General features: G+C 44.8%; 1 protein-coding gene across 1 annotated transcript; it reads right to left on the bottom strand.

Moving 5' to 3' along the window:
* Window positions 1–171,820: 171,820 nt before the first annotated feature.
* Window positions 171,821–544,262, bottom strand: SCTR (secretin receptor). The gene is made up of 13 exons (XM_069224326.1): window positions 543,718–544,262; window positions 430,044–430,164; window positions 284,533–284,643; window positions 227,456–227,559; window positions 219,039–219,136; window positions 218,653–218,785; window positions 212,071–212,224; window positions 211,913–211,973; window positions 202,661–202,730; window positions 199,057–199,148; window positions 195,536–195,674; window positions 183,474–183,515; window positions 171,821–172,620 (listed from the first exon to the last, which is right to left on the bottom strand). The coding sequence occupies exons 1-13, from the start codon at window positions 543,784–543,786 to the stop codon at window positions 172,438–172,440; spliced, it is 1,377 nt and encodes a 458-aa protein (XP_069080427.1). The 5' UTR covers window positions 543,787–544,262; the 3' UTR covers window positions 171,821–172,437.
* Window positions 544,263–576,716: the final 32,454 nt, after the last annotated feature.

The following is a 576,716-nucleotide window of genomic DNA, read 5'->3' as shown; positions in this document are numbered from 1 at the left end:
GTTACATCGTCTTCCCTCAGGTGGAGGATTTGTCCACAGTGAAAGGTAACTTCTATGCCCTGGGGCATATCCCCAACATCATTGGGGCCATTGATGGGACACATGTGGCATTAGTACCCCCACGCAGGAGTGAACAGGTGTACAGAAACCGGAAGAGCTACCATTCGATGAATGTGCAGATGGTGTGTTTGGCAGACCAGACCATCTGCCATGTGAATGCCAAGTTTCCTGGCTCAGTGCATAACACTTACATTTTGAGGAATAGCAGCATCCCTTATGTGATGGGTCAACTCCAGAGGCACTGTGTGTGGCTTATAGGTGAGGCCAAGGACCCAATACAGTGTGAATAGGTGTCTGGGGTTGTCCCTACGGGTTAGTGTGTGTCTAACAGTTGTCCCCCGATATTTGCATGTGACTCTGGTTACCTCAACCTGTCATGGCTACTGACGCCAGTGAGGAATCCCAGGACAAGGGCAGAGGAACTCTACAATGAGGCACATGAGTGAACTAGGAGGGTGATCGAACGCACCTTCGGCCTCCTGAAGGCCAGATTCTGGTGCCTCCATATGACAGGTGGTTCCCTAAACTACTCACCAAAGAAGGTGTGCCAGACCATCGTGGCCTGCTGTGTGCTGCACATCCTGGCTTTGCGACTGCAGGTGCCTTTTCTGCAGGAGGATGGGCCAGATGGTGGTCTTGAGGCAGCTGTGGAGACTGTGGACAGTGAAGAAGAGGAGGCAGAAGAAGAGGATATCGTCAACCGAAACAACATAATCATGCAATACTTCCAGTGAGACACAGATAACAAGATGTCACTGCCTCCCACATCTCATACTATTGTTTGAGCTAGCATATGTCTGTCATTTTCACTCAGTGTTTGGACCCTGACTTGTCACTTTGCCTTTCCATTTCACAGATGTGGGTCCCACTTTGTGCCCTCTGCTATGTTTCCTCCTGGCCTACACCTGCGTTACATTGGTATGTGCACAAGTAAATTGACATTGATATATTCCATGGTTATTGCAATTACACATTTGTGAAAACACAGACTAATTTTGTGATTAAGTGTGTTTATTTCTATGCTAATAAGGTGAGGGGGTTGTAAAATGGGCTGTGGGGATGGTGGAGGAACGTCCATGGCAGAGTCCAGTCTATTTGTTTCACAGGTGCATTGTCCAAAGGGGCATAGGAAGTGGAGCAATGGCAGTTGAAGGATGGACATGGTGACAAAGTGGGACAGAAGGGTGACATTCAGGGGGGTCTCATTTCCTGGCGGGGGTCTTGGCAATGTTCTCTGTCTTGTTCCTGGATCTCAGGGACCGTTTGCTGGGTGGTTCTCTATTTGCAGGGGATGGGGTGCTTGTGTCGTGTTCCTGTGGCAGTGCCTCCTGTCCACTAGCGCTGGCTGAGTAGGAGGGCTGTTCATTGTCCAGGCTAGTGTCAAGGGCCCCTTGTTGTGCCACTGTGTCCCTCCTGGTGTTCACTAGATCTTGCAGCACCCCTGCAATGGTGACCAGGGTGTTGTTCATGGACTTCAAGACCTCCCTGATCCCCAGGTAGTGTTCCTCTTGCAGCCACTGGGTCTCCTGAAACTTGGCCAGTACTGTTGCCATCGCCTCCTGGGAATGATGGTAAGCTCCCATGATGTTGGAGAGGGCCTCGTGGAGAGTGGGTTCCCTGGGCCTGTCCTCCCCCTGTCCCTCAGCAGTCCTCCCAGCATCCCTGTTATCCTGTGCCTCTGTCCCCTGAACCGTGTGCCCACTGCCACTGCCCCTAGGTCCCTGATCATCCGGTGTTAGTGGGGTTGCCTGGGTTCCCTGTAGTGGTGGACACACTGCTGATTGACATGTCATGGGGACAGAGGGATGGGCCCGCTGGGTGGGTGTTGTGCTGGTGTTTCCTGAGGGGCGTGGCTCTGTGGTGGCTTGTGACTGTGTCAGGGGAACCGACTGTCCCGAGGTCCCTGATGGGCCGGGCTGGTCATCTTGATCCAGGCGTGCAGAGCTGCTGTCATCACTGTGGGTCTCTTCTGTGGGGGGACTGGATATGTCTGGCACCTCCTATCCGGTGATGTTGGCTAGGGGTCCTGTAGGCGTGTAAAAGCATATTTATTGCATCTGTGTGTGCCATTGTGTGCAACGGGTGAGTGACCCTCTACTCCAGTGCTTGCATTCTTGGCTTGGTCCTTCTGTGATAGTTGATTTGGGGTCTGTGTGGGTATCTGTACTGGACATGCTTTGGTGATGGGTGTCCATGCATTGATGTTACATGCAGGGTTTGTTTTTGGGATGTGTGGGTTGTGTTGATGGGGTATCTGTGGGTTGTTGGGGTGATGGGTGTGAGGGTAAGGGTGGGGTATGTGATGGCATGCAGTTAGGGTGGGGGATAAAGTAGTAAAGATTTGCCTTACCAGAGTCCAGTCCTCCTGCTACTCCTGCGAGGCCCTAAGTATGCAGAATTGCCAAGACTTGCTTCACCCATGTTGTTAGTTGTGGGGGAGGAGGTGGGGGTCCACTGCCAGTCCTCTGTACTGCAATCTGGTGTCTGTAGACCACGGAACGCACCTTCCCCCTTCGGTCGTTCCACCTCTTCCTGATGTCATCCCGTGTTCTTGGATGCTGTCCCACTGCGTTGACCCTCTCGACAATTGTCTGTCATAGCACCATCTTCCTTGCAATGGAGGTCTGCTGCACCTGTGATCCGAATAGCTGTGGCTCTACCCGGACGATTTCCTCCACCATGACCCTGAGCTCCTCCTCAGAGAACCTGGGATGTTGTTGAGGTGCCATGATGTGGGTGATGTGTGAGGTGGTGTGTGTTGTGATGTGTGAGGGGATGTGTTGGTGTGTGTTGTTTGAGGTGGGTGGATGTTGTGTACGTAATGGTGTTGTGTGTCTATGGATGCTGCTGTTGTTTCAGGTAGTGTATCTCTCTGGCTTGCTTTAAATTTCTGGTTGTAAGGGTTTGTGGGTAATGTGGGTGTGTGTTTTATATTGAATTGGGTGTGTGGGTGTGGTGTGTGTATGTGTATCAGGTGTGCATATTTTGAATTGTCCAATGTGGTTGTGCTTTGTAAGTGTGTGTGTATTTTGACCATGGCGGTGTGTACCGCCAATAGTTTACCGTGGTTGAAAGTCCGCTGCGTTGATTCATGGGTCGTGATAGTGTGGGCGTATTCTTATTGGCGTGACAGTGTGGGTTTTGTTATCGCCAGTTTATCACTGACCTTTGGTGTGGTGGACTTCAGTGGGTGTCTGTATCGTGGCGGATTCTGAGCTGTGGGTCGTAATACCTGTAGTGGAATTCCACGGCCGCAGCGGTCTGTTGGCATTCTTCTGCACGGCGGTAAGTGGGATTTACCGCCAGAGTTGTAATGTGGGCCTTTATTTCTTTTCATGTTATTGCAAGATGGTGGGGGTCTTTGTAATAATGACTCTTGTCTTTACAATTTTGTTCCTTGCACTGTTCATTATCCTAATCATTGCAGCCCATGCAACTTATCGCAGATTGCAGTTGTATTAAATAAAAACTATTGAAACTTTACTGCATCTTCGTTATTGCCTGTGTTTGGATGAGACATGATATATCTGTGAGAAAGGGGTAATCTCCGTTTAACCACAACATTCCCTGAGATGTCATGCTCTCGAGTCCATGCGTAAAGGCTGCCACAAATCACCTTTTACTATTTGGGTTTTGGTGAGGTGTTGCTAGTGAGCCAGAAGGGTTGGGACGACAGCTGCGACTTGTTGTAGGATAGGCATAGTCGCCTACAAAAATAAGTACTGTCATCCTTAAACCAGTAATCTTGCCCAGAGCAAGAGTCCAAACTGTGACATGGCGCCACCAATGATGGTCTTTAGGCACTAATTTACGGATACCCTGATTATCACTGTCTCACAGACAACAGGTTCCCTAAGTACCATTAAACGGAGACGTCCGTGGTCTTTGGGAAGATCCTCCTCAGCTGAAAAGGTAACACCTGATTAGGCTGTAGGTTGTTTGAGCTCAAATTCATAAAAGGACTTTACTCCCCATTTGGTGTTCCATTTCTCTGACCAATTTTACAAATATGGCTAATGCCATAGAAATTCCTGAGAATGCTAGACAAGCATTATCATGACACCTACTAGCGCATGGCCTTACAGAAGAGAGCGGGGATGTTACTCTCATAATAGAAGCTAATGAAGCATCTCAAACAGAAACATTTTACTGTTGGGTCACCTTTCCTGAGGTGAACCAAAGAACACATACATTCCACACATACGAAATTGCAAACGTACCTCAACGGTACCAAGCATACCAGTATCATGAAATATTGCTCACAAATCAAGAGCATCAGAACTGGTTTGAAGGCGCCCTTCAACATGTATTACAAAGAGTGAGGCTAGGTCCTTTAAGTAATGATGAACCAACGTCGCCTATGTTTGCCACATACACACCACACCCAGGCACACAAAATATGCCAATAGCATATCTACGAAATTTACATCATGAATTAGTAACACTTTATAGACGACTAGTCCAGTTCGTAATGCAAACTTTGAACACAACACCTGACACACATACCACATCCACACACTCATACCACTATAAAACACACACCCACATTACCCACAACCCCTTACAACCAAAAAAAAAGAGACCAAGCACAGAGAGGCAAGCAAAGAGCACACACCCAATCAGAGGCACAGAACACTATCAGTCATACACCATCCATGCACATCACATTATACATCCCAAAACATCACCCCACACATCACCTCACACCACATTATGGCACCTCAAAAACACCCCAGGTTTTCTGAGGAGGAGCTAAGGGTCATGGTGGAGGAAATCATCCGGGTAGAGCCTTAGCTATTCGGATCACAGGTGCAGCAGCCGTCAATTGCAAGGAAGATGGAGCTATGGCGGAGACTCGTCGACAGGGTCAACACCGTTGGACAGCATGCAAGAACCAGGGATGACATCAGGAAGAGGTGGAACAACCTACGGGGGAAGGTGCGTTCCTTGGTATCAAGGCACCAGGTAGCTGTAGAGAGGACTGGCGGTGGACCCCCACCTACTCCCCCACAACTAACAACATTGGAGGAGCAAGTCTTAACAATAATGCATCCTGAGGGCCTCGCAGGAGTAGTAGGAGGACTGGACTCTGGTAAGGCAAATCTTTACTACTATATCCACCACCCTACCTGCATGCCATCACATACTCTTACCCTTACCCTTTCCCTTACTCCCATCACTCCACCAACTCACATATATGCCACTATCACAACCCACCCATCCCAATAACAAGCCCTGCATGCAACACCAATGCATGGACACCCATCACAGACCTGCATGGACACCCATCACCACAGCATGCCCAGTAGAGAGACTCACCCAGCCCACATAATCACCACTCACACAAGGCCAAGGCGAGAGGGAAAGCGCAATTATACAGGGAAACACACCAATTGCACAATATGGCACACACAGATACAATAACAATGCATTTTCATCCCAACAGGACCCCTACCCAACGTCACCGGAGAGGAGGTGCCAGCTACATCCAGCCCCCCCCCAGAAGAGGCCCACAGTGATGACAGCAGCTCTGCACGCCTGAATCACAATGACTAACCTGGCCCATCAGGGACCTCTGGACAGTCGGTTACCCTGTCACACTCCCAAACCACCACAGAGCCTCCCCCCTCAGGAAACACAAGCACAGCACCCACCCAGCGGGCCCATGCCACTGTCCCCAGGACACGTCAATCAGCAGTATGTCCACCACTACAGGGACCCCAGGCAACCGCACTAACCCAGGATGATCAGGGACCTGGGGTCAGTGGCAGTGAGCACACGGTTCAGGGGACAGAGGCACAGGACAACAGGGAAGCTGGGTGGACTGCTGTGTGACAGGGGGAGGACAGGCCCAGGGAACCGACCCTTCACAAGGCACTCTTAAACATCATGGGAGTATACCACCATTCCCAGGAGACCATGGGCACAGTACTGGCCAAGTTTCAGGAGACCCAGCGGCTGCAGGAGGGATAGTACCTGGGGATCAGGGAGGGCCTCACAAAAATCTACACCATCCTGGTCACCATAGCAGGGGTGCTGGCTGATAAGGACAAGACCATGAGGGAGGCAGTGGCACAACAAAGGGCCCCTGACACTAGCCAAACCGATGAACAGCCAGCGGTAGTGGACAGGAGGCCCCGCCACTGGACCAACAGGCCACCAGCACCCCACCCCCTGCAGAAGGAGAACCACCCCGCAAACGATCCCTGCGATCCAGGCAGAAGACAGAGAACATTGTCAAGACCCCCACCAGGAAATAGGACTCTCCTGATTGTCATCCTTCTGTCCCACTCTGTCACCCTGTCCACCTTGAACTGCCATTACTCCCCTTCCTATGCCCATTGGACAATGCACCTGTGATACCAAGAGACTGGACTCTACCCTGGACATTCCTCCACCATCACCCCAGCCCATTGCACATCCCCCTATACTTATGAGCACTTAAATAAACACCCTTGGAACAAATACAAATCTGGAGTCTGTCCATTGATTCAAATTTGTATTAGCTCAACATTTTCAAAGCATTGCAAGTCATATGTACAGTAAAATATACTTTGGAGTGGCCTTTGGTGGGCAGCAGTAAACATAGCAGGAGGCAGAGTGGGGCACAGATATCTGAAAATAGAGATGCCAAAGGGTACAGTAAGTGGCCATAGACATAGGGAAATCAGGCTGCCATGTACAATGTCCAACATAAAACTGGAAAGTAAATTGAAGTTACAGTGTCTTACCTGTGTGTCACTGAAAGTACTGCTGAATTATATTACTTCTGTTGTCAACATCTTCTTCCTCTGCCTCCTCTTTCTCCCTGTCCACTGGCGTCTCAAGGCCAGGTTGTGCAACATGCAACATGCAACGATGATCTGGCACACCTTCTTGGGTGAGTAGTACAGGGATCCACCTGTCAGATGGAGGCACCGGAACCTGGCCTTCAGGAGGCCGAAGGTCCTTTCAATAATCCTCCTTGTACGCCCATGTGCCTCATTGTAACATTCCTCTGCCCTTGTCCTGGCATTCCTCACTGGGGTCAGTAGCCATGAGAGGTTGGGGTAGCCAGAGTCACCTGCAAATATCGAGGGACAACTGTTAGACAAACACTAACCCTTAGGGACAATGCCATACTCAGACACCTACTTATACTGGGTGGGGACTTTGGGCTCACCTATTAGCCTCACCCGGTGTCTCTGGAGTTGGCCCATCACATATGCAATGCTGCTATTCCTCAAGATAAATGCGTCATACACAGAGTCAGGATATTTGGCATCCACATGGGAGAAGAACTGGTCCTCCAAACATACCAGCTGCACATTCATAGAGTGATAGATTTTTCTATTCCTGAAACCTTGTTCATTTCTCGGGGGGGGACAAATGCCACATGTGTACCATCAATGGCACCAATGATGTTGGGGATATGTCCCAGGGCATAAAAGTCAGCTTTCACTGTGGCCAAATCCTCCACATGTGGGAATACAATGTAGCTGCGTTTGTGTTTCAGCAGGGCTGACAACACTCTGGTCAACACGTTGGAGAACATTGGCTGAGACATCCCTGATGCCATGGCCACTGTTGTTTGGAAGGAACCACTTGCCTGGAAATGGAGCACTGACAGGACCTGCACTAGAGGGGGGATACCTGTGGGCTGGCGGATAGCTGAAATCAAGTCTGGCTCCAATTGGGCACACCGTTCTTGGATTGTTGCCAGATCAAGTCTGTATGTTATGATAATGTGTCTGTCCTCCATTGTCGCAAGGTCCACCAGGGGTCTGTACACCAGAGGATGTCGCCATCTCATATTCAGCCTCAGCGGTTAAACGGTGAGCAGAGGGTCATATTCACACCTCTATTGCACTAAAGATGATTTTGTTCCTTTGCAGAACCAGTATGTGAATCCGACAGTCAGTTGCTGTGCCAGTGTCTGCTGTGAGGCAGTTAGGTGCCATGCCTCGTGCCCCCCTGAAATGGCAGCTGCCTGACCTGTAAGGAGGGACAAGTGGAAATGAGGTAATTCCGCTGGTGTTGTGTGCCATTGCGGTAGGCGGTCAAAGACCGCCGCAAAACTTCACATTGGTTATCATTGGGCCCTATGGGTTCCAGGAGCCAATGGCGATATACGCCTGCAGTGACGGTACGCACCTCCGTGGACGTGACCGCCATTTTCTATATGTTCACTCACTTGCTACTTGACCTTCAACAGGAGAGGACCTACACTGCAAGTGCTGCTGTGACCTGTGTCTGGAAGCGACAATGGCTCATGTGTCTGGAGAAAGAGCTCCTGCCTTCACTGCGGAGGAGTTGGAGAAACTGGTGGATGGGGTCCTACCCCAGTACACGTTACTCTATGGTCCTCCAGACAAACAGGTGAGTACACTGTGAGCATGATGCGTGGGCCATGAATGGATGGAGTGCTGTGTGTGTAAGCCACATGTAGGGGGGGTAGAGGGGTCCTGGCCAGAGTGCTGCATGTATGGTTGTCAATGTATGTGTGTAAGGGGATGGGAGGGATATGGTGGGCCATGAGTAGGACAGTCCGGACGGTATGACTAATCCTTAATCTGCTGTCTTTTCCTTCAGGTCAGCGCTCACCAGAAAAAGGGTATTTGGTGTGCCATCGCCAAGGAGGTGCGGACCCAGGTGGTCTTTGACAGGCGGATCACTCACTGCCCAAAAGGTGGGAGGACTTGCGCAGCTGGGAAAAGAAGATGCCGGAGGCCCAGCTGGGGCTGGCCTCCCAACGAGGAAGGGGTGCCTGTCGCACCATGACCCCTCTGATGTTCCGCATCCTGGTGGTGGCCTATCCGGAGTTGAATGGGCACTTGAAGGCATCACAGCAGCCAGAAGGGGGTGAGAACAGAATCAGAATCCTGACTTTGCATGCGTTAAGAGTTACCTGGGTGGAGGATGTAGGCTATGGGTGCCCCTATGCCAGGGCGAAGATGGCAGGGTAGGTCCCTTTTTGGGAATCACGCCTACCCCAATAGTGTTAGTGGGTATCTACTACTGGGCAGGGTCCTGTGGGTTTCAGGTGTGCAGCTAATGGCAGCAGACATTGTACCCCATGGGCTGGTGACTATCTTAGTAACTGGTAGTGCATAGCCTAGAGCATAGGGCTGCTCCCTGTGTGTTGTGTATGCCAACAGTAGTGGTGTTGCTGGCATTGACCAAGTGTATCCCCTGTCTCTCCCCCCCTTTTTGTTTTGTCACCCTTTCCTTGTGTGCATTAGCATCATCTGGTGGAGGAGCAGAGGCACCGGCGACGGAGGGAGCTGCATCCCACATGGGCCTGGAGGCCGAATCCACCAAGGATGAGGGCATTAGTGGGATGGAGGGCGAGGGGAGCACCACGACGGGGACAGGGGGGAAGATCACAGACAGCAACTCATCCTCAGATGGAAGCTCCCTGGCGGTGGCGGACACCTCTGTGCCCACCCCAACAACAGGTACAGCCGCCACCCACCCTACCAGCACCACCCTCCCAGCAGCCCCTCAGCATGTTTCCTGTTCCAGCTCACCCAGGAGGGTGGGCATCTCCTTTGCCCAGGCACCTCAGGCCCTGCCCCCATCAGTCCTGCTGCCCTCAGTAAGGAGGCTATTGACCTCCTGAGATCCCTCAGTGTTGGGCAGTCAACCATACTGAATGCCATCCAGGGTGTCGAGAGGCATTTGCAACAAACAAATGCATACCTGGAGGGCATTCACTCTGGCGTGTCGGCCCAACAGAGAGCATTTCAGGCTCTGGCCAACTTCCTGATAGCAGCCCTTGTACCTGTCTCTAGCCTCCACCCTCCAACTTCCTCTACCCAGACCCAATCCCCTCAACCCAAGCCTATCCCAAGCACACCTTCAGACCAGCATTCACCCAAATCACCACACAAAAGTGGCTCAGGCAAACACAAGCACCACACTTCATCTCACAGGCACTCACACAAGCACCATCCCCATGCAGACACACCAACATCCACTGCCTCCACTGTGTCCCCCTCCTCCTTGTCGCCCACCTCCCTCCCAGTAGCATCTCCACTCACACCTGCATGCACTACATCTTCATCCACTACCTCCATCACCAGCACGCCAATCACAGCACACCCCTCACGGGCAGTCACTACCCCCACATCCATGCACACATCCCCTGTGTCCTCTCCCAGTGTGTCTGTAACCCCTGGTCCCAAAGTACACAAACGCAAGCACCCACCCACCCAACAGCCATCCACCTCACAACAGCATCCAGCCCATGCACCTGCAACCAAACACAGCAGACAGACACCTCCTACAACCACTCCCTCTTCCTCCACTCTCAAACCCTCTCCCTCTTCCCGCCCCAGTGTGTCTAAGAAGCTGATCCTGGCAAATGTTGACCTCTTCCCTACCCCCCCCATCCTTCACCTCGGGCCAGGGTGTCCAGAACCCAGGGCAGCACCTCAGCCAACAAGTCATCGTCCGCTGTGGTACCTGCAACTCACAGAGGCTCAAAGGTGGCACCCTTCAGCCCAGTCAGTGTGCCACCAACCCCTGCAAAGGACAAAAAAAACATTCCGCCACTTGCCAAGGTGAAGAGGGGGACAGCATGCAGCAAGGCCAAGGAGCACGAACCACCCAGAAAGGCCTCCTCAAAAACTCCAGCTGCCAGAGCCAAGGTCACACCTGCATCTGCCAAGGTGAGGAAGGGGTAGAAAACACCAGGAAAGCACTTCAGCCATCGGAGGCTGCAGGTGAAGACCTGGTGGCTACAGCACAATCGCCAGCCCCGCCACCTGCACCACAGCTAGCACCGCCAGCATCCCCGCCGCTAGCACCGCCACCTGCACCACTGACAGTAGGACCACTACAAGCAGCCCCAGTGGGCAGCTGTCCGAGGCTGCAGAAGGGCTGGAGCCGCCCACCATCACTGGCAGCACCCCCACCAGAACCGACACTACCAACAGTTTGCAGCCTTAGCTGCCGCAGGATGGAGTCTAGCCCTGCCTCCATAGACTATCATGCAACCTGATCCCGGCAAATCTCGTGCCTCAGACACGCAGGTAAGGGACTGTGAGCTGCCACACCCCAAGTGTTGCATCACTGGGCACAAGGCCCCCTCCAGAACCAGTGGAGAAAGGCATCCACTGACCCTATCCTTGGCAGGATGAAGCACACTGGGCACAAGGCCTCCTCCAGAACCAGTGGAGATATGCATCCATTTACACTATCCTTGGCAGGATGAATCACACTGGGCACAAGGCCCCCTCCAGAACCAGTGGAGAAAGGAATCCACTCACCCTATCCTTGGCAGGATGAAGCACACTGGGCACAGGGCCCACTCCAGGACCAGTGGAAGAAGCCAGACTGTGGCTTTGCACTCCCCAGGAGCAAGCAATGGGCAAACCACCCACTTGAGAGACTGTGGCCTTGCACTCCCCAGGACCAAGCAGTGGGCATGGAGCCCCCTCGAGGAGCAGTGGCGTTAATCCATCTTCCGGCCAAGGTGGCCCCCCCTTCCCTATCCCCCTGAGGTGCCTGTGTGTTTTCGACCTGATGCCCCTGCAATATTCTCTCCGTATTGAGGCAGGAGTCAAGTATGGGCTTGGCCCATGATTTTTGGCCCAGTGGCCCACGGACATTTTAAATGGACAATGTACTGTCTTATGTACATATTGTATATTTTTGTATATACTGTTTTTCTATTTATTACGTATATCTTCCTATTTCTAAAATATCACTGTTTAACCCAATTCCTTTTGTCCTTGCGTTCTTCCAGGGAGTTACGGGGTGTTAATGTAAGGTTGCTGCATGTGTTTGTGTGTATGGTGTTGTGGGTGAAGGTGGAGGTGTTGCGTGTGTGTGTCACTCTCTTTTTCCTCCCCCCCTCCTCTGTACTAGGTGCAATACTCACTGTGGTTGTTGCGCCGCCTTTTGTATTCCTGGTAGATTAGGAGGTAGACCAGCATGGGCAGGACCTGCAGCTCGGGCTCCATGGCGTCCTGGTTCCTCGTTGAGTGTTGAGAGGTGAGTGGTTTCCCTTCTGTGTCCTGTTTCCGCTGTGCTTTTGATGGCGTTGGCACCGCCCCGGAAAAGCTGTTGGATTGGCGGGTTGTGATGGGGTGGGCGATACGTTGTCTTCCGCCTGGCTGTTGGCGGTTACCGCCACAGTGTTTGTTTCTACCGTCGTGGCAGTCGGAGTGTTAAAGTGTCTGTCTGTGTTGGCGGTTTCCACTATGGTCGTGATTCCATTTTCTTTACTGCCGGCCTGTTGGCGGTATAACTGCCGCTTTTACACCGACTGCCAGAGTTGTAATGAGGGCCAGTGTCTTCAGAAGTGTAAGTTTGCCTTTAGATATTGTTAAAATAAATGTCAGAAATGAGGTGACATAATAAACATATCAGTCTGTGCTGGAAATGATTTAGTTTCACAAATTAATTACTGTGTTCATTGACATTAATTATCTCTGAATATTATAAGTGAATGTGTCCTTATAACTAATCATTTGAGTCTATTGGTCATGCAAAAGTAATATGTGCCTTGTTTTTCTTTTTAGGATCCTTCACCATGTCATCTTCATTTGGACATTTCAAGGTTGTGGCATTTGCAGTTATACACTGCTGTTGCTATTGTCAGGTTGATCCTGAGGAAGACACACTTTGGATGTACATATCTTGCACACAGACAACTTGCACAGTGATTGAATAGATGTTCTTGAGATTGCAGTAGACCTGTTTTGTGTTGCATATTGCCACCAAGGCAATCTGTGCGGCTTAATTTGCTGTAGCCACATGTAAATGTCGAACCATGGCATACTTCTCTCCCTTAAGAGTGGGTAAATCCTCATTTTGTGTTAAGTGTATGAAGCTGTTGATGTGTCTCATCATAGTAGAAATAACTTTTTGTAGCACACCACAGAAAGTTGGTTGTGAATTTCTACCAGATACTACCACAATGCATTGAAATGATCCTGTGGACACTAAGGGGGTCATTCTGACCCCTGGCGGTCGATCGACGACCACGGAAGCACCGCCAACAGGCTGGCGGTGCTTCCTTTGCTATTCCAGCCGCGGCGCCCAGCCGGGTCCGGCGGTTTCCCGCCGGATTTCCCCCGGCTGGGAGAATCCTGGATTCCGACCCCCTTCCCGCCAGCCTGTTTCTGGTGGTTTTCACCGCCAGAAACAGGATGGCGGGAACAGGTGTCGTGGGGCCCCTGGGGGCCCCTGCACTGCCCATGCCACTGGCATGGGCAGTGCAGGGGCCCCCTAACAGGGCCCCAGCAGGATTTTCACTGTCTGCTTTGCAGACAGTGAAAATCGCGACGGGTGCAACTGCACCGTCGCACCCCTGCAACACCGCCGGCTCCATTCGGAGCCGGCTTCAATGTTGCAGGGCCTTTCCCCCTGGGCCGGCGGGTGCTCTTTTGGCGGTCGCCCGTCGGCCCAGCGGGAAACTCAGAATGACCCCCTAAATGTAGTAGTACAGTGATTTTCACTATTGGTGTTATTGATATGGGTTTCCTATTGTGAGGAATATCTGGGTCCAACTGATGACATGAATCAATAATAGTCTGCTTATTGAATCTATTTATTGGGATTATATCTTATTCTTCCACAGTATCAAGGTTTTGAACAGTAAAAATACAACTGACAGACTATTTGGGTTATGTATGGGTTGCAACCCTTTTCAGACTTTTTAAAAAACAATTATTTCCTACAGATGTATGCAATCAATACATTGAGATTTGTTTTTGGGTATATTTTTTCCTTTTTGAAAATGGTAGAAACACTGTATGATTGGTACATTTGTTTTTACTTAATTTTATTTATTGTTAGCTTTTTGTAAATAATGATAGAAGGAAGAAATAAATAAAGGAAATAGCACAAGATATACAACACCAGTCTTTGACTTTGTGTTTTTTGAATTTGTTAAACAGACAGAAGTAAACGAAAACATAGTGAAACGCAAAAACAAAAGTTAAATCCAAATGAAACAGCCATTCATGGTGGATGAAACTATTTTTGTAGAGGCTAAGTTGTCTGAATTCCAATATACAAAATACAGCTATCCTCAAAAAAGGTAAATGTGACCTTAAAATAGTCCATAGAGTGAATGGTAGTCACACACTGAAGGAAATTAGGTTTGGCGCCTCTTGCTGGTGGTGGTAGAGGTCTTGCCGTCCTCTCCTGTTGGTCCAGATCAACGTCCCCTCTCTAGGGGTGGGGGGAAGGGGTGGGGGTGGAGTGGGGAGGTGGGATCTAGAGTTGCAGGGACAGGGGTGGGTGGAGCTGTTTCATGTTGAGGCAGGGCCTTCCTGTCTGTGGCTTAGACTGATGTATTTTTTCTAGAGGTTGAAGGACAATAGACATGGGAAGATGGTACAGGAAAAGCCCTGCACAAATGGTGATAAATGTCAAATATCACCCCAGTCTGTGAGCACACATTTTAGTTGACATTCTGCAGCTCTATATTGTGCTACCTCTGCACCTGCTTAATGTCCTGGAGCTCTGTTAGGGCCTGACCCATCAAGTCCTAGGACTGATGTCGGGCTCCCATGGCTTGATTGATGGTGGTCTGGGTGACAGTGGCATCAATTTGCTGGCCTACAGATTCCCTCCCACGACGCCTACTCCACTGCCCTGTGCCCTTGAAGCATTGTGCCCCATCCCAATGAGTCCTGTCTGAACTTGAGTTGGTATTGGTGGTGTTAGCTCTACAGCAGTCAGGACTGGGCCACGAGATGGGTGTTATGTTCCTTTGGACACAGGAAGTGGAAGTATCCTGAGACTGAGGTGTTGGTGCAGCTGGAGTAGGAAGTGTAGATATAGGGCTGAGTGAGACTCACTGGATCTGTCTGCCCAGACAAATCAGATCTTCCAGTCAGCTCATCATCATGCAGACTTGCAGGAGTGGTATCCTCACTGAAGGCTTGATCCTGGTCTGGAGTAGAGGTGTCTTCAGTGGGAGACGGTGATCCACTGGCTCTGGGTGGGGGATCCAATATGGATTACAAACAATTTTAAATTAAAAGTCTGGATTGAACATCAAACATGTCTTTAGCTACAAATGAAGCAAACTAACAGTTACAAAAATTATTATTAAAGCAATGATTATAACTTTCTGTGATTTTCTGTGAATTACATATACAGGTTAATTTACAAAAATACAAACTTCAGAAATACTGGTGAACAGATGTCCTGGAATGAAAAAGGTTATTTAGAAAGTGTACATTACATCTACCAAACATCCAACCCAACACAGTAGAGAGGAGAATTGAGAACTAAATGATTCCAAGGCCTAGCAGGATACAAATCAGACTATTATACAACCTAGACGAATTAATGGTATTAGTCATCATATTAACATTGCAAAGTAATTTGTTTATCAATACTACTTATATTCAGCATACAACAAGACATGATTGACAATTGTTTAGTCAACATCTATGATTTGTAAAACCAATTCCATCAGTTCAATCAAAATAGAAGAAGGTGACAGCATACTAGATATCCTTAAAAATGACATTTACACAGATGGCATAAAATAGTGATTGTCAAATGCTTAACAATTTGACGTATGTGCATATATATAGGAAGAAAATAGAGAATGACCAACATCACATTGTAATATATTTTCCAGAGACAGGGTATCACTGTAGTTGGAGTCATTTCTGCTCAACATTAACCTATAAAAATGTGAGTCAAACATATCTAGTAAAATATATGCAATGCAAATTCACACTTATTTATAATATGTACACACATATGCGAATGATGTAAATAGGTGAAAAGGATACTTAGATGCACTATTCCTTCGTGTAGAAATAGATGGAGTTTGGAACCTGTTTTCCTGAGAACATCACCATACATTGAAACAAACCTGCAAACTAGGCAAATGCAGGGGATGATCCATGGAGAACAACGCACATTATGACAACGGATAGTGATCATTGTTAAAAAGAGAGATACAACTATAATGCTACTAATTTGGTGCTAACAATATATTATGATACTTTAATTTTTTATTTATATGTTTTAATAAGGGTGTAAAACATTATCAACAGCTAATTTAAGACAAAAATACATTTCTGATTAGTGAGACACTGATAAGTCCAAACTACCAGTTTCCTCTCCACCAGAAATTCCTTTCAAGCCTTCATGATGTAGGGTCTGCAAGACCTTCTGCTCCCAGGGAAAATGTTGTAGTGTGGGGCTGGGAGAACCACCACCAGTGCTCTGGGCCTTCAGGTGATGCTTGGAGGCCAGGGAACACACTCTCCCACGTAAGTTGTTCCACCGCTTCGCAGTTTTCTCCAGTGAGTGCAGGTGGTTTGCTACTGCATTTACTCTGTCATCTATTCTGATCCACATTTGCCTTTTCTGAGATATGGTTGTATTTTGTACTTGTGCTCCAAACAATTGCGGTTCTACTCTGATGATTTTATCTGCCATGACTGACAATTCCCTCTCTGTAAAATGTGAATTCCTCCGTCCTACCATAGTGAGTAACTTAGGAAAATTAAATAGTGGCCCACAAGTTGATGAAAATTTTGAAAATGAAACAAATGAAAAATGAACAGAAGGAGTAAAAAATCAATATAAACCTGACTCCTAGGTGGAGTGTAATAGGGGGCTAGGAGAACCACCACTGGTCGTTTGGGCCTTCAGGTGATGCTTGGAGGACAGGGAAAACATTCTCCCCTACAGGTCATTCCACCTCTTCCCATATTCCTTCTGTGTGTGCAGTTCTTTGCCACAGCATTCACTCTGTCATCATCTATTCTGGTCCACATTTGCCTTTTCTGAGATAGGGTTGTATTTTGTACTTGTGCTCCAAACAATTGTGGCTCTACTCTGATGATTTCACCCACCATGACTGAAAATTCTCACTTTGTAAAATGTGGATTCCTCCTTCCTGACATAGTGAGTAACTTAAGAAAATGGAGTAGTGGCCCACAAGGTGATTACAATTTTGAAAACTAAACAAATGAAAAATGAACACAGGAAGTAAAAAATAATAACCTGGCTCCTTCGTGCCACATTCAGCAGCAAAATGGTATTTGCAGTGGAATGCCAAAGGATTGTGGTCTGAAATGGATTGTGTTTTAAAGTGTAATTTGCAGGTGTTCACAATTGTCCAATATACATCAGTTATGTGCTGCTTGCATCCATCCATTAGTCACAGCCATAGTGCAATGTTGAGCCGGTCATGCAACAGACTCCTGCTGTCAGGAATCCTCCACCAGAACAACACCAGTACAGATGTGAAACCTAAATATGCTTGGCATAATTCCACCACCCTGATGCGATGGAATACTGTTAGCCAGCATTGGAGTCCAGCACATCGGCTGCGGGAGACCACTTCCATGGCGAATTCTACTATGTCGACACAGACAGATATTCAGCCACCATACATCTAAATATGCCAGTCAGAACTCCATCAGCTTGATGGAGTACTTGGAACCACTGTCACGGTGGGACGACGGAACTCCCGTCAAGATCTCAATCAGACCCATAGTCTTATGAGCTGAACTATCTAAACTAATGTGGAAATATTAGACCCAAAACCCCAACTCTTCAGTACAGTTCTGGACCTGTGCATATGCTGCCAGGGCTGTCCGAGTCGGTATGCCTGACCGCACGGTCCATGACCGCCCAAGACGGTTTTTGGGAGGACCTGGAGCCTGGAAGAATGGCCCAGGTGCATGCCAAAAAGAGGCAGTACGAGGGGCACTCGAAACCCGTTCCTAAATCTCTGACTCTGGGAGGAGTCTGAGGGTGATGCCCCAGAACTTACAGGGGAGGACATTACCGCCCTCAGGAACCTACATGAACTGACCAACTTGCAGGAGGAAGGGGATCCTCCAGCAAGGCACAGATAGAGCGCCCTGCTCTTGAGGGCCTATGGCAGCAGTCTGAGGACCAGGCAGCTGGCAATGCCTCTGATGATCACCTGGTCCAATTAAACAAGGTCTCCTCTCGAACACGTCTAAGGTTCCTGAACCTGGTGCAACCTGGGTGTTGGTGGCCTCTTGGTGCTACAGTGAATTCCTACTGGGGCTGTCTCCTGATGTTCTCCTGGCAGGTCATCTGGGGCAGGGCATGACCTTTTGAAGGTTTGTCATCCACTTTTACTAGCCCCGGAGGAGGAAGGCCTCAGATGCCTTCTGCAGGTTATACCATACCTTTCAGGCCAGTGGTGAATCTGGAAGAAAGCACAAGGCTCCGCTGCAACCATTCCCCATTGTTGGCACTCCCTTTGAATGGCTGGGCATTGACATTGTTAGGCTTCACGACCCCAAGACAGCCCTTGACAACATGTTCATCCTAGTCCTGGTGGACCATGCCACCCGGTGCCTCTGAGGTCAGTGACTATTCCCACAGTGGCCGGGGCACCAATGGGGATCTTTACCCGCAAGCAGTGCCCCCAAGGAGGTAGTATCTGACAAAGATATCAAATTCAAGTATGCATACATGAAGTCCATGTGAAAGGAGTAGGATGTAACTTATAAGCTCTCCACTCCTTACCCATATAACCTGTTTGTTGATAGGTTCAACAACACCTTCAAAGGCATGATCATGGGCCTATCAGAGCCCTTGAGAAGGGAGTGTGATGTCTCTTGCCATACCTTCTGTTTGCTTCCAGAAGAAGGGGGTTGGAGGCAGCCTCTCCCCTTTGAAATTCTGTATGGGTATCCTATGAGAGGACCTCTCAGACTGGTGAAGGAGGAGTGCCAGCAAGCTCCCAAAAATGTTCCTCAGAATGTGGTCAGCTACATGCTGGCCCCCTGTACCCAGATGAAGCCAAAGTGAATCTAAAAGCCAGCCAGGAGGTCATGAAACATTGGTATGAACAGAAGTCTATTTTGATTGACTTTCAGAAACAGTGTGGGTTGTGGAGCCCAGGGCTCTTAAAGACAGCTGGTCTGGGACCCTGAGGTGAAAGATGCAAGAGTGAGGTCACCTACCTGGCATAAGTGCTGTATTTTGTCCCCCCAAATGTTTGCCTTCAACCCTCCTGTATGATGACTTTTGCTGGCTTTAGGACTCTGACTACTTTATCACTGCTAACCAGTGCTAAAATCCTTGTGCTTTCTCCTTAAAACAAGATAGAATTGGCTTATACCCAATCAGCATATTTATTTATCTGTAAGTCCCTAGTAAAGTGCCACTGCCTGTGCCCAGGGGGTGTAAATTGAATGCTACTACTGGACCTGCAACACTGGTTGTGCCACTCACTTAAGCAGCACTTTAAACACGTCTCAGGCCTACTATTGCAGCCTTTGAGTGCAGTTTTGAATTGCCATTTTGCCCTGGCCAATGAACCTGTTGAATACATATGTCTCCCCAAGAGTAGGCTCTGGACAACCAGGGCAGGGTGCATTTTATTTAAAGAGTTGGACATGCCTTTTTAGGTTTTCATGTCCTGTTAGTGAAAAACTCTTAAAGTTGTTTTTCAGTACTGCACAACCTACCTCTACCATAGGCTAACATATGAGTTACATTATTATATTTAATAAGTGATAATTTCCAAATGGGAGCAAGAAACCAGTTCATGTTTGGTGTCTTTGGATCTGTAATGAAAAATCCTATCTCATGATTGTCAGATTTCAAATTACAATTTTGCAAATGCCACTATGAGAAAATTGGCATTCTCCTGCATTAGTCTTTTAGGCCTTCATTACGACCCTGGCAGTCGGTGATAAAGTGGGGGTAATACCGCTTACAGGCCGGCCATAACTACAACCAAATTATGACCATGGCGGAAAGATCTCCGAAAGACAGCCAATGTACCACACCGACTGCCAGGACGGAAAGAACAGCCACCATGGCGGTAGCCGGCTACAGCCTGTCGCGCCGCGGCCGCGAGCACGGGCCGCTGCAGCGCAACTCCTAGAGACCGTGGGGAAGCCGCGGCTCGGTTCAAGGGTCGCGGCACCCGCCGCAGCCCTTTTCTCCGCCCGCGGATTCCTGGGCAAACGCGGCAGGACCAGAGTCCCCGAATCGGGTCACGGTCCTTGCCGCGCTTAGCATCTAAGGTATAGAAGCGCACCTGGGATTTCTAGGACCCCCTCCTTTCCACCACTTACCGGTCACGCAGTCAAAAGCCGGATGCCTGCACATGATTAGTTTTTATGCATGCTTTTCCCCTTCCCAGCATGCTGTTCACTTCCTCTCTTCCCTGCATGCATTGTTTCTCTTTTTCAAGCGCATGTTTTCTATTTTAAGTTATGACCTTTTCCCTAATCCAAGATGGTGGTATTACTACTTCCTGTTTTCCATTTCCTTTCTAGGGGTATATAAGGGGAATCTATCTTCTTTCTCATTGCGTTGCAACACTCCTGTGGTGGTAGTCACGCTCCGGCTGGTTTCCTCTTGTGGCGCCAGTTCTTCTTGATCTGTCTTCCGTCTCCAGAATTCCTGAATTCCAGAATCTTAAGTCCTAACGTCCTTGTGTCCTCCTTCTGTTTTCAGGGAGTTCCTGTTGGAGGTTTTTTACCCTTTTGGGGTTTTTCCTCTGGGACTCCTTCTGGAGGGCACAGATTGTAGTGGCTTACTATTGTGAAACAGCACCGTGGCTACTGGAAGGGGTCGCCCCTACCTCGGCCAGAGCAGGACTTGCAGGAACCGGGGCCGCTCACCACCTCTCTCCAACCTCAACGGTAAGCCGAGGGTGAATCGTGACACAGCCAGGCGGAAGTCAAAGTTACGCCCACGATATTAGGACAAGACAATCTGCCACCTTTTCCAGGACGGTACCAACAACATCAAAAGCCTGGCAGAAACACTGCACATAAGTGAAAGGACTCACCATTAGAGATACAAGGAAGACCCACGCCGCCATGGAACCCAAACTGTAAGTATTTCCGATGATATTCTACATTCTGCTTCACCACGAACACCAACGCCGGTGAAGATGACAACGGTGAGTACAGCCGCCTAGCACAGAAGGGAGGAAGGGGAGGAAAACGAGAGTGACACACACACGTACCATACACACCCCACACACACACACACACCATAAACACAACCAGCTGCCCAAGAAAACAAGTTAATCCCCATAAATTGGCTGAATAATGCAAGGACAACAGGGAGGTACAAAAGGGATTGTAATAAGATCAACACAGTATAAATAATAATTTAGCCAATGCCACAGATATTTACAAATGTACAGAAAAAGGGACACTGCCCAGTCCTCAGTTTGCGTGGGCAACATGGCCACAGGGCAAAGTCCAAGGCCCCACTTGTCACTTGCATCAATATGGAGATAACATTGCAGGGGCATCAGGTGGCAAATGGGCAGGTACCTCAGGTGGATGGGGGGCACCACAGCCGGAGATGGAAACAAGACCACTGGTTCTAGAGGGGACAACATGCCCTGTGCTTGGTCCTGGGGAGTGAAAGGCCTCCGTGTCTTGTGTGGGTGACATGCCCACGGGTTCTGGAGGGGGCATCATGCCCTGTGCTTTGTCTTTGGGAGTGCAAGGCCACAGTCTTTCGAGTGGGTGTCTTCCCCACTGGTTCTGGAGGGGGCAACATGCCCTGTGCTTGGTCCTGGGGAGTGATAGGCCACAGTCTCTCGAGTGGGTGACTTGCCCACTAGTTCTGGAGGGGGCATCTTGCCCTGTGCTTTGTCCTGGGGAATGCAAGGCCACAGCCCCTCAAGTGGGTGTCTTCCCCACTGGTACTGGAGAGGGCAACATGCCATGTGTTTGGTCCTGGGGAGTGATAGGCCACAGTCTCTTGAGTGGGTGACTTGGCCCCTGGTTCTGGAGGGGACAGGCCGTACAGAAGCCCATGGAGGCTGGATCACATAGCGCCTGCCGGCGGTGATGGCTGCACTGTGGAGGTGCTGGTGATGGTGGTGGGAGGCTCCTGCACAGTCCCTGCACCCTTGGATGGCAGCACTGTGGAGGTGCTGGTGGTGGTGGTGGGAGGCTCCTACACAGCCCCTGCACTCTCAGATGGCTGCAATGTGGTGGCGCTGGTGGTTGGAGGCTCCTGCACAGCCCCTGCACCCTGCGATGTCTGCACAACCACAGTTGGTGGTTGGGGCTTGGTGACAGCTGCTGGTGCAGATGTCTTGCCCTTCTTGCCTGCTGGTTCAGGCTCCTTGCCCTTTCGGGTAGCAGGTGCAGGCTTATTGGCCTTCTTGCCTGCTGTGCAGGCCCCCTCCCTTTTCAGGTGGCAGGTGCAGGCTCCTTGCCCTTCTTGCCTGCTGGTGCAAGCTCCTTCCCCTTTCAGGTGGCAGGTGCAGGCTTCTTGCCCTTCTTGCCTGCTGTTGCAGGCTCCTTGCCCTTCTTGGCTGCTGGTGCAGCTCCTTCCCCTTTCGGATGGCAGGTGCAGACTCCTTCCCCTTTTGGCTGGGTGGTGCAGGCTCCTTCCTCTTCAGTATATGTGGCCTGGAATCCTTTCCACCCCGAGTAGGTGCGGATGGAACTGGGCCTGTAGACTGTGTGGCTGAGGAGCTTGGCTGGGTTCTTCCTACCCAGGCCAAACATGCAGGGGGTGTAGGGAAGAGGTCAATGGTGGAAAGGAAAAGCTTTTTAGGGACATTGGGGCGGGAAGACGGAGAAGACATGGGAGTGGAGGATGAGGGATTGGTTGTTGGAGGTGTCTGCTGAATTTAGGTACAGGTGCATGGGCTGTATGCTGTTGTGATGTGGATGGCTGTTGGGTGTCTGAGTGCTTGCGTTTGTGTACTTTAGGAGGGGGGGACAGACACAGTGGGAGAAGACACAGGGGACGTGTGCATGGCTATTGTGGAGGTGTCTGCCAGTGAGGTGTGTGTTCTGCTTAGTGTGGTGATGATGCAGGTAGAGGATGATGATGTAGTGCATGCAGGTGTGAGTGTGGACATAACTTGGTGGGAGGGGGAGGAGGAGGACGAGGGGGAGAAAGTGGAAATAGTGGTTGTTGTTGTGTCTGCAAATGGATGGTGTTTGTGTGAGTGCCTGTGGGATGAAGTGTGGTGCTTGTGTTTGCCTGTGACACTCTTGTGTGTTGTCCTGTGTGCATGCTCATCTGGCTGTGTACTTGGGATGGGTTGGGGTTGAGGGAAATGGGACTGGATAGTGGTAGTTGGAGGGGGGATGGTAGAAACAGGGACAATGGCTGCCATCAGAAAGGAGGCAGTAGCCTCGATCGATCTCTGTTGGGACGCAAATCCAGTGGGAATGCCCTTCAGGAATGCATTAGATTGTTGAATTTGGGCTGCCAGCCCCTGGATGGCATTCACAATGGTTGACTGCACTACAGAAATTGATCTCAGGAGGTCAATAGCCCGATCACTCAGGGCAGCAGGGCTCACTGGGGCAGGGCCTGAGGTGCCTGGGGCGATGGAGATGCCCATCCTCCTGGGTAAGCGGGCACGGGCAACTCGATGAGGGGCTGCTGGGAGGGCAGTGCTGGTACAGGGGTGGCGGCTGTATCTGTAGCTGGGGTGGTCACAGAAGTGTCCGCCACCACTAGGGAGATTCCATCGGAGGAGGTATCTGAGTCTGAAATGTCCTCTCTAGTCTCTGCCGTGGTGCTCCCTTTGCCCACCGTCCCACTGATGCCCTCAGCGTCAGTGGACTCTGCCTCCTGGGGCTTGTGGGATGCAGCTCCCTCCATCGCCGGTGCCTTTGCTTCACCTCAAGATGATGCTAATGCACATGAGGACAGGATGACAAAACAAGAAAGGGGGATAGAGAGACAAAGGAAACACTGGGTCAGTGGCTGTACCAACACCACTGTTGGTGTACACAGCACCCTCACACACAGGGAACAGGCCTACGCACTATGCATTGCACCACCACTGATATTGCTAGCCACCAAGGGATGAGGAGGAAGACACACTGCCAAATGCAGGACACCTGGGACCCACTCAGCCCTGACCAGTAGTGGATGTTTACAAGCTGGGTAGGCAGGATTATCCCTTCAGAACCCTAGCCACAAGAGGACCTACGCTGCTATGTCAGGCCTGGCCTAAGGGTACCCACTAACAAACATCCACCCCCGGATACCACCCACCAGCTGTAAGTTGTAATGTTAGCCACTGTACTCACCGCCCTCAAGCGCCCATCCAGCTCTGGATAGGCCACCGCCAGTATGCAGGCCATCAGAGGGGTCAGGGTCTGACGGGCACCCCTTCCTCATTGGGAGGTCATCCCCAGCTGGGCCTCTGTGGTCTTCCGTGCCCAGCATCTCAGGTCCTCCCACTGTTTGCGACAGTGGGTGCTCTGCCTGCCATAGACCCCCAAGGTCCGCACGTCCTTGGCGATGGAACGCCATATGCCCTTCTTTTGATGGGCGCTGACCTGCAGAGGCAATTCAGACAGGAAAAAAACATTATACAAACAGTCCAGCCAGTTACACATATGGCCCACCATACCCGTTTATAGCACTATTGGAACACACATAGCCCAGCACCCAATGTGCACCATGCCAGGAGGACATCCCTCCCCCTTACACAATGCCGTCACACACACCTCCATACATGCATGCCGCATGCATCGTGCCCACAGTGTACTGACCTGTTGGTCTGGATGTCCATACAGCAATCCATACTGGGGTAGGACCCCATCCACCAGTCTCTCCAACTCCTCCGAAGTGAAGGGTGGGGCCCTTTCCCCGGTCACATGGGCCATGGTAGGTTCCAGACACAGGTCACAGCAGCACATGCAGTGTAGGTCCTCTCCTATGGAATGTCAAGTAGCAAGTGAGTAATCAGATCGAAAATGGCAGTCTCGTCCGCGGCGGTGCATACTGTCACCGCCGGCATAGATCACCATTGACCACTGTATCCCATAGGGCCCAATATTATCCAATGAGGAATTGCACGGCTGTTTACGACCACCTCCTGCCACAGCGCACAATGTCAGTGGAATTACCTCACTTCCACCTGTCCCTCCACACAGGACAGGCGAACGCCATTTCAGGGGGGCGGCAGCCCTATGGAATCATGATGCATCACAGGAGAAATAGGCACATACTGGACAAATCACGCTGACCTATAGCATGTTTACAGAATGCTAATTACTGTTGTGGCTCCAATGTTCAGTTTGTGACAGCCTCCTCACTCTTGTGTCCCTTCGATACCTACCACTGTGGATGCATAGGAGATGGAGACATACCCCCTGGTGGACTTGGCTACACTGGAGTACAGGCACATTATACTCCCCTATAGACTGGACAGGGCCACAATCACAGAGCTGTGTGCCCAGTTGGAACCTGACCTGTTCTCAGCTATCTGTCATCCCACTAGGATCCCCCCTCTTGTGAAGTGCTATTTGTACTCCATTTCCTGGCCACTGGTTCTTTCCAAGTGACAGTGGGCTTGGCAACAGGAATGTCACAGCCAATGTTCTCAAACGTGCTTACAAGAGTGTTGTCTGCCCTGATACAACACATGTGCAGCTACATTGTTTTCCCCCAGGTTGAGGTTTGGCCATAGTGAAGGCCGAGTTTTATGCAATGGGACATATCCCAAACATAATTGGGGCGACTGATGGTACACATATTGCATTTGTCTCTCCACAGGCCAGAATGAACAGGTGTTCAGGAATCATAAGAGTTTCCACTCCATGAAAGTTCAGATGGTGTGCTTGGCGGACCAGTACATCTCCCACGTCAGTGCAAAGTACCCTGGGTCGGTGCATGATGCCTTTGTCCTGAGGAATAGCAGCATCCTAAATGTGATGGGCCAACTATAGTGGCATAGGGTGTGGCTAATAGGTGAGCCATGGTTCCCACCCAGTATATGTTGGTGTATGGGTATGGTGTGTAGCATATTGGATAGTGTGTGGCTACAAGTTGTCCCTCAATATTTGCAGGTGACTCTGGTCACCCAAACCTATCATGGCTGCTGACCCCTGTGAGGAATGCCAGGACAAGGGCAGAAGAACGTTATAATGAGGTACATGGGCGAACTAGAAGGATCATTGAGAGAAGCTTTGGCCTCCTGAAGGCCAGGTTCCGGTGCCTCCATCTAACAGGTAGATCCCTGTGCTACTCACCCAAGAAGGTCTGCCAGATAGTAGTGGCATGCTGCATGTTGCACTGCCTGGTGCTCAGAAAACATGTGCCTTTTCTGCAGGAGGAGGAGACTGGAGATGCCCCTGTGGCAGCAGTTGACCCTGTGGCCAGTGAGGATGAGGAGGCAGAAGATGAGGATGAGGACAAGAGAACATCTGTGATCTGTCAATGCTTCCAATGACAAACAGGTAAGACAGTGTTACTTTACATTTCAATTACTTTGGTTGTAATCTGTGTGGCAATGGCAGGCTGATATTTCCAACTTCTATGCCCACTTACTGTTCCCTCTGGCAATTCATTTGGCAGATGTTGGTGATTTGCCAAATACTCCTGGTGTGATCACTACAGCCAGCCACAGGTCAATATTCTATGCTCATTTTATGTGCAGTTCAGTTGCAATGTTTGTACCTGTTTCAAAAAATACATATTTGAAATACATGACATACTCCAATTAGATTTTTGTCAAAGGGTGTTTATTGAAGTGCTAACATATAGGGGGAAGGTGCAATGGGATGAGGTGATGATGGAGGAAAGTCCAGGGTATTGTTCCAGTCTGTTTGTAGCACAGGTGCATTGTCCAAGGGGCCATAGGAAGGGAAACAATGGCAGTTCAAGGTCGACAGGGGGACTGAGTGGGACACAAAGGGGACAATCAGGAGAGTCTCATTTCTCTCATTTCCTGGCGGGGCGCTTGGCATGTGTCTCTGGCCTCTGTCTGGATTGCAGGGAACGTTTGCGGGTGGTTCACCTTCTGCAGGGGCAGGGGTGCTGGTGGCCTGTGAGTCCTGTGGCGGGACCTCCTGGCCACTAGCGGCAGCGGAGGTGGAAGGCTGCTCAGATGTCTGGCTAGTGGCAGGGGCCCGCTGGTGTGAGACTGCCTCCCTCATAATGTTGGCCATGTCTGCCAGCACCCCTGCTATGGAGATCAGGGTGTTGTTGATGGCCTGCAAGTCCTCCCTGATCCCCTGGTACTGTCCCTCCTGCAGCCGCCGGTTCTCCTGCACGTTTTCAAGGATCTGGCCCATCGTGTCCTGGGAAAGTTGTTAGGCTTCCAGGATCTCGGAGAGTGCCTCATGGAAAGTCGGTTCCCTTAGCCTGTCCTCCACTGCCACAGAGTACTCCTCCCAGTTTCCCTGTTGGCCTGTGCCTCTGTCCCCTGAACCTGTGTGCCCACTGCCACTGACCCCAGGTCCCTGATTGTCTTGTGTGCGAGGTGTGGCCTGGGGTCCCTGTAGAGGCAGACACACTGCTGATTGACGTGTCCTGGGGACAGAGGTGTGGGTACGCTGGGTGGGTGCTGTGGTGTTGTTTCCTGATGGAGGAGGCTCTGTGGTGGTGTGTGATTGGGCTTGGGTAAACGGCTGTCCAGTGGTCCTTGACGGGCCTAGTAGATTGTCCAGATCCTGAAGACCAGAGTTACTGTCATCACTGTGTGCCTCTTCTCTTGGGGGTCTGGAGAGTGCTGGCACCTCCTCTCCAGTAACACTGGCTTGGGTACCTGTGGGGATGTAAATGATGTGTTATGGTTTATGTGTATGACATATTGTACATCCGTGGCTTCCCCTCTATGGTTGGATTTGCTCTGCCAGCTTTCACTTTTGTATGTTAGTGTATAGTGGGATTGTTAGTTCTCTATGCTGTGCTTGCTTTAGTGATGAGTGTCCATGCAGGACTGTGAGGGGTGCCCATGCATTGGTACAACATGCAGGGCTTGGCATTGGGAGAAGTGATATGTGATGGTGGAGTGTGTGGGATGGAGTGGAGTGGTGGGAGTGAGGGCGAGGGTATATGATGGCATGCAGGTGGGGGGTGATAATTGTTGAAAGTTGACTTACCAGAGTCCAGTCCTTCTCCGACTCCGGCCACGCCCTCAGGATGCAGTATTGCCAAGACTTGCGCCTCCCATGCTATAAGTTGTAGGGGAGTAGGTGGGGGTCCACGCCAGTACTCTGGATAGCTAGCTGGTGTCTTACTGCTATGGAACATACCTTCCCCGTAGGTCGTACCATCTCTTCCTGATGTCATCCCTTGGTCTAGGGTGCTGTCCCACGGCATTGACCCTGTCCACGATTCTCCGCCATAGCTCCATCTTCCTAGCGACAGATATTTGCTGTACCTGTGCTCCAAATAGCTGTGGCTCTACCCTGAAAATTTCCTCCATCATGACCCTTAGCTCCTCCTCAGTGAAACAGGGGTGTCTTTGTGGTGCCATGGGTGTTATGTGAGGTGTGTTGGTGAGGGTGTGTTGGGTAATGTGTTGAAGTGTGTGATGTGGACTGCATGAGTGGTGTATAGGTGTGAGTAGTGTGTGGCTCTAGTTATGTCAGTGGTCTTGGTGTCTCTCTGTTGGCAATTAATTGTAAATGTAAAGGGTTGTGGATAATGTGAATGTGTGTTTTATAGTGGTGCGGGTGTGGTGTGTGTATGGGTGTCAGGTGTGTGTTTTTTTAATTGGTCAATGTATTGTTGTTTTGTATGTGGGTGTCCATTGTGAGCGTGGCGGGATGTACCGCCATTGGTTAACCCCCACTGAATGTCCGCCGTGGTGATTTGTGGGTCATAATGTGATGGCTGTTGTTCTGTTGGCGTAACAATGTGGGTTTTGATACCGCCACTTTATCACTGACCTTTAGGTTGGCGGATTTGTGTATGTGGCTGAGTTCTGTCGGATTGGTGTGTGTGTGTGTCATAATATGGTGAACGGATATTCGCCGCCGCGGTGGTAAGTTGGCTGGCCGTCAGCTTAGCGGTAAGCAGGATTTACCGCAAAAGTCATAATGAGGGCCATAGTATTTGCAACTACAAAAAAAAGTGGTACTCCAGGCTCAAAGTAATATACAATTATACATTCGAGTACAACTCTTGAGTGTTGACATTAAAAGCTTTAATATCTGCCACCATGCAATTAGAAACAAAGTACAACAACCTTGTTTGCTTAGAGGCCACTGTGCTTCAAAAACAATGGGCCTGATTCCGAGTTTGGTGGAGGGGTTACTCCGTCATAAACGTGAGATATATTCTGTGCACAGTATTACAAGTTCTATAGGCTATAATGGAATTCTAACAAGGCAGACGTAGTATCTGCCAATTTTGTGATAGAGTAGCCTGCTCTGCCAAACTTTAAATCAGGCCCAATATTTCATTTTTCAGCTACTGGGCATATGAATACAACAAACTCAATATTCCATGAAGCTTCATACATTTGCTCTTGAGAGACCTTTATATGAATAGACATGTGAACTTAAGTGACCAACAAGATGCTGACTTACTGGGTCTATGGATCTTGCAGTATGAGCAAAGGATTTTTGGAGAAGTAATTTTCCTAACATTAATCATGAGGTACGCCTTTCCATCACTTAAGAAGTGAACTGTGAAGTTCACCACCACTAATGGAGATGCATCAATATGTTAGAGTGTCGTTCCAGACACCAGCTCACTCTGACAGACCAGGCATAGCTTTAGAACAGGAGGCCAGCAATGTCTGATTACCAGTAGTGCTTCCTCCCAACAATTCCTAGGATGCTCTGAAAAACACCAAGCCGCTAGAGTCAGATGAACTTGCAGGACCATGTTTTATAAGCTTCTTAATGATCATCAACAAACTAGTGTACCATGTAATTAGTAACACATAAACCCAAAAAACACTTATAATAAGGCTTATAAGGCTTCAACTGCACATTCTCCCATAAACTTCTGAGTCTGATATTTTTCAGACAGAATACCACTGTGTGCACTGTACTCTTTCTTGCCCTTATGCACGTGATATACATGTTAGTTTGTCATGTCTGAGATATGTATTTTTTTAACAATTTACTCTACTGTGCCAATCATGAAAAGCATTTGAAAATACATCATGAGAGGTCTTGATATGTATGCATTACAGATAAATAAACATGAAGAACACATCATACTATTATTCACTAAGAGGGTGTGAGCTGATAAAATAGGGCCTGTGAGTTTGTTTTTCATTTATGTTCTCAGGAACCTGCACAAAGTTTTTCATAAGCAGTGAAACATTTTGGCTTTCAGATCAATATGTTCAGAAGTGAATATGTTGTTGTTATACTTAGTATGGACCAACACAATCAATAAAGACAGTTGTATGTTTCTGAATACATTTTTAGGCACTGTTTATGTGCAACTTTCCCTCCCAGAGTTCTGAGCTGGTTAGCCTCCCTTCAAATGATAGGGTTAAGGACTGAGGAGGCACATCACCAATCTCAGTAGTGAGTTGCAGCATGTACTTTTGGTCCTTCCCTTTCTCCGTACATACCATGTTTGTTCATGAAAACACCAACAATGACAGAGTTCTCATTGGAACTCTGTGAATGGTTGTTCCCGTGAAGTGTTCTACATATTTTATTATTTGTAGAATGATGCCTTATTTAACTCTTTAGCTTTTTGACATGTCTGTAATCAGTGATGACTCTCCTTTTGATTTTGTTCAAGACAATATTTTTTGGGAATACATAATTTTGAAGCCTTGTTATAGCTGAAGTAGTAGCTCAGGGTGCGTGGGGGGGATGTGGCTGTCACACAACCTAGGATGGCTGCCTATCGGAGGCGCTCCGCACCATGACAGAACTTCACTGCAATAAAGTGTGGTATTAACGCCACTGAACCCGGGGAGAATATGTTCATGCCTTCATGAAATCACCAGGAACAGAGTGGGCCCTGGGCACGTACCTTTACAGCACAACTTGTGCCTTTTATCTTGTTGGAATGCTGCTCGTCACATCCCGGCCACCATCTTAGATTTGTCTTTTCTTCACTCATTAAGGGAAACACGAGTACAACGTTTGTCCACTCTGCACTGAGGCATTTTGTTTCATCTTGTGTTCACTGAGTGTTCTAAGAGGGGCTTTGATCCTATGATGTTAGAGAGAGGTAATTTACTGTATCTTTTAAGATTGTATTGTTCTTCTGTGAACACCTAAAACTCGTGCATGAAAACTTCTGTTGCGATCTTGTTCAGCAAAGTTAGCTTCACAAAGGGATTTACTTTTAATGGGTGCCTAATAAAAGAGGTACCTCCCTTGAAGAAAGGATTTTTGACTCACTCTATGGACTATACAAATGGAAGGAATTTTCCCATTGTCTTTGTACAAGCTATTATTCGATGCCGCTTGCTTATTTTTGTTAAATATCTTGCTTTTACTTGCAATTCTTCATAGTTGGTGTATGGGCAGGTTAAAGAATTTTCATTTTTCTGCCAAAAGTCAGTCAAATCAGCTTTTCCACTCAGGCTTGACCATTAGTGACTAGTTTATGGTAACTATACCTCCTACTAACGATATGGGGCAAAATTCTACTTCTCGCTCCTTATCTATATCCATTAACTCAGTGAAACACTCAATAGCATTAAATAATAAAAGACTTAAACAAAGGCCTCCATCGTCTGAAAATACACCATCTACTAAATCAATGAAGATTTTATTGGAGGAAATCAGGGAGACAAGTGCTTCTGACGTAGAACTGCTGGTTAGTAACTTGCAAGATGAAACCAACAAAATTGCTAATTTGGAGAAAGAGGTAATTCAACTTTAGAAACACTCAGAAGATTTAGAAAATAGAAATAGATGCAATAATCTATGTCTGTATGGTCTTCCACAAGGAATTGAGGGAGAGGATCAAGTATCATGTTTTGCTTCCTTCTTACTACAGTTGTTTTTTTCTCCTTGTACTAACTTTGACATTCAACAAGTGCACAGATTGGGTCAACGTCCCTCTTGTTCTACTCCATCTACCAAGCCTCGAGAAGTGGTCATCTTATTTTTGGAATTCACTCAGCTGTTGAAAGTACTGACTGCAGCTAAATCCAAGAGACAAATTGTTTGGTCAGGCAAGAAATTTTTTATTGCACAGGATGTTTCGAATGCTACAGCACATAGGAATAAAGAATTCCCAAACCTTCGTCCGGCCTTAAATACTTTGTGAAATTGGTATGACCTGTTCCATCCATGTGGTTTCAAGTTCACCTATCAAAATAATACTACCACGGTTGAGGATCCATCTACTTTTAGGAGATTTATAAGTTCTCACATGAATGCTGCAATGGACACAAATGGACCTTCTAATTGCTAGTGTTTTGATTTCCCTTTTTTCTCCTCTTGTAATATCAATTCTATTGCTTCGCAATCTTATTTATTTTAGAGAAGTTATATATGCTTATTTATATTTTTTTCCCTAACAGGATTGCCAATGTCCTGACGGCAAGCTCAGGCAGCCTCAATTTTAGGATGTGAACCAGTGGATTTTGAAATGTTAAGTGCATCACCACCACTCAAAATGGTGGCTAGTTCGTTTACCAATGCAAAATGTATACATTACTGTTTTTTTTAATACATTTGACACATTATAATGTAATGCATAACTGTGTTTAAATTCAGTAGTGACACAGTGTATTTTATATTATCGCTAATAGAAATTTAAAAATATTTTTAAAAAATAATGTGTAAATAATACATTTTCAATGTATTATTTACACTTTTTTTTAAATATCAGAAATGTAAAAAAAAAAGATTTTTAGTGTCAACATCACTAAAATATGTCACAAAAACATATGGAATATGGAATTTTACAAAAACATGAGATGTGTGTTGATTATCAAAGTATTCTTTGCCCTTTTAAGTGATATTTGTTTTTTCTTGAATGCTGACATATGAACCCAGGGAGAGATAGAAGACGGCAGCCTCAGGTTTTCAGACTATGTCCAGACCCCGCCTCCATCGAAGAAGGGGATATTATAAACAAATTCTGATTGAATAGGCAAACTATTCTGGGTTTATGTAATCAGCGGGAGCCAGATCTTCTGCTTCACAATAGGGATCCCACAGCCATAAAACCAATAGTGAAAATCATGACAGTACTCCATTTTGTGGCCACAGGATCCTTCCAAAACACTTGGCAGTATCTGGAGGCATGTTGAAACCTACTTTCAGTGGTGTGCTTCAAGAAGTCCTTTCTTCAATGATGAGACCCATCAACAGCTTCATCCAGTTTCCACAACTTGAGGATTTTGCAAACATGAAGGAAGATTTTGTGCTTTGGGTGGTGTACCACATGTGGTTAGAGCAATTGATGGAATACATATTGCCTTAGTGCCACCATACACCAGGGAACAGGTCTACTGCAATCGGAAGTACTTCCATTCAGTCAATGTGCAAGCTACCTGCGTATCTGAAAATAATTTAAGGCATGTGTTTAAAGTTCAACAAGAAAAGATCAGTGTTGATCTCTGTAGAATTGTTCAATTTTCATCCAGTTTTATTTCATGATGTTTTGTATTGTGCTTGTCAAAATCTCCTCCAATCAATTCAATAAAAATTCTTACACTTCCAGGCAACTTTTTCAGCCAACATGTGTTTCGTCACGCGAAGGATAATTGCTAGGACTTCATCAGGGCTAAAAAAGTAATATAAATGACTGCCATTGTAACCTCCATATTCAAACTTGAAATACAAACGATGCCTTCACCCAAATTGTGTTAAAAAAGAAATTCTGGAAAAAATATGTATACAGAAAGAAATAAGTAAATATATACATGTGGAAACCCTACACAACCCATAAAAACATACGTTAATTACTATTGAGAGAGGCGAGACCTATAAAAGTGATCTTTTGTTCCAAAATTGAGGGTAAAGTGTACACCCTCATGTGCTGGCCCCATCCAAGAAGAATAACAATGGGCATAATCTCCTCACCCAGTGTGTGTAGGTATCAAACATGAACTGAGTTCCATAAGACGTTACCTCCTGTGATACAAAATCTTCCAGATCAACAATCAAATATCCATAGGAGACCCAATGTGTTATCTTGAATTTCCTGAATTTGAAACCAAACAGGTGGAAAACATGACATAAACTTAAGGTCAACTCAATTATATAAAACAGAAAGTAAATGATCATATTGATCATAGCATCCCTTTATAAACACTCAAATATCATGCAAAATAACAGTCGCGTTTGTGAAATATCTACAACCCTTGTTTGGGCTGGCAACTAAATATAATACAAGTGCTTAAATATCATGCAGAGTGTCGGGCATATTCACCAAAAGTCTCCCACCATTACTAGACTGTCAATAAGCGTAGTACGGACTTGCCCGTGTAAACTTACAATTACGTACAATTATACTTACTGTATTACTTATACCAATACTGCGTGTATGTTAGTAGACGTCTCTAAGAACATCATGTGTGTCATACATTGTGCATACTATCCGTATGTCAAATATCCATAACAATCTTCCATTGTTTACTTACCCAAACAAATTATTACTCTATTTTGTCTCCCACGGTCTCCAATAGTGCATGTATGTTCATTATTCAGTCATCTGGACACCATCTTCGACTCACCTTAATAAGTCACAACATAGAAGAAGGTCAAAAAATCTCTATCTCATGTGGTTCTCCCGCAAAGTCTATAGAAGTATGTGCATTCATCCGTCAAATACATCCACACCTTCTTTGGCATGCTTCCACAATCAGACTTAGCATAATGGCACATTAATTTATAAAAAAAGTAAATAGCATTGATAAATTTAAGAGCCCGTCTTTAGCTCCACTAAATCATCATCAACACCCCATCAGTACCGGCTATCCTCTGAAAGTAACAATAGAAAAGGGACTAGATGCCTAAAATAATACTACCAGCTACCATCTTGAAAAATGATTTGTTCCAATTTACTATTCAACTTTAATTGATTATGCCACCCGTTATCACGAAGCACTACCCCTACCTAGCATGCACACAAAAGTAATTGCCCAAGCAATGATTGATTTCTTTGTCCGGGTGGGTTTTCCCAAAGAGATACTAACAGACCAGGGGACCCCTTTTATGTCTAGGCTAATGGCCGAAGTAAGCAAAACACTAGGGGTAAAACAGATCAGGACATCGGTATACCACCCCCAAACAGACGGTCTTGTAGAGAGGTATAATAAGACAATAAAATCTCTGCTCCGAAATAGCATCACCGAGGGAGGTAGAGATTGGGAAAGAAAGTTGCCCCTCGTGCTGTATGCTATTCGCACGCACGTTCAATCGTTTCTAGGACACAATCCGTTTGAATTGTTGTTTGGGTGACAGCCTCGTACTCTTCTCGAAATGCTGGCTGAGCAATGGGAGACGACTAATAATGAAGAAAAAGTCCTCCTGGCGTATACTCAGGAGTTGAGGGATACCCTCCATATGGTGTGGGAAGAAGCCCACAATACTTTACGGGAGGCACAAGAGAAACAAAAGAAATGGTACACTAGTAAAAGCGTACTCCGTAGTCTAAAGGTAGGGGACAAGGCCCTAATACTCCTTCCCACTTGTGACAACAAACTGTTGGCCCGGTGGCAAGGACCCTACGAAGTGATTGGGCAAGTGAACCCCACTACATACAGGTTAGCGCTTCCCCACGGCCACGGAAGAGAACAGATATATCATATAAATCTATTTGAAAAATGGCAAGAACCAGTAGATGTGCACCCTGTTCAGTTTATCACCAGTGTAATCATTGACGAAATCCCTTATCTATCTTTCCCCACACATCCCTCTACTAAGGACTCCCTACCACAAACAAATCCAAACCTCACCGACCCCCATCATGAACAACTAAAACAGGTACTTGAGGACTAGAGTGATGTCTTTTCCAAACATCCAGGGTGTACACCGCCAGTCGAACACCCGATACGAACCAAGAATGAGGCAATATCCCGACAACGCCCATACCCTATTCCAGAAGCAAAAAAAAAGATTATAGAACCCGAGGTGTCTGGCAGAGCCTCGGGCTGTGTGGAGCCTTCCGAACCGCCAAAAGGTTGCGGGCAGAAGGAGAGGAGCAGGAAACCGGTGGTCCCATTCGGGGACAAAGGAGACAGACTCCGGAGAGCAAGACGCGAGTACCCGCCAAGCTTCAGGAGAAGCGTGGCAGAAGCAGGTGCGTGGGGCCTTCCTGAGCAGGGTTAGGGAGGACGGGAGGGGGAAGGATTTTATGGGGGGAAAAGGGTTAAAGGGCACAATTTACACAAGATCGCACAGTGAGGGTGAACAGGTGGAAAAAGGGAAAACACGGAGGGGGGGAAGGAGCATAAAGAAAAGAGTACACAAGGGAAAAGAGGGAGTGAACTAAACAAAGAGAGCAGAAAAGGAAAAGAAGAGGAAAGAGTACAAAGAAAAGAGAGATGTCCATGGAATAATAGAGACAAGTACCGGGCACTTCACACAGAAACAGGTTAACGAGGTACCGAGGTAGAAGAAATAAAAGACAAGGGACAGAGAAGAGTCCAAAAATCACCACCCTTAGATAACAAAAAAGAAAGAAAGATGTTGGTTAATGGAAAAATGGGGAAAAGAGTTAAGAGTGAACTCAAAAGACCAGGACATAGCAGAGTGAGGAAAAGGGAAAGACAGAGACAGGAAGAGACATAGAAGAAAACATGTATCACTTACCACGATTATTCTTCTTCTTCCCACATGTGCTTCCCGAGAGTCCTAGAGATAAAGAAAAGAAGAAGCCCATAAATCCCTGCCAGGAGGAAAGATACAGAGAGCGAGAATACAACAATACATCCATATACCATAACAAACTGTTATATACAATCAATAAAATACTGCTTACCTGTATATCTGACGAGTACTGAGTGATTACTAGCGCCCATACTGCAACAGAGACTCAAATTATCCTAACCGACCATGGTTGTTAGCACTGCTGAGCCATCCAACAATGCCAGGGGAAATCTGCTTCAATGAGGTCCATGGAAGAACACAGAGGCCAGTGGAGCAGGCTTTTGAGCTCCTGAAGGCCAGATTTGGCTGTCTGGATGTGACCGGTGGAGCCCTCCTATATTCACCCGATAGGGTGTGCAAATCACCATGGCCTGCTGCATGTTGCACAACATAGCCCTGCGATGAAACATCCTGTACATTGCAGAGGTTGGAGGAAGAGCCACTGAGTGAGGATGTTGAAATGCCAAATGGAAATAATAGTGGTGAAAAGGAAGGGACTGACGTATATCAAGATGTTATTGACAGGTTTACCTTTACATATTTTTAAATTAAATGTCAACACACAGGTGACATAATGAGCATATCAGTCTATGCTGGAGATTTTTTACCTTCACACATTGATTACTGTGTTCATCTACATTGATTATCTCTGATTGTTTTAAGTGAATGTGTTCTCCTAACTTATCATTTGAGTCTATTTTGTCCTATAAAATAAATATGCTATTTCTCATTTTTCTTTTTTAGGATCCTTCACCATGTCATCTTCATTGGGACATTTCAAAGTTGTGGCTTTTGCAGTTATATGCTGCTGTTGCAGAGTACAAAGGGAACATAGGTTGATCCTGAGGAAGACACACACTTTGGTTATACATATCTCGTACACAGACACCTTGCGCAGTGATTTAATAGATGTTCTTGAGATCGCATTAGACCTGTTTTCTGTTGCATGTTGCCACCATGGCAATATGTGCTGTTTAACTTGCTGTAACGACCAGTCGAGCCATAGCATATTCATCTTCCTTCATATTGGCTAAATTGTCATTTTGTATGAAGTGTATGAACCTGTTGATGTGTCTCATTATAGTAGAGAGACCTTTTTGTAGGCCACTACAGAAAGTTGGTTGTGACATTTCACCAGATACTAGCACAGTGTATTGAAATGATCCTGTGGCTACAAAATGTATTAGTAGCCTAATTCTCACTTTTGGTGTTATTGATGTGTGTTTTCTTTTGTGAAGCTTTTTGCCGATTTGAGCTGTGGCTGTTTGCGTCTTTTTTGAGTGTCTGGATTTTCCACACATCGTCCCTGGGAGTCAAAACTTCAAAATCTCTGCAAAGACCTGAGGCTGCCTGCCTGGAAATCGATGCATCCCTTTACTGTGACAAAAGAATCAACACATGGTTTCACTTGCATTAGAGAAAAGTGTGGGGAGTCGTATGTGACCTCGTACATCAGACTTCTGGATCTGGATCGCAGTGGCCAGAGTGGCTGGTGTGACCTGTTGTGCGGCGAGGAGCAGGAGCAGAGGACGGGAGCAGTGCTGGTGCGTCTTGAACGGCACCCAACAGCGGCATCGACATCTGACAGCGCCCGGGGGTGGCCAGAGGTAATCAGGCGACGCCAGGCCATGCCTGACCCCACCCTGATCACTGCAATTGCCCCGTGCCCTGCGTCCACATCTCCCCATGCCCCATTCCAGCACCGCCAACGCTGCCCAATGTGGGTGAGGGCCAACGCAGGGTAGGCCCAGGCCCTAAGGCCCTCGGGGCCACAACCCAGGACCCAGATTCAGGGAGCGAGGAGGCACAAGGAGGGGCCCAGCAAGTAGTCAACCCGCACAGTGGCTCGGGGGCAATACCCATCGCCACACACCACTATAAGTTGCTATAAAGTCACCTTGCACCTCACTCCCCTCCAAATTAAGGCCTACAAAAAGGGAGCAAAGATGGAGAAGAAAAGGCGAGATATCAACACCCCATCAGCAGTAAACCCGGCAGCCCTTGTAGTGGCATATATCGTCACAGCCAGCCAGCCAGTCAGCCACACCAGGTCCCCCAGTTTCCAAAATCTTGGCCAGGAGGTACCAACAGGGGGGTGGTTGAGCGCAGCGTCTGTAGTCAGCCACTGCTGAGTGTGAGCCCAGGGGGTTCACAGAAGCAGCCCAGCTAGGCCTGGGTGTGGCTTGTGTCCCCCAAGTGAGACCCGCTCATCCCCCCTCCCACCCGAACGCTGATCCAGCAGCAGCATTGCCTCTCCAAGTGAAGAGCCTGAGAACTTTTGTCAATTTTCCAAGCAGCTGGTTCTCCTACTCCAGTGTCCTCAGCAGGCCATCAGAAATGTGATCCAGCAGACCCCAGGGGGCCCCAACAGAGGGAAGAAACAGCCACAAAAAGGACCAGACAGAGCTCCCCAGCGAACTCTTCGTCAACTCTTACAGTCTCCTCGCCAAATGAAGGAGCTCAGCTTGTGCAACAGAGGGGTAACTCTTGCAAATCCACCCAAGCTCTGTCAGCACATAAAGTGGTCACAAAACGATTGACTTTTTACCATACTGCCCTCAACCTCTCAGGATTCAACTGACCCTTCAGAATTAACAACTACAGGGAAGACCCCTGATAAAGAATTTAAAAGGCTCCACTTACCCACATGTCAACTTACAAGTCAAATTTCAAATTCACAAGAGTCAGAATGGCTGGCCCCTGGCAACAATATCTCCAATCCACTCTTCCCCCTCACAGAAGGGAGTTTGAAGGCTGCACCCACCAGACACCCTCCCTAGAGCTAGCTTCAGTCTTTGATTTCAACATCTGGGAGGAACAATCCTCACGCTTGAGCATAAGGGAGGACTCAATCCACCGGGTCTCTGTTAGTCTCCATGCTCCACCTCCAACCGAACCCTCTGATATGGATTTACTCAGAGTTTCTTTTGTGGAGGTGCTCAGCATCATGCAGGATACGACCACCAATCTCCCAGTAACCCCCAAAAAGCAAGAGCTGGAGCCTATAAATAGAATAGTCTCCCTAAGCCCGTTCCTGGACAGCCCACAAAATCATCAGCAATATTAGGAGGTACCCGCCAATACTTGGGGCTCCCTCTTGTCGACACTTGACTTCATGGCAGTGGCAATAAAGCACCAGGCGGACAAACAAGACATCCAGGTTGACCTACTTAACATCATGGCTAACTACATTGTGGACATCGACTCTAAGCTGCAAGCACTCAACAATCTGATACTTCGAGGACAGAAGCACAACTATGTCCATCAAGTAAGATGCAATTGCAGTCCCTCTGGGAACAAGCCCAAGTTCAGTGCTCCCATCCTTAACAAAATCCTAACGGAAGTCAGGGCCCAGGCCTTCAACACAAGGGAACGACTTTGAGTCATAGAAGCACTAGCACAAGAAGCTAAGACCATGCCCATGGAACAGTTTTCAAGAGTGACTTTAATGCCAAAAGCTTTACAAATCCCAGGGTGCATAGTCTCTGGCAGTCCTCAGTCCAGGCCTCAGTCTTGCTACAGGAAGAAGTTCATCACTCAGAGAACTACAGTGCCTCCTGCAGCCTCTCCCAGTGCGCAACACCACCAAAAACAAAAAGGGAAAAGAAAAAGCAAAGGAAGGCACAGAAAAAAGAAAGATTGGACAACCAGAAAAGCATTTGGCAACTTTTCAAGCAGCAGAAACAGCCCAACGCCCTTAACATTCGTGCAGAATCATCGTCCCCACCGGACCATGATCAGTCTAGTACCATAAAGGATCAACCCATCCTTGATCCAAGACTCCCAAAAATCACCCATATTCACCAATAATGGGGGGTCAGAGTAGTGAAACTCAAAGTGCCTCTTCCAGTCATCCATCACTGAGGTCAATCAACAAAGACAAAGAGGCCAATAGAATCAGTAAGCCAGACAAGACAACGCCAGTCAATACCGATTATACTTTAGAGCCTTCCCACAAGCACCGCATTCAGTGACGCAACAGCTTGGCTGCCTGCAACAACAGACTATCCAACACAGAAGCTGCGGGACCAAAGCAGGAAAGAGAGGATCCCACCCGGCCTGAGTCGGCAGCCACATCAGTTGCACCAGCACTGCTTAACAGTGTGCTCCAATAACTTTCCATTACTTCACAGCAGGGAGTTCCAATCGAAAGCCCCAACTCCCGCCACGTCTTTAGAAGAGTTTAAACTACTTCTCATTCCATATTTCAAGTCAGAGGGAAATAGCAGATCTTCTCTCTGTCAAATTTAAACCTCATTCACAAAGGACTGATCAAGAGGCCACACTTACCTCATGGTCTTCAACAGCCTTAGTAGATCAATTAGTTACTTTTTCTGACATTTTTTATTCATGGGGCATTGAACTGCGACAAGTGGACCACCCTCATTAACCCGGGACCACTGCGGGTGTCAAAGCTCTACAAAAAATCAATATTAAGAGGGGCAATGGGAGCCATCACACTTGCAATGACCACTGACAATCTAATGGTGGTGAAGCACGTGGGTGATCCAGCCACATTCTTTGGGCCTCAAAAGAGCTCCCCCCCAGCTCACAAAAATATCCCTGACCATGACCAACAGCGAGGGGGTCGGGCTCTCAAAGCTCACACATTAACATCTGCTCATAGTGAGTCAATATACCAAGATCCAGAAGCCCAGGCCTTTCTCCAGGAGTACGATATTATCCTACTCCAGGAAACCTGGTGTTTAGATCCGATCACAGTGTCGGGGTACACAGCCTTTCACATCCTAGCCAAGAGTTCAAGCAAATATGGTCACGCAAAAGGAGGCATGATAACCATGATCTCCTTGGCCCCTTGTAGGCCACAAAGTCGCAATCGACACAGAGTCACACTGGATATAGGCAATTAAAGTCACACTCAGCAGTCAGCAAAATAGTCAATTAGATCTAATTCTTATAAACGTGTATATTCATCCTAAAAAGGCTCAAAGGGGGGCAAAAGTGGAAAAATTGGGCAAATTAATCAAGCTCTTACAAAAGCAACACATCAAGTCCACTTTTATTGTCAGAGGTGACTTCAATATCAACTTGCTCTCCTCAAAAGGAGGAACTGCGAAGATCCGACTGGCAAGTACCCATAGGAAATACCTGGATCTTTTAGGTCTAACACTATAAAATGGTAACAGCGAAAAGGACTCTGCAGCAGCAGTAACCTTTGTAAGCGAAAAAATAAGCTCAGCCATCAACTTCACCTTAATAAACAACTGCAACACCCCTGGTGCGCTCCTTCCAAATAAAATACAGAGCTGAGAGTGATCATTTTCCACAATCACTGGAGCTGGCTTATTAACCTGAGATACTACAGACTTCAAATGACCTACTCTGAGCCCCAGCAACATTAAACCGCAAGAGACTGAAATGGCGCCAAACAGGGATCGGGGCTGTGATGGATGAGGTGTATCAAAAGGCTGGATCTTAAGAGGAGAGAACTAACATAGCAGACAAGCACCAAAAGGACCCCACCTTCAAAATGAATTGGATTGATGCCTGTGCTCCTTTCAGAATTTCCAGCTGTTTGTAAAGCTCCTTCTCAGTGTCTGGCCCTTGATTCTAAAAGGGCCTGAGACAGTCACCCTGGTTTAATAAAGTTCTGCCCCTACAGAAAACACACATTGTGCAGCATCCCAGAAAATTGGCAAATGCTACAAGGCGGGCTGCGCAAGGCGACATAGCCTCCCTGAGGTCCATGAAAAAAAGTATCACGCAGACTGCCAGGCTGCAAAGAAAAACTTTTTAGAAGATTATTGGTACAATCTACTTTGGGCGAGCAAAACAAAAAACAACAAAGCCTTCTGGAGTATGGTGAATTATCTGGCCCTGGGAAAAAATTGTCTTCTCAGTTATGGGATTAACCCGGCCATGTGGGAGAGTCATATCCGCAGCCTGTATGGTCCAGCACATAGGACAGGAATCATCCCATTCAATCGGAAAGGGGAGCAACCACCCTTCAGTCATAACAACATAGCAGGCCGACAAGCAGTGACCATCGCTGAGAAGGATCCTGGGGCCCAGTCTGGAAATCGGACCAAATAGCTGGCCTGATTAGGAAGATGAAATCTGAGGGGACCGCCGGTCCGAACGGGTTCCCAAACGCAATCTTTAAAATCCATCTAGAGTATTGGGCACAGTACTTTCTGCCCCTCTTCACTGCTATCACCCTGGCCAGCCGCATTCCAGATTCATGGAGAGGTAACATTATACACACCATCTTCAAAAGTGGAAACCTGGCCCTACCCATGAATTACAGGCTAATAGCACTCATTGACGTGGAAGCCAAATTGTACGGCACCTGCTTGTTACAGCATCTGCAAGCCTGGACCAAAGATGCTCCTCCAAGATTTCAGATGGGCTTTAGGGCTGGCCTGGGAACATCAACAAACCTAACTGCCCTTACCCTCATTTTGGAAAGGGCCAGTGTCAAGAAATTGAGCCTTTATGCATGCTTCATCGATCTTAAATCAGACTTTGACCGGGTCCCCAGGGAAAGACTCTGGTACAAGTTGGCTCAATGGGGCATTCCTTTCAACTTGCTAAGGGCCATGATAGACATATACACTGACACCGGGGTTTAGGTTAAAATCGGTGATGGCACAAGACTCACAAAAAGAATCCCCACAAAGTCTGGCCTAAAGCAAGGTTGTGTCCTGGCCCCACTTCCCTTTACTATTATATCTAGCAGACCTCGCTGGCTCAATGGCAAAAGTAGACAGTCATGCCCCAGCCCTTGGTCCAGAGAAAATCGGATGCCTACAATATTCAGATGACATCTTGCTTTTGAGTCACACTCCACAAGGCCTGCAACAGAGCTTTTCAGCACTCAAAATCTTTATGGACCAACAAGGTCTAGAAATTAATCTGGCCAATACATAACTGATGAGGCTCCTCGGGAACTACAAATCTTTCAACTGGTTCCTAGGAGACAAAAAGATGGAGGTGGTGAGATCTTATAAATATTTGGGAGTTCATCTCAAACCACGCCTGAAATGGAAACGCCATCTGCTGTCAATCCAGGCAAAGGCCAACTCATTAACCTATGGTTTCAAGCTACTCAAGAAAAAGCTTAACTGCCCAAATTGGTCACACCTGTTAAAAATTATGTCAGCCCAGTTGCTCCCAGCCATCTCTTATGGGACCGAAGTATTACAGGGCCGGGAGATCTCATTACTAAACAGTAGCCAAGTCAAAACCTACAAGGCCGTTTTTAACTTACCAAAAAATATCTCTCAAGCTCAGGTAAGGTTGGAGATGGGCCTAACAAATCTGATTTTTCAGTGTCAGGGAGCGTTCCTCAAAGCATCATGGAGGTTACGGCTGGCAGAGAACACCTCCATACTTTATTCCTGCTGGCAAGAAGGCGAGGCTCAACAAAACTGTAATAGAAAAGGCTCTTGGGGAAGCTACTTAAACCAAGTAATCAACAGCCTGGGCATGGAAGATGTTTGGAAAAGTGGCGCAGGAAAATCTGAATTTAATAGATTAGTCAACCTCTCAGTTTGCTCACTTTCTCTTATCACCGACAAAGCTTCCCTAGCCAAAGGATGGCACACTTGGGCAGTCCTAGGGTCCTATTTGCTCCCATCCCCTCAACGCCATTTAACCGAACACTTTCCCACTCAAACATAACAACAATTCTTGCTGTATCGAATGGGCCTTTTTGACACCAAAGATGCTCGCCCATCCTGGAAAGAGCAGTACCCCGTCCAGAACTGTCGCCTTTGTGGTTACCATCAGGAATCACTGGTGCACGCCTTCTACGCCTGCCCATCTCTAGGCCCTGAAAGAAGTAAGCTGCTAAAACCTGCCTTTCTGACAAACCACATTCACTCCTGCAGACCAGCGGTCATTACCTGGCTCAAGGGTGACTCAATCCCATTTTGCTGCAGGAGAGTTATGTTTTTAAAACTAGTCCAAAAGAAACTGATCAAGGTCGACCCGGGTCATTAGCCATGATATCTCTTTCTTTGTTGACCCCTAGGCAGGTTTGATCCAGTAAAACGTTTTAGGCATTTAAGGTCCTTTCACGAAACGACTTTTGTAAAGTAAGCCATAGTGAATCTAAGTAAAAAATAAAAATAAAAAAAAACAAGCCAATCATTGTAAGGGACAGTTCTGCTTGGTTAAAACCTGAAACTGTTGCTGCCCCTGTTACTCATTCATATGGTTCCATGGTTTTATCTCATTCATTTCGATTGAAATTTCTGATTTTGTATAGCATTGCAATAGTTTTTATTAATTGAGCAATAAAGACTATGTTATCTTATCTTATCCTATCTTATCTTATCTTATCTTATCTTATCTTATCTTATCTTATCTTATCTTATCTATTGTGAGGCAGGATGTCTGGGTCCAGCTGATGACACAAATCAATATTAGTTTGCCCATTGAATCTATTTATTGGGATTATGGCCCTCATTACAAACATGGCAGGTTAGCCCACCATGCCGACATTGGCGGCTGAATCCGCCAGCCAGCATGGTGGGCCAACCCGCCACATACTAAACACGGTGAGGGGCACCATTAGCAGCCCTCACTCACCGCCAGGCATCCGCCGTCAGGCAGCATGGCGGTGAGTGGAAACACTATCCGCCAGGGTAGCTGCGAAACCCTGCGGATAATGTTCCCATTTACACCCGCCTTTTCCTGGCTGGGAATGGCTGGCAGAGGGGGTGCCCCTGCACTGCCCTTGCACTTTGCATGGGCAGTGCAGAGGCCCCGGTGCAGTGCGCAGGTCACTGCACAATTTTTGGTCAGTGATCTGCGAGACAGGTACAACTGCACCTCCCGCACAGAGGCATTGACGGCGGCTCCATTTGGAGCCGCCGTCAATGTCCCGGCCGGGCCTTTCTGTGAGCCGGCGGGTGGAAACAATGTTTCCACCCGCCGGCCCACAGAAATGCTCATAATGTGGCCGGTGGGCTTCCGGGGTCGCTGGCGGTCAGTGTTTTGACCGCCAGCATGAACACGGCAGTTGTTACCACCGTGTTCATAATGGCCACCTATATCTTGTTCTTTCATCATATCAGGGTTTTAACCAGTAAAAATAAAACTGACACAGACTATGTGGGTTATGCATTAGATATAAACGTTTTCGGATTTTTTTAAAAACATTTATTTCTTGCAGATGTATGTAATTAATACATTGAGATTTGTGTTTGGTTGTTAGTTTTCCTTTTTTCGAAATGGGAGAAACATTGTATAATTGCAACATTTTTAAAATTAATTTTATTTATTTTTAGCTTTTTGTAAATAATGATGGAAGGAAGAAATAAAGAAAGGAAATACCACATGAAATACAGCACCATTCTTTGACTTTGTGGTTTTAGAATGTTTTAAACAAACAGAAGTAAACATAAACATTTTGAGATTATGCATCTGTACAATGTGCTCCCTCTGCGCCTGCTTAATGTCCTGCATCTCTGTTAGGACCTGGTCCATCAACTCTTGGGACTGATGTAGGGCTCCCAAGGCTTGGTGAATGGTGGTCTGGGTGACAGTGTACCCAGTGACCTCACTTTCCCGGCCCACAGATTTCCTCCCTCGACCCCTACCCCACTACCCTTTGCCCTTGAGGCAGTGCGCCCCATCCCACTTAATTCCTAGCTGAGCTGTAGAAGTGGTGGTGCTGGCTTAACAGCAGGCAGGATTGGGGGGCACAAGATTGGTGTTATATTCCTTTGGACACAGGAAGTGGAGGCATCCTGAGGCTGAGGTGTTGTCGCAGCTGGGGTAGAAGGTGTAGGTATGGGCCGAGTGAGACTCAATGGAGCTGTCTGCCCAGACAGGACTCATGGACTAACAAGCTCATCATCATCTGGACTTGCAGGAGTGGTGTCCTCACTGAAGGCTTGATCCTGGACTGGAGTGGAGCTGTCCTTGGTGGCAGATGGTGGTTAGGGGGCTTTGGGTGTAGGACCTAATATGGATCACAAACAACCGGAAATTAAAAGTCTGGATTGTACATCTAATGTGTAATCAGCTACAAATGAAGCAACCTAACAGTTAAAGAATGATTAATGGAATGATGACATCTTTCTGTGATTTTTTGTAAATTACACATATTGGTTAATTTACAGAAATGCAAGCTTCAGAAAAACTGATGAAGAGATGTCCTGAAAAGAAAAAGGTTATTTAGAAAGTGTACATTATATGTACCAAACATCCAACACAATAGAGAGGTGAGGTGAGAACTAAATGATCCCAAAGCCCAGCAGGCTTAAAATAAGACTATCGTACAATTTAGAAGAATGAATGGCCTTTGCCATCATATGAACATTGTAAAGTAATTTGTTTATCAATACTACTTATATTCAGCATACAACAGGAAATGATTAACAATTGTGTAGTCAACAAACTATGATTTATGAAAACCAATTGGATCAATTCAAGCAAATGACAAGAAGGTGACAACATACTCGGGCCATATTTATACTTTTTGACGCAAAACTGTGCTATCGCAGTTTTGCGCCAAAAAGATTAGCGCCGACTAACGCCATTCTGAAGCGCCATGCGGGCGCCGTATTTATTGAATGGCGTTAGCCGGCGCTAGCAGACCGACGCTGCCTGGTGTGCGTGGAAAAAAACCACGTACACCAGGCAGCGCCGGCGTTGGGGAAAATGGCGTTAGGGCGTCTTAAAATGGGGCAAGTCAGGTAGAGGCAAAAAAATCGCCTCCACCCGATTTGCGCCATTTTTAACGACGCCCAGACGCCATTTACATGACTCCTGTCTTAGTAAAGACAGGAGTCATGCCCCCTTGCCCAATGGCCATGCCCAGGGGACTTATGTCCCCTGGGCATGGTCATTGGGCATTGTGGCATGTAGGGGGGCACAAATCAGGCCCCCCTATGCCAAAAAAAAATTATTATTTTTTTTTTTTATACTTACCTGAACTTACCTGAATGTCCCTGGGATGGGTCCCTCCATCCTTGGGTGTCCTCCTGGGGTGGGCAAGGGTGGCAGGGGGGGTCCCTGGGGGCATGGGAGGGCAGCTGTGGGCTCATTTTGAGCCCCCAGGTCCCTTAACGCCTGCCCTGACCCAGGCGTTAAAAAGAGGCGCAAATGCGGGTTTTTTTGCCCCGCCCACTCCCGGGCGTGATTTTTGCCCGGGAGTATAAATACGACGCATTTGCGTCGCAGTCATTTTTTTAGACGGGAATGCCTACCTTGCATCTCATTAACGCAAGGAAGGCGTTCACGCAAAAAAATGACGCTCATTCCTCATACTTTGGCGCTAGACGCGTCTAACGCCAAAGTATAAATATGGGGTTAGTTTTGCGTCGAATTTGCGTCGAAAAAAACGGCGCAAATTCGGCGCAAACGGAGTATAAATATGCCCCTCGATATCTTTAAAAATGACAATTTCATAGATGGCATAAAATTGTGATTGCCAAATGCATAACACTTTGACATATGTGCATATATGGAAGAAAAGAGATATATATTTTGATGATTTACATTTGAATGTATATGTTTTAGGGTATAAAACATTATAAACTATAGTAATAATCTAACTTAAGGTCAAACATCTATTTCTGATTTGTGAGATATTGATAAATCCAAACTTCCTGCCTTCACTCCACCAGGGATTCCTTTCATGTCTTCATGATGTAGGATATGCAAGTTCTTTCTTCATCTCCCAGGGAAAAAAATGTAAGAGGAGGCTGGGAGAACCACCACCATTTGTCTGGGCCTTCAGGTGATGTTTGGAGGCCATGGAACACCCTCTCCCCCTCAGGTCATTCCACCACTTCCAAATTTCCTCCTGTGCGCACAGGTTGTTTACTACTTCATTCACTCTGTCATATATTCTGGCCCACATTTGCCTTTTCTAAAAAATGGTTGTATTTTGTACTTGTGTTCCAAGCAATTGTGGCTGCACTCTGATGATTTCATCCACCATGACTGTAAATTCTCCCTCTGTAAAACAGTAATTCCTTCTCCCTGCAATAGTGAGTAATTTAAGAAAACGAAATAGTGGCCCACAAGTTGATGAAAATTTTGAAAATGAAACAAATTCAAAATGAACGAAGGAGGTAAAAAATAATAGCCTGATACCTGAGTGGCACATTCAGCAGCATAATGGTGTTTTGCAGTGGAATAGCAAAGGATCATAGTCTGAAATGGAGTGTGTTTTACAGTGTTGGTTACAAGTATTAACAATTAGCCATTATCCATCTGGTGTGTGCTGCTTGCATCCTTCCAATAGACACAGCCATAGTACAATGCTGAGCAGGTCCTGCAATGGACTCCTGCGCTCAGGAGTCCGCCACCAGAACAACACCCTCATGACTGTGAAACCTAGATATGCTCAACACAATCCTGCCACCCTGACGGTGAGTGTTAGCCAGCATTGGAGTCCGCAATATCGGCAGCGGGAGACTGCTTACACAGCAGACTCCACTTTGTCAACAAGGACGGAGGTTCAAGCCTCCCTTCATCTCAACTCCTGTCAAGATCTAAATCAGGCCCACAGTCTCATGAACTGAACTATCTAAAATACTGTGTAAATATTGGACCCCAGACACCTCTTCTTTAGTACAGTTCTGGACCTGTGGATACGCTGCCAGGGCTGCCTGAGTGGGTGTGTCTGACTGCACAGTCCATGACCGCCAAAGAGGGTAGCTGGAAGGACCTGGAGTCTGGAAGAATGGCAGAGGTGCCTGCCAAAAAGAGGAAGGACGAGGATCACTGGAACCCCACTCCTTAGATTCTGGGAGGAGGCTGAGGGTGATACCCCAGAACCTACAGGGGAGGACATTTCCACCCTGGAGGACCTATGTGAAGTGACCAACTTGCAGAAGGAAGGAGGTCCCACCAGCAAGGCACAGATGGAGTGCTGTACTCAAGTTCCTACAGCAGGTGGCTGAGGACCAGGCAGCTGACAGCGCCTCTGATGAACACCTGCTCCAATTGGAGAACGGTGTCCTCTATAGCAAGCCTAAGATTCATGAAACTGGTGCAACCTGGGATTTGGTGGTCCCTCAGTAGTACTGTGCCTTCCTACAGAAGCTGGCTCATGAGGTTCTCCTTGCAGGTCATCTGTGGCTGTACAATACCTTTAGAAGGCTTGTCACCCACTTTTACTAGCCCCGAAGAAGGAAGGCCTGAGATGTCTTCTGCAGGTCACACCCTACCTACCAGGCCAGTGGTAAATCTGGACGAAAGCGCAAGGCTCCGCTGCAACCATTCCCCATTGCTGGCACTCCCTCCGAATGGGTGGGCATTAACATTGTTGGTCCTCTGGACCCCACAACAGCCCTTGGCAACAGGTTAATCTTAGTATTGTGGACCATGCCAGCCGGTACCTCAAGGTCTGAGGTATCAAATTCATGTCTTCATACGTGAAGTCCATATGAAAGGAGTGAGGGATAACCTATTAGCTCTCCACTCCTTACCAAACAAACCTGCTTGTGGATAGTTTCAAATAGATCTTCAAAGGCATGATCATGGGCCTATCAGAGCACTTGAGTAGGAAGTGTGACAACCTCTTGCCATGCCTTCTGTTTGCTTCTCACAGAAGGGTTTGGATTCAGCCCCTTAGAACTTCTGTATGGGAATCCTGTGAGAGAACCTCTCAGCTCGGTGAAGAATGGGTGGGAGCAGGCTCTCAAGACAGTTCTCTAGAATGTGTTCAACTACATGCTTGTACTCTGTACTCAGATGAAGCAAAAGTGAATCTAGAAGACAGCCAGGAGGTCATGAAACATTGGTATGAACAGAAGTCCATTCTGGTCGACTTTCAGCCTGGCCCAAAAAATGTGGGCTACGGAACCTGTGGACCCGAGGCCCTCGAAAACCACTAGTCTGGGACTATGAGGTGAAAGTGGGCAAGAGTGAGGTCACCTACCTGGCATAATTGGCAGGGTTTTTCCCCAAACATGTTTGTCTTCAAGCTTCTTGTATGCAGACTTTTTGCTGGCTTTAGGACTCTGAGAACTTACTAATGCTAACGAGTGCTAAAGTTTTTGTGCTCTCTCCTTAAAACATTGTTGAATTGGCTTATACCTAATTGGCATTTTTAAGTCATCTGTATGTCCCTAGTAAAGTGCAACTACCTGTGCCCAGGGCCTGTAAATTGAATGCTACTAGGGGTCCTGCAACACTGGTTGTACCAGTCACTTAAGTAGCCCTTGAAACATGTCTCGGGCCAACTATTGCAGACTATGGGGGTGATTCTGACCGCGGCGGACGGCGGTCACCGCCCGCCAAGCGGTTCCCGCCGAAAGACCGCTCCGCGGTCAAAAGACCGCGGCGGTCATTCTGGCTTTCCCACTGGGCTGGCGGGCGACCGCCGAAAGTCCGCCCGCCAGCCCAGCGGGAAACACCCTTCCCACGAGGACGCCGGCTCAGAATGGAGCCGGCGGAGTGGGAAGGTGCGACGGGTGCAGTTGCACCCGTCGCGAATTTCAGTGTCTGCAAAGCAGACACTGAAATTCTTCGTGGGGCCCTCTTACAGGGGCCCCTGCAGTGCCCATGCCATTGGCATGGGCACTGCAGGGGTCCCCAGGGGCCCCGCGGCACCCCCTACCGCCATCCTGTTCCTGGCGGGAGACCCGCCAGGAACAGGATGGCGGTAGGGGGTGTCAGAATCCCCATGGCGGCGGAGCGCGCTCCGCCGCCATGGAGGATTCTCAAGGGCAGCGGGAAGTCAGCGGTACACCGCCGACTTTCCGTTTCTGGCCGCGGCTGAACCGCCGCGGTCAGAATGCCCAGAGGTGCACCGCCAGCCTGTTGGCGGTGCTACCGCCGACCTCCGCCATGGCGGTAATTACCGCCAGGGTCAGAATGACCCCCTATGTGTACAGTTATGAACTGCCATATCGACCTGGTAAAAATATATTTTTAATACATATGTCACCGCAAAGGTAGGCCCTGGACAACACAGAGGGCAGGGTGCATTGTATGTTGGGCCTCCTTTCCTGCCTCTGTGTAATTTGCCACCACCTTCCTCAGGAGCTTTGGATTAATCATGGGTGGGTTGTTCCCACCACTTGTCATGCAAGGGGTTGATGTTGCCAATGTTTGTTGCTTATCTTAGTGTCATGACACAGTGTTGATTTTACAATCGCTTGCTTAGCTCATGCCTTTGCACGTTTAAGGGTGGCTATTCACTTTCGTATTTAGGCAGCAGCCTCATGCTCTTTGTTGCTCCACATGTGGCTTCTGCTCAGCTTCAAAAGCCTTGCCGTGCACGAGTGGTGCTTGGCTTTTTCTCCAATTTCACAAGCACTGAACAGCTGACATCATGCAGTGGTCCCAGGTGAATTCCTAGGAGCATCGCACAGTTACCAGGCAACCAGCTCAGCCCTGATCCAGGGTTACCAGCTGAGCTTCACCATGGACAGCTAAGTGCCTCATCCTTGCATAAAACTTGTTATGCTTGCAGGCTGAGTTTACCAAGACTTAAAGAGACATTTTGAAAGTATGTACTCGACCTTGTTAAGTGACTATGGCCCTCATTCTGACCCTGGCGGTCGGTGATAATGCGGCGGCCAAGCCGCCAACAGGCCGGCGGTCCAAAATATGCAATTCTGACCCTGGCGGGAACCGCCAACACAGCCTGCCGCATTAACACTCCGACCGCCACGGCGGGACAGACAAACAGCGCGGCGGTCCCCGCCAACAGCCAGGCGGCAGACAATGTACCGCCCACCCTATTACGACCCACCAATCCGCCACCTTTTCCGGGGCGGGAGCACCGCCGATAAAAACACGGCGGAAACAGACTACGAACGGGAAAACGCTCACCTCTACGCACTCCACGCGAGATTCCGGCAGTATGGAACCCGAGTTGCAGGTCATCCCCGCACTCCTATACCTGCTCCTGTACCAGGAGCACGCCCGGCGGCGCGGAAGACATCGGTGAGTACTGCACCTACGACACAGGGGAGGGAAAAGATTACCGGCACACACCCACCCACCCATACCCACTACAACACACACATCAATGCATTCCCACAGATCACTGTCACAACCCACAAACCCCCCCCTCCGAAATGATGCAAAGACCAAAAGAAGAGATCATAAACGGGCAGATATATTGAAATATGGACACCAGTAATCCCAATAAATAAATAAACTATGTACAAAATATATACAGCTACTAAATGTAGTCCAACCACTGTCCGTGGACCACAGGGGTCCTGTGCAAAGGGGCAAGGCCCAGTCCCACGACAAGAACTCCACGGAGAGAACACTGCAGGGGCATCAGAAAGAAAATAGGACAGGCACCTCAGGGGGAAGGGAAGGGGGGGCACCTCAGCCACTTGAGTACACGACGCCAGATCCACGAGGGGACTCCATGACCACTGGCCCATCCTGGGGAGTGCAAAGCCACAGTCCATACAGTCCATACAGTGGGTGGCCTGCCCACTGGGCCATCCTGGGGAGTGCAAAGCCACAGTCCATACAGTCCATACAGTGGGTGGCCTGTCCACTGGGCCATCCTGGGGAGTGCAAAGCCACAGTCCATACAGTCCATACAGTGGGTGGCCTGCCCACTGGGCCATCCTGGGGAGTGCAAAGCCACAGTCCATACAGTCCATACAGTGGGTGGCCTGCCCACTGGGCCATCCTGGGGAGTGCAAAGCCACAGTCCATACAGTCCATACAGTGGGTGGCCTGCCCACTGGGCCATCCTGGGGAGAGCAAAGCCACAGTCCAAACAGTCCATAACAGACCCCACTGCCACTGGAGGAGGCATGTTGGCCAGAGGACATCCTGCAGCCCTGCCCGAGACAGATCCTGCCCTGCCACGTCTGCCAAAGGGCCAGCGCCTCTTGCCTTGAAGGGCCCAGTTCTGCGCTTCTTGCCTTGAAGGGCCCAGTTCAGCGGGTCTTGCCTTGAAGGGCCCAGTTCAGCGGTTCTTGAGACGGCGGGGCCCAGTTCAGCGGGGCTTGAGACGGCGGGGCCCAGCGGAGCGGTGCTTGAGACGGCGGGGCCCAGTTCAGCGGTTCTTGAGACGGCGGGGCCCAGTTCAGCGGTGCTTGAGACGGCGGGGCCCAGTTCAGCGGTTCTTGAGACGGCGGGGCCCAGTTCAGCGGTGCTTGAGACGGCGGGGCCCAGTTCAGCGGTGCTTGAGACGGCGGGGCCCAGTTCAGCGGTTCTTGAGACGGCGGGGCCCAGTTCAGCGGTGCTTGAGACGGCGGGGCCCAGTTCAGCGGTTCTTGAGACGGCGGGGCCCAGTTCAGCGGTGCTTGAGACGGCGGGGCCCAGTTCAGCGGTGCTTGAGACGGCGGGGCCCAGTTCAGCGGTTCTTGAGACGGCGGGGCCCAGTTCAGCGGTGCTTGAGACGGCGGGGCCCAGTTCAGCGGTGCTTGAGACGGCGGGGCCCAGTTCAGCGGTTCTTGAGACGGCGGGGCCAAGTTCAGCGGTGCTTGAGACGGCGGGGCCCAGTTCAGCGGTTCTTGAGACGGCGGGGCCCAGTTCAGCGGTTCTTGAGACGGCGGGGCCCAGTTCAGCGGTGCTTGAGACGGCGGGGCCCAGTTCAGCGGTTCTTGAGACGGCGGCCGGTCTATGGCCAACTGATCATTGCCTGGTGGTGCCCTCCTGGGCAGCGGGGATGGTGCTCCTTCAATGCCCACCTGGGCTGTGGGTGGTGGGGCCCTCCTGGCCAGCTGGGCTGGGTCCTCCCTGGGCAGCGGCTATGGGGGTGGTGGGCTCCTCCTGGGCAGCAGGCCTGCAGCCTGACCTCTCCGACTTGCTGCCCTTGCCCTCCTTAGTCGGGAGTCTGTGGCCCTTTCCTCCCTTTGGAGCTGTGGCTGGTGACTGTGTCTGGGTGGTGTCCGGGGGGGATGTAGAAGCTGGGCTCCTGCGGCGCCCCTTCCGCCTTCTGCTCCTCTTCCCAGGGGGTGGGCTGGCTGTCCCCTTGCTGCTGGGCGAAGATCCAGACATGCGGGCTGGTGGGCTCCAATACCCCTGCACCCTTGTCAAGGGGGCTGCAGGGCTGGTGGTGGCTGAGGTGCTCTTCTTACCCCGACGAGAAGGAGGGGGGGGCTCAGGGTCAGGAAAGAAGTTAGCAGTGGTGAGGAAGAGTTTCTTGGGACAATGGAGAGTGGTAGGTACAGTGGGAATGGGAGTGGAGGGAGAGGATGTGGTTGTAGGTGAGTCACGTTTGCTGTCTTTGGGTGCAGGTGCAGGAGGGATAGGCTGTTGTGAGGTGGATGGCTGTTGGGTGGGTGGGTGGCTGCGTTTGTGTGGTGTGGAAGAGGGGGTGACAGACACAGTGGGAGAGGACACAGGGGACGTGTAAATGGCAGTGGGGGTGGTGACTGCACGTGTGCGGACTGGAGTGGAGGGTGTGCTGGTGATGGAAACACTGGCTGATGGTGAGGTGAATGGAGGTGTGAGTGTAGACGTCACAGGGAGGGAGGAGGGAGACGAGGAGGTGGGGGTCACAGAGGTGGTAGTGACTGTTGGCATGTCTGCATCGGAATGTTGCGTGTGTGAATGTCTGCGTGATCTGTGGTGCTTATGTTTGGATGAGCTTCTCTTGGGTGTTGAGGTGTGTGCAGGCTGGTCTGATGGTGTGGGTGGGACAGGCAGAGGAACAGGAGACTGGGAGGAGGGAGTTAGTAGAGGGAGGCAGGAGACAGGGACAATGGCTGCCGTCAGTGCTGAGGCCAGAGCCTGGAACGATCGCTGATGGGCAGCCTGACCCGAATGAATGCCCTCCAGGTACGCATTGCTGCGATGAACCTCCCTCTCCACCCCCTGGATGGCATTCAAAAGGGTAGTCTGCCCAACAATGAGCGTTCGGAGGAGGTCAATGACCTCCTCACTGAGGGCAGCGGGGGTAACAGGGGCAGGGCCTGAGGTGTCTGGGGCGAAGGAGATGCCCGGCTTCCTGGCAGAGCGGGCACGGGGCGAACGCTGAGGGGCTGCTGGGAGGGCAGAGATGGTGCGCTGGGCGGCGGCTGTACCTGTAATGGCGGGGGGCACGGATGGTGCCACCCCCGCAAGGGAGCTCCCTTCCGAGGACGTGTCCGTGTCGCTGCAGGGTCCAGTCGTCCCCGTTGTGGAGCTCCCCTCGCCCTCCGTCTCACTGGTCCAGTCTGACTCTGTGGCATGGCCCTCCTGGGCCATGTGAGATGCAGCTCCCTCCTGCCCCGATGCCACTTCTCCTCCGCCTGATGATGCTGATGCACACAAGCACAGAAAGACAAACAAAAAGGGGGGGGGGGAGAGAGAAATAAAGGGATATTGAGTACATGGATCTCCGGTACAGTTAGCGGACATGACAGAAACAGATGCCCCCTGCACTAAGTTGCGCACTTGGGGTCCGCTACGCATTCCGTGGAACATGCCCTACACGCCTAGAGTTGACAACTGCACCCATGGATGACACGGCCCAGGGATGGCTGTACTGACAAACTACTGAGGGTGGTGGCTGGGGACACAGGGGCTTACGGGGGTGCCCAGCCTACAGATATCGCCCTGGCCTAGGGGGACCCACAGCCCTCCTCCCCCACCCAGACACCTCCACTGCGCGACAACAGAGTAGATAATGCTTGTACTCACCCCCTTGTGTCTGCTGTGCTGCCCTCACGCGCCCATCCAAATCAGGGTAGGCCACCGCCAGGATCCGGAACATCAGGGGGGTCAGTTGACGGCAGGCACCCCGCCTACGTTGGGAGGCCATCCCCAGCAGAGACTCGGCGGTCTTCTTGGTCCCGCGGCGGATGTCCTCCCACCTCTTGCGGCAGTGGGTGCCCCGTCGATGGTGGACCCCCAGGGTCCGGACTTCCTTGGCGATGGCACGCCAAATCCCGATCTTCTCATGGGCGCGGACCTATGTGACACGTACAGGGAGGGAGAAATACCACGTTCAAGTTTGTCTGCATTTTCGTTGCCAGTGGCCCAACGCCCCCCATCCCCGCCAGGCCCCCCGCCATGCCCCCCGCCAGCCCCAACATGCCCCCCATCCCCGCAAGGCCCCCCGCCAGGCCCCCCACCAGGCCCAACATGCCCCCCATCCCCGCCAGGCCCCCAGCCAGCCCCAACATGCCCCCCCATCCCCGCCAGGCCCCCCGCCATGCCCCCCACCAGGCCCAACATGCCCCCCATCCCCGCCAGGCCCCCCGCCAGCCCCAACATGCCCCCCCATCCCCGCCAGGCCCCCCGCCATGCCCCCCGCCAGCCCCAACATGCCCCCCCATCCCCGCCAGGCCCCCGCCAGGCCCCCCACCAGGCCAAACATGCCCCCCATCCCCGCCAGGCCCCCCGCCAGCCCCAACATGCCCCCCCATCCCCGCCAGGCCCCCGCCATGCCCCCCACCAGGCCCAACATGCCCCCCATCCCCGCCAGGCCCCCCGCCAGCCCCAACATGCCCCCCCATCCCCGCCAGGCCCCCCGCCATGCCCCCCGCCAGCCCCAACATGCCCCCCCATCCCCGCCAGGCCCCCCGCCAGGCCCCCCGCCAGGCCCCCAAGCCAGCCAGTGGCCCCAAATCCAGATTGAATTAAACTCACTTGTTGGTCTGGAGGACCGTAGAGTAGCGCATACTGGGGGAGGACCCCATCTACAAGTTTCTCCAACTCCTCTCCAGTGAAGGCAGGGGCCCTTTCCCCAGGCGCAGCAGCCATTGTCCCTTCCAGACCGAGGTCACAGCAACACTTGCAGTATAGGTCCTCTTCTGTGAAAGTTCAAGTCGCAAGTGGATAAGTAGATAGAAAATGGCGGTCACGTCCGCGGCGGTGCGTACCGCGGCGGTGCGTACCGCCACCGCCGGCGCCCTTCGCCATTGGCTCCTGAAACCCATAGGCTTCAATGTTAACCAATGCGGCTTCGCGCCGCGGTCTTCGCCCGCCGCCCGCCGCGGTGTGCCACGCCAGCGCATTGACCTCACATCCCATTGTCACACTTCACAGGTCAGGCAGCCGCCATTTCGAGGGTCCGCATGGCTCAATTTCAACTGCGTCACACAGGCCTAGGCCTTGCATAGCCACTCAGACACGCCATTCACTGCATAGAGAATCGTTTACTGTGCTAGCTGTGAGTACGTACCTGTGGGTTGCTTGACTGTGTGCTCCATGTTGTCCTTCCTAGGCACCGTCCGCTGGGTTTGGCGAGGAGACGGATGAATCCTCCCGTGTACCGACAGCTGGTGGACCTGTCGACAATGGAAGAACGCCACATTATCCTGACCTACCGTCTTAACCGTGCCACTGTACATGAACTGTGTGCCCAGCTGGAGCCCGACCTGATGTCCCCCATCCGCCAACCCACAGGGATTCCCCCTCTGGTGCAGGTCTTGTCAGTACTCCATTTCTTGGCAAGTGGGTCATTTCAGACAACAGTGGGAATTGCTTCTGGGATGTCTCAGCCCATGTTTTCGAAGGTGTTATCCAGAGTGTTGTCTGCCCTGATGAAATACGTGAGGAGCTACATCATTTTCCCTGAGGTGGGCGAATTGGCTGCAGTGAAGGGTGATTTCTACACCCTTGGACATATTCCCAACGTCATTGGTGCCATTGATGGGACCCATGTGGCTTTGGTTCCCCCAAGAGACAGGGAGCAGGTGTACAGGAACAGAAAAAGTTACCATTCAATGAACATCCAGGTGGTGTGTTTGGCTGACCAGTACATCTCGCATGTAAATGCCAAATTCCCAGGGTCAGTGCATGACGCCTACATCCTGAGGAATAGCAGCATCCCTTACGTGATGGAACAGCTAGAGAGACACCGTGTATGGCTATTGGGGGACTCTGGGTACCCCAAACTGTCGTGGCTACTGACCCCAGTAAGGAATCCCCGGACCAGGGCAGAGGAACGGTACAATGAGGCCCATGGGCGTACTAGGAGGGTGATCGAACGCACCTTTGGCCTCCTAAAGGCCAGGTTTCGGTGCCTGCATATGACAGGTGGATCCCTAATGTACTCACCTAAGAAGGTGTGTCACATCATCGTGGCCTGCTGCATGCTTCACAACCTGGCTTTGCGCCGCCAGGTGCCTTTCCTGCAGGAGGATGGTCGAGACGGTGGTGTTGTGGCAGCGGTGGAACCTGAGGAGAGTGACGAGGAGGAAGACGACGGGGCTGAAACAGACAACAGGGACAGAATCATTGAACAGTACTTCCAATAGGACACAGGTAACAATTCAAAGATAATTTAGTAAATGTGAACTACTCTCCTGCATCTCTGCTGCCTGTCTATTTGCCCCAGTGTATGATGACTGAGTTGTGGCTTTTCCCTCCCTATTTCAGATCTGGGGTCCCCACTACGAGTCCTGTGCTTCGTTTCCCCATGGACTACAGCTTTGTGGCAGCTGTTTGTTGACTTCACTATGTACAAGGACATATTTGCACTGTCATGTCAATTACAATATTTTGAAATCACAGCCAGACTCCAGATAGTTTTGTGCAAAATAGGTGTTTATTTAAGTGCTCAAAATGGGATGGGTGGTTTCAAGTGGGTGGGGGCTATGGTGAAGGAATGTCCATGGCAGAGTCCAGAGTAACAGTCACACAGGTGCATTGTCCAGAGGCCTGTGGAGAGATGGAGCATGGGCAGTTCAAGGATGGACAGGGTGACAATGTGGGACAGTGGGATGACATCAGGTGGTATCCTTTGCTGGCGGGGGTCTTGACATCCTACTCTGTCTTCTTGCGAGATCTCAGGGCCCTCTTGCGGGGTGGTTCTTCTCCTGCAGGAGGTGGGGGTCTGGTGGGCTGCTGCTGGGCGGGGGCCTCCTGTCCACTAGCGCCGGCGGAGGTGGTTGGCTGTTCTTGGTCCAGGCTAGTGGCAGGGGCCCTTGGGTGTTGTTGAGTGTCCGTCCTGGTGTTGATGAGGTCCTGCAGCAGCCCGACCATGGTAACCAGGGTGGAGGTGAGGGCTCTGATGTCCTCCCTGTACCCCCGATAGTGTTCCTCCTGCAGTACCTGGATCTCCTGGAACCGGGCCAGTACCGTCGCCATCGTCTCCTGGGAGCGGTTGTATGCTCCCATGATGGTGGTGAGGGCCTCGTGGAGAGTGGGTTCCCTGGGCCCGTCCCCCCCCTGTCGCACAGCTGCCCTCCGAGTTGCCCTGTTTCCCTGGGCCTCTGCCCCCTGGCCGGTGTGCCCACTACCACTGCCCCCAGGTCCCTGTTGTTGTTGGGGTGGTGGGTTATCCTGGGTGCCCTGTAGTGGTAGACACACCGCAGATTGACGCGCCCTGGAGAAAGAGGCATGGGCCCGCTGGGTGGGAGCTGTGCTGGTGTTCCCAGAGGGGTTGGGGTCTGTAGTGGCCTGGGCCTGTGTGAGGGGAACCGACTGTCCAGAGGTCCCCGATGGTCCGGGCTGGTCATCGGTGTCCAGATCGACAGAGCTGCTGTCATCGCTGACGGCCTCTTGGGTGGGGGGTGTGGAGAATTCTGGGCCCTCCGCGGCGGTGTGTTGACGGTCGGGTCCTGCAGGGGTATAGAGGTATGGTTATAGTTTCAATGTGTGGCATATGGGTGTATCTGTGGGTTCCCGTGTCCCCAAGTGCTGGCATTCGTGTGTGGGGGCTTTGGTGAGGGTGGCTTGTGGGGGGGATGTGTATATGCTTTGGGCATGCTTTGGTGATGGGTGTCCATGCTTAGTGGACGCATGCAGGCCTAGGTTTTTGGATGTGTGGGTTGTGATGGTGAGACATTGGCAGGGAATAGGTGTGCTGGGGGTGGGGGTGAGGATGGTGGTGGGGGTGAGGGTGGGGGTGAGGATGGTGGTGGGGGTGAGGGTGGGGTTCGAGGATGGGGGTGAGGGTTGGGGTATGATTTGGCATGCAGTTGGGGGGGAAGCAGTAGTGAAGCTTCAACTTACCAGTATCCATTCCTCCGCCGACTCCTGCGAGGCCGTCAGGATGCAGGATGTTCAAGACTTCCTCCTCCCATGTTGTAAATTGTGGGGGTTGAGGTGGGGGTCCTCCGCCAGTCTTCTGCACGGTGATGTTGTGCCTGGATACCATGGAACGCACCTTCCCCCGTAGGTCGTTCCATCGCTTCCTGATGTCTTCCCGATTTCTGGGGTGCTGTCCCACAGCGTTGACCCTGTCGACAATCCTCTGCCATAGCTCCGTCCTCCGGGCAATGCTGGTGTATTGGACCTGTGTGTAGAACAGCTGGGGCTCTACCCGAACGATTTCCTCCAACATGACCCTGAGTTCTTCGTCTGTGAAGCGGGGGTGTCTTTGGGGTGCCATGGGGTGGTGTGTATGATGTGTGGGGTGGAGTATGTGTAGTTAAGTGTGTTGAGTGTGGTGGTGTGTGTTGTTTTGTGTGTGGATAGTGTGTGGGTGATGGTGTTGAGTGGCTGTGGCTGCTAGTTTGTGGATGGTGGTGTCTCGCTCTGGCCTTCTTTCAGAATTTTCTGTCGTAGGGGTTTGTGGGTGATGTGGGTGTGTGTTTTATATTGTATTGTGTGTGTGGGAGTGGTGTGTGTATGTGTATCAGGTGTGTGGTATTCAAATCGGCCAATGTGGCTGAGTTTTGTTCGTTTGTGTGTATTCTGACCGCGGCGGTGTGTACCGCCAATGGAATACCGCGTTTGAAAGACCGCCGCGTGGATTCGTGGGTCGTAATGGCATGGGCGTATTTCTGTTGGCGTGACGGTGGAGGTTTTGTCACCTCCACTTTTCCGCCGACCGCTGGTCTGGCGGTCTGTTGTGGCTGTCGGATTTTCGGAGGTTTGCCTTCTGCGGGTCAGAATGACCGCCTTTTACCGCCGAGGTCAGAATGACCACCTATATCGGCGCTTACAGAACCCTTTTGAGTGTTTATCTAAATCAGCGCTCTGAATGCTGAGTTTCTGTTTGCTATGAAGCACATCCTGGAACTCTTTGAAGTGAGCTTAGAAACCAGAGATGCACAACTTGAAGTAATTAAGACGCTATAATTGTATCAATGCTCTAGGCACTTTTGTTTGGTTAATCTTGTCATATTTAGATTTCTGAGAACACTGATTCTTCCATTGAGGGAGGTCTTTCCTTTCTGTTGTTTCTGTCGTATGGTTATGTTACATTGTGCAGTGTGTCGCACAATACCTTGAAAAGGCATCTATCTTGAAACACAAAGATAGTTTAAAAGCTCTGAGATCATTTACGGTGCAATACCAGATTACCTTGTTCTCTAAAACTTCAACTCCCTGAAGAGAGAATATATATATACATATACATATATATATATATATATATATATATATATATATATATATATATATATATATATATATATATATATATATATATATCTGTATATATATATATGTGTGTGTGTGTGTGTGTGTGCATATATATATATATATGTTAAAAAGATGTTGGCGACGCACTCCGTTAAGGTTCAGCTTATATCTTTTCGAGTTTATTCAGTGCAACAAAAAACAACAAAACAACGCGTTTCGACACTGACTTTTTTCTCTCTCTCTTTTTATACTTCCTCAATCCAGTGACTAATACAATGCATTATGGATATTGTAGTGCATTCTAAACAGTATTCTAGTGCTGTATGAGTTGACATTTCTCACCAGTTGCAAGTGCTATTGTAGACAACCTCCAGTACTCCCGAAGCTTTGGTGCCTGGCAGGAACAGGCGGCAGTTATGGTGATACTCTCTTGCTCTCTCTTCCAATCCTTCTTCCCTTTTGGGACACCTGCTGGGACCTTCTGATATATCCCAGTAGTGCCAAGAGATGTTCCAGGAGGACTTGCGGGGAGGCATTCATTGCCCCTGCAGATGACTTGTTTTTCAGGTGGGTGGCCAAGCCACAACATAAAGCCAAGCCATACCATACAGGCCTGCCAGGGTGATAGACACCCTGGTGTGTTCCTTTGCAGACCTCACACAGGCCCTATAGGCGCAAGAGGAAAGCCCCTCCTTACTAGACATCACTAAGACACTAACAGGGTTACAACAAGAAGTAGATTCTCTTAGACAAGAAAAGCAAACTTTGCGACATGAGTTGCAAAGATATAAGCCCCCGAATAACCCATGGGATAACATAAAGATGGAGAGTAAGGTTCCAGTTATGTAGCCACCCCGGTTTGATTTTGCTTCAACAAACCAGATGGTGACCCCTAATTCCATTTCTATGTCTACCACTACCGTGGCCCCTCAGCTTTTCCAATTATCCCTTTCTATACCCACTCCTGTTCCCAAAGCGTCCCCCCAGAATGCTTTTTTGGGGACAGCGCCAAGTCACCGGCTTCATAACCAAATGTCAGTTGCAGTTTTTAGTGTCACCCCACCACTTTCCCCAATGATACTGCTAAAATGGCATTTGTGATTTCTCCTCTGGGTGGGATCAACGCTTCATGATCCATTTCCTTGGTCGAATGCAATGAACCTCTGCTTTACAACTTTGATCAGTTTAAGGAAACTATGCACCGACTCTTTGCCAGGCATTTGTTTGTGGAGGCCATTGACAAAGAGTTGCTAAATTTGTGTCAGGGAAACGAGGATTTCTTGACCTATATTACTCCATTTAACTGATTTGTGGCAGAAACAGAGTGGCCTGAGGAAAAACGAACATCCCTCTTTTACTGCGGTCTTTGGGATGACCTCAAGGACATCTTTGCCCAGGTTGAAGACCCCTCCTCTACCAATTGTTCAGATTACATAATTTGGTGGTTCGGTTAGAGAATCGGTTAGGGAAACGTAAGGGTGAGAAATTCAGTGGTGAGTCACGCATTGTTGTAGTGAAATCTGAGAAGAAGGATATACCCAGTTCCCCTCGAGATATGACTGAGCAAATGCAGATAGGTAGGTTCTGAGGGCCTTTATCCAAGAAAGAGTGTCTGTGGAGGTTGAATCTGTGCTTATGCTGTGGCAACGCATGTCACTTTGCCAAGGTCTACTCCAGTAAACAAAGTAACCCCAAAAAGGCCAAAGGAGCAGTGGTTAGCATTGGAACCGGTGATGCAGGTGGACTGTCAGGCTCGATGAACTTGGAGGCCACTTTATTGAGCTGTTCCTCACCTGTGGCCTCACTTCAGTTAGCAAACACAATAACTCCTGTGCCTCAACACCTTACACTTATCGTTACTCTTTTATTGTCCCCTCAGGTTCGCAAGTTCGCCCTATCCTACTTTATTCAGGGGCTACAGGAAATTTCTTGGATCTCAGTATTGCCACGACCCTAGGCATTAGTATGCTTTGAAAAGAAACACCTGAACCAGTTTGAGCTGTGGATAGCTCATAATTATCACCTGGAGTTATCGTTTAACAGACTTGTCCTTTGTGCTAACGGGCATACAGAGCAGATTCAATTTGACATGATAGACATGCAAGTGTATGGGGCCATTTTAGGCTTTCCATGGTTACAACTTCATAATCCCAAAATAGATTGGGTGGCCAGGAAGGTAGCACTGGACTCCAAACATTGTTGGCATTTCTGTTATCAAGAAACAAACCATCTCATCACTTCCTCGCACTGTGCCTCCACTCATACCACCACCATGACTGACCCACAGTCTCTTCCAGCACGTTGTCAGAATTTTCATGTCGTTTTTAGCCAACGGAAGACCACAAGTTGCCACCCCACAGGTCATATGATTGTCAGATTGACTTGATTTTACTACAATTTGGCAGGATCTACACCCTGTCAGAGCCATAGACCCAGTACCTCAGAGAGTACATTGATGACTTGTTAGCCACTCCACATACCCAGTCTTGTCATCTTTGTTTTTTTCCCCTAACACAACAGTGAACTACGTGCTTGCATTGTTTATTGTGCAGTAAACAAGGTGGCCATAAAAAGACAGGACCCCCTCCACTAATTCCTGTGTTGTTGGATCAGGTACGCAACTCTACCGCTTACACCAAATAGGACCTGCGAGGAGCCTATCACTTGATCCGCATGGAAAAGGGAGATGAATGGAAGACTGCCTTCCAGACTAAATTTGGGCTCTATAAGTATACGATAATGACCTTTGGACTCTGCAATGCTCCTACAGCCTTTAGATTCTTCATCAACAAAGTGCTGCAGGAGTTTCTTGACATCTGTGTAATTGTGTACATAGATGATATTTTGATCTGTTCCTCCTCTACAGAGGAACATGTTGGACACATTGGAGCAGTCCTACAATGATTACAGGAGCACCAACTTTTTTCTAAACTTGAGAAGTGTGTCTTTCATACCACGACTACTGACTTTCTTGGCTACATTATCTCTCCCTAAGGTATCTCTATTGTCCCATCCAAGGTACGATTCATCCTAAATAGGGTGGCACCAAAATCAGTCAAAGAAATCCAATGGTTTCTAGGATTTGTGAATTTCCCGGTTTTCCACAGTAGTCACCCTGATCACATGATTATTACAAAATGGAGTTTCTTTTCAATGGGACCAAAGAGCAGAAGATGCTTCCCTGCACCTCAAGAAAGTCTTTACAGAAACCCCAATCTTAAGTCACCCCGATCCATCTCAGCTCTTCTTTGTGGAAGCAGACGCTTCCAAAGTGGCAATGGGAAGTGTCCTCTCCCAGCGGGACCCAGTCCCTGGCTGTTTTTATAAAGTAGCACATTTTTCAAAGTAGTTACTCTGGGGGAACAAAATTACACTGTGGCGGAGAGGGAGTTGCAGGCGATTAAGCTTGCCTTTCAAGAATGGTGTCATCGCCTTCTGGGGGCCATAATCACTATTTATACCAACAATAGTGTCTGCAATTTTTCAAGCCACCAAGGTGTTAATACCTTAGCAGCTTCTTTGGTTAATGAGTTTGGTTTCATAATCACCTACAGACCAAGAAGCATTCAGCAGAAGGCAGTCAGTCTATCTAGGTTAGGTTTTTCTCCAGCTTGCTCAGACATATAAGGGGTACAATCTATCATCCGTTCTGACAAAATCGTAGCACTATGCTCCATGCAAGACTTCCTTGACAAACTACAGATGGCAAAACAGACTGCTCCTTGCCCTCCTGATGTCACATTCCAGGACCAGTTCCTATATCATTCCAACAGGTTCGACATTCCCACTCCAGACCTAAAGGAAACTGTATTACACAGGGGGCATGATTCTTTTCTTGCTGGACACCATGGTGAAAGAAAGACATTAGAACTCTGCCAGTGCTGGTTTTGGTGGCCCACACTAACACAAGAAGTTAAAACATATATCAAAAAGTGTCCTATTTGTCTCCAAGTCAAAGTTCCCCATGTTCCGCCAGTTGGTTTACTGCAACCCTTGCCCCGCCCGCCAAGTCCGTGGCATACCATCAGCATGGATTTCATCATGGATCTCTCTGTTTCTGATGGTCCTTCAGTCATTTGGGTTGTGGTAGACTATTTAACTAAAATATCTCTCTCTTTTTCCCCCTGAGGCACCATCCCACTGCCTCTGTTCTGTCTGGTTTATTCATGCAGCACATCATGAGACTTAATTGCTTTTATTCTGCAATCATGTCTGATCGCGGTCCCCAGATTGTTTTCTGTTTCTGGCGTAGCTTCTGCTCGTCACTGGGAATGGACCTTTGTTTGTCCACTGCTCAGCTCCTCCAGACGGATGGCCAAAGAGAATGCACAAACCAATCCTTAGAAAAAATCCTGAGATGTTTTGTATCTTCATGTTCCTCTGCCCTACTCCTTGGAGAATATGTCTATAACAATACCAGTCATACAGCCACAGAAGTATCTCATTTTCCCTGGTTCTCCAGTCAGCACCCTAGGATGCTCCCCATTCTGGACTCCCAGAAAACTTCTAAGGTACCATCAGTGCATGAACACCATCCCAGGTTATTGAAAATCCAACAATATGCCGATGAACATTTGGAACAATACCAAAGGCCGATGAAAACCCAAGCTGACAGACATAGGCAGCCTGCTCCTGCCTATCAAGTAGGAAGCCGAGTGTGGTCATCGAAAAAATGTGCTGCTTTCAGGATCCAGAAAATGTAATCCACGCTTTATCGGTCCATTCACTATCACGAAATTCATTAACCCCATAGTAGTAGAACTGGCACTACCTGCAGAGTGTAAGGTACACCCTGTTTTCCATGTTTCCTTGCTTCAACCTTACTCCCAGACACTTGCCCAGCCCCCTGCCACCTCCCATGAAAGTTGGAGGGCCCTGGGAATTCGAGGTGGCTTAAGTCCAGGATTCAAGGTTCGTTCATGGGGTCTTACATTATTTTCTCACCTGGAATGGGTATGGTCCTGACGACCACTCCTGGGAGCCGGCAATTACAGTCCATGCCTCTGTTTGCTCAGTCAGTTTCATCTCCAGAATCTGACCAAGCCCCACAGGAAATTCTTTAATGGGGGGACTGTAGGGCCTCCCTCCTTGCCCTGTCTTGCCTCTGTATAATTTGCCACCATCTTCCTCAGGGGTTTTGGATTAATCATGTGCGGGTTGTTCCTACCACTTGTCTTTCAAGGTGTTGATTTTGCCAAAGTGGGTTGCTTATCTTATAGCCATGACACAGTGTTGATTTTGCCTAGGCTTGTTTAGCTTGTGCCTTTGCACTTTTCAGGGTGGCTATTCCCTTTTGTTGCTAGGCAACCGCCTTGTGCTCTTTGTTGCCCCACGTGTGGCCTCTGCTCAGCTATAAAAAGCCTTGCCGTGTTCCGGGTGGTGCTTGGCTTTTTCTCTGATACCATAAGCACTGAACTGCTGACATCACGCTACAGTTCCAGGTAGATTCCTTGAAGCGTTGTACTGTTGCAAGGCAACTAGCTCAGCCCTGATCCAGGGAAACCAGCTGAGCTTCACCCGGGAAAGCTAAGTGCCTCACTCGTGCACAAGACTTGTTATGCTCACAGTCTGAGTTTACTGAGACTTAATGAGACATTTTGAAAGTGTGTCTGCTACTTTGGTGAGTGACTTGAGCGGCACTTACACAACCCTTTGAGTGTTTATTCTAATTCACCCCTCTGCATGCTGAGTTGCTGTTTGCTGTGAAGCACGAACTTACATTTTAGAAACTTGCCTCCTGAAACTGTTTGAAGTGCGCGTAGAAAACAGAGACATGCAACATGAAATATTTTAGACGATATAATTATATCAACCCTCCAGGTGCATTTTGGATTAATCTTGTCATATCTAGATTACTGAGAACACTCTGATCGTTCAGTTGAGGGAGGTCTTTCCCTCCTGTTATTTTTGTTTATTTTACATTGTGCAGTTTCTCAGGCATTACCTTTAGAAGGCCTCTATCTTGAAGCACAAAGAAAGTTTGAAAGTCCTGAGAACATTTACGGTGTGATCCCAAATTACCTTTTTCTGTAAGACTTCAATTATGTGAAGTGAGAGTATATATAGATAATAGTGTGGAGTGTCAGGTGATTATTGTGGTTACTATGTGAATGCGTGATTTCTGCAAGCCACTGTGTAGCACCTGCTTGTCACTTATACCTGAGTTATTTCCCCCTATATAGAACCTGATCCTCTCGAAAGGCACTATTGTGGACGACCTCCTGCACTCCCGAAGCTTTGGGTGCCTGGCTGGACCAGGTGGCAGTGATGGTGGCTCTTTTTCTCTCTCTCCTCCATACTGGGGACACCTGAGATATTCCAGCAGAGCTGAGAGGTGTTCCAGGAGTAGGGAGGGAGGGGCATTCATCGCCCCTGCAGATGACCTGCTTTTCAAGTGAGTCACAACAGTGTATTTAAAGAGTTGGACATGAATTTCTAGTTTTTCATGCCCTGGTGGTGGAAAACTATTAAAGTTGGTTTTCACTACTGCACGGCCTACCTTTCCCAGAGGCTAACATTGGAGTTGCCTTTTATATCTAATAAGTGATAATTTCCAAATGGCAGCAGCTAACCAGTTCTTGTTTGGTGTCTGTCAGAGTCACCAGATCCTCGGGTCTGTGCACACTCCCAACACTTCCACCACAAGACAGCTCCAATACTCTGATTAGAATTGTCACAGAGTCTAAGAGAGTCCAAGTGGGGAAAAGGGGATTAGGAAGGGAACAGCTGGGAAGGAGACCTGTAGGAAGCAAAAAGGTGAAAACACAAAATATCACAATTCTATTATATAAATCAATACTAGACTATAACTCTAAACATTGTCATTCTAAAAGCATGGACAGCCTAAGCATAGACTTAAAATGACTAGGCTTCAAGATGACTGGGTACCTGTGAGGGAATCAAGAAAAGTTAAATGCAACTTTCAAATTCAAGTACCATTCTTTGCCTGAGGATCAGGAAACAATCTGAATGATTTCTAAAGCATCATATGTATCAGGTTTTGAGAGACATATTAGGAACACACAACATTACATCTTGAAACTCTGGCTTTTTGTTCCCTCAAATTGCCGGAACATGAATTGTGCACATTGCAGATTTTCACATAGAGAGAAAATACCATTGAATTATTTGTGCACCATGAATAACACAAATTAGACTTGGGAAATAAATCACGCCACTTGCCAACTCGAAAGCCACCAAGTAAATGCCTTAAAAATGGTAGCACATAATAAACACTGTGATTTTTTAACACAGAAAAGGAATTGCACGGCTTGCTGATTCGAAGGTCACCAAACGAATGTCAGGAAATTATAGTGCACAATGAATAACATGAATTACACACAGGGAAAGAATCGCACGTCTTGCCGATTCAAGTACCACCATATAAATGTCAAGGAATGGTAACGCACAATGAATAACATGAATTAGGCATGAGGAAAGAATTGCGCGTCTTGCCGATTCGAATGCCACCATGTAACTTCCTAGGAATGGTAGCGCACAATGAATATCAAGGGTTAAATTACAAGAAAACGAATTGCGCGTCTTGACGATTCGTAGGCCACCATGTAACTGCCAAGGAATGGTAGCGCGCAATGAATAACATGAATTAAGCACGAGAAAAGAATTGCGCGTCTTGCCAATTCGAATGCCACCATGTAATTGCCAAGGAATGGTAGCGCACAATGAATTTCAAGGGTTAAAGTACACGAAAACAAATCGCGCGTCTTGCCGATTCGTAGGCCACCATGTAACTGCCAAGGAATGGTAGCGCACAATGAATAACATGAATTAAGCACAAGAAAAGAATCGCACGTCTTGCTGGCTCGAATGCCACCATGTAACTGCCAAGGAATGGTAGCACACAATGAATAACATGAATTAAGCACGAGAAAAGAATCGCACGTCTTGCCGATTCGAGTATCCACATACAAATGTCATTAAACGTCCAAGCGCACACTGACACGCACAAGACTCAAATCATTAATCATGCAAAGATTAGGCCCAAGAACTTGAGCGTCTTTGATAACGGAGTTGGGGGCCCAGCCCGACCTTCGTCTTACCGCCCTGATCTAGGATCACCAAATGAAGTGAAAAAAGGGCGAGGCCTGGAAGATCAAACTAGGCCACCGGAACAGGAGCTCAGGAAGTTGCTGCTGCTCTGCACCGGGACCTCTGAATAGTGAGCACGTGGAGCTGGGCGGGCTCCCTTATATAGAGTCTTGGCCCAGCCCACAAACCACACCCAGGCATGCTGCAGGGAAAACCTCTAGAAGGCCCTGGAAAGGGACCACACCCTGACACAGTCTGAAAGCCTGCAGCAGTATGAGAACAGTATTTATATGCATGTTGAACATAAGTCTTCAAGATTAAACTCTGCAATGCAAAAGTTTAAACAACATCATATCAGCACAATGCATAAATTATGTTAGCTTGAAATTGCTAGGTTTTTGCATTCTAGTCGCCCGAAGAGCACGCACTGCCCTGATGCTGACAGTTTCTTATGAATTGTAATGAAAAATCCAGTCTTATAGTGGTTGGATTTTAGATTACTATTTTGCAAATGCCACTTTTAGAAAGTTTACAGTTTCCTGCATTAGCCACTTAGTATCTGTAGCCTGTCACTTGGTCACATGACTGGGTGTAGCTAACATTCTGGCTTTGTGTATTCCTCCTAGACAGCCACACACAATAGGGAGCCTATGTGTGCATGATTGGGCCATCTCTGGCAGTATGGGATAGCAAAGCTGGGGTCAGCCCTACTTATGCTTGAACAGACTGTGTCCTGCCTCCACTCAAATGACTGCATATTCCCTATAATTTATCTGGAGCCAGGACAGGGGTGACAGGATGCCTGGGGACTTCAAATGGAAACTTCTAAAAGCTTCTTGCATTTCAAAGGAAGGTCCAGGTATAAATATTGAACCCCAGACACCAACTCTACTGTACATTTCTGGACCTGTGGATACTCTGTCAGGAAGAAGGACAGCTGTGCTGCTGAAAAAAATGCCACTCACATGCATGGCTACTCTGAAGAAACTGCTGCCCTCTTGCCTGAGTTAGAAGGACTGCACCTGAATCGTTTGATCTCAGGACCCCAAAGTGACTCCAAGGGTTAGTTGACTGGCCTCCTGAGTTGATCCTCTGGGATACAATGCTTCAGCTACCTTGAACCCAGCATTTGGACTCTGCCATCTGTGAGTCCTGCTCTGTCATTTGTTGCCACCCCAATCCTGGACGTATTAGAAGTGAGCCTGAATGTGTGTTGCCAGCCCATCTGTGGATCCAGCAGAACTGACGTCTCCCCTAGTATTCATCTCCAGCAGAGCCAGCACACTGTCTTTACTGTTTTATGAATCACCTTCACAATCTCTGCTGCAAAGGTTCTCCTGACACAAGTACAATATATTGATCCCACAGCCCTCATCTGAATGGCCGCCTGTGCAAAACTTTTCAGACAAGGGCCATTGCATCGCAAATCCCTCATCAACAGCAGCCTCCACTCCGATGAAGGTTCTCGCATTGCAGCCTCACAGCCCTTTGGAACCAACACATCACATCAGCTGTGCCATACTACCTCAACAGCGAACTTCACATCAGAAAGCCTTGTTGATGGGATCCATGACAACAATGCAAGATGTTGTATCTCAGCTTCACTACTCCTCGGAACTGATGTATTGCCTCAGCTGTGTGACATATCCTCAGTGCTGGCCCTTGCAATGCTCTACAAACCAGGATTTAAGGTACTCTTGTTTAACAGGCCTATATGGACCCCCAGTAGATTACATGTGCTCCATCGAGGTCAGCCTGAACTTGTGACTTTGTCCTGGTTCGGTGCAACTAGATGTCCACAGTTGGCATGTTGTGCTTTATGTCGCTATTACTACTGAAATCTTTAAACCTGGATATCTTCGGTTCTACTGATTGGATTTTTGTTGTTTTCATCTTCATTTATATATTTAAATTTTCTCTTTTTTCTACTCTTACATGGGATCTTTTTTGTTTGGTGATCTTCACTTTATTACTGTTTGAAGTCTGCACAAATACCTTACACATTGCCTCTAAGTTAAGCCTGGCTACTCTGTGCCAAGCTACCAGGGGGTGGAGAACAGGTTAATTTGGGTTCGCTTGTGCGTTACTCTGACAAAGATTATGGTTGATGCTTGACCGGGGCTCAAGCCCCGCAAACCAATAACCCAGTTTCTTACATGTGTGAATACAAATGACTTGCCTACAACAAGTAATATGAAATGTTAGTTTAAAGTCTAAGGCCTGATTTAGATCTTGGCAGAGAGGAATACTTTGTCATAAATGTGACATATAACCCGAACGCTGTATTATGATCCCATTATATCCTATGTGGATCGGAATACGGCACACAGGATATCCGTCACGTTTGTGAGAGAGTCTTCCCTCCGCATCGATCTAAATCAGGCCCTAACTTTCCTGTAGTGTGATGTTTTATGCATGTGAACAAAAATCCTTCAACAATCTTGAATAATGTTGAATGCAGTTTAGACAAAGTTTGGATAGACAAATCAAAAATGTCATTCAAAGTTTTTAGAAGGAGTGGGAAATAAACACGCATCAGATGAAAACATAACATTAGTTCAATAGAACCAGTCATGAAACAATACCACTTTTGAAGAAATATCCAAGTTCACACAAACACTGAATGGGTCTAGCAAAGAACAACCACTTCCATTGATGTGTGACAGCTTTCATAACAAAGAGCATTTCCAGAGATGATTGTAGTAAAATTCAGTTTTCAAACTGATAGAGACATGAATATACAGCAAATAGCCATTGGGAAACAAGGCTCTTCAGAATAAGTGCCTTGATATGCCAATGTTGAAAGATTGCCACCACATTCTAGTTCCTGTTTGTTCTTGTTTTAAATGAGATTGTCACAATGGGACAACATCTTGCTTTGGGAAAGATATACAAGACAACCACTCTTTTGGCTTTCATCTTAGAAGTATAAAACATTACTTAAATCTGCACTGATATTAAGTATATTAATATTCAGAAATACAGTGTTCAAAGTAAGTACATTTAAAAAAAACATAACTGGACATAATGTCTATATCTTCTACCTTAATTGACCCTGTGATGAATCCTCTCCTACTCTGACCACAATTAATGCATACCATCTGGATGAGCATGACAGTGCTGCCGTCTCAAGGCCCTCTGTAGTAGGTCGATAGCTATTTGATTTGAAATCTGGTTTGTAGTGGCACTACACCAATATGTTTCAGGGCATAATTTGCATGGTCAAAGCTGCAAATAGGGAATCTGGCAATCACTAGATAAAAAATTTGTGGATGCAGCTTGCTGACGGAATTACCCTTCTGGGGTCTGCCCTCAGTAGACAATCAGCAGGACAAGCTGCTTACAGTAGGCTTCTTTTAGGCCTTGTACTGTATGCGATATTAGCAGCTCTGATGTCTTAGTCTTTTGACACTTGCAGAGATTGAGAGACTCTCCTCATAGGGCTGCTAGCCAGCCAATCTCCAGAGGTGCATGCAAATTGTATTCAATAGGGAATCCTGGGCTACACTAGCTTTTTATCTTTCAAAGTATGTCTTGCTTTTCTGGACAGTTTAGAATGATCTCACCAGTTTGTGCAACTCCACAAGTGAATGAAGAACAGTTAGGCAGTCCTACTTTGTTTTTAAAGGCTTACTCTCTTCCAGCGACATAGAGGCCCCTGGGACTTGTAGGAAGCTAGGTAGACATTTAGGGGGGTATTCTAACTTTGGAGGAGTGTTAATCCGTCCCAAAAGTGATGGTAAAGTGACGGATATACCACCAGCCGTATTACGAGTTCCATAGGATATAATGGACTCGTAATACGGCTGGTGGTAAATCCGTCACTTTTCCGTCACTTTTGGGACGGATTAACACCTCCTCCAAACTTAGAATAACCCCCTTAGTGCTGTGATCTTCAGAAAGTGTGACATTGCAGATTGTGATGCTATGGATTATGCTTGACCAATGACTTTGTGTTTCACCACTGCGCATATTAGTTGCTCAATGTTCACCAGTAGCACATTATGGGGGTTATTCCAACTTTGGAGGAGGTGTTAATCCGTCCCAAAAGTGACGGAAAAGTGACGGATTTACCACCAGCCGTATTACGAGTCCATTATATCCTATGGAACTCGTAATACGGCTGGTGGTATATCCGTCACTTTACCGTCACTTTTGGGACGGATTAACACCTCCTCCAAAGTTGGAATAACCCCCTATATGTTTTGTTCAGTTTAGCCGCCTATTGGCTTTGACATTGCATTAGCCATTACTTTCTGTATTCAGTTTAGCCGCCTATTGGCTTTGACATGGCATTAGCCATTACATTCTGTATTCTGCCTATTGGCTTTGACATGCTGTATTCAGTTTAGCTGCCTTTAACGTGGAGTTAGACATTGCAGTTGAGAATCCAAGCTGTATTTTTCCAAGCTGTGTTTTTCCACAAGATGAACCAAGCTGTTTTCTTCGCACAGCAGACTAGACATGATAAGTGAGAGTACATTTGGAGTTTTCCTTTCTGCTCAGGCTTGGAAAGAGGAGAAGTCTAGGAGATCTGGCCAGTCTCCAAAGGCTTGCATAGTTTTCCCGAGTCTGAGAGGAGGGGGCACGCTTTTGTAACGGATGGCTCGGGGCTTCAGAGAATAAGATTCGAATCTGCCTGACTTCGGGCTGGAACTTGGTGCCAGTTGCCAGTCTCCCGTGTGGGTAGATAATCTCTTTCTCGCAGTTGACCGGAGTCATCAACTTGCAGACCCCAGAAAGATGAAGCTGTAAATAGTTTCTCACACGGTGAAGTATTTGTTTTGCTTTGCATTCAATATCTTATTAATATCTTATAAATATAACCTGCTGTGTACATTGCAACTGAGAAGTACTGTGATATATTTTGTTTTCATTGCTGCGACGTGTGCTTGAAATCTATTAATTCGTCTCTCACGAACTTGTGGAAAGCAGAACATTTTGGTTCCAGAAGTGGGGTAGGGTCGAATTATAGATTTCTAAGTGCACAATTTAAAAGTGTAATTGTTTTTTGTTGTTTGGAGAATTTCAGAAGCGGGGCACACCATGTTTGAAAATGCATGTGTAGTTAAACTGTCTGTGAGAAACATGTTTTGTTGTGATGAAGCATATTTAGAAAATGTGCCTTTTGAGAGCAGTGATGTTCCTTTTGTTTTTGACAGAAGGGTTTGGATACTTTTATCTGCTTACAGAGAAATGCAGGAGAAATGTAGGCAGTTAGAACATGAAAATGAGAATTTACGTGAGCAAATTAGCCAGAATACATTAATGCAAGATAATGCTGAAAGTTATAAAACTGCTGTTTTAGAGGAATCTGTCTTTTTCCATTCTAGTAATGAGGGGGTTAAGACAGCTTCAAGCTACTCTGAGCCTCCGTGTGAGCAAGGTTTTTTGGCAGTCAAAGTGCATTCCTTAACTGATAACACGGAGAACGAAGGCAGAGCTCAGAATGTGATTTACGAGGTACCATCGCAAAATGCACAAGTAAAACAAAAGATTTTAGAGTTTATTACTGTTTGCACTAAGCAAGAGACACTGAGTTTCATTAGCTTGTTTGATTTTTGGAAACAGAATAGCCCTCATCTGAGTGAAATCCTAACACTTTGGTATATGGTCACTGGGAAAAATTATATGCAGTTGCGCGCTGGTGATTTGGCAAATGAAATAATTCAGACTTTAGGTTTTTGCGCAGTGCAAGAGGGAAATACTGATGTACATGTAAATCAGGAACAGGGGAAGAAAAGAGTGCCCCTAGCTGGGATCCTACACTGGATCTGGTACCTGCAAGACAGGGCTAGAGTACCACAGGTAAAAGAGTCACCAGTGAAATTCAGTGCACCATTTGAATTCGTGTCCACTGAGGATAAAAAGCATGTTTGTTTGACTAATGATTTATTGACTGACATGTTGTTTTCTGGCACAGGAGAAGGAACAGTGTTGTACAATGTGTGTCAGATTTTAAAGCAAGAGCTGCTTGAGATGTGTCATTTTTACACTGATTCTTGGTTCATTGCCAATGGTTTAGCCGTTTGGTTCTCCACATGGCTTGCACCTAACTGGTTCAATTCCCTTGCAGATGTTAAAGAGAAAAATTCAGAGAGAGAAGTGTACACCCAGAATTCTGACTTAGTGGGGGTGGCTAAGTGGGTGCACCAGAAATGTGAACAGCTGGGAGAAAAAGCCACTTACAGGTGGGCAAAGATGAGAGAGATGCACATTCCCCTAGATTTGATAAAAACTGTGCAGCACGCACAAAAGCAATCTGTCATGCAAGCAGTCCCAGAGCAGTTGGGGAGAAGAAAGTTACCAGGACAGATATGGCAAATTGATCAGGTTTTAGGGGGAGTGATTGCTGCAGATTACCAAGGAGAAATAAAAATTATGCTGATAACTAGAAAAGAATCTGATTCATTCATACAAATTGGAGACAGAATGGCCCAACTTGTCAAAAGTGCAGTGAATGGAGGTTTGGTAAAGAATGAGTCTGCCCCAGCCCTTCTGACAGTGCAAGAAAAGGGAAGCTGTGGTGCAGCAGATAAAAACCTCAGTGCTGAGGTGTGGGTTGAAGCCCCAAGTGACCCTCCAGAACCTGCAGAAATTATAACAAAGGGCCCCAAAAACGTTCTGCTGATTATAAAACAGGGAAAGGAAGAGAACGGGTACATTTTAAATGACAAATGTTATTTGCAAGAAAAGTCATACTTTTTTCTTTTGCAGATCCTACCACGTTTTGCCACTGTCCCTGAGTGTGCTGTGTGGTCCCCCTTCGGGTGTGTGTGTGTGGGGTCGGGGAAGGGACCGAACCACCAACCTGAACCAGGCTGAGTAAAGTGCCAGCACCATGGATCCATTTTGCGCAAATGGCGCCTTCAGTTCAAGTTCAACTTGTTTGATTACATTCTTCCACTGGAACTAAGCAACCTTAACAGTTAACTGTCTGTGTTTTTTCGTATGGAACTCTGACTTTCACTTACCTTCCAGCAAACCTTTCAGGTGGACCGTGCACCTTTACATGAGTAGTACTCATGCTACATCAAATTGCTATTTTAGAGACACTATAATCTCATTCAGAGTATAAAAGTTTCAGTCTTTTCTGTGTAGATGTATCTGATGTGAAAGGTTATGAGATCTATGTTAATCCACTTCCATTGCTTTACAGGGATTGCTTTGATCATTCAAATCTGATTTGCTGATAATGTTTTTTTTGTGCTGATGTTTTTGTTTTGTTTTTGAAACAAGAGATATGTGAAACAAAAATTCATTGGTCATAGGGTGGAATGTGATGCTATGGATTATGTTTGACCAATGACTTTGTGTTTCACCACTGCGCATATTAGTTGCTCAATGTTCACCAGTAGCACATTATATGTTTTGTTCAGTTTAGCCACCTATTGGCTTTGACATTGCATTAGCCATTACTTTCTGTATTCAGTTTAGCCGCCTATTGGCTTTGACATGGCATTAGCCATTACATTCTGTATTCTGCCTATTGGCTTTGACATGCTATATTCAGTTTAGCTGCCTATTGGCTTTGACATGATATTAGACATTACATTTTGTATTCAGCTCAGCTGCCTATTGGCTTTGACATGATATTAGACATTGCATTTTGAATTCAGCTCAGCTGCCTATTGGCTTTGACATAACATTAGACATTACATTTGATATTTAGGTTAGCTGCCTATTGCCTTTAACGTGGAGTTAGACATTGCAGTTGAGAATCCAAGCTGTATTTTTCCAAGCTGTGTTTTTCCACAAGATGAACCAAGCTGTTTTCTTCGCACAGCAGACTAGACATGATAAGAGAGAGTACATTTGGTGTTTTCCTTTCTGCTCAGGTTTGGGAAGAGGAGAAGTCTAGGAGATCTGGCCAGTCTCCAAAGGCTTGCATAGTTTTCCCGAGTCTGAGAGGAGGGGGCACGCTTTTGTAACGGATGGCTCTGGGCTTCAGAGAATTAGATTCGAATCTGCCTGACTTCGGGCTGGAACTTGGTGCCAGTTGCCAGTCTCCCGTGTGGGTAGATAATCTCTTTCTCGCAGTTGACCGGAGTCATCAACTTGCAGACCCCAGAAAGATGAAGCTGTAAATAGTTTCTCACACGGTGAAGTATTTGTTTTGCTTTGCATTCAATATCTTATAAATATAACCTGCTGTGTACATTGCAACTGAGAAGTACTGTGATATATTTTGTTTTCATTGCTGCGACGTGTGCTTGAAATCTATTAATTTGTCTCTCACGAACTTGTGGGTGGGGAAGAATTAACAACAATAAAGGTCTTCTTTGAACTCAGAAGTGCATTCTTGATATGTTCTGTAAACTCTGATACGAGATAAGAAGGAAACAGAACACAGATGGAGGCGGTCCAGATTTTAAAATATGATTCAGAACAGTTCTGAATCACATGAGTCCCCTCAGGCTCTAATGGGCAGGCACTTAAAGCTGTCCCAGTACTGTAGAATGAGGCAGAGGGCTCAATGTTCAGGCTGAGAGTGTTGTGATACAGTGCAGTAAAAGTTCATCCATATGTATAAAGGGCCGCCCTCAAGCATATTTTTCATACTTTGTCCCTCATGGACCACCAAAACATTACACCTCATATGAAGATGAAAACAGCCCATTTGCATCACTTTAAAAATGACAGTTCCTAGGGAAGATGCAATACATGAACCCATATTGTTCTCTACCAGTCAGCGTATCTTCTGATACATCCTTTATTCATTACCATGTTACATCATCATCTATGAAACCCCAAAACTCTGGTGCAGTGTTAAGCATCCCCAAAGAACAGCATAAGAAAACAAAGAAGGGAACTCCAAAATGATCCATTATCCTTTGCTGGCCTGGCTGAGATTCTGTACTCAGCAGTTCTATAAATGGCCAGGTACTGTATGGTACTCAACACCTGCACCGCTTTATTTGAAAGAAAGTAGCTGAACTTCTTAGCACAGGTACAATACATTTTATCGGTGAGTATCAGCATTTCTCAGAAGCAAGCCGATCCACTTCAGAATGAATGCCAGCACTTTTGTATTTCCATTTAAAGCACTGGTGATTAAAATGAGAAGAACAACATTAAGGAAGTGATAACATAGACCTTCATGTCTTTGTAGTTATAGAAACCTCAACTAATATTAATTATGGAAATTCTATGTGAAGACAGGAGGCTTTATTATATGGTTACGTAAGACTATCACTTTGCAAACAGATACAACTTTCTTTGAGGCGTCCTTATCAATGTGTTGTGCTCTTATCTACAGTCGCAAAGCATGCAGAGAGTTGTTACATTTCCTTGTGAAACATAAGGAAAAGGCACACCCCTTGCACATCCTCTCTTCCTTACAAATTAGACAAAATGTGGATATTACAATTCACAACACCATTTCCAAATCTCAATATACCTTCAGCCTATTGTAAATTTGGTATTTGCAGCTACAAAAAAACAGTGGTACTCCAGGCCCGTAGTGATATAAATTTCTGGAGTACAACTCTTCAGTGTTGACATTAAAAGCTTTAACATCTGCCACCTTGCAAAGTGAAACAAAGTATATGAATATTGATTGCTTAGAGGCAACTGTGCTTCAAGGACAATGGGTTTGGTTTAAAGTTTGGCAGAGGGATTACTTCATCACAAACATGACGGATATCCCATCCACTGTATTACAAGTTCTGTAGGCTATAATGGAACTGTAATATGGCGGACGTGTAATGCATCACGTTTTTGACAGAGTAACCCCCTCCGCCAAACTATAAATCAGGCCCAATATTTCACATTGCAGCTACTGGTCAAATAAATCCAACAAACTCAATATCCCCTGGAGCTTCATACATGTGCTCTGGAGGGACCTTTATATGAATATACATGTGAAATTTGGTGACTAACAAAAGGCTGACTTACTGGGTCTATGGATCTTGAAGTATGCGTAAATTATTTTTGGAAAAAGTAGATTTACTCACATTCATAATGTGGTAAGCCTTGCCTTCACTTAAAAAGTGAACTAGGAAGTTCACCACAACTAATGGACATGCATGAATAAGTTAGAGTGTTGTTCCAGACACCAGCTCACCCAGACAGGCCAGGCATATTTTAAGAACGGGAGACCAGGAATGTCTGATAACCAATAGGGCTTCCTCCTAGGAATTATCAGGATGCTCTGAAAAACAGCAAGCAGCTAGAGCTAGATGAACTTGTGGGGCCAGGTTTTATGAGCTTCCTCAAGGATCATCAACAGACCAGTGTACAATGTAATTAGTAATACATAAACTAAGAAACCACTTACAATAAGGCTTCAACTGGTCATACTCCCATAAACTTTAAAGTTTAATATTTTTCAGACAGAATACCACTGAGTGCACTGTACTCTTTCTTGCCCTTATAGACATGATGTATGTCTTTTTTTAACAATTTACTGCTCTGTGGCAATCATGAAAAGCATTTGAAAATACCTCATGAGAGTTCTTGATGTGTATGTATTACAGATGAGTAAACATTAAGAACACAGCATACTATGACTCACTTGGAGGGCATGAGCTGATATAATACAGTCTGTGAGTTTATTTTTAATTTATGTCCTCATGAATTTGCACAAAGTTTCCCATAAGCAGTGAAACATTTTAGATTTCAGATCAAAAGTTTCAGATGTGAATTTATTTTTGTTATATTTAGTATGGACCGACACAATCAGTTAAAACAATTGTATGTTTCTGAATGCATTTGTAGGCACTGTTTTATGTACAACTTTTCCTCCCAGAGTTCTAAGCTGGTTATCCTGCCTTCAAATGATAGGGATAATGGCTGAGGAGGCACAGCACCATTCTCGGTAGTGAGTTGCAGCATGTAGTCTTATTGCTTCTTTTTCTGTGTCCATACCACGTTTGTTCATAAAAACCCCAACAATGACAAGCCAGGACGATGTTCTACAATTGTCATTGGCACTCTGCTATTAATTGTTTCCATGAAGTGTTCTGCATTCTTTATTATTCGTAGGATGAGTGGTCATCTGATTCCTTATTTAATTCTTTAGCTTTGTGACATGTCTGTAGTCAATGAGGAATCTCTTTTTGATTTTGTTCAAGCCAATATTTTTTAGGGAATACATTGATTAGAAGCCATATTATAGCTGATGTAGTAGTTCTGGTTGAGGAGGAGTGTATTTTCATGCCCTCATGAAATCACCAGGAAAAGAGCGGCCCCTGGACAAATAATTGTATAGCACAACTTGTGCCTTTTATCTTCTTGGATTGCCGCTCATCACATTGCGGCCACCTTCTTAGATTTGCCTTTTCTTCACTCGCTGAGATAAATATGAGTACAACTTTTATCCATTCTGCACTGAGGCATTTTGTTCAACTTGTAATCACTGAGTGTTCTTAGAGGGGCTTTAATTCTATGATGTTGGAGATAGACTATTAACTGTATTAGTTAAGATTTTATTGTTCTTCTTCAGAGAATACTTGACTCATGCATGAAGACTTCTGTTGTGATCTTGTTCAGTGAAATTAGCTTCACAAAGAGATTTACTTTTAATGGGTGCACTATGAAAGAGGTATCTCCTTCGTAGAAAGGATTTTTGACTCACTCTATTGATTATAGAGGCGGTAGAAATGTTCCCATGGTCTTCCCACAAGCTATCATTCAATGCCTCTTGCTTATTGGTATTAAATACCTTGCTGTTCAGCTTCTAATTGCATTTCTTCATAGGTGGTGTATGGTGGTGTATGGGCAGGTTAAAGAAGCTTAATTATTCTGCCACAATTCAGTTACATCAGACACTCAATGAGCGCACAGATTGGGTCAACATTTCTCTTCTTCTACTCCATCCACTACGCCTTGAGGAGTGATCTTCTTATTTTTGGATTTCACTGACCCGAATGCAGCTAAATTCAAGAAGCAAATTGTTCAGGCAAGAAGATTTTTATTGCACAGGATGTTTCAAATGCTACAGCACATAAGGGTTAAGAATTCCACAATCTTCTTCCGGCCTTATGTACTTTGGGAACCCAGTATGGTCTGTTCCATACATGCCGCTTCGAGGTCACCTATCAAAATAATACTACCACATTTGAGGCTCCATATACTTTTAGGAGATTTATACATTTTCACATGAATGCTTCAATCGGCACAAATGGACCATCTAATTGCTAGTGTTTTGATTTCCTTTTTTTTCTTGTGTTGTAATACCAATTCTATTGCTTCTCAATCTTGTTTATTTTAGAGAAGTTATATATGCTATTTTATCTTTTTTTACCTTCACAGGAATTCACGTCTCCTCGGAAGTTCCCCAGTCTTCTCTTGCCAAGTTCCATTGTTGGTGTGTGGCCCTTGTGAGATGGGCCATCTTCATTTGTGTTGTCACCACCCCACGTTTTCTTCTTACTTTATATAAAGGTATGTGTGTACATTCATCAGTTTTTGACATAGGCTGTCTTTCCTTCTTCTTTTTCTTGTTCCCTTTCCTCTTGTTTCTGTCCTCTTTTCATCCTTGGCCTATCTTCCCCTATAATTGTCTTTTATTATATGTGATATTTTTTAATTTTGTTATTGTAATGTCTGCAAGTTGTAATTATTTCATGGTTTGGTTTGCCCTCTGGAGCTCACTATATTTGTTGTTCACATGTTACATTCAGAACAATTTTAAGGAATGTAAAGGGATTTGTTAACCCTATAAAGAGATCAAGGGGCATATTTATACTTTTTGACGCAAAACCCCAACAATGACAAGCCAGGACGATGTTCTACAGTTGTCATTGGCACTCTGCTATTAATTGTTTCCATGAAGTGTTCTGCATACTTTATTATTCGTAGGATGAGTGGTCATCTGATTCCTTATTTAATTCTTTAGCTTTGTGACATGTCTGTAGTCAATGAGGAATCTTTTTTTGATTTTGTTCAAGCCAATATATTTTAGGGAATACATTGATTAGAAGCCATATTATAGCTGATGTAGTAGTTCTGGTTGAGGAGGAGTGTATTTTCATGCCCTCATGAAATCACCAGGAAAAGAGCGGCCCCTGGACAAATAATTGTATCGCACAACTTGTGCCTTTTATCTTCTTGGATTGCCGCTCATCACATTGCGGCCACCTTCTTAGATTTGCCTTTTCTTCACTCGCTGCGGTAAATATGAGTACAACGTTTATCCATTCTGCACTGAGGCATTATGTTCAACTTGTAATCACTGAGTGTTCTTAGAGGGGCTTCAATTCTATGATGTTGGAGATAGACTATTAACTGTATTAGTTAAGATTTTATTGTTCTTCTTCAGAGAATACCTGACTCATGCATGAAGACTTCTGTTGTGATCTTGTTCAGTGAAGTTAGCTTCACAAAGAGATTTACTTTTAATGGGTGCACTATGAAAGAGGTATCTCCTTCGTAGAAAGGATTTTTGACTCACTCTATTGATTATAGAGGCGGTAGAACTTTTCCCATGGTCTTCTCACAAGCTATCATTCAATGCCTCTTGCTTATTGGTATTAAATACCTTGCTGTTCAGCTTCTAATTGCATTTCTTCATAGGTGGTGTATGGTGGTGTATGGGCAGGTTAAAGAAGCTTAATTATTCTGCCAAAATTCACTTACATCAGACACTCAATGAGCGCACAGATTGGGTCAACATTTCTCTTCTTCTACTCCATCCACTACGCCTTGAGGAGTGATCTTCTTATTTTTGGATTTCACTGACCCGAATGCAGCTAAATTCAAGAAGCAAATTGTTCAGGCAAGAAGATTTTTATTGCACAGGATGTTTCAAATGCTACAGCACATAAGGGTTAAGAATTCCACAATCTTCTTCCGGCCTTACGTACTTTGGGAACCCAGTATGGTCTGTTCCATACATGCCGCTTCGAGGTCACCTATCAAAATAATACTACCACATTTGAGGCTCCATATACTTTTAGGAGATTTATACATTTTCACATGAATGCTTCAATCGGCACAAATGGACCATCTAATTGCTAGTGTTTTGATTTCCTTTTTTTCTTGTGTTGTAATACCAATTCTATTGCTTCTCAATCTTGTTTATTTTAGAGAAGTTATATATGCTATTTTATCTTTTTTTACCTTCACAGGAATTCACTTCTCCTCGAAGTTCCCCAGTCTTCTCTTGCCAAGTTCCATTGTTGGTGTGTGGCCCTTGTGAGATGGGCCATCTTCATTTGTGTTGTCACCACCCCACGTTTTCTTCTTACTTTATATAAAGGTATGTGTGTACATTCATCAGTTTTTGACATAGGCTGTCTTTCCTTCTTCTTTTTCTTGTTCCCTTTCCTCTTGTTTCTGTCCTCTTTTCATCCTTGGCCTATCTTCCCCTATAATTGTCTTTTATTATATGTGATATTTTTTAATTTTGTTATTGTAATGTCTGCAAGTTGTAATTATTTCATGGTTTGGTTTGTCCTCTGGAGCTCACTATATTTGTTGTTCACATGTTACATTCAGAACAATTTTATGGAATGTAAAGGGATTTGTTAACCCTATAAAGAGATCAAGGGGCATATTTATACTTTTTGACGCAAAACTGTGCCAACGCAGTTTTGCTTCAAAAATATTACCGCAGGCTAACGCCATTTCTTAGCATTGTGCGGGCGTCAAATTTATACTTTGACGCACGGCTGCGCAAACCACTGCTGTGGGTCATTTTTTTTTACACATATCACTGCGTCACGTCGTAAAGGAAAAAGACGTTAACGCGGCAGAAATGACTGTGAGCCAGTTTACGACACCGCAAACCGAATATGCAGCGTTTTTTTACGCAATTGCGTCAAAAATCGCCGCGAACACAGCAAATTGTGCAGAGGAGAGCCAAAATGGATCCCAGATGCTTGGATAGACCCCAGGAAGATGACAACAGACCAGGAACAAGCCAGGAGGACCCACACAAGACCCAGGACAGGGAGAAGAAGAAAAGAAAGTGTCGCTTCAGTGCAGAGGAGCAGGAAATTCTGGTGAAAGAGGTGACGGAACACCAGCACCAACTGTTGGTCACCTCAAAGTTGCCAATCAGTAGGAGAGAGGCAATATGGCAACAAATTGTTGACAAGATCAAAAGTGTGGCAGAAGTACACAGAACAGTCAGCGAGTGCAAGAAAAGCTGGCATGACTGCAAGCGCAGGACCAAGGAAAAGATGGACAGAAACAGGAAGGCAGCACTGCAGACTGGAGGTGGGATTCCAGCACCACAGGAGCCCCTGGACCACATGGAGGAGATGGTCGCAATCGTCATTCCTGAGGAGATCATCACAGGGATTCAAGGACAGGACAGCGCAGACAACCAGAGACAACGCACATGCAGGTTAAGTCGCATGGGGAATAAAAATGCACTAATGTTAACTGCAACCGGGGGTGTGGACATACCTACTACACAATGCATGGAAGTCATGATATTCAGGGAGGGGAATGGGTAAAGGGGCACGGCACGGGGACATGGCCTGTACTGAGGAAACCTGGGGCACACCACTACACAACACCAACAACCTTTGCATGGGGTATGCTGCCATGCCAAGGATGTTGCAAAGGTAAAGCCAGGCCAGGAGGGCAGGGTACAACGTAAAACTGGCAGCCCGTCACACATCAGCCAGTATACTCCCTACATTAACTAGGGCCCAATTAACAACCTCTGTCCATATCTGCAAGTGGAATGTAACATTGACAACAGTTGCCACTACCACCTCTGCTGTGTGTGCAGGTCAAGTAGCTAATGGCAGGAACGTCCCCATGGATCTAAAACACCTAAATTAGAGGGTTCAGGATGACAACGTTATCAATCCCCTGAAATCAAGACAAATGTTCCAATCCTGTCAAATGTGATTGCCAAAAGTTGCCACAAACTTCACCCATTGTCATAAACATTAGGAGGTACACAGCACTAATGTCATACCCATGCTTCATATGTCAGGGTCCACCCTGTGCCTGGGTCAATAGAGCTCCAATGACACCATGCAACTTCCCAAATGTCATACTGCTCAGACAACAGCATTGAGGGGGAGGACACGTGTAACTGGTCACAGAAATACACCTGCACAGTCAGAGGAGGAAATAGGACACTGCTACGACTATCAGTGCAATCCAATGTACAACACATTCCCTAACATCACCAGTACACATTACCAATGCTGACATCCATATTGTGCCATAACAATGCTATACATAGTATATGCTACATCTCAACTACATATAGGTGGATGTGAAAGATCAGAGAATGGGGCTGGTCCAGATTGTTAAGTGTGGTGCTATTGCCATCAGAGCACCCACAGCCAGTGAAAAGCCTCACCATGAGAATGGAAGTAGACGGAGGGTTGAGTAGGACAAGAAGGTGGCAATTCACAATTTGGCCAGAACCAACACCTAGAGGATATGATGCTGACAAGTCCACAAACTGACCACAATACATGTGACATGCAGACGGGGCATAGGCCTGGGAGAATGCCATTCTGAAAGACAGGAACAATGAACAGGTACCAAGATCACAATGTGAAAATAATCGGAAGGCAGGCATGTCACATTACAAAGCTGACAACACAGACACACTAATTGTACCATATTTTATTGCAGAGGACGATGGATCTTCTGTGGATATGCTGTCCTGGACTACCTTGATGACATGGATGATGAGCTGACAAACATCAGCCAGCAGACCCTCCAAGAGGTCCTTGGAACCCTCCAGACCCCACCTTCAGTCACAAGGAGGAGCACAGAACTAGCAGCCATCACAGAGGACCCACCAATTGTACGACCTGCCAGCACCAACACAGCTGAGGACTCTGACGACACTGGCACCAGCTTTGAGCAAACTGTAGCTGGAGTACAACGGGAGCTGGCCAAGGAGGTGCGGGTGGGGATGGAAAATATGGCAGCCAGCCTAGAGGGGGTGCGTTTGTGCATGATGTCAACTGAAGAACAGGCAGCAGCTATGCAAAGGCGAACAACTATCTTGCAGGAAGTAGAAAAAAGGTTGAAGGAAATCAGCACAGCCGTAATACAGTTGACCCAACACCTACAACAGCAATCCTGTCAATGTGTGCACAAATGCAACATTGAACCCCTCAGGACCGACCTGGCTGCTTACCACCGTGATGTGGCTGCTATTCTTAAGAACCAGCAGATCCTCCTTGCTGCAGTACTGCCCTTAATAGCCCCACAGTTAGCAGCTACCGGGATGTCTGACTCCACGTATTCAAACACTGAGGTGTGTGTTGCCCCTTCACAACCACCACCACCAAGGGCAGAGGAGACTACACACACATCAGAAGATGAAGACGTGGAGAAGATCACCTTCACACGTAAGAGTACCAGGTAGCACTAGTCCCTGCGACATGGCCACCTATTATCAAGGTCCTGTGCTTTGTAACATGCCAGTCTTGCAATTATTGTACTCAAGCACTGTTCTGCAACCCACTGTTTATCTTGTCAGCCTGCCCTGTGATTGTCTCTCACTAACTCATTGGAAAATCCTGTCCCTCTGCACTGTCTGACACTTCACCCCAGCATGTCCAATGACATGTCCTTTTGCACTTGTGCAGGATCACAATGGACGATGTCACAATAATGGACTTACAATCATGGACAATGTACATAAAGCACTACAGCACATTTCAAATAAAAAGCACTTACACAACCACTTTGTCTTTGTGTAATGTGACACATCAACCGTGCAGTAGATCAGTGATGTTTGCCTCCTGTCAATGATTATAGATTGTCAATACAACTGCCCTGAAATAATGTGGACTGATAACTATGCACATTGGCCTGGATTGTCCGATCCCCTGCCTTTCCTGAGGGTCAATTCTGAGGGAAATAGAAACTATACAGTATAATGCTGTGTTGGACAGAATAACGCTTCATCAAGGGATATTTAAGCCAGAAAATACTGCCTTCAAATGTTGCTGAAAGTGAAAACTTTTGTATTTGACATTTGCCCCAAATTTAACCTAACACACACCAAACTGCATGAACGGATGTGTATGAGTTTCCATACAAATAAGTAACCATGCTGAACATTGTAACAAATGATATGTGTGAGTTATGTACACTATACTACAAGAGAGCATTCTACCACTCACATCTTAAGGATTTGCTTGGACATCAGGCTGCAGGCAGACTTAACACAGTGTCCCCAATACCAAATCTAGTACCACAGTATGAGACATTGAACACATACATCATAAAATAACCACACTTTGGGATCCATAGTAACCGTGAGTGGTGGGTGCAATGAATGGCCGAATCTTAGCTAAGTAGCTTTGGGGTAGCTGCCAATGTAACCGCTCAGTTGGGATATGGTTGCAGCATGGGACACAAAAGCTAATGCAAAAGAGACACTGTTCACTCATGGCAAGGCCATGATCTACAAGCATTTGACACATACTGTAAAGGGTTACCTAGATATTTATTAAACAGTAAAAACAGAAGTTAAAACTAGGGGAAACACCTTACCTAACCTAATCTACTCTAACTACACATTACCCACAACAGTACCTAACTAACCTATGCTAAACTTACTTATCACATTTAACGAAACGATCTAAACATCAACCCCTCACCCCCCTTATAAGACGGGACACATGGAGGACAACAGATACTAACCTAAACACATACTATCCTATACTAAACAAATATATATTTTTTTGTACATTTTCTTTTGTAATTTTTGTTTTTTTTAAACAATAAAACCCCAACATTGCCCTCCACCCACCCACCCACACACATAATAAAAAACTGTAGAAATATTCTGAAACCCCCACCCACTACTACTAACTAAACTAACAGCCTATACTAACCTAGTCCCAGCTGCTGTTGGTGCCACCTTGGTGGTAGTGGTGGTGCTGGTGGCAGTGGTAGACATGGAAGGGCCCCCTTGTGCAAATGCCCTTCATGTTCTGGAGGCTCTTTCATGGAGATATCTTCTTGCCATGTTGCGGTACCCAGACTCAACATCAAGAATGTGGCGTTATCGCATTGCCCGGTGTTGAAACTCCCGAATTTGGATGGGAGTCATATTTGCAGCTGTTAAGACAAATAGAAAACCAAACATTAGGTACTGCATTGTGTGAAATGGCTCAAGAAGTAAATCAGACATTACATCTAATGTATCTGTAACAGCCCATATCACCATACAGATCACTGATAGCCCCTGAGGAAGTACATGGCAAGCCAGCCCACAAAGGTCCTATCATTAAATAGCACATCCAAACCCTACAAGATGGGTAACAACTGGAATGATTTTGGCATCATAGTTCTGCCAGTTGTCAGGTAAAAATCATGCTGCATATCCTCCACCACTGCCAGGCCAACAAATTTCTATGTACTGGATGGCAATCTAGGGCCACAAGATCTGCGAGTTGTAAATGGACTTGCCAGTATAGAAAGCATGTGCTAATCATGAGTGGGTACCCTAGGTTTGGACAAGTGATTTACTGATTTACATGTCTGTGTACACAAACTTGGATCATCAGTCCTAGGTACACTATTCACAACCCTACACCTGTGTCTGGGGGGGGGTGGACAATCAACTAATAATTTCTAACAACAAGGACACCCAGGAAGCTTTGGAAAGCTGTACATGGGTTTGGCCAGCACACCAGAGGTAAGGAGGAGCTCCAAATAGGATACACCCAAACCTTGGACAATCCCATCAACACTTATCTTTGGAAATGCAGACCTTTGTCCACATCATTTACTACCAGTAAGCCATGACTTACAACAAACAGATAGATGCAAGCACACCTCTGGTCATGAGCTGCATGCACACCTAGGCCATTGTACTCAAGTGCCTCATACTCCTAGCACTACATGTGGAGCTACATGCTGCTAGGAAGTTTAACATACAGTCAAACATGTTCATTAGTGAATAGGGAAGCTGAAGTCTGTGGGTAAGACTTTGGCATCCCTATTCTGGGAGAATCAGGGTCTGACTGGCTGACTAATTCACTAATATAGTCCACTGCTACTTTTTCAGATTCAAGTTTTATCCACATGACTCATCCCTATTCACATTGCCGTGCCTACAGGACTGACCTAGAATCCAAAAATATGACAATACGATAAGGATTGGCCAAGTCAAAGATGGTGATAAAATGATATTCCACTCATGGAACAAAACAAATGATTGACCAGCACATCACACCTTGCTTTGTGTCCAACACACAGGAGTCAATCACACATCATCAGCAAACACAACACATAACAGAAATATCAACACTTACTGGAGATGTCTGGTTTCGCAAATCGAGACACCTATCCAATAGTGTAGGGTGCCGGTCCACATGGAAGGCATGGAAGGGAGAAATGTGCTCAATGTCGGTGTACTGTACAACAATTCAAAATACAAATACTATGTGTACTATGAACTCAGAAAGTAAAGCCTCTCAGACATGATGATACGGCATCCTACATACCGCTGCAAACATGTACAGACCCGGGGACTCCAGTGAGTGATACTCACATATCTGCACACATGCAGTGGCCCTCACTATCATGTGGTGGCAAACATGCTACTTCATTAGTGAGCAGACAAAATCATAGAGTGTATTCTTCTCATCATGTGTATCCATGAGAGACATCCAAAGCCACTTTTCGTGAGGACTGCAATACCAGTCACACAGACATTGTGACTAAGACCAATTTTAGACACACAGGTACAATGTACAGAGGGCCAGGGACAGTTGTTAGCCCTCAAATTGTCTAATTTTCTTCATTTGATGTGCTCCAGCTATGGTGAGTTGCACCAACCATAGAGATATGAACCCATGTGCATACCTTTTGCCAGCCATCCCTAATTGAAATGTGGCACTACAAACTCCAAATATCAGTCTAAGATGTTAGCTGAGCGCAGCTATGACTTGTTATGTATGTGTCCAAATCCAGTTCAGACATGTATCCGAAAACAATGGAGGCACACAATATTTCTGAACATTTTCGGGATTTCCTGAGACACTCACTGACCACACATGAAACATATGTTTGCGCCACATTGCCATCATCCATTGATGTGAAGCCTGCACTAATTTTCAGGCTCCTGTCGTGTTTATAAAGTTAGTCTAGCTGTTGCGTCAACAAATGACGGTATTGTGTTGGAAATTTCTACACCTCACAGGCAACAGTGGCCGATATCTAAACATATTTTGCACCACATTTGTTTTGCTGTTTGACACAAAGGTGGCGCAAACTTACAAAATACAATTGTAGTTTGTAAGTTTGCGCCGCTCTTGCTTCAAAACAGGTCGCAATTGCGGTGCTAACAAAGTAGAAATATGGCCCTTTATGTTTCACTAGCATTCCACATGTTCAAAAACATTGCCGGCAGATTATGAAAAAATCAGCTATTGTCACTACAGAGCATTTAAACGTGCACATTGCCCTGATTTGTACTCACCAACAGGGCCACCAATCACAATCCTCAGGTGGTCCAACAGATCTTGCTCCCTGAATACAATGTCAGCCCAGCGGTGCTTCAGCTGTTGGTCATTTTGTGGTGTGTTTTATATCCTCTGCAGATGGTGCAACACCTTTGCCCACCGGAGCCTCCGTGCCTCTACGTGATAACCTTGGATCACACGACCACATGCCTCAATCATCAGGGGTAGGAAATGGCACACCAGCCAAACAAACCCACCCAGCTCCTCCTCTCCCATCCTGCCAAGATGAGGCCTACCCAACATTATCTCAGAAAAATAAAGAGGGGATAAAGGGGAACAAAGGAGAATAGAGAGAAAGTAGGACATGAAAAATGCAAAAAACCTACAAACATAGCCCAACTATACCCAAACTACCACTACCCACAACAGACTCCCAACACATGTTGACAACACAAATGACCACAAAAAACACTCAGACAGGATACCACAGACAGTTATGAAACACAAAAAAACAATTTAAAGACTACACTGGAGACAAAATCACAAAATGCACAGAGAGACAATTCTAGACACAACCACACAGTCAGGAAATATCACAGACTGCAAAGTGAAAGTGAAAGTACACCCACGGTACCAATTCCGTAAACAGGATATCGTATTTCATCACTTCCTGCCTCAAATGCAGTGCGTTTTTATTGTTATGCGTCAAAATATTATGACGCTTATAGTCTGCGTGTCATTTTTGTTTTACGCACAAGAGTAGAATTAACCCCGCATCCATATGGTTCAAAAATGTTTAAAACTTAACCAATTTCCGGGGGTACAGTGTGGGAATTACCACTCAGGGCCAATGGATGTTTCAGGGCATTGTGCGTCATATTTCGAAGCATAAGCGTCATTTTTAGATGCATCAGCGTCATTTTTTGACGCGTATGCGTAAACCTTTCTGACATTAACTGGGTTTGGGTCATTTTTCCATTTTAATGGTACATGACAGTTGTGACAATACAGAGATAGGCTGATTGCACCCACTTTTGGCATTACGGTGTATGGGCACATGTGACAGATCATACTACTGCGGACCATGATCCGCTACTTGGTGTACAGGATTTTCACTCTTCACTGACGCAATAGATGGGCAAACGTGTGGGCTACAAATATGTATTACCCAATTTGGGCATGTTTGGCGTCAAGAGAGGATAGCAAGGCGACGCACATAAGTACAATAACTCAATGCCTATGGGTCAATGTGTGCGATTTGGCTACTACTATTGTTGTTGACCCACTGTGTGACCATCACAAGATGCATTTTAGCAAATATGCTTGTATGCATGTGGAGTCAATGTGTCCAACCCTCAGATGCAAGCCAGTGTGGAAATGAGAGAGGACATGTGTTAGTCATACATGTAACAACAACTGCTGTGTGCACTTTCTACTTTTTTTGTAACATAAACACCACAAATGAAAACGCATGCACTGGATAGATAGCAGATGGTTGTTCATGTCAATGGTCCAAAACTTGGCCATCACATGTCCTGGAATGTTGGATACTACTTCCTAGGCACTTGTTTGTTAACCCACCATGAGTCAGGCACGGGTACATACTATGTGGGTACCGTGTTTGTGACACGGAGACCCAAAGATAAACCACATTTGTAATGTTATGCCACAGTTGAGGTCATATAACTGAGCCATGTCTCTCCTGTGGAAGTGGAGGACCAGCAGACCAAGCAGCACGTGTTCACATATTTCCAGTGGTCAAATGCACAGAGGTGTCTGGTTCATGTGTGTGGGCCAATGTTTAGCCTGTATAATTATTTGGGTCTATGTTGTCACAGTTCCGTGCAGGTCTAGTCATGAGTCTGTGGTGCCATTTCCTGTATCTACAAAGTATCGTTTGCAGATTAATAGAAGTAAAGCCAATGAGGATTTGAGATCACACATGGGGATGGTCCAACCCTTTCACTGCAGACGTGTTATGAGACTGTCAATAGGGCAACCTTGGTGTGCAGAGAAAGTGAATATCGCAGGATTCTTGTACTGGCAGGTGAAATCACAACATTTGTACACAGGTTGGCCTCTAAAATTCCCACTGCATCTGGGAATATCATTGCCTCTGTGCTGATTAATCTCACAGCTATTCACCACGCACGCCCCATCAATATGTTGGGAGCAATGTGAATCAGCGTGTGGACTGTCAGGGTCCTAACATGTGTGGACATTTCATGCACATTATCTGATGTTGTTGGTTCTGCTGGAGGCACCATACCCAATCCCTGCATACAGCCATGGTCCACTGTCACAATTTGTCACTCATGCATACATGAGACCCAGACAAGGGATAGGCCATGATCCGGGTATTTGGAGACAAGTTCCCACCCATGATACGATAAATAAAGTGATTATGCTATACAATGTGTTTGAGTATGCATTGTAGACCCGCCTGACACAATACCCCAGGAGGAATATGAGGGCTGGGAAAGCAACTATGATACAAATGTAGCCACAAGGAACCTTTAGGGTAACGCAAAGACAGGAGCCAGTCAGGCTAACAGGATGCAGGGTCAATCAGGATCCAGACATTTCACAAGGTAAATACACAGTGGTCAGACTGAGACTGGTCAAAGGAGGAACGAGACAGTTGCAATGGAAAACTGTGTTTGTCCTGTGTTTTGGAAGGTAACACATTAACCCAAGGGCTGTGTTACACAGCTGAGTTAAATGGCAAGGCATAACAGTGTTATAGATAAAATGGCAGCTTTTATGCTGTTCCAAGCATCTGCAAGGGCAGTGCATGTTCAAATGGCTGGTCTCCATGGGGGTGCTCGCAGGTGTGTGCAGCTTTAGTCTCTCACAAGTCCTGTATGTGAGATTCAAGTTCAAAGGGCCAACAGTACCTTTCACATGGGAAGCAATCTACAGGTGATAACAGGACTTAGAGACTAAAAGCCAGTGCATTATTTAACCTGACGTTCATGCAGACAGAAGTACAATGACTATGGCATACCATACTAAAGGGGGAAGCACACTGGATTTACATTGTGAGTCTGGGAGTGTGTAGAGGAGGGATTATCTGGGTACACATATTACCATTCCAGGGACCTCTGAAGACGGGTGGGGTGAGACCGGGAACATGGGTGTGTCTGGACTTAGGACATGGGCTGCCATGTGCAGGGGATGTCATGTGAGCAATGCTAGTAATACCTGGGGCACTTGTGCTATGAATTTGCTGCATATATGGAAACCTAGTCACACATAGACCTTGCAAAGACATGTGATGTAAGACTTACTGCTGTCAAGGGTCTGGTCATACATTCCTGTTACCAATGCAATAGCACATCCACTGCCTCATGCATGAGATATTTTTTTCCCTTATTGACTGATGGTGTCTTAGTTGTGTGCCATATGCTGCGATGAACCATGTTGCCAATATGTATGTGTGAAATAGGTGTGGTCCTCTGCTATTGCCCTTCATATGTGAAATGTACAGCATATATGTCATTTACAGTGTGAGTGAATGTGGCTGTACATTCATACGCATCAAAGTAGTTTGGGAACGTTCTGTGTAATAATCGGTATTTCAGCAATGCTCCATGAGGCTACACTCTGATAGTTAGAAATAATGTTATGCAAAAATGATTATCCAGACCATGATATAGTGATGAGTGTAGGTGTTTATTTACATATGGTAAGACAGTGGTGATGGGTGAGTAGAGTTAAAATAAGTTTTGTACAATATGTTGTCTCCAATGCAATCTTGCAGCTGTGTTTGGATGATCCCCCTCATGTTGATGGACAGCATCCTCCTCTTCCTCCTCTTCAGGTATTTGTGGGTCTGGTTCATAGAGGGGAATGTTCCTCCTTACACAAATGATGTGCAGGATGGCACAGGTTAAAATGATCTTGCAGACCATTTCAGGTGAGTATAGGAGGCTGCCTCTGGTGATGTCGAGGTACCTGAATCTTGACTTCAGGATGCCAAAGGTCCTCTCGACTATGGTGTGTGTCCTCCTTTGTGCCTCATTATAGGCATGCTCTGTTGCAGTGCTTGGGTTTGGGTCATGATCCATGGCTGGATCCCATACCCCTGATCAGCTGAAAGAGAAAATGAGTGAGAAAATGTTGATGTTGTTTACACCATGATTATCACTATGCATGGCAGTTGTTCTCTTGTGTTGTCTGTGACTCATCTGTGTTTGTGTTATTGTGTGGAATCCTAGGCTTCTAGGATTTAGCATCAGCATTGGTTTGTTTCCTTATCGGAACGGGTGTTTGGCTGTTGACCGGATGTCAGCAGTATGTTTGTAGTGTTGCAGTACAGTGTATAGTCCCTTGCATTGTGACTTGTGAAATAGGTGTCCCTGTGTCTTAACTGGGGTGAGATGATACTTCCATACACAGATTCAATTCGACAGTGGTGGTAACACGGTTGCATCTATATACCCTGGACATCCCATCCAATTTCACATATGCCATAGAATTATTTAACCATCAGTGAGACCCTTAGATTTTGCAAGGTGACAATGTGCAAAACATCTCCGTACGTTGTGAGCACTGACGTGTTAACAATTGACTATGCACTATTTTTACATGTGTGACAAGTTCACTGCAGACCTATTTCTCTGCCCTTGCCAAGTTGACTCAGGTTGTAACGTGTACCTACACTACTGAACATGTTCTAGTTCAGCTGGCTAACTTGGTTGTGAGGTAGTCATTTTGAGTTTCAGAAGGTCCGTATGCCAGTGCATTTGTTGTGTGTGTGTTAATTTGTCTCAATACGTATGTATAGGAATGTGCACTTTCAATATTGTCCCATCAATAGGTGTTCTTCGCACATTCCGCTTGCTTCTTGGTAGTGAGCAATGTGAGAGCATGAGTGATGTGAGATATTGGTACAGCCTCAATGAGTGCACGTGACCTTTATTGTAGTCATCATCATCCTATGAGTGTCATGGTGTTTGACCTGCAGCGAAACACATTACACACCCCTTAGACAGTACGTATTGTTTTGAAGGGTGTTGGATTGAGTGTTATTGATGTGATATTGAAAGATTACTCTTCCCAAATGTACTGGCAGTTGGGGCTATATCTTTGTCATTGTGTTGTTTAAAATTTTTCCCTTGTGTCTGTGGAGTGGCATCAGTTGTTACTTGGAACTGTCATTTGTCCCTAGGTGTGTCTCCCATTGGGTGAGGATATCAAACATGCCTAGCGGTGTCACAACCTCATTGTCTTCCTGTCCACGTGTCGATGTCGTGGTGTATGTGTTGTTTGTCCTTGAGGGTTGCTGTGCAGTGTGTATATAACTGGGTTTCTGTACATACCCACAAGTGGTCCATTTCCATATCGTCCATCCTGGAAGTGTTGATTGATGGTGCAGTGACGGAAGATGAATGAATCATGTACACTCCCAGGATACTTTGCCACAATGTTGGTGATCAAACCCCGCTGATCGACAATGGCCTGCACATTAATGGAGTGTGTGTGCTTCCTGTTGCTGTATAGATGTTCAGTTGCAGCAGGTGGCACAATGCGTACATGTGTGCCGTCAATGGCACCAAGGACGTGTGGGAAGCCATTAATTAGGTTAAACCCCTGTTTTGTCTCCTGCTGCTTCAGCTGTGTGTTGGGGAAGCTGATGTGGCGGGTGTGAGGGAGATGATAGCATCCAGTACCTTGGGTAGGAAGGCGGAGAATGACGGCTGTGAGATCCCAGCAACCAGGGAGCCAATGGTTTGAAAGGAGCCACTTGCCAACATGTGTAGTACAGCTAGCAGCTTGGTTTCTGGTGGAATGGTGTGGGGTGTCTGCAAGCTGGGTGTCAACTGTGGCTCTATGTTGCGCAGCAGCTGCTGAATGGCTTGCCAGTTGAGTCTGTACCTCTGGATGACGTCTTGTTGGCGGAGTCCCATAAGGGTTGTCCTGGTGCAGAATATCCTCTCCTGCCTTCTGCGTTGCCTTTGGGGTCCCTGCTGGTGTTGTTGAAGCTGCTGTTGTTGTTCCTGTGCTCTGCGTCTGCGTGCATGCTGGATGAATAGCACCTCCATGTCTTCCTTTTGGAGCTCTGCTGTTGCTTCAGTCTGTTTTCCTTAAGTAGTGGTGTGTTTGCCTCATTTTAACACCTGCCCTGACCTAGGCTCTATTTTTTGGCGCAAATCGGGTTGTGCGTCATTTTCCGACTCCGCATCCCGACCGTGCATCATTTTTGCCCGGTAGCATAAATAAGGCGCACGGGCGTTTGAGTCATTTTTTGGACGGGAACGCCTACCTTGCATGTCATTAACGCAAGGCAGTTTACCGCATCCAGAAAATGGCACATGGCAGGATTTTGGCATTCACTGGCTCGTGCGCCAAGGTTTAAATATGGTGCATGGTTTGCGCCGATTGGGCGTCAAACGAAGTATAAATATGCCCCCATGAGTTTTGTCTCATTTAGCTGAGGCTAACCCTGATTTGAATTTATTGCAGGAAACTCACCCCAATGACTCTGAAACAATAAAACAAAAACGGGGTTGGGTGGGTTCAGTAGTGTGTCCTCCTTAGTTGGGTCTACCAGACCCTTGGCATGCAGCCAGGTCCAAGCATCCTCCGCGGTTGGGAAGATGAGAGTCCTCTCCCCATCTATCACCCGGAGGCGAGCTGGGAACAGAAGTGAGTAAGTGATGTTGCTTTCACGTAGTAGCTGTTTAACTTTCGTGAACGAGGCCCGTTTACGTTGTACTTCCCCAGTATAGTCAGGACAAGCTGTGATGACACTGTTGTCCATTTGGATGGGGCCTAGAGATCTGAAGCTTTGAAGGGTCTGGTCCCTGTTGCGGTAGTTGAAAAAATGTGCAATTAGTGGATGGGGGATGGGCCCCCCAGCGTGGCGGTCTTTCCGGCACCCGGTGGGCCCGTTCCACCACCAGCAATGAGGGCGCATTGTGGAGCAGCACTGTGTCTTTCAACCAATGTTCCAAAAACACTTCAGCATTAGGTTTCTCTACTCGTTCCAGGAATCCCAGGAATCCCAGGAATCTGACGTTATTCTGTTGTGAACGGCCTTCTGCATCTTCTGCCCTGCGCTGCAGATGGGAGATCTCCACCTCCATTCGCTGTATTTGAGTTTTCATGTCACCAATGTCAGGTTGAGCGGTGCTGAGCGCTACCTCAGTGAGGGTGACTATCCACTAGTTTACGGTGATCCGTGCGAAGTAGGCTTACTTCCAATACCACTGAGTCAATTTTCCCCTCCAACGAAGTTTTAGTGTCCATCACCACCTGTAGTAGCTTATTGAACTGTGCTGAGTGAGTGCGCAATGTTTCACTCACTTGAAGCAGGGTGCTGGCCTGAACATCCACCGCACCCACGGGGGTGAAATTTCCCCTTCGACATTGTGTTGCACCTTGGTTGGTTTTGGCTTAACCATGTTCACTCGCGTGCTGGTCTACAGCAAGTCTGTACACTGCCCTGGCCTTGCAACAAAGGACCAGACCCCCAATGCACTCTGCAGCCAAATATGCTCTATCACTTGCTCTTGTGCCAATCTAGACCACTCGTCCTCAGGTCAATGCAGGATCCGGGGAGCAGTAGCAGGCGTAGGTGATCAAGGACTGCTTGACTTCTGTCTAAACCATAGTGGATTTTTAAAGCCTGGTGCCACCCCGATGAGGCCCTAACATTAGTGTTTGTAGGGTTTTGACTTCCTTATTAAGGGATTTTCCATTGTTTAAAGGATTAGGTATGTACTTAGGTCCTGACGAATCGCATAAGATAATTTTTTGACAAGAGAAAAGAGAGAAACATGTTGACCAACGATATAGAGTGACACAGGGGATCCTGTGTTTACTGTCTTTTTCTTACTAATCTCTATTACGAGATTTAGTAACTATACCTATCTGTTTTTTATGGGGAGTATAGACATCATTTTACTATTTCCCTATATACTGGTTTTAATCATGTCAGAGGTATCAGCATTAGAATAAAAATTCCTACTTGTTACCTCTAGTCATTTAAAAATGTTCCCTTATACCGATCCTTCACTATTTTTTGACCGGCTGTACATCCTTCTTAAAAGATCTCCGGCAAAGAGCCCCCGTGTGGGGCCCGTCAGACATTGCAGTGCCGGCCTGACGAGGAGCTTGGCCCTATGATGAAGCATGTCACCAGAAGGTGAGTGAGGGCTCTTGCTTCGAAAACTTTGGTTTCCATTTATTGATTTAACCACCCTTTTGAAAGAAACCTCCTTGCATTTTTGGAACCGTGTGTAACCATATTTGATTTATTGACTATTGGGAATTTTACACACGGGATCAGGAGTTTGTTCTCCGAATCTCCCATTTTCACCCCTCTCCGTTGCTTTTTTGACAATGCAGGATGGTCCCAGGGTCTTGTCCCTCCGTGTCCCGGGCGGGCCATTTCATCACCAGGCTCCTGACGCAGAGCAACTCCAGGGAAGGCCCTGCTGATGGCGCAATGCTTCTTGTGGGCACCGTATATCTTTTGACGAAGCTATAAGATTACTGTAGTCTGTGCAGCCTAGTATGCGGATCCTCGCTATCCCGCCTCATAACCACAGTGCCATGCATGCAGTAACGGCCGTGCTTAGTACTCACTGTTCTATGGGCATAGCGTCCAATCAGGCCCTCAGACCCGCCAAGAGGGGGGGTGGGAGAGGGAAGCCCCCACCACTGCCATCTTCCTCGTATGTTGCGACTAAGGGCTGGTGATCTCCATCAACTGTACATCAACTCTACTCTGTGCTCCGCTCTGTTTTCGCCCCTCCGCTGAATCTGCCTCCTCGGGGGGTTACCAGTGAAGTATTTTACTCGCTGACGGCTCCGCCATCACCCTAACCAAGCAACCAGGCGTCCAACCAGCCCAGCAGTGCGCTGCACTCCCAAGGTGTTCTTAATATCAGCCCGGGCCCTCCATCGCCCACCGGGGCAGCAGCACGGCATTCCAATCGCCCCTCAGCCTCCTCGTAGCCAACCGGTATCCGTTAGGCCTGCAGCATGTTCGGGCGGAAGGGCGCAGCCCCAGCATGGTCCAGCACCCATCCGAGGCCCCGCCGATCCGGCCTTCCGAAGTCAGTTACTATCCTGCTTCTCGCCCGGCCGGGGACTTCCATCTTCCTCCCTGGGCCCACTCGGCCCCAAATGAAGCCTGACCAGCGTGGCCAACACCGTGCAGCAGGCGGCTCCTCCTCCTCCCAGCCACGCCTCACTGCCTCGTGGCTGGCCCCAATAGTCACGGACCCGATCTCACCTTCAAGTGGGCAGTGTACAGCTCTCAAGCATCAACAAGCCCCTTTCCATCAAGGGGAGCACTGCGCACCCAAAAGCAGGCACCAGGACCTTCTGCATCTTCTGCCCTGCGCTGCAGATGGGAGATCTCCACCTCCATTCGCTGTATTTGAGTTTTCATGTCACCAATGTCAGGTTGAGCAGTCTACATTTTGTATGGAGGAATATTTTTTTCTGTCCTTTCCTTTCATATTAATCATTGCTTATGATGTCTGATTTATTTTTTCCAATTTCCTATACTTTGATATTATAGAATATGAGGACCTTAAATATTACTGTTATGAATTTATAATATTGCTTTATTGTTTTATGTCTCTAGTCCCCTCCCTCCATTCCTCCCTCCTTTTTCATTTACTTTTTTTTCCTGTAAAAACCTTTTTTTTCTCTTCTAATACATTATACAAGTTGGATGGTGCTCACTTAGTAATGTATTTGTAGTTATGAAATCTAATAAGTATGCACTTCTTGTTGTTAAATAAAGCTTTTAAACTATTAACGAAATCCAGGATCTTTTTTATTGTTAGTTTGGATACATAATATTGCAGCAACAAAACAAGTCCTAAATCACTTTTAAAATTTATAAATTGAAATAAAGATAAAAATTATTTAGTTTATCTCTTGAATAAATACATTTATACAACTAATCATGGCTGCTTATAAGCCTGAACTTATTGCCAGATGTAGCAAGAAAAACCTTTGCGACTTGCAAATTGCGAGTCATACCGACTCGCAAAAGTGCATGCAGAAAGGTGTCTCAGACACCTTCTGCGACTCGCCATGGGGTCGCAAAAACCCACCTCATGAATATTAATGAGGTGGGTCGCATTTTGCGACCCCATAGCGAGTCCATGCACTCACAGGGATGTTGGCCTGCTGGAGACAGCAGACCTCCATGTGTGTGACTGCTTTTTTAATAAAGCATTTTTTTTTTTTTTGCAGCCCGTTTTCCTTAAAGGAAAACGAGTTGCAAAAAGAAAAACTTCCGAAACCATTTGGTTTCGGTTTTTTCAGAGTAGGCAGTGGTCCATAGGGGACCCCTTCCCTTTTGCGAATAGGTTACCACCCACTTCAAGTGGGTGGTAACTGCGAGTTGGTTTGCGACCGCATTCGTGGTCACAAAGCAACTCAGCATGGCGATGCGGTCGCAAATAGGAAGGGAACACCCCTTCCTATTTGCGAGTCGGAATCACATTTTGCGAGTCGGTACCGACTCGCAAAATGTGACTCTGCATCGCGATGGCCGTTTTGCATGTCGCAAACTGCGTTTTTTTATTATTTTAAATTAGTACCTAATTTCTAGTGCCAAAGTGGTTTTCCCCATTTTAGCGTTTGTCTCTTGTCGGCCCGCAGAAAAATAAAATGTGTTCTTCAGTTTCCTCCACCTGGTTGCAGGCTGGACATTGTCTGAAGTCAGGCTCGGAAGCTGACCACATTTTGTGAAGGATGCTATCAGAAGTATGCCCAGTCTACATTTTGTATGGAGGATTCTATGAGGTTTGATGTAGTTCAGACATTTTTCAAATTTGTAATCAAATTTCACAGAAAAAATAACTGAACAATGTGCCTTTGATAGAAGATGTCCTCATTTTCTCAAGGGCACAGAAACCTAAACTGTGGTGTTAAACCAATAATTGCTTAGATTAAGGTCTCCTAGTATGTTCTTTATGTATATCAACCAATGGATGATGGTCAAATTTGGTCTTCCAGTGACATCTCACAGACCCTCTCAATTTGGGTCTCCTCAACTAATCAAATTCTACACCAAACAGGATGATCCCCAACTTTACATACCCAACACAAGGCTTCAAGGGCAGGTCTCATCTAAGCAGCAATGGTGTACTCTGGGTAAGCCTCAACAGAGATATTATAAAATCGTTCCTGTCTTTTCCGAGCAAGTTACACCACAATATCCCAATAGATCTGAGCATACAGAGCCGCACTAACTGCTTGTGGCTCTGTATATCTAAAGGGTCGGTGACACGGGGTTTGTTAGTGCATGCTTAGCAAACCTAATTATTGCAGATGCCCTGCTTTTCAGTAACAATATACTTTTTAATAATTGCTCTTTCCAAAGATGGGAGGCAGATAGTCTAATGCCAAGGTTATCAAACTTTGTTTCTCTTTCCAGTGAGTTTCCACCAAGCATTATTTTGCTCCGATAAGGTTTTATAGGAATTAAATACCATGAGTTTGATATTTAGTGCATTAATCTCCAAACCATGGCTACTACAAAATAAGATAAATCTCTCAAGCAGAATCTGCAGCCCTTTCTGTGTTTTATGAATAAGCAATGTGTAGTTATATTTCAGGTTCTTGTATTATTATGTAGAACAGAGAGTGAACCTGACTTCAATGGCCCGCTGACCCTCTAAGTCAAAGTCAAATCTCTTTATTCGGTCTAAATTTAGGCCATTAGAGCACAAACATACATCATTACTTACATAAAAACTCACAATAAATATTAGAGAAACTAAAAAACTTGGCAGAAAATCTTCATGCTTACTTAAAAAACCATTCAGTAGCGTTTACGGTCACGCTCCAATTATAGGCTGTTCAAATTCCAAACATATCTGTTTAAAGTGCAGTGTGCTTTTAGCCATTAGTGCAAAAAGGGTGAAAACACATTATAGGACCAATTCCACTCGTATAAATAAAATTCGACCACCAACAGTCTAAAGTGTAACGATGGTAGTATACAGAGAGTAGCTGGATGAATAGTTAATTACAATGTCTCAACCAATAACCCAATAATCTTAATTAAAAAAAAAAAAAAACATTTGTTGCCATTAAATTAGCACTAAATATTATTATAAAATTCAATAAAAGAAATTCATCTCTAGAACCTTTGGCTAAAACGTAAGGGGAGTAGCTATTCAAGGTCATGGCCGACTGGAGTTTCCCAATATTCTAGATACATAGTTCAGCATTTAAAAATTTCGGGAGCTATCAATATGATAACACTATCTGGCCAAAAGCCTATACTAAAATCAATGTAAGGTTCAAATTTAGGTTACTACATGGATTTGGCAAATACGAAAAAGACAAAGCATTGCGCAGCTTATCAGTTGTCACTCTTAGTATTAGTTCTATACCCAGGTCAAACTCTACGATCTGACAATAAAATAGCCCTACGACGAATAGCCCATGCTGCTGTCAAATATTTAGTTACAGCACTTACTACCAAAGTGGACGAATCATACTTACAAATTCTGTAGGCATTAGCACGTTCATGTAGTAACAGGACTTTACACAGTGGGATAATCCATCTGTCCCTAGGGCTCTTATAAAGAGGACAGAAAAACAAAACATGTTCAATTGACTCCACACTTGAGTTGCAGGATATGCACTTATTGGCCTCAGGGCTATTCTTTGACCATCAGGCAGTAAAACTATTAACTGGTAGAGTTCCATATATAAACTGAAGTAGTAGGAAGCGAGCTTGTGCAGGTATTGGGAGGTCAAGGAATAGCTCAGGACTTGGTTCTTGCTTGACAAGCAGAAACTCAGATGTCAATCGACCCACGCCATTACTATAGAGGATCTCCTCATTAGCCTTTACCCAGTATCTCTGTTTAATCAATGTGGTGGCATTTGTTGGTATCAACTCGGGTCTCTACCAAAAGAGGGGGAGACCCAGTTTGTCCTAGGCCAATTTCATCTCCCTCAACCAACCGACTCTTTTCCAACTCCCCTGGATCTTTAAAAGATCTTTAATTGGCTCTCGGAAGGGTTCCAGTTCTTCAGTTTTTCATAAACGGATCCAGTACAGAAGTGGTCTCAAACCAGCTGCATCTATGATACTATTCATTCCAAGGTCAAGTCTGAGGGGAATCATCGGTGTGCCCTTGCCCATCCTAGTTATGTATCTAAAAAAAATATTTTCTTTAGTCTGAAGAACTTCAAGATGTCTTTGTGAGCCCCATAGTTCTGCCCCATACAATGCAGCACTTCGAATTTGGATTTTGTATATTTCAGAGATGGGGTTCAGAGGGGGGCTAGTTACAATTCTCGCTTTGCGTCCTAAAGCCCCACCTCTTTGGCATATAATATGTGCACCCCTTCTGACAGCTGCATCCCAACTGCCCGAATCCATTAACCTAACCCCCAGATAGTCATACTCAGTGACTCTTTCTAAAGGAATAGAATTCATTAGAATATTTGTTTTTGTTTTTGTTTTCCTTGAATTACAAATCATAAACTTAGTTTATTTGACATTGACATCCAACCCAAAATCTCTGCAAAACAGGCTAAATTGGTCTACCAAGTTTTGCAGTCCCATAGATGTTTTAGATAATAAGACGATGTCATCTGCATAAAGCAGCCCTGGTATTTTTTTACCTGTTATCTTAGGCGCATCGTTCTGACAATTGAATAAATAGTCGATGCAATTGTTAATATATAGAAGAAACAGAGTAGGGGCCAGAACGCAACCTTGCCTTACACCTCTTTCTATAGCTACTGGATCAGTTCATTCGCCGTCCTTCCCACTCCTGATTTGGGCAAAGGTGTTTTCATGGAGTCGGACAATGAGGCTTAGAAGACCTTTGGGAACACCCATGTTAGCTAATGACGACCGAAGTTTGTTACTAGGTACCAAGTCGAAGGCTGCTCTAAGGTCGACAAAAGCCACATATAAGTTACCACCTCCAACATCCACAGTCTTCCATTTGGCTACTAGGAACCTCAGAACCTGATCTATTGTGCAGACTGTTGGTCTAAACCCTGCCTGTAGATCAGAGATGGCCCCATTCTCTGCAATCCATTCATCTGGATGGAATAAAATCTGGCAAAAAGGTTTTGGATGTTATCAAGCAGACTTATTGGACAGTAGTTAGAGGGATCGCAGGGACTGCCTTTTTTGAAAAGGGGGACTATCTCGGCTCCCTTCCATGTCCGAGGTATCAATGCTCCTGCAGCAACTGCATTGCAGACTATATTCAAATAAGGGGCCCACATATCTGGATTTGATTTGTAAAGATCGCTGGGGATTTTGTCAAGACCAGGGGCCTTCCCCCACTTCAGAGAAAGAATGGCTGCCCTAGTTTCAGCTAGAGTAAATGTAATTGGCGGTGCACCAGGAATCCTATTACCCACCAATTCCCAAGGATGTGTTACATCATCCCCTTTATAAAGTGATCCGAAGTGTTTTACCCATATTGCAGGGAGGATCGAAGTGCCAAGCAAAGGTTGGGAATCACCATTGTCATTGGAAATCAATTTCCAGAACTCAGAGGTTGCATTTGCCCTTGCAGTTTCCAGGAGAGCGGCCCACCTTGATACTTCCCAGCTTCTGCGGGCCTTGATTAGTTCCTGTCTATAGCCCTCTCTTGAGAGCCTTATAGGGTCTCTAATCCCCCTTCTCAGATCCCTTAATAGCTTAGACTTGGCTTCCCTACATGAATGATTATACCACCTCTCAGTGTGCCTATTTCTTAATTTGCCAACTGGTTCTTTAGTAAAATATTTTTTTAAAGAGTCAAATAATGCCAGATGTGCTGTCAGAAGACTGTCGGTGTCATCAGATAAATGGAGCATATGCTCCATTTGGTCTGCTAATAAGCTGTATATAGAAGTGAGTGAATCCAAGGAAGAATTAACGGCATCCCACTTAATGTTACATTTATTATTAGCTATGACAAGCTGTTGTGCTTGGTCCTTAGAATCAGGTGCCTCCAAAGTCGGTAACAAATCCCTGACACACAGAATAAGTGGATCATGGTCACTTTCTTCATGTTCTGTTACCGCCATATCAACCATATGTCCCCAAAGGCGAATATCCAAAAGAAAGTAATCAATGTGACTCCTGTAGGTTCCACACCTAAAAGTGGGGCGGGGTTTACCATCAGAACAGGAGCGGCCATTACAGGCACGAATCCCGTGTGTAAGTGTGATGTCAACGATTTGGTAGGCTTTTCTACTCATTCTGAAGTTTTTGGTCAGTGCTAAATGCGGGATGCCCCAAATGATGTCCTCTTCTTCATAAAGCTCTTGGGCTGCTGGGAAGGGCTCAAAGTTCGTATTAAAATCCCCTGCAATCATGATGTGGTGGGTAGAAGATTTACTGGATAAAATGTTGTCAAGGATAATCTGAGCATCGGACTCACAGTTACTACCCACGTTCCTACTGTATATATTTATTAATAACAGGGTTTTTTCCCTATGGGTTGATAATATTAGGCCTTGCAAGTCATCACAGCCCATATCCATTTCTTCAACCCGACACATGAGAGAGCAGCTAACCCATATAAGCAGCCCACCTGAAGATCTCCCAAATTTCGCCTTTCGGGCTGGGACCCAATAACGTTTAAAGCCACATCTGTGCTTGGGCTCCAAAGCCCATGTCTCTTGAAACAGACAAATCTTATGTTCATTTATAAAATAACCCCAATCTGGAATTCGCAGTTTATGCTCAAGCCCAGCTATATTCCAACAGAGGACTGATACTAACTTGTCTCGAACTTGTGGGACATCAGTCTGGTTTTGTAGTATGGGAGGTGGATTGCTCATGTGATTCACATTACACATTAAGTCTCCCACTAAGTTATTCTCCTTTATTCCCCCAGGTGCCTTGACTCTAATCGTGTTGCCCACCTCGGGAAATACAATTATAGGGGTCCGTAAGTCGTTCTGGGAAGGCATTATAAATTGTACAGGGCACCTAGAGTCTGCTTTTTGTCTAGTAGATCCTTGCAATTAAATATTAAATATTGTTTTTGCATTCCTTTGTCCAGCAGGGGCGGCTCCTCCATTTGGGCGGAGGAGCGTCGCCCCTCCCCCGCCAGCAGCGGTAGCTGCAAACCTTTTACTGAAAAGTGATGATAAACTATGTTTATTATCGTTTTTCAGTAAAAGGGGCTGGGCCACGGGGGTGATGAGTAGTGAGGGAGAGTGCTGTCTGTGCATGTATGTTTGGCCAGCTGTCTCGGGCCAGCCAAGCATACATGCGCACGGGCTCTCTCCAGCCCAGCAACAGAGCTGCACAGGCTCCCAGAATGCTTGGGAGCGTCCTGTCTGGGTGCTCCCAGCCAATCCCGATGCTGCTCTGAGCAGAGTCAGGATTGACGCATAGCAGGCTGGGAGCTTGTGCCTGTTTGCAGCCAGCGACAAAGCAGAGGAGTGGAGCGGCGCACCGGCAAAAGTACGTTTATTTTATTTTTTAAATTAATATATATATGTATATTTTTTTTTTAAACCCACCCCTGCACATCGCCCGCCCCTTCTGGGCTTAGTGAGCCGCCACTGGTGTCCAGTGTCTTTTTTGCTCCAGTAGGCGTTGCCAGTTTTGACACTTGAATATATCTTCACCGGCCATTGCCCTTGCTGCCATGTCAATACTCAAACCAGCTAGTTTCTTTTTGGTGCAAATCCGTTTTTCCTGGTTATACATTTCGGAAAACTAATTTCCCTATTCTCCGAGCTTATTAGATTTAGGGCCGTATTTTATTCTCTGTAGCAGGGCCGGCTTTAACGCTGATGGCGCACAGTGCAACAGTATTATTTGGTGCCCCATCCCATGAATTCCTTCTCCACAAATTCCCTCACTATCACTCTGGAACAGTGCCCTTCCTCTCTCCAGTGCCCCTCTCTGGTATACATTTTTTTTATAGCGCTACTCATAGTTCATTTACACTCAGTTCTGTGAACTGCGTAGTACACTTTCTTTGCAGCAGGCACATCAACCTTTTACGATACCTTAGGATAAGTCAAAACTGCAACTAGGCAACATTCCGATCTCTCACCAGCTGGAACATTAATCATCAGAGTTATCTTGACATTTTTATTGTTGCCTGAAAAAATTGCTGGATGCTGAAGGAAGCTCTTGTATTTTAAAACCCATATGTTATTTTCAAACACAGCCCTCCCCACCAAAGTCAGCACCAGATGCAGCTGCACTGGTCTCACCACCCTAAAGCCCGTCCTGCACTGTAGCAACATTGACAGAGTATCCTTACTGCCAAGAATGCTATTCGTCCATCAAATGTATATGTGGGTGGACCTTAGAATTAATCACAGTGGAGACTACAATGTCTCTACCATGATTAATTCCCACCGACATCCCTGAGGAGTAATGGCCGTCAGAGGCTGATTTGTCATTCCATCCACCTAATTTAGATGGGCAGAATTGTAGGTCAGAAAATCCCTGGTGGTAATGGGCAGTGAAAACTACTATATGCTCACTTCGCCATGGGAGTGGACTCCCATGGCATTTTCTATTTTATTTTCAAAAAGAAAATCCAGTTTTGGGATTTAGTTTTTTAAAATAAAAAGATAAACAATTTGGTGCAGTCCTCCGTCCTGCTGAGGGAGCCATGTGTCAAACAGGTTTATGCATTGACAGGAACCTTTGAGACGGTGGTTCCTGCCAGTGTTTTATGAATGGCTTCCAGTTCAGAGATCATTTATAAATCTGCCGGGCGAACCCTTCAACACGACGACAAAGTAACTTACTCCATCACCCTCGCTGAACAATGAGCTGCTACTTCCGTTTTGCTACTTTCCATTTTGCAATCTTTTTCACAGTCATCTAAGTGAGTGGGGTTTTCCTGTAGTGCCTCTCTCATTCGAAGCATTGTGTTAATCCTTCTTGCCCAAGTTATCCCCTTTATAAATCCCAGCATTTAGCACTGAACCTGCTTTGGCCCAACACTGCCCTTCATTGCTTAATTTGTAAATAAAAATGTGCCGGTGCTCAAAGCCCTCCTCTTAAACACTTGGCTGCTGCAATTAAATGTGGGAACACAGAATACTGAGGCAGCGTAATCCTGAAGCCATCGCTGGCCTCTTCAACCTATATAAAGCCAACCCTGCCCCTTCAGCTCACTCTTGCAGCTTTCTGGTTTCTCCCATTGTGACACTTTTTCGTTATTCTCTTCCTCCGTCTTTCCCATATGTATCTTTTGCTCGCAGCAAATGCTTGGGGCAGAAGAATAAGCGTCGGCCCTCAAAAATAAGTGCCAGTGGTCAGCGCTGGGAAAAACAAGCACAAATTAAGCACTGCTGCCCTTCCTCCATGGGGATCGCAAAGTGGCTTCTCAGATCCCTGAGCTGAATGCAACAGTCCCTGCAGGCAGTACCTCGGCAGCAGGGAGGCTCCAAAGGGTGCTGTTGCGCTTCTCTGCTCCTTTGATGCACTGCTTTTCCCAGAGTTGAACCACAGGGGTTAACAGGGCCTCACCACATTCTTCATCTAAAGAATAATTCAAGGGGCAGTTTCTCCGATGTCTGCACTTTGTTAGAGACTCCAACTCTGCGTCTCATCGTGCTTTCAGTGCATCTGTTATGCTGCCGGGGACATGATCTTGACCATTAATAAGCCAGGTGGAGACACGCGTCACCACTCCTGCCAAATTGCTCATTGTTCCAGCTACTTAATAACTATTAAAAACATGATGGGGAATTAAAGAGAAAAAAGCTAACCAGGTGTTAATTGTATCCACATTAATTAAACATATGCAGGAAATAGTGAAAAAGGTAGATTGCTTTTCTAACCAGTTAGAGGAGCTTCAACAAAGAGTCACAGAATGTGAAGAACACACAGAATGACTGGTAAACTCAGACATTAGCCCATTTAAATTAACATAACCTTTTAACATCAAAGACTGAAGATCAATAAAATAGGATGCACAGGTATAATTTAAGGTTTTAGGGAATACCAGAAAAAAGAGCAAAACTCATCCACTATCGAAATGATTGAACAGCTCATATGAAGTCAGATCTTGCTTGATAATAAAGAAGATCTAACTGTTATAAGAGCACATCGAGTACCATTCACAGAAAACCCAAGTAGAAAATTCCCAAGATAATTTTGGTGAACTTTGGCAATTAAGAAGAAGATACTAATGACAACAATAAGAAAACTGGAAATTCTGGTGGTGAATGACTTCAATTTTGGGTTTATTCAGACATGACGTATGAAACATCCAAATGGTGGACAAAATTAAAGCAATTATTCCTAAACATGAAATCATGTCTGAAGGAGCTCAGGCAATGTTGATGCAGCCTGCAATACTGAAAGTATTAATTAATGGCTTATTTAAGTTTTGCAGAAGTGTTTGAAAGATTTACAGAAAAATAAGTATAAGGTGCTGTAAGATAGAAATGAAAGGGGTACAGAAAGTTGTTGAAAACAAGGATGAGATGAGGAGAGGTTGGGAGGAAAGAACAGAATGTAAGAGTTATATGTGCACGTAAAAGGATGGTACATAGCGTTGTGTGGCTTGTACCTACAATTCCCAATGGGTGCAAACTATTGCCTCCCAAGTAGGAAGTACTAATGGAAAGAAGCAGGGCTCCACTGGGAAAGAAGAAAAAGAGGGTGGTAGGGCTGGGGATATTAGCAGAGGGAGAGGATGGGGCACTAGCAAAAAGTGGTTTACTGATTAACCTTATTAATCCCTAGATTATTTCAACAGTAAATTTACATCTTGATCTGATAGAAGTTTAGATAATCTCCTTAAATTTAAATGGAATTAAAAATCAAAAGAAAAGAAAAGCAAGTTTTAAGTGGCTAGAGATGCTTACACCCATTATAATATTATTATATGACACGTTTTAAGAAACAAAAATAAAAAAAAACATTAACTTTTTTAAGATCTTCTTCAACATCAGAGGCTCATAATGGAATAGCAGTTCTAGGCTTCAAAACTTTACCAGGAACGTTGCTCAAAATTAAATCAAATCAAATCATTAACATTTATAAAGCGCGCTACTCACCCGTGCGGGTCTCAAGGTGCTAGGGGAAAAAGTGGGGGGGTTATCGCTGTTCGAACAGCCAGGTCTTTAGGAGTCTCCGGAAAGCGGAGTGGTCCTGGGTGGTCCTGAGGCTGGTGGGGAGGTAGTTCCATGTCTTGGCCGCCAGGAAGGAGAAAGATCTCCCACCCGCCGTGGAGCGGCGGATGCGAGGGACAGCAGCGAGTGCGAGGCCAGAGGAGCGGAGGAGGCGGGTGGGGACGTAGAAGCTGAGGCGTCTGTTGAGGTATTCCGGTCCCTTGTCGTAGAGGGCTTTGTGTGCGTGGGTGAGAAGTCGGAAGGTGATCCTTTTGCTGACAGGGAGCCAATGCAGGTGTCTCAGGTGTGCGGAGATGTGGCTGCTGCGGGGTATGTCGAGGATGAGGCGGGCCGAGGCGTTTTGAATGCGTTGCAGGCGATTTTGGAGTTTGGCTGTGGTCCCGGCGTAGAGGGTGTTGCCGTAGTCCAGACGGCTCGTGACGAGGGCGTGGGTCACGGTTTTTCTGGTGTCGGCGGGGATCCAGCGGAAGATCTTGCGGAGCATGCGGAGGGTGAGGAAGCAGGCGGAGGACACGGCGTTGACTTGCTTGGTCATGGTGAGAAGAGGGTCCAAGATGAAGCCGAGGTTGCGGGCGTGGTCTGTGGGGGTCGGTGCGGTGCCGAGGGCCGTGGGCCACCAGGAGTCGTCCCAGGCGGACGGGGTGTTGCCGAGGATGAGGACTTCCGTTTTTTCAGAGTTCAGCTTTAGGCGGCTGAGCCTCATCCAATCTGCGACGTCCTTCATACCCTCTTGTAGGTTGGTCTTGGTGCTGGCGGGGTCCTTGGTGAGGGAGAGTATAAGTTGGGTGTCGTCGGCGTAGGAGGTGATGAGGATGTCGTGCTTGCGTACGATGTTGGCGAGGGGGCTCATGTAGACATTGAAGAATGTCGGGCTGAGTGATGAGCCTTGGGGTACGCCGCAGATGATCTCGGTGGGTTCTGAGCGAAACGGAGGGAGGTAAACTCTTTGGGAACGGTTTGAGAGGAAGGAGGCGATCCAGTCCAGGGCCTGGCCTTGGATCCCGGTGGAGCGGAGGCGGGTGATTAGGGTGCGGTGACAGACGGTGTCAAAGGCAGCCGAGAGGTCGAGCAGAATGAGGGCGACTGTTTCACCGTTGTCCATCAGGGTTCTGATGTCGTCAGTGACTGAGAAATTAAGCAAGTTGTTGCTGGAAAACGGGTTATAATTTTGTAGGCTCTAAACCTTTCAGTATTCACTATTGTCTCAGTTTATGGACTAATAGATAATGTGAGAGGTTTTCCACAACAATTAGAGAGGAGGTTGATTTCGACTTCTTACAGTCAACTCAACTAGGCTCCATTAATGCTCTTTAAGGTCAAAGGAAACCCAAAGTTGCCATAGCAGTACAAGCACTAAATAAAGACCATTGGAAGATAAAAGGCAGTCAGGAAAGACAATATGTAGTACACTTTTTTCAAAGTAATTTCAATCTGCTTCCCACATTGATTACTTTCTGGTAACAAGGGATATCAAAATGTGTTGGTTTCATACATCCCCAATTGTTTATTGAATCATATGATGCCACAATTGGAGACTAGCATTAACATTTCCATTCATACATGCATTCTCACACATGCATACACCCACGCAAACAACTCTACACACACATTTGCATTCACGCACACACTCACAGGCCCATGCACACAACCCCCACACACACAACATCCCCCACCTCCCTCCCCTGCCAGAAACACAACTTACCTGCTTCCAGGGGGTCTTCCGGCAGGGAACGGGACGTGGCGCTGCTACCACCAGCAGAGCCTGCCAGCAGAACACCGCCAGGCTGTATTATTTCTCATTATACAGCTGGCGGTGGTCTACTGACATCACGCTGCTGGTGATAGCAGCGCCACCTTAACACAATCCGCCAGTATAGCCACAGATGGGTTTCCACCCTTCTTGTGGCGGAAATGCAGCTGTGGTCATAATTTGGCAGACGGATGTAAGCTGCGGCGACAGTCTTTTGGCGGCCGTTGCCGCAGCGGTCTTAATGAGGGCCTGAATTATTCCCCAGTCACCACTTCATGTTGAGATGGAAATTAGATAAAATTCTACTGGTGAATGAACATTTCTTGGAAAAAATAAGAGATGTGCAACCCTGTTTTTTTTTTACAGAAAGTCTGAGTCTGGCCTCTCTGGTTACACTTTGGTAAGCCTATAAGACATCTTCGGGTGGGGGGGAGTTTATCATGTTCCCAATATATCTTAAAAAAGAAAAAACAACATTGGCTGCTTCACTTCAGAAAAAAATCCAATCAACAAAAATGAGACTGAATACATACAATGAAAGCCATCGTTTTAATGAAAGGGGAAAAGGCTAAGGAAAAATGCAAAACCATTGGCTGGAGAAGGAGTTTATGAATTCACGTGTATTTGTACAACAGATTGACGAGGATGGTGAATGAATAGGAATATTACTAGCATGACAAGCTGGAGTACGTAAACTTCAAATCTAATAATAGAGATTTGCACCTCCGGTACAGGAGTTATACACACTTGGGTTAAACCCGGTAACCCTCAGAATTTGGGCTTAAGTTATATATAAAGAAACGTGGTAGTTATCAAGCGTTTCTTCTTCCTTTATTCTCAAACCAAGATGAATACATCCATCCCTGGCAGATCTCAGGAGCGACTGCGTCCACCTTACAATCTATCCTGCTGCATTCTAATTCAATTCCTTGTTGCTAGGCAGCCATCAAGACTATCCTACAACTATAAACACAACATATCTCCCTTCATACAATAACCAAACTATGTACAATTTGGATATAATACGACAATAACAACTTAGACAAAAACAACATTTCTCACAAGGCCAAATTACTTAAATTGTAATTTATTTGTATCATTACCACCTCCCATCACATCATTTCCCACTCAATACTGCTCTGTATTGTAATTCCTCAAGTAGCCTGGTTTCCTGACTTCCCTTTGTGTCCTTCTCGGTTGCCTTGACTCCTCCTCAACACAACTTCCCAACCCCCCATGCACATTCTTCCTCCATTCCATCACTTCCTTATCACAGCATTTAACCACATTTGCCATGTTCCATCTTTTACCATCTTCCAACACCACACTGTATTTCTCACCTTGACTATCTGTTTTGGTTCTGACCATTTCAACAAACCCTTCTTCGTGCCTTGCCACAATCTGGTTCGCACTCAGTCCCCAACTGCCACATTACACTCCTTCAGCTTCGCCAAGGCTCTTTTTTACCTTCTCTACCCATCCAACCTGGAACAGCTTTAGTACATTTCTTTCTGCCTTTCAACAACATAAACAACGTATCCAATGTCACAGAATTTGGGGTAGTACGATAATTCCATAACAAATTCTTTACTTCAGTCTTCCAGTTTGAGCCATTCTGGAGTGACAACTGTATATTGTCACAGCAAACCCTGTTGAACCTTTCTACCAAACCATTCTCCCTTGGATGTGCCACAGCTGTCCTCACATTTTTAACACTACACTGTATTTAATAGTCCTCGAAATCACACAATGTAAATTGCGGACCATTGTCAGTCACCACTTCCTCAGGATAAACCTCGCTTTTCCATACTTCCTCACAAAACCCAATGACTAAACCAGTTCTGGTGTCCTTCACAATGCTAACCTCAGGCCATTTAGAATGGTAATCCATCATAACCATCGCATAATTCTTGCCACCATCCCCAACTCAAATGGATCACGCACATCCATTCCCACTTTTTGCCACGGTTTGACTGGAAACAGCACAGGAACAACAGGCATTTTCTCACACACGTTTCTCAGCACAACTCACACAATTTCTGGCAAACCTCTCCACATCCTTGTCCATGCCTGGCCACCAAAAATCCTCCCTGGCTTTCCTTTTCATGCACTACATAGCCCCATGTCCATCATGTAAAATTTCTAACACATCCTGCCTCAACTTGTGCGGTACTTTCAGTTTGTCACCTCTCCTGATCAAACTGTTTTGCACAGACAACTCCAACCACACATTTTTTAAATTCACCACCAAACTGGCTTCATCTCTCAAATCTGACCAATGTAAATTTCTTTTTAATACCTGCATTTCTGCATCCTTCTACACAGCTCTTTTCCAAACTTCTTAACTAATCGCTTTTGTCTTCATGTCTTGTAAGTCTGCCACCACCCAGTCTTCCTCTTCTTCCACACACATGCCCTCAAGTGGCAATCTAGACAGACGATCAGCATTCACATTCGCCAGACCAGGCACATATTTCACTGTAAAAGTGTACTCCTGTAACCTATACAACCACCTTGCGATCATTAAAGATGCACAACTCGCACCCGAGGTAGTAAAAATGTCTACTAACGGTTTGTGATCTGTGCGCAGCTCAAACTTACTTCCCCAAACATAATTTTTAAAATACTGAATACCCCACCAACAGGCAAGAGCTTCTTTTTCTATGGCAGAGTAAGTTGTTTCAGCTCCCTTCAACGTCCGTGAAGCAAAAGCTACCACACGTTGCTTGCCATTGTGCACCTGCATTAACACTGCTCCTAACACATACATACTCGCATCTGTTGATACTATCATGTGGTGTTGTGCCACAAAAGGGGTTAGCTCAACTGCACCAATAATGTTCTTTTTCATTTTGTCAAACGCTTGTTGGTATTCATCTGACCAAACATACTTCTGATTCTTTTTCATCAGCATATGGATTGGTTGTGCTACATCAGCAAAATTTCTCACGCATTTAGCATAATACCCTGCCAAACCGAGAAATTACCTCAATTGAGCTTTATTCACCGGATTAGGTGCCTTTTTAATTGCTTCCATCAAATTAACCTTAGGTCTTATACCCTTTCCTGATATAGTGTGACCTAGGTACTCCACACCCTGACATGCAAATTTGCATTTGCCTGCCTCAACCGTCAATCCCGCTTTTTCCAGGATTCGACACACCTCCAGAACACGGTCATGCTCATGCATATTCTCTGCCCAGATCAACACGTCGTCTTGAAAAAATCTTACACATCCAACATCACCTAGCAAATTCTGCATAATTCTTTGAAAAACTGCGGAGGCAGACACAAGACTGAAAGGCATGCGTACAAATCTAAAAGCTCCCTCAGGCGTAATGAACGATGTAAGATGCCTGGACTCAGGATGCAACATTATTTGATGGTACGCATTAAATAAATCCAAGGTCAATACACCTCTCCCCCTTGAATTGCACTCAATAACTCATTTATATTTGGAATCGGATGTCTGTCGACCCATATATTATCATTTAGGTTCCTCAAGTCTTCACACATCCTAATCTTGCCATTAGATTTACGTGCCAAAACTACTGGGCTCAACCATTCCGACGCTTCAATCTTTTCAATCACACCCAATTCCAATAATCTCGACAACTCCTTTCTCAGCCCATCTCTCAATACCACAGGCACATTCCTCACCTTATGTACACTGGGTATTGCCCCATCCTTTGACCACATTTTTATGTTGGAATTTTTTTAAGCAACTTAACTTATTACTAAAAAGATTTGGAAACTTCTTCTTCCACTTCTCCGCACCTTCTTGTACAACAGTTAAGACCTGTTCTTCACTATTGGGATCCAACACTACATTTAACGCATTTTGCTCATTCCTACCCAATAGGCACCAACCATTTTCCACCACATATACCCTACAATATGTTTCCCTTTGTTTGAACACCACCTTCCCCTGGAAACAACCCACAACTGGAATTTTGTTTGTACTTATTTTGTTCCAACACGGAAACACACATTCGCTCATCCATGGAGATATCGTTAAGCATTAATATCTCAATATGGCCATCATCCTCCCCCTCCTCACTGGAATCAAAATGTTTCACATCCTCCTGGGCACCATTACGCAAGTAATTCATGCTTCCCCTTTCATACACCCTTTTGCTTTGGTTACACACCTTCGAAAATGTCCCTTCTTGTCACATTTAAAACACTTGGCATCTATGGCAGGACAATTTGTAGAAGATGCCAAATGTCTTATAATTCCACATTTATAGCACCTTTTCTTTTCATCAACCCTGCCACCATTCTTAATAATTTTAACAGCTTGCACCAACGCATCTTCAGCATCACTCCTACTTAATTCTTTAACATATCTTGAGCTATTCTCTATACGTTTCGCAACCGCTTTAGCTTCCTCCAAAGACGGATCTTTTAGGCTCAACAACTTTTTTGGACCCTCTCACTCTTTGTTCGATTTATTAACTGATCTCTAATTATCTCCTCGTGTAAGTCTCTAAACGTACACTTGGTTGCGAACGTACGTAATGCACTCACAAATTGATCAATAGATTCATGAGCTGCCTGTGCTCTAGAAAAAAACTTATGACGTTCCACCACAATGCTCAATTTCTGGCTAAAATGCTCCTCCAATGCTCCCATTGGAGCCCTTCACACCCAAATTTTGTTTTAATAGAGCTAATTTTCTCTTAGCTGTGAAAATGGCTCCCCCAAAGCTTCCAAATATGTCTTAAATGTTTCCCTCCAATCCTCCCACGACATACTTGGTTCACCAGGCACACTTAAAAACGTGGATGGGGGTGCTATTAATTGCATTCCCCCCTTTCCCTTCTTTCTTTCCTTTTCAAACACAAAAACATTCTTCAAATCAACAAATTAAAACAAAGAAAGTAGTCACTGTAGACACCGCAGTCATTGATAGCCTCTGTTGGCAGTTGAAACTCCTTCTATTCTGTGTGTGAAAACAAAAAAGTTTAACCTAAAAAATAAATAGTCACTGCAGTCCCTCCTGCTTAGGCTGAAATTGACTCCTGCAAAACCGACAAAACCGTCAGCAGAAACAGTTCACTGTTTGTTGTTTTTTTCTTTCTGGGTACACTATCGGTGCATCAACACCACACCCATCCACATCGTTGTGTATGCAGCAACATGCTCCGTTTCATTTCTGCAGGCAATCTCCCTTGTTTTGCCGCACTCTGGAACACAGTTGACAACGCTTCTTCCGTCCCTTCCGGTGATCCATACATCAGCACTTCTATCCCGCAGTACCCGCAACACCATTAAACATTCTGCAGGCGTTGGCAGGATTCCACACTGCGCGAGGTAAGTCACCAAGTCGGTAACGGTAATGACCAAGATAGCGCGAGGTAAGCGCGCAAGGGCAACCGTTATACTCGACAAAACGTGTAAATTAAATAAAAGTTTGTAAGTTGCATGCATTTAATAGGCAAAATATCACGATACTTCCAGCTCCCGTCGCTCCAACACCAAAAATTCACACAGTCTATAAAGTGCAACTCCTTAAAACTCACCCGGACACGACAATCTCAATCCAAAAATGTCCAGCATAAACCAACATCTTGACTAAATGTGGGGCAAAATCCTTTCACGTCCGCACTACCACTGCAGTTCCTTGACTAAGTGCGGGATGGATTTTACAGAGCAAAAATCTGTGGCATTCTGTATGTAGAACTTGTAAGTAGGAACCTGGTTACGGAACCTGGTTACTGTTACTATGAGAACCTGGTGACAGTGACCCTGTTACTATGAGAACCTGGTGACAGTGACCAGGCAATCTGACAGTTGGAGGAGAGGAGCAGAGAGAGAAGGCTTGTGTTGGCTGGGGTGTTTTATTAGACTCTTAACTTGAATAAATCACAACGGAGTACATCCTAAATGGTGTCACTCCTCATCATTTCATTGGCGACGAGGAAGAAGAACCTATTGAAATTTATATCAACACCTCAACACTACTGGATTGGCTAAAGTGTGGCAGAGACTTAAACTTCATTTTGGGGCCAGTCCGGCACCATTTGAATCAACGTGGCACACACAACTTGTTTGACTTGCCAATTCTACTACGGAGGCGCTGTAAGATACGCCCGCCGTCTTGGCCGATTTAACCGTTCCTTCGCAGTGCGGAGAGTCAGCTGTTTTTCGCTTCGGATGTGTGGGAGGCACTGCGCTGACTGTGGGGCGCTGCGCTTCTCTACAGGGCAGCGAAGCTACGGAGAGCCGATTTAACCAATAGGGGAAGTGGCAAATTAGTTTATCGGCTGATTCGCTTCTTCAGAGTGTTGAACAATGTTTCTTCCTTCGACTCCCCAGGAAGTTGTCCCGGGTGCCAGAAGGTGGCACTACTACTCTAAAGAACAGATAGAGTTGCAGGATAATACCTTCTAGAGCTGGGACTGTAATTTTGTAAACTGTTCTATACTAGTGATTGTGTACTTTCATGAATTTAATTGTAGTTTGGGATTTATATATTCTCAAAAATCTTTAGTTTTAATTCAGATTCAAGACTTAACACTATTTTGCATGTCATACAGTTGCACAAAATTTTAAAAGAAATATTGATACATTATTTAGTAGTATTATTCACCATGCAGAATGTAACTTGTCCACCATTTTTCTTACCTTCTCCTGGTGAACCACAGATTCCACGGAAGAAATGGAAAAGTGTATTTGCGCATTATGCAAGAGTTTGTGGCACTTCATTGAGTGCAGAGTGCAAGATGTCGCTTTTATTACACTGTCTAGGGGAGGAAGGCCAGGAAGTTTTTGAAAATCTTCCTGAACTTTCTGTTGATGATGCGAGTGAGCTCAATGATTTTGAGATTTGTATCATAAAACTAGATTTACATTATTTACCTAAAGTTTCCACAGTTTTAGAAAGGTATCACTTCGGGATAAGAGTTCAGCACTCAGGTGAATCTGTAGAGGAATACATCACAGTTCTCAGGAAATTAGCTTCATCATGTAGTTTTGGGAGTAATAAAGAAGAATGGTTAAGGGACCAATTCATGTTGGGCTGTAGTATTGAGAAAGCAAGAGAATCCTTTTGGAACAAAGATAATCCTTCCCTTAGCGAAGTGATTGTTATTGATAAAATGCATGAACATAGTTCACCTTGTGTTGAAGAAATTAGGAAGACAAATTTTACTGAAAGAGAATGTGAGGTACATCTTGTTGGTCATAAGAAGAACCCACAAGAGAGGGTGAAATCTCAGAGAATAGACAAGGAAAATACAAAAGTCAATAAGGAGAGAGAAAATTTCCAGGGAAGGTGTTATAGGTGTGGAGAGCTTGGTCATTATGCTAACTTTAAAGGCTGTGTTGGGTGGAAAGCTTCTTGCAAAAAGTGTGGTAAGAAAAGACATGTTACTTCATGTTGTAGGAGTGCAGACATAAAGCAAAAAAGGGTCCAGGAAATAAGTTTGGAAGATGATGATGTTCTTGAAGAATTTGTCCTACAAGTCAAAAAGGGTAATGGTGGTCCAATAGAGTCTGTACAAATTGAGGGAGTAAATATTCCCATGATGTTTGACTCGGGAGCAAAAATTACACTTATTCCGAGAACTCTTTTTGAAAAACATCTCAGAACGTCTGTAAGACTTTTCAAACCTGATATTTCACCTAAAGTGTATGGTGGAAAACCAATTAAGTTATTAGGTTACTTTATTGGCTCAATTCAATTCAAAGATAGGTCTACAGTTGGTAAGGTCTATGTTTCCATGAGAGGTGATTCGCTTATTAGCTGGTTTCACCAGAGAGATTTAAAGGTGTATCTTGACCCTAATGAATGTCCACCTGTAAGATTGAAGAATGATGTGTGTATTGATACTGTGAAACATGATGGGGATGTCAATGTTAACAGTACGAGACCATCATATGAACAAGAATTTCCTAGCCTTTTTCAAAATAAACTTGAATGTATGAAAGGTTATGTACATAAAATTAAGATGAAGAAAGATGTCATACCTGTGGTCAGCAAAGTAAGAAGTGTACCTTTAATGGTCAAAGAGAAAATGAAAACGGAATTAGATAAGCTTAGGCTGAATGGCATTATCAAAGAAGTGGAGGCCACTGAATGGTTGGCTCCAGTAGTCATGGCTGTAAAGGCCTATGGTGAACCAAGGCTTTGCATTGATTTGAGAGAACTGAATAAGTGTATAGTGGTGGATCATTATCCTTTGCCCAACATTAATGAAATGTTAACTTTATTAGGAAATGCGAATTGTTTTTCTTCTATAGATTTAACATCTGCCTACCACCAGATTACTTTACATGAGAACTCTCAAGATTTAACAGCGTTCATCACTCCTTTTGGCTGTTATAAATTTATTCGTGTGCCCTTTGGTCTGGCTTCAGCTGCAGCTGTTTTTCCACGTGCACTGCTGGGAGGACTGCAAGGTATCAAGGTATATCAAGATGACATTCTTGTTTATGGTAGAGATGAGAAAGAACACAACGAAAGGGTACGCCGAGTTCTTCAGAGACTTGAAGAGAGTGGTTTGACCTTGAAAGCAGGAAAATGCAAATTTAATCTTCATGAAATTGATTATCTGGTTCACAAAATTTCTTCCAAAGGTATTGAACCCAAGAAAGAATTGGTTGATACTATTGTTAACTTTTCCAGTCCTGCCTCAAAAGATGAGGTAGTGAGATTTTTGGGTATGGCAGAGTTTTACAGTAAATGTGTGTATCATTTTGCTGACAAAACTACATGTATGAGAGAATTAGTAAGGAAAGGTGTCACCTTTGACTGGAGTGATGAGTGTGAAAAGGAGTTTGTTTCAATGAAGCAAAGTTTGAAATTTGCTGCTAGTTTGAATAGTTTTGAACCCGGACAACATACAATAATAATGTCTGACGCCAGCGTCAAAGGACTTGCGGCTGTCTTAATACAAACACGTGGTGGTGTTGAAAGAACAATACTTTTTTTATGAAGGTCCTTGAAGGGAGCAGAGTTAAACTATTCTGTTATTGAAAAGGAGGCGTTGGCTGTGTTTTGGGCGGTGAATAAGCTAAGGAAATTTGTATGGGGTAGCAAATTCTTGGTAAGAACAGACCATAAGCAATTGAAATAAATCTTTGAAAAGAAAGGGTTGGATGCTGTATCTGGTAGAATCAGAAAATGGGTAGTAGCCTTGCAGGAATTTACGTTTAGTGTTCAGTACATACCCGGGATTGAAAACAACCTTGCAGACTGTTGTTCGAGGTTAGTAAACGACAATATGGAGTCTGAGGATGCTTCCATGTATTATGAAGACGACTTTGATGTGTGCATGATCAAGGACGGTATAATTAAGGAAAGTGACTGGACATTGGAGTTATTCGGTGATGAAGTTTTACAGAAAGTTATAAAAAAAATCAGAGGTGGTTGGGATGGTACTGAGAAGAATGATCAACAATTATGTGGGTTCTGGAGAGTCAGAGATGAATTATCAACTCATGGTGATTTCTTATTGAGAGGAACGAGGCTTGTTCCTCCAGGGAAGTTGAGAGATGAATTAATCTCCATGGCTCATGAGAGCCATCCTGGTATTTCCAAAACAAAAGAAAGGTTAAGACTCATGTATTGGTGGCCAGGTATGGATGTGTCAATTGAAAGATGTGTTAGGGAGTGTGCAGAATGTTTCATGGCTGACAAGACTTTAACTTGTATAACCCAACCCATGAAAGTGAGGGAGCTACCGAAAGAACCATGGCAAGAAATTTTGTTGGACATTTTGGGTCTGATTAGACATTCAGGCTCTGATAAATACATTATTGTATTAGTGGATATGTATTCAAGGTGGCCAGAATTCAAGATCACTACCTCTGTGGAAACACGCGATGTAATAAGCTTTCTTAATGATATTTTCGATAGAGAAGGGTTCCCTTCCTCTATTCTGACTGACAATGGTGTACAATTGGTCTCACAAGACATGGAACGTTTTCTGAGTGAAAGAGGCATTAAACATAAGAAGACTTCTCTTTACCATCCTGAAACCAATGGAATGGTGGAGAGGTTAAATAGAGTATTAAAAGAAACTATTCAAATGGCTTTGGCAAATAATAAATGTTGGAAAGAGGAAGTGTCATGTAAAATCAGGATCTATCGGTTGACCCCTCATTCTGTTACGGGTTTTTCACCTTTTGAGTTGTTCAAAAGGAGAAAACCAAACACGTTGGTGTGTCCTTCATGGGTAAATGACAAGGTGAGTTTGAAATCTGAAACTTTATGTAATGATAAGCTAAAATGTTTAAAAGAATTAAAAATAAATTCTGAAAGGAAGACCAGATTTGATCAGCGCAGAGCAGTAAAGAAAGTAGTAATTCAAGTAGGTGATTTTGTCAGGGTAAAGAATCCTCGTTTTGGTCTTTCTAAAGAACATTCAAAATTCTCAAGACCTCTTGAAGTTAAGAAAGTTCTGGGAAATGCTGTAAGAACTGAAGATCACAAAGTGTGGAACATTGGAAGGGTAGTCAGGGTAAAATCTGCTTTTGAGGATGATAGATCTGTGAGAGCTGATGTAGAGGGAAAACATGGTAATGTTGGCGACCATTTTTCACCAAGGAAGTCTTCAAGAATTATCAAACGTCCTAAAATCTTAGATGACTTTGTTTAGAACATATGTTTCTTTATTGTATGTGTTTTCTTGCTAAAAATTGTCATTTTACTTATATTCTCTTCATTGTTGTTATAATTTCATTTTGATGAAGGGAGGGAGATGTGTGGCATTCTGTATGTAGAACTTGTAAGTAGGAACCTGGTTACCGAACCTGGTTACTGTTACTATGAGAACCTGGTGACAGTGACCCTGTTACTATGAGAACCTGGTGACAGTGACCGGCAATCTGACAGTTGGAGGAGAGGAGCAGAGAGAGAAGGCTTGGGTTGGCTGGGGTGTTTTATTAGACTCTTAACTTGAATAAATCACAACGGATTACATCATAAATGGTGTCACTCCTCATCATTTCAAAATCCTTTCACATTTGCACTTCCACTGCGGTGGAAACAATCTCCTTACTTATATCACACTGCCAGGGTTGGTCTACATCTTCGCCATCCCATCCTCGTTGCCACTAAAGAAATGTGGTACTTATCAAGCGTTTCTTCTTCCTTTATTCTCAAACCAAGATGAATACATCCAACCCTGGCAGATCTCAGGAGCGACTGCGTCCACCTTACAATCTATCCCGCTGCATTCTAATTCCATTCCTTGTTGATAGGCAGCCATCAAGACTATCCGACAACTATGAATACAACAATATATATTGTATAATGATTCTGTTGGGGAATAAGTTGATAGTTTGAAAAAAGTTTATACAGTAGAGCACAAGCCTGTGGGCAGGGAGATACTAGAATTCTTTGTTCAAATGCAAATCGCCTTGTTCTTGTGGATGAAGGCTTCAGACCTTATAAGACCGATAGAACATAATGAGATGGAAAATACTGTGAAAAATGTAGCAATGGGTAGAGCGGGAGGGGTAGATTGATACTCATCTGTATTGTATTTGGTCTTTATTGACCAGCTACAAGATCCCCTAACACAACTATTTAATAAAATATTGAGAGGGAGCTCAGTCCCATCATCTTTTAAGAAAGGGCATTCTAATGTGTTTCCATAAAATAGACAAGGACCCTATGAAAGTAAATTCATATTGTCCAATAACATTACTAAATGTGGATCATACTTTTTTATGACAACACATTAAGGGTAGTGACTGTAACACCAAAGCATTTAAATCAGATCAGAATGGATTCATCCCAGCACACTAATATATATGAAACCACACATTTTCTTACGGAAGCCATTGATTATTTTTCAATAAGCAGAAAGCCTTAGATGCTGAACTAGCAATTGACCTGGTAAGCTGGAACTTTTTATTCCGAGCCCTTCAAATAATTAGTTTTCCTAGTTGACTCATCAGGTTACTTGCTGGTGTATATTAAGGGGAAAATGCCTGACTGGTGTTAAATTGTAAGCTCAATAAAATGTTTTATATAACAAGGGATATGAGACAGGGTTGTTCCTTGTCACCGTGTCTATTCAGAACGTTTATAGAACCTTTAGCTATTTGCGTAAGGAGCGATAAAATAATGAAACCTGCTATACCATATAATCCAAGGCTTAAATTTTATGATTTGATTTGATTTTACCATTTATAAAGAGTGAACATCCACTTCTTAAGACGTATACCAGCGCTAAATATTATGGAATGATATATCACGCTGTGATCCTCAACAGTAGGTCACCTCTCAGATATTATTAGTGGGATATTAAGATCTGTGCAAACATTTTACAAAGTTTGGCTAAGAACAGTTTGGCCCTTATTGGAGCTCATCAGTCATGTGAAGCTTGGTTCATGTGGCATAGTGAGCACGGAGACCTGTGTGTGCATACCCTTGCCACTTGGGGCGGTCCATAAAAACAAACAAAATGCCATGGGAGGAATGCTTACAATAACACTAACCACAGGCAACCACAAGGAGTAGCATTCTGGAAATAATTGTTTGCCCAATAATTAGGAGAATAAAGTGCAATAACTAAAATTACCATATATACAATTTACATATGAAAGGTATACCAGCATTCAAAGTATGAAATTCTTTAATGAGGCATGGTACATATATTAGGCATGGATGGGGACCACGAGGTGCATAGACAGCATTGTTGGCCACTTGGAAATTTGCTGAGTGGTGTACAGATTGCCAGGAACAGATTGTTCAGTTGCCATAGTAGGTGTAACATATGTGTTGTCTTAGGTTGTCCGTCACTTAACAGCCTTCTTTAGATTTGGAATGTAGTTTATGGAAGGAAAATAAACTGAAGGTGGATGCCCTCACCATTTCTTGCCACACAATATTAAAGAATCTTTAATGGATTCATCTTGTTTGTGGGTAAGTACAGTAAGAAATTGGGTTTTTGATAGAGGGGGATAAAAACCCTATTTAAACAACAACCACAATCCTTGTCGGGGGAACAACAAAAAGTCACTAATTTAACTTGTGCTTAATCCTCTGATACTTTGGAAAAAAAGCAGTCAGGCTTACCTTAGAAGCATAGAAGCACTGTGTTCAGTATTTATGCAGCTCACAAACAGTAATAAAGTGAGAAAACACCACAAAGAAAATACCACACCAATTTAACCAGTTTTTAAAAAAATAGAAAAAATAATAAATACAATGACACAAAAAACAAATTAAACACCAATCAGTAGAACCATAGCTATGCATTTTTAAAGTTTGTATGGAAAAACAGTGCCTAAAAGATGAAAGACCCAGCTGTGAGTATTTGGTCATGAGAGACTGAGACACAATTTAAAGTAAAGGCAGACAAGATTGAGTACGGTTCAGATACATAAGGTGAATTGGGCCCTGTTTCGGCTTACCTTTGGACTTAGAAGATCTTTTGAAGAAAAGTCAAGGAGAAGGTAGAGTTCAGCAGGGCAAGCCAGCAGGCTGTGTCCAAGGAGTCATCATCTTCACCAGGAAGCGCTAGACGAGGTCTTGGTGAAGTCATTGACAATGGCAGGAAAAGTTCTGAGTGGAAGAAGCTGGATTCCCAGCTCTTTGGGAAGTCTGTCACTGTCTAGAAAAGTGAATATTTTTACTTTTAGACTTAGAAAACATTTTGAAAGTCAAAAACCACCAGCAGGAAGACGCTGCTAACCACAAGCTGTAAGCTGTAGCCGAAGACGGCTCCAGGAGGCCAGATACCATCACTCAGAGGTCATGCTGAACAGGATTTGCTGCTGCAGAGAAGAACATAGCGGGAGTTACATTGAAGTCTGGCTGACTGGTGATGAACCTTGGGCAGATAAACTGGTTAGTAGGTCCCCGTCATCTGTCAGTTTTTGTGGCAGCTTTTGGCAAAAAAATGTTTAAGTCTCAACTTTTAGGGTTAGGCAGGAGCAACACCTCCAACACCACCTCCAGTGGTCCAGGACCTGGGGGCACTGCTTGAGGGGGAGTTAGCACTCCATTCAGCAGAGGATAGATGCAGTGTTCAAGTTCTCTGGAATTGTTGTGTTTCTGTAGCTCACACAGGAGGCCAGACAACTAACCCTTCAAGTCACTGTGGTAGTCCTAATTTCAGGGGGATGGTCTTTTCTCCTTCAAGCAGCAAGGCATGCCTCAAGCAGCAGGGCAGCCCTCTGGAACATAAGGTAGTCCTTCTAAAGTCTTCTCAAAGTCCAGGAGTTTATTGAGGTGTGGCTCTTGAGATCACCCTTTTTCTCCCTATCTGGGAAGAATTCAGATAGCCCAACTGCTGGCCGGCTGAGGGCTTTCTATTTCGTCAAGTTCAGCAGTAGCAGTATGGCAGATCAGCAGTTCTTCAACATAGACTTCAAGTTGAGCTGTAACTAGGGATAAATGAGCAACATGCCTTCTACACACAAAAAATGCTACCCAGGAACAATGGTTCACATTAGTCCAAGTCCAAAAGTTTATCTATGGGCTATGAGGCAGATCGATCTTATATTTCCAAAGCCATAATATTGGGCAGAAGCTCACACTGCCATTTCCAGTACATTTCGTCATCTGAAATCTCCAGCCTCTCAGGGTTCGCTCTTTTTTCCGTCCTCAGAAAGGAGTCTGGTAAGGCCGTCTCCCTAGAATCTAACTAAACGGCCACAGCCTACGAACAGTGATTCTGGTGAACCCTCTAAGGACCTGTAGTGGAGGAGAACTTTGTGCTTTGCCTCTAGACAGCTCATCTAACAGAAAAAGACCAGTAGGGAAAACAAAGAAGTGGAGGATGGGGTTGTCCTCTGTGGGCAGCATTAATCATCCATCTTGCAAAAGCTATTGTGACATTAAAGCAAAGTAGATGCACTGAACTCTAACAACAGATGCATCAATGTTAGCAAAGCCTTTTACTTTAATTTAAGTACTGCAATGTTTGTGAAGAGATCGCCAGAGAAGATTGATTGTCATGTTTGCATGTTCAAAAACATTACAATTATTTTAAAAATGTATAAACACACCAGGCTGGGGACTGGACTTAATATAAGGAAAAGGTTTTAGGCAGCTCGCCTGGGTGCCACTAGGGACCCCAAAAACAGTACATTGAGCTTCTACAAGTAAGGGCTTAAACCAGAGGTCGAAGTTCATTAATAAAAGTATGGGAACCGTGATGCTGTTCACAAAGGGAGCTAGGCAAGTGAGAATAGGGGCAGGGTCAAAGGTGTGGCTGAAAAGACTAAGGCCCAGGTTTACAAAAAATGGCAGAGGGTGACGCTGCGCCAAATATGTCAGCACTGCACTCAGTGATTTTTAAAATGCAGGGATGTGCTGTATTAACAACAATACAGCGCACCCCTGTGTTTTTCCCTGCACTGGTACTAAATTTGCTGCTGAGCTCCAACGCAGCACCACTATAATATGCTAATGATATCCAGAAATGGCAGGACAAACTAGTTAAATGAAAAACAGTGAACTATTATGGATGAATGGGGTACAGTGAGCTCGAGGGAGGTCATTGGGAAAAGGAACATTATTGTGACCTTGATGGAAAGTGTTAATTGAGTACAGCAAGAACATCAATGGAAATAGGCAAACACAACTGTGGTTGACTGTGTGCTGCAGACATAATGAAGTGTACGTGCAGGAGAGTACATCAGTTTTTAACAAGATAGTGTCTAGGCCTAAAATGAGGACTATTTACCAAGAGCTAGGAAAACTCACCTGTATATCTCATAGAAAATGTGTTTCCAATGTGATAGCATCATGTCAGTATGACCATATACTTTCAAAAGTAAATCCTTGTTCGGCACATTGTTAATAATGTGAGTAGGATATGGGGATAACTTTCCTCATCAAACTCAATAGTGACAGTTCTGCCTCATCGAAAGTGACAATACTTCAGTTACTAGGACTTCTGGTGCCCCTGAGAGCCCGCCCCGGAACTAATGTAGGTATAGGTAAGTCATGTGGGTTGTGACATCACAGGATCACCCGTCAGTCACATGCTAGGGTTCTTGCCATAGTGTCTAGGTCCATGGGCTGTGTAAAATGGTAGCCTTACAGGTATGCGCCATGTTTCTTAGCCTAAGAGGACAAGTCTGGGCATATTCAGGCTGTCACGACCCAGTGGCTGTAGTGTGCCTCCTCAGAGGGAGGAGAAGTGGAAATACAAAGCTCCCACCCACACTCCCCCAACGTTGCCTGCCCACCCTGGAACTGACATAGGTGTAAGAGGGGTCAGATGGGTTGTGACATCAACTGAACATGTTTTAGTCAAGTGCCAAGGACTTAACACGTGGTCAGGGTTATGCGTCAACCCTAAATGAATCAGAGCCCCTCTGGAGGTCATGTGTCTGTGATATGCTGTAGAGTACGCCCTTTTTGACCAATAGAATGCATTTAAGGAACCTCCTAAGCGACCTACGCCAAACCCGGATCACCCACCTGAAAGAGATTACTCTGTCATTCTGAAGAGATACAACCCCCTCATCAAAAAGGCTGCCTCAGAGGGTGGATTGAACAAGGGCTTTTAAGAGGTCCTCTGCCATCAGCTTGAAAAGCCCAGCCTCTAGGATTTACCTCAGCTAATATCCCCTATTAAGTGTGATAGCAGTGGCGATGACCCATTGTGCGTCAAATTAAATGCTGGAAACATTTTCACCGACATGGGAGATGTTGAAGAATCTATAGCACCTCCTAACTCACCTGTCTATGAAGATACGGGGTTTCTGGAGGAAACTGCACCAGAGGCTATTGTCGTGCAGCAACTGTGTGTAAACACTGATGCCTGTTATGCACCGATGGACCTGCGCGACTCACAAAATTTCAGAACCGCTGCCGAGTGCCACGATAATGAAGAGGTTAGTAAAATACGCTACAAACACTTAACGTATATATGGCTATATTATTTTTACTTTGAACTTATAGTTTGTCTTTGTTTCCTTTTGATCTGTAGAAAACATCAATAAAAAGAGCTGTGACATATGGGTTGTTGTCAAAGGTTAACAACGTAAATTTTTACTGCTTATGTTGTTCAAAACAAACAGTGTGAAAGTTCCACAAGCCAAAACAAAGAGCAGCGTAAGAAATGTCTTGTACCTATAATGGCGACGCTTTTGAAAAGGAAACTCTGGCCGTCCCAAAGGATGCCATATGGCCTGTTAAAGGCTTTGCAGCGACTATTGTGAACAGATGTGTCAAACGTGGCTATTATAATCTTTGTAACGGACATTAAATTAACCATCCACAGCAGGAGGCTCAGAAATGTCTATACAAATCATACACATCTAGAACAATTTGACATATACGTAGCAGGCTAGAGCCATACAAGGTATCTAAAATATTAAGGGTGGTGCATGGGATGTTCGAGGAAAAGGAATATGTCCACCCCGCTATGGTTAAGGTCATATCAGCAGCACTCAAAGAGATCCAATACTCGAAAGAATCATGTTCACTCGAGTGTATGCAAGGGCTGTGTACATATTTTGATAAAAGGATGATAGAAAGGGTCATAGAAAGACGTATATGTGATATTCATTATAAAATTAGAAGAATCGTCTCATTACACCCACAAAGACTGTTTTAAAAAATGCTGCGGTAGTGGGTCATCACTGTGTTATTTCATGTGCATACTTAATCACTTTTGGGACGTTTATCAAAATGTCGTGGCGCAAGATGTCTATAAGTTACATCCAGGATACATATGTATTGCCAGATTGATATATGTTTTGCTTAAAGAAAGAATAGCTGAAATACACCCTGTAACTCTGCATTATCTGAAGCTTTGTGAGCCGCCCATGGAAATGCAGTGCGAGAGTGTATCGCCAAATTGTGTATCGGCACATGGCTACCTAGAACAGATGAATACTGGAGTTCGTACAAAGCCTGTACGCATGAGTTAAGACTATCACCGTTCACCGGGTTACGCACCACTTTGGAACTTCTGACCGGAGACTATTTCACAAATAAAGGTTTAGAACTGTACAAACTGTTGAATGCTGTCAGTATCCTGAGTGTACAAAGTTATAGGAGGGGTGAGCAGGAAGTCGTTTCTAGAGCTATTGAGTGTATATCTATCAAAATATCAAAACTTTGGACGCTGATCTGATAATGGCCCAGCTCCTAGTTATGTATATAACATGTCATACTATGTATACTTAGTGAAAAGACAGCAAACTTTCCAACAACGATGACGATAAGAAGTATATCAAAAAGATGTAAAGTATGCCTTGTTTATGTTGTGCTAACATTCTTTAATTTTAATGTAATGTCCTTACACAAAACAAGTGTCTTTCATTTCATGGGTTGTAACAGATGATAACATGTCAGTGGATGGGTTAAGGAACCTTTATTATAATACAAGAGGGGTCGGTAGCTTCAGGAGTGCCAAAGAGCTGTTTAGAAGGGCACTAGTTGAAAATTAACCGGTGAACAGAGTGCTGGTGAAGACTTGGTTATCTGGGGAAGAGGCGTACTTAATCCTCAAACTAGCTAGGAAGCGTTTTAAGAGGAGACCTACTATTGTTAATGCGCAAATTGATTATCAATGGCAGGCAGACATAATCAGCCTTCAAGATTTAGCAAAGCATCATACCGGGGCTTGATATATATTAAGGGTCATGGATGTATTGTCCAAGTACACCTTTGCAGAAGCGCTAAGCAATAAAAGCGGGACCAGCATCACAGAAGCCTTCAAAACCATCTTCAGGAAAGGACAAACCCCTCAAAAACTACAAACAGATGCTGGAAAATAATTTTTAAATAAATTGTTTCAGAAATTATTGAGACAGCACAATGTTCAACATTTTGTAACACACACAGAAGTAAAAACAGCTGTTATATAGCTTTTTAACAGAACTTTAAAGTCTAAGATGTGGTGATATTTTACGGCCTACAACACCTACTAATACGTGGATGTCCTACAAGCTTTTATAGATGTTTATAATGCCAGTTACCACAGAACCATCAAAATGTCTTTCCTAGAGGTAACGTCAGATAATTCATTAAAGGTGTAGAGAACGGTGTACAGGAGCTGGTTCCCTGCAGGTGTAAAGAAGCCTTTTTTTAAAGAAGGTGGCCAGGTTAGGATTTCAAAGTTGAAAGGGGTCTTTATGAAGGGTTACCAGCAGACTTGTAGTGACGAGATATTTATAGTGGAAAGTGTGGAGCTTAAAAGGGATGTATATATTCATATGTTAAAGGTCTATGACAGGGAAATGGTGTTGGGGGTCTTTTACAGGAAGGAACAACAAAAGGTCCCTAACTTTCCACACAGGATGTACAGGGTTGAAAAGATTCTAAAAAGGAAAGCTAGCGGCGCTAACAGGCAGGTCTTTGTCAAATGCCAGAGAAACTTAACAGTTGCATGTTGGCCAGTTCCGTGCAGGGTGTGTGAGTACAGGGAGAGCTTGCTGTAGGCGTCAAGATGGAGACAATGCCATTTTGTATTACTTTACCATCCAACCTCTCACGGGACATGTTCTCCGACAATAACATTTCTGATTATACTGTGAAAATGGCTAAACCTGTGGACCTGAAAAAGGATTGGGAGGTAGCTCTAACAGAAATCCAATACCCTAGAACGTGGAATACATTTTCAATGCTAGAGGCCAAATTTACTATAAAGCGTGATCACAACACTTTGACCATCCACGACGGCTTTCCTCATGGCTATTACCCATGTGTTGCAACGGTGGTCGAAGCCATAAACAAATCCATAGCCAAGATTGAAACATATATGAATATTCAGCTAGTGTTAGATAACGTTAGAAGGAAGGTGTTTCTTAAAGCTCCGAATCTTGATACCATGTTTAGCTGTACGGGTAAATTAAGAAGGGTTTTAGGAACAGTACAACATATAAAAACCCAAGTAGAACTGGATCCTTCGTGCCCCGATAATAGCGGCAGCTTCTATACACTCTGAATGTACAGCGACATCGCAGTGCCGCAGAGGATCAAGGACAGTTATTCGCCATTGCTAAAATGGGTCCAGGTGTAGGGTGAAAATAACACAAAGGTTAATATTCAATACAACAAACCCGATTACGTGGCAATTTCTAAAAAACATTTTGACACTCAATCATGATCTTCAATGACCAGTCTGAGCCGGTGTCCTTTAAATATGGAAAAGTTATTGTTAAGCTCAATTGAGGACTGCATCACAACAGCTACTATCAACAAACCATCATGGTGATTATGAAAACATACAGCGACTTCTCTGGGCACAGGGATAATTACAGAAACCAGACCGGATATGGAGGCCAACCACCTTACTTTCAAGGGGCCCTTGTTATGTACGGGGCCGGTTTGGGGTGCTTCTTACGTAGTTTGTTTAGAAGAGGCATGCCATTTTTGAGAAGAGGCTACAAAATTGGAAAACCACATGTTAAAGTGGCGGCTACGAATATTGCGCAGTATATGTAGGGTTCTGTGATGTCTAATGTTGTCGAACGCATGAAAAACAACCCCAAGAAGGAGGTGGGTTGGTGTACAAGTCTTGCACACGTGTTAAAAGGACACAAGGGGTTTCAAGGTGTATGGTGCATGGGGCCCCCTAGAACAAAAGATGACCCTCTTCAAAAATCACTCACTAAAGAAGATACATAAGTCAGAAGATAGCTTCGAAGAAGAAAAGAACTAGTACTAACATAAATATTTTTTCAGACATGACTTTTGTACATTGCATATCAGGTGAATGTGCTAAATCAGAGTTAGACCTGTTTTCTCTAAAACCCATGGAAACCAGCATCGAAAACAGTTTGGAGGTATAGCCGCTAGCCGCTTTGACGCCTTTGGGGCAGATGGAGTTTTTTGTATCAGGGTCCACAGATATTATCTGGATCACAACAATACGCTGCTGCATGCCATCTGTAAAATTGTGCACTAATGTGGCGACCATTTACTACCCCGTCGCAACCATGTTTAACAAGGTGGACATCACCCTTGACGACCGGCTTATCACACAATTTGATAACATGTATGTGATTAGGGCATACATTGAGAGTATTCTAAGTTACAGTTGAGACGCCCTGGACACCCAGCTTTCAGCGAAGCTCTTCTACAAAGATACTTAAGTCCATTTTGAAGACAAGGAGCTGGATGGGCACAACCAAGGTTTTGTAAAAAGAGCAAGCTTCGCCACAGGCAATAGACAGTTTGAAACAGAGCAAAAACAACAAGTGATAGACGGAACATTCACCCCCAGTACAGTGATCTGGGCCTAAATCCATCTTTTTTTGCTGCCCATGCCATTCCAGTTTGGACCCAGCCATATGCAAATGAGTCTTGACCCTGTTCCCCATGGGAACAGTCCAGTCCGAACTGCTAGGTCAGGTCTTCCCTGGACTGGAAACAAGCATTTTGGACCGGTTTCGGGGGCTGAAACCGGTCCCAGGATGCTTGTTTCCAGTCCAGTGAGGACCTGGCTTGGCAGTTCAGGCTGGACTGTTCCCATGAGGAACAGGGTCAAGACTGATTTGCATATGGCTGGGTCCAAACTGGGGTGGCATGGTGAGCAAAAGAACAATGGATTAAACCCAGATCTGTGACTAGGGGTGAGTGTTTGCATTGTTCAGCACTCCGTCCATCATCCTTTTGTGTTGCTAAAGTTGCCCTAAGTGGTAAGGGTATGCCCAGACGTGGGTCCCTTGCTCACTGTGCCACTGGATTCAAGCTAGCCTGGCTGATGAAGCGTGAAACCCTGAAACCGGTCCCAGGATGCTTGTTTCCGGTCCAGTGAGGACCTGGCTTGGCAGTTCAGGCTGGACTGTTCCCATGAGGAACAGGGTCAAGACTGATTTGCATATGGCTGTGTCCAAACTGGGGTGGCATGGAGAGCAAAAGAACAATGGATTAAACCCAGATCTGTGACTAGGGGTGAGTGTTTGCATTGTTCAGCACTCCGTCCATCATCCTTTTGTGTTGCTAAAGTTGCCTAAGTGGTAAGGGTATGCCCAGACGTGGGTCCCTTGCTCACTGTGCCACTGGATTCAAGCTAGCCTGGCTGATGAAGGGTGAAACCCTGAAACCGGTCCCAGGATGCTTGTTTCCAGTCCAGTGAGGACCTGGCTTGGCAGTTCAGGCTGGACTGTTCCCATGGGGAACAGGGTGAAGACTGATTTGCATATGGCTGGGTCCAAACTGGGTTGGCATGGTGAGCAAAAGAACGATGGATTAAACCCAGATCTGTGACTGGAGGTGAGTGTTTGCATTGTTCAGCACTCCGTCCATCATCTTTTTGTGTTGCTAAAGTTGCCCTAAGTGGGAAGGGTATGCCCAGACGGTGGTCCTGTGCTCACTGTGCCACTGGATTCAAGCTAGCCTTGCTGATGAAGGGTGAAACCCTGAAACCGGGCCCAGGATGCTTGTTTCCGGTCCAGTGAGGACCTAGCTTGGCAGTTCAGGCTGGACTGTTCCCATGAGGAACAGGGTCAAGACTGATTTGCATATGGCTGGATCCAAACTGGGGTGGCATGGTGAGCAAAAGAGCAATGGATTAAACCCAGATCTGTGACTAGGGGTGAGTGTTTGCATTGTTCAGCACTCCGTCCATCATCCTTTTGTGTTGCTAAAGTTGCCCTAAGTGTGAAGGGTATGCCCAGACGTGGGTCCGTTGCTCACTGTGCCACTGGATTCAAGCTAGCCTGGCTGATGAAGGGTGAAACCCTGAAACTGGTCCCAGGATGCTTGTTTCCGGTCCAGTGAGGACCTGGCTTGGCAGTTCAGGCTGGACTGTTCCCATGAGGAACAGGGTGAAGACTGATTTGCATATGGCTAGGTCCAAACTGGGGTGGCATGGTGAGCAAAAGAACAATGGATTAAACCCAGAACTGTGACTGGGGGTGAGTGTTTGCATTGTTCAGCACTCCGTCCATCATCTTTTTGTGTTGCTAAAGTTGCCCTAAGTGGGAAGGGTATGCCCAGACTTGGGTCCCTTGCTCACTGTGCCACTGGATTCAAGCTAGCCTGGCTGATGAAGGGTGAAACCCTGAAACTGGTCCCAGGATGCTTGTTTCCAGTCCAGTGAGGACCTGGCTTGACAGTTCAGGCTGGACTGTTCCCATGAGGAACAGGGTCGAGACTGATTTGCATATGGCTGGGTCCAAACTGGGGTGGCATAGTGAGCAAAAGAACAATGGAGTAAACCCAGATCTGTGACTGGGGGTGAGTGTTTGCATTGTTCAGCACGCCCGCAACAAGGACTCATTCTGCTTCATCCATGGGGATGCAGAACCATATAAACTGGACATTCTGGGGGTCATTACAACCCTGGCGGACGGTGTTAAAGGGGCGGTAAGACCGCAAACAGGCCGGCAGAAAAAAAAAGGCAATTATGACCGTGGCGGAAACCGCCAACAAAGACAGCCACTTTAACACTCCGACCGCCACGGTGGTACAGACAAACAGCGTGGCAGTCACCGCCAACAGACAGGCGGGAGACAAAGTACCACCCACAGTATCACAACCTAGCAATCCGCCACCTTTTCCGTTGCGGATTCACCGTGGATAAAACATGGCGGAAACAGCCATTTCAATGGGAAAACGCTCACCTCTACATACTCCACGAGGAAGGAGGACACCATGGAGCCGGAACTCCAAATACTCCCTGCAATAGTCTTCCTGCTCCTGTACGATCATCAGCAACGCCGGCGCCGAAGACAACTGTGAGTACTGCACCTACAAACATAGCGGAGGGGGGAGGCAAAAGTCAGGGACACACACACGCAACACCCCCACCCCGACCCTCACCCACTACAACACACACACCAATGCATATCCAAACATAACAGTAACAACCGCAATACCCCCCGGAAGAATGCAAAGACAAAAGGAAATGAGTGCAACCATTGTTATATATCAAAATACAGTAACCAAATATATACAGATATAATTTCACATCCAACAAAATATACATCACGAGTAGTAGTGCAGGTATGCACCAATCAATGTCCGTGGACCACTGGGCCCAAAATGCATGGGCGAGGCCCACACACGATACCTGAGCAAAACGGAGAGAACACTGCAGGGGCACCAGATCGAAATACAACAGGCATCTCAGGGGGAAGGGAAGGGGGGCACCTCAGTCGGATGAGAGCACCACGCCAGATCCACGAGGGGGCTCCATGTCCATTGATGTATCCTGGGGAGTGCAAAGCCATAGTCTCTCGAAGTCTCTACAGTGGGTGGTTTGCCCACTGTTCAATCCTGGGGAGTGCAAAGCCACAGTCTCTCAAGTATCTACAGTGGGTGGTTTGCCCACTGTACTATCCTGGGGAGTGCAAAGCCACAGTCTCTCAAGTCTCTACAGTGGGTGGTTTGCCCACTGTACCATCCTGGGGAGTGCAAAGCCACAGACTCTCAAGTCTCTACAGTGGGTGGGTTGCCCACTGTTTAATCCTGGGGAGTGCAAAGCCACAGTCTCTCAAGTCGATAACAGTCTCCACTGGTTCTGGAGGGAGACTGGTGCCCAGAGTGCTTCATCCTGTTAAGGACTGAGGTTGTGGATGCTGTTCTCCACTGGTTCTGGAGGGGGACTGGTGCCCAGAGTGCTTCATCCAGCCAGGACTGAGGTAGTGGATGCTGTTCTCCACTGGTTCTGGAGGGGGACTGGTGCCCAGAGTGCTTCATCATGTTAAGGACTGAGGTAGTGGATGCTGTTCTCCACTGGTTCTGGAGGGGGACTGGTGCCCAGAGTGCTTCATCCTGTTAGGGACTGAGGTAGTGGATGCTGTTCTCCACTGGTTCTGGAGGGGGACTGGTGCCCAGAGTGCATCACTCTCCCTGTGACGGTCCCAGTTCCGTCACTGCCCCTGCCGCACATGGGCTAGCGGTGATTGAGTTGGCGGTGCTTGCCCTGTTCAGCGGTACTTGCCATGGCAGTCTTTGCCCTGTTCAGCGGTGCTTGCCATGGTGGTCTTTGCCCTGTTCAGCGGTGCTTGACTTTGCTGTCTCTGACCTGTTTAGCGGTGCTTGCCATTGCGGTCTTTGCCCTGTTCAGCGGTGCTTGCCCTGTTCAGCGGTGCTTGACTTTGCTGTCTCTGACCTGTTCAGCGGTGCTTGCCATGGCGGTCTTTGCCCTGTTAAGCGGTGCTTGCCCTGTTCAGCGGTGCTTGACTTTGCTGTCTCTGACCTATGCAGCGGTGTTTGCCAATGGCGGTCCCTCATTGCCCAGCGTGGCTGTGGCTGCCGGGGCCCTCCTGGGCACTGACTGTGGCGGTAGCCTCCTGGCCAGTGACGATTGGATTGCCCTCCTGGGCACTGACTCTGGCGGTGGCCTCCTGGCCAGTGACGATGGGACTGCCCTCCAGGGCACTGACTCTGGCGGTGGCCTCCTGGCCACTGACGATGGGACTGCCCTCCTGGGCAGTGACTCTGGCGGTGGCCTCCTGGCCAGTGACGATGGGGCTGGCGGTGGCCTCCTGGGCAGCGGGGATGATGGCGGGCTTCTCCGCTGTGCTGCTCTTCCCAGACTTTGCCGCTGTCTTCTGCCCCTTCCCCACCTTGGGAGGAGTCACAGCTGAGTGGACGGTCCCCCTGGGAGCCTTGTGAGCAGCTTTGCCGGCTGGAGTCTTCCCCCTATCCCGCTGGGCACTGTCCAACTTCTGGTGCTTCACAGGGGGGGGACTGGCTGTGCTGTGACTCCGTGTCACACTGGCTGCCCTGGTGCCCGGTGCACTCCACATACCTCTAACAGGCACCACTGGTACTGGAGATGTTTTTGTTGCGGTGCTAGTACGGGACCTATGAATTGGAGGAGGGGGGTGGGAAAGAGGTCAAGGTTGCTCAGGATCAGTTTCTGATGAACACTGGGATGGGTAGCTGGAGGGGGTCTGGGAGTGGAGGAAGAGGAGGTGGTTGTAGGAGGTGTAACTTTTGTTGATTTTTGGTGCAGGTGCATGCGCTGGAGGCTGCCTTGAGGTGGATGGATGTTGGGTGGGTGTGTGCCTGCGTTTGTGTACTTTAGGAGGGGGAGTCACAGACACACTGGGAGAGGACACAGGGGATGTATTAATGGTAATGGGGTGGTGAGTGCAGGTGAGCGGGGTGTGGTGGTGGGTGTGCTGGTGCGGGACGTAGTAGCTGTAGTGGTAGTGCATGCAGGTGAAAGTGTAGACGATACTGGGAGGGAGGAGGGAGACGACGACGAGGGGGACACAGTGGAGGCAGTGGATGTTGCTGTGTCTGTATGTGGGTGATGCTTGCGTGAGTGTCTGTGGGATGTGTGGTGCTTATGTTTGCCTGAGCTTCCCTTGTGTGTTGACGTGTGTGCAGGCTGGTCTGATGGTGTGCTTGGGATAGGCTGGGGTACAGGGGATTGGGTCTGGGTGGAGGAAGTTGGAGGGGGGAGGCTAGAGACAGGGACAATGGCTGCCATCAGTGTTGAGGCCAGAGATTGCAGGGTTCGATGATGGGCAGCCTGACCAGAATAAATTCCCTCCAGGAATGCATTAGTGTGTTGCAACTCCCTTTCTACACCCTGGATGGCATTCACAATGGTAGACTGCCCAACAGTGAGTGACCTGAGGAGGTCAATGGCCTCCTCACTGAGGGCAGCAGAGGTGACAGGGGAAGGGGCTGAGGTGCCTGGGGCGAAGGTGATGCCCACCCTCCTGGGTGATCGGGCACGGGGTGAAGGCTGAGGGGCTGCTGGGAGGGCGGTGCTGGTAGGGGGGGTGGCGGCTGTACCTGTAGAAGTGGGGGGCACAGATTTTGCCGCGACCACAAGGGAGCTCCCATCGGAGGACAAGTCCATGTCGCTGGTTGCTGATCCTGTGATGGCCGTGAAGCTCCCCTCGCCCTCCGTCCCACTGGTGTATTCAGAGTGCGTGGTGTGGTCCTTCATGGCCATGTGGGATGCAGCTCCCTCGTGCTCCGGTGCCACTGTACCTCCGCCTGATGATGCTGATGCACAAAAGAACAGGGAGAGCACAAAAAGGGGGGACGACAGAAGAAAGACAGGTTGAGTGCATGGCTTACCGCTACCGTTGGCGGACAATACAGACACAGCAGCCCCCTGCACTACGCCGCGCTGTTGGGCTCTACTGATGCAGTTCCTGGGATATGGCCTACATGGCTATGGTGGACATCAGCACACATAGATGACACAGGGGCATGTATACCTGTTCTTGGCACTCTACAGAGGTGGGGTGGAGTGCCACATGGCCTGCATTACGGAGGGGCCTAGGCTACGGAACTCGCCCTGGCCTAGGGAAACCCACAGCCCTCCTCCCCCACCCAGACACCTTCACTGCGTGCAAAGTCCGCTGCATAAGAGTGTACTCACCCCCTTGTGTCTGCTGTGATGCCCTCAAGCGCCCATCCAACTCAGGGTAGGCCACCGCCAGGATCCGGAACACAGGGGGGTCATGGTGCGACGGGCACCCCTCCCACGTTGGGAGGCCATCCCCAGCTGAGCCTCCGCCGTCTTCTTGCTCCAGCGGCGAATGCCCTCCCATCTTTTACGGCAGTGGGTGCTCCGTCTCTGGTGGACCCCCAGGGTCCGGACATCCTTGGCGATGGCACGCCAAATATCCTTCTTCTCGTGGGCGCTGACCTACATGAAATGTACAGGGGAAGAAGAGAAGTCATTACCAACTGCACCATCGAAGTGAGTGGCCCACATCCCTACCCTTGCCATGTGGCACATGCATTCACAGTCCTTCATGCATGCAGAACTCTGCCCCTTTCCTACTTACAACCAACCCTCTCCATACAGGAATAGCCCATACAACTTGCTCCTTGTGTACTCACCTGTTAGTCTGGAGGACTGTAGAGTAGCGTGTACTGGGGGAGGACCCCGTCCACGAGCTTCTCCAACTCCTGTGCAGTGAAGGCAGGGGCCCTTTCCCCAGATGCACGAGCCATTGTCTCTTCCAGATCGAGGTCACAGCAGCACTTGCAGTATAGGTCCTCTCCTGTCGAAGATCAGGTATCAAGTGATTCAACAGATAGAAAATGGCGGTCACATCCGAGGCGGTGACGTCCATGGCGGTGCGTATCATCACCGCCGGCGCACTTCGTCATTGGCTCCTGGGGCCCATAGGGTCCAATGTTAACCAATGCAGCATTGCGCAGCAGTCTTCGACCGCCTACCGCGACGGTGTACAACGCCAGCGCAGTTACCTCACATCCCATTGTCCCAGTTTGGAGGTCAGGCAGCCGTCATTTCAGGGGCCCACATGGCTTCATTTTCAACTGCGTCACACATACCTAGGCCTGGACTCAACACACATACAGACAACTTTTTGGATTATGTTTCGTGATCTGTGTATCTGTGGGTACATACCTCTGAGTTGTTTGACTCTGTGGTCGCTGTTCTTCCTAGGCACCGTCAGCTGGGACATGTGAGGAGATGGCAGAATCCTCCGGTGTACCGACCACTGGTGGAACTGTTGACAATGGAGGAGCAACATTTAATCATCACCTGTCAAGACTTCAGTCATGCGTGGGCGTAATGCGCGCAATGTACGCAAGATGTCCTATAAAACTGCCAATGTTTTTTTAGCATCATACATGTGGTGTGGTAAAAGCTATTTACCCAAAAGATCAGGCCATTGGTGGTATCATTGCAATAAACATTCCTATAGCATGATATAAAAAAGAGTCTAAAAAGAATCAGGAAATCAGAAGAACTGCAATTCCCAGCCTTCTCTAGAAACTAATTAGTCTTGGGTGTGGTCATAATTAGTCTTGGGTGTGGCCAGACTATAAATACCTCCACACCCTCGCTACAAACGCCTTCTATTCAGAGCGCTTTGCATGGAGTTCGTTTCGGGGCTTGCTGTTGAGATTCCAAGACTTCTTCGTTTTGTCAAAAGCGAGCGGCCGGCTCACGGCGGTGAGCTTTTCATTTTATGACAGTTTCATGAAACTCTGTTCTTGGAGTTTATTTGTAAAGCAATTAAGTTGCTGTGAAACCTTGCGTTCTTTGTTAATTTTGGAAACGATTTAAACCTTGCAGGTCTGAATTATTGATTTTCTGTCAGTTTCATGAAACTCCTCTCTTGGAGTTTATTTACAAAGCAATTATCTTGAGTGTTTCTGGTGAAACCTTGCGGTCTTTAGTTTATAGTGGAATGCTATAAACCTTGTAGCCCTGAGTTATTGATTTTGTTGAAAGGAATTGCTAGTAGAAATAATTGAAGCTTTTGTCAACGAACAGCAAAATTGTTCTTTCCAGGAACTGTGATAAATAGATGTTCTGTTTTCTGAGTGTTACTAGAGATTATATCAGTGTGTTTCTTTAAAAGGAAAGTGTTTTAAGATAAATCCTGTTTATTCATGAAAGATAATGATTCTTTTAATATTTAAGAAAAAGACTACAACATTATATTTTATCTTCTAATAACAAAGGAATTCAAAGGATTTATGTTGTTTTAGTGGTTCAGGATAATGAGACAATTTTCTTGTGAAATAGTTTTTGTGTAGAATTTAACTGGAGAAATCAACCGTAGGAGAATCCCGTCATTCCAAAAAGGAAAAAGATATTAGTGAGATTGTTTTTTGAGCAATGTGTTATTTGAGTAAAAGTTATTATTGGATTAGGTATTAACTTTTTCCTTTTCAGATCTCCTTCCTGGCAGTCCCTTTCCATAAACCCCTTCCCCCGGCTGGGCCCCTCCTTAGTTCAGCGCTATAACAGCATCTGACTTTGGTGTTGCCTGGAAGTGGGACCCTTACTCAGCATCGTGCAGATCCCGAGAATTTGGACCTCCTGACAGATCTGACAGAATAGAAGGCCCACGAGTTTTCTTTTCTCTTGATCTGCACGATAGCTGACAAAATGACTACTCTAGACACTGTCATGCAAGCATTAACGCAATTGCAAAAAGAGTTACAAGAGTCTAGGAATGACACTGCAGCTTTAGCTAACAAAGTTACTCAGTTACAAGCTAAAATAGACAGTCCAGGAGGAACACCTTTACCACGATTACCTCCATCTCCCACCAATGTATCTGTCAATGTTCCCACACAAATACCATTAGCTGCTCCTGAAAGGTTTTCGGGAGATGTTAACAAAGTTCAAATATTCCTTACCCAAGTAGAGTTACATTTCACTTGTCGTCCAGCGGCCTTCCCTGATCCACAGTCTAGGATTGCCTTTTTAATTTCCTATTTATCTGGAGATGCAGCAAATTGGGCAGTTCCCCTAGTGCGACAAGATAGTTCTCTACTATATAATTGGCGTCGATTTGTGGATGAGTTTGAGAAAGTGTTTGATCGACGAGCAGTTACAATGTCGGCTGATAAAGAATTATTGGAACTACGACAAGGAAACAAGGACCTTATTTCTTATCTTTCCCAGTTTAATCGCTTAGTGGTAGAAACAGCTTGGCCCAAAGAAAAGAGAGCTGCACTCTTTTATCAAGGTCATAAGGAAGAATTAAAGGATGTATTAGCGCAAATTGATCCTCAGCCCAAATCATGTACGGATCTGATCAACCTAACTTTAAGACTTGATCATAGACTTTCTGAGAGAAAAGGAGAAAGAAAGAGACCAGATCGTAATACATGGCACCAAGACAGATATCGTCCTTCTCCTTCCTCCACTTTGTCAGATATGGTTAGTGAACCAATGGAAATTGGAACTCTTCGTCAACCTTTAACCAAAGAGGAGAAAGAACAACGACGTCGAAAAGGATTGTGCTTATATTGTGGAAAAAAAGGTCCTTTTGTAAGGGATTGCTTAGTAAAACCAAAGAACAAAAGTGACACTTTTACTAATAACAAGAATCAAGTTGCTTCGGTAGGACATGTTGAGGAAAACTAGTGAACCCAAGAGATAGAGGAGGGAATCCCTTGGGTATTCTTGCAATCCCTTCTGTACATTCCTGTTCACATCCTCATAATAGACATTTCCGTATTCCAATACAAATTTTGATTTTAGATAAATGGCAAGAGGCCTTTGCATTAATAGATTCAGGGGCCACTGGGAATTTTGTGGACTCCCAAACAGTATCTCGATTACAACTCACTTGTCAAAAGAAAAAGATTCCAGAAAAGGTACAGGCTGTGGATGGTAGTGAACTTACTGGAGGCCCAATCTCTTCTCATACTTTCCCAATTCAAATGACATGTTGTAATTCCAATGGTCATCAACACCTAGAGCAAATACAATTTGATGTTATCAGAGCACCGCAATATGGTTTTATTCTGGGAATGCCTTGGCTAAGATCGCATAATCCACACATAGATTGGAAAAAAAATACCCTAACATTTTCATCAGCGCATTGTTTAAAACAGTGTCTTTTCACTACACCTATGATTCAACAGATAGCTACCGCAGCAGAAAAGGAGATAACATTACCTTCTCAATATGCCACATTTGCAGATGTATTTAGTGAACAAGCAGCTGGCACGTTACCACCCCATAGACCTTATGACTGTCAAATTGATTTGGTGTCAGGATCTGTGATCCCTAATTGTAGAATTTACACTCTTTCTGAAAAAGAAAATCAGTACTTACGGGAATATCTGGACCAATGTTTAGCAAACAATTTGATTAGACCCTCACGATCACCAGCAGCTTCTTCTCTGTTCTTCGTTCCCAAAGCGAATGGAGATTTGAGACCCTGTATTGATTATAGAGCTCTAAACAAAATTACTGTAAAAAATAAATATCCTTTACCACTAATTCCAGTATTATTGGACCAAGTCAAGGATGCTGTCATTTACACAAAACTTGATCTCAGAGGAGCTTATCATTTAGTACGCATACGAGAAGGAGACGAATGGAAGACAGCCTTCAAAACCCGATATGGTTTGTTTGAATATCTAGTAATGCCCTTCGGCCTCTGTAATGCTCCTGTAGCATTTCAATACTTCCTCAATGACGTTTTAAGAGAATACTTAGATTTATTTGTCATTGTTTATATAGATGACATTTTAATGTATTCTAGTACTCGAGAATGTCATGAAGAACATGTTGAGAAAGTACTTTTAACTCTACGAAAACATCATCTGTACTGTAAGCTAAGTAAATGTGAGTTTCATACGGAGGAAGTAGAATTTTTGGGAGTCACTTTGACACCTAAGGGAATGCAAATGACAGATAGAAAAATCCAAGCTGTCTTAAATTGGCCCACACCTAAATCCGTTCGAGATGTTCAATGTTTTTTGGGGTTTGACAATTTTTATCTGCGTTTTATTGATCATTTTTCGCAAAAGGTGGCTCCCATTACAAGATTACTTCGTAAAAATACTCAGTTTCAATGGACACCACAAACTGAAGAAGCTTTCCAAACGTTGAAACAAGCTTTTACCACTGCTCCTATTTTAGCTCACCCTCGAACTTCAGATCCATTTATTGTAGAAGCAGATGCTTCTGATGTAGCCTTAGGAGCCATCCTTTCACAACGACATCCTGTTACAGGACAGTTACATCCAGTGGCTTATATGTCCAAAAAACTTAATTCAACAGAACAGAATTATACCATTGCGGAAAAAGAACTCTTAGCGATTCGTGAAGCATTCAAGGAATGGAGACATTACTTATCTGGAACTACTCATCGCATCACAGTCTATTCTGATCATAGAAACTTACAATTCATGAGTTCAGCTCGAGTATTAACTCCTAGACAATTGCGATGGATGTTGTTTTTTGCTGAATTTGACTTTGTCGTTACTTTCAGACCAGGCAACGATAATAGAAAAGCAGATGCATTAACCAGACAAGATTCTACCTTAGTGCATGAAAAACCTCAACCAATGCCAATCATTGATCCCTCCAAAGTTATATGCCTAATAGCTGCTGACGAATTTCTAGATTCCATTCGTTCCCATTTTCACATTACAGAATGGTCAAAATGGCTTAAAAAAGGTGCTGATTACTCAATACAACAAGGTTTACCTTTTTTCCGAACAAAAATCTTTTTATCAACAAGAGAACTACAAGACACAGTTTTTCAATGGTTGCATGCACATCCAATAGCGGGTCATCCAGGACCTCAGAAAACCTTAGAACTGGTGAAAATATATTTTTGGTGGCCCACTTTAATCAAAGACGTCAAACAAATGGTAAAAGTATGTGAAACTTGTGCTCAATACAAAAGTTCTCATGTTAAACCAAAGGGGTTATTAATACCTCTACCAACCCCTGAGTACCCATGGGAACATATTTCAATGGACTTCATTACAGGTCTCCCTGAAGTCAATCAGATAAACTCAATCTTAGTAGTCATTGATAGCCTATGTACGCGCATTTTATTGCTTGTAAAGGACTCCCCACATCAAGTGCTCTAGTTACTCTTCTTTTACAGAATGTGGTGCGTCTTCATGGCCTTCCCAAGGTTATTCTGTCAGACAGAGGGTCTCAGTTTTCAGCACATTTTTGGCAAAAATGGTGTCAGGCGTTACACATTGATGCTAATTTATCCACAAGCTACCACCCTCAAACGGATGGTCAGACTGAAAGATTAAATAAAACGTTAAGACAATATCTACGTTGTTACGCAGCAGAAGACCCTTCTTCCTGGCCTACATTACTATGGCTTGCTGAATTAGCCTATAATAATTCTTGTCATACTTCTACTAAGAATACTCCATTCTATGGTCTTTATGGTCAACATCCTCGTGTTTTACCAGTCAATTTACCAAGGGTTACACAAGATATGCCCGCAGTACAAGGAATGTTATCACACTTACAAAAGATTCACGTACAACTTCAACAAAATCTTCAACAAGCCAAACTAAAATACAAACAACAATATGATAAAAAACACCAACCTGGTCCAGAATACAAAGTGAAAGACATGGTTTGGTTATCTACAAAAAATGTAACCTTCAAAGACAAGAATACATTTCATCCAAAATTCATAGGACCCTATGAAATCCTCCGACAGGTTAACCCTGTAACATACAAATTGAAACTTCCGCCATCTTTGAAGATTCATCCTGTCTTTCATACTTCATTACTAAAACCTGCCCATACAAAAAGCAAGACAAAACTATCACCAATCCTTGTTCAAGATCAATGGGAATATGAAGTAAAAGCAATTAAAGACTCTCGATTTCATGGAAATTCCTTATGGTATTTAGTAGCTTGGAAAGGTTATGGTATGGAGGAAGACTCTTGGGAACCTGCTTCACAAATTCATGCTTCACAATTGATACGTCAATTTCATGCTCGTTATCCCAACAAACCAGGTCCACGCCCACGCCTGGGGAGAGGGTGTACTGTCAAGACTTCAGTCATGCGTGGGCGTAATGTGCGCAATGTACGCAAGATGTCCTATAAAACTGCCAATGGTTTTTTAGCATCATACATGTGGTGTGGTAAAAGCCATTTACCCAAAAGATCAGGCCATTGGTGGTATCATTGCAATAAACATTCCTATAGCATAATATAAAAAAGAGTCTAAAAAGAATCAGGAAATCAGAAGAACTGCAATTCCCAGCCTTCTCTAGAAACTAATTAGTCTTGGGTGTGGTTATAATTAGTCTTGGGTGTGGCCAGACTACCTGCCACACCCTCGCTACAAACGCCTTCTATTCAGAGCGTTTTGCATGGAGTTCGTTTCGGGGCTTGCTGTTGAGATTCCAAGACTTCTTCGTTTTGTCAAAAGCGAGCGGCCGGCTCGCGGCGGTGAGCTTTTCATTTTATGACAGTTTCATGAAACTCCGTTCTTGGAGTTTATTTGTAAAGCAATTAAGTTGCTGTGAAACCTTGCGTTCTTTGTTAATTTTGGAAACGATTTAAACCTTGCAGGTCTGAATTATTGATTTTCTGTCAGTTTCATGAAACTCCTCTCTTGGAGTTTATTTACAAAGCAATTATCTTGAGTGTTTCTGGTGAAACCTTGCATTCTTTAGTTTATAGTGGAATGCTATAAACCTTGTAGAAAGGAATTGCTAGTGGAAATAATTGAAGCTTTTGTCAACGAACAGCAAAATTGTTCTTTCCAGGAACTGTGATAAATAGATGTTCTGTTTTCTGAGTGTTACTAGAGATTATATCAGTGTGTTTCTTTAAAAGGAAAGTGTTTTAAGATAAATCCTGTTTATTCATGAAAGATAATGATTCTTTTAATATTTAAGAAAAAGACTACAACATTATATTTTATCTTCTAATAACAAAGGAATTCAAAGGATTTATGTTGTTTTAGTGGTTCAGGATAATGAGACAATTTTCTTGTGAATTAGTTTTTGTGTAGAATTTAACTGGAGAAATCAACCGTAGGAGAATCCCGTCATTCCAAAAAGGAAAAAGATATTAGTGAGATTGTTTTTTGAGCAATGTGTTATTTGAGTAAAAGTTATTATTGGATTAGGTATTAACTTTTTCCTTTTCAGATCTCCTTCCTGGCAGTCCCTTTCCATAAACCCCTTCCCCCGGCTGGGCCCCTCCTTAGTTCAGCGCTATAACAGCATCTGACTTTGGTGTTGCCTGGAAGTGGGACCCTTACTCAGCATCGTGCAGATCCTGAGAATTTGGACCTCCTGACAGATCTGACATCACCTACAGGTTTGACCGTGCCACAATCCAGGAACTGTGTACCCAGTTGGAGCCTGATCTGATGTCAGCAATCCGCCATCCCACAGGAATCCCCCCTCAAGTGCAGGTGCTATCAGTGCTCCATTTCCTTGCAAGTGGGTCATTTCAAACAACAGTGGCCATGGCATCAGGGATGTCCCAGCCTGTGTTTTCCAACGTGTTGTCCAGAGTGTTGTCTGCCCTGCTGAAACACATGAGGAGCTACATTGTTTTCCCTCAGGTGGAGGATTTGGCTACTGTTAAAGGTGACTTCTATGCCCTTGGACATATCCTTAACATCATAGGTGCCATTGATGGGACCCATGTGGCTTTGGTCCCCCCCCCCCCCACAGGAGTGAATAGGTGTACAGGAACCGGAAGAGTTATCATTCCATGAATGTACAGATGGTATGTTTGGCAGACCAGTACATCTCCCAGGTAAATGCTATGTTCCCTGGCTCAGTGCATGACGCCTACATCCTGTGGAATAGCAGCATCCCTTATGTGATGGGTCAACTCCAGAGGCACCGGGTGTGGCTATTAGGTGACTCTGGTTATCCCAACCTCTCATGGCTACTGACCCCAGTGAGGAATCCCAGGACCAGGGTAGAGGAACGCTACAATGAGGCCCATGGGCGGACTAGGAGGATGATCGAACGCACCTTCGGCCTCCTGAAGGCCAGGTTCAGGTGCCTCCATATGACAGATGGTTCCCTATTCCACTCACCAAGGAAGGTGTGCCAGATCATCATCACCTGCTGTATGCTTCACAATCTTGCTTTGCGACGCCAGGTGCCTTTTCTGCAGGAGGATGGTGCCTTTTCTGCAGGAGGATGGTCCAGATGACGGTATTGTGGCAGCTGTGGAGCCTGTGGACAGTGATGAGGGAGGAAGCAGAGGAAGAAGACATTGATAACAGAGACTCAGTCATCCAGCAATATTTCCAGTGACACACAGGTGAGAACACTTTCTTGCCTACTACAAGTACTTTCACACTTCTACCTCTATCCTGTCTGTCAATTTCAAGCAGTATTTGGTAACTGAGTTGTACATTTCCATTACGGTTTCACAGGTGTGGTTACCAACGTGTGTCATCTGCTTGCATTCTTCATAGACTTGTGATGTGTGACATAGGTATGTTGACATTACATGTGAGTACGGATTTTGTCACTGTCATAGCTAATACACATTTTCTAAATCACAGACTGACTCCAGATTGTTTTGTGCTTCAAGGGTGTTTATTGAAGTGCTAATTATTGGAGGGGGTGGTAATATGGTGAGGGGTGATGGTGGAGGAATGTCCATGGGAGAGTCCAGTCTATTAGTCTTACAGGTGCACTGCCCATATGGGCATAGAAAGTGGAGCTGGGGCAGTTCCAATATGGACAGGGTTACAAAGTGGGACAGTGGGATAACAATCAGGGTGGTCTCATTTCTTGGCGGGGGTCTTGCCATCGTGCTCTGTCCTGTTCCTGGATCTCAGGGACCGCTTGCGGGGTGGTTCTCCATCTGCAGGGGGTGGGGTGCTGGTGTGGTGGTCCTGTGGCGGGGCGTCCTGTCCACTAGCGCCAGCGGAGGTGGTGGGCAGTTCATCGTCCATGCTAGTGTCAGGGGCCCCTTGGAGTGCCACAGTGTCCCTCATGGTGTTCTGTATGTCCTTCAGCACCCCTACGATGGTGCCCAGGGTGGAGCTGATGGTTCTGAGTTCCTCCCTGAACCCCAAATACTGTTCCTCCTGCAGGCGCTGGGTCTCCTGAAACTTGGCCAGGACCGTAGCCATCTTCTCCTTGGAGTGGTGGTATGCTCCCATGATGGAGGAGAGGGCCTCGTGGAGAGTGGGTTCCCTTGGCCCGTCCGCCCCCTGTCGCACAGCAGCCCTCCCAGTTCCCCTGTGTTCCTGTGCCTCCGTCCCCTGGATCGTGTGCCCACTACCACTGCCCCCAGGTCCCTGTTGTTGTTGGGGTGGTGGGTTATCCTGGGTTCCCTGTAGTGGTGGACACACAGCTGATTGACGTGTCCTGGTACGGAGGTATGGGCCTGCTGGGTGGGTGCTGTGCTGGTGTTTCCAGAGGGTGGAAGGTCTGTGTTGGGCCTGAGGGGAACCGACTGTCCCGAGGCCCACGATGGTCTGGGCTGGTCATCTGGATCCAGTTGGCCAGAGCTGCTGTCATCACTGTGGGACTCTTCTGTGGGTGGGGTAGAGATGTCTGGACCCTCCTGTCTGGTGACATTGGGTAGTGGTCCTGCAGGGGTGTAAAAGCATGATTATTGCGCCTGTGTGTGTCATGGTGTGCAATGGGTGGGTGAGCGTGTACACCAGTGCTAGCATTCCTGTGTGGGGGCTTGTGTGATGATGGTTGGGGGGGTGTTATGGGTATGTGCAGTGGGCATGCTTTAGTGAGGGGTGTCCATGCTTTGTTGTGTCATGCAGGGCTTGGTGTTGGGATGTGTGGTTTGTGTTAATAGTACAGTAGTGAGGAGTTGGAGTGATAGGGGAGGGGGTGAGGGTGGGGGTCTGTGATAGCATGCAGGTAGGGTGGGGAATATGATAGTTAAGATTTGACTTACCAGAGTCCATTCCTCCACCGACTCCTCCGAGGCCCTCAGGATGCATAATGGTCAAGACCTGCTCCTCCCATGTTGTTAGTTGTGGGGGTCCGCCTCCAGTCCGCTGTACCGCGATGTTGTGTCTGGAGACCACAGAACGCACCTTCCCCCGTAGGTCGTTCCACCTCTTCCTGATGTCCTCCCTATTTCTTGGGAGCTGTCCCACTGCGTTGACCCTGTCGACTATTCTTTGCCATAGCTCCATCTTCCTAGCTATGGAGGTGTGCTGCACCTGTGATCCAAATAGCTGTGGCTCTACTCGTACGATTTCCTCCACCATGACCCTGAGCTCCTCCTCAGAGAATCTGGGGTGTCTTTGCCGTGCCATGGGGTGGTGTAGGTGATGTGTGGGGTGGTGTATGTGGTGATGAGTGTGGTGATGTGTAGTGGTGTGTGGTGTTTTGTGCGTGGATGTTGTGTGGGTGATGGTGTTGTGTGCCTCTGGGTGGTGGGGTTGTCTATGCTGTGCTGTCTGTCTGGCCTTCGTCAAAATGTTTGGTCGTAGGAGTTTGTGGGTGATGTGGGTGTGTGTTTTATATAGTATTGATTGTATGGGAGTGGTGTGTGTATGTGTATCAGGTGTGTGTCTTTCGAATTGTCCAATGTGGCGGTGTTTTGGAGATGTGTGTGTATTTTGAGAGCGGCGGTGTGTACCGCCAATGGAATACCGCGGTTGAAAGACCGCTGCGTGGATTCGTGGGTCGTGATAGCATGGGCGTGTTTCTGTTGGCGTGACGGTGGAGGTTTTGTTTTCGCCAGTTTATCACGGAGCTTTGGTGTGGCGGACTTGTGTGGGTGTCTGAATTTCGGCGGTTTCTGAGATGTGGGTCATAATAGCTGTGGCGGATTTCCACAGCCGCAGCGGTGTATTGGCGGTCTTCTGCACGGCGGTAAGCGGCTTTTACTGACAATGTTGTAATGACCGCCACTGTCTGCTAGCTTGTTTGTAAAGAGAGTGAAAGTGTCACCAAGTGTCAGACTGACTCACGCTGAGGCTTTACAGATATCGAACGCCAAGTGCGCTGTTGAGAGAGTAGCTCTGAAGATATTCAGCATTCCATCCAGTACTAGATTAACCCAACTCCAAAATGTATTTTTGGGACAGCTACGGAAACTTAGTGGCAGATGTATTAAAAATGGCGCTGCACGTAGTGCAGCCCCACTTTGGTTGTGCTCTTTAGCGCACCCCTAACACCACCATGTGTGTGCGGTATTTAAAACACAGCGCACCATGGCACAGAGTAGGGGGCAATAGTGGCAATAGTGGCATTTTTCATGATTCTATTGATGTACTCTGCAGTAGTAGTGCCAAAATATTGGTGCTACTCCTGCAGAGTACATAGGGGCCCATTGTATGCAATTGATTGCCCCCTTTTAAAGTCTGCTCTGAGTGGGCGCTAAAAGTGGCAAAAACAATGATGCAAGGAAATCTGTTATATTACTTGTGCCATTTTTTCGGCCCCCCCTAATGGGGTAAAGCCCCCTTTGCATACATTATGCCTGGTGCAGGCATAATGTAGCACAAAGGGTTAGAAAGCTGCACAATGCATGCATTGTGCCACTTTGGAAATATGGTGCTGATTTTTGGCCTTCTAACGCCACATTACTGTAAAAAAATGATGGTAATGTAGCGCTAGAATGGCGCTAGGGGCTCTTTGATATGCCCCTTTTGAGGGGTCCCGGTGATGTCCTTTAAAGGCGTCGATGACCGCTTAGCCTTATGGTGGACTCGTCCAGAGATCTTTTGTGACGGCTCTATGATGTAAAGCTAAACAATACATATTAAGTATTGCTGTAACTGCTTTATCCTAGAGGAAAAAGCTGCTTGAGAGAGAAAGATGTTAGGATTCTTTTGGCTCTACATTTTGAAAAACACACCTTTGTGAGGCTCATTTCTTTTTAGGAAGTCCTTCTTTAGGCAATGTAGACTTCCTTTTTTGTACCTCCTTTGTGGCACACCCTTCTACCTTTTGCAGCAATGGTATGCGAACGGTGTGTGCCTCCAGGGACTCTGTAAGGAAAAAAACAGAAAGGAATAAATGGCACATGTACAATATAATACACTGACTATCCACACTGTCTGAGGCCCCCATCTATGAGGCGTTTATTGTGGTTTTGAACTGTTGAGGTTGATGCTTACCTAGCGTTTACACACAGGCTCTTTTATTTACCTGCAAGAGTTGTATCCTGTTGCACTGTGGACATTGTGTTTTGAGGCTCTAGGATTTGCTGTACAGTGTTGACTGCCATCTGTACTTCGGCATCATATCCTGTAAAAAGTATACAAACATCAGAAAAAATTATTAGAAATAAGCAAAATAACAAATATGACAAGGTTGTTGAGGCTGAAGGTTGACATGGTTCTATGAATTATAAAGCTCTAGATAGCTGTATCTTGCTGAATGGCAGCCATTTCCTCTGGCTGCCATTCAGCAAGATACAGCTATCTATCTATCCGCCATAGCTCTTGGGGATCCTGTGTACAGAAAAGACTGAATTGGGCTTCAGACAATAACTCATTTGGGCCACGTTTTCATAAACACCTGCCTACTACTCATTTTTTAAATTATGTACTAGTCGTGCATAAAATACTGTTAAAATCAGAACACAACAAACTGAAAAAGCAGCCGTTCCAGGAGACATTGTTGCTAAGTAAAGTAGATAAAAATATAAGCATAAAGGTCTCTAATTACTATGCCATATTTACACTGATTGTTGCTGAACTACAAGCGTGTATTTTGCACCAGAGTTATCATACAGACATCAAACCCTCATGATGTCTCTTCCAGCGACTGTTTTAAATTAATATCTTGTCTAGACCCTGTGCCATACTTACTTTTCTGCTTAACAGATTCACTGTGCGCATTACAGACATATTAGCAAATCCAGAAAATATACAGAAGGTATTTGTTTTTATTTACACATTAAGAAATTAAATAATTTAAGCATTCTCCCTCAGGATACTACCTGCCCAAGTACCCTTTTCTAGCCTCAGAATCCTACAACTTCAGGTCATACTCCCTCACACCCGCAGCTCCTGAGATTATTATACATTAACAACAATGCCCTGAAAGTGAGACAAACACAATATCTTGTTTATGCTTCCCTAAGCACTATGCATTGTTTATCAAAAGGCCACAAAATTGTGCCACTGTGCAACATAAGATACAGGACTCTCAATATTTATGTGGTTCCACAGCCTTCATAGTATAATTTTACTTTTGCAAAAAAGTGTCACTAATAATTGCTGCATTGTCACAATAATACATGACAGTTTAAAAGCCTTGCATCTGTTTATATATATATATATATATATATATATACACACACATACACAAAATCTGGACTGGATCAACGATTGGGATCCAGTCCTGGTTTCCACTCTCTCCCCATGTGCTCCCCTGTGCTGGGGCGGAGCTCTCTCTAAGCCCCAGCCTGGAGGGTGGGAGGAGACAGGCATCACACACTCATGTATTCATCGCCCCCTCCACAGCTATTGAACAACTGTAGGCTAAGGAGGGGAGCATGGGGGGGCCCATGCGTCGTGCTTAGTTCCCCATGGACATCATCCTTGTGCTTGTTGCCCTCAAGCCCCCTTTGCAGTGACATCCTTTGGTGTTTGGGGGCAGGGGCCGCAAGCCACACGCTCAGTGACCTCTGCCACGAAGGTAGGAACCCTCTGGGATGGAGAATGCAGTGTGTGAGGTTAGCGACTCCCATCCCTGAAGAAAGCCCTGTGAGGTCTGGGGGCTGAAGGGCACGAGTCTTGCACTCTGCAAACTCCAACACCTGTTGGAGTGACATCCTTGGGTGGTTGAGGGCAGGGGCCGCAAGCCACGCACTCAGTGGCCCCGGCCATGAAGGCCAGAGGCCCTCGGTGAGCCAAGCATGAGGCTCACAACTCCCGCCCCATTGATTCATGGTTCTGGTGTGGTGTGGGGAGGGACCGCGAGCCTTGTGCTTGGCACCCCCCTGTCATGAAGGTAGAGGCCCCCGGGGCTGGAGGGCGGCACCCAGTACGAGGCACGTGACTCCACCTGAGGTCTGGGACTGAAGGTCGAGAGCCTCGTGCTCCACACACTCTAGTCCCTTTTGCAGTGATGTCCTTTGATGTTTGGAGGGAGGGCTCACAAGCCACCCGCTCTGCACCCCCTGCCATGAAGGCAGAGACCCTTGGGGCAGGAGGACGCAGAGTGCAAGGCTCGTGACCTCTCGCCCTAAAGAGTTGTGAGGTCTTGGGGGGCTAGAAGGTGTAAGCCTCACACTTGGTGCCCTCTAGCCCCTCCGATACACCCATCATCCTTGTGGTGTTAAGGTGGGGGTGAGCGAGCTTCACGCTTGGCGCCCCCTGTACCTGTAAAACAGCGACCACCTGGGAGGGGGCCCTTGGTTTGGCACTCCCTCCCCTTTGATCATAGTTCCCTTGGGTGCTGGGGTAGGGGTGCACGATCCTCGTGCTGGGCACCCCCGTCCCTGTAGAGTAACGCTCAACTGGGGAGGGAGCATGTGGTTCGTCACTCCCTCCGTGGTGTTTGTAGGTCTTGGGGTGTTGGGGCAGGAGGCCATGTTTCTTGCACTGGGCACCCACTGCCCATGTAGAGGAGTGGTCCGATAGGGAGACAGCATGTGGCTCGTCTCTCCCTCCCCGATCATTGTAGGTCCTGGGGTGTTGGAGCAGGGGGGTGCCCAGAGCTATCGTGCTGGGCGAACCCTCTCCCCTTTTATCATAATTAAAACATAGTTTGCACAAAAAATAAAGACAAGCCTTAGTTAACAGTGATCAAAGTATGAGGCAAACATTACGCTCTGGGTGACATAGGGAAAAGGCTGGGGATAACGGAAGGGTGAAACTACAATAGAACATATACAAACAGGCCATAGTTAATTACCTTAAGTAGAAGATGGTTTGCATCACCATTTTGCGCTCTGCCCTTCATATGTTTCTCCTTGATGGTTTGGGGTAGCCCTGCTTTCCGCAAACTTCAATATGCAATTCACAAAAAAGAGTCTTTGAATGTGGTTATGTGTATGATCCCCTTGGGGGGCTTTTATACTTGCTACGCCATGCTAATTATGCACAGGCTTTCTGGAGGGGTGGGCTCACAAATATAGTATGCTTTATGGTTACACTTTAATAACATGGGGATGCTTCAACTGTTCACTGTGTCACCTGTGAGGCTGTCACATTCTACTTTGACATCTGCTAATCAGGTATGGGGCCCTTTGACATGCAAAAAACAGAGGTTGAAAGTTGATTATTTGATGTAAGCAGTAACAAACAGTCCAAATAAGATAATAGTGGCAGTGGTAGCAAATTCTCTAGAAAATACATATTGACACAAAGACCCCCCTTGTGAACAGTGAGTCCTCACTTATTTGCCCCTTACACATAGTTTCCCTCCTTACGACAACTACGACTTGTGTTTTTTAAAAGTAATGGCCGTATACACCCACGTTGACCCTTTCTGTGCGTGTGGGGCTTGAAGATTATTATTTTTTTAAAAGGTTACCTCTGTACAATCCCTGTAACACTAGGAGAGGGTGGGAGGGGGCTGTGTATTTCCACTGCTCCTCTCTTTGAGGAGGCACAATACAGCCACACAGCCGTGAAGGCCTGAACATGCCTAGACTTGTCCTCTTAGGCAAAGAAACATGGCGCACACCTTTAGGGCCACCATTTTACACAGCCCATAGACCTAGACACCATGGTAAGGACCCTGGCACCTGACTAGCACGTGATCCCATGATGTCACAACCCATGTGACTCACCTACACCTATGTCAGTTCCAGGGTTGGCTCTCATGGGGACCAGAGGTCCCAGTAATAGAAGTGACGTCACTTCTGGGGCGAGACAACTGGCACTTTTGAGTTTGATGAAGAGAGGGATCCCCATATTCTTTTAATGCACAAGAATATAACACACACAAAAACTCCAACACAGTTTTCCAAGTTACTTCTGCAAGATTGTGCGTAATATCTTGAGGTGTTTTTAGGGACAAGAGGATGCCTCTTAGCAGACAAAGAGAATGGTATGCTTTGTCGTGACTTTGCTTAAGTGAGGTGCGAATCAGGGTGTCAGCCGGGCCGAACACTAACCCCCAAGTACCCACTTTGCTGATTGGGAATGGAAAGAGGTCACAGTGTTTCCAGATCATTGACATGGGAGAGATGGGGGTTCGACTGGACCCAAGAAAAGGATTTCTGTCTTTGCACATTTAACACTTGGTCATATTGTGTACATCTCAGGAGGGACGTTCTGTAAAGAATCCACAACTTCGCTCAGTTCCCAGATTAATTCTGTAGGCTCTGATGGAGCTTTGCATGGTTCACGTACATAAAATTGCCTATGTTGTAGGTTTAAATTATGCATTTGGTAGAGACATATTACTGTTGAAGAGGATTGGAGAAGGAGAGAGATGGTGCAACTCCCAAGAGCTACAAACATGTATCATGGAAGTCAAGGATTAAGCAAATCACTTCCAAAATGTGCCTGGAATGGGACTCACTTGAACTTCTGGAACCTAGTAGCACCTAATCCTCATGCTATCTGAAAGCTCTGATTTCATCACCCTCGGTATGAAAATGGATCTGGCACAAAGGCTGTGAGGATTTCAACGAACATTCCATAAGAGGTTATCACACACTTTAGGAAAATTTGCTTTATTTGTAGTTTTATATAATCAACGTGGAAGCATATATATTTTAGGCTACTATTTGACCAAAACTTCTTGATGAACTAAGGTTACACATGGATGTTGATTCATCAGCATGATGGGGTAGCGTAAGTGACATCACACACCCCTTTAACTGTAGTAACATCACACGAAGTGACATCATATGACCTGTGACTCTGAATCTCAGGATGTAATGCCACGCGACTTTAAAACCATAGGAAGATTCACACAAATAGAGTTAAACAAACAACAGAGTTTCATGCCCACCCGTATTGTTTCATATGGAACATATGGTGATACCTCATCAATGTTAACAGGTTGTGAATAAAGATCACTTGTAAGTAACGTTCACGTTTGCCAAGCATAGAGGTGACTGTTTTGTTCATACACGTCATTAGGTGTAGCCTAGAGAAAGTTTTAGCTGTTTTCTAATGCTTTTCTTTTCATTGTTCGTCTTTGTTATTTTTTTAGTCATCCTCGTGTTTTTAAACTATATCACCTGATGCTGTAATTCGGAGCTAACTTAACCTTTTCTTTGCACCTTTAAGAATCATTTTCCGTGATGTGCTTCAAAACTAAAAATGGTTTCTATAGTACATTCGTCTGCTGGGAAGAATCTATTCTGCTCTATTAAATATGTATGAAATTGGTTTTTTTTTAATTGTAAGCATATGAAGCCACATTTAGGAGGCATGTATTTTTTTTTAATTTCAATGGTTGTTTTTCAAGTATTCACAATAATAAAGCATGACAACACGTCATGCATTTCTCCCTGCCAAGAAGCATAGCTACTTTACCATTTATTCTATTAAATGAGTTGTATCCTTCCACTGCCCATGTCAGAGAACTGTTTTTTTCTTTTGCACTTTAATAGCATTTGAATACAGGTACTCAGCAGGAGTACATCGCCCTCACACTTTCCCCTCGTCCCATCTTGTTGTTCCCTCCATTTTTCGCTATGTATCAGCTATTGCGCTCTTCTGTGAACAGGTGATGGCCCCTTCTGTCTGCTCACTTCATGTTGCATCAACGTGCAATGTGGTAGCAATCTTGGAATCCCGTTTTTTGTATAGTTTCTGATAGCATTCCTAAATGGCTGCCACGTCTACACACAGTATATGATATAACTTGGTGGTCATCTCGGAACCTTATAACTCAGATAAACCAGATGAAAAATAGAACGCAAAGATGGTTGCCATCAATATGGTTTTGCCAGTGGTTGCATTGCACAAGTATTAGAAAAGTCAATAATAATATTGGCAAAGTGAGAATAATTGCCTTAACCATAGCTTGTTTATCACAGTAATGAAGCGAGCCACATTTACAGCGGCGCTACGAAGTCTGCTGCTGTTTTTAGCAGTTTACACAATGATAACTGCATTTGAAGGTCAGGTCTAGTAACAGATGTATGACTAGCTTCATGAGTTCTAAAAAAACATAATCCAAATGGACCCATTCTGTTCCCACTCATACAGCATAAATCATGAGCAATGACTCAAGCCCATTTATACATTGGCTGTGTTACACTGTAAGTGACTTACATTTTTCTGATGACTTGGGCACAGCTGCCTAAAAAGGAGTGCTTTTCTCTACCGGGGCTGGTCTGCCTAGGCTGCTCATTTCACCTTTACTCATATTTTTTAATGGCATTTTTAGGACGAGATTTAGCCAAGACCTTTTGATGTTACTACAATTATGTATATAATATACTTTTGGAACATTCAGTCGGCCTTCTTCATCAATTGAGCTGTTGTGTCAGTCATATTTTTCTTCTGCCCACTACAGCATATAGCATGGGGCACTGGTTAGCCCACTTCAGCCATTGGCTAACTTCACTTTGAGTTAGACTTTTCGGCTCTTTCACAAGGAGCACATCCACACATAATGTAGTTCCTTTCAGTGCAGGGACTACTATGTCAATGTGCTCTTTTAAACTAAAGAATAGTTTGCTTTTTGCCAATGTTTTCTGCTCGAGTTCAAAGACCAAACGTAAATAAATGGCTGAAGATTTGCACTTCACTTATCTCTCATTAAGATCTGTGAGAGCCCCCATCTTGGTGGGATTCCCCTGACCTCTTTTATTTCGTTAATCAACATAATTGCTGTTATTAAGGTGTTGAGACCCTCACAAAGGCAGGGGAGTATCTATGGAGAGTATCTATGAGGCTATGGGGGCATATCGCCCTCTGCTCCCATAGCCCCAGTCATTATAGCCCTGGACACTTTTGGCAAGTTTAATGCAGGATCTCTGAGGGTATATGAAGGTCAGCTGGAGTGGTGTATTAGGACCAAAACGGGATGTCTATAGACTTGGTAATGCCCTCTATATGGCAGGTAGATGTGTTTATAGGTGAGCTCCTCCTGCCTGAGGGTCTCTGTGGTTAAACTAAGTATCTTTTGAGAGCCTGCTGGAGCTGACTGATGGCACACTGAGGATCTTTAAGGGCTGGTTGGTGAGTGTAAGGACCAGCTTGAATGACTAAAGACAGCCTTGGGCTGCTTGAGGGTATGCTAGATGGATATAAGGGCGCACCAATGGTTTCTGGAGGACAGTTGGGGCATTTAAGGCCCAGCTGGAGGTAGGAGCATTCTAAGGGTCTCTAAGAGCTCTCTTGTTCATCCTAATAGCATACTGAAGGTAATAAGGGTGCACTGAGGATCTCTGAGTACAAATGGCGGTTGTTTAAATGCCGGATGATGTGTGAAGAAAGGTTGTGGAGGGACATATGGAGGTATCTAGGGGGTCAGTGACTGTCTGCTCGAGGCCCCTGAGTGCTGGTTAGGGTTTTCGAGAGTGCTTTGGGGATATTATAAGGGAGGGGCATTGTAAATAGTGTTGTCTTAGGGTCAGCCCAACTGTTGCTCACAGAGTGTAAGATGATACTATCAGAGGACCTGCAGCTGGGCAAGGGCATTTACAGGTCTGTGAACTTCTCAGAGGTAGGCTAATGGTGTTTGAGGACCAGCTGCGGCTGTGTGAAGGGGAGCTGAGGATCACTCTTAGCCAGCAGGGGCTGTCTGAAGGCCAGCTGAGGATATTTAAATGCATTGCTGAACTTGGCACTGCTGACACCTATGCTCTTTCAGTTTTACTTTCCATCCAAAGTACTGCATGGAAGCCCAGCTATCCAGAAAATCCACAGCTACTCCTATGAGGCATATTTGTGATTGTGCATCATGTACAGAAATGCCTGAGTTTATTTGATATAAAATTATTTCATTGTTTTAGCCGAGAAATATTTCAGTGACATAACATAGAGAGCATCTTTAAATATACTTAATTTATTTTCGCCTCAACCTTGATCAAACCCTCAGGAACTCTTTGACAATTTCTCTCAATTGTTCAGCAACAAAATCAAAGCCATTTACAGCAACTTCAGCCCGCAACCGGAATGGACAGACATCGCCAAATGCCTACCAATCTTATCCAAAGAACCAATGCTACTCCATAGACTGTCATCACCGAGGAAGAAACCATTGCAACCATGAATTCCATCCACTCAGTAGCCCCGTCGGGCCCCTGCCTCTACAATGCCTACTCCAGATGACTGCAACCCATCAGCGCCATACTCACACTCATGCTGAATGCCTCCTCCTCTTCTGCAACCTTCCCAGATGCTTGAAAGCATGTAACTGTCGTCCAGTTGCTGAAGAACTCCCCGGCTCACCTGTCAATGCTCACCACCTACACATCGATCATACTGCTACCGTTCCTGGCCAATGTCATAGTGAAAATCATCAACAGGCACCTCACCAAATACCTCAGTGACCACCAACTCCTCTAAACCACTCAGTATGGTCTCAGACCCAACCACAGCATGAAAACAGCCCTTATCACTGCTACAGATGACATCCACATGGCTCTAGACAGAAGAGGCACGGCAGCCCTCATTCTCCTGGACCTACCTGCAGCACTTGATGAAGTGTCCCACCCCATCCTCCTCCAATGCCTACACAACATCAGAATCCAAGGGCATGCACTCTGATGGATCTGCTTTTTCCTGACTGGAAAAGTCCCATTCAGTCAGCCTGGCACCGTACATCTCAAATGCCCATGACCTTATCTGTGGTGTTTAGCAAGAATCCTCCCTGAGCCCAACCCTCTTCAATGCATGTATGATCCCTCTAGCCAGAATCATCCACTCTCACTGCATCAATGTCCTCTCCAACACTGATGACATGCAACTAATTTTCTCCTTCACTGAAAAGATGCCGATAACCCAGATCGAGTTCAAGGCCTACATGATTGAAATCACTCACTGCATGAAGACCAGCTGTCTAAAACTAAACCCCAACAAGATCAAAATCATGATCTTTGGGACGAGCACAACACCTCCACCTGGGGGTCAACAGAGCTGGGACTGACATCCACCCCACCACGCATGCCAAGACATTTGATTGTTATCAATAACAAACTCGACATGACCGCCCAAGTCAATGCCGTCACTGCCTCATGCTTCCATACTTGGAAGATGCTGAGGAAGATGTTCAAATGGCTCACAATAAACACCCAGAAAACCATCATGCACACCCTGCGAACACTCTATATGCCGGTATCAACAACCCACTCACCAGAAGGCTGCAGACCATTAAAAAATCAGTGGCCAGAATCACTCTGAATCTACCACACCACACTCACATCACACCACACCTGAAATAGCTCCACTCGCTCCCCATTCACAAACACACACAATTAACACTCCTCACCAACACTTTTGAGGCACTACATAACACTGGCCCAGCATACCTCAACAATTGCATCTACTTTGACAAATCTTTCAGACATCTCTGCTCATCCACACTCCTACTTTGCCAAATCCCATGCATACGGAAAAACATCTCACCTAGAGCATAGAATGACCTTCCACTACACATAAGAGACTCCTCCTCACTTCTTGGTTTACACAAGAAGCTGAAGACCTGGCTTTTCGAGAAGTTCCACTAGGCCCTAGTTGTGCCTAAACTCTCACCTGCTCTGCACCAGGATAGGCTTCTAGGTGACAGTGCGCTCTACTAATCTTCATAACATTTAACAAAACATTATTTTAATTTGATGTCCACTAAACCACATACGGTTCATAATCTGATTACAATATTTCTCATTTTAATAGCTAGTCTGGTGTCCGTCTGATATGGCTCATCACACATGTCAACACTCCCAATTTAGTTGGGAGACTCTCCATTCTATAAGCTAAAATTGATGTTATCTTAGCGTTCGCCCTCTAACATCTTCCTCAACATCAAAAAAGTGAATAAGGGAAATAAATCCTTCTCCCTGACAATTTTTATTTCTTAATTATTTTCTTAAGTATTCCCAAATGACAACATGGTCATGAGTACTTAAATTATGTGGTGAGAATCTGACCTGCTTTGATTTTAGTTCAGTGTCTTGTGCCCTTTTAAGAAAACTCATACAAAAGAATTGTTTAGCAGACACAGTTCTACTTACCAAGTAGTCTTGATGCATGACACCTTTAGCCAACGTTTTGGGGCTTTGGTGGGAATGGTGCACAAATGTCAGTTATTTTATTTTTTAGGTACCCTTTTAAGTTTAATTATTATGTGAGGATATGTATTTAAATACCTTAGATGTGTTTCTTGTTTCTTGCTTTTGTAGGCCAGCTTTAGAATTGTAATAACACTTTTTATATTGTTTGCTAGTATTTATAATTTGTATACCATATATTCTTGGCTGCAACTGGAAACAACTACTGTGGCTTAAGAAAAAATCATCTATCATATCTGAACTGGCATGAAAAGCAGATTAGCAGTACACATGGACAGCAAATTTACTAGAAAAAAGTTAAATAGAATATATACATTCTTAAATCTATCTAAGTCTGGTTCTTTGGGAAATATGTACTGAAAGAAAAATAGGCAGATCATATCAATTTAGATTCTTTAGAAATCGTGCAGCAAAACACTTGCAAAACACTTGCATTTCTAAAAAAAACATGTAATTTAAAAATGTGCACCAGACATATCACCTATTTATAAGAAAGTGGTGCAGCGCTGCACTGCTTCACTTTAGAAACGCAGGGATGCGCCATATTTACAAAAATACCTGCACCTCTGTGTTCTCCCATTGCTGGTGCTAAATGTAGCTGCCTAGCGCCAACATAAGCCCCCGTGCAAGGGTGCCTGTGTTGCAGAGAATGAGTGTTTATGTGCAGGAAGGTGTCCCTTTCAGCACACAAACACTCAATAATGGTGATATGTGTTTCACAATGTACACGAAAGTAGCAAATAGTAATTTAATGGTTGCTTATGTGCAGGATCGGGCACCTTCCGGAACGTAGATAATCATTAATTGTGTTTTGCTCTTTCAAAAAACAAGGAGAAATAAAAGTATTTCTCCTCTTTGCGCTATGCTAATGGCACCCCTAGGGTGGTGTTACTTTTTGGCGCTGCCTCAGATTTATGTTTACTTGTAAATCTGGGGCACTGTCAAAAAGCAATGGGTGTTGAGTAGGTACACCCTCAGCAACACCCATTGCACGCCCCTCTGCTGCGGAAAACTGCATTGGGGGGCCCATATTTACAAGCCGGCGTTAAGCCACAAAAAGTGGCTTAGTGCTGCCTTGTAAATATGGCGCAGGGAACAGCACCTCTGGAGTGTCACAAAAAGTGATGCTCTGGAGGTCCTAAGGGCTTGTAAATATGCCCCTTTGTATTTTGCTCCAATGTGTGGCATATTCTAATAAAATGCTTTAGGGAAACTACTTTGGTGAAAACATAAACACTGCCTCATTATTGATGACAGAATGGGAAGCATTCAAAGTAGTAATCAGAGGGATGGCTATTGGCATGACTGTGGGAGCCCTTTAAACATTGCTTCGGGCCCTTGCGCAAGTAGAAGAAAGTCTTGGTCCATTAGAAAGAGCTGCAGCGACACAGATTCTCAAACACTACAAGACACTAGAGTGGAATACGCAGCCCTACTAGAACGCCTATGCATCATAGATTATAAAACATATGTCAGAAGAAAAATACAGAGGCAGACACATCTGGGGCATTACTAGCCCATCTGATTCGACCAACTCCATCCTTACCACTACTGCACCATGCAACACACAAGTCAGTACTCAGGTAGATCTCAATGTGATGTTCCACGATTTCTACTCGCAATTATATACTCCTCCCCATCAATCATCTCGACGGCTATTCCAAACGTCCTTTCCCAGTGATCCTATCCACGGGGACAGCAAGCAAGCGCTCCCTTCTCGGTGCCCCTATAACCATATCTAAGAACCGTGGGGCGATACAGGAATTAGCTAAAAATAAAACACCCGTGGCTGATGGGCTACCAGCTGAATATTTTGCCACATTCGTCTCACACCTGGCCACAGTTGAAACACCTCTATAATACATCCCTAACTGAGGGCAGTTTGCCTCCATCACAGTACAGGCATCTGTAGTAGAGCTACTAAAGCCCAATAAACCACCATTTGACATGTCTTCCTACAGACCACTCTCCATACTTAATAGCAAATACAGAATACTTGGGAAGGTCTTGGCCTTGCAGATTACTTCCACTACTCCCAAAATTGCTCCACATTGACCAATGCAGATTTGTTCCTAACCGCAATACATCACTTGATATATGTCGCCTCCACCACATTATGGATGCTGCGAAAGATTGATTCCCCCAAGTAAGCTGCCTGTCCTTAGACCTGCATAAAGCCTTTGACACCCTAACATGGGACTATATGTTTGCATCTTGTGAGCGTTTTAACATTCCTCCAACAAATGCTCAATGTGTGCAACTTCTTTATTCTAAACCTACCACACGAATGTTGACAGACCCTCTTATTTCACAGCCATATATGATGCTCCGCGGATCCATACAAGACTGCCTGCTATTACCGCGTCTGTTCTTACTAACTTTGGATCCCCTGGCACAACGTTTACATCAAAGCACTGGTGATTGGGGTATCCCCAAAGGACGCACAACACACAAAATATCACTATATGCAGATTAGATTATATTATGTATTAAAGATTTCAAGTAACCTTTTGGAAGACACTACCGATATCGGTGGCAGGCAGAGTAGCACTTGCCAAAACGATCATGTTTTACTACGTTTACTGTACCACTTCATACTCCAATAATTGTTGCCGCAAAGATATTCAAACTGATTGGTGAAGTGTTGATCAAACTGATCTGGCCAGATTGCGTTGCAGAATTAGATTGCCTAAGCTTCAGCTTCCCTCTGATAAAGGGGAAATGGGCACCCCGAATTTTAAATCTTATTTCAGAGCTGGACAACTACAGTGGCTTGCATACTGGCTGGCCGGTTGTCACCTCCCAGTAATTGAATATACTCATGACATGCTGAACCGAGGTAGATTATACAGCTTTACTGTGCCAAGGCTCCAAGACCCCCCAGAGAAAGCCCATTATTGATCTGGATAGTGCTCACCTACTGGAAAATGGCACTCCGATACACCAAACTCCCCAATCCATACACCGCAAACATACCCCTTGTGGGCCTTTCTAACACATCAGGAATATTATCCACCAGACACCTACAACCGTGGCTCAGGACCAGGATTACCATAGTTGGCGACTTACTTACTAGGAAAAATGCTACTGAACCATACTGACTTTATGCAACTCCAAGGGCTTCAAGAGACACTTCCTCACATGTTAGTAATGTTCAAAATGTTAAACGTCACTGCGCACCTGTCGGAGTGGAAACTGACACACATGAATTGACACGAAATGATACATATTATGGGTCCGGGATGACAGTACGATGGATATATAGGGGCACATGAGCACACCTGTTGACCTCCCTTACTCCGATGAGAGACAAATGGGAGAGTGATATGGGTAGGACTCTTCAGGATAAGGAATGGGATTTCATGCTTGAATACCACCGTAACGTATCAAGAAATTCATGCTTCAAATGTATACAGTTTCCATTGTTCAGCGCAACTATTTCACACCACATAGGCTCCACACTATGTTTCTCAACATTTCAGGCATATGCCCCTGCTGTCAGTCACCAGAGGCTGGCCTATTACTTATGAGATGTAACTGCGTTTGATTAAATCCTTACTGGACACTAATAGCCAGGGCGGTCACAGAACTTACTAACAATAATCAATGGTACACATTGGAGTACAGCCTCTTAGGCTTATTCCCTAGACTAAAGTATACCAAAGTGATGACTCGCTTTGTAGACCTCACATTGATTCTAGCGAAGTTAGGGTGACCACCTGACATTGATGCAAATTCTGGACAGGACTGTAAAAAATTCAGGACAAAGGGTCAAAATTCAGGACAAAAATTCAGGACAAAGGGTCAAAATTCAGGACACAAATTCAAGAACAAATGTCAGTTTTACAGACACACGCAAGGGAGGCCATGCCTCACTATGTTGTCAGTGAATTTATTTACTTTTTAACATAGCACTATTTATTCACTGTGGTCTTTTTGTGATTGCCTCCTGGTATGCTACATTCAGGTGTCACATTACGTCCTTGTTCAGCATTAAATTAATGCCCTTCAGTACTGCGGCAAGGCCATTACCCCTACTCAAATCTACCCAATCTTTCTTGAGGAGAAAGTAAGACATTTTTGATAATGTTTCTGAACGTATTAAAACCCCTGGCAAACAGTTTGGAAAACATTAAGGTAATTAACCTTATGTAAGTTTAAACACATTGAACAAAAACATCTGGCTTACCCCAACCACCCATGGACTTTCAATCTAAAAAAAATATAAAGAGGCAGGGCAGATGGTGTGGCCGACAGTCTCACACCTAATGTCAGGATGTGAGGAAGCCACAACTTGTCTGTAGTCTCACAGCACTAGAGTGTATGCCTGAGACTCTACATTCATCTCACAAGTCTACTCTGCACTCTGACACTGCACCACTCTGCATTACTGCACTCTCTGCCACTCTATTGTATGCCACTCCACTCCACTGCACTCTATGGTACACTACCCCATGCCACTCTATGCCACTGCACTCTGTGCCAATACACTCTAAACAACTGCACTGTACGCCACTGCCCTCTAATCTGCACCACTGTACTCTACGCCACTGCTCTCTGTGCCACTCTACTCCACTCTACATCACTGCACTGATTCTACTCTGCAACATTGCACTCTCCGCCACTGTACTGTGTACCAATATACTCTGTACTACTGCACTCAATGCCACTGCACTCTATGCTACTCTTCTCTGCTTCACTCCACTCTACGCGACTGCACTTTACAGCACTATACTCTACTCTGCACTGCACCACTCTACACTACGCCACTGCACTCTGCCACATGAGTCTACTCTGCACTCTATGCCAGTGCTCCACTCTACACTACTGCACTCTCTGGCACCCTATTGTATACCACTCTACTCATCTGCACTCTATGCCACTCTACTCTGTCCCACGCCACTCCATGCCACTGCACTCTAAACCACTGCACTCTACGCCAATGCACTCTAAAAAACTGCACTGTACCCTGCAACACTGGGCTCTACTCCACTGCTCCTATGCCGCTCTACTCCAGTCCACACCACTATGCCATTAACTTTTAGCCATGAACAGCAGCCACTCTGATGTATAATATGGCTAAAACACATTGGCAAATCCAATAACTCTTGCACAGATGAGACCTATTGGCTTTGCCAGTGTTTGTTAGTACTATGAGGTACAGAGGCCCCTAGAAGAAGTGTGAATGTGTAAGTCCTTATTTTAAACATGCATTTGACGCTTCGTCAGGGATAGTAAGAGCTATATAAATACAATTACATCATAATATATGCTGCTAAAAAATGCGCAAATACATTTCGGCTAAATATTAAAAAGTGCTTCTCAAATACAGATTTGAATAATATACAGTTTATACCTAGTACAAACTTTTTTTTTATAACACTCTATTAAAACCACAAACTCCACAGCTCACCTTGGAACAACCTTAAGGTACCTCTCTAAAAGAAAAAATCTTTGCCATCAGAAAGCTTTAAGTGACTCCTTTGTTTAAAGTCAGTGCAGGTTTTCAAGCCCCTTTACATTAGCAGATTTACCAGTTTGCACATTTGCATTTCTTTAGGGGAGACACACTGGCAAGAAGGCCTTTTCTTATCTGTCTGCTCCTCCCTCCAGCACAGGAGACTTCCTGCCTTTCAATCCAGCTGGGGAAACTAGTCTACCCATAATTTTGCCCTGCCTTTGGTGTCCTTTTGTGAAAGGCTGAAATGACGGACAAATGCCGTCTGTTAAGGCTTTCATCATGGACAATGGATGGCAGGGCGAAATTACGGGCAGTCCGTGAAATTTACCTACGGGTGGTCACCCTAAACTAAGTAGTGTCTTATAACCAGATGCTGGAAATCGCCAATGGCGCCATCAGTGCCGACATGGAGGGAACAGGTGGAGAATTGGGGGATCAGCGGAGAGCGCTGCCCTGCACCGAGTAGAATATAGCAGGTTAAGAAAGAAACCCATAGCGTTAGAATAGGATACTATATTAGAATAATTTAGACACATTTAAACCACCACACATACATTGATCTAGTGCTCATCGTAGATGTAGCAAACCCACTCTGTACATACAATACTGACACCAAGGTACCCTCACCCTGACAAGCATGACGACACTCATACATTCCGTGAACGCACATCACACACAAAACTATAGTTACGCCACTCTTTCTTGCTCCATTAATACATGAGCGGTTGAATTCGTAATTTACGCACCAGTAATAAAGTGATAGCAATGTGGTTTGGGGGAGGGGGGCGTTTGTTGTCATTGATCGTGATATGATCTCATAACACGCCACAAAGCTAATACATGGCACTATCTTCTTCACTTTGAATATACTATGGGTTCCCAGATTCAGTAGTGGAACAGTATTCCTGATTAATGGTATGTAGACTGAAAAAGTGAGATATGGAATAATAACGACTGTAATTTCTTGATATTTTGAGAAAAACGCAGAAAAAAATGTTTTAGAAAGACTCGAGTCTCCAGGTTAAGTGGTATTTTTAACCTTCCAGCCTAACACTATTAAACATGCTACCTCTTGTCAATTAGCCATTGTATTTTACCATGTTTATACCAATCTATAATGGTTACATGTGTACCATTTGTCACTACATTTGAACCAAAGCCTTCTGATTATGGCAGCTGAACCACTCACATGCCTACCAGAACCAGGATGTTTTATATAATTGGATACCCCTCAACTCTCTCCTCCCCAGCAATCTGACGATGCTGGATACACCCATGCTGAGAAACGTTCTATTTATGTTAAGACAGAGGAATCCAGTAACAATGACATGAAACTACAGTGAGCTGAAAAGATGTTGGATTCCTGTTTTTCATGTGTGCACATCACATTGATGCTAGAATAAAAGATGCTATAGTTCAATTATTTTTTTTGTCCTCGTTGCAATCCACTAATCGATATTTAGGATTAAACCACTGGTGATTGATGTACTGTTCCATTTAATTACAAAATCTTGTCCTTTGATTCTAAAAGGGAAAGAAAACGGCAAATTCGTTCAGTAATAGAATTGTACTATGTGTAACTAGAAAAGCTTCAGCTCAGCTCGTGGCTTCATCACTTTCCCAAATTGTGTGATCCTAGGCAAACCACTGTACTTCGCTGTGTAATACTTTCCTTGACAAGCCAGAGTACCAAGTCGTAATTCAGTTCAGTATGGATGCAATGCAAAACCTTACCAGTTCACATTTTGATAGTCATTAATGTACTATTTTTAATTTTAAGAGTCTTTATCATGTTTTGCGTGACGTTTACTACATCATTTACATGCTGTATCTTTGGATGGCTAGTGCTTTGGCTCTTATAGCCGAACCAGACCCCTGACTTGGCTCTTTTTCACGATTTTGCTTGGTTGTCCACCTCTAATTCAGATACCATAGTTCTTGAATCCTCTGTTTCAAAGTCCACACTGCAAGTCATCCACAGATGTCCTATTGAGTACTTCGGAGTAGGTGCTGAAACATATTATTAATAAATTAGTGAACCAGACCCTTTGGTTTAGTTTGGAGTGAGACTCAAAATTTTTGACGCAATTTGGTGCAAACCTAACACCATATTTATACTTTGACGCCAGACCCCGCGAATGTCAAAATTCAGCAGTGTGTGTCATTTTCTGGATGCGTGAAACCGTCTTGCTTTAATGACATGCAAGGTAGGCATTCCTGTCCAATAAATGACTTTAAGGCCTGTGCGCTTTATTTATACTCCCGCGTCATTTTGACGCACAGAAGGGGGAGGGCCTTAAAAAATGGCGCCGAGCCTGATTTGCGCCGTTTTGTAACGCCTGGGTGAGGGCAGGCGTTAAGGGACCTGTGGGCTAATTTCCATGGTCTCTGACCATGGAAGCAGACCACAGGTACCCTTCCATGCCCCCAGGGACACCCCCTGCCACCCTAGCCCACCCCTGGAGGACAACCATGGATGGGCGGACCCATCCCAGGTAAGTATAGGTAAGTTTTTTTTTTTTATGTGGCATGGGGGGCCTAACTTGGCCCCCCTTACATGCCACTGTGCCCAGTGGCCATGCCCAGGGGACAGAAGTCCCCCTGGGCTTGGCCATTGGGCAGGGGGGCATGACTCCTGTCTTTGCTAAGACAGGAATCATTTCAATGGGGTTGTGTGTCAAAAAATGGCGCAAGTCCGGTTAGAGCCATGATTTATTACTCTAACCTGACTTGCACCATTTTTTGACGAACAACCCTCATTCTTCCTTACTCCTGCGTTGCCCGGTTAGAGTCATTTTTTTTTACTCTAACCAGCCTGCAGCGCTGGCTACTGTCAATCCATAAATAAGGCGCCCACCTGGTGCGTTGGAATGGTGTTAGCCGGCGGTAAATATTTTGATGCAGACCAGCGCTGGCGCTGGGTTGCATCAAAAAGTATAAATATGGCCCATAGTGCGTCTTTTTTGTGTAATATCGCCACATTAGCATTAAAAAAATGATGCTAACTTGGTGATATATGACGCTAGGCCCTTCTTAAATTCGGGCAAGTTGCTTGTTGCTTCTTAACCATCAGCCTCTTTGAAAGGACAATGGTAGTGCAGTGTGTTGTGTGGGGTGACGCTTTATAAAATGAATGAGCTATGTTTCTGACAGGAATGAAAGTGATTTATAAACGGAACTTTCATATGTTATGATAAAGCACTCAACAGTAAAGTATAATCCACGTTTGCAAATTGTGCTGTCAAAGAAAATATGATTTTAATGTGGCTACCTATATGTAATCATCTCATAAATGTTTTCATGCTGTAAATTTCATAATGATTTACGAACTAAACTATATAGATTGAACTTTAATACAATACGTCTAACATATACACAATCGGGTCAGGTGCAAATTGAAGAAATTGACTATCACATAAGCACCAGGGCACATATTACATTGTTATTCACAGGACTCAACTATGTCAGAAGTACCAATTCTGGAAGAGTAATCCATTTGCAGTGTCACAGTGCTGAGGAAAGGTGGTGCATTACGAACCATTGACAAAGGTTGCCGGCTCCAACTTCAAGGGCTGAGTGCTACGAAGAATTTGAACCCCTTACACTACTTTTTTTATTACAGATCATAGGTTTGGTGCACACAATAATTCATCTACACACGTGTATATAGTATGCACAAGGGGCAAGACGTAATAATATACATTTACACGGAAATGCTACATCCCCACATGGCACCACTCTTAGAAACAGGCCGTCTTTTTTTCAAACAGGTGAGCCCAACACTATTTCATTCACGATTGGAATAGTTCTCTCCAATGTCTGGTGGTGAGTTTTCAAGGGCTCGCCTGTAACAGTTCTTTTAAATGACGCTGGTATTTTGCGGCCCTGTCTGTCTTTGATCCATTGGACTAGACTTGCTCAAAGGTACGAGTTGAGTCGAAGTGCTTCCTCCATTACTGGATGACGAGTGTTTCTGCTGGCGTGCCTGGAAATGCTTCTTCAAATGCCACTGTTTCCATTTTCTCTGAATTTCAAATTGAACCTGGAGAATAAAAAACGTATTGTCTGATATTAGGTACCTGTGCAAAATAATTTTTCCGAAAGGCCATATGCTTTGATTTCATTTTAAGTAAGATTCCACAGTTTTCCTTTCTGCATATTGTACATTATGTAATTCGTGGCGATTTAACAACTTGGCACAGCTTTACATGTGTATTCCTGGAAATCTTTGCGAAATCCTGAAAGTAGCAGACTTCCTGAATCGGGCCTATGGTCTTCCCTCTGCCTCGTGCGTCTTTCTTCCACCGCCCTACTCTTTCTGTCTGTTTTTCTCACATGTGCAGGTTCATTTCTAACCCTGCCTTTTCTCTGTTTTTGTATTCTTTTCTTTCTTCTTTCTCCTTTTGCTGCCCTTTTTTCTCATGTTCTGGGTTAAGCTCTGAATATGAAAAATAACCACCCATCCCTCAAAATGTGTGCTGGTGTCCTCCACCTCGGTCTCAAACTAAGCATTGCACACATCTATGAAAATTCAACTATGTTGCTATTAAACTAACAGCTATGAGTCCCAATGTATGACTTGGAAGAACAGAGAGTATGGGCCATATTTATGGCCTGGTTTGATTCGCTCTTGCACTACACAGTGTGGCATCATAAATCTCGAATAATGTAACGCAGCGCAAATCACTGCATTACATTACTCTGCGCCAGGGAGGCGTTTTCATAGGTGTTTTTGTTCCCACCCAACATCCATGGAGTTTGACGCATTCCCGGATTTACAAGAATTTGTAAACCTGGGAATGCGCCAAAAACATATGCCACCCCAGGAGAGGCATAGCTTGGAGAAAAAGAGCATAATGGTCTTATCCATGTCATACTTGGAGATTATATTTCCGTACCTCAAGTACAGGCAGCTAAAGTGGAGCGTTTAGGATATTTTTCCCTGTTTGGTTGGCCTAACCAGTCTGAAAATTTGCTCCTGAAAATAAAGAACAAGGGCGAACTAGGGAAAACACCCACTTTTTGTGTTCCAGAGAAACTTCCATAAAACAGAAGGGGCCACAGAACCTATTCAGACACTTTTGTAATGCATATTTTTTCATGCATTAAATTTGTGAAGTATCTGGGTGTCTCGGGTGGGCACCGGAAAACTCAATATAATAAAACAAATCTGGGGAAGGAGTCATTTACTATTCACTGCTCCTAGGAAGGATTGCCCCAAAATGCCTTAGGGCATTTTTAAAATAGCATATTGGCTTGCCAGTGATGCTTTAGAAGAGGCAGGGACACAATTCTATTTTATTTTTTTATGTTATGAGGTGCGCAGAGGGTGCAGCAGCTCTCCAACAACAGTAAAAAAGCACTAAGGGCCTGATTTAGGGTTTGGCAGATGGGATCACTCTGTCACAAACGTGACGGCTATCCCGTCCGTCGTATTACGATTGCATTATATCATGTGGACATTGTAATACAGCGGATGGGATGTCCATCACGTTTTTGATGGAGTAACTAGTCCGCCAAACTCTAAATCAGGCCATGAGTCTCCTAGGTCTTTAAACCCATGACCCCAGGAGAACTTACTACATTTTTTAAAGCACACTGAGCTGGAGCTCCATGCTCTTCAGTTGGAGTGTAGGGCATTCTTGTAGTTGTGTTACTGTGGGTTAAAAATGTTAGAAGAAAAACTCAGATTACATTGATATTGGTATTACACTCAAGGCATAAAAATGGTCACTGTGATAAGGCATGGACTGAGAGAGGTATCTAAAAAGAGGAAAGTAGGATCTGGTACCACTGTCCGTGAAACTGAAGAGACTGTGTCCAAAATATCATGAAAAGTATAATACACACCACAATGATGTTAAACGAAGGGGGAAACTCAGGAAATGTAAGGCAGTCATTGGCAGGACAGAAGTGGACAGGAACTTTAAGGCTTCATCTGATTTACTGGAATTTCAACAACAAGCAAATCCAGCTATATGCAGATAGAGGAGAGCCAAAGTCATGATACCGTTGGTTCTCCTTAAGGGAACTCGGCCAAACACAGGGTTTACTCAAGGAAGCAATGTTGAGGTTATGCAGGAAAAGAGAAGCAAAATGCAAGACACTTAAAGAAAAATAGCCTAAGGTGAAGACCAAGAACGATATAAACAAATAAATGTATTGCCCAGATACCACAAAAATGTCAAGCATTCGAACTGAAGCAATCAGTATAAGGATTAATACAACTGTATATTAGGGTTTAGGATTAAGAGCCCAATAATAAACATTTATTATACAATCTCAAATTGCAGAATGTCCAGTAACACTACAGACTGATCAGATGATTTCTCATTGTCCCTATTTATCTTTGCTTAATGGATCCAGAGGTAATTTCTTGATTTTTCAGATGAAAATTATCTTAACACATAGTATAGTTTTTGGAGTTCATTTCGTTAAAAAAAGAGCACATTGCAAGTGATGACTGATGTGGATTTGAATCAGCTGTGCTCTTCTTGTTGCTGATAAAGTCTTGGATTTAAGGAAAAGCACAAGTCTGGTCAAGGTATTTCCACAGCCTGAATGTTGGGTTATGTAGCCAATGATCCTTTCATGGCAAAGGGCCTGATTTAGATCTCGTGGACGGGTTACTCCCTCACAACATTGATGAGTATCCCGTCAGCCGAAATATATATCCCATAGGATTTAATGAAATTTATATTTTGGCAGACAGGATATCTGTCACAATTGTGACGGAGTAACCCATCTGCTTAGATCTAAATCAGGCGTAAGTCTTTTATGGTGGTTGCAGACAGATGATCTTATGTTTTAAAATTAGCCGCTGGGAGCTCACAGTGAAGAGCTAAGAAAAGAAAAGCTTCCTCAAAGCAAGAATTAATTCCAGCAATAGTCAGCCGCAGAAGATATTTTTTGGTAACCCTGTTCTTTCGCATTTGCTTGACAACCTTTGAGGCCCGATTCACAAAGCAATTTATGGCCTGAAGTCTAAGCCAAAGACCAAAAATGGTTAAATTTACCCCTGTCAGGTTCTCACAAATGAATACTTGATGGACACAATTGATTTAACTACTGAATAATTGTATCTTATGGTTGATTGAAACTATGCAGTAGTTAATTCCTTTCAAGGGGTTGTAAGTGGATGGATGATGGTGTGGTTTTCCATGAGACTTTTTAATTCCACAAGCCTTGTGAGTCTGTTGGCATTTCCAAAATCCACTTCAACCCTTTCCATGTTGGAAATGGTTTGAGATTTACTCTAGATAATAGCTGGAGTAAATTCCCTTCCAGGGTGGAAAGTGGAATAGAACACCCACAGGAGTGTAGGGGATTAAAAATAAAGTGCATTTCTACAGTGCAATTTGTTGTTGTCTCGCACACACAACTATGCATTTAGGAAATATCAAGGGACATATTTAGGAGTCCCTACCTCAATTTGAAAGCCACATTAGTGTCATATTTTGACGCAAATGTGGGGTTCAAAGACCAAAAATGTTGTGCCGTATTTACAAAGTGGCGCAATGCATGCAACTGTAACGCCGCGCCTTGATGCAGCGCCTCTCTCTCTGCCTTTGCGGCAGGAACGCGCTGCAGGCACTCGGAGCTCTGTTCCCCGCGTTGTTTGGTAGCACGTCCTGGGAAGTGCGTATTACGCTCCCGGTCGCGTTACCCTTACCTGTAGACATTTTTTCTTCTTTTCTGTTGGAGGTGGTTTTTCTCTGATCTTTTTCCTTCTTGCCTTTGTCTTCTTCATGTCCATGCTTGTGTCCATCTTGTCTTCTTCCTGTTTGTATTCCCAGCAAGCTCTCTTTTCTTATATACTGCTTTCTTTTTCCTATTCTTGTCTATGGGTTTTTCCCAATTCAAGATGGTGTTCTTTCCCTTTCCTGTGATGTCACTTCCCCTTTTTTAAGTATATAAGCCAGTCAGTCTTGCTCTACCTTGCCTTGCAAACACTTCCTTTTGGTTGTGCTCTTCGCTCCTGTTCTTCGGTCCTGCTTTTTGCCTTGGAATGTTTTTGTCTATTTTTGTTCCTGTTGTCAAGTCCTGTTTTTTCTTCTTCTCTTCAGGAGTTCCGGTTTGAGGTTTTGCCCCAGTGTTTGTTTTTTTTTCCCTCTGGGACTCCATATGGAAGGTACGGTCTGCTTTGGCGTTTCCTGTCAAGCGGCACCGTGGCTACTAGAAAGGGTCGCCCCTATCTGGGATTATCCAGAACCTGTAGAAGACCAGGTGTATTCGCCAACCCTGTATCCAGAGGTGAGAAGTCAAGTGCAGTTTGTAACAGCAACCCTTTGCGCTATATTATACCAGCACCAGGCCTAATGTATGCAAAGGGGGCTTTCCCCCGTTAGGGGGGGCCAAAATAATGGTGCAAGGAAATCTAAGAGATTTCCTTGTGCCATTTTTTTTGGCACTTTTAACGCCTGCACAGACCAGAACCAGAGGAAGTTAAAAAATCAGTGGTGCCGGCCTTGAAATTATGTAAAGAACACCATTTGATTAGTATTTCAGTGAAGGAACTTGCATGTTCAGTAACTGATTTCAATACCTTGGTTCACTCTGTTTTTTCTCTCTCTCTCTCTCTCTCTCTCTCTCTCTCTCTCTCTCTCTCTCTCTCTCTCTCTCTCTCTCTCTCTCTATTTCTCTCTCTTTCTCTCTCACTCTCACTCTCTTGTATATGGGACATGCATGTAAAAGTGTCGTCCTGGTTTCTGTACTCCATCCTCACAACTTCCTTGACAAACATGGAGCATTGAGTTGAACCACTGAAAAGCAGAACAACTTTGGGGGCAAATATTTCCTGGCAGATGGCCCGTTCCTCCTATACGGAAACAAAGTAAATTACTCCGTTGTCCTGGTGAAGGTACATCTCTGCTGGATTTAAAAATGACTGCCACGTTGACAGTCATTTATTACTAGAAAAAGCAGGGGGTGCCCTTTAATCCGTGCCGCTCTAGGGCTGACATAGACGCTTAAAGAAAAAAGAAAAAAGGTGAAGCACAGGATGCAACACTTTTCTCCAGAAGTTAGTATGCACCAGAAAAAAGAAATTTGTTTGGACGACCCACTACTCAGTTAAAGCCAGCTGAATTCAATAACAAAGTGTAAGTGGTGAGACGTCCAAACAATTTTCTTTTGTATGATACATATTAACGTTGGCATCTTGCGCTCCCCCGTTTCTCTTGGAGGTAATTCATTAAGCATTGGCAAGGACTACCCTCACAGTAGTGCTGGTGGCCCAAGGGTACTGGAGATAATTATTGGCTCATGGGGACGAACAGCAAAATGCTGGCATACTGGGCATTATTCTTGGCATAAGGGGACCCCTTGGCAAAATGCTGGCACTTGCACGCTGGCACACTAGATGTTATTCTTGGCATTTATGCAACCCCATGGCAAAATGCTGACACTGGCATACTGAACAGAATTCTTGGCATAAGGGCCACCCATGGCCAAATGCTGGCACTGACATAATGGAGGTAATTCTTTACATAGAGAATCCTATTTTCAAAATGCTGGTACGCTACAGGTAATTCTTGGAATATGTAACACCTGTGGCAAAATGCTGGCCCTGGCATACTGGGTATCGTTTTTTAACAAACGGGTTCTCTATGATATATGGATGTCAGCAATGGCAATATTTTGGCACTGGCATACTGTAGGTAACTCTTGGCTTTATAAAGCATCTCCTTCATATGGCGGCACCCACGACAAAATGTTAAACGTGGCATAATGAAGGTAATTACAGGCATACAGGAGAAAATCCATTGCACGTCTAAAAAATGGGTACATTTCTGTGAAGCATTACGCTGCATTGGCCTACCACATCATGAAAGTTCTTGAATATTTCATGGGTGCCCTTTCAGAAGCTATGGCTTATAGGCAAATTTCTGTGAAAAACTGTGCTTAAAAATGCACAATGTAACCCCTCACACTTGCTGGAATTTGGGGCACTTATTATGTCCCACCACTTTCAAAGATCACCCGTCACCACTGGTTAACTTCAAGAACAATGTTGTTAAACAGGAGTTGTTCTGTCAAACGGAAACATTCATCCCTTCACAGCAGGATTTAATTCAGAAATGTAGTGAAATAGCAAAAAATGTCCTCTGGGAACATTACAGAGCTTTGGCTAGACCACCAGTGCAGAACTTTCATAACAAGCAAAGTATGTGGAAAGATATATTTTTACAGAACAAGTAGTATTTGTTTCAAAATATAATAACGTCAAATTGCTTTAGATAACCTAATGACTCCTTAAATTCTATTACAAGTTTAACGACGCTGCCCATCTTAAGCTATGTTGTGGGATTATGTTTTGCTGCCTTTACTGCAGACTTCTTTAAACTGTGGAGGGTGACCACCTGGTGGTCCATGCCTGCATTTCCAGAGAATGAAGATGGCCTGGAAGCGCAAGTTTGTTTATTCGGTGTATTTCCAGGCTGACTTCAATTTTATGCAGAGGTTGAAGTGCACGGAAAGGTGTGGAACTATGATCCTGAGTGACCTTGGGCAGGGTCGGGGAGTGGGGTGACAGTGTGAAAGATGTGACTGAAAAGAAAAAAATCTAATAGTATTATTTTTTCACTTTCTGGTAACTGCATATAAAAAACATACACACACCTCGAATGAAAAATAAATGGAAGCTAAACTGATCAATGGGAAATGTACTCTTTTACATGACGAACCCTCAGTTAGCTAATGTGATCAGTGCTGTTGTCTCTGTGCGACCAGAGATTCACAGCATTGAATCCTGGTTGGCACACTGGGGAGTAGTGACTTGTGTATTATTTATAATGCTACATTGCCCCAACCAGTGGCTCTGTCCACTGTGGTCAGCCCTTCTCCTCCCCTAATAATTGCGTTAAACTTTTGAAGAGGGGACCCGACTTCAAAACATTTTGGCCCATATTTATACTTTTTGACGCAAAACTGCGCCAACGCAGTTTTGCGTAAAAAAAATTAGCGCCGGCTAACGCCATTCTGAAGCGCCATGTGGGCGCCGTATTTATTGAATGACGTTAGCCGGCGTTAGCCGCCGGCGCCGTCTGGTGTGCGTTAAAAAAAACGACGTACACCAGGCAGCGCCGGCGTAGGGGGATATGGGGCTTGGGAGTCAAGAAATGGGGCAAGTCAGGTTGAGGCAATTTTTTCGCCTCAACCCGATTTGCGCCATTTTTTACGACTCCCAACCCCCATAGAAATGACTCCTGTCTTAGCAAAGACAGGAGTCATGCCCCCTTGCCCAATGGCCATGCCCAGGGGACTTATGTCCCCTGGGCATGGTCATTGGGCATAGTGGCATGTAGGGGGGCAAAAATCAGGCCCCCCTATGCCACAAAAAAATAAAATAAAAATACTTACCTGAACTTACCTTAATGTCCCTGGGATGGGTCCCTCCAGCCTTGGGTGTCCTCCTGGGGTGGGCAAGGGTGACAGGGGGTGTCCCTGGGGGCATGGGAGGGCACCTCTGGGCTCCTTCAGAGCCCACAGGTCCCTTAACGCCTGCCTTTTGCAGGCGCTAAAAAACGGCGCAAAAGCGGCCGTACGTCATTTTTTTTGACCCGCCCACTCCCGGGCGTGATTTTTGCCCGGGAGTATAAATCCGACGCACATGCCTCGGAGTCGATTTTTTAGACGGGAACGCCTACCTTGCATATAATTAACGCAAAGTAGGTGTCCACGCTAAAAAATGACGCTAACTCCATGGACTTTGGCGCTAGACGCGTCTAACGCCAAAGTATAAATATGGAGTTAGTTTTGCGTCTAAATTGCGTTAAAAAAAAACGACGCAATTCCGGTGCAAACGGAGTATAAATATGCCCCTTTACTTTTTTTAGTGGGGGGGCAGGGCAGAGGGGAACTCAGAGCAAAACATTTTGAAGACAACTGCTTTACTGGATTATGACAGCATATTAACCCTTTACTTCGTATTTACTTCAGAAGATATATGTTATCATCTAGCATGGAATATGCTTGCTGACCTGCCACCTTCCATTAAAAGTGGCAAAACAACATGTGGCATGAAGTATCATTCATATAAAGTTTGTCGCATTCTAGGTACATTACACACGGACTAAAGCCTTGTGATAGTCACCTGAGAGAGACCATAAAAAGCAAAGAAAAACGGGATTCAGCAGAGGGGAGCCCCAAGTAAAATTCTGAATATCACAATGGCAACTGTAATATCATCAGAAAGTATCTGCTTGAGCTAGTATCCCACTAAATGAACCAGTCCCCCACAGAGCACAATTATAATGCGTTGTGAAAAATTGTGAAATTTGCAGAGTTTGGTGAATTTTGGATAGGTAAATAACATTTGGTATGAGCTGAGCAGGGGCGGCTCCCCCGCAATGGCAGAAAAGCGTCACCCCCCTCGCCAATAGCCAGGAGATGAAAAATAAAACAATAGCTTACTATTGTTTTATTTTTCATCTGCTCGCTCAGCCAGCAGTGCAGGGAGGAATGGGGCTGAGTCATGGGAGGTGGGAGAAGAGGAGAATTTACCTAATTGTACATGTGTGTTTGGCCGGCTGACTCAAGCCGGCCAAATACACAAGAGCACTTAGGTTTCTCCAGCCTGGCTGTGTTGAACAGACGGGCAGGTGAAACTGCACAGACCCTAGGGATGTGTCTGAGTGGCAGTCCAAGCCTCTCACACCAATTCTGGTGCTGCTTTCATGCTAGGTTTGGCATAAAACAGTGCTAAGATTGCTGGGGAGCCTGTGCTCGTGTCCCTTCACAAGAAGAGAAGCAACGAGGAAAGGTGTTTTCTTTAATTTATTTTTTGTTGTTTCCCCCATTCCCGTCCCACGCCTGCCCCTCCCTCATTGACATTTGCGGCGGCCGCCGCTGGAGATGAGTCAACGCATGAGGCAGAAGTCCAGCATATTGAGACCAACATAGGACTATGTCCACAAGAGGTTTCTATCCCCAGAGAGGCATCCACGATGGTTAGAAAAACAGGACGTAGTCAAACGTTGGAACAGATAAAAGACACTGTTCGACAGACTATGGGGCTGATTTAAGAAAAGTGGCGCTGCACCTAGTGCAGCACCACTTTCCCTTCGCCCCTTAGCGCCCTCCTACCATCACCATATGTGTGGCGTATTTAAATTACGGCACACGATGGCACAGGTTAGGGAGCTATAGCGTAATTTGGTGCTACTCCTGCAGAGTACATAGTGGCCAATTATAAATAGTGGTATGCCCCCCTTTAACATCTGCTCTAAGCAGGCGTTAAAAGTGCCCAACAAATGGCGCAAGGAAATATCTTGGATTTCCTCGTGGCATTTTTTCAGCCCCCCTAACGGGATGTCCTCATTGCATACATTGTGCCTGGCACAGACATAATGTGGCACAAGGGGTTACAAAGTGGAGCAATGGATGCATTGTGCCGCTTTGTAAATAAGGCACAGGGAAAATGCCACTTTAGCGAGCCTTAGTGTAAAAAAAATGAAGCTATGGTGATACTAACGTGGCGCTAGGGGCTCTTCAATCAGCCCCTAAGATTTTGATCTGATAACAGGTAGTAACATTGGAAAACTGGACAGCCATGGTCCTCCCTATTGCTACATGTAACTATCAGGGAAAAGGTCATACAACTACATAGAAAAAAGATTGAAGGGAAAAGTATAATTATCGCTTTTGAGAATAAATTTTTCAACCAACACATTGCATTTGACGCAGAAATCCAGTAAGAGCGGCTCGCTTGTTTGCACAAATATAAACTTATAAACAAGACTCTATGGGGCATATTTAAGAAAAGAACGCCCCTAACACCACCATGTGTGCGCCATATTCAAAATATGGCGCACCATGGCATTAGTTGGGGGACTAGCATCAGAATTTTTTACGCTAGTTTGGCGCTTTGCATGATTAGCATAAAAAATGTTGACGGTAGTCCTGCAAAGCACCCAGAGACCCACTGTAACCAATGGGAGCCTCTTCGATTTCTTCACGTAATTTCCCCCCCCCCCCCAATGGGGCAACGCCCCCTTTGCACACATTGGCCCTCATTCAGAATTCAGCCCTCCATAATACCGCTCCGCGGTCAAAAGACCGCAGAGGGTATTATGAGTTTTTCCCTGGGCTGGCGGGCGGTCTCCAAAAGACCGCCCGCCAGCCCAGGGGAAAACTACCTTCCCACGATGAAGCCGGCTCGTAATCGAGCCGGCGGAGTGGGAAGGTGCGACGGGTCCTACTGCACCCGTCGCGTATTTCACTGTCTGCTATGCAGACAGTGAAATACTAGCGGGGCCCTCTTACGGGGGCCCCTGCAGTGCCCATGCCATCGGCATGGGCACTGCAGGGGCCCCCAGGGGCCCCACGACAATCCTTACCGCCATCCTGTTCCTGGCGGGCGAGCCGCCAGGAACAGGATGGCGGTAAGGATTGTCAGAATCCCCTCGGCGGCGCAGCGAGCTGCGCCGCCTTGGAGGATTCTTAGGGGCAGTGGAAAACCGGCGGGAGACCGCCGGTTTTCCCTTTCTGACCGCGGCCAAAGCGCCGCGGTCAGAATGCCCAAGGGAGCACCGCCGGCCTGTCGGCGGTGCTCCCGCCCCCGTTGGCCCTGGCGGTTCTCTACCGCCAGGGTCATAATGAGGCCCATTATGCCTGGTGCAGGCATAATGTAGAGCAAAGGGTTACAAAGTGTCACAATGCATGCATTGCACCACCTTGTAGGTATGGCACGCCACTTTTGGCCTTCTGACTCCACATTAGCATACAAAAATGATGCTAATGTGGCATTAGAATTGTGCTAGAGGCTCTTTAATATGCCCCTATATATTTTAAACATTTTATACAGTTCCTACTTTAAGTTAACTGTTTAGTAGTGTTAAAGTTAGCCCATAGATAGTCACAAGTTTCAATTGTACATATCTGTAGGTGACTTACCTCGCCATTAAGAAAACAGTAGAGTACTGCCACAACAAATCCCTGAAAAGGAATACAAAATTTACAATTTAAACCCATGGATATTTATTTAAAAAACATAATTGAGATGTGTTAATTGCTGTCACTGAAATTAATTTTCAAGAAAAAAGATGAACACAGAGGAAGGTTATCCTGGTCTTCAGTACTGACTAATAATAATATCTCCTTCAGAACACCCACTACCACTACATCACAAGAGAAGTATACAGCTAGTAGTATTACCTCCACCTAGACTCAGCTTCAGAGGTAAGTAAAGATGGAGTTAGGAACAGTAATTATATATTTACCTAGTAATGTCGTTGATGCAATGTTTTCATGACGAAATATATTGCATGCAATATATTGACCAGCAACCAGTTGATAGACTGCAGGTTGGATCTCGGGTATCAAATTTTATTTGTTTATTTATTTATTCATTCGTGAACATTAACCACAGGCATCAGAGTGCTTTATAACAACATATTTAAAAAATGTTCTCAAAATATTAACATATGCTAATCTCTGTGCTCCAGCAGGAGCAGCCCCCACCTGCGAAAGTTAGTCCTTTTGCTTTTTCAAGAGTAATCAGTGAGAGAGCTGTAGTTAGAGAACAGTTCCAGGACTCTTCAATGCAGCACAGACACTGATGACAACTGTGGGGCCTGTAATGGACATGTACCCCTGCCCTTAGCGACATCAACTCCAATGATGTTTTGATTCCAGGTGCAGATTTTTGTTGCCATGGGCGAACACGAATCATGCGTGTGTGCCCTTGACAAAGTCCTGTCTTGCAGATTGCGGCCTTATTGGACTGGGAGGTGCACTTAAAGGGCTACCCCCATAGTGATGAAGAAGTTAAGTAGCACAAGCGTGGTGGTCATAGTATACTGTGTAATGATGAATAGAAGTTAGCAGGCCTTTTTGACTGTGTCACTTGATTGAGGCCTACAGGCTCACTCATGTAAAGTTCTGCTGCTGTGTGCTTAACTCAACCTGGGCCTACATAAAATGCTATACAATGAACATGTTATATGCTTGTTCTGGGTGTACGTGTACCTGTGAATGGTACAATACATGGAAGATTTTGGGGGTCAATTTTTGGAGATGCAGGGCTGACTGGAGGAGCTTGCAGAAGTACAGGAATTCCCCCCAGACAGATCTGTGGATTGCTGCATTCCTGTGAGCTGGGTGGGACACACTAGAGGAAGGGAAAGCTAAGCTCTTCAGTATACTTTATAAGTGTGCTGTTTGGTTCAGAGCAAGGTCACTGAAATGGGCCCGGGCACATCTCAGAAAGAAGAAAGGAGTAAAAGAGAATCATAATGAGTAGGGCTGAGGACCTATGGTAACCTTTTGATATACATATCACTCTGGCTGACATGAAGGTGTGAACCTCTAGTTATTCCCATGGCCTGCATTGTGGGGCTATCAGATATGGGGTCCCTCCTGCTGTGACAGACTGCTTTCTGGAGGAAGGGCACAGCAGAGGAGAAGGCACTTCAAAAGGAAGCAGGCATCCAATATAAACTTCAAAGACTAAGGCCCTCATTACAACATTGGCGGTAAAAGCCGCTTACTGCCGTGCAGAAGACCGCCAACACACCGCCGCGACGCGGAATTCCGCCACAGCTATTATGACCCACAGTTCGGAATCCGTCAAAATCTAGACACCCACACAAGGTCAGTGATAAACTGGCAAAAACAAAACCTCCACCGTCACGCCAACAGAAATACGCCCACACTATCACGACACACGAATCCACGCTAAAAATACACACACATTTACAAAACACTACCACATTGGACAATTCGAAATACACACACCTGATACACATACACACACCACTCCCAAACACCCAATACAATATAAAACACACACCCACATCACCCACAAACCCCTACTACCAAAAATTCTGAAAGAAGGCCAGAGAGAGACAGCACCAGCAAGAACAACAACATCCACAGGCACACAACAACATCACCCACAGAATCTCCACGCACCTCACACAACACTGCACTACATATCAGCACACTTATCACCACATACTCCACCCCACACATCACCTACACCACCCCATGGCACGGCAAAGACACCCCAGGTTCTCGGAGGAGGAGCTCAGGGTCATGGTGGAGGAAATTGTCCGGGTAGAACCACAGCTATTCGGATCACAGGTGCAGCACACCTCCATTGCAAGGAAGATGGAGCTATGGCGAAGAATAGTGGACAGGGTCAACACAGTGGGACAGCACCCAAGAAATCGGGAGGACATCAGGAAGAGGTGGAACGACCTACGGGGGAAGGTGCGTTCCATGGTCTCAAGACACCACCTGGCGGTTCAGCGGACTGGCGGCGGACCCCCACCTCCTCCCCCACAACTAACAACATGGGAGGAGCAGGTCTTGGCGATTCTGCATCCTGCATCCTGAGGGCCTCGCAGGAGTAGCTGGAGGAATGGACTCTGGTAAAACAAATCTTAACTATTACATCCCCCACCCTACCTGCATGCCAGCACATACCCCCACCCTCACCCTCACCCCCATCACTCCAACTCCTCACAAATGTCCCAACAGCACAAACCACCCATCTCAACACCAAGCCCTGCATGCAACAACAGAGCATGGACACCCATCACTAAAGCATGCCCACTGCACATACCCATACAACCCCCTAAACCATCATCACACAAGGTCCCACACAGGAATGCAAGCACTGGGGTACACGGTCACCCACCCATTGCACACCATGACACACACAGATGTAATAACTATCCTTTTATACCCCTGCAGGACCCCTACCCAACGTCACCACACAGGAGGGTCCACACATGTCCACACCACCAACAGAAGAGGCCCACAGTGATGACAGCAGCTCTGTCCAACTGGATCTAGATGACCAGCCCGGCCCATCGGGGAACTCGGGACAGTCGGTTCCCCTCACACAGTCACAGGCCACTACAGACCTTCCCCCCTCTGGAAACACCAGCACAGCACCCACCCAGCGGGCCCATACCTCCGTCCCCAGGACACGTCAATCAGCTGTGTGTCCACCACTATAGGGAACCCAGGCTAACCCACCACCCCAACAACAGGGACCTGGGGGCAGTGGTAGTGGGCACACAGTCCAGGGGACGGAGGCCCAGGAACACAGGGGAACTGGGAGGGCTGCTGTGTGACAGGGAGCGGACGGCCACGGGAACCCACTCTCCACGAGACCCTCTCCTCCATCATGGGAGCCTACCACCACTCCCAGGAGACGATGGCAACGGTACTCGCTAAGTTTCAGGAGACCCAGCGCCTGCAGGAGGAACGGTATATGGGCTTCAGGGAGCAACTCAGAACCATCAGCTCCACCCTGGGCACCATTGTAGGGGTGCTGAAGGAACTTGTGAACACCAGGAGGGACACTGTGGCACTATAAGGGGCCCCTGACACTAGCATGGACGATGAACTGCCCACCACCTCTGCCGGCGCTAGTGGACAGGACGCCCCGCCACAGGACCACCACACCAGCACCCCACCCCCTGCAGAGGGAGAACCACCCCACAAACGGTCCCTGAGATCCAGGAACAAGACAGAGCATGATGCAAAGACCCCCGCCAAGAAATGAGACCATCCTGATTGTCATCCTACTGTCCCACTTTGTCACCCTGTCCATACTTAAACTGCCCCAGCTCCACTTCCTATGCCCATATGGGAAATGCACCTGTGAGACTAATAGACTGGACTCTGCCATGGACATTCCTCCGCCATCACCCCTCACCATTTTGCTACCCCCTCCAATATTGAGCACTTAAATAAACACACCTAAAGCACAAAACAATCTGGAGTCTGTCTGTGATTTCGAAATAGTGTATTAGCAATTACAGTGACAAAATGCTCTTTCAATAGTAATGTCAACATACCTATGTCACACGGCTCTAGTCCATGAGGAATCTAAGCAGATGTCACACAGTGGGACCCACATCTGTGAAATCGTAAGGGAAAGTGACAACTCAGTGACCATACACTGGGTGAAAACGACAGACAGTAGAGAAGTAGTAGTGTTAAAGTACATGTACTAGGCAGGTCTGTACTCTTACCTGTGTCTCACTGGAAATATTGCTGGATCACTGAGTCCCTGTTGTTCATGTCTTCTTCCTCTGCTTCCTCGTCTTCACTGTCCACAGGCTCCACAGTTGCAACAACACCGCCATCTGGACCATCCTCCTGCAGAAAAGGCACCTGTCGTCGCAAAGCCAAGTTGTAAAGCATACAGCAGGCCACGATGATCTGGCACACCTTCTTTGGTGAGTAGAATAGGGATCCACCTGTCATATGGAGGCACCGGAACCTGGCCTTCAGGAGGCCTAAGGTCTGCTCGATCACCCTCCTAGTTCGCCCATGGGCCTCATCGTAGCGTTCCTCTGCCCTTGTCCTGGGATTCCTCACTGGGGTCAGTAGCCATGACAGGTTGGGGTAACCAGAGTCACCTGCAAATGGCGAGGGACAACTGTTAGACACGCACTAACCTGTAGGGATATCCCCAGACAACCATTCCCACTGTCATGCTTCCAGGTGCTCACCTAATAGCCATACACAGTGCCTCTGGAGTTGACCCATCACATAAGGGATGCTGCTATTCCACAGGATGTAGGCGACATGCACTGAGCCAGGGAACATGGCATTCACATGGGAGATGTACTGGTCTGCCAAACATACCATCTGTACATTCATTGAATGATAACTCTTCCGGTTTCTGTACACCTGTTCACTCCTGTGGGGGGGTACCAAAGCCACATGGGTCCCATCAATGGCACCTATGATGTTGGGGATGTGTCCCAGGGCATAGAAATCACCTTTCACTGTAGGCAAATCCTCCACCTGAGGGAAAACGATGTAGCTCCGCATGTGTTTCAGAAGGGCAGACAACACTCTGGACAATACGGTGGAAAACATAGGCTGGAACATCCCTGATGCTATGGCCACTGTTGTTTGAAAAGACCCACTTGCAAGGAAATGGAGCACTGACAGCACCTGCACTTGAGGGGGGATCCCTGTGGGATGGCGGATTGCTGACATCAGGTCTGGCTCCAACTGGGTAAACAGTTCCTGGATTGTGGCACAGTGAAGCCTGTATGTGCTAATCACATGTCGCTCCTCCATTGTCGACAGGTCCACCAACGGTCGGTACACCGGAGGATGCCGCCATCTCCTCACATGCCCCAGCGGACGGTGCCTATGAAGGACAACAATGAGCACAGAGTCAAACAACTCAGAGGTACGTACCCACAGTTTACACAGAACACCATTCATACACCAAAGGTGGCCTGTATGTGTGTTGAGTCTAGGCCTAGGTATGTGTGACGCAGTTGAAAATGAAGCCATGTGGGCCCCTGAAATGGCGGCTGCCTGACCTCTAAAGTGGGACAATGGGATGTGAGGTAACTGCGCTGGTGTTGTACACCGTCGCGGTAGGCAGTTGAAGACCACGGCGCAATGCTGCATTGGTTAACATTGGACCCTATGGGTCCCAGGAGCCAATGACGATGTACGCCGGCGCGGACGTGACCGCCATTTTCTATCTGTTTAATCACTCTATACCTGATCTTCGACAGGAGAGGACCTACACTGCAAGTGCTGCTGTGACCTCGGTCTGGAAGAGACAATGGCTCGAGTGTCTGGGGAAAGGGCCCCTGCCTTCACATCGGAGGAGTTGAAGAAACTCGTGGATGGGGTACTCCCCCAGTACATGCTACTCTATGGTCCTCCAGACAAACAGGTAAGTACACAGGGAGCATGTTGTATGGGCTATGCCTGTGTGGTGAGGGCTGGATGTAAGAAGGAAGGGGGGAGAGTGCGGCGTGCATGAAACAACGGTGTATGCATGTGCCACATGGCAAGGGTAGGGATGGGGGCCAATCACTTTGACGGTGCAGTTGGTAATTACTTACTTTCCCCCTGTACATTTTATGTAGGTCAGCGCCCACCAGAAAAAACATATTTGGCGTGCCATCGCCAAGGACGTCCAGACCCTGGGGGTCTACCACAGACGGAGCACCCACTGACGGTAAAGATGGGAGGACATTCGCCGCTGGAGCAAGAAGACGGCGGAGGCTCAGCTGGGGATGGCCTCCCAATGTGGGAGGGGTGCCCGTTGCACCATGACCCCCCTCCACCAGGGCAGCCAGTGTGGCACGGAGCCACAGCACAGACAGTCCCCCTCCTGTGAAGCATCAGAAGTTGGCCAGTGCCCGGTGGGAGAGGGGGAAGCATCCAGCCACCAAAGCCGCTCCCAGGGGTCCCGGTGGGAGTGTGGAGTCAGCTGTGACACCTTCCAAGGTGGGAAGGGCCACAATAAACCCGGCAAGTCTGGGAAGAGCAGCACGGCGGAGAAGACCGCCATCATCCCCGCTGCCCAGGAGGCCAGCACCAGCCCAGCTGCCCAGGACAGGACCGCCAGTACAAGCCCAGCTGCCCAGGACAGGACCGCCAGCACAAGCCCAGCTGCCTAGGACAGGACCGCCAGCACAAGCCCAGCTGCCCAGGACAGGACCGCCAGCACCAGCCCAGCTGCCCAGGACAGGACCGCCAGCACCAGCCCAGCTGCCCAGGACAGGACCGCCAGCACAAGCCCAGCTGCCCAGGAGGGGCCCGCAAGCACCAACCCACCTGCCCAGGAGGCCACCGCCAGCACAAGCCCCGCTGGGCCATGAAGGACCGCCAGCACAAGCCCTGCTAGGCCATGAAGGACCGCCAGCAAAAGCCCCGCTGGGCCATGAAGGACCGCCAGCAGCTGAGTCCCTGCAATGGAGACCGCCGCCTCAAGCACCGCTGAACAGGGCACCGCCATCTCAAGCACCGCTGCACAGGGCACCGCCATCTCAAGCACTGCTGAACAGGGCACCACCATCTCAAGCACCGCTGAACAGGGCACCACCATCTCAAGCACCGCTGAACAGGGCACCGCCGTCTCAGGCACCGCTGAACAGGGCACCGCCATCTCAAGCACCACTGAACAGGGCACCGCTGTCTCAGGCACAGCTGAACAGGGCACTGCCATCTCAGGCACCGCCGAACAGGGCACCGCCGTCTCAAGCACCGCTGAACAGGGCACCGCCGTCTCAGGCACCGCTGAACAGGGCACTGCCATCTCAAACACAGCTGAACAGGGCACTGCGATCTCAAACACCGCTGAACAGGGCACCGCTGTCTCAAGCACCGCTGGCCCATGAGCGGGAAGGGCACTGACGCAACTGAGTCCGCCACGGGGTGAATGATGCACTCTGGGCACAAAGCCCCCTCCAGAACCAGTGGAGACTGTCATCCACTCACCCAATCCTTGGCAGGAGGAAGCATTCTGGGGCACAAAGCCCCCTCTAGAACCAGTGGAGACTGTCATCCACTCACCCAATCCTTGGCAGGATGAAGCACTCTGGGCACAAAGCCCCCTCCAGAACCAGTGGAGACTGTCATCCACTACCTCTGTCCTTAGCAGGATGAAGCACTCTGGGCACCAGTCCCCCTCCAGAAGCAGTGGAGACTGTCATCCACTTGAGAGACTGTGGCTTTGCACTCCCCAGGATAAAGCAGTGGGCAACCCACCCACTGTAGAGACTTGTGAGACAGTGGCTTTGCACTCCCCAGGATTGAACAGTGGGCAACCCACCCACTGTAGAGACTTGTGAGACTGTGGCTTTGCACTCCCCAGGATGGAACAGTGGGCAAACCACCCACTGTAGAGACTTGTGAGACTGTGGCTTTTCACTTCCCAGGATTGAACAGTGGGCAAACCACCCACTATAGAGACTTGTGAGACTGTGGCTTTGCACTCCCCAGGATTGAACAGTGGGCAAACCACCCACTGTAGTGACTTGTGAGACTGTGGCTTTGCACTCCCCAGGATTGAACAGTGGGCAACCCACCCACTGTAGAGACTTGTGAGACTGTGGCTTTGCACTCCCCAGGATGGAACAGTGGGCAAGCCACCCACTGTAGAGACTTGAGAGACTGTGGCTTTGCACTCCCCAGGATGTAACAGTGGGCATGTGGCCCCCTCGTGGATTTGGCATTGTGCACTCAAGCGGCTGAGGTGCCCCCCTTCCCTCCCCCTGAGGTGCCTGTTTAGTTGCTCTCTGATGCCCCTGCAGTGTTCTCTCTGTCATGGTCGGGGATCTTGTGTGGGCCTCGCCCATACCGTGTGGTCCCAGTGTTCCACAGACTTTATTAGAGCACTACCTGGACTACTATGCTTGGTATATATTTTGTACATGGTGTATATATATGTTTCTGCCTACTTTAAAAAAAATATATTACAATGGTTACACTCATTTTCTATTGTCTTTGCATTCTTCCAGGGGTTTGGGGGGTGTAACTGTGATGTATTGATATGCATTAGTGTGTGTGTTGTAGTGGGTGAGGGTGGGGGTGTTGCGTGTGTATGTCCCTGTTTTTTCCCTCCCTTCCCCTGTGTCGTAGGTGCAGTACTCACCGTGGTCTTCGCCGCCGGCGTTCGTGCTCCTGGTAGAGGAGCAGGAAGAATATTGCAGGTAGAATTTGGAGTTCCGGATCCATGGCGTCCTCGTTCCTCGTGGGGTGTGTAGAGGTGAGCGTTTTTCCTTCGGGATTCCTGTTTCCGACGTGTTTTTATCCGCGGTGAATCTGCCCCGGAAAAGGTGGCGGGTTGGCCTGTCATAATAGTGTGGGCGGTACATTGTCTCCCGCCTGTCTGTTTGCAGTGACCGCCGCGCTGTTTGTTTGTACCGCCGTGGCGGTCGGAGTGTTAAAGTGGCTGTCTTTGTTGGCGGTTTCCGCCACGGTCGTAATTCCAAATTTTTTACCACCGGCCTGTTGGCGGTCTTACCGCCGCTTTAACACCGTCCGCCAGGGTTGTAATGACCACCTAAGACGCTAAATCAGACTTGGTATCAGGAGATGGGCTATAAGAAGGGGAGCTTGACAGTCCTCCAAAATGGTTAGGGCCAAATGCCTAAGAACCCCTGTGGTATAACAGATAGGAGCAGGCATAAAACTGACAGGGGTCCTGGCCCCTGGCGCCATCCAGGTGCAGACGGGTAAAGATAGGCTTGCCTTCGGAGCACCAGCAGTGCGCCTACTGTGTGCGTCCATTGCGCGTACGTGCCATAGCCCCACAGAAATTCTCTTGCCTGCAACTAGAATAGCAATCAGGCAGGCATTTTACTGCTCGGTCTAACAGGCGAGTTGAGAAAGAGAGGGTATAAGTCAAAATGCAGCGCAAAAATAAAATCCCCAAAGTTAATCACACACCCAATTAAATAGTTATGCCCACAGGCCCTGGCTAGTCAAAAGCGGTGAATGTACTGTCTGCTGCGCGGACTCACCATGGCCCCACTGAAATACTCTTGCCAGCTACTAGACTGGTAATCGCCAGCAATAGCAATCAGGCAGGCATTACACCGCTCGATCTAACAGGCGAATTGTGAAAGAAAGAGTATAAGGCAAAATATAGTGAAAAAATTCAAACCACAAAAGGTAATCGCACACCCAATTAAAAAGTTATGACCACAGGTGTTGGCTAGTCCCCAAAAATAAATAAAAAATACATTTTAAAATAAATATATATAAATATGGCCTGACCTGAATTTTGCTAAGGTCTTTGATTGAGTCTGTATTCTAACTGAGCTTGGCACTCTGATTTATTGGTTAATTGATTTTGACTATATGACTTGATATCTGTATGAATTACAATCTGAAAATAAACCTTTAAGGTTTAAACCCTCTTTATCATTTTTATAGTAACAAATGGGTTCTACGTGTCTAAATCAAAATTGCCGTTTAGAGCACTTTACAGAGAAACAGTTCTAGCAAGGAATATCAAATGCTGATAAGGGATTAATACTGCTCCTGGTTCACCCAGAGCACAAGAAAAGGAGAGGGAGTGTGACTTCAAATTCTGGTAGCCGAGGATGGTTTGACTGGACCTGTTTAAGTAACCTGGATTTAAAGTCTGGGAACTGTAACTTTAAAAAACTAAAATTAATCCAATAATTCTGCCTGTGACCAGAGCTGGTGGCTAAAGCCTGCCAATCTCCCAGCTAGGTCAGAGGACATTACACAGAAAATCCAAGATCTCGTGCCCCTGGAGCCTCGAACACCAGTGCATGAATGCTTGTCAAGACCTGTGTGCCCTGTGAGGAAATGCAGACAGCTGGAGGGAGAGAGGGACAGTGAGAGATCCTGACTATTGTATCTCTGGGGAGGAGGCGGCTTCTGCAAAGATCAGGTCATAGGCCGTGTGCAGAGGGAAATCTGCATCCCTGTATGCCAAGTGGGGCCGCCATCAAGGTTACTGCCACACTGATGGGGCCATAGCCGATATGCAGAGTGAGGTTTATGACCCCATATGCCAGGTAGGGCTACTATGAAGATTACTGTCTTGCAAACTGGGCCATAGCATATGTGTGGAGTGAAGTTGGTGACCCTGTAAATCAGGTTGGGCCACCGTGAAGAAGACTGCTGCTATACCGATCGGGTCATAACCCATGTACTGAGTGAGGACGGTGACCCTGTATGCCAGGTGGGGGCACCAGAAAAAAGACAAAGATCGTGGTCAAAAGGAAGAGTCTGCCATGGTTACTCAGGCAGGCATGAATCCCAACTGAGGGACTGCACCAGGAATGAATGTTGAATTTTATCCCTCGTCACCTGTGGAAAGGATCCAACCACCTTACCAGCATAGGAGGAGCATCGAGGACACCCGGCTGCTTTCCCTGCAGGCCTACATGTGAAGAACTTGAGGACAGTCAACTGCTGCCCTCGTAGAGCTGCATGTGTGACACTCACCAAAGACAGCTGCTTTATCCCTTGCACCTGAGAGGGTGGAGCTCATAGTGACTCCAGCCATGCAGGTTCTGCTGGTGTGAATAAGACTGGATGACAGGCTAAAAAGCCCTGGGCTAACATGACTGTCATATAGTGCTTGAGAGTCGGAGTAGGACTCCTGAAACTCGGACTATTAGTAGGACTTAACCTGAATATTTCATATAGTGAGTGGGGAATAACCACTACCACTAGTGAGAGGGAGTGAGACTCAGGAACCACCTATTGAAACACTAGAGCCCTGAGCTCCGGCCAGTATGTGTATTGTTGTTGAATGCTGTATTTTACTTTGTGTTGAAATATAAAAATGCCTTTTTTAATAAAAGCAAGTATTTTACTAAACAATCATCTATTGCTGCTATTAAACATATACTGAGTTGTGAACCTGTGTTTAGCCGCCTGTGGATACCTGCTCGACCCACGCTACCACTGAGAGTCAAGTGCAGAAGGGTTACTTGGCCTACTTGATCAGAATCCTTGGACATGAGAAGCAAAAACCCTGAACCCCGAAGGTTGGGCTTTGGTACCGCCGGCTTGCGTTGTGGCCCTCTGAATGGATTACTGACAACCACCACACCCCATCCTCCGGTGTCCCTCTGGTGGGGGTGTTCCTGGAGCTTCGGGAGGGCACCTGTGGACCCATTCCATGGTGCTTAACCATAGAAATAGGTCCACACGTCCCCTAATGCCTGGTTTGAGCCAGACATTAAATAATGGTGCAAAGCAAGCTTTGCACAGTTATTTAGCCCCTCCTACCACCTGTGCGTCATTTTAGCATGGGGGGATAAATATAGGGCTATGGGGATGGCACCATTTTTTAGATGGAAACACCTACCTTGCCTCTCATTGACACAAGGTAGGTGCACGCAGTAAAGAAAATGGTGCAAACTCCTATTTTTGACGTTAGACGTGTCTAACATCAAAACATAATTATGGAGTTAGGTTTGCCCTGAATTTGCTTAAAAAAATGTATGCAAATTCGGCGCAAACAGAGTATAAATATGCACCTCAGTTTGTTGGACAAATTGTAGTTTTATGTCTTCAAGAAGCATAATTTCACCTGAAAAGTAATCATTTAGCCACAGTGTCACTTGTTAAAAAGATGCAAAGAAAGTAACTCAATGGTATTGTGGTTCATTTTAGTAAACAAGAAAAACATATTTACTGCAACATGCTGTCCAAGGTGTAAGCTTGTGTAAAATCACTACCTGAAATGATCCAAGTGCTAGTTCGAAAGAGAGGCAAATTTGTGAGGTGTCACTGCTCACATCTTCCGGGAAAAAAACAAAAATAATGTAGTGGACTCCAAAGAGAGGGATCAGTAGAAGAGTAGACTTTGCAAGTCTTCTGTAAAATACAAAGAGGAAGAAGTGTTGTGAATAATTATTATATGACCTTTCAAGTCTTCCTGAAAACAAATCCTCCCTTTAATAACCCCCTCATTGTGAGGCTTTAAGGAAAATTAGCAAATAAAACTCTATGAGGGAAATGCAATTAATTTAGATTTACAGTGTTAGCACAGGTCGTACTACTACTAGTTAAAGTGTTATTCGTCATCATGCCAGCTTCAATGCTACAAGCTAATGACTGCTTCGAGTTGACAAATATTTATAGATACAAATTAAGTGATCCTCACAAATTGAAAAAAAAACATCCTCTTTGGTGCATTTGTAATACAAGTAGATGTCTTTGTTCCAGTGCCTTGAGCTCTCGCAGGAGAAGGCTGTGTCTCCATGGCTAGACCCTGGAAAGGACAATGCCTGTGTCGCTTTTGCCTCTCTGCGGTGGTAGGGAGGTTCTGCCAATGAAACTCTACAGATATGCATAAATATAAAACAACTTCAATAACACATAAAAATATAATCTGAGCGTTTTTACAAATAAAAGAATGTCCAAATGCCATGTACGTCTATAAACAAATGTGTAAAAACAACATCTTAAGTTTATCTTTGACAGACATAATCATATGATAACATCAAAAAAATAAAAATAGACATTGAACAAAAAACTGAAAACCAAACACTTGGGTTTCCATTTTGAGTCACTAGGTCCTGGATATGGATTATTGTATTGTGACAACGGTATACAAACAGTGCTTAATTTTAGCCGGTGGTTTCCAGTGCGGGGCACTAGCACTTATTTTTGAGGGCCGGCACTTTTTTTCTGCCTCAAGCATTTACTGCGAGCAAAAGACACATATGGGAAAGACGAAGGTAGAGAAAAACTGAAACATTTCACAAATTGAGAATGCAGAATGCTGCAAGAGTGAGCTGAATGGGCAGGGAGTGGCTTTAAATGGATTGAAGAGGCCCGAGATGGCTTCAGGATTACGCTGCCTCGGTATTCCATGTTTGCACATTTAATTGCAGCAGCCTGTTTCAGAGGAGAGCTTTGTGCATCGAAACGTTTTTATTTGCAAATTAAGCACTGTATACAAAGAGGCGCCAGCGATGATGTTGAAACAGCACGATTCTGACTTTACACATGTAACTAACTACAGAATTGTATGCAAGATATGGCTGTATGTAAGAGGAGGCTTCTCTTCATGCCTTTGTAGAAGTTATGGTTCAATTGTTTGTTAGGAAGCAGCTCTTTCTGCTGTGGTGTTTCATAAATACACCAAACACACAAAAGGTGATGGGACGATGCTTGCAAAAAGTATAACCACTGGCAATCGCTCAGGGTAAACATTTCAACCCAATGTTCTTTGCCCACCATGCCACCTCAGATTAGCCCCAGCCATATGAAAATCATGCTTGCCATGCTCCAGTTGGAACCATCCAGTCCAAACTGCCAAGTCAGTTGCACTCTGAACTGGAACACAAGCACAGCAAAACCAGATTCACCCTGATTGGGGCTCTTCAGTCGGGTGTAGCTTAGTTCCACTGGCACAGCGAGCAAGAGGCCCACATCTGTGAATACCCTTGGCCACTTCGAACTTTAAATCAACACACAAAAGGTGATAGGATAAGTCTAATTAATGGCAATGCTTGGGGTAGCATTCCAACCCATCGTTCTTTTGTCCACCATGCCACTGCCTTAAGAGGCAAGGGTGTGCCCAGACGTGGGTATCGTATGGCTGGGCCCTTACTGAGGAGGCATTGTGGGCAAAGGATTACGTTTGAAATGCTACCCAGAGCGAGGGCCAGTGGTTAGATTCATTGCAAGCAATCCTTCCATCACCTTTTGGATGTTTGATGTTCTATAAATGCAGCTGCCTGATCTATTGACATTTCAGTGCTTAGAATTTGCAATATGGCACCATCTGAAAGACCTGATAAAGCTGTATTGTCTTTTATATTAGGGGGCCCTAAATGATGTAGTAGGCAACAGCATTCTTGAGGTACAAGGGGCTTGTATCTCAGAGTTCTTTACATGTTATGCTTAGTATTTTAAAAGTGGCCTTCTGCAATATGTGAAGCCAGAGATGAGAATAGATGGCATGCTTTCCTCACATGCCATTTTTGTTCCCCTATACCTAGTATTTCTCTGTTTTGCACCTAATGAACTAGGTTTGTCTTTTCACTAGCTCTGTGTGTAGGTCTTCCCAGTAGTCTAATTTGCTTCGGTCACCAGTGTGGACTCGGGCTTCCTCTGTGTTGGCAGGTAACAGCAGCAATAATTACCATTAAAGCAGCAGTTGCTAAAAAGCCAAGTTAATGGTTAAGGTGGTTTATGATTCAAATGATGTAGTTATATGAACTACTGTGCCTTGAAGAATGGATCTTTACTGTCATTTATGGTCTGTTCGGGATGGAGAGAGACAAGAGTAAAGGCAGATTTTTTGTCAGGATATTCTCAAAGTAATATTTCTTGTCCCACTCTCTGCAAGCAGAGGCAGCTCTTCGGCATTCACTCTTGGCCATCTGTGACAAAGTCTGAGATCCTGGTTCTCCTAGCAGGCAGATGACTAAATCATGCTTCTACGGATGTTGTTTGGGGTCATCCATGGACCTCTTCTGCAGCAAGGAACGAGGAACTACAGTAGATATAGTTTTCAGGGAGAATAGTCTCAAGAACGTTCAGAGAAATCACTAGTCCCTTTTGGCCATTGTCTTCAGGTCTTGTACATAATGAATGTCTTCTCTCTCACCCCCTGTATTTGGCTCGGGCTTGTGTGTCATGGTGATGTGATGTTTCTACTTCCCCATTCCCGAAATGTTAACCTACCCATTTGCCACACATCTCAGAAACATTTCCTATTCTGTTGCCCTAGTCACAGCTTTTCGGGCATAGTATTTGTAACGTAAGGAAACGAGCTTGGGAACACCCACAAATGTGTTCGTCTCAGTGCGTGTTCACAAACTACCATGGCATTTCTACTGTAAAATTTCCATTTACCACTCACAGGAGATTACTCACAAAGAAACCTAAGTGTGAGTAAATCATTATATAAGTGCAAAATGACTTTTGTTAATTGCAAAAAATAAGTGTTCATACAGGAAAGAAGCCACTCATAACTGTATGCTATCCTCACAAAGGCAAACAGTGTAATGAATCTGGCACTCATAATTTTATCTGTCACCACAACTCCACCATGATATGTTAGCAGATGGACAGAGACACTATGTTATATGAATCCCTGCTGAATCTGTAACGCATGCTGGCACTCCGCAAACTCTTAAATTACGTGATCATGTCAGGAACCTGAACTGAGGCATGATTCAGATTGACTTATCTGATATACAGTACTCACACCAGTAAGCATCCCCATTTATATATCACTTACTTGTACTGGCCTGCATTGCTTCCCCAAACTTCCGAGGTTCTGAGCTTTTTCATCAATATTCTTACTATTCTCACAAACAAGATAAAATTGATCTGAAAAAAATAAAGGTAAATTAAAAACTACAACAATAATGTAGAACATTTTCTTCCTAAAACTCATTATTGTCTTGATCATGCTAAATAGCTGTCCTAAGCTGTGAAGTTCGTTGGCTTTCCATGGTGGTCACCATGCACTGTATGTAAATTTCATTTTAACACTTAAAGGGATGACAGAAGGACTCTGCATAGTGCAGTGAAATATGGCAGCTTTAGTTCTTGGCTTGCCCTTTCATTCCTCTGGCACTTTCTTCACTACACCCGGTGTTAAAGTGCATCAGACAATGATTGGTGATGGCAGTTGGGTCTCACAAGGGCCTACAGAACATCTGAATCCCCAGACCTGATCCTAGTATGTTTGTTGCATCTCCATTTCCCATGGTATCTACTTCCTGATAGTTCCTACCACTCCCTTATCTTATTGTTATGTGACATACTGCCTCAACCTTTCACCATACTGTTTGGAGATTCTCTTTCATCAAAAACCCTTAAGTAGATGACGATGCAAAGACATTCTAACAAAGCACTCACTAAGCTACACTTTAATATTTACCCAAATGTTTTTTTTTAAAGGAAGATGATTGGGCTTTGCCAAAGTGTGTTACTTCTGTACTTCCCTTCCATGAGCCTTTCATCTGCAAAATTACCACTGTTGATGGGCTGAGGGTGGGACAACATGCCAATCCTACCATGTCTTTATATAGTCAAAGGGTGCAGAAATAATTTCTGTACCTGCTAGCATTTTGGTGACCCAATGTCAATGAAATGGTGTCAGTTGCTATAGGTCTCTGAATTGATTGACTCGTTCATTTATGTTTTCATAAAGAGCGCAAATACCCCAGAAACAGGATGTCCTGCCTCTTCAGATGACTATGCAGAGACCTGTGGCAAAGGCAAAGTGTTTTTAAAAGCAGCTACGGCCTGTCCTTTAGGGCGGAGGGGCCACGATCCCCCACCTTTTGCCCCTCATGAAGAGTGTCTGTCAGGCTGAGCAAAGGTCAGCCTGACAGACACTCTTCATGTTCAGATCAGGCAGCCAGAAGCGAGACGTGTGACTTGTGCCAACTCCTGGCTGCCTGAACTGAACTTTGCTGGGCTGAAGAGGTCACAGCTCCTCTGGGTGTGACCTCCTCAGCTCAGCAAAGGTGCCTCAAGGCCCTTCCCCTCGTGATGAGGGGAAGCGTCAACCATTGACTTCAACCTGGGCGCTTCAGGTTTAAACTCTGAAGCGCCCAGGGTGAGTGTCAATCAGTGACACCTCATCACAGAGTGTGGATGGGTCAGAAGTCTCAGTGACCCCATCCCACTCTGTGACAAAGTTGGGACTGCTGCCTTCCCTCATTGGCTGACCTAAGGTCAGCCAGAGAGGGAAGGCAGCAGTCCCAACCCACCTGGGACCTCTGAGCTGAAGGTAAGTGTGTGTGTTTTTTAAATGAACGTTTGGTGCGTGCGTGTATGTTTGAATGTTGAGGAGTGTTGTGAATGGATGTGTGTGCGTGCGTGTGTGAATTAATGATTGTGAGTGCGTTTCCCGTCCACCCACCTCCCTCCTAAAATTACGGGCCACCACTGAGTGAAGAGCTCTCTTTATAAAACCCAGAATGAGACATGACACTGTACAATTTGCTGCAATGTATGTAGCAGAAAGCTGCGAAGTCCTATAAACAAAGAGTTACAATAATCCAGTTTAAAATGATGAGGGCTTGGAGCAGGGTTTACCTGGAATAGCAAAGAAGCAAATGAGCCATTTTCCTGATAAATGTCACCATAAAAAAGCAGGTGGGTATAAGCTGGCTGTTAAGATGGTCAAGATATCCATCAAGACGAATGATGAGTTTGGTATCGTCTGCGCAAGCATGAATTCTGAGACTGTAAGATGAGATGAGTGCAGCGAATGGGGCTATATAGATGTCAAAATGTAATTTTACAGGCAAATGTGGAGGTCAGTTAAACAATTAAATAAAGAGGCTTCTCCAAGCTTTTACCACGCCCTTGCAGGAGAAACACAGAGGCTGTGCCCTAGACCTTTCTTTCTATACTGGTCAGTGCCTGTACTCCAAGGTTCCACAACCTTGGGAGTATTCACTGGAGGAACTGAATATGTATGGTATTTCTTTACCATGAACCTAGCCAAAAGGCAGAGGAGCACCATAGATGGCCAAAGTCAAGCAGAAAGACAACGAGTGATGGGAGAGTTATCTGGTTAGTGGACTCTGTATATAATGAGTGGGTGACACCTACTGTTTACAGTGCAACAGTTTATGGAGAGGGCCATGAACCATTCAGATCCAAAGCTCAACAGAAAGAGTCAATTTGAAACGTTGTTTTTTGAAGGCCATAAGATAAGCTATATTCTTCCGATCTTAATATCAGTATCCATTTCATTCACATGTTAGAATGATTACCTCTAACAGAAGGATATTTAGGGTTTCCATTACCCTGAACAGGGGCATGAGTGGCATGTTGAGGTGAACCAACTTGACCTTTCACCCCAGCTTGGGTGAGAATCTGGAAGGCTGAAACTCAATCAGTAGACTGCCCCATAGATATGTAGCCTATTGCCAGGAAGAAATGATATGTTCAAGACTGGTGACGTGGTCCTATGTTGGCCTACAAATATTATACATGAGAAAAAAATACAGACGAATGTGAATTAAAGCGAGTTACCAATGTATTAACAACCTGCTATGTAAAGTTACAAAACAATTCACAGTCCTACATAGCAAAAATATTTTCTACAGGTTTGGTCCACTTCGATTCATGCATTTAAACATTCTAGATCCCATCATGTTTACAAGACGTTTCTTTTGAGAATAGTTAAAACAAAAAATATGTGCCTGCGATATAAGAATCAGAAGAAAGAGAATTAGCACAATATTCTTTTATATTCACAGATTGACAAGGGGTAAGCTACAAACTGTGACGAAAATGAGGATTATAAATCTTCAATTGTAGATAAGTAATTCTAAACATTTTGACTATTGTGGACCTCCACTGAATCAGTCCTGGAAGCCGAGGGCCCTGGTCTGTTTAACTCAAAACAATATAGAAAACACATAAACAGCTATATATCAAACATATACATAAAACAGTAAGTGTTTTTACTTAATTCACAAATTAAAAAATCTAACTCAAATTTTAAGGAGAAGGTTGGCGTTTTCCAAGATTTGGTTTCATTCTAAAAGATGAAGTGATATGCTAGATTCTAGCATGTGACTCTGTCTTTTTTGCTCCTAATGCATGCTCTCTTTTTGTCAGGGCATATCAGTGCTTCAGGTGAGGCCATCGATCCTCCTATAATAGACGCTGTTTCACGGACTTGAGCCACTCCCATGGATCATCTTCTGCTAATAGTATTTTATTTTTCAAGTAGTCACAGACCCCTGAGTTGGTGTTGCGGATTTTGAGGTGTCCTTGGACCCTAGGCTAAGAACCACTGCTGTAGACGAACAAGCAGAGGAATAAAGCAGTTAGTATTTTCATTTTCTAAATGAATTATGATGACTTACAAAAATAGACATTAATACAGGGCCTCTGATGATCCACCAAATACTTGCATCATCATTTATGTCCCAGCACCTGCAGAAAAAAAACGCATGCTTATTTAAGTACTTCAGTTCAGTTTACAAGCTGTCTATTTGGATTTTCACTCCCATGTCAACATAATAATACAACATTCATTTTAACATCATGCACATACTAAATAAGAGTGTTTTATTTAGTAATAACATAGCCCCATATTTTTGACATTCAAAATTGAAAAAACAGTGGCAAGGTCAAAAGGTCAATAAGTCTGACTTTGGATGCTAGGCTTTAGTTTTATGGCCTTGTCAATGCTTGTTTTGTTGTGGTTTTTACAAAACGTTGTTTTTGAGGACCTGTCGGGCTCTTGATAATATAAAAAAATTAATAAACACTGGCCTAAAGAAAAAATGTTTTTACGGCCTCACAATGCACAGGTTGCCTTAGCAGTCCTCCCCCCCACCACCAATCATACTGACCAAGCTACACCCCTGATTAATTTTATCTTCCAGTGAGGATTTGAGATCAGTCAATGTGAAAGGAGCAAAGAAAAGCTTCAGCTCTGTTTACATCAATCGAAAACACAAGACATAGATAACAAGGTACAGCTGAAAATGGTTCCTGGCTCTTGTTTTTATGTTTGTCACTTGTTCCTGATTTGATTTAGATTTTTTCCTGACATGTTGAATTTCTGATGACCATTCACAACACTGATGGTCTGATAATCTGCAATAAGACTGAACTTGAACTTAATATGGAAGTATCAGAGGAATTCTATATTATATCAAAACACATTGTGGTTGCTTGGTGTAGACTTTAGAGGACTGATTTAGAGTTTGGAGTCATGTACTCCATCATGAACGGGACAGATACCCTGTCCAGTCTAAGGATATAATGCCTTTGTAATAAGATGGATTCCTGCCATGTGTGTGATGGAGTAACTCATCTGCCAAACTTCAAAATCAAGCCCTTAGAATTTCAAATATGACTTTGTGTTATCTGACTTCTAATATTCGGAGTCCTGCACATCAAAAACTTGTGGCTTCATTTTGTTACAAATTAGATTTGATTCCTCAAATATTCAATGACCTGCAGAGAACGGAAAAACGCCAATATCATATACTTGTCTTATAAGATGCATTTGGCTCAATCAAAATGTTACTGTACATTGTGTTTATTTGACATCATCACAATTGCCATATGTTGAGTTGCCCAGTCATAATGAAATGCATATATTTGCTAACGTGAAAAAATTTACTGCTTGTTATTAAACTGAGAACTTGTTTCAAGTTTCAAGTTTAAAAGTTCTTTATTTAGATAATCAAATCCATCAAAGTAGCAACATTGTAAAAGGATAATATTAAGATAAGTACTGTACATCAAAACAGAAGACAAAATGGTTGATGTAGTTAATTTGTGAATGATTAAAACATCTATAAAATATAAGATGAAATTGTAAACAGGTGACAATATACCTAGTCATTTATCAGTGGCCTGACAAAATATTTACAAGCAGGGTACTAGAACTTGTTTCATTGTCATTAACTTCTAATTCCCGGAATGCTTTAATAGAAAATTAGTTTCAGGGTACAAACTAATTTTATCCTTTCCTGCTAAACTGCATCATGTTTTTGCAACCAAAAATTAAACAGAAAAAGTATTGATGAATCAAATTATGTCAACACTTATTATATTCATGGTTTTCATCTCTGAATCATCTGTGTTTATTAAACACTTCATAGACGTATTCTTTCTGTTCTTAATTTTCCTCACAATTTAGTTTGCAATAGGTATGATAGAACATTCAATTTTCCATATATTTATGACAAAATATATGACAAATTAAAGAGCCAAGGCATTGAGGTCAACAGAGCAGGAAAGGAATTGTTACTAGGGCCAATGGTTCACATACTAGATTTAGAATGGTTAGGTTGCAGCCTTACATAGTAACAAAGTAAAGGAACTATATATCAAAGCTGTTAGACCTGCCAGCCTTACAATGGACTTCCCCCAAACCTTTTGCCTTACTTCTTCATTTTTGCTGATCTTGTTTATGTTGGCCTTAGGACTCCGTACACATTACTACTGCTGACCAGTGCTAAAGAGTGTGTGCTTACTCTATAAAACATGGCAACATTGGCCTACACCAAATGAGCACATTTAATTTACTTGTAAGTCCCCTTTAAAGTTGTATTGTCTGTGCCCAGGGCCTGTAAATTAAATGCAACTAGTGGGCTTGCAGTGTTTACTGTGCCACCCACTTAAGTAGCCTTCAAGTAGGTCTCAGGCCTGCTACTGCATCCCGTGGGTGCAGTTTGAGGCATATATTTTGACCTGGCAAAATAAACCTTTTACCAGGCCTAAACCTTTCTTTTAATACATATCAGTCACCTCGAATAGCCTATAGGGCAGAGCACAGTGTTTTTAAAAGGTTGAGCATTTTAACTATCCTGGTAGTGAAAAACTCTTAAAATCATTTTTCACTACTGCAAGGCCTGCCTTTCCCATAGGATACCATCAAATTACCCTATAGCATTTATTATGTGATAACGCTTAATAGGGAGCAGAAATGAAGGTTTAGTTTGGTGTTTAAAGAATTATAATTTAAAAACCTCTTCAATGATAATGTCGGGTTTTAAGTTACAATTGGGAAATTGGCACTTTTAGAAAGTTGAAATGTTCTTGTCCCAACCATTTGATGCCTGCAGCTGTATCCTAGGTCATATGACTAGGTGTAGCTGGCATTTGGTCTTTGTTGATTACTTCCAGACAGCAAGAGAAATGGGGAAAAGGTTTTGGCAGGATGGGTCTTCCACGACTTGATAGGGGGACAAAGCTATCACCTACCACAGGTGCACATCACAAAGACTCTGCCTCAGCACACTCACAAAGGAATTCACACTATTTTTTGTGTGCCCCCCAGACAAGTTGGGGCCAAGGTAGGGAGGAAGGATGCTCCAGACACCTTAGCAGATTGAAGCTCTAGAAACTTCTCCCACTTCAATGCTGGCACAAAGTGGAAATCACAGTCCACTCTTGAGTAAACATCAGGACCTGTGAACAACTCAGAAGAACTGCTGTGCTACTCTGCTGTAAGAAGGACTGCTACTCTGCTGCCCAGCTGTCTGAGTGAGAAGGACTGGATCTGTGTCTTGATCCCAGGACGACTAGAGTGACTCCATGGGCTAGTTGGCTGGTCCCCTGATCAGAGCCTGAGGGCCAGAAAAGGCTCCAACCACCTTGAACCCTGCACCAGGACTCTGCCTGCGTGTGTTTTGACCTCAAAGCTTTGCCACCCTAGTCATGGTCATCTAGAAGTGGGTCTGAAGATACTCTGCCGATCCAGCTGTGGTATTTTGGGCAGAACCTATGCAGCACAACCAATCTCCTCACAGTTTCGCATAAAAAAAACTGCTGTGCGATGCATCCCTGACGGAGGACCATGCAGCTCTTTGGAACTGCCAGGGCATGATGCCTCCTAGATGCAGGAACTCACATTGCATCCCCGCAACTCCTCAGAACCACTGTTGCGCAATACAACCTCGACACAGGACCTTGCTTCACAGCCCTGCTCACCGATGTGCAACACATCTTCGACGCAGAACCTTGCATCGCAGACCACAGCTTATCGAAATCACCATTGTGCGACGCTCCTCAATGCAAGATCTCGTTATGCTCCGCAACCAGGATTTCAGGTTCTTTGTTCAGCGGGCCTAACTTGGTCCCTATACCCATCCCACACTCTGTCGTGGTCAACCTGAACTTGTTACATTGGCTCAGTCAGGGGCAACAGAATAACAACAGTTGGCGCTTTCTGCTTTTAAGCATTATTTTTACTTAAATTTAAAAAAATGCATATCTCTAGATTTACTAACTGGATTTTTGTCACTTCGGTCACACATTCTTGTGTTGTGTGTCACTTATTACTGTTTGAAGTGCTGCATAAATACTTTACACATTTCCCCTAAGTTAAATCTTACTGCTTCTGCCACGCTACATGAGGGTTAAGCACAGGTTAATTTGGGGCTGCTTGTGATATCACCCTGATAGGAACTGTGGTTGATGCCTGAGTAGGGTTTCAACCCCTTCAACAAGTAACCCAATTTTCTACAAAAGCACAGAAGTATAAATTAAAATTTGACTGAAGCTAAGATTAATTGATATCAAGTCAGATACTTCTATGATTAATAGAACAATATTGTGAAAAGTATGAAGACATTTTCCCTTTATTATCTGCCAAACTGTTTCAGAGTTATGTCGTTTGTGTTGGATTTTGGACATGTCTGAATGTATCTGTTTCTGTTTTGTAAGAGGATCTGGACATCTCTAAAGAAAGGAACTAATAACATTTTGGAGTGGGTGTGCAGCTTATTTTCATCTCATTGGGAAAAATGTGAATTACTGCTCCTGTCCTTTTTTAGGTCGAGCCTGCAGTCAGCACACAGGTGCTGTTGCTTGGTGACGATCTGTTGTACCTAAAAAAAACTCTCTAAAAAGGGCCTTTTTCGCCTGCCCATTACTTACTGTTTGTTGTCATAATTATCATTGTTCCTTGATGCTTTCTAACTTGGCAATGGCTGCAGTTCCGTCACTTCATGCTCTTTGTATGGAGCATGAACTATTTCATTTGAAATTGATTTACCTAAATTAGTGTCAGTCCTCCAGTGGCGACCAGTGGCACCCAAAACAGGTGGGGCTATGGGAGCATATGTTACCCACTGGCGGGCACGAAAAAACAGAAGTGTCCCTAGGCTCAAAGTCAAAGCTCTCAACTGTGGTCCGTTTTAAACAGTGCTTATAACGGGCCATGATGGGAACCTCTGGAGTTGAGACTGAAGGCACTGTAAGTTTTTCACTGTGCCTGTCAGTGAGTCAATTCAAGAAAACAAAACAAAAAAAGTTTAACTTACCTAGTGCCTCATGCTCGATGCTCCTTTTCATCCGGGCAGCACAGGCTCCCAGAGTTCCAGCCAGCAACTCCCCTCTACCAATCCAGAAGCTTCTCTCATGCTCCTTAGGCAGCATGGGAGAAGCACCAGGGTTTGCTGGAGCACGCTGGTGTGATGCACCTCAAAGCCCTGAGTGTTTGTGCTTGCTTTCCACCCAGCTGTATAAGACAGCTTGGGTTGGTCACTATAAAGTGTGCATGTCAGTCTGGCTGTCGTAAAACAGTCAGCCAAAGTGACATGCGCACTTAAAACTGAAGTGCACACTATTCCTACCTGCTTCTACCTAACTCTGAGACTTAGCTGTTGCCAATAAGAAAAATAAAATGGTAATAAATCTTTATTACCATTTTATTTTTTGTGGTTCCTGCTCTCCAGCGGAGGAGCAGTGCTCCTCTGCTCTCATGGAGGCACCACCGGTGCCATCCTCTGCGACTGAGATCCTATTTGCATTTTTGGGGCCCTTTAGAGGAGCACCAATTCACCATCAAGTTTTTTAGACATGGTGAGTTTAAGTGATTTTTGCAGAATCTCAGGATGTTAAGGCGACGCAGAGACTCAAACCTAGTTCCTCAGTTAGGAAGTCGGCATCTTTGCCTGTAGCCACATCCTTCCTCCCCCTCCCACCCACTCCACCATTCAGGTTTTGTGTGGTATAGGAGAGGTCCATATTCTGCATTATTACTAATCAGTCACCAATACAGCATTTTCCATGATGTGGCATGTTGTACTTATTGTACTATTTTTCCATACTAAGTAAATCAAGTCTGCAGCTGGATGTACCAAAAGCATTTCACATTTGAGAGATGTGTCCATAGTGACGTTTTTCTCTTCCTTTCATACCAGTTAGTGGTAGGTTGACAGCAGAAGGCTTCCTGAAAGATGTGATACAGTTAACGTCAAGTAGGGCTGCTGCAGAGTTGGACAAAAGCATCTGCCGTTAGAGAAATCTAACACTTTGCCATATACGCCAGCCAGCCCATGTTTTTAACTAGACCTCCACTTTCAGGTTTGAAGCTTCCTTTATTTTTTCTTTGCTGAAATTAGTTGATGGCTAGATGTACCCAGGCCCATATTTATCATACTTTCACGCAACGCAATGCAGCAAGCCACTTTGCTGTGCTGCGTGAAAGGGCAGGAATGCACCATATTTAACATTATATGGCTCATTCCTATCCTTTCCATGCACTGGTGCACTTTTGGTTGCCTAGTGCCAATGCAGACACAATTGCATAATTTACCTCTTTCTACATGTGCTGATGTAGAAAGAGGAAAAAACAAGAAAAATAAAGATATTTCTCCTCATTTCGCCTCTCCTGGGGAGGCATAGCATTTTGATGTATTCCCAGATCTACCACTAATGGTAAATCTTGGAATGCACCCAAATCTATGGGTGGATGCATCAGAACACCCACGCTCCACCCATGGAACACCTCCCTGGAGTAGAGTCACTCAAGGCAGAGATTTGCGCTGCTTTGAGCTACTCCAGATTTATCAAGCCATGCAAGGTGGCCTTGCGTGGCTCGATAAATCTGACTTAAAAAGTTGAGTGGCTCTGACGCTTCATTGCATGGCGCAAGACTGATGCAACAATATGATAAATCTGGCCCCTAGTGTTTTAAGGGATAATGGCCATACTTTTTTTGCGCCGGGTTTGCGTCATTCTTTGACGCAAAAGCTGCGCTAACTTACAAAATACAATTGTGTTTTGTAAATTAGCACTGCTTTTGCGCCAAAAAGTGACGCAAACGCGTCTTCAATACAGACCAAAGACTACCAGGAAGTCAGCTTGCTAGCCGAGCGCTCATTTTTAATGAGTTGGAAAGTAAATGCCTATTTGAGCCAGTCTTGCAATTGTTTCAGTAAAACAAATTAATAACAGCACAACTGCTTCACAACGCAGCAAGTTGACTGCTTTTATTTGTTTTGAGTTTACTCGGCTGTTAACGCAGCAGTAATAAACATAGCATGCCGATAGCAGACTCGCATTCATCATAAGAATTCACTTCTTCCCCATTAAAGCACAGCCTGACACCTTTACTGAAATGTTCTGCCTTTAGTTTTTATCGCAGGCAACCAGCCTTCATCATATCTTGGTGCACTTAGCCATTTTTTCAGTGTACACTCCGTCGTCAGTGCTACGTGTATTTAAAACGATGCTGAATATGTGAGTATTGTACATAGTTTATGACATATCCAGCCGTGTCATAAACTTTTTTCTATTATTTACCATGTTGCACAGCGTGGCTAAAAACCCTAAAAAAGTTAATAGGCGAAAACCTTTGGCTTTGCCAATGCTTGTTTATATTTTCCAGCTAAGTCTCATCTGTGATACCTCAGGTTTTCTTTGTTTTTCCCTACGTTTTCGTTAGTATCCTGGTCCAGGAGTAGGACACAGAAACGCCAGATCCCCTCCACTCTGAGGCTCTAACAAATTGTGGCTGATCTGCATTGTGAAAACACTTTAAAGGAGAGGGATTTCAGTTTCTCCACACCACTTTCTAGCACTGGAAGTCATCCGTTGGAAGACACTGATAGAGATCAAATTTTACTAATGTATTAGTGGCATAGAAGTTAGCACTCAGTGACTTATAAACCATCATTTAAAAGCCTAACAGAGGAATTAAGACGAAATGTAACATGTTCACATTTGAATTATGGTGGACAAGGTGCCCTATATTCATATTTGACATCGTGTTTTCCCATAAAAGATGTTGTGCATACAGGGTTGAGTAAGTTACTGTCAAGAATCAATATTAAAAGTATTATTATTAGATTAATATTAGAAAGTACATTAAATGAACATGAATTAAGTGCACTCATATTGATTTAAATTAATTTATTAACGTGGGATACATGTGGGCAGAGAAATAAATGCACATTTAAATTGTGTTTATTCTTTTGTGAATGGTGTTTGCAATTAAATAATTTGCTTTTGTTAGGTGCGCAATAATATTTAATTGTATTAATTGTACTAATATGTATTTAGGCTTTCTTAGCTAGACTAGACCTGAAGATTCTTTCTTTTTCAGCAGTAGAGGAAAAATACATATTCTCTCTCTGACCCAAATTAATTCCTAGGTTGCTGACGTGTTGTTGAATGTCCTATTGTATTAAAGACCAAGCACATTTTTCGATGTTAACAAAATTGCATTTATTCTAGCTGTCAAACATGACAGTAAGCCTTATTAATTTTGTATGAGAACTGCTCAACTCATCCTGTATACTGTGGGAAAGAATCTCAAAGTCGCAATCAACTAATAAGTGCCTTATTTTGGCAGAACTGTATGAATTTATTGAGATGCCCACACAATTTCCCTGAAAAAAATCAGGAATAGTTGCAAACTTGATGGTGTCATCAGTTACCATTGGATGTTGGATACTGTGCACAAGAAGAGCTCACCTGGAGGACCAATCAGAAACTTGTTAGAGAGAGACTTTTGAAAGTTTTAAAGTGTCTGTGGAGGGCGGTTCAGGCCTGAGAATTCTTCTTGGTGTTCATGCTGTCACCTCCAGCCCCTCTCCAAGTCTTGTGCCATGTGTAGGCTTTATGTTGTGAGTTTTCCTATTTTTTTAGTTTTATATGTACCACTTGTTTATGCTGTTCAGTACTAATATACCCAACCAATTCTGAACTGCTGACCTGCCTATGTGCAGCCCGTGTTCTGAACTGTCCTAATGCTCCTGTCTATTGATGCTGCAAAACTGTGAATGCTCTGCTTGATGAAACTTTCCTGTCTGCTGTCCCATGAGGAGAGGTATAATTCATAATGTGTTTTTTTGTTTATTTTTCAGCTTAGATAATTACACCAGTGTATTTTTATAGTGAGTTAACCTAGTTAGGTGATTTTTCCAAAATATTTGTGTCGCTTCTTATGTTTTGCCCACATGTTAGCCCGTATCCCATAAATGCAAGTCTAAATTTGTATTAGAGATAAGGATGGCCCAGCTTTGAAAACTGAATTTTGAGAATTTACTGATGTCACTGTCATCTGCTTTGAAATCTGAATTTAATCTGCATATTATAGGACGGCTGGTAGCAGTGGCGACGGTTGTTTGGCGGCCGTCGCCATGGCGGTCCGCAGTATATCACTCCAATGTTGTAACGAGGGCCATCATTTTTCTTTAAATTAATTTCTGGAATATTATTGTAAAGTAAACTACTTTGCGATGGCCACTCTACCCCACCTTTCTCATACTGGAATGTGTAGTATGCGGAAAAACAAACACTGCCGGCCCAACCACTAGAATGAGTCTAGGTCAGACTTCACGTTCTAAAAATAAATGGCTTACCCTCTGTCTTCGTAGATCTGCCTGCATGCGGACCACGTGACGATAAACACAAGCGGCAAACCTGCAACGACAGTGTTTACACATTTCATACTCATATCAAACAATAAAGGTTAGAACGGGTACTTCAATACTTTTGGGAAAACCACATAAATGAATACCCCAACCGATGGCGATGTACCACCAAAAGTACTTTTTTTCTGAGAAGAATGAAACGAACAGTAAGGTGTGAAGGTACAATCCCTCGACCAGGAGCCAGCAGTAATTTGCCATAATGCAGTACTGAAAGAGAACCAGCATCATTTTACATCCGGTCTGAAAGAGAAAAAGGACAGCATGATGAGCCCTCCAGTAAGCCATGTATGACATAATAAGTCGCGGATGACATTGAATAACTAAGTAATATTTTAAAATGGAAGCTAATGTATAATTCTGGTGTTACTCGTTTGACAAAAGTGTGCAATCATGCAGTCACATTATCTGATCTCCCTACACATGAAAGAGGGAAGAAGACGCTTTCCCCTTTGATTATAATTTTAATTTTCTCGCATCAGTGGACATCTGTGGTTGTAGTTAGGCACACCTTACCTGTTGTGATTCTAGTAAGGTACGCCCTCTTCTCTGCCTCATAGAGTGGAGCATTTTATGTCAATAACAAAAAGAACTGCTGGGGAGACAGCCTTACTAATTAATTCCTTTATTTAATTTCTGTGTTCTATAAATGTTCTTCGTATGTTGCCATTACATCGTGCTTAGGTTAAAGACATGAGCACAAACCCGAAGAAAGTCTGCAATGAACGAAACAAGTGTCAGCTAATGAATAATTATCAAAGTCGGTGAATATATCAAGTTAAAATTGTGTATCTGAGATTAGTAAAATAGTGTATTTCAAGAGAGATCTTTCTTCGAATTGTGCAACAGGTAAGCTTTGACCTTGAACTTACTTAGGAGGTATATATACTTTTTAATTTTTGTGTTCTCATTCAGGAAACCTGTTTAGGTCTGGCTTGATAGCACACCTCCCTGCAAAACCTCAGCCCCAAATACGAGTGCCCAATATATGTGGTAATTGCTGGTGCCACACATATTGGATGTACGAGCAGAACACAAGTCGAGAGTACACAAGGGTAGACGACATCTTTTTAAAGAGTGGACGACGCCTACCATGCTAAGAAGTTGGGCCTCATACAAATATGCTGAACCCTCCATGTGTAATTTTCAGGCATCACTTCACAAATACTTAAGTGAGGCAGGCTTTGGCTTTTTTTCGGCCCTTGTATAAAAGTGATGCATGCACTGTAAGAATGTCAGATGTGTTGTTTTTTCCCAGTATTTCCATAAATAATATTTTAAATACCACTATTTATGTATTTATTTATAGCGGTATAGAGCTACCGATCCCAATGCAGGGTGTCAGTGTGCTTTACATTACACGTACACAATATACATTGACAATAAATCATATGTGAGTAAATCAATGTACAGGATGTGTTGCATAAGGCAGTGAAGGTTACAAGGTGTAGGAAGCACATATCCTTCATTGTTCACTTTTCTATATTAAAAGGATTACAATTTATGAAATGCAAGTAACAAAAGGATCTCTGTGTTTAATGCAGTAACCCACATACCCATCTACATAACATAAAACTCTCTCATCTGCATGTTACATGATGTGTGTTGCAGGAGACATATTAACCCTCTAGGCTGCTTTGATTCAAAACTGGGGCTAGAGAAAACACTGTTTTTCTCCAGTTCTTCAGCAAATATGTTAACCTCCAGAGTTATCTTACCATTGTTATTAAGCCCTGAGCTTTACTGAGCACACCAAGATCTCTGCAGAAGGTGCCTTAAAATCTATGAGATATATTAAAATTGCAACCAATGAAGCAGACCAGATGTTTTGGCAATTTCCTTCTGGCAGAGTTGTAAAATATAAATATATAAATTGAGGCCCAGATTTTGCATCAGGTTTGGGTCACTTTTTTGGCGCCACCTGAACGCAAAATCTAATTTGCTAAATATTGTAATGCCCTTAAACGTACACACACACTGGACTTGCTAAACATATATGTGAGGTCTTAAGATCTGATGTCACTTCTTGAGATGTCACTTTCTGTGAGGCCATGGGTTGTGATGCCACTTCCTGTGATGCCATGTGCGATGACACACTGTGATGTCACATGCCATGATGTCAGTTGCATACTGCCTTACTTGGTTAGTTCCCCTACTAATTTTTTTGGGACTTGTGCCCAGCCTACGACTTTGCGGCAAACACCACACCAAGACCATTTCACCCACTTAAATTTAGACAAATGTAACCTAGCTAAATCTTGTGAAAATGCCCAGAAAGCACATAATCTGCATGTTACGCTTCATTTTTAGAAGATCACTTGTTACCTATGCTCTTCATTGCACCTGAAAAACTTCAAACAAATGGCGGGGTGGGTCTTGTTTGGCTGTGCGATGGCCACATTTTCAAGAACTCTGATGCTGCCCTGATGTATGATTTGCCATGCATTCTAGAGGTGAGAGGCAGGACTGTTTGTTGAATGCCGGAGGCTCTTAAAGGTTTCGGACCCAGTGTGGAATACCTTTAGGCTGCAAAAATTGCTGGTGTCCCACAATTTCTGGAAACAGTCTGTTCTAATGGCCTGGAACATGGTGATGCGTGGACAGCTCAAGCAAGGACAGCTGGGTGAACATCATTACAGAGCGGAGAATTAAGAGTATTCTGATAGGATGTTGAATCAACTAGTTGATCTGAAGGACAGGGAAGTTCTCAGAGATATGGAGGTGGAGTGGCAATGAGGTATGGAAGACATAGGCACCACCACAGAGATGGCAGTGCACAACCATGATGGCTCTTTGGCACAGGGCTTATGCCAAATAAAGGCTGATTCTCTGGATCATTTTATACAGAGCTGACCACAAAAGCCAGATGAGCCTACAATGCTTACTAAGGAGGGAGGGCAACATCCAACTAAATTGAAGGAGGGCTTCTTTACATCATAGTCTACCAAGCATGGAAAAGAAAGAGATAGAGGCACTAATGGGGCCACTTCAGTACTGACAAAGGGAAAAACACTTCCCTGGAGGAAACTAGAGGAGAATTTCAAGCTTGCACTGCCTTCATGGAGTGTGAGCTGGATTCCCTGAATGAACAGATGATGTCAGTTTAATGGCATGTGCAGACTTCTTACATGATACGTTCATGTGATAAACCCAAGGGCAATTGTATACATCCTGCACTAATTATGTAATTCCTAGTTTTAATTCTCCTCCATCCATCCCCTGTCCCCCGTAGCCTCCCCCACATACACTTTATGCATGGATCTCAGACCAAAGATTATGGTGTTAATGGTTGAGATTTGAATACTGTGGTGTAAAACGTACAAAGGGTTGCTTCCTCATGGGGGATTATATTATTAGATAACTTTCCAGCTTTATTATGGCATTTCTTTAGTACCTAATAAAAAGATCCAAACCTAAATTCTAAATCTTATGTCCTTGGATTTTATTAAGTGTCATATTCATTGCACCGACCTCCAGAGCACTAATAATGGGGCCCCTATTGCTACCAATTATTTAAAATATACATAGAAAGGGTTTGGGTTACGTTTAAAGGAGCATTCCTCTCTCTCATCTGATATGTTTGGCTGTCCGAAATGTCGTTCCTTCTCCTGTGAAGTTCCGCCACTGTAATGCATGATGGATTCCTTTACACTCTTGCATTTGGAAAGTACACTCAGGGGCAGATTCACAAAGGTAAACTTACACTTTTGTGTAAGTTTACAATTGTTTTACCATTCACAAAGGTATGTTTACTAGTAGTATGTTCATGACTGTGGAATCTTCGCACATACAAAGATATGAAAGTCCTATTTTGTTATGAGCTGAGACTCCGCAGTCGTAAAGATACTACTAGTAAAATACATTTGTGAATAGCAAACAATCGTAAACTTACACAAAAGTGTAAGTTTACCATTGTGACTCAGGCCCTTTGTCTTCACTCATTTAATACTTTATGTCATACATGCATTATTTACATAAATCAATTACACTACAGGGGTACTCAAGGGTGAGCCTGACACCATAATAGCACCCAACTGGCTTTTGTTATTTTGAATATTGGGAGGGCTTGACCACAAGGGTGCTGCAATCTTGTAATACAGTCAGAGTCCTCTACAGTTGATCAGCCATCGTCTACAATAATCAGCTTGTAGCGTCTCAGTCATAGCCAGTGTTCCCAAGCAAATGCATGTCCAGAAATCAATTATCTTCCTAAGGTTCTTAAGTCTATTTTTGTGCTTTAAGTGTCCCTTCCCTTCTAGCTTGCCCCTGGAGCAATGGGTCCTTTTCCCCACCCAGAATCATAGTTGCCATATGCCTCCTGTTAAGAGAATCATTTTCTATAATTTTGTTTGTTATTTTGTCCATTCAGTTCTATTTTGTGTTTTTTTGTTTTGTTTTTCCCAGTTGTTGTTGTGATCAGGGGCTATCTAGTCAGAAGCTGCTTCTTTTCAACAATCACTCTCTAATACCAGTTGGCCGATTTACTAACCAATGCTGGTCTTGTCCCTCTTTTATACCTATGGCTCCCAGCTCCAGTACTCTCTTTATGTTCATGGAAGCTTTTGTATGCTGTTTTCATCAGTAGATTTGAAATCACTGAACCCAAGTCTTTCATCGCAAACAGAGTATAAATGTGCCCCTTAGTGGCTATTTCTGACTGGCAGGATTTTCCATTCATCTAAAAAAAAAAAAAATGTGACTGAAAACCAAGATTACTAATCAGCAAAAATAGATACATTTTTTCAAATACTGTGTTGTCAGTATGTACTGTTTATCTTAAAGGAATGATTTACATTTGTATTTCAAATTTACATATTTAATTCTCATATAAACAATATACTAAACAACAGAAAAAAGGTTTTTACAAGAATAAATGGATATCATTTTAGAGTACTTGCTTCTTCATGTGTATTGGATTCAATAAATCCACATATGTAGGATGGCTGCAACATTTATTTGCATAGAGATGAAGCTTCTTTTTAATGTTGGATATATGTCTAAAAAAACTCCCCTCCCAAAATGTCGACTGTACATGTCAGAGTGACGTCGCGCATGTGCTCCTGGGACCCATCCTCTAAATGATGGCTCCCATTGAATAATAAGAGATAGAAAGGATCATTTGGACTCCCTCTGGTCTAGGGTTGGCAGAGTAAGGGTCTGCAGTAAAGAATGCTACTCTAAGGCCCAGATTTGGGAGGGCATAGCACCTCCTTGGCGGCACATTAGGGTAATCTTTTTTTATACTAATGTGGCCCTACAAGGCCAAAATCGCCATGCCATTTACAAAGTGGCGCAATGCATGCATTGCACTACATTATGCCTGAGCTAGGCATAATGTATGCGAGGGAGCGTTCCCCCATTATGGGGGGCTGGAGAAATGGCACAAAGAAATCTAACAAATTTCTCTGTTCCATTTCTTGCGGCTTTTTTAACGCCTGCTCAGAGCAGGCATTAAAAGGAGGCAACCATTGGTTGCAATGGGCCCCTATGAACTATTCAGGGTTAGCACCAAAATATTGGCACTAACCCTGAACAGTACATCAATAGCATAAAAAATATTGACACTATTGCCCCCCTACCCTGCACCATGGTGTGTCATATTTTAAATAGGGATGGGGGTGAGTGGGATGGCGAAAGCAGCAAGTGGGCTCAAGAGGGGGAAAAAGCAGCTAGGATGGTGACAGGAACAAACCTGGATGGGATGGAAGGGAAGGGGATAGAAGCTACAGGGATGGGGTGAGAGAAGCAAAAAACAAGTAGGAGGGGGAAATGAAACAACATGAATGGAAGGAGGGCAGGAGGGTACGGAGTGAGTGAAAATAAGAGCACTTATCTGAAGTGCTTAAATACTACTTAAGAATGTGTTCCAGGAATGGGAGCAGTGGACGGTCACAAGTACTTGGACCATGCTCAAGGGCAGAGCCTCACACAAGAAGAGGCATGACGCATGCATGCCATGGACAAAGAGGAAAGAAGGAATGCAAGAGTGATATTGAAATGAACAAAGGGTAAGCCTATGGGCGGGCTACAGCCCACTGATTGAAAACATCATGTTTCGAAGAGACAGTGCATGTGCTGTTTAGCCGACACCTAAAAAAAATGGAATTCCTCTCATCTCTCTCTTCATGCCCATTTTTTGACAGTATTGTCTGAAGAAACTATACCTATACCTACCTATAACAACCTCTTCTTCATTTATGGTTTGAGTGAGGAGAAAGTGGGACAACAGAATAAATATATTTTGACTTATAGGATTTACACTAATCTTTTTGCCCCTATCTTAGGAAGTGTTTTAGATGCCTATTCTACACATACAGCCTTTTCTATCCATGAGTTTTCCACATTTTTGGCATCTCATTTATGGACCAAAATGAGGATTTCAATATGCCCTTCCATATGCAGAGAATGCCATCCCTCATCCGGGTAAACTGTGATTATGGTTGCATACATTTGACGTGATTACATTTGCGTCTCAACTTCAGAATCTAATACTAATCAATTGCTAAAGTGGTTTATTCATGTGAGTTGGTGTTTGTGTTTCATGAGTAGTAGTTCCTCTTTCCACTGTTCATATTCAATCCAGTATCCCAAAAGTGAATTGGAATATTCAATGGGGGAGTTTGAGATATAAGAAGGATGGATAGACCCTTTTGAGAGAATGCATACTTTACCATGTAAGCTGTGCAATGATCAGTTTCGTCAGCCGAAAACAAGAGCGCATCCTTGATGAAGACTGCCATGGCACGCAGAATAAAAGATACAAACAAATGCATGTGGATGTAATTTCTTGTACATCGCAGTCTCCTGTCAATCAAAGAAGTGAGTGAGGTTACATAATTTTTCATTGAATACAAAAGTGAAGTGACTGCTGAGTGAAAATCAGATCAGATTTTAGCTATTACATGGCTATTGTACCATATATGATATGGATACGAACACTTGTACTAACACACACACACACACACACACACACTTAAAGTTATGAAACTGAGACTTGAGACTTCCTGCAATTCTTCCATTCTAAACAATGAGAGACCGAATAGTTGCTTTTACGCACCTGAATGAGCCCAGGATTACTAAAGCCATGAGCAATGTTGCGATGGAGGTGCTGTATCCCACGGTGTACAAATCCTTCAGTTTGTTGAAATATGATGTCTAAAAAAAAAATAGAAGAAAAGGAAATATTTTATTTCATGAACAGTCCACATCAGTCACTCCTTCTAAACTGATGTTAATTCTGATCTAGACATTATCTAAACATTTAAAAACCTCAAAGGAACAACATTGGGAATTTGTGTATGATACCTACAAATGGGTTCTATGGTGGTACTTGAACTCCATGGGTATGTTTGCTTCTGCAGTGTAACCACACACAGTTACAGTAAATATGCCTGCTTTCCTGTCACCAGAGATGGATGTTGATTCATCAAAATGCCACAGGGTTATGTTACTAGATATTGTCAGCAAAGTGTCTGATGTAAATATTATGGAGCATATTTATACTCTTTTTGCACCGAATTAGCGTCATTTTGTTTACTCTAATTCAGTGCAAAACTAACTCCATAATTATACTTTGGTGCTAGACCTGTCTAGCTCCAAATTTATAGAGTTAAAGTCATTCTTTGGACATGGAAACCTACCTTGCCTTAATGAGATGCAAGGTAGGCGTTCTTGTGCAAAAAATGACTCTATGTCCTTAACGCCATATTTATACTCCCGTGCAAAAATGGCGCATGGGAGGGAGGAGGGGTCAAAAATGGTGCAAAGCTCGCTTTGCCCCATTTTTTAACGCCTGGGTCAGGGCAGGCGTTAGAGGACCTGTTGTCCTATTTCCATGGTGGAACACCATGGAATAAGCCCTCAGGTGCCCGCCCCAGGGACAACCCCACTCACACCAGTGGGACAGCGGAGGACGGGGGACCCCATCCCAGGTAAGTACAGGTGAGTATTTTATTTTATTTTTTAAAGTGCCATAGGGGGCCCTGAAATGGGCCCCCATACATGGCACAGGATGCAATGGCCATGCCCAGGGGACCCTGGTCCCCTGAGCTGGCCATTGGGGTGGTGGGCATGACTCCTGTCTTATCTAAGACAGGAGTCATGGGGTATGGATGGTTTTGCATCAGAAAATGACTCTAGGCAGGTTAGACACATGTTTTTTTACTCTAACCTGCCTAACATCATTTTTTGGTGCAAAACCCCCATCTTCCATACAGCCAGCCCCACCCGACTAACGTAATTTTTTTTTTACACTAGCCTACCCTTTGCACCGGCTTGCACCATTCCATAAACATGGTGCCCGGCTGGTGCACAGAAATGGTGCAAGCCGGTGCTAAACCTTTTAGTTGCAAAACTGCGTTACTGCAGTTTTACACCAAAAAGTATAAATCAGGGCCTATGGCTACAAAAATATTGCCCTCTTGAAGTTAATAACAGAAAATGTACACCATTTGTGTTGATACTTTAGTAAACAATGTTTTGGACACAATGTTTACACCACATTGTTTACACCAGATGATATTATAATATAATACATGAAGAAATATAACCTGCTTCACTGGCACTCTGAGTCCAAATGTTTGGTGTGAGATTTTAGGTGTACTATTATGATATGGCTGTCGGTCCCTAATGTGCAGTACACTCACAAATACCATCTTGGATCCAGTCAGGCTTGTTTACTTAACCTCAGGCTCAACCTTGGGGAGCTGTGACTGCAAGCAGTAAGGCTTTGTAAAATAAGAAATTCACAAAATATGAAAGAAAGAAGACACCAATTTATAAATATACATTATATTTTTGTGGATTTTTAGAGACCTTGATGAACAAAATTCACCAGTGGGTTCCAGAGATACAGATTTTAGAAGATATTATCAATTTAAATGCAACCGCAAACAAGCATTGGACAGCAAAAACTTTAAAAACTTTTGAAAAGTTTAAAATAGTTAGTTCGGCTACTCTGGCCTGGGTTGGTCAACCAAATACGGTAGGGAGCCATAGTGGACTTTTTGGGCAGTTACATGGCCACCAGAGCATTTTTAAGACAAGCTCAAAACTATACAGGAGAACTGCAATAGACATCAACAGAATGGTCCTGATGCTGAGGGATGCAAGCAAAAGTTAGTCAAAGCATACTCTGGTTGTGGTGAGGTGAGAGGGGTGTCTTTGTGAGTGCTCCTCTGTCCATAGGTGAAGCGGGGTGAACTTGGCCAAAGAGCTCGGGGTCCTCGAAGTCCCCTATATTGTAGCAGTAGGCCAGTTGATGTTGGGCGGCTGGTCAGTCTGCACCACGGTTGGGGCAAAATCCTTAGGAGGGGCTAGTGTCCCTTGGGTGCAATAAATTCAGACTTAGACCAAAAGTCTAATGTTACTAATAGTAAAGTTAGGCTTTTAGTCTAAGTTTATACTTGTGGTCTAAACCTAGACCACAACTCTACACTTAAATGAAAAGTCTAACTTTACTACTATTAAAGTTAGACTTTAGGTCTTAACTTAGACTTTTGGTTTAAATTGAGACTTTTCACTTGGGTTCGCTATCCGCCCCCAGGGAAACCACAAGTATTAAAAGAAAGTGATAGAAACTGACTCTCTCTCTCTCTCTCTCTCTCTCTCTCTCTCTCTCTATATATATATATATATATATATATAAATGGAGAGAGAGAGAGAAATATCTCTCTGCCTGCTTTCCTGGAGTCAGCGATCGGCCCACAGGGAAACCACATATATACAAAAAAAGTGATATATATAGAGGGATATTTTTTTGTAGAACTGCCACTAGACAAAAGTCTGATCTTTCCCCTCTAGCAGGAAAATAATCACAAGAGTTATCTTGACATTTTTATTGTTGCCTGAAAGCTATATATGCCTGAAAGATATATATATATATATATATATATATATATATATATATATATATATGTATTTCTTACAAAAATATCCCTCTCTCTATATATATATATAGTGAGCAAGGGTGCTCCGTCCCTGTGCGCCGGCCGCCCTGTTTGGATTAGGCTCTTTGATCGGAGTAAAATGATGGTGTTTTAATGTTGGAGCCAGATCCGCCCGTTTTTTCATCACTGAAACTTTAAAAGGTACGGGATTAACCAACCATTAAACTAATGATAATAATACAATATTAAATGAAAGCGGGCAAGGGACATGAATGTGAGACATTATTTCATTCACTGGTTCACGGCAGTTTATGAGGCACCAAAGCGCAGAAACTTCAGTATATATTTATGAGGCCTTTCAAACAGGGTCAGCTGTTGTGCATGCGATAATAAAGGACATTCAAAGACACTTTTTAGTAAAACAGGAAGATGTTTATTGCTAAGCTCTCCAATTACTAATAAAAACACTAGGTATGGAAATACAGTGATGATACTAGGAGAAGTGAACATATGACAGCAATAATTTGAAATAATAATGGATGCGGAAGTGTACTTTGACCCATTAATGCACCATGGCTGGGATATTTTGAAAAGCATGAAAGTGATTCTGTGACTTTAAACGATATGATATAAATGGAAGGCCAAGTATCATGTGGTTATTTTTCAAATGGAAGAAACCTATGATTAAGGCTGACACGAACAGCCAAAACGCATCAGGTTCAAGAGAGCACTTGCTTTTGAAATGGAATGAAGAAATAACTGCTTCTATTGCCTCCGTGATTTGACTAATGAAATAAAAGCACCTCATTTCAACGTGAATCTGGCACGGCGCTTTTCTCTGTGAGGAGATATTGTTGGAAATTGTGAGCGAGGGTGCTCCGTCCCTGCGTGCCGGCCGCCCTGTTTGGATTAGGCTCTTTGATCGGAGTAAAGTGATGGTATATATATATATGTGTATATATATATATATATATATATATATATATATATATATATACATATATATATATCCCCAGGCCCCAGGGACACCCCACCCACTCCAGAGGGACAGCGGAGGATGGGGGACCCCATCCCAGGTAAGTACAGGTAAGTATTTTATTGTATTTTTTAAAGTGACATTGGGGGCCCTGAAATGGGCCCCCCTACATGGCACTGGGTGCATTGGCCATGCCCAGGGGACCCTGGTCCCTTGTGCTGACCACTGGGGTGCTGGGCATGACTCCTGTCTTTTCAAACAGAACATATGCCACATTGTCACGAAGCGCCCTGTATGGCAACATGTTAAAGGCGTGACTGAATTTTGAAGTGCTTGTTAAGGAACTTATGTTTGCTGCCTTGATTGCCAATGAGAACCAGAGTAAGTGTAATTAGGCAAACAAATGACATATTCACCAACATTTCTACTTGTTTGAAAGTGTGCAAACTCAATTTGTAGGTTCACTTTCCAAGCAAAAGTATAAGTGTTGGTGAATGAGTCCCACAGTATATTTGTTTGGCTTTTTACTTTGGAGACCTTATGTAGTATTCACCATCATGTCTGCTTTAGTTTCAACAGTAGATATGTTAGCTCAGTTCGAGGCATAGGCCTCACAAGGTATACTTGGAAAACACCAACTTGCATCCACTAATTGGAAGGAGTTGGATTTAGCACAGTGAGTGCAAAAAAGGCACATGAAAAACATGTCTTCCTGAGCCTCATGTGGCTGTCATTGGAGCCATTAGTAAAGGTTCCTCACGCATGCTTTCAGTAATGTTCAGGGAGAAGCAGGCAGTTACTTGACAGGTGGTAAAATGTAGTTACACTTATTCTGTCCTGTGGCATATGAATGTGATGGGTCCTTGTCTGGCAGAGGTAATTTGATGTGAGTGCGTGAGTAGTTGGTGCTGTGAAGTGGCTTTATGTCTCACCTGCAGAAGACTTGGTTTCAATATTCAGATACTTTGATAAGTATGCCTGCTTTGAAACCCTAATTTCAGGAGGTGCTAAAACCAACCAGTGTGAGTGGTGGATTAACCTTAACATACTAGTACCAGGGGAGTCCAAGGGGCAGGATTTGTGTGTCTATCACCAGTTTTCCTTCACCCACAATCCACTTGAAATCACAAACTTTGCTTAAAAACACATTTCCTTGCATTTCTGTGAGGGAAAGTCCTGGAATCTGCATGCAGCCATAGATTTCCTACCACCCAGCCTTTCCCTAAGTGTCCACAGAAAAATGTTGCCTCACTTGTGTAGGTGGGCAAGTGACTGCAACAGGGAAGGGCCCAAAACATATTGTGGAGACATCAAAATTACCTATTACAAAACGGCCTGGTTTTGTAAGACGGTCACCTGTGTCTTTGGTCCTGCGCTTGGCAGCCATATAGGGAAACCTACCAAACCTAGACAGTTCTGAAAACTAGACACCCGGGGCAGTCCACGGAGGTGTAGCGTGTGTGGATTCCACAAAGGTTTCTTACTCAGAATAACCTGCAAAAATGAAATGTTGATAAAAAATACAATTTTCCTCGCTTTTCTGTCAAGTGAAATAAAAGAATGTGCAAGGATCCACAACATTCCTACCACCCAGTGTTTCCCCACTCGTCCTGATAAAAAAACAACCCCACTTGTGTGCCTATAGTCCGTGTCAGGAATGGATCACTCCAAGGTCAACAGTAGCCCTCATGCAAAGGCTACCATTGTCCTTGTATGATCCATTCCTGTCATGAGCACTAGGCCCAGGCACACCAGTGGGGTAGTGTTTTTATCGGGACAAGTTGGGGAACGCCAGGTGGTAAGATATTTGTATATCCATGAATATTCGTTAAGTTTATGTCACAGAAATTGAAGGAAAAATAGTGATTTTATTCACTGTGTCACCTTTGCAGGGTATTCTGAGTAAAAAGAACTTGGGGAATACAAATAAGCCACACCTCCATGGACTCCACTGTGAGTCTATATTTTAGAAATGTCTGGGTTTGGTAGGTTTACATAAATGGTTCCAGATCCCAGGACTAATTAGTACACTCACCTCAGTTATCATTATCACCCCAGTACATTTTGGGCCCTTCCCTGTTGCAGGCACTTGGCCTACCCACACAAATGAGGTACCGTTTTTATTGGGGGCTTGGGGAACGCTGGGTGGAAGGAAGTTTGTAGCTCCTCTCAGATTCCAGAACTTTGCATGGATGAAATGTGAGGAAAATTTGTTTTTAGACAAACTTTCATGTTTGCAAAGGTTTCCAAGTGACATAACCTGGTAAGAGCCCCAAAAGTCACCCCATTCTAGATTCCCTTAGGGAGCTAGTTTTCGAAAATGTGTAGGTTTTTTAGGTTTCCCTAGGTGCTGGCTGATCTAGAGGCCAAAATCCACAGCTAGGCACTTTGCGAAAATCGCATTGGTTTTCATTGGAAAAATGTGATGTGTACATGTTGTGTTTTGAGGCATTTCCTGTCACGGGCAGTAGGCCTACACTCACAAGTGAGATACCATTTTTATCAGGAGACTTGGGGGAATGCTAGGTAGAAGGAAGTCTGTGGCTCCACTCAGATTCTAGAACTTTGCGTCACTGAAATGTGAGGACAATGTGTTTTTTAGACAAGTTTGCAAAGGATTCTGGTTGACAGAACCTGGTGAGAGCCCCACAAGTCACCCCATTCTGGATTTCCATAGGTGTCTAGTTTTCAAAAATGTATAGGTTTGCTAGGTTTCCCTAAGTGTCGGCAGAGCTAGAGGCTAAAATCCACTGCTAGGAACTTTGGAAAAAACGCGCCCGTTGTCATTGGAAAAATTTAATGTGTCCACGTTGTGTTTTAGGGTGTTTCCTGTTGTGGACACTGGGCCTACCCACACAAGAGAAGTACCATTTTTATTGGGAGACTTAGGGGAATTCTGAGGGGAAGGAAGTTTGTGGCTCCCCTCAGATTCCAGAACTTTGCATCACTGAAATGTGAGGAAAATGTGTTTTTTAGACAAAGTTTGAGGTTTGCAAAGGATTCTGGGTGACAAAACCTGGTGAGAGCCCCACGAGCTACCTCATTTTGGGATTTCTCTAGCTGTGTAGTTTTCAAAAATGTATAGGGTTGCTAAGTTTCCCTAGATGGGGCATGGGGAGGGCACCTGTGGGCTTATTGCATGGTGTTCCACCATGGAAATAGACCCACAGGTCACTTAACGCCTGCCCTGACCCAGGCTTTACAAAATGGGCCAAGGCAACCTTTTAACCATTTTTTGACCCCTCCTCCCTCCCGTGCCTCATTTTTGCACGGGAGCATAAATATGGTGTTAAGGCCATAGAGTCATTTTTTGCACGGGAACGCCTACCTTGCATCTCATTAAGGCAAGATAGGTTTCCACTTCCAAAAAATGACTTTAACTCCATAAATTTGGCGCTAGACGGGTCTAGCGCCAAAGTATAAATATGGAGTTAATTTTGCACCAAATTAGAGTAAAAACAATGACGCTAATTTGGTGCAAACCGAGTATAAATATGCCCCTCAGTGGTAACCTGATATTGAAACTGCGTAGTAACCAGCATCACTATAATTGTTTCGTGCAATTAATCGCCTCATGTACAATGACCATGTGTCAACGTCATGGCCCTCTGGCTGCCTTCGATAAGGAGATTTACCTAACAATGTAATACACTGAGCTGCAATGTGGAGTGCTGAGTTGCCACATGCAGAGTGCATATCCACTGGCCACGTCTAAAACTTGTCCCAACCACAAAACATGCACTGAATAAATGTACGTTTCTGCAAATACAGTGGGGTTGGGCTCAATCCTGATGGAAAACCCACCTAGCCAACAAACGAAGGAAGATCACCCAAACTGCCACTGACGAAGAGAGCTGACTGAAAGGCATTCTCTCTCTCTCTCTCTCTCTCTCTCTCTCTCTATATATATATATATATATATATATATATATATATATATATATATATATATATATATGGTGTGTTGAATGTTGTGTGTTCGTTGTGTGCTGAAAAGGAGTCTTGCTAGACAGCTAAAGTTGCCTTTAGCCAGACCGTATAAAGAATAGCAAGAGTTTCCTGTGAGCAACTGCCAGGGCCCATGCTTTGTAACTGAGATGGCGGATCCTCTGTAGTGTCTTCAGTAGAAACATACAAGGCAAAGGAACAGAGCACTCCATGCCTTCTCTCCATTCACTTCCACATTGTTATCCTTAAACTATTTTCATGAGGAAGACGTATGATTCATTTGAGCTTCTGAATTTTTTTAGTGAATTTTCTCTTAAAGATAGAAATGTCTTTTCACTTCAAACCACCCGAGCTAAACATTTTGTTTTAATTGTGTTTTCCATCAATCCCCTACGCATTAAGATATATCCAGCATCCGGCTTTTAATTTGGTCTCATTGTGCAGAATTGCAGAACTGTAGGGAAATCTCGCCAGCTGCCTTCACCCTACAAAGTATAATACTGAGAAACCAACACAAGCCACCTTTTTGGACAAATGGTCGAAGTTTGAGCTGCCAATCTTTCGGAAAATGCTTGACTTTCTTAACCATTTTTCGTCAGTGCATGCAGGCCCGCACAAAATTACCCTTGAGCTGGCTCTCAGGTATTACACCCATTGACTTACGTGACTCACGCTGGTGTTGTCATTTACACCGTAATCACAGGCAATGCGCACGTTCGGAGATATCTCTGACCATCCATCACTCGTACAGTTTCTATAAATACGCCCTGCAATGTTAGATAACAAGAGAATAGTTGTAAAAACACAGATTTTAATTTCAGCAAATGGCTCGATTTACGACACAGTTCCTCATCAAATAGTTGGACAACAGCAGTTGAATTGACAACATACGCACAACAATTTAATTTATGTGGAACTTATTACATCAATGTTTGCTGTTTCTATGCGTTTCTAATGCCCAGGGCATAGGCACTAGCTCCCACTCACCATGGACCGGTCCTCCGACCAGTCTAAGGCATTTCCAGAACCGGTCTTCTGCCTTGAGGCCCCATCTCGCTGTGTTTCTCCTCTCTCCCGATCATCTGTTCTCACTTACTCCTTCACTCTCTTGATGTGACCTGTGCTTTGTCTTTGGTGCTTGACTTTTGAGCCAGTTTGCTGTTCAGTCTTATGAGCTTGACTTTTGTGCTCTCTCGTGTTTGACCTGTAGTTTATGCGCTTTCTTGTTTTTGTGCCTGTTTTGTTGCTTTGACTTTTTTATGCTGACTGCTCTTTCTGGTTTTCTCCTCCTCTCACCCCCGCTTCTACCCTCACTACAGGGACTCCCCCCGCCTCATCCTCCCATGCTTTTCCCGCCTTCTCCTCCCCTATCCCTTTACCTGTATCTTTCGCATCTTCCTTGTGCCTTCTCCTGCTGCAGATTCCCACCCCACCCTCGTTAGACCAGCCCTCCTAGGACTTACTTGATGGAGGCCGCTGCACGATCATGTCACAGGCGTGCCACAAAACACCAATGGCAAACCAGTCTGCACCCATCTGCACCAGGACCGCAACCAGCAGCATGGACCCTGGTCTGTCTGACCACTACCACTACACTTCATATGATTTTGCTAGCACTCAACATCAGACGCCGAAATGACTGCTGCTCCCACTCCACACTGCATTGCACAGCAGGACCCTTCTAATGCTCTTGCTGCCACTCCACCCACCACCCGCAGCTCACCCGACATTGCTTGTATGCTCCTCAACACCAGATCTCTCTGCAAACAGGCCATTGAGGTCTAGAACCTCACTCCTCGGACATCCTCCTTCTCTCTGAAACTTGGCTCAACTCCTCTTCCACTCCAGCCATCGCCAAGGCCACCCGTCCTGGCCACAAGATTGTCCACTGAAACAGGCACCAAAAACCATGAGGAGGTCTCGCAATCATCCACATCAGCTGCACAACCGCAATGGACAAACCCACTGCTCTTATGGAACACATGCACTTCCAGCTCCGGCACAGCTCCTCCACTATGGCAGAGGAGCTTCGCCTCCTGCCAGCAGCAGCAGCTGCAAACCTTTAACAATAAAATGATAATAAATTATGTTTATTACCGTTTATTGTTATAGGGGCGGGACCATAGGGCGTGACAGAGACAGAGGGAGAGGGCACAGCACTCCCCTCAGTGCACATGTGTGTTTGGCTGGTCATCTCAGGCTTGCCAAAGACACATGCACGCTGGGCTCTCTCCAATCCGTCACTGTGTTCCCGGGCTGGAGAGAGCAGGCAGAGGCTCCCATTCTGCCTCGGAGCGCCAAGTCAGGGTGCATTGGCCAATCGGAATGCTTCTTTCATGCTGCCAGCAGCATGAGAACAATGATCGGATTGGCTGTAGGGCAGGCTTGGAGCCTGTGTCTCAGTGGAGGCTGAAAAGTGGTGTGGCAGCGGGGAATCAGGTAAGTTTTTTTTTAAATTTTTTTTTCTCTTTTTCCCCAATCCCCCCCTTGCCCTCCTGCCACATGCCGCCCCACCCCTTTTCCACGTCGCAAGCGGCTCTTGATGCAGCTCCTAATCAACCACTCAGCAACCATCCCTGGGACCCTCACTTATCGACCACCTGGACCTCACACCTTTTTTAGTAACCTTCTCATCGACTTCATCACTCCCATCGCCATCAGATCCAACTAGCTTCTTACTGCTAGGTCACCTTAACATTCATTCACTATGACTGAATAGACCACAATGCCACCACCCTCCTAGAGGGCCTCAACAACATTAGACTCACTCAGCTCGTAAAAGGCCCAACTCCATTGCCGGGTACACACTTGACCCAGTTTTCACAGCCAGCAACCGGATCACCTTCAGCCACCTCACCACTCTCACATGGATGGAAAACTCCATTGCACACTTCTACATCAATCCACCCCACTCCAGCAAACAAAGCCAGCCAACAACATTTATCTCAACTGGAACATAGAGGCAGAGGTGAACTGGACCCACATCCTCAGATCTAACCAGCCTATCCTCACAGGCGACTTACAGAACAACTAAACCACTTTCAACAACTGGATCCCAGACTGCACAAACACCTTGGCTCCCATGAAGAAAATTAGACATGCAAGAACTCATAGTCAAACATGCAGGTACACGGAAGACCTAAAAGACTCCAAGCACTATTGCAAACAACTAGAAAGAAAATGGAAAATCAGCCAAGATAACACCTCTAGCGATGCCTACAAATCTGCACTTAGAAGGTGCCACATCCAAATCAAAGAAATCAGGAATGCTGTCCTTGTTCTAAGGCTAGAATCCTGCTTAAACTCTGGCAAAGATTTCTTCAACATTGTCAGAGAATTCACCAACCCAGCAGCAGCCCCCAACACCATCACTCCCTCACATGAACTCTGTGATGACCTGTCTGACTTCTCCTCCAACCCACCGTAGAAGATATCATCACACAACCCCCCACCACCACAAGAAATGGCCACCTTTTAACAAAATGGAGCCCTCTCACAAAAGCAGGCACTGCCAGATTTATGCAGACCATCCATTCAGGGTCCCCCAAATACCCCTGCTCTCACCTGGCAGCACATGACGACATACAGTCCATAATGGACGGAGCGGAAATCACCGCTATCATCCTGCTCAACCTCTTGGCGGCCTTCAACATTGTACCCAATGGCACTCTCATCACCAGACTCCAGAACTCAGGAATTCAAGGCACCGCCCTGAGATGGATCGCCTCCTTCCTCTCCAAATGAACTCATTGAGTCAGACTCTCCCCTTACACCTCCAGACACAAAAGGCTTATTTGCAGAGTTCCCTGGGCTCAACCCTGAGCCCAATCCTGTTAAAAGTGGACATGGCACCCCTCGCTAACAGGATAAGAGCTCACAGCATCAACATTGTCTCCTATTCCAACATCACCCAGCTCATCTTGACCCACGCTGACATGAACAACACCACCAGGACCAATTTCATCGCCCGCATGTCCAACGTGGCCAACTGGATGAGATAAAACTACCTCAAACTTAACACAGACAAATCGGAGATCATGATCTTCAGAAACAAGAGCACCCCTTAGAGCTCCTCCTGGTGGCCATCTGAACTAGGTACCACACCCACCCGAACAAACCACACCAGAATCCTCCACATCCATCTAGATGACAAACTCATGATTAATAAACAGGTCAACACTGTGACTGCATCTTGCTGCCTCATCCTCAGAATGCTTTTCAAAATTTTCACATGGCTTCTCACGCACACAAGAAGCACAGCCACCCAAGCTCTCACAACCAGTAGACACGACTACGGCAACATGCTCTACATTGGCATTTCCAATCAGTTCATGCAAAGAATCCAGACCATCCAAAACACTGCTTCCAGACTCATCCCAGATTTGCCCAGAAGCTCTAACATAATTCCCTACCTCACTGAACTTCTTTGGCTACCCATCCAGAAACATTCCCAATTCAAGCTGCTCATCCACGCCTACCAAGCCCTCCACAATTACAAATCCGCATATAGCAACGGGAAGCTTCAACTCTACCAACCTTCCAGAAAACTACGCTCTACCTCTCTCACTCGTGCACAGTTCTCTCGCAACCACAGAAGGAAGTTAGGAGGGTGCACCTTCTTCTTCACTGGCATGAACTGGAATAAACTACCTCAACACATAAGGACAGCGCCTTCACTTTACAACTTCTGCAAGAAACTGAAGATCTGAGTGTTCAAGTAAAAGCACCCCTGCCTATGTTCCTACTCCAGTGCAGGATACTCTCACAGATGATAAGCTGCACCATACAAATTGCCATAACATAACAAGGTAACCTATCTGAAAGATGGAAATACATATTTAAACACTTCTTTATTCAAACAAACACCTGGCTTGAATAGATGGTTGTCAAATAATAGAACTGTATCTCAAACAAAGTAAACCTTATGACTTTTCATCTTCATATGTGAGAAAAAGTTGTATATTCTCCAAAGTACTTGTCTCTAATTGTTTTCCTTGTAAATCTTCTAAATCAGTGGTTCTTAACACTTTGATTTCTGTGGACCCCCAGTTAATCATCATTGAAACCCAGGGACTCCGACTGAATTATTATTGGAATATCGGTACCCCCACTGAGTCATTACTGGAAGCTGAGGACCCCAGCCAAAGCATTTTCAATGATTATAATCACAAAATAATATACACAAAATACAGAAACAAACATTCATAAAACAAATCCAAAAAGGATAAAAAAATGTTAATTAATTCACATACAAATATACAAATTTTAATTTTAATAGGAAAGTTGGAGCACTCCTAAATTCATGATGCCTCTCATAGTCCATAATGTATTCTGTATAATGCACTGCCACTGCTCCCATGAATCAATCTAAGGATACCAACTTCATTTTAGCCTCCAATCAGTGGCGGACAGCAGTTTTAGGGGGGGGGGGTGGATGGGCGGGAAGCACACTCACACTTTTACACACACACACACACACACATACATGCATGCATGCACATCCATTAACAACACTCATCAAAATTCAAACATACACGCAAGCACCAAACATTCATTTAAAAAGATCACACACACACACTTACCTTCAGCCTCGGATGTCCCAGGAGCGCAACAATAACCTTGGGTACGCTAGCATCTTTCTTCCCTATGTGCCTCATATATAGAATTGGGAGATAAATTTCATTCCGCCGGCAGATACAGCTTACACTTGTAACATGGAGTTCCAGGCAAATTCCGCTAACTGCAGCTGGGCTATTTTCTCATGCTCAGCTAGCTGACGGTAAGTTGGCAAGCGCAAGCGAGAATTGTCTTCCCCTAGCATGATTTTTGGGTGCTAGGGGGCACCCAACAAGATTTTCTCTCCACGAACAGCTGTGGCCAGTGTCAACTGTTCGCAGTGAGAAAGCTGCAGCTTGAGTGAAAAATCTACTTGAGCAGCAGCAAAATCAACTCAAGCAGCAGCGCCCCCTGGTGTGCAGCGTGGTGGTGGTTTGTGCTGATATTTGCAGCATGTAATGAGCTCCTGCCACTAAAGATCACTATGAGCAGCGCAACCTGCTGATTTACACCCATTTGCAAAACTCCATGGAATCTTGCATAGTTTTCATGTAACGCTGCGGAATTCCGTAGAGTGAAACTCTGCGAGCGCCACCCTCCCCTACTAATATACCAAGAAATGGGTGCCTCTAGAAGAATTACCTCCTGCATACCAGGGCTGCATTTTGCCACAGATGCTTTTTCTTTTGGCAAGAATTATATCCAATATATTAGTTTCACGATACTGACTTGGGCGCCCTTATAGGCCAAGAATAACCTTAAGTAGAGCATGGCCTGAGGCAGACACATAAACGTAATACACACTTACACAATTTAATGACTCCCTTTCAATTACTTTTTCTAATTCATTGACACTCCTTATTCACATTCCCTCACTCACTTTAACTCATTCTCACAGACTTACTCGAAACCCACTTACCCCTTCTAACTCACTTACTCCCCCATTCAGTCTTACTCACTGATTTTCACACACACTGTTTCAAACTCTCACTCACTCCCTCTCCCTCACTCACACTTGCTTACTCTTGTTCCCCCTTACTCCCTCTCTCTCACTCATACTCACTCCCACTCACTCAATCTCACACACTCTCTCACTGATGCTCACTCACTTTTGCACACTCACTCACAAAAACACTCCAACTCACACACTCAGACCCTCACTGTTTCACACTAAATCCCATTCACTCAGAAACACATTCACACACATGGGCATTCAATTGCACTCTCACTCACATATGAACAGAGCTGCAACATTTGATTTTTTGTTAACTTACCTTGTTTTCTTTACTAGCAGCTTCACCATTGCAGCAATAGGAGAGGGATCTAGTGAAGAATATAGGATCCAGCAAGATACAATTCCTGTGCTGGGAACAATGAGCTAGTTCATGCGGCAGGGTCAGAATTAACGAGGGAAGATCCATATCAAGTCTTCTACCGGTTACTGGTACTGCTGGAAGCACAGTCCTATTAGAAGCGGGGACAGTGCTCAGATTTCACCCTTGCACCTCTGTTGTGATTCTTGTGGGGCACAGGAATGCACTATTGTGTGTCATGGCTGCCCCGTTTTAACAGGTATACTGTGCTGCCTGAGGCATGTGCAGTATGCCTGCTACATAGTATGGTTTGTGCATGGGTGAGGTGACTGTAGTTAAATGACACCACTCATGCATAGACAATCCAAACATTCAATCCATCCACCTAGTGAGTACCATGTTTTCAAACAGTACTCTGTAGATGGATCGTGCCCGAGTCTCCTCCTCCTCCTCCTTTCTTCAGAAGCCCGGAAAGGCCAAGAGGAATGACGTCCGCACTGGCAGGATGCGTAAAGAACGCAAACATCATGTTCTCATGATAATTTCTAAACTAAATGAATAGCAGTTTAGAGGATGGCTCAGAGGAGGCAAGGCACTGCCAAAATGTCCATGTTGAGGAGTCACAGCTGGTTGAGATTATCAAGCGCTTTAGCGTTTTCTAGAATCTTTTCTCCGATGAGTCTAGTGGGTGACAGCAGCATATTCCCAGATCTGAGCTTCAGATAGAGATGATCACAATTTCTGTGCGTTGTGGGGATGTAGAGGTACTATTAACAGCCTCCAAAGAATGTATGAAATGTAGGCTGGTTACTGCAACACTGTTTTAGACATAATTTACTTTAGTAGTTAGAGTTCTACACAACATATATTGTTTTCAAAAAGCACATGACAATCCCAAATTAAGCCTGAAAAATGGAAACAGAAACTTTCAACATACAATCGTCACATTGGAATAACATTTGGGGTCCGATGTGCTTTCCTAGCGTTTCAAACTAGGGAGGTGCCAATTGCACACTGGCTGGTTCTCAAACCGGGATGTAATTTACTATGTGACCAATTTACTAATTGTTTGCATCGCAAATTGGCAATTCGTAAGGGTTATAAAAAACAGGCCAGAGAAAATTAATTAGACAGTCTGCTATTTGTGACTCCATGTAACTGGCTGTGGATATAATGATTGTAGGTGGCAAAGAGCAGTATACCCCCGCACATGTGCTCGCATACCGACAGGCACAAACATTTTAGTTAAGAGCAGTCCATATCCCTTAAAAGAACATGTGCTGCTTTAAAAAAAATGCAGGCTATCCCACATCTAAATTTCCACAGCTTCCCCTTTGCAAATCAGACACAACACCCACCTCTTTCAGTGTCGGTACCAGAGCAATCGTTTATGACTCCAAATGGAGTTTTCTACATTCAAAATACTCTTCGTGGTGGCTAATCCTATGAACTTATAAAGGACAAGTTCTTTAATGGCAAACTTCTTTTTTGCATCGGGCCTTTTCTAATTAAAATGGTATTGAATTGCGTGGACAACATTCTGACACACATTTTTCACACAAAGGAGATAAGATTTAGAAATTCGAACACAGAAAATAACAACATATAAAATCTATTATCTGCAGATTCCAAAACATATGGCTCTAGATGGAAGCAGGAGTAATGGAACACAACAGGAAAACGCATTCAGTCACTTCCTGTGGCCTTTGACAAAGTTATATGATGTTTTGTTGCATGCCACAGAAGCACAACACAAAATTCCTGCACTGACCTATGCACTTAAACATAACAGCCACGTTTTCTGTGTGTTTATGTGTAACTTCTCCAAGTGTTCTGTGTGTTTATGTAAGACACTTGAATGTTTCTGTGGAACACTTTCCTTGCATTTAGAATAAGGCATTTCTGGACATGCAATGAGATCATTTTCTGAATTGTATCTATTTTTTGACCAATTTCGTGGTCTAGAATATGACTTAGCATGAGTACAAAACTTCTTAAGCTCTTATGCAATGTCACATACCCACTTCCCATTTCTAAAATTACTGAGGACTGGTGAGGGTCCGGTTGATTCTGTCAGCCTTCCTTAGCCATACGCACTGCTCTTTGACTGCAGGTTGACAGATCCTGTTTTTACCTGTGCAGCATCCCTGCCTACGTGGATGGCTCACTGCTGAAGAGTGCTGCCTGCTTGCTGCTGAAAGGTGTAATCGGGGCGCGGCGCAGAGGGACTCAAAAATGCAGCCACACATTGTGTATCTCGAGGGAGGACTGCCGCGTTGCAGCTTCCCTCTCCTTTGTTATTTAGGGCTGAAGCCCGGCCCCGCGACCTTGCGGGCAACAAAGTATTGCAGAGCCCGAGCGGCTCTCTACATCCCTCAAGGATTTCATTCCACAACACAACCAACATAGCTGAACTAGTCATAACTACGACTGTCACAGTAATATAAAAATAACAAGCAGAGACAGAGGAACAGGTCAAAGCTGGCTGGAGAGATGGATGTACAGGAAGGGGGCAACAAACAGGGATAGAGAGATAGAGAGAGAGATAGACAGGTAGAGCGAGAGGGGAAAAGAGAAAAGAGAGATAGATCGAGATATATCTACGGGATGATAAATGTTCTCCGCACATCTTGCGTCCCTGCCATCGTAATGGCCGGCCAACCTCCGTACTGACTCGGCCATAGACAACACTATTCACAGTCTCTTCAGGGCGTCATCCTTGCCGGGGCACACGTCACCTTATACTTCAGTGCCTTTCAGCACGCACCATCTCGAAGCCACTGACTGGGAGCCGGGTTGGGCCAAAGATGATACCTCTCACTCCGACTACTCAACCTCATCTCCCGGTCTTCCTCAGCAGGCTGAGGTACCATCTGTCTGGACGCCGCTTGGTCCCCTGACCCCTCGTTGAATCCTCCGTCAGCTTCTCCAAAGGTATCCTCTTCTTCGGTTTCTGGACAATCATCCACGGGCACACCCACTCATTTGAAATGCGAAATGTTCCTAGTCACCTGTCTTTCACCATGTCGGGCGGTCACCATGGATCCTTGGGTTTGCATGCCTCTCCACACCTAAGGCCCAAAAGGAGTCAAGAACTTGCCTCCTAGTCGTCGGTTTCTCACCACCACCTTGTCGCCCACCTGAAAACCCCGAGATCGCGTTCTTCTTCGGGCCGTGGCCCGGTCGTTGACTTGTTTTCGCCGTTGTTGCTTGGCGGCCACATCCAGTGCGGGTGGTTCCCAACAAGCTCCAGCCGGTATGCAGTCATGCGGGGCAACTTTGAACAGCAGGGGGGCGGGAGCACACCCATAGTGCTGTGTGGTGTTTGCCGATAGGCATGCAGGAATTGTTGTAGACTACATTCGAGGCCGTCGCCCCTTTCTACGGCGATTCTCAATGCTCGATTAAAAGTGCGCATGAAGCTTTCCATGTCGCCATTGGCCTGCGGCCAGTATGGTGTTATTTTGCAATGGCGTATGGCTAGTTCATCCAGAAAGGTCTTAAAGTCTTGCCCTTGGAATGGGGGGCATTATCAGTACGGGTCTCATCCGGAAGGCTGAATGTGGCAAAGGCTCTCTCCAATACCCTCCTCAGGTTCTCGAACCACCGTCTCTACTACAGGGAATTTTGTGAATGAGTCAACCAAGACCACTGTGAGCTTGACATCTGGAAAGCTCCCAAAATCCATGCTCACCTTTGTCCAGGGCTGGCAGCAAGGTGGTTCAGTAATCACCGGGCTGGTGGGAGGGTCGATAGATGTGATGATACATGAGTGGCAGTTCCCCACAAATGAGTCTACTCTTGTGTCCATGGCCGGGAACCATACCTTCGCTCGCAGTCTCGCTTTTGTTTTTGCCGCTCCTTGATGGCTTTTATGAGCTAGTTTCACCACTCTGTCCCACAGACTGTGGGGAATTACTATCTTCTGACCTCGTAGCAGGAGACCATCGCCGCCGACAGACAATTCCTCCCTGACTTTCCACAGTCCTTGCATTGCCACTTTTTCTTCTGGATCGTAGGTTTTGAACCCTTCCAGGAAATGCTTCCACCTATTTTGCCCCATGGCCTCCTTTGCCCGGGTGATGACACAGTCCTTGTTCGACTCCGCCGCTAGCTCTTCCAAGGTCAAGGCCACTGGACACACTGCCTGTATTAGCAGGTTAACAAAGCTTTTCATCTTTTTTTCATCGTCGCTCTCCGGAACCCCCAGGGAAGTTGTCTGTGGATACCTCGACAGATAGTCCCTGGGGTTACTTGCCCCTGGGCGGTAGATGACTGTGAAATGGTATGGCTGTAGCAGGACCACACACCTCTCTATTCTTGGGGAAGCCAATCTCATTGAGCCAGTGAACAGAGACACTAGCGACTTGTGGTCTGTAACGACTTGGAATTCCTGGACATACAGATATAGATGGAAGTGTTTGCACGCCCATCTGATGGCCAGCGCCTCTCGTTCCACCTGGGCATACCACATCTCTGTTGCTGACAGGGCTCTGCTAGCATACGCAACCGGGGTCCATTCTTGGGGATTCTGCTCTTGCATGAGGAATGCTCCCAGCCCTTCTGGGCTTGCATCCCCCACCACTTCCGTCCTTTTCTCCGGAAAAGTATGCCATGGTTACCTTATCTAGCAGTGCTCCTTTTATGTCCTGGAAGGCTCTGTCTGCTTCAGCAGTCCATTCCCAACTGTGATTGACCTTCGTCAATTGCCTTAGCGATTCAGCCATCGTGACCAGCTGGGGAATGAACCTGCCACAGTAAGTGGCCATCCCCAGGAAACTCCTGACTTCTGTGGCATTTTGGGGAGTCGTTGCTTAGCAGATGGCTTCCACTTTCTTTGGATCTACCTGTAGCCCATCTTTCGAGAAAATGTACCCAAAGAAATTAATGGATGAGTGATAGAAAGCACATTTGCTCTTGTGTAATGTCACGCCCGCCTTTGAGAGTCTTTGCAGGGTGGCTTTAAGGCAGAGATGATGCTCTTCCTTTGTCTCTGAGTAGATCAGGATGTCATCACTTAGGTTGATTACCTCGGCCAATCTGGACTGCGTCTCTCAGGTGGCATTTTGGAAGACTTCTGCTGCGGACAAGACTCCGAAATTCAGCCATTTGAACCGTTGGAGTCCGACGTGGGTGGAGAAGGTGGTGCTATTCCGACTGTCGGGGTCCAGTTCCAGTTGGTCGTAGCCAGATTTGAGATCCAACTTCGAGACCCACTGTGCACCATGGAGGCCCGCGATGATGTCGTCCTTCGTGGGTGTGATGCTGCGTTCCCGCTTGATCACCCGATTGGGTAGGTGCATATCCACGCAGAGGCGGACAGCCCCTGGTTGTTTCGGCTTCGGTTCGCTCACCAGTGGCGAGACCCAGGGCTTGGGCCCATCCACTTTCTCAATCACCCCTTGGTTCTCCCCATCAGTAGTTCCCTCTCCACAGCCGGGCGCAGATGAAAAGGCACCCTTCGGGGTCTCAGTGCCACCGGGATCACAGCCCCGTCGATATGCAGCTTCACCTGCTTGCCTCTGGGTTTTCCCAGCCCGGGGAATAGCTGGGGAAAATCCTGAAGGATGGATTCGGCATAAGACTCATACACCTGTCATGCAAAAAATACGAGCTCAACGTCCTCTGCGGTATAGCACTCCAGCAAAGTGCCACAATCTTCCTTCACCATGGACAATTTGGCTTGAGTGCTGCGCCCTTCATTTGCGACTAGTACCTCCATCGTGCCCTGCAGTGGGAGGGGGTCTCGTCCTCCATAGGTATATATTTTGGTGTTGCTGGGTGATAGTGGTGGTTTGGGAGACAGTTGCTGATATAGCGTATTGTCGATCACATTGACTAATGCTCCTGTGTCGATGAGCACCGTGGCCTGGGTGTTGTTGATCTTGACCGTACTCATGGGGGGGTGGTCGTCGTTTACGCTGCCTTCCTCCTGTGAATGATATGACGAACACGTCTTCCTCTATTTCTTCATCATACACTGGTAGTTTTGTGTCCCCTTGTGCTTGGATCGCATGCACTTCTTTTTCTATGTGCTTGACTGCTGCGGTCTTCCCTCTGGGATCTCAGGGCCTGCCTTTCCCCATCATGCACACTTTCGCAAAGTGATTCGCCTTCACGCACTTGTTGCACACTTTGCCCTTTGCGGGACAGTTGCCTGGAATCTTGTGCTCATACCCGCAGCTGCCACAGACCTCTTTCCCATGTCTTGGAGTACTGGGTTGCCATCATGGGCTTGAGCGAGTCTGAATGGCATGTACCTGCTTTTCTTTGACAGCTACCGTCTGTGGGGATGGTGCTGCTGCCATGGTCTGTCCCCTTACAGCTGTCATTGCATCCGCCCGTACGGGGGAGAGTTCGTGTGAGCGCGCAAGGATGAGGATCTCGTCGAGGGATATCCCCGGCTGCCGCATGATCAGTTTTCGCAACATGTTTGACCGACACCCTTGAATTATCTGTGCCCTTATTTCCTCATGCTGGTTCAGTCCTACACATGTTCTGGCCAACTTTCACAGTCTCGCGTAGAACATGTCAACCGACTCTGTCTCAGTCTGCTGGGCCTGGTGCAGTTTGAACCTCTTATAGTCGGGAGTAAGTTGAGGATCAAAATCCATCGGGTCTCACATGTCAGGTAGAGAGTCAAACAGCTTGTGGAGCTCATCACCTCCCATATGTAGCATCAATGATCTGCGCTCAGCGGCATCTTTTTCTTGCGTGGCGCAAAAATAGTTCTCCAGACGGCCAAGCCATAGGCGCCATTGTGGCACGGCCATAGCCGGATCCGCAAGCTGACTGAACGGTGGCAATGCCACCACCGACGAATGAGCTTCTGATGGCGCCAGTGGGGTTGTTGTTCTGGCACGCTCATTGTCGCAGGTGACCTGTTTTATTTTCCTTGGTAGGGAATATGATACCGGCGGGCCCTCTCTGGTGTCTCTCCTCCTCAGGGATCTTCCGAAGTGTATCCACGGATAGCCGGTACGCAGCCAAATGCAGAGACCCCTCAAGCTGTGTCCTGCCCACTCTGGGTACAATCGGCACGGTCCCAGCCTTCTGTGGCCCAAGAGTCAGACTATATGGTAGTGCAGAGTCAGAGTGCAGCGAATAAGGGCCTTCAGTGTCTCTCACCTTGTGTAGCTGGTATTCCCACAGGCAGTTGTGTGGGCACCTCAGCAGGTCCTTGTGCTCAGTGCCTCCTGGGGAAGGGGGCGCTTCTGCTGTGCTGAAGCAAAATGATTCCTGACAGCAGGCTGATGCGTCCTTCTTTCCTGTTGACCGGTGCACCTCCTCGAGGTAGGTCGCGCCGGCTTCTTGTCTGTTTTTTTTCTCCATGCGCGCTCCAGCGCTGATTGCCCTGTGATTGCAAATGGAGCGCCCACTCGCATGTAAGACTTCAGAGTGTCATCTTGTACCATGTGTGCGACCCTGCAACACCAAGGTGCACAAGGGAAGTGCATGGCTGGCCTGGTAACCAACTGGCATGCACGGCTGCAACCTGCAAACTTGCTCATATTTGCACTGCGATTTCTAGACTACAGGCTAAGGTGGGCATCACACAATTTCGCAACCACTGCAGAATGCAACCCCCACTCCGAATACCCATTCATCTGTCACAGCATTACCACCGTTCAGCGAGCTCGCTTACCCAGTGATGGCTTCACTAGACTGGCGCTCATGGGTTGTAGGGCTGAAACACTACTATTGCATCATGGGGGAGAGAGATGGCGTGGTGAAGCGGACACTGCTGCTTCATTTTGGAAGGGTGGAGCTTTATGAGCTGTTCAAAACCTTTCCTAACATCAGCGATGATGTGGACTTTGATGCCGCAGTGCCGGCCTTAGCCACTTCAACCCCCAGGCATACCCAGCATCTGAGAGGCTTAAGCTGCGAGAGGTGGGCCGAAGATGAAACAGTCAATGTTCACTATGCATGCATTAGGAAGTTGGCGAGTACGTGCGTCAACATCAACCAAATCAAGGAGATACACTGCTGCAAGTCGGCAGTCTTGTGGAGGAGTATCCTGCGACAATCAGGTATCATGTTGGATGCAATTCTGGTGTTGGCTTGCTCATGTGAACTGGCACACAGCCACATGTATGACATAGAGGTGGCCATGGCAAAGGGGACGATCGCCCCCGATGAATCTTGCTCTGTAAAGGAGGAACAGGTGGATGCTTTCCAGAGGCAACCCACCCCCCAGCAGCTTCTCAACATCCCACAACAGTTGAAGAACAGGTGTGGGAACTCCAGCCTCAAACACCGGACACCTGATGTATGCCCAGCCCGAGGGTACGTATGTTCTTGTGCCAGCGAATGAATCATTTTGGGAAGGTGTGCCGGAGTGAAGGCAGAGGTGTGAAGGCCATCACCATGGGCAAGTCGAGAGGAGCACTGCGATAGCTGTCCATTGATGATGGGGAGCATGAAGAGATATCCCATGACACAGCCCGAGCTCCCGTTCCCTGGTGGAGCATGACAAAGGCAACAAGGTTTTTACCATCTGTTTTGCAGGAAAAGGGAACCAAAAGCATCCACTGTCCATGTAAGCTGTGAACACATTTGTAAGAGCCCTGTTTGACACCAGAGCATCATTCAATGTTATGGGCACCTGTGCTTGAGAAAATAGTGCTGCATCCTGAGTTATCTCCCACAAAAGCGAGAATATACACATATGGTGGTACCAAACTGCTGCCACTGCTTGGAGTGATAGAAGTATTGGTAGTAAATGAAGACCAATCAATGAAGGCTTGATTCCACTTAACCAAGAGCAACACCTGCACCCTCCAAGGCTGTCACACTGCTGAAGACCTGGGGCTAGTGTTCTTCGCCAGACAGGTCCACAAGTTGCATGCTGCTGCCATCATACTGGAATTTCCCTAATTAGTAGAGGGGCTTACTTGCCTCAAAAACACCAAGGTGCTGTTACACATCAATGAAACAGTGAGGCATACAGCGCTGCAACACCGGAAGGTACCCTTCCACCTGGGGCCACTAGCAGAGGATGAGCTATGGAATCTGGAATATGAAAGGGTGATTAAAAAGGTCACTGTACCCATGCCATGGGTCTCAACCCTTGTCATAGCACCCAGACCAATCAGCCTGGGGCTATCAGGCTCTGTGTGGACAGGCAGTTCTCTAACAAGTCCATCAAAAGGTAGTGGCACATAACTTCAATCTTGGATGACATTGTAGCAGATCTCAACAGAACCTAATGGTTCTCTAAAAAGTACCAGAACACCATCTGTGAGACCCTCTCTGGCCTGGTTGGTGTCATAAACATCAGTGATGACATCCTGATTTTCTCTGAGATCTTTGAGGAGCACCATGTGTCAAAGCAACCCTGGAAAGGTTTGTCAAGAGCAGCTTCGCTGTTATAAATCAGGTCTCTAGTTGGCAGAGATTTGCACTCTGTCCAAGTAGGGACCACAGTTGTACTCAGGGCAAGTAAGATACACACTAAAAGTTTCCCTTTGCTCACGCTCTGGTAGCTTGGCACAGAGCAGTCAGGCTAAACTCAAGAGGCAATTTGTAAAATATTTGTGCACGCAGAGTAACACATTGAAAACACCACAAAAGGACTCCACACTAGTTTAGAAAAATAGCCAATATTTATCTGAGCCACACAAGACCAAAATGATAAAAATCCAACATACACAGACCAAGTTATGAATTTTGAAGAATCAAAATGCAGTGCTTAGAAGACCCCACCTGGGGCAATTAGGTCATGCTGGACTGGGACAAATTCAAAAGTTCAATCCGACCACCAGGGGATGTATTGATCTTAAGAGGGGATGCATTGCACTTGCAGGCGATGCATCGTTTCCTGATCGGGCAATGTTGTTGATGCCAGAAGCGATGAGTACTGGTTCTGATGCATTGAAGTGTCTATGTCCAGAAGTGATGAGTACTGGTTCCGATGCGTTGGTGCTGCATCGGCCAAGCCGGGGCTACTTTGTAAGTCAGGGTAGTTGAATCTGTGGCTTCAGTGTAGGCAGCGGCGAAGTGGCATTTCTGAAGCGGGATGCATTGGTTCCAAGTGATGCACTGGTGTTGTTGCCAGAGACTTCGAAAACAGGAGGTAAGTTCAGTCAGGCCCTTGGAGAAACTTTAGATTGCAGGATGTAGAGAGTTAGAACCAGTCCTCTCACTCTCAGGCCAGAAGTAGCAGGCAGCAGACCAACATAGCAGAGCAAACAGCAAAGTGCCAGACCCTCCTGACAACACTGAGGTCCTTCTTCCTGATGGAATGTCCTCAGTCCATAAGTGTTCCTAGTATATGGTGTCAGAGGCCCAGTACGTATACCCAAATGTGCCTTTGAAGTGGGATCAACTTCAACTAGTGGTTTTGAGGTGCCTCAGTACCTTTTCATCCCAGTCCTGTCTGCCAGGAGGTCTGTGGGGGGGGGGGGCGGTTGTCAGTCCTTAGTGTGGGGTGAGAGTGTGAGAAAGTAGCCTCTTTCTAGCACGGCTACCCCTATTTTGGCCTGTTTGTCAGTGTGTTATTACTGTCTCAATGGGATCCTACTAGCCAGGACCTCAGTGCTCATAGTATGTGGCCTACATGTCAGTATGTTTTACTGTTTTGTCAGTATGCTTGACCGTGTCATTGGAGTCCTGCTAACCAGAACTCTAGTGCTTATGCTCTCTCTGGTTCCAAATTTGTACTTACATACTGGTAACCCAGTAGTCCACTCCAAATTGGCATACTGGACCCTCCTTATATGTTCCCAGTATATGGTACCTAGGTACCCAGGGTATTGGGGTTCCAGGAGATCCTTATGGGCTGCAGCATTTCTTTTGCCACCCATAAGGAGCTCATACAAACATTTCTTCAGGCGTGCCATTGCAGCCTGAGTGAAATAGTGCAAGCACTATTTCACAGCCATTTTCAATGCACCAGGTAACTTATAAGTCATCCATATGTCTAACCTTCAGTTCCTGAAGGCTAGGTGCAAAGTTACTGTGTGTGAGGGCACCCCTGCACTAGCAGAGGTGCCCCCACGTTCCTCAAGACCAATTTCCCAGACTTAGTGAGTGAGGGGGCGCCATTATAAGGGTGCACTACATATAGGTCAATACATACATGTAGGTTCACAAAGGTAACTCCGAATATGGCTGTGTGAAGAGTCTAGAATTGAGAAATTGTACCCCAATCTGATTCTGGTATTAGGGGACCAATTCTATGCACCCTGGGGACTCCACCATGGCCCCCCAGTACTGCCATACCAGCCTTCTGAGGTTTTCACAGCAGCCCGAGCTGGTGCCACCTCACAGACAGGCTTCTGCCCTCCTGGGGCTTGAGCAACTCAATCTCAGGAAGACAGAACAATGCATTTCCTTTAGGAGAGGGGTGTTACACTCTCTCCATTTGGAAATACGTGTTACATGCATGAGAGGGGTTTCCTCCCAGAGCCTCTGGAAATGCTTTGAAGGGCACAGATGGTGCCCTCCTTTCATAACCCAGTCTACACCGGTTTAGGGACCCCACACCCCTGCTCTGGCATGAAACTGGACAAAGGAAAGGGGAGTGACCACTCCCCTGTCCATCACCACCCGAGGGGTGGTGTCCAGAGCTCCTCCAGAGAGTCCCTGGGTTCTACCATCTTGTTTTCAGGATGGTCAGGGACCTCTGGGAGCATCTGAGTGGCCAGTGCCAGCAGGTGACGTCAGAGACCCCTCCTGATAGGTCCATACCTGGTTAGGTGACAAATCCCCCTCTGAGTGCTATTTAGGGTCTCTCCTGTGGGTGTTCCTCAGATTCTATTTGCAAGATTCCACCAGGACTCCTCTGCATCCTTTGCTTCAGCTTCTGACCATCAGATCACCCCGCAGACTGCTCTAGGAACACTGTAACTGCAACAAAGTATCCAAGAAGGCTACTGCAACTCTGCAACTTCAGCTCCTGCCAGCAACTGCAACAGTTTCTAGGTTGTGCATGCTCTGAGGACTGCCTGTCTTCATTCTGCACCAGAAGGACCAAAGGAATTTCCCGTGGAGTGAAGGAGTCACTTCCCTGCTTCAGCAGGCACCTCTCTGCAATGACAACCAGTACTCTAGGACTCCTCTCCTGGCGACGAGAGTGATCCCTGGAACACAGGTGGTGGACCAAAGTGATCTTGACAGTCCAAAGGTCCAGCTGTCCAAATTTGGTGAAGGTAAGGGCTTTCCTGCCTGAGCCAGACAGTACCCATGTGCACCGTGTGTTCTGCAGCTCGTAGGGCTTCTGTGCGCTTCGTCCAGAAATCCTTTGCGCACAGTATAGCCCAGGTCCCCAGCACTCTATCCTGTGACGCTCAGCTCCTTGAGTTGTTTTCCGGCAGTGTTTCACACAGTTTGGTGGATGGTGACTTGTGGCAAGCACTTACACTGGTAATGTGTATCCCAAGCTGACTGTACATTAGATGGATTCACAATTTGCATCATTACATTTGCACAGGAAAATAAAGGTCAAGACATTGCATATTGATAAAATAAAAGCACAAATCCTTCAGTTGTGTTTAAATGTGTTTATTTAAATTACAAAAAGGAAGGGATAGTGCAATAGAGTGGGGTGATAGTGGAAGAAATCTTCGGTGTAGTGGTCCAGTTAGTTTGTAGTCCAGTATCCATGGGGCCATAGGAAATAGGAGAAATAACAGTCCAAAGTAAACAAGATGCCTCAGTGGCACACAAGGGAGATATGTAGGAGAGGCTCACTTCCTGGCAATAGTCTTGGTCTTGGCTGCAGTCTCTGTAGGATGTCTGGCTTATAGGGAACATTTGCAGGGTGGTTCCTCTGCTACAGAGGGAGGGGTGCTGGTGGGCTGTAGGTCCTGTGACAGGGCCTCCTGTCCACTAGCTGCAGCAAATGTAGAGGACTGGTCAGTACTCTGGCTTGTGGAAGGGGCCCGCTGGTGTGTTGAGGACTCACTCATGATGGTGCCAATTTCCCTAAGCACCTCTGCAATGGAGGCCATGTTGGCATTGTGGGCCTGCTGCTGCTGCATGACCTCCTGGTGATGTTCCTTCTGCAGCCTTTGGTTCTCTTGCAAGGTGGTGAGTACCTGGTCCATCCTGTACAGGGATTTCTGGTATGCTCCCAGGACTTGTGACAGTGCCTCCTGGTTAGTAGGTTCCCTGGGTTGGCCCACCCCTTGGCGCACAGATACCCTCCCACTGGCCCTGGCCGCTGTGCCTGTGTCCCCTGAACTGTGTGCCCACTCCCACTTACTCCAGGACCTTCTTTATATTGCCTGGGAGGTGTTGACTCCGGTCCCTGTACAGGTGGGCACACTGTTGATTGACGTGTCCTGGGGACAGAAGTTTGGGTCATTGGGTGGCTGCTGTTGTAGTGGAGTCCAATGTGGGCTGCTGTGGGGTTGGCTGGCTAATGCTTGTGATTTCTGACTGACCTGAGCTGCCAGATGGGCCAGGGAGATCTTCCAGATCCAGACATCCAGAGTAGCTGTCATCACTGGGGCCTTCTTCTGGTGGAGGACTGGGTAGGTGTGGCACACACTGCCGGCTGATATTAGCTGGGGTACCTGTGGACATGCATGATAGTGGTTCATATCATCCTCAGATATTAATATAGCTAAAGCAGGGAATTAGTGCAAGGTGTTTGCTCCCCAGGTATGCCATTGGCAGTTGATGATGATCTTTTTTACTGTATTGTTGAAAGCATTTGTATATGAATATTTTACTAAAATAAGTCATGTCATATATATATATATATATACATATTTAGCAGTATGTGTCATTACAATATCCTGGTTTGCTATTGCCACCTCAGGTTTTCCAGGTGTAAATATGTTCAGCATTGATAGGTTTCCCTATAGGATGGGTGTCATGATTTAAACATTTGGTTTGCGTATGGTGATGCATTGTGGGATTGGTAGTGCTTCATGCTGACCATGCATTACTTATGTGTGTGAATGCTGACGTTGGAGAGGTGTTATTTTAGTGGGTTGGGCATGCAAGGGAAATTGATAAGGGTGGTTAAGGGGGTGGGTATGAGTCTGGGATGAAGTGAGTTGAAGGGAGGTAGGGCGACGGGAAGACATGCAATGCAGGTGTACATGGTGGTAGAGAAGTGTGAGTGACTTACCAGAGTCCAGCCCTCCGGAAATTTCATTGAGGCCCTCTGGATGCAGGATATCCAGAACCTTCTCTTCCCATGATGTGAACTGTGGGGGCGGAGGTGGGGGTCCACTGCTAGTCTTCATAACAACAATCTGGGGCCTGGATGCCATTGCACGCATCTTCCCCCGCTGGTCGTTCCACCTCTTTCTTATGTCGTCCCTTGTGCACGGATGGGTTCTCACAGAGTTCACCTCTTCTACGATTCTCCGCCATAACTCAATTTTCCTGGCAATTGATATCTGCTGAACCTGTACACAGAACAGCTGTGGCTCTACCCTAATGATTTCGTCTACCATGACCCGCAACTCATCATCAGTGAAATGGGGGTGCTTTTGTGGGGACATGCTGAATGTGTAGTGGGTGTAGTGGGTGTGTTGTGCAGAAGGTGGGGTGTTTGGTGGGGGTGCAGGGTGTGTGGATATGTGGGATGCTGTGAAGTAGTGATTGAGTACAGTGGTGATGTGTGTGTTTGGTGTAGAGGTATGATGTGTGGTGAATGATGCGTGAAGGGTGTATAGGTGGCTGTGGTTTGTGTGTGCAGTTCTAGAGATATGTGGGCTGTCAATGTGTAGCAGAATTTGTGAATTTGCAAGGAATTGTGGGTTGTGTTTAGGTGTGTTTTATAGTGTTATTGGTGTGTGTGTGTATGTGTATTAGGTGTGGGTTTTTCAATTTGGCCAATGTTGGCTTCTGTTGTTGTGGAGTTGCAAAATCGAAGTGGCGGACCGCACCGCCAATGGATTACCGTTGTTGATGGACTGCTTTGGTGATTCATGGGTCGTAATTTGAAGGGCGGTTTGTTGTTGGCGTGGCAGTAAGGGTGGTGGAACCGCCTCTCTGCCGCCGTTGTTAGATTTTGTGGCTGCTTTTTAGCGGTTTTGTGTTTGTAACTCATAATACAGCGGGCGGATTACAACCTCCGTAGCGGCCTTTTGGAGGCTATCACCATGGCGGTCTTTGGGAAAAGACCGCCAAAGTCGTAATGAGGGCCTAAGTCTCCAGAGAGGGTGAGCAAGTGGGAATGTGAAGCGGAACAAGTGGATGGGTGGAGAGCAAGGAAAGACATGCATTCCCATGCAGTACTGAGTACATGAATAAATAGTCCTCAGCTATCAATGGTGGAAGTACATTATTGAATCAGAAATGTGCTGAAAAAAGAGAATGCTACAGGAGTAAGAACACACAAGAATAGTGTAGGAAAGCACCTCTTTTTGTAAGATCACTCTCCCTTGATTTTGGATTGGTGCTGCTGTCCAGGCCCCTGTGTACGTAAAACCTGATTGACATATTTAACTTACCTATAAGTTCATAATATATGGTACAAGAGATTCCCAGGGCTAGAAAGTTAAATGTCACTGGTGGATTGCAGCACTTATTTGTGCAACCAGTACAGTGAAAGCGGAACATGTAACTCTAGGCCTGCCACTGCAGCCCAGTCAGGAAGCTTTGAAACTGCCAGCCTGACATGGCAGAATACACACTTTTGCCAAGTTAAAATCTTTATTTTAAAAATTCATAAGTCACACTTATGGAAAGCCTTAGTAGTACACAAGACACGGTGCTAGATATTTAAAAGAAGGGCATGTTCTTCCTGTGTTCAACATGCCCTGACAGTGAAAACTCGGAATTAACAATTTTACTTTGGTAAGGCTAGGGGCTCCATTGGCTGACATGAAGTTGCACTAGCCACTGCAAGAATTGCTAATTTCCAAACTAAGGTATTCAATTAATTGTTACATTGAACCCGACTCATTGCTGAGGTCAGGTTTAAGTTAACTTTTAAAAGGATGGTGACTATAGAAAGCCACCATTTTGTTTTCCCAAACCTCTGGTATCCCTTTCTATGTACAGCAGTTGTCACCCAAGACAACAGGCTGTCCTCTGCAGGGAATTGGGAAGCAGTCCCAGAAACAGTAACATAAAGAATTGCTGGTGGGAGGAGGTATGACCTCCTTCAGCAGAATGGCTACTGGGACATGGCCACAGATGACCCAGTTTCAAGCAGGCTATCGCCATAGTGAAGAAAATGCTGGTCACACCTGATCCAGCCCGCTCCTTTTGTTGGCGGACAGGCTGACACCTCCTCTTGTTGGGGAACACCCATTGTAGAAACAATTTTTCAGGAGTGGCTAAATTTGCTGGGTACAACGTGGAGGTGTGCCCAGAGCTCCACACAAAAGAAGGAGACTCAAGCCATCTTCAATTCATGAAGATAATAGAAATCTGGGATTGTTTCTGGCCATACCCCCAATGTAGTGATGTAAAGTGGGGAGGGGTGCACCCTTTGGAATTGTTGCCTATTGGTTAATGAGTCCTCCCCTCCAACAAACATAAAGTTGGCATAAAAGTGGCACCCCTGCCACACAGTCCTCTGATCACCACTGGACTGCAAAGAGGATAGAAGAAAGACTGTCCTGCTGCTCCCTAGACCCAGCAAAGAGAAACTGCACGAAAGACTGCTGAAATCAAGGGAACCACAAAGAGGACATGCTTACTCTGCCCACTTGTGGAAAAAGGATCCATGAGTCCATTTTAATGAAAATTACAATTGTATTTGTACAGCAAAACGTGTGCTCAATAGAGTGCCTCAAGATGTTTATATATCTAAATGAAACAGAGACTAACACCACAATGGCCAACTAAGGAGATACAGAGATAAATAGTTTGAAAGCTGGTTGTTAAAAAAACAGGTTTTAGCTTTTTTTAAAAAGCAAGAGCGGTCTACCATTGCACAAAGAGTAAGAGGAAAACAGTGTAATAATCTAGCACCTGCAACAGCAGCTGAATGGCCTTCACATCAAACAGTACGAAACTTAGGAGGAGGAATTACAAAAGAAGTAGCAGATCTCAAAGATCTGGCTGGAATATAAAACGTAAAATTATCCTGCAGGGTACAGGGCCCTAAGTGATAAACAGTTCTAGAAATGTGGCAAAGGGTCTTGAATTGAATTCTCTTTAATACTGGAAGCCAAAAAAAAAACTTCAATGTAGTGGAAATTGAACAGTGTGTGGAAGATGGAGTAATAATCTGGCTGCAAAATTCTGCACCAATTGAAGTTTGTATATGGGTAGCTTGGGTGAGCCAAGATAGAGAGAATTAGAATACTCAAGTCTGGAAGCAAAGAGGGAATGGGTCACCTTTTTTCTAGCCATAAAAAGCAGAACTGTGAATGCCTTTCAGGGAGCTTTTAGCATACCAAAACAGGTTACAGTACATGATTTCTGAAAAAAAGCCTGTTGTCAAATTTGACTCATAGATGTCTGACTACTTTGGCTGGAGATGGAGAGGGAACAAGCTCTAAAGGCAACCAGGAAACGTAAAATAGTTATTGCTTTTCCCAAATATCAGCAACTCTGTTTATTAGAGTTCACTTCAGATGAATTCCCTTCATCCATTCAGAAACTGATATTAGGCATTGTCTGAATCAAAGGGGGGTACGCTCTGTTGTTAGTAAAAGAGATAATCAGTTGTGTGTCATCCACATAAGACATCACCTTAAATTTGAAGCTATTGAAGAAGGCCACCAGAGTGGTCCGATAGATATTAAGAATATAGGACTCAAAGATGACCCCAGTGGTACTCCACAGTCCAATGCTATCAGGTCTGATAAGAAAGGAGGGGGATGCACTGATTGAAACTTGCTGGTGAGGAAATTGGAAATCCAATCAAGGGCAGCCCTGCCAGTCCCTCTGTCAGCTAACCTCTGAATTAAGATGGTGTGAGATATGGTATTAAATGCATCTGACAAGTTTACCGGAATAAGAGCAGCGGTGTCATCATCATTGATATATGCATAAGATGTTCAGACATTGAGAGAGGAATGGAATCAGTGCTATGAGTGGTACAGAAACCAAATTGAGATGGCTCCAAGGGATAATTGATATCAAACAGAAGAATTGACCACAAGGGCTAGATGGCTAGCTCCATGTTAAACACAAGGACGATCAAGGCTAAAGGAGCCTGTACCCTCGAGTGCCCAGCTGCTCGGGAACACCTTCTTGCCAGTGAATGGCAGAGTGCAGTCTAAGGGACCAAGCCCTGACTTTCATAAGGTGCCCCCAAGTTTATTGTTCCTCTGACCAAAATCAGAGTGGACCCCAGAGAAGAAAGATTTAGTTACCTGCAAAGAACCACTGAGACTGCTGCAACTGGGAGACAAGTTGACTAGCTGCGGCTGGACGTGCGCTGCACCCTTGGGAAATTGAATCCTGAATCTGGAGAGGACCCATGAATCTTGTGGCCTGCACTCACAACAGGTCTTCAGCATTTTCAGCATCCTGTCCCCCCAAATTAGGATCACTTCTTGACAGGACTGCAGTCCCAGGTAAAGATACAGTCAGGACCCTCAGACTGTTGGACCTGACAGGTAGCTGTCCCCCTGGACCTGAGTGGTTCCAGTGACTTTATCCCAACCTCTTGTCTTGTTGCCGGTTCACAAGTTTTGATAGCCGTTCTAGCCTGTTGACTCAAAATTGCTAAGGTTCTTGTGATGATTTATTGCATCCTAATGATTCAACTACAGTGATTTATTTTAAATCATATCTCCAGTTTCCCTCAATAGATTTATGCCATTTTGGTATCTATCTAAAGATAAAAATGTACTCTATTTGTATAACTTAGTGTTGGATTTTCATTGAGTTTCGTTTCTTAGGTATTGCCTTTTTTGATACTTTGTAAATGCTTTACACTTGTTTCTTTGATTAAGCCCGAATGCCCTGTGGCTCTGCTGGCCAAGACTGAGCTAAAAGATTTATTAAACCTAACTAGACGTGATAGAGATTGTGACATTATTACATGGTGAGGTCTCACAACCATACCACATAAAACCATACAACATAAAAAAACACTTTCCTACAAATAGTGAGGAAAGTCAATGAATAGGGAGCAGGACTCTGAAATATACAAGAAATACACCCGGTCATGAGAAGGGGCTGGCCCAAAGACTGTCATATGTATTACTTAACTGTATTGTGGACTGTGGGTCTTCAAAAACATGTCTGTAGGTGAGATGGAAAAATATAAAACCATTCTAGGGGAAACTGTGCACTGCTCTAAACTAGATTGAAGTCCGTGACTCTCAAATCTATCCAAATCCTTTGAAGCCGCACAATTCCACTATGATGAAATATGGTTACTGAAGTAACTTTAGAAGGCATCACTTTCACCCCACCTCAATAAAAAAAATGCTTCCCTTGACAGCACAAGATCAAAAGAAAATAATACAGGACTGACTTTAACTCCTTCCACGCTGAGGCCCGTCCCCTCCCACACACCAATCGTCACTGCTGAAATTTTAAATAATTGGGGCAGTTTGGGCCCAACCCTTTATAACGTTTTCAACAAAAGTTATGTAGGCAAAGTTTGTGCCTTTTATTTCCCACATATGGGGAATTCTGAAGATTCCGATGGTTTGTCGAGTCTCCTGGAGATTCTTCCAATCCCAGTGATATATAGGCCCTCATTACGATCACGTCGGTTTGGCCTGCCATGCCGGCAGTGGCGGCTGAAGCCGCCAGCCAGCATGGTGGGCCAAATCGCCATATTATGAACAAGGTGAGAGCCGCCAGTGGCAGTCCTCACCCACCGCCAGGCTCCCGCCATATGGCAACCTGGCGGCGAGTTGAAACACCATCCGCCAGGGTAGCTGCGCTACCTTGCGGATAATGTTTCATTTCCCGCCAGCCTTTTCCTGGCTGGATATCCCACCAGGAAAAGTCTGGCGGAGGGGGCCCCTGCATCTGCCCATGCACTTTGCATGGGCAGTGCAGGGGCCCCAGTGCAGAGCCCCGTCGCGCAGGTCAGATCTGCGCTATGGGTGCAACTGCACCTGCTGCACAGAGGCATTGACGGCAGCTCCCTGTGGAGCTGCCGTCAATGTCCCAGCCGAGCCTTTCTATTAGCCGGTGGGCGGAAACAATGTTTCTGCCCGCTGGCCTGCAGGAAAGTTCATTATCTGGCCGGTGGGGTTCCGGGGTCGCTGGTGGTCAGTCTTTTGACCGCCAGCATAAACACGGCGGTTGTTTCCGCCGTGTTCATAATGACCACCATAGTGTATATTGATTGTCTGAAAAACATGATACCTAGTGCTAACAACCAAATTGCAGCTTAAACTTTTTTTTTATGTGTAGTGACCATGCATCAATTTATGAGCTAACATCTCATAAATTAAAAATGGATAAGAGGGAAAGCTATGCATTTTTTACATGTGTACAAGAATTTGGGTTCAGGAATAGTGGTTATATGTATGATTCTAAATTTGAGTTATCCATAATATCATGATTCAGATGGCATTTCGAAAAATGTGTTCTTTTGTCCACACTGACTTACAGCTGAATGCCAAAAATGGAATCGAAATCAATACATAATAGCAAATGTTTCAATGTTCTATGTTCCCAACTCCTGCTGTGCATGTCTGAAAGCCATGCATAACAAGGGTTGCCTCCCATGGTCAGTTGGTCACACAGCCTAGCCTGAGTTCAGGTCCTGTAACCAACTTGTGCTGTATATAACTGAAGGCCAAGCACGGCACGGCCCAGCCTTGCAACCCACCCCTGTTCTGCACAACAAATGGCCATGGGCAGCAGGGATTTTCTGCCCCAAGTGGGTTGTGCATATGGCCTGGTCATAGGTCAGGTTTTTAACCAACCCCTTCTGCACACAGCTAACTATAACCTACACTCCCACCATGCACTACATATAACCTCACATATTACACTACTCATGACAATGTTCAATGGCTTCACAGATAACATCACTGATATTATCTAAAATAACATAATTGATTACATCACTGATAACATAATCCAACCTACTGCTGTTCAAATTACTCGATAAACCAGCATACCATTTCAGATGATAGTAAATATTATATTGTGCAGAATGATGTAAAGCACAAAATACCCTTCAGATATACAAGCCCCCTTAGATGAGCCAAGCTCCTCCTCCCCACAGCCTTCGTTGGGTACCACATACTTTCTTGAAAGACCACCTCATGTGGGCAGCCATCCAGATATGGGTGGTTAAATCCCTGCTGCACATGGTGTTCGCCCTGTGCACAACTCCTCACAGAGAATAGACTCCCTACTGATATCCAAGCCTCATTAGGTGACCAAGCCCCTAATACGCACATCCTTCCTATCCCTTCACAGATAGCAATATTCACAGAAAGCCAACTTCTTGTTAGCAATCAGGCTCACATGGGTCGGCTAGTACCCAGTACATACTCTCTCCAATCCTATGAACATGTTCTCTGAACTAGACACAATTTGAAAAGCACCTGTTTCGAGCAGTCTTTGCTCTGTGCACAACCACTACATAGGAGCCCACTTCCTTGAGAATTCCAAAGACCCTTTGGTGGTGAAGCCACTATTACATACAACCGTCACCCTGTAGTGAACAAGGTGCAAATTGCCCATCTCTTGTGGGCAATCAAACACATGTGTGTTCTAATACTTGGTAGTAAAGTATTTACTCTTATGCACACGTTCTCATACAGAGCCCACTCCTCTAGACAGACAAACACTCTTAGGAGACCAAGCACCTACTGCATACAACCTTCGCCCTGAAGCAAAACATTCAGACACCAAGACCCATTAGGAGCCTGTTAGACCTGTCCATCCTGTGTTGCTGCATTCTTTGTTGTTGGCCTTAGGACTCTATGCAGTCCGCCACTGCTAACCAGTGTTAAAGTACTTGTGCTCATTCTCTAAACCAAGGTGCAAAGCAGGATATTATTGGTCCGTTGACCTTTACCACGTCAACATGTTTCTGCCCTACACTTAATGGCCTACTCACAGGTCTGAGGAATTAATTAGGATTAGAACAAACAATATCTCACACCCGGTGAATATCTGTGAAATCCTTTTCACAGCTGCATGCTCACCCTTCGGCAGAGAAGGTGAGCACTATACTCAGTGCAATACTCAAATGTCTGACATGTAGTACCTGGAGGGCTGGCAAGAGAGGCATGAAACGAGAAGAAAGCCCTTTCCTCTCCTTTTATGTCTCTCTCAGCATTTCTGCTGCCCGATCGCAATGTGATCGGGCAGCAGAAATGCCACTAGACACCAGGGATGTTTTTTTTGTTTTGTTTATGGCAAAAGAGGAGCGGCCCCTTGGGCAAGGGCCGCTTCCCAGTGGGGCAATTTATTTTATGCCAATTTCTGCCCCCCCCCGAGGGCTGATCGGCCTTTTATAAGTAGGGGGGGGGGGGGATGGGCAGAAACCGCTAGAAACCAGGGATCTTTTTTTTTTGTGGTTTATGTATGTGGGGAGCGACCCCTTAGGCAAGGGTCGCTCCCTTGGGGGCAATTTTACTTTTAGGCCATTTCTGCCCATCGGCCTATTTTTATTAGGCCAATCTGCCCGCAAGAGAGGCAGAAACCACTAGATACCAGGATTTTTTTTTTTATACTTGTGCATAAGGGGAGCAGCCCCTTGGGCAAGGGCAACTCCCAGTGGGGCAAAATATTTTTAGGCCATTTGTGCCCCCCTGGGGGCAGATCGGCCTATTATAATTAGGCCGATCTTCCCCCATGGGGGGCAGAAACCCCTAGACACCAGGGATATATATTGTTTTATGTTTACTTTTTTTTTTTATATATGGGGAGTGATCCCTTAGGCAAGGGTCGCTCCCCTGGGGGGCAAATTGTCTTTAGGCCATTTTTGCCCCCCTTGGGGGCAGATCGGCCTATTTTTGTTAGGCCAATCTGCCCCCAAGGGGGGCAGACACCACTAGACACCAGAGATTTATATTTTTTTGCGTCAATTTCACGCAAGGGGGGGGGGGGCAACCCCTTAGGCAAGGGTCATTCCCCTGAGAGGGGGAAAATTGTCTTTAGGCCTTTTCTGCCCCCCTTGAGGGCAGATCAGCCTATTTTTATTAGGCCGATATGCCCCCAAGGGGGGCAGAAACCACTAAACACCAGGGAGTTTTGTTTTTTATTTATGTTTATACATAAGGGGAGTGGCCCCTTAGGCAAGGTCCACTCCCTAGGGGGGCAAAATATTTTTAGACCTTTTCTGCCCCCCAGAAGCCACTAAACACCAGGGATAATTTTTTTGTTTTATGTATGTGGGGAGCGACCCCTTAGGCAAGGGTTGCTCCCTTGGGGGCAATTTTACTTTTAGGCCATTTTTGCCCCCTAGACACCAGGGATATATATTTTTTTAAGTTTACTTTTTTTATATATATGGGGAGCGACCTTTTAGGCAAGGGTCGCTCCTCTGGGGGGGGGGCAAATCATTTTTAGGCCATTTCTGCTCCCCTTGGGGGCAGATCGGCCTATATCTATTATGCAGATCTGCCCCGGGGGGGGCAGAAACCACTTAGGCACCAGGGATTGATGTGTGTGTTTTGTTTGGGGGGCAGCCCCTTGGGCAAGGGTCACTCCCCATGGGAGGCAGATTATTGTTGGCCATATCTGCCCCCCTATTTTTGGAAGGCCCATCTGCCCCCAAGGGGGGCAGAAAGCCTACCAGAGACCAGGGAAGATTTATTTCCAAAATAAGAGGGTGTGGGTATGGCCATACCCCCACCCCAAATAATCCACAAAATTCCTACCAACTAGCATTGTCGCATCTTTACCGATAAAAATTATGCCCCACTTGTTGGCCTAAAAACATTTTTTTCCAAACTGCCCTTTTGGACCTGCTTTGGTTCCCCCTCAACTTCAACATGTTTTTGGCTCTTCCCTGTCACAGGCACTTGGCCCACCTAAACAAGTGAGGTATAATTTTTACTGGGAGGCTGAGGGGAACGTTGGTGGTAGTAAATTTGTCCCGGTCAGGTAATCCCACACAGAAATGTGGGAAAAATGTGATTTTTCTTTAGCTAAATTTGAGGTTTGCCGAGGATTCTGGGAAAGAAAACATTGGGAGATCCACGCAACTCACACCTCCCTGGAATCCCTTGGGTGTCTAATTTTCAGAAATGTCTGGCTTTGGTAGCTTTCCCTAGATGGCTGCTGAGCCCAGGACCAAAAACACAGGTGCCTCCCCGCGAAAACATGTAGCTTTGTATATGATAATTTTAATGTGTCCAGATAGTGTTTTGGGGCATTTCATTTCGTGGGCGCTAGGCCTACCCACACAAGTGAGCTACCATTTTTATCAGGAGACTTGGGGGAACGCTGGGTGGAAGGACATTTGTGGCTCCTCTCAGATTCCAGAACTTTGTGTTGGCAAAATATGGGGAAAAGGTGTTTTTTTAGCCTAATTTTGAGGTTTGCAAAGGATTCTGGGTAACAGAACCTAGTCAAAGCTCCACAAGTCACCCCATCTTGGATGCCCCTAGGTGTCTAATTTTCAAAAATGTGCAGGTTTGGTAGGTTTCCCTAGGTGACTGCTGAGCTAGAGGCCAAAATCCACAGCTAGATACTTTGCAAAAAACAGGTCTTTTTTCTTTGGGATGTGATGTGTCCACGTTGTGTTTTGGGGCATTTCTTTTTGCGGATGCTAGGCCTACCCACACAAGTGAGGTACCATTTTTATCAAGAGACTTGGGGGAATGCTGGGTGGAAGGAAATTTGTGGCTCCCCTCAGATTCCAGAACTTTGTGTCACCGAAATGTGAGCAAAAAGGGTTTTTTTAGCCACATTTTTGGGTTTGCAAAGGATTCTGGGTAACAGAACCTGGTCAGAGCCCCACAAGTCACCCCTTCCTTGATTCCCCTAGGTGTCTACTTTTCAAAGATGCACAGGTTTGGTAAGTTTCCCTAGCTTCTGGCTGAGCTAGAGGCCAAAATCCAAAGCTAGATACTTCCCAAAAAACACGTCAGATTTCAACGTACAAATGTGACGTGTCCCTGTATCCTGACGCGGGCATTAGGCCTACCCATGCAAGTGAGGTACCATTTATATCGGGAGGCTTAGGGGAACACAGAATAGAAGAACAAGTGTTATTGCCCCTTGTCTTTCTCTACATTTTTCCTTCCAAATGTAGGACAGTGTGTAAAAAAGACGTCTATTTGAGAAATGCCCTGTAATTCACATGCTAGTGTATGGAGCCCGGAATGCAGAGATGTGCAAATAACCACTGCTTCTCAACACCCTATCCTGTGCCCATTTTGGAAATACAAAGGTTTCCTTAATACCTATTTTTCACTCTTTATATTTCAGCAAATGAATTGCTGTATACCTGGTATACATTGAAAACCGATTGCAAGGTGCAGTTCCTTTATTGGCTCTGCGTACCCAGGGTTTTTGATGAACCTACAAGCCCTATATATCCCTGCAACCGGAAGAGTCCAGCAGACGTAACAGTATACTGCTTTTGAAAATCTGACGCCGCAGGAAAAGATTTTACCTCAATTTCAATTTTGTTTTTATTTCAGCTGTTATTTTCTGTAGGAAAAAATGTAGGATCTACACAAATGACCCCTTGCTGAATTTGGAATTTTGTCTACGTTTTAGAAATGTTCAGCTGTCTGGGATCCAGCATTGGTTTCACACCCATTTCTGTCTCTAACTGGCAGGAGGCTAAAAGCACAAACAATAGTAAAAATGGGGTATGTCCCAGTAACATGCCACAATTGTGTTGAAAAATGTGATTTTCTGATTCAAGTATGCCTGTTCCTGTAAGCTGGGAAGATGGTGGTTGTAGCACTGCAAACCCTTTGTTGATGCAATCTTCAGGGAAAACAAATGCTTTCTTCTGCAGCCTTTTTTTCCATTTTTTTGCAAAAGAAATTAAACGTTTGCTGTATTTTGGCTAATTTCTTGGTCTCCTCCAGGGGAACCCACAAAAGGATGCAAATTTGGTGTGGGTAGCTTATGTTAACAAAAAGTTATGAGGTCCTAAGCGCAACCTGCCCCAAATAGCCTTAAAAATGCCTAGCACGTGAGGGGGAAAAGGCCTGGTAGCAAAGGGGTTAAAGAGGTGGTGTTTAAGGGAGAACCACTGTGAAGATCACAAATGTATGATGTTTTTAACAAATGTTTACGCTCTTGCTGGACTCTCTCAGTATTGTGAATAGTAAAAAGGAGTAGATGATTTCTCAACACACTCTACTAGTAGAAATGCATATTGTGGTCCCTGATATTGAAAGGAAATGTGTAAGAGATAAGTACTGTGATGAGTAGAAGACCACATTTAAAAAATATGTTTACCATCTTGCAAGATTGTGAAAAGTAGAAAGGAGTTGTGATCATTGAATATAATTGAATACACTGTTGTATGCACACTTGCTACTGTAGGACTGAGTTATACTGGAGATCGTGTTTATCAGAGTCTACTATTTATACCCATTGGCTTGGTAAGAGTTGTGAGTAGAATACAGTCTCTTTCCCACACCCGACTATGCACACCCATTATCAGAGAGAGGGGAGTTAGCTGGGAGGTCAGTCCCTCTCCACTCGCAACTACACACACTCGTCATCTGAGAGACAGGTGTCAGCAGAAAGCGCAGCCTCTCTCAACACACCCTAGTATGCACTTGTCATCTGAGAGAGAGGTCTGACAGGAAAGGTAATTCCCTCCCCACACACTACTATGCACACCCGTCATCTGAGAGAGAGGTCTGAAAGGACAGACTGAGGCTGAAACCAAACCGCCAATGTACCACTCCGACCGCCATGGCGATAGCAGCCATTGTACCACCTCAGGCATTTTGACACGTTCATAACGCTATGAAAACCATGGCGGTAGGCCCTATCAGTGACAAGGAATTCCTTCCCTGTCACTGATAGGAGGCCCCCTCCCCCCAAACACTCCCCAGACACCCCCACCCCCCTCCATCCATGCTCCCCCCTTCCAGTCCCCCACCCCATACACACACACGCAGACACGCACCACGCATACACACACTCACTCACACAGGCATACATGCATTCATACACACATGCATCCATTCATTCATGCACACATCCATACCACATTGACACACAGACATGTATTCACATATCCATTCATACACACATTCTCAAACATGCATACACGCATGCACACAACACTACACATACACACTCACACATTCATGCACCCCCCCACACACAACACCGCCCAACTCCATCCTCTGTCAGAAACCCAACTTACCTGGATCCGGGTGGTCTTCCGGCAGGGGACGGGACAGGGCATTTCTACCGCCAGCAGCGCCTGCCAGCAGAACTCCTCCAGGACATATTATTTTTCACAATACGGCTGGCGGCAGTCTACTGGCCTGGCTCTGCTGGTGGTAGCAGCGCCAACTTAATGCCATCGGCCAGTATGGCCACAGCCGGATTTCCACTCTTCTTGCGGCGGAAATCCAGCTGTGGTCATTATTTGGTGGACGGCTGTTAGCCGCGACAACGGTCTTTTGGCGGCCGTTGCCGCAGTGGTAGGGGGCATATACCACCATTGTCAAAATGAGCGCCTAAGTGTTTCAACTGTATATACTTGTCAGTAAAGGAAGTACTGTTTCTTAAATATAAAACAAATAATGTCATAATAGAAGCTCTACTGTTCTTGTGAACCTCATTGTATATATACTATTTCTAGGGACAAACACTATGGTGAACATTAGCAAAGGTGTGTTAAGATGATTGTGTTACTTTAGAAACTGTTCTGGAAGCAGAGTTCATAGCATAACGGTGATTGTGGGTGAAAAATGTAGTAATGCTTAGACAATATAGTGATGTATCACTGTTATGAATTATTGATCAGTATAGAACCTTTATCTTTTTTGTTATTTTGTATTTTTTAGGACAAAATGGAAACTTGTGCCTGGGTAAATCATTTTCTGGTTTCAAAAGCAGCAAAAAAAGAGCCTTGTTAACACAGGCAGGATTATTGTGCTGTTGAGGAATAACTACATCTTGAAGCTCAGTGTTCTCAGGTTGGAACGATTTGGCAGTGACTAGGCAGTTGTGCAGTTCAGCTAGGCTGGTGAATTGTGATTTATAGACATGGCGCTTTGCTGAAACTTTCTTGCCGCCAAGCATTCTGATATATGCTTAAAAATTAACACTCTTTGGCAGGGAAAGATGGCTAAAGACTGGAAAAAGAAGTGTTATATTGTCTATATTGTAACCCTTCCTACTCAGGAGTTCCTAGACATTCCAAAGGTTTGAACAAGGTGGGCTCACTCACGTAATGTGACATGCTTCATCATCATCCACCTCGTCCCAACCTGGTAAGATGATACTGCCAGGGGGGACTTGACATCAAGTGGGGCTACCTTGAGGGAGTTCTTAGATATTATCTAACTGGGCAATTCAGAGCCAGATACAATTTAAAAAATAAGCCCGGAGGAATGCCCAAGACCTTTTCTGGCTAACAACACATGGGAAGAAACATGGCAGCAGGCAATATATAGGGGTATAATTTGGGTATAGTACCCTTTAGAACCCCGTCCTAATACCTTGATGGTTTTATTTTGACTGTATCGAGGATACCACCTTAATAAAAAAGGATACTTTTTGTGGTCTATTCTGGGAAATTTTTAATTGTGTCTGGACCTGAGATCCTTGTCTGGAACCTCCTGAGTAGGAAGAATTACAATTTAGACTCTTAAAACAAGACTTCCAAGTTAATGGTTTAGGAGTACCACACAGCATGTGTGTTGAAGGTATGAAGTGAGGCTAGCGTGGCACTCCATTAAGCCTCAACGTTCTCCCTTTGTGTGTAACTGTGTTTCTATATTATAGTCTCAATAGTTGTTAATATTAGCATAGAGGTAATGTCATTCCTACACCTTATTTGTACTGTCATCCCAGTGAGAGCTGTGACCAGAGAAGTAAGCCCCTTTTTATACCCTACTTTGCATACCTATTATCCAAGACTCAGGTCACAGGAGAGGGGCCAGTCTCTCCCCACACTGTACTATGCAGACATCCTAAAAGACAGATCTGTCACAAAACAATGGAGGTCCTCCCCACAGCCTACTATTTATACCTTTCGCAAGGGAAGAGATATGAGCAGAGAGATACTATACATGCTAGTGAGCCTGGAAAAAGGTGTGAGTGAGAGACGGCAGTGTCTCTCTACACCCTACTGTGCACAATGGCTACCTTCATGCAAGGTCTTAGTAGATAGGCCAGTGTCTCTGCATAGTCTACCATACACATTTGTTAGGCTGTGGAGAGATTTCAGTGAATCCCCCAGTGTCTCCTTACATGCTTCTGTGCACTGTTGTCATACTGTGAAAAGGTCTCATATGTACATTTTTCCTCAAAAAAACTTTTACGATCTTGCGAGACTCTCAAGGAATCATAAAAACAAAAAAAAGTAGTGGTGTATAGAAAATCCTTTTCATCTACGAAAATATACACTGATCAGGGCCTAAAACAAGGCTGTATCCTGGCACCATATTTATTCAATCTATTCCTGGCTGACTAGTCCCTAGCCCTGGATAAGGTAAACACCCATGCCTCAAAGTTAGAGGGACTTTCACATCTCTAATCTTCTGTATATGGATAATTTGATCCCTCTCATCCAAAGGAAAGTTGGCATACAACACCTCATTGAAAAATTATCCGGCTACTCAATAAATAACTGCATGACAATAAACAAAAAGAAAACTAAAGTTGTGGTCATGAGCAATAAAATACAGGAAAAGCCACAGTGGTTCCTACAAGGCCAACAGCTTGAACTGGTGAAAGCCTATAAATGTCTTGGTGTGTTATTGGATGATAAAGGCTCCTTTCGGCAACACAGGCAGGCGATCCAACCGAAGGGCAGCACCCTAATCCTGCCTTTTCGACCACTGAAGAGATCTTTGGGTGGCCCCAGTTCTACACCATTGTTGAAGTTAATAGCAGCAACATTAGTCCCAAGTCTGTCCTACGAAGGTAAGGCTTTATAAGGTAAGCATGCTGTGGCTCTGAACTCAGTCATCATAAAAACATACAGACTCGTTTTTCACCTTTCTCCCAATGCCTCCCCTACTCAGAATCGTCTTGTTTGGTCTGGTGAACCAATTAATTGCCAGGAAGAGGCCATACATCAAAACATGGAAACTAATACAGTCCTCTTTAGCCAACCCACTGAACAATGCTCTCTGATGTGAAATGTCAAAAAGCCGAAATGCCCCTGCACATCCCTTCCTGCACCTAAACAATCAACCCTGCAATGCAGGCATCCTTGCACCATGGTGCAAGGGTGTCTGCCTTGGAGCTAGGCAGATGATTTAGCACTGGTGCAAGGGAAAAACAGGGATGTGCCGTATTCTGGTAAATATGGCGAATCCCTGCATTTTGGAATTGACGCAGGGCAGCAAAATTGCCTGCGTCACCACGCAGCGCTATTTCCTCCTAAATGAGGCACTTAAGCTCTCATTATGGCATTGGCGGTAAATCCCGCTTTCCTCGCCCGGTGATGGTCGCCAACATACCGTCGTGGTGGCGAACATCCGTTCGCCATATTATGACACACACACACACCAAACCGACAGAATACTGCCACAAACACATATTTGCCAGCCCAAAGGTCAGTGTTAACTTGTCGGTACGAACACCCATACCATTACGCCAACAAAACAATGCCCACCACATTATGACCCACGAATCGCTACGGCGGACATTCAATGGTGGTAAACCATTGGCGGTACACACCGGCGTGCTCAGAAAGGCCACCCAAATACAAAACAACACAACATTGGACAAACACTCACCTCACCTACCCACAGCACTATAAAACACACACTCACATTACCCACAACCCTTTACGAACACCAAAATTTGCCACGAGACAGACACGAAAATCACAGACACAACCACACACGCACACCACAAACACCCATTCGTTCGTCATGCACCCCACATCCCACACCCCACACCCCACCACATTACTCAACTCCTTTGCACAACACACACCACACAACACCCATGTCCCCACTAAGGTGCCCCAGTTTCACCGATGAGGAGTTGTGGGTCATGATGGAGGAAATAGTCAGAGTAGAGCCACAGCTGTTTGGAGCACAGGTACATCAAATATCCATTTCCAGGAAGATGGAGCTATGGCGGTGGACCGTGGACAGGGTGAATGCCGTGGGACAGCATCCAAGAACATAGGGACAACATCAGGAAGAGGTGTTCTGACCTACAGGGGAAGGTATGTTCCGTGGCAGCAAGGCACCAGCTTGCCATCCAGAGGACTGGCGGTAGATCCCCACTTCCTTCCCCACAGCTCACAGCATGGGAGGAGCAAGTCTTGGCAATACTGCATCCTGAGGGACTCACTGGATTAGCTGGAGGACTGGACACTGGTGAGTCAATTTTACTACCTATCACCCCCCATACCTGCATGCCATCTTACCCCCTCACTCTGATTCCCATCACTCCACTACATCCCACACAGTGCATCTACACATATGACTAACCCCAATGCCAAGCCCTGCATCCCATACCAATGCATGGGCAGCCTTCCCAGCCCTGAATATACACCCATCACAAAAGCATGCATAGCATGGAGAACTATCACACAATCCATCACCATACACAAATAAAGGTGGCAGGGCAACAGCAACGATGGAGGGGAAGCTAGTGATGTACAATATGTCGCAGACATGAAGAATAATACATCACTTACATCCCCACAGGTGCCCCAGCCAATCCCAGCGGCGACGATGTGCCACTACTATCCAGTCCCCCAACAGAAGACGCCCCCAGTGATGACAGTAACTCCGGACTTCAGGATCTGGATGAACTACCTGGCCCACCACCCCAGACCACTCACAGTCCACCACAGAGCCTCCCCCACCAGTATCCCAACGTCCATACACCTCTGTCCCCAGGGCAAGTCAATCAGCAGAGTGCCAACTGTACAGGGACCCCAGTCCACATCTCACCCCCCAAGACAATCAGGGACCTGGGGTCAGTGACAGTGGGCACACCATTCAGGGGACACAGGCACAGGGAACAGGGACACTGGGAGGACAGCTGTGTGCCAGGGGGAGGGGAGGACAGGCCCAGGGAGCCGACTCTCCAAGAGGCACTCAATAATGTCCTGGGGGTTTATCAACAATCCCAGGACAAGATGGGTCAGATCCTTACCAACATGCAGGAGTACAAGCGGCTGCAGGAGGTACACCATCAGGAGATCAGGGAAGATTTGCAGGCCCTCAACACCACCATGGTCTCCATAGCAGGTGGGCTGGAAGATAAGGCCAACATCGTGAGGGAATGAAAAGCACACCAGCAGGCCCCTACCACTAGCCAGTCTACTGACCAGCCCTCCACTTCTTCTGCAGCTAGTGGACAGGGGGACCCACAAGCCACCAGCACCCCAACCCCTGCAGAAGGTGAACCACCCCGGAAATGTTCCCTGTGACCCAGACAGAAGCCAGAGACACTGCCAAAACCAAGACCACAGCCAGGAAATGAGACTCTCCTAATTGTCCTCCTTGTGTCCCACTCTGTCATCTTGTCCACTCTGAACTGCTTTTGCTCTCCTTCTTATGCCCCCTTGGACACTGGACCTGTGCTACAAACAGACTGGACCAATACTCTGGATTTACCTCTACCATCACCCCATTCCATTGCACACTACCGTCTATAATTTACACTACAATAAACACCCTTGACCACAAAATGGGTGATAGTATTTTATGTTATGAAAATGTGCAATTATGGAAACAGTGACATCTAGTGTATATGATCTGAACACTGTGATAGCATACAAATTAAGACCTGTAGCCGTCTGAAGTCATCACTTCAGTACACAGTTGTGATAACACCAACATCTTCAAAATTAGAAGGCATAGGTGACAGTCAGTTGAGATGCAAAGGAAGTAAATGCCATCCTGCCAATGGAATGCCAGTGCGATGCATGGTACTCAATCCTGATACCTGTGTGTGACGGTAATGTGTATGTCATCTGCCGTGTTGGTGCTATAATTGACACAGTGCTCCCTTTCTCTCTCCCCCCATTTTTTCTTCTGTCATCCTGTCCATGTGTGCATTAGCATCATATGGCAGAGGAGCAGGGGGCAGCGACAGAGGGAGCTGCATCCCGCAGGACCCAGGAGGCAGAGACGACTGACGCCAAGGGAACCAGTGGGATGGAGGGTGAGGGGAGCACCATGGAGGAGACAGGAGGTGACAACACTGACTGATTTCTTTTCCGATGGAAGCTCCCTGGTGGTGGTGGACACCCCAGCTACAGCCGCCACCCCCTTACCAGCTCCGCCCTCCCATAGCCCCTCACTGAGTTGCCCGTGCCCGCTCACCGAGGAGGGTGGGCATTCCCTTCACCCCAGGCACTTCAGGCCCTGCCCCATTGAGCCCTGCTGCCCTCAGTGAGGAGGCTATTTACCTCCTGAGATCCATCTCTGTAGGGCAGTCATCCATTGTGAATGCCATCCAGGAGCTGGCATCCCAGATGCAGCAATGCAATGTATTCCTGGAGGGCATCCACGGTGGATTGGCAGCCCAACAGAGATAGTTTCAGGCTCTGGCCTCCTCTGTAATGACAGCCATGGTCCCTTTTCCTACCGTCCCCCCTCCAACTACCGCTTCCCAATCTCCTAAACCCCAAACCATCCCATGAACACATACAGACATGCATGCACTCAAAACATCACACAAGAGTGGCACAGACACGCACAGGCAGCACACTTCAGGCCACAAGCACGCACACAAACAACAGACAGTTGCACACACAACAACATCTATTGCCTCCACTGTCTCCCCTCCTCCTCCTCCCTCACAGTCACATCCGCACTCACACCTGCATGCACTGCATCAACAGCCACCACCACCATTACCACACCAAGCAGCACACACCTCACTTGCAGACACCTCCACAACATCCATCCATGCATCCCCTTTGTCCTCTCCCACCCTGTCTGCCCCCCAAAGACACAAACACATGCACTCAGACTCCCAACAGCAATCCAGCTCACATCAGCACACTGCCCATGCACCTGCACCCAAGTCCAGCAGACGTACACCTCCAACACCCACTCCCTCAACCTCCACTCCCATTCCTCCTCCCTCATCACACCCTACCGTCCCTAGGAAGCTTTTACTTGCCCAACCTGACCTCTTACCTCCCCCTCCACCCCCCTGTCCTGCCCAGAGGAGAAGGGTCCCAACAACCCAGCCCGGCACCCCAGCCAAACAGTCCACGGGGACAGTGGAGGCACCTCCTTGTCGTGGAGGCAAGAAAGGGAAGGATCCCACTCCACCACCCAAGAAAGGAAAGGATCCCACTCTACCACCCAAGAAAGAGAAGGATCCCACTCCACCCTCCAAGAAAGGGAAGGATCCCACTCCAGAACCCAAGGAAGGGAAGGATCCCACTCCACCACCCAAGAAAGGGAAGATTCCCACTCCACCAACTAAGAGAGGCAGAGGCCCCCTCCAACAGCAGTGGCCAAGGAGCCCTCACCTCCAGCAGAGGCTGGCAGTGTAACACCTCCAACAACAGTGGGCAAGGAGCCCTCACCTCCAGCTGGGGCACAGCAGCCCTCACCTCCAGCTGGGACACTGCAGCCCTCACCTCCAGCTGGGGCACAACAGTCCTGACCTTCAGCTGGGACACAGCAGTCCTGACCTCCAGTCGAGGGCATGTAGTCCACCCACCAGGGATTGTTGTACAAGGAGGTACTAGAACCAGTGGGCAAGTTCCCCACCTCAGACACTGTGACCTTGTACTCCCCAGCACAGGAAAATGGGCACGGAACCCCCTCCAGAACCAGTGGGCAAGTTCCCTACCCCAGGGACTGTGACCTTGTACTTCCCAGCAAAGGAAAATGAGCATGGAGCCCCCTCTAGAACCAGTGGGCAAGTTACCCATCTCAGGGACTGTGACCTTGCACTTCCCAGCAAAGGAATATGGGCATGGAACCCCCTCCAGAACCAATGGGCAAGTTCCTCACCTGGGGTACTATGACCTTGCACTCTCCGGCACAGGAAAATGGACATGGAGCCCCCTCCAGAACCACTGGACAAGTTCCCCACTTCAGCTGCGGTGCCCCCCACTCCTCTTCCCACTGAGGTGCCTGCCCTTTCCCAACATGATGCCCCTGCACAGTGTAATGCGGATATTGTCAGGAAATCTGTTGGGGCTTGGACTGTGCCCTGTGGCCATGTGGGCCTTTTGTACTTTGGACGGGCCATTAGCCTTTACTGAACATTTACTCCAATTTCTTTTATCACATGGACAATATGGTGGCTGTTTGCATCAAATTACAATATCAGTTATACCTATATGTGTCATTGGTTTTCCTCTGCAGCTGGTTGTGTGTATGATGTGTGTTGTGCGTGTGTGTGTCACTCTCCTTTTCCTCCCTCCCTCCCTTGTGTGCTAGGTGGGTGTACTCACTGTCGTCGTCTTTGTTGGCATTGGTATTCCAGGTGGAGCATGGTGTAGAAGAGCATCGGGAAGACTTGAATTTCCAGTTCCATGGTGGCGTTGATCTTCTCTGTGTCCCTGATTGTGAGTCTTTTGTCTTGTGTGAAGTGTTTCCAACAGGCTTTTGATGGTGTTGGTACTGCCCCGGAAATCGTGGCGGTTTACTATGTCATAATATGGTGGGCGGTACCTTGTCTTCCACCTGGCTGTTGATGGCTGCTGCTGTGGTTAGGTGGTAATGCCCTGGCGGTTGGTGTGGTGCATTGGCTGTCCATGGGAGTTATCACCGCATTGGTCATAATTTGGCTGTAATTACTGCCAGCCTGTTGGCAGTATTACCGCCACTTTAACAGTCACTGCCATTGTCATAATGACCACCTTAGTCTGCATCCACCCTGTCCTTCTAAGCAAAAGGAGGGTTTTCCTGAGAGTGCTTTTCAAACAACAAGGCATTCCATCCTGCAGATGGGCTGTTATTGCCTGTTTTAACCCAACGGATATCATTTTGAATAGTCGTTTTACCCAATTTTTAAAACATGCTGAACAAAAATGGAAGGACTGTGAACATTGTTAATTTTTCACTAATACATTAGCATTAACGCCTCCTCTTTTAATCTTTTAATATAAAGTCATGATAGTGGGTGCGGCACTCTTTAATGTTCAGTTACACATAAAACTGGATGCATTCCTCGATGTTATTAAGGAAGATCCTGTTCCCTTCTGCAGTGAAGTGCACTCCATCTCGCCTATGAACACCTAGCATATCAAACCAGATGTTGTTGTTATATATAGAGCCCATTCAATGGTCAAGAAGAAATGCAAAAGCTGCTTTATTGACATGCTTCTGGGATTTCCCAATCATAGGGGAAAACCTTTTGACCATTGCCATTTTTGCCTTTGACATATTAGAATACACAAAGGCAGTTTGAGGAAAGAGAGACATCAATTGTGAAAAGGTCTACGTCATTTAGATTTCATGGACAACACCTGTACTTAGGTCATTGCTACCACAGTATGCCATCATCAGGTTAGGGTGCTCACAATCCAAAATGCTCTCAACTATTGGTAACAATTGATGCCACTTCATACCTCTGTGGCCAATCCAAGTTTGGAAATCCAAGGTTCTTGTCAATACCACAGTTAATGTAATGTTCTCTAGGCCAGTGGATGAAGCTGTGTCCCAAATTCCCAAGGTGAACCATGGTGCTGTATGGAGATCCCAGTCACAAGAGGAGTGCTCACCAGAATAAGTAAGCTTCAGGAGCAATGGGGAGATAAATGAGAGATAAAATGGGAGGGTGGAAAAATTATAAATGTAATTGGTAGATGTTTGGAAAATACAAAAGAAGGTTAGGTTGTGATTAACTGCTGTTTGTATGGTGCACATTTACTTGATAAACAGCTGAGCTTTTCTATTTGCTGATTTTGAAAGGTTGGTACAATCTTGTGAAAGCAAACGAGGAAGCACTGCCCCTCAGACTGAACGTGAGGGATTGCCTCCTTGGCTCTTGTAAACTCTCTTAAACTCTTGTGAGAGGGTCACAAGAGCTGACAATTACAGTGGCCTTTTTCCAGCTCTCGTGAGAGTTCCACAAGAGTTTTTAAGAAAGGAAGGAAAAGGAAACATAGTACAAACACCAAAGATCATAAGAGTAGATGGCAGCTTCTAAAAGAGCTGTTTTTTTCACAGTTTTTAATAATTACAAAATTATTTTTGTGTTTTTTCAAATATTTTAAAACATTTTTTTACATTTGTTTTAAAAGGGTACAACAAAAACGTACAACTTGAGATGCTAAACAGACACCAACAGCATCTCCTTAAAAACAACATGGAGAAAAAACGTACAAAAACGGATTAAAAAAATTCTTCTGCCTGGGGGGAACTTGTGCTCTAGAGCAAGCTTGTCCTGGGCAGACCTGCTTGTCTCTGATGAAAAAATGATCTGCTTGCACCAGAAGCAAAATAGCTCTTTATTAAAAAAAATCGGGGTCATTGTCCACCTGTGCACTTAAAACTTATGCAGGCACAGTATCTCTTGTAGCAAATGATGTTGAAGCCCCTGCAGAGTTGTCTAAGTCCACAGCATGAACCAACCCTGCCCATGCATGCCTTTGTGGATGCATAGATCTCATTTGTCTCCACCTCCCTGTGGTACTCATTATACATTGGTTATTTTTCCATTGCAGTCTAAACTCTTTGCTGCAAAGCTCACAGGTGACATACTTTGCTAACATCTTCTTGGTATCTGGCCTCATATAAACAAATAGAATTCTTTAAGTGGCTGAGGCGGCTGAGTTGGTGCAGATTCAAAGCCAAACAGGAAACAAGAGCAAGCCAAATATGTGTACTCTCACCAAAGTCCGATACAGAAACAATGCAAAAAGGATGGAATTTTCTTCTTCTAAATAGAGACATTCATATTAACTTATCATAATCCTTTCTTAGGGTGTGCTTCCCCTCCAGGGCCTCTCGCGAGTGTTTTGCAGGCGTCTTGGGAGACAGTAAAAAATGCTTCCTTTATATCTTCTATAGAACAGTACATAGTTCACTTTTCTACCTTAAAAGAACATGTCTAATGTTCTATTTTTTGTGAAAATGACAGCAAAGCACTGTAATTAAGTTTATTCTAGACGTACAATCTCGCTAGTGGGTTGCAAGAGCCAAACAGGAAGTGTCATTTAAGATGTCATCACTGATGTAATAGATAATATCATGGAACATGTCATGAGTGATGTCATCTGTGAGGTTGCAAGCAGTGCATGGCGGTGGCTCAAGTTATAGCTAGTGCTACTAACTCTAACTGCTGAATTTCTGTGTTTTTTTTAGTTCAAAATGTTAACGCGTCACTGAGAAATTCCCCTAACTATACTGTTACTTCAACCTTTGTTTTTTTCAGTTTTCAGTGAATATATGTTGCACAGTGTTCGCATAAGTGATGTCATTTTAGATGGTTTGATTGTTGCTATGAATGGTATGATGATTTACATGTTATAGGAGATGTAATATAAAAAGGTATAAGCAGTGCATGGTGAAGCATGAGTTATAGTTGATTCAGTCTGCCTAGTGAGTTTACAATCCTCTGTACGAAGGTGCGTGAGTTATAGAAAGTTTTGGTTGTGCAGGAAATTATAAGTTTAAGCTATGACTATAACCTTTTAATTTCTAAGGCTTGTGTAGTTTAAGTTGTTTTTGTATAGAAATAGTAAATTAAGTGTTAATAATTATATTAAGTTTATCCTTGGGTTTTTACATTGAAAGTCTATGATTTATTTTTTGTTTGGAAAGATCGCTTTCCAAACATGTAATGTTGTTTATTTTGGAATTAATTCTGTGATATAGAATTGTTTTGTTTATATTTGAAAATTACTGCAGTACTTTCTCAATAATTTCTCATGGAGTGGCTTAGAGTGGAGTGGCATGGCATAGAATGTTGTGAAGTGGCATACTGTTTAGAATAGAGTGGAGTAGAGTGGCATACAGTGGGTGGAGTAGAGAGGCTTGGATTGATGTACAGTAGAGCGGCATAGAGTAGAATGGCATTAAGTGCAGGGGTGTAGAGTAGATTGGTGCAGAGTACAATACAGTGGTGTAGAATGCTGTAGCGTAGAATTGAGTAGAGTAGAGTGGCATTTAGTGCCTGGGATAGGGTGCAGTGGAATAGAATGGTGCAGACTAGACTAGAATACCATAGAGTGAAGAGACATAGGGCCTGATTACGACCTTGGCGGAGGGAATTACTCCGTCCCAAAAGTGACGGATATACTGTCTGCTGTCTTACAAATTCCATATAATATAGTCATGTTTGGGACGGAGCAATCCCCTCCGCGAAGGTTGTAATGAGGCCCATAGAGTGCAGTGGAGTACAGTAGAATTGACTGCAGGGGGCTAGAGTACAGCGGTGCAAAGTACAGTAGAGTAAAGTTGAGTGCAGTGGTGTAGAGTAGAGTTTGATGGTGTAGAGTGCAGTGGCATAGAAGAGAGTGGTGTAGAGTAGAGAGGGGCAGAGGGAAGTGGCATCCAGTACAGTGGTGCACAGTAGAGTGACATACAGTGCACTAGTGTAAAGTGGTGCAGACTAGTGTAGACTGCTGCACAGTGAAGCGACGTACAGTGCAGTGGCATATAGTGGTGTGCAGTAGCATAGAGTGGAGAAGAGCAGAGTAGAGTAGAGTGATGTTGAGTGGAGTACAGTGGTTTGGAGTGGCATAGCGTAGGAGGTGTAAGGTAGAGTGGCATAGAGTAGAATAACGCAGAGTGAAGAGGGGTTGATTGAAGTAGGGTAGAATGAAGTGTGCTAAAGTAGAGTGGTACCAATAGAGTAGCATAGAGGCATAGAGTGAAGTGGGGGATAGTGAAGTGGGGTAGAGTAGAGTTCTGAAGAGTAGGTAGCGGAGAGTGCAGTAGAGTAGAGTGAAGTAGAGTGACGTAGAGTGAAGTTGAGTACAGTGGCTTTTAGAGGGGGAGAATAGAGTGACATACAGTAGACTGTCATAGAGTGCAGTGGTGTCGAGTAGAGGGGCAAAGAGTAGTATGGCACACAGTAGATTGGTGTACAAGGAAGAGTGGTAAAGTGAAGTGGGATGAAGTAAAGTGGGGCAGAGCAGAGTAGGGTAGAGTACAGTAGTGTACAGTGAAGAGAGGTAGAGTGAAGTGGATTAGAATGGAATAGGGTAGAGTACAAAGGCATACAGTGAAGTGGGGTAGAGTGAAGTGGGGTTGAGTGAAGTGGGTTACAGTAGAGTGGCATAGAGGTGAGTGTCATAGACTTAATTGGGGTAGACGGAAGTGGGGTAGAGTAGAGTGCAGTCGTGTATAGTGCAGTGGCATGGAGTGGAGTGGTACAGAGGAGAGTACAGTAGTGTAAAGGGCAGCTGTATACAGAAAATTGGGCAGGGTACAGTAGAGTGAAGTGGGTTAGAGTACACTGGGATAGGGTAGAGGGGAGTAAAATAAAGTGGCATACAGTAGAGTGGCCTAGAGTTCAGGGGGATAGAGTGAAGTAGGTCATAGTGAAGTGGTGTAGAATAGAGTGCTATAGAGTACAGTGGCATAGAGTGTAGTGGTGGGGAGTAAAGTGGTGCAGAGTAGAGTACAGTGGCGTAGAGTGCAGTGGCATAGAGTAGAGTGATGGTGAGTTAAGCACAAGTAAATTACAGTGGTGTACAGTGAAGTGGGGTAGAGTTAAGTGGGGTACACTAAAGTAGTGCAGAGTAGAGTAGTGTACAGGAGAGTGTCATGTAGTGAAGTGGGGTACAGTGGAGCGGGGCAGAGTGAATTGGGTTAGAGCGGAGTGAAGTAGAGTAAGTGCAGTAGAGTTGTGTAGAGTGAAATGGGATTGCCTGGAGGGTAAAGTGAAGTGGGGTACAGTAGAGTGGTGTAGGGCAGAGTGGTGTAAACAGAAGTGTTGTTTAGAGGAGTTGAGTAGAGTGGTGTTGAGTAGAGTGGTGTGGAGTGGAGTAGAGTGGCGTAGGGTGAAGTGTGGTAAAGTGAAGTGAGTTGCAGAGAAGTGGGGTAGAGTACAGTGGCGTATAGTGAAGTGAGGAAGACTAGACTGCAGTAGCATAGAGTGCAATGGCATACAGTAGCATAGCGTATAGTACAGTGGTGTAGAATGCAGTTGTGATGAGTAGAGTGGTGTTAAGTGAAGTGGGGAAGAGTGAAGTGGGGTGAAATAGAGTGGCATGGAGTAGATTGAGATAAAATGAAGAATGGTGGTGTGAAGAGGGATAAGTGAAGTGGGGTAGAGGGAAGTGGGGTGAAGTAGAAAGGTATAGAGTAAAGTGGCGTAGAGTAGAGTGGTATAGAGTGAAGGTAGGTGATGTGAAGTGGGATAGATTAGAGTGGCGTAGAGTGTAGTGGGGTAGAGTCAAGTGGAGTGGAGTCAAGTGAGGTAGAGTGAAATGAGCTAGAGTAAACTGGGCTAGAATAGAGTTGCATACAGTAGAGTGGCATAGAGTGAAGTGTGGAAGATTGTGGTGCAGAGTGTAGTGCAGTGACATAGAGAGCAGTGGAGTAGAGTGCAGAGGCATAGAGGGGAGTGGAGTAGGGTGCATTGGCGTACAGTGCAGTGCTGTAAAGTCCTGTGTCGTAGAGTCCAGTGGGATACAGTGAAGTGGCATAGAGGGGAGTGGTGCATAGTAGAGTAGAGTGAAGTGGGGAGGAGTGAAATGGAATAGAATAGAGTGGCATAGATTAGAGTGGCATAGAGAGAAGTGGGGTAGAGTCAAGTAGGGTAGAGTGAAGTGAGGAGGAGTAGAGTAAAGTGGGCTAGAATAGAGTGACATAGAATAGAGTGGCATACAGTAAAGTGGCGAAGAGTGGAGTGGGAAAGAGTGCAGAGATACAGAGTAGAATGCAGTGGCATTCAGTGCAGTGGCCTAGAGAGTGGTGACATAGAGTGCAGTGGCATAGAGCTCAGTAGCTTAGAGTGCACTGGCGTACAGTGCAGTGCTGTAGAGTCAGTGTTGTAGAGCCCAGTGGTATACAGTGCAGTGGTGTAGAGTGGTGTACAGTAGAGTAGAGTGGGGTAGAGTGAAGTGGGGTAGAGTGGAGTGGAGTATAATGGAGTGGCCTACAGTATAGAGGCATACAGTGCAGTAGTGTAGAGTACAGTGCAGTAGCACACAGTGCAGAGACGTAGAGTGGATTAAAGTACAGTGGAGTACAGTGCCACAGAATGGAGTGGAGTACAGTGCCTTGGAATGGCGTACAGTAGGGTGACAGAGTACTGGTGTATGGAGTGGAGTACAGTTGCTTTGAGTTGCATAGAGTTAAGTGGTGTACAGTAGAGTGGCAATGTGTGAAGTGGAGTGGGGCAGAATGGCGTAGAGTGGCACAGCATGTAGTGGGGTCTCATGACATACAGTACAGTGACATACAGTGCAGTGTCATAGAGTGCAGTGGTCCACACTAGAATGATGCAAAGTAGAGTAGAGTGGCGTAAAGTGCAGTGACCTAGAACAGAGGGCAATGGCTTGGAATGCAGTGGTGTGGGGTACACTGATTTAGAACAGAGTTTTGCAGATGAGTGGTGCAGAGTGCAGTATCATAGAGAACAGTGCTATAGGCTACTGTGGTGCACAGTGGAGTGGCGCAAACTGCAGTAGGGTAAAGTGCAGTGGTGTAGAGAAGAGTACAATGGTGTAGAGTACAGTGGTGTAGAGTGCAGTGACATAGAGTGCAATAGTAGACTGCAGTGACATGGAGCGCAGTGGCATAGAGTGCAGAGGCATAGAAGGCAGTGGTGCAGAGTGCAGTGGATAAGAGTGGAGTGGTACAGATTCCAGTGGTGGATAATCCAGTGGTATAGAGTACAGTGGCATTCAGTACAGTGGCAAACAGTGCAGTGCCATAGAGTGCAGAAGCATAGATTGCAGTGCTGTACAGTGCAATGGCATAGAGTACAGTAGTATAGAGTTCAGTGGTGTACGGAGCAGTGGCATAGAGTGCAGTGACATAAATTGCAGTGCTGTACGGTTCAGTGGCATAGAGTGCAGTGCTGTAGAGTGCAGTGGTGTACAGCACAGTGGCATAGAGTGCAGTGGCGTACAGTGAACTCTCATACAATTCAGTGGAATAAAGTGAAATAATGGAGAGTCCAGTGGCACACAGTGCAGAAGTGAAGAGTGCACTGGTGTAGAGTGCAGTGACATACAGTGCAATGGAGTAGAATCCAGTGGTGTACAGTGCACTAGTGTAGAGTGCAGGGACGTAAAGTACAGTACAGTGACATGGAGTGCAGTGGCGTACACTGCAGTGGCCTACAGTGCAGTGGCGTAGACTGCAGTCTATCCATCTATCTATCGATCTATCTATCTATCATCTATACATATATACATGCATGTATTTATATTCACTGAAAAAAACAAAGGTTACATGGACGTTATAGTTAGGTTCTGAATTTACTCATACAAAACCATAGAAATTCAGCAGTTATAGTTAGAGTTCTTTCAAGTAACTATAACTTGCGCCCTAAGGTGGCTTGTCATGCACAGTTTTCTTATCAATAATGTTATTGCAAACGTTGCTGTGATATCAAAGATGCCATACAAGATCTCATCAATGACATAATGGCCCGTATTTATACTCCGTTTGCGCCGAATTAGCGTCGTTTTTTTCTACGCAAATTCGGCGCAAAACTAACGCCATATTTATACTTTGGCGTTAGACGCGTCTAGCGCCAAAGTATGGGCAAATAGCGTCATTTTTTTGCGTGAACGCCTTCCTTGCGTTAATGAGATGCAAGGAAGGCGTTCCCGTCTAAAAAAATGACGGCGACGCAAATGCGTCGTATTTATACTCCCGGGCAAAAATCACGCCCGGGAGTTGGCGGGTCAAAAAACCCCGCATTTGCGCCACTATTTAACGCCTGGGTCAGGGTAGGCGTTAAGGGGCCTGTGGGCTCAAAATGAGCCCACAGGTGCCCTCCCCTGCCCCCAGGGACACCCCTGCCCACCCCAGGAGGACACCCAAGGATGGAGGGACCCACCCCAGGGACATTCAGGTAAGTTCAGGTAAGTATAATTTTTTATATTTTTTAATTTTTTTTGGTGGCATAGGGGGGCCTTATTTGTGCCCCCCTACATGCCACTATGCCCAATGACCATGCCCAGGGGACATAAGTCCCCTGGGCATGGCCATTGGTCAAGGGGGCATGACTCCTGTCTTTACTAAGACAGGAGTCATTTAAATGGCGTCTGGGCGTCGAAAAAAATGGCGCAAATCGGGTTGAGGCGATTTTTTTGCCTCAACCTGACATGCCCCATTTTAAGACGCCCTAACGCCATTTTCCCCCTACGCCGGCGCTGCCTGGTCTACGTGGTTTTTTTCCACGCACACCAGGCAGCGCCGGTCTGCTAGCGCCGGCTAACGCCATTCCATAAATACGGCGCCCGCATGGCGCTTCAGAATGGCGTTAGACGGCGCTAAATTTTTTGACGCTAAACTGCGTTAGCGCAGTTTAGCGTCAAAAAGTATAAATATGGGCCAATATGTGGAGTAATTAGCTGTGCATAGCGAAGGCGCAAGTTAGTGTTACCTTAGGGCACCCTGTAACCTTTTTTTTTTCAGTGAATTTCTAAGTTTTTTATCAGAAAGTAATTTTAATTACTATGTTATTCCAACCCCGTCAAGGCCTAACCTTGCAGCAAGACCTTGCAGCCAAGCCCTTATAACAACCCAACCAGTGCCAAGCATGGCCTTTGGCCGTGCGCAGCACAGGTTGGCCATAGGGTCTGTCTCTGTCAGTGGATGTGTGAGTGGGTGCGTGAGTGTCTGAGTTGGTCTGAAGGTGGGTGTGTGAGTCTTTGAGTGGGTCTGAGTGACTGCATGAGTCTCTGATAGGATGTGTGAGTGGGGGCCTGAGCATTAGTGTATGAATTAGTTTGTGGTTTTTCTTCAAATGTTTCTCTAATCGCAAATATTTTGTGAATAATTCGCTGAAATTCATGATTTTTTGTGTCTATCACGGGCTGTGACACAAAATTATATTAAACCTATAATTTTCCCCTAAAACACACCTATATCACACACCTGGGGTCAGAGTAATTCCATCCAGACCCCTTATGCCACTTTCAATTAGAATTTTCACCCCCAGGGACTGTGTCCCCTGAAATATAATGGTGGTCTCAACTTTCTATTCAAGTTGTGGTCAGCCAATTGCAAAGCCTCTTTTTGCACACTTATTCGTGAATGTTTGTGAAATATTCCGTGCCAGAGATATACAAATTAATTTGCCCGAAATATCTCCTAAACTACTAAACAGATTTACACCAAAAAACAAAAAGCACAATCTGCGTACCAGCAGCTAGCTCTTTGCCAAATTTGGTGTAATTCCGTCCAGTGACTCGGTCTGTAAACAATTTGACAGGTCCTATGCATGGGAAACACAACGTTTTTTTAGGCCCCTATGTCTCAGTGTGCGCAACAAGAATCACCGGGCCACTTTTTAAAAAACATTTCATGAAGATTCGTCAAATGGTGTCAAAGATATAGGCAAGTCAAAAACGCTTTTTCTATGGAAACATGGTCCTAATTATAACTACCTAGTGTCATAGATACCCCGATACTACCTAGATAGTTTAGTGGTAAAACAGCAGTACCCTGTAAACTTTTTTTAAATCATATAAAATACAAAAAACACCTCTGCCTGAGTCTACTGACTTTGGTAAAGTGCCACAATTTTATTATACATCTTAAAAACTCTAGTGACTTAGAGTTCCTCTTGAAACCCAGAACAAACGCTAAGGGCTAAATTTTATCAGTATTTCACGCAGTGCAGCAAGACAACTTGCTGCACTGTGGTCCTTGAAAGAGTGAGAGAAGGAACATGCCATATTTAGCAATATATGACAAATTCCTGCTTTCTGCCTGCACCGGTGCACTCTTGCTCTATAGTGCAAGGGTATCAGTGATGCAGACAGGATTGGTTTTGTGCAGGAAGGGACACCTTCCTTCATAAAAACGATGTGCTGGGGCTTTTTCCTGTTTCTGCATGTCCTGCAGAATGCAGCATAATGACAAAGAGGAAACAACAAGGAGAAATAAACATATCTCCTCTCTGCCCCTCCCCTGGGATGGAGTAGCATTTTGAGTCATTCTCAGGATTATCAGTCTTGGCAAATCTGGGAATGACCCAGAAGCCAAGGGTGGATGCATGGGAACACCCATGCTCCAACCACTGAATGCCTTTTTGGGGGAGAGTAACGCAAGGCAGCAAATTGTACTGACTTGCATTACCCCATATTTACTGAGCAACGCAGGGCAGCGCAAGGTAGGCTTGCGTTGCTTGGTAAATCTAAATTTTGTATTGAATTGGCTTTGTGACACATGCGTGACGCAAGGGTAACATAGTACTATGATAAACGTGGCCCTAATTATGGTGAAAACAACATGGTATGCCTTTTTATTTTTTAAGGGCTGGCACCAGCTAATAAAACTGTAGGTTGCCATTGCCATGTACTGCGGTATACCATAAAGTTACAGGGGTATACTACAGCACATTATATCACTACGTTTTTTACTGTCCAGCCAAGGTCAATAGGAGGGGAAACGCCCTTAAGGCCGAATCCGGAACAACGAAGTCCTGGTTAACAAAAGCGGAACAACGTTTTCCTTAACCACGACTTTGTTGTTTTGTGCCGTAACCACGCATGTGCTGAACAACGCACATGCGTGGTTAAGGCACAGACAAGGGAGTCAGCTGAGGAGAACGATGTGACGAGGCGACGACTCAGGTAAGTGGGGCGGTGGTGTGGGGTCGGGGTATTTTCTGTTTTAGGGTCGAGGGGCGAGGGCTGGGGTGGGGGGGTGGGTTTTAGGTTTAGGGCCGGGGGTGGGGGGTCAGGGTATTTTCTGTTTTAGGGGCGGGGTGGGGGGTTGGGATTTTAGGTTTAGGGCCAGGGGTGGGGGGGTCGGGTATTTTCTGTTTTGGGGGCAGGGGGCGGGGATGGGGGGTCAGGGTTTTAGGTTTAAGGCCGGGGATGGGGGGTCAGGGTATTTTCTGTTTTAGGGGCGGAGTGGGGGGTCAGGGTTTTAGGTTTAAGGCCAGGGGTAGGGGGTCGGGGGCAGGGTATTTTCTGTTTTAGGGGCGGGGTGGCGGGTCGGGTATTTTCTGTTTTAGGGGCGGGATCAGGGATGGGGGGGTCGGGGTTTTAGGTTTAGGGCCGGGGGTGGGGGGCCAGGGAGGACGCATGCAGGAACAATGGATGCCTATCACTAATGCCTTTACCAGGAATGCCTTTACAATGAAAAATCGTTGTTAAGGCATTCGTGGTAAAGGCATTAGTGGTAACAACGAGGTTGTTGTTCCGACCTCGTTGTTCAGGCATTCGTTGTTCCGGCAGGCGTTGTTCCGACATACATTCCAATGGGAGTCCCCACACCAGGGTTTCAATTGTCCCTCGTTTGATCCATTCCTGTCACGGGCACTAGCCTCAACCACACAAGTGGCGCAGGATTTTTATTGGCACAAGCAGGGCAATGCTTGATGGGAGGAATTTTGTGGATTCCTATGGATTCCGGATGTTTCCAACACAGAAATGTAAGAAAATGCATTATTTAAGGCAAAGTGTCAGGTTTGTAGGACACTTTGGGTAAAGAAAACGTCATGTGATCCATGCAAGTCACCTCCCCATCCTGGATTCCCCTAGGTGTCTAGTTTTCATAAATGTAAAGCTTTGCTAGTTTCCCTAAGTGCCGGCTGAGCTAGGGCCAAAAAAACACAGATACCCACTTTGCAAAAAAAGGGTCAGTTTGGAGTGGAAAAATGTGATTATCCATGTTGCGTTTTGGGCTGTTTCCTGTTGCGGGTACTAGGCCTAAGCACATAAGTGAGGTACCATTTTTATCAGAAGACTTAGGGGAATGCTTGGCAGAAGTAAGTTTGTGGCTTCCAACAGATTCCACAACTTCCCATCTCAGAAATATGAGAAAAATGTTTTAGTCAAAGTTTAAGGTTTGCAAGTGATTCTTGGTAGTATAACCTGATGAGAGCCATGCAAGTCACCCCATCCTGGATTCCCCTAGATGTCTAGTTTTTAGAAATGTACAAAGTTGCTAGGATTCCCAAGGTGCCGTCTGAACAAGGGTCCAAAATACACAGCTAAGCACAATGCAAAAAAAAGGTCAGTTTTCAGGGGAAAGATGTGATGTGTCCATGTTGCGTTTTGGGTCTTTTCCTGTCATGGGCACTAGGCCTACCTGCACAAGTGAGGTACTATTTTTTATCAGGTGACTTAGTGGAACACAGAATAGTAGAACACAAGTTATTAGCAATTGTATTTCTCTGAATTGTGTACCTTCCAAATGTAAGACAGTGTGCAAGAAATAAGGGCCAGATGTATCAAGCTCCCGGTTTGCATTTCTTAAATAGCAAATTTTAAGAAATTGCTATTTAAGAAATGCATAGTGGGATGTATGAAAATTGCGAGTCGGTAATAGCGATTTCTTAAAATTTGCCATCGCTATTACTAAATCGCAATTAGGGAATGGGACTCCATTCATCCCTGTGGGCTTGTAGGCCCATAGGTACGAATGGGCCTACATACGTACGACGGTACAAATGGTTTTGCATTACCTAATTTGCGAATTCCTGTTAGGAATTCGCAAATTAGGTGATGCAAATCCCAGGGTGCTGAGGGCCTAAGGCCCCGTTTGATGCACCCCAAAAAAATATTTGCGGACATGTGTGTGCTACATGTCATTTTTAAAAATGCATTTATAATGCATTTTTAAAAATTGCACATGCTTACCACCAACTTGAGTTTGTGGCAATTGCATTTCCTAAATGCCCAATTCGCATTTAGGAAATGCTTGATACATGTGCTTTGGAAATCGCAAATAGCAATTCCCTATTTGCGATTTCCTATTTAGAGAATCGCAACTTGCGATCCTCTAGATGGAGTAGCAATTTCAGGGAATCGCTATTTTAGTGATTTCCTTAAATTGCATTGCGAATGCCTGTTATACATCTTGAAAGGAATTTTTGCATTCGCAAACGGCTGAATTTTGCGATTCGCACCGTTTGCGAATGCAAAATTGTTTGATACATCTGGCCCTTAATCGCATGGAACATCAGGGGTATGAACTCACTGCAAAAAGATGTAAGGTTACAAAAGACAGTGACACCCTATGCTTCCTCTGCCCCACTGGCACAGGGTGGTTGCATTTGGGATAGCTCCACCAGTGGAAGACTGCAAAACTGTTATAACTGAGGAATCTGTTTGAGAACAACAAGTTGCTTACAGCTGTGACTCCTATGCAATGGCAGAGTGTCACCACACTGGATCAGAGCCAGCAGCTGAAAAATAAAATTATATTTTTATTTTTTAGCTGCTGCCTGAGCCAGCATGTGCAGGGAGGGGCGTGACTGGCCCTGGGAGGGAGGAGGAGGAGCTGTGTGTACTTAAGTGTGCATATCTCTTTGGCTCGCCGTCTTAGACATGCACACTTAGGTTTCTCCAAACTAGCTGTATTTGACAGCTAGGTTGGAGAAACAGCACAGACTACTTGTGCCTCAGCGAGCGGTAAACCAGCCCACTCAGGCCAATCCCCCAGCTGGTCTCATGCTTGGTAATACCATGAGAGCAGCACAGGGAGGGCACAGTGAGTCTCTGAAGCTGTCCCATGGACTTCTGTGACCAGGAAGCAGAGGAGCGCGATGCGGCCAGCTGCACCAGGTACATTTTTATTTTTTATTATTATTAAAACCCCCATATCCCCCAACCCCCCTATTCCCCTACACCCCCTCCACCTGCCCCACTGCTTTTAAATTGTGTCGGCCACAGTTGCTTAACATTCAGGTGCTTGTAGCAGGCTACAGCATTCCTCCGGTGCAATTCCTCACCTATGAACACATTCAACAATCACTGAACACCCTATTACGCATCCTTCACCTTGGACCTGCCCCACACAAGATATACCAGAGGCTTCACACATCAGGGACTGACACTGAATTAAAAAGTGCTTGTATTGAGTGGTTCTGCAACAAGGGGACCAATCCAGGGCTTCTCTGTGGGTCATGTGAGAGACAGACTTGGGAAGCCGCTGCATGATACCGACTGGGCTAAAGTTCTAGAATATCCCCTCACTGGATAGCAATGTTGCCTGTTTAAATATATTCAATTTGATATCCTGAACCTTATGCCAGCCCAACTTAACAAAATATATCCGGGAGCCACTGCTATGTGCCCCAGCTCTACAGTCTTGGAAGCTGACTTGCTTCACATGTTTTGGTCCTGCCCTCCCATACTGCTTGGCAATTCTTGAATTTCTGTCGACCATGACAGGCTGCACGCTAACAACCTGCCCGACGTGGTACTGTTTGACTTATTACCCCACCCTAAAATCGAAAAACACTCTACTAAGTTCCTTGACTTTCCTCTTCTTCTAGCAAAGCGCATTGTCTCAATGCAGGAGAAGAGTTCAATTCATTCGACTATTGCAGCCTGGACCAATGATTTGCTCTCCTGCTTTCAATCAGAGAACACCCTGTTACACATAGAGGAATGAGCCTGTCTCAGCAAATACTTCATTGAGCAAGCTTTGGGGCAAGCATGGAATGCAAAGCTTATGTGATTCTACAGTCACTCCCCTACTGACTCCCTCTAACCACTAGCACTATGCTACACTGCAGTTAAATTGAATATACTGATATTAGAGGTTGTCAGTGGTTGGGTTGGGAGGGAGGGATAGGGTTAATTGTTATGTTTCTATGGGTTTTCTAAGTGTTTAAGTTGACATATTACTTTATAAAAGAAAAAAAGAGAAAATTGTATGTTGGCTTCTTTTCAGGTTCTGCATGCAGATGGTGCTCTACCTTGTATTGTATAACTCTGTACAGGTAAAATAATAAAACAATTTGGAAGATCTGTGGTTATATTTCCTTAAGAGATGGTATCCTACTTCCATTTTTGTCCAAAATAGAATGTTTTAGGTTTACATGGTATAAATAAAGCTCCATTTCGAAATATTGTACCTTTTGTTCCGGTAATAATTTGCAGAAATTTTGGGCAATTCAAAAAGACTGTTTTCCCAATTGAAGCAGATGGCCAGCAGCTTACATTATCCCACATTCCAAGACATCCTTCTGTAATAAAGACAAGATTTGTATAAAGATTTATGGTCCAGGAACGCCAGAATGTGTGAAAGTTGAAAATAACAACATTGTATTTTAAAAGCATATAAAGAAAAATACTGATCTAAAGAATTGAAGATATTCATTAAGATTTATTTAATTTACTTTTACTAAATCTAACACATATAAGGCAAATAAAGCTCATGAACACTGAAGCTCTTTATTTGCTGTCATTTGTACATCTTGGTATCCATTATTAGTTTCTGCAAATGAGACAGCTGCACACAACCAAAATGCTGCAGTTTGATTGCCCCCTAGCTGGTCAAGATCTAGCCAGGAGACTCATGACAACTGTATGAGACAAGCCTCATTACAATATCAACCCACCTATCACTGTGCCTTCTTTCTATTATAGCTGGCTGTTAACATCACACTGTTCTAATACAAATGTGATTGTTTACCTAGCTGATAGAATGTGCCCACACTTAAAGACGTGCTGCTGGAGAAAGCAGCTTTAGAATCATTCACTTTCCTGTGAAGAACATAGAATTTGTGGAAACGTCTCTTACCTCTGCTGCTACGGGTTCCGGAAATAAATCAAAATTCAATTTCCATTTGTTAGTATTATATATTTGAAGTGTGCAAGTCTGTGAAAATTATGTACTCCATGTCAGTTTTAATTGTGTTTTAAAATAATAGCTTAATTTTCTGTCTGCTTTACAATGTTACTTTTTTCACAAAATGTTTTTATTAATTAATTAGGGATATAGTTGTAGGAAATCTGCCTTTTCTGCATAGCCCCCCTGGATCTTTCACTTTTTGCTGGACCATGTGTTTTTGCTGGCTTTAGAACTCTGTGCACCTTACTCCTGCTAATCAAGAGCAAGATGCATGTGCTCTCCTCTTTGGAACATGGTTGAATTGGCATACTCCCAGGTGATATACTTAACTTGCTTAGAAACCCTAGTATATGGTACAAGGTGTATCCAGAGCATGGAAGTTGAATGCCACTAGTGGACTACAGCACCGCTTGTGCCATTCACTACAGAGGCAGTGAAAATATATGAAGTCAGGCTTACTATGAAAGCCTTACTGCAACATTGTAAAAACTACAATTTGGTCTATCAAAATAAACCCGTTTGATAGGTTAAAACCTCACTTTTAAATATTCGTCAGTCATCCCTATGTAGGCCTTGTAGCCCAAAAAGCAGGGTGCATGGTAATAAAAAGAAGGATACATAAAAATGTAATGTCGACAAGTTCTTAAAGAGGCTAGCACCCAAAATCTGTTCACTGTGGCATGCCCAACTATCTATCCTATGTAGAAAACCAGAGTATAGATTAAAATGCTAATACTATATCTCATGCATTTGGCCAGCTAGGAAAATAATGAAACAATTATTTTTAATAGTTATTAAAATTCAATTGAATGGTGAAGTTGGATTTTAATATATATTAAGTAAAGTCAACTTGTAGAAAGTTCCCCTGTCCCTGTATTAATTATCTGAAATCTAATTAACATTGGCTCTCCTACTTCTCCCGGCCAGTAGTTAGTCTTCAATATGTGTGAATAGGTGTGAAATGGCTCCTGGGGTAAAACAATAGTCTGGTGTCAATGGGAAGAGACAATGCCTCTGAGCACAATAGAATATGGAGGGAGTGGCTGTCAGCATCCTTAATTACATTACTGTGTCATACAGGACAGGATGCCAAGACAATTCCTGTGGATTCACTGTCATATTGCTTTTGACCTACTAGACTTCTGTCTCTGGGATTACATATTGCCCTTGGGGCACAGTTTAAAGGGGAGAGAACAGGATGCCAAGACAATTCTTATGGATACACTGCCTGGTTAATGAAGGTCTCTACTTTTGTCCTACCAGATGTCTGTCTTTTGGTTTTGTTGTGGGTACACAGCCTGCTTTAAAATGGATTTTATTGTTAGATGTGGGAGTTCACTAGGATTACAATAGTACACAACTCACACATACCCCCAGCCCTCAGAGCTCAAAGTTAGTATGTCTGAAGACTTTCAACATCTTGAAAATGCCCAAGGTGGGTAGGGTTGGCCCCAAGAATGTTTATCCCATTGGTTACGACTTGCCCAGGAGACATTCCTACCCACCAGTTAGTGTCTGGCATGAATCTGCCAACTCCAGGTACCCACGCCGAAACACTTATTAGTCCTGCAGAATATCGGAAGAAGAATGGACCTTCTTTGGGTAACTTGAGAGGAGCACTGAAGGACTGGACACACTCCCTTTGTACAGGACAAAGAAGTAGACTCAAAGGCTCATAAGGTTGGCCTCCAGTTAAAGGCCCAAGGATCCAACAAGCTACAAGAGGGCTTTTCCCAGAGAAATTCAACCAATCCGTGGCAATTGGCACCCTGTGAGACTCTAAGTGTCTCAACTGATGTTCTGTGGGGCTTTAGAAGTGTACTCCCTCAGTGGATTGGGACTTAAACAACTAAGGGGCTGATTTATGATTTGGCAGATGTAGGTTTGGTAGTCAGGGTGACAGAGTAACTCACTCTGTCACCGTGACTCAACCTCCACCTGCCAAATTATGACATTTCTTAAAGCATTACCAGCATTCGCCATCATGATGGCTCCTTTCAATGCTTTTTTCTTTTTGACACATGGCTCTATCAAGCATGACAGAGCCATACAGCACATTGTTTTCTTTTTTATTTTCAAAAAGAAAATTCTGAAGCTAGATTTTGTGTTTGAAAATAAAAAAGACAATGTTTTCCTTGCCAAGGGAGTCCTCTACCAATGCTAGGGGATCATTTTGTAGTTTCCCTGCCCTTATTGTCAGGGTTTATCATGGTGGTGACAGGCAGTGAAAACTGACCTCTAATTCCACCCATCTAAATTAGGTGGACAAAATTAGAGGTCAACCTCTGACGGGCCTTACACCATAGGACCATCAGAGGGGTTTAATAATGCCAGAGACAGAGTAATCTGTATTTAAATCAGGCAGGCCACAGCCAAGATATAAATCAGGTCCTAAATCAGAGGGTAAAATGTTGACCAGAATAAACCTGATTGGAGTATTCGACCAATGTTCTATCTTAGTCAGCCTTAAATTGCACCAAGGTCCCTGCCTACTGTGATCATAGTCTATCATTGCTGTTTTATGCTTTATGGTGTGATTTTCACTTAAACCATTAAAAATGCACTTGACGGTTCACCTTTTTAGTTTTTTGTCATTTTGGTGTCATTTTGTTTATTCAATGTTTAGTAAATTGTATTGCTTTGCATTTAGATTTTTTAACTGTTTTGGTACTGCATAATTACTTTACACATTGCCCTAAGTGAAGCCTGTCTGCTCTGTGACATATCTACCAGGGTCTTGAACTCAGGTTAATTTAGTCATGTTGAGGATTCACATTGACCAGGGTTGCGATTGTTCCTTGAGGTGGGTAGTCACCCACCACGAATAATAATTCAATTTCTCACAGTACTTTTTTATTAACTAAACCAATTAATATTTTATAGGCAATAAATATACATTTTTAAATATGTTTTAAGATTGCCTTACATTTAATTCACAGTAACAGTGATTTTGGAGCGTGTGCAAATGTATGCAGTGAGAAGCTACTACTGATGAAAGGAAGTGACAATAAGTAAAAAAAAGTCTAAACATCAAATAATTTGGAGGGTCTTATGACTGAGAGAAGCACAAATCTATTATTTTTACATATGAGCTCTGTCTGTAAATACTTTTCTGCACGTCTAAAAGATCTCCCATACATGTACACAAAGATGATAACAAAATCCTTCTTTGTCTACCAGAAATGTTACCATTTTAAAATTAAGGAGATATTAAGTGATAAACAAAATGGATCCTCTGAAGAAACAGACATGGAAAAGAGGTGCTGAACGTTCTCGCTCAATAACTATTTTGACCTATTAAAAATGTGTTCTGCCATGAATGGCTAAAACCCCACACTTTCCCGCAAATTATTAACCAACTGGTTATCAGCATTGACACCCAAATGGCATTTACTTCAGCTAGTCCGTGGGAACGGGTTTATGTTTAATAACACATATTCTATGCCATGGATGGCATTCAGGAATGCTTATCTTTTCTCTTGATTATAAAATGTTAGCACTCTAGGGGGCATATTTACTAACATTGTGTGCTGGATTTACATCACTAAGGGGACACAAACAAGTGAAAAATGCTTATTTCTAAAGTACTTGTCAGAAAATTGGCTGAAGGTAATGCAGAGCAGCAGCATTTTGCGCTGCTTTGAATTAATTTATGTCGGGGGGTATTCCGTGGATGGAACATAGTCATTTCCTGAGTAACCTCTCAGAGGTTTTCACTCTAAGCCCTGTCTGCTAAACATAGTAAATAGTAACGTGTGCTGCACTGCACAGCAAACATCGAAAATGGTAAACGTTTTACATTTTGTCTAAGCATAGTAGTTTGTACTGGAGGGCTACCCTTCTAACCTATGCTAGATGTTTAACACACACACCCTTGCACTGTCAGCCCTCGAAAAAGCAAAAAAATGTTACCAGACCTGCAGGGCTAGTGCCTTTAATAATCTACCTAACAGTAATTCTCTTCATCAATAAACTGGTCCCAAATTATGTGCTGCTGGGCTTTTTTGTATTTCACTGAGCTGCCTTTTTCTTCATTATCACAAATTAGAGGACCTTCAAATATGTGACTTCAGCATGTCTGCTGTAACAAAAATTATTTTATTTGATTTAATAGACTAAACCTTTGGTCCATTTATGACAGGAATCTAGCACAGATATTGGGTACCCATGACCCTTGACTTGCCTCTTAGTTCATTAACAGCATTGGCATTGTTGCGGGGGCAGGAATGTTTTAGAGTTCACGTTTTAAAAACTCACTTAATATAAATATATTACTAAAGTGTGATGTGGAAACAAACTGTCATTTACAGGCAGCAAATTGTCCATTTAAATGGCCACAAAACATCCCTCTGACATGCAGTTTTACTGATAAAACTATACTGTGTACAAACAATAATGATTGAAAATTGAGTTTCAGCAAATCTTTATTATTTGAAAATCACCATGTAAAGTATTCTGATTTGTTTTTTATCATGTTAAAGTCTTTGTTTCCAATACACTTCTGAATAACAAAACAATATGCTATACTAACTGCTGATATACTTTGAAATATGTGTACTGTTCATTTACAAGCTATTTAAATGTTGTGTGTTAAAAAACGGACATACGAAACCCCTTTGTTTCATAGTTCCTGGAGCCCAGCACGACTGGGAGACAGTTGACATACAAAATCCTCTAACTTTGCAATCAGAGAAAGAAAAGTAAGCACAAATATCCTGGATAAAGTAAGCAGCAACTGCTAAGAAGACAAAAGCTGACAATTGACATCTGTTTTTGACACACAGCAAATGTGACTAGTTAAAAACAATATTTAATGGCATCATTATTGCTTTTCAACTTTCAGAATGAACAGAACACCTGTTTTTTGCGAGCTCAAGTTCTCTCGCCAGAACTGGCCAGTGGGCCTTAAAAATAACATGCCCTGATAAAATCGCACTCGCCATAGCGAGAGAGTGAGTAGATTTTTTTTTATTTCTGACTATTGTCTAAATATGTATAAAGGGCCCTAGGCAGCCTAATTCTGAGCCAGCATTCGGGAGAGAGCAAAACAGTGCAGTCTTAGTACATATGGCTCTGTGTTATTCTCTAATGCATCTCAGCACAGCAAGTTACTGTGCAACGTTGTGTGTCTTTTTAGTAAATGATCTTTAGATTTCTGTAGTGAAATGGCAGTAGAAGACCTGAGAATCAAATGACAGACTGCTACAGCTGTTAAAAAGTCATATTTCACTCATCATGTCAGACTTTTTTCTGACATGAATGAAGAAGGTGGTTGAGAATTCATGCAAAGAAAAACAAAAGAATGTTCTCGTTTAAGCTTCAGGAGAACGTACCATAATATTTGTCAGAAAATGACCAGGCATATCTATTTTCTCTCAAACATGGTTCACCAAATCTCTGCAGAATTAAATCATCTCAGAATTCACCACAATCCCCACTGGTGGTGTGGCGCCAACAGCAAATGGTTTATATCATGATTTAAATCACCCTCTCCATATTATTTTTGTGAGCCTCAAAACCAGTCATTTACAACAAAATGGTGGAGCCTTATAACTAAAAAATCCCAAATGTATAATTTAAAATAGTAGTATCATCAATGGCGAGGGGAGACACTCTGAGGTAGTTAGTGACCAGGGTGACTAGGACCCTCAGCTTCACCAAGGGCCCTTTAACTCCACTCAGGTCAATAACTAACTGGGAATGCACCCACTTTCTTAGATAATATTGCTTGAATAGCAGAATAGGTGATCACCCACTTTGATGCCATATTCTCCTAGGAGACCTGATAGTAAGAGGCCTTAATCAACCCTAGCACCACTGAAGCGTCACTTTTTGTGACGCTTTGGGGGCGCTGTGCACTGCGCAGTATATACAAGGTGGTGTTAAGCCACCTTTTGTGGATTAACGCCACCTTGTAAATGCGTCCCCCTTCAAACGCAACACTTTGTGTGGAAGGGGCCAGCAATGAGTGTTGGTGTTGACATATTGCATTTTGACGCTGCCCCAGATTTTTGAGGTTTAGTAAATCTGAGGCAGTGCCAAAATCTAATGCCACCCCGGGGGTGGCATTAGCATGGTGCAACAAGGAGAAATGCTTTCATTAGAAAGAACAAATTGCCATTGAAGATTGTTTTTGTGCAGGAAGGTAGCCCGGCCTGCACAAAAACTATCTCCCCCATGGCGTAAGGGTGGCTGCGTTGGCGCTCGGCAGCAAATAAAGCGCCAGGGGGAAAACAGGGGTGCATCGTATTTTTGTTAATACAGAGCATCCCTGCGTTTTGAAAATGACTGACAGCGGCGCTGCCAAATTTGGCACAGCGTTGTTCTCCATCATTTGTTTGTAAATGAGGTCCCTAGAATTTTTTTAAGTCTCACTTCCAATAGCTTTAGCTGTGTGCGGGGGGCAATTCCCGTGAGTGTCTTTAACCACCAAAGTGTCATGAATAAGGAGCCTCTATTAGTAAAATAATTGGCAGCGTTAATATTTACTGAGAGCGATACCAAAATTATGATACCAGATATAATGTAGACCATAGTGAGAAGCTGTTAATTTAATTTTGAAGATGCACAACAAACTCCATTGTAGGTACTCAAGGGCCCCTATAACCTGGGCATTAATGACCCAGTTATATTGAATAAAGTGAAATAAAACATTGTTTCATTTATTGGTGAACAATGGCTATTTAGACACGAATAGGAGTATCATTGTTGACAACCTCACAATCTATACTTTAAAAAAACAAAATTACGAAAGTAAACTAGATTAGGTCATAAAAAAGGTAGGGAAACAGTTGTGACAAACTGTGCAGCATATTATAGTAATACTCAGATTATTATTGTATTCTTAGTGCCCACCTCCCTAGGTTTACCTTCTCAACACACTCTATTATAAAAACTATGAAAAACGAGGGAGACACTGTATTCTTATCTAAAATTGTATGTAGGCATCTCAATATGCCGAAATGAAACATTCTGATAGTTTCCTGGTCTTCTCATCTTGACATCACATGAACAGCACGTTCTGTTTTCTAAAAAAATTTCTTTACTAAATTTTCAAAGCATGTTCAAAAGAAACAGTCAATGTTTACCTCCTCTTCTGCCTTCCTCGTCACAGTCTTTACTAACTGGTCATATCCTTTCGCCTAGACAAGTAGCTATGATTGCCTTTTTTTCTAAACCAGCCTTTAGTATGAACTTGTATGAACTCTTTGGCACACCTTCTCGCTCTTACTCCAGGTCTCTGTGAATCCACTTAAATGACCCCTCAAACCGCCACATTCTGTTTTGCTAGTCTCCATAATGAACAAGAGTTTTCCCAGTCCAAAGAAGTGGAATAATAAAATATGTGCAGGTGTTTGACGGAGGCAGCTGGAGGGGGACACCACAAGGCCCATACTGCCCTGAGCCTCCTTGAGGAGTCACAACTTCATATTTAGAGCTACAAGAACTGCCCTCCAAACCTACTTCATGGGAGGCACGCAGAGCGCACCTGAGCACATGTGCGGGCAAAGACCTGGCCAAGAGCAGGACCACCTGCACCCGTCCGTATCTGCATGATCCTGGGCTGGGCCCGATCTCCTGGCTCCACAATTTGAAAATAAAGGTCTAAAAAGGAACACTAAGGTAACAATTTATAATTCACTGCTATTTACCCGCCATAAATGTGGGGAAAAGGAAGTGGAAACAAGAAAAGCACTACCACTAAATTTATCAACGACTATTTGATTTTGGTGATGGGGGTTATTGACACAGAAATAATACAGGTGGAGGCCAGAATACATTTTACCTTGCGGAAATCACCTCTCTTGTTGGGAAATCACCTCTCTTGTTGGATGCAGGAGCAGATGTACTGTCTGCCATTAATCCAATAGTTAATATGGAAAGAAAGATGAAACCTGTCACAAACCCCTTTTGTTCTGTTGGATTTGCGCACAGAGCTCAAGTCGCCTTCTCCCTCTGGCACCTCTCGGCCTCCTTTGTTTGTTTTCCTTTGAACCTCCTGTACCGTTGCTTCCCCTGGTTGCATGCCTGTAAGAGTATCATGTGTTTCCTAATTTATTAGATCTATCCGCCTTAACCTATTGCATGTAACCATTAAGCGTATTTTTCCACCTGTCTTGGTTATTGGTGCCAACTGGCATGATCTATTGACTCTAAGGGATAATTCTCTTGGTTCAATTCGGTTAATTATTTCCAACCATCATTTTCACCTGCATCTGCAAAAGGTTACATGTTTTCTGTCAGTTTTCCTTTGGAGCTTTCCAGCCCTTCCATGAGAGCCACAATCCGTTCTGAAACAGTCTTTCAATCAGGTATATAAGACCCATCTAAACCCAGAGTCAGCCTTTGGCCTTGTTCAAGTCCTGCACAAGCATCTTCCCTGCACTCACCTTCTGAGTCGCCCAGAACCCCCATTGCTCTAGTCTTCCAAGCCTTCCTGTGTTCCTGTGATCCTGTGTTCCTGTTTCTGTTGACGTCTTGAGTGTCTACGTTCAGAGATGCAATTCAACCTCCTCTTGTAGCTTCTTGCTTCTCAGCCTTTGGCCTTCCTCCAGATTCCAGTTGAAGATCCTAATTCTAGGCTAAGTACTGTTTCTCAGGTTAGTGCATAGTTCAGTTTTGAGTATTGTCTATGACTGAGTTATTTTGAGGATAGCAACCTATTCTTGAAATATTGATATTAAGTGAACCTACATTTTGAAAGTCCTAGCACTTCAAACATGTTGCCTCGTTGGTGCTTCACGCTTTCTTTGACTCTGATCTGAAGGTCTTCATGTTTGCATGCTCAACAAGATCTTTGTGTTAAGGACTCAGAATGACTTTGCGCGCATAATCCTGATTCTTGCATTTCTTGAATTGAACCTTGTTGTATTGGACATTCTGGGGAGTGCTAGAAAAAATCTTTTTTTTTTCCTTTTTGAATTCGTATCTGCTTTGAAGCCTTATTTATGATGACGCCTATAAGTGTTATAGTTGTAAATAACTGTTTAAACACCATAGGCAGCAGAGGAGACCTAGTGAGGCAAGTCTATCTTTTTCTTATTTTGTCCCATCCCGCCTTCCCCTCTGAGGCAGTGGGGGAATTAAGGTTGCTGTTACTTGTTTCATTTGCTGCTCCAGGTGGGATCAAAGGTCTAGCATTGTCTCTGTGGTCGAAACCAGGTGAGTGCATGACCACACCTGAGGGCCTTAGCTCCCCACCCACAGCCCATAGAGGCAAACAAGGTGGGATGCAAATATTCTGTTAATCTTCGTACATCAAACCCCATCTGTATCCAATGATTCTTTGATGGATATTGTAGCATTAACTTCTACTCTTCCTTGTACACCTCCAACTAAAAGGAAAAGAAATGTCAAGGACAAGGAAATGGACAATCCAGGTTCCAAGAGGGGAGAGGATGTGGTGAGACCTCACAGTGAAATATCGAAGGCTGCACCCAATGACTCCTGCGCTAAGCAAGATAGTGCCAATGGTAAAAGAGCACCCCAAGACCTGATAGACCTTAAGGCCAGACTTAAGGATCACTGTGGTTAAGGACTCAATAAACTGAGCAAAGTGGAGGAAACATTCAAAGGCTTTTTATTGAAGTCCTAGGCAAAATCAAGGATTTAGACAATAAATTGATGTCTGTAATGCATCCGGCCAGAGTAAAAGCGAGCCATCTAGGAGCCCCCCCCTGTATAGCCATTACCGCAGTAGCATGGAGCTCAGAACGTCACATCCAACTTTGGGGATTGTTAATGAGGCATCTACATGAATGGGACATCCCTCAATAGTAACCAACGCAGAACACAGAGGTTCCGTTGTTCATCTGCACGACATGCAAACATGAGTTCTGTTAGCACAGCATGTTCTGCAGTAAACGCAGCATATATTCAAATTCCCCCGAATGTGCTCTGTGTATTATTGTCATGAAGAATGTTCCCAGACTGGTGCACCCCCTGAAGGAAGACCATGCATCACTCCAAAATCAAATTGTTCACTGCCTTAGAAAACATTCCGGATGGACATGCAACCTTCATGCTCAAATTCTTCTTGTCAGAAGATTTGACTGGATTGGCACCCATATGAAGGACTTTCCTCAGGACTGAATGATTGTTAACTTAAAAAACCCGCCCTTCACCCATGCATTCTTACACTGTCTAAATTAATTAGCATATGAATTAGGAACCATCAAGACTCCCCCCAAGACATTTTTATGGCCCGATTAATGCACCTGCTGGCCCCTATAAACCCAACAACTGAACTAGTGATTACAAGCCTAATCCCGTTTGCACTGTAGTAATTACCAGGAGATTTAAATGTCTGGTTGTTTTCAATCAAATGGACTGACTGCCATGTACCATGCTTAACAATTCTGTGCTACAAGGGGACCAGACTTGTTGTCCACCAAGGTCTAAGGGTGATTTCTTGGAATATGACAGGGCTTCAATCCAGCATGGGAACCCAGGTTGGTTGCATCTATTAAATAGTTATACTGTTATAGGTTGCCAGGAGACTTGGACTTCCGACTTCTGCTGTTTAAATAGCTATTATTCATTCTGCATCCCTGCGTCCTCAGTGAGGAGATCGAAAGGAGGCCTGGTAACATTAGTCTCAGTTAAACTTGTTAAATGGTTTTAGAGGAGTTGAATCGTTCTCCATTTTACCAAGTTATACTTTTTAAATCTACAACTCATTAGATTTGCTATTGATCAACTTTTACTGCAACATCTTTGACCCCTCATTAACCAAGGTCATTGGTGATCTCGAGGCTCACTTGTCAGATTTCCAGGACAAACACAATAAAGAGGTTCAGATTTTGTGGTTAGGTGACTTTAACACACTTATTTGTAATCCGAGTACTGCTTTGACTGTGGTCTACAAGATGTTGCAGAAGAGGAACAGACACATTTTAGACATATATCCCATATGGGGATGTGTTAAATAGAATTATCTTGACTTAAAATCTGGTCTCTGCCCACAATGACAAGTTGCCCCACATAATTATACTTCCTACTTATAAGGGAAATGGAAACTGCAGTAACATTGACTTTATGGTGTTTTCTTCGGCTCTTGCCTCAATATTAAAGAAGTACAAGAGGATCCCTAGTTGTATTAGGGATCATAAACTGCTGACTGTACGTCTTGCATTTGTTCTTGTAGAAGCTTGTGCATAGACACTGTGCAAAGGAAATTGATTCCTCGCGTATTAGGGGGGTCAGAATCAAAGTGAAAAGGTTAAGAAAGACCAATGTATGCAAGATTTGGTCAGCAAAACTCAGCTGTCACTTAGCATGGGCTCTCAAAAAGGGGGAAATCCACAGATCATCACCCATGTGTATTATTCCTTATGCACTTGTATTGCATGTACATTAGCACTGTGTAAACACTCTATTAAGGCTGAACTTGGCTGGTTTAACCATTCCTGTACTTTAGCCCATAAATGCCTAACAGTGGCCCTGCAGAAGTTCCATGAAATAATTATTGCCAGACGGGCATACGAGGAGATATTAGCAGTAAGAAAGGCAGAAATTAGACTACAGGGTGAGAGGATCAGGAAGCAGCTGGAAAGTCAAAATATAGTAGTTCCTTTTTCATGGACCTTAATTGTATCTTTGACACAGTGCAGCGCCCTACGCTTTGGGACATAATGGATTGTCCGTGCATAGCAAAGGCTTTAATTAATCTGACCCACTCTCTGCACTGGCATACATATGCCAAGATTTGGTATGGCAATGAGGGCCAACTCTCTCCGCAAATAAATTCAACTCTAGGGGTCTGCCAGGGCTTTATTATGGCTGCATTCCTTATCCTACTTCATATTAAAGGCCTGGAGCATTTTTTATGCACAGTGGGCAAAGATCTGCCCAAGTTGAGCCCTCGCCTGGTCCCAGTATTATACGCAGACAACGCAGTGTTATTGGACGATCTGCTAATGGGCTACAAATCTCAGTCAATGCTTTCTGCACTTTTATGAATAATTTGGGGTTGAAAATTAATTTATCAAAGTCATTTGTTATGAAATGTAGGCTGAAGAACTCCAAATCTAAGACGTTTTGTATGGCTGGGGAGGTAGTGAACAAAGTTAAAAATGTCACTTACCTGGGCATCCTTATAAATGCAGGAAATAACTAGACGTTTCTATTGAATGTTAGGTCCCTTCAATTCCGGAAAGCCATTGACTCGGTCTTACGATTTCCATCAAGACTGGGCCGTAAGCCAATAAGGAAGATTGCCCACATTTTCAAAAGCAAATGAGTCATGATCGGTACTTATGCTGCCGGAGTATGGGGGCACGTTGATGTTGAAAGCATACAAAAGGTGAAAATAGATTCTTACACAGACTCTTGGCCCTCCCACAGTCTGCTTCCACCTGTGTATGCCATGCTGAAGTTGGCTTAGGATTCGTGGAAGATGTTATTAAACTCAATCCCCCACTTCTATGGTTGAGGGTATGGAGTAATCCTGAATCCCAATTCACTAGATCTGTAATTTCTGAGTGCCCAGACCCTGCATTTGACATCCCATCGCTGGCATATATCAAGTACAACTTTAGTGATCTGGGGATTCCTGAAATGTATGCTAAAGCAGAGAGTATCCCAATTCACTCAAGAGAAATGGTCAAAGGTTAGCTTTTAGGTTGAGTACACAAGCTTTGACCTGTTGTAATCTATCTGTGGGCTTTTAATCACGCCCACCACATTCCCATCACCACCGTTGATGGGCTTGACTTTCAGAAATCCTTTGTTCTCATTGATAAATGTTTTACGTTTGTCCCTCCTTGGGGCGGTTTTGTTACTGCCTTGGATATCGATCCTGTTACATGGATAATTGCACGTTTGCCGATACGCTGGACTGCAAGTGAACTTCTTTTTCTTTTTGTGTCTCTCCTTCCCGTTCATGCTCATGGCGGACGTGGCACTTTGAATCGGCTTGCTTATGTCAACTGTTTTACTTCACAAGGTTAATAGCTCTAACTCGAGTAAACGCAAGACCCATTGCATTTCAAATGCTTGTTTAATTTGTGTCAAAAGACTCATTATGAGGCAAGACAAGCCTCGCAGCCCGAAGGGTTTTTTCTCAGTGCCAATTGTTAGATCTTCTGCAGAGGTTTATTTAACAGTTAGTACTATTAGCTGGCACATATTTCTCCTTACGAAGCTGCCTTTTAATATCGTACCCTTCCTGTGAGCCTTCCCAATCCAGGGCCCATGGTTTTCAAATATTCCCTTATGATAATTCGTCAAAGCAAAGGGCTGTTCACTTTATGCTATTTTGCACCCTATATACTTCTCATCTGAAACATTTTTAGCCCCACTCTTACGCGACACAAGTATTAGACCATATAAACAAGCTATTTCTTTCTTACAGCAATTCGGCAGCCTGCAAGTATATTACGCAGCGATTAATTCTGTAAAATGCTTGCTGGCAATAAAAACGAGGTATTGATATGGATTAACTGTATGTTCGCCAGCATGGCAATCTTTTTATGCTTGCTTGTATAAAGTTTTTATTATTGCCTCCAATGTAACATAAGACAGTACTGAGTAGTGAAATGCTGTATTAAGACTTTTTTTATTGATTATGTGGATTTTTTTTTATCCTTTATTTGCTCTTTTTAAATGTATTTATTCATGTATTTGTAATAGTGTTCTATTGTGGCTAACTTTGGCTAAATAAAGTCGATTTGACCTGACACAGCCAATGTGTTTCGGCACGTATCACAGAACTGTTCTGCGATACATATATATATATATATATATATATATATATATATATATATATATATATATATATATATATATATATATATATATTAAAAATATATACACAACACTATTAAAATCACTGTATATACAATAATAGTTACATAGCTAACTCTAATCCCACCGTAGTAACCCATTTTGCTTCTAATAAATTATCTGTGTACCTGGTTAATTCAAAACTGCACGCTTCTTTTGCCACTCTTGTATCAAAGGATCAAGACACAAGAACAAGTGGTTATAAGGATTTCTGCATTTATTTCTTATTAGTTGTGTTTCACGCCTAACACCTAATATTACACTGATATATTCAGACTGAAGAAATGGCTGACTCATACCTTCATTTTCTACATGGAACAATCCAATGGCTGGCCACAATAAAGTTTGGGCTCGTTGTTTCTTATATGTCTTTCTTTACAGTTACTCCCTTTTACCTGAATCAACCATACATGTATATTTAGTTAATAGTTTTATTCTTCATATGGCTTATTGCTACTGCCTGTAAAATGCCTCTGAAAAAATAGCAATTTATAACTGGTATATGGACAGTTACAGTCCATAAATACAACATCGAATAATTAATATTGTCAGAAAATAGAACCGAATCAGTTCAGGGATCTGAATCATTTTTAAAGTATTTTAAAAAATGCAGAAAATGTCTATAGAGCAGAAATCTATTGTAAAGAGTTTATCCACAGTACTCCAAAGCATAGAACCGGCAAGCATTAAAAACGTATGGCACTAATGTGAGCATCTTGTTATAGTATTGAATCACATGCTAATAGATTGAATTGAGTAGCATAATAAAGGGTCATGTTCCTATTTGTATAGTCTTACCACAAAGCTGTTTACAGTGCAGTATTTTTTTTCCCTATTTTATCCATACACTCATAGATTACCTGCTCTGAGTTGTTACATGGAGAACTGTAGGGTGTCTATCTAGCATATATGAAAATTGGGCACAACTTTCTTGTGCCACCATTGGCTTAGAATGGAATACTTGTCATCTTCAAGCAGCTAAACCGCAGTCCATTATATACATCACCATTTTTCTCCAATCATAGGTGAAAAACAAAACACACTACAATGGTACATATATGTATGGCTACAATGACCAGCAAAAAACGTACCTATAACTTCCAGGGTTTTCTAAACAATAAATCTTTGAGGTGTGGCATGCAGTCGCCATCTTGGCATGACACCTTTTTTTTTAAACATTTGCCGTAAGAGTAAAGTTTATATTGAATTCAAATATAATTTAAATCAATATCACCGGCTTTATTTCAATATACGGACCTTTGCAGCTGTTATGATAATACATGATAACTACTACACAAGTACACAATTAATTAAGCGGTAAACTATTTCAATAGTCTATAAGTGGCATGCTGCGTAGTGGCCATTTGGAATGGCACATATCCATGCTGCTAACTCCTCCGAGAACAATCTAACATGACTCTGATATACTATAGTAAAAATCCAAAGTTGATTGCAAGCAATTGTTTACGGAAGTTAAAACGCCAAATTACAACAATAGATTCCTATAAACTATTACAGTACTAAGATTATCCAAACCTGTGCTTTGTGTTGTGCTTAGGTGCCACATCAAGATATGGCATTGTGCACAAGCAAATGCCATATTGCAGTGTCATGATTTTATATAAGCACTAAAAGGAAATTATGTAATAAACCCAGAACTAAAATCATGTCCTCTTCGGTTTCTGATACACAGGATTTGTCCTCTTGTAATTGCTAATGTTAATCAAAATCAAGTATTGTTCTTCCAACCAAATACAAAATCCATGATTAGCCCAATGACCAATAGCCCTCACTTCAATTCTTCATAATTAATCAACAAAATCTCCTTAGCCACGTAATCCATTCAAGAACATATGGTACTAAGGGCCTGACTTATACTTTTTTAGTGCCGCATTTGTGTCATTTTTTTATGCAAAAGCGGCGAAAACTCACAAAATATAATTGAATTTTGTGACTTTGTGCCACTTTTGGGTCAAAAAATGATGCAAAAGCGGCGTTAAACAAGTATAAATTAGGGGCCATATTTATACTTTTTGACGCAAAACTGCGCTAACGCAGTTTTGCGCCAAAAAATTTAGCGCCGGCTAACGTCATTCTGAAGCGCCATGCGGGCGCCGTATTTATTCAATGAAGTTAGCCGGCGTTAGCCGCCGGCGCTGTCTGGTGTGCGTTAAAAAAAACAACGTACACCAGGCAGCGCCGGCGTAGGGGGAAAATGGCGTATGGGCGTCCACAAATGGTGCAAGTCAGGCTGAGGCAAAAAAATCGCCTCAACCCGATTTGCGCAATTTTTTTACGACGCCCAACCCCCATTGAAATGACTCCTGTCTTAGCAAAGACAGGAGTCATGCCCCCTTGCCCAGTGGCCATGCCCAGGGGACTTCTGTCCCCTGGGCATGGTCATTGGGCATAGTGGCATGTAGGGGGGCACAAATCAGGCCCCCCTATGCCACAATTTTTTTTAAAAAAAAATACTTACCTGAACTTACCTTAATGTCCCTGGGGTGGGTCCCTCCATCCTTGGGTGTCCTCCTGGGGTGGGCAAGGGTGGCAGGGGGTGTCCCTGGGGGCAGGGGAGGGCACCTCTGGGCTCATTCTGAGCCCACAGGTCCCTTAACGCCTGCCCTGACCCAGGCGCTAAAATCTGGCGCTAATGCAGGTTTTTTAGACCCGCCCACTCCCAGGCGTCATTTGTGCCCGGGAGTATAAATACGACGCATATGCATCGGAGTCATTTTTTAAGACGGGAACGCCTACCTTGCATATCATTAACGCAAGGAAGGTGTTCACGCCAAAAAATTACGCTAACTCCATGAACTTTGGCGCTAGACGCGTCTAACGCCAAAGTATAAATATGGAGTTAGTTTTGCGTCGAATTTGCGTCGAAAAAAACGGCGCAAATTCGGCGCAAACGGAGTATAAATATGCCCCTAGGCCCTAAGTGTCAAGGTCAATTAAACACAGTACCTACACTCCCTAAATCCCACATTTACCCATCATGTATACCCGGTTAACAACCCTGAAGTAGTTCCATGGTATGAGACGAAATGTGTTGGCTGTGTCATTTTGATTTGCTTTGAAAATGTAATAAAGAACAGTTATTAAGAAAACAGTAAATAGCAAAAGAAGGGTGCGATTTCGATTTAACTAGCTGCAAAGTTAACTTATTGGAAGAAAAATCTGTTTCTATAGTGAGAAAATAGTTCTGTATGTAACTGTTATTGTATACAAAATGATTTTAATTGTGTTTCATATATGCTTTGGATATCAGTCCTGAAGAATGGGATGAAATGCATTTGCTGTGTTTTTGAATATGCATTGAAAATTGAATAAAGAACAGCTTTTAAGGAAACAAAACATGTTGATGAACTCAACCATATGATGTTAAGATTAGATTATCAAGAAACTGTTTCAACATTTTATTTTGACATATTGAGATGAAAACGTTTGGACTATAGTGCAATGTCTCTCTCATTTTTCATAGTTTGTAAACTAGATTAGATCTTTACCATATTTTATCAAGTATTATTATCTGAAGGGTTGGGAGGTAGAAAATTAGATGTGCAGATTATGTTATGGTGACTGTAGATCGTAACATGAGAGCCAAAGGTTGCATTGCCTGGAACCTTGGTAAGAGGAGTGGATTGTAGAGTCACCAACCCAGCTGTGTGTTAACTAAGGAGCTGTACAAGAGACTTGGGTCCTAACCTTGATAGAGGAGCTATATCTGAGGGGCGTATCTAATACAAGGGAAGAGGTCAACTAACTGTGGAAAAGGTTATTGATAATAAAGTTAATTATTTTATAGAGTGTGCCGATTAAGCACCTACTATGTGACACCAATCATACGTTAAAATCTCAGGCAATACAGAAGTGCTGCATTGATTACTAAAATGCTAAATCATTTTTATGGCTCTCCTAAAGGGAAGATGGTCCTGAAGAGATCTCAGAGTTGAAGGCAGAAGATTCCACTGTGTACCCACCAACGCAATGAAGGAGCGTCTGCTTTAACTAACTCTTTAAAAGTGTGCATACATTATAAAGGCTGTAGAGGAATAAAGCGCACTATTAGGAATGTACCACTTTACTTACTCCCCCATGCAAAGTTGCCCTTGTTAGTAAAAGAACTAGTTAATTATGATTATACACATGGCCGTTAATCAAATGTGCTTGTGAACTATGGAGCCAGTGCAATTCTGCTGAAACTGGACACATTCTGGTCCATCTATGTAATCCAAACATTGTAAGCATTATCTGGTTTTCAAGGATTTGTAGTTTACATTGTAGATTGTTGAAACGTAGGCGAGCTTAGAAGTAGCAAATTACAACAGTGGTAATACTAGAGTGCTCTGCGGAGGATGGTGTAGAGAAAGGGGGATCCCAGCTGCACAGAAAGGACAAAGAACTAAGAAGCAGATTTAAGGATAGTGGTGCTGCACCCAGTGCAGCGCCACTTTCCTTGCGCCCCTCAGCAACCGCCAACATGTGTGTGCCTCAACTAAGATATGGCACCATGGCACAGGGTCGAGGGCAATAGCATCAAAATTTTTGACGCTATTGATGCGCTGTTCAGGGTTAGCGCCAAAATGTTGGCGCTAACCCTGAACAGTACATAGGGGCCCATTATTAATAATTGTGTGCCCCCTTTTAGCACCTGCTGTGAGCAGGCGTTAAAAGTGCCAAAACAAATGATGCAAAGAAATCTCATAGATTTAGTTGCGCCATTTTTTCAGCCCCCATCATGGGGGAATGCCCCCTTTGCATACAGTATGTCTGGCGCAGGCATAATGTAGCACAAAAGGTTACAAAGTGGTGTAATGCATGCATTTTACATTTTGTAAATATGGAGCAGGGAAAAAGCCACCTTAGCATAAAAAAAATTACGCTAAGGCGGCACTAAATCTGGGCGTAAGATCGCCAACATACTGATGTTCAGGAGCCCTATAGTGAGTGGTACTACTGATTGGATCCCGCAACAGCAGTAAAAGGCTGAAAGCTCTCTGTAAATCTATACAGCAGGGACCAAGATATCTAAAATTGAAGAGGCCTCTCTTAGAGGGCTTTGTTTGCATTACTCACCCATATCTGGAGGTCCTGTAACACTGGGTGTACCCAAGGGTCTTAGAGTATAGTTGTGGCTTTTCACTAATTGCTCCCATTAATTAGAGGAAGGTTACTGCAATGTGGAATCCAGAAAAGGATTGCCGGGACAGAACAGAGCTCCCCTGTGAAGCAGGGAGAACTAGAGCAGTTAGCTCCCACCAGCACTTGATGCCCTCAAATCTCTCTGGAAGTATTGACCATCTAAATACCTTACAAAAGCAAGCAGAGGAAAATGGGGGCTAGAGAAAGCAAATACAGGAGCACTTGCTGTCGCTAGTTTGAGTTGGCAAAACCTGGGGTGGAATAGTATCCGCTTGCTTTTGATATACTAAATGGGGGGCATTCACAAATAAAGCTGGTTCCCAGAATCTTTCAGAAACATCATACCTGTTCCATGCCACTAGATGCTGAAACAGGCCATTTTCAGAAATCTACAATAGTCTCAACCTTATTTTCTGTAGTCCCATCCACTATCAGAGAAGGTGGAGGACTCCTGGTTTCTAAACTAATATGGTTCACTCTAGGATTGAGTTCAACTGGGTGCATTCACCAGTTCAGAACCATTGAATTTCCTATTAGCCCTGAGATCTTAAAGGGGCCTACAAACTGGGTGCAAATTATACCATGGAAAAGTAAAAAATGTTGTGGAAAGCCAAACAGAGTGCCTCTGATGGTAAGAAAGAGAAGGCCTGCTGTGTGAATCAGCATCCCTTTTGTAATCTTCCTTGCCCTTCACTACATGTTTCTGTGGTGTCTGACTGATGCATTGGATCTAAATGAGCTAGTCAGAGACTGAAGATAGCTTGGAGGGAGAAATGGTAATGGGAAGCACGCAGGGCTGAATCCCACAGGTGCCATAGTAAGGGGATGTTCCTAAAGACCTATGTAAGCAAGAACTAACTAACTGGTAATCCATTAGGAAGATAGAATGTGCTGTTCAACTGCTAGTTAACTTATTCTGTCTGTCCCTCTGTCTGGGGGGGGTAAAAACTGGTGGACGTGAATCAAATGATACCTTTTTTAGGAGTTCTGTTGAAAATTGGACTGTGAATTGGGACTCCCTGTCAGAAGTGATGGTACCTGGAAGGCCAAGAACACATGAAATGTGTTGAAGGAAAATATGGCCTAACTCAAATGAGGCAGATTGTTTCTTTAAGAAAAAGAAATTTCCTAGTTTTGAGAAGTAGTCTATGACAGGGAGAAGACGTGTGTATGCTGTAGGTTTGGAAATTTTACAATAAACTTCACAGAAAGAGCTGACCAAGGTTGCCATGGAGTTGACATTGCTTGTAGCCACCCAGCAGGCTTACCATTAGAGGGATTGGCTTGAGCACACAAAGTGCATCGTCAGACATACTCTTTGACAGAGTCACTCCACTCTGGCCACCAAAAATCATGGCTAATTAGTTCTTGGAACTTTTGTTGTCTGTGATGATTTGCCACTGGTTGAGTTATGACACAATCACATAAAGTAGTCTTGTAGTTTCTTGCAAAGCAGGTACAAGGACTCACCTCGTTAGTTCACATTCTATTCACAATTCATAATTAGTTGACTTTGGGTTTGTCTTTCAGTTTTCTTTTGCAACCATGGCGGATCATTTACTCATGTCTGGGCATTACCAACATCCCCCAAGAAGAGATTCCAACCATCCTTTAATACAACACTGTGGTGGTAGCTTATATACTCAGAGGTGAGCATGCCTCCTCTTCTTCTCCAGACAGCCTGGACAAAGCATCACCTTGCACTGTCTATGACTAAGACAACACATAATATTACACTGGGACTGAGAAAAAAAGGGGGACCATCGGGTTTGGTGAGCATTAGCACTAATCACTGCAGCAAAATAGAGTAGGTTCTTATGTTCAGTGAATACAGTAATCTTAAATAATGCAGCCAGTCTGAAAAGGCTTCTTTGATTGCCTATAATTCGCAATCATAAATGGCATGGTTTCATTCTGTCTTAAACAGAGTCAGAACAGCATTCTATCGGACATTGAACTTCTGTTTTTGGGGTCCTCTGAGATTTGTCCCTATGACAAAAGAAGAAGCATCCTTTTCCAGTATGAAATGAAGCTGAATATCAGGGTGTTGAAGAATAGGAACAGTAGTGAACACTTTGTTTAAAATACAAAAGGCCTTCTCTTGAGCCTCACTCCAGTGAACTGTCTTTCTTTTCTTAGCCAAGTCTACTATAAATCTAATGATAATAGAGAAATCCTAAAAAAACAGTTGACAGAAACTGGTGAAGCACACAAACTTCTTCATGTTTTGGGTTGATGTCACTACAAAATATCCTGCACCTTAGACTTGTCCTTTCTAAGACCTTTCTATGGATATTAGAAAGCCCGGAAATTAAATTTCTGACTTCATAGTGACATTTTTCTGAATTAGGGTATTGATAACGTCGTTGTAAATGGATGAGCACCTCTTTGGAATGCTCCCAGTGTTGCTGAATATTCTGAAATAGATCAGTATATCACCTAAATATATCACCATGAAGCCATTCAAGAAGTCTCTGAAGATGAAATTCACAAAATGCTGAAAAGCCGCTGGAACATTACATAAACCAAAGGGCATACTGTGGTTTTCATAGTGTCCATACTCTGTGTTGAATGGGAAATCCCATTCATCTCCCTCTGATTCTGACGAGATTGTAAACTCCTTGCAGGTCAAGTTTCAAAAATATATTGGCAGATTTTGCTTCCCCTAATAACGTAGATGAGAGGGAGAGGACAGTGATTCTGGATGGTGATAGCATCCAGCTCACAGTAAACCATACACAGTCTATATATTCCAATTGATTTAGGTATGAAAAAGATGAGGCTTCAGCTGGTGACATAGAATGACTAAGGAGGTCTTTCAAAGTATTATGTTTTTCTTTTAAATACTGTTTAAGCACCTTATCTTCCTTAATTGTAAAGGCATACATTTTCCTATTGGCAATTTTTGATCCAATGGTAAGATCTATGGTGTATTTTTACTGAAGTAATCAGAAAAACTATACTTGCTGTTGGAACCTGATCTTCTGTGACCTCCATTTCGTCCTTTTTGGGTGGCATCAGTTCTTACAGAACAAAACATTTCAATTATTGAGTTTATGAGTTTCCCAGAGTTGGATAACACTGTTCTAAACAACAGGGTGTAGAAAACAAAATCAATGGAGTCAGTCAGTCTATTCCAGGATTATGCGGCCAGAGCCAACATGACAGGAAATATTAGAAAGTCTATGATATCTGATCAAATTGTTTCAGCTAAGATATCTGATCAAATGATTTAGGAACAAAAGGTAATAATCAGCAGAGGACTGGTTTGTTCTATGTAACATTGAAAGGACAGACTAACCGTGCTTAGATGCGGTCGACCAATGTCTGTCTTGTAGGTCCAAGCAGACCCATTTAATTTTCCATTAACACTCCTTCTTAAGCAGTGGTGGCCAGTAATTTTAGGATGGAGTGGGTGGACGGGACACACATGCACACATACACACACTCACACATACACACACTCACACACACATGCACACATGCATCCATTCACAACACTCATTTCCAAATATTCAAACATACATGCACGCACCAAACATTATTTAAAAAAAGCACACTTACCTCAGCTCTGCCTTGGAGGACCCAGGAGGGTTGGGACTACTGCCTTCCCTCACTGTTTAACCTTAGGTCAGCGAATGATGGAAAGCAGCAGTCCAAAACCTCGGAGGTCCCAGGAGGATTGGTGCTGCTGCCTTCCTAGGGTCAGCCAATGAGGGAAGGCAGCAGTCCCAAGCTCGTCCCAGAGTGGGATGGGGTCAGTGAGAATGCTGACCCCCAGCCCAATCTGTGACGAAGAGTCACTGATTGACAATCAGCCCAGGGTGCTTAGGGACTTAAAACTGAAGCCCCCAGGTTCGAGGCAATGAATGACGCTATTCCTCATCATCGGGGGAGAGGGCCTTAAGTACCTTTGCTGAGCTGAGGAGGTAAGACCCACAGGAGCTGTGACATCCTCGGACCAGCAAAGTTCAGCTCAGGCAGCCAGGAGCCTACGCATTTAGCACATGTCTAGATCCTGGCTGCCTGACCTGAATGTGAGGGGTGTCTGTCAGGCTGACCTTTGCTTCGCCTGACAGACACCAAAACATGCAGGGGAGTGGCCTCTCAGCCCTAATGGATCAGCCGTGGCTATTCTTAACACCTCCCACCTGCATTATTTCTTCACTCAAGCATTTTTCTTCAGGACCTTTCATTGTGGAAGAGTCCAAAATATGATCATGAAACCTTCTCTTCTCCTTCTCCCTTCTCCGTTGTTGTGATCGATTTATAGAGTCAAATCTATGAGAGCTGCATTAGCACTGGGTCGATACACCCTAAAAGAGAGGGCATGCTGTAGTTCTTCATTTAGTCTATAAAAAAAAGGCCTTGAAAAAAAAAAGTCTTTGAGAAAAGCTTTAGCTATCCAAGCATCTGTGGCCATTAACTGTTGGAAGCGACTAATACAGTAGATTAGTTCTTAATTTTATTATCCTAAAGTAGGAAGCCCCATATCGGCCATTTGTAAGGTCTGTTTTTTCTCAAATACTGCCTTAAATTGCTGGTAGCTAGAAAGCCAACAACATATTAATCATCAAAGAAGTCATCCAAAACATGGCTTCTTTTGTAGGGTGGGGCAAAATACAAGTGACCTCTATCATGTCATTGAAGGAATACTGGGGTATTGACAAAAAATAAAAGCGACACAGGGCCAAAAATTATTGAAACTGGAAGAGATGTCCTGAATATTTTTCAGGATGGGATAGCCAAGAAGCGCAGGTTCCCATTATGTTGTTGCTGATAAATTTATTGTTGAAATACGGCCCCTCCATTCTGTATGTAATGTATGTGGAATCTTTTATCTGACAAGATCTTACAGTTTTTTTGGGAGAAGTGGTGATTTGATTCAACTGGTTCAATAAAAAGGCTCTCTCCTAACCAGTCGCGGCTCGTGGGTTATAAAGGGGGCGAGGCGGCACAGGAGAGGGGCTTGGGGGAATTAATAAAATGAAAACATTAAAAAAAATACACTTACCTTCCCTGGCCACCGCCATCACGCTGCTCCTCTCCTGCAGGCTCCCATCCTGCCCTGCGCCAATCCTGATGCTACAATGAGCAGTGTCAGGATTGGGTGAGAGCGCCCAGCCAGGGAGCTCCCAGGCAGACTGGGAGCTTGTGCAGGGTCTCTCCAGCCCAGCAACTGACAGCCTATTGAACATGTGTGTTTGGCCGGCCCGAGACGGCCGGCCAAACACACATGCACTCTGAGGGGAGTGCACAGTTCACTCCCCTCGTCCAGGTCATCCCACAAGGCCCTGCCCCTTTGCAGAGGTGTGGTCTACACAAGCAGCCATTGTGGTTCAACAGGTTGATTAACCCATCCATAGAAACTATGAGATGTACTAGCAGTTTAAACTAAAGGAGAGGTGCTTGGGGGAATTAATAAAATGAAAACATAAAAAAAAATACACTTACCTTCCCTGGCCACCGACATCACGCTGCTCCTCTCCTGCAGGCTCCCATCCTGCCCTGCGCCAATCCTGATGCTGCACTGAGCAGTGTCAGGATTGGGTGAGAGCGCCCAGCCAGGGAGCTCCCAGGCAGACTGGGAGCTTGTGCAGGGTCTCTCCAGCCCAGCAACCCAGTTGGTGGGCTGGAGACAGCCTATTTCACATGTGTGTTTGGCAGGCCCGAGACAGCCAGCCAAACACACATGCACTCTGAGGGGAGTGCACAGTTCACTCCCCTCGTCCAGGTCATCCCACAAGACCCTGCCCCTTTGCAGAGGTGTGGTCTACACAAGCAGCCATTGTGGTTCAACAGGTTGATTAACCCATCCATAGAAACTATGAGATGCACTAGCAGTTTAAACTAAAGGAGACTGACACAGATATAAGGGCCTGATTCGCAAAGGGATATACAAGTAATATCTTTAGGAGTGTGGAGTCTCCACATATAAACGATAGGACAGTCCTATCTTTTATGTGCGGAGATTCTGCATTCGTAAAGACACAACTAGCAAATCCCTTTGTGAATACAAAACAATTGTAAACGTACACAAAAGTGTAAGCTTACCTTTGTGAATCAAGCACATGAAAGCGCACAAAATGGTAAGGCCAAAGCTTTATGCCAACAGCTTATTTCAACATACAACCATATACAACTTAAAACTATAATACAACTATGATGTTTATTTTTTATAACATTTTGGAAAAAAAGATTAACACTGCCTTCTTAGAAGCATTCCTCGATTGCTTCCCTATCATCCAGTTTCATTTGAGTGGGAATGAGAAAACCTATGGAAGAACTTTGGCCTCCAACTTCAAACACATTTAAATATCCACCAAATCTTTACTACTGCCTGAGGACTTTAAAGGGACACCGGACACCATAGTTACCCCATGTTTGTTTAGTGATGAAATACATCACTCTGGGTAGAGGAAGACTGCTTTTAGACATCATTACCTCAAAGGGGCCCTTGACAACGTGGATAGGTTCCTGTTCCTGGCCCCCTATGAAAATTGTGGCATTCCTCAAGGACTTCAGATGTTAAATTTGACTTGGATATGAATGACTTGGCAGTTGTCCGATATGGACAGAAAATGTAAGCTACTGCTCCCTTCACCATAAAAAGGAGATTCACCAAAGCTGTCTAGAGGACCCTTTCCTACTTAACATCTTCATTAATGACACGCTTGGCATTTCTTTGAGTGAATGGAGTACTTTACTGATCAGCTGATAAAAAACAAAACAATAACAACCAATTTAAAGATTCATAAAATAATGAAAACTTTAACATAATCATAAATTGAATAGCAATAAAAAAACAGTATCATTTAAAATCCAATGAAAGAATAACCAGTCTCTCCTTCACTTTTGTCTCCTAAATGTAACTAAGCAGGTGTGCATTGAGGGATCGCATGACCGCCCTCTTGTAGAGAAACTTAACACATATTACTCCGGATGTGCAAATCTCAATGACTGGCGCCATTATAAAAAAGTGTTGGTTCTTCCAATCGTTTATGCTGATTCCATAAATTTAACAAGGCTGCTAGAGAGTTGTATATTGCGGCTTTTGAAAATTAAATAGACAGCGACGCTAGATATGCTAGTGCCTAGTCTTTGTATGGAGGACTGTAAGAGATCTTCCTTTCGAATACAAGAACTGGGTAACAGTATAAAACATGGGCTTAGTTCTCTCTTGCACCCCTCAGTGACTGCCTGCTACCAACTGATGCTACCATGACTGCTGGAGGTCACCCAGATCTCATAGCCCCAAAGAAACCTCCCATGATGCGTCTTTGCCTTCAGTAGCATTAACTCCTGTAGGCAAGTTTGATAAAAAAAAACCTTTACAATACGACTGAGCTGTCAGTCTAGCCTACTTCTTGCATAAAAGCTCCATGAGATGTGCATCAAGTGATTTCAGATGTAGCTTTGATTTAGGTATCTTTTCGAAATTGTCAAAGGGACTTTCTTTTGCAAAGGTGACCACAACTCCAGCTCATCCTCAGCCATGAAGGTAGACTAGGGCCACACGTTAACCGCTGACACTCCAGGACTCTGCAGCCCCTCCCAGAGACCAGATTTTAATGATATGCTCTCAGCCTCTCTCCAACAGTACCGAAAGCCCAACAGCGTCGCATCTTGCACTAGACACTGCAATCGTCAAACAAAAATTCCAAACTATTTTGAGGCTGGATTGTCGAAGATGGAAAATTAAATATGCTCCCAAACAGTTTGCACTGTGAAATGTTCAGCCAACCTGAAGCTAATTCTTAAAAAATGTAAAGTATTAATTGTGGATAAACGTTAATTCTCAGAGACCATTTTTACTAAAAAAAAAAGTTACATTGACAATTGTTACTCATTTTGGGCACTGTAGAATTCGATTCTATCATAAAGGATTGCTTCAAGTAAAATTAAGGCTTCTACTGCTATTTTGTGTAACTCCAGACAGATTTTGTAATCAAGGCCCTGCCCACCCCACGACAACGTTACTGAGCAAAAGCTACACCATGCACTCTGTACTACTCAGGATTATATGGCCAATTCACACTAAATCAGCAATCTATTGCCCAGAGCTGCTTATTGAGAAAAATGTCTATTTTCTGTTTTCTAAAATCTACCTCAGTCTACATGAATGGAATTAATAACAATAGAATTGGACATAAAAGTGTCTGGGACTGGTTCTGGTCGTAGAGCAATGTTCACTCTACAAAGCAACTCCAACCTAGGCCTGCTCAGGACCGTTCTTTTCGATTCTATTGGATTTTTAAAGCGCATAGATACCCAGAGGCTTACCAGCGCTGATATGCAACTGACACCGATCTAACACTGGGTTCAAGGCATAACAGGAGGTCATCTACTTCACAAACCAGTAGCCTTTCAAAGACTTCCTAAACATAAGTTCTTTGTCCATTTGCAGCAAGGAGTTACAAAACTTTGGAGCCAAATAGGAAAAGGAGCGCCCTCCACATCTCGCTCTGTGAATTTTTGGAACCTGCATGAGTCACATGTTTGTTGACCTCAAGATCTGCCCGGGGTATAACGCTGCACTAAGGATCGCAGTAAATGAGGGCCCTTATTATGGAAGGCCCAATAGACAATACACGAGGCCTTGAACTTCACCAGTTGTTTAATCGGGAGCCATTGAAGCTCTCTCAATGCACTCTGGGATGATTGATGTCTGAGCATATTTAAAAGAAGGCAGGCAGCTGCATTTTGTATTACTTGTAGCCTCTTGATTACATGTTGCGTGGATCCAAAGTCCAAAGAATTCCCATAGTCCAGGAAAGATAACACCAGTGCCTGGATAACAAGCATTCTGGACAGGACAAGGAGTAGATCTAAAACTTTTCTAACCATTCATAGCAGACGGTAGAAGCTGGCCAAACGTTTCATCACTTGGGATTCCTCTGTGTCTTGTTGAGCCAGACACCCAGGTTCTTTACAGGGGTTTTGGGAAAGGTGGAGTTTCGTCAGCAGTCTGGCCGGGTAAACAGGGGCTGTTAGAGTTGTTGTCCAACAACATAATCTCTGTTTTATCACCATTGAGTTTAAGGCTTGAACTGTAAACAAAATACCTCAGAATAGACAACTCAGTGCAGTAAACTGCTAAGTGAACTATGGGCCTAAAGGAGACTGCAGAGCTGCTAAAAGCTGTCGTCTTACTGAAATCCATTACCTGCGCTCCTCTCACACCTCTTCATCCATCAAACTGCTGAGCACTGCATCCCATAACACGACAACTGCACCTCAGTGGTCATCACACACAATATTGGAACACTTCCCACACAGGATCGAAACAAAGGCATCACTTTCCAGCCACATACACCCCACAAGGTCTAGTGTGCTACCCATGTAGGCAAGCATTTCAGCGTCCCACATATGGATAGTAAGTTCTATGTAAATGTTGAAATACAATGCAATACATGAACAAATGGCACGCTCATCTACTTGTAGCTGCAGCATTATTTCCCTTCTTAACTGATCATCTATTTTATACTATCCCACATATTGTTGACTATATGGTTTCGTTGCTTTCGGTTTCTTCTGGCCTTCTAGCAGTTCAAGCTCTAAATCGCCATCTACTTCATAAGTACATATTCTAATTGAAATAGCCAGGCTTTCATTCATGTACATTTACGGTATAGTCACAGTGTCACTGTGGTTCATGCAAGCCAACCTTAGTTTTGTAAAGGTAGCATTTGCTCCTGTATTAAAGTTTCACGTAAAGTGCACCCTCAGTACCATCATGTTGTGCTCTATGTAAAGCGCAGCAATGCCTCTATCGGCACAGCAGTTCTCTAAAACACCATTACATAAATAAGTGGATGATTGATTAGTCATGTTCCTCAAATTATGCTATTTTTTTCAATATGATTTCAAAAGTTGCAGCATGAATACAATTTACTTATTGACCTGATAAGTTGGGGATGAAGAGAAAATGAGGAGATCCAACATTTTGAGGGGTTTTATTAACACATTGTTAGTTGATGTTTTGGATTACCAGACCCATGGTTAGTGTCAGGAATTACATTTATGAACGCAAATGCATTTATCCTCGTTACAGAGAAAGGTTTGGTACATGGTGGGCTCATGGGTCAAGATGTGCCTGTCTTGATGCTTATAGAAATCGATGTGTGGAGCTAAAAAGGTGCAGTCACGAGACACGAGCCTCCTGTCAATGACATGAGAGGAGATTAATCCTTATTCAGAAGAGGACCAGTCTGTGAAGACTCAAGCCAGAAGGGCCCCCACTTGCATTCCAACAAGGTAGGGATGAAGGAGTACAAGGAGAAGATAAACAAAAATGCCACGCACAGGGGTCAAGAAGAGAGCAAGACTAAAACAAGACAGAGGAAAACCCTCACACCCCCTGAAAGGAGATTGCAAAGATAGAGTGGTTTAAGGAGCAAACTGCAGACAGCTTCCTATTCAGTGAGGCTAAGCAAGTATTCATGGCGGAGCTCCAGCTGTTGAGGCTCTGCGTTGAGATCGAGTCTGAACATCGACTGGGCCCACTAATGCCTGCAAAAAAAAAAATCCAGTATGGGAGTTAAGTGCATTTCCGGTCTGATGGAGCTGCTGAGGAGGTCATACACGTTTTTACCTGGCTGAGGTTTTTGGCCTAGCGTGCGGGTTTTTAAAGTCTGGATTATGAATTGTTTTTCGAGTTTATCCAGTTGTTTATTTGCTCGTTTTAATCGGATTCGTTGCAGCACCTCGACCGTGCTGCAGTTTTGTAGTATCCTTGACGGATGGTGGGGCTCTTAGTTCATGTAAGGCAGTTCTTCGCGGGGAACTAGTCCGGGATCACTCTCAAAGGTTTACATACGCATGGCTGCCCGTGATGGCACCTGCAGAGGCTGAGCCACAGGATACATGTTCTCTCGGGTCCAGAAGGAGCGTGATGACTGGCCCTCGGTTGGATATTAGACACGTCTGGTGAGTGCGGCGGGATTTTTTGCCTTCACGATGATGATGTGGACTTCCTCGTTCATTTACTAAGTGAAGAAGCTTACTGGTTGGAATACTGCTCTGCGCGCACATTGCTGCAGAGAGCTTCTTTTTGCTGCACTTGCTCCACGTGAGGCATCATTTCTCTCTGGCTGTGCAGTCTTTGCAGCGCCGCACGATGCCCCCGCAGCAGCTGGCTGTGCTTCCTTCTGGCTCTGCTCTGTCTGCCCTCTCCGGTGGATCTTCTTTGATAGCCAATCACACAAACTCTGTTTCAGTGCGGGCTTGTGACAGGACATGGAGTTATCTGGCACCAATCGGGGTTCTTGGCTACTCACAAATAGCACACAAGCGAGTTATTTATTGGGAAACAGATCTTACTGGTGCCAGTTAACCCGCATTGGGTGGAAAGAATAACTAAACCCTATTGGTTGCAAAGCTGCATAGAGGAGTTGCAGGTAGACAGCTAGGCGACCTCTATGATTTAACTAGTCTAATGCAGGTCTTACAAGAAAGTATGCATTTAGATTTTGTTTTTGTTGCAGGTTACTATCTGTGCCTGTCACAATTCCTCATACATTAGCGTACTGCATTTTAAAGAATGGCTAGTGGCTCCCCAATGAACTGCTCTTGGTATCACTTCTGCTATTACTGATCAGAAAAACGACTTCCCCCAGGCAATCGTGCTCACTCATCAGACAATCAGGCCAACATACATCCATTCATACACGCAGTCTGTTCTTACAGACTGTGAAAACAATCCCTAGACAAATTAAAATCTGCTAATCAATCTGTTTATTACAATAACATGTCCATTCATCATTAGCATCACAATCACATATCTAAAAAGACCTTTAAAAGTTTAAAAACACATAAAACATCGATCAATTTATACAGAGGAAGAAAGGTATGCATTAAGCCATAACATTAGGTATCAAAAATGCATATCCATATTTATATCCCTGGCAAATATGGATTACCTTTCATGTAAATTTGATCAGTGGTATTGGATTATGTGAAAGCTTAAACTAGTTTACATTTGATAGGTATTTAAAACGTGTGCTCGCCTAAACATTGATCGTGGAGCATGTACCGTCTACTTTCTCAGGACCAGCACTAAAGCTGTATGAAAAACATCACTTTATTTAGTAATATATAAAGAAATGTAAATCTATTATAATACTGTTCATAACGTTGCAGGGGGATATATATATACCTGCTTGTGTTTTCTTCGTAAACAGCTCAAGCAAACATCTGCAAACGTAGCGACGTCTATGCGTGTTTATTTTTATTTCGCTGCGATGCAGTGACTAACATGCTTTCGGGAGATTGTGAACAGACGTTGGAAGCCACATAGCAAACCAAGAGGGGGCAGCAAAGTACAAGGAAACATGATTATGCGGCTCTGAAACTAACAGGTCAGTGCTTAGCAGTGTCATGGGTGAAGAATTGAGAGAGCGCATAGCAAGCAGTTCGATAGATGAATAATTGAGAAGGACTGTTTATGTTTTCTAGAAGTTGGCATCTTTGAACATCTCATAGGTCATATTTTTATGACCATAGTCCACTTGGCTGGCCACAGCAGCGATTTGCCAATTCTGAGATTTGTAGTTTAAAGTTTATGGTGCTGAGCAGGCATAGTTTGGAGGGACAAATGTTTCCAAAGTGCAGTGTTTAAATTACATGTTTCTTAGCTCAAATAACTGTATTTATAACCTACTAATGAAAAGCCCTTGCCAAAAAATATTTCTCAAGAAAAAGGTCACTTGTTCCGCCAAATCAGACGTTGAAATGATCAAGCTGCTTTTGAATACAGCCTTCTGCTCCAAAATGTTTTTGTAGTATTTTCATTTTTTTCTGTTTGAAACGATTGATTTTAAATTTAGCTAGCCATTCCACAACCACAGTCTGGTAAAAAATCTGTCACTATTCTAACTACATTCCTAGAATATCTGGGGAAAGACGGTCCAGATTTATGAAGATTTTATGCTGGGGTTGTTTCACTTTTGTGATGCAGCCCAACACAAAATTCGTTTTGGTATTTACAAAGCCATGCACAACCATGTTTGCAAAGAGATGTAGACATGGGATTGCGCCAAAATGGTGTGCCTGCCTCAGACTAGCGAAACAAGGAGATAAATGCTTATTTCTCCTCGTTCTTTACTTTAAAAAAACATCGTTGTATCGATTGTAGTATAATCAACAAACCCATGAACTTGAAGCAACTAAGCAACTACCCTCTTCCTCCCCCGGTCGGTGGCACAACAACAGACAGGCAGACTCTTGAATTCACTTCTCAATATCCAGCTACAATATGCTATAAACAAAGCCCAGACAACCAATCTAGGCTCTTGTGCCCCACTTTGATCCTCAGCCCTCCCAGCTCACTACTGTCTGACAAGATGTCTTCCATACCCTTCCATGACACCCCACAGTTTAGTAATTTGTTCTGGAAATCTCATGCAAGAATATATGTTCTTCTCCCTCATACAAAAGTTCACGTTAGCCTTCCATTGTCTCCCTGTTGTGCCCGCTTACTTCTTTGTTACGTCTCTGAGTGCCACCATCAGGGCCACATTGTAGAAGAGGAGCATATATCTATTGAGCTTCCGTTCTCACGAAATTCCCTACATGACTACCTTGGCATTTGGTCAATGATTCTCCTAGGACTTGAGAATTCCTACTAAGGACCTCCTCACCGAACATGTGGATTTTCGGACTGTCCCATAAAGTGTGCACTAGCATGTCTCTCTGCTTGCATCTCTGCAGGCATCTATCGAACATCATTCTGCCCATTGAGAATAATGTAGTTCTGGTGTAGTATGCTTGGTGCAAAATCTTGAGGTGGAACATCCTAAATCCTGCTAGAATAGCCACTTCCCCAGATACCTTTAGGCCTCCCCCAATCGTCACCCTCCAATCTACCCAGGCATCTCTCATACAGCTTCTGTAGCGGGGAAGCATTATTGGCCAGAGTTGTGTTGTAGATTGCAGAAATCGCATGTCGGTCAAGGGATAGCTCCCAAGACCCTATATTCTTGTGGGTTCTTTTCTGATATCTCTCTCGCGGGGGGGGGGTGAGGGAACCTAAGGTGGTGTCACTCCTGGAGGCATCCCAAGTATTGTCCCCCAGGCAGCTCATTAGGATCCAAGCTCCTGAAATGATAGCATTTCCTAGTTTTCCAATAGATCAAAATGCACATAAGAAAGGAAAGCAGAAAACTAAATTAAACCTTCCTTAATTTAAGGAACCCCAAGTGGGTTTTAAAAATTTCCCTCACCCACTTCATAGTGTATGCTTCATCATAGGGCATGCTACAACACTCTGACACAGCCCAATGCTCAGGGTGGAGCAAAGTGTTATATGGAGTCAGTGCTCCATTTTACAAGGGATCCACTATGAAGAATGAATTTAAAGCTGTTTACGAGGGTACCTCCCTAATTTTATTCTGGATCCAGGTTGGCAGAATTAAAAACTCAACTTTGAGGTGTACCTGGGAAATTAGTGCCCTGTCCCCCTTTCTGCTGTAATCAACATGTGTCGGCTTTACTGTTGCCACCCTGGGTCATTGCCCTTCGTCAGGATTTAGATCCCTTACCTCACCTTTCTATATTCCCACTCTCTCTCACTGACTAAGTAGAGGTAGGAATTTAATATATGGCCATACTTGCCCCTCCTGGTAATATCACAGAACTTTCAGAGCTTCACTTTATTCTTTCCAAAACTGGGGTAGGAGTGGGAGTGTCGCCCTGTAGTCAAATATTCATCAAAGGTCCAACACCACCTAACACCACCACTAGCTGCCCTCCGACATCACTCAGTTTTATATACATATAAAATTCCATATCCTCTGGGCTTCAATTCCCTGCAGCGGTGCCAACCCCTCCACAGTGGAGTTTCCAGGGTGAGCACTCCCTGCAATCCCACTTGTGGGGTCACTTTCCTTCAGGACTCCATGACCATGGAGGTCGGAACTAGCGGTAATTTTGTGCTTTTCTTCCTATAGATCCAACTCACATAGCCCTAAGGCTTCAAGAACTTCATGACCACTCACTTTTTTGTGAGGGTTTCCATCATAAAGTGTGGCATGCCTCCATCCCAGAACAGGAGCCTAGTCTCTGCATCCACTGATTTGACGAAGTGTTCAGGGACCTCAAACAGGGAGTTCTGCAGTGCATACAGGAATTTTGGCAAGTAAATAATTTAATACCGGATGGCTCTGCCCAGCATGGACATCGGAAGATGCCTCCACCTGCTCACATCTCTTTTGTACTCCCATAGCAGCCTGTTGAGGTTGCAGGAGTACAAGAGATTCCTATTGTGCGTGATGTAGATGCCTAAATATTGAAACCCAACCCTTTCCAATGGTATGGGGCAGTCCCAACTCTCTTTTGACCCATCCCACCAGGGGCTAAAGACATGTCTGAGTCCAATTTATAAGGAGACTTAAATAGCGCCCAAACACCCTGAAGATCTCCAGAATTCTGTTGTCTGAACCCTTTGGATCTCCCGGATATAGGAGGACATTGTAAGCATAAAGCTACACCACATCCTCGAACCTCTAGTCTCATAGTGCTCCCCGAATCAGAGCATCTTTCCTAATCCAGCTGGCCACCAGTTCAATTGCTATTGCAAAGACAAAAGGGACAGGGGACATCCCCGTTGAGTTCTTCTACCCAGGGGAAATGTTGCAGAAAGCGCCCAGTGACACACACTCTGGCCGTAGGGTTGGTATAGAGCAATTGCACTTAGACCCGGAATGATTCGCCAAAACCCAGCCGCTCCAATACCACCCGCAAATATGGCCACTTCAAAGAGTCAAATGCTTTTTCTGGACCAAGGCCACAAGTGCTGCTGGCTCTTTCAGTCCTCCCTACCTCACCAGACATTTGAAAAGGCACCGGAGATTGTGACTGGAGTACCTATTAGGCAAAAAGCCAGTTGATCCTGTGCCACCACCTGGTGTACAACCTATATGAGCAAGTTCACCAACACCCTTGCCAATAATTTCACCTCCGCATTCAGGAGGGAAATCAAATGGCAAGAAGAACTCTCAGTGGGGCCTTCTCATGGATAAGGACCACAGTTGATTGTTGTAGCTCCCTCAGCAGTTCCCCCTTCCATTTGGACTCACAGAGCATAGCCCTTATTAGCTAAATTACCTGGCTCCTAATAAATTTAAAGAATTCTGGGGGGAAACCATTAGGTCCAGAGGCCTACCCATTATTCATTTGAGACAAAGCCTCCGCCATCTCATCCTCCCAGAGTTCTTCCTCTAGAAGCTTCACAGCCTCCCTCCCCAGAAGCAGCATGGGGATATCAGCCAGAAATCCCCTCAATTTGCACCTGCCGGTGTTGTCAAGATGTGGAGGGTAGAGGTGTTGTAAGAAGTCTGCAAATGCCTGTGCTATTTCTGCTGCTGATTCTACCTCTTGTCCAGCAGTGAGGTAAACTTATGCCATGCAATCCACGTTAGCCACCCTCCTGCCTTATTTCCCTCTTCATACAATTTATATTGTTTGGGTCTAAAGATCAGCCTGGCCTCTTGGTGCATGAGGCATTGATATTCCTCTTGTTTTGTCTCAATAGCACTGACTAGCCACAGACTGGGATGGGCCACATATTGAGATTCCCACTCTACCAATTTCTCCTCCATTTCGCATCCCTCTCTCTCCTGCCCTTGCCCTGCCACATGCACTATAACCTGCCCCCCTTAAAACTGCTTTAAAGGCTTCCCAAACACTAACGGTTGAGGACACTGCGTCTTTGCTCTCCTCAAAGTATAATTTAATTGTATCTTGTATTAAACATTTAGTTGCACAATTAGTCAGAACCCAGGGATCAAGTGACCAGCCCCTATCAGTGTGAGGGTGGGATTGGGTTAGTTGCAATGCAAGTGGAGAATGGTCTGAGATTCCCCTCAGTAGGTATGTTATGTCGCAACACCGTCTCAGGTGTCCCACCAGGACCAAAAATAATCAAATCTGGACAGAGATGCCATCCTGTTCATTGAGAAGGAGTACTGCAGCTCATGTGGGTGTGTGCATAGCCACGGGTCAGAGTCCCAGAACTTCTACAAATGTCCCCCACTTGGTATCCGGCTTAAGGTGAGCCTCACCCCAGACCACCATATCCAGATCTCCTCTTATGTTAAGATTGAAATTCCCACCTACCACAGCACTTGCAGGATCCAATCCCCCATTGCAGTAAGTCCCCGCTGACTGCAACCCTGGCAGATGATGCCATCCACACCTCCTCCCCCTGCCAGGAGCAGTGAACCACCACCCAGCAATCCTGATGGTCTTCCCATGTAAACAGCACCTGAAAGGGCACCATTTTGTTAACCACGATACACCCACCATGGGCACCCTCAGAAAAGTCTGCATGCGCAAGCACTTTATACTTTCCCTCATTAAAAAAAACACAATTATTTCCCAGCTGGTGGGTCTCCTGTAGAAGTATGATGTGTACGGCATGTTGTGTCACAAATTTCCAAACTACCCCTCTCTTCACTTTATTGCCCAACCCATTTACATTCCACAGCAGAAGGGTCAATGGAGTGTTGTCTTTCCTTTACATAGTGTGTGAGGGACTGCATAAGCAATGCTTGGGTCTGCCTGTTGCATGTGTGTCCACCTCGTAACTGTGCTTTTCCCCAAACTCCCCCCCAACCAACTACCCATCCCACCTTGTCACCTAGTGCAGCGAGTTTCCTACTACCTGCCTCTCCAACGCCCAAGATACGTGTCACCCACTCCTTAAACATGGCACACAACCCATCACAAATGTCAAAAAGTACTTGTACGGTGGGAGGGTGAGAACCCTCCGGCAGGAGAGTGTTGCTGTCTCTCGAACGCACTGCACTGCCGCTGGCCTCGTATTACGTGTTCCATCGCTGCTCCAGTCAGTTCTCAGGCCGGGAACCCAGGACTTACAGCAGGTCGTCTGCACTCATCAGGGTGACCACCGGTGGGCCCACCCCATCCAGCTCCCATCCACCCACCTCAGAGCCACCACTGGATTCAGAGGGTCCTCGCTAGAGGGCTGCTCATAACTTCCCGTTATTTACTCTTTGCATGAGTGCTGCATCTGCAGCAGACATATACAAAGAAGAAAAACAACCCCCAATACAGTTTTTGTGCAGTCACGAGACACGAGCCTCCTGTCAATGACATGAGAGGAGATTAATCCTTATTCAGAAGAGGACCAGTCTGTGAAGACTCAAGCCAGAAGGGCCCCCACTTGCATTCCAACAAGGTAGGGATGAAGGAGTACAAGGAGAAGATAAACAAAAATGCCACGCACAGGGGTCAAGAAGAGAGCAAGACTAAAACAAGACAGAGGAAAACCCTCACACCCCCTGAAAGGAGATTGCAAAGATAGAGTGGTTTAAGGAGCAAACTGCAGACAGCTTCCTATTCAGTGAGGCTAAGCAAGTATTCATGGCGGAGCTCCAGCTGTTGAGGCTCTGCGTTGAGATCGAGTCTGAACATCGACTGGGCCCACTAATGCCTGCAAAAAAAAAAATCCAGTATGGGAGTTAAGTGCATTTCCGGTCTGATGGAGCTGCTGAGGAGGTCATACACGTTTTTACCTGGCTGAGGTTTTTGGCCTAGCGTGCGGGTTTTTAAAGTCTGGATTATGAATTGTTTTTCGAGTTTATCCAGTTGTTTATTTGCTCGTTTTAATCGGATTCGTTGCAGCACCTCGACCGTGCTGCAGTTTTGTAGTATCCTTGACGGATGGTGGGGCTCTTAGTTCATGTAAGGCAGTTCTTCGCGGGGAACTAGTCCGGGATCACTCTCAAAGGTTTACATACGCATGGCTGCCCGTGATGGCACCTGCAGAGGCTGAGCCACAGGATACATGTTCTCTCGGGTCCAGAAGGAGCGTGATGACTGGCCCTCGGTTGGATATTAGACACGTCTGGTGAGTGCGGCGGGATTTTTTGCCTTCACGATGATGATGTGGACTTCCTCGTTCATTTACTAAGTGAAGAAGCTTACTGGTTGGAATACTGCTCTGCGCGCACATTGCTGCAGAGAGCTTCTTTTTGCTGCACTTGCTCCACGTGAGGCATAATTTCTCTCTGGCTGTGCAGTCTTTGCAGCGCCGCACGATGCCCCCGCAACAGCTGGCTGTGCTTCCTTCTGGCTCTGCTCTGTCTGCCCTCTCCGGTGGATCTTCTTTGATAGCCAATCACACAAACTCTGTTTCAGTGCGGGCTTGTGACAGGACATGGAGTTATCTGGCACCAATCGGGGTTCTTGGCTACTCACAAATAGCACACAAGCGAGTTATTTATTGGGAAACAGATCTTACTGGTGCCAGTTAACCCGCATTGGGTGGAAAGAATAACTAAACCCTATTGGTTGCAAAGCTGCATAGAGGAGTTGCAGGTAGACAGCTAGGCGACCTCTATGATTTAACTAGTCTAATGCAGGTCTTACAAGAAAGTATGCATTTAGATTTTGTTTTTGTTGCAGGTTACTATCTGTGCCTGTCACAATTCCTCATACATTAGCGTACTGCATTTTAAAGAATGGCTAGTGGCTCCCCAATGAACTGCTCTTGGTATCACTTCTGCTATTACTGATCAGAAAAACGACTTCCCCCAGGCAATCGTGCTCACTCATCAGACAATCAGGCCAACATACATCCATTCATACACGCAGTCTGTTCTTACAGACTGTGAAAACAATCCCTAGACAAATTAAAATCTGCTAATCAATCTGTTTATTACAATAACATGTCCATTCATCATTAGCATCACAATCACATATCTAAAAAGACCTTTAAAAGTTTAAAAACACATAAAACATCGATCAATTTATACAGAGGAAGAAAGGTATGCATTAAGCCATAACATTAGGTATCAAAAATGCATATCCATATTTATATCCCTGGCAAATATGGATTACCTTTCATGTAAATTTGATCAGTGGTATTGGATTATGTGAAAGCTTAAACTAGTTTACATTTGATAGGTATTTAAAACGTGTGCTCGCCTAAACATTGATCGTGGAGCATGTACCGTCTACTTTCTCAGGACCAGCACTAAAGCTGTATGAAAAACATCACTTTATTTAGTAATATATAAAGAAATGTAAATCTATTATAATACTGTTCATAACGTTGCAGGGGGATATATATATACCTGCTTGTGTTTTCTTCGTAAACAGCTCAAGCAAACATCTGCAAACGTAGCGACGTCTATGCGTGTTTATTTTTATTTCGCTGCGATGCAGTGACTAACATGCTTTCGGGAGATTGTGAACAGACGTTGGAAGCCACATAGCAAACCAAGAGGGGGCAGCAAAGTACAAGGAAACATGATTATGCGGCTCTGAAACTAACAGGTCAGTGCTTAGCAGTGTCATGGGTGAAGAATTGAGAGAGCGCATAGCAAGCAGTTCGATAGATGAATAATTGAGAAGGACTGTTTATGTTTTCTAGAAGTTGGCATCTTTGAACATCTCATAGGTCATATTTTTATGACCATAGTCCACTTGGCTGGCCACAGCAGCGATTTGCCAATTCTGAGATTTGTAGTTTAAAGTTTATGGTGCTGAGCAGGCATAGTTTGGAGGGACAAATGTTTCCAAAGTGCAGTGTTTAAATTACATGTTTCTTAGCTCAAATAACTGTATTTATAACCTACTAATGAAAAGCCCTTGCCAAAAAATATTTCTCAAGAAAAAGGTCACTTGTTCCGCCAAATCAGACGTTGAAATGATCAAGCTGCTTTTGAATACAGCCTTCTGCTCCAAAATGTTTTTGTAGTATTTTCATTTTTTTCTGTTTGAAACGATTGATTTTAAATTTAGCTAGCCATTCCACAACCACAGTCTGGTAAAAAATCTGTCACTATTCTAACTACATTCCTAGAATATCTGGGGAAAGACGGTCCAGATTTATGAAGATTTTATGCTGGGGTTGTTTCACTTTTGTGATGCAGCCCAACACAAAATTCGTTTTGGTATTTACAAAGCCATGCACAACCATGTTTGCAAAGAGATGTAGACATGGGATTGCGCCAAAATGGTGTGCCTGCCTCAGACTAGCGAAACAAGGAGATAAATGCTTATTTCTCCTCGTTCTTTACTTTAAAAAAACATCGTTGTATCGATTGTAGTATAATCAACAAACCCATGAACTTGAAGCAACTAAGCAACTACCCTCTTCCTCCCCCGGTCGGTGGCACAACAACAGACAGGCAGACTCTTGAATTCACTTCTCAATATCCAGCTACAATATGCTATAAACAAAGCCCAGACAACCAATCTAGGCTCTTGTGGCCCCACTTTGATCCTCAGCCCTCCCAGCTCACTACTGTCTGACAAGATGTCTTCCATCCCCTTCCATGACACCCCACAGTTTAGTAATTTGTTCTGGAAATCTCATGCAAGAATATATGTTCTTCTCCCTCATACAAAAGTTCACGTTAGCCTTCCATTGTCTCCCTGTTGGGCCCGCTTACTTCTTTGTTACGTCTCTGAGTGCCACCATCAGGGCCACATTGTAGAAGAGGAGCATATATCTATTGAGCTTCCGTTCTCACGAAATTCCCTACATGACTACCTTGGCATTTGGTCAATGATTCTCCTAGGACTTGAGAATTCCTACTAAGGACCTCCTCACCGAACATGTGGATTTTCGGACTGTCCCATAAAGTGTGCACTAGCATGTCTCTCTGCTTGCATCTCTGCAGGCATCTATCGAACATCATTCTGCCCATTGAGAATAATGTAGTTCTGGTGTAGTATGCTTGGTGCAAAATCTTGAGGTGGAACATCCTAAATCCTGCTAGAATAGCCACTTCCCCAGATACCTTTAGGCCTCCCCCAATCGTCACCCTCCAATCTACCCAGGCATCTCTCATACAGCTTCTGTAGCGGGGAAGCATTATTGGCCAGAGTTGTGTTGTAGATTGCAGAAATCGCATGTCGGTCAAGGGATAGCTCCCAAGACCCTATATTCTTGTGGGTTCTTTTCTGATATCTCTCTCGCGGGGGGGGGGGTGAGGGAACCTAAGGTGGTGTCACTCCTGGAGGCATCCCAAGTATTGTCCCCCAGGCAGCTCATATTAGGATCCAAGCTCCTGAAATGATAGCATTTCCTAGTTTTCCAATAGATCAAAATGCACATAAGAAAGGAAAGCAGAAAACTAAATTAAACCTTCCTTAATTTAAGGAACCCCAAGTGGGTTTTAAAAATTTCCCTCACCCACTTCATAGTGTATGCTTCATCATAGGGCATGCTACAACACTCTGACACAGCCCAATGCTCAGGGTGGAGCAAAGTGTTATATGGAGTCAGTGCTCCATTTTACAAGGGATCCACTATGAAGAATGAATTTAAAGCTGTTTACGAGGGTACCTCCCTAATTTTATTCTGGATCCAGGTTGGCAGAATTAAAAACTCAACTTTGAGGTGTACCTGGGAAATTAGTGCCCTGTCCCCCTTTCTGCTGTAATCAACATGTGTCGGCTTTACTGTTGCCACCCTGGGTCATTGCCCTTCGTCAGGATTTAGATCCCTTACCTCACCTTTCTATATTCCCACTCTCTCTCACTGACTAAGTAGAGGTAGGAATTTAATATATGGCCATACTTGCCCCTCCTGGTAATATCACAGAACTTTCAGAGCTTCACTTTATTCTTTCCAAAACTGGGGTAGGAGTGGGAGTGTCGCCCTGTAGTCAAATATTCATCAAAGGTCCAACACCACCTAACACCACCACTAGCTGCCCTCCGACATCACTCAGTTTTATATACATATAAAATTCCATATCCTCTGGGCTTCAATTCCCTGCAGCGGTGCCAACCCCTCCACAGTGGAGTTTCCAGGGTGAGCACTCCCTGCAATCCCACTTGTGGGGTCACTTTCCTTCAGGACTCCATGACCATGGAGGTCGGAACTAGCGGTAATTTTGTGCTTTTCTTCCTATAGATCCAACTCACATAGCCCTAAGGCTTCAAGAACTTCATGACCACTCACTTTTTTGTGAGGGTTTCCATCATAAAGTGTGGCATGCCTCCATCCCAGAACAGGAGCCTAGTCTCTGCATCCACTGATTTGACGAAGTGTTCAGGGACCTCAAACAGGGAGTTCTGCAGTGCATACAGGAATTTTGGCAAGTAAATAATTTAATACCGGATGGCTCTGCCCAGCATGGACATCGGAAGATGCCTCCACCTGCTCACATCTCTTTTGTACTCCCATAGCAGCCTGTTGAGGTTGCAGGAGTACAAGAGATTCCTATTGTGCGTGATGTAGATGCCTAAATATTGAAACCCAACCCTTTCCAATGGTATGGGGCAGTCCCAACTCTCTTTTGACCCATCCCACCAGGGGCTAAAGACATGTCTGAGTCCAATTTATAAGGAGACTTAAATAGCGCCCAAACACCCTGAAGATCTCCAGAATTCTGTTGTCTGAACCCTTTGGATCTCCCGGATATAGGAGGACATTGTAAGCATAAAGCTACACCACATCCTCGAACCTCTAGTCTCATAGTGCTCCCCGAATCAGAGCATCTTTCCTAATCCAGCTGGCCACCAGTTCAATTGCTATTGCAAAGACAAAAGGGACAGGGGACATCCCCGTTGAGTTCTTCTACCCAGGGGAAATGTTGCAGAAAGCGCCCAGTGACACACACTCTGGCCGTAGGGTTGGTATAGAGCAATTGCACTTAGACCCGGAATGATTCGCCAAAACCCAGCCGCTCCAATACCACCCGCAAATATGGCCACTTCAAAGAGTCAAATGCTTTTTCTGGACCAAGGCCACAAGTGCTGCTGGCTCTTTCAGTCCTCCCTACCTCACCAGACATTTGAAAAGGCACCGGAGATTGTGACTGGAGTACCTATTAGGCAAAAAGCCAGTTGATCCTGTGCCACCACCTGGTGTACAACCTACATCAGCAAGTTCACCAACACCCTTGCCAATAATTTCACCTCCGCATTCAGGAGGGAAATCAAATGGCAAGAAGAACTCTCAGTGGGGCCTTCTCATGGATAAGGACCACAGTTGATTGTTGTAGCTCCCTCAGCAGTTCCCCCTTCCATTTGGACTCACAGAGCATAGCCCTTATTAGCTAAATTACCTGGCTCCTAATAAATTTAAAGAATTCTGGGGGGAAACCATTAGGTCCAGAGGCCTACCCATTATTCATTTGAGACAAAGCCTCCGCCATCTCATCCTCCCAGAGTTCTTCCTCTAGAAGCTTCACAGCCTCCCTCCCCAGAAGCAGCATGGGGATATCAGCCAGAAATCCCCTCAATTTGCACCTGCCGGTGTTGTCAAGATGTGGAGGGTAGAGGTGTTGTAAGAAGTCTGCAAATGCCTGTGCTATTTCTGCTGCTGATTCTACCTCTTGTCCAGCAGTGAGGTAAACTTATGCCATGCAATCCACGTTAGCCACCCTCCTGCCTTATTTCCCTCTTCATACAATTTATATTGTTTGGGTCTAAAGATCAGCCTGGCCTCTTGGTGCATGAGGCATTGATATTCCTCTTGTTTTGTCTCAATAGCACTGACTAGCCACAGACTGGGATGGGCCACATATTGAGATTCCCACTCTACCAATTTCTCCTCCATTTCGCATCCCTCTCTCTCCTGCCCTTGCCCTGCCACATGCACTATAACCTGCCCCCCTTAAAACTGCTTTAAAGGCTTCCCAAACACTAACGGTTGAGGACACTGCGTCTTTGCTCTCCTCAAAGTATAATTTAATTGTATCTTGTATTAAGCATTTAGTTGCACAATTAGTCAGAACCCAGGGATCAAGTGACCAGCCCCTATCAGTGTGAGGGTGGGATTGGGTTAGTTGCAATGCAAGTGGAGAATGGTCTGAGATTCCCCTCAGTAGGTATGTTATGTCGCAACACCGTCTCAGGTGTCCCACCAGGACCAAAAATAATCAAATCTGGACAGAGATGCCATCCTGTTCATTGAGAAGGAGTACTGCAGCTCATGTGGGTGTGTGCATAGCCACGGGTCAGCCAGTCCCAGAACTTCTACAAATGTCCCCCACTTGGTATCCGGCTTAAGGTGAGCCTCACCCCAGACCACCATATCCAGATCTCCTCTTATGTTAAGATTGAAATTCCCACCTACCACAGCACTTGCAGGATCCAATCCCCCATTGCAGTAAGTCCCGCTGACTGCAACCCTGGCAGATGATGCCATCCACACCTCCTCCCCCTGCCAGGAGCAGTGAACCACCACCCAGCAATCCTGATGGTCTTCCCATGTAAACAGCACCTGAAAGGGCACCATTTTGTTAACCACGATACACCCACCATGGGCACCCTCAGAAAAGTCTGCATGCGCAAGCACTTTATACTTTCCCCTCATTAAAAAAAACACAATTATTTCCCAGCTGGTGGGTCTCCTGTAGAAGTATGATGTGTACGGCATGTTGTGTCACAAATTTCCAAACTACCCCTCTCTTCACTTTATTGCCCAACCCATTTACATTCCACAGCAGAAGGGTCAATGGAGTGTTGTCTTTCCTTTACATAGTGTGTGAGGACTGCATAAGCAATGCTTGGGTCTGCCTGTTGCATGTGTGTCCACCTCGTAACTGTGCTTTTCCCCAAACTCCCCCCAACCAACTACCCATCCCACCTTGTCACCTAGTGCAGCGAGTTTCCTACTACCTGCCTCTCCAACGCCCAAGATACGTGTCACCCACTCCTTAAACATGGCACACAACCCATCACAAATGTCAAAAAGTACTTGTACGGTGGGAGGGTGAGAACCCTCCGGCAGGAGAGTGTTGCTGTCTCTCGAACGCACTGCACTGCCGCTGGCCTCGTATTACGTGTTCCATCGCTGCTCCAGTCAGTTCTCAGGCCGGGAACCCAGGACTTACAGCAGGTCGTCTGCACTCATCAGGGTGACCACCGGTGGGCCCACCCCATCCAGCTCCCATCCACCCACCTCAGAGCCACCACTGGATTCAGAGGGTCCTCGCTAGAGGGCTGCTCATAACTTCCCGTTATTTACTCTTTGCATGAGTGCTGCATCTGCAGCAGACATATACAAAGAAGAAAAACAACCCCCAATACAGTTTTTGTGCAGTCACGAGACACGAGCCTCCTGTCAATGACATGAGAGGAGATTAATCCTTATTCAGAAGAGGACCAGTCTGTGAAGACTCAAGCCAGAAGGGCCCCCACTTGCATTCCAACAAGGTAGGGATGAAGGAGTACAAGGAGAAGATAAACAAAAATGCCACGCACAGGGGTCAAGAAGAGAGCAAGACTAAAACAAGACAGAGGAAAACCCTCACACCCCCTGAAAGGAGATTGCAAAGATAGAGTGGTTTAAGGAGCAAACTGCAGACAGCTTCCTATTCAGTGAGGCTAAGCAAGTATTCATGGCGGAGCTCCAGCTGTTGAGGCTCTGCGTTGAGATCGAGTCTGAACATCGACTGGGCCCACTAATGCCTGCAACAAAAAAAAATCCAGTATGGGAGTTAAGTGCATTTCCGGTCTGATGGAGCTGCTGAGGAGGTCATACACGTTTTTACCTGGCTGAGGTTTTTGGCCTAGCGTGCGGGTTTTTAAAGTCTGGATTATGAATTGTTTTTCGAGTTTATCCAGTTGTTTATTTGCTCGTTTTAATCGGATTCGTTGCAGCACCTCGACCGTGCTGCAGTTTTGTAGTATCCTTGACGGATGGTGGGGCTCTTAGTTCATGTAAGGCAGTTCTTCGCGGGGAACTAGTCCGGGATCACTCTCAAAGGTTTACATACGCATGGCTGCCCGTGATGGCACCTGCAGAGGCTGAGCCACAGGATACATGTTCTCTCGGGTCCAGAAGGAGCGTGATGACTGGCCCTCGGTTGGATATTAGACACGTCTGGTGAGTGCGGCGGGATTTTTTGCCTTCACGATGATGATGTGGACTTCCTCGTTCATTTACTAAGTGAAGAAGCTTACTGGTTGGAATACTGCTCTGCGCGCACATTGCTGCAGAGAGCTTCTTTTTGCTGCACTTGCTCCACGTGAGGCATAATTTCTCTCTGGCTGTGCAGTCTTTGCAGCGCCGCACGATGCCCCCGCAACAGCTGGCTGTGCTTCCTTCTGGCTCTGCTCTGTCTGCCCTCTCCGGTGGATCTTCTTTGATAGCCAATCACACAAACTCTGTTTCAGTGCGGGCTTGTGACAGGACATGGAGTTATCTGGCACCAATCGGGGTTCTTGGCTACTCACAAATAGCACACAAGCGAGTTATTTATTGGGAAACAGATCTTACTGGTGCCAGTTAACCCGCATTGGGTGGAAAGAATAACTAAACCCTATTGGTTGCAAAGCTGCATAGAGGAGTTGCAGGTAGACAGCTAGGCGACCTCTATGATTTAACTAGTCTAATGCAGGTCTTACAAGAAAGTATGCATTTAGATTTTGTTTTTGTTGCAGGTTACTATCTGTGCCTGTCACAATTCCTCATACATTAGCGTACTGCATTTTAAAGAATGGCTAGTGGCTCCCCAATGAACTGCTCTTGGTATCACTTCTGCTATTACTGATCAGAAAAACGACTTCCCCCAGGCAATCGTGCTCACTCATCAGACAATCAGGCCAACATACATCCATTCATACACGCAGTCTGTTCTTACAGACTGTGAAAACAATCCCTAGACAAATTAAAATCTGCTAATCAATCTGTTTATTACAATAACATGTCCATTCATCATTAGCATCACAATCACATATCTAAAAAGACCTTTAAAAGTTTAAAAACACATAAAACATCGATCAATTTATACAGAGGAAGAAAGGTATGCATTAAGCCATAACATTAGGTATCAAAAATGCATATCCATATTTATATCCCTGGCAAATATGGATTACCTTTCATGTAAATTTGATCAGTGGTATTGGATTATGTGAAAGCTTAAACTAGTTTACATTTGATAGGTATTTAAAACGTGTGCTCGCCTAAACATTGATCGTGGAGCATGTACCGTCTACTTTCTCAGGACCAGCACTAAAGCTGTATGAAAAACATCACTTTATTTAGTAATATATAAAGAAATGTAAATCTATTATAATACTGTTCATAACGTTGCAGGGGGATATATATATACCTGCTTGTGTTTTCTTCGTAAACAGCTCAAGCAAACATCTGCAAACGTAGCGACGTCTATGCGTGTTTATTTTTATTTCGCTGCGATGCAGTGACTAACATGCTTTCGGGAGATTGTGAACAGACGTTGGAAGCCACATAGCAAACCAAGAGGGGGCAGCAAAGTACAAGGAAACATGATTATGCGGCTCTGAAACTAACAGGTCAGTGCTTAGCAGTGTCATGGGTGAAGAATTGAGAGAGCGCATAGCAAGCAGTTCGATAGATGAATAATTGAGAAGGACTGTTTATGTTTTCTAGAAGTTGGCATCTTTGAACATCTCATAGGTCATATTTTTATGACCATAGTCCACTTGGCTGGCCACAGCAGCGATTTGCCAATTCTGAGATTTGTAGTTTAAAGTTTATGGTGCTGAGCAGGCATAGTTTGGAGGGACAAATGTTTCCAAAGTGCAGTGTTTAAATTACATGTTTCTTAGCTCAAATAACTGTATTTATAACCTACTAATGAAAAGCCCTTGCCAAAAAATATTTCTCAAGAAAAAGGTCACTTGTTCCGCCAAATCAGACGTTGAAATGATCAAGCTGCTTTTGAATACAGCCTTCTGCTCCAAAATGTTTTTGTAGTATTTTCATTTTTTTCTGTTTGAAACGATTGATTTTAAATTTAGCTAGCCATTCCACAACCACAGTCTGGTAAAAAATCTGTCACTATTCTAACTACATTCCTAGAATATCTGGGGAAAGACGGTCCAGATTTATGAAGATTTTATGCTGGGGTTGTTTCACTTTTGTGATGCAGCCCAACACAAAATTCGTTTTGGTATTTACAAAGCCATGCACAACCATGTTTGCAAAGAGATGTAGACATGGGATTGCGCCAAAATGGTGTGCCTGCCTCAGACTAGCGAAACAAGGAGATAAATGCTTATTTCTCCTCGTTCTTTACTTTAAAAAAACATCGTTGTATCGATTGTAGTATAATCAACAAACCCATGAACTTGAAGCAACTAAGCAACTACCCTCTTCCTCCCCCGGTCGGTGGCACAACAACAGACAGGCAGACTCTTGAATTCACTTCTCAATATCCAGCTACAATATGCTATAAACAAAGCCCAGACAACCAATCTAGGCTCTTGTGCCCCACTTTGATCCTCAGCCCTCCCAGCTCACTGCTGTCTGACAAGATGTCTTCCATACCCTTCCATGACACCCCACAGTTTAGTAATTTGTTCTGGAAATCTCATGCAAGAATATATGTTCTTCTCCCTCATACAAAAGTTCACGTTAGCCTTCCATTGTCTCCCTGTTGTGCCCGCTTACTTCTTTGTTACGTCTCTGAGTGCCACCATCAGGGCCACATTGTAGAAGAGGAGCATATATCTATTGAGCTTCCGTTCTCACGAAATTCCCTACATGACTACCTTGGCATTTGGTCAATGATTCTCCTAGGACTTGAGAATTCCTACTAAGGACCTCCTCACCGAACATGTGGATTTTCGGACTGTCCCATAAAGTGTGCACTAGCATGTCTCTCTGCTTGCATCTCTGCAGGCATCTATCGAACATCATTCTGCCCATTGAGAATAATGTAGTTCTGGTGTAGTATGCTTGGTGCAAAATCTTGAGGTGGAACATCCTAAATCCTGCTAGAATAGCCACTTCCCCAGATACCTTTAGGCCTCCCCCAATCGTCACCCTCCAATCTACCCAGGCATCTCTCATACAGCTTCTGTAGCGGGGAAGCATTATTGGCCAGAGTTGTGTTGTAGATTGCAGAAATCGCATGTCGGTCAAGGGATAGCTCCCAAGACCCTATATTCTTGTGGGTTCTTTTCTGATATCTCTCTCGCGGGGGGGGGTGAGGGAACCTAAGGTGGTGTCACTCCTGGAGGCATCCCAAGTATTGTCCCCCAGGCAGCTCATTAGGATCCAAGCTCCTGAAATGATAGCATTTCCTAGTTTTCCAATAGATCAAAATGCACATAAGAAAGGAAAGCAGAAAACTAAATTAAACCTTCCTTAATTTAAGGAACCCCAAGTGGGTTTTAAAAATTTCCCTCACCCACTTCATAGTGTATGCTTCATCGTAGGGCATGCTACAACACTCTGACACAGCCCAATGCTCAGGGTGGAGCAAAGTGTTATATGGAGTCAGTGCTCCATTTTACAAGGGATCCACTATGAAGAATGAATTTAAAGCTGTTTACGAGGGTACCTCCCTAATTTTATTCTGGATCCAGGTTGGCAGAATTAAAAACTCAACTTTGAGGTGTACCTGGGAAATTAGTGCCCTGTCCCCCTTTCTGCTGTAATCAACATGTGTCGGCTTTACTGTTGCCACCCTGGGTCATTGCCCTTCGTCAGGATTTAGATCCCTTACCTCACCTTTCTATATTCCCACTCTCTCTCACTGACTAAGTAGAGGTAGGAATTTAATATATGGCCATACTTGCCCCTCCTGGTAATATCACAGAACTTTCAGAGCTTCACTTTATTCTTTCCAAAACTGGGGTAGGAGTGGGAGTGTCGCCCTGTAGTCAAATATTCATCAAAGGTCCAACACCACCTAACACCACCACTAGCTGCCCTCCGACATCACTCAGTTTTATATACATATAAAATTCCATATCCTCTGGGCTTCAATTCCCTGCAGCGGTGCCAACCCCTCCACAGTGGAGTTTCCAGGGTGAGCACTCCCTGCAATCCCACTTGTGGGGTCACTTTCCTTCAGGACTCCATGACCATGGAGGTCGGAACTAGCGGTAATTTTGTGCTTTTCTTCCTATAGATCCAACTCACATAGCCCTAAGGCTTCAAGAACTTCATGACCACTCACTTTTTTGTGAGGGTTTCCATCATAAAGTGTGGCATGCCTCCATCCCAGAACAGGAGCCTAGTCTCTGCATCCACTGATTTGACGAATTGTTCAGGGACCTCAAACAGGGAGTTCTGCAGTGCATACAGGAATTTTGGCAAGTAAATAATTTAATACCGGATGGCTCTGCCCAGCATGGACATCGGAAGATGCCTCCACCTGCTCACATCTCTTTTGTACTCCCATAACAGCCTGTTGAGGTTGCAGGAGTACAAGAGATTCCTATTGTGCGTGATGTAGATGCCTAAATATTGAAACCCAACCCTTTCCAATGGTATGGGGCAGTCCCAACTCTCTTTTGACCCATCCCACCAGGGGCTAAAGACATGTCTGAGTCCAATTTATAAGGAGACTTAAATAGCGCCCAAACACCCTGAAGATCTCCAGAATTCTGTTGTCTGAACCCTTTGGATCTCCCGGATATAGGAGGACATTGTAAGCATAAAGCTACACCACATCCTCGAACCTCTAGTCTCATAGTGCTCCCCGAATCAGAGCATCTTTCCTAATCCAGCTGGCCACCAGTTCAATTGCTATTGCAAAGACAAAAGGGACAGGGGACATCCCCGTTGAGTTCTTCTACCCAGGGGAAATGTTGCAGAAAGCGCCCAGTGACACACACTCTGGCCGTAGGGTTGGTATAGAGCAATTGCACTTAGACCCGGAATGATTCGCCAAAACCCAGCCGCTCCAATACCACCCGCAAATATGGCCACTTCAAAGAGTCAAATGCTTTTTCTGGACCAAGGCCACAAGTGCTGCTGGCTCTTTCAGTCCTCCCTACCTCACCAGACATTTGAAAAGGCACCGGAGATTGTGACTGGAGTACCTATTAGGCAAAAAGCCAGTTGATCCTGTGCCACCACCTGGTGTACAACCTACATCAGCAAGTTCACCAACACCCTTGCCAATAATTTCACCTCCGCATTCAGGAGGGAAATCAAATGGCAAGAAGAACTCTCAGTGGGGCCTTCTCATGGATAAGGACCACAGTTGATTGTTGTAGCTCCCTCAGCAGTTCCCCCTTCCATTTGGACTCACAGAGCATAGCCCTTATTAGCTAAATTACCTGGCTCCTAATAAATTTAAAGAATTCTGGGGGGAAACCATTAGGTCCAGAGGCCTACCCATTATTCATTTGAGACAAAGCCTCCACCATCTCATCCTCCCAGAGTTCTTCCTCTAGAAGCTTCACAGCCTCCCTCCCCAGAAGCAGCATGGGGATATCAGCCAGAAATCCCCTCAATTTGCACCTGGCGGTGTTGTCAAGATGTGGAGGGTAGAGGTGTTGTAAGAAGTCTGCAAATGCCTGTGCTATTTCTGCTGCTGATTCTACCTCTTGTCCAGCAGTGAGGTAAACTTATGCCATGCAATCCACGTTAGCCACACTCCTGCCTTATTTCCCTCTTCATACAATTTATATTGTTTGGGTCTAAAGATCAGCCTGGCCTCTTGGTGCATGAGGCATTGATATTCCTCTTGTTTTGTCTCAATAGCACTGACTAGCCACAGACTGGGATGGGCCACATATTGAGATTCCCACTCTACCAATTTCTCCTCCATTTCGCATCCCTCTCTCTCCTGCCCTTGCCCTGCCACATGCACTATAACCTGCCCCCCTTAAAACTGCTTTAAAGGCTTCCCAAACACTAACGGTTGAGGACACTGCGTCTTTGCTCTCCTCAAAGTATAATTTAATTGTATCTTGTATTAAACATTTAGTTGCACAATTAGTCAGAACCCAGGGATCAAGTGACCAGCCCCTATCAGTGTGAGGGTGGGATTGGGTTAGTTGCAATGCAAGTGGAGAATGGTCTGAGATTCCCCTCAGTAGGTATGTTATGTCGCAACACCGTCTCAGGTGTCCCACCAGGACCAAAAATAATCAAATCTGGACAGAGATGCCATCCTGTTCATTGAGAAGGAGTACTGCAGCTCATGTGGGTGTGTGCATAGCCACGGGTCAGCCAGTCCCAGAACTTCTACAAATGTCCCCCACTTGGTATCCGGCTTAAGGTGAGCCTCACCCCAGACCACCATATCCAGATCTCCTCTTATGTTAAGATTGAAATTCCCACCTACCACAGCACTTGCAGGATCCAATCCCCCATTGCAGTAAGTCCCGCTGACTGCAACCCTGGCAGATGATGCCATCCACACCTCCTCCCCCTGCCAGGAGCAGTGAACCACCACCCAGCAATCCTGATGGTCTTCCCATGTAAACAGCACCTGAAAGGGCACCATTTTGTTAACCACGATACACCCACCATGGGCACCCTCAGAAAAGTCTGCATGCGCAAGCACTTTATACTTTCCCCTCATTAAAAAAAACACAATTATTTCCCAGCTGGTGGGTCTCCTGTAGAAGTATGATGTGTACGGCATGTTGTGTCACAAATTTCCAAACTACCCCTCTCTTCACTTTATTGCCCAACCCATTTACATTCCACAGCAGAAGGGTCAATGGAGTGTTGTCTTTCCTTTACATAGTGTGTGAGGACTGCATAAGCAATGCTTGGGTCTGCCTGTTGCATGTGTGTCCACCTCGTAACTGTGCTTTTCCCCAAACTCCCCCCAACCAACTACCCATCCCACCTTGTCACCTAGTGCAGCGAGTTTCCTACTACCTGCCTCTCCAACGCCCAAGATACGTGTCACCCACTCCTTAAACATGGCACACAACCCATCACAAATGTCAAAAAGTACTTGTACGGTGGGAGGGTGAGAACCCTCCGGCAGGAGAGTGTTGCTGTCTCTCGAACGCACTGCACTGCCGCTGGCCTCGTATTACGTGTTCCATCGCTGCTCCAGTCAGTTCTCAGGCCGGGAACCCAGGACTTACAGCAGGTCGTCTGCACTCATCAGGGTGACCACCGGTGGGCCCACCCCATCCAGCTCCCATCCACCCACCTCAGAGCCACCACTGGATTCAGAGGGTCCTCGCTAGAGGGCTGCTCATAACTTCCCGTTATTTACTCTTTGCATGAGTGCTGCATCTGCAGCAGACATATACAAAGAAGAAAAACAACCCCCAATACAGTTTTTGTGCAGTCACGAGACACGAGCCTCCTGTCAATGACATGAGAGGAGATTAATCCTTATTCAGAAGAGGACCAGTCTGTGAAGACTCAAGCCAGAAGGGCCCCCACTTGCATTCCAACAAGGTAGGGATGAAGGAGTACAAGGAGAAGATAAACAAAAATGCCACGCACAGGGGTCAAGAAGAGAGCAAGACTAAAACAAGACAGAGGAAAACCCTCACACCCCCTGAAAGGAGATTGCAAAGATAGAGTGGTTTAAGGAGCAAACTGCAGACAGCTTCCTATTCAGTGAGGCTAAGCAAGTATTCATGGCGGAGCTCCAGCTGTTGAGGCTCTGCGTTGAGATCGAGTCTGAACATCGACTGGGCCCACTAATGCCTGCAAAAAAAAAAATCCAGTATGGGAGTTAAGTGCATTTCCGGTCTGATGGAGCTGCTGAGGAGGTCATACACGTTTTTACCTGGCTGAGGTTTTTGGCCTAGCGTGCGGGTTTTTAAAGTCTGGATTATGAATTGTTTTTCGAGTTTATCCAGTTGTTTATTTGCTCGTTTTAATCGGATTCGTTGCAGCACCTCGACCGTGCTGCAGTTTTGTAGTATCCTTGACGGATGGTGGGGCTCTTAGTTCATGTAAGGCAGTTCTTCGCGGGGAACTAGTCCGGGATCACTCTCAAAGGTTTACATACGCATGGCTGCCCGTGATGGCACCTGCAGAGGCTGAGCCACAGGATACATGTTCTCTCGGGTCCAGAAGGAGCGTGATGACTGGCCCTCGGTTGGATATTAGACACGTCTGGTGAGTGCGGCGGGATTTTTTGCCTTCACGATGATGATGTGGACTTCCTCGTTCATTTACTAAGTGAAGAAGCTTACTGGTTGGAATACTGCTCTGCGCGCACATTGCTGCAGAGAGCTTCTTTTTGCTGCACTTGCTCCACGTGAGGCATAATTTCTCTCTGGCTGTGCAGTCTTTGCAGCGCCGCACGATGCCCCCGCAACAGCTGGCTGTGCTTCCTTCTGGCTCTGCTCTGTCTGCCCTCTCCGGTGGATCTTCTTTGATAGCCAATCACACAAACTCTGTTTCAGTGCGGGCTTGTGACAGGACATGGAGTTATCTGGCACCAATCGGGGTTCTTGGCTACTCACAAATAGCACACAAGCGAGTTATTTATTGGGAAACAGATCTTACTGGTGCCAGTTAACCCGCATTGGGTGGAAAGAATAACTAAACCCTATTGGTTGCAAAGCTGCATAGAGGAGTTGCAGGTAGACAGCTAGGCGACCTCTATGATTTAACTAGTCTAATGCAGGTCTTACAAGAAAGTATGCATTTAGATTTTGTTTTTGTTGCAGGTTACTATCTGTGCCTGTCACAATTCCTCATACATTAGCGTACTGCATTTTAAAGAATGGCTAGTGGCTCCCCAATGAACTGCTCTTGGTATCACTTCTGCTATTACTGATCAGAAAAACGACTTCCCCCAGGCAATCGTGCTCACTCATCAGACAATCAGGCCAACATACATCCATTCATACACGCAGTCTGTTCTTACAGACTGTGAAAACAATCCCTAGACAAATTAAAATCTGCTAATCAATCTGTTTATTACAATAACATGTCCATTCATCATTAGCATCACAATCACATATCTAAAAAGACCTTTAAAAGTTTAAAAACACATAAAACATCGATCAATTTATACAGAGGAAGAAAGGTATGCATTAAGCCATAACATTAGGTATCAAAAATGCATATCCATATTTATATCCCTGGCAAATATGGATTACCTTTCATGTAAATTTGATCAGTGGTATTGGATTATGTGAAAGCTTAAACTAGTTTACATTTGATAGGTATTTAAAACGTGTGCTCGCCTAAACATTGATCGTGGAGCATGTACCGTCTACTTTCTCAGGACCAGCACTAAAGCTGTATGAAAAACATCACTTTATTTAGTAATATATAAAGAAATGTAAATCTATTATAATACTGTTCATAACGTTGCAGGGGGATATATATATACCTGCTTGTGTTTTCTTCGTAAACAGCTCAAGCAAACATCTGCAAACGTAGCGACGTCTATGCGTGTTTATTTTTATTTCGCTGCGATGCAGTGACTAACATGCTTTCGGGAGATTGTGAACAGACGTTGGAAGCCACATAGCAAACCAAGAGGGGGCAGCAAAGTACAAGGAAACATGATTATGCGGCTCTGAAACTAACAGGTCAGTGCTTAGCAGTGTCATGGGTGAAGAATTGAGAGAGCGCATAGCAAGCAGTTCGATAGATGAATAATTGAGAAGGACTGTTTATGTTTTCTAGAAGTTGGCATCTTTGAACATCTCATAGGTCATATTTTTATGACCATAGTCCACTTGGCTGGCCACAGCAGCGATTTGCCAATTCTGAGATTTGTAGTTTAAAGTTTATGGTGCTGAGCAGGCATAGTTTGGAGGGACAAATGTTTCCAAAGTGCAGTGTTTAAATTACATGTTTCTTAGCTCAAATAACTGTATTTATAACCTACTAATGAAAAGCCCTTGCCAAAAAATATTTCTCAAGAAAAAGGTCACTTGTTCCGCCAAATCAGACGTTGAAATGATCAAGCTGCTTTTGAATACAGCCTTCTGCTCCAAAATGTTTTTGTAGTATTTTCATTTTTTTCTGTTTGAAACGATTGATTTTAAATTTAGCTAGCCATTCCACAACCACAGTCTGGTAAAAAATCTGTCACTATTCTAACTACATTCCTAGAATATCTGGGGAAAGACGGTCCAGATTTATGAAGATTTTATGCTGGGGTTGTTTCACTTTTGTGATGCAGCCCAACACAAAATTCGTTTTGGTATTTACAAAGCCATGCACAACCATGTTTGCAAAGAGATGTAGACATGGGATTGCGCCAAAATGGTGTGCCTGCCTCAGACTAGCGAAACAAGGAGATAAATGCTTATTTCTCCTCGTTCTTTACTTTAAAAAAACATCGTTGTATCGATTGTAGTATAATCAACAAACCCATGAACTTGAAGCAACTAAGCAACTACCCTCTTCCTCCCCCGGTCGGTGGCACAACAACAGACAGGCAGACTCTTGAATTCACTTCTCAATATCCAGCTACAATATGCTATAAACAAAGCCCAGACAACCAATCTAGGCTCTTGTGCCCCACTTTGATCCTCAGCCCTCCCAGCTCACTGCTGTCTGACAAGATGTCTTCCATACCCTTCCATGACACCCCACAGTTTAGTAATTTGTTCTGGAAATCTCATGCAAGAATATATGTTCTTCTCCCTCATACAAAAGTTCACGTTAGCCTTCCATTGTCTCCCTGTTGTGCCCGCTTACTTCTTTGTTACGTCTCTGAGTGCCACCATCAGGGCCACATTGTAGAAGAGGAGCATATATCTATTGAGCTTCCGTTCTCACGAAATTCCCTACATGACTACCTTGGCATTTGGTCAATGATTCTCCTAGGACTTGAGAATTCCTACTAAGGACCTCCTCACCGAACATGTGGATTTTCGGACTGTCCCATAAAGTGTGCACTAGCATGTCTCTCTGCTTGCATCTCTGCAGGCATCTATCGAACATCATTCTGCCCATTGAGAATAATGTAGTTCTGGTGTAGTATGCTTGGTGCAAAATCTTGAGGTGGAACATCCTAAATCCTGCTAGAATAGCCACTTCCCCAGATACCTTTAGGCCTCCCCCAATCGTCACCCTCCAATCTACCCAGGCATCTCTCATACAGCTTCTGTAGCGGGGAAGCATTATTGGCCAGAGTTGTGTTGTAGATTGCAGAAATCGCATGTCGGTCAAGGGATAGCTCCCAAGACCCTATATTCTTGTGGGTTCTTTTCTGATATCTCTCTCGCGGGGGGGGGTGAGGGAACCTAAGGTGGTGTCACTCCTGGAGGCATCCCAAGTATTGTCCCCCAGGCAGCTCATTAGGATCCAAGCTCCTGAAATGATAGCATTTCCTAGTTTTCCAATAGATCAAAATGCACATAAGAAAGGAAAGCAGAAAACTAAATTAAACCTTCCTTAATTTAAGGAACCCCAAGTGGGTTTTAAAAATTTCCCTCACCCACTTCATAGTGTATGCTTCATCATAGGGCATGCTACAACACTCTGACACAGCCCAATGCTCAGGGTGGAGCAAAGTGTTATATGGAGTCAGTGCTCCATTTTACAAGGGATCCACTATGAAGAATGAATTTAAAGCTGTTTACGAGGGTACCTCCCTAATTTTATTCTGGATCCAGGTTGGCAGAATTAAAAACTCAACTTTGAGGTGTACCTGGGAAATTAGTGCCCTGTCCCCCTTTCTGCTGTAATCAACATGTGTCGGCTTTACTGTTGCCACCCTGGGTCATTGCCCTTCGTCAGGATTTAGATCCCTTACCTCACCTTTCTATATTCCCACTCTCTCTCACTGACTAAGTAGAGGTAGGAATTTAATATATGGCCATACTTGCCCCTCCTGGTAATATCACAGAACTTTCAGAGCTTCACTTTATTCTTTCCAAAACTGGGGTAGGAGTGGGAGTGTCGCCCTGTAGTCAAATATTCATCAAAGGTCCAACACCACCTAACACCACCACTAGCTGCCCTCCGACATCACTCAGTTTTATATACATATAAAATTCCATATCCTCTGGGCTTCAATTCCCTGCAGCGGTGCCAACCCCTCCACAGTGGAGTTTCCAGGGTGAGCACTCCCTGCAATCCCACTTGTGGGGTCACTTTCCTTCAGGACTCCATGACCATGGAGGTCGGAACTAGCGGTAATTTTGTGCTTTTCTTCCTATAGATCCAACTCACATAGCCCTAAGGCTTCAAGAACTTCATGACCACTCACTTTTTTGTGAGGGTTTCCATCATAAAGTGTGGCATGCCTCCATCCCAGAACAGGAGCCTAGTCTCTGCATCCACTGATTTGACGAATTGTTCAGGGACCTCAAACAGGGAGTTCTGCAGTGCATACAGGAATTTTGGCAAGTAAATAATTTAATACCGGATGGCTCTGCCCAGCATGGACATCGGAAGATGCCTCCACCTGCTCACATCTCTTTTGTACTCCCATAACAGCCTGTTGAGGTTGCAGGAGTACAAGAGATTCCTATTGTGCGTGATGTAGATGCCTAAATATTGAAACCCAACCCTTTCCAATGGTATGGGGCAGTCCCAACTCTCTTTTGACCCATCCCACCAGGGGCTAAAGACATGTCTGAGTCCAATTTATAAGGAGACTTAAATAGCGCCCAAACACCCTGAAGATCTCCAGAATTCTGTTGTCTGAACCCTTTGGATCTCCCGGATATAGGAGGACATTGTAAGCATAAAGCTACACCACATCCTCGAACCTCTAGTCTCATAGTGCTCCCCGAATCAGAGCATCTTTCCTAATCCAGCTGGCCACCAGTTCAATTGCTATTGCAAAGACAAAAGGGACAGGGGACATCCCCGTTGAGTTCTTCTACCCAGGGGAAATGTTGCAGAAAGCGCCCAGTGACACACACTCTGGCCGTAGGGTTGGTATAGAGCAATTGCACTTAGACCCGGAATGATTCGCCAAAACCCAGCCGCTCCAATACCACCCGCAAATATGGCCACTTCAAAGAGTCAAATGCTTTTTCTGGACCAAGGCCACAAGTGCTGCTGGCTCTTTCAGTCCTCCCTACCTCACCAGACATTTGAAAAGGCACCGGAGATTGTGACTGGAGTACCTATTAGGCAAAAAGCCAGTTGATCCTGTGCCACCACCTGGTGTACAACCTACATCAGCAAGTTCACCAACACCCTTGCCAATAATTTCACCTCCGCATTCAGGAGGGAAATCAAATGGCAAGAAGAACTCTCAGTGGGGCCTTCTCATGGATAAGGACCACAGTTGATTGTTGTAGCTCCCTCAGCAGTTCCCCCTTCCATTTGGACTCACAGAGCATAGCCCTTATTAGCTAAATTACCTGGCTCCTAATAAATTTAAAGAATTCTGGGGGGAAACCATTAGGTCCAGAGGCCTACCCATTATTCATTTGAGACAAAGCCTCCACCATCTCATCCTCCCAGAGTTCTTCCTCTAGAAGCTTCACAGCCTCCCTCCCCAGAAGCAGCATGGGGATATCAGCCAGAAATCCCCTCAATTTGCACCTGGCGGTGTTGTCAAGATGTGGAGGGTAGAGGTGTTGTAAGAAGTCTGCAAATGCCTGTGCTATTTCTGCTGCTGATTCTACCTCTTGTCCAGCAGTGAGGTAAACTTATGCCATGCAATCCACGTTAGCCACACTCCTGCCTTATTTCCCTCTTCATACAATTTATATTGTTTGGGTCTAAAGATCAGCCTGGCCTCTTGGTGCATGAGGCATTGATATTCCTCTTGTTTTGTCTCAATAGCACTGACTAGCCACAGACTGGGATGGGCCACATATTGAGATTCCCACTCTACCAATTTCTCCTCCATTTCGCATCCCTCTCTCTCCTGCCCTTGCCCTGCCACATGCACTATAACCTGCCCCCCTTAAAACTGCTTTAAAGGCTTCCCAAACACTAACGGTTGAGGACACTGCGTCTTTGCTCTCCTCAAAGTATAATTTAATTGTATCTTGTATTAAACATTTAGTTGCACAATTAGTCAGAACCCAGGGATCAAGTGACCAGCCCCTATCAGTGTGAGGGTGGGATTGGGTTAGTTGCAATGCAAGTGGAGAATGGTCTGAGATTCCCCTCAGTAGGTATGTTATGTCGCAACACCGTCTCAGGTGTCCCACCAGGACCAAAAATAATCAAATCTGGACAGAGATGCCATCCTGTTCATTGAGAAGGAGTACTGCAGCTCATGTGGGTGTGTGCATAGCCACGGGTCAGCCAGTCCCAGAACTTCTACAAATGTCCCCCACTTGGTATCCGGCTTAAGGTGAGCCTCACCCCAGACCACCATATCCAGATCTCCTCTTATGTTAAGATTGAAATTCCCACCTACCACAGCACTTGCAGGATCCAATCCCCCATTGCAGTAAGTCCCGCTGACTGCAACCCTGGCAGATGATGCCATCCACACCTCCTCCCCCTGCCAGGAGCAGTGAACCACCACCCAGCAATCCTGATGGTCTTCCCATGTAAACAGCACCTGAAAGGGCACCATTTTGTTAACCACGATACACCCACCATGGGCACCCTCAGAAAAGTCTGCATGCGCAAGCACTTTATACTTTCCCCTCATTAAAAAAAACACAATTATTTCCCAGCTGGTGGGTCTCCTGTAGAAGTATGATGTGTACGGCATGTTGTGTCACAAATTTCCAAACTACCCCTCTCTTCACTTTATTGCCCAACCCATTTACATTCCACAGCAGAAGGGTCAATGGAGTGTTGTCTTTCCTTTACATAGTGTGTGAGGACTGCATAAGCAATGCTTGGGTCTGCCTGTTGCATGTGTGTCCACCTCGTAACTGTGCTTTTCCCCAAACTCCCCCCAACCAACTACCCATCCCACCTTGTCACCTAGTGCAGCGAGTTTCCTACTACCTGCCTCTCCAACGCCCAAGATACGTGTCACCCACTCCTTAAACATGGCACACAACCCATCACAAATGTCAAAAAGTACTTGTACGGTGGGAGGGTGAGAACCCTCCGGCAGGAGAGTGTTGCTGTCTCTCGAACGCACTGCACTGCCGCTGGCCTCGTATTACGTGTTCCATCGCTGCTCCAGTCAGTTCTCAGGCCGGGAACCCAGGACTTACAGCAGGTCGTCTGCACTCATCAGGGTGACCACCGGTGGGCCCACCCCATCCAGCTCCCATCCACCCACCTCAGAGCCACCACTGGATTCAGAGGGTCCTCGCTAGAGGGCTGCTCATAACTTCCCGTTATTTACTCTTTGCATGAGTGCTGCATCTGCAGCAGACATATACAAAGAAGAAAAACAACCCCCAATACAGTTTTTGTGCACAAATTATCCTGACCATTACGCAGGCATAAGAGTGCCTGCAATGGCGATGGCAGCAGAAAGTGCTCCAGTGCAAGGAGAGAGCAGAACTGTGCCATTACTTCCAAGATAAAGAACAGTTCTGCTCTCTCCCTTTCACTCAACGTTGCAGAACAATTTTACTTGCTGTGCTGTGTTGGTAAAATTGAAGTTTCTTTCAGAACTAAAGCAAGTTTGATTCAGCTTTCAGAGTTCCACAGAGCAGGGCTTGTACACGCAAACTTTGTATTTCAATTAGTTGTCTTTGAAGTTTTGACACAGTCATGAGTACTGCATTTTATGATCTTAGCAATTGGCTATGGAGAATACCTGTAGAGTTTATTCTTAATATAGGCTGGAATGGAGATAAGGGGTGCCTTCTGGGTTATACACAGAGTTTCGAATTTGATACATGCATTCTTAGACAGACATAGAGATTTACAGGGCTAGCACGTAGGGGTCCCCTAAATAAAGTTTTCACACTCGTTTGGACTGGATATATTGCAGTTCTGCAATATGAATGGACGAACGAAATACAAATAAGTAGCATAATCAAGTAGTCTAAATAAGATAATAAAATAAGAAGAAATTATGTCCTTCATGAGGTGATGCTCTGGAGTGGGTTGGAAAGAGAGAACTGATGTTTCTGGCCACATTAAGGTAGTTGGACGGATCTCGAGAAGTTAGATTTTTTGAGGAGCGAGGCCTTGAAACTGAATAATTGGAAGCTGAAACTACTGGCTTTGAGGCAGTGTCCTAGGAGTCTGGCATTTGGAAACAGAGGGGACAGGCCACGTGTGGCTAGCAGGATTACTGGCATCTTCTCACTGCTAAGTGTCTACTTGTTGTGGCCACCCTTCACTATATGACAACGAGACAAGAAGAAATTAACTCTGCTCATAGAATCTTACTTATTATGACCTAAGCTGAAGTTTGCTATTAAGTTGGCAGAAGCGTTTTCTACAAAGAATTTCCTATTATTAAAATGTAACTGCAGTAACCTGATCCTTACACATTTTCTGTCCTTTGTAAATGAAACTGTATTGGGCATTCAACTTTAACATATTTTTAATGTTTGGGGCTGTGAAATAGGATTCACAGAGGTTTGTGTATTTTCCCCCAGGAAAGTAAATCATTAGATTTCAGCTGCATTTTGAGGCATGATGGGCACCTGATGTTAATTAATCCCACATTTCTCAAAGTTCTTGTAGTTCTTACTTAGTAAACAAAACGTAGCAATATACTAAGAGGCCCCTGGAGACAACAGGGAAAGTAAAACGAATGTAACCATTCTAAAACAAAATTCAGATATTGTTGCAAGATGGATGAATCAATTCCTTATTCAATGTACCACAATAAATCATGCATTAGCCGACAACTGGGAGGAAGAAGTCGTGAATGAAACAGACGTTATGAGATTTTCTGTCCAAAAGATGAAGGGCCTGATTCAGACCTTGTCGGACGGCGGAGGCCGTCCGCCAAGGTCCCGCCGACAAATGACCGCACGCGGTCAAAAGACCGCGGCGGCCATTCAAACATTTCCGCTGGGCCGGCGGGCGCTCTCCAAAAGAGCGCCCGCCGGCCCAGCGGAAATGCCCCTGCAACGTGGACGCCGGCTCAGAATTGAGCCGGCGTAGTTGCAGGTTTGCGACGGGTGCAGTTGCACCCGTCGCGTATTTCAGTGTCTGCAAAGCAGACACTGAAATACTTTGTGGGGCCCTCTTACGGGGGCCCCGCAGCACCCCCTACCGCCATCCTGTTCATGGCGGGTTTCCCGCCATGAACTGGATGGCGGTAGGGGGTGTCTGAATCCCCATGGCGGCGGAGCGCGCTCCGCCGCCATGGAGGATTCAATCGGGCAGCGGTAAACCGGCGGGAGACCGCCGGTTTACCCTTTCTGACCGCGGCTGAACCGCCGCGGTCAGAATGCCCTTGGGAGCACCGCCAGCCTGTTGGCGGTGCTCCCGTGGTCGGTGACCCTGGCGGTCACCGGCCGCCAGGGTCAGAATGACCCCCGAAGAAAGCCGATATTTCAAACCAAAAACAAGGAACTGCAAGGAGGAGAAGCAAAATTAGGATGGAATGATGGGTAGTGAACCTCAGACAAAGGGGGTGCCCAATTCTCTACAGGAACATTTGTAAGGCAATAAGGAAGTAGGTCCATTTCACTGTCCTCACCTTTTCGGACGCAGAGGTTCAGTTCCCAGGCTTTAACCATCAGCCTTTATTCTCTCATCTGCTGGCAAGGAATATGCTCCAACACCTCCAGGCACACCTGATTCAAACCCTACAGTGCAGGATGTCCCCAGAGCCGGCGGCCCGGTAAAATCAAGGCGATTCCCAGTACCTCTCCTGGTATACAAAAATACACGGGATTTCTCACTTGCTACTTTCATCTAATTCAGGCCTTCTTTCTAGATATTTGAGATGGACTAGAGAAGTCCAAAGCTGTACTAGAAACAAGACTGTTTAGAGTATGCTAATACACAGACAGTACTACAAGCTCAAAGTTTGTTTCAGGCTTCAGCACAAAGTTACAGCCTGCATTATTGCCACATCTTGGTTTTCCGAGGCAGCTGGCAGGTACAGGTTCACATCGAGCTATCCTCAGTGATTAGCCACCACTGGATAGCTATTATGCAAGGACACTTGGCTGTGCTGGAGGCAGCAAATAATCAGCTCAGGCCTGGCGCTGTCAATGACTCCTTTTGCATAGCTCCAATGTACAAAGGGATCGAGGTGAGGAAATTAAGCTTATCAGAGGCATTGTGAGATACTAGTACAGACTGTCATGCATATGGTTTTTTAGAGTGTTTGTGTATGAGAGATATGATAAAGATCTTGTAAGGAAATTGGCCATAGGTTAACTGAAGGTCCCCATTAAATGTGCAAGTTATAGCTAAATTTAACCAAAAAGTGGAAAAATATGTTTGAGTGCATTTGAAGATAAATTGAGTATTTGGAAAGCACTGAGGGACCTGCATGTGCTAACAGACAAAAAACTAGTAAAATGTACCTGGCAAATTGTATTCTTGAGTATGGTTTGCACTGAACTTGTTACGGGAAAGGATTAACTCAAAAGAAGTGGAACTCTGCACTTTAATGGAACCGAAAAGTGAGAAATGGCAGAAGAATATGGGCTTTCAAACTTAAGTACAAACTGTGACTGCAGAAAATATTCACTTCAAGGCAAAAACAATAGAAATGGAAGCTTTAAGTGAGCAACAAGACAAATTAATTTAACTAAAATGTAAAACCTTCATCTGTCTTTGTTGAATGTTCATACATATTCAATTAAACAGTATACACGTAGATTGCAAATATGTAAAGGATCAGCTTGATACATAATTAATAAAATATAAAATTATTATGTACCATTTAGACACCATCTTAAGGCCCAAGAAAGAGAATGAGACCACTGACAGAAATGTAGAAGATTTGCAAAATGACATTGCCACAGTCCATAATGGAAGACATATTTTACAAATAGTAAAAACCATATTGAAGACACTACTCAGAGACAAGGATCCTCCACAAGGATCCTTCACCCTGGATTCTAGTATACTTATTCAGCTTCTTCCCCGTCCTTCTACCCCTTGGTATACTCCTGATTTATCCTTAGTGACATGTAATTGCAAATGCTTGAAAGAGCTTGTCGCTGCAAGTCCTCTCTGGAAGATAGGGGGTTATTCTAACTTTGGAGGAGGTGTTAATCCGTCCCAAAAGTGACGGATTTACCACCAGCCGTATTACGAGTCCATTATATCCTATGGAACTCGTAATACGGCTGGTGGTATATCCGTCACTTTACCGTCACTTTTGGGACGGATTAACACTCCTCCAAAGTTAGAATAACCCCCATAGTCTTTATTCTACTGCAGATCAGAAAATTCTTAAGAAATCCCTCCAGAGGCCACATTTAGAATTTGTGGATGGAGTACAGATAGTCAGGGTGTGGAGGATTTTATGTCTGCTATCCTGCCTTTACTCTGCCTTCCCTAAATTAAGAGTTCACAGCTATCCCTGCAGTGAACTCAATAGGTTTGTATAAACCTCAGCCATAGCAGTTCATATACAGCTTTTTCTTTTCCAAAAAACAAACTCCCACTTTGGGTGTTAGTATTCGAGAAAGAAAATATTTTCTTTCTTTGCTTGGAAGAAAAAATAGTAATGGTCCCAACACCATGAGAGTTTCTTCCATGGTCTTGGGGGGTAATGTTTAGGTCTGGCCTCTGCCAGAGCTTTAGCTGTATCGCCAGACTATTTTGTTTTGTTTTTAAATACACATAATATACATGTTACACAGGCTTTGGTCCACCATCTTCATTGATTGATCAGCTAACCTGTCATTTACAATTAGGTTCTGCCCAAACACAACATGTAGCATGGGCCACTGGGTGAGCCCTCTTTGGTCATTAACTCCCTGTTAGATATTGGGTTGTTGGTTGACTAGGGTGTAAACCTTAGTCAAACAGCAACCACAATCCAAATCAGGGCAAAGTGTCAGGCAAACCCTAAATTAACCTTTGTTAGAACTTGAGTTATGAATTGTTAAAGGTTAAACGGAAAAATTGTACTTAGAAGCAATAGCACCAATCGGGCCTATCTGGTCACGCGAGACCAGGACAAATGCTAGAGTTCAGGCTGACCATGATGGAGCGAGGGCATGCTCTAGGGAGCAGTTAGGCCCGTTGAACAAAAGCACCACAATCCTGGTTGTGGAACATTGCGTCACTTCCGAACCAGGCAGTAGAGGTGATACGTCGATTTTGTCCACTCAACACGGTGATGCATTGGTTCCAAGACGCTGCTGAGTTAAGGCCAGAGTTCCTACTGTGTCGATGTGAAGGATCCAGTCGCCAAGGCTTTCAATGCAAAAACCGGTGTTGAGGATGTGCTGTGCAGTTGAGGCAATGTGTCCATTCCGATGAGCACAGAGGCTGCAATGCAGAGTTTTGGGGTCATCATCATGGATGCCGTCGATAGGGAGGGGAGGATCTTTTGCTCGGAAAAGCATCACAGTAGCAGTTCCGAAGGAGATGCGCCGGTTCTGTTCCATGCAACAGCAGTGATGCTTTAATTCTGCTTTTGCAGGACAGGGTGCATCTGTTCTGCTGAAACAAACACCATAGTCCCACTTCCAAGGGTCCAGGACTGGGATCTGGGGATGCACCACTTGGCAGGGTAGACTCAAAGATGGCAGAGTCCAGCTGCAGGACCAGGGTGATTGGAAATCTTTTATGTCCCTGAGCCTTCGCATCAGGAGGCCAGCCAACTCCCCTTAATGTCACTTAGGGTTCAAGTAATCTAGATCCAGTCCTTCTCACCCAGGCAGGGGAATAGTAGGCAGCAGGGCAGCTCAGCAAGGCAGGAGTCCAGCAAAGCAGCAGTCCAGCAGAGTGGCGGTCCTTAGCAACACAGCTGTCCGTATTCCTGAGAGAGTAGTCACAGGTCAAGAAGTGTACTGAGTTGGTGGCGTCAGAGGTCCAGTACTTATACGCAGTTGGGCCTTTGAAGTTGGGAAGACTTTAAAGATAGGACTTTGAAATGCACAGAGGTCCTGCCCGGGCTACAGACTCACTACAGGGGGTTATGCCACCCTTTGTGTAGGGACAGGACACAGCCTATTCAAGTATAAGTGAGGCTGATCCCAGCGCCTCCCTCCAATACTTTCAGGATGGCCCATCAAATGACACCTAAGTTCCCATTGTGTGTGACTGTCTAGAGGAAATACACAAAGCCCAGCTGTCACCCACCCCAAACAAGTGATCCCGGACAGGCAGAAGGCACCAAATGGCTAAAGTCAGAAAATGGCCACATTGTAAAAGTGGCATTTTCAGCATTACAATTTAAAATCCGACTTCACTATAAGTTGTGATTTTAAATTGTGATTCTAGAGGCACCAAACTTAAAATGTTTATCTCTTCCAAATTGAGAATTACACTTCTAAGGTATAATAGAACAATCCCAATGTTATCCTATGAGAGAGATACGCCTTGCTGTAGTGAAAAACGACGTTGAGAGTTTTTCACTACCAGGACATGAAAAACTAAAAAGTACGTCTCCTGCATTTGAAACATTGCACCCTGCCATCTAGGTTGTCCAGGGCCTTCCTTGGGGGTAACTTACATATATTAAAATGGAAGCATTGGGTCTGGAAAAAGGGCTACTTTGCCAGGTCGACACAGCAGTGACAAACTGAAAAGGCAGGCCTGAGACATAGTTAAGGGCTACTTAAGTGGGGGGCAGAATCAGTGCTGCAGGCCCACAAATAACATTCAGGGGACTATTTACTAGGAAATGGTGCAGGTCAGTGCTGCAAGCAATTCTGCTGCGCCGAGCTGCATCATTTCCAAAACATAGGGATGCGGTGTAATTACTAGAATATGGCTCACTCCTGTGTTCTCCCTAGCTCTGCCGCTAAATCAGCTGCCTAGCACCAATGCAGGCATCCTTCCACCATAGTGCAAGGATGCCTGCATTGCAGAGAATGATCGTTTATGTCCATGAATGTGTCACTTTCTGCACATAAACAATAATTCATGGTGATTTGTTACTTCTATGTGTGCAGCAGAATGCATTCATTCATTTATGACTTTTTCAAGACGTTTTGACGTAAAAATGAGGAGAAATAAGCACTTGCCCTTTATTTTGGCCAAATATTCGCTGTCTGGTTTGCTAAGGACATCTTGGGGACATTCAGAAAGGTTCCCCGGTAATGTATTCCACCCATTGAACTTTCTGGCTTTATTTGTTTTAGGTTGTCCAGCTTGAGTTTGTCCCGTCTGTGTCCCATGCCCTATTTGCTGTATTCTTCCACCAATGCTCCTTTTTTTTAAACAGGACTTTAAATTTTGTCACATTTGCTGTAAATTCAAAGGGAGAAGTCAAGCGGCAGACTCTGTCTTCTGATGGAGCTTAGTGTTTACTTTTCTGTTTCAGACTTTAAAGTGAGAGGATTTAGGTGACAATCTTGCTGGCTACTGAGGGTGTGCTGGAGAAAGGGTTTATAATGCTTTTTTCTAGCACACAACAAAATTTAAATATCTGTGCATGAACTGTGCAGATCTTTCAGAATATATCAGAATTAGGAGAGCACAAATTTAGCTTTTTTGGGGTAATTACAAAGTGTAGTGTAAACACATATTTTTTTATGATCAAAGCAAATCAATACAGTAGGTGATAATTTGTCCACACATATTGTTTGTGAGCTGTATACTTTTCTCAGTAACGTTGGATGTCTGTGCACATGCAATGGTCATTTCAATTGAAGATGTTTTGTCTGCAATGGCAGTGCGCTATCACACCATGCATACTCCATCTTACCTCACTCCACTCTTCTTTGCACCCACTCCATGCCACTGCATTCTACTCTGCACCACTCCACTCTATGCCACGCCACTCTGTGTCACTGCACTCTGCTCTGCAACACTGTACTCCATGTCAATGCACTCTTCTCCATTCTGGTCTACTATGCACCACTGCACTCTTTGCCACTGCACTCTACACTACTCCAATATATGCCACTTCACTCTACTCTACGCCACTTTACTCCACACCACTGCACTCTATGCCACTGCACTATACGCCAATGCTCTCCACTCTGTACCACTCTACTGTACCCATGTGCACTGTCCGCCAATCTACTCTACACCTCTTTAATCTGCTTTGCACCACTGCACTCTTTGCTGCTCTACTCTATGCCATTGCACTTTATTCACTGCATTCTACCTCTACTATGTAATGTACTACTCCACTCTACGCCACTTCACTCTATTCTGAAACAAGCTACCCAATGCCACTGCACTCTATGCCAGTGCAATCAGCACCACTTTACTAAACACCCATACACTTTATGACAGTCTACTCTGCAACACTGCACTCTCTCCACTGAACTCTACACCACTCTATGACACTCTACTCTATGCCACTGCACTCTATGCCACTGCACTCTACTCTGCACCACTCTACCCTATGCCACTCTTTGCCAATGCACTCTACACCCCTGCACTCTCCACCACTACACTCTGCATCACTCCATTCTACACCACTGCATTCTATGCCACTGCACCACTCCATTCTACTCTGCACCACTCCAATCTACACCATTTCACTTTATGCCACTCTACTCCTCAACACTGCACTTTCTGCCACTGAACTCTATGCCGCTCTACTCTGAACCATTGCAGTCTATGCCACTGTTCTCTACTCTGCACAATTATACTCTACATCACTCTACTGCACTCTAAACAAATGCACCGTATGCCCCTACACTCTACAGTATTCTAGTCTACATCGCTCCACTCCATGAAACTGCACTCTACATCAATCCTCTCTAATCCATTCTAATCTACTCTGCACCACTGCACTCCACAACATTCCACTCTATACCACTTCACTCTATACCACTTCACTCTATTCTGAAACAATCTACTTTATACCACTGCAATCTACGGCACTCCATTCTACTCTGCACCATTCTACTCTTAGTGACTCCACTCCAGGTCAATGCAATCTACTCTGTGCCACTCCTCTCCACTCTGCTCTGCACCACTCTACCCCACTGCACTCTTTGTCACTTTATTCTACACCACTGCACTCTATGCCACTGCACTATACATCACTTTACTCAAAACCAATACACTTTATGACACTGCATTCTGTGCCAGTCTACTCTGCACCACTGCAATGTACGCCACTATACTCTACTCTGCAATACTCTGCTCTACTCCACTGCACTCTACACCACTCTATGCCAGTGAACTCTACACCACTCTATTCTACTCTGCACCACTGTACTAAACGCCACTGCTCTCAATGCCAATTTTCGCTGCACAACTCCATGTCACTGCAATCTACACCAATGCACTCTGCACCACTCTACACCACTATTCTCTACAATAATCTAGCCTGCAACACCGCAGTCCCTGCCACTGAGCTCTACTCCACTCTACTCTCAGTCACTGCATTCTATGCCACTGCACTTGACTCGCACCATTCTACTCTATGCCACTCCACTGTATTCTAGGTCAATGCACTTTATACCAATGCACTCTATGCTGCTACACTTTATGCCACTGCAGTATACACCACTTCACTGTATGCCCCTCAAATCTACTGAATACCGCTGCACTCTATGAAACTGCACTCTATACCATTCCACTCTATGCCACACTACTCTAAACCAATGCACTCTACGCCACTGCACTTGCACCACTGCACTCTATGCTACTATACTCTACTCTATGCAACTGCATTCTACACCATTGATTGCTATGCCTCTCTGAACCATTACACTCTATGTCACTGAACACAATGCCACTCCGTTCTACTCTGCACCACTGTACTCTACACCGCTGCTCTTTACACCACTCTATTCTACCCCACTCCACTCCACTCTACACCACTCTACTCTCTACCAATGCACTCTATGACAATGTACTTTATATTACTGCACTCCATGCCACTGCACGTTTTGACACTCTGCTATACAAGACTGCAGTTTCTGCTATTGAACTCTCTGGCCACTACTCTGCACCACTGCATTCTAAGCAACAGCACTCTAGTCCTCACCACTCCACTCTGCCCCACTCTAGTGCAGTCTATGCCAATGCATTGTACACCACTGCACTCTACTCTGCACCACTGAACTCCACAGTACTGCACTCTATGCCACTCTACTTTACACTGCTGCACTCTATCTGGCACCTCTTTACTCTCCCCTGCATTACCCCACTCTACACCACTTCACTCTACTCTTAAACAATCTACTTTACACTCTGCACTCTACTCCACTCTGCCCCACTCCATTCTGCATCACTCCACTCTACGCAATTGCACTCTACACCAATGCACTCTACATCAGTTTACTCAAAATCAATGCACTCTACGCCACTGCACTCTACACCAATCTACTCTGCACCACTGCACTTTATGCCATGTCACTCTAGGCCACTCTATTCCACTCTGTGACACTCCACAATACTCCATTCTACGATGCTCTAATTCATTAAATTCAACTCCATTCTATGACACTCTACTTAACCCTATGACACTCCAATCAAGAACACTCTACTACACTGTATGCCACTCTACAACATACTCCTCTCTATGACGTTCTACGCAACTTCTTCTATGCCACTGAATGCCACTTTACTCCACTGTATACTACGACACACTACTCTACTTTACTTCCCTCAACTCCACACCACTCTACTCCATTCTACACCCTTCCACTCTACAGCACTTCATTTTACAACACTCCACTCTATAGCGCTCTCCTGAACCCCACTAACTTTTAGCCATGCTGAACAGCAGCCACACTGGTGAACACCATGGCTAAAACATATTGACAAAGCCAATAGCTCTTGCATAAGCAAGACCGATTGTCTTTGCCAGTGCTTGTTTTCAGATGGCATTTGTTTGTAACTTTACCCCTGCATGCCTGCTGGCTGACGACAGCCAAATAGACGAGGAAATACATGCATCAATTACCATCATGTGCCTTGTATTCCGTTTTTGACTGTAAGAATTTCTAGGGCAGGTTCATCGTGCACCTCCCAGCCAATCTTAGCATTCACCTCACAGTGTGCCCTGTCACAGCTTGTGCCATTCACAAACAGGCAGTGACTTTGGCTCCCGAGGCTGTGGCTCATCAGCAGTGTTGAGAGACTGGGCTATTTTCTGCACAAATTGGCAATATTGTTCCCATTTGTGCGTGAAATAACTCTCCAGGCGAGGTGCACAAATTTCAACTTTATTTGGCCATGTGTGCACAAAATTCCTGAATTCGGTGGCACCACCAATCAAAATATTGCAGAGCTCCTGGACTCAGCAGAGCAGGGCTATAAATCATTCATCGCTTGAAAGCACTACCTATAATGGCCCCGCTAAATGCTGTTGGCCTGCCTCCAAGAGTGACGGGACCAATGTGGTCACCATAGGCTTGCCTATTATGTTTTTTATGTATTTCATCGTGGTGTGGGCAGGCCTTGGATGTCTCAGCTTGCTGCTATACTGAGAGCCTTTGAGTGTCCCATATTTCCCAAGGGATGAAGGCAAGGTAAGATAGTTCTAGTGGTTAGGTATCTGACCAGAGAGTCAGCTATGTTTTATCTGGTCACAGTTTGCCTTGTTATAAAATAGCGCAGAGGGTCATTGTGGCTGCTGCAAAGCACCACTTTCCACCTTTCCCAGGAAGGAAAACATCCTGGCCATATTTTCATGTATTAACATTCTGTAAGGGCCTGGGCATGCTACTTAATTATAAGTTTACATAAAATCCATTGCAATCATTTTCAGCATAGGGAAAAATACTGACTTTTGGAGATTTCGCTATTTTTTTATACCGACTAGAACCATAAAATACTTGTCATGCCGGTACAGATTCAATCAGGTGCCAACCTTACTTGTAACATGCAGATCCTGGATTTGTATTGCATATAGATCGCTCAGTGAGTTAATGCATTAGTTACAGAGATCCTTTAGTTACTAGTAGTTAATAAGATAATATTTTTCTAATATAGCACAGTGAGCAATGAGTGGGCATCAAGGTGTTGTATGCAAACTGAAAGGCATAGCTTTGGACCTTTTTTCCTCTAGAGCTTTCATTATTCCTAGGTCGCTAAAACGGGTTCATCTGGGTAATAATGAAGCATCATCAGCACAGGCAACCACTACATTATGGGGGTCATTACAACCTCGGCAGTCTTTTAACAAGACCGCTGAGCGACCGCCGTGTGGAAGACCGCCAGTAGTGGCGGTTTGCCACTCGGCGTATTATGACCGTTGACTGCCCTCCGTCGTTTTTCCGATGGAGAGCCGCCAACAGCCATACTTGCGGGCGGCGAGGAAGTGGAGGTTGCTCCACCTCCACGCCAACAGAACACCGCCCAGCTAATCACGTCCTGTGATTCTGTGCAGCGGTGTTCTGTTGGCGGTGTGGTGTCGGCGGAGCTGTCCCCATGGCTCCCGTCCCCTCCCGGCGGATCGATGGAACAGGTAAGTCGATCGTCCGTTAGGGGAGGGGGGTGGGGGGGCGTTGTGTGTTGTGTGGGTGCATGGGGGTGTGCGTCTGTGTATGTAGGGGGGTGTGAGTGCGTGTATGCTTGCGGGGGTGTTGCGTGTTTTGGGAATGAGTGCGTGTATGTCGGTAGGTATGTCTGTGTGGATGTGTGCGTGAATGTGTGAATGTGGGTGTACGTGTCTGACTGTGTGTGTGGATGTTGGCATGTATGTCGGTGTGTGTGCGTGTATGTGTGTTGGTGGTGCCTGCATCCGTGTCGGTGTGTATGTGTAAGGTAATGTCGGGGTCGGGTGGGGAGGGGGGCCCTGCCACCTTTGGGGGGTGGCAGGGGTGGTGAGGGTGTAGGGGAGGGAGTCGGGGTAGGGGTGGGGGAGACCCCTATCAGTGCCAGGGAAGGAATTCCCTGGCATTGATAGTGCTTACCGCCATGGATTTCATGGCGGTTCCTACCGCTGGAAATCCACGGCGGTCAGCCAGGTCAAAATACCAGCGGTATTGTCACGGCCGCCGGGCTGAAGACCCAGGTCTCCAGCCCAGCTGTCGTCTCCGCCCTGGCGGGCGAAACGGAGAAGCGGTGGATGACCATGGCGGTAACCGCCATGGTCATAATACAAAAAAAAAGACCGCCAGCCTGTTGGCAGTCTTGTCGCCGCTTTAACACCGTCCACCAGGGTTGTAATGACCCCCTCTGTCTTAAACCCAGATTTTGTATTTCTTCAGACCAAGTCCTCTTCACATATAATGCCTACCAGTATAGATGATATGTGACACCTACACCTTGTAATACTCATTAAATTGTGTAGAAACCTTATGTACATTGATTTACACACTTGTGTGATTCATTGTCTCCATGTAATATGTTTATGTGTAGGAAAGCAGTGTGTGCATATCTCTTATATAGAAGTGATGAACAAAGTCAAAAATCTGCTTTCAAATCACAGTGTTGCTTAAGCACTTGTGAAGTGATAATACACTGAGTGTCTTTGCTTCCATGCTTTCCAAAGATATCTAGGTGTTAAGCTCCAGATAGCACTGACTCAGGATGGGATTTTAACAAAAGCAGGGCTGATGACCCTTTAGCTGTAGCCTTTGATTTTAGCCCAGATGGAAGTGAGATTAAGAAACCCCCTACAGGTTGCTGTTCTGAAAATAAAGCACACAACGTGCAGCTCCTGCTGAAAGAGTCCTGGTGTCAGCAAATTACATCAGGTCAAATTTATCTTATTTCATGGATGCTGACCCCAATTCAGCTCAGTAATGCCTGCCAGATATCCCTCATTTCCTGCACTGATTACATGAAATATGTACAGACGGAGAAAGTGGAAACTGGTGTTGAAGAGGTCAAGAGATGGCATGTGAGGTATGGAAATGGAGAATTTCAGAAAGATGAGGGAATAAAAGGGACCATACAAAAAAGGTCTCTCTTCGCCCAGATGGGCTTGCTAAACTGGTCATGACCCAGCATCCTGCTGCATACGTGTAGTGCTGATTTCATTTGCAATTCGCATACATGTGATCTCTACGGAGAGGTCAAAGAGAGGCCAAGGATAGCATGTGCATTTAGCTTGAACTTCTTAATGACCTGCTGGCAGGCACTGTGAGAAACTCATACTTATTTCAGCCTTACGGCTCTCAATCGTGCCCGTCATGCACCCCCCCCAATCTGAACTCACCCAGACACCAGGAGGCAACACCATTCATAGTATGTACTATACAATAGTCATATGTTGCATGAGAATAAAGCTACAGAAACATCATCTGGTAAAAACAAACATTTATAAGGATGAAGTAAAGCATGTGAAATATATGCAGGGATTGCTTTGCTGAAATGGGTTTCCTTAGGGTTTTTACAGTCATTGTTGAGAAATCGATCAGTGCTTTTGCCTTTAAAGTTAAGAACATAAACATAGGTAGCCATTTCAAAGTCAGTTTTAGGACTCACCCCGAGTAAAGTCCATTGAGGGTAATCAGTATAAAGCAGCTCCACAGGCTCATAAGATTGTCTAGGTCAACAGTGGTATGTTAGCGGGACAGCCCGAAGGTTGAAGTGGAATTGATTGGGATGGAACAAGAGGAGTGCTGACAGTATCAGCAAATTTGAGAGTGTTCAGATGTTGAGGGGAGGATGTTGCCGAATGTTCTGGGAAAAGGGGTCTTTTAGACTCCAAGCAAACACATCTGCTTCGTGCCAAGACTGGGATCTTTAATATAGTTTTCACTGTAACGAAAGGCAACAACATGGGTACTGCATTACTTTCAGTGCCAGATTGTGTGATCACAGCTCAGAGCTTTGGAGTGGAGGACAGAGAAGGGAACTGTTCAGAGTAAGAGGCTGTCTCTTTTCTGACTTCTTCAGGACATTTTAACTGAAGGTTTTGAGGCCATCATCTTACTGTGGTGACTCTCACAACTGTCAAACGTCTAGTCTTTTAAGGTTTCACACCGTCACTTCATATTTAAGCACACTTGTTAATTGTCTGTCACAATGTTTATTTTTATTGTTGTCCCCCCACTGTCATGAATGCCTTGTAAAAGAGTTTTTTTTGTTCAAATATATTCATGCAAATTGATAGAATTACACCATGCCAGTCCTACTGGAATTGCTTTAACACAAGGGTTGTTTCATAAAACATATATCATTGTGTGCTGTTACTTCTACAAGATCCCTTCTGTGTTCTGTTTTGGGGCTACACTGCTGAAATCGCTTTGACTTTCCAGTATTTAGATTTCATTAAGGTTGATTGTAATCTGTTCTTGTAGAGTTAATTAATTAATGCCTGGCTCAGGTGTGGATTTGTGGTGACAGAAGCAGTTGTGGCCGGTAATTTTAGGAGGGAGGGGGCGGGCAGGAAGCACACTCACACTCATTCATTCACACACGCGTGCACATGCACATCCATTCACAACACTCATCAAATATTCAAACATACATGGACGCACCAAACATTCATTAAAAAAAACACACACACACACACACACACACTTACCTTCAGCTCTGCCTCAGAGGTCCCAAATCAATTGAGTCAGTGAGTCTATTCCAGGATTATGGAGCCTGAGCCAACATGACAGGAAATATTAGAAAGTCTTTGATATATGATCAAATTGTTTCAGCTAAGATATCTGATCAAATGATTTTGGAACAAAAGGTACTCATCAGAAGTGGACTGGTTTCTTCTATGTGATACTGAAAGGACAGACTAACCATGCTTAGATGCAGTCGACCAATGTCTGTCTTCTAGGGCCAAGCAGACCTGTTTCTTGACAATGTAGGACATTGTGATATATAATGGCCTGCATTACTTCAATACAGGCATCATTTAATTTTCTATTAACACTCCTTCTTAACCAGTGGTGGCCAGTAATTTTAGGGGAGGGGTGGACGGGACACACACGCACACATACACACACACTCACACACACACGCACACATGCATCCATTCACAACACTCATATCCAAATATTCACACATACATGTGCGCACCAAACATTATTAAAAAAAAAACACACTTCAGCTCTGCCTCGGAGGACCCAGGAGGGTTGGGACTACTGCTTTCCCTCATTGTTTGACATTAGGTCAGCCAATGAGGGAAGGCAGCAGTACCAACTTCGTCACAGAGTGGGATGGGGTCAGTGAGACTGCTGACCCCACACCACTCTGTGACAAGTTGTCACTGATTGACACTCGCCCTGGACGCTTCAGGGCTTAAACCTGAAGCACCCAGGTCGGAGTCAAAGGGTGACGCTTTCCCTCATCACCGAGGGGAAGGGCCACAAGGCACCTTTGCTGAGCTGAGGAGGTCACGCCTATAGGAGCTGTGACCTCTTTAGCAGGCAAAGTTCAGCTCAAGCAGCCAGGAGTCTGCACAAATCGCACATGTCTCGCTTCTAGATGCCTGATCTGAAAATGAAGCGTGTCTGTCAGGCTGACCTTTGCTTAGCCTGACAGGCACTCTTCATGAGGGGCAAAAGGTGGGGGGGCGTGGCCCCTCTGCCCTAAAGGACGGTTCGCAGCTGGACAGAAGTGCCAAGTAGAAGGTCACAGAGGTGACTGGTTTTCAAACTTAGGCCCAAATTTAAGAAAAGTGGTGCTGCATTAAATGCAGCACCACTTTTCTTGTGCCCCTTAGCGCCCCTCCAACCCCACCGTGTGTGCGCCATAATAAACATGCAGCGCACCATGGTGCAGGTTAAGGACAATAGCATCATAATTTTTTATGCTACTGTTGTACTTTGCAGGATTAGTGCCAAAAATGTTAGCGCTAATCCTGCAAAGTACATGAAGCCCATTACAAATAATGGTGTGCCTCCTTTTAATGCCTGCTCTGTGCAGGCGCTAAGAAATACAGCAAAAAATGGAGCAGGGAAATCTCATAGATTTCACTGTGCCATTTATGCGCCCAAAAGGAGAACAGCCCCCTTGCATACAATATGTCTGGCGCAGGCATAATGTGGCGCAAGGGGTTACAGAGTGGTGCAATGTGTGCATTGCGCCACTTTGTAAATATGGCACAGCACATTTGGTCTTGTTAAGCCACATTAGCATCATAAAATATGACATTAATGTGGCACAAGGAGGCACTAGGACCTTTTAACTTTTGGCCTTTGTGATTTCAGTAGAATTTGGGCATGATTGCAGAAGTCCATTGGTGACCGTTGTACCTTCTTCAAATATATGTATATTGAATAGACTTTAAGATTATCCTTAAAATGTTTTCTGAAGGCTATTTTTGCATAATTTGAGAGTTGCATATTTGGGCTGGTTTTTGATCTGATACTGCTCTACTTTGGGCTGATTTGAGCATGACGTGGACAGCTTTGGGCTTCGGATGAGTCTCTCAATCAGGCAACAGTGCTCCCTGACACCCTCATTTCATCTTGTGCAGGACTGAACAGCCAGTTAGGCCTTAAATAATAGGTGCGTCTTCAACAAGCGTTGCTGCTGTTTGTTTTAGCAAAAGCACTATATTCCTTTCAGAGCCCACAGGCCTCAAAATGATATTTTCAATTTGAAAGCAGATGCAGTGGGGGGGAAGTAAAAAATGTGTATTTAGTTTGCAAAGAGTGGCTCAGTTGTCAGCCGATGGTAAAGCCTTTTCAGCAGTGCTTGCAGCAGTAAATTGGCCAGAGAGGCTGACCTCGTAGTGGGCATTAATGGTGAGGATCTTCAACGGGGATACTAGTGTAATGCGTTTTAGGAGCATTTTGTATTTTCTACATAGTTGGGGATTTGTTGCAATTTCCACATAACCAAATTAAATTTAATATTTTACAGATTACAAAAAAACGTTCTTAATTCCTAAAAGAAAACGTGCAACGCGTGCTGATGCATAGTGGCGAAATCTTTGCAAAGGTTCACTGGTCTCTTTTCAGTTAAACCGCTATATTCAAGTAATAATGCGGTGCACATAGTATTCATGTGTGTTAAAAATAACAAAATAACTAAATAACGGTTCAACAGAACGTCCCTCATTGTGCAACATTCCTAGTTTATGTTTGCTCCATAATTTAGTTAAGACTCCAGCATAATTTGGTTCTCCATAACGACATAGTTCCAGTTTCTCTGGTCTTCGTTTTCTTGTACTGATAAAGCCTGAACTCAGACGTGTCCAAAATACAGTAATGAAAGTACATGCTTCATGAACATTGCAAAACAGGGTTCCAAAAGTTGCACTGTTAACTACCGGGGTCCAAATTAAACGATCTTTCATTAGGCAAGTAATGGTTTCTTTCCATCTCCTGCGTTATTTTCATTTGTTTCGCACACGGTTCTTTTCGCGTAAAATTAGTAGAAAGAAAAATTAGGAATGTTGGCCATCATGTACACAGATTGTTGTTAATCTACTTAAAAACTAGGGGGCATATTTATACTCCGTTTGCGCCGAATTTGCGTCGTTTTTTTCGACGCAAATTCGGCGCAAAACTAACGCCATATTTATACTTTGGCGTTAGACGCGTCTAGCGCCAAAGTATGAGGAATGAGCGTCATTTTTTTGCGTGAACGCCTTCCTTGCGTTAATGAGATGCAAGGTAGGCGTTCCCGTCTAAAAAAATGACTGCAACGCAAATGCGTCGTATTTATACTCCCGGGCAAAAATCACGCCCGGGAGTGGGCGGGGCAAAAAACCCCGCATTTGCGCCTCTTTTTAACGCCTGGGTCAGGGCAGGCGTTAAGGGACATGTGGGCTCAAAATGAGCCCACAGCTGCCCTCCCATGCCCCCAGGGACCCCCCCCTGCCACCCTTGCCCACCCCAGGAGGACACCCAAGGATGGAGGGACCCATCCCAGGGACATTCAGGTAAGTTCAGGTAAGTATAATTTTGTTTTTTTTTAATATTTGTTTTTGGCATAGGGGGGCCTGATTTGTGCCCCCCTACATGCCACAATGCCCAATGACCATGCCCAGGGGACATAAGTCCCCTGGGCATGGCCATTGGGCAAGGGGGCATGACTCCTGTCTTTACTAAGACAGGAGTCATGTAAATGGCGTCTGGGCGTCGTTAAAAATGGCGCAAATCGGGTGGAGGCGATTTTTTTGCCTCAACCTGACTTGCCCCATTTTAAGACGCCCTAATGCCATTTTCCCCAACGCCGGCGCTGCCTGGTGTACGCGGTTTTTTTCCACGCACACCAGGCAGCGCCGGTCTGCTAGCGCCGGCTAACGCCATTCAATAAATACGGCGCCCGCATGGCGCTTCAGAATGGCGTTAGCCGGTGCTAAACTTTTTGACGCTAAACTGCGTTAGCGCAGTTTAGCGTCAAAAAGTATAAATACGGGCCTTGGTGTAGGCGAAACTTTGAGGTCCACAGACCTGCAAATTTGTTATAACTGTTTATGCTTTATGAAGTGCAAAGTAAAAAATAAGGCAGCTTCTGGGTTTTTCCTGCCTCTGCGGGAGTAAACTGGCACGCAGGTTAATGCTACTAATTACTCCACAAATTACTCATGACATCTTTGATAACATCATTGATAATATCAATTTAATATCTGCAGTAAAACTTTTGATTAAAAAAACATGCATGGCGAGGGTACGAGTTATAGTTACCTTAGGGCACGAGTTATAGTTACTTGAGATAACTATAACTGATGAATTTCTATGGTTTTATACGTTTAAAATGTGAGCCTAATTATAATGTCCCCATAACCTTTGGATTGCTAAGGGAATATCTATCTATCTATCTATCTATCTATCTATCTATCTATCTATCTATCTATCTATCTATCTATCTATCTATCTATCTATCTATCTATCTATCTATCTATCTATCTATCTACCTATCTATCTATCTATCTATCTATCTATCTATCTATCTATCTATCTATCTATCTATCTATATATAACAACTCCAACAGATCCAAAAAGGCGCGCTATTCACATGTCGGTGCCTGCATATGGGAAGGACCTATTCCCATCAATAATATTCACACCAGTTTGACAATTGAGTCAAAATTGCGGCACTCACAGGATTACAGCAGGTTACTTTTATTTCATGACAGGACCCCAAACAAACTAACACCAACGCGTTTCGACCCTCACGGTCTTGATAACGGTAATTAACCAATCCATTACAAGCACTATTTATACTAATCCTCTAAACCATGCCCTTAAGTGGCATTCTGGGAAATGTAGTCTATACAATGTGTGTTACTTCTAAAGCCAAACACAAAGCCTATTACACCCTAACGTGTGTTTCATATACAAACAAAACTAAGAAATAAATAAAAAGAAAGACTTAGTGCACATAAACAATACTATTGAAGCAAAATGGACCGAACATAACAACAGCTATTTTATTCATCATTCCAGACTATTTTTTGTACCACTTTACACTTTGCTTGCAAGCCCCCGTCAACAATGTCCATAGTTGTTAACAGTTTTTATTCCAAATAATTTCTCTTTCCCTATTGCTCTGTAGGGATTCAATTCCCAATTACCATTTCACTTATTCAATTAATACACCTCATTCAATTTTCCATTAACAATGGGAATTAATCCATGTTATTCAACCAGGTTTTAAAGATGACATTAGAGTTCCTCATCGTAATTTATCCCAAATGGCATCTTAGTCTTTAACCTAATAATGTATTTGGATTCCAACCGTCTTAATCTTTGAACCCTGTCGCCAGCCCGTTCATGTTTTTGTATTGTTGAAACACCATAATACTTCATGGACAACCAGTCGAGTTGTGAGTGAGTTTTTAAATGTTTGGTCATTGCATATGTGGTATCCTCATTACAAACCGCCCTTCTATGTTCCAAAATACGCTTTCTTAAAGGGCATACAGTACTCCCTACATACCTCAGACCACATTGACATTCCAACACATATACCACAAAAGATGTTTCACATGTGATTCTTGCTCTGATTTCAATTTCTCTGCCTCTATAATCTATTACAGCTTTTTTATTGCATCCAATTCTACATGCTTTGCATTTTTTGCAGCAAAAGAAGCCCTTACTGCCCTCTGATAACCAATTGGGATATTTTGGTATCTGTAGGTGACTTCTCACTAACATATCTTTCAAAGACGGTGCTTTCCGACATGTGATTGAGGGGCAGATGCCCACTCTTTGTCCAATGTCACTATCTTTTTGAATCAAGTGCCAATATTTCTTTAATATTTTCACAATTTGTAGGTTTTCCTTACTATAGTCAAGAATTAATCTAATCTCATTCTTTTCCAACATAGACTCATCTGATGCATTTCTATTCTTCATCAGCACCTGTTCACAGGTCTTATTTCTTGCCTTCATCTCTCCCTGTTTAACCCATGTTGATATGTATCCCCTATTCAGGAATCTTTGTCTGGTCTCATCAAATTTCTCATTCATGTATTGTTCATTTGAGCAATTTCTCTTAATGCGAATAAACTCCCCATAGGGAATAATTTTGATCAATGATCTGGGATGAAAGCTAGTTCCATGCAGGATATTATTGGTTGCTGTGGGTTTCCTATATAATGTGGTCTGTAATTCTCCATCTACAATATACACCGATACATCTAGGAATTCAATTGAACTCTCACTTATCTTTTATGTAAATTGTAATCCAACATCATTTTTACTCAAAATATCAAAGAATTCCTCAAAATCTTCCACAGTTCCCTGCCAAATCAGGAACAGGTCATCTATATATCGTAACCACATGACCACTTTATCCATATATTTGTCATTCTCTTGACTCCAAGCTATGCATTTCTCCCACCATCCCATCGTGAGGTTGGCATAGCTAGGAGAAAAGGATACTCCCATCGCTGTCCCGCAGACTTGTTTATAAATCTGATGGTTAAACAGAAAAATGTTGTTATTGAGGCATAATTCTATCATTTCTAATAGCATCTCAGAGTGTTTTAGGAAATGAATGCTTTTTTGCCATAGAAAGAATTTCACTGCATTAATCCCTACTTGATGTGAAATTGAAGTATATAATGAGACCACATCTATTGTTACTAATAAGTAATCAGGCTGCCATACTGTGCCATTCAAAGACCTAAAAAAGTCTCCTGCATCTTGTATATACGAGTTCAAATCTCTTCCCATGGGGGCCAAATAATAATCTACATAGTTTGAGACACCTTCATATAATGAGCCACAACTCAATATTATCGGCCTTCCTGGAGGTTTGGTTCCTGTGAAGTCCAGCACTGGATCTGGGGCCAGGAGCAGAAGAGGTTGATGCAGAAGAGTCCTGGTGGAGTCTTGCATGCCGAATCCGGGGACCCACCCGCAAGGGGGTCCCTTAATAGCCCTAACAGGGGGATTGGTCACTCTGCAGGGTGACCACCTATCAGAAGGGATCACTAACGTCAGCCACCTGCCTTGGCCAATCAGATGCTCCCTCCAGGAAGGCCGATAATATCGAGTTGTGCCAGGAGCACGGAGAAATCGCTATGGCAGGCAGAAAGAGCGTGACAAAAAACTTGTGCACTGGCCTGCAGCAGCAGATTACTGGCAGTGCGTACTCCAAGTCACTAAAGACAAGTCCCATTCGCAGAAGCCCTTTATCAGCTTCATCCCAATTAATATCAGGGAGAAAAATGAAAGTGCTTCCGAGTCCTGGCTTACATCCCCCCACCCATCAAAAAAGGTGACAAACGGGGAGCTGCAGTTAATGGCCTCTAGGTCTAGGGAGCCACAGGTCAAAAAAGTTTGGGAACCACTGATATATATATATATATATATACATATATATATATATATATATATATAGTAGGAGAGTCACTCTTTTTGCTATGGTTACCCCCACTTTTTGCCTGCTATCAGTGTGCTTAGACTGTTCTCACTGGGATTCTGCTAACCAGGACCCCAGGGATTGTGCTCTCTCCTAGAAAATTGGTTGCTTTGGTACCTTTTACACCCCACAATTGGTATACTGGTGTACCCCTGTAAGTTCCTAGTATATGGTACTTAGGTACCCAGGACATTTGTACACCAGGGGTCTCCAATGGGCTACAGCATACATTATGCCACCCATGGGAGCCCATGCAAACTGTGTCTGCAGGCCTGCCATTGCAGCCTGCGTGAAATGGTGCATGCACCCTTCCACTCTGGTCACTGCACCAGGTCCCTGTAAGTCACCCCTATGGTAGGCCCTTCTATCTCCGAGGGCAGGGCGCAGGTCCCCGTGTGTGAGAGCACCCTTGCAGGAGCAGAGCTGCCCCTATGAACTCCAGCTCCAATTCCCTGGACTCTGTAAGTGGGGGAGAAGCCATTTTAGCTATGTAATGGCCGTGGGTCGCTACCTGTGTTCCAGCTACATAATGGTAACTCTAAACCTAGGCATGTTTGGTATCAAACATGTCAGAATAATACCCCAATACTAATGCCTGTATTGGTGGCATGATTCCATGCACTCAGGGGGCTCCTTAGAGGCCCCTCTCAGTATTGCTCCTACTAGTCATCCAGGGTTTTGCAAGCAGCCCATGCTGCTGCAGCTCCTCAGACAGGTTTCTGCCCTCCTGCTGCTTGACCAGCTCAAGCAGGGGAAGGCAGAACAAAGGATTTCCTGTGGGAGAGAGGGTGCAACACCCTCTCCCTTAAAAAAAAGAGTTTCAAGGCTGGGAGGGGTAGCCTCCCCATGCCATCGGCTTGCTTTGAAGGGTATATTTGGTGCCCTATTGTATAACCCAGTTTGCACCAGTCCAGGGACCCCTGGTCCCTGTTCTGGTGTGAAACTACACAAAGGAAAGGGGAGTGACCATTGCCCTGTCCATTACCACCCCAGGGGAGGTTCCCAGAGCTCCTCCAGGTGGCCACTGGATTCTGCCATCTTGAAAAAAGGATGGGCAGAGGCCCCTGGGAGCATCTGATTGGTCAAGGCAGGTGGCTGACGTTAGTGATCCCTTATGATAGGTGGTCACCCTGCAGAGTGACCAAGCCCCCTGTTAGGGCTATTAAGGGACCCCCTTGCGGGTGGGTCCCCGGATTCGGCATGCAAGACTCCACCAGGACTCTTCTGTATCAACCTCTTCTGCTCCTGGCCCCGGATCCAGTGCTGGACTACACAGGAACCAAACAAGCCTGCAACTCCTGAGACGACGCGCCTTGCAACATTGTTTTACCGGTTCCCTCCTGCAGTTGCAACATCTCCACGGCTGTGCATACTCTGGGATTGGCAAGACTTTAGCTGCACCAAAGAAGCAAGAAGGAATTTCTCTTGGAGTGAAGAAGTCACTCCCCTGCATTCTCAGGCACCTAAGGCTAAGATGTCTGGCTGCTGGGATCTGCTCTCCACAGGAACTGCATGGATCTTCCAAAGCAGGTGGTGGTTCTGAGTGGTCCCCTTGTTCCTCTCTGCCTTCTGTCCAACTTGGGAGACGGTGAGCCCTTGCCTCTCCTTGCAGGACAGAATCCCTGTGCCCAGCGACTCTTGCAGCAACCAAGGCTTGTTGAATCCTGCTCCAAGGGATCTTCAGGCTCCGAGTAGCCCCTGCCTCCAGCACTTCACCCTTGCAAGGACAGTCTCTCCTCTGCTGCTTCAGCGAGGAGGGACTCCTCTCCAGGTGTGCCGACTGGGACTCATTGCAACTTATTGTGCTTGCTGCCAGTGGGTTGCCTGTGGGGGTTCCAACTGCTGAGGGACAGCCCAGACTCCCCTACAGGGGTCGAGCCCCCTGGACCTTTCTGGTCTTCTTCCTCTCTGCAAATCCTCTTTTATCCGATTTGCATTTGCCAAGGCTTGTTGGTCGTCCTCCTGATCACCAACCTGACTGCGACCCGGCGACCAGCGTGGGACTGCTTCTGCATGACCTCAGGGACTCCTCTTCAGCTCCTGAGTTGCACAGCTGGCCTTCATCATCCACCATCGACCCGGATCTTCATCCACATAAGGGTGGGTAGTGGCTCATGCCCCACCTGGACACTCCTGTGTGGACTGGACTCTGCCCCTTTCTTTTTGTAGGTCGTCTTCTACTAGAATCCACCATTGGGTTCCACTGGATTGGTCCTGTTCTTGGAAAGTTTATTTTCCAAATCCCCTTGTTAGTTCCTTAGAAGGCCAGGTAACTTACCTCTGCTCTCCTGGTTGCTGGGGGTCATTTAGATACTCACCTCTGAGTGCTCCAAGCTCCCTTCTAACTATTCCACATTCTTGGGCGGGGGACCTAACCTTGCATTCCACTATTCGACTATGTGGTTTGGCCCCACTATGGGGTCCTAGTTATTTTCTGCTATTTCTTGCCAATGCTTGTTATTTTTCAATGCTAATTCCTAAGACTTACCATGTATATAAGGTGTGTACTTACCTCCAGTTGGGGGACTGCCTATAAGTAATCTAGTTCAGTGTTACTGTAATAAAGGTACTTTATTACAGTAACACTGTGTGGTTCCTTTCATTTGAGATAAGCTACTGTGTGACTAATGTGGTATTGCAAGTGCTTTACACTCCTCCTAGATAAGTCTTGGATGCTCACCACAGCTACCACTAGAGATCCCTGGCTTCCTAGACACTGTCTCACTAACTATTAGGGATTGCCTGGCCCTGTTAAAAGGTGGAACCACCATAGGTGTCCACCACACACCAGGCCAGCTTCCTACACACACACAAACACACACACACACACACACACACACACACATATATATATATATATGTATATATATATATATATATATATATATTGTTAGAAATGGGGTCTTTGGTTGGCAGTCAGGTTACCCTCGGTCCAAGCAAGGACCCTCACTCTAGTCAGGGTAAGTCACACACAATCCAAATTATCCTGTGCTCACCCTCTGGTATCTTGGCCCTGAGCACTCAGGCTTAACTTAGAAGGCAATGTGTAAAGTATTTGTGCAATAAATCATACAACAACACAATATAGCACCACAAAAATACACCATACAGTGTTTAGAAAAATATGTAATATTTATCTGGATATTTGCAGGTCAAAACGATCAAAAGATGCAATAAGAAAATGTAAAGATATCACTGGAAGGTGACATAAAGTGTCTTAAGTCTTTTAAAAGCAAACAGAGTCTCTTTCAAGCACAAAGTACCAGGTTCGCGTGAAAAATCTCCGCGAAGGGCCACAGAGGAGGAGAAGCGGGGAAACAAAGGGGTGTGCGTCGATTTCTCAGGCCGCACACGGTCGATGCGTCATTTAGTTTCCATGCAGGGACGGCTGGGCGTCGATTTCCGGCGCTCAGTCGTGGATCCTCTTCGGGTTGCGGGGTTTTCAGACGCCCTGGGATCTCTGCATGGAATCCTGGGCTTGTGACAAGCTCTGCGTCGTTCCGGTGGGCGGTGCAGGGAAATTTCTCCTCCACAGCAGGCGCTGTGTTGATTTCCCCTCTGGAAGTCGGGCGTCGTCGGCCCAGGTCGGCTGTGCGTCGATCTGGTGGGCCGTGCGTCAAAGTTCCGGTTGCACCACAAGTGCCCCGTCAATCTTTTCCTTGCGAAGTCGAGTGGCGTCGTCCCGGTTCGGCATGCAATGAATTTCTCACCACGGTACAGGCTGTGCATCGTTTTTAGCAAGCTGTGCGTCAAATTTTCGCCGCACAAGGAGTCCAATTGCAAGAGAGAAGTCTTTTTGGTCCTGAGACTTCAGGGAACAGGAGGTAAGCTCTATCAAAGCCCTGGGAGATCACTTCTTCACCACAGCCAGGGAACAGCAAGGCAGCAGGGCAACAGCAAGGAAGCAGTCCTTCACTGAAAGCAGTCAGGTGAGTCCTTTGGGCAGCCAGGCAGTTCTTCTTGGCAGGATGCAGGTTCTGGTTACAAGTTTCTTCTCCAGGAAGTGTCTGAGGTGGTAGGGCAGAGGCCATATTTTTATACCCAAATGTGCCTTTGAAGTGGGGGAGACTTCAAAGAGTGGCTTAGAAGTGCACCAGGTCCCCTTTCAGCTCAATCCTGTCTGCCTGGGTCCGAGTAGGGGGTGTGGCAGTCCTTTGTGTGAGAGCAGGCCCTCCACCCTCCCAGCCCAGGAAGACCCATTCAATATGCAGATGTATGCAAGTGAGGCTGAGTATCCTGTGTATTCCAACTTCACCAGTCAGCAGGATTTTGTATTACCATTCTGGCCATACTAAATATGACCTTCCTACTCCTTTCAGGTCACCAGTTACCACTCCAACAATGTATGAGGGCAGCCTCAATGTTAGCCTATGAAGGGAGCAGGCCTCACAGTAATGTAAAAATGAATTTAGGACTTTTACACTACCAGGACATGGAAACTACACCAGTACATGTACTGCCTTTTACCCACACAACACCCTGCCCTAGGGGTTACCTAGGGCACACCTTAGGGGTGATTTATATGTAGAAAAAGGGGAGTTTTAGGCTTGGCAAGTACTTTTAACTGCCAAGTCGAAGTGGCAGTGAAACTGCACACACAGGTCTTGCAATGGCAGGCCTGAGACAAGGTTAAGGGGCTACTTAAGTGGGAGGCACAACCAATGCTGCAGGCCCACTAGTAGCATTTAATCTACAGGCCCTGGGCACATACAGTGCACATTACTAGGGACTTATAAGTAAATTAAATAGTCCAATTGGGTATGATCCAATGTTACCATGTTTAAAGGGAGAGAGCATATGCACTTTAGCACTGGTTAGCAGTGGTAAAGTGCGCAGAGTGTAAAAACCAGCAAAAACATTGTCCAAAAAGTGGAGGGAGGCAGGCAAAAAGTTAGGGGTGACCACCCTAAGGCTGTCAGGTCTAACATATATATACACCAAAAAGAGTTGTCCTGAACGAAAGCACACTCACAACAGGTAATGATGAATGTATCAAATTCAGCAAATTACAGAGAATTCTTTGCCATTTTCATTATTTCAGGCCTTATTATTTCTAGACACGGGTTTCTAGGTTCACCCCTTCATCAGCAGAGAACAAACATGTCCTTCCTTTTTCAAGGGCCAGCTGCCTGGCTGCTCAGCAGATGTAATTGCAGACACCTAGTATCAGTTGAATACCAGTTCTGTCCCAGTGGACCTCAAGTGAGCTGCAAAGTGCATCCTGGTAAGAGTAGTACTGCAACTTTTTAAAATTACATCCCAAGTGGTTTGCTGAAGCCAAACAAAATAATAAAACAGTTCATTACCCCAGTGGGTAAATTCAAAGTAAGTAAATTGTTTTTGCTGCCAATGTTCCAACCTGCTGCTCTGAAAGTGACCAGGAAGAACTCACTCCAGGTCCCTGAGAGTGAGAAGCGCAAACTCTGGGCAGACATTCAAACAAAAATCTGCGCTGTGGGTGTTGCGCAGCGCTCAGTGGAGGAGATCAAAAAGAGGTGGTACAACCTGTGTTCCCGTGTCAAGGAGAGGGTGGCAAGAAGACTACAGAAGGCAAGGAGCACAGGAGGCGAACCATCCACCGAGACACCCTCCACCCCGATGGAAGACCTGGTTGAGTTGACACTCCTCCCAGAAGCTGTCAGTGGGGTCACTGACATCGACACATCCGGCACACCAAGCACCAGTAAAGGTAAGTGCAATATTGAAATGTAACCCCATATGTGTATGTACAAATGCCACTTAGGAATTAGCAAGTAGTGCAAAGCATTGTGAGAAGTAGTCCGGTCCACATTTTAGAAGCGGCACAACAATGCCTTATGGGAGTGGTAGTCCACAACCCAGAACTAAAAGTAGCACATAGAATGTAATTAGGCAGAGCAACACCCAGAAGAACACCACGCCCACTACATAGTGATATGATGTAACTGTACATTTATTACCATTGTGTAACCTTTGGTCATACATACATAAATGACATGCTGCACAGTGTTGTTGCAGATGGCACAGGCCCAGCAGCATCAGCATGTGCCGTTGTGGGGGATGCTGAAAACCACCCTCCGTCAGACTCCAACACGAGTGAATCACTGAATATTGCACCTCTCAGACGCAGGGCAAGGGCTGTACCGCTCCCCGAATTGAGCCAGGACTCAGACGACATGCGGGATGACGGCCACACTCCTTCCCCAGATGGCAGATCCACTGTTATGCAGGAGTCCCAGCCCCATCGTAACTCAACACCCCACAGGAGGCCTCAGTATGCAGGCGCACAGCACATGGAAGCAGGAGAGGGCCCATCAGTCTTCGGTGGCCTGGAATCCGCTATGCTGAAACTGCAGCGTCTGCAAAACAGGAAGATAACAGCAGGCAGGAGAGGCGTTTTATGGGCATGTTTGGTGGATTCTGTCGATCGGTCAATCGCCTTGCAACATCAACAGCCCTCATATCGCGGCGTGCTGTGGCCGCACAGGTGGAGGCAGTGCACAGCAGTAGGGATGTGGCACAGGGACTGGTCCAGATAACTAATGTGCTGGATAATATGCTGGGTAACCGCTCTGCTACACCCAGTGAACTTGGACTAGGGGATACTGAGGACTCATCTAGCCTCAGCAGCATAGCAGTGCCCACCACTGATCCTAGGCGTCCCAGTGCCAGGCAGCGCACTGCCGCTGAGGCCGATACCAGAGGTGCCAGTGAGGCCAGTGCACTCGAGTGGCTTGCGTGCCAGTTGAAAGTGACTGTAATGGCCACAGGGGACTGTCTGCTTCTTTTGTGATACAGTAAACTATGAATAAATAGTGTAACACTGTTATCTGCTTATTTTATGACACTTATTTATTTTTTTGCTAGTGAAACTTATGTTACCTGACGTTAAGGTAATAAAGGGTCTAACTACCAGTATACATGTCAGTGAAGTTGTGTTGTTATTACTTACATCTGAAAAGGTTTTGCGTGATGTCTGCACGCCTTTGCCTGCCCTCTACTGCACTGGTCCTGTCTGCTGGCTGTAGGGGGGTATGGGATCATCAATCAATCAATCAATCATTGAATTTGTAAAGCACTCTACGTACCCGTGAGGGTTTCAAGGCGCTGGGGGGAGGAGGGGTGCTGCTGTCACTGATCGAAGAGCAGGACTTGAGGAGTCTTCTGAAGGGGAGTAGGTCTTGGGTCTGTCGCAGGTTGGTAGGGAGGGTGTTCCAGGTCTTGGCAGCAAGGTATGAGAAGGATCTGCCACCGGAGGTCTTTCGTTGGATGCGGGGAACGACGGCGAGGGCGAGGTTTGCGAGGTTTGCGGAGCGGAGCTGACGGGTGGGGGTGTAGAAGCTGAGTCTGTTGTTCAGGTAGGCTTGTCCGGTGTCATGGAGTGCTTTGTGACTGTGGGTAAGAAGCTTGAAAGTGATCTTCTTGTCCATGGGGAGCCAGTGAAGGTTTCTCAGGTGGTGGGAGATGTGGCTGCGGCGGGGTACGTCGAGGATCAGCCGGGCTGAGGCGTTTTGGATGCGTTGCGGCGTCGTAGGTCTTTTGCTGGGATGCCTGTGTAGAGTGCGTTGCCGTAGTCTAGCCTGCTGCTGACGAGGGCCTGTGTCACCGTTCTTCTTGTTTCTGTCGGGATCCACTTGTAGTGTGTTGTAGCAGGAGGAGGAAACTGCGTTGACCTGTTTAGACATGGTGAGGGAGGAGTCGAGGACAAAGCCCAGGTTGCGTGCGTGGTTGGTCGGTGTCGGTGGGGTTCCTAGTGAGGTTGGCCACCAGGAGTCGTCCCAGGCGGAGGGGGTGGGTCTGAGGATGAGGACCTCCGTCTTGTCCGAATTCAGTTTCAGACGGCTGCTTCTCATCCATTCGGCAATGGATTTCATTCCCTCGTGGAGGTTGGTTTTGGCGGTGCGCGGGTCCTTGGTGAGGGAGAGGGTGAGCTGGGTGTCGTCGGCGTGGAGAGAATGTTGAGGTTGTGTTGTCGGGCCACTTGTGCGAGGGGGGCCATGTAGATGTTGAACAGTGTCGGGCTGAGGGATGAGCCTTGGGGGACGCCGCAGATGATGTCGGTGGCTTCGGAGCGGAAGGGGGGGAGGCGGACTCTCTGGGTTCTGTCGGAGAGGAATGAGATGATCCAGTCGAGGGCTTTTCCTTGAATTCCGGTTTCGTGGAGGCGTGTTTTCAGGGTGCGGTGGCAGACTGTGTCGAAGGCGGCAGATAGATCCAGGAGGATGAGGGCTGATGTTTTGCCGTTGTCCATTTGGCGCCTGATGTCGTCTGTGGCGGCGAGAAGGGCGGTCTCAGTGCTGTGTTATCATCTGAAGCCGGACTGGGAGGGGTCCAGGATGTCGGTGTCTTTGAGGTGGCTGGTTATTTGTGTGTTGACGATTTTTTCAATGACCTTCGCTGGGAAAGGGATTAGGGAGATCGGTCGGAAATTCTTGAGGTCTTTGGGGTCTGCTTTGGGCTTCTTGAGGAGGGCGCGGATTTCGGCGTGCTTCCAACTTTCCGGGAATGTCGCTGTTTCGAAGGAGCATCCTTATCAGAGTCTGAATCAGATATTTCCACAGGTATGCCCCTGGTGGTAGTTATATTATGCAGGATTGTACATGTGGCCACTATTCTACAGGTCGTGTCCGGGCTGCACTGTAGAACACCTCCACTTTTGTGGATGCACCGGAAGCAACTCTTCAGCAGCCCAAAGGTGTGCTCCACCACATTGCGGGTTGCCCTGTGGGCTGAATTGTATCTCTGTTGTGCTGGTGTTGTAGGATTGAGGTAGGGTGTCATCATGTAGGTGAGCACTGTGTAGGCACTGTCTCCTGGAAGGAACAGAGGGTATAATGAGTAAGTGAGCCATCTGACATCACAACGCCATCAAAGCACCAGTGTACAGAGGGACAATACCTAGTAGATATCCTTCACCAAACTCCCCAGCTAGCAGTCTTGTGTGAATGCCGCTGTGACGAAATATGTATGAATCATGTGTGCTCCCTAGGTACCTGGCCACGAGATCAGTTATGATGTAGGAGGCATTGCATATCACCTGTATATTCATTGAATGTTGGTATTTATGGTTGCGGTACACATACTCTGTGGCCGATGGTGGACAGATTGCAACATGTGTCCCATCTATGGCACTTAGGACGTGGGGGAACTGTGCTATCTGGTAGAAATCAATTTTTGTCTGCTGTATTTCCTGTGGGGTGTGGGGGAATCTGATGTACCGGTGTATCCCACTCAGCATGGCGTTGATAAATGCATTGAAAAATCTAGAGAGGGCACTCTGTGATACTCCTCCAGCTGCTGCTATGACCCCTTGATAGCTCCCTGGGGCAAGTAGGTGAAGGGAGCATAATACCTGCTATGAGTCCTATGTGTTGTGCGCTGCAGTATGGGTTGTAGGTCAGCTATCAGGTCAAGTATCATGGCTGAGTTCAACCTGTACTTATCAAAAATTTCCTCCTCAGTCTGTTCAAAAAGGGTAATGCGTACTCTGAAAATTCGCTCCTGTCTCCTCCTCCCTCTCCTAAAACCTGCCAAGATCCTCATTCTCCTCGCCATGACGTAGAGTGCAGCCATTGTGGAAAAGAGTCTGAGGCATTCTGGGCCTCTTTATATAGGTTGCACCTGGTTACCACTTGGTTTAACCTCGTGGTAATTTGCATGTACAAATGGCCATTCTGCGAAATTTTGCAATTTGCAAATTTTTGATGTATCGAATTGCGACTTGGTTTTGCGTGTCGCATTTTGCGTCTCACAATTTCCGACTTGAAATACCGAATCACTAATTGTGATTCGGTATTTCATGTCGCAAATTGCGAGATGCAAAATGCGAGACGCAAAACCATGTCGCAACCCAAAAAAACGCTATTTTTGCGATTTTATTTTTGGTCTGCGAATGCCTTTCATGCATTGCAGACCACGTTTTTGCATTCGCAAACAGCCAAATTTTGCGATTCGCACCATTTGCGAATGCAAAATCGTTTGATACATCTGGCCCAAAGTCTTTTTGGTCCTGAGACTTCAGGGAACAAGAGGCAAGATCTATCCAGGAGCACTTCTCAACACAGCCAGAGAGCAGCAAGGCAGCAGGGCAACAGCAAGACAGCAGTCCTTCTCAGAAAAGAAGTCCAGGTGAGTCCTTTGGGCAGCCAGGCAGTTCTTGGCAGGTTGCAGGTTCTGGTTCAGGGTTTCTTCTTCAGTGATATCTTGTCCAGAAGTGTCTGAGTTGGTAGGGTCAGAGACTCTGCTTAAATACTCAAATGTGCCTTTGAAGTGGGGGAGACTTCAAAGAGTGGCTTAGAAGTTCACAAGGTCCCCTTTCAGTTCCATCCTGTCTGCCAGGGTACCAGTAGAGGGTATGGCAGTCCTTTGTGTGAGGGCAAGCTACTGTCCTCTGACATCTAAGTGTCAGACCCTCCACCCTCCCAGCCCAGGAAGACCCATTCAATATGCAGATGTATGCAAGTGTGGCTGAGCATCCTGTGTTTGGGGTTTGTCTGAGTGAATGCACAAGGGAGCTGTCAACTAACCCAGCCAGACGTGGATTGTAAGGCACAGAAGGATTTAAGTGCAGAAAAATGCTCACTTTCTAAAAGTGTCATTTCTAAAATAGTAATATTAAATCCAACTTCATCAGTCAGCAGGATTTTGTATTACCATTCTGGCCATACTGAATATGACCTTGTTAATCCTTTCAGATCAGGAGCTACCACACAAAACAGTAAATGAGTGTAGCCCTAATGTTAGCCTATGAAAGGAGCAGGCCTCACAGCAGGTTATATTGAACTTATGAGGTTTACACTACCAGGACATGTAAACTACAAAGGTACATGTCCTGCCTTTTGTCTACACAGCACCATGCCCTAGGGGTTACCTAGGGCCTACCATAGCAGTGACTTATATGTAGAGAAAGGGGAGTTTGCGGCTTGGCAAGTACTTTTAAATGCCACGTGGAATTGGCAGTGAAACTGCACACACAGTTGGCAGGCCTGAGACAAGGTTAAGGGGCTACTTAAGTGGGTGGCACAATCAGTGCTGCAGGCCAACAGTAGCATTTAATCTATTATTACTAGGGACCTATAAGTAAATTAAATAAGCCAATTGGGTATTAACCAATGTCACAATGTTGTGTCCAAAAAGTGGAGGGAGGTAGGCAAAAAGTTAGGGGTGACCACTCCGAGGCTGTCAGGTCCAGAAGGGGCTGACTAGCATCCTTGGAATGTTTGGCTGCAAAACCAGAGAAATTCAGCAGTTCTGGTTAAAGTTATTTCAAGTAACTATAACTTGCGGCCTAAGGTAACTATAACAACGCGCCTTCACCATGCAATGCTAATTACCCCAGATATTACAGCACTCATGACAACATTTATAACATCAATAAAAATATAAATGAAACATTAGCAGTCAAATTATTGAATAAAAAGTGTGCATGGTGGGGGCATGAGTTACAGTTGCCTTAGGCAGTGGGTTGGTCTCCACATTTCTAAAATCTCTGCAAATCACTTTTTTCTATATTTGATTATAGTAGGCTGTTGCAAGGAATTATCTTCTTTAACACGTCTGAATTCAGAAAACCTACAGTTCAAGATGTCTTTCGCTCTTATCTTAACAATGGCACTTGGATGGGCATTCACTTATTGAAATATTGATTCATTGTTAAGATCTGAGCTCAATCACCCCAAACTACATCCCTGAGTAGCCTGGGACTACTTGCCATTGGTACCACTGATAGGCAAATGTAGACAGGCTGTATGGGACCCTATACTTTCTATCTTCAGTAAAGACCTTTTGTTTTATAGGTCTTCTCCCTCATTTCTCTCAGCCTCTGAACCAACTGATTGTTGCTTTGATTTGCCGATCCAGAATAGGTGGTCTTGCTCTTCCTACTTAACTGCCAAACTCCAGAACCTTCTCCCCTTACACTTTACAAGCAATACACAGTAGAGTGAACACATATTAGTATTCCAGCATCTGAAAGCATATCCAAAATATGTGTTTCATATTGTGAAGGAGAGGCTTCATCCCAAATTAAAGCTTATGACAGTTTCCTACCAGTGGTGTAACAAAACTTGAGGAGGCCCCCAGGCAAAATAAATGAATGGGGTCCCCAAGCAGGGCCGGCTTTAGTGCTTGTGGTGCCTGGTGGTGTTGTCTTTTTTGGTGCCCCTCCCGCATGACCTCCTTATCCCTAAATTCCCTCACGACCGCTCTGTGACAGTGCCCCTCACCTCTCCATAGCCCCTTTCTGACATACATTTATTTTTCTTTTTTGAAGCGCTATTCATAGTTTACTCACAGTGTTCTGATCTGCCTGGTACACGTTCTTTACAGTAGGCACATTATTCCTCTGCGCTACTTTATGATGAGTAAAAATTGCCCCTAGGCAAAATTTCGGTCTCTCACCAGCAGTATTAAGAATAACGAGAGTTATCTTGACATTTTTATAGTTGCCTGAAAACTGCTGGCTGACCAAGCAAGTCCAACGCTTCTGAATCCATGTTATTTTTAAACACAATGCCCACACCAAAGTCAGTGCAGCGGTCGCACCACACTAAAGCCTGCCTGCCCCCATACTCCGGACTCAGTCAGGAACTTACAGGCCAGGGCCTGTGAACAGTGCCTGGAGGGGCCCTGGAGCACAAGGGCCCCCCTGCACCACGGGGGCTGCAGTGGCCATTGTTACACCACTGTTTCCTACTGCTTTCTCTGCCTTTTAGAGGTAAATTTTCAAGAGAACAAAGGGCCTTATTTAGATCTTGGCGGTAATGGTCCCACCGATGAGTTTTCAACTAAGAACCCGTCTGCTGCTGTGACGGTCACCTGCCGCATTTAGATGTTGGGGGTCCTATAGCCACAAGCCTGCTTTCAAACCACTGTCACTATCACTGCCAAGAAACAAAGCTCGCTTTGACGGTGGGAGATGGAAAAGTGGATGCCGGCGGGACCCCAGCCACTCCTACCGCCGTGCTGATATGGATGTGCCTCACCGCCAGCAAAAAAGTTGCAGTTCAACCTCGACTTCTGAGTTTGTGGATTTGAGGAGAAAAGGAGTGAAAACTCATCTTTTTTTCCTGATTGCGCTTCTGATTTCCACTGGACACAAATGGGCAACACCTGCTGTTGCTGCTGCCACTAACCCACAGAGAAAACACAATTACTGTGACATGGATATATCGGGAAGACAATTGTGTCACACATGGCTGGGGACACACTGGCACAACACACATATCACACACATAGACATGTCATTGTGGTGTCAGTATTCATTGCCAAATAAATGCTGGCATCACAATGACTGCACATTCACATTTGCCAACAGTGTCCATGTGTCCACTGCAAGGGGCCCTGTACGGGGAGGTTTGTGCCATCTGTTGTGTATGTGAATCAGTATGCATACATGTGTGTGTGTGTGGGTTGGCTGTTTGAGGTGGAGGGAGCTAAATTGGGTGGTGTGGTTGTGTCTGAATGTGTGTCACTTGCATTTGAAATCCATGTTGTGCATGTTGTGTTGCGGTGTAACACGTTCAGGTGAGTGTTGTTGTGTGGCGGACATTGTCATGCTGTATGTAGTTGTGCTTGTGTGTGAGTTTTGTGTAGATGGGTTGTTGTTCTTGTGTCTTGTGAGTGCAGTGTCAATGGTGTGTGTATTTTGTGTCATGGATGTAAGTCAATTTGTGTTTAAGACATGTACAGGTTGTGTTGTGTTGGAATTGGAATGGGTGATGGTGTGAATGTGGTGTGGTGTGTGGTGTGTAATGTGTAGTGCAGGGGGACACATATGGCTAAGGGCCCCCTGCCATTGTAAGAAGTCCATTGGGTTCCGCCGCCATCTCCCTCCATCAGCAATCCTTCACCAGTCCACTGCTTACAGAGCTGTAACATCTAAATATAGTGGGCGGAACACGTTGACAGTCTTCTCGGGTCCGCTGATAATGCGGCTTGGCAGGAACACCACCAAGAACTAAATCAGGCCCAAAATGGGTTAAACTTAGGGAAGGCAGGGATGACCGAGGTTTAACAACAGTATTAGATAAAAAGTAGAAGATAGGAGCACAGCACAGGAGACAGTAATTACATCACTACATCTATTGGTTCAAAGGTCAGGTTGTCTATAGAACTTGCACACTTAAGACCAAGGACTAAAACTTCCGAAAGGGGGCACTGTTGCCACCACAGATAGCACTGAGGCCCCTAGATGTTTAAGTACAGAAAAAGAAAATGGAAATGAAAATATCAACTCTAGGGACAAAGGAAAGAACAGTATCATTGCAGAGAATTTTTTTCTTGTACTGAAAGGGGAGAAGAAGCATCTCACTATGTTGATATGACATCAAGAAATAGTAAACCATCTGTTTTTTCTAGATATTGAGAAGCTGAGGAATAACTCACATTGATTCCTAAAGAGACGTCATGGGCATAGATACATAGAAAAAAATTAAAGAAATACAAAATCTTTCAATGACAGATACCTCTAAATATGTCAGATCTATTAAAGATTGAATAATGATATATTGTGTGGCCACAATTTATTCTATTTATTTAAATGTTATTTGTGCCTTGGAGTTTTTACCCTGAGAACAGGATATTTTTGGCAGTTTATAGGCAAGAAATAGCATAATCTGGCGATCATATATGGATGAGATTTGAAAGAGGTTGTCTGTTAAGAACTCCCAAGTAGGCCCTAAAAGCAGCTTACAACCGGACTTGTTGGGAGGATGACTTTAAAAAGGGCCTTCTCTCAAGCATCCAATAATATTGATTTGGACTAGCCCTTATGTTATTCCAACAGTATGACTGACACAGCTCTCTAGTGGATAACGGATAATGCCATCCAGATATAAGAAACGCAGAACACAAGTGAGTCTAAAAGTGCTTTCAAGCCTAGTAAAAGTCTCTCCTGTGAACAAATTTGCTCAAATCCGTAGCACTACAGAACTGGAATTGCCCACCAGGATTGGAATTGCAAGGTGGCAATACTAAAAATTATACTGACGTTGCTCTCAGTTCAAAAGGTAAAAAGAAATAATCCCTTGCCAAATTACCCCAAAATAATAGTACTTTGTTTTCTTATGTGAGTTCTAGGCATAAATGTTCACAATGTGATAATAACAGAGAGCAAGAAGGTTACAAATGCATTCACAAAACTGATCCTAATTGACAAATATAGACAGATTACATTCAACAGAGATGCATCAATATGTTTCCAAGGCTGACTATTCAAGAGAAAAAGAAATGAGGTGCACAATGCTTCCCAATCTCACAAATCTGGCATTTGTCTACCCTTCGTGCAGCTTCTTTGATAACTCAGTTTCCTTAATTTTCAAGCATTGTGGATTTTCCACCATGGTCTGCCTCTCTACAGTGATCTCTGCATATCCTTCAAGAATGTTTTCAGATGGAACTATGGGTAACAATGCTAGTACATCTTTTTTTAACTTTTTTCGCATTTGATAGTCAATGACTTTCCTAATTTCTATGGAACTGAGAGCTGGTGTTTTTTGTGGAATATTTAAGGCCTCATTACGAGTAGGGTGGTCCTAATCGTGGTGGCGGTCAGACTGCCGCAAACTTGGTGGTCCAACTGCCAGAAGACCGCTGCCACTGCCAGGATCATCGGTTCCGATGGGATGTCGGCAGTGCAAGTCGTGGTCAGGCACAGCGGTGCCGATGTTGGCACTGCCATGTTGATCACAAACTCCCTTTCTGACAGTCTTTCCATGGCTGGGTCACTGCCATGAAAAGGCTGGCCAAAAGGCAGAGGCAGGGGGGCCAAAAACTGTCCATGACCATGTCGTGGGCAGTGCAGGACCTCCCTGTCAGCACACTCGGAATGCGCACTGTCTGCCATGGCCGACAGTGAACATTCTGAGGATGCTGCCGGCTCCAACAGTGCAGTGGCATTGGCCTTGGCTCTCCCTCAGAGCAAAAGCCAATGCCACAGCACTGCTGGAGCCGCCTGCCAGACAGATAAATCATAATATGGTGGTCAACAGGCTGCCGGCTTGGCAGCAGCCTCTCGACCATTGCGGTGACAGTCCTACAGTCAGACCACCACAGTCATAATCAGGCCCTTAGTGGCATTATTTTGGACTCTGATTTCTGCAATGCTGTGCAGGAGTATTGTCAGAATGTTATTGTGGATTTAGGAGCATACTGGAGCAGCATTACCTACTTGTAAGAATTGGTTGTCTTACATAAATTATGTAATTGATACTCACAATACATTCCAGGGAGCTATTTATAATCATTACTGTTAATTTTAATCTCAATTTAATATATATACAGCTTAAAAGATAGACATATGAAAAATATCAAATGAGGATAGAGGCATGCTAGGTTTGCAAAGTCTGCATAATTTGCTTTTGCACGATTATGTAAAATTTCAGCAGAATTATGCATACTTACATGAAATGCAAATCTGTCATTTTGCTTAAAAATTTGTCATGAGTATGCATTAAAACAAAGCACTGGGGACAACAGCAGCTCATGTTCTGCTGTTCACAATAAATATTTACTATGAACGGTATGTTTCGCAATAATTTTTTCACATTTTTACCACAAATTTCATATAATTACACAAAGTGGTGCAATGGCATGATTTCAGGAATTTTCAATAACAAGCATGATATGATCTTCCTGAAATTACATGAATTACGCTGGCACAATTAAACGTTTTTCCATGCATCGTTTTATAGATTCTTCTAGTACCAGAGTGTAAGTTAAACACCCACCTCAAGTAATAATCACAATCCTTGTCAGGGTGAACCCTTGGAGTCACTAAATTAACCTGAACTCAGTCCCCCGGTAGCTGTGGCACAGAGCAGACAGGCTTAACTTTGTGTAAAAATTGATAAAAATATCACAAAGAATTAGAACAATGGACTAACATTTAAGAAACAATTTTAATAAACAAAATCACACCAAAATAAAATAAATCCAATTATGAATATCAAAGTTACGATGATGAAGTTTTAAGTAGAAATGGGGCTGGGGCCAGATCTCAGACAGTAGGTTCTCTATGATCTTCCACAGGTCCAGAAATGTTCTGAAGTGGGAGCCTGGAGATGCCACATGTATGCCTGGCACAAGCTAGTGGGTAGGAATGACATTTGGGGATGTCCTAACCAATGGGTTAAATGCTCCCTGGGCTAACCTTAACCAATTATGGCCTTCAGCCATACTACACTTGGGCTCTAAGGGCTGGTGTGTGTAAGGGGAGTATACTATGGCAATCCTAGTGTCCTCCTATATCTAACAGTAAAATCTATTTTTTGACAGTCCCCGTACCTCCAAAAAAGTCAGAGACATAAGTTTGGTATGGCAAAGCTGAACTTTCAGCAACCAGACAGTGGATGCATACAAATATTTGCATTCTTTTTCACTTTTTTGAAGTGTGCACCAAACATCATGTGAAAACCCCAGCAGACCTGTCAAGTAAGTCTTGACACTTCAGTAGGATCCGACACTATGATGTCAACAAAAGTCCCACTGTGATGAGACTGGTCTGGCTGGGAGACAAAAGAAATGCACAGGCCTGGGTGTTAGCGACATCTGCTTCTGCCGGGGTAGCCCTCTTTGAAGTCAATGAAGTCCTTGGGCCTAGCCACAGGCCATCTACCAAGGCACGACAACACCTCCCTACAACTAAGGTCTTTCGTCTTTGTCTTGGTAGCAAGTTAACACTTCATTTGCACCTATGAAAATGCTAATTACTGGCTGGCAGAAGTGTTTGAACAAAATGAAGATTCAGCTTTCAGGGACCTCGGTCAGGACAAAGGTAACTTTTTAAAAGTCATCTTTTCAAAATATCTATTAGGAACCTTATTTCACCAGTGAATTGGGCATGTAATAATTTCAAAAAGTCCAAAACTTTAACTTGTGGATGTTTCCTAAGCAGATATAACATGTATCAAACTTAGCATTGAATCCCAATATTTTCCAAAGGAACAGCCGATCCTTCTACGGTGACAATATGTGTTAGGGGTTTTCACTGTAATAACATATTTAACATTAAACTTTTGCACGTCCTACTTTTAAATACCATACACCCCACCTTATGTTGAATAAGGCCTACTTAGGGATAATGTATAAATATTTAAAAGGAGGCTTAGAAAGTCAAAAGGGGTTATTTTGACAAGTCAAATTCGCAGTTAGTGCTTGCACAGCCAGGATACTGATGGCAGGCATGAAGTCATATTTGCATTGTCACTCTACTAAATGGCACAATAGATGCTGCAATCTTCTCGTGACATTTAGCTTACGTTCCCTGGATACTCCTTGGTATCATATACTAGGGACTTATAGTTGAGTTAAATATACCGATCTGAATTATATACCAATTTTGAAAAGAGGAGCACAAGCTCTTTACCACTGAGTTTTATAGCTGTCAAAAATAGTGTTCAGCAAATGGCAAAAAAGTTGGTGAGGCCCTGTAGAACTATCACATTTTCAACACAAAGTGAGTCATGTTTGTAATCTATCATTGCCATTTATTTGTCCTGTGGGAGACCTTCATTATATTCCCTATTTGTCAATCTAGCCTGACCAACTGAAGCATTCCTTTTTACTGACAATCTGTTGTTCTTTTCTCCCCTTCCCCTTGTCCACGGGACATTTCTTGCCAGAAAAAATGTATGTCTAAACAAGGAATTCTGGTGTTTGAGTGCACATCCATGACATCCCCTGGTAAGTGAGAAATCAACCATAGTTGCCTACCGATATGTGTCCCCTGGCCAACAAACACAGAAAAATAGACAAGTTGAGGGGGTTAACCATAATTCAGGGCCTGAAAGATACCAGTAAAAATGTCTCATTAATAATTTGGGGTAAAGTCAGTCAATCAGCATTTGCAATAAGTCTTCAACCCTTAAGAGAGGCCCTTCTGAAATAAAATATTTCCTCTTAATGGGGTACCTCATTTTATAGGGAAGAATCCCAAAATAAAAAGAAGCATTCTTTAAGGGTCTCCTACATAGAAGGCAAAATATAATCTATAGGGAGATCTAGAATGTGTCCCCCAGCTAATGAGATATCAAAGGAGCAACTTCAATGTGTGAGGTGCACAGGATAATCCTGCACTTGCTCTAATCAAAGGGAGTCTCCCCAACAATAACAGTAAACCTTTAATAGATAATATAAATTGAAAAGGTGAATGTGCCTATGTGAGAGCATGTGTTGGGGGTGCCAGCCTAAGGAGGATGCAACAATCTCCCTACAGCTTTCACTTACACTGTCTTGCACAAAGCAGGAGAAAATGAATTTGAAAAAGCTTTAGTCTGTTCAACCGAGAAGTAACAAGATGAAAACAAAAATATATTTTCATTTATTTGGAAATATAATCATCAATTTTCGAATAACCACCTCAATGGATATCCCTTCAAATGCAAAAACTCACAAAAAATAAAGCCCTCTTACTGAACAACAGTTTAAACTAGTGAACAAAGGAAAAGTTAAAGGCCTGTAAGAACCTGGGTTTTGATTGAGGGGAATGAAAACCCTTCTTAAGCAATACCCACATTCCTTGTCAGGATGAACCACAAAAGTTACTAAATTAACCTGTACTTAACCCTCTGGTAGCTTAGCACAAAAGCAGTCAGGCCTAACTTCGTTGCAACATGTTAACTATTTATTCAGCACCCAGACAGTAATAAAGTGAAAACACAACATATAAAAGACCTCACATCAATTTAGAAAAATTGAGAAAAAATTAATAAACAAAATGAGACAAAACCAACAAAAATCCAATTAGTAGAACTGGAGATATGCAATTTTAAAATAGCACCAGGAAGCAGAAAGCACTAACAGTGGGCATCTGGTCGCGCTAGACAGGGACAAAGTCACAAGTTCAAGTCAACCAAGATAGAGTGAGGGCTGGATACAGGGACCAGATTAGTCCTGCTGAAAAATTTACCTTCTCAAAATCGGGAGCACAGAGTTCAAAACTTCAGGATTTCAAAGGAGTAGCTCAACTAATGCCACCAAAAGGTCCAGGGACCCAGCGAGCACTTCTTGGGGATCATGAACTCCCTCCAGCAGCGATAAGTGGGGCTCAGGCAGGGCCAGTTGAAGGCCCAGGCAGGTCCTGTTGCAGGTTCAGTTGCAGGGCCAGTTGCAAAAGGTCAGCCGGGCAATTGCAGGAAACCCTCTGGAGTTTGTTGTGTCCCTTTAGATCAGAAGAGTAGGTCGGCCAACTGACCCTTAGAGTCACTCAGGTTATCTTAGATGAATAGAGCAGGCACAGTGTTCCTTCTAAGCAGGGCAGGCCTCGAGCAGCAGGGTAGTCCTCTGAAGAACAAGGCAGACCTCAAGAAGCAGCCAGTCCTCTGGGGAACAAGACAGGCCTTAAGCAGCAGGGCTGTCCTCTGGTGGCAGCAGGGCTGTCTTCTAAAGATTAAGGCAGGCCTCAGTCAGCAAGGCTGTCTTCCCTGGAACAAGGCAGGCCTCAGGCAGCAGGGCACCCATCTGGAGATGTAATGTTCACAGATGCAGGAGTGTACTGATGAGTGGCTCAAAAGGGCCAATATGTATATCTTGGACCACCCTCTAAAGTGGGGGAAACTTCTAGTCCATCTCTGCACTGGTTCTATAATGCTCCTTCCTTCCTCTACCAAGGCTCCAAAAGGTCTAGGGTAAAAAAAGGGATGTTTCTGCTAGAAACATCTGGTCGGCCTGGTTGAAACATTGGCCTCAGATGAAAAAAAAGGATAGTGTCCAGTTCCTTTGTGAGTGTGCTAGAGGCAGCCCTTTGAAATGTAATTGGGCAGAGAAGAGCTCTGCCCCTCTCATCCTGTCAGGATGGCTTTCTCCCAGAAACAGCCAGATCCTATTGTTCACTGTTTGGGCCAAAAATACATTCGGGAGGAAGCACCTAACAGGTCCAGGCAGCTGTAAGCTCCTAGAAGGCCTACAAAAGTTTAAGGCTGGAAAATGCCAACTTTCTAAAATTGGCATTTTCAAAAGTGTGAGCTACAATCTGAATTAACAGTTAAAACTGATTTTAAATTACAATTAATTTGAGTCCAGACATGGACATTTCTACCTGATCCCAATCCAAAATTAGCACTTATTAAACTAATAAGTTAACCAAATGTTTTTATATTGAAGACGTAGGCCTGACAATAGTACAAAAGAAATTTAGGAGTTTTCCACTACTAGGAAATGTCCTACTTTTTAAATACAATTTACCGTGCCCTGTGCGCTGTTTAAAATCTACTTAAGTGGTGGTCTATAAGAATTAAAAAGGAAAGTTTATGCCTAGCAAAAGGTTTATTTTTCCAGGTCGTTTGGTAGTTTAAAACTGCACTACAAGCTGCAATGGCAGACCTGAGACATGCTTAAGGTTACCTATAGTGAGTGGCACAATGGCCCTCATTATGACATTGGCGGTAAGTGCCGCTTACCGCCATGCTGACTGCCGCCAACACACCGCGACGGTACACTGCTACGCGTATTATGACCCACACATAGAAACAGTTACACCAACAGAAATACGCCCACAGCATTATGACCCACGAATCGATGCGGCGGACATTCAACCGCGGTAAACCATTGGCGGTATATACTGCCGCGCTCAAAATACACACAACCTATCAAAGCAACACCACATTGGACAACTAAAACCACACACACCTGACACACATACACACACACCACACCCACACCACTATAAAACACACACTACCCACAACCCTTTATCACTAAAAACAATTTACAACTGAGAGAGAGACACGCCAGGAGTACCCACAGAACCAGAACCACAGAACACCATCACCCATACACCATCCACGCACCTCACATCACACACCACAACACATCACCCCACACACACTCACACACACCACTCACACTACACCCATGACACCACAAAGACACCCTAGGTTCTCAGAGGAGGAGCTAAGGGTCATGGTGGAGGAAATCATCCGGGTAGAGCCACAGCTATTCGGATCACGTGTGCAGCAGACATCCGTTGCAAGGAAGATGGAGCTATGGCCGAGAGCCGTGGACAGGGTCAACGCCGTGGGACAGCACCCCAAAACAGGGGATGACATTAGGAAGAGGTGGAACGACCTACGGGAGAAGGTGCGTTCCGTGATTGCAAGACACCAGATAGCTGTGCAGAGGACTGGCGGTGGACCCCCACCTCCTCCCCCAGAACTAACAACATGGGAGGAGCAAGTCTTGGCGATCATGCATCCTGTGGGGCCTGGCAGGAGTAGGAGTAGGACTGGACTCTGGTAAGTCAACTCTTTACTACTATCAGACTCATACCTGCATGTTATCACATACCCCTACCCTCACCCCATCACCCCACCACCTCACATACACCCCATCACAACCCACCCATCCCAGTAATCAGCACTGCATGCATCACCAATGCATGGACACCACTCACAGCCCTGCATGGACACCCATCACCACAGCTTGCACACTAGTGACAATCACTTAGCCAACCAAATCACAACTCACACAAGCCAAAGCTGCTTTGGTAATAAAAACCATAGGAGGAAACATACCCATGCACAAGATGTCACACACAGTAACAATAACACTGCCTTCACATCCCCACAGGACCCCCACACAAAGTCACTGGAGAGGATGTGCCAGCAACATCCAGTCCCCCCCGAAGAGGCCCACAGTGATTACAGCAGTTCTGTACGCCTGGATCAGGATGATCAACCTGGCCCACCAGGGACCTCTGGACAGTCGGTGACCCAGGAACAGTCCCATACCACCACAAAGCCTCCCCCGTCAGGAAACACCAGCACAGCACCCACCCAGCGGGCCTATCCCTCTGTCCCCAGGACACGTCAATCAGCAGTGTGTCCACCACTACAGTGACCCCAGGTAACCCAACAAACACTGGACGATCAGGGACCTGGGGTCAGTGGCAGTGAGCACACGGTTCAGGGGACAGCGGCACAGGACAACAGGGAAACTGGGAGGACTGCTGTGCGACATGGGGAGAACAGGCCCAGGGAACCGACTCTCCACGAGGCACTAAACTTAGAGATAGCCAGTGGCTGTGTACTAAGATGGTGCGCACTTCCATGGCTGTGTACTAAGATGGTGCGCACTTCCAATTTTTTTTTCTTTGCTGGTATTAAAATCCAAAAAAGTACATATTATTGACAGTTAGACATATATAATATACGGAGTGCCAGAGTGGCTCCACACCCAGCCACAAGGTGTGTAGATTGTCATCCCGAAGGTCCACAATGAGTGAATTAAGTTGAAAGAACCACGGCACATCCAAGCATTCCAAATGTAAGTCCTTTATTCTTCTTGGGTATTCAATGAAAACAGCAAACGTTGTACCAATCCATGTATATACAACCGACGCGTGTTTCGTCGTAAAAATGACTTTTTCAAGGCTCATTAAAGACTGTAAGTTATTTGATCTGTGTCACAATATGGTCGTCTTGTAATATTCGGTGTAGAAGTTGCTTATCACATGTATGGATATATCAATATATATTTGACGGTACACCTTAGTAATGAATCAAGGTTTGTACCAGGACTATGATAAGTCCAACTGCTTCTGTTTCAGAATAACACCACAAACCCCGAAAGCAAGACTACCCAAGGCACTCACCAACATCCTGGGAGCATACCACCATTAACAGGAGATGATAGGCCAGATACTGGCCAAGTTGCAGGAGACCCAGCGGCTGCATGAGGGACAGTACCTCGGGATCAGGGAGGACCTGAGGGACATCCACACCACCCTGGTCACCATTGCAGGGGTGCTGGCAGACATGGCCAACACCATGAGGGAGGCAGTGGCACACCACCGGGCCTCTGACACTAGCCACACCGATGAACAGCCTTCCACCTCTGCTGACGCTAGTGGACAGGAGGCCCCACCACAGGAACAACAGGCCACCAGCACACCTCCCCCTGCAGAAGGAGAACCACCACGCAAAAGGACCCTGCGATCCAGGCAGAAGCCGGAGAACATTGCCAAGACCCTCGCCAGGAAATAAGACTCCCCTGAATGTCACCCTTGTGTCCCACTCTGTCAACCTGTCCACCTTGAACTGCCATTGTCCCACTCCTTATGCCCCCTTGGACAATACACCTGTGATACCAATAGACTGGACTCTATCCTGGACAATCCTACATCATCAACCCAGCTCATTGACATACACCCTACACTTATTATCACATAAATTAACACCTTTGGAACTAATACAAGTATGGAGTCTGTCAATTGATTGAAATATGTATTAGTTTAACAAGCTGTAAGTATTGCAATTCAATCGTACAGTTACATATACATAGGTATGACCTGTAGTGGGCAGCAGTAAACACACCAGGAGCCAGAGTGGGGCACAGGTATCTGAAAATAAAGATGCCAAAGTGTACAGTAAGTGGCCATAGAATTTGGAAAATCAGGCTGCCATGTACAATGTCCAACACAAAACTGTAATGGAAGGTGAAGTTACAGTGTCTTACCTGTGTGTCACTGGAAGTACTGTTGAATTATAATTGTTCTGTTGTCCACATCCTCTTCCTCTGCCTCCTCTTCGTCACTGTACACGATGATCTGGCACACCTTCTTGGGTGAGAAGCACAGGGATCCACCTGTCAGATGCACTGGAATCTGGCCTTCAGGAGGCCAAAGATGCGCTCAATGATTCTCCTTGTTCACCCATGTGCCTCATTACAACGTTCCTCTGTCCTTGCCCTGGCATTCCTCACTGGGGGTCAGTAGCCATGAGAGGTTGTGGTAACCAGAGTCACCTGTAAATATCGAGGGATACCTGTTAGCCAGACAGTAGCCCTTAGGGCCAACCCCACACCCATATACCTACGTCAACTGGGTGGGGACCATGGACTCACCTATTAACCACTCCCTGTGCCTCTGGAGTTGAGACATCACATATGGGATGCTGCTATTCCTCGAGATAAAGGCATCATGCACAGACCCAGGATACTTTGCATTGACATGGGAGATGTACTGGTCCACCAGGCACACTATCTGCACATTCAGAGAGTGAAAGCTCTTTCAATTTCTGAACACCTTTTCATTTCTCCAGGGGGGACAAAGGCAATATGTGTACCATCAATAACACCAATGATGTTGGGGATACGTCCAATTGCATAGAAGTCAGCCTTCACTGTGGCCAAATCCTCCACCTGGGGGAAGACGATGTAGCTGCGCATGTGTTTCATCAGGGCAGACAACACTCTGGTCAGCACGTTTGAGAATATAGGCTTTGACATCCCTGCTGCCATGGCCACTGTCACTTGGAAGGACCCACTTGCCAAGAAATGGAGCACTAACAGGACCTGCACAAGATGGGGGATACCAGTGGGGTGGCAGATAGCTGAGATCAGGTCTGGCTCCAATTCTGCACATAGCTCATGGATTGTGGCCCTATCATGTCTGTAGGTTAGGATAATGTGCCTGTCCTCCAATGTCGACAGGTCCACCAGGGGTCTATACATGGGGGTATGTCTCCATCTCCTATTCATTCTCACCGGTTGAACTGTAGGGTGAAAAACGGTGAGCAGATTGTCATATTAAAAAATATCCTCAGATTAATATGCGTTGCATTTTTTTTACAGAAACAGTATTTGAACGTGTAGGTCCGTTGATGTGCCTATGTCTGCTGTGACACAGTTAGGTGTCATGGCCTGTTCCCACCTGAAATGGCAGCCGCCTGACCTATGAGGAGAGACAAGTGGAAATGAGGTAATTCCGCTGAAGTTGTGTGCCGTTACAGTCGGCGGTAAACGACCGGTGTGCAAGACATCATTGGTTATCATTGGGGCCTAAGGGTTCCAGGAGCCAATGGTGATGTACGCCGGCGGTGACGGTACTTACCGCCGCGGACTTGACCGCCATTTTCTATCTGTTCACTCACTTGCTACCTGACCTTCAACAGTAGAGGACCTACACTGCAAGTGCTGCTGTGACCTGTGTCTAGAAGCAACCATGGCTTGAGTGTCTGGGGAAAGGGCCCCGGCCTTCACTTTGGAGGAGTTGGAGAAACTAGTGGATGGGGTCCTACCCCAGTTCCCTTTATTTTATGGTCCTCCAGACAAACAGGTGAGTACACTGTGAGCACGATGCGTGGGGCATGAATGTATGGAGTGCTGTGTGTGTAAGTCTCGTGTAGGGGGGGCTGAGGGGTCCTGGGCAGAGTGCTGCATGTTTGGTGGGCAATGTATGTACGTAAGGGGATGGGAGGGATATGGTGGGCCAAGAGTGCAACAGTCCGGACGGTACGACTAATACCTTTTCTTATGTATCTTTTTCTGCAGGTCAGCGCATATCAGAAAAAAGGTACTTGGTTGCCATCGCCAAGGAGGTGCGGACCCTGGGGGTCTTTGACAGGCGGAGCACCGACTGTCGCAAACGGTGGGAGGACCTGCACTGCTGGGCAAGGAAGATGGCGGAGTACCAGCTGGGGACGGCCTCCCAATGAGGAAGGGGTGCCCGTCGTACCCTGACCCCCCTGAAGTTTTGCATCCTGGCGGTGGCCTATCCGGAGTTGGATGGGTGCTTGAAGGCATCCCAGCAGCCACAAGGGGGTGAGTAAGGATTCAGAATCATGAATTTGAGCACGTTGAGGTGTTACCTGGGTGGAGGATGTGGATCTGTGGGTGCCCCTAGGCCAGGACGAACATGGCAGGGTAGGTTCCATGATCGGCAGGCTCAGATGCACTCCAACCCCAATAATGCTAGTGGGCAGGGTCCTGTGGGTTTCAGGTGTGCTGCTAATGGCATTAGGCATTGTACACCATGGCCTGGTGATGAGCAGTGTAACTGGTATTGCATGGCCTAGTGCATAGGGCTGTTCCCTGTGAGTTGTGTACGCCATCTGTGGTGTTGTTGCTGGCATTAACCAAGTGTATCCTCTGTCTCTTTCCCCCCACTTTTTGTTTTGTCACCCTGACCTTGTGTGCATTAGCATAATCTGGTGGAGGAGCAGAGGCACCGGCGACGGAGGGAGCTGCATCTCACATGGGCCTGGAGGCCGAATCCACCGACTGTGAGGGCACCAGTGGGATGGAGGGTGAGGGGAGCACCACGGCGGAGACAGGAGGGGACAGTTCTGACAGCGACACCTCCTCTGATGGAAGCTCCCTGGCGGTGGTGGACATCTATGTGGCCACCCTAACTACAGGTACAGCCGCCACCCCCGTACCAGCATCGCCAGCCAGCAGCCCCTCAGCGAGTTTCCCATGCCCGCTCATCCAGGAGGGTGGGCATCTCCTTCGCCCCAGGCACCTCAGGCCCTGCCGCAGTCAGCTCTGCTGCCCTCAGTTAGGAGGCTATTGACCTCCTGAGATGCCTCTCTGTTGGGCAGTCAACAATACTGAATGCCACCCAGGGTCTAGCAGGGTATTTGCAACAAACAAATGCATTCCTGGAGGGCATTCACTCTGGTGTGGCAGCCCAATAGAGATCATTCCAGGCTCTGGCCAGCTCACTGATGGCAGCCATTGTCCCTGTCTCTAGCCTCCCACCTCCAACTTCCTCTACCTAGTCCAATTCCCCTCAACCCCAGCCTATCCCAAGCACACCTTCAGACCAGCATGCACCAAAATCAACACACAGAAGTGGCTCGGGCAAACACAGGCACCACACTTCATCCCACAGGCACTCACACAAGCACCATCCAGATGCAGACACACCAACAGCCACTGCCTCCACTGTGTCCCCCTCCTCCTCATCATCCACCTCCCTCCCAGTAGCGTCTCCACTCACACCTGCATGCACTACATCCTCATCCACTACCTCCATCACCAGCATGCCTATCATTACATGCCCCTCACTGGCAGTCACCACCCCCACATCCATGCACACATCCCCTGTGTCCTCTCCCACTGTGTCTGTGCCCCCTCCTCCCAAAGTACACAAACGCAAGCACTCAGACACCCAACAGCCATCCACCTCATGACAGCATCCAGCCCACGTACCTGCACCCAAACACAGCAGACAGACACCTCCTACAACCACTCCATCTTCCTCCACTCCCAAACCTTCACCTTCTTTCAGCGCCAGTGTCCCTAAAAGGTTTTTCCTCTCCACCCTTGACCTATTCCTTGCTCCTCCCACCTCCCCGTCCTTCACTTCGGGCCAGGGTGGGCAAAACCCAGGCCAGCACCTCAGCCACCCAGTCCACGGCCACTGTAGTTTCTGCAGCTACTGCATGTGTCAGAGGCTCCAAGGAGGCACCCTTCAGCACTAGCAGTGTGCCTGCACCACCTACCAAGGGCTAGAAGAGGCCGCCAGCTAGCAAGGGCAGGAAGGGAACACCAGCCAGCAAGGGCAAGGAGGCACCACCAGCTAGCAAGAGCAAGGAGGCATCACCAGCTAGCAAGGGCAAGGAGACCCCACCAGCTAGCAAGGGCAAGGAGGCACCACCAGTTAGCAAGGGCAAGGAGACACCACCAGCTCGCAAGGGAAAGGGGCACCACCGGCTGGCAAAAAACAAGGAGGCACCACCAGCTGCCAAGTGCAGGAAGGGAACAACAGCTGCCAAGGCCAATGTAAAAGGAACAGATGCCGCAGGCAGGATGGATCTGGTGCCTGGGGCTGGAACAGCATCTGGGCAAACAACACAAGCCATGGCACTTCAGTCTTCCAAGGCTGCAGGGGAAGGGCTGGAGCCTCCCCCCACCACTGACAGCACTGCCACCAGCACCGCCACCTGCACTGCCACCTGCACCACTGCCAGCAGCAGCAGCCCCAGTGGGCAGCCATCCGAGGCTGCAGGGGAAGAGCTGGAGCCTCCCCCCACCACTGTCAGCACCGCCGCCTACACTGCCACCTGCACCACTGCCAGCAGCAGCAGCCCCAGTGGGCAGTCATCCGAGGCTGCAGGGGAAGGGCTCAAGCCTTCCCCCTCCACTGACAGCACCGCCACCAGCCCCGCAACTGCCACCACTGAGCAGCCATCACCGCTGGCGAGCAGTGTGTAGTCGTGACTAAATGGGCTGTAATGTGTCCTGGCCCCTGCAACAACTGTAGGTGTGACACCCAGGTGAGGGACTGTGACCTTGCACCATCCAGGATCTGCATCACAGGGCACAAAGCTCCCTCCAGAACCAGTGGAAGAAGGCATCCACTCACCCCCTTCTTGCCAGGATGAAGCACACTGGGCACAAGGCCTTCTCCAGAACCAGTGGAAGAAGGCACTTTAGAGACTGTGGCTTTGCACTCCTCAGGACCAAGCAGTGGGCAAACCACCCACTTGAGAGACTGTGGCTTTGCACTCCCCAGGACATCGCAGAGGGCATGTAGCCCTCTCCAGGAGCAGTGGCGTTGTACCATCTTCCGGCTGAGGTGCCCCCCGTTCCCCTTTCCCCTGAGGTGCCTGTGTATCTTCGACCCGATGCCCCAGCAGTGTCCTCTCCGTATTGAGGCAGGAGTCAAGTGTGGCCTTTGCCTATGTGTTATGGCCCTGTGGGCCATGGACATTTGGAAATGGGCATTGTCCCTCATTTGTATATATTGTAGACACTGTTTTGTGCTTTAAGGATGTATTTATCATTTTTTTATTATTACACTGGCTTTACTCACATCCTTTTGTCCTTACGTTATTCCTGAGGGTTAAGGGGTAGGTATGTGATGTTGTTGCATCTGTTTGTGTGTATGGTGTTGAGGTGGGGGTGTTGTGTGTTGCGTGTGTGTGTCACTCTCTTTTTCCTCCCCCCTACCTTTTGTGCTAGGTGCAGTACTCACCGTGGTTGTCTTCGCCGCCGTTCATGTTCCTGGTGTAGGAGGAGGTAGACCAGCATGGGAAATATGTGCAACTCGGGCTCCAGGGTGTCGTGGTTCTTCCTTCAGTGTCGAGAGGTGAGTCGTTTTCCTTCTGTGTACTGTTTCCGTCGTGCTTTTGATGGCATTGGTACCACCCTGGAAAAGGTGGCGGATTGCCCATTTCATAATACAGTGGGCAGTACTTTGTTTCCGCCTGTCTGTTGGCGGTTACCGCTGCGGTGCTTGTTGCTACTGCTATGGCGGTCGGTGTGTTAAAGTGGCTGTCTGTGTTGGCGGTTTCCACCGTGGTCAAAAGTCCATTTATTTTACCGCCGGCCTGTTGGCGGTATAATCGCCGCTTTATCACCGACTGCCAGGGTTGTAATGAGTGCCAATGAGTGCAATTCCCCGCTAGCAGCATTTAATTTACAGGCCCTGGGTATATTTGGTTTTGCGAAATCAGGTTGTTGGTTGAGTGGTGTGTTAACCCTGCTCAAACAACATCCACAATCCCTGTCAGCATGAACCACAAAAGTCACTAAATTAACGTGAGCTTAACTCTCTGGTAACTTGGTACAAAAGGAGTCTGGCTTAACTTAGAGGCAATGTATAAAGTATTGTTGCAACACACAAACAGTAATCAACTAAAAACATAACATAAGAAAAATCCCATGTCAATCTAGAAACATAGACACATTTTTAATAAATAATTCCAAACCAAAGCAATAAAAATCTCAAGAGTAGACTTATTTATAAAGTTTAGGTAAAAACTAGTGCCTGAAAGAGACTGGGTCAAAGTTGAAAAATATGGCCAACCACGGTGAAGCCTGGGTGGGATACAAGAAGTAAATTGGGCCTGGTCAGCACTTATCTTCAAACTTAGAAGAAGAAATTTTGTGGAAAAAAGTCTGAGAAGGTAAAGTAAAGCAGGGCAAGGCTGCAGGATATGTCCTAGGAGGAGATGACATCATCGTGGAGCTACTGGATCAATCAATCGATCAATCAATTAAACAGGGTTTCCGTAGGGTGTGGCTACCCACCCATTCGGGTCTCAAGGTGCTGGAGGGGGAGGGGAGTTGTGCAGTTCAGTCAAAGAACCAGGTCTTAAGGTCCTTCCTGAGTTGAGGCAGTGGGTGTGATTGTCTGAGATGCAGCGGTAGAGAGTTCCAGGTCTGCACAGCAAAGTAGGAGAAGGATCTTCCTCTGGTTGAGGTTGGATAGTGGCCAGGGCCATTTGGGCAGAGTGGAGATGTTTGCAGGGTGTGTAGAAGGAGAAGCGCTGGTTGAAGTATGGAGGTTTGATGTTGTGGAGGGCCAGGTATGTGTGTGTGAGCAGCCTGAAGGTGATTCTTTTGTTGATCGGGAGCCAGTGAAGGTCTAGCAGGTGACCGGAGATGTAGCTGCGGCGGGGGATGTTCAGGATAAGTCTAGCCGTGGCATTCTGGATTCTCTGCAATTTCTTTTGGAGTTTTTTTGGTGGTGCCGGCGTAGAGTACGTTGCACTGCTGGGTGACCGTTCTCCTGGACTCAGTGGGGATTCACTTAAAAATCTGCTGAAGCAGGCACAGCATGTGGACACAGGATGATGAGACGGCAATTATTTGGTGGTTCATTGAGAGTGAGGAGTTGAGGATGATGTTGAGGTTACGTGCATGGTTGGTGGGAGTGAGGGGTGTTCTGAGTGCCTTGGCTAACCAGGAGTCTTCCAAGGTGGAGGGGGTGGTGCCCAGGATGAGGACTTCGGTTTTGTCAGAGTTGAATTTGAGGCAGCTGTCCTTCATCCAGGCAGCGACTGCCTTCATCCCGTTGTGAAAGTTGCTCTTAGCGGCTGTAGGTTTGTTGGTAAAGGAGAGAATCAGCTGGGTGTGGTCGGCACAGGAGACAATGTTGAGTTTGTGGTTTCTGATGATGTCTGCAAACGGGCCATGTAGATGTTGAAGAGGGTGGGACTCAGAGAGGAGCCTTGAGGAACTTTGCGGAAGATCTCCATAGGTTCTGAGGAGAGAACGATGGGAGCTTGACTCTCTGGGTTTTGCCAGTGAAGAAGGAGAGGATCCACTCGAATACTTTGCCATGGGTGCCAGAGTCATGGAGTCTTGTGCATAGGGTGTAGTGGGAGACGGTGTCGAAGGCAGCAGAGAGGTCCAGAAGGATGAGGGCTACAGTTTTGCCTCTGTCAAGGAGAGTGTGAATGTCGTCTGTTGCAGCGAAGAGTGCAGTCTTGGTGCTATGGTTGCTTCTGAAGCCTGACTGGGATGGTTCCAGGGTGTGCTTAACTACAATGAATTCGGTGAGTTGGGTGTCATGGGCCTTCTCAATGACTTTGGCTATGAAGGGTAGCAGCGAGATGGGTCTGTAATTTTTTAGGTCTGTCAGGTCGACAAAGGGTTTTTTCAGTAGAGGGTTGATTTCTGCATGTGTCCAGTCTTCAGAGAAGGTGGCAGACTTGATGGAGCAGTTAATTGCGCAGCAGAGTTCGGGGTGATGGTGGCACTGGCTCAGTTGAAGTTGGTGAAGATGTGGTCGGGGCAGGGGTTTGAGGGGGCTCCAGAGTGGATGGTTTTCATGATCCTTAGGGTGTTGTCAGTGTTGAGGGTGGCCCAGTTGAGCAGGGTCCGCTGAGAACTGGAGCATTTGTGTGCAGTGGTTGTGGGTAGTGTGGGTGGTTCCTGGGTTGCAAAGCTGTCATAGATGTCTATGATTTTGCGTTGGAAGAAGGTGGCAATGTTTGCGCAGAAGTCTTGGCAGGGAGGGATGTCTGTGGTATCCGCGCTGGGTTTGGCAAATTCTTTTATCACAGTGAAGAGTTCTTTGCTGTTGTTTGCATTGGTATTGATCTGTTCCTGTGTGGCAGTTTTCTTTGTGGCTCTGATAAGGTGGTGGCAGCAGTTTCGAAGGTTGTGTGGTCAGCCAGGGTCTTGCTGCTCTTCCAACATCTCTCGAGCCATCTGCAGGTGCTCTTGGACTCTTGGAGGGCAGGGGAGACCCACCTGGCTTTCTTGAAGGGCTGTTTGTCGGAGGGTTTCTTGAGTGGAACTAGTGAGTTGGTGCAGTTGGAGATCCATTGGTGGAGGTTGTATGCTGATGTGTTGGAGTCTGTGGAGGTTGGCGCTGGTGTTTTGCGGAGGGCGGTGGTTAGTTGGTCTTCAGAGACTTTGTTCCAGCTTCTGTGCGGGTAGCGGTGGGGGCGGTGGGTTGGGTGAAGGAGAAGTGGACGCAGTGGTGGTCGGTCCAATGCAATTCAGAGGCATTGGTGAAACAGATGTTGTTGCTAGAGGAGAAGATGGGGTCAAGTGTGTGTTCTGCTGAGTGGGTTGGGGAGGGGACCAGTTGTTTGAGTCCAATGAATACAATGGTGGTGAGGTTCTCCAATAGGGATGATGTGTTGTGGTTGTTGAGGTTGTCCATGTGGAAACTGAGGTCACGAGGAGGATGTAGTCCATTGAGGTGAGAGTGTGGTGTGCAATGAAGTTGGCTATGGATTTGCTGAAGGGGGAAGGGGACTGGGGGGTCTGTAGACAAGGGTATCGCAGAGAGTGGCGTTTGGGTTGGTCTGGACCTGGAAGTGGAGGTGCTATATATCGGGTGAGTGGTCATAGGAATTGGTTGTGAGGCCTAGGGTGTTTCTGATGCCTCCTCCCGGTTGGTTGGTGCGGTTCTTATGGATGATTTTGTCGGGGATGGTGATGGCGATATTCAGGGCTGAGGTGGGGTTCATCCAGGTTTCTGTGAGGAAGGCGGTGTTGCCAGAGATAGAGTCAAGCAGGTCTCATATCTCCACACCATTTTTGTTGAGGAAGCGTGTGTTGAGTAGGATGCAGCTGAGGTGGTTGAGTCCGTTCTTGGGGGCTGTGCAGTTGGTGGGTATGGTGTGTGGAGGCAGGAGAAGGTGCAGTTGCAGCAGGTGAACAAGCCTTGGTTGTCATTTGGCAAAGCAATGTGGCAGGAGGTGGATCGTCCGTTGTTGAGGGCTTGGAGGATGCTGGCATCATAGTGGTGAGAGGTGCAGGGACCAGAATCTGTGGTGCTGGGCATGGACCGGGTGCACACAAGCGCAGACGGGCATTCCGCCATTAAGTAGTGGTAGGGATGTGGGAGCGGCTGGACAGCTGGATGCGGTGCTGGAAGGGGGTGGTGCACAGGGACAGAGCAGTGGCAAGGAAGAGGCACAGAATAAGGGGAAAAGAGAAATACAGAAGAAATATAGAAAATGAAAAGGGCTAGAGAAGCAGAACAGGAGATGAGAAGGAAGAGGAAAGCAGAGATAAACTCACCACTGCATCACCAGGGATGAGGCGCAGGCAGTAGGCTGTGGGTGGGGGAGGGCCTCAAACTCGAGACTTGAAGTGCAGAGGGGCAACACTTACCAGGTGGAGCTGTGCGGCGGGGAGCAACAGATGCTGACAGAAGGTCAGTGAGGTCACTGGATGAAGTCAAGGTGAAGATTTCTATGTTTGGACTTAGGGTCTGATTACGATCTCAGCCGCATTGTTGCAGAGACCGCCAATATGGCAGTGGTGAGGTGGCCATCAAGCCAGTAGCCTCACCATCGTCGTATTATGATGTTTCCACCGGGCTGACCGGCAGAAACGTCATATTACGAAGTTTCGGCCAGGGTCAGCGTGGTGGAAACAGTGCAGCAGCATTGGCCTCAACTAAGTCTCTTTTTCAGAAGTTAGTCTATTTCTCAGAAGTCAAAAATGTCACGCAGGATGAATCTGCGAGCAGTAGTTGACAAGGGCTTCACCATGCTGGATACACCTTCTGCAAAGGACCTCTGAACAGGGCTTGCTGCTATGGAGAAGAATGCAGCAGAAGCTGCTGTGAACTGAGGCCAACCAGCAATGCAATTTGGGTGGATCGATGAGCAAGTAAGCATTGATTCAAAAATATTCTGAGTTCCAAATTTTGAATGTGATCTATCTGGCCACATTTAGCACCATTCACATGGGTGGGTCCCACTTGGAGGGTCGGGACTCACTCAGGCTGGGTCCAGGTGTGAGTTCAAATGGAGCCTTTTCCATCCCTGAGGATCTGATCAGGAGGCAAGCCAACTAGCGCTCAAACAGCAGTGCAGTCTCTGAGGATTCAAGGCAGGCTTCAGACAGCACAGCAGTCCTTCCAATGGCAGCAAAGAAGCCTTCCAAAGTACACAGCAAGCCACAGCAGCATGTCATCCTCTGAGAAACCTTCTTTAGGTCCAGAAAGTGAACTGAAGAGTGGGTCCGAGGGTCCTATTTTTATGCCTGGTGCCTTCTTTGAAGTAGGAGAAGTTTTTACAGTTTTCCTTTTGAAGTGTGTGGAGTTTCCTGCTTCCTCTGCCCTGGCTTCATCATGACTACATGAACAATGAGGTAGTGTGAAGTCCTATCTGTGCAGGTAGTGCCCAGCCTGTTGATTTGCAGGCTGTTGATTTGTGGAGCTGTACCGAGCTCCAGCCCCAATCCTGCCAGTGATGGCCCATCCAGGCACACATGATCCCTCTATTGTGTGGCTGTCTGGGATGAATAAACAAAGTCCAGCTTCCAACTCCACCCAGTCATGTGACTGAGGAACTGCCTGTTAGCACAAATTAGCTAAGGCAGGAAAATGTCAACTTTCTAAAAGTAGCATTTCCAAAATTGTGTCTTCGAATCTGACTTTACAGTTGAAGAGGATTTTAAATTAAAATTTCTTAGACACCAAACGTGAATTCGCTACCTGCTGCAAATCAAAGATTAGCACTTATTAAATGTAGTAAGGCAACCCAGTGGTATCCTATGGGATAAGTGGGCCTCATAGTAGTGAAAAATTAATTTAAGACTTTTTCACCAGGACATGTACAACTTAAAAGTACATTTCCAACCTTTTAATTACAGTGCACCCTGCCCTATGGGCTGCATAAGGCCCATGTACCAAAAGAAGAGTTTACGGCTTCACAGGGGGCTATTTTTCCAAGTCAGAGTGACTGTTTAAAACTGCATTCAGGCTGCAGTGGCCGACCATGGGTATATTGTAAGGGGCACCTTAAATGGGTGACACAGTAAGTGCTACAGGACCTCTAGTAGCATTTAATTTACAAGCCTTGAGTATATGGCATACCAATTTACTAGGGAAGTATAAGTAAATTAAATATGGCAATCAGGTGTAAGCCAATTTCTCCATGTTTTAGGGAGTGAACTCAAGCATTTCTGCACTGGTTAAAAGTGGTAAAGTGCACAGAGTCTTCAGGCCAGCAAAACCAAATTCTGAACAATAGGAGGGTTAAAGTAAAAAGTTTGGATGATGACCACTCCAAGGGTCACAGGTCTAAAAGTGGCACGAAATACAAGGGACTTACAAGTAAATTAAGTTGACCAATCAGGTGTTAGCCAATTATACCCTGTTTTAGGGGGAGAACACTTTAGCACAGAGTCTTAATGCCAACAAATTTCAACAAACGGGAGGGGAGAAGGCAAAATGTTTGGGGAAGGCCACACAAAGGCTGTATAACAACTCTAAATGTGGAAAGCAAGATAGTATTAAGCAGGACAATAAATGGTAGGTATATAGGATCCATCTATATCTAAAGATGTTCTAAAAATAAATATCTCTCATTGTATAAAAAAATGGGTGAATCATTCTTAGGAACTGGTGATTGTATTAGTTAATCATTGTATATGCTACTTGTGTTGAGTCATCCGGCTATCAGATTAATTATGGATGTTTAACTCCTAGAAAAGGGGTTTAAACCCAACAGATTCCTGAGATTGGGGTCCTAGTTGTATCAGCCAAATAGCTAAGCATTTCTTTGGCCATTCATGTGAAGGAATTATAGAAATCAAGAATAATTGGAATGTCTAGGCCAGTGTTTCCCAAAGTGTGCGCCGCAGCTCCATGGTGTGCCATCAGAACTCACCAGGGGTGCGCACACTTCTTGGGAACACTGAAATCCTTTCTCTTTCATACTACCGTATGGCTCCATTCTAAAAACACATTACATTTAGAATGGAGCCGTACAGTACTATGAAAAAGAATGAATCACAGTGCAAATAAATCAAACTTGTTAGGTTTTTGTAATGTTACATAGTAGACATCGCAACATTGCAAAAACCTAACAAGTTTGATTTATCTGCACTGCGATTCATTTTCTTTCATACTACTGTATGGCTCCATTCTAAAGATAAGTTACTTTTAGAACGGAGCCATATGGTAGTTAGTATGAAAAAGAAAGAATCACAGTGGAAATAAGTCAAACTTGTTGAGGTTTTGCAATGTTACGTAGTAAATTGTAAAATCCATCAAGTTTGATTTGTTTCCACTTAGTGTTTAATAATTAGTAAATAAAAACGTACCAGTGCTTAAAGCTCTCCTCTGGCTGCTGCAATTAAATATGCTTACATAGAACATTGAGGCAGTTGTAATTCTAAAGCCATTGAGGGCCTCTTCAGTCCATGTACAGCCTCTCCCTGCCCCTTCAGTTCACTCTTGCAGCTTTCTCCCAATGTGGAACTTTTCCGTCCTTCTCTTACTTCGTCTTTCCCATATGTGCCTTTTGCTGGCAGTAAATGCCTGATGCAGAAAACTAAGTGCCAGTCCTTAAAACTAAGTGCTGGTGACCCCCACTGCAAACCAGTACTTAATTTGTAAATAAAAATGTGCCTGTGCTCAAAGCTCTCTTTCGAAACAAGCAGATGCTGCATTTAAATGTGCAAGCGTTCTTGGGCCTCTTTAATCCATTTACAGCCACTACCTACTACTTCCGCTCACTCAGGCAGCTTTCTACTTTCTCCCTTTGTGATGTTTTTGAGTTTTTCTCTATATTTCCAGTATGTATCTTTTGCTCATACTGAATGTCTGATACAGAAAACTGGAAACCACAGGCTCAAATTAAACATTGCGGAAACCACAGGCTCAAATTAAGCACTGTTTGCACTGCAATTCTTTCTCTTTCATACTACGATACGGCTCCATTCTAAAGATGTTATGCTTAGAACGGAGCCGTACGGTAGTATGAAAAAGAAAGCATCACTGCAAATAAATCAAACTTGTTAGGGTTTTGTAATGTGCATTGGCAGCCTCGAGTAACCCATGTGGGAATGCCATGTGGGGGAGTTATGGAAGCCACAGCTGTCAGCATCTGGAATAGTTTGGACCAACGTGTGATGTCTTGCTTAATACAGAGCATGTCCGCTTAGGCAGGGCCAGTCACAATCAGGACAGTGATGGAGTATTATTTCTGTCCGTGTTCTGCAGCTACTAAGGAAAAGTGGGTAATCATGAAATTACAAACATGTCAACATTTAAGAGGAAAGTGGGAGATTTAAAAAAAAAGAATTGGGAGAATGTATTTCTCTCCTTGAGGCCTGAATCAGGTCTATTGTCTTCCAAGTGTGGTGCTGCAGGATCTGAGATCAGAAATGGTAATGTACTTTTTTTTAACCTGCCAGGAGCACAGAGAAAGCGCTATGGCAGGCAGAAAGAGCGTGACAAAAACGTTGTGCACTGGCCTGCAGCAGCAGATTACTGGCAGTGCGTACTCCAAGTCACTAAAGACAAGTCCCAATAGCAGAAGCCCTTTATCAACTTCATCCCAATTATTTTCAGGGAGAAAAATGGAAGTGCTTCCGAGTCCTGGCTTACATCCCCCCACCCGTCAACAAAAGTGACAAACGGTGAGCTGCAGCCAATGGCCTCTAGGTCAAGGGAGCCACAGGTCAGAAAAGTTTGGGAATCTCTGGTCTAGGCCCCAATAGGGGATCCATTAATCCAAACAAATAGAAAATAGTCTTGAAACCTCAAACACTCAAAGTGCTAATATTGAACATGTCCAATTCTATAATAAATGACCATTAAAGCGTATTAAACATTCAGATCAATTAGTGAAAACTAATGAACTTGAGAAACAACCAGGTACTGCGAAATCACCTCATTTGATATAGAGAAGAAACAAGTGGAAGTGATAATACTTCATTCCTTCCTCCCAACAATAAGAACAGGAGAAATAAAGCAATTATCAGTGAAAATGAGGTATATATCACATTAATTATTATTTCTTATGCAATTGTGTTGCAAAAAAGAACCACTGTTATGACCTAGGGATAGTTCATAGCCCATTAAATACTGATAGTTTAATCGATCTGAGTCACATGCTGCATTAATATCTGGGTCCCTTTTTATGAGGTAAGTGCAAACAAGAAATTATCTCATTAAGTCCAAATTAGGTCCATGAATGGCACAGTTAAGAACTCTGATGAGAAATAAATAGTGGTTATGAGCATAGCTAATGTGAAACTTAATACAATCAGCCATACATTTTTCCATCCGGCAATTTTAGTTAAACCAGACGGTACTTCATTATTGTTAAGGGCTGACTGTGCTGAAAATCAGAAAAGTATATCCCTTTCTGTGCCTGACAAATACTTAAATATGAGTTGCCACTCAGCAAAGCTTTTATACGAGTATAGAATTATGTCATGGAGGTGAATTGAAGTTATCAAGTTTTCATATGCTTCTGTGAAGTTGTAAGTAATTTACACCATTCCAAGATGCCGCCGAAGAGCTGCAGCTTAAATCATTCTGTCAGCTTTCGTACATCTCTGGCAGCAGCCAATCTCTGATTCACATTGGACGTGGCTAGATCCTCAGATCATGTCGAATTCTGCACCAAGTTTAGAGTATCTCCATAAAGCGACATACACTTGGAGGTCGGACAATTAGCCACACTTTGCATGATGTTGTTGAAATGGGTGGTGAAAACCAGCTTGTATGGTACTGTTCCCAGAAATGAGTTTATTCATTGACGAGCTCCAGGCCAACAGTTGTTTACAACTGTAAAACGTATTCTTCTTATTTGCCCTTCTGTCAAGCTGAAAGTCTCTCTTTTACGTTGTTCGAATTTTATTTCTGATGTTTACTCATTTTCTATTTTTTCTTTTACTTGTTTCCTATTTTTTATGTTTTCCTGTTGTCTATTTTGATGTGGAAATGTTTGCTTAGAAGACACAGTGATGACTATTTCCAGCGTACACAACTGGATACAGGGTTTTTCCCCCTAAACCTTCACTGGCCCCATCCACTAAGGGGTATATTTAAGGGTCCCTAGCGCCACAGGCGCATCACTTTTTGTGATGCTCCGGTTGCGCAATGCCCTGCGCGGTATTTACAAGGTGGCGTTGAGATTGTTTTTGTTCAGGAGGGTGTTGGAAACTGCCAGTACCTCATCAATCTAAAGAAAAATAACATTAGCTAAAAGCAAAAACATTGTTTGGATCCCAAAATGCACAAATTGCCATAGTAGTCCACAGCATCTAAAAGAACTACTGTGTGTGTGGATGTGATCCTTGTGAAATGGAAGAATGCCATCACTCACAGTGAAGTTAGCCAATGACTGAAGTGGGCTTACTCACTGCTCAATGTTGTATGCTGTAGTGTGTGGAAGAAAAATGTGAATCACACAATAACACACCAAAGGATAAAGAGGGCTGGGTGAAAGCACATATGAGTAGATTATACATTTAATTCTGGTACAATCAAAATGTCTTAGCTAACGCCAGGCATAAAAACCAGAACCTGCACGTGAGGAGCTACCTTCCTTTCAATCATGTCCTCTGTTGCTCCGCTATCTTAATTTTTAGATGTTAGTACGTGCGCTAAATGAGCGTCATTCAAGCCAACATTTGTGTACACCTTCCAAGGAGATTTTACAAAACAAAATGTGAGAAACTAACTTTCCATTTAAACTGCATTTCAGAGGATAAAAGACAAAGGCCCAGATTTAAGAAGCTTTGGCGCCATAGCCGTGCCATATTTACAAAGTGGTGCATTGCATGCATTGGGTCACTTTGTAACTCCTTGCACCACATTATGGCTGCGCCAGCCATAACATATGCAAAAGGGGTATTCCCCCATTACGGGGGGCCAAAAAAATGGTGCAAAGAAATCTAAAAGATTAGATCACTTTTAACACCTGTACAGAGCAGGTATTAAAAAGAGGCACACAATTATTTATAATGGGCCTCAATGTGCTTCGCAGGAATAGCCTTAAAGTTATTGCGCTAATCCTGCAATGCACCAAACTAGCGTCAAAAACTTTGAAGATAGTTCCCTAACTACTGCCATGGTGTGCTGCTTCTTAGATATGCTGTGCACATGGTGGCGTTAGGGGGGGCGCAAAAGGGCGCAAGAAAAGTGGCGCTGCATTGGATGCAGCACCACTTTTCTTAAATCTGCCCCAAAATATTTGCATTTTTTGCTGTGAAAATTCAAAGTCTCAATCCTATATAGAGTGTTACCATTGATAAGCATTTACTTACATTCCTAGGGAAACATCAATGTCAAGCTTTGTCATTTTGCTTTTTATGAGCTCCCCTTGTGTATGGGTTTAGCTTTTAAACCCATGATAATTTTCACCAAACTAAGAATCAAAATTGTATTTAGCAATAATTATAAAGGTCTCATTCTATTGTAGATATATTTATGCATTTGCATGATTACTGAGAACAGAAATAAGCTCTGACAAAGCCAATAGGTCTGGCTTTAATGTGATAAAGTATGCAAAGTCGTGCACAAATGCTGTTTACATGTGCTAGCGCATTAAAGACAGGCTTATTGTCTTTGTCAATGCCTGTTTTCTTTTGTCCTCTACTTCAATGCTCCCCATTCTGCTCTCTGTTTTCAATAATTAGTTTCATTTATGTATTTGTTTATAGGTTTATTTGCTTATTTATTTTTACGAGAGCCTGGTGGCTGCAATGTGCCACCGGGCTGTTCACTTCCTTATATTGCCCTGCCACACACTTTCTTTTTTCCTTTTAATTCACTGTTTTAAAATGGCTGTCCACCGTATTAAACAGCAAATTAAAAAGGACAAAATGGCATCTTGGAATGTATTTTCTTTATTAGAAAACCCATTCCATGACGGCCAGCCATGCATCTGCATGCATCAGCATACATGCATTTGTATGCATTGTCAAGCACTGGGGACCATAATGATATGTTAATGATAACAAAATAATCATTGGCAAACGCTAATTGCTTAGCATTTCAGAGCTGCGAACTACCGACATTTCCAGTGCTTGTTGAAATGTGTTTAACTTTTCCCTACACTCACACAAACTTATTTTATTTATTTTTGGTGGCTATTCCATTTTTTTGGTTTATACCTTTTGTTTCCCTTACCCATAACCCCTTTTAACAGCTATCTACCCAATTCTTATTGTTTTTCAAAACACTTAGGCGAATAATTATTAAAAGTGGCACTGCACTGCGTGCAACGCCACTTTTCTTGCGCCCCTTAGCACCCCCATAACGCTACCATGTGTGCACCGTATTTAAAATACTGCGGACCATGGCGGTAGTTAGAGGACTAGCGTCTGAATTTTTTACACTAGTCAGGCGCTTTGCAGGATTAGCATCACAAATTCTGACGCTAATCCTGCAAAGCACCCAGAGACCCATTGTAAGCAATGGAAGCCTCTTTTTAACGCCTGCTCTGAGGAGAAATAAAGTGCTGAAAAAAATGGCGCAAGGAAATTTCTTAGATTACCTTGCACCATTTTTTTGGCCCCCTATGGGGGGGACGTCCCCTTTGCCTACATTATGTCTGGCGCAAGCATAATGTAGCGTAGAGGATTACAAAGAGGGACAATGCATACATTGTACATTGACCTTCTAACGGCACATTAGTGTAAAATAATGATGCTAATGTGCCATTGGAATAGAGCTAAGGGCTCCTAAATATGCCCCTAACTCTAGTGGGCTTTGAAAGGGAATGTAAAATTTCAGTCCCATGTACGATGTTGGAAATGGGGAGCACATAACATACAACTGATTTTCAAGTGAAAACCCACCTCCAGTAGAATTTTGTGGCCCTGCAATATTTTTTTAGGTTTTGAAAGACAAATGTGAAGGTTGGGCACACTTTTTTTTAACAACTTTATTTGGAATTTTTGATAAAACATGACATACAATACAAATATACCATAGTCAGTGTTAGATATCATATAGTCAACATTGAAATACATATAGACAGCATTAAAATACACATTTGAATACACACTAACAGATGCCACAATGTACCCCCTCGCCGTAGGCCTATGTTGGACCCTCGACGCAAGTCCCAGCACATAGGTTGTGCACACTTCTAATAAAAAAGGTTGGCCTACGTCTAACTACTAACAGATCTTTTGATTTTTCAACTGAATACCTGTTGAGAAATATGACTGTCTTACACGTGTTATTATGGGTCGCATGTACAAATGACATACATGGTACATTCGGACTTCAATATAAACTTTCTTACATTACAAGCGCCCACACATATATAGCAGTTTACGGCAGTCGTATGCATCAAAAACCATAGTTCTATGTAATAAAACATTATTACGTTATTTCTAACAAAGGGGTAATAGGGAAACGATTTCTAACCCATAACAGCGGAGAGGATTGTGTGTTATCTTTATTTACTGTCCCGCACAGCAGCTTTCACATTACATTTGAAACAACGATATCCATGAAAACAGGGCAAAAAAACTACAAAATGTCACCTGCACCAATAACCAATCACAGGTTATCTGGACATAAGATCACAGTTAGACTATATGCTATCCTCCTTCTCTGCATTTTAGAAGTCTAAGATGAACTCATTGTTTTCTTTTAATATTTAAAATGTATTGTATGTCCTCAAATGATGCTCTGCGTTACTTATGGTGATACACGTTTTAAAACTACTTCCTGAACCTTGAGTTGTTCTTAGTGTATCAGTTTTCTCCTCTCAGTGTTGTGCATGGCATCCGACTTCACAAAAATATTTGTGGAGCTCAGTTCACAAAAGTTCATTTTGAATATAAATTGGGAAGAGTTATATGTGGGAAAGGGTTAAATGACGGAAGTGCGCATGTTATTACAAAACATGCCAATACAACATGGTCATTACAACGCATGTGCCTTTACCCTGCATTCATTTACTATGCAAAGTTTTACCTTGCAAATGCCTTTACCACACATAAATTTGCAGCAGGTAGTTATAGTTGGAGCCATTTTTTTCCATACACAGAGTTTTTTTTGTTTTGCCAATAATTTTGGCGCCGTTTGACGAATCTCCACAAAATCTTCAAAACTAATACAACACTCACTTTGGCGGTCATTCTGACGCTGACCGCCATAAGACCGCCGGCCGGCCCAGCGGGAAAGCCCCTTCAACAATGAAGCCGGCTCCGAATGGAGCCGGCGGAGTTGAAGGGGTGCGACGGGTGCAGTGGCACCCGTCGCGATTTTCAGTGTCTGCAAAGCAGACACTGAAAATCTTTATGGGGCCCTGTTAGGGGGCCCCTGCACTGCCCATGCCAGTGGCATGGGCAGTGCAGGGGACCCCAGGGGCCCCACGCCACCCGTTCCCGCCATCCTGTTCCTGGCGGTAATTACCGCCAGGAACAGGATGGCGGGAAGGGGGTCGGAATCCCCATGGCGGCGCGCAAGCAGCGCCGCCATGGCGGATTCCCTGGGCCAGCGGGAAACCAGCGGGAAACCGGCGGGAAACCGGCGGGAAACCGCCGGCTCCCCTTTTCTGACCGCGGCTTTACCGTCGCGGTCAGAATCGCCCAGGAAGCACCGCCAGCCTGTTGGCGGTGCTTCCGCTGCCCTCCGCCCTGGCGGTCATGGACCGCCAGGGTCGGAATGACCCCCTTTGTCTGGTGTCTTCAAAGTTTTGGGGTGATCCCTCAAGTGGGAGCCGAGAAAAAGGGAGGGGGTTCCAAAACACTTTTTCCAATTCTCTGTCAATGGGATTTTTCAAATTTCAAACAGGACTACAGCCCGAACCGCTGAACGGAATCACACCAGATTTGGCAGGAAGCTAGATCTTGGCCCAGAAAGTGTGATTGTTTATAATTTGGTTTAAATCTGTTTAGTAGTTCAGACTTATTTAAGGTTAAATAAATATAGATAACTCAGGATGTGGATTGACTCCAAATTTTGGTGTGACGTTTCGAATACTGTTACAAAGGTTGTTTACATTACTGAAGCTTTATTATACAAATTAATTATTTGTAAATGGTTTGTATTAGTGTGTTCATGTTCCCATCACCATCTGAAAGTGTTTGATTTTTTAGTATCCTCATCTATTAAATCTATTACTTCCAGTTAGAAATATATTACTCAGTTTTCAATATATAGATGGGGTTCCTAGATAACTTTTGTTGGACCTGGCCCTTTTTGGCAGGGTCATCCCCATACTTTTTGCCCTCTCCCTCAGATTTCTTTCTGACTACTTTGGTTTGGTTTTAGGACTTTTGGGACTTTACCACTGCTAACCAGTGCTAAAGTGCATATGCTCTCTGTCTAAATTGTATTGGTGATTGGTTTATCCCTGGTTGGCATACTTGATTTACTAGTAAGTCCCTAGTAAAGTGCACTAGAGGTGCCCAGGACCTGTAAATCAAATGCTACTAGTGTCTGTGTGTGCAGTCCTGTACTGCCATTTCGACCTTGCAAGTGTACCCACTTCCCAGGCCCAAATCTTTCCTTTTACTACTTGTAAGTCACCCCTAAGGTAGGCGCTAGGGAGCCCCACAGGCAGGGTGCAGTGTATGTTAAAGGTGGGACATGTGTTGTACATGTCCTGACAGTGAAATTCTGCCAAATTCGGTTTTCACTGTTGCAAGGCCTGTCTCTCTCATAAGTTAATGTAGGGACTGTCTTTAAATATCTTTAAAGAGTAGTTTCCCATTGGTAGCAGATAGAGATGTGGGGCTTGGGGTCTCTGAACTCATAATTATTTAAAAATACACCTTTTTAGTAAAGTTGGTTTTTAGATTGTCATTTTGAAATTGCCACTTTTAGAAAGTTGGCATTTTCTTGCTTAACCATTTTGTGCCTTTGCCTGCTTGTGTATTCCACTTCTGGGTCAGACTGACAGTTGGGTTGTTGTGAATTACCTCTAGACAGTGACACAGGTGGAGCTGGGGTCTAGCCCGCATATCCTGATGAGTCTCCTGGGATAGAGTGGGGAGGGAGGAGATGACGCTTACACCTGAAAGGGCTGTGCCTGTCCTCACACAATGCCTTCTCCAACCCCCTGGTGTGTCTGGGGCCAGACCTGGGAAAGGCAGGATCTTGTGAAAAACAGAAACTTTCCTTTGAAGTTTGCCAACTTCAAAGACAGAAAGGGGTTGTGAGAGGCGTCAGAAAATGGAGGGACGTGTAAGTATCTTTATAGAGAGTTTTATTGATAAAACATAGGGCAATATCAATCTCTTATCAGGTTGCCTTTGATGGCCGTTGGTTCATTTCCTTCTTTCTGCCTTCCATCTGGGTCTTCATGCTTGTCCTCTTGTCTTTCCTTCTTTTCCCAGGGTCAACTCAGGAGGAGCATGTAAAGGAAAGAAAAACACAGATAGTGGGTAAGTAGGTTCTTCCTTATTCTCTCCCTGTCCTGCCTCTTCCCCCCTCTTCTCCTTTCTTCTGTTGCTTTCTGAGTAGAATCTTTCCTTGTTCTCGCTCTCTCTCCTCCTTTTCTGCTGCTAGTCTCTCCTTATGGTTTTTCTTCTTACTGTCACTCTGCCCTTCCTCTATTTCTCTTTTTTTCTTTTCTTCTTTTCTCTTCTTTTTCTCTTCTCTCTCTTTTCTCTCTCTCTCTCTCTCTGATGGAAGGATTACTTTCTTCTCTATCTGTTTTTACTGAGTTTTCTATCCCAATAAAGTTTTGTTACAACTTTCAGGTCTTGGGGGTTTTATGTTCAAAACAAATAAATGTGTCCTGGAACACTAGGTGCTTTGAGGTCTCAATTTATAGTTCTGAAACAACACAAACGGCAAAACAATTTGACCAAAATAGGAATAATGGCCTTCCTGCCGCTAAGGTCGGGTTCAAGGTTTTTTATATGTGAGCACTAATATAGTGAAAGGTAGTTGTAGGCTTAAAAAAAAACAAAGGGAAAGAAAGGTTTACTTTAGGTACTGGTCACGCTATGGAAATGCTATTCTCCAGGACCCCTAATTCTCACAAGACACAACCACAAAAAACAAAAAAAAACAAGATTGAAAAAATCAGTTCCCAACTCCCTACCGTCCCTCCCGTCCCGTACCTAGTGTGGCCACGTCTCCAGAACGTGGCCGGCTTCAGCGTGGGCTTCCTCCTGGTTCCTGGTTCCCCGCGTCAGCAGCTGGCAGCAATTCTTCTCCTGGATGTCGTCAGGGCTCCCGGACGCGTCTTCCCTCGCTGGTTGATGGTTCCATTCATAGCGGTGTGGGCTCCTACAAATTCCCGCCGCTGCCTCTTCCCCCATCCTGCCGGGAAAGGCCAGAACTGCTTCCAGGGTCAGGAAGCCTCTCTCCGGAAGGCTCCCCGGGGCCTTCCGCCCTCTGAAGTGTACCCCCAGGGTACCAAGGGGCATCTTCAGCGGAAGACACCCCGTCACAGTCATTCCCCCTGGACCGTGGCCGTTCGGGCCACAGGACACCCGGATAGCGGGAGAGGAAATCACCATTGGCAAGCAGATGACCAGGCGAGTGATGGACCTGAAACAAAAAGGATTGAAGGGATAAGAACCAACTGAGAACTCAGGCATTAGAGTCCTTATGCTTCGCCAACCAGTTCAAGGGGGCATGGTTGGTAAGTAAGGTAAAGGTACGACCCGTCAAATAATAGCGCAGAGATTCGATGGCCCACTTGATCACCAATCAGTCCTTTTCTAGGGTAGGATAATGCCGCTCCCAGGGCAAAAGCTTGTGGCTCAAGAATACCATGGGATGGTAGAGACCATGTTTATCAGCATGGGAGAGAACAGCCAGAGGCCCTGGTCCGATGCATCTGTTTGCACTTGAAAAGGCTGCTGGAAATCAAGTTTAACAGTGAGAAGATGTTTAAGGAGCTCTAAACGATTTCTCTCTATTTCAGACAAACGTGAAATCTGGTTAGGTTTGGATTTTGCTGATAGGGTGGTGAGGGGAGCTGCGATGTGGGAAAAATGAGGGATGAATCTTCTGTAGTAACCGACCATCCCCAAAAAGGCTCGGACATCTTTCTTTAGTTTGGGAAGAGGAATCTGTTTGATGGCCTGCACTTTTTCCAGCTGGGGTTTCACTGTGCCCTGACCGATAATGTAGCCCAGGTAATTAATGGAGTCGTACCCTAGTTTACATTTAGCTGGATTAGCTGTGAGGCCTGCTTCTCTAGGGCAGATAAGATACTGATTAAATGGGATAGGTGGTCTTTCCATGATTCACTATAGATGATGTCATCTTAGTAGGCTGCTGCATACTGTTGAAATGGCCTCAGTACTAGATCTGTTAAGCGTTGGAAGGTTCCAGGGGCGCCATGAAGACCGAATGGAAGGACTTAAAGTAATAAAGACCGGATGGGGTGGAAAATGCTGTTTTTTTCTTTGTCTTCTTCTTTTACCGGTATCTGCCAGTACCCTTTTGTTAGGTCCAGGGTGGTCATGTATATGGCTTTTCCTAGCCGTTCTAACAAGTCATCAATGTAGGGCATAGGGTAAGTGTCGAAGTGGGACAGACCATTTAATTGACAGAAGTCAATGCAAAATCTTATAGTACCATCGGGTTTTGATACCAAGACGACGGGAGAGCACCAGGGACTAGAAGACCGTTCAATAATACCGGCCTGTAACATCTCTTCGACTTCTTGTTCTACCAATTTCCGCCTGGCCTCAGGTATCCAATAGGGTCTTTGTCTAGCTATTTTTTCTCCTATTGTCCGTATGTGATTGGAGATTGAATGGGTCTTCCCGGGGGTTTTTGAAAAAACATCTAAGTTATTTTGTACTGTCCTAGTTAAATGTGATTTCTGTAGCGCAGTGAGACAGGTACCGAATTGGGGTTTATTTTTGTGGGTCTCCTGTGAGCTCAAAGGATATAAGGGTAGGTCTCCAATGGAGGCGGTACTGACTAGACAAACCCGGCAGGTTTCTTCCGCCTCATGCCATGGTTCAAGGAGATTTATGTGGTAAATCTGCTTCCTCCCATTAGGAATTTCTAATTTATAAGTCACAGGAGTGACTTGTTTGAGTATCGGGAAGGGTCCTTGCCACTGGGCTAGTAGTTTATTCTCTGTACTTGGTAATAGTACCAGGACCTTCTGCCATAAGTCTAAGGTTCGGGGTCGAGGAGGCTCTGTCAAAATACCTTTTTTGAGTGTCTTGGGCATTTTTCAGACATGTATGCGCAGTTTCCCATACCTTGTGTAGGGTGTCTTTTAGTTCCTGTGCATAACTGAGCACGTCTTTGCTTTCTGCATCTACCTCTTCCCATTGCTCCACCAACATGTCGAGCAAGGTGCGGGGTTGATGTCCGAAGAGGAGCTCAAATGGGCTATGTCCGGTGGACGAATGGATATGGGCTCAGAGGGCATAAAGAACCAAGGGTAATTTCCTCTCCCAGTTTTTGCCTGATTCATTAATAGCCTTTCAGAGAAGATTTTTAATTGTTTGGTTGTATCGTTCTACGAGACCATCAGTCTGAGGATGGTATACTGAGGTTCTAATCTGTTGTATTCCCAATATCTGGCATATCTCAGCCATGATGCGGGACATAAAAGGGGTCCCCTGATCTGTCAATATTTCTTTAGGGAAACCCACTCTCGAAAAGAATTCTATCATGGCCTGTGCTATCGTTCTGGTGGTCATACTAGCAAGGGGAATAACCTCAGGATAACAGGTAGCATAATCGACCAAGACCAGTAGATATTGGTGGCCTTTGACTGAAGGAGTTAAGGGGCCTACTACGTCCATACCAACCCGAGTAAATGGTACTTCAATAATAGGTAATGGTTGGAGCGGGGCCTTAGGGACATTAGATGGGTTAATGAGTTGGCAACGTGGACAGGCCTGACAGTGTTTCTGTAGTGAATCCTAGTTTGTTTTAACGGGATAACAGGAGTTAGCTTAGCCGTAGGCTTGTAAACTCGTGCCCCGTCACCCAGTGACTTTTAACCTACTTAGCTTGCTCTGTCTTAGTCCATTTAATTATTTATTTCCTTTAAGATGGCGGCCTTGTTTATAGTTAGGCCACTTGTTATGGGTTCTATTATCAGTGTCACTGCGCCAAGGCGTCAAGATCAAGCACGAAAGACAAACATACAGTAGGTATTCACACTTAGGGATTTTCCCTCTCTATACTTTCGAGGGATTGTTGATATTAATTGCTGTCCCAAGCATGCCTGTTATCTATTGTTATGAATAAAACTTATGTCAGGGGACCTTGTAGATCTGTATAAATACAACACACTATAGATAGATAATCAGAGGGATTCCGACCAGAGGGCATCGCCACCATCGCTGATACCAATGCTGAAGTCATCCTGACGCTGACCCAGTCTTCGTGTCCCTGCGGAGTCTGAGATAGAGACCTCATTCCAAGGTAACGAGGGTTGGGGGCTCCTCTCATGGACACGACTTTGGCAGATTAGGTTTAACGAACCCAGCTCTCCTTTAGGTAGGAGGTTAGACCTATTTTCCTTAGGGTACTAGGGCTTATTCCATCTTTTACATATACATATATTTCTTTCATATATTGCACAATGGTGGGGGTCTTTATAACAATGACTCTCTTCTTCACGATATTGTTGCTTGGTATTTTCATTATCCTAATCATTGCAGTTCATGCAACTTATCACAAATTGCAGTTATGTTGAATAAAAACTATTATAACTTCACTGCATCTGTGTTATTGCCTTTGTTTGTATGAGACATAATAAATCTATGAGAAAAGGGTAATTTCCGTTTAACCACGACAACCCTGAGATATCGTACTTGGAGTCCATGCGTAAGCGACTGCTACAAATCACCTTTTACTATTGTGTTTCTGGTGAGGTACTGCTAGTAAGCCGGTAAGGTTTGGACAACAGTTACAACTAGTTGTAGGAAGAGACTTAGGTGGTCATTCTGACCGCGGCGGTCGGCGGTCGCCGCCCGCCAAGCGGTTCCCGCCAAAAGACCGCGGCGGCCATTCCGGCTTTCCCGCTGGGCCGGCGGGCGACCGCCAGAAGACCGCCGGCCGGCCCAGCAGGAAAGCCCCTTCAACAATGAAGCCGGCTCGGAATGGCGCCGGCGGAGTTGCAGGGGTGCGACGGGTGCAGTGGCACCTGTCGCGATTTTCACTGTCTGCAAAGCAGACAGTGAAAATCTTTGTGGGGCCCTGTTAGGGGGCCCCTGCACTGCCCTTGCCAGTGGCTGGAGGAGATTGGGATGTAACTACTGACCAATTTGTTGACAGATCAGGGAAGCCCGAAACTCACCATACCAGTGACAGACATATTCTACTTGATCTTAATAAAGATTTTGGAGACTGCTATACCCAGAGGAAAGGGACTAGTCTTTCATGCTGTGTCCACATTTAATTCAAACTAAAATTGATTAATTCTTAACCTTCCCTTCACTTTTGCAATTGGTATTGAATACAGATATTATCCCTAGCAGCCTTTCAGATCATGATCTCATAGTTATACACTTAAACATAGATTTGTCTCAACGTCCAAAATCTGCATGGAGATTTAGGCGGTCATTACGAACATGGTGGGAAAGACCGCTGACCGTGAATGGAAACCCGCCAATAATGAACGAAAAACCCAACCCGCCAAAAATACCCAGACCACCACTCCCCGCCATGACTCTGTCAGCGGGAATCCCAGCCCACCCCACCCCGCCACCGCCAAGCACACCCACATCCCACCCTCCAAATAATGATGCACAAATCACCTCGGCGGACAGTGGAGGTCGGACGACCACTGGCGGCTGCGACCGCCACGGGCAGCAAGTGGACTCAACAGCAAGAAGTGCACACATTGGATAGGCGTATCACCCACACACCTGACACACACCCAGAACCCCATAAAACACCCCCAGACACACCCCACAATCCCTTGCAATGAAAGCAGGACAAGAGCACCAGAGCCAGACAGCGAACACCAGCATCCAGTACACGCACACCCACCCACAGAATAGCACCCTTACCTTGTTCTCAGTCCCGACACCATCCACCACACTCACCATGTCCCCCCCCAAAAATACACGCTACACCGAGAGGGAGTTAAGGACCATGGTGCATGAGATCCTGAAGGTGGAGCCACAAATCTTCGGAGCTGTGGCAGACGATTGTGAACAGGTTGAATGCAGTGGGACACCATCCACGCACCAGGGACGACCTCCAGAAGAGATGGAATGACCTGCGGGGGAAGGTCCGTGGCATGGAATCCAGGCACCACATCGCAGTGCAGAAGACTGGGGGAGGACCGCCGCCAACACCACCCGACTAAACCGACTGGGAGGAAAAGGTACTGGCCATCCTGCACCCAGAGGGACTCACTGGACTCACTGGAGGAATGGACTCGGGTAAGTCATCTACAATTACCCCATATACACCACAGCTGCAATGCATGCACCACCCCACCCACACCCATCTGGACCTACACCCCACCCAGCCATTACCCACCACATCCACCCCCCTGCATGACCTCACACCCACTAAAAGGGCCACATCACTCCCGCTGTGCACAGCCACCCACCCCTGCACGTACCCACAATGGAACAATACCCACACCACAATGCAACCCCACACTGGTGCTAAATGCAATGTCAACCTCACAAAGGCACCCTGGAAGGCCACTGAAAGTAACACGAGCACAAAATAGCCCAGCCCTGTACACCTCAAACCTACATGCATATGTAACAGACATGTCTATGTCCCCCAACAGGCACCACCACCCATGCAACCCTAACGGACGGGACAAGGAGTGCCACTGCCCTCCAGGGGGACAGAGGCACCTCACATGACACAGGCAAAGGATCCCTGGACACTGATGAGCAGGCAGACCCTCACACAGGCCATGGAGCAGTGGAAAGAGCACAATGCCACAATGGCCACCATAGCAGGAGCACTGCTGCAGTTGGTGAAAAACCAGTCTGACACCCACACACTGGACAAGAGGCCCCCACAACAGCCATGGACAACCAGCATCAGATGGCCCAAGCAGCAGAAACATCCCAGGAAATACCTTCCCAGGAAACCCAAGGGCCAACCATGTCACCCCAAGAAGCTCCACACCATGCGCCCAAACGTACTCTTAGGTCAAGATATGGCACATGAAACCCAGCTAAGAACAAGGCCCCCTCCAATAATTGACTCTGCTACAAATGCAAAGCAACCATCCCACCCATTCCCCAACAACACTTAACTGAGGGCAATTTGAAGTACTGTTCAACAAAATGGACCCATCAATACTATCCAACAAGGCTGCCACCAAGTTGGTTTTGAGGACCCCCAACCCTCACGACTCCCATCACTGTAAATAGCACAATTCATTTACTTCTACCAATAAAACACATTTCACACCTGTAACACTGTCCCCTGCCTTAAACTGTGAACAAAGTGGAGTATGGATGCAACTGGCAGAGAAAAACTTTATTGTCAATTTTGTGCATGATGGTAGTCCTGTGTGCCCAAATGGTGGCAAAGAGGGAATGCATATATTTAAAGTCAGTACCATACAGAAGTGGGCCATGTATGACCTATCATGACTGACCCCCCTATATGACAGAGCACACTGACAGTATTAGTCACCAACCCCAATGAGAGGCTTAAGTCACACACAGTTAATGGAAGTAGGGTTTCTTTCAGTTGGTTCCTGGAATTGACATCTTCCTCATCCTCACCATCACTCTCATCATCTTTCTGAGGTAGCTGATCAGGACCTTTAGCACCCTCCACCTCCAAGAGGGGAATAGAATGTCTCACTGCCACGTTGTGTAGCATGCAGCAGGCCACCACTATTCTACACACCTTATCAGGCTCATAGGCCAGGGAACCCCCAGAGATATGTAGACACCGGAATCTAGCCTTCAGGAGACCTATTGTTTGCTCTATTACCCTCCTAGTATGTCCATGGGCCTCATTGTAATTCCTCTCTGCATCCGTCCTGGGATTCCTCACTGGTGTCAGGAGCCAACACAAGTTTGGATAGCCAGAATCACCTAAGAAAAGGTGCAATACAGACTCATCATTGTAATGTCCCATAGTCATACAGGCTGGTTTTCTGCAATGTGTCAGTTAGTGACAGGCAAACTTACCTATGATCCACCCTCTGTCCTCTTGTAGTTGTTCCATCTTCTGTGGCACACTACTGTTCCTCAACACAAATGAATCATGGACTGAACCTGGAAACATGGCATTCACATGGGAAATGTACTGGTCTGCAGGACATACCAATTGGATGTTCATGGAGTGAAAGTTCTTTCTGTTTCTGTACACCTGTTCACTGACTCTTGGGGGGATGATAGCTATATGTGTGCCATTGATGGCACCTATGACATGGAGAATGTTGGCAAAGGCATAGAAGTCAGACTTGATGGCAGGGAGGTCAGTACTTTGGGGAAACCTCACATAGGATTGTAGATGTTGTACAAATGCATTCAGAAATCTTGTCAGTACCTGGCTGAACATTGGCTATGAAAATCCAGCACCAATGCCCACTGTGACTTGAAATGAGCCTGTGGCCAGGAAATGGAGTGCGGGGAGCACCTGCAATTCAGTTGGAATGGCATGCTGATTACGATTTCCCGGAGTTAGTGCAGGATACAGTAATGCACAAAGGTCCTGAATAGTTGCATATGTGAGTCTGTAAGTGATTATGATCTGACGCTCCACCATGGTCTTCATATCCACAAGTGGTCTGTACCATTGACGGCTGCACAGCAGTCACAAGGAGGTGAGTACTCATTGACCATACTTCAGTCTGGAAGGATGTCTCAGTGTGCAATAGGGCTCATGCTGCTTAGAGGCAGGGAAATTGACTGGTGTCCATCTACTGTATGTTCCCCAAAGGGTGTAGGGGTGTCCCTGTCAGGTTTCACCTACTTCTGCTCCTAAGGTATTTCAGGGGATGGGTGTAGAGCAGTATTCTGGTCAGTAGTCAGGGGCATGGCCATGGGCTTAGTGAACGGTGCTGCCTGTTGGGTGTGTTTTCTGGGTGTGTGTATGTCTGACCATTATGTACCTGCATTCAGCTATTTACAAGTGTCTCTCCTGTTTTGTCTCCCCATCCCTGTTCTCTTGTGTTGGTCTGGTACAGCATCAACATCAGGCGAGGGAGCTGAGGCACCGGCACGTGGGGAGGCAGCGGCCCACGGATCCTCCGAGGCAGAGACAACTGACGCCCAGGGGACCAGTGGGTGGGAGGGCGAGGGGACTTCCACAGGGGAGGCTGCTACCACAGGAGGTAGTGACTCTGAGACCTCCTCCCATAGGGGACCCCCGGCAGTGGCAGACACTAGTGCACACACCACTACTGTTACATCGTCTGCCACCCCCCATTCCATCACCACCCTCCCTTCTGCCCCCCACAGAGTTGCTCGTGCCCACCCACCCAGAAAGGTGGTCATCTCCTTCGCCCCAGGCACCTCCTCCCCTGCCCCAGTCAGCCCTGCTGCCCTCACAGAGGAGGCTATTGACCTCCTGAGAACCATCTCTGTAGGGCAGACAACCATTGTCAATGCCATCCAGGGGATAGCATCAGTGGTGTAGCAGACAAATGCCTATCTGGATGGCATTCACGGTGCCGTGGCTTCCCTACAGAGATCTTTTCAGGCTCTGGCCTCCTCTCGGATGCCAGCCAGTTTCCCTGGCCATTCCATCCCCCCTCCAACCTCCTCTTCCCCTTCCAGCACCCCACTCCCTTCACCCGTCCAAAGCACACATTCAGACATGCTGACAAGCACATTAACACACAAGAAGCACACTTCCAAACACAAGCACCACACCTCCCACCACAAGCATTCACATAGCCAACATACACCTGCACACACAACAACGTCCACTTCCCCCAGTGTGCCCACCTCTTCCGCCTCCCTGTCTGTCCCCTCTACATCCACACCCTCATGCACTGCACCTTCACTCACTGTTACTGCTCCTCTTCCTGCACTCACCACAATAGCAGACATCCGTACTTGCACCCCATACACCACACCGGCACTCACCACCTCTACTGTAGTTGACACATGCAGCACACTCACCAGACTTGCAAACACCCACTCAACATACATCCACACTAGCTGTCTGTCTTCTCCCACTGTGTCGACCCCCCCACTTCCCAAAACATACAAAGCACCAAGACGCCCACCCATCAGACATCCATCACACCACAGTATACTGAGCAGTCACCTGCACCCACTACACCCACCCCTACACCCCATACATCCACTCCCTCTGCCTCCACTCCCATGCCCTCATCCACGACCACCCCAATTGCTCCCCAAAAACTTTTCCTCTCCTGTGCTGACTTCTTCCAACCCACTGGCTCACCCCGTCTTGTCTCCAAACATCCCCACCTCCTTGCCCTTTCCGCTCCTTCCACATCACAGCCCACCTCTGTCCGCCCTTCACATTCCCGTGCCCCTTCCCCAGATCAGAAGAAGGCCCAGACAGAGCCTAGGACATTCAGCTCCACCAAGCCAAACAGCCCCCCATACACCACACCGGCACTCACCACCTCTACTGTAGTTGACACATGCAGCACACTCACCAGACTTGCAAACACCCACTCAACATACATCCACACTAGCTGTCTGTCTTCTCCCACTGTGTCCACCCCCCCACTTCCCAAAACACACAAAGCACCAAGACGCCCACCCATCAGACATCCACCACACCACAGTATACTGAGCAGTCACCTGCACCCAATACACCCACCCCTACACCCCATACATCCACTCCCTCTGCCTCCACTCCCACGCCCTCATCCACACCCACCCCAATTGCTCCAAAAAAACTTTTCCTCTCCTGTGCTGACCTCTTCCAACCCACTGGCCCACCCCGTCTTGTCCCCAAACATCCCCACCTCCTTGCCCTTTCCACTCCTTCCACATCACAGCCCACCCCTGTCCGCCCTTCCCATTCCTGTGCCCTTCCCCAGATTAGAAGAAGGCCCAGACAGAGCCTAGGACATCCAGCTCCACCAAGCCAAACAGCCCCCACCCCTTCAAAGGAGAAGCCCACCCCCCTCCACCTTCCAAAAGAAAGTCAAATGCCCACACCCGTCGAAAATCCCCACCACCCTCTGCCCCCCGTCCGTGAGGTGCCTGGATGCCCATATGGTGCCCCATTATGTGGAATACCAAGCACTTGTTGGAGTCAGGTTGGGCCCATTGTGGCCCATGACAATTGGGAAAATATGGACTGGCCATTGGCCCTGTTTGCACTGTTTGGCTCTGTGAGCTTGTGAATAAAGTTTCTGTGTGGCTTGTGTTTGGGCTGCACGCCGTTGGATGTGCCTTGTGTCAGGTAAGTGTGGGGTGTATGACTTGTGCTGCTGTGAAGGGTTGGGGATGGGTGGAGTTAGTGGGTATGTAACTGTGCCCTTTCCTCCATTGTGTCATAGGTTGCAGTACTTACCATCGTCGTCTTCGTCAGCGGTCTTGGTCGTGGAGGTATATGGCAAGGAGCAGGGCTGGCATGATCTGCAGCTCTCTATCTATGGCTGCCGCAGCGTGTTCTGCGGGACTCCGGTGCGTGGTTTCTTATATTTTGTTCATTTCCGCCTGGCTTTGTGTGGCGGTGGTTCCCGCCCCGGAACTGGCAGAGGAATGGTGGTTCATAATTTGATGGGCGGGTTGGGCGTTTCCGACAGCCTGTGGGCGGACTCTGCCGTCATCGGCAGCACTCCTCTCCTGGCAGTGGGTGGTTCGCGGGATGCCTGTGTTTCGTATGGATCATTATCTGGCAGTCTGGACCGCTCCTCTGTTGGCGGTTTCTACTGCCACCGCCGGCAGAGCGGAATGGACCGCCATGTTCATAATGAGGGCCTTAATCTCTCTTCTTATAAAACCCCTCATTAAAAAGCTAAACTCTGCTTACATGTCAAATAATTTTTGAAAGATAATGAACATTAGGTTAACAGTGCAGGTATTTTTTTTTATCTCTTTATTATTTTGACAGTGACACACAAGGTGAAACACTCCTAAAGCGACACTGCAGATACACGGGAATAAAGACATTCCTTATATCATATAAACAGAGATACAAGTAAAACATCAACAGTAAACTATGCCATTTGTCCAGAATTTCGCCGCCTCTCTACAGATTGGAGGAGGTGCAAGGCAAGGATCCCAAGGGAGCGGGGGGACGTAGGGCACGCACGTGCACCATAGGGGCAAGATACGCTGGTATGTTGGAGGGGGGCGTCGAGCAATATTAGTATGAGCTGAAGAGTAGGATGGGCTAAGTCTCAATGGAGAGGACAATAGGGGTGTCAAGGACTCCCACACGCCACCCCTCTTTTAGTGCCGCCTCTAGTATGAAAGCCAGGGCAACCTCATCAACCAACCACCAAGAGGATACAATCCTAGAGGAGTACAAGTCAATCACATGTATCAATGTCTGCGATAAGTCTAAGGTGGACTTGTGTCATCCTTGGCCTCCATGTTAACGATGAAGATGTCCCAGATGTCGGAACCACCCTGTACTAGTTCTCTATGCTGTAAATTGCACAGTGTTTGGGCCTCAGCATGGGATTGCTGTAGCAAAACTCGCAACCAACTGTCATGATTGGGGGGCTGTGGTGCCTTCCAGTGGGTGGCTTTTTGCCGTTTGAAAACAATGAATGCTAAGTCAATTAACCTTTGGAGTTGCTTGTCAACAGTGCAGGTATTTTAAGGGGAGCAAGTTAAATCCGTTATAAGAGGTCTGATTATGAAAGTTTCTGCTCTTCTTAAAAATCAGTTAAATGATGCTAGGTTAAATCTTGAGAGAAAAATGTCTGCTTTTACAGCTGAACATTACCTAATGAAATCTCCAGAAATATATAAGAAAAGACTTGTTGCAAAATTCAAACTCAACAACGTATTTACCTCTCATACTGAAAAATGTTTATTTCTTATTTGTCATTATGAAAGTATGGAAAAAGCTGGGAGACTTTTAGCTTTTCAGCTACAACAACAATAATCTTCCAGAGTAATCCCTGCTATTAAAAATCATAGAGGCGATTAACTTACTCGTCCTTCTGACACAATTTCAAAAATATTATGAATCTCTTTATGCCTCTCTAAATTGTTAAGATAATAAATATGAACACCTTTTTTGCAAATATGACTCCTCCAAATATAAAACAGAAACAAAGAGAAAGTTCAGAGGGGAACTCACAACAGAAGAAATATTTAAGGTTATTGAATGTTCTGCTACTACTAAAGCCCCTAGAGAAAATGACTTACCTGTGGAACACTGCAAAATTACTAAAACATGCACAGTCCCAATCCTGGAATCCGTTTTTAATGAAGCATTACATGTGGGACATTTACCTTCTGATTTCCTATGAGCTTGCATCACTGTAATCCCTAAACCCACAAAAGATTCCTTAGAATGTTCCAGTTACAGACCTATATAATTAATTACCTCTGATGTTAAAATACTGGCATAAATCTTAGCTACTGGGCCTAATTTGGTCATTACATTTCCTATCCACCCTTCTCAGGGTGGTTTCGATTCAGGTCGATCTTTTACCAACCACCTCCATACATTACCTTTATTCTGGCAACTATGTAATAATACTGAGGAGAATATCTTGTTGTACTTAGATGCAGAAAAAGCTTTAGACAGGGTGGAATTGGGATATTTGTTTCATCCGATGGAAAAGATGGGCATCAGAAAAGATTTTATCACTTTAACTAAGCGCATGTATCATTCTACTTCTGCTGCTGTTACATGCAATGGTGTCACCTCCCAATACCTTAATATATAGCATGGTACAAGACTGGGATGTCCACTATCTCCATTGTTATTCCTTTTTGCTCTTGAACCATCAGCCACAGTGATAAGAGAAAATGTAAATATAAAAGGAATTACATCTCCTGTCAGTGAAATTAAATTCTTCTAATACGCAAATTACATACTTTTGATCCCTTCACACCAGGAGCCTCAGCTACCTCTTTGATTTCAATTTTAACTAATGTCTCATCCAAGTATAAAATCAATTGGTCCAAATGTAAAGCTTTACCAACGGCTAATACTAGTACTATTGCCTCTATAGGCACCCTTCCTCTTAAATGGAAATGCTCTCAACTTAAATATCATTGGATACTTCTCAATCCTGGTCTGAAAATATGATTATGGATAATTTAAGTTCCATTATTCACCAAATTAAAAGAGATTTTCAACGCTGCTCACTCCTAAACCTGTCAATTTGGGGCAGAATACAAATTGTGAAAATGAATACGATCCCTAAATTCAACTATATCTTTGGCATGATTTCATTAATTGCAACTACAAACTTTTTTGAGTCAACGTCTTCCTTGACATCTCATTGTTTTGGGGATGATAACCCTCCTTTAAGTGGTTCAAAGTTATATTCCTCTTCATTGAAAGGTGGTTTACATCTTCCCGATCTAAAAATATACTGGACAGCTCAACAATTGACCCACTCTATTATTATGCTCCCTACATATTGGAGTATCCCACTTTCGGTTAAACTTGAACAATCTTTACTTAAAACCAATGCACCTTTTGCTATTTATTATATTAAAAGTCCCTGTTTAACAAAGTCCTTTAACTCTATTGTACACTCTTCCCAGTTATCTTTGCAAAAAAGCCCATAAAATTAGAAAATCTCACACTCGTTTACACTCTCAGGCTCCATTATGGAATAATGCAGACAATAATCATATGGAAAATAACTCAATTGGCATATTTAGAGCAAATACAAAATAAATACAAACTCTGATACGTTTACACAGCCAAATTATTTAAAATCCTTTGCACAACTTCAAGAAGAGTTGAACCTTCCAGGGTTACAGATCAATTATTTTAATCAATTAGCTTCTGTTCTTAATTCCGCCTTAGTCAAATCACAAGAAATGCTTCTTCAATCACCAATTGCACAATATATTCATATTTGGAAGAATTGTAAAGGTATAATTTCAGGTTTGTATTCTATATTAGTCGATTACTCCTTTTCTAATGACACATCCAATAATTTGAGATCCTGTTGGTCTTTATGACTGAACACAACTTTCTCAGACAAAGAATGAACAATACTACTGGAAAATCATAATAAGAGTCTTAGAGACTCATGCCCACCATTTTAAAATATTACATCAATGGCACTGGACTCCTGCTAAACTCCATACCACTAAACTTAGTTCTAGTTCTACTCCTGCTAAATCATGTCAATAATAGGATTGTCATATAGTTCATATAAAATGGGGTTGTTCAAAAAAGTGTTCTTTCTGGTCACAAATTGAAAGCCATATAAAGAAATACTCAACTGTTCAATTATTTATTTCTTCTCGTCTATCATTACTACATGATACAACAGGTTTGACATCCATTCTGCACATACCTTTACATGGCTTTCCACAGCTCTGAGGTTCGCTAAAATAAATATATCACACTTTTGGAAATCAGATGCTGTCCCGACATTTAATTCTTGGTTGAAAGATATGGTTGAGGTAGCACACTCTGAGAAGATTATATATAAAATTGAATGGTAACTTATATACTTTTGATTCTGTATGGGGTCCTTTTTTAGACCTGTAAACCACGTTTAAATTTGAAGGCATGATACTGGTAATTGTATATTTTCTTTCTCTTTTTTTTAAGCTATTCACTTGACTTAATTTTTTTAATTTCCATAATAATATAATCATATGCTTGAACTGGTTTTATCAATATTTGTTTGTGGAACATACCTCTTAGCTAATTCTCTAAATCCATATGTGATTATTATTATATTTTACTTGTACTCGTTTTGTCTATGTAATGCAAATATATTGTTTTTTCTGTGTATTTTGCTGTTATCGTTTTTTGACACTTGAAAATTTAATAAAGAATGTCTTACCACCCTATATGTTCAGAATTGACACTTTACATCTGTTCGTTCATCCCACCTTGGCTGAAACAACCAGGGATTTTTTTTTATAGTTAATGAGGGAATCCTTTGCAATTGGAAGCCGTACTGTGCTTTGTTCGTCCTTATTAAGTGCATGTGCATAAACACCATGATATCGTTATTGATAAAACACTAGTTTACCTTCCATAAGCCGTTGATGTTTAGATAAGTTCTGTTTTTCTTCCGCCAGAAGCTCGAAACATTGTTCCTTTTCTTGCCTTATGACATTTAGTAAATTACAGTCCATTTGACCTGCTCCGATCTGAAGCATAAACAAAAAAGGCAACGTTTACTTTCCGGATTTTACAAGTTGACTAAGTATAAATAGGCTGCATTTAACATATACATTACATAAGCACGTACCAATACCGATCCTTGGCTAGGTATGATATAATTGTATATGGAAAAAATGCAAAGTTATTCTGAAACCATATAAGAACAAGAATTTGCAACGCAATGAGTCTTGCATATGTCGAACAAGTTAATTGTCATGTTTTGACAATAGCGCCCACGAGCAAAAACAAAAGAAAAACATGAGTGGAAACTTAGAAAACAGGACTGAACAAAATAAAACAAAGTGAGCTTTAAAAAATAAAACTTCGCAATTTTGTTTGTCCTACTAGGCACGTTTTTCCATTGGCAAGCCTTCTCTTTGTGGGGTACTTGAAGTTAGAACAAAATAGTACCTCGATCACGTCCGGAGCAGCGGAGGGGCACTAATTAATTTGAAATAAACTAGTGCTTGATCCCTGCTAAACACTGAGGAACGGAAATGATGCCAGACATGCCTTGAAGAATTACGAGGCTGTAAAGAAGAGTGCCATGCAAACCAACAAATAATGAGAGACAGGCGGGCTCCAACCCCTGTACTAATAACAACAGCGTCTCGCATACCAGACGCTCCCACCCTTCTTCTCCCCTGTTTCTGGTTGGCTACGGTATGCACCTCAGCCAGGCAGAACTTACCCACTCTAGTCAGGACAAGGGACTTGCACATCCAAGATAACCCCTGCTCACCCCCTTGGTAGCTTGGCACGAGCAGTCAGGCTTAACCCGGAGGCAATGTGTAAAGCGTTTGCACAACACACACAACACATGTGACACAATATCCCCACCACAAAGGAAACACACCAGATTATGTGAAAATATACTGTATTGTACACAACGTAATTATTAGACCAAACATCACATATCAGTACTATTCTGCTACCTTAGCAGTTGTCAGAAAGTTACACATTACTTACCCTGCCAATTAGCAGTAGTCACACATAACACACAGGTTACTCAGTATTCTGCAACATAAGCAGTAGTCAGGACACACGTTATCACATTAGAACACTTTTCATAAGAATATCATAAAACGCCCATAGTAGGAACATTAGAAAACATATGGCAAGTTAGGGAAACATATTAGCAAGTCATGCCCATAGAAGGAACATTTGCACATATATGTAAAAGCATCATAGAACAGGTAGGTAATATATCACAATTAGCAAAGTCTTTAGAAAGAACTTCGATTATAATTATATTGGTCCTTTTAAAAGTACCTGTCTTGATGAAGAGGCACTTCCAGTGCCTAGAATGAACAATGGGGCCCCCGACACTCCTCTGCGCAAAATGGGGGCCTCCTGTGAGCATTAGGGACCGAGAGGGGCAGCACGCTCCCTTCCGAATTCCTGACGGGCCCGTTTTGGGACCCGTGATCAGGGGGGCCCAGGTCAGGGAAATCCTGGGAGTAAGGAGGGGGGCGCCACGCACCCCCTCCGATCTGCAAACGGGGCCCTCCGGGGACCCGGGAACTCCTGGGGTATCCCTGGGCCTCCGTGGGCCCTTCCACGAAGGGAGACCCCTTCACAATTGCCCTTGGCCCACGAGGGGGCCCACCAGAGAGCCTGCGGCACGGGCGAGCCTCCAATGAGGCTGCCGCCCCACCCGCACGGTCAGGGAGAGCCCTACGGGGCTTGAGCAAGTGAGGGAGAGGCGTCCTCCTCTCCCTCTTGCCCGGACGAAACGCTGGCACAAGGTCAAGCCGGCCGGTACCCCGGGGGCACTCCTTGGAGCGATCCCTACCCCGGGGGCACCGCTAGGAGCAGGCTTGCTCCTGATTCTTTCCGCATTGGTTTTCTCGTGCCCCAGGGGCACTGAGCTAAGCACGATCCTCGCGCTCCGATGCAATTAAAAAATGTAAAAAACAGGCAGCGGCGGTGGAGTACCTGGACCAAAAGTAAAGCAGTTTTCAAAGCGCCAGGACACCTCTGCAGCCCCGCCTGCGGCGGTGATCTTTTTAGCCAGAATCCAGTGCCTTGAAGTGCCTGATGGCACCGAAGAGCGCTCTCTCAGCGCAAAGGCAGCACTCCCCGTGCAGGGAAAAGTTCAGGGGTCAGGGACCATGGCACCCTGCCCCTGGGAACAAGGAAGCAGGAAGGAGCACAAGGCTGGTGGGCCCAGCTACAGGCCAGCACAAGGGGTGCAGATGATGGCAGTTCCTCCTAGTGACCAGGCAGGTCACAGGTTAGCACAGCAGCAGCAGTCCAAGGCGGTTTCCTGGTGAGTCCATTCATCAGCGTTCTGTGTCCAGTTTCAAGTTCCAAGAGAGTTCAAATTGTGGGGAAAATTCCCCTGTACTTATAGTCAGTTCTTACAGTGTTTTACAATGGTAGGGAGAGGAGGTTCCAGCCAGTTACAACAGGTTCTGGGAGTGCCCCCTCTCTCCTTTCAGCACAGGCTCCAAACATCAGTGGGGGGTTAACGACCCTATTGTGTGAGGCCAGGGCACAGTCTTTACAAATGCAGGTGTGCCCCGCCTCTTCCTTCTCTCAGCCCAGGAAGACTATTCAGTATGCAGATGCACCTCTGTGACACCTCCACCCTCCCTGTGTACAGGCTGTCTGAAAAGTATGCACAAAGCCCCGACTGTCACTCTGCCCAGACGTGGATTGAAGTCAAGCTGCAAAACACCAGAGTCATAAGCAAAGATAAATACGCACTTTCTAGAAGTGGCATTTCTGTGACAGTAATAAAAGATACACCCACACCAGTAAGCAGCATTTATTATCACCATCACAACCATACCAAACACGCCTACGCTACCCCTCATAAAACAGACAATAACCCTTACACATAAGGCAGGGCATTTCTAATGCAATCCTATGAGAAGGCAGCACTCACAGCAGTGAGACACCAAGTTAGGCTGTTTGTCACTACTAGGACAGGCCATGCAATATGGCACGTGTCCTGCCTTTCTACATACATGGCACCCTGCCCATAGGGCTAGCTACGGCGTACCTTAGGGGTGACTTACATGTAGTAAAAGGGGAGTTCTGGGCCTGGCAGGTAAACTTAGATGCCAGGTCCCTGAAGCAGAAAACTGCGCACACAGGCTGCGCTAGCAGGCCTGAGACAGGTTTGAAAGTCTACTTCAGTGGGTGGCGCAAGCAGTGCTGCAGGCCCACTAGTAGTATTTAATTTACAGGCCCTGGGTATAGAGATACCACTGTACAAGGGACTTATAGGTAAATTAAATATGCCAATTAGGTATAAGCCAATCATACCAACTTTAGATGGGAGAGCACCTGCACTTTAGCACTGGTCAGCAGTGATAAAGTGCTCAGAGTCCTAGAGCCAACAGCGAGAGGTCAGAAAAACCAGGAGGAAGGAGGCAGAAAGACTGGGGATGACCCTGCGTAAGGCAAAAAGTCCAACATCCCCCAATAGCAAACACTGCTTGCATCAAGGCGCCAGGATGGGAAAACAGTAAATGCCAAGATATAAGCCAATAGTGCCCACATCTTCACATCCAAACACTACACTTTACTCATTTTTGGCAAGGGTTGTAGTAGTCAGTGTAAATCTGTTCAGTAGTTTTGGTGATATTGAATGAAAAGGAAATGTATATATCTAGGGATGTAAATCCTCCACGGATCCGATAGATCTCATGCTGAGATCTGATTGGCTATCAACACTTCAACCAGGAAGTGTTGGCAACCGTCTTGGGACGCTGACTTGTCTGAGTCCTAAGAAAAAAGGCAGAAAAAAGAAGGGGCAGGGTAGGAACACCCTGATCCCCTATGCCTGGCGGTGTGGACTGACATGGTCCCCGGTGGGGCCAAATAGCATTTTTTTTTTTTATTATGCCGCAGAAATATCCAGGGCAAAAATTAAAAGATAAAACAAGCACGGTCTCCTGCGCTTGTTTTGTATATGCCACCCAGGTGGGAAATGTCCCGGGGATGTATTCAATAACTAATTAATGAATTCAGGGAGTGGTTTGCTGGTGTGGGCCCAGTGGCAGTGTGTGCCTGGCATGAATGGCTTATAACAGCTCAGTGTGACACATCTTAGGAGATCTCAAGTGGAAACCAACAGCAGCAGCATACTTCGCTCTGCCGAGTGGGTGGCTGTATGTAATAGGGGTAGGGAAGGAGGGGTGGGGCTTTCAGTGAGATGCACAAAGAAGCCCTCAAAGAAGCATCTCGGAAACTACGCACATTGGAATAGCAGCTCTGAATACAACTTAGCACCTAGATGAAATGCCAAAACTCACATTTTGGTTTACAATGCGAGTGACAAGGGAGTGTCTTAGAACGCTCCTCTGTGAACATAATCTTCTATAAAAAAGAAAGACAGTGCTATGTCCTAAAACGTCCAGCACTTATGGCTCCCTTCAACCCTATGTGTTGTGGTTGTTTCCTCTAATACATCAAACAACAGCATAGTGAAAGTAAGATTCATTTATTTAAGAAATAACTTCAAGCGTAAGGAGCCAATCTACGAGCGTCCTCCCGGATCAACAATCCCAGTCCTTCTACCAGCAGAGAGCACCCTGGAGAATGCTTGGAAAATGCATTCAACCGATAAAATACAGAATGGATGCAGAGAACACAGAACACATATTGCATGTTACGTCAGAATACTACCTCTCCCCCTTTTATAACAACAGAAAAACAATGAATGCATAAGTACAATTATATTAATAAAAAAACAAAGACGAAACACAAAATAATTACATAATAAATTCTTGAATAACAATTCAGTACAATTTGGTTTCTAAGATACTGGTCTATAGCATTCTCAAATTTGCAGCTGCTGGCCAAGATGCACAAAATAGTAATGAAGAAGAAATATCATATAGTTAGCTGGAAGTGCTGAAAAGTTGTTGATTTTTGCTGAGCGCAAAAAAAATGATAAAGGTGTATTAAATACAAGAAGTAGTAGAAATCTGAGAAGAAAAAAAAATACAAAAAAACGTATCAAATGCTCACACAACATGCATATGTAAATTGTGATCAAGTATGTAACATAAAGAAGGTGTGCCTGTCACCGTAAGGAATAAAATAGAAACAATGACAAGCAGGCTGAATGAGACAATAGAGGTGTGCCTGTCGCCAGAAGCAAGGAATGTGAAGGTTGACAGGCAAGCTGTTATCAAGAATATAATGCAAGTAGGGTGTGCCTGACACCAATACTTAAAATCCTAAAATTGTGAAAGTTGAGTAATTGCTCCTGATGAGACACGTTGTGCCTTAGTAAGCGTAACGACGAATAGCCTTCTACAGGTCATTGCTACGGTACCGCTCATTGGACATCCAAAATACCTGACCACATTGAAGACGCAAAGAGTGACGCATGTGTTGTGAGTCTGCTTGTACCGACGTCAGCTAGCGAATAAGTTAGGGAGTTCCAGTTCCTCGCAAGCTCGGCAAGCACGTTTCAGCGAGCGCATTGCAAATGCCATGAGCTGGATAATGGTGTTCAAAAGACACTCAAAAAACGGTGAGTGTAAAACACCTTCGCCCAGGAGCCCAGACAATGCTCAAACATGTCAGATCTCAAGTAGTCAGAGCCCCCAAGATTTGGCAACTAAATACCTGCAAGAAGTTACATTCCAAAATAATGACGTAAGTTAAAAAGTACCTTCTTATCCTATGCGATGGTGCAACTACACAAGATATCACACGTGAGTATTACTCCTGAATTACTGCACCACTGATCGGTTTCTCAGTAATGAAGTAGCGCCGTGCCATTGATTAGCGTCTCGGTTAATGAGTTATCACCGTGAAATCAATGGGCTCCGAAAAATAAATTACATGAACAATATTTCTACCAGTCGTCGCCATAATGTTGTGGTTGTTTCCTCTACTATATGAAACAACAGCGTAGTGAAAGTAGAATTCATTTCTTTAAGAAATAGTTTCAAGCATAGGAAGCCCATCTACGAGCGTCCTCCCCAGATCAACAATCCCGGTCCTTCTACCGGCTGATCGGACCCCGGAGAACACTCGGAAGATGCACTCAAAATACAGAATGAATGCAGAGAACACAGAACACATATTGCATGTTAGGTCAGAATTCCGCACTAGGCATTCCCTCTTTCGTCAGCTACGGTGAATAAGTTAAAACGAGAGATAAAGTGGTCTGTTCTCGAACACACAATTTGTTCATGTGAGGAGAGCGCGTTATTACTCTGTCTCCGGATTGCGACATACTAGCAGCAGTGCAAAACACACGGGACAAATGCATTTGCACTATTCGTGCTGACTGGCCATGCCCAAACGTTTTTTACAACAGTGCAGTCAACATATTTTAAATCATACTTAAAATGTATTTATGTCTGATAATAATGCATCGTTTTACTTATCAAAAATGGCTTAAACACTGGAAACTCATTTTTTAAAATATCTTCATTTGGAAAAAAAAGAAATTGAGCAAACTAATTTTGCGCTACATTTGCCTCCTAAGGAATACGAAATAGTACAGACTGGGTTTGACTAAACTGTAGTCCCATATTTCACATTGGAAGACTGGAGAAACTAATTTCCTCCTCTTCTTGGCATGCAAGTATGCATAGATCTCTCCCTAGCAGGAGCATTAATCACAAGAGGTATCTTGAAATTTTAATTGCTTCCCGAAGGCTGAATGCACAAGGAACTTTTCAGCAGGTGCTTTTAAATCACAAGTTCCTAAATTACTGATAAGCACAGCACCCCTCCCCCCCCCCCCTGAGGTCAGCGCCCACTAATCTAGGTCAGCACCCGGTACGGCTGCACCGCTCGCACTGCCCTAAATCTGGCCCTGCTCTGTTTAATGTACCTACCAAAGTGAGAAGTAAACCTATAAAACCCCTGCTGTGCATGTACAAATTAAAGTGCTTACCTGTTCTCACTTATGGTGCTGGCATATGGTGGTTCAGAGATTGCAATAAGGTTCGGAGGAAAGAAAATCGCTTTTATAGGCGGCTGCCTGGACTTGGTCCAGGAAGCTCACGGTATTCATTTATGAAGATTTAGGTTTGACCCATGTGAGCCATGTGATTGACTGGCTTGCCCCAGTTCTTCTCTGGGCCTACAGAGAACTCTTTTAATTGTGAAATCATTGAGGACTGTCTGTCCTGTTATTATGGCTTCAATCAATCAATCAACTAGAATTTGAAAAATGCAGCTAATCACCCGTGTGGGTATCCAGGCGCATTGTTCCTGCTGGAGGCAGTCAAAAAGCCAGCTCTTGATTCCCTTCCAGAATTCCAGGAGGTAGAGTGATGCTCCGAGGTGCAGAGAAAGACTGTTTAAGACTTGGTGGCAAGGTAGGAGAAGGAACATTCTCCACTATTGCTTCAGCAGGTGCAGGGGGTGTCGATGAGGGCCAGGGAGGAGGTGCGCAGCTGTCTGGAGGGTTGGTGGAAAATCAGGCGGTGGTTGATGTATGCTGGTCCTCTGTCATGGATGGCGTTGTAGGCGAGTAACAGCAATGTGAATCTGCATCTTTTATGAATGGAGAGCGCATGAAGGTTCCTTAAGTAAGGGGTGATGTGGGTCCATTTGGAGATGTCCAGGATGAGTCCACCTGCTGACTTCTCTATTGTCTGGAGTTTCTTTAGGAGTTGGGTGGTGACTCCTGCGTAGAGTGTGATGCTGTAGTCCAGCCAGCTGGTTACCAGGGCTTGGGTGACTGATTTCCTGGTGTTGATGGAGAGCCCTCTGTAGGATCTTTCGGAGCAGGCAGAGGGTTTGGAAGCAGGTGAAGGAGACTGCATTGATTTGGTGTCTTATGGGAAGTTTACTGTCCAGGATGACGCTGAGTTTGTGGGTGTGGTCTGTTTGTGTGAGTCCGAGTTTGGGGGGCCACCAGGAGTTGTCCCATGGGCAGGAGGTGTTCCCAAAAATCAGCCCTCCATCATGTTTGTGTTAAGCTTCTGGCAGTTGGTCTTCATCAGGTTGATGACACTCGTCATGCAGTTGTGGAAGTTGGTCCTAGAGGCGGAGGGGTCTTCTGAGAGCGAGAGGATGAGTTAGGTGCAATCTGCAATGGATGTGATGTTGAGGGCATGGGTTCTGATGATGCTGGCCAGGGACGTCATGTATGTGTTCAACTGGGTGGGGCTGAGCAATGAGTCTTGAGGAACGCTGCAGATGATGTTCTTGGGTTCCGAAGTGAATGGTGGTAGGTGGATTCTCTGGGTCATCCTGTGAGGAAGGATGCGATCCATATCAGGGCATCTCCCTGGATCCATATGTCGCAGAGTCACTGGCATAACAAAGGCCCCCGCACCCCCTGAAACACATAGGGGCCACGGAGCTCCAGGGGCTCCCCTCAGCCCAGCCCCTGGCCTAAGTGAATCTGAAGGGGAGCTCTCTCAATGTTCTTTGCAGGGGGAGCCTCCAGTTTCATTACATCACTGGGCGGAGTCTCTTGATGAGGGTGTGGTGAGATACGGTGTTGAATGCTGCTGAGAGGTCAAGGAGGATCAGAGCCACAGTCTCTCCCTGGTTGAGGAAGGGCCTGAAGTCATTGGTGGCTGAAATCAGGGCTGTCCAGCAGGTTGTTGATCTGCAGGTCTTTGGTGAGTCAATGGGTTATAGCCGTCTCAAGGACTTTGGCTGCGAAGGGAAGCAGAGAGATAGGGCAGTAGTTCTTGAGTTGGCTTGTGTTGGCAGAAGGTTTCTTGAGGAGTGGTCTGACTTCTTTGTGTTTCCATTGGTCCGGGAAGGTGGCTCTGGAGATGGATGCATTGAGGACAGAGGTAAGTTAACTGCTGATTTCATTGCTCCTGAGGTTGAAAAGGTGGGGGGAGCAGGGGTCCGTGGGTGCTCCACGGTGGACAGAATTTACAATGGCTGAGGTGCTCCGTGTAGTGAATTTTTGCCATGCGGTGAGTGGATGGTCGTGGGTGGTGTCCATTGGTGTGAGATGGCTGTCAAGGTCGGTGGGTTCGGGTTCAAAGTTTTTGTGGATGATTGCTATCATGTTGTGGAAGTAATCCGCCAGGGTGTTGCAGAGTTCCTTCGCAGGGAAGATTGTGTTCTCAATGGCTTATGGGCAGGAGTACTCTCTGACCATGTTGAAGAGTTCCTTGTTGTGGTTGCAGCTGGCTTCGATGCAGTCCATTAAGGCACATCTTTTTGTGTCTTTTAGGAGTTGATGGTATTTTTTGAGGGTTGACATGTTGGAGTTTCTGTCAGTTGGATCTTTGCTGCGATGCTCCTGTCGTTCTAAGCATTTGCAGTTCTGTTTAATGGCCCTGAGTTCTAGTATGTACCAGCTGGCTTGTTTGGTGGGTCTCCTTGGCTTGGTGGGCTTGATAGGAGCAATTCTGTCAGTGCAGTTGGTGATCTAGGTGGAGAAGTTATAGACGGCCTTTTCCAGGTTAGTTGAGGAGTCAAGATGGGTGGTGTTGAGGGTATTCTTCCAATGGGTCTCTGTGAAGTTTGTTTCAACTGCAGTGGGAGGCTTGCGGGTGGTGCAAGACGATCCTGCAATAGTTAAGTGGACGATGGCGTGGTTGGTCCAGGTGAGTTTGGTGACATGAGTATGCTTGACTCAGTCGCTGGTGGTGAAGATAGGGTCATGGGTGTGTCCAACGGTCTGTGTGGTGTTGGTGACCAGTTCCTTGAGTAATATGTTGCTCATACTTTCCAGGAGGTTGGTAGTGCTTGTGCCCTGGAGGTCATCAAGGTGGAAGTTGAGGTCACTGAGGAAGATGTAGTGGTTGGAGTCAATGGTGAGTGGTGAGATGAATTCACAAATGGCGTTGCAGAAGCCAGGGCATGGGCCTGGGGATCTGTAAGTGAGGGTGCCTCTGATGGTCATTCTGCTGTTGGTTTGAAGTTGGGACCTGGGAGGGGGGTAGGGCGCAGGAGGCCAGAAGCAGGTGAGCGAAATGGGTGGGTGGGAAAAAATGCTGCAGCACAAATCAGGCAACAGCCATAACAGGCTCCATAATGAGACTGTACTAGCACCCTAATGGTACTATGCACAATGCTGGAACAAATGGGCAATACCAGCAGGGTTGGGCAGGACACCAGGCGAGCAATAAAACTGTAGTCAGGGTGAGGGAGACCTTCCGCGGCGGAGTCTTCAGGGATGGCTTAAGAATCCTTTGGTTGAACTATATATATTGAAAACAGCAGAATCTGTTTGAATACCAGCGTTATTTTCCAAACCATATATATTTCAAAAAGGGGCATTTGCCATACTAAAGACTTGTTCATGAGCAGGGCAGTAAGTGACAGGAAGGGACTTGAGGTCATGAAGCCGAGTATGAGAAAACTGATTTGCTTACAAACGGTCAAAGTTGTTGAGGCATATCTCTGGTACAACATAAGGGAAAGGGCTTTGCTAATGAAATTTTGCGTAGGTATAATAAGGAGCCTGTCGCCAATTTGACCCTAAGCCAATTCTGCTCTGTCCTTGTGATCAATTCAAAATAACCTGGGTTTTTATCAATATAAGCATGCCCTATATCACCTTCAAAAGCTCCCTAATTACAATGTCTGTTATTTTGTGGGAGCCTTCCTGAAAAATGCACTTTATTGGTGTGAAACCTTAGCCCTCTAGTTAGAATGCACCAATATTTGATTCTCCTTTGTGTACCCTCTTAGCTGCTATTTCTCATTGACTGTCTTGTGACTCCAATGAGAAAGGAATTGTTTCGTATGGGGTGTTGTGTCACATTGTTTTTAAATATATTATGTATTATTTTGTATTCTGCTTTTACAAAGTACTTTATATGAAATTGCTGATGGCGTTGCTGATGCAAGTGTTTTATGTATTTTTAGATTTGTTTGTTGTTTTATGATTATATATTAAGAAAGAAAGAAATACACACTGATTTCACTTCCTGACAGTCTGATTTCAGAGAAAACAAAAGTACTTTGATAAAATGGGTCTTCTTCTTGCGAAATCTCCAGTAAATAAAATAATAAATCCTAAAAGGGTGTAAAAGTCCACACATTACTTACCTTTACTTACCATTGGTTGGCCCCAACGTTACTCTCCATTCTAGTCTTTCTTTTGGTCAGCACCTCCTCCTGGGCTCCGGCTGCCTCCTGGGCTTTGAGTCCAGACTTTACCCATGGAGCTTGGATCAAGTACTCCTTCCTGTGGTCAGTGTCCTTCCACTGGCCACATGCTCCTACAGGTACTCTTTTTTTATTTTTCCAAACAATCCCCTCTTTTTTGACTGATTTTTTTCATGCAGGTTTATATTTTACTTTTTGGTGCCTCTCCCCTCGTCCCCCTCTCCGAAGCCCACTCATTTTTTTTGCAGACTTATATAGAGCAAACTCGACCCAGTTTATGTAGAGCAAACTCAACTCAAAGGTACTGGAGCACTTTACATGAGTACCAATGACATTACACAAGGTCACATTTATCTGTTTGTTAGGCATGGGGACATTAAATGATTTGCCCAGAATCACAGGATGTTGATCCGATGCTGAGGTGACTGTGTTCCTGATTTCTGCAATTGGAATGGTCACTAAGCGGGCCCTTCTAAATATGTATTTCTGTATTTGAGAAATATAAGGCTTTGCCTTTTATGTCTGTACTAAAACATGCATGAAGGACACTCACCTTCTGGCGCATTACATTAGACATTTTCATACACAAACCTGTGGCTATCATCTATTTTTGTTTCTTTCTTTGCTTTTCGACTTGTCTCCAATTATACATCTAAAAGGTTTTGGTTGTTTCAGGTGTTATATTTTCTTGTTTTACCAAGCTACCTGGTTATAAACGCAGTCTAAGTAAAACAATTCTGACATGGCAAACAGGTTTCAACACAAATGCATTGTGAATCAAAGAGTATTGTAAAATAAATACTGGGAAATAAATGCATTTTTCGAAATTTAGAATATGTGTACAATGTGAAATACAGCTGCAATTCAATCCCTGAAAAGGCTGGCAGAAAGTGATTGGTGATCAGCATGTCAGCGTGGAACTCAGCACCGCCGTGGCTGACCACGTCTCCAACAGCCGCCACCCCACTGGGATCCATGATCCTGGTGGTGGCCGCACTACCCAGGCAGTCCGACTACCAGGGATGTAATCTGGCGGTCGGACCACCAAGAGTGCTGCAGTCTGACCGGCACTGCAGGTTTGGCGGTCCTCGGACCGTCAAACTTGTAATAGGGCCCTAAGTTTTGTTTTTAAAGTGCAGTGCCTAAGTTACCACTATTGTTTCTTATCTCAGAAAGAAAAAAAAAACACACAGACCCTTGGTTAATGAGTAGTCCTTTCTCCATATTTTTAATAACCAGCCAGCCTATAGACCGAAATGATCAGAATGTTGGTCTACACATTTCCAGGATCATGGACATTTTTGTATTCCTTGTGAGAAAGAAAGGAAAAAAAAAGTGTGTTCCAATTTTCCCCATACAATTGGTGAATGGCTACAACAGGGATTATTTAATTTTGTGCATGAAAATAGTCAATGGAGGTTTTCCCATCCACAGTTTAAATTAGTTTTTGATTGTCTTGGGTTTAGTTGCCATTACCATAACATTTGAACATCCTTTTTTAAGCTTAAAAAAATACTCAAACTAGCACTAAGACAGTTTTTAAGCACATGGAAAAAAAACAATGTAAGAATATATTTTGAGCTACGTTCAACGAACATGTCAAATTACCTGGCTATGGTGATATTTGAAGTGAGTAGGTGTCCTTGTCAAATTACATGAGTATGATCATATTTGAAGTGAGTAGGTATTCTTTTTGATATAGAAAGTTGTTTCACCTACCTCCCCTCCAACTCACCCCCCCAGACCCTGCGACCCAGGATTGAACATGTGGATTGCCTTATCTGTTCTCCCTCCAACCAGGCATTTTTGTTTTGAATTTGCACAGCAGCTCACACTGCTGTGCAACTTGCAAAAAAAATTGACAATGCTTGTTTGATGAAGCGTGCATTGGATTTTTACATTTTATAATTATTTTTTTGTTTATTAATCATGTTAATTGTTTAATTGTTTTTATTTTATATCTATGTAAACATATCTACATATATAATCCAAATAAAACGTTTTAAATCAGTTATAAGTTAATAGTGTTATGTTTTATATATGTAATGTGTTTGAAGTGAAGTACTTTTCCTACAGTTGCTCAAACTGCAGTGGGAAGGACAACACTTTACCTACTATTGCAAAGAACGGAGTGGAAATACGCTTTCCCTCCTGTTGCACATCCTGGAGTGGGAATAGTAAATTTAACCTCTCTGAAGTCCAGTGCTTTCTCTACTGTTCCACAGACTAGAATAGGAGTAGTAAATTTTACCCCTCTGGAGTTCAACGCTTTCCCTACTATTGCATAGACTGGAGTGAGAATAGTACATTTTACCCCTCCGAAGTCCAGCGCTTTCTCTACTGTTGCACAGACTGGAGTGGAGGAAGTGAATTTTATCACTCCGAAGTCCAGCGCTTTATCTACTGCTGCACAGGCTGGAATGGGAATAGTAAATTTTACTCCTCTGAGTCCAATCTAATGCTTTCCCTACTGTTGCGTAGACTGAAGTTGGAATGCCCCTCAGAAGTCCAACGCTTTCCTTACTGTTGAACAGACTGGAGTGGGAATTGTACATTTTACCCCTCCAAAGTCTAACACTTTCCCTACTGCTGTACACTTAGAATGAAAATAGCATCACAAAAGGATGATGGACGGAGTGCTAAAACTTTTAAAACACTCATCCCCAGTCAGAGATCTGGGTTTAATCCATTGTTATTTTGGTCACCTTGTTCGGACCACTTATGTCTATTTTAACAATGCAAAGCTTGGCCTGGCAGTTTGGCTGGACTGTTTCCATGGGAAACAGGGTCAAGATTGATTTGCAAATGGCTGGCTCCAAACTTGGGTGGCATGGTGAGCAAAAGAAGGATAGATGAAACCCAGATCTGTGACTGGGGATGGGTGTTTGAAAAGTTTCAGCACTCCGTCCATCATCCTTTTGTGTTGTGAAAATGGTATAGCTATTATTCCCAGACCTTTCTACTTTGTCAACATTGTTTAGATATATCTACTATTATTATTTGTTTAATTTTATATTATATATATATATATATATATATATGTATATATATATATATATATATATATATATATATATTTATTTTTATTTTTATTTTTTATTTTTTAGTAAATGTCTTTTTTGTTTGTTTATTTATTATTTTATCTATTTATATATATGTATATCTATATGTATATATCTATATCTATCTATATCTATATAGATATATATATATCTATATATATATATATATATATATATATATAGATATAGATATATATATATAGATAGATATAGATATAGATATAGGTATATATTTCACAATCTTGCCTCACGTTTCTCCTAAAGAAGAGCAGCACTCCTCGTGGATCCCAAATAGTTTTTTTTTTTTTTTGAGTGATAGCCAACGCGTTTCGGTTGCCTCCTCACAACCTTGTTCATGACTAACGGGCGCCATATCTATTACTCTTTATAACTCTTAGACATTCCATGAACAAAGATGATGGACTGTAATACTTCATATCACATTCTACATTCAGTACTTCATTTTGGAATGGGTTTCTTTTCAACATTATTCGTTGCACATGCTTTTGACATAATTCGATTTAACCATTAGTGCAGGCTATACTTGCAGTACTTGTCTTACTTTCATAATCACTGTTATACTATTATCAGTTTTTTACTATTACTCAATTTGATATCATCTTATTTACTTTCTATTTTCATCAACATTGTTATACATCTCCTTATTTTCCTTACCCAAAACAATTATCTTTTCCTACAACAATCATTATATTCGTTCCTCCTCAGGCATGTACCCCACTGGTCAGTACCCACATCTAATACAATTGGGCTCTGAAAGTTCATCGTACTGCCATTAGTGTCCACAACCAAAGTTCTAAATGTTTTTCCTTTTCTTTCTACTTCCCAGTGAGGATGCATCAATACTTCAATTCATTTCTAAATATTGGTTAGTCATAATTCATACTCATACATTTCTTGTTCCTTTGTTCTGTATCTGCCTGTTCCTCACTCAACCCCTAAGACTAATTAAAGTGACAACAACAATTGTCCTAAATAAAATAAAAAAATCTGTGATAACAGTATTGCCAAAATCCTAGTATAACCTATCCCAACCTCCCTTTTTATGATTACTCATAAACTCAAAAGAAAAAGAAAAAAAACAAAAGAAACCAATCCACCTTAAATCATTATTCTAATTTTCTCTGATGCTTAGTATCATTTTACACATACTGGAGTAAAAATTCAAAACCTAAAATTCCTTTACTAACACCCCTTGATTGTACACAGAATTTTCAGGCATCACCCCAGATATGTATTCAACTCTTCATCCATATTTAGACAATAATGTTCCTTGCTATCAAGCTCCAATATAAGTCTTGTTTCCAGTTTGTGGAGTTCTTTTTACCTATTGCCCCCTCTTCTTCTTTTATGGACGTATGCCAGGCAATTGTATATTAAAAGCATGGAGTCACTGCAATTAACCTTTTCAAAATGTCGTACTATGAGGTGTCTCCGGCCATTGTTCATGATGGCTTGTATATGTTGTAATATACATTTTTGAGCTGGTAACGTTGTGCTCCCCACAAATTTCTTCTCACACAGGAATTTTAGAACATAAACAACAAAGCTGGTCTTACATTTGAGGTTTCTTTTAATTATGATCTTTTTCTTAACAGGGGTTTCAATCTCATGTATGTTCTCTCCCCGTTTGTATGCTTTGCACTTCTTACATTTTGTAAACCCATTTTTGGGGGTGAGCCATGTCCGCTGTATTTTTTGTGCCCCCATTTCACTCCTCACAAGATGATCCCTTAGGGATTTGGATTTGCTATAAGTAATTTGTGGGTGATTACTCACTACTGGGCTCTTATAGGATATTTCTTTATTAAGTACCTGAATTTCTGTACAATGCCCTGTACCTTCTGATGTTCTACCTTATATGTGGTGATATACCTATGGGGCTGCTTCCCTCTGGTTTTCATTTTAATTCCAGTGTCCCACAAGAGAATCTTTTCCCTTTTCTGACTCATGGCTCTACCGGAGGCCACCTCCAAAACCTCTCCTGGATACTCCCTATATCTGAAACGATCTTTAATTTGTTTTTCCACCTTCTCATAATCCTCATCAGTGCTACACATCCATCTACCCCTGTTCAATTCCCCACATGGGATGATCCTAATCAATGGCATTGGGTGGAAATTGCAAGCACGAAGGATAGTATTGCCTTCTGTAGGTTTTCTATATATTGTACTTTCTAGTTTTTCTCCTTTGCCCACTTTTACTAGCACATCTAAAAACTCAATAGCTTTCCTACTAGTTTTGCCTGTAAATTTATATTTCAACTCACTATCTTTATTTCCATCATAAATCATTTGTCCTCCTTCTCCGTGCCTCTTCATAGCACAAAGAGGTTGTCTATGTATATTTGCCACTCCATGATGTTCTTTGACCAATACTCTATACTTTAACCCCTTCTCAGCTGCTTCTCCCACCAGCCTAGATGTTAATTTGCAAAGCTGGGGACAAAGAAGGTGCCCATTGCTGTATCACTCAACTGTTGAAATAGCTCATTGTTAAACAAGATGATGTTCCTTGTTAGGCACCATTCCATCATTTCCAGTAACATCTCATTATGTGCTGCATATTCTACAGGTCTCAATCCTAAATAGTGCTGCACCGCCTTTAAACTATCCTTATGCTTGTGTGTAATGCAGATACATCTAGAGTCATTAACAACATATCACTTTCCCATTTCGGATAAAAAATGCAGCACCACCAATCTATTGTGTCTCTAATGTGAGACGGTAATGTGGCTACCATAGGTTTAAAAAAACTGTTATTGTTTAATTATTAATTTTTTTGCACCTCATTTGTTAATTTTTTGTTATCTATATATATATATATATATATATATATATATATATATATATATATCCATCCAGCGTTGACCTAAACATCACGAGATAATTTCCCTGCGATGAAAGCAACAAGCCAGGATTCAGTGCAGATTGACGTGCTTTACTTAAACAAAAGAAAATCTAACGCATTTCGGAGAGTTAACTCCTTGTTCACAGATCCAAATCACCTCTGTTTGTTACACGTATTTAAATGTCCAAGAGCAAACAACAGAAACTTAACATAATTTTTCACAATTTTCACACTCTTGTTTAATCAAAATCATGAGTGTGAAAATTGTGAAAAATTGAGGAAAAAAATTGAAGAAGAATAATGAATAAATTGTAGGTGGTAAAACTGTAATTAAATAACTGTAGAGAGAAAACAAGAAATGGTTAAAGGATCTTTTGTTGTAAATGTGCCAGATAATGAACTATGTATTGTATTTCCTCTTTTTTGTGTATCCCATGTACGAATACTTATGTTTGTCTTTTTCTCAATTTTTTTTAGGTATGTCACAAATAGTAGTGGGGTGTTGCTGAAATGCAAGGAGCTATTATATCTATGAGGATTGATGTCTCTCATCCAGATAAGTGATATTGTATAAAAATACGATACCCACCTGTTTCAAAATGGCCGACACCCTTTAGAGTATTTGTGTGACGAATTTGTGTTTGAGTCCCTCTTCTATGTTAAGTTTCTGTTGTTTGCTCTTGGACATTTAAATACATGTAACAAACAGAGGTGATTTGGATCTGTGAACAAGGAGTTAACTCTCCGAAACGCGTTAGATTTTCTTTTGTTTAAGTAAAGCACGTCAATCTGCACTGAGTCCTGGCTTGTTGCTTTAATCGCGGGGAAATTATCTTGTGATGTTTAGGTCAACGCTGGATGGATTTATGAGGGGTCGCCGCCCTGCCTGTGACTCCCCGTAACAAGAGGCTGGAGTGAAGGCAATAACTGTGGCATATATATATATATATATATATGTATATATATATCATATATATATATATATGTGTGTGTGTGTGTGTGTATATATATATATATATATATATATATAAATATATATATATATATATATATATATATATAGATATCAATTAAGGCTTCATTCCAATGCGTTTCGGCCATAGCCTTGGTTGCTTGACGAAGGCTACGGCCGAAATGTGTTAGAGTGAAGCCTTAATTTCCTATTAAACACCTTTGTGTTCAGCAATTCGAAGGTGTCTGTGTCATTCCTGTGACAGGAGGAATCTGTACACATATCATAGGGCTACCGGAGCCCGACCCGGACTGCCACACTTCAGCCTCTGCACTCCAGATCTGTTTCTGTGACTATATATATATATATATATATTCTTTTCATATTAGTAAATGTAAAAAAAAAACACAAATGTAATATAATGTAAAATATATATTTTTAACAATGGTACTATATTTTATATACATATATGTATATGTATATATAAACAAACATATATATTTATGTGTGCATGTGTATGTAAGTATTTATGTACATATAGGCCCTCATTCTGACCTTGGCGGGCGGCGGAGGCTGCCCGCCAAAGTCCCGCCGTCAGATTACCGTTCCGCGGTCGAAAGACCGCGGCGGTAATTCTGACTTTCCCGCTGGGCTGGCGGGCGGTCGCCTTCAGACCGCCCGCCAGCCCAGCGGGAAAGAGGCTTCCACGATGAAGCCGGCTCGGAATCGAGCCGGCGGAGTGGAAGCTGTGCGACGGGTGCAGTTGCACCCGTCGCGTATTTCACTGTCTGCGCAGCAGACAGTGAAATACATGTAGGGGCCCTCTTACGGGGGCCCCTGCAATGCCCATGCCAGTGGCATGGGCACTGCAGGGGCCCCCAGGGGCCCCGCGACCCCCCCTACCGCCATCCGGATCCCGGCGGTCCGACCGCCGGGATCTGGATGGCGGTAGGGGGGGTCGGAATCCCCGCGGCGGTGCAGCAAGCTGCGCCGCCGCGGAGGATTCAATGGGGCGGCGGTACACTGGCGGGACCCCGCCAGTGGTGCCGGTCCGACCGCGGCTTTACCGCCGCGGTCGGAATCCCCATTGGAGCACCGCCGGCCTGTCGGCGGTGCTCCCGCGGTCCTCCGCCCTGGCGGTCAAAGACCGCCAGGGTCAGAATGACCACCATAGTATTAAATGTTATATTCATTTAGTTTACATTATATTTATGGTATATATTACATTATTTAAGGTTTACTATTTTAAACTATATATACATTAAAAATCAATATTTTTATGTTTTTAACAATAGTGTGAAACAATATATTTTTCTATATGTTTGAACCTACCTTTATAAGTATAGGGACACACTATTCTTCTCATCTATATTTTTGGCACACTATTTATGTGTCACAATATTTTTGTGATTAATACTATGTCACGGATCCTTTTCTATCGCTACAGCTTAATTAGTTACAATAATTATAACAGTAAAGGTCAATGTGGATATTTTGCTTGCTGCCACACTTTTGCAGTTAGATAGCTCTGTCAACATCATTATTGGATTCCTTAAAATCAGTGCTTCACATACCTAATCTAACAATTTCGGAGCATCAAAACTTATCTTTTTGTCTCTCTTGAGTCTGGTAACTTACCCTTCTCAAAGGAGAGTACCAGTACTCATGACAGTCTCTGCTGAGGAGTGCCCTTCTTTTTCCACATCCAGTTAGCTGCGTCAGCCAGTTTCATTTCTGAACTGCTCAGTGGAGTCACTCACACAGCTTTTCTGCTTTTTTCTTTTTATTAGGGTAGTGAAAAGATCTTATTGTGGGATGTGCTATGGGCCCTTGATGTGTCTGTTTATAATTACATGCTTTTCTTTAAGAGTAAATCCTGTTATGCTGTTCCTACTTTCGTAATAAGATGCCGTATTTAGGATGGCAGCAACATAGTTTGTGGGAAACTGAGGGCAACCAACACCATTTGTAGCTGTCAGCCTAACTCCTGGCTAGCTCGCAGTGCCTCACCCAAACCTCAAAAGGTGATTGTGACAACCTAAGCATGAGACTTTGACTCCTCAGGGAAGTCGTGGAAACAGATCATACCCCTTTCATTTAGTTACTCACACAAACATAGGCGGGACACAAAATGCTAAATAGATTTCAAATGTATTTATTGAAGTAATTGCATTCTGGTTTTAAAAGCATATGCTGCGATAATTAATCTGATAATACAAAGCAAAGTAACCAACATTACTAACAAAGTGAAGAAAATGGATATCCCCACCAAGTTGTGTGGCTCTAGATGTTCTTGCGATTTCTACCTAACCCTGTGTTTAGACCTGAGAGCATAGTGATTATAACCCTCTCCCTGGCCCGATCAAAGTAATTAGCCCCATCCCATACTTGCGTAGATAGCAATCCTCTCAGGAGGCTGAGAAGTCAGTGGCAGAACAACTGTCTTTCATGTAGTATGCATTTCAGGTTGATCATGACTGGAATGCCCTCTACTACCCTTGGGTCAATGTGTGTTGTATATAATAACCCATTCCCCATTTGGAACACATTTCTGATGTAATGCTGTGTCTTGGAGACATAAGTTGGCTCCTGGACTGGCAACATGAGCAGGCCTGTACTGCATGTAACAGCGATGGATAAAGAGTACAAATTATATGTGGTGCAGGGCTGATTAAATGTACAGCGTGTTCTCTGCCTTCCTAATATGAAACAGCTGATAAAATATGTAAAAGCAATTGCTAAGAGAGTCTCACTAAACATGGAAAAAACGTGTAAAAATGTATTTAAGGCACAAGTCGAAAAACCAAGCCAAGACATGGTTGCCCAGCCCTGGTACTAAAATAATCCTCACGGGACACTCCCTTTGCTAGCTGTGAAGTGCAGATTCTAATACCCACTTATAGGAATAAAAGATAAATGTTTAAAAAACCTAAAAACTATAAAAACGTCCACATCGACAAGCAGGGCATTTCATAGGAAGACCGCCAATTTTAGATCCATAGGTTGTTTGTTTTAAAAAGTGACCTAACTGAAACCCATCTGAATCTTGCATAAGGTCATTGAAAACATCAGTTGAGCTGGAATCCAAGAGGGACCCTACTTCTGCAGATTATGTCACCACAAAAGTCTCATTCCAAAAGGTCAAAGGAGCACAAATTATCTGTAGACTCAGCAGTAGCTGAGTGGGAAGGGTTCCGTGCCGTGCCAGATGAAAGGAATCCTGGAGCCAAAGCCTCTTTGTTCATGTAAGGTGGCTCATAGAAGGTGTCACAAAGCAACCGCAGTCTCATTGGATAACTCCGGAAATTAACCCTCAAGAGGAACATCATCAGAGTCCTATCTGTGGGAAGTAACTGTCGCTGAACAAGACACACTTCCATTGCATTCTAAAAGGGGCACCGTAAGCAATGGAAAATGGGCTGCATGCAGCAAAACACTGGTCTAAAGGAGAGGGGCCAGTCTTTGTTCAGTTCCTCCAGCAGTGATACTTCAGAGTACTGCATAATATGATCACAACACAGTTGGGCTGGTGGTAGCTCCACCACTCTTCTGTTTCGTGATAGGGCAGGCATTGCAAAGCAAAATCAGCAACAGCAAGATACCTCCAATTAATGCTAAAGCTAGCAGGATGCCTCCAAAAACACTCAAAAAAGTGAGTGTATGGCAGGTTGGTATTACTCTAAAAACAGTCTGTAATGCGCTTACAAATCCAGACCCTATGGCCGTTAAAAGTGTATAACCATGGTGGTGTTAGATGCATTAAAAATGTGAAGCACCAATTCACTGAAGCGTCTTGTGAAGTTGGTATTTAAATGGGATTGTAGCTCTGCAGATGATTTTGCTACTTGTAGGTCATAGGTTTCACAGCCAGATGTAAGCACCACATGTTTTTGAAACAATTGTATTTTCAGTCTGGTCAGCTTATCGAAGATGGCATTAGAAGTAGCATTGTGAGGCCACAAATCTGCCACTTTTATCTTCTGCGTGGGTGGGAAAAGTAAATTTTCACAGCAGGTCACTATTTGAGAAACAAATCACATATGGGATACCTGCTGCCATCCTACAACTGCCTTGATCACTCAGCATCAAGTAACTTCCATTTGAAAGTAATTGAAACACTTTGCGAATCAAAGAGACAGGGATACCCTTCCAGTAGCAGGCTAAGCTGGCTTCCGATGCTTTACATACACCATGCAATGCCACCTATTTATAATTCATTGAATGGCTTACAGAAGTCTCACAGTCGCTTCCTCTAAGAAAAACTTCCTTTCCCCACTCATACACTTGTAATCGAAAGGCAGTCCCACACCTTGTAAAAAAAACTCTCCCCCTAAATGTCAATTGGAAAATCTTTCAGACATCAGAGATGTTTTACGGCATAGGCAAGGTCTTTTGGTGGAGGGGGAGCTGATAGATCCTGCTCTATTCTGCAGAGTCTTGCCCTAATGACATTGAATAAGTCCTGAAGCAGATTGTTTCAAATATTGTTCTTTCATTTGTTTTTAAAGTAGGTGATGTGTAAGAGTCTATTACAGACATTTTGTTGTGAGAAATGTTGTGGTTATGTTTCATGCAAATTCCCTAAACAAAAGTTTCTTTCAGATCGAAAAACACAAATATTATATGCAGCAATAATGGTGAACTGTTGCTGTGATACAATATTGAAAACACATATCCCTAACCCTGATTATTAGATGTAAACACATTTAGAATTTGGACAAGTGTGCCTGTGCACTGTCAGTGACCTGGCCAAAGAGGGCATGAAAGAGCTAAAATTGGTTCATAAATTTAAAACTGTTTCGAACAGGGCCCCCAAAATACATTTGGCCCAGGACTCCCAAAATCCTTTAGATGTCCCTGTCAGACATGAATTGAATGAGAAGGTCGAAATCAGCAGGGATATCAATCCATCTACTGACCACACTGGTGATGATGTTTCAGCAACCGTAAAAGGCAATTTTTCTAACTTCTCTATGTTTGCCATTATCTGTTGTTTCGTGCTAAGGTTGAATGGACCAAATAACTCTTTCGAGTTCATGTGCTTCCAAGGCACGCAACTGGCCTTCAGAACCTGTAGGGTCAAACTCACATGCATAATGGACCTAAGCTGACTTTGTACATTTTGTAAAAACAACATATTATTTTGAATAATATCAATTGCAGGTGACACAATGTTGTTCAATGTGTAAATGCGAATGGACAGTGTGTTCATACCATTATGGACAATGGCTAATGCTTTCACTAAGTTTGTCTGATCTATTTGCCTTAATGAGCAGCAGCTTCCATATGTGAAAGCTTCAATATTTCATTGTATACTGTATGCAAGAATATTTTAGAGCATGTTTTTTGGGGCCTTGCAAGAAATCTTGCAAATCTACGTCCTCAGAGAGGAGAGAGATGTGTCCCTTAACAGCTGTCAATGTGGAGTGTTACAACCATTACTGACATAGTTTAGCCACACAATGGCCCTCATTATGAACATTGCGGCCCAGACCGCCATATAATAGACGTGGCAAAACCGCCACTGGCGTAACTCCGCCACCGCCAGGCTTCCGCCGCCAGGCAGCCTCGTGAAGGCGGAGTTACATATCCGACAGGGCAGCGCTGTCCGCCGGAAAATGTACCTGATTCCACCAGCCTTTCCCTGGAGGTTCACCCCGCCAGGGAAATGCTGGCAGAATGGGTGCCTCGGGCCCCCGTGCACAGCCCCATTGTGCATATTCACGATGGATGCTGCTGCATCCACTGCACTGCTACACTGCCCCAGGCTCCATGTGGAGCCGGTGTCAATGTACAGGCCCTGCATCAATGGAGACAAAGCGTTTGTCTTTGAAACCAGTAAGCAGTGGTGGAATCATGGTTCTGGTACCCTGTATGCCAATAACAGGTATGGGTGGCTGGTAAGACGGGACAAACTCCTTTTTCTCAGGAATGCTCTCGCAAATCAGATCTTTAATTTTTGGAATCCAGCTTGTGGAAGTTGATGGATTGCTCATTCCCATAGTGGCAGAGTGCACATTGGAATGTTCATCTCAGAACTGTTGTAATTCCTGTATGACAGTGTGACCTTCATGTCAAAAGGGGTTTCTGCAAGATCTGGGACGTACATTTGAATGCCAAACAGGACTTCATATGGGTATGCCCTCCCAAAGATCTTCTAGTCAGATTTTTTAATGCTCTCTAGACCACTTATAAATGATGGATCCAACTACGACCTAAATCTAATATTCTAGCTACTAAGCATTGCTTGAAGTCTCCATTTTTTTCAACTATCAAATGTCCCTCAGGATGATGTGGAAAAGACTAATGCACTGCTACACCTAATGTTCCCATGGTGTCCCTGTAATCACTACAGGCAAAAGCAGGGCCCTGGTCCGAATAGAATGCAGCCCCTGCATGTGTCCCATTGAAGAAGGAACCTGGAGCAAGAGTCTACTGCTGATAGAATATATTTGTATGCACCGTCATAATTTAAAGGAACACTACGTTCCAGGTACACACACTGTATCGGCTTGTTGAATACTAAGAGGGGTGTCTGCATTGGGCGCTTGATGGTGTAACCTTTGATTTGTTGACAGATGTCACAACTAAGGACTTATTGTTTGGTCTGTTTATATAGACCATGCCACCAGTGGCAGTTTTGTAAAAGTAAAACGGTAGTTGTCACACCAGCATGGGCAGAAGCAACACCCTCATGAGCCAAATTCATTAACCTAGCCTACAATCTTGGTTGGGGATAACATGATCACCTTGTATTGTTACATAATGATTTTTTTGGGCACTCAAGTGGTAAGAGTATTTTGTTGGGAATGCTTTTGGTAAAGGCATGCCATCAGCCGAAGCATTCACGGCAGCCAAAATTTAAACATCCACCCTCGTGTGAGAGCGAGTTTTCGCAGGCACAGTTGACATACTAACTGCGGATTTAGCTACTTCATCAGCCAATGAATTCCCTACAACATGTATTTCAGCACATTGATGGCCCAATGTATGTATTACATGAGCCCGTGATAGATTGTCTTTGAACTCTGCCACCTTCCCCCCACATCATTCTGTGCTTGATGGTGTTTTCTTTGGAGTCCCTGAATCCATTTAGGCACCAGTAGTGTAGAATTTCATTGAAAGACTGGACACAGTAATACGAATTGCACACAATGAGTGTAGGGGATTCAGGATTTGTGTGCTTCAGTGCCAAAACCAATGCCTGGAGCTCAGCAAGTTGTGAGCTGTGCAATCCACAAGAGACTTCATAAAAGTTTGTTGAGGGTAGAAGTCACCGTCCCTCATTACTCCATAAACGGCTGCACAAGCTGCAGAGTATTGGTGTTTGCTACCTACAGCACGCTGAGATGAACCAACAGTATAGATTATATATTTGTACTGATCTAGAAGCATAATATTAGTGGGCGTGGAATATTCAAGTTTGTATTGGAGAAATTCTTGTGGCTGCAATTTTGGGAGTATTGGTGTTTGGTACCTACAGCAGGCTGAAATGTACCACCAGTATAGATGACATATTTGTACTGATCTAGAGGCATAATATTAGTGGGCATGGAATATTCAAGTTTTTATTGAAGAAATTCTTGTGGCTGCAATTTTGGGTCAAAAATATAGTCAACATTAGTGGCAGTTAAGGAGGTTGCCCATCGTACCCACCATGGATGCAATGCTTTTGCATTTAGAATGTTGGCTTACGTATGAACCTCTAACGCTGGAACTGGGGTAACAGCAATAATGCGCTTACCCTGAGCTAATGATCTCTCCTTAATGACAGCCATCTGAATTGCAGGCAGTATTTTCTCAGTGGATGCAAAATGCATTTCTGCATTAGAGTATGATTTGTATGCAATCTGCACTGTGTCACCTTTATTGAATGTGAGGTAGGTGAAGCCAATGGCACCCGGAATTATCTGGATAACCACATTTGTTTTGTTTTCACATGTATGTAAATGTTTTGCCTCAAGCATGTCTGTTTGTAATTATCTCAGAATGTGTGTGTGTTGTAGTGTCCAATGTTTGCTTGAGAAGTGTGGACGTATTAAACCTTTGTGCTTAGTCTGGTATTTATGGGCTGCCAAAGTTAAAGAATCCTAACAAGAATTGCAGATTTTGATGGTATTTGGTGGTTGTAATTGTGCACACTTCTTAAGGAAGTGTGGTGCCAAACTTGTTTGGAAGTTTGTATCCCAAAAACAGAACACTAAGAAATGCAATTTCTGTTTTCTTAAAGTACAATTTGTATCCTTGTTTGGCAAATCCCAATACAATGCGATCTACCTTGGCCAAATGTATATTCAGGTTGTCATCCATCAGATAAATATCATCTACATAGGACAATGCCTCAGGATCAGTATCATGTAATATTGATGTTACCTGGGCAGAGAACAGCCCCGGACGGTTTCATACCCTTGGGGGAGTCGGCAAAATCAGCCATGAGAGCCAAGCTCTGAGAATGTGGTCAAATTCCTGCTTTGAGACAATATGTTTTGGCAGAAAAAAAACATTGGTAATAACCAAGGTTGTTTTGTATTTTTTACGGCCAAAGTTATTCATTAGTGCTGTACTATGTGAGTTTTGAATTACAATTGTGCATGTATGATTATTTAAGTGTCTGTAATCTAAGACAAATCTATAGGAATAAGGGGAATAAATAGGAGATACACAGGGTTCAGTTACTTCCTAGTACTCAAGTTGTGGAGGAATTTCTCTCACAGGGAATTTTGCTTCATGTTTTATAGGGTACTGTGGTGATACTTGCAGGCTGGACCGTATAGGTATAATGTGATAAGGGAAGTCTCTATCCCAGCCCATTTGGTTGTGGTACAACGCTAGTGCCTGTGCTAGAGTCCAATCTGCAGCTTAGGCTTCTTTTACTGGAGCAGGAACTAGGACTGAAAAAGATGGCAAAATCTTCCCCTTGTGGGAGCGTGCTAACAAACTGTGGCGGCCAATCTTTTTCTGCCAGGAGAATGTCATAGCTGAGCATTAATCTTTCCCAGAAAAGTACTTTAATAGTCCACATTATGTTACCCTGAATGTTTAATTTATAGAAAAGATCCACCTATCAGGGGTTTCAACTTCAATGTAGTCCTTAGTTGCGCTCACATTCAGAAACTCTTGAGATTCTGCTGAACTATTGTGACCTCTGCCACACTGTCTAGCACAGTCACTGCCCACGTGCTGTTTTCAATATGTGTGGCACATTTAGCCGAAATCCATGTAACCTTTCTCTTTTTAAATTGTGTTTTTTGTTGTGGAAGTTTCTCTTTCTTCCTTATTGTCACATCAGACAAGCATAGTGAGTCCTTCTTTGGTTTCAAGTACTCTTCTTGTCTGCGCTCTGACCACCTCTCTTGGTCCAGCTGTTGAATGAGGTGGTTTCAAATTATCATGATTTAGTAGGTTATAACATTTCTCAGAGGTTTCCGAATGCAGAGATTCTCCTCCTGATTTTATTTGATCTTTATTAGATTTATGTTTGTCCGAGCATTTTGTGGAAGACTCCTGCACTGGCTTGGTGTTATCCTTTTCAGAATTACCCTTAAACTGTGGCTTATGTTGTCTGTCTCGCAAGTTATCTTGACCTATTCTAGTTTATGTCTTGGAGATTATTTTTGGTAGCTCCCGTTCCGGATGTGAGGAACCTATGAGAGACGTTGGAGTACTGCCAACGCTGCTGCTTCCCCTTTAATGTCTCCTAAAATAATTGAGGATACTCTGGCAAAACTGTCTATTAATTTTATCCTCAAGCCCAGGGCATGGGCAGCCCCATGTCCATTGTGAATTTTTCTTCAACACCTCTGAAAGATCTGAAAGAGATGGTGCACCCTGGATTATGGTATATATTGCAGCAAAAACTGTGCCCCAAGTAGCACAATCATTAATTGAGGGTATCATCCCAAATGGCAAGCACATTGTGAGTATTCTATGTTTATCTTAGGATCCCATATGAGAAACATAGTTTACAGCCGGTTTATTTTTTGTGCAATCCAAAACGGAATTTCTTCATGTTTGGTGGGAACTTTACTCAAAATTGCATTAATAGTCACTAGGTTAATCCCTGGTGTAACCAATTGTTGGTGACTTGCTGCAGCTGGCCTCGCTGGGGCAGTATTCAGTATCAGCATGCAATTGTGTTAAGAATATATATATATATATATATATATATATATATATATATATATATATATATATATATATTATTATATAAGGGTTCTAAAACTGCTGCCTTCTAATTTTGTACATTTGGGTATGGAGTATATGTAAACAATGCTGGCCAGGAGCCCTAATCTAACACGCGCAATTACCAGTGGAAGGGCGCCTTGAAACCAATGTTGGTGTTCTTGATATGATAATGGAATTTCTAAATAATTGTATGTTCTATATTGTGCTGGGGTGTTAGTCAACGTGTATGTGCGAAATGTATTCGTATTAGCTTTGACTGCAGGAAAGTTGACCCATCAATAAAATGTCTCAGTTGTTTTATGCATTGTGTGCCTCAACCACAAATATAATGTCTCCACCCCAATAGGTAGCCATTTGCTAGTAAAGCTTGTGCGACAGCATGTCTACAATTTACTGGAATTACTACTGGTTGTAAAATTTTAAATTTGAATTCATAGAAGAAACACAAAATGAGGTATCCATTTAAAGTTCAAGCTTAAACAACCAACAGACTAATATAGATGCTACCTATATAGCTGGAGAGGATTTTTTCTAACACCACAGATGTTTCTGTAGAAAAGGTGAATAGGACGAGAACTACTCAGGAGATCCATTAAATAAGTACCTAACCTTGATACGTTGGTGGTGCCATGTTTGCGGTTCCTACTGATGGCAACCCGCACTGTTAGCAGCAGTCGGTCTAACTCCTGGCTAGCTCTCAGCCCCTCACCCAAACCTCCAAGCTCATCAGGGTAAAATGTGATTGTGGCAACCTAAACCTGACACTGACTCCATAAGGAATTTGTGGAAACCTTTGTGAATCAGACCCTATATAAGTGACACTTCTCTACCATGACTATCACACATGCTTATACGTATTAATGGACAGCATTACATTTTAAATTATTTGAATTGGGTTTCTTCTATAACAAATTTATATATTCGTGCTCTCTCCCCTCTTCCCATCAATGCAAAATTAAATGTGTAGGCTACTTTGTCCTTGCTAAGTAATATTGTATAAAAGTAATGTTATCCACACAAGGTATCTCTGTAAAGGACTCTGTCGTGCTTGGGGTAATATTTATGCCATAAAAAAAAAAAAAATTAATACCATTTCTCAACCTGTCTAAGAAAATTATCCCTTTCTAGTTGCAGTCATGTCACTTTTTAGCTTCTGCAGTATGCTCTCTACTAACCACCCATGCAAATCACAATTGAAACCCTTAAAATGCCTCCACTTAAAAAAAGAATATGTTTCAAACTTCTCTGTTTTGTCCACTGTGCCCTTAATGACTTCTCACAGCATTACTTCAACAGCCGGTCTATCCCCTACTTTTTGAAATTCAGCAGAAGATCCCTCTACTTACAAGGCCTCTCTCTGTAGAACTCTCTCCTATTACACTTCAGTTTAGAACATAATGTCCTTAAATTCAGAAAGTTAGTAAAACGTTCTCTTTCAGTCTGACTTACGGGTAATGCTGAATCACCTACCAGCTTTTGATCAAGGTACTCTGCCGCTCAAATGCCTATGACTGGTCATTATCTCTGAAATCTAAGCCAAAAAGGATACAGCTGAATCTACCAAGACTTACAGTTCACATCCCAATCTAATTCGCTGAGGATTTAGACTAACAAACACATTCTAGCTAATCGACTGCCCTGTCCATTTGTTTATCAACACGGAAAATGCACTGCGGTTACCACAAGATGGTTTGTAGTGCTTTACCAGTTTTCAAAATAAATACATATATAATCCGAAAGCTACATGCTTCTGTTCTGGTAAGAAAGCATGTCAGATCAACAGATCTGCTGCAGATATCTATAAGTAATCAATAGGATGTTCTTTCCTACACAAGTAAGGTAGGTATGTGGGTTTAGGTTCTGCAGAAGACATTTTTGTCTAACATGTTGGTGGCTAGTTCGAAACATCTCACTCCAGCTAGCTAGATCTAATACATTCACCAAGCAGGGATTAATATGAGTTGCACATAGACCTACTTGTAATATACAACTAACATGTTCAGTCCTATTTAGAAGCTCAGAGGGTTAGCTTGCTGCACAGATTTGTGAAATGCGTGCAGATCATAGGTATGCATACATGCAGGATGAACTTGGCCTATCCCACTTTAAAGTGTTCAAAATGATACATGTATATGTGGTAACATAGACATTTGGTGCCACATGTACGAAATTCAGGTTTTGGGACTCGCAATTTGCGAGTCGCAAAACCTGATGTACAACAGTGTCAAGGAAACTGTTTGCATTTTCCCAATGGGGTGGCAAATTACCTACCTCATGAATATTCATGAGGTAGGTCGCAATTTGCAACCCCATTGGGAATGGCCGCCCTCACAGGGATGATGGCCTGTTGGAGACAGCAGATCACCATGTCTGTGACTGCTTTTAAATAAAGCTGTTTTTTTTTTTTTAAATGCAGCCCGTTTTCCTTAAAGGAAAACGAGATGCATTTCAAAAATAAAAAATTTAAAGTTTTATTTTCATTTTTTCAGAGCAGGCTGCTGCCATTGACAAAGGAGAAGGGGTCCTATGGGGACCCTTCCCATTTGCGTATGGGTTAGCACCAGTTTGAAATTGTTGCTAACTGCGATTGTTTTGCGACTGCATTTGCGGTCACAAAACAATCATACATGGGACTGCGACTCGCAATTAGGAAGGGGATACCCCTTCGTAATTGCGACTCTCAAACCCTTTTTGCAATTCGGTAAATAGATAACCGAATCACAAAAATGGGTTTGTACATCCCAAATAGCATTTTTCAAGTCGCAAACGGCCCGATTCACAGTTTGCGACTTGAAAAATGCTTCGTAAATGTGGCCCTTGATTCTTAAACTGGGATTTAGGACTCAGGCAAGACTGATACACATTTGCCAAATACTGGTTTGAAATTTGGGGTTGTTTTAAGGAATCATCTAGTACCTGGGTTGGGCACCCCTGTCTTAGCTTAGTTTTTTGGGTTGAGCCTTAAATGCTTTATACATGATTCAATTCATGTTTTACCAAGACTGCTCTTAGCAATTGCTTTTACATATTTTATCAGCTGCTTCATTCTAGGAAGGCAGAGATCATGCTGTACATTTAATCAGCCATGCACCACATTTAATCTATACTCTTTGTCCAAGGCTATTACATGCAGTACATGATAGACTTACTCATGTTGCCTGTCCATGAGCCAGCTTCTATCTCCTAGACATAGCATTACATCAGAACTGTGCTCCAAATGGGGCATGGGTTATTATATAAACCACACATTGACCCAAGGGGGGTAGAGGGCATTCTGGTCATGATCTTCAGTTTTTTCAACTAATGTACTTTTCTTTAGAAAACTCAATCAGGTGCTGTGAGGACCCCTGTGAATGTCCAAAATTCGAAGACATTGTTGTCAAAATATAGTTTAGGAAATAAAATGTTCTTGTTCTTTGATGTCCTTCAAGATGATGTGAGTTAGGTGAGTTTATACTATTAATTTCGGCCCGAGAGCTATCACTAAATATGTGCAGGAGTATCAAACATTTGGAGACCTAAGTATTCCTCTATTTCAAGGTAATGGCCTGATATATAAATTGCTAGACATAGTTTATTTACAAAGGGCAATATGTCTGCCATTCCGAGCGACTTCCACCTGCCAAATATAGAGTCATCCACCGGCCCAGTAGGCTACCCTCTACTTCCGTTGTGATGTTCCTGTCAATGTAGGAAACGTTTGATGGATGGCACTGAAGCGGGAGTTTGTTTTTGAAAATAAACAACTCCCACACCCTGGGCAATCTTTCCCAGGGTTTTGGGGTCATTATTGGGTTTTTTCCTTGTTCTCTACACAAGGTTATTTATGGTTGTGCGACACAGAAAAAAGACTTTACACTGTCCACCCTAAATAGGGCAAACGCTGTAAATTACTTCCTCTGATGGCCCCTATCCACTTGGACATCAGAGGAAGTATTCTGGTGACAATACTAGTGGGGACTCTGTCAACACAATGTTTACGCTATGCCCAACTCTAAATGAGAAGGGCAGACTGAGGATTTGGTGGAAATAATACTCTGTCATACCCCTGTCCGTCAAACCCTAAATCAGGCTCAAAGTCCCCAAGTAACAGAAAAGTGTTTTTAAGAGGATCCCCTTCAAGTGCTCAGGCAAGTGAAATTTAGTAAATGTTTAATAAAAGGGGGTTATGTTTTTGCCTGATATGGTATCAATCGGATATAGTATTAGTGTGATACAATATCAGTTGGTGCCTATCAAACCCTCTAACAGGAAGAATCTTAAAAAAACATTAGTCTATTTAATGTCGATGCATCAAGCATTAACATTAAACAGTCCAACCCTCTGTAACAGTAGCTTAGACAGTTCTTTGTGGTATATACTGGGTTTTGGTATTTCAGATAATCTGTTTATCAAGGGTAACGATATGATCTAAAAGAAAACTCGCAATGGAATTAAGCATCATTTTATAAAAGCAATACTGTCAGCTTCTAGCAAATTTCACCCTACAATTGCATAAATGTTTTTCTGCAAATAAACAAAAATACAGCTTTTCATCTCTCCTCCATAATAACTGCCACATGTCCAACTTGACTATTTTAGGAAAATGCAAGCACTGCAAGACATTACCACATTCTTCTCAGCGTTTGTCTTAGAATTTGAATACGGCTATCTGAAAACTAAATAAAAGAAAAGTGTTTTTCCTTCTAAATATCAGGGAAAAATAGGAATATGTGCAAAACTGTAAAAGTAAGCATAAAGTCCTATCTCTTTGTTTATGCATACTTTTAAACTTTTTTGACATTCACAGCACAACAGTACTAGAATGTCTGGAAAGCTGAGTGGAATGCAGGTTTCCAGGCATACTACTTCACCTTTTTGTGACTTTTTTAAAACACTGCGGAATCCCACTTTGCAGAACTCTGCATTGTGTACAATTCCACACAGTGGGCAGGGCCACTGAATATGCAGAAGCACATTTTTAAATTTAATTTCTCCATAATGAAAACATCTTTCTCTGCTAAGAAGGCCCTTCTCTATACTCCTAACAAATCTGGTGGAAAGCAAGTCCACGTCCCATCCTGTAAGAGGAGTCAATCTTCTAAGACCATTTCCCTGGTGGAAAAGAGTCAGATTCCAATTTCTGAATGTCCACAAATATACATGTTTTGGTCCTTCACACACTTAAAAGGCAAATAACACCTTGTAACGTCCACTTCTTACTAATACGGATTGCTTCATACATGTATGGAAGCACTCTCGAGTAGAAAATCCATTTACATCTGTCAGAAATACTATGAATTATTGATAGAATAAAATGAGATTTGTTTTGCTTTAAACTTGAGTTTATGGGCATGCATCCACAGTAGCTATTTTTTTTAATAGATCTGTAGTATTTTTACAACCATTTTAAAAAATGGCCACTGAGGAGCCGCCTAGGATGCACATGCATCCACTGTGGTCAACTTTGAAAGCATTTGTAATATTTGAACAAACAAATTTAAAGACTGTCACAATGGATGCATGACAACTGCAGCAGCCATGTTTGAATAGGTTTGTTAAAATAATATAAACCCATTTCTAGTTGCGCAAAGTTCATGTATATGCATGCAGTCTTGTGAGCAGTTATCTTGAAATGTGCAAAAAAAACCTTTAAAATGGATGCTTGCTGGCAGTGCAGCAGGTGCTACCAAATTTAAAAAAATTCAAAATCAAGCGGGAGAGGGGTTTGAGGAGGTCACACCAAGTGGGAAGGGGTGGTGATAGTTGAAGCATTAGGAGTGGGGAGGGTACTAAAAAATGAGCAGGCTTTGGGGGGTGAAGCAAAAGACAAACTGTGCTGCAATACTATTCAATACAGTAGAGCAAGCAATGCATCAGTATACATCAATATTCAGTACAGATCATTTGAATTACAGGAAAGGTGGGACTGGAGTTGAAATGGAGCAAGGGAATTATACTCACTGTGTAACAAAGAATTGCTTGCCCATGGATCATTTTACATGCAAATAAGGTTTTAATGAAGAAAGACCATAATAGGAAATAATAGGGAGATCCATAATAGGAATGGGGGCTAACTGATTTCACGCCTAATCTTGACAATAATACCGCCGTCCTGTGGTGGCGGCAGTCTCAGGTACTCTGTTAAGCTGACAGTGTTCCGACCGCCCTATTTAGATCTATGGCAGTTCAACCACGTCCACTGCTATAGAGTGGACTCCATCACGCTAGCTGTATCCTGCAGCCGACATGGCAGTCTCCAATGCTTGTGTTTATTGCTTTGTCACCATCATGGCGGCAACACTGCGTTGACCATATTTAGATACCACAGTTGTGCTGGCAGTGTATCAGCGGCTGTCTCTTACTGGCAGCTCACCCCTTATGTATATTGGAAAATGGTGAACACCTGCAAAACACACTCCATTCTGTGATCCTTTGCCATTCCACTGAAGCAGAGCAGTTTGAAGCAGATTTTGCCACAAAGGACACAGGTTTTGTTCATTTCTTTTTCTCCTTCAATACTCATTTTACTTTTCACACACTTGTTTTATTTAGCATCAACTTTTAGGGGACCAGTTCATTTTTGTAGACATTCACTATGGCAGATCCTACATCCTGAAGATAGGACAGGAATTCCTGGTGAAGTGGAGAATGATAAGTTAGACCTATGTATGTCTCACTAATCACAAATGGAGTCTCTACCCTTAACTAAGCTGTTCAGAATGTTTCTAGACACCTATTAAACATATATATTAAAACTTCAATTTCAAAAATATCTTGTGTTATCCAAATTAGTAGAATCATGGTTATTTTCCTCTATTTAACAATGAACATTATGTATTGCCAGATTGTGTGTTGTTCTCCATGGACCATCCTTTTGCATTTGCCAAGTCCCTTGCTTTATCTCAATGTAGGTTGCTGTACTCCAAAAACCAGGTTCCAAAATCCATCTATTTGCACATAAAGGTATAATGCTTGTAAGAGGTATTTTCACCTATTCATATTATACACATATATGTGTGGACATATTTTAAATGTGTGTTCATTTTCAATGTAATAATTTAAATAGGTATGAGAGAGCGTAGCTTTATATTACATATTATAGACGTGAAATGCTTATGATTAACAATGCTGTATTAAATAAAATATTCATCGAAATATATTCATTAACATAAAGGATTTTATGTGTGTGTAAACTAATGTCAACTATAAGAAATAATCGTTCATAGGTTGCTAAAATCGTGCACATTAAAACGCATAAAACTGCATTCATTAGAACTCGTATATCTTAAGTTAGCGTGAGTCAAGCAAAGCTGTGTAGCTCTCATATTAAAATGTATTTTTCTGTCTCTTCAGTATGCTGACTTGCAAAAGACCATGACCCAGCGATTGTTCCTTTTCCTTTCAATAGTTTGCAACAGAGCCACATTTTCTCATCCGCATGCTAGCAGCTTTTAGTAAAGAGCTATGTGCTTTGAAACATTATTTGACACTTCCAAGGACGATGGAGCGAGAAGAAGAGAACTTTTGACCTGATACGTGCAAAGACAATGAAGTAACCCCGGATGAGCCACCTACGAAAATACGTCAATTATGATGACCAATTAGAACATGATGAATTATCAAAAATGACAAAATGCATTACTTAATGTATAATTTGATAGGTTAACAATGGTGGGGTGTATTGACTGACCAATAGAATTTTGGGGGAATGAATCACGAAAAAGGGATAAAAACCCATGACACAGGAAACAGACAGCTCATTAGGTAGGGAATGATATCGATTGCGTCTCGAAACTCTGTCACTCTATTTGGTGACCTGAGACTTAGAGAAAACCATCCTGGCCCATTAGACTGCCCCTTACACTTTTCTCCTTATGAGGAGAGTGTCTTTGCCTACTAACTTAGATAGACTGACGGCGATCTAACTGATGTCCTGAAGACGAAGACTAATCCTGAATGCTGACCTAATCAGAGGAGGGTAATTATAATATTGCTAATGAAAATTCATTTATTTGCCTTTTCTTTCTAGGTACCAACTGCTGTATGTTTTTGATTAGAGACCTTAGTTAGATGTTTTCCAAATTGGTGTTCAAATTGTTTTGCATGAAGCCCAACATACTAATGCTAATTAGAGGTTAGACGAGGTATTCATTTTGACTGACAAACCGACGTGACTGACGTGATGCTATGCTGAACCTGTATCTTAGAACATTCGATGTATTGTGATCTGGTTATACCCATCTGATTATCTATGTTTCTGATTTTTGCATTCTTGAAAGCTTATTGTGGTTGTCATCTTGTAACTGTGCTTATATGCTTCTTGACTTTGAGATTGATGCATTTGCTATTAGATTGTAATCAATAGGGAATAAAACTCATAAAACTTCATTAAGGTGTGATTATTCATGACTGAAAGGTCATGATTGCATTGAATGTTTATTAAATGTCTGGAGCGGGATATATTTTGGTGTTAAGTATTGGCAATGTTATTGACATATTAATTGGTGTTTTGATCAGTTATCTCGTCCTACGGTGTCTCACCACTGGGCCCAAAGATTCATTGGTCTAAAACGAGTCCTGATGTGTATAAATTAACATAGACGGACGCGTTACCAGTTCTGGTAGCAGAGTACAGTTTGGCCCTTGGGGGCCCTAGGACGGAGTTTCATTGTTTAATTTGTTTTCTTGTGATAATGCAATTTGGAAAGATGATGAGTTGCTAGATTCGCCATGGCTTTCCCGGGATCTCGGAGCCTGCCTAAATGAGTTGGGAATGTTCTCGGCGCCATAGTATGTGTGGTTAGGGTCTTTGCGCTTATTAAATCTTATGCACTTTGCAGGTGATTGTGAATATTTGAGTGTGATTAGGCCAAAATTAAGTGTTGTTTAGAAGGAGTGGGCGTACTCCACAGCATGAGAGTAGGGAAGTCGGCGTACTTCATGTGAATGCAGCGCTTGTTGCTCAAAATTATCCACGTGGTTGGTTGTTGTATACGGGCCTATCGAGGTCTAAGACTCCGGAGTATGATGTTAAAATGGTTTATGTTGTAATCTATGCGGTTTAGTAGATCAATCGGGCGTGGTTGACAGGTCGAGTTTCGAGTTATGATGCATGTGTGAAACCTTCGATGGAGATTTGACAAGTTCTAAAGTGCACTAGGAGAAGTCATTGACAAGTCGAGAGTAGGATTTGCAGGTCGAATTCTGCTTGCGTATGAGGGAACTGAGAAGGAGAGAGTAGCAGCCGAGGCTTCAAGTGAAATCTCTGTAAAGTTCTGAAGCGAATGTGTTACCCTTCCTGTAGTAAACCGGCAGATTTGTGTTGTCATTTAAGTGCTAGCAATAATTCGCATTAGTTTGTGTGAGTTGTAAGGAGTTAGCGAGGTGTGGACAAGCCGCAAGACTTTGTCAGCTGCAGTGTGTGTGAGTGTGACGTCAGTGGTGCCGCGCTGAGATAGGTCAGATGCCGAGAGGGGTCGCGCACGGATTGGCTGCCGTCCGTGAGAGGCAATAGGTTGAGCAAAGGGTAGGTGAAGAGTGTCCTGGGAACTAAGCCGTTTTCTGATTAAATATAAAATAAAATGAATTTTGTTAAGGCATTCAAAAGCGCTTTGAAAGGAGATGTGTATATTGTTGCAACTGATGGGGAACCTACACCACCTGAGGGTACACCAGCTTACACGGTTATGGAGGAAAAGGGTGTTGCACCGTGTTTATGGATAAAACAATGGCGCAAATTAACCGAGAAAGAGGGGTGTCTAGCGTTTCCGGAACATGGAACGTTTAATCAAAAGGTGTTAGAAAATTTGAGGTGGATGTTAAATACGCAGAAACCACCTCCTCGACCGGCACAATATGAGGCTTTGGCAATTTGGGACCTGATGGCTCTTAAACATAGACAAGAAAGATTTCACAGAAGATTGACAAGGGCAGAAAAATCCTATGCAGAGGCTAGGTGGGATAATGAGAACAAAATGTGGAGACGAGGAATAGTGGATGGGTTAAAGCTGTTTCCGGCAATAACCCAGGGAGAGGAGACACAGGGAAGTAAAGCTTCCTGCAAAACTGACAAAGATTCAGGCAAACACAAAGAGAATAAAAGGTCCTGGGAAGAAGAGGATGATTCAGATGATGAGGCGTTTATGGATAGATTGTTACATGATCGTCCGCCACCATACGCGGTGAACGACAGTGCTCCAAGTACTAGCTTGGATCCTGGGAACCAGACGAAGGAGAAGGGTGTTACTGATACAGTGCAGACTAGCGATACAGCTTTGATACAGAATGGTGTCAGTGTACCCACTGCACCAGACTCGCCGATACAGTTGCAGCCTCCACCACAGATAAAAATAATTTACCCCGATTTTCCAGTACTCGAGACTACAACGAACTTGGTGGTGCCGCCAGACCCGATATATACAAAGCCAAGATTAATACAGATTGAGTCAACTCCACAGTGTCACAACCGCCACAACTGATACCTGGGTACAACCCAGTAGCGGGTCCTTTGAAAGAACCTGCACCAGGATTATTAGAGCAGACTTATGGTGTTGAAGCTCCAAGAAGCTTGGGAGCAGGCCAGACACCTGCCGCTATATCACTACCCATTACGGTTGGTCCCCCGGTGCCGTTATATGCACAGGAGAAAACAAGGACGTGTGAACAGGGAGTTATGACTCATGAAATGATAAGAGGAGGGCCTATTAGAACTCCACAAATAATGGCTCAGGGAGGACAGGTTTGCGAACAATCAAGACCCTTAATGGACCTCAGTCCAATAGGGGCACCTCTTGAGGCAATGCGACAAGCAGGGTTGGGAGTCCTGACTCCCCAAACTATGAGTACAAATACCTCATACACTCCATTGATACATGCAGGGAACATTTCACTGCAAGGTTTTACAGTACAACAGTTAAATGAGTGGTTAGAGAAAACTTGTACTTCACAAAAGACTACAGCAACTACAATCGAACCTGAAAAAGAAAAACAAGATGAATACCTAAATGTAGTACGACTAGGAGCAGAAGCTGCTGAATTGGTGGATGGAACAATGGGAGTAAATAGGTTGGAGTCTTACACTGAGGCAGAATTAAGGTACTTATGCCCTAAAATTACTAAAGAGGTAGGCAAAGTACACCAGAAATTAACGAACTTGGCAGACAAATACAATATCGACATTGGAAACACGAAACATTTGAAACGGAGTTACAGATTAGATTTTGACACGAAAGATTTTGAACACATGAGATCTGCAGGCATGAAGACACACTTGAAAGAGTTGCTGCAGAGCGCACAAATTTGGGGAGCACTAGAGAAATGGGAAGGCCGATGGGCAAAGAAAAAAGATAAGGGAAAAAGAGATAGCCCAAGATCTAACGAAACAACAGACACACCTAATTTAGATACGGTAAAAATCCTACCTATGAGAGAAACAGCTGGTGGTGTTTTGGTGCATGTGCCTTGGTCCAGGGGAGACATTTTGGGGGTCATTCTGACCCCGGCGGGCGGCGGGAGCCGCCCGCCTGGAGGGAACCGCCAGAATCCCGCTGCGCGGTCACAAGACCGCCGCGGGTATTCTGGGTTTCTCACTGGGCTGGCGGGCGACCGCCAAAAGGCCGCCCGCCAGCCCAGTGGGAAACAGCCCTCCATGAGGATGCCGGCTCCGAATGGAGCCGGCGGAGTGGAGGATGTGCGACGGGTGCAGTAGCACCCGTCGCGAATTCCAGGGTCTGCAAAGCAGACACTGGAATTCAAAGTGGGGCCCTCTTATGGGGGCCCCTGCTGTGCCCATGCCATTGGCATGGGCACTGCAGGGGCCCCCAGGGGCCCCACGACACCCCTCACCGCCATCGACCGCCAGGAACAGGATGGCGGTGAGGGGGTCGGAATCCCCCATGGCGGCGGAAAACCGGCGGGAGACCGCCGGTTTTCCTGGTCTGACCGCGGCCAAACCGCTGCGGTCAGAATGCCCTGCAGGGCACCGCCAGCCTGTTGGCAGTGCTCCCGCATCCCCGGCCCCGGCGGTCCTTGACCGCCGGGGTCGGAATGACCCCCTTTGTCTTTTACGAATGATTATCCTAGGTTAAGGGAAAAACCGATCGAGTGGTATCAACAGACAGATAGATTCGTGAAGCTTGCAAAATGTCTCTGGGAAGACTTAAATACATTGTTTGAGATTATTGTTCCGCCAGACTTGTGGCTTGAGTGTAAGAGAGGGGTAGATTGGCCCACGAAGGAACCAGCGAGGGATAAAGTGACTGGAGCACCTTCTGAAGAGGTGATGAAATATTATCATAAAGTAATTGAGTTTTTGAAACAAAAGGTGTCGCCGAAAGTGACTGATTGGCAGAAAATCGACCGGACCTCTCAAGAGGTTAAAGAGTCAATACATGCATATTATGAAAGGTGGTTGAAGGCATTCAAACATTACAGTGGTACTGAAACAATTGAACCGAAGGACATGAATCATCTTGTGTTCAGATTTGTCGAAGGGCTGAGACCGGAAGTCAGCCAAATGATTAAAAATCATTTGATTTGTTGGCAAGCTAAACCGATTGATGAAGTATTACAGTACGCGAAATACTGTAGTGACGAAATTGAATTGAAGCAGAAAAAGTTGAAGGAGAAAGTGATGGTGATGCAGATAAGGGCTGCACAAGCTGGAATACAGGGAAATGGTGTTCAGCAAATGATACAGCAACAACCGCAATTGAATAGTGTGTTTCAGGCACAGCCGAGAGGTAGAGGTCGAGGGTTTGTGAACCGTGGTTCGGACATGAATAATGCTGTTATTCAAAATGATGGTCAAGGAGTGAAAAAGATGTCACCATGTCATGCGTGCGGGGGCGTGGGACATTGGAAACGGGATTGTCCGAATATAATGCAGGATGGTACGGTTCAGCAGAGTATTAATGCCGGTACACTACAAGATTTACGAGGTCCAAGATTGAGGCACCAGAATCAGAACTATCAAAATAATTTGGTGCAAATGTCAGGGGTGCAACCCATGCAGCAAATGCAAATGCCGCATTTCCAAACTGTGCCAGTACAACCAATACAACAGCAGATCCCTATGGTGCCTAGACAGCAAATGCAGTTACCCCTAGCTCCGATGGGACAGCAACAGGTGACGCTTCCTCAGCAGGTCACAGGTCAGGTAACAAATCAAAATAACACTGTACAACAATTCCAATTACGAGGTGAAAATGATATGAATGAGGATTGGCCAGATGACAGCTCAGACAGTGAAGAGTGCAGACTCGCAGCATCCCTAGAGGTAGACCAGAGAGGCCCATATGTGGAGGGAAAAGTAATGGGCTACAAAGTATCATTTTTAGTTGATACGGGAGCTACACGCTCTACGGTTCGCAGTGCAGAGGTACCAAGATTACCTCTCTCAGGGCGCACCATACGAGTGGTTGGTGTGGCTAACCAGTACCTGACTAATCCAATCACTGACCCAGTGCAGGTTGAAATCGGAAATTTCCAGGGCCTGCATAGATTTGTTGTATGTGACTCAAGTCCAGTATCCTTATTAGGGAGAGACCTATTGTGCAAAACCAAATGTTCGATTACCTGTTCCAATGGTGGAATAGAGGTACAGACAAACAGTGATGATGAGGCAGATGAGGGTCAACTCATAGAAGAAGGAGGAGAGATGAATGAAGATTACCCTCTAATTACTCTATTCCCAGTGTTTACCCTGATCAATCTACCTGCTGATCTGCAAGGATCAGTAACAGAGAAGGTGTGGGATTTGACTGGAAAGGAGGTTGGATTAATCAAGGGAGTAGGTCCAGTCAAAGTGCAGATAAAGCAGAATGCAGTGTTCCCACAAGTACCACAATATCACATGACTCAGGATGTCCTTATTGAAGTGACACAGATAATTGCGGATTTTCTCAGACAGGGAGTTTTGAAAGAGGTCCTGAGCAGTCCATGTAACTCTCCTATTATGGGTTTGAGAAAGCCCTGTGGGAAAGTTCGAATTGTGCAGGATTTGAGAAAAATAAACGAAATTGTGATAAAATGCTGCCCTGTGGTTCCTAACCCAGCGGTAATAATGTTCCAGGTTCCTTGTGATGCTGAATGGTTTACTGTAGTAGACCTATCACAAGCGTTTTTCTCAATACCACTTCACGAAGACAGCCAGTTTTTGTTCAGTTTCAAATTCCTGGATAAGGTGTACAGTTGGTGCAGAATTCCTCAGGGGTTTTCTGAGTCACCATCCATCTTCAATCAGATATTGAAGAAGGATCTGGAACCTCTTGTGCTGCCTTACAATTCGAAAACAGGTCTGAAACAATCTCAAAAACTTCCATTCAGTTTCAGTGCAAGTTGTCTCTGTACAATCTGTACATCCAAAGTGGGTGTCTCTCTGAGGATCAACCCATTTTTCTTTGTACTTTACAACAGCAACATACCATTGCAAATGGCATTACTTTGAAATGTTCAAATGAAGATGACCTGGTGAAGGATCCTAAAACAGAATAACAAGGAAAAATTTATAATTTCATATAAGAAATTTGACTCAGATATACATTAGGAGGACACATATACATAGCACAAGCAAAGATAATCTAAGTCAATAAAAACAGTAATCAATGTAGGGAAACTTTAACTTACAAACATCTTTGCCTCTGACTTTCCCGACCTGACCACTTCTACCAAATTACTATCAGAGTCTGACATGTTCAGTATGTCACAAATTGGTCTGACATTGTATGTTACAATACATATAGGTAGACCTACACTCAGGGGAAGAGGTAGTCAATAACATTTTGACATGGGTCAATTCCTTCCTCTTCACCACTGTCATTTAATTGGGCATTTCAACATCCTCTCCCAATGGTTCTTAAAGGTCTCCGTCCTCTGCAATGACTGGAATGCTCCATCGCAGGGCGATGTTGGGAAGCACAAGGCAGGCAATGGTGATTTGGCACACCTTGTCAGCTAAGTAGACGAGGTCTCCACCTGTCTTGTAAAGACACCGAAATTAGGCTTTCAGGAGCTTAAATGCCCGCTCCACTGGCCGCTGTGTTCTTCCATGGGCCTCACTGAAGCGGACTTGCCCTGGCATTGTTAGATTTCTCAGTGGTGCTAATAACCATAGTTAGGATACGCTAAATCTCCTACATTGAAACAAGATATTGATTAAAATTGTATCAAGCTATTGTACATTTGTAAACAAGAATTAAAGTCACATTGTTCTTACCAGCAAGCCAGACACTCTTGGGTCCAAGTTGTGACATTTGCCGGGGTTTGGTGCTGTTCCGTAGTACAAAGGAATCATGTGTTGACCCTGGAAAGCGGGCACACACACTTGAGATGTACAAATCCTGTAAGCAGACAACTTGCACATTGATGGAATGGCAGTTCTTCCGATTCCTGTAGACCTGCTCCCTGGAGTGTGGTGGCACCAAGACAATATGTGTGCCATCAATTGCTTCAATCACATGTGAAGGCCACTCAAAGCATATGAATCTCCCTTTAAACTGGCCACATCCTGATGTCTTGGAAAATGGATGAAGCTGTTGATGTGTCTCATCGCTATAGCAAGGACTTCCTGTAGCACACCACTGAAAGTTGGCTGTGACATGCCTCCAGATTCTGCCACAGTATACTGGAAAGATTCAGTGGCCACAAAATGAAGTACTGCCATGAGTTTTACTATTGGTGTTATTGCAGTTGTATTCCTATTGTGAGGCAGGAGATCAGGCTCCAGCTGGTGACACCAATCCCGGATAGTTTGTCTATTTAATCCGAATTTTTCTATGATGTCCCTTTCCTCCATTTTGGCAAGTACTGGAAATGGTCTGAAGACTTGAGGCCGTCATTGTCTACCTATTTTTTAAATAATGTGCACATAATTCATTTCAGATGTATTATTTGTACATTCTTTTTGTAATGTTTTATTTTCAAAATACCATCAATGGACTTATAACATACACCGCAGCACTATTGATGTTAAACACAGGCACTGTTCACTTTTTAATGTGCCATATTTTGCCAAAAAATGTGTCATTTGTATCTGACATTGGTATACAAGTTAGCCACCATTTTGAGTGCTGGTGAGGCACAAACAATTTAAAAATACACAGTTTCACATCCTAAAATGGCAGGTGCCTGACCTTGATGTCAGCATACTGGGTCTCCGACGGCTGTTGGCGGAAGTTGATCCAGTTGTAGGTGTAACTCTCTATGACAGACACACCTATAGGCTAACGTGTGATGGCTACACATGAAAGCCAATGGCTGTGTCCACCTCCATCACGGATGGCGTACGTCGTGTACTTGTAAGCAGTGTATCAAAAAATGCTCACTTTCCTCCTAACACTGCAGCCAACAATAGCTCCTGGACATTTGCTGCATTTACTTACCTCTGGAAACCAGGATGCCAGGAAAATCAGGTGATGGGGCTCCTGCCTTCTCCCTTGAGGAACTGGAACTTCTCACCAGGGAGGTCCTGTCCCTGTACAGACAGCTCTATGGAAACCCAGAGGTATAGGTACATGTTTGAGTAGGAAATGTTTGTCAAAGTAACTTGTTCCTCCTTGGTACACATGGGGTCATTCTGACCCTGGCGGTAATTACCGCCATGGCGGAGGTCGGCGGTAGCACCGCCAACAGGCTGGCGGTGCACCGCTGGGCATTCTGACCGCGGCGGTTCAGCCGCGGCCAGAAACGGAAAGTCGGCTGTGTCCCGCCGACTTTCCGCTGCCCTTGAGAATCCTCCATGGCGGCGGAGCGCGCTCCGCCGCCATGGGGATTCTGACACCCCCTACCGCCATCCAGTTCCTGGCGGTTCTCCCGCCGGGAACAGGATGGCGGTAGGGGGTGCCGCGGGGCCCCTGGGGGCCCCTGCAGTGCCCATGCCAATGGCATGGGCACTGCAGGGGCCCCCGTAAGAGGGCCCCAAAAAGAATTTCAGTGTCTGCCTAGCAGACACTGAAATTCGCGACGGGTGCAACTGCACCCGTCGCACCTTCCCACACCGCCGGCTCAATTCTGAGCCGGCGTCCTCGTGGGAAGGGTGTTTCCCGCTGGGCTGGCGGGCGGACTTTCGGCGGTCGCCCGCCAGCCCAGTGGGAAAGCCAGAATGACCGCCGCGGTCTTTCGGCGGGAACCGCGTGGCGGGCGGCGACCGCCGTCCGCCGCGGTCAGAATCACCCCCACAGTCTAATTTGCCCCTTTTTGTTCATGAGTGAAGTGTTGTGATTGGAGTGCAATGAACTGAATGATTCAGCTGGGTACAGGATGTTGTTTGACAATGTTAAAAATATCTGTACATTGAAATGAAAAGTCACCTGAAAGAATAAGCTTAATTTTCAGTTCATGTTACTCAAAATTTCAGATTTCATTAGACAAATGGCAGGCCCTTTACTTCCAGAGGCCAGTAGACACAGTACCACTATTTTAAGTGAAAACATACAGCCCATGTCAAAATGAGTGAAATATAAAGTGCAAGAAGAATCTTTAAAGTTATGGAATTATCTGATGCTGTTCTGTCATGTGAAATTACAGCCCATTGTTTGAAATAAGATTATCTGTATGTTTTAAACATGTCATGGTGCCACATATGGGGAAAGGTATTTTGTGTGCTGAAAGTCTAAATGGCACAGGCTCTCAATCATTCATACAAGTATGTCCTATTACTACACATACTTGTTCATACATCACCCATAACCGTGCTCTCATTGAAACATGGTAGCACTTCCATACTGCCCTTAATCTCTGTCTGTGGTGCACACTATAGTATCTGTCTCTTAGAAGATTAGGCATGAAGCCAATGTAGCTGTGCGTCGTGTTATGTGCAAATAATGTACAGGTTGTTTGGCCTTTAATAGCTCACAACAATTTGGACTAATCAGGAGTGGGTCTCACTACAGGAAAAGTGTAATAGCCCTGGCCTAGATGATGTTTGTGGCTTAGATTGGTAACATGAGGAGATAGAAAGTAATGAAGGTACTCAACAGATCACTGCAAATAAGTATTTCCAAAGTATGTTTTGAGCAGACACATGGCTGCATGCAAAAAAAAGAGGTACCTGCATTTTTTCTATGTTATGAGAGACTGTTGTACCAAACATGCCCTTTTTAATTATTGGGTCAGGTTTGATGCTCCATCCCACATGTGAGTAGGCAATATAGGCCCTATTACTGGTGACATGGCATGCTAAGCACCTTTGATACAGTTAATGTTTCAAACTTTACATTGGTAAATTGGTACAATGACAATGAGCATTTGGTCCAAAAAAACTGGAAACAAATGTACAATGGCATCATTTCTTATCTGAAACATGTTAGAAATATGTTTTCACAGCAAGATTCAAGTCAATTCATATAGACAGTAGCAAATTGGCATGAAGCCTTAGTCCTTCACAAATGTGCATGTAAGTCAGTCTGTGTAAACCAACATAAATTATTAAGCCAAACTGTATTGATTGAAATAGACAGGAATGTGTCCACATTGGTGACAGAGTTGCACATACCCCAAATAACATTTTAGTGTCCTTAGGTATGTCCAGATGAGAAGTTAATGATGGTGAGAAATGTGATACTTGAAGGACCTTTTGCAGACGGAAGGTTAAATCACATAGATGGTGGAGTATCTTATCTTGAAAATTAAAATCAGGCCCAAAACATGACTCTTTTGGAAATCTGAACATGTTTTTGGTCTGTACTGAAGTGGGTTAGAAATGTATCAAGGACTATATATTTACTCATGTTTTCAAAGCCATTTGTCAATCCACCCCCAAAAATATTTTAGTAAATATCTTCAACACCATAGGTATGTCAATAGTTAGTTCAGTACTGATTCCACATGCTATATGGTACAATTGAAATATACTTCACTTACTGGAAGTACGTGTTACCATTGGGAAATGGTCAGACAAAGGAAGCAGGCTTTCAGATCATAGACATTTTGGTATAACATTGCAGTATTTGTGGACACAATTTAGCACCTTTGTAACTTTCGGTGACTGTACATGATGCAGATTATTTAACCTTATAAACACACTGTACAGATGTATTTGTTAATGTGAGTTTTGGGGACATAAGTTCAGCATTCTAAACAACAAAGTCTTAGCAATCAGAGGCATGAAACAGTTCATGCAGAGTGATAAAAGTGGATAAGAGACAAGGGCATGATATAGGAGCTAGCATGGGAATTTCTACACTGTGAGCAAATGGTTTGTGGAATTCTTCCCTACATGCATGAGAAACTGATGACAAAGAAGCCAAGTTTGAGAACCTTGAAGCTGGTTAAATATATAGACCTGAAAAATGTTTTCTGAGCAAAGTTCATGTTCAGCTCTATTTACAAAGATACAGCATCATCTGAGCAAGGCGAAGGTCACATTGGCCATGTCGGTGGCAAAGAAGCTGGCCATTGTGGTTCCGGTGCAGACACCACCAACAACAAGGGACCCAGTGGCATGGAGTTTGAGGGGACTAGCATAGAGGCCACCACTGATACATCAGCATCTTCAGAGGCCTCCACAGAAGACCAATCCAGCACATCCACTGGCACCACAATCACACACAGCACCTCCAGAGCACACCCATCCACACACCCGTACACTAGACATAAACACACTGTACACAAATGACAACACTCACCCGAACAGACACCCAGAAAGAAACACATACCAAAATGTACACTACATACAAAAGAACCACAGGCAGCTGCACCGTCAACAGACCCATGCACATCATCCATTGCCACTCCTTCTACCTCTCAACCCCATCTCCCTGTCAACCATACTGCCCATTTTTCCCATGAAGACCTTTTATTTACCCTGGCCCTGATCCCTTGCAAATCCCACACCATCCCTCCCAAACATATTGCCAGCCCTTCTGAACCCCAGCCCACTGCTCCTACAGCCCAATCCACCCCTCTCACACACCAACCCACCCCTCCAAATCCAAACCCACCCCTTCCACATGCAAAACCACCTCTGCAAACCCAAACCCACCCCTCCAAATACCAAGACCACCCCTCCCAAATCTGAACCATTACCTCCAAAGTAAGATCATTGAGGTGCCTGCTCTATGCCCATTAGATGCCTCTTCCTGAGGAGGCTGTACTTGGCAGTACGATTAGGAGGCAAGTTCAGGGCCCGAAGCCCACTCCTCAGACTATGGGCAATTTGGACATTGCCAATGGCAATTTAAAAAATGAGAAATACATCTCATAATCTTGATAACATTTATTTTACTTAGAATACCCTTGTCCTGGCATTTATTTCACATTATTGGTAACTGTTTGCTGACAATGTTATCTATGCTAATGCGTGTAACATGCACTCATTCTCATTTCTGGCAGTGACAGGCACAGGTATTATTTTTTACATATTTATATTGCACATAAATTGGTGTTGTTTATTTTTGATGGGTATGTGACATTTTGTGCAAGCATTCATCATGTTAGCAGACATTACACCAAAATCAAGAATATTGCTATTTTTGTACTTGACAATGCATGTGTGTTTATTTCAACATGATGTGTTTATGGTATACACATATGAATTACACAGGGAATATGACACTTGGAGTTCAATGGCATTTAGGGGGTCATTCCGACCCTGGCGGTCCATGACCGCCAAGGCGGAGGGCGGCGGAAGCACCGCCAACAGGCTGGCGGTGCTTCCTGGGCGATTCTGACCGCGGCGGTAAAGCCGCGGTCAGAAAAGGGGAACCGGCGGTTTCCCGCCGGTTTTCCCCTGGCCCAGGGAATCCGCCATGGCGGCGCTGCTTGCAGCACCGCCATGGGGATTCCGACCCCCTTCCCGCCAGACTGTTTCTGGCGGTGTCCACCGCCAGAACCAGGATGGCGGGAACGGGTGCCGTGGGGCCCCTGGGGGCCCCTGCACTGCCCATGCCACTGGCATGGGCAGTGCAGGGGCCCCCTAACAGGGCCCCACAAAGATTTTCACTGTCTGCTTTGCAGACAGTGAAAATCGCGACGGGTGCCGCTGCACCCGTCGCACCCCTGCAACACCGCCGGCTCCATTCGGAGCCGGCTTCCTCGTTGCAGGGGCTTTCCCGCTGGGCCGGCGGACGGCCTTTTGGCGGTCGCCCGCCAGCCCAGCGGGAAAGTTGGAATGACCGCCGCGGTCTTTTGACCGCGGTGCGGTCATTCGGCGGTAACCGCATGGCGGGCGGCGACCGCCTCCCGCCGCGGTCAGAATGACCGCCTTAATGTGTACCTGAAATTGCACAAACCGAGGGGACATGCAACCTTCATACATCTCTGAAATGTTTGTGTTATGAGGCCCTTTCATGGACTCATTATAGTTATGCCTCATTTCTTAGCACTCTATTAATTATGATGTTTCTGCTCTACACTGCCGTACATTGCAAAATTTTTAATGTCATTGTTTTGAAACACGCTGTAATGTCACTTGTTGTGCAGCCACTTTCCTGTGATTCTGTCTGTACATTCTCGGACTGCTAAGCGGGCACAGCAAGTGCCAGGTGTTGTTTTCTGACCGTCCAGCAATCTTTGCCAGACTTTTATAGACATAACACAGTGGTTTTTCACCCTAATGTTATAAATTAGATCCAGTAGCATTTAGCTTTAAAGACGAGAATTCTAGCAGAGCTGACCCGGGGTTTGCTGCTCCCAGAGATCACAAATAATAATAATAGACTTCCTGCGCATATAATAACAGGATAGGCTAAGGCCGCTAGATTTGCATTAGGGTGCCACTATTTGTGTTATACATTTTTCTAATTGCTCTTCTGAATTTTATAATTATTGCCAGTACTGTAATCACATCTAATTTGCTGCATACAAGACTACATTAGTTGCAATGAACATATTGTGTACTTTCATTGTCTTTTTTTACTGTAGCTATGGATATGTATGACTGAGATAATGTACGAAAAGGGCTGACCTGTTTCACCACGGTTCCCTGAGAGAGGGCTAGAGTGTCGTGCTTTTTGGGTTGCCACAATTGCTTGCCATTCTGTGAGGTTAGGAGTGCAACTAAGTCAGTGTGAGTTAGCTATGTATTTTAGTATTACAGTACTGATTTGGGAGAAGTGGCACAGCCCCTGCATTCTGACTTTCTGTTGTCCCATTGTACAGTTGTGAAAAAGCAGAATCCCTGCGACATTTGAAGTTTAGGGGTGACATTTGTACGTTCTGTGTAAACCCACTAGTAGCACTGTGTAGTGCCCTTACTACATTATATTGGCTCTATGTATTTACAATGGTGTGCACTGTTTGTGTATATGATATGGTAGTTTGTGTAAAATTATTACACACACCTGCATGGACACATTGCCAATTAGGGATTGTTATGACTTTTTGTGAAGGTGTCCATTGGCATGGAGGCTGTTGATACCAGAATGTTGAGTGTTAATGATATATTGAGGTGTTTTTTTTTAAATATGTAAATTACCACATTACACACATTTGCATTGCACAACATTGTATTTTTGAAACATGCTCGAGCCCAATTGTAATGTACACTAACATTTCCGATAGTGACAGGTCATACAGTGACTTACTCTCTGTTCCGGCGACGACGGGGTTCATTTTCGTCTTGGTCCAGTAGCAGCAGCAAATGTAGGACTTGTACAATTGGATTAATGGTGGCAGGAAACGGGAGAAGTGGAAACAAGGTAAGTTTCATATTTAAATCCCTCCAAATACACCATCTCAGGTGTAGGGGTTTAGCTGCCACAGTTAGGTTGGCAGGAAGGCACATCGAGATTGGCTTGGCAGTAGAAGGGGTTGAGTCCCGCCGCCAGCCACATTTTGCCTGTAGCGCCATTAATGGGGGTGAAGAATCTTGGTGGTGACGGCAGTCTTTCGTCTATGGGATCACCAACATCTAAATAGAGCAGGTAGACTGCCAAGTCAACGGACAGGAAATCAACACAGGATTCTTATCGCCAAGTTCTAAATCAGGCCTTTTGTCCAAAACATATTTTCAGATTTACATTTCAAAAGTGAGGAAAACTGTACTTGTTCCATTCCTTGTTATGTATATAAAGAACCACAAACAGTCAGAATTCTGTCAACCCAAGGTGTAAAAATGTGTTCTATTTTCACAACAGTATAAGGTTTATGTAATCCAGTGCTTAATTTGTGTTTGTTGTTTCCGGTGCAAAGCACCGGCACTTATTTTTGAGGGCCGGCGCTTATTTCTCTGCCTCAAGCATTCACTGCGAGCAAAAAACACATATGGGAAAGACGAAAGAAAAAGAAACGAAAAAGCATCACATTAGGAGAAAGTAGAAAGCTGAAAGAGTAAGCTGAAGGGGCAGGGAGTGGCTTTAAATGGATTGAAGAGGCCCGAAATGGTTTCAGTATTACTCCCCCCAGTATTCCATTTTCGCACATTTAATTGCAGCAGCCGCGTGTTTAAGAGGAGGACTTTGGGCACCAGCACATTTTTATTTACAAATTAAGCACTGGTCCACATGTGGGCAAATTTCAAAACGTTTGTGCAGGTGCAAATTTGAATTTAGGCTAAATTTGCAAAAAGGAAATCATAGAAGGGCACTTTCAATTGAAAATCTGTAGAGGTGTCCTTTGAATGTCTCCCATTTGCAGGTGTTTGCAGCACTGTGGGTGATGGCCGAGGGTCGCAGAAATTTTCACCTTAGAGGGTATTCTGCATCTTTAACAAACAAGGCAAATCAAAGAAACGAAACACGACAGTCTTAAATTTGTTTTCTTTAGTACTGTATTTTATCTGCCTTTTAGCATCAAATGAGCCTGATGTTCAATGTATAGTAATATGCTTCTCGCTAACATGTCTGGCTCTGAGGAAAGCATAGTAGGTTTTCCCAACCCCACCAGGCTCAAATGAACCACACTAGTAATAAGACTAATAATGTCTGTTCCTTTCCTACATAGGGTAAAAACTGACCCTAGTCTGCCTAGATTAGAGAAGGTTGGCAGGACAAAAACATGCCTACAAAAACATCAATATTCACAGCTCAGTGGTTGCCATGCATCTGCCTCTGCATTTTCTTTTCATTGGTAAATGGTCTCTGGACTGTCATCTCATGAAAGGCATTTGCCTAAAGTGGCCCCCTTTCCTCGCTTCAGTCTAGGACATATTCCTGGTAGTATCATTTTTATCAGGGAATCCCTCAATTGTATCCCTTTCCCTTAAGGAGCTCTCTTTTAAGCTTACATCCATACTTTCCTTCTTCCCTTGTAGCTGGGTCTCAGGCATTAGGGTGCATTCTATTTCTAGGCTTGATTCGCCAACAGTGGGTCTATGTTCTACATTTCAACCAAATCTTCAATAGGCGCCTTTATCCCTCTTCCACTTCCTTTCTTTTCTTATTAGCTTTAACTTGTTTAAGGGGTATCTCTTTAGGACCAACTCTATTGGGAGATATCATATCATACTTCTGCTGCCACACCTGTAAGAAGAATCATCAACAATTCTTTAACTACAGGAGCTTTCCCTGTAGACCTGAAAAAGGCATACATACGACCGTTATTAAAGAAAACAAACCTAGACCCGCAACACCCCAACAACTACAGACCAATCACAAATTGACTTTTCCTGGGCAAACTGATAGAAAGAGCAGCATTCGCCCAGATGTCACAATTCATTGAAGACAATTCTTTACTTTCAGACTTCGAAACTGGAATCCGCCCAGGAAGAGGCACTGAATCGGCACTCGTAGCAATCTGGGATGATCTTAAAAACACAGTCGACCTCAATGGAGTTGCTGCACTACTTCTCTTGAACCTCTCTGCTGCCTTTGATACTGTTGACCATGACACCCTAACTCAAAGTCTCCATGAAGCCGGCATAGAAGGGACTGCTCTCGACTGGATTACATCCTACCTTCAAAAAAGATCTAATATCATCTATTCTCCCCCCTTCTCATCCAAACCCTATCTCACAAAAGCAGGGGTCCGCCAAGGATAAATCATCTTACCTTTGCTTTTCAACATCTACATGATATCATTACCAGAACTGATTCATCTCACATGCTACAACTATGCAGATGACACAAAATACTACTTAAATTAGAATGCCCCAAAAACATTGAAATCTTCAGTTGTCTCAGAGCCGTTGATCAGTGAATGACCTGGAGCCTTCTCAAACTAAATGCCTCCAAAACAGAAATGCTCATATGTGGTGACTGGAAAAGTTATGACACACTGTGCACCTGGCCTGACAATGCTCGGAACACCTCCTCAATTATCCAAGGAAGTTCAACACCTTGGAATCACCATGGACTCCAAGTTAACTATAAATGCCCAGATGGACAAATTAGCAGGAACAAGCTTCATCACCTTGAAGACTCTACGACGCATCTTACCCCACCTTGGATTTCCACACAAGGTGCAAGCTACTATCTCCCTTGTACTATCCAAACTGGATTATGTCAATGGCCTCTAACATGGATCATCTCTATTATGAAAAAACTACAACATATTCAGAACTCCACAGCCAGGCTACTACTACATGTAAAGCCACAAGCCCACATCTCCCCGCCTTTAGAGCACTACACTGGTTACCCATTGCCAGAAGATGCACTTTCTAGCTGCTTTGTATCACCCACAAAGTTATACATGGAAAAGGACCGCTTTTTATCAGGAACAAAATAACCAAATACATTCAACAAAGAAACCTCTGCTCAAGATTGGCACCCCGCCTTAGAACACCACCATACAAGAAAAAGACTATAAGTGGTACATCCTTCTCCGTTCAAGCAGCCAAACTATGGAATTCATTACCCCCAACTATAAGAGCCACAGATAACTATCCTGTCTTCAGAAAACTACTCAAGAGTTGGCTCTTTCGTTCATAACCACCATATTCAAATAGCTATGAACTGCATTTGCCATTGTTGATAAATATTTTTTATCTGATTATATGTATATTCTAGTTATATATAGTTCTTTAGAAAATATGTATCGCTACTATGTCATAACAATAAACTACACACACTCTTTAAACCTGTTTAACTAATGTATATTTACTCATGGTTTAAATATGTATATGTATGTACATATATGTGTGTGTATTCATGTGTGTATGTGTGCATGTGTGTGTGTGTTTATATATATATGTGTGTGTGTATGTTATTCTATGCTTAACATGTTCATAGGTCATTGCATAATTCCTAGATAAGTTGTTATACTAGATACTTATGAATCCCTGCTCTCATCTTATATCACACTTATCTACCCATCACCATATGTCATGTCTCTATCAATCTATCCTCCATTCCCACTCTGACTCATCCCAAATCCATTCTACTACTTTCATCTCCTAAATAACTCTGCCTAAGCTCTTCCCTCCACTTCCACATCTAACTCACCCAAACCTCACTTTACTACCATGATCCCCCAAACAACCCTACCATAGTCTCCCTCATGTATCTCACCCTGCTTCTATGATCTTCCAAACCCTTTCCACAGACTCTACCCTCCTCCATCCCCCGTTTACTCATCCCAAGCCTAAATCCTATTACCATAAACTCCCAATTAACACTTCTGGATTCTTCCCTCTTCCACATCTCCATTACACCAGTCAATCCAACTAACAAACTCACATATCCGCGGCTCAAATTAACTCATAATAATACTAAAACTGTACTCATATTTCCCTATACTAATCCACCACTAATTCCTTTTGGGTACCGGACTAGCGTGCTACTCGCCAAAAAGCGCTTCGATGCCTCGTCAGGGGTAGTAAGCGCTTTATAAATACTAATATAATACAATGCAATGTAGTTCCTATGGGTGCTAAGCAAAGCTTTTTTGCTGGGCATGGCCAGTCGGATAATCATCCTGGGTCAGACATTGTGTGTGCTGCAGAACAAGCTTAAGTTGGGAAAATATTTGGCCTAGCAGAGCTGTGAGCATACTTCAGATAGTAGTGTGAAGAATATTGTCAATCAGGATATTGTTGCTATTTTTCACCAGTTTAATCAATACCAGCAGAAAATGTGAACTGTTGAGTTCTGAAGAAAATAATATTTTTATCTAAAGTGGTGCTCTAAATTATCTGGACCACAGGAAGAGTCTCTACCTTTGGAAATTACACTTTCAGGAGTTATTGCAGAAATCAGCCTCTTCCAACAAATAAGGCACCAGGAGAAGATGGGATTAGCTGTAATTGGTATAAGAGCCTAGAAGCAGGACTCACTCTCATGCTAATATAACTATTTAATTCCATCTTTGCTGGTTGTAGGTTGCCTCCTTCATTTATGAGGGGCATTTGGTGTTTTTAGCCAATTAATCGCCCTGCCAGATACCTTTGGGGTTCACTTGCCTCAGATATAACTGAACTATAAGCTCTGACTTATAAGCCTCTCCTCATGAAAACTAAAGTTAAATTTAATACTTGGCAGAGGTTACCGCTTTCCTTGGTGGGAAGGATTTAGTCAGATGGTTGTGCTTCTACAAACTCTCATCACATCCCTCACATGTGTTTTTCTGCCTCTAGGCTCATCATAATTGCTTACAGCCATTGTGACCCCCCAAGTCCCTCCTCTTCTAGAACCACCGGATGGACTTGCCTAAGTTGTTTTTCCTGCCGTCCCTACTTCAAGCTGGATGTTTCTTCCTCACAGTGGCCTACCCCAAGATCCCTCTTGTGGTTGCTGTTGTCTATATTTTGCTATTGTTGGCATTAAAGAGGCAGCCACTAAGAAGCTAATGCCTCTTCTAGATACGGGCGGTGACAGTGCAACGTGTTTTGACCATCTATAACCCCTCCCAGATGTGCTAGAGACCACCAACCCCCCAACCCGCTGTTTCTCATCATGCCACTCTCTACACATGCAGGCCTACAACAGTACAAAAGGCCTAGTTTTGACGTATCAAGTGCACCAGGGGTCTTCCAAGACACCATTCAGAGGGTGCTGGCAGGACTGGAGGGGTTCATTAATGTCAGCGATGACATCCTGGTTCACGCTCCCACCATCAAGGAACATCTGGAGAGACTACGAGCCACGTTCAAGCCACTACGTGACAGTGGCTTGACGTTACACCGCAAGAAGTGTGCATTCCTGCAGAAAGAAGTTGCCTTTTTCAGGTACAGTTTCTTGGAAAATGGTGTCATGCCCGATTAGGAGAAAGTTAAGGACATCCAATCAGCACCTGCCCCCACCACCTTCTCCGGAGTCCAGCGCTACTCAGGAATGGTCACGTACTGTGGAAGGTTTATACAGAATCTGACCTCTCTCACTGCACCATTGAGGGAACTCACCAAAGCCAACTCCAGCTAGGAATGGAGACCCGTCCAAGAAGAGGCTTTTCGGGCACAAAAAATGGGCTGCAGCACACACGACACTGATCTACTTCAACTCGAGGAGAGACTCAGAACTCTCAGTGGATGACAATCCTGCTGGTCTGGGGGCAGTTCTCCCTCAAAAAGGTGCAAATGGTGAATGTGCACCTGCAGACTATGCCAGTCGAGCTCTAACGGACATGGAGCAATGGTACTCCCACTTTAAAAAAGAGGCCATCGCTTTCCACTGGGCCTCCAACAACAGCTAGCGATATCCCCAGAAGGATGCCTGTTGTGAAGTTCTCGCCTGGTGATCCCTGCTTCTGTAGTGAATCCTAGTTCGTTTTAATGGGATAACAGGAGTTAGCTTAGCCCCTGGCATGTAGACTCGTGCCCCGTCACCTAGTGACTTTTAACCTACTTAGCTTGCTCTGTCTTAGCCCATTTAATTATTTATTTCTTCTAAGATGGCTGCCTTGTTTATAGTTAGGCCACTTGTTATGGGTAACATTATCAGTGTCACGGTGCCAAGGCGTCAAGACCAAGCACCAAAGACAAACAAACAGTAGGTGTTCACACTTTTCCCTCTCTATACTTTCGAGGGATTGTTGATATTAATTGCCGTCCCAAGCATGTCTGTTATCTATTGTTTAGGAACACACCTACGTCAGGGGACCTTGTAGATCTGTATAAATACATCACACTTTAGACAGATAATCAGAGGGATTCCGACCAGAGGGCATCGCCACTATCGCTGATACCAATGCTGCAGTCGTCTTGACGCTGACCCAGTCTTCGTGTCCCTGCGGAGTCTGAGATAGAGACCTCATTCCAAGGTAACGAGGGTTGGGGGCTCCTCTCATGGACATTGCATTGGCAGATTAGGTTTAACAAACCCAGCTCTCCTTTAGGTAGGAGGTTAGGCCTTTCACATTAGGGTATTAGGACATATTACATCTCATTTATCTTTTCTACATATTGCAAGATGGTGGGGGTCTTTGTAATAATGACTCTCGTCTTCACAATTCTGTTTCTTGCATTATTCATTATCCTAATCATTGCAGCCCATGCAACTTATCGCAAATTGCAGTTATGTTAAATAAAAACTATTGTAACTCCACTGCATCTGTGTCATTGCCTGTGTTTATATGAGACATGATATATCTGTGAGAAAAGGGTAACCTCCGTTTAACCACGACACTCCCTGAGATATCTTATTCTCGAGTCCATGCGTAATGGCTGCCATAAATCACCTTTTACTATTGTGTTTCTGGTGAGGTGCTACTAGTGAGCCGGTAAGGTTGGGACAACAGTTGCAACTTGTTGTAGGAAAGACGTAGTCGCTTACAAACAAAAGTACTGTCATCCCTAAACCAGCAGTCTTGCTCAGAGCAAGAGTCCAAACTACGACAACTACAACAATGAGTTATAGACTTGGCGCACTTTGCCCACCAAGGGATGATGAAAACAAAGGCAAGACTACAGGTCAAGGTGTGGTTACTGGGGCTAGATGATCACGTCGAGCGAGTGGTCAGGCACTGCACTATATGCCAAGCAGTTGGTCCGGCTGTATTCCAGCCCCCATCATTACAGAATCCTTCCCCTGTGCCCTATGGTGTAGAGCCAGTGCAGACTTGGGAAGCCTACCTGACAGCCATCATATGCTTGTCATCATCAATGATTTCTCAAAATATCCGGAAGTGTAAATCCTGGACTCTATCACAGCCATCCAAACCATACCTCGCTTGGAGAAGAATGTGGCCATGCATGGACTACTTCATGCGCTCAGGACGAACAACGGGCCCCCGTTCTTGGGCCAGGAGTTTACTGAATACTTGACATCCAAAGGCGCCCACCATCGCAGGATCACACCCCAATGGCCCCAGGCGAATGGGTAGGTGAAAAGTTTTGTGGGGACTTTAAATAGGTTCCTGAGGATAGCGATGGCCAACAATTAAAACATAGAATGTGTTCTTTACACTTTCCTTCGTGAATATCGGCTCACCCCCTATGCCACCACCAAAACACCACCCAGAATCTTGTGCATGAATCGCATGGTGGGGGGCACCATCCCACACAGTGAAAGACCCTCATTAGTAGAAAACAAGGTGGTGGGTGCTTTGCGGTGATGCTGCATCCTAAATGACTGCATGTCAAGAAAAAGGCAAGCCCAGGACTTTCAGGTTGGTGACATGGTACTGGTGAAGAATCGTCATCCAGGTGGGAAGTTCAAGCTTCTTTTTGAGATGGCACCATGAAAGTAAGCACGGTCAGAGGGAACATGATCACCGCACAACGAGGCAGTGAATCAATAACGAGGAATGTGTTGTTCTTCAAATGGTACCAAACTCTGGAGCCGGAGTCTGAGGAGTTGAAGGATGAAGCTTAGTTCATGCTGTTGGATGATAATGTTGCTGATACTCGTCATCAAAAACAAACAGGAGAGGGCTAGTACATTGGGAGTGTTAAAGGGTAGTTGGTCCTGTGTACAGTACTCCCATCAAACTTCAAAAAAGCCAAAAGGTACACAGTTCCAGACACTGAATTATATATAAATGCAGTGAATAGAAAATAGATCCTGTGAGTCTGCTTTCTTTAGAACAAGAGCCCTCACTCACCAATTGGTGACATGCTTCATTATCGGGCCTTTGCTCCTCGTCAGGCCGGCACTGCAATGCCTGATGGGCCCCTCACAGGGGCTCTTTGCCGGAGATCTTTTCGATATAGAAATGCCGGTCGTTGAGTGCTGGAATATGGGATTGATATAAAAAGATGAGTGTGTTATTTGCTAGAAACATGTTGACCTTTCTAGTAGCAGTATAGGGATTTCTGTACTGACACTCTTAACATTCTCTGAATCTAGGGACTGTAGACTTAACGTAAATTTTTGTCCTTTGAGGGTGGATTAGACATTACTACTAATCCTTTCCCCACATTACGGTCTTTAATCATGACAGGCGTCTGATTTTGATTAAGTATGTGTTTTGCAGACCTCAAGCCATTTTTACTCTCACACATACTCTCACTCTTTCTATACCAATCCCATATTCCAGCACTCAACGACTGGCATTTCTATATCTAAAAGATCTCTGGCAAAGAGCCCCAGTGAGGAGCCCGTCAGGCATTGCAGTGCCGGCCTGACGAGGAGCAAAAGCCCGATGATGAAGCATGTCACTAATTGGTGAGTGAGGGCTCTTGTTCTAAAGAAAGCAGATTCACAGGATCTATTTTCTATTCACTGCATTTATATATAATTCACTGTCTGGAACTTAGTACCTTTTGGCTGATACTAGTCATCCTTTGGCTGGACCTTGCCGGAACTCCGACCAGTAGCCCAGCCCTGCTGCTGTATCACGCAGAGGCGCAGGAACTTGGGGGGACTGGCGTGAGGGCAAATCTCCCCACAAGTGACCTGCAGGGGGCTACTAGTGAGGTTATCCCTGCTAGACAAGGCATGTGAAGGTACAGTCTATGGCCCCAGCCCCAGATGTCCACAAGGCTGAAGTACTTCGTGCTCACTTAGTTAAGGGGCAATTTCTCCTCCCGATGTTTTGTAAGTTCCAGGTTGCTGGTGCTCCAGCTCATATTAATGTTGGAAGGTTGAGGTTATGTTTTGATCTGTTTTATTTCTTTTTCTTTGTGGGTAGAGGAGAAATGTTATGTCGGGACATACCATCTCAGATTGTATCTGAAACCAGAAGGGGAAGAAATGGTCAAAGCCCCTCACGTCCATCAGGACTGGTATGGTCCATGACATGCAAGGGGAAATAATAAAAGGCTCGGGCGGTTCCAGTCTTGGGTCACGGTGGTGGTCGGACAGCCACCAATGTGGTGGTCCGACCACCACATTACGACCGTGGCTGTTGCGCCACGATCCGACCTCCAGCACCACCAGATTATGAATAATCGTCTGTCTGGCAGTGCTGGCGGTCCTAATCTGCCAGACAGCACTGGAAGCATCGCTGATCTGGGGATTACAAGTCCCTTCTCCACCAGTCGTTACATGGCGGTAGCTCCGCCATGTAAAGGCTGGCAGAGACAGGGTGCAGGGGCCCCCCTGGCCAGCCCCATTGTGATCTTCACTGTCTGCTTTGCAGACAGTGAAAATCATGATGGATCCTGGTGCACCCTACACACTACAGCATTGCAGTCGGCTCTATTATGAGCCGGCATCAATGTTGTAGGCTGTTTCCCGCTGGGTCAGTGGGTGGAAACACCATTTTGCCCCGCTGACCCAGCAGGAAACTCTTAATAGGGCCCGAGGGAAGGCGGCCGCTCTGGCGGCAACCTGCGTGTTGGGACTTTGTCCGACAGCCTTTTCCGGCCACCGAAGTCGGAATGACCCCATGTGTGTGTAATTCATTGATAGCCCATCCAACACCCTTCTGACTGGGTCGAGGTTATGACCCAACAATGACAAACTACCACCTAAGTAAAGAAACTCGCATTCCCGACTCAATGAGGTTTACAGCTTCACCTTAAAGCGTGCAGACAGCACCAAAGAGAAAGCCCAGCACCACAATATTAAGGGGGGACTTGCTGGAGTTTATTAACAAATAATACGGCAGCGCAACTGAGGTAAATATTACCTGTTGCGTTGACATAGGCTATGAAGGGAAACAATAGTCTAGTCTAAAGATAGCAATGAGGCCCACACAGGGACGTGACCCTGTAGTCACAGATTGTGTCCCATCCTCTATTGATCTTACCAATACCTGACTAGAGCCATGCTTGCAGCAGAGTATAACAAGAGATCTAGTGCTCCCCCACTTACCTCACTGATCCAACATGACTACCTGAAGTCTCTGCCACCATTTGCTGTGGTGACAAAAGTACCATTTTGCAGCTTTTCGTATAGCATGAACTTGATAGAACAGGCACCAGCAGCTCTGGGGCCCCTCTGTGTGCTGCAAGCCCAGACAGAGCCAGCCCGCCCATTAAAGCCAGCTGCTCCAGATCAATGTATCCTGCACCCTGGGTGGCCACTTCCCATGTGCACTGCCGTGCTGCCTCCAGGTGCTTCTGGCAGGCCTGACCTGCTAGCCATGATGTCCTCGTTGTATTTCAAGCACCCATAGCCTGTTCTTTGGCACCGAAGTCCTGGCTGAAGATGCCAATATGTTGGGAAAGGAGTGCCCCTCCTGCGATTCCTCGACAGATGTGACTCTTTGTTTGCCACTGCTCTTGGGCACCACTCCTCCAGTGATTCTTCGTTGTTGTGCTTCTTTGCCTGCTGCCACCCAATGCTTAGCTGGAGGTCACTGCATGCTTCTGAGCACCGCTGCCACACTGTGTCTGCGATTCTTCATTAGTGTGCTCCCTAGGGACAAACCACTGTCTATGACTGGCTGACTCACTCAGGTCCTCTACCAGGTAGTAACCGTCCTTTGTGGGTAAGTTTTGATCTCCTAGCGCCCATCTCCCATTTAGTGGTGGCATCAACAGTATCAGCTTTTCCAGGGAGCAACAGCGACATGATGATGCAAGGTCTGTCCTTGCTGCGGTTGCCGTCCTGCACCCACATTTGACCTTCTTGGCCGCCGCCGTCCGGTTTTTTGATTGGCAGCTTTGAACAATGCCATCCAATCACTGTGCCTGATTTTCGTGGGCTTCTGACCTCCTGAGGCTTGTCAGTCCTGCCCTCCGGAGCCATTATTTGTGGGCTTCAAACTGGTCCGCTCCACTGACCGGCTGTGACAATTATTCCTGCTGCTGGACATTCATCAACCTTAAAATAGTCTCATCTTTAATAACATAACATACTTCCCAGGGGTGGGGAATTCCTGTAGCCCAACACATTGTCTGGGGTCAAGGACAACAGGTTTTCAAGTGTATTTTGCCCTTGGTACAAGTAGGCCCAACCCCCTACAGCACAAACCCTTTGGCTGCCAGTTAACAGTAGCACATTAAGGAGCAGGGAAGTGAATTGCCTGCAGTTGAAGTAATATTTTTGTCCATATATTGAGGCTGTTCAAGCTCATAGTCATGGTTCATTAATGCAAAGCCTTTATCATTATGGTGAGTGCTCTTAACACATGTTGTAAGCTCGGACTGCAGTACTGACAGTGGTTCCAGTGAAAACATTGTGTACACACATTCGCAAAGTTTTAACAATATGAGGCTACAAGTAAATCTCCCAGAATGCTCTATGACTAGATGCAAGTATTTGCAGAAGCTTGAAAGCAAGACTTAAGATTCTTTGCTTTCAAAATAAAATGTTCACAAAAAAATGCACCTAGGAATTAAAGGGCCAGATGTATCAAACATTATTGTGATCGCAAAAATGCATTTTGGTATGTAACAAGTCCAATTTGCGATTCAGTAACTTGTTACCGAATCCCAAATTGGATTTGCAACTACATACCGATTCAGTATTAGGGAGGGGCATGTCAAAGGTGTCCCTTCCTAATACCGAATCGCAGAGGTATGTATGATTGTTTTGTGACCGTGAATGCAGTCGCAAAACAATCGCAGTTACCACCTACTTCAAGTAGGTGGTAACCCATTGGCAAAGGGGAAGGGGTCCCCAAAGGACCCCTTCACCTTTGTGAATGCATGCAAAAACGTTTTTTAGGATCAGGCAGTGGTCCCACGGGTATTTTAGCATGAGCAAGTATGCATGTGTAGATTTACTCATGCAAAAATATGTTGCGTACAAGTTCACTTTCCCTCCAACCATTTCCTTCCCAACCCTGGAAGGGGTTTTACTTCTGCCCTTTCCAGTAGTAAATTTCCAACTTTTCCAGGAATGGGAAAGGTTAGCGAAGAGATGGTAAAAACCCATAAAACATGCATGCAAGTTAGTAGGTTTGCACAGACTCAAAGGGGCATTCCAACCCTGGAACTTTTGCTTACAGCTGCCTCCAGCCCCAGTATGTAGATCTGCGGAAAGGTGGCAAAATTAGGAAGTTGCTAGTATTCACAACCTCCTATAGTATTAGCCCTTGCATAATCAAGGAGGCTAATATCAGAGCTCTTATATAATGAGACACCTGCCATAATGTTTTGCCACTCTACATGGTACCAAAGGGACAAGTAGATTTATGAGATTTATGAAGGAACATGTCCTATGGACAAGTAGATTCTTTATTAATTTCCACACCCCTGAAAAAAAGCTAAGGAATACCACATTTATGAAAAATGTGTATAATGTGAACCCTTAACAACTGTGTGCATTAATAAAAGAAAGCAGCTTTTCTGTGTGGTGATCTACCAAAATGTATGTGATTCAAATCTTCAAATTATGATGGCTGTCATGGCATTACGCTCAACCGCATTTGCTACTTTATGCCTCAATAAGCCAACTAACAATTCTAATGATGGGTTCTTTTGGTGTCATCTTTAGGGATATTGACCCAACACGAATGAAGCTTTGCTGTTACTACCAGTCTCCTGACTGAGGCACATGGGGGGGAGGGGGAATCCAATGAATTTATAGTACCACTTTGTGTGTCTTTCTAAACTCAGCCCCTAAGTACACAAGATGAGTTCTCACCGAGGTAAAGGCTGTGAATAGGACGACTTTCAGTTAGAGTAACAATGATTACCGGTGAGGAATCAGGATATTAACTTGGTGCATACCTATGTCCTGGACACAGCTGTCCCTTACAATGCACATATTTGGGCAGAATTGCTTATTTCCTTGTCATGTGATGCTTAGCTACTCATCACTCTTCCTTGTTTCTGAATACTGAAATGTAATGAGATGAGTCTGTCCTCACCCACCCTAGAACATTTATTTAATGTCAGTCCTTCTACTCCCCAAAGTGCCACCACCGTCCCAGACATCCTCCTTTGTCTGCCTAGCCTGTGCATGCATCCAGTTGCTATAAGGAGTTCATGGCTGCCACATAATACATTTTGTGTTTCAAACATGCAAGGCAAGGTGCTGGTAACACAGCTTTATGAGTGGAAATAACAGTTTTTCTGTCCCTTGTATCATTTAAGCAACACAACAGTTAATTGGAAGTATATAGTTGCATTGATGTTGTAAGTTCTCTGGTGAAGAATGATTTTTTTCAGCCTTGAATGTTCCTTGATGTCTCCTTTAGGCGAGGAATGGCTGTGAGGGCACTGCAGTGTGGTGACCACAATTGTGTGTCAGGTAAGTTAAGCCACTTGTCTGGCCCTAACTTACATGCAAGGGGGCTTGCTCTCTGGTTTTCCTGTGCTCTCTTCCTGGGTAAAGGCCGGGGTTCATCAAGGTAATTGAAAATAAGATAGAGAAGTCAAAGCACACAAAAGTCTGAGAGCATATGCTCAAAGGTCTGTGGAGATTCTTTTTTCCATTCCAGGGAGAAATTATGTGGTCAGACACTGTAGTCCTAGCAGGATTTCCATGTACCATTGGAAAGCATGTACACAGGGTCTTATGTTGAGGCACTGTTACCTAGCAGCAGACATGCTGGACAGTGCAAATTTCATAAATGCAAACTGTGAACCTATTGACTATGAAATGCTCATATGATCACTTACATCCAGTGCTAATTTGTAAATAAAAACATGCGGGTGCCCAAAGCTCTCCTCTGAAACACGCGCCAGCTGCAATTAAATGTGCAAGCACGGAATACTAAGGCAGTGTAATCCTAAAGCCATCTCAGTGCTCATTAATCCATATACAGCCACCCCCTGCCCCTTCAGCTCACTCTTGCAGCTTTCCGCTTTCCGCTTTCGTGGCGCTTATCTGTCTATCACATATGTGTCTTTTGCTCACAGTAAATGCCTGAAGCAGAAATATAAGTGCCAGCCCTCAAAAATAAGTGCCTGTGCCCCGCACCGGAAACCACTGGCTCAAATTAAACACTGCCTACATCTGTCTTTATATTTAATTTTGTGTAAGGAAGGGAGGGTATGTAAGAACTCATATTCAGGTGACTTTTCAGAGGACAACTGTTCCAGTTATAAGCTTTCACTATGATAGAAATGTGTACAACTCCACACCTCAAAGTGACAGGCAGATCTGCTAAGTCTTTAGCCAAAGATCCAGGTGATGTTGCTGCACTCCATCCATCACTATTTTTAATCTTCATTGTGCATCCCTAGGTGGGATGAGTATGCCTCGATGTAGGCCTTGTGCACACTGTGCCTCTAGAACCAAGTTGCACCTGACTGAAGAGGCCTAAGAAGGGTGAAACCCATCTTGGGTTGCATTTGCTCAGTTCAGGGCCTGGCAGTTCAGGCTGGACTGTTTCCTTTGGAGCAAGGTAAAAACTGATTGGCATATGGCTGGGTCCAAACTGATGTGGCATGGGGTGAAAAATAATGATGACCTGGGATACGGCCCAGAGTAATTACCAGTGCCAGGTATTAATTCAAGCATTCCATCCGTCATTTTTTAATATTCTTCGATGTTGATGTCCCAACAGAGAAGGTCTCTATGTCCAAGAGGGCTTCCAGAAAAAAGGAGGTGATTCCACTAATAAATATATTTTCATACTTATTAGACACATCAGTGGTGCTCGATTTTCCACAAAAAATAAATTAATTATAACAATAGGGAAAATATACTCTTAAAGAGGACGTAATTGCTGTTGTGGGTGATACAAGGCTCAACCTGGACCTCCCTCAATTTGGTCCTGTAAGGACCCGTTATCATAACGTAAGGAGACTTCTGCTCTCAGTCTCTTTTTCTATGGCACAACCAAAGACTGGCTGAAAGACTGGAGACATCAAAAACATTGATTTTTTTTTTTTAATACTATATACGTTGTGCTATGCTCATTCAATCTTTCCTTGATTACTCCTGTCCTGTTGCCTTAAAGTGCAAATTACAAACTTGGTTGGTTTTTATAATAGTGCATATTTCACAGCTGTATTTTATGAAATTACAAACAGTCCATATGACTCAGTTAGGGAGGCACAGGCTAACTGAAGGACACAAGCAGTCTGAGTTTAAGGAATCAATATACATCTTCCATCAGTCGAAGGAAACACACAAGAAAAAAATAGAAAGAAAAGGTAGCTTTTCACTTCAAATGGTCCCTTTTCAAAATAACTTGATATTAGCCATTTTCCTGAATTCTGACCCAAAAGAGCTAAAGAAATTCGAAGTTTTCCACAGGAAACAGAATGTATAGTCACTGTCACAAATAGCAGAAATAAAAGTGGATAGATTTGAGGTTGTGCAATTCACTATCCCCTTCTGTACTCGCTATTCATCCTTGTATGCAATGTAATGACTTAGCAGTTAAACACCCATTCATCACCAGCACTTGAAAAGAGAAGGGACATGGTTTTAAATATTGGCACAGAGGGAACTCCATTGCAACGCAGACAGAGTACCCTCCCTACCAAAATTATGGCCCACCCACCTGATTTAGAATCGGCTAGACCATTGGATTGAGGCCAGCAGAGAATACTCTGAGGGTCATTCTGACCCTGGCGGCCGGTGGCCGCCAGGGCCACCGACCACGGGAGCACCGCCAACAGGCTGGCGGTGCTCCAATGAGCATTCTGACCGCGGCGGTTCAGCCGCGGTCAGAAGCGGAAAGTCAGCGTTCTCCCGCTGCCTTTCCGCTGCTCATTGGAATCCTCCATGGCTGCGGAGCGCGCTCCGCAGCCATGAGGATTCTGACCCCCCCTACCGCCATCCAGTTCATGGCGGGAAAGCCGCCATGAACAGGATGGCGGTAGGGGGGGTCGCGGGGCCCCTGGGGGCCCCTGCCGTGCCCATGCCAATGGCATGGGCACGGCAGGGGCCCCCGTAAGAGGGCCCCGAAAAGTATTTCAGTGTCTGCCTTGCAGACACTGAAATACGCGACGGGTGCCACTGCACCCGTCGCACCTTCCCACTCCGCCGGCTCGATTACGAGCCGGCATCCTCGTGGGAAGGTCGTTTTCCCCTGGGCTGGCGGGCGGTTTTACTGGAACCGCCCGCTAGCCCAGGGGAAAACTCGTAATACCAGCCGCGGTCTTTTGACCGCGGCGCGGTAATTTGGAGGGCGGGATCCTGGCGGGCGGCCTCCGCCGCCCGCCAGGGTCATAATGAGGCCCTCTGTCTTTTCTGTGGTCAAACACTTTCAAAGGCCTGACGTAGTAATTGCCGTCAGAGGTCCGCCCACCTACTTTAGATGGGCAGACATTTAGCTGATTTTCAATACCCATCACCATCAGGAATAACCTGGTGGTATGAGACTTTGAAAAGTGCTCAATTCCCATCGCCATGGGAGGAGACATTATGAACAGTGCTTAATTCAAACTGATGGTTTGCGATGGGGGCCCCTGGCACTCATTTTTCAAGACGGATACTTCTTTTTTACATCAAACATTTACCGAAAGCAAGAGAGGGAAAAAATACAAAGCAGAAATTTTGAGAAAACCATCACAAATGGACAAAGCAGAGAGTGGCAACAGTGAGATAAATGGACAGAGAGTGTCTGGTAGTGGAATGAAGATGCATCGTGTGTTTTAGAACTATGCAGCCCTGGTATACCATGCACCAACTTTTAATTGTACTGGCTGTGGGCTTCTGAGAAGAGCTTCTGGCACTAGCTATTTTACAAACCAAGCACTGAATTCATTAATGAGTTCAAGGTGGTTGAATCTTTCCTAGGTATTCATCAAATGTATTCAAAATGGGAGAATTAGCTGATATCCAGGGATACTGTTGGTTTAAGAATCAACTACTCTGATGTATTTCTCTCACCATGTAAGTGTTAACCAGGTCTTTCCAATTGTATAATACTGTTGTATGTGCTAGGGTACACATAAGATCTAGTAGCAGTGAATCATTTTTCCAAGAATTGAGTTGCCATTGTCTACATCAGGTCCTATAAACGTGAAAGTTAAGTTGTTGAGTATCATTTTCAATGTATCCTCCATGTACAAGTATACTCCATCCCAAAAGAATTGTAAAAGTATGCAGTCAAAGAACATATGTGAAAGAGATCCAGAGTTTGACTTTACTGCTCCAGCTTTTATTGTTTGGTAGAATCCCTAATTTTGCAAGATGTGACACTGTCCAAAATGTTTTATGTAGTAGGTGAAGTTTTATCTGCACGGGATAAGGTGTAATTTTCTTTAAGAAGGTAGTAGACCAAATCTTAGGCTGATCTTCTTTTGTGAGGTCAAATGTGTTATCTGTATACCAATCAGTGGCCCATTTGCACTGTTCATCTTTCATAAGTAGGCAATGTGATGATTATAGTAGTTTTTAAACATTATAAACCACATGGCTTCTTTTCTTAAGTTTATTGATTAGTTAAATAATAGACAGACCCTTATGAGGAAATTGTGGAAGTCTGAAAACAGTCACTTTTAACTTGAAGAAGTTTTAGAAAGCAGCATTATCTACTCCATAGATTTGAGGTAGGACCACAAATTATTTAGTTTCTTCCTTGGTACCCAGGTTTTTGATATATTACTTCCTGTTTGCTCCATTCAACTACTAACGTGTGGACCTGCTCAAGCTTGACTTTTTAATTGTGCCAAATTGCTGTTGTATTAGAATTGTTAAGGGAGATATTTGATAAATGGGAATCAAGTTTTAGAATAATCCCTCTTGTGTCTACCATCATTTCAGATTGTGTGAGTGGTTTGTCTATTCTAACAGTAAAGGCAGATAGTAGAAATCAATCTTCCATTTATACTTTCTCTAAAACGGCCCATAGAGGTGAGGACTCACCCACTTCCTGCAACCAATGCCTCCTCTGATTAAATAGGAAGGCCATCTCTATTGTTTCGAATTTCACCAAATTGACCCCTCTGATATCATTTGGTAACCTCAATTACTTCAATGATATGCACTATTTCCCATTCCAGTTGAATTTATTAATTGAGTAATTGATGCTAACAAATAATTCTTTCTAACATTTGTTGGAAATAGTGCTGAGTAAATAACTGATTATTAGTGTTATGACTATCTTGATTGTTTCAACCCTGCCAAACCAGTTCAAGAATTTGGGGAGGCAAGTTTAGATAATGTGGTAAATTTTCTTTAAGTTAAGGTCTCATTATGTGAAATGTATTCCTGTAAATCATCAATGAATTTGAAGCCTTAATATTTCAGGAAGTCATTTTGTCAAGCTAAACTGGATTTTCCCAATAACCATTTAGTGGGCAGACTTTGGATGTGTCCTTTTTAAGGCAGTACTCAGATATGCCATGGTAAGTGGAGATTGCTCTCATAATTGCTGGTATAGCCAAATCCGCATGTTAGGTGAAGACTAGGTTGTCATTTGCATATGCTACAGTTTTAAGGAACACATCTCTAAATTCAATGCCAGCGATATGAGGATTATGATTTAGGGAAATTAGTAGTGGTTCAGTAGCTAATATGAACAGTGCAGGTAATAAAGGGCACATGTGTCTGGTCCCTTTTATTCACAGGAAAAAGTCTGATAAAGTAATCTCAATTCTGATTCTGGCACTCGAGTTGGAAAAAGAGCCATGGCCATCTTTATAAATTTGTCTCCTAAATCAAATTTCTCAAGGACATGGTGAAAAAAATGAGCACAACACTGTGTCAAATGCCTTTCCAGCATCAATGCTATTGCTACCACCAGAGACATTTTATTTCTGGCTATATTTATAGAATGTTTAGACCCCCCAATAGCGATAAATCAAGCACTATTTGAAATGTTACACAACAAAGAACATGAATCATGTGTGACAGAATTGTTTAACATTGTATGATCATTATTGAACTTAGCACTGGCACAAATAAGTTTTAGTGTAGGAGCACACTTACAAGAAAAGACAAATAAAAAACAAACTCTTGTGCACCTTGGATATAATAATTATGTATCGCAAAACATGCATGTTAAATCATGACAGCTCAAATACAAAACAAAAAACATAAATCATATGTGGGTATGGGTTATATAGTCACATAGTAGTTTAAAAACAGGTCAGAGGTTTACCACACAAAGGGAGTAGCGACACTGGTTGTTCCCCGTGTGAGCTTACACACTTAATGAAGACCCACATTCCTCACATTAAAAATTGATGAAGCATTTCGACCTCAATGTAGATGGGGTACTGAAACTTTTCTAAAAAGAGATCATCATCTGGGCAAGATTCCATTATTTGTCTGGATCCTAGGGTGAAAAAAACAATGATTTAAAGCCATGTCAGAGTGAGATTATTTTTGGAAAAAGGAAACATATCTTGCTGTTTTCTCTCAATGGTGCAAGAACTTATCTACCAACTAATACATTAGGCGAAAGAACTTCTTCAACATAATCGGAGGGGAAGATCCCAGGATTAATGTATGTGGTCACACAGATACCATGCATTACACTGACATCCATGAGGAGTTCTTTTATAGAACGCTCACCAATAAGTGATGTTTATTTGCCTTCTAACCTGAGGAAAGAAAAGGGATTTATATCTTTCAAGTGTCTTTCAAGGTAATTGCTTTCTAATAGACAATTAACAGAAAAGTTGCTCACTTACTTCTCTAAGTCTGTCTTCATGCATAATCACCTTGTGTTGCACAAGATCTCAGATATCTATTGATGGGGCCACTTTGAATTAGTTGCATTAACAGAAAAGCTTCTCACTTACTTCTCTAAGTTTGTCTTTGTGTGTAATCACTCTGTGTTGCACAGGGTCCTGTGCTGGGGCACAAAAGTACCTGTGAGGCCTCGGGACGTCTTCAGTCTCTTCCACACAGGTGCAGCAGTGTTCGCAAAGCATAACACTGATCCATAAAACAGGATTAAATGGAAATCCACTTGTTTAACCAAAGGCGTTGTAGTTTATTCTGTTATTAGTTTAAACAGTAAGAATCTCTTTCTGCTGAGCTCAAATGTTCAAGCAGAAACATAGTCTTAGGGATAAAAAATGTATGAACAACAAATCAAATGACTAAGGTGGTCATTATAACCCTGGCGGTCGGTGTTAAAGCGGCGGTAAGACCGCCAACAGGCCGGCGGTAAAAATGTGCAATTACGACCGTGGCGGAAACCGCCAACAAAGACAGCCACTTTAACACTCCGACCGCCACGGCGGTACAAACAAACAGCGCGGCGGTCACCGCCAACAGACAAGCGGGAAACAATGTACCGCCCACACTATTATGACAGGCCAATTCGCCACCTTTTCCGGGGCAGATTCACCGTGGATAAAAACACAGTGCAAACAGGAATCCCGAAGGGAAAACGCTCACCTCTACACACCCCACAAGGAACGAGGACGCCATGGACCCGGAACTCCAAATCCTCCCTGAGATAGTCTTCCTGCTCCTCTACCAGGAGCACGAATGCCGGCGGTGAAGACCACGTGAGTACTGCACCTACGACACAAGGGAGGGGGGAGGGAAAAAACAGGGACACACACATGCAACACCCCCACCCTCACCCACTACAACACACACACTAATGCACATTAATACATCACAGTTACACCCCTCAAACCCCCCGGAAGAATGCAAAGACAATAGAAAATTAGTGTAACCATTGGAATATATTTAAAGCAAGTAGGCATAAATATATATATTTACACCATGTATATAATATATATACCAAGCATAGTAGTCCAAGTAGTGCTCTAGGAAAGTCTGTGGAACACTGGGACCACACGGTATGGGCGAGGCCCACACAAGATCCCCGACCATGACGGAGAGAACTCTGCAGGGGCATCAGACAGCAACTAAACAGGCACCTCAGGGGGAGGGAAAGGGGGGGCACCTCAGCCGCTTGAGTGCATGACGCCAAATCCACGAGGGGGCCACATGCCCACTGTTCCATCCTGGGGAGTGCAAAGCCACAGTCTCTCAGGTCTCTACAGTGGGTGGATTGCCCACTGTTCAATCCTGGGGAGTGCAAAGCCACAGTCTCACAAGTCTCTACAGTGGGTGGGTTGCCAACTACCATATCCTGGGGAGTGCAAAGCCACAGTCTCACCAGTCTCTACAGTGGGTGGCTTGCCCACTGTTCAATCCTGGTGAGTGCAACGCCACAGTCTCTCAAGTCTGTACAGTGGGTGGGTTGCCCACTGCCATATCCTGGGGAGTTCAAAGCCACAATCTCACAATGGATGAAAGTCTCCACTGGTTCTGGAGGGGGCATGGTGCCCAGAGTGCTTCATCCTGCCAAGGACTGAGGTAGTGGATGTGAATCTCCACTTGTTCTGGAGGGGGCATGGTGCCCAGAGTGCACGGACTCAGTTGCGTCAGTGCCCTTGCCGCTCATGGGCCAGCGGTGCTTGAGATGGGGGTGCCCTGTTGAGCGGTGCTTGAGTTGGCGGTGCCCTGTTCAGCGGTGCTTGAGATGGCGGTGCCCTGTTCAGCGGTGCTTGAGTTGGCGGTGCCCTGTTCAGCGGTGCTTGAGATGGCGGTCTCCATTGCAGGGTCTCAGCTGCTGGAAGTCCTTCATGGCCCAGCGGGGCATTTGCTGGCGGTTCTTCATGGCCCAACTGGGCTTTTGCTGGTGGTCCTTCATGGCCCAGCGGGGCTTTTGCTGGCGGTCCTTCATGGCCCAGCGGGGCTTTTGCTGGCGGTCTTTCATGGCCCAGCAGGGCTAGTGTTAGCGGTGGCCTCCTGGGCAGCTGGGCTGGTGCTGGCAGTGGCCTCCTGGGCAAGTGGGCTGGTGCTTGCGGTGGCATCCTGGACAGGTGGGCTGGTGCTGGCGGTGGCCTCCTGGACAGGTGGGCTGGTGCTGGTGGTGGCCTCCTGGGCAGGTGGACCAGTGCTGGCGGTGGCTTCCTGGGCCGGTGGGCCGGTGCTGGCGGTTCTGTCCTGGGATAGCTGGGCTTGTGCTGGAGGTGGGCTCCGGGGCATTGGGGATGATGGCGGTCTTCTCCGCCGTGCTGCTCTTCCCAGACTTGCAGGGTTTCTTGCGGCCCTTCCCCACCTTGGAAGGTGTCACAGCTGACTCCACACTCCCACCGGGACCCCTGGGAGCGGCTTTGGTGGCTGGAGTCTTCCCCCTCTCCCGCCGGGCACTGGCCAACTTCTGATGCTTCACGGGTGGGGGAATCTCTGTGCTGTGGCTCCGTGCCACACTGGCTGCCCTAGTGGCCGGTGCACTCCAGATTCCGGTGACTACAGGCACCACTGGTCCCGGAGATGTTGTGGCTGAGGTGCTAGTTCGGGACCTAGGAGACAGACGGGGTGGGGGAGGTGTGGAAAAGAGGTCAAGGTTGGACAGGAAACGTTTTTGGGACACACTGTGATGGGTAGCTGGAGGGGGATTGGGAGTGGAGGAAGAGGTGGTGGTTATAGGAGGTGTACGTTTGGTGACTTTGGGTGAAGGTGCATGCGCTGGAGGCTGTCGTGAGGTGGATGGCTGTTGGGTGGGTGTGTGCCTGCGTTTGTGTATCTTGGGAGGGGGCATCAATGACACACTGGGAGAGGACACAGGGGACGTGTGAATGGTAGTGGGGTTGGTGACTGCACTTGAGCGGGGTGTGGTGGTGGGTGTGCTGGAGAGGGACGTAGTGGCTGTAGAGGTAGTGCATGCAGGTGCAAGTGTAGACGAGACTGGGAGGGAGGAGGGAGATGAGGAGGAGGGGGACACAGTGGAGGTAGTGGATGTTGGTGTGTCTGCATGTGTGTGATGCTTGCGTGAGTGCCTGTGGGATGTGTGGTGCTTATGTTTGCCAGAGCTTCCCTTGTGTGTTGACTTGTGTGCATGCTGGTCTGTAGGGGTGCTTGGGATAGGCTGAGGTACAGGGGTTTCTATCTGGGTGGAGGAAGTTGGAGGGGGGAGGCTAGAGACGTGGACAATGTCTGCCATCAGTGCTGAGGCCAGAGTCTGAAAAGCTCGCTGAAGGGCCGCCTGACCAGAATGAATTCCCTCAAGGAATGCATTGGTTTGTTGTAACTGCCTCTCTACACCCTGGATGGCATTCAAAATGGTAGACTGCCCAACAGCGAGGGACCTGAGGATGTCAATGGCCTCCTCACTGAGGGCAGCAGGGGTGACTGGGGCAGGGCCTTAGGTGCCTGGGGCAAAGGTGATGCCCACCCTCCTGGGTGAGCGGGCACGGGGCAAAGGCTGAGGGGCTGCTGGGAGGGCAGTGCTGGTAGGGGGGATGGCGGCTGTACCTGTAGATGCGGGGGGCACAGATGTTGCCGCCACCACAAGGGATCTCCCATCAGAGGACGAGTCTGTGTCGCTGGTCTCAGCCCCTGTCCCCGTCATGGAGCTCCCCTAGCCCTCCGTCCCACTGGTGAACTCTGAGTCCGAAGTCTCGCCCTCCAGGGCCATGTGCTCCGGTGCCACTGCTCCTCCACCTGATGATGCTAATGCACACAAGAACAGGGAGACCACAAAAAGGGGGGGGCGACAGAAGAAAGCCATGTTGAGTGCATGCATTACCGCTACCGTTGGCGGACACGACAGACACAGAAGCCCCCTGCACTACGCCGCGCTCCACTGTTCAATTCCTGGGAAATGGCCTACAAGGCTATGGATGACATCTGCACACATAGATGACACGGGGCATGACTAGGTGTACTTGGCACTCTACAGAGGTGGGGTGGGGTGCCACATGGCCTGCCTTACAGAGGGGCCTTGCCTACGGAACTCGCCCTGGCCTAGGGAAACCCACAGCCCACCTCCCCCACCCAGACACCTCCACTGCGCTCAAAGTCAGCAGAATGAGAGTGTACTCACCCCCTTGTGGCTGCTGTGATGCCCTCAAGCGCCCATCCAACTCCGGGTAGGCCACCGCCAGGATCCTGAACATCAGGGGGGTCCTGGTACGACGGGCACCCCTCTCACGTTGGGAGGCCATCCCCAGCTGAGCCTCCGCCGTCTTCTTGCTCCAGCGGTGAATGTCCTCCCATCTTTTACGGCAGTGGGTGCTCCGTCTGTGGTAGACCCCCAGGGTCCGGACGTCCTTGGCAATGGCATGCCAAATATATTTTTTCTGGTGGGCTCTGACCTACATGAAATGTACAGGGGAAAAAGAGAAGTTATTACCAACTGCAACGTCAAAGTGATTGCCCCCCATCCCTACCCTTGCCATGTGGCACATGCATTCACCGTCTTTCATGCATGCAGCACTCTCCCCCATTCCTTCTTACATCCAGCCCTCTCCACACAGGCATGGCCCATACAACATGCTCCCTGTGTAGTTACCTGTTTGTCTGGAGGACCGTAGAGTAGTGTGTACTGGGGGAGGACCCCATCCACGAGCTTCTCCAACTCCTCCGATGTAAAGGCAGGGGCCCTTTCCCCAGACACTCGAGCCATTGTCTCTTCCAGACCGAGGTCACAGCAGCACTTGCAGTGTAGGCGCTCTCCTGTCGAAGATCAGGTATCGAGTGATTGAACAGATAGAAAATGGCGGTCACGTTCGCAGCGGTGCGTACCGTCACCGCCGGCGTAAATCGTCATTGGCTCCTGGGACCCATAGGGTCCAATGTTAACCAATGCAGCATTGCGCTGCGGTCTTTGACCGCCTACCGTGACGGTGTACAACGCCAGCGCAGTTACCTCACATCCCATTGTCCCACTTTGGAGGTCAGGCAGCTGCCATTTCAGGGGCCCACATGGCTTCATTTTCAACTGCGTCACACATACATAGGCCTAGACCCTACACACATACAGGCCATCTTTTGTGTAAGAATGGTGTTCTGTGTAAACTGTGGGTACGTACCTCTGAGTTGTTTGACTCTGTGCTCGCTGTTGTCCTTCATAGGCACCATCCGCTGGGACATGTGAGGAGATGGCAGCATCCTCCGGTGCACCGACCGTTGGTGGACCTGTCGACAATGGAGGAGCAACATGTGATTATCACATACAGGCTTGACCGTGCCACAATCCAGGAACTGTGTACCCAGTTGGAGCCAGACCTGATGTCAGCAATCCGCCATCCTACAGGAATCCCCCCTCAAGTGCAGGTGCTGTCCGTGCTCCATTTCCTTGCAAGTGGGTCTTTTCAAACAACAGTGGCCATAACATCAGGGATGTCCCAGCCTATGTTTTCCAACGTATTGTCCAGAGTGTTGTCTGCCCTTCTGAAACACATGCGGAGCTCCATCGTTTTTCCTCAGGTGGAGGATTTGCCTACAGTGAAAGGTGATTTCTATGCCCTGGGACACATCCCCAACATCATAGGTGCCATTGATGGGACCCATGTGGCTTTGGTCCCCCCCACAGGAGTGAACAGGTGTACAGAAACCAGAAGAGTTATCATTTGATGAATGTACAGATGGTATGTTTGGCAGACCAGTACATCTCCCATGTGAATGCCATGTTCCCTGGCTCAGTGCGTGACGCCTACATCCTGCGGAATAGCAGCGTCCCTTATGTGATGGGTCAACTTCAGAGGCACCATGTGTGGCTATTAGGTGAGCACCTGGAAGCAAGTCAGTGGGAATGGTTGTCTGGGTCTGGGGATATCCCTCCAGGTTAGTGCATGTCTAACAGTTGTCCCTCACCATTTGCAGGTGACTCTGGGTACCCCAACCTGTCATGGCTACTTACCCCAGTGAGGAATCCCAGGACAAGGGCAGAGGAACGCTACAATGAGGCCCATGGGCGAACTAGGAGGGTGATCGAGCGAACCTTCGGCCTCCTGAAGGCCAGGTTCCGGTGCCTCCATATGACAGGTGGATCCCTATTCCACTCACCAAAGAAGGTGTGCCAGATCATCGTGGCCTGCTGTATGCTTCACAACTTGGCTTTGCGACGACAGGTGCCTTTTCTGCAGGAGGATGGTCCAGATGGCGGTATTGTGGCAGCTGTGGAGCCTGTGGACAGTGAAGACGAGGAAGCAGAGGAAGAAGACATGAACAACAGGGACTCAGGGATCCAGCAATATTTCCAGTGAGACACAGGTAAGAGTACAGACCTGCCTACTGCATGTACTTTAACACTACTTCCTCTCTACTGTCTGTCGTTTTCACCCAGTGTATGGTCACTGAGTTGTCACTTTCTTTTACGATTTCACAGATGTGGGACCCACTGTATGACATCTGCTTAGATTCCACATGGACTAGAGCTGTGTGACATAGGTATGTTGACATTACAATTGAAAGAGCATTTTGTCACTGTAATTGCTAATACACTATTTCGAAATCACAGACAGACTCCAGATTGTTTTGTGCTTTAAGTGTGTTTATTTAAGTGCTCAATATTGGAGGGGGTAGTGAAATGGTGAGGGGTGATGGCGGAGAAATGTCCATGGCAGAGTCCAGTCTATTAGTCTCACAGGTGCATTGCCCATATGGGCATAGGAAATGGAACTGGGGCAGTTTAAGTATGGACAGGGTGACAAAGTGGGACAGTAGGATGACAATCAGGGTGGTCTCATTTCTTGGCGGGGGTCTTGGCATAATGCTCTGTCTTTGTCCTGGATCTCAGGGACCATTTGCGTGGTGGTTCTCCCTCTGCAGGGGGTGGGGTGCTGGTGTGGTGGTCCTGTGGCGGGGCGTCATGTCCACTAGCGCCGGCAGAGGTGGTGGGCAATTCATCGTCCATGCTAGTGTCAGGGGCCCCTGGTAGAGCCCCAGTGTCCCTCCTGGTGTTCACAAGTTCCTTCAGCACCCCTACGATGGTGCCCAGGGTGGAGCTGATGGTTCTGAGTTCCTCCCTGAAGCCCATATACTGTTCCTCCCGCAGGCGCTTGGTCTCCTGAAACTTGGCCAGTACTGTTGCCCTCGTCTCCTGGGAGTGGTGGTAGGCTCCCATGATGGAGGAGAGGGCCTAGTGGAGAGTGGGTTCTCTTGGCCTGTCCGCCCCCTGTCGCACAGCAGCCCTCCCAGTTCCCCTGTGTTCCTGGGCCTCCGTCCCCTGGACCGTGTGCCCACTGCCACTGCCCCCAGGTCCCTGTTGTTGTTGGGGTGGTGGGTTATCCTGGGTTCCCTGTAGTGGTGGACACACAGCTGATTGACGTGTCCTGGGGACGGAGATATGGGCCCTCTGGGTGGGTGCTGTGCTGGTGTTTCCAGAGGGAGGAAGGTCTGTGGTGGCCTGTAACTGGGTGAGGGGAACCGACTGTCCCGAGGTCCCAGATGGGCCGGGCTGGTCATCTAGATCCAGTTGGACAGAGGTGCTGTCATCACTGTGGGCCTCTTCTGTTGGTGGTGTGGACATGTGTGGACCCTCCTGTCCGGTGACGTTGGGTAGGGGTCCTGCAGGGGTATAAAAGGATGGTTATTACATCTGTGTGTGTCATTGTGTGCAATGGGTGGGTGACCGTGTACCCCAGTGCTTGTATTCCTGTGTGGGACCTTGTGTGATGATGGTTTAGGGGGTTGTATGGGTATGTGCAGTGGGCATGCTTTAGTGATGTGTGTCCATGCTTTGTTGTTGCATGCAGGGCTTGGTGTTGGGATGGGTGGTTTGTGATGTTGGACATATGTGAGGAGTTGGGGTGCTGGGGGTGGGGGTATGTGCTGGCATGCAGGTGGGTGGGGGATGTAATAATTAAGATTTGTCTTACCAGAGTCCATTCCTCCACCTACTCCTGCGAGGCCCTCAGGATGCAGAATTGCCTAGACCTGCTCCTCCCATGTTGTTAGTTGTGGGGGAGGAGGTGGGGGTCCGCTGCCAGTCCGCTGAACCGCCAGGTGGTGTCTTGAGACCACGGAACGCACCTTCCCCCGTAGGTCGTTCCACCTCTTCCTTATGTCCTCCCGATTTCTTGGGTGCTGTCCCACTGCGTTGACCCTGTCCACTATTCTTCGCCATAGCTCCATCTTCCTTGCTATTGAGGTGTGCTGCACCTGTGCTCCGAATAGCTGTGGCTCTACCCGGACGATTTCCTCCACCATGACCCTGAGCCCCTCCTCCGAGAACCTGGTGTGTCTTTCCTGTGCCATGGGGTGGTGTAGGTGATGTGTGGGGTGGAGTGTGTGGTGATAAGTGTGCTGATATGTAGTGGTGTGTTGTGTGAGGTGTGTGGAAGTTCTGTGGGTGATGATGTTGTGTGCCTGTGGATGCTGTTGTTCTTGCTGGTGCTGTCTCTCTCTGGCTTCTTTTAGAATTTTTGGTCGTAGGGGTTTGTGGGTGATGTGGGTTTGTGTTTTATATTGTATTGAGTGTGTGGGAGTGGTGTGTGTATGTGAATCAGGTGTGTGTATTTTGAATTGTCCAATGTGGCTGTGTTTTGTAAGAATGTGTGTATTTTGAGAGCAGCGGTGTGTACCGCCAATGGAATACCACGGTTGAAAGACCACCACGTGGATCCATGTATCATGATAGTGTGGGCGTATTTCTGTTGGCGTGACGGTGGAGGTTTTGTTTTTTCGCCAGTTTATTACTGACCTTTGGTGTGGCAGACTTGTGTGGGTGTCTGAGTTTTGGCGGATTCCGAAATGTGGGTCATGATAGCTGTGGTGGAATTCCGCGGCCGCAGCGGTGTGTTGGCGGCCTTCTGCACGGCGGTAAACATCTTTGTAATGAGGGCCTAAATGTATATTGCCACTGCTCTAAAAGATTTAAGGACCTCCACTGTGGTAGAATGGTGCCGAATTTGTTACCTTCAATGAAGAAATAGTATCCATTGTTCTTAGATGACATAGCCAATCTCAGACATTTCATTTAATCCAGTTTCACAAATCTGTAGTTTAATTATCATGAAGGCCCCCTGGGGAAGTAGTGTTAAATCTTCCCTGGGTCTCACTTGAACTTGTCACAAAACAGCCCATTTCAATTCAGTGATTGCATGATAACATTATATGAAGTGTTGCACTAGAAACGCTAACATAGTATGGCACTAATCCTTGATTTATGCTGAAAAGTGTGATGTCGTACCTCCCAGGAGGTTTTTCCAACATACTCTTTTTTAACAGGGGCAAAATATGCATCAAATCACATTTGTGATCTCCAATTGGTGAATTCATTATGTTTAATAATTAAAGTATTCCTGTATATGAAATCAGTTCCCCATTTTTATTCTTGTTGCATCGTATGTATCTTCTTGGTGTTTTGTTTGGTGTTGACCCATCTCTTTCTTACAAATGGGGCAGCAACAACTAATGCCAATATACAACCTGTCAAAAATATCACTATGAAAATGAACAAAACTTTTTGATGAAGGGATTGTCCTTTGTCCCCACTGGAAAGTCTGACTACGCACAAATTGTATTTGGAGTAAGTCAGTTTTTTTGTAAGATGAGGTTGAAATATTTTTTTCTCTGAGAAGGATAACTCCCTAGCAAGTGGATATTCAGGTATAAGGAAGCCTTATAACTTTATTCCTTCTACAAATAATATGCCAGGTAAAATGATTTCCTTTGAGAAAAATGTCCCCCAGGAATTGGATCAAATCAGAACTGAAAAGAAGTGCGTAAGATACAACCTCCATCATGAAAATTGGCCCTCAAAAGATTATTGGATGATGAGAGTATAATAAAAAATCCGTCAGATAAAGGTGGGGTTTCATCATATTGGATAGAGACAAATATGAGAACGAAATATACCAGCAACTTCAACAAGAATCTCATTCTAGAAAATTTGCAAGTGATCCGTCCCTTTCAGTTATGAATGAAATCAATAGAGCTATTGAGAAAGGTGTAAACGGTGGTTGGTTAACCGAAAAAGAGAAATTATTTCCTATCAATAAGTAGCAGAGAATCCTGGTTTTATACATACTACCAAAGATTCATAAAGGTCCCAATATCCACTGGGTTATCCAATTATTTCTGGGGTGAATTCTATCTTGAAACTTTGGGCTAAATATGTGGATATTGTCCTAAAACCTTTGATCACTCAGATACCAAGTTATTTGAAAGATAACACAGATATTTTGAAAAAGTTGAATCAGATAATTTTGATGCTGAAAAGGATTTGCTTGTTACCCTTGACATCACAAGTGTATATAGAAACATCCCTCAAGATCCTAGCCTTGAAGCCATCAAATTCTTTTTGGATAGCAGATAACCCCCACATGAAGTATCTACGTGGATTGGCATAAATTTGTTTTAAAAGGATTTTGTCTGTTTCAATAAGAACTTTTATGAAAGTGAAAGGGACCACAATGGGATGTTCCTTTGCCCTAGAAATGGTTCTTATGTTTATAGAAAGGTATGAAGATAAAAGGATTTTTGAAGAAAAACCCTTCGAAAATAACATCATAAGATGGAGGCGTTTCATAGATGATAGCTTCATGATATGGTGAGGTGAAGTAAGGCATCTTCAGGAATTTGTATACTGGCTCAATAATAAAACTTCAGATATCAAGTTTACATCACATTGGAACAAGGAAGAAACAACGTTTTTGGAATCCTATAAATATAAATATGATATTGTCACTTGCAAACCCACCCCTCATAAACCTTGATTGGTAAGAGCCAGTGAGGGATTGTAACATTTCCTTGAGTCCTATTTCAGCTGTTTGAGGTGTGCTTCTTCTCTGTTATGCGGCTCAAAAGTCTGTTTTATCCTTATATTTATCACTGTTCAAGTATGAGTATACAAGTTCAAAACGCACTGGTGGTTTTTCCATTTTTAATAAACATGAAATCCATTCATGGCATCTTCCATATGACTCAATTTATCCATGTGCACTACAATACCCAACGCATTTCGGGTCTGTTGACCTTTCTGTGGAAAATATAAACTTTTGCTACCTTCCATACTACAAGTCCCAGTGTATTTACTGCTCACTGCATACCCACCCAGTTTGAACTGTTGCAGCCAAAACTGATTTCCTACAAACAAAAGCCTGTTTTTTTTTTTTAATAAAGGACAACTCTGCGCCCAAAAGAAATCCCATAAATGAAAGACCAATTCCGCAAGTCCAGTAATGCACACTACCATTGTGAGAACTCAAAGCCTCATGTTTAACGTAAAAAGTGATCCGTACAGTGCCCCCCGTGCACATATGGGAAAATGCTGCTTATTATGTGAATAATCCAGCATGCGCGTGTGTGAAACTAAAAAGCTATTTCTATGTTAACCTTTAACGCTAACATCCATGCTCACTTCAAATACTTGCCAAAACAGTGCCCCAATGTGACCCCAAACTTAAATAAAACCATTTAAATAAATGTGTACTTCTTAACAATAGAAGGATAAACTGAGCCGATAACAACCAGGAACGCTAACCGCGTCCTGCACTACCGCCATCAATGACACGCTTGTTATTAAACTTTTATATCCTGTTATATGAGCCAATCAGGGTATACGGTGGCATGTGATGTAACGAAAGACGCACGTTGATTTAAAGATACACTGGCAAGTAAAATACCACCCCGTTTAGCACTAACAAAGTAACTGAGTATAGCAATTCCATATCAAAAACTACCAAAATAGTTAAGGTGAATGTATAGTACTGCTGCAGTTAATGAGTGCCTTTATGTAATAAATAAAATACAATCAGTATAGTGCGATAACGTTTTTAAGAACTCAATTTTTATATTAAGCACAATTCTATCAATCATGAAAAATAATTACAATCATGAAAAAATTAAATCATGAACTATCAAAATAAGATGAACAATTAAGCTGCATAAACCATAACATAAAAAACTGACATATTCCAATCTGTCATTCACCTCGGATGGATCCAAATTTTCAAGTTTCATAATCCAGAAGAATTCTCTTTGGGACAGTTTCTTTTGGTTATCTCTGTCTGGCCTCAGGGTTATAACTTGAAGTACTTGGAAGGATATCTGAGCAATATTAGGCCCTGCTTTAAGCCAATGCATGGTCATCCCTAAAGTTTTGGCTTGATTTTGAATATTGCTTTTATGTTCAGTAATCAAAATCTTGATATTCCTTTAAGTTTTTCCTACATAAAGTTTCCCACAAGGACATTTTAAAGCATTTTTAACATATTTGGTGTCACACTTTGCTGAATGTTTTAAAGGAATAATGTGAACTTGTGCTGAAAGTAATAAAGTGTTACCTTCAATTATGTTGTTACAATGGATACAGTTAAAACAACGTTGAGTCCCCCTGTTATTTTTTTGTTTGGATGTTTTTTTAGGTTTACATCTTTTTATTGATTTTATCTAAATTATATGACAATACAAAACACTCACCTACAAACGTAGGCCATTGAGGAACAAAAAGAAATGAGGAAAATTAGTGAGAGATAGAAAAGGTGGAGGAGAGGGTGTCTATGCTGTAGAGCTGTGTGGCTAATGTGCGCATCATAGCATGTGGATATCCAGGGTCCTCATCCGATATATGTAGAACTAAGCTGATACTGGATTTGTGGGCGTAAAACGTAGTACCCGAAGGTAAATTGGGCATGTAAGTTTTACAAATTCTTGTGAGAGATATGACAAACAAGGTACCCATGTTTTGTCAAATTGGGGGAGTCTTTGTTCAGCTGTGGCTGTTAATTTCTCCATACTTAAGAGGTCCCACAGTCTGTGCAGCCAGTCTAAGTGTGCAGGTATGGTGTCTGTGCCCCATCGTGCTAGTAACACCTGCTTAGCTGCACAGAGGGCTAGCATGATGCCCCGTCCCTGCAATGATTTCAGTGGGTAGAGTAAGACATCTGGTAAGCCCAGGAGGATATAATTCAGAAACCTAGGTATCTGTATATTATACATCTTCTCAAGGGCATCCAGGACCTCAGTCCGGTAGCGATGGAGCTTCAGGCCTCGCCAAAGGAGGTGAATCAGTGTCCCTTCCTGCACCCCCGCCAACAGCATGCCTCCCCATCCCTCCTCCATCTGGACACTCTTGCTGGTGTGTAATACCAATAATGCACAATTTTTTGTAAAGTTTCCTGCCCTGCAACACTTCGGGCTAAGGAAGCAGCCTGTTTGAAAATATCCAACCACTCCCGAGTGGGTTATTGAGGAAGGTGTATATGTCGGAAAGAATATGCTTGTCAAAGCTCCTAGTTAGGAGCCATTTCTCAAATGGGAGCAGAGGGATGGCCCACGTGAGGCTGAATAGAGGGCTGTGTAACCAAATGACCAATAGCGAGTTACTGCCACCGGGCAGTTTCTGGCAGACCATAGTGTTGTTTAAGTTGGGCAAAGGTCAGTAAGCAGGATTCATCAAACAAATCCCCAATTCTTTTACAATTTGCCTGTTGCTGAGTAGCTAGAGCCCTGACACGCAGGGGGAAAGTCTTTAGCCCCTTCTGTGCCGCGGACGTAACGGTTACGTCACGCGGCACAGTGCTCATGTGCACGTAACCCAAGGGGGTCAGAATCCACTAGACACCAGGGTTTTTTTTTAAAACTATTTTGTAAATGCTTGTATTTGGGAGCGGCCCCTTAGGCAAGGGTCGCTCCCTTTTGGGGGCATCTTTATTGTGGCCATTTCTGCCCCCTTGGGTCGTTTGGTTTTTAGGCAGTACATTCCTAGCAAGAGGGCACGATGTGGAATTAAATTGTATGTGCTGTCTGAAAGTAGTACAGGATATGTGTATAATTTCCGTGTCTACACTGGTAGGGATTCAAGTATTGACCCCCCTGGTTGTCCTCCCACTTTTGGAGTTACTGAGAAAATTGTGTGGGAACTTGGTAGATGACTGTTCAACAAAGGTCACCATTTGTATGTAGATAACTTTTACACTGGAGTGCAGTTGTTCAAGGAATTGTTTAGAGTGGACACTGTTGCTTGTGGAACAATTCGTTGTAACCGGAAAGGCTATCCAAGGGAGCTTGTCTGTAAAAAACTTGAGAGGGGACAGTGCAGTGCTATGCGGAATGATGAGCTGCTAGCTTCGAAGTTTTCAGACCGGAGGGATGTCTAAATGCTAAGTACCATCCATGATGAGAGTACTTCCCCCGTGACTGTTTGGGGCCAGGTTGCTGAAGTGTGCAAACCTGTGTGCATTTTAAATTATAATAAGCACATGGGAGGTGTAGATAGAGTTGATCAGAGGTTGGAACCTTATACTGCTATTCGTAAGTCTTACGTTTGGCATAACAAGTTAGCAATTCACCTCTTCTACTTAGCAACTTTTAATGCTTTTATTGTGTTTAAGGATAGGTCTCCAGAGTCAAAGATGACATTTGTGAAATTTCAGGAGTCAGTGATAGAGAGCCTTATTGTGGTGGAACAGGCCAGAGTTCCTAGAGAAGCAGTGGTGGAGAATGTGGCTAGATTGAAAGATCGCCACTTTGCTGAGCACATTCCTCCCACACCCAAAAAATACTTTGCAGATAAGAAATGTAGAGTGTGTTTTCGAAGAGGTATCCGGAGGGAGACTCGAATGTACTGCCCAGATTGTCCTTCAAAGCCTGGGCTGTGTGTGGGTGGTTGTTTTAAGAATGACCACACCCAGAAGAATTACTGGGAACAAACATGAGTGTAAACTCATGTCTGTTTTGTATTTTCATGTGTTCAGTTTCATGGTTAGCATTTCTGTCATGTACTTAGTTAGAGCTTTTGTGTTTGTAGTTTTGTAATTATTTCTAATTAGTTAGGTGTTTCTTTGTTTAAAAAAAAAAGGGATGACATTGTGTGTGGAGTGGGGCTTGGCTGAGGGTGTACATAATGTACATATTGACTTGCTGTTGGCTACTGCAACACACTGTCAGCCAAACACCAGTCCACACACTGCCATCAGCTTGTGTGATTGTTGTATCAGGCATGTGGGCGTATGTAAGTGATGGGCCCTTGAGTGGCGCTGTCTGTCGATGTGAGTGTTGTAATGTGCTGGGCCCGTGGCTGGCGGTGTGAATGGTCTTGTGCGTGTTATGTATGAAAGGTGTGTGAATGGACTGTAAAGCGGTTGGTGCCTTGTCGCAGCTTTACAGCTCACGAGCTGTGAGTCATTGGTTCAGTTTTTTGCCTTTCAGTGATTAACAGTGCATTTCATTTTTGTGAAATCTCTTGTTAATAAAATTTGGTCCACTGAACCATCACTCACCCTCGTGCGAAATCCAACCAGTATGTGTGGTAAAAATGCCAAAACCTGCTCCGCTGTAATCAGGCGTCGCAGCACACCAGTGAGACGCTAGGTGCCTCGGGTGGGACCCCGATGATGAAGCATGCCACCAACTTGGTTGGTGGGTGAGGGGTCTTTTTCACATAACCTAAGTGCGTTTCTTTTCATAATTTTAGTGTTTGGCACATCACAGACGTATGTGGACACATCAAAATGATATATTACAAAACTACCTGTGTTTGGGGGGGAGGGGGCACCTATGTTTTTGGTCCTGGGTGCGGCCTTCATCTAGGGAAACCTACCAAACCCAGACATTTTTTTAAACTAGACACCCCAAGGAGTCCAGGGAGGTGTGGCTTGCGTGGATCCCCCAACATTTTCTTACCCAGACTCCTCTGCAAACCTCAAAATTTCCTAAAAAAAGCATAGTTTCCTGACTTTCGTTTGTACGATCACCGCTCCAGCACAAAATTCCTACTCCCCAGCGTTCCCCTCAGTCTCCCAAGTAAAATGACACCTCACTTGTGTGGGTCCCCAAAGCAGAGTCAGCGTAAACATGTATAAAGGACGAATATGTCCTTATCAACTCGCTGTGCTATCCCCTCTATCTCTACAAGTTTTGGGCTTTATTCTGTTGCAGGCACCTGGCCCACCCACACAAGTGAGGTATCATTTTTATCGGGAGACTTGGGGGAACGCTGTATAGAAGGAAATTTGTGGCTCCTCTCAGATTCCAGAACTTTCTGTCACCAAAATGTGAGGAAGATGTGTTTTTTTAGCCAACTTTTGAGGTTTGCTAAGGATTCTGGGTAACAGAACCTGGTCAGAGCCCCACAAGTCACCCATCTTGGATTCCCCTAGGTTTCTAGTTTTCAAAAATGCACAGGTTTGGTAGGTTTCCCTAGGTGCCGGCTGAGCTAGAGGCCAAAATCTACAAGTAGGCACTTTGCAAAAAACACCTCTGTTTTCTGTCAAAAAATGGGATGTGTCCACGTTGTGCTTTGGGGCATTTCCTGTCACGGGCGCTAGGCCTACCCACTCAAGTGAGGTATCATTTTCATCGGGAGACTTAGGGGAACGCTGGATAGAAGGAAATTTGTGGCTCCTCTCAGATTCCAGAACTTTCTGTCACCGAAATGTGAGGAAGATGTGTTTTTTTAGCCAAATTTTGAGATTTGCAAAGGATTCTGGGTAACAGAACCTGGTCAGAGCCCCACAAGTCACCCCATCTTTGATTCCCCTAGGTCTCTAGTTTTCAAAAAGGCACAGGTTTGGTAGGTTTCCCTAGGTGCCGGCTGAGCTAGAGGCCAAAATCTACAAGTAGGCACTTTGCAAAAAACACCTCTGTTTTCTGTCAAAAAATGGGATGTGTCCACGTTGTGCTTTGGGGCATTTCCTGTCACGGGCGCTAGGCCTACCCACTCAAGTGAGGTATCATTTTCATCGGGAGACTTAGGGGAACGCTGGATAGAAGGAAATTTGTGGCTCCTCTCAGATTCCAGAACTTTCTGTCACCGAAATGTGAGGAAGATGTGTTTTTTTAGCCAAATTTTGAGATTTGCAAAGGATTCTGGGTAACAGAACCTGGTCAGAGCCCCACAAGTCACCCCATCTTTGATTCCCCTAGGTCTCTAGTTTTCAAAAAGGCACAGGTTTGGTAGGTTTCCCTAGGTGCCGGCTGAGCTATAGGCCAAAATCTACAGGAAGTCACTTTGCAAAAAACACTTCTGTTTTCTGTGAAAAAATGGGATGTGTCCACGTTATGTTTTGGGGCATTTCCTGTCGCGGGCGCTAGGCCTACCCACACAAGTGAGGTATCATTTTTATCGGGAGACTTGGGGGAATGCTGGGTGGAAGGAAATTTGTGGCTCCTCTCAGATTCCAGAACTTTCTGTCACCGAAATGTGAGGAAAATGTGTTTTTTTTAGCCAAATTTTGAGGTTGGCAAAGGATTCTGGGTAACAGAACCTGGTCAGAGCTCCACAAGTCACCCCATCTTGGATTCCCCTAGGTCTCTAGTTTTAAAAAAGGCACAGGTTTGGTAGGCTTCCCTAGGTGCCGGCTGAGCTATAGGCCAAACCCTACAGGTAGGCACTTTGCAAAAAACACCTCTGTTTTCTGTGAAAATATGGGATGTGTCCACGTTATGTTTTGGGGCATTTCCTGTCGCGGGCGCTAGGCCTACCCACACAAGTGAGGTATCATTTTTATCAGGAGACTTGGGGGAATGCTGGGTGGAAAGAAATTTGTGGCTCCTCTCAGATTCCAGAACTTTCTGTCACCGAAATGTGAGGAAAATGTGTTTTTTAGCCAAATTTTGAGGTTTGCAAAGGATTCTGGGTAACAGAACCTGGTCAGAGCCCCACAAGTCACCCCATCTTGGATTCCCCTAGGTCTCTAGTTTTCAGAAATGCACAGGTTTGGTAGGTTTCCCTAGGTGCCGACTGAGCTAGAGGCCAAAATATACAGGTAGGCACTTTGCAAAAAACACCTTTGTTTTCTGTGAAAAAATGGGATGCGTCCACGTTGTGTTTTGGGGCATTTCCTGTTGCGGGCGCTAGGCCTACCCACACAAGTGAGATATAATTTTTATTGGGAGACTTGGGGGAACGCTGGGTGGAAGGAAATTTGTGGCTCCTCTCAGATTCCAGAACATTCTGTCACCGAAATGTGAGGAAAATGTGTTTTTTTTAGCCAAATTTTGAGGTTTGCAAAGGATTCTGGGTAACAGAACTTGGTCAGAGCCCCACAAGTCACCCCATCTTGGATTCCCCTAGGTCTCTAGTTTTCAAAAATGCACAGGTTTGGTAGGTTTCCCTAGGGCCTGCTGAGCTAGAGGCCAAAATCTACAGGTAGGCACTTTGCAAAACACACCTCTGTTTTCTGTGAAAAAATGGGATGTGTCCACGTTATGTTTTGGGGCATTTCTTGTCGCGGGCGCTAGGCCTACCCACACAAGTGAGGTATCATTTTCATCGGGAGACTTAGGGGAACGCTGGGTGGAAGGAAATTTGTGGCTCCTCTCAGATTCCAGAACTTTCTGTCACCGAAATGTGAGGAAGATGTGTTTTTTTTAGCCAAATTTTGAGATTTGCAAAGGATTCTGGGTAACAGAACCTGGTCAGAGCCCCACAAGTCACCCCATCTTTGATTCCCCTAGGTCTCTAGTTTTAAAAAAGGCACAGGTTTGGTAGGTTTCCCTAGGTGCCGGCTGAGCTATAGGCCAAAATCTACAGGAAGGCACTTTGCGAAAAACACTTCTGTTTTCTGTGAAAAAATGGGATGTGTCCACGTTATGTTTTGGGGCATTTCCTGTCGCGGGCGCTAGGCCTACCCACACAAGTGAGGTATAATTTTTATCGGGAGACTTGGGGGAATGCTGGGTGGAAGGAAATTTGTGGCTCCTCTCAGATTCCAGAACTTTCTGTCACCGAAATGTGAGGAAAATGTGTTTTTTTTAGCCAAATTTTGAGGTTGGCAAAGGATTCTGGGTAACAGAACCTGGTCAGAGCCCCACAAGTCACCCCATCTTGGATTCCCCTAGGTCTCTAGTTTTCAAAAAGGCACAGGTTTGGTAGGTTTCCCTAGGTGCCGGCTGAGCTATAGGCCAAACCCTACAGGTAGGCACTTTGCAAAAAACACCTCTGTTTTCTGTGAAAAAATGGGATGTGTCCACGTTATGTTTTGGGGCATTTCCTGTCGCGGGCGCTAGGCCTACCCACACAAGTGAGGTACCATTTTTATCAGGAGACTTGGGGGAACGCTGGGTGGAAGGAAATTTGTGGCTCCTCTCAGATTCCAGAACTTTCTGTCACCAAAATGTGAGGAAAATGTGTTTTTTTGCCAAATTTTGAGGTTTGCAAAGGATTCTGGGTAACAGAACCTGGTCAGAGCCCCACAAGTCACCCCATCTTGGATTCCCCTAGGTCTCTAGTTTTCAGAAATGCACAGGTTTGGTAGGTTTCCCTAGGTGCCGACTGAGCTAGAGGCCAAAATATACAGGTAGGCACTTTGCAAAAAACACCTTTGTTTTCTGTGAAAAAATGGGATGCGTCCACGTTGTGTTTTGGGGCATTTCCTGTTGCGGGCGCTAGGCCTACCCACACAAGTGAGATATAATTTTTATTGGGAGACTTGGGGGAACGCTGGGTGGAAGGAAATTTGTGGCTCCTCTCAGATTCCAGAACTTTCTGTCACCGAAATGTGAGGAAAATGTGTTTTTTTAGCCAAATTTTGAGGTTTGCAAAGGATTCTGGGTAACAGAACTTGGTCAGAGCCCCACAAGTCACCCCATCTTGGATTCCCCTAGGTCTCTAGTTTTCAAAAATGCACAGGTTTGGTAGGTTTCCCTAGGTGCCTGCTGAGCTAGAGGCCAAAATCTACAGGTAGGCACTTTGCAAAACACACCTCTGTTTTCTGTGAAAAAATGGGATGTGTCCACGTTATGTTTTGGGGCATTTCTTGTCGCGGGCGCTAGGCCTACCCACACAAGTGAGGTACCATTTTTATCGGGAGACTTGGGGGAACATAGAATAGCAAAACAAGTGTTATTGCCCCTTGTCTTTCTCTACATGTTTTCCCTCCAAATATAAGAGAGTGTGTAAAAAAGATGTCTATTTGAGAAATGCCCTGTAATTCACATGCTAGTATGGGCACCCCGGAATTCAGAGATGTGCAAATAACCACTGCTCCTCAACACCTTATCTTGTGCCCATTTTGGAAATACAAAGGTTTTCTTGATAGCTATTTTTTACTCTTTATATTTCAGCAAATTAATTGCTGTATACCCGGTATAGAATGAAAACCCACTGCAGGGTGCAGCTCATTTATTGGCTCTGGGTACCTAGAGTTCTTGATGAACCTACAAGTCCTATAAATCCCCGCAACCAGAAGAGTATAGCAGACGTAACAGTATATTGCTTTCAAAAATCTGACACTGCAGGAAAACGTTACAGAGTAAAATGTAGAGAACAATTGCAGTTTTTTTCACCTCAATTTCAATATTTTTTTTTTTCAGTTGTTATTTCCTGTAGGAAACCCTTGTAGGATCTACACAAATTACCCCTTGCTGAATTCAGAATTTTGTCTACTTTTCAGAAATGTTTCGGTTTCTGGGATCCAGCATTGGTTTCATGCCCATTTCTGGCACTAACTGGAAGGAGGCTGAAAGCACAAAAAATCGTTAAAATGGGGTATGTCTCAGTTAAATGCCAAAATTGGGTTGAAAAATTGGGTTTTCTGATTCAAGTCTGCCTGTTCCTGAAAGCTGGTGATTTTAGCACCGCAAACCCTTTGTTGATGCCATTTTCAGGGAAAAAAACAAAAGCCTTCTTTTGCAGCCCCTTTTTCCCATTTTTTTGAAAAAAACTAAATTTTCACTGTATTTTGGCTAATTTCCTGGCCTCCTTCTAGGGAACCCACAAAGTCTGGGTACCTCTAGAATCCCTAGGATGTTGGAAAAAAAGGACGCAAATTTGGCGTTTTTATGTGAACAAAAAGTTATGAGGGTCTAAGCGCGAACTGCCCCAAATAGCCAAGAAAAGGCTCGGCACAGGAGGGGGAAAGGCCCGGGAGCGAAGGGGATAATTAGAGTGAGAGGAGAGATGTGAATGGAAAGCCTTTTACTTTTCTGTATTCTGTCTCATACCCCCTTGGTGGCTCTGAGACTAGGGGAGATATATATTCCTGGTGGCCTATGGGGATTTAGGGAGCCATGGTATCTTCCATATATGTATGCCCGCGGCTGCCTGATCTATGAAGCACCAATGCTTTTCCGTGTGGGATCTGTTCCATTCCAATAGGCATCACAGTTGGGCTGCCTGGTAATAATGGGTTAGGTGAGGAATCCCCAGACCTCCCATCCTCAACAGTAAGTAGGTCTGTTCCTTGGCTATTCGCGCTTTCTTCTCTTCACATATGAACTCTTCTTTGTGTCGTTGTAGTTTAACTAAAATCTGGGGAGGAGGGGTAATGTCTGCATTACAAAGAGAATTTTGAGTAATAGGGTCATTTTGACTGTGCGATGCGGTATAACCAGGAAAGTGTGTAAGCTTTCTAGTTGTGTAGATCAGTACGTGTTTTCGCTAATAAGGCATCATAATTGGAGCCAGCAGTTTGAACTGTAGTGGAGTGAATGCATAGTCCCAAGTATCCTACTTCCCCTGTGGCCCAGGTGAATGGAAATTTTTGTTGCAGAGCTGTCTGCATTGCCGCAGTAATTGTTAAATTTAGGATCTGTGAATTTTGTAGGTTTACCTTAAACTCAGAAGCCTTCCCAAAGTCCTCTAGATCTTCCATCAATGAAGGAAGAGTCTGAAGGGGATGTGTCAGAGTTATCATGACGTCATCTGCATATAATGCTAATTTATGTTCCCGCCCCCACACTGGGGTACCCGCTATCAGGGGGTTTCGTCGAATTCGCTCTGCCATGGGTTCCATGTATAACGCAAAAAGTAGTGGGGGCAGTGGGCAGCCCTGTTGAGTGCCTCTAGTCACCGGAAAGGGAGATGACATTAGCCCATTAACCCCAACCATTGCCGTAAGACCACTGTAGCTGCACTGTATCCAAGCGAGGACTCGCACGCCCAGGCCCACCTTCCACAACACTGCAAACAGGTAGGGTCAATGTAACCGGTTGAATGCCTTTTCAGCATCTATAGATAGCATTAGAGCTAGTATACGGTAACACTGGGTTTTATCTAGCAAGTGGCAGGTACGTCTCGTGTTGTCGCTGCAATTGCGTTCAGGAATGAACCCGGCTTGGTCTGGGTCTACAATACCTTGCATATAAATGGCCAGTGGACAGAGGTGAAAATCTTGGGGTCTACGTTGATTAACGAAATTGGCCTGTATGATGAGCAGTACAGTGGATCCTTACCGTAATTGTGGCAAGTTTCATGAAGTCTTTGAGAGTACCCGTGTCACTGAAGGCATTATATAAACGTGTAAGGATTGGAGCCAATTGGTTAGCAAATAGTGTATGAACCTCCGAGGGGTAACCATCCCTCCCAGGGGCCTTGCCAGGTTGAAGGTGTGAGATCGCTGAGAGCACCTCATACAATTTTATGTCCTGATCCAATTGCCAAGCATCTATAGTAGGCAGTCTCTCTACTGGTACTTGTTCCAGTTAGGACATATAGGAGGTCATTTTGACCCCGGCAGTCAGTGGTAATGTGGCGGTGGTACCGCCAACAGGCTGGCAGTACATACCGCCACATTATGACATAGGCGGGTTGGCTGAAGCCAACCTGCCAATGTACTACTCCGACCGCCAAGTCGCCAGAATCTCCAACCCGGCGGCCGCTATTGTACCGCGTCAGGCATTTTGACCCTGCCTATCGCCATGGTTTTTGTGACGTTCGTAATGCCACAAAAACCATGGCGGTAGGCCCTATCAGTGACACAGAATTCCTTCCCTGTCACTGGTAGGAGGCCCCCTTCCCCCAACAACTCCCCAGATGCCCCCCTCCATCCACGCTCCGCCCCTTCCAATCCCCCACTCCCCCTACACACACACAGGCAGACATGCACCACACATACACACACACACACTCACACAGGCATACACGCATTCATACACGCATGCATCCATTCATTCATGCACACATCTGCACCACATTCACACTGACATGCAGACACACATTCACCTATCCATACTTACACACATTCTCATACATGTATACACACACGCAAACAACTCTACACATACATTTGCATTCAAGCACACCCTCACACACTCATGCACAAACTCACACACACACACACACACACACCACCCTCCCTTGTCGCAAACCTGACTTACCTGAATCCAGGGGGTCTTCTGGCAGGGGACGGGACAGGGCGCTGCTACCGCCAGCAGCGTCCGCCAGCAGAACACCGCCAGGCTGTATTATTTGACATAATACGGCTGGCGGCGGTCTACTGGTGTGGTCCTGCTGGTGGTAGCAGCGCCACCTTAACGCCATCTGCCAGCATGGCCATAGCCAGATTTCCACCATTCTTGTGGCGGAAATCTGGCTGTGGTCATAATTTGGCCAATGGCTGTTAGCCGCGGCAATGGTCTTTTGGCAGCCAACGCCACGGCGGTAGGTGGTACTTACCGCCAATGTCATAATGTAGGCCATAGTCCTTTTCTACTAAGGGGTCAGCGGTGTAAAGTTGGGCACAGAATTATTCAAAAGCTTGAACTATTTGATCATCGTGGTTAATGGGCCCATCTCGCTGTCCCATCAGTGCCTCCACCCTTTGTCGTGCTGTCTTGGCCCATAAGCGATGTGCTAAAAGACGGCCCGCTTTGTTGCTCCACACATAGTACTTTTGTTCAGTGCAGATCGGAGCATATGTTTCTCTAGCCATGTCCAGTGCCCTTAGTTGTTTGCGTGCCTTGTTCTGCATATTTTGTGGGATCCCGATTGTTTGTGTTCACTTTTTAGACCTTTTATCTGCCGTTCAATTGCAGCCCTTTTGTTTCTTCAGTCTCTGTTAAGACAGGTCGCTATTGCAATTGGACTGATTTTAACACATCCCAGAGGACTGCTATGGGTGTGTCAGGGGAATCAGTATGCTTTAAGTATTCGGTGATGGCACCAGCCAATTCGGAGATGTGTGTTTCACTAGGGAGGAGTCGGAGGTTGAGACGCCAAGTGTGCCGTTGGCAGGCTGGGCCAGGAGAGGATGTAGTTATATGGAGTGGGGAGTGGTCTGAGAGTGCTGCTCTACCTATATCTATATGTATGACAGATTGCAAAAATTGCGATGTGGCTCTGTATGGATCAATGCGTGCATATGTCTGCCGAGCTGCAGATCCAGGAACAAAAACAAAACAGAACATGAGTGCAAAGTGAGAAAAGAAAACTTGGCAAAGTAAAACAAAGTTAACTATAGAAAATAAAACTGCAATTTTGTTTGCCCTGCTGGGCACATTATTGCCAGTCACACGCCTTCTGTTTGCAGGGCACTAGAAGTTAAGAAGAACAAAACAGTACCTCAAACACATCAGGAGCAACCAACAGGCAATTATTAAGTTGAATCAATCAGTCCCTGTTCGCTGCTCCACAGAAAAGAACGGAAATGATGTTAAGATTGCAGTGACCAATTATGAGGCTGTAAAGAAGAGTGCCATGCAAGCCAACAAACGGTAAGCAATTGGGAGGGTGGGGGGGAAGCTCCAAGCTCTTTCTTTAACAATAGTGTCTCGCAAGTGAGACACATGCGCTAGCATATGCTACCACAGGCATGACCCTAAATATAAGCAGAGCCCTAAAGTACAGTGCTGTGGTCAACCGTATTAATGACAAAGTAACCCACATTGGCATGTTGAAAGGGTCCTAATACAAACTCTCCTCAAATGTGTCTATTGTATTGTTGGCAAAGATAAATTTCAAACCAGTTTTGCCAGCTAGCACGAGATATGCCACAGGATGATCTGTCTGTCAGTATGGCGGTACAACAAACTAGGTGAGGTTACCTTGCCCTTGACAAAGAACACTGTTTATGACACTTGCAGACCTAAATCATGACTGCCAACAGCAGGTTTCCGCCTACTACATAACCAATGAGCAAAAACAGGCGCATTTCACTTAAACAACGGAGAAAAGGAAGTGTGAGGCAGCGATGGTTTTGATGCAGATGTGCCTTCCTTATTATGGGTGGTTAATGCACTGCAAACTTGAACTGCTACACTGTGTATTTAAAGAGTATATCAGTGCGTGCTCCTCTCAGGCAAAAATCAGCGTTTCACAGTGAATCTCTAAAGAGAGTGTGTGGACGTCTTGATGTATGTCCAAGCATACGTGGGTGTGTATGTGTGTGTGTGTGTGTGATATTAACAATCATGTATGGTTAGTTCAACATCCTTATGACCAACTAACCGGAATGCAATAGCATGGTAGCGCTTGGAAACACACCAGGACTCACACAACAAACCATTCATTGCTCTCTCACCCAATTTGAACTGGAATACTGTTGCAGTTTTACTTCAACACCAGGTAGAATTGACTCACTTTATGTTAAATGTTGTGAATCTGTTTTCTGTCCTTGGTGGAGTGAGCAAGCGAATGGAAAAATTGAGAACATAATGCAAATTAATGACTTTGTAATGATGATATCCCATTTCCTTTTTTATGTTCCTTTTAGAGCAAGTTGAGGAGATGACTGACCACTCTTAAAGGCAAACAAGATTAGACAACAGCATTTTGCTTTCATTCTGGGCTTGAGTACTCAGAATATATTTGATAATCTTACTGTTATGGAATGTGGGCCCATGGACTTTGGACATTAGTAGGAAACAAACACTGTCAGACCAAGAGGCCTGGCTTGTGTACAGTTTATGCATCAGAACACGTCGTGCATACACACACTAAAATAATTTCCAGGCTACATGCACATACGCCGAGATAGAACCCTTGAACTCGTATACCAACACATTTAGGGGGTCCAACACACAGACTTGCAAGCATATGAATGCCAATGCATAGAACTGGCAGATACAGACACCACCACCAGTCATGCAGTACTTTAACAGACATTTCGGTAACCATTAAAACAGACCAATACAAAAATGCTGAGGCACAGACATGAACATATCTAGAATGCATACGCAGATTTGCGTAGAATCCCACACAAAAAAAAATATAACAGCAGAATGCCGAGAAGGTGACGCACGTAGATAGCCAGATTTAAAGATGATCAGACTGAGATATAGATGGACAAAGCGACAGACACATTAATGAGGGGTTCACATTAATGAATTGTTTGCTCGTCTGTAGAAGAAATGAAATTTGGAGTGCCGAAAATAATGGAAGGTCAATGCACATTCATTTCTCGCCTCTGCTTGTTGAAGTATGATGAAATGCTTCAGTCTCCATGCCCCTCTGGCAATGAAGGTTGAAAAAAAAAAAAGTGAACAAAAAAGATTCAAAGGTGATGTGCAAGGGGTTTGGGCAGCATCAGAGTTAGATTAACACTTGGCCCCAAGATGGTCAGTCTCTTGGATCAGCAAGGGATGGGTGACGCATCTAAACATGGTCTGAGGACTACTGACAGGCTGTAAGTTTTAGCACATCCTGAAGTAATGCTTGGCAGATGTGAGCAGCATATCAGAGACTGCATTTTTAATATCTGGCTTGACCTCGCAGCTGTTACCTGACAATTATGTTTGCATTACTAGAGAAGGGCTTTGGCCCCACCCACATGTTGGGAGGCAGGAGTACATGTTTTGATTGGGCAGAAATTGTGAGCTTCCATGAAAAAAGTGCTTGCCCTCCACACAGCTGTAATCATTTTGATCATTTACCCAACAGCCTGAGTTTGAACATTCATGGGCACACGATGACGGGTGAGAGTAGGGAGGTCATTAACGTCCTACATGGATTGTTAGGTCTGGCTTGACAGTGTAGCTGCCACCTGACCTATTAACCTACGCCAATATTATTCTATGGTTCTCTGCTTCCACACAAATACCTATTCATCTCAAGCTATTTACCTGTAATGCTTTACTTTAACAAACAACATTATTTTAAAGCTGGGCCTATTGGCAATGCCAATACCTGTTACTAGAAGCGTATGCCTGGAATTCACACTATAATATGTGAGCATGGAGGGAAAAACTCAGGAGTAACACTGCAACTTGGTTTTACTGATGTTGCCAGTGAATGTATATTTCAGCTTGACTGCTAACCAAATGCACAACAGAGAACATTGAATTATTTCAAAAGGGTCCTGTATAATGTACAATTTAGAAACAATACAACACACCGGTTGCCTCTCAATTAAGTTGTTTGCAATGAACTCTTAACAAAAACACCTGGACAACAAACTCCCTTTATCGCCAAAATGAAGCAAACTAAAGTTGCACTATGACTGCATCATTTTTAACGAGAAATAGAGAACATGATTGAGTCTGAACATTATTTTACCATCTACTGTTAAACATTTGAAGAACTGTGTCATTTCGTAATAAACCAAATCAACAAAATTTGAGCAAATCCACTTTTCTCATATTTGTTTGCTCATGTGCAAAAAGGTTGTATTTGCTACTCTTTTATTTATGCAGAAAATAGTGCAAATAAGTGTTTTTCAGCATTGATAGTTTATCTAATAGTTACCACAGTTTGCAAAATGTATATGCTGCTATGTAAATATATCAACAAATTGAGCTGCATACGTTTCCTTCTCAATATGCTCTCACTCTTGGACGAGTATTTCCCCCAAGCTCAGTACTTGCAGTATTTGCTTGTCTGTGCAAAGTCTAAAAATAGCACAAGTTCCGATAATGCAAAGTGGTAGTTACACAACCTTAGTACTGATGACCAAATGCTCACATTATAAGTAATGCATACGCAAGATGTTATTTCAGAGTCTATCCTCCTAAACACAGAGGTTGTTTTGGACAACTTTGATCCAAGTTTTCAAAAGATTTCACGCCAGTTCATCACTGCACCACCAATGATTCAGACTTCTGTGCTCCGTGATTAATTTGTGGGCCAACATGTCAGCCCCATCAATGGCAATGGATCTGTTCCTCGTGGTCATTATTGAAGCAGTGGTCCTGGACATCCGAAAAGGACCACTCTTAAATCAGGTCGGCCATGGCTTTGACCTACTAAGCAACTGTGACTGAATTTCTAATCCCCCTTTTCTGTGTAAGATACTGGAAAGGGTAGGCTCCAGCCAGCTGCACAGATGTTTTGAAGGGACTGACTTTTTGACATCACCTGACGTGGTGAATATCTGTCCTCCATTTTACGATCCCATTATATCCTATGGAGATCGTAATACAGCAGATGGGATATCTGTCACATTTGTGAGAGTATTCCATCAGCCAAGATCTAAATCAGGCCTCTAGTGTTTTTTTGTCTCCAGTGGCCCGTAGTCTAGGAAGGTCACCTTTCTGAGTATTCTTTGGGGAAATTGAACATGAGTGGCCAATGGATTATAATGTGGCACTTGATGGCCCTACAAGGTGTTGTGAAATGTTTATAGAAACGTTCCTTGTTCCTACTAGGGGAAACTCAGTAGTTGGCCTGGAGTTCCCATGTGTCTGCCCTGTGTCCTGTGTCTGCCCTGTTCGAGTGTTCAAAGATGGCTGTGTTGTACACTATGCTCACTCATAACTGAAGCTACACAGAGATGGCATCCAAAGGAATGAACTACCATGCCAGAGGTAGGATGAAGACACACAGATCTACCCCTCATTGCCAATAAGCGTGTGAAAGCACAAAATCTGGCTTATTTACTAAACTGGCAAGGTAGATGGAGAAAATCTGGACAATGCAAAATTGAGGAATGTAAAAGTTAAATCTTAAATAAAGCTGGGAAAATGGAGTTTGTGCTCCGAAAAATAAACACATTGTTCCCTTCTTTGGGACCAGGATTGATAACATTTTTGTGAAAATATAATATGAAAGCCCAAACTGCAGGCATAGCTATGTTGGGAGGTTAATATTCTGAAGCAGGACTTAAGATATCTTCACTGACATAAAGACCTTTAATTCCAGAATTGTGCCTTTCTATGAAGCAACTCTTTTATGGCATGATTGAAAATACACAAGGCAACGTTAATATGCACAGTAGAAAAAAGGGTGATATGCAAATGCAGTGCGAGACTGGATCTGTTTCAAAATATAGTGGTGAACTGAGCTGTACTAGAAAGTCAACAAATGCCTCGATTAATTAAAAGAGACTGTGTGGTGATTATAATAATACAAAAGAGATTATGTTCATGCAAAGCTGAGACCGGCAAAGGTAAAAGATACTAGTATTCAAGGCCGGCAGTGTTAGCGCTAAAATGTTACAGCCGCTGATAAATAGTACAAATGATACAGATTACGAGAAGCGGAAGTCAGTTTAAACAAACAACCTACTGACATCAGTAACAGGCAATGTTTAATTTACAGGCCTTCGATTGCCAAGGGATAACAATAAATGAGAAAGCCGCAATGTAGGCACGTGTTTTAAACGAGGGGGCAGGAGCACTGTGCAATGCTGGCGATCATATATCCCAAGAGATGGGTGGGTATACAAGGAATCGGAGTGTCAGATTACGATAAATTGATGTTGCTTAAAGCAACAACATGCCGGCCTCAGTAAAGGCCGGTGTATTTTAAGTGTCGAGGGATAATGTGCGTCAATGTTGAGAAAGATAAGGGGTAAAAAGTAGGTCATGAAGGCACGGTATAAGAGCGTGCCTTAAATAAAGGGGAAGGAGCACTGTACAATATTGGAGATGATATCAAGGGATTGAATTACACGACTGCGTGTACAGGATATCGGCGTGCCACGTTTTAAAAAATCATCATGCAGAAAAAAAAGTAACCCACAAGTGACTAGCGGCCATTGTAATAACACGCCGCATGTGTGACCAAAGGCATATCAGACGTGCCATCATGATAACCAAAGGCACGGAGTTCTCAGGGGGTCTGTAGACATTGAACAACCATTAAGCGACCCTTTTTAGGGTCGAGCCTGCATTGCATGCGCTCGCGCATGCGTATTGCAGCGAGACGCTTTTGTATTTAGAAAAGGGCTCGGAGCCCTGTCAACTTCACGTCAGTGTTTTTTATTGGTTCGTGGGCTTGCCTAATAAAATCTGCTTGCTTTCATTAGTCGAAGGCACGCATACGTCATGCCTTTTCCAGTGGCTAGCCCTCCTCGAGTGCAGTGACCAAGTACAGAAAACATGCGAGGCTCGCTGTTTTCCATCGGGCTCGTGGACTTCTTTTTCTCTAATTTTCGAGCGCGATCTCGCTTGGCAGAAGTCGAGCGCTTTACATAGTTAATTTCACTTTTTCGGGTTATGTACATAAATGCACTTTTGCCCGATAGGTGAAAAGTCGGGTTAGGAGTTTACAACGCGATCAGCTCTAACATGAGCAAACGCGAGACCCGTTGCATTGTAAATGCTTGTTTTTATTAAATTATTGCCGTCACATGGCATAGTCATGTGATCTGTACATGGTAATATTAATCATGGTGGCCATTAGTGAGGCACACTATTATGTCACCAGGATGAACCAAGGCAAGGACTAGAAAGAACTAGTATCAGTAAGTAGAGCGGTTTGAAAAAATGCAGTTTCTAGACTAAAACTTAAAAAATAAATGCCTCTCTTCCACACCGTCACTTTCCACTTTTGTGCCTCCTCACTGGAAGGGTTTCTACATCAACCAAAAAGTATGTGAAAATTGTAATGTGGTAGATAAACGAATAGAAAGGATCAAGTGCGCATATTGTCAGCAGTGAATAACATTTAGGTGGGGAGATGCATTGAGGGTCCAAGTGCCGCTCTCGTGGTAGACGTCAAGGCGCTGTTATTATTTAAAAAAAAGTGCTGCTGCACGCTGACATGCGTTCCATGAGGGGGGAGGGGGAAGCTGTGCCTCAAGAGCCGTGGGTAAGAACCGCTTGACAGCGCAGGCTGCAGGATGGAGTGTGCCTGGCACACCTACCAACAGCAGCCTCATTCAGCTTAAATAAACTGGCAACCTCCTCGACTAGCTAACTCTTTGAGCTGTACTTTATCAATTTGTCACTAAAGTGTTGTGTTTTGGAGGTGACGAGCAATCACAGCTGTCAGATAATCGATCCCTAGCAGCTGCTGCGTGTGCAGTTGATTGGAAGAGGGGCAGGTCTCCTCGGAGGTGTGCACCCCCTCATGGTTTTAGCCGGTTAATGGATTGTGGCCACCGAGCAGAATCTCTGCGCTGTGGATAAATGTGAACACCTATTGAATCTTGAGGATTAAGAACTGAGCGGTGCAAAAAAGGGCTAAAAACATAAAAAATGAAAATAAAACGAAATATGACACAGAGGGGACATGATTTACAATCATCGGCTGAGCTCGTTCAGTCGGGAGTGCAGATGGCCTGCCAGCGTTGGACAAAAAAGAATGGAGACGGCAAGCATCGCTTGAAATGCATGCAGCCAGGGGGAGATTAACAAGCACCGCCAATACATTAAAAAAATGTTCTCCAAAATCAGATGTAAACAGTACTTGGGCCTCGGGACACTGATAAGAGCAAATACACGAGGAAGAACAGGAAACAGTATGCTACAGCCAATAGGAACAGAGGAAAAGTAAGTGGAAGCACAGGAACCAATGAAAAGCAAGCAGGAGTGATGTAGGCCCCTTTAAAGATATATATTAACAATAGATTTCACAAGCAAAGTCCTGTGCAGGTAAAACCTAAAAAGGAGCAGGTAGCCTACCCGTACCCACCCAAAAAACATTTTTATATGTTGGCGCTAGCTTTAACATTACCAGTGTTCAGCGCAAAAACTATACAAGTTCTTAGTCTTTTCAGTTCTGTGTTATTATCACTCTCCCAAAAATGTCCTTGCATAAATTATTCAGATGGTAACTGAGAAATGTGTGACGTGAAAAGAAGTAGTTAATGAGACTATTGTGTGCTCTCTATATGCAGTGAAATTGCACTTGCACACAATTCTAGATTCCAAACTCATGTATAGAGAATAGGTGGTAAAATGGACCAACGGTAAATACCACATGGTACTTTAAACTGATATACCCTGGGGAGATTTTACAGCACGGTAATTTAATGCTACTTGCAAGTGGGACCTAATATACAACATTGAATTTTTCTACCTCAATGTTTGACATTTTAACTAAGACTCAAATGCCATTACTATCCAAATTCCTTCTAAATTGTTGCCAGTCCTATGGTGCTATTGTTGGTAATTGGGGGTAACTTTGTGAAAGTCACTTTCCTTGTGACATTTAGGATACAGGGCTGTAACCACTTTCCTCGTGATCTATAAATGTGAACTCCAGACACTTCAGCGTGATTCATGATCAATGGGGCCAATTATTTTTTTTGTGACTTAGCTAGTATGTGAGGACCATGGTGACTTTCCACATAGCGATGTTGAGTATAACTGTGAAGCACACTCACTGGTGTGGTGACATTTTGGTGTTTTATAATCAATGTAGTGCTATTGCCACCATACTTGTAAAAAAAAAAAAGACCTTGGAGCCCGCCTCTTGCGTACCATTTGTTGGCTTGTGTGGCACTTTTCTTTACAGCCTCCTAATTGGTCAAAGCAGGCCTAGCATTATTTCCGTTCCTTTCTGTGGAGCAAGGACGAAGCACTGATTGATTCAACTTAATTAGTGTCTATCTGTTGCTCCTGACGTGATTGAGACACTTCTTTTTAACGTCTACATTCCTGCAAACAGAAGGCATGTGACTGGCAAAAACGTGCCCAACAGGACAAACAAACTTGCAAAGTTTTATTTTCCATTGTAAGTGAACTCTTTTATTTTATTTTTCCAATTCTCACTTTGCACTTGTGTTTTGTTTTGTCTTTGCTCATGGGCACTACCTGGTCTCAAAGGATAACAATTATCATGTTCTAAATGTTGCAAAGCAAAATTGTTTCTTTCTTATGTAGCGAGTACCTGTGTCTCGCTCCACAACCTTGAAATATAAAGGTTAACTGACCAATCATCTGTCGAGCTTCGATCTAACACCATAGTAGGAAGCAAACAGGGAGAACCAAAAGTCACTGAAGGAAAAAGCCAGGGAACGAACGCCCCGAGGAGCAGTGCATCCTCTGCCGAATTTGCCCTTATGCCCCAATATCACTCCCTAGGCAACCAAGACATCTTGAACCATTCAAACCTGTTACGGGTATTCAAGGCACTACCAGAGGCGATCAACATGAATTCCGACAACATCTCAATAGTAGCATTTAAGGTGCTACCTGGATACAGTAATCACAGTGAATCAACCATAATTACTTTAAGTTCCACGGTATTGACAGAACGGCTATTGATAAACAAGCAAAATCTTGAGGAATGGGTATAATGGTAGAGTTGATTAGTCAGCCTAAATACCACACTACCCTAAAAAAACTAAGTGAAAGAACATCAAAAACCTACAGCATTTTAAAAGGGGTAGGTCACCTCAAGGCCGAGGGGCGGAATACCAATCTTTGTATATATTATACTTATCCAAATCCAATGAGCTGCATTAGAAAGGTGTCTTTTGACCATGGAAATTAAATCAGCACAAATTGGAGCTCCATTAAACCTTTTAGTAATACTGAGCTATATGCCTAACAATAATAGCCAAGTATGGAGGTCTGAACCCCATTTGGCAGTTATCTCCTGGAACGTGGCGGGCTTGATGAGACTCCTAAAATATAATGCAGCTCAACAGCTCCTAAAAAACGCTGACATATTCTGCCTGCAAGAAACCTGGCTAACCTCCTCTTTGGTAATGCCTGGATTTCATGAAATACAATAATTTGTAACAAAAAGAAACATCTTCGGGAGGCCTTCTGGTGGCCTTTTGATATATTTAAACGTTAATCTAGACTTCAAAGTCTGCACTGTCCCTTCAGAAAATTAAATGCTGCAAGTAATAAGGCTGGAAATCCAAACACCAAAAGGTCACGTGTCAAAATCTCTCATAATCAATCTCTATTTCAATACTTTTGACCAAACTAGAGCAGAAAGTATGTCACAATTAGTAGATACTTTGGATGGAGTATTCGGTGATCATATTGGTTATTGTTGGACCTGGCCCTTTTACAGGGTCATTCCCCAAACTTTTTGCTTTTTGCCTCCCTATTTTTCTGACCTTCGTTGGCTGACGTTTTAACTCTGAGCACATTTTCACTGCTAACCAGTGCTAAAGTGCATGTGCTCTCTCTTACAAATTTGGTATGATTGGATTATACCTGATTGGCATATTTAATTTACCTATAAGTCCCTTGTAAAGTGGTATCCCTATACCCAGGGCCTGTAAATTAAATGCTACTAGTGGGCCTGCAGCGCTGCTTGCGCCACCCACTGAAGTAGCCTGTCAAACCTATCTAAGGCCTGCTAGCGCAGAGTCTGTGTGTGCAGTTTCCTGCCACAGGGACCTGGCATCTAAATTTACTTGCCAGGCCCAGAACTCCCCTTTTACTACATGTAAGTCACCCCTAAGGTACGCCCTAGCTAGCCCTTTGGGCAGGGTGCCATGTATGTAGAAGGAAGGACATGTGCCATGTAGCGTGGCCTGTCCTGGTAGTGACAAACAGCATAACTTGGTGTCTCACTGCTGTGAGTGCTGCCTCCTCATAGGATTGCATTGGAGATGCCCTGCCTTATGTGTAAGGGGTATTGTCTGATTTATGAGGGGTAGCGTAGGCATGTTTGGTATGGTTGTGATAGTGGTGAGAAATGCTGCTTACTGGTGTAGGTGTATTTTTTACTACTATCACAGAAATGCCACTTCTAGAAAGTGCACATTTATCTGTGTTTATGACTTTGGTGTTTTGCAGCTTGTCTCCAATCCACGTCTGGGCAGACTGACAGTTGGGGCTTTGTGCATTCTTCTCAGACAGCCTGAACACTGGGAGGGTGGAGGTGACACAGAGGTTCATCTACATATTGTAAAGCCTTCCTGGGCTGAGAGAAGGGAGAGGCGGGGCACACCTGCATTTGTAAAGGCTGTGCCCTGGCCTCGCACAATAGGGTTGGTAACCCCCCACAGATGTTTGGAGCCTGTGCTGAAAGGAGAGAGGGGGCACTCCCAGAACCAGTTGTGACTGGCTGGAACCTCCTCTCCCTGCCATTGTAAGACACACTGTAACCCTAGTATAAGTACAGGGGAATTTCCCCCACAATTTGAACATTCTTGGACCTTGAACCTGGACACAGAACGCTGATGAATTGACTCACCAGGGAACCACCTTGGACTGCTGCTGCTGTGCTGATCTGTGACCTGCCTGGTCACTAGAAGGAACTGTCACCATCTGCAATCCTTGTGCTGGTCTGTAGCTGGGCCCACCAGCCCTGTGCTTCTTTGTGTCCTGTTTGCTCCCAGGGGCAGGGTGCTGTGGCCCCTGACCCCTGCACCAATCTCTGCAGACTCTGGCTAAGCGCTTGGAAAGAGCGCTCTCTTTTACTGCAGAAAAAGATCACCACCGCAGCCCGGGCTTTAGCTTTGCCCTAGCGCTTTGAAAATTGCATTTTCTCTGCCAAACATCATCGCCGCAGCCCGGGTTTATCACAGGGGCATCGCGCTTCCCTAAAAGCGCTCTACCTTGATTTCAGGACCCCAAATCACCTCCGCGACCCGGGCGCCGTATGTTGTCTTGAGCGCGAGGATCGCGCTGTTGTTAGTGCCCCCAGAAACCCAGGAAGAAGGAGAGGAGTGAGCGCGCTCCAAACAGTACCCCTGGGGCGAAGCGCGCTTCTTAAATGCCCCCGGGGCACTTGCAGGCACCATCCTCGGTGCCAGCCTCTCACTCCAGCCCCAGTCAGGGTGGAAAGCGGCTCACGCACCAAATCGGGTGCGGCCGCTGGCAGAAGCAGGAGGACAGCCTCATCGGAGGCTCCTGCTTCCTTTTACCTCCATTCTTGGGCAGCCGCACCGTGGACAAGGGTGGCTGCCTAGCCCTAAGCAGGACACGGGGAGAAAAGGGACTCCCCTTTTTCCCCGGTCACTGTGCTAGGTGCGCGATCGCCCCATACTGCCATAATCTTTGATGCATTGGCCCCACCCATTCGGAGAGGGCCATTAGAGGCCCGGCCCCCAAGGATCACGGGTCCCCAGAGGGGCCCGGTCTTTTCATAGTAGAGGGGGTGGAGACCGCCCCTCTCTACCAGGAACCCTCAGAGGCCCCCGTTTTGCGCATAGGAGCGCCGGGGGCCCCATTGCTCGTCTTTTAGGCACAAGGAGTGCCTCCTCTTCAGAAACAGGTACTCTCTTGGCCTACATGTTTTACCAGTGTTCTGGTTACGGGCATTAGGGATGTGTAGTTTTCTGTTCCTACATATATGTGCTAATGTTCCTTTTATGGGCATATCTAGCTGATATGTATTTGTATGACTTCTGGTATATTCTCTGATGTTCCTTTTATGGGTATTTAGGAATTGTTCATGACAAGTGCATATATGCTTTGCTATAATTCCTGACTACTGCTTATGTTGCAGAATCCTGAGTACTTACGTGTGCTAATGTGACAACTGCATATTCTTGCAGAGTATTGGTAACTTGTGTAACATTCTGACAACTGCTAAGGTAGCAGGGTATTACTTACGTGTAATGTTGGTCTAATTATGTTTTGTGCAATACAGATTATTTTTACATAGCTCAGTGTTGTGTTTATTTTGTGGTGTACATATGCGTCACGTGTGTTGTGTGTGTTGTGCAAACGCTTTACACATTGTCTCTGGGATAGGCCTGACTGCTCGTGCCAAGCTACCGAGGGGGTGAGCAGGGGTTATCTTGGACGTGTAACTCCCTAGCCCTGACTAGAGTGGGTAGGTTCTGCCTGGCTAAGGTGCATACCCTAGCCAACCAGAGACCCCATTTCTAACAGTTATAATATCATAATTTGTGGGGACTTCAACTTCAGACTCTTAGGAACAAGGGCAGACCCGATCAACCAGCATGCTCGGCCACCCAACAACTTCAATGTTTCCTCAGCAAATATGGCTTTTTTTTATATTCAGCATTCTCAAAAAGTAAGCTCCTCTGTACAGACGTTTCCAAAACATTTCTGGGTAAGAGCACCCTGGACAACATCTTTGTCTCTGAGGAAGCCATTAAATGTTTGGCATCTTTTGAAATCTTACAACTAAGTGCCAGTGACCACCTTCCACTTATAGCAAATCTTGAGACAAACTTAAGGTGTTTGGAAACACAAAAATTAATAGAAACTTCCCGGGGGGATGAAGAATCACACACAAATAATTAGGCAAATAAAATGGGGACCAGTTGCATCCCAGATATAAAATTTCTGGATAAACTCCAATGGGCAGACTATGTTGTCAATGACTGGTGAAACATTCCGAATTAAATGGGCAGACATCACTAATAAACTCTTACAACAAGCAGGATCCTCCACCACCTTACAATAGAGTCTCGCAAAAGCCCTTCCCTGGTATCCCATAATGGAATGTAAGCGGAGACTTGGTAGACTGAGAGCACTACATGGCAAAACTAAGAACTCCTCAACATAAATGGAGCTAGCCTTAAAGTTATGAGCATACATTAAACAAAACAAGCAGCTGATCTGGTCCTTAAAATGCCACCAAATGGAAAGAGAGTCTGTGTATATCTACTCGCTGACAAGAAAACATAACCAGGGAGACCTATGGAGGTATATCAAAAACAAGATGGGCCAGGGTGACCTACGAACCAATGTGATAAATGAAGCCGTATGGATAAAACATGTAAAACAATTATATGCAGCTGACCCAACCCCCTCCCAGAACAACCAAGGGAAAAACCTGCTATGTATGAAACCCAACCGGACCCAGGACTTGTTCCCTCAGCAGGTGAAATTTCCATCATCCTGCGTAGCATGAGGTCATGTGGAAACCCCCACCCCAACAGTTTTCCTGCACAAATCTTCAAGGAAGACACAGAGCTCTGGTCACCAATTCTCTCTGCACTTTACTGCTCCTGTCTAGAGTCGAAGGAAGTACCATCGAATTGGAGAGGCTCCATATTACACCCAATTTACAAAAAGAGGGATAGGCAAGACCCAGCTAATTATTGGCTTATTGCCCTATTGGACATTGAAGCAAAAGGCTTCACTTCAGTTCTTTTAGAAGAATTACAAAGCTGGGCAGAGGCCACGGGGATAGTGCTCCTTTATCAAACTGGCTTTAGGGCGAACTTCGCGACCACAGTCAACATTGTGTCCCTTTCTTTTTTGATACATGAGGCTGGCTTTAAAAAGACACTGCCACCGTTTGCTTGTTTTGTGGATTATTCCGCACCTTTTGATGCAGTGGACAGGGACCTGTTATGGAGAAAACTTAAAAGCTGGGGTATCCCAAGCAAGTTACTAAGGGCAATATTTCTATTGTACACATCCACCTTGGTAGGGGTTAAGATGTTGAGCTCCTCTGTCAACAAGCCGATCCCCACCACTGATGGGAAACAACAAGGATGTGTGTTAGCACCGTTATTATTCAGCCTTTACACAACAGATATGTCTCAGGTGCTAAGACTTGCAAACCTGATCCCACCAAAAATCAGGAACTTCAAAGTCACCCTTTTGCAATATGCAGACGATATTGTATTGCTGGACCATTCAAAAATTGGGCTACAAAAAGAATTAACTACCTTGCACAGTTACAACATGGCAAATAAAATGAAGGCGAACGCTTCCAAAACTAAAGTAGTAATTTTTGGAGGGTCATTGAAACACCAGAATTCTCACTGGAAAATGGGGCCACTTATAATTAGCAGCACAGAAGTGTACAACTATCTGAGTGCTTGGTTATCAGCAAAGGGAAAACCAGAATATGTCAGATAAAAAATCTCATAAAAGCCCTTCTGTAAGACTAATTCTCCAAGTTCTCAAAGCCTCTTTCCTTCCAGCTTTAAATGTATAGGCATGAAGCCTATCCAGGTCAACTCATCACACTGATAGAAAAGCCCCAAGTTAAAACTTATAAAAGAGTGTTCAGGTTGCCACAATATATAAGAGTCATATGATAAGGCTAGAATTTGGCCTGGAAGGCCAGAATTGGGCCCAAAAGGGGGCCTTCCTGAAATACTACCACAGGATAATCATGGCCCCAACCAACACTGAATTCAGCTCTCCGCCACATCTTTGAAACAAAAATGAATTCCTGGTCACAATACCTAACTGCAACACTAACCAGCCTTCAAATCGCCCAGGCAGGACTGATCACGTTGACGCAGTCACATATTTCAATCAATCTGGGCTGAAAAGGCAAACAAAAATGTTTTCCCGGGCACTTGACCTGGTAAAACTGAGCATCACTCCTGTGCAAGAAGCGTTGGCAGCATCTTACATGAATGTCTCACAGCAATTGGCACCTCAGCCATATTTGGCCTGCACAATTAGGAAAGCCTGCATGACATTGCTTTTGCAAAACTGCTCGGCCTGAAGATAAAGGAGCTGAACCCAAAATGGAACTCTTTCACCAGTATAAAAAGTTGCAGATTTTGTGGATACAAAACAGAGACATTTATCCACCCATTATGCTGCTGCCCGACACTGATGAATGCACGACGCACTTTAATAAGACCTCCTTTCCTTCGCCATGGCACAAGATCCTGTATTGAGGCCAGATCACTGGTGTTCGCTCTAAAGGAGCCAGCTGAACTGGCCAAATTCTGGAAGTTTACTACACAGTTGCAAACACACTGAATAAAAACTCAATGCTCATTTAGACTTTTTTTTTACCATAAACTGCGTTTTACAAATAATTGTTTAACACTGTGATATCATCAATTTTTTGTATTTTAACTTGTGTTTTCTGACCCCAAAAGCTTGAATATATATGCAATGGTTTTAACTTTAATTGTTTTATTGGTCTAGATTTTGATAATGATGACGGTATGCATTTTAGGCACTCCACTTCCCGTAACAAGACACCTCACCGAAATTTCTGAAAGCTGAGGATTTGTAATGATTGGATGCACTATAAATGCAGTTTTGTTCATATTCGCAATGCTAGCTTTTGATAGTACCCTATTCGATGCTAGTAGGTGATCTGTACTGAAAGTGCGTATGTCATATTGTTATTCATCCAAGCAGATTACAACTCATTATGATGGAATTTCTTCTGAAAAGATATATATACTGCATATTTATATTTTTTTGTATTTATTTTGTTGTACTCTTGTGCATTTCTGCAACGGTTTTAAGTAATCATGCAATATATGATGATGAAATCAAATCCACCCCATTCCACTCCAAACAAAATCACTCCACTCTGCTCCAATCAACCCAACTCCACTTAATCTATTCCACTTTGTCCCAATCTAATCCACCTCACCCAATCCAAACCATCCCACCCCAGATCAATTCAATTCACCCACTCCACTCCAGTCCAACCACCTGTCAATCCAATCAATCTCAAGCCAAGCCAATCCATACAGTTCACGTTAATCCAACCCAATCCCCCCATTCCAATTCAATCCACCCACTCCAATTCAATCCACCCACCCCAAGTCCACCCACTCAGACCAATCCAATCCACCACAATCCAATCCACCCCACTTCATATCAATCTACCCCAATCCAATCCAATCTAACCCATCCACTCCACCCACTTTAATCCATCCCACTGCACTCAATCCACCCCACTCTAACCCAATCCATCCTACTACTTCAATCCACTCCGACCCACTCCATCCTATTCCACCCCACTCCACCCCACTCTACCCCACTCAATGACACTACAACACTCTATGTAACTGGACTACTGAACTCTACTCCCGACTCGACTCCATGACACTCCAACAAATCCGCTCAACAACACTCTGCTGCCCTTCTCCACTCTATGACACTCCAAGCCACTAACTTTTAGCCATGATGAACAGTAGCTGCACTGATGCGCAATATGGCTATAAAACATTGCCAACGCCAATAGCTCTTGTATAGGCGAGACCTATTGTCTTTGCCAATGCTTGTTTATTTTGTAAAATGTACCGGCGAGAGTTCCTGTGCCCTGCCTTGTGCCACTCAATTACATATCCAAAGCAGCTTTTCTTTTGACTCAGGGTCAAAGAGAGGGAGTGACTTTTGAAAGTCATAATCCTTGCTTTAAAGAATGGCAATGTGCTAGTTACTTTACTTTTGACAAAAGATCAATGAAGCTGTAATGCCTTTTATTGTGAATTAACCACAGGTATTGAGTTACTTGCCTTCTGTGCTAATCACAGCCCTGTTGTCACTTTCCTTTAAACTTGGATCAGGCTTTTCTCGTGAACTACTCACAGGGCTCTTGTGTTGTGAACTGATAACAGGATTTTCCTTGAGATATAGGGTCAACAAAATGTAATTCATTTCCTACTGAACCACTGATCCCATTGATGTAATAATGCTCCTTATGAGCTATGGAGCACAGGGCACTAGTGCTGTTCATTGTGAACCATGGATCACAGAAACTGTGACTTTTCTTATGTTTACATAGCACTTCCCTTGTGAACTATGAAGCACAGGGCAGTACTTACTTTCCTTGTGAAATGTGGACCGCAAAGCATTGTCTCTGTGACCTATGCTGTGCCCTCTCCTCTGAACCATGGAACAAGATGGTAGTGATGCCCTGTGAGCTGTGGCTCAGGGTAGCAGTACATTTCCAGGTGAGCTATGAATCATACGGCAGTAGTGCCTTTCATGTGGATTACGAATGCCAGGGCAGTAGCAACTTTCCGTGTGTATAAAAGCTCACTGGGCAATTCTAAATTTCCTTGGGTACCATGAATTACAGGTTAGTGGTTATTTTCCTTAAGAACTATTAATTTCAGGACAGCAGTGGTGATCCTTGTCAAGTGGTCGCAGTACTGGGATGGTACTCTGAGTGAAGTAATATAGGGTTTTATAGTCACCTTTCTTGTGATCTTTGCATTACAGGAGAGTGTAGTCATTTTCCATGTCAACAGATGCCAATGTTGTCCCAGCACTCCTTGTGCACAGATCATAAGGCTGCAGTGATCTTCTGTATTAACAAGCGATCTCAGTGTGGGACTAATTTTCCTTGCAATTCAGTGACCAAAAGGGTGTACTATCCTTCCACAGCTGTTTCATTTGTGACTCTTAATCATCAATGGTTTTGTATTTTGATTCAGCTACACGGGGATCAAGTGTCACTGGATATGTCATAAACTACTGGTGGTAGCCTGGCAATTGGAATCACACTTGCACAGTAAAGAAATCGGAAGAATAGATACAACCCAATCCTGAGACTTAGCCACCACCAGCCCGGCACATATGCGAACAGAAATTCCTTTTAGTGTGGGCCACTCATCGGCACGCTAACCATCATTAGGTAGAGCAGAAAATAAGTTATAGGAAAACTCAAGGTGCCAAGGCAGAAGAATCTAGAAACCAGAGGTGGCAGCATTAGTTTCCATGATTCAAGACGGTGGAAAATCTAGATTGCTGAGAAACAGTTTGTAGTGGGAAGAGAGAACCATTTCCCAGCGAGCTTTGGTGTAAACTCTTTTCGGCTACACTCATACGGTTTATAAACAAAAGTCTCCCATAGCTGCACATTTGTGTTCTCACTGCTGAATTATTTTCTTTGAGCGACAGGAAAGTAACAGACAAACCCACAAAGCTCTTTTCCTTTCTTCCCACATCTGTACGTGTGTGTTCTCACTGCTACATCTTTTCGTTGAGTTACAGGAAAGGTGACAGGAATATTCACACATTTCATTTTATTCCCTCCCACATCTGTGCATTTGTGTCATCACTGCAACATCTACTTCTTTAAGATACAGGGAAGGTGACAAAAATATCCACAAAGTTGATTTTATTTCCTCCCACAACTGTACATTTGTGTCACCACTGCAACATCTACTTCTTTAAGATACAGGCAAGGTGACAAAAATATCCAAAAAGTTGATTTTATTTCCTCCCACAACTGTACATTTGTGTCACCACTGCTACATATTTTTCTTCCAGCTGTAGGAAGGGTGACAGAAATATTAACAAATTCCTTTTAATTTCTTCCCACATCTGTACATGTGTCATCTGGCACTGCTAAAGAGATAATATCTACTATGAGTAAAACAAACTTGGAAAACTTACAGTTGAATTGCTGACGACCAAGAAAACCAGCAGTAGGCTGCAGGTGATAAAAGCGCGTCGAGGTCGCATCACTCTCTACACGCGGGAGTGTTCTGTATCTGCAGAGCATTGACCGGCTCCTTGCTCAGCCTACCGCTTCTACGTCCGGCTGAGTTGTTTGAACTATTGTTCAACCATTCCTGCTTGAAGCCAGAGGAACAGTCCCCAAACACCCTTCTTGGCTTCTCCTACAGCCTGGAGTATTTGCATGTTGCGTTTGTTTTTTTATCGCGCACTGTTCATTTCTGCAGTCCCAGTGCGCCGCAGGTCAGAGAGAGGGCGGGAAGGGGTTTGGCTGTTCCCCCTGTCGGCGTAGCTCGTGGAGACTCCCAGAACCCTTCTCAAAAGTCGCCAGTTCCAATCTCAAAGCAGGCTCGTGAGCTCTCCACTCCGCAGGACCGTCTCCAGCCAGAACAGAAGTCCACCCGACTTTACAGAAGCCCTGATGGGCTGTGCACAGCTGTACGGTGCATCCGTTAGTGAAGAGTGCAAGCATACAGCTTCAAAGCAGCTGTGCTAACAGCAACAATGAAAAGCAAAATCCAGGATTTTGCTGTGGTGCATACAGGGCAAAACATCTGGAATGGATAAGCACATTTGCGACCAGTCCTTAATGGAGAAAGGTTATTAGCATCGGGACGAGCATGAAAAAAATAATTGTGGAACCTGTGCTAAACATATATTAAGCAAGTTACTGCTTAGATGTAATTTTACTTGTCTTATAATTTTCACAAAGAAAATAAAATTAACTGTTAAGAATACAGCAAGCTGGCTTTGTACTGTTTTTCTACATATATAACATAAAGGCAAAGCTGATGTAGCTTCTTTGCATAATGGATGGTTTGTAGTGACAAGCTAACTTTATGTAAGCTAACCTTCAGACGCCATCTTCTACTATGACGTTTCAGTGTACCAGATGAATAAACTTGCAATTTAATGTCTCACTAGAATAAAAACTAAACATGTTCCACAGGGAAGGACAAAGACTTTCACAGACTCTTCTGAATAAAGTATACACATTCACGGTTAAACTTGGCTGTACCAGAGAGAATCAAGTTATGTAGCATTTTCTGTTCCATGTGTAGAGGATTGCCTGCAAGAAGGTTTATGTAATAGAATTATGAGAATAATGCATTTAGTTGTAATGTTTATCCTTTACTCTATTCGTTGTAATGTTTCTCCTTTACTCTATTCTGATTGATTCAATAGCCGGTGAACCAGTACTACTGTAGTGAAGTATGAAATCCTCTGTTTAGAACCCCATAAAAGCATGTGATTTATTGATGTAGACAAAGCCTCTTTCCCTTGCCTTAGAAGGCAAATCTAGGCTGGATTGCTTTCTTATTTTATACTATATATTTGATGATCTGAGCTTTTCAGATTTTTTAATTGATTCCATACCTTAACTGAGCTTTTCACTCTAATTTATTGACTAATTGATTCACATGCATTGAATTAACTTCTATGGGCGTGATTTAGAGCTTAGAGGAAGGATTACTCAGTCACAAATGAGACCGATATCCCATCCACCATATTGCAATCTCCGTAGGCTTTTATGGGATCATAATACTGCAGACAGGCTATCAGTCAAATTTGTGATGGAGTAACACTCTAAAACAGGCCCTTAATGCCTAGAATTCTTAAAAGAAAACAAACCTTTAAAGTTAAAACTTCATTGTCATTTTTCCAGAACCTAATGTATTCTACATTTCCGTTACATTAAATTATCACCTTTAAATGTCTTAAAATGAAGACGATGATGTTCAATAGTCCCTTCTAACCCGATCAGCCACAATGATGGTGTCTGGGGGTTGGGGGAGGGAGGTGAATTGTGTACTTGGCACGATTCTAGAAGTGGATCAGAGTGGCTTATATGCTGAAGGTGAAGTAAATGGTCACCGCATCATTTGTGATCAACACTCGTTCAACTGTCAGGACAGTTGAGGTCCTGAGCCTCCCCTTTTCCAGAAGAGAAATCTGAGCTGTAGGGATCACACGTCACAGCACACAAATAAAGTTTCAGCCCCAGTAAAAATAGGCTCAATCAGAGACCATCACCAGTTTGTGATTTGCAATTCAAATCCTGTGAATCTGTGGGGAGGGGACCTGCCATGTAAACTCAACTGTGTGATTTACTGCACACTAGAGGGTGTGGAGATGGAGACCCAGGCAGTTGATGCAGAATTGTAGCAAAATATGTTCTGATGATTTAATCTGCCTGGAATTTTTTGCTTTTTTATCACCTGGCATTGGATTTTTTTTACTGTAGGTGTGTCTTACTACTAGTGTCTACCACCAGTGTCTGCCTTTTAAAAGAAGGCCACTGTGATGCAGCAAGTGTAAGGGGCTCACATGAACGCATGTCGGCACTCATAGGTAAAGTCAATGGGTTTATTGTTTTATCTACAGTGTCTCTGTGTTATACACATAGGGGGAAACTGCCTTGCAGTGCAGTTTAGCTTCCCTTAGGCCTACACAGCTCCTGAGGAGGAAGAGGTGAGGAAGAAAAGCTGCTTGCATTAGTTAGTTGTACACTGTACGAGGGGTTGTGACAGCCCGGACTCACTGAACAAAAGAGGAAGCCCAGCCTCTGGAGCCAATATAGGGGAGGGCTCCCTTTTGAAGTTTTGGTTGAAACATCCCTGGCAGTGATGTTAGATAGGGGTAGAGTTGAGGCCCCCAGAAAAGATGTGACTGGAGACTACTTGGAAGTGCCATCTTGAATTATCCCAGTATGCTATGCAGGAGGGTGGGGATGGGGTGAAGTGATGTAGCACCCCAGGATTGGCCAGTGGTGCCTGCCTTCTAGAACTTTCCACCATCACTTAAAAAGGGCGAGACAGAGAGTTGTGCACTGGAATTGGACGACTGCAACACCCGGGACTACTGAAAGGACAAGTCCCCTGCTATCTTGATGGACTAAAGACTCTGCCCACCGTAGACCCCAGGACCAGTGGGTCTCTCCAGGACCAGTGAGGGTGGTTCCCTTACAACCTATAAGGACCATTTGGGGGAAGATCTGGACTTCTGCACCCAAGCAAGAGGAGAGGAGCACCAGAGACCAAGAAAGTCTGGTGCAGGAAGCCAGTGGAACCAGCTCCCTGCAAAGTGTGCCACTTTAGAGGCTGTGGAGCTCTGCTGCAAGTCTTCAAGATACCGACAGGGTTGAGGCCCAGGATCATAGCCACCAGTCTGGTAACCAGGTGGAAGGAGGAGGAATGGCATCGAACCACCCCACAAAAGGAGAAAGGTGCCTCGGATCCTATTCCAAGGGCCCAATACAGGAAGAAGGAGGAGGAGGAGCCCTTCATACCCCCTGCATAACACACCCACAACAGGCCCCCGGTGAGGGAATGCCAATGGAAAGTGATGTGGAACTCCCCACAACAGTAGTGGGCTTGTTCCTGTTCCCCGTGCCAGTGTCTAGGGGAAGCTGGATTCAGACTGCCAGCACAGCATCCTGCCCACACAGAACGGGCAGAGAGACTCAAGTTGCCAGCTCCCACGCACGCAGTGAAGGACGGTAGCTGGGAAGGAAGCCGGCTGAGGCAGCCAGGAGTGGGCTCCCCACGTTGGCCCACCAAAAAGTACATGCTGAATGCCTGGTTGGGGCCAAGCACCCCAACGAAAAGCCAAAAACCAAAAAGTTGAGGGCTACATGCCCCACTTTACAAAAGAAAAGCTGCAAAAGGAACCAAATATAAAGTATGCACCTCTCTGGGGAGGGAGCTACCTTTGTTACACTGTGTGGATTATTTGCATACATTTCCTTTCTATTGGTGACCCCAGAATTGCAGGGCCACAACCACCAGCGTTCAGAAAAGAGTTGTGAGAGCCTGCAGGAATACAGAAGTCCCACTCCCAGCAAGATTTCAAAACTGCCACTATCTTTGCAGAGTCAAAGAATCTATGACACCCAAGGCTTTCAGTCTATATTGCAAGTGCTTACTAGGCTAGAATTTTTGCTCTACAGCCAAGGAGTGCAGTGATCTCTGGTCCTATGGCTTCATGTTGTGTTGCCTAAAGTTATTAAAGAAAATCACAGACACATGTAATATTGTGTTACAATGCTTTATAGATAAAGGTATTTCTGACGGTGATAATGCATGTATAGTTTTTAGAAAAGGTTGAAATGCTTTATGTATTACAATGAATGCAGATGAAATATGTTTACTGATATCAGTAAATGAGAGGTGGGTTATAACATGCGATCTGTCCAACTCCTGGCTGCCTGACCTGAACCACAAAGAGTATCTGTCAGGCTGACTTTTGTTGAGCCTGACAGATACTCTTCAGGTCAGGAAAAAGGTAGAGGGCACGCTTTTGCCTGGGTGACCACATTGACCAGCAGGGATTGCGACAGCAAATGGGTCTGTCATCATTTTCGTGCCTGGAGGTGGTTAATAAGGAAGCTTAGAGTCCTGCTATGCAGGACACGCTTTTGCCGGGGGGGGGGGGGGGGGGGGAGGGGTCTTTGGTGGGCACACTGACTAACGGGGACAGCGGCAGCAAGTGAGGCTGTTGTCATTTTTGCACCTGGAAGTGCTTTATAAGAAAGCCCGCAGCCCCGATGCATGGGTCGCACTTTTGCCTGGAGGGGTCACATTAACCAGTGGGGATAGCGGCAGCAAGTAGGGCTGTCGTCATTTGCCTGGAGGCACTTAATAAGGAAGCTCAGAGCCCTGCTGCATGAAATGTGCATCAGACGTGCTCGGGCACCTGCTCGGGCCAAGACCCGGCCAACACTGGACCCGGTTTCGCACATCATCGGCTGGTGGAGGCTGGGCCTGGCCACCCCTGGACCCGGTTTCGCACATCATCGGCTGGTGGAGGCTGGGCCTGGCCACCCCTTTTTGGAGTACATTGTAAAGCTGCTGTGGTAAGCTCATTAGACATTTTGTTATTCCCGCTTGGCTGTAGACCCTCCTCTGCCTCATAGTGATACTAAGAAACTAAGAAAACCTGCTAAATCAGACAAATCTGAGAAATCGGTCAAGTCTGCTCAAAATTGAACTGCAAGAGTGGCCGTATCGAGTGCACAGAGTACGATAAAGGATATTGACTGTTAAATTGTGGAGGTGGGGGCTATTCTAAAGGACAATGTGCCTGGACTTCGAACATGAATACCCACAAACTAATAAAGTTCCTGCAGTGTTTAGCAAAGTGCTGAAGCGTTCCTTGGGTATTAGCAAATCATTGCTGGACAATCTTTTATCTTATTAGTAATGTTCCATCTACTTCAGATATTCAAATCTCCTTGGAAGTAAGTTCCCTGCAAAATTTCAAACGAGGGAGTTTGTGTAAATACCATCGAGTCCCCCAGGCTGCCTGTTATTCCATTGGTTATTGTTTGCCCCAGTATTCTATGCTGTAATAGATTTTACCTCATTGGAAGAAGCTGAGATAAAACCTAATAACCGTGAAGTGGTGTTGTTGTCCTCTGCGGATGCTCATGGTGTAGCTTTTGATTGTATTCGGCCAAATGAGGACCTCAGACTATGACATTCTAAAATACATGACACGAAGGGTTAATGGGGGATTTGGCCCATTAGCCAATTATGAGTGCAAGTGTTCTTGTCAGGTGGGGAGGAAAGCTTTTTATACCCTTGACGACAGAGGTGTTGTGGTAGGTCTCCTATTGCCTCAGAGAAACTCAGGTAGTTATCAGCAGGTATTTTTTCAGAGGTTCATAGGTTGAGCAACAATGATAAACAACAAACTGGTTTGGCCACTCGGCACTCCTTTTTGAGGAAGAATTTGTGATCTAAGGACAATGTGCCCCAGTCGTGATCTGGTGAAGTAGATCATCCATGGCTCATAAATTCACTTTCCAGAGTACACTCCCTCCAACTGGGGTTTCCCGCCAGTAAGTGTGTGTGTGGTTCTGATGGCATGCCCACTAAGGATGCGCATACCTGATTAAAACATCAACCTTTGGCACATGTTGTAGACCAGACAGACCTAAAGCTACACTTATGATTGAGGTCTTCTGAATGAACTCTTTATATGAATAAGGTCCAGAGACTCTCAGCGGGGTCTTTCAAGAATGAGGTTTCCTTGATTGATAAAGCTATGCATTGGTTGAAGTCTAAACGGAATGGTCTTTCAATTATTAGATCTGACATTCTAAATGCAAAGAGACACTCTCAGGAAGGGACTGATTATGATTTCATTGGCCTACAGATGAGAGATAAGATGCTGGTTAAAAAACTTATTACTTATGAATTGCATACTTGTAATCTCAGGTCCTCACTAACTACTAGTATAAGATTGAAGTTCCACCGCCTAATGCTGTGACATTTGCTAAGTCTTGGAGGGAGTTTGTTAGTGATTAATATGTACACCAGATCGGTCTCATCCGGCATGGAGTCTCCTACTCTTGTCCACTTGGATAGGATTGTAAATGTTTCACAGCAGAATAGCTATGTCATAGTATCAGGTAATTTTAATTGTTCACTTGAACCTTCTTTTTATGGTAAAGACCTTAGTGACTCAGAGGATGAGATATGGGGTATACCCAGGTTATCGGGGGAAAGCTCAGTATCTACATTCTGATGTTGCCCTACAGTTAACTGCATTTAGGTTGGGGCGAGGACCGAGCGCCTGAAATGGCAGGACCCTATTGAACCTGAACAGGGCCCTAACCTTTAAATGTGGTAAATATACTAGTGTTATTGATTACTTTTTCTCAGAGATTAGGTTGTGGGCATTACTGGGCATCATGAGAGTGGATTAACAACATGACAGTGACAATAATTCCTTGTTGTTGACCCTAATGAGTGAAATGTTTCAAAAGTTGGACAACAAGTGCAATACTGCTGTGCCTGAGCCTATACCTGCTAGCAATTGTAAGCGTGTTTCTTGGCCTAGAGTTATGTCTGATGCAACTCTGTATAGGAGGGAAACAACCTGAACAACTACGTTTGATTTACTACTTGCCTTAACAACGAATCTTGAAGAACTACTGGGTCTTAACAATGAAGTTTTGAACAACTACTGGTTTAACTACGATTTTACCTTAACAACTAATGCCAGAACAACGAATTTTAAGGTAAGTGAATTATTTTTTGATGAATTTTATGGTGAGTTTTGTGTTTTGTTTTTTATTTGTTTAGGGTTTAATTATTATATGTTTAATATTTTTAAGGATATTGTGTGGATTAAGTAATGGAATGTAAGGGTTGTGGGTGTTATGGGTGGGGAAGCGTACAAATACTCAGGTATTATTTTAAGTACTTGTGTTTTTTTATATGTTGTAGTTTATGTTGTGGGTTTAGGGGTGGGATATATGGGATGTAGGGGTTATGGGTGGGGAAGTGTATTAATACTCAGGTATTAATTTAAGTAATTGTATTTTTTACATATTGTAGTTTATGTTCTGGGTTTAGGTGTGGGATATATGGGATGTAGGGGTTGTGTGTGGGGAAGTGTATTAGTAATTGGGTATTAATTTATATACTTGGGTATTTTTATTTTATTTTGTGAAATTGGTGTGGGGTAGTGTATTAATATTTGAGTATTTTGTTAGGACTTTGAGTATTTTTTTTATAATTTATTAAGAATATATTGTGGATTAATTTTTGGAATGTATGGGTTGTGGTTGTTATGGGTGGGGAAGTATATTAATACTTGGGTATTAATTTAAGTAATTGTATTTTATTAAATTTTGTAATTTATGTTGTGGGTTTAGGGGTGGGATATATGGGATGTAGGGGTTATGGGTGGGGAACTGTATTAGTAATTGGGTATTAATTTATATACTTGGGTATTTTTAGTTTATTTTGTGAAATCAGTGTGAGGTAGTGTATTAATATTTGAGAATTTTATTAGGAATGTGAGTATTTTTTTATATTTTATTAAGGATATGTTGTGGATTAATTTTTGGAATGTATGGGTTGTGGTTGTTATGGGTGGGCAACTGTATTAATAGTCAAGTATTAATTTTAATATTAGATTTTTTTTATATGTTGTAATTTATGTTGTGGGTTTAGGGGTAGCATCTATGGGATGTAGGGGTTATGGGTGGGGAAGTGTATTAGTAATTTGGGTATTAGTTGGTATGTTTGAGTTATATTTTATTTATTTTTTCAAAAACGAGGTGTCGGGTTATAGATGGGTATATGGGATGTAGGTGTTATGGGTTGTAAGTATGTTAATACTTGGTTATTTTTTTATATATTTGGCTAATTTAACAAAGGTTAATAAAAATAATTTGTGATTTAATGATTGGCATGGATTGAATGGAGGGGTAATGGGTGGTGAAGTGTTTTAGTATTAGGGTTTTAATTTGTATTTTATAAAAGATAGTTTGGTTGTGTAATGGTTGGAATGTATTGGGATCTAGGGGTTATGGGTGGGAAGTATATTAGTAGTCTGGTATTATTTATTGTATTTGGGTAATTGTTTATTTTTTTCATTAAAAGTATATTTAGAATTAGGGGTGGGATATAGGGGATGTAGGGTTTATGGTTGTGGTAGTGTTTTTATGATTAGTTTTTTTTTCCTATGTTTGAGTATTTTTTATATTTATGTAAATTATTTTTTTTGGGATGCAATTTTGTTTATTGGTGGATAATGATTTGGAAATGTATTGATAGTTTTGAATTTTTTATTATGAGTTAATTATTTTATTGTGTTATTTTTTTAGGTTTTGTATTTAATTTTATTTGTTGTTATTAAAGGTGTAAAAATAATTTTGTTTAAAAATAGTTATGTTTAAACATTTATATTTGAATGTTTAATAGTATAGTAGTTGGTACAGTAGAATTTGGAATATAATAATGTAAAAAAAAAATATATTTTTATTTTTTATTTATTAGATTGAAATTTGTTTTTGTGATTTTAAAAATTTGTTAAAGTATATATATTTTTTTATTTTGATTATTTTTGTTTGATCTGATGTTATTAATATTATTTTTGTTTTTTAATTATTTTTTTGGATGTATAATTTTATATACATATTAAATTGTATTAATATTATATTTAAAAATGTATTAATTAATTAATTATTTGTAGGTAATATATAGAATTTTTATTTTTATTTTTTAGGTGTTAGACATTTTTTAATTTGAAATAAAAAAAAATTGTGCAAATTTAATTAAAAAAAAATAAAAACACCATTCATTTTTTTAAAAATATTTTTTATTTTGAACATAATCAAGTTTAAAAAATGCAAAAAAAATGTTTTAATTATTATTTAATATTTATAGATTTTTAGAATTTTTTTACTCATTTTTTTATATTTATTTATCTATTTTCTGTGGTATTTTATTATTTTCTCTATTATAGTCCATGAGTGAAATAGTCTGTTTTCTATTTTTAGTGCTCTTCCATGTTTACGTTGTTTGACGTCTTTTGTTTTCAGTCGGAGGAGTGTTGCGGTAAAGATAGGACGGAAGTGGAGACCTCCTTCAGGTAAGTGGGATTATAATTTTTTTTACAGTATGTAGTAGGGTATTTTTATTACAGAAATAGTTGACGGAGGTAGTTATAAGGTAGGTAGTAGATTTTCAGTGTTTGGTATGTTTTTTATGTTTAATTATTTGTTTTCGTATATTTTTGTATACGATAGTGGTATCGTAAAAGTAAACAAATTTGTTTAGCAGTGTTTTAGCTTTGAAATGATTATACTGCTTTTGTAGTAGTTGGAAAGAATTGTATATTTTTGTGATAAAATTATTTTAGGGATTTTTGAGGGAGTCAGTTGTTCGGTTTATGAAAATAATATTTGGTTCATTGTAATAGGTTTCGTAATTCATTTTTTCTTTTGTATTAGTAGTATACTTTATTTTGTTTTGATGTCTTTTTCTTGATAGTTAATGTTTTAATTAATGATGTGGCTTTGGTAAGTATGTGATAAATTTTTTTACTTTTTTTTGGTAAGAAAAAGTATATTTGGTGTTTTTCATTTTTGTGTTTTTTTCTCGAATTTCTGGTGTGGTAAAGTATTATATTTTATTTTTTTAATTGTTTTTATAGTATATAGAGTTGTTTTTTTAATCATCCATTTAATATGACTATTTGTTATTTGTTTTTGGATGATTAATGTTTATTTTTATTTTTTTTAAGTATGAGATGCTTCTATATTAATGAAGAAGATTTCTTCATCAACACGTGTTTGGATAAAGACATGAAAACTTGAAAGGTAGGAACAATTTTTGTTTTCTAAATTTAGTGTTAAAATTTTTTGGAAAATGAACATTTAATTGATGGTGTTCGTTTTTTTAAAACTGGCAAGTAATTTTTTAGTAGGCTAGTGGTTGTTAGTAATGTAGAATATATGCTAGACTGTTGAGGTAGTCTGATGGTGTTATTGTATCAAATTGTTGTATTTTTCCCAAAATTGTTTCGGTCATTTCTTTGCTTTTTTTACTTGTGCGTGGGTTCAGGCTACCTGAGAGTGATTGAGCAAGTCTCATTTCTTGGAAACTTTGTTCCTTTTTCAAAATTTCCATGAAATGATACAGGTTTGGGTGGGGTTTACCTATTACTTTATTGAAGGCGTTGTGCCATCCTTCTATGGCATTATTAGTCTTTGCACCACCTTCTAAACAGGTTTGGTAGCAGTTCCACCATTCTATTGGAAATCTTGGCTTTCGTCTGCGACCAGATCTGTTTAGGTGTCCAATCCAGGTTTCTTCAAAGTAATTTAGTAAGGGTGCTAATTTGTCTTCATTTTGTGTATAATAGTTAGAGTCTGTTATTGTGGTGTAATACTCATCTACTTTTGTAGGTGGTACAAAGCATAATGCTGTGAGTTTTTTTAATTCAAATTGTAGTATGCAGTCTGAGAAATATTCTCTACTTAAGGATGATTTTTGTATTCTACGCCAATATGCTTGTGAAAAGTGGAAAAAGCATCCTTGAATTTGGGTTTGTGGATATATTTTTAGTATTGTGTTTATCATTGATAATTCGAAATCTAGTATTACTTTTCTAGGTGTTTTATTTATTGTTTTGTTTTTTATTGTTGATAAAAATTCACTGTAAGTAGAGGAATGTTTATCAGGCACTAATGCATACACTAGGGGGATTGTAGTGTTATTTTTTGTGGCATGTATGGTGTAAATTTGAGTGAATTTATGGGGTGTAGATTTAAAGGTTCCATCCATCATCCAAATTTCACTATTTTGTAGGATTAGTAAATTGCATGTTGTGCTGAATATTAAAATTCTTTTTTGAGGGTTTTCGTTGTCGTGAATGAGGAAAGTTTCTTTGGAGAAGGTAATTGTTAGTTCTGGGGGGATGTTAATGTCTTCATAGGTTTGTGGTGTTATATGTTGGGGATTACTTGCCAGTCTTTCTCGTTGAAATATTCTCCTAAGGTCTGGTACAGAAGGCATGCTACCGGAAATCTGTACTGGAATATTTTGTAACACCTCCCTTATAACCTGTCCGCAGAAGTCATTGGAGGTGTGTGCAATGTTTTTTATTTTTTGTATGTTTTCTCTTATCTCAATTGCTATTGCAGAGGCAGAGTGGTTGTGATCTGTTGTCTTAACAATGGTGTTTTCTAGGGTTACAGCTCTGCAATGTGAAGAGTAGTATTGTACACATCTCCAATGGCTCCTGAGGTTGACAACCTTGTCTCTGCAATAAAGATAACCTTCATACTTCAGTAGCTGGTTTCCGGTTCTTGAGGTTATGTAACTTGCTTCTCCTTGCGATGCCATTTGTGAAATATCTGTAAATAATATAAAAGAAATAGGTTAAAAGAAGTTTGTAGTTTCTATTATTCAATTTGTGGTGGATTTAGTTTACAAAATAGTAAGTTAATTAATGTATAATGTGTCCTATTTGTAAGTGTTTGGTGTAGGTGGTTTGTTAAGCTTTACATTTGGTGATTGTGTGTTATTTATTGAGGTAAGTAATTTTTGCTTTTAGATTTGTGTATGTGGGTCTATTGTGTTCCTAGTTTTTGTTATGAGGTAAGTACTTAGTGGAGTTGTAATAGTATATTATTTGCTAGTTACTCTCCAGCACCTATGTTAATGTAAGCATGTAGTGAAGTTGCTTTGGTTATTTTGTAATGTTCTGAGTATTTGTAATGTGATATGAGGTAAGTAGTTGGTGGAGTTGGAATAGTAATTTTAGTGCTATTTACTGTGTAGCAGCTGCTGTGACGTAAGTATGTGGTGGAGTTGTAATAGTAAATGTTGGGAAACATCATTTATTACGACGTTTTAATTACGAAGTCGTGGTTAATGAAAGCGCAACAATGCTTTTTTTAACTACGACTCGGGGCGGGGTTGGGGGTGGGGCGTTTTTGGTTTTGGGGAGGGGGTGGGGGGTCAGGGGGTTTTAGGTTTTGGAGCGGGGCTGGGGGGGTGGGGCGTTTTTGGTTTTGGGGAGGGAGTGGGGGTTAGGGTGTTTTAGGTTTTGGGGTGGGGTTGGGGGGTGGGGCATTTTTGGTTTTGGGGAGGGGGTGGGGGTCAGGGGGCTTTAGGTTTTGGGGTAGGTTTGGGGGGGTGGGATGAGGGATGTAGGGTGAATGGTGCCTATTAGTAATGCTTTTATCAGGAATGCCTTTACAACAAAATATCGTTGTTAAGGCATTCGTGGTAAAATCATTAGTAGTAAGAACGAGGTCGGTGTTCCGACCTCGTTGTTAAGGCACTAGTTGTTTTGGAAGTCGGTGTTCCGTTGTACAACCGTAAATTTTATTTTGGTTACTGTGTAGCAGATATTGTAATGTAAGTATGTGGGGTGTTTGCAATAATTTATTTGTAGTGTAGTTAATGTGTGTAATATCTTTTGAGGTAAGTAGTTTGTGGAGTTAGAATAATAATTTAAGTTCTATATAGTGTGCAGCAACTGCTTTGAGTTTAGTATTTGGTGGAGTTGTAATAGTACATTTATTTACAGTTATTGTTCTGCACATAGTATGATGTGATGATGTGGGGTTTTTGCTATGGTTATTTTGCAATGTGCTGATGTAATATTTCTGATTTGGTCTGAGGTAAGTAGTTGGTGTATTTGTTATAGTTATTTTGGTTGTATTTGGTGTGAAGGATGTGTTGTGAAGTATGTATTTGGTGGATTTGTAATGGTAAATTTATTTATGTTTATTGTCCAGCAGCTGTTTAGAGGTAAGTGTTTGGTGGAGTTGCAATAGTTACTTTCTTTATATACTATATGTACTGTGTTTGTGAAGTGTTTTTCATTTTACTGAGTTTATGTGTGTTTGGTGTCAAGTTAAGGGGTATTTGAATAAGAATGTTTGTTTAGTTTTATTTAAGTAGAAAATCTGGTTGTATGTTATAATGAAAAATGTTATACTTTGAGTTTTTTTCATTTTTTCAGATGTTATTTTTTTTTTATTGATTTATTTCACTTATTTATGTCTTCTGGTGTTTGTTTTGGTTCCTTGGAGTCAGGATCAAAGAAGAAAGAGTGTATTATTTAGTTTATTATTTTGTTTTATTAATTATTTAGTTTTTTTAATTTAGAAGTAATTTTTTTAGTAGCTTTGAAATTTGGTGAATAATATTTGGTTTTTGTTTAAATTTATTAGGTGAATTGATTTCTTTTTTTTAAACTAATTTGTAGTAGTAATATTTTATATATATATTTTAATTATATTATAATTAATTTTTCTAGTATTATGGTATTCGTTATTTAACAGTTTTTTTACTGCAATTGTTTATGGTTTAGTGAAATTGTTTTTGAATAATGGTAATGGTTTACCTTTGATGGTGAAGGTGTGGTGTTTATCTTTTTGGTCAGTTTCTTGATATTTATGCCTGTAACAAAATAGCAGGAAAGGTACATTAATTATTATATATTATTTTAGCTGTGGTATAGGTTAGTAAATTATTTTATATTTATTTATGGATATTTTACCTTGTTATCTCAGTAGATGGCGGTGTTGGATAAATTATATTTTAATTTGTTTCCGTAGTGATATGTTAGTCTTCTCTGTAAGTTGTTCGGTGTAGTAATGAGTAGAAAATGGAGGTCGTTGGTATTTATATGTGTTTTTGTAAGTATTGTTTTATTTGTAAATTGAATGTGTTTTGGACGTTTTTTTTATTGTGAATTTGTTTGTGATGTTAGATATATGTAATTGTGGAGTGTATTTGTTTTGTAGTTTGTATTTTTTTTCTATGTTCGTTCTCGTTTGTTTAATAGAGGAAGTACTTCCTGGGTCATGTAGAAACTGTTGTAGGACTATCGTTTTATGTAGTTTTTTTTTTTTTGTGTTGTGTCTTTTTTATAATTATTTAAGTATTATTTATTTTGATTTAAAACGGTGTTTATATGGTTTTGATTTTTGTGATGTTTTGTTTTTTGTATGTAGGAAAGATGTTGTTTTCGGTTTCGTTTATTTTTTACGTAGTATTGTAGTGGTTTTAATTTTTTATTTATTAATCGTTGTCGTTTAGTTGTGATATTAATTATTAATATTTTTCGTTGTTTGGAGTTCGTTTTAAATGTATTAGGTGTTTAGGTGTTTTCGGTGTTGGGTAGTATTTGTTTGGGTATTTGTTGTTTGGCTAGTCGTTTGTTTGGGTAGTAGTTATTTTAGGAGTCGTTGTTTAAGTATTCGTTGTTTGGGTAGTAGTTTGTTCGGGTAGTAGTTATTTAGGGAGTAGTTATTTAGGTAATATTTGTTTGGGTAGTCGTTGTTTAGGTAGTAGTTATTTGGGGAGTCATTGTTTAGGTAGTTGTTGTTTACATAGTAGTGTTTTAGTGGAATATTCTTGATTTAGTGGTTTTCGTAGTCGTTAAATAGGTGGTCGTTGTTTAGGAATAATTTAGTTAATGTTTTTTTTCGTTGTTTAGACTTCGTTGTAAATAAATTCGTTTTATAGGTTTTTTCGGTGTTGGGCAGTCGTTGTTTAGGTAGTAGTGGTTTAGTGTCATATTCGTATAGGAGGATTTATGAACAATTTGTGGCTAAGTTCTCCAGTTTTGAAAATTTTGACAGTAAGGACATTCCGATTCTTACGATCCATGGACCATTTCTTGATAAGCTACAAGATATTTTTTATAAAAAGGTTGCTAAGTGTGCAGCCGGGAAACAGAAGAAATGGTTTAATTCTGATTGTTCCGCTGCAAAACTGTCTTTGAAAAATGCCATTGGGGCCTCCTCACAGGAGTTGATTGGAGATGCTAGAGCAAAATATAAAAATATTGGTTTTGGAGGATGCAATTTGGCAGGAGTTGTTGGGGGCTAGTCAGCAGAAAGATGATGGGTCATTTTGGAAGATCTTTTCTCATGGTAATTGTGATTCTATGAAATCTTACCCTCATCACATTCAACCTGAGAAATGGATTGACAATTTTGCCAATTTTTAATGCTAAGCCTTGTTTTATGCATAGTTTTGATGGTTCTTTTACTTTTAATTCCTTGTTGAATTGTAGGAATTTAGATGAAGGGGCAGGCAGGGCAGCTTCAGAGGATCATGTGTCTTTCTCACTTGAGGATACCAAAATGCTGTAGCTTTATTAAAACCAGTTAGCTCCAGAGCTTGACAAAATCCCTGGTGACTTCTGTAAATCTGAACCACTAATTTGGGTCAGTAATATGAATAGAGTTTCTAATGCTGTAGCTGTGGGTGGTGCTATCCCTGATACATGGAGAGGGGCAGAAGTTATTCCTGTCTACAAGAAGGGCAACCAGAGTATTCCTTGAAGTTATGGACTAATCAGCTTGATCCATATCTTGCAAAATGTTTTTGCACAGCATGTTCTTGACGAGCTGTTATCTTGGGCCGACCAAATCTTGTAATATCTCCTTTCCAAGCTGGCTTCAGGCCTAAGCCCAGTACCGCCGACCAAGTATTTCCCTTGGCTCTTCTTCACTGGAAGAATGTATTTGGAGCCCCAAGAAATGTGGTTAATTTATCAGCATGGTCACATGAGGATACTTATGCTCAAGTTAGATGGGGGCAGCAAGGATGAACTTACAGATCGTATCCCTATTCAACATGGCATCAGACAAGGTTGTGTTTTGGTGCCTACCTTGTTTACATTGTATATTAACAAGGGGGTCCAATTATTGCTTACTTGCCAGAACGATGCACCCATCTAAGATAATAATACTCCTGTTTTGGTTTTTGATGATGATTCATTTTGATTTCCAAAACACTCAGCAGCCTTCAGTTTCTAATAGATAGTTTTTAAAACATTTTGTAGGCCTAGAGGGCTGGGTCTGAATGTTGCAAAAAACAAGATTATGGTTTTGAGTTTAGGGCTTGTTAAAAATTGTACTATCGCAGTGAATAACATTCCTCTTGAAAGAGTCTGTTCTTTTGACTATGTGGGTGTTGGGGTATCTGGTAGAGTTTACTGGGATAACCAGCTTTCTAAAAGCTCCCTTCTTATTAAGCACAGGTTCCATGCCATGTTGTGCTTCTGCAGAGGTAGAAGCCCAAGAGCAGTATCTCCTACACTTAAAGTTTATCTGGCAAAAGTTCAGAATGCAGCAATTTTTGGAACTGAAATCTGGGGATACTACAATACTCCGAAAGTGACAGCAGCAGAAAATTATTTTGTTAGATCGCTGCCTGCTTGTCCAGGGTAGTACCCCGCTGACCCCAATTTATTTTGATTTAGGTTTAAATCGGATCTCGGACTTGGCTGCCTTGAGACCGCTGACATTTTAGATCTGTCTGTGGTCCACTGCAGAATTTGCTGAATATAGAGGTTGTCTTAAGAATCTAATGGCAGGACATAAGACATTAACAGTTCCTTGGCTGAGACATGTTTTTGTGGCTAGATAAGTTAGGGCTAAGGTGCTGCTGGAATAATTCAAATGGCATAAATATAGGTCTAGCTGCTATGCTGAAGACTCACTACTGGGCATTAGTATGGGAAAACTGTGTTTTATACACAAATAATAAGTGTCTTACTAATCATTTTTTTAAATTAAAGTTGTTTCCTAGTTTTGAGACCTTTTTGGATTTTATTACAAAGCACTTTCTAAGGAGTCTTTACATACATTTTTTGGCTTGGCTGTTTGCCGCTAAAGACTTTTACAGATCATTGGGGAAATGGCTCATTGTCAGATAATTGTCCTGCTTGTAGCTCAGCTTCTAAGACTAGTGAGCACATTCTGTTCTTCTGTCCTGTATATGCAGCCCTTCGTTGCATGTGGGTTCCTTCAATTTGTTTGAAATAAGGAGTGAGGCAGTATAAGGTAGCCTCTAGGATTCTGAAGAGTGATATTTCAAATGTTATTGTATTTGCTGTTAGAAAATTCCTAGAGGCTGTTTGGTATAGACAGAAGTTCTTTTTAGGGAATGACTGATATTTATTTGAAAGAATTATTATAGATTTGTATGTATTTAATCATTTTACATTTTTATGTATTTATAATGTTTTGATTGTGTTTTATTCTTATGCTTTGATGGTTTATTTATGGCAGAAAAAAGTTTGTTATGATGTTGATGAAGGTAGGGGTGTGTGGCCCCTCAGCCCTTACTGACGGGCCCATGCTGGGCACAAGGTTTCTTCAAATAAATTGCGGTTTTGCCAGAGAAAAGTCAGGTACAGAGGGCATCAGACTGAGAAATGTGTGAAGAGAGAGTCACACAAGTGCATCTCGAGAGTTCCAAAGATTAAATACTCCACCACACAGATAGAAATGAGAATGTTCTCGGGAATGGTGGGCTACTGTTGTCAGTGGTTACCCAACTTTTCCATTTTGGTGAAGTCCCCACAGAGGATCACAAACAATTATGTCAATGACCTGGTACCAATGCATAAAGAAAGCGTGGAAGCATTGCAAGAACTAAACTATGTAGTCTGTAACACACTTGCACTTGGAATGCCAGACTACAACAAAGAGTTTGTGCTGTTTTGTCATTGGAGGGCACTGTCAGTTTTGACTCAGACACATGGGAAGGTGAAGCATCCCATGGAATATTTCTCAGCACTCTTGATCCTGTACTCATTGCATTGCCTGGCAAAGTGGCTGCAGCAGTCAGTTTGAGTATACTGCAGAGTGAAGGCACTGTAGTAGGACAAGGGCTAATTGTAATGGTCTCTCATTACACTGAGATTCTTATGCTCTGCATGCTATGCATCTGGCATTTAGTCACCTTAACTGATATAAAATAATCATTTTAGCTACTGAGAATGTCGCACTGCAAAGCTGCAATACCCTGCACCCCTCAACACAGTTTCCCACTCTTAAAGCAGATGATGAGGGCCAGTTTGACCTTGATTGCATTGATGAGACCAATATATTCACAAAACTGAGACCAGACATTCTGGATGTACCCCTTTTGGAACCAGATCACACATTATTTGTTGATATTTCTTACCTGAAAGACAGACGCAGAGTTTAAGAACAGCTTACACCATCTGTCCAACAACTGGGGTTGTAGAAGTGTGTGTTCTCCCCATGTGTTCTCCTCCTCCTTGTCTGGAAGGAGAACACACCGGCCCAAGTAGGATCAGACAAGTTATGTTTCCCTTGACGAATGTGTGACTACTTGGGCATGCCCCGTACTCCTCGCATGTAGCAAGTATGCTACATAGCAAATGGTAACCAAATTGGAATACCCCACAAAAAGCAAAGAAAAAGTGGGTCTTAAAAATACATGTTATATATTTACATTTTATATGTCTTGTCCGTGATTTTTCAGTCTATTACCCCAGACATGTTTAGGAAATAGATTTGTCCTGGGTCATATAAAAAGTTCTTTATAAGTCTTAATGATAGCCATGTACCTTTTGGCCTAGTGAAAGTAGGGGCTGAAACATGAAGACTCATATACAGAGGGAGTAGGGTCATAATTTCAACATACTCCCTTAATTTCTTATTTTAATTAATCATATCAGAAACACTACTAATAAAAGGGATACCATAGATGTTTTTTTAGGTATGTTAGCATGAGACACGGGTAGAAGAAAATATCTTAACTGCTCCCTGGGATATGGTTGAGCCCATCCTGGTTTTTAGGGACCAGGATGAGACCCAAGGATGAAACATGACACCAATAGGATGTGTGAAGGTCTCCAAAACAACACTGAATGATGTCCTGTATTAGGACACTGCTCCAGAATATTTTCAAACAGCAGCCGAGGTGGGCTAATATGTGTAGGACACTCAAGGTGGTACAGTGCAGACAAGATCACCAGATATTGCACTCTTGAGGCCAGCACATTTCCTCTTAGATGAACCATGTAGTGAGGAAAATATAATAGTCTCAAACTTTGTTCTGAACACTGTAGAAACCTTTAATGAATTACACCATTACAGCACAGGGTTTCAGAAATTGAAAAAGCAAAAGGGGAGAAATGAGGATGCATAAAGATTCCAATGACATTTGGGTATCAGATGAGGGAAAAACAATTCTTCCTCATTCTATGTTGCCAGCTATGGTTTAACATTTGCATGCTTCAACCACGTTGGATGAGATGGGATGGTGCAGATCTTATAGCAGTTTTGGCACACCCTGTATTTCCGTACAATGGCTAAGAGCTTGTGCCACAGGTGCACCATGTGCCACAACATGAATGCAGTGAGAAAAGTTGTTGTGGCCATGAGTCACATAGGAAAGTCAGATGGTCCATTCATTTGACTCCAGATTGATATCCTGGAAATGCCTTGCTGTAATTAGCTGAAGTATATCTAAGTTACTGTGTGTTTATTTTCCAGATGGGTTGAGGGGCACCCCACTAGAACACGTGACAGTCTAACAGTGGCCAAAAAGCTTTTGTGGGAGTTGATCCTGAGATTTGGCATACCAGTTTTACAGCCAGATCAAGTAAGTCACTTCAGGAACAAGGTGATGTTATTACTGGGCACAGCCGTAGGCACTGCAAGGAAAGGCATCTTTTTGCATGATAAACCCCAAAATTTTGGATTGATGCTGCTTGCTTTTTTACTTCAAGAGTGCACTACGGCCAGTTAACTAGACCTCATTGCCAATACTTCGACTCTTTAAATTACAATGTTTTACTGGCTTATAACCAATTAACATAACTTAATATACTTATAGGTATCAGGGGTACCCAGGGCCTATCCCTCATGGCTTCAGCATTTACTGTGTCACACTGGGGGGCATATTTATACTTGGTTTGCACTGAATTAGCGTAATATTTTTAAACGCTAATTTAGCGCAAACCTAACTCCATATTTATACTTTGGTGCTAGGCACGTCTAGCGCCAAAGTAAGGGAGTTAAAGTCATTTTTTGTATGTGGAAACCTACCTTGCATCAATGTGATGCAGGGTAGGCATTCCCAGCCAAAACATTACAACATGGCCTTAGCGCCATATTTATCCCCCCATGCTAAAATCAAGCACAGGGGAATGGGGGCCTCAAATAATGGCGCTAAGCTTGCTTAACGTCATTATTTAACGCCTGGGAATCAGCAGGCATTAGGGGAGCTGTGGGCATGTTTCCATATTCAGAGACAATGGAAAGAGCCCACAGGTGCCCTTCCCTGGCATCAGGGACACCCCCACCCTAACGCAGTTTTGCCTGTAAAAGTATAAATATGAGCCTGAGTGTGATAAAGTAAACTATGTCTCCCAGCCTGCCACTGCAGACTGGTAGAAGCTGTTTAAACTGCTCACTCAACTTTGCCATTGAAACTATGGCAAAGTCCCAACCTTCCTTTTTAATATGGGCAGGTCACCTCTACAGAAGGTATTTAGGCCAGGGACGAAGGCAGCAAAAGAAAGCTGCCTGTCCTGTCTGCAGTGCACAAGGGACAGGCTGGAGCAAAAGAAGCCTGAAACGGCAGCTCTCACTGCCTATGGCCCTCTCTTGAATGCTCCCAATTTCGGAAACGCTAAGAGGGGTCAGGCCTGGCTGACCAGGCCCGACCATGCTTAGCACTTTCAAAATTGGGGCATACAGAACTCCACCTCAGTGGAATTCCACAGAGCTTTTTTTAAACAACTCAACGGAATTCCACAGATTCGGACTCTGTGAACTCCACCCAGGCCTAATTTTGGTTGCCCAAGGAGGACACTAGCCCTTGCCAAAAGGAACAGCTGGTTTCGTTATGACTGGAGAACAGTAGTCCAGTAGCAACTACACTTTTGCTTGACCCACCAGGATTTCAAGGAACATTGACCCGTGTCCAAAGTGGCACCAAAATGACTGGGGATCGCAGAGTATCTCCAGGAAGCCCCCCTTTGAATGCACAGCATCCATAGCATTCTACAGCTTCTTTAGCATCCTGTATCTCTTGCATCAACAGTACACCATTGAAGTATATGGCGATTTCCCCACAGTGCCTGGAACTGGACTGGAGACTATTTTGGCGACAAGGTAACTATTCTACAACTCCTTACTCATCCCCTTGACCTGCTCCCTGCCAGAGAGCTAAAGAAGGCCTGAATAGCCGAACACAACTGTTCAAAGTTTTACAAAGTTTACTCTAACCATGACAGTTACCAATTGAGTGAAAAACTGTAATTTATGTTTACTTAAAAATCTCCAAAATCTACCTGTTGATATTGTTAATTTTGTATTTAAAAATTCATAAAAGTAAGATTTAATTTTATACATTGGTGTCAGATTGCTTTCGTGTTGTGTGACTTTCTTAGGTTGTTCTTTTGGTACTTTTACATGCATTACATTTGTTCCTTTGATTGAGGCTGACTGCTTAAAGCCACAGCTACCAATGGTTGAGATAAGATTTAACAAACAAGACTGACTGAACCCAAGATGGTATCGTCAGTGTATGACACGACACAGTGAGGTCACACAACCACACCATATAATACACCACTTTCATCACAGGCATTGACCAGAGAAATCACTGTAATTACAGGTCAGAAGCATCATGAGTAGTCTAGAGGGTAAATGGGAAGATCAAAGCAAAACTATCAAAAGGTTGTGACTCCACATCTTTAAAATGGCCAGATGCCCTCCCACTGGTACGCTTGAGCATTTGAAGCACCCCATGCAGGAGAACAGGGCTCTTCCCCACACAGAATGTACTGATGGTGAGAGGTATGAAAATTCCATTTGTTCCTTTAGCTGCATTTGTGAATATTACAGAGAATATGGTTCTCATCTTCTGTAAAGGACTGGTTGATATGGTGTATTCTACCTATCACCCGGCTGACTTGGTGACACTATCTGCTTCATACCACTAGCTGAGCCCTGGAGACTGGGTTCATGTGAGGCTCGCACTAGGTTGTCCTTAGGACTAACACTGCTGTGAAGAGCGCAATCTTAAAAATATATATATATATATATATATATATATATATATATATATATATATATATATATATGATTTTCTGCAATATCCAACAACAACAACTGTGGCAGTCATCATATCAAATCACTCTCTGACCAACAGTATACACATTGTGGTAATACAATCCCGTGAGATAAAACCACAACCCTTCGGTGTTTACAAATGCAGACCACATATTTAGCAATGCAACTATTTATGACAAGCATGAGTCTTTGTCGTATAACCCTAGAAATAGCCCCCAGCCCATTTCAGGTAAAATAAACATGTGGCATAGGTTAAGGAAACATTGTGGCCCTCATTCTAACATTGGCGCTAAAAGCTGCCTACCGCCGCGGTGATGGCTGCCAAAAGACCGTCGCCAGGGCTAATATCCATCTGCCAGATTATGACCAGAGCCAGATTCCTGCCACAAGAAGGGCAGAAATCCAGCTGTGGCCATACTGGCGGATGGTGTTAAGGTGCCACTGTTTCCACCAGCAGCGCCTCACCAGTAGACTGCTGCCAGCCATATTATGACAAATAATATGGCCTGGCGATGTTCTGCTGACAGGCACTGCTGGCGGTAAGCAGCGCCCCATCCCATTCCCTGCTGGAAGACCCCCTGGATGAAGGTAAGTTGGTCTTCCCGCAGGGGAGGGGGTAGGGAAGTGTAGTGTGTGTGGGGGGGGGGTTGTGTGCATTTGTCTGAGTGTGTGTATGTGAGTGTGTGTGTGTTTGAGTGTGTGTGTGTCTCAATGTGTCTGTGTGTCTGAGAGTGTGTCTGAGTGTGTATGTGTCAGTGTGTCTGACTGAGTGTGTCTGTGTGTCTGAGTGTGTGTCTGAGTATGTCTCTGTGTCTGAGTGTGTGTCTGAGTGGTTGTATGTCTGTGTGTGTGTGTGTGTGTGTGTCTGAGTGTGTGTTTGTGTGTCTGAGTGTGTGTGTGTGTCTGAGTGTGTGTGTGTGTGTGTGTCTGAGTGTGTCTGTGTGTATGAGTGTGTGTGTATGGGTGTGTGCCTGAGTGTATGAGTGTGTGTGTCTGAGTGTGTGCGTGTCTGAGTGTGTGTGTGTGTGTGTGAGTGACTGATTGCACGCCAGTGTCTGAGTGTGCGTGGGTGTCTGAGTGTCTGAGTGTGCGCGAGTGTTTGAGTGCACACGAATATCTGAGTGTGCATGAGTGTCTGAGTCTCTGAGTGTGTGCTAGTGTGCATGAGTGTCTGAGTGCGCGCAAGTGTCTGAGTGTCTGAGTGCCCGCAAGTGTCTTAAAGTCTGAGTGTGCGCGAGTGTCTGAGTGCACACGAGTGTCTGAGTGTGCATGAGTGCATGAGTGTCTGTGTGCGAGTGTGCGTGAGTGTGCATGAGTGTCTAAATGCGCGTGGGTGTCTGAGTGTCTGAGTGTGCGCGAGTGTATGAGTGTCTGAATGTGCGTGAGTGTCTGAGTGTGCGTGTATGTCTGAGTGAGCGTGAGTATCTGAGTGTGCGTGTGTGTCTGAGTGTGTGCGAGGGTCTGAGTGTGCGTGAGTTTTTGAGTATGCATGAGTGTCTAAGTGTGCGTGAGTGTCTGAGTATGCGTGAGTGTCTGAGTGTGTGCGAGTGTCTGAGTGTGTGCGAGTATCTGAGTGTGTGCGAGTATCTGAGTGTGCGTGAGTGTCTGAGTACGTGCAAGTGTCTGAGTGTCTGAATGTGTGCGAGTGTCTGAGTGTCTGAGTGTGTGCAAGTGTCTTAATGTCTGAGTGTGCTTGAGTGTCTGAGTGCACACGAGTGTCTGAGTGTGCATGAGTGTCTGAGTGTGTGCGAGTGTGCGCGAGTGTGCACCAGTGTCTGAGTGTGCACCAGTGTCTGAGTGTGCGCAAGTGTCTGAGTGTGTCCGAGTATCTGAGTGTGCTTGAGTGTCTGAGTGTGCAAGAATGTCTGAGTGTCTGAGTGTGCGCGAGTGTCTGAGTGTGTACGAGTATCTGAGTGTGTGTGAGTGTCTGAGTGAGTGTGCGCGAGTGTCTGAGTGTCTGAGTGTGCGCAAGTGTCTGAGTGTGTGGGAGTGTCTGAGTGTACGCGAGTATCTGAGTGTGCGTGAGTGTCTGAGTGTGCGTGAGTGTCTGAGTGTGTGCGACTGTCTGAATGTGCCCGAGCATCTGAGTGCGCACGAGTGTCTGAGTGTACATGAGTGTCTGAGTGTGTGCGAGTGTGCGCAAGTGTGCACGAGTGTCTGAGTACGCCCCAGTGACTGAGTGTGCGTGAGTGTCTGAGTGTGCGCGAGTGTCTGAGTGTGCGCGAGTGTCTGAGTGTGCGCAAGTGTCTGAGTGTGCGCGAGTGTCTGAGTGTGCGTGAGTATCTGCGTATGCGTGAGTGTCTCAGTGTGCGTGAGTGTCTGAGTGTGCGCGAGTATCTGAGTGTGCAAGTGTCTGAGTGTGCGCAAGTGTCTGAGTGTGTGCGACTGTCTTAGTGTGCTCGAGTGTCTGAGTTTGCACTAGTATCTAAGGGGGTTATTCTAACTTTGGAGGAGGTGTTAATCCGTCCCAAAAGTGACGGAAAAGTGACGGATTTACCACCAGCCGTATTACGAGTCCATTATATCCTATGGAACTCATAATACGGCTGGTGGTATATCCGTCACTTTACCGTCACTTTTGGGATGGATTAACACTCCTCCAAAGTTAGAATAACCCCCTAAGTGTCTGAGTGTGTGCGAGTGTCTTAGGGGGTCATTACAACCCTGGCGGACGGTGTTAAAGCGGCGGTAAGACCGGCAACAGGCCGGCGGTAAAATTTTTGCAATTACGACCGTGGCGGAAACCGCCAACAAAGACAGCCACTTTAACACTCCGACCGCCACGGCGGTACAGACAAACAGCGCGGTGGTCGCCGCCAACAGACAGGCGGGAGACAATGTACCGCCCACACTATTATGACAGGCCAATCCGCCACCTTTTCCGGTGCGGATTCACCGCGGATAAAAACACGGCGGAAACAGGCATTTAGAAGGAAAAACGCTCACCTCTACACACTCCACGAGGAAGGATGACACCATGGAGCCGGAACTTCATATTCTCCCAGCACTAGTCTTCCTTCTCCTCTACGAGGAGCACCAACGCCGGCGGCGAAGACCACAGTGAGTACTGCACCTACGACATTGGGGAGGGGGGAGGCAAAAAACAGGGACACACACACTCAACAACCCAACCCCCACCCCCACCCTCACCCACTGCAACACACACACCAATACATATCTATACATTACAGTAACACCCCCCAACCCCCCTGGAAGAATGCAAAGACAAAAGGAAATGAATGTAACTATTGTAATATATCAAAAATCAGTAAGCAAATATATATATATATATACACTATAAACAAAATATACACCACGATCAGTAGTCCAGGTTTTCATATTCCATGGACCACTGGGCCCAAAATGCATGAGCGAGGCCCACACAAGATACCCGACCATGACGGAGAGAACACTGCAGGGGCATCAGATAGAAATACAACAGGCACCTCAGGGGGAAGGGGGGGCTCAGCCGGATGAGTGCACAACGCCAGATCCACGAGGGGCACCATGCGCATTGATGTATCCTGGGAAGTGCAAAGCCACAGTCTCTCAAGTCTCTACAGTGGGTGGGTTGCCCACTGTTCCATCTTGAGGAGTGCAAAGTCACAGTCTCTCAAGTCTCTACAGTGGGTGGCTTACCCACTGATCAATCCTGGGGAGTGCAAAGCCACAGTCTCTCAAGCCTCTACAGTGGGTGGGTGTTGGAAAATGGGTTATTGGTAAGGGCAGGTAGGTACCTACACTTAGCAATAGGCCACTAACCTCCACTAAGGTCCAGTTAGGTCTCAGTAAATTAACCCCAGCTCAACCCTTGGTACCTTGGCAACGAGCGTCAAGACTTAACTTAGGAGACAGAGTGTAAAGCATTCAAATATCACAAAACACTAATTAAATAAAACACAGGAAACAGTTTAAAAATCCAAAACCAATTTATAAAAATAGCTTATATTTTTATCTTTAAAATGACACCAAAACGAATAGAATCGGATAAGGGGAACCGGAGATATGAATTTTTAAAGATTTTTATTTTTTTAGCACCTAGAAACAAAAAGCGCCAATCGGGTCATCTGGTTGCACCTCGACCGGGGCAATGTCAAAGTTTGAGGCCAACCGCGATGGAGCCCTGCTCGGCTACAGGCCGCTGGAGGCCTCGGTTAAAAGTTTACCTTCACACTGAAGACCGCTGGTGCCATTCAGACCTTCCCGCTGGGCCGGCGGGCGCTAACATTGTTAGCGCCCGCCAGCCCAGCGGGAAGGGGGCCTGCAACACTGAAGCCGGCTCCGAATGGAGCCGGCGGTGTTGCAGGTGTGCGACGGGTGCAGTTGCACCCGTCGCGCTTTTCACTGTCTGCTAGGCAGACAGTGAAAAGCAGGCTGGGGCCCTGTTAGGCTGCCCCTGCACTGGCCATGCCAGTGGCATGGGCAGTGCAGGGGCCCCCAGGGGTCCCTAGACACCCGTTACCGCCAGCCTCTTCCTGGCGGTGTAAACTGCCAGGAACAGGCTGGCGGTCAGAATCCCCATGGCGGCGCTGCTTGCAGCGCCGCCATGGCGGATTCGCCAAGCCGGGGGAAATCCGTCGGGAAACCGCCAGACCCGGTTTTCTGACCGCTGCTTTACCGCCGCGGTCAGAATGGGCAGGGAAGCACCGCCAGCCTGTTGGCGGTGCTTCCTCCATTCGCGGCCCTGGCGGTCTTTGACCGCCAGGGTCAGAATGACCCCCTTAGATTTTCTTTAGAATGACCCCCAGAAGATTTTCTTCAGCGGGACGAACCTGCCAGTCCAATCCGACCTCCTGGAGCCCTTCTCCGGATACGCGATGCGGGAATCCTCAGTGGAGAGTTTTACCTTCGGACTTAGTCTCTTTTTCTAAGTGAAAATCCTTCGACCAGGGTAAACCTGGATCTTGATCCGACGTCCCTGGAGCCCTCCTCGGATACGCTGGCTGGAAGGTCCAGGTCAACTTTTTACCTTCGGACTTAGTCTCTTTTTCTGAGATTTTCTTTACCGAGACGAACCAGCAAATCAGGCCGGGTCGCGGTTGAGGCAAGCCGGCTAGAGTTGCCGCGGCAGGTCGGTCCATCTATGGAGCTTTTTTGCAAAAGGTCTCCAAACTTCTCCAAACTTCTGGGGCTTCTCCCAGATGTCCTTTTAGGGTTGTTTTGAGGTCCACAGCTCACCCCAAGGGTCCAGAAGTTCTGAGATGGTCCTTGGGGGGGTGCGGACTACAACTCCCAGAATGCACCTGGCGCAAACTCCTTTTTGGCCACTGGGCAGTGGCCAGCTGGTTGATTTCTTCAGGAGTTGGTGCAGGGGACTCTGGATAGCAATTTTTCACCTGTAGCAAACAGGGAGTCCCTCCTTGAACCAGTTGAAGCCAGGCAAAGTCCTTCTTGTGGTGAAGCCCAAGTGTGCAGCTGGTGCAGTCCTTCTGAGTGCAGGTTCCAGGTGCAGGCCAGGGGTCCAGCAGGGCAGTCCTTCTTCTCCTTTGGTTCTTCCTTGTTGGAATCTGATGGGGATCTGAGGTGTGGGTGCAGGTCTGCCAGTTTTATCCTTGCTCCTGGGTGAAAAGCAAGGGGGCCCTGGTTCTCCAATCAGGTGCAGGGTCCTTCCCCCTGTGATGACCACTTCCTGGGAAGTGTGGCAAAAAGCAATCCCAGGAGGCAAAATCCTCCAAAAATCCATCATGGCTGAATCTGATTTTTGGTGGTTACATCTGGCTGAGCCCGCCCACTGGTGTGGCTAAAAATCATAAACACACCCCTCACCTGCCCTCTCCTAATCTAATCAAGGGGGCACCTAGTTGTCTGGGGTTGCAGGATGTGGGGGTGTTGCTGGTTGCTCCAAATGTCCTTCTCTGCCTTTGAAGACCAGTTTGGCAGCCCTCCCCCTTCCTGCCTCACCATCTGCTGAGGGGAGATTCCCTCCCACAGGCACATTCCTTTGTGTGAAGCTAGGCCACTTCACACCTCATCAAGGTAGCCTGGCCAGGCTGCTAGAGGCTAGCCAATCAGAGCACAGCAGCAAAAACAATGCAGGGCTGAAATTGTCAACTTTTCAGGTAAAGTTTAAAACTCTTTACCTGAACAAGTTATATTAAATCTCACAACTGGAAGTTGTGGGATTTATTACAACAATTCATTTGATACCAAACTCTTGGTATGCATCGTTTAAGGAGACTTTAAAAATTAAAATAAAGTCTCCCCATTCTAGCCTATGAAGGCCATTTACTACAATGAGGGAAAAACGAATTTGGCAGTTTTTACCTCACCAGGGCTTGTAAAACTATTTTTATAAAGTCCCTGCTTATAGTTACATGGCACCCAGCCCTAGGGGCACATAGGGCACACCTTAGGGGTGACTTATATGTAAAAATAAGGTAGTTTAAGACTTTGGAACTACTTTTAATTCCAAAGTCGAATTTGCATATAACTTTAATTTAAAAGCAGCCAGAAAGGCAGGCCTGCCTTTAAAATGGCACTGGGCACCTCAGCAGTGCACCTATGGGTGCACTACCTATGCTGTGGTCCCTAAACCTACATGCCCTACCATATAATAGGGACTTATAGGTAGGTTAACTTAGCCAATTATAATTAGCCTAATTTGCATATCCATTTTACACAGAGCACTGGCCCTGGGACTGGTAAGCAGTGCCCAGGGCACAGACAAGAGTCAGTAACCACCAGTACCTGTCCAAAAAGTGTAGGGGTGACCAGGGCAAAAAGGAGGACTTTCCTACACTGCCCCCTCCCCCAGATGAAAGGTGATGGGTACTAACCTACACCCTGGTAGTCCTCATCAGCTAAGTGGAAAAACCTGGAAAGGCCATCTGCATTGGCATGGGCAGTCCCAGGTCTGTGCTCCACTGTGAAGTCCATCCCCTGTAGGGAAATGGACCACCTTAACAGTTTTGGGTTCTCCCCCCTCATCTGCATCAACCATCTGAGAGGTCTGCGGTCAGTTTGTACACGGAAGTGAGTGCCAAACAAGTATGGCCTCATCTTCTTCAGGGACCAGACCACAGCAAAGGCCTCCCTCTCAATGGCACTCTATCTTTTCTCTCTGGGGAGTATTCGCCTGCTGATGAAGGCAACTGGTTGATCTTGGCCCTCTTCATTAACTTGTGCTAACACTGCCCCAATCCCTTCCTCTGAAGCATCTGTTTGCACTATAAACTCCTTGCTATAGTCAGGGGCCAGTAACACTGGGGCTGAACACATAGCCTGTTTTAGGGTGTCAAAAGCTTTCTGACACTCTGGGGTCCAAATTACCTTCTTGGGCTGTTTCTTGGAGGTAAGCTCAGTCAGAGGGGCCACTATGGTCCATTAATTCTGAACAAACCTCCTGTAGTACCCAGTCAGGCCAATAAAGGCCCTGACCTGAGTCTGGCTTTTAGGAGCCTCCCAATCCATGATAGTCTGGATCTTGGGCTGGAGAGGTTGTACATGGGCTCCACCAACAAGGTGGCCCAGGTACACAACTGAGCTTTGCCCTATCTGGCACTTGCTTGCCTTGATAGTCAGGCCTGCTTGAAGCATGACCTGAAGCACTACCTTCAGGTGGACCAGGTGGTCCTCCCAGGTGGAACTAAATACAGCTATATCATCCAGATAAGCTGCACTGAAAGATTCCAACCCAGACAGGACTCTATTCACCAACCGTTGAAAGGTGGCAGGAGTTTTTTTCAGGCCAAAGGGCATCACCTTGAACTGAAAGTGGCCCTCTGGTGTGGAAAATGCTGACCTCTCCTTAGCTCCTGGACTTAAGGCAATCTGCCAGTATCCTGAAGTCAGATCAAATGTGCTCAGGAATTTGGCAGCCCCCAACCTATCAATGAGCTCATCAGCTCTAGGTATGGGGTGAGCATCAGTCCTAGTGACTGCGTTTAGACCTCTGTAGTCCACACAAAATCTCAATTCCTTCTTCCCACCTTGGGGATTAGGTTTGGGGAATCAGTACCACTGGACTGGACCAAGGACTGTCAGAGGGCTCAATTACCTTGAGCTTCAATATCTTAGCCACTTCAGCTTTGATGTTGGCCTTGACCTGGTCAGACAGCCTGTATAGCTTGTTCTTGACAGGCAAGCTGTCTCCAGTGTTTTTTTTTTTAAATATATTTTTTATTGATTTTATGTTCCAGTCATGTAATACAAATTGTTCAATTTTCAACCACAGGATAACCCAGTACAATATCTGGTAACTAAACCATTTAACAATCACAAACCCCCCCAATAATCACAAGACGGATCACTTCCAATTTTACAGTATCATTTCTAACTACACCCGCCATGAGTTTACCCTTGCTATTTATCTTATGAAGGTATTCGCCCGTGACCAGTGTGGGCCCTATTTTGCATGCGTTAGTTCCCTGGCTGATTAACGGGGGCACCATTCAAAATAATAAATGCGGGCAGTTGCCCATGTTTCCTACTCCTCGTGTATCGCTGGTACTACAGTAAAGGAGATTTGACGGTATGTTGCTATGAGAGAGGGGGATAGGGGTGATGCGCATATGCTGTGGAGCCTGGGTGTCCTCTGGGTTTTATTTTTGTAGTGGGAGATGCAGGGTAATTTGTGTCGTAGTTATTGCAAGTGTGTGTCACTACATTCAAGGGGGCATCTCATCGTTTTTGGCCTCCAATTTTGTTACCAGATCTTCCCAGGTGGTGCACCCTGTGTGTTGTCTCCCCTCGCGTACCATACGTTTTAGTACCTGGTGTTCAGTACGAGCCCAGCGTAATATTAGAGAGTGCCAGGATTTCAGGTTAGGAGCCTTGGGGGCTTTCCAGTGTATCGCTATTAGTCTTTTATACATTAAAAAGGCTAAGTCTATAAACTTGTGTAGGTATCTTTGTTTTTTTGGTCTCTTTCTCAGACCCAGTAGGCAGGACCTGGGTTCTGCTATCAATGCAAGCCCCGTTAACTCGGATACCTCCCCTACCACCTCCACCCAGGCAGTTTGTATTTTAGGGCAATCCCATACCATATGGTAGAAGGGTGCTGACGGTGTTTTGCATCTTGGGCATACTGGCTCAGAATCGGGAAACATACGCTTTATCCTGGCTGGTGAGAGATATGTTTGATGTATGAAATTGAATTGAGTGTACCTAAATCTGGGATTCCTTGACACACCGCGGGTGTGGGATAAGACTTCTGGCCAATCTGCCTGTGGGATCGGGGTGGGGAGTACTGCGTTCCAACTCCCCCAGGCTTTCCCCGCCTGTGGTTCGGGAGTCTTGTTGAGTGTTTTGTATAAGTTGGATATCTTTTTTGTTGGGTCATTATATTGCAAATGCTGGTGAATTACTGGGGAAATCTCTGGTTCCAAAATTCCTGCCCCCCATATTTTCCTTATTTCGTGGCATACAGCGTGGTATGTCAGGAACTGACCCGGGCTTATCTCCGTGAGGGCCTGGAGAGCCTCAAACGACATTAATTTGCCATCCTCAAAGCAGTCTCCTACTGTCTGTATTCCTGCTTCACTCCACACCCTCACAGCTTGCATTCCGGCTGCTGTCCCCACCAATAAGTAGTTGAGTGGTATGTGTGGGGAGTACGGAAACTTATCCGCTCCTTTTTGCACATATTTAGCCCAACACACGTGCACAACTGCAAGCAATGGGTTGACCTGTTCTGTTTTGGGGGGCTTAGACGACAGCCAATTTATGAGAGGGGTCCCGTTCCGCCGAGGCTCTAAGCTCATGGGCTCTGCCTGCTCTGGTCTGTGGATCCAATGTTGGACCCACTGAAGTTGCGCAGCTGCATAGTATCTTTCAAAATTAGGAGTTCCCAGGCTGCCGTTATCTAGCGGGCGCTGTAGCGTGGTTAGTGCCACCCGTGCTCTGCCTCCACCCCAGATGAGCTGCAGTAGAGCTGTGTTTAAAGTGCCAAAAAAGCTTTTGGGAATAAGTATCGGCAGGGCCGCAAAATAATATAGCAGTCTAGGTAGGATCAACATGTTGGCAATCGCCACCTTGCCGGGTGGCGAGAGCGGGAGCTTATTCCAGAATTGCAGGGAGCCTTTTATGGAGATTAGCGCCCTCCCCAAATTCCCGTCTCTTAAATCTTCTGTGCTATGATATATGTTTATCCCAAGATATTTAAATGTTGTCGGGCACCACTTTAGGTGCCCTAGCCTAGGGGCATCCTGATTGTTGGGAGTCCTCTTCGCCAGGGGAAACACGCAAGACTTCTCCCAGTTTACCACAAGGCCTGACAGGCTTCCGAATTCAGCCAATAAGGATATTACAGAGGGAATAACTGCACAGCCATTTCTGATATATATTAAAGCATTGTCTGCATATAATGAGACCGTGTGGTATAACCCGTTTCTAATTATTCCCCAATCGTGCTCCATGAGGCGTATTCTCGCCGCTAGTGGCTCCATTGGTATGGCAAACAATAGCGGGGATAGGGGGCAGCCCTGCCGTGTACCCTGGGAAATCGGGAAACTATCAGAAATCACCCCGCCCGTCTTCACCCTCGCACTTGGATTGGAATAAAATGTCCGGACCCAACGGATTAAATTAGGGCCTATTCCCATGCGCGCCATCGTTGACAACAAGAAATCCCACTCCAGCGTATCAAAGGCCTTTTCTATGTCTAGTGAGAGCACCATTTCCTCCTGTGCATCACGGGGGGTGTCTCCCATTATACTCAACAGTCTGCAAATATTTAGGAAGGTGTTACGCTTTGGAATGAAGCCGTTTTGGTCCGTATGTATCAATGAGTGCATGTGGGGGGCCAATCTATTAGCTAATA

Source organism: Pleurodeles waltl, chromosome 3_1 (genome assembly GCF_031143425.1).
Source record: "Pleurodeles waltl isolate 20211129_DDA chromosome 3_1, aPleWal1.hap1.20221129, whole genome shotgun sequence".
NCBI lineage: Eukaryota > Metazoa > Chordata > Amphibia > Caudata > Salamandridae > Pleurodeles > Pleurodeles waltl.
The sequence above is the reverse complement of the archived record's forward strand: the minus strand, read 5'-3'. Positions and strand labels throughout refer to the sequence as shown.

Bases quoted from the DNA above. Each gene is read 5' to 3' on its own strand.
- SCTR (XM_069224326.1), bottom strand. From the start codon at position 543,786: ATGCGACCTCGACGCGCTTTTATCACCTGCAGCCTACTGCTGGTTTTC. The intron at 218,786-219,038 runs GTGCGTAAAAGC...TTTGATTGACAG, and splicing joins GTAATCCTGGGCTCATTCAG to GAGACTGCGATGTACAAGAA. The intron at 183,516-195,535 runs GTAGTGATTTTA...ATTCCTTTTCAG, and splicing joins TAGCACTTGGATCATTTCAG to GGATTTGTTGTGGCAGTACT.